The 461,814-nt window shown below is 48.9% G+C and overlaps 7 protein-coding genes and 2 long non-coding RNA genes across 21 annotated transcripts in view; 4 read left to right on the forward strand and 5 right to left on the reverse strand.

Moving 5' to 3' along the window:
- Window positions 1-49,358, forward strand: part of HCN4 (hyperpolarization activated cyclic nucleotide gated potassium channel 4) — a 105,659-nt gene extending 56,301 nt beyond the window's left edge. The window contains exons 3-8 of the mRNA XM_039723100.1: window positions 5,191-5,352; window positions 14,560-14,778; window positions 27,516-27,662; window positions 29,120-29,360; window positions 32,065-32,229; window positions 45,343-49,358. Of these exons, the coding sequence (XP_039579034.1) occupies window positions 5,191-5,352; window positions 14,560-14,778; window positions 27,516-27,662; window positions 29,120-29,360; window positions 32,065-32,229; window positions 45,343-46,886 (2,478 nt within the window). The 3' untranslated portion in view covers window positions 46,887-49,358. The remainder of the gene's footprint in view (window positions 1-5,190; window positions 5,353-14,559; window positions 14,779-27,515; window positions 27,663-29,119; window positions 29,361-32,064; window positions 32,230-45,342) is intronic.
- A 9,320-nt stretch (window positions 49,359-58,678) lies between these two features.
- NEO1 (neogenin 1) lies at window positions 58,679-228,884 on the reverse strand. Of its 7 annotated transcripts, none has more exons than XM_039723088.1 (29): window positions 228,543-228,884; window positions 175,094-175,411; window positions 159,355-159,630; window positions 155,394-155,547; window positions 147,698-147,834; window positions 121,302-121,456; window positions 119,911-120,031; window positions 102,621-102,780; window positions 97,788-97,942; window positions 97,135-97,283; window positions 95,435-95,573; window positions 91,459-91,508; window positions 90,761-90,905; window positions 87,303-87,413; window positions 84,138-84,332; window positions 83,504-83,599; window positions 82,301-82,524; window positions 78,365-78,503; window positions 75,742-75,849; window positions 73,113-73,307; window positions 72,337-72,369; window positions 68,957-69,025; window positions 68,197-68,344; window positions 66,590-66,828; window positions 66,007-66,099; window positions 64,013-64,171; window positions 62,699-62,935; window positions 62,065-62,201; window positions 58,679-61,177 (listed from the first exon to the last, which is right to left on the reverse strand). In XM_039723088.1, exons 1-29 carry the CDS (start codon window positions 228,655-228,657, stop codon window positions 61,094-61,096), a joined length of 4,341 nt encoding a protein of 1,446 aa, XP_039579022.1. In that variant the 5' UTR covers window positions 228,658-228,884; the 3' UTR covers window positions 58,679-61,093. The 7 variants fall into 7 exon arrangements, with proteins under 7 accessions (XP_039579022.1, XP_039579021.1, XP_039579019.1 ...); XM_039723087.1 differs by having other exon boundaries at window positions 82,301-82,476; window positions 102,621-102,840; XM_039723085.1 differs by having other exon boundaries at window positions 102,621-102,840.
- A 12,168-nt stretch (window positions 228,885-241,052) lies between these two features.
- LOC120508832 lies at window positions 241,053-245,929 on the reverse strand. The gene is made up of 3 exons (XR_005629100.1): window positions 245,194-245,929; window positions 243,602-243,743; window positions 241,053-243,518 (listed from the first exon to the last, which is right to left on the reverse strand). It is a non-coding gene; the product is annotated as an uncharacterized LOC120508832 (long non-coding RNA).
- Window positions 245,930-251,372: 5,443 nt separating this feature from the next.
- On the reverse strand, window positions 251,373-334,858 carry LOC120508831. Its single transcript, XR_005629099.1, has 7 exons — window positions 334,453-334,858; window positions 332,583-332,707; window positions 306,551-306,788; window positions 289,284-289,436; window positions 288,794-288,947; window positions 253,210-253,308; window positions 251,373-252,267 (listed from the first exon to the last, which is right to left on the reverse strand). It is a non-coding gene; the product is annotated as an uncharacterized LOC120508831 (long non-coding RNA).
- A 24-nt stretch (window positions 334,859-334,882) lies between these two features.
- ADPGK (ADP dependent glucokinase) lies at window positions 334,883-347,495 on the forward strand. Of its 2 annotated transcripts, none has more exons than XM_039722781.1 (7): window positions 334,883-335,097; window positions 337,639-337,864; window positions 339,140-339,202; window positions 339,454-339,574; window positions 339,844-340,040; window positions 340,733-340,831; window positions 341,308-347,495. In XM_039722781.1, the coding sequence occupies exons 1-7, from the start codon at window positions 334,883-334,885 to the stop codon at window positions 341,857-341,859; spliced, it is 1,473 nt and encodes a 490-aa protein (XP_039578715.1). In that variant the 3' UTR covers window positions 341,860-347,495. The 2 variants fall into 2 exon arrangements, with proteins under 2 accessions (XP_039578715.1, XP_039578716.1); XM_039722782.1 differs by having other exon boundaries at window positions 341,311-341,859.
- On the reverse strand, window positions 347,049-382,002 carry BBS4 (Bardet-Biedl syndrome 4). Of its 3 annotated transcripts, XM_039722779.1 has the most exons (16): window positions 381,908-382,002; window positions 380,108-380,159; window positions 365,952-366,031; window positions 363,146-363,209; window positions 362,331-362,442; window positions 361,704-361,776; window positions 360,171-360,224; window positions 358,669-358,796; window positions 357,151-357,205; window positions 355,705-355,773; window positions 354,247-354,399; window positions 353,975-354,146; window positions 353,304-353,373; window positions 350,586-350,727; window positions 350,016-350,223; window positions 348,097-348,474 (listed from the first exon to the last, which is right to left on the reverse strand). In XM_039722779.1, the coding sequence occupies exons 1-16, from the start codon at window positions 381,929-381,931 to the stop codon at window positions 348,317-348,319; spliced, it is 1,614 nt and encodes a 537-aa protein (XP_039578713.1). In that variant the 5' UTR covers window positions 381,932-382,002; the 3' UTR covers window positions 348,097-348,316. The 3 variants fall into 3 exon arrangements, with proteins under 3 accessions (XP_039578712.1, XP_039578714.1, XP_039578713.1); XM_039722778.1 differs by lacking the exon at window positions 350,586-350,727 and having other exon boundaries at window positions 347,049-348,474; XM_039722780.1 differs by lacking the exons at window positions 350,586-350,727; window positions 380,108-380,159; window positions 381,908-382,002 and having other exon boundaries at window positions 347,049-348,474; window positions 362,331-362,389; window positions 365,952-366,037.
- Window positions 382,003-384,241: 2,239 nt separating this feature from the next.
- Window positions 384,242-435,369, reverse strand: ARIH1 (ariadne RBR E3 ubiquitin protein ligase 1). The gene is made up of 14 exons (XM_039722829.1): window positions 434,960-435,369; window positions 412,645-412,712; window positions 406,826-406,970; window positions 401,762-401,854; window positions 401,384-401,439; window positions 398,444-398,510; window positions 397,664-397,770; window positions 397,134-397,176; window positions 395,825-395,896; window positions 389,289-389,419; window positions 389,133-389,190; window positions 388,126-388,386; window positions 387,574-387,686; window positions 384,242-384,508 (listed from the first exon to the last, which is right to left on the reverse strand). The coding sequence occupies exons 1-14, from the start codon at window positions 435,320-435,322 to the stop codon at window positions 384,424-384,426; spliced, it is 1,662 nt and encodes a 553-aa protein (XP_039578763.1). The 5' UTR covers window positions 435,323-435,369; the 3' UTR covers window positions 384,242-384,423.
- An 8,440-nt stretch (window positions 435,370-443,809) lies between these two features.
- On the forward strand, window positions 443,810-453,087 carry HEXA (hexosaminidase subunit alpha). Its single transcript, XM_039723505.1, has 14 exons — window positions 443,810-444,090; window positions 446,830-446,928; window positions 447,227-447,292; window positions 447,447-447,493; window positions 447,820-447,930; window positions 448,413-448,514; window positions 448,603-448,735; window positions 449,371-449,551; window positions 449,861-449,947; window positions 450,288-450,360; window positions 450,746-450,926; window positions 451,018-451,108; window positions 451,500-451,604; window positions 452,054-453,087. The coding sequence occupies exons 1-14, from the start codon at window positions 443,832-443,834 to the stop codon at window positions 452,115-452,117; spliced, it is 1,599 nt and encodes a 532-aa protein (XP_039579439.1). The 5' UTR covers window positions 443,810-443,831; the 3' UTR covers window positions 452,118-453,087.
- Window positions 453,088-455,358: 2,271 nt separating this feature from the next.
- Window positions 455,359-461,814, forward strand: part of CELF6 (CUGBP Elav-like family member 6) — an 18,752-nt gene continuing 12,296 nt past the window's right edge. For 3 of the 4 annotated variants that reach the window (XR_005629131.1, XM_039723162.1, XM_039723163.1), the window contains exons 1-2: window positions 455,359-455,584; window positions 459,807-459,889. Coding sequence is in view for 3 of the 4 variants with exons in the window: in XM_039723162.1 (XP_039579096.1) it covers window positions 455,440-455,584; window positions 459,807-459,889 (228 nt within the window). In the remaining variant the exon portion in view is untranslated. The remainder of the gene's footprint in view (window positions 455,585-459,806; window positions 459,890-461,814) is intronic. The other variant, XM_039723164.1, reaches the window with a different exon arrangement.

Here is a 461,814-nt window from a genome sequence, read left to right on the forward strand (position 1 = left end):
TGTGCCCAGGGCTGCTCAGTGTGCCCCAGGTGTGCCCAGGGCTGCTCTGTGTGCCCTGGCTCTGTGTGCCCCAGGTGTGCCCTGGGCTGGCTCTGTGTGCCCCGGCTGTGCCCAGGGCTGCTCTGTGTGCCCCAGGTGTGCCCAAGGCTGGCTCTGTGTGCCCTGGCTGTGCTCAGCCCTGGCTCTGTGTGCCCTGGCCATGCTCAAGGCTGCTCTGTGTGCCCAGGCTCTGTGTGTCCAGGGCTGCTCTGTGTGCCCTGGCTGTGCTCAGCCCTGGCTCTGTGTGCCCTGGCTCTGTGTGCCCAGGGCTGCTCTGTGTGCCCTGGCTCTGTGTGCCCTGGCTGTGCTCAGGGCTGGCTCTGTGTGCCCCAGGTGTGCCCAGGGCTGCTCTGTGTGCCCTGGCTCTGTGTGCCCAGGCTCTGTGTGCCCAGGGCTGCTCTGTGTGCCCAGGGCTGCTCTGTGTGCCCAGGCTCTGTGTGCCCTGGCTGTGCCCAGGCTTGTGTGCCCTGGCCATGCTCAGGGCTCCTGTGCCTCAGTGCCCTGTGTGTGCCCAGGCAGGTTTGTCCTCCTGGCGCAGCCCACCCTGCCAGTTCTGTGTTCTTTGTCTCTCCCTGTGCTCATCAGGGCTCCCAGAGCCTTCCCCTGCTCAGTGAGCTGTGCAGTCAGGGCTCGCCCTGGGTGTGCAGAAGGTGACATTTGCCACAAGAACTGGCACTGACCCCCAAATCACAGGTTTTTTTCAGTGAGCTGCTTTCAGTTTGCACGTTGGCTGGAATGAGCTCGTTGTCCAGGCTGGTCTTGGGACTGAACACGATGAGTGGTTTTGGGTGATCCAGAGCCACAGCAGCTGCTGCTGCAGGGCCTCAGCACAGCCACCCTCAGTAATCTGGCTAAACTGGATTTTAGGCTCAGAAAAGCTCTTTGCAGCACCCACCTATCCCCAGTCTACTGGGAGATTAACACTAAGGTTTGAAAAGGCAGCTAATGCCTCTGTGAAGAAAATGGATCTTTACCTCTGTTATCTTCAAAAGCCAAGGAGAGAAAGGCAGACTGAAAGACATGTCAACTTTCTTCCCCACAGCCCACAAATACTCTTCTTAAATGTGAGTAAACACGTTTTTCCTCACAGCAGAACAACCTTAACTCTGACCCTGGAGCACTCACAACAGCATATGAGACTGTTTTGATTCTCTTTTGAGATTTGTATTTCCTTCTCAGGTCTGTGGGTTTTTTAAGCCGTAAATGAAGAGTAAGTTCTTTGCTTCTGTTAAGCTGGAGCAGTGTCACAGCTCCTTGATTATCCCCAGGGGATTTATCACAGTTGTATATTAACCATGGTGTGGGCACAGACACCAGCACTGGCTCGGGACCAGCCAGGATATGGAGCTACAGGATTCCTGCCACGTTGGCAGTGCAGTAGTGAAGGGCAACAAGCAGTTTCAGTGCTTTCCTGTGGAGCAGAATCTGTTCAGGAGCCCCGTGGATGGCAGTGTGGCCTGCCAGAGCCAGTGCTCAGAGTGCTGGCTTGCCCTGCCTCAGCCAGGATCATTGGGGTGCCTCTGCATCAGGGCCCCAAAGCCTGGGAAAGCCCCTTGGCTCCAGGCACAGACCTCCAGAGAGTGAAAAGCCAGCAGGGATGTGCAGTCAGATCCCAGCCCAGATGTGCAGTCAGATCCCAGCCTGGCTGTGCAGTCAGACCCCAGCCCAGATGTGCAGTCAGACCCCAGCCCAGATGTGCAGTCAGACCCCATCCCTGATGTGCAGTCAGGCCCCAGCCCAGATGTGCAGTCAGACCCCAGCCCAGATGTGCAGTCAGACCCCAGCCTGGCTGTGCAGTCAGACCCCAGCCCAGATGTGCAGTCAGACCCCAGCCCAGATGTGCAGTCAGGCCCCAGCCCAGATGTGCAGTCAGACCCCAGCCCAGATGTGCAGTCAGATCCCAGCCTGGCTGTGCCAGCAGGGTCAGGGCCAGGGGCTGTGCCAAGGGCTGGCCCTGGCAGGGTGTGCCTGGAGCAGCTGCTGCTCTGCCCAACAGTGCCCCAGGATGTGCCCACGGACAGGGCAGCCCCAGGGCCCCAGCTGCAGCAGAGGGATGGTGGTGACCAGTCTGGAGCAGGACTGTGGTCACTCCAGCCAGCCTGGAGCAGAGGGATGGTGGTGACCAGCCTGGAGCAGAGGGATGGTGATGACCAGCCTGGAGCAGAGGGATGGTGGTGGCCCCAGCCAGCCTGGAGCAGAGGGATGGTGGTGGCTGTGGTTTGGACAGCACCTGAGCCTTGTGCCAGCACAGACCAGCACACCTAATTAACCACACAGCCTTGATTGGAGCCACTGCCAGAGCCAGGCCCCACTTCTCCCGGGTGTCCTTGATTCCTTGCAGCTCAGGTGCTGAGCTTGGAGGAGTGCTGCTGCAGTCCAGGATGGAGGAGGGCTGCACAGTTATTTGGGGCTGGCAGGATTTCACATTCCTGATAGGATCCCGATAGCTCATCCTGTATAAGTGGAGTTTCCAAGATGGAGCTCTTACATAACCCGAAATTACTTCTGGAGGGAAGTTTTGTTCCTCCCACTTTCCCAAGCTGTCCTTTCCACAAGAATTGCAAGGTGTCCTTTGGCTGGAAGGACAGCACTGATTTTGTAGCAGCGATGCTGAAGCCAGAGCTTGTTTTGGTCTGTCAAAAAACAGAGATATTAACTCTGTCCAAGAATATTCTTTAAATGGGAATCCATGCTCTGCTCTTCTCCTGGCTCCCTTTTCCCCAGTGCAAGCAGCAGAAAGTCAGCAAGCACAGGCAGTGCTGGGGTGGAAAGAGCTGTGATGCTCTGGGACCCAGCCTGGGTTGTGTTACAACAGGACACAAAGTCCTCAGTGTTCCTGATGGAAACCAGAGAGGTTGCAGTTACCACTCACGTTCCTGTGCTTGTGCAGGGACCAGCCCTTCTGGAATGTTCCTGGCCCTCCTCTCCCTGGTGAGCCATTTCTGGGCCAGAATTCTGGGTCAGAATTCCGTGAAACCAGTACCTCTGCAGGAGGAGCTTCTCAGTGGAAGGTGTTTGTTCCCAGCCCTTCGCAGTCATTCCTGCACCAGGACTGCTCCTGCTTTTCTCTTGCATGGGAATGCAAACGTATTCCAAGGAGTGGGCAGGAGCTGGGAACTCCTGAGACATTTGGAACTGGAGTTGTCTCACCTGCAGCTCAGACATTAGCAGTTCATAATCAGAATGACTCCTGGGAATCCCTGAGCTCCTTCTCGTGCCACAGCCCAGGTGTGTCACCCTCAGGGATCTGTTCCCATCCAGTGGCTCTGGTGTTCCAGTCAGAGTAGGAGCTGAATCCACCCTCTCCCCTCTCTGCATGCACCAAATGAAGCCTGACCAGGATGGATCCCAACCCTGCTCTCAGAAGCTCCATATCCATCACCTGCTCCCTGAGCCATCCATGCCCTCGGGCTCTTCGCTCTCTGCTTTTCATCTGTCAAAGGGAGGACGGCAGGTCCTACCTCAATCTGACAGGGCTTCTCCCTGCCCCTGCCTGGAGCTCCCTGGGTTCCAGCAGGGCTGGAGCTCTTTGAAAAACACCCGGAGGTGTGAGAGGAAAAGTCATTAGCACAGAAAAACCCTGGTGGCACAAAAGATCCTTCTGCAAACTGCTGCTCCAGCTTCATTAAAAGCACAGCCCCGGGCTCTCATTCCAACAGGATGGATTCGCTCTGGGTTATCTAAATGAGAATGATCATTTCTGCAGGGGGAGGAAAACAGAGGAAACCAGGAGGAATTATTCTGTATGAATTATGTGCTCAGCTTTCATACTGACCTATTGAGTCAGCAGCGAGAGCTGGATTTCCTAGAACAGCCTTTCATGCTGGATTTTGGAGATATTCTTCTTTTCAACCCTGAAAGATCACTCAAATGGCCTTTCTCACACTGGCAGTGTGGGCTCCAGCCTGGATGCAGGGAAATAATGGGGTTAGCAGCAGTTATCCAAACCATTCATCCTTTTGGGCATGTGGGCATCACTGGGCATGCAACCTTGAGGTGGGCATGGCTGGTGTGGAGACAGACATTCCAGCTGGACTGCCGTCTCCAACAGCAGTAATTCCAGCTGGAAAAATGTGATTCCTTTGCCTGATAACAAAGGTTTGTGCTGTTTTAGCTGTTGAGCTGCCTTCCTGTGGGATGAGAGGCCGATCTGTGGTGTGGGCAAAGGTGGCAGGCACACGGTGCCGTGGTGGTGAGAAGAGCAGGATTGTCCCTACTGGAGCAGCCAGGAGGTGTATGGATTTGGGCACACATCACACAGCCTGTCCCCTGTGTCACAAACCACCCTGACACTCACTCATGTCCCTTGAAGGTGATGCCCAGGTGAGGCACTTGAACCCCTGGATCAGGGCTGTGTCGTTTCTGACCTGTAAGAAAGTTGTGTTTGCAGCTTTATTTTCCACATGAAGATCTGACAGATGAGGAAACCCAGCCCCCTCTGCCATGGTTCCATTTCCTTGCCCACCTGGGCAGGGGTGTAGCAGCAGAATACAAGGACCACAAGAAGAGAGATGAACCAGATGCTCTTCCAGAAGCCTCTGCTGCGTTGGAGGCCGTTCCTTGTTGCATTTGGTTCGTGCAGAGACTGCAGCTGACATCCAGTACACATGCAGCTGCCACCGTGGGTCACTGTGGAACCCGTACCCAGCAAGAACAGAAACCAAGGAAGGGCATTGCAGCCAAAAGATGGAATTACAGAGTTGATTCCTGAGGAGTAGCTGATGGTCCAGAAATATTTGCAACCAGCTTATTTTACTGAAGGAGTTATGGAGCTTTTAATGGTCAATTAGAAGGCAAAGTCGCAGGGCAAGAGGGGTGACTGATGATGAGTTTGTATTTTGGTTTTTAAGCTGTTTTTTAGCTGGTTCTGCTTGCCTGGGTCTGTATGTTGGTTTTTAGGCTGTTTTTCATCTGGTTCTGCTTGCCTGGGTCTGTATGTTGGTTTTTAGGCTGTTTTTCAGCTGGTTCTGCTTGCCTGGGTCTGTGTGTTGGTTTTTAAGCTGTTTTTCAGCTGGGTCCTTGCACACTGTGCCTGAGCTGGGCTGGTGCAGCTTTCCTGTCCCTTCAGCAGGGTTCTGGAGGCTGGCACTGTGTGAAATGACTGGGGGCTGGTTTTGGGAGCTGCCATCTCACTGCCCTGTGTGCCTGCAGATCTTCCACATGACCTACGACCTGGCCAGCGCCGTGGTGAGGATCGTCAACCTGATCGGGATGATGCTGCTGCTGTGCCACTGGGACGGCTGCCTGCAGTTCCTGGTGCCCATGCTGCAGGACTTCCCCGACGACTGCTGGGTGTCCCTCAACCGCATGGTGGTGAGTGACAGCCAGGGAGCACTGTACCGGCTTGGGCTCCTCCTTTCTTCCCCGTTCTGTCTTTTCCCCCTGTTTCCACTCTCTTCCCATTGTCTCTTTCCAAAGAGTGAGGCCGATGCCAGGTGTTGTATATTTCATCCACTTGATCAGCTCATAATAAATAATTAAATATAAATATATATAAACATAAAAATTATATAAAATATAAAAATATATTATAATATATAGTATATAATATATAGTATATAATATATACTATATAGAATATATACACCATAATATATATATATGTGTATACCATACACTAGTATATACCATATATAATCTATAATCTATAATATATGGTATTATGTACTGTATATATAATATTGTAATATTGTAATAGACAATATTTTAGATATGTTATTTATATATACTTATATACATGTATGTCTATATGTGTATATATATGTGTGTGTGTCTGTATGTATGCGTGTATGTATGTATATATATGTATATAATTAAATACAAATAACCAGCTCAGAGATGGTGGGCAGGGTCTCCCCTCTGGAGCATCCCACATGCCGTGCTCCCTATCCCATGTCTCAGCCCTAACCCCACCCCTGGGTGTCACCCCTGTAGCACCCGCTGCCATCCCCCAGCTTCCCGTTCCTCCTTTCACCCCGGGGCCGTCCCAGCGCTTCCCGGCGCTGTGGGCAGGGAGGCAGGTCCTGCAGGGACACAGTGCGGGGTTTGGGGCAGGTCCTGCAGGGACACAGTGCCGGGACAGGGGGCAGGTCCTGCAGGGACACAGTGCCGGGACAGGGGGCAGGTCCTGCAGGGACACAGTGCGGGGTTTGGGACAGGTCCTGCAGGGCCACAGTGCCGGGTTTGGGACAGGTCCTGCAGGGACGCAGTGCCGGGTTTGGGACAGGTCCTGCAGGGACACAGTGCCGGGACAGGGGCAGGTCCTGCAGGGACAATCCCGGGGCTCGGAGCAGCAGCGGCCCGGGCAGAGCCACGGAAGGCAGGAGCCAGGCTCCCTCTCCTGGCACCGAGCAGCAAGGAGCGGGCATGGAAACTGCTTCCCGCTGGAATCTGAGTGTATGGAGTCCCAGAGCCAGGGCTGATCCATGATTCCCATTGCTGGCCCTTTGCCCCATACCCCCTGGAAGGGTCGGTGTGCCCACCCACCCACCCCGGAGTGAGCCACGGTCACAGCATGAGGAGCCAGACTGCCCAGTGCCATCCCAGGCTGTGCCTGCTCTTGCTGGGAGGGAGTTTGACACCATATGGCAAAGGCAGGGCAAATCCATTGTACCTTTCAACCATCTTGCTGAGAATTCAGGAGCTTTTATTCAAAGGGACAATGTCCAGTTGATTAAGCAGCAAAAACTGACAAAGCTTAAAAAATTGCCTGTTATTGCAGTTCTTAACCTCCAGATTCCCCCGCCAATTTCTTCTTGAATAAAGGAAATAATCAAGCACTGGGGTAGAACAGAACAAATGTAAAATGTATCAAAGATGTGCCAGCCTGCCGTGCCTCCCACGTGCAGGCTGTGGGCACGGGCTGCCCGTGCCTGCAGGAGTGAGCATCCATGGAAAAGTCATCTGTTTGCTGTTTATTTATTCATTTCTCCTCTCTGCAATAATGGTTCTCTTCCTGCTGCTGCCAGACTGCCAGTTTGGAGCCTGGAACCCTCTGTTTATCTCCAGCAGAACAACAACCTGTGCAGCAGCTGCCTGGCCTTGCCCTGCTGCCTTTATTGATGTGGCAGGAGCAGTCAGAGATCAGGACCCCACTGTGCTGCTCGGGGCCAGCAGCACGCTCAGCTCCTCATGCCAGGGAGCCCAGAGGTGCAGGTGGCCTCATCCCCTTCCTGGGGTGACTTGGCCATGGCAGGATGGCTTCAGAGCAGCACATTTGGAGCACAGTTCCCTCATGCCAGCGTGTGGCTGCTGATGGCAGCAGCAGCTCCTGGCTCTGCCCATCCATCCCTCGGGGCAGGGGTGCAAGCTGGGCTTGGAGCTGCCAGCTCTAGTCAAGGGAAAGGGTCTGCAGGAGTGGCAGGAATGGGACAGAGGAAGAAAAGAGGCAAATCCCAGCAGCAAGGCTGGGGAGAAGCGGGAGGATGCATTCCAGAGGCAGGAAGGCTCAGCAGGCTCCAGGAGGGCAGGGGAGGGAGCTCCTATCCAGAGCAGAGCTTTCCTCGTGCTGCAGCCTTGTCTTCCCAGCCTTGAGAGCCTCTGAAGCTGGGAATTAAACTTGCCTTGGGAGATTTTTTTTTCTGCTTCTTCCCTGCAGCTAAATCACCTTCTTTTTTTTTTAGTTCCATTTAAAAGAAGTGAAAAAAAATCATTATCTCTGAAAATGGAGCCTCAGGAAAGTGAGATGAGGAACTGGAGAGATGCCCCACCTATAGTTCAGTGGGCTTCCACTCCAGAAGCTGTAGGAATATGCCAGCCCCGAAATAACCTGGGGTTAGAATGTTTAACAAAGAGTGCAGCAGTTATTTGGGGAAGAAGTAGGTTTTTTTCTCCCAATAATGTCCTTTAATCTCCTGAGAAGATTTCCAGGCCTGTCACTGGGACCAGAGTGGATGTGGGTGGCAATATCAGTGAAACAATTTACATCCAGTCTGGAGGGGAGTATGGAGAGAGGCCACAGAGTCAGGAAACAAGAAATGGAGCTCTGGGCTCTTCTCAGGCTTTGGGGGCAGGATGTGGATGGAAGGTTCCAGCATGGCTCTGTGGGATGGACACAGCTGGGAGGGGAGAGGCCGGGCTGGCCCCTGTGCCAGGGATTTTGGGACATTCTGTACCAGCCTGGTGGGAGCTCTGAGGAGATAAATAAATATCCTGGTGCATGGCTGCCCTGATTGCACACGGGAGCCAGAAATCTGGGAAAAGGGGAATCTTCTGAAGTTGCTGCAGCCAAGGGGAGCTGGAAGTGAGGTCCAGATGCTTTGGAGGCTTTGTCTGTGAGTGTGCTGGTGCTGCTCTTCCTCTGCTCCGGGGTTTCCCACCACTTGGCACTCCATAAAACCAGCCCTCATTTCCATGCTGCGGGGAAAGAAGATTCATCACCTCCCATCTGTTTCCTAAAGGTTTGATCTTCATCCAGGGGATTTGTGAAGGGTCTGGTGTTGCCAAAATCGTCTCAGGGCCTCCATAAATCCCCGAGTCTGGTTCATCTGGGTGTTTTCCACATGCCTCGTGTTCCATCTTCAGCAGCCGTGGAAGCTGTGGGTGTCTGGCTGACTCCTGAAACAGCAGGGCAGGATGTTTGCAGTATTAATTGCTGACTCCCAATCCCAGGGGCTTCAGCATTAGCTTCCCTGCAGTGCACTTTATTAAAAACTGGAAACACTGGTGAGTCAGCTGCAGAGTGTGTGCTGCTCCCCCAGAGCTGGCCTGGCAGCTCCTCTCCCAGAGATCTGAACTCTGCTGAGCCCTGAAAGCTGCTGGGAACACGTGGCCTCGTCCCCTGGGTGCTGTGCTGACCCCACAGACCCTGCAGGGAGGACAGAGGTCCCTGAGACCCGGCAGCAAGCTCTGATCAGCCTCCCCTCCAGCAGAACACATTCCCCTGGAGCTCTGCCCCTCCCTGCTCACAGCACCCTGCCGAGGGCTGCTGATGGAAAGGGGGGAGAGGAATGGGAGAGAGCAATCCTGAACAGATCTGGGGGGATTCCCAGCTCCCCCCGAGCCTCTGGGCTAGCTCATCCCTCCTGCCTTCCCTCGGCAGGCACAGGAATCTGAGGGAGATTCCATGTTCTGGACAGTCTGTCAGGGCCAGCAGGAGCACTTCCCATGGGTTGGAAAGCTTGACCTGAGAGTGACAGGCACGGGAATCTGAGGGAGATTCCATGTTCTGGAAAGTCTCAGGAGCAGCAGGAGCAGGGCTGTTCCCATGGTGGGGGAAGCTTGACCTGAGGATGACAGGTACAAGAATCTGAGGGAGATTCCATGTTCTGGACAGTCTGTCATGGGCAGCAGAAGCAGAGCTGCTCCCATGGGGTGGGAACATGGAGCCCAGTGTGACTGGTACAGGAGTCTGAGGGAGATTCCGTGTTCTGGAAAGTCTCAGGAGCACTTCCCATGGAGTGGGGAACCTGGAGCCCAGGGTGACAGGCATGGAAATCTGAGGGAGATTCCATGTTCTGGACAGTCTGTCATGGGCAGCAGAAGCAGAGCTGCTCCCATGGGGTGGGAACCTGGAGCCCAGGGTCACTGGCACAGGAATCTGCAGGAGATTCCATATTCTGGACAGTCTCAGGAGCAGCAGGAGCACTTTCCATGGGTTGGGAACGTGGAGCCCAAGGTATGCTCTGACAGGCACAGGGAATGCTCTCCCCAGCTGGGGCCAAAACCAGTCCAGAGCAGGGTGGGCAGGCAGAACAGCCCATAACTGGGAATACTGACCTTTCAGTAGGCAGGGTGCCAGGCACCTGCAGGGGCTGCCCAGGGAGGCCGGCTGCGAGCAACATGAGATGGGCACAGCAGCAGGCATGGAAAGGAGGCAGAAGCACTCTGTGCTGGGTACAGGTACCAACACCCAGGCCAGGGGTGGGTGCCCAGGTGGGCATCTCCAGGAGCACAGGGTTCTTTGGAGTGCTCCCAGGAAAGGCTGCCTGGGATCATTGGGACAGGGGCACTCAGAGAAGATCCCTGCTGTCAGGTGAAGGCCATGTGAGCTTCCCTTGGAAACAAGGCTGGAACAGGCAGGTTCTGTCCAAAGTGAAGTTGAACCTGTCATCTCCATGTGTTCCCCCACTACTCCCACCCTTTAAACTGGATCTGGAGGGGTGTTTTCCCAGCCCAGCAGTTCCAGGGGTGGGCAGGGATGGTCAGAGACAGCTCCTGAGTTCTCCAGGTGTTCATGGTGGACTACACCCCTATGCCAAGAACTTCCAGTACTTCTCCATGTTTTTACTCATCTCACTCCTCCTCTCCAGGGAGGATTCAACCAGGCACACTCACATGTACATCAGAACCAAAGTACTCTGTCAGACACCACAGTTTGCCTTCAGGTGCTTCTAAGGTACTACAGAACCCAGCAGTGCCTTTGAAGTGTTCCAGGGAATTGCCTCCAAATATTCAAAAGTGGATCTGAGCAGGCCAGACTCTAATGCCAGAGAAGCCCTTCCAGCACTGGATGTTAAAAACAAACCAGTCTGAGAAACTGCTTCAAAGTCATTTCACTGCTTTTTGCAAAGTCTCTTGGTGCCTCTGAGATAACCCCTCTTGACTGTGAAAGGCACAGATCTGTAGCTCTGCTTTTGCATGCTTTGGGATCTGCTAAACGAGGAGTCATTTTCCCCCTGCAGTTTAAGGCCTCATTTCCCTGCCCTAATGGGCCATTTTAGCCACTCCAGTATCTGGGGTGTTAGATAGGGAATGGCTCTTACAGGAAGGAGCTGTGGCAGTGTGAGGCACCTGGTGCTGATAAACCCGTGGCCACACTGCATCTGGAACCTCTTCTGGTCTGGCCTAAAGTGCTGTGGGCTTGACCTGTCTGCTCATCCTGTGGGAAACAAAAAACCTGACAGCTGAAGAGGTACAGGGCCTGTAAGTGAAGAATCATCACAGAGCATCCAGTGCTCTTCACACCGGCTACCCTGAAGGTAATTGCTCTGAAAGGCTTCCCCTTCACACGAGTGCCTCTCTCTGAGCAGCCCTGACGTGCTCTCCCAGCAGAGCTGGGTGCTCGGGGTTTGTTTGGAAAGCTCAGTGTTTTCCTGCAGCTCCCACCCCCCAGTCTGTCATGCCTCAGTCTGGCACCCTCAGCCTGTCCTCACAGGAGCCCTGCTGCTGCTGGGAATCGGGCTGGGGCTCGGAGCTGTGCAATTCCCAGGGAGCCAGCAGCGTTTGTGCAGGCTGCAGGGGCTCGGAGTGCTGGATGGCAGAGTTTTGGATGACTAATTCCTACAAAACACTGGCAAGCTTCCTTGGAAACAGCACTCCTAAGCAGCAAGTTGCTGGAAGAATGGCTTTTAAACCTCCAGCCTGCCTGGTACCCAGATGTTCACAGCCACTAAAGAGCCTGGCAGCCAGTTTTCCAGCTCAGCTATTACTGCTCTGTCTGCCCAGATTCCCTTTGGAATTCCCTCAGCTCCCTTTGTCCCTGCTCTCAGGTCTGTGGTGATGTGCTGCCCTGTTAAACTACTGAACTCACAGGGCAGCAGCATCCCTGCAGCAGCCAGTGGGGAATGGGGAAGGAATTCATTCAGCAAGGGATGGGTCTGGGCAGCTGCTCTGCTCCCTGTGCCCCAGCAGCATGGGCTGAGGGACTCCGTGGCACTGGCACTGTGCTCCCACCTTTGCAGGGATGCAGCATTTTCAGCAGAGTGGCCAAATGTGACAACTGCCTGCTGCTGTCTCAGGATGAGGGACAATGGATGGGCTAAAGCCAGGGAAGTCACAGCAGCTGCCATGCCCTGAGTGCAGGGCCATGGCCTCAGAGTGCCAGGAGTGCAGGGCTGAGGGAAGGGGGCTCCTGGCAGGGCAGGGTGCCTGTGGCAGCTGTGTGAGAGGCCCTGTGCCTGCACGGAGCAGATTGGGTCAGCAAAGTGCCACAAAACCTGGGGGTGGAAATGAAAAATGCCACAGAACCTGGGGGTGGAAACCAAAAGTGCCACAGAGCCTGGGGTTGGAAACCAAAAGTGCCACAGAACCTGGGGTTGGAAACCAAAAGTGCCACAGAGCCTGGGGTTGGAAACCAAAAGTGCCACAGAACCTGGGGGCACCCAGCACTTCTTTGGCTAGGCTCAGAGCCCCAGCACAGCCTGGAGGCAGAGGAGCAGGAGGGGTTGTTCCTTTGGCCTCCCATCTCTGGCAGCTCCCATGGCCGGACCCTTCCTGTGCCCTGGCCAGGGGACAAACTCCCTGTGCCCTGTCCTGCCCTGTGTGCAGCTCCTTTGGGCTCCTCACACACCAGCCTAGGGCACAGCCAGCAGCAGTCACCAATGGCCACTCTGTCTCTTGCCCCTCTCTCCTGGCTGCAGGGTGGTTTTTCCAGGTCCTGCTCTGTTGGGAGGTGAGCCCAGACAGACTGGCACCGGCAGCAGGAGCAGTCCCTCCCGGGCTGTGGCTGTGCCACTGCTCCTGTGTCAGCTCTGCTGTCACTTGTGCGGCTTTGCCCTTCTTGCTGCAGTGGGAATCAGGCCTGTCTTGCACAATGAAACTGAATCTGGCCAGGTAATGCTATCGGCTTTGTCTGTGTGCTTATCTCCTAACCAAGCACCAGCCCTCGGCAGAGGTTCCAGCCTGTGCCCAGCTCCCAGCCAGCTTTGTCACTGTTTGCTCTCCGTAAGGACAGTGAGAAGTTTCCATGGACATCAGTGGCACTGAGAGCTGCCTGCAGGGAGGTCATCAGCCACCCCCTGGCTGTGATGAGATGCCTCCAGGAGGTGCCCAGTTAATTCCAGAGCTCCCAGTGCTGCTGGCCACTGGTGCTCTGGATGGAGGTCACAGGAGAACTCCCTGTTTCTTGACAAGCCAGCAGCAGGCCTGTGCAGGGACCTTCCAAGCAGGCACAGCTGTGTCTGCAGAGCTCCATCCATAACCTTGGCCCCTTTAGGAACAGGGAGCAGCTGAATGATGCCCAGTGCTGCCATGAGTGTCACCTCAGAGGCATTTTCACATCCTTGCAGGAGCCATGTGTGATGCCAGTGCAGTTACTCCTCAAGGTTTCACAGCAAGAACTTGCTGGCAGACAATACCCACAGGATGGCAAATGCACCTCGAGCTGTTCCACCATGAGCTCAGGCTAAGCAGAATCAGCAGGAAACTTGTGCTGGCTTTTCTCTCTGTGCCATGCTGAGGTGCTGCAGGAGAGCACAAGGTGTCTCAGCACTCTCTCCTGGCAGGACGTTGCTGCTCTCAAATGAGACCTTTTGTAGTTCCTCAGCTCTCTGAAAAAGCCCAGTTTTGCACTGAGAAGAACTTGCTGTCCAGACATTACCAACTTCATTTTCTGCCCTTCTCATCTCTCCAGGTAATGACCAGAGGCCCTGGCCATTTCCTAAATTGCTGAGCAGTGATTTTCCTCACTCTCAGATCCTGCTGCTGGCAGCCTTGCTCAGGCTCTCTGTTACAGTTCTCAGTTCAAGTCCATTTCCCAGAGGAAGAAATGATTTGCTTCAGTGCCCTCTCCCACACGTGGGTCTTTGTGAAGCTCTCCCAGTGCATCGTCTGGGTTTATCCCAGGTTACCAGCAGGGTACACTGGCTGCCTTCCCTGCTGGAAAAAGCACATGGAGTCTCTAAAAACCAGGGCCAAAGTGCTGATCTCAGATCTGGCATCTGGGCTTGTTTTTCCAAATGGACTGAGCTGGGCTTGTGGGGTGGTGGGAGTTCTGAAATGAAATTTCTTGTGTAACAAAGAGTAAATTTCTTGTGTCAAGGTGCCTCCAACAGGGATTTTTGAGTTCAGCTGGGGGTTTCAGTGAGGGATATGGGAGTTATGGGGCTCTGAGGGCATTGAAGTGTAGGGGCTCTGTGAGGGATACAGGAGTTATGGGGGCTCTGAGGGCATCGAGTTGTAGGGGCTCTGAGGGGTTTGAGGTGTAGGGCCTCAGAGATATGGGAGTTGTGGGGGCACTGAGATGTAGGGTCTCTGTGAGGGATATGGAAGTTGTGGGGGCATTGGGGTGTAGGGTCTCAGTGAGGGATATGGAAGTTGTGGGGGCATTGAGGTGTAGGGTCTCAGTGAGGGATATGGGAGCAGATATGGGAGTTGTGGGGCTATGGGGGCATTGAGGTGTAGGGTCTCAGTGAGGGATATGGAAGTTGTGGGGGCATTGGGGTGTAGGGTCTCAGTGAGGGATATGGAAGTTGTGGGGGCATTGAGGTGTAGGGTCTCAGTGAGGGATATGGGAGTTGTGGGGGCATTGGGGTGTAGGGGCTCTGTGAGGGATGTGGGAGCTGTGGGGGCATTGAGGTGTAGGGGCTCAGAGATATGGGAGTTATGGGGCTATGGGGGCATTGAGGTGTAGGGGCTCTGGGAGGGATATGGGAGTTGTGGGGCTCTGAGGGGTTTGTGGCTTGAGACTCCATAGCCCTCCTTGCTTTCAAAGACCCCCCAGCACTCCAAGCCACCAAAGAATTAAATCTCTTGTGTAACACATGGAGGTGGCTCCGACAGGGGTTTTTGGGTGCGGTGCCAGGGGTGCTTTCCTGCCCCAGAGCCGTGTCCCCGTGCTGAGGCTGTGCCCTGTCCCTGCAGAACGACTCCTGGGGGAAGCAGTACTCGTATGCCCTGTTCAAGGCCATGAGCCACATGCTGTGCATCGGCTACGGGCAGCAGGCGCCCGTGGGCATGTCGGACGTGTGGCTCACCATGCTCAGCATGATCGTGGGGGCCACCTGCTACGCCATGTTCATCGGCCACGCCACCGCCCTCATCCAGTCCCTGGACTCCTCGCGCCGCCAGTACCAGGAGAAGGTAAGGACAGCCCTGCTGGGGCTGGGCTGCTCGCTGTGCCCTCTGGGGGGAGCCAGGGTGGTCTCTGGGATGTCTGGAGGGAGGATGGGGTGGTCTCTGTGCTGTCTGGGGGGAGCCCGGGGTGGTCTCTGTGATGTTTGGAGGGAGGCAGGGTGGTCTCTGATATCAGGAGGGAGGCCAGGATGGTCTCTGTGCTGTGTGGAGGGAGGATGGGGTGGTCTCTGTGCTGTCCAGAGGAAGCCTGGGGTGGTCTCTGTGCTGTCTGAGAGGAGCCCAGGGTGGTCTCTGTGCTGTCCAGAGGGAGCCCAGCCTCTGATACCGGGAGGGAGGCCAGGATGGTCTCTGTCCTGTGTGGAGGGAGGATGGAGTGGTCTCTGTGCTGTCCAGAGGAAGCCTGGGGTGGTCTCTGTGCTGTCTGAGAGGAGCCCAGGGTGGTCTCTGTGCTGTCCAGAGGGAGCCCAGGGAGGTCTCTGTGCTGTCCAGAGGGAGCCCAGGGTGGTCTCTGTGCTGTCTGGGGGCAGCCCAGGGTGGTTTCCTTGCTGTGAGGAGGGAGCCAGCACTGTCAGTGTGAGGCCAGGGCTGCTGCCCCTTGGCCACTCATCCCCACCCACGCACTCCCACACCCCTCAGGGACAAACAGCAGCAGGATCAGCTGACAGCAGGGCAGGGAGGTGGTTGTTGTTGTCCCTGCCTGCTCTGTACACCAACGTTATCAATGTCACTGGTACCTGAAATTTTAAGTCACTTCTTCCTTTCCCACATCTTGTTTCAAACCCCAAGTGAATGTTCCAGAATGTGCAGCTTTTGTTTAGCAACTGCTCTCTATAAAAGTATCCAGATTATTCACTCCAGTGCTCCTGAGTGAAGCTGCAGAACAGCCCCCAAAGCCCAGATCAAGGCTCGGGAGCTCGGAGCAGGTTCCCCAGGTAGCTGTGGAATTAATGGCACCATTGTTGGACTGCAGAATGGAGGGCACAGCCAGAAATGTCACATCTGATCAGCTTGCCACTGCCACAGTCACTGAATCTGTGAGCTGGGTAAGGCATCCAAAAAATGCAGCTGCCCTCAGTTAGTGGGGCTGGGGAGGTTTTATGGCCAGGGTCCTGTGGGTACATTTGATCTGGAGATTAAGAAGAGGAATTGTTCCTATTCTGACCCTGCCAGGTGCAGTTTAGCTGAGAGGGGAGCTGTGATCCAAGTGGGGAAACTGTGAGCAGCAGGCACTGCTCAGGTGAATTTTAAGTTCAGGGAGGAAGTGGGATGACCTTGGAACAGGTTTGAGACACAGGAATTACAATGGGAGGACAGCAGGGCAGAGAGGGAGAGCAAAGGGACCAGAGGTTGACTCATGCTTGGAGCATAGGGAAGATCCCAAACCACAGCTAGAGCTAAAGGAGGGGGAATGCCCAGGAGAAGAGTGTGGAGGCCTGGCATGCATCCAGAGCATCCAGAGTTTTAGCTCTGTGTCACAGCTGAGCCAGGCTGATCCCCACAGAGAGCAGGGCACGCCAAAGAGAAGGACACTGCAGCACTGGGAGTGCAGGCTGATCAAATCTCGGGATGCAGAGTATTTATTCAAATGTGTTTGAAGTAGCACAGAAGTCAAGGACTGATCTGCAAAGCCAACCACCTGGGCAGCCTGGCACAGCCAGCACTGCACCTGCAGCACTGGGCACTCCGGGCTCTGGCTGCAGCCTGCGCTCAGACAAGGGCACAGCTTGACCCTGGCACTTGGATCCCGGGCACTGCTCAGGGAAATCAGTGCCCAGGAAGGCAGCAGGGACTGCAGAGGGGGTGGCAGGCACAGTGGGAAGTGTTAAAGCCCCATTAAAACTGAGGATGTGAGTGAGACATTTAACAGACCCAGGAGAAGAGCTCTGGCAGCAGGGAGAGGATTGAACCAAGGGTGTATGTCCTGTGGCAGGTTCATTTCCCAAGTTATCCTGCGAGGATCAAAGCCTCAGGGATTGAGCACATTCATTTTCCTCTTGCAAATGGGACAAGTGATGGCCTAAAAACAAATATGTATTTACTTTGTGCATTCCTTAGCACTTGAATAGCCATGATTAAAATGAGGCTGCTGCGTGATTTGCAGCCCTGCAACTCAATTTAGTTCAGTCCTCCTGGGACAAAGTGTCTGCTGAAGCAGATTAGAGAGAATCTCAACAAGTTTGGAGGTTGATTGGTAGAAGCCAGCAGCAATTGAGAGACCTCTGCTGAGCACCCTGTGGGCTCTGCCTGTCCCTCAGCACAGCTCAGCCTGCAGGGGAGCTGTGCTGGGAGTAGCCAAGGAAAGGGACACGGTGGAGAGGGAGAGGAACAGCACACACACAAACAGGAGAGGAGGTTACAGCTGGAGCTGCCCTGGGAGGCTCTGCTGTGCAGGACCCTCAGGACAAGGTTCAGGAGCGGGTTTTTGGGGAGGTTTCAGATGGTCCAGACCTCTGCCAACCCACTGGTTCATCCCTTGGACAAGCAGGGCTTTGGAAAAGAGGAATAAAAGCCAAGCTGTGCTGTCTGTTGGCTTCAGGAACAGGCTTGTCTCACTCTGCCTTGGATTCTCTGAACACAGGGATATTCAATCCCTGTCAAAATCTCCTCCTGGACCTCTCACTTCGTGCTGTGCTGGTTGTGCAAGGCAGGGCAGCTGGGTGGATCCATGGGGAGGCAGGAACAGTGGGGATTTCAGAGGGAATGCCCCCCTCCAAGCCAGGAGCTGCTGAGGTTCCTGGGTGCCAGGGGACAGTGCCCTGTGGCACAGAGCCCTCCCAGCACACGGAGGGGCCACAGCCATGGTGCAGGGCCAGCCCTGCCTCCCTCCAGATGGGAACAGCTCTTTGGATGGGGCTCTCTGAAGGGACTGCTTGACTTCCAGCCCCAGAGGCAAAGCCAGGAGGGACCTGTCTGTCCCATCAGAGCTTCCCGTGGTCACAGAGCCAGCAGCAGGATCAGGAGCTGATCTTCTCTCTCAACCTCAGCCTGGAGTTTAACTCCACACCATCCTGGCATGTTTCCTGCATGTGAGACACCACCAGCACAGCTCCTTCCTGAGGGATTCTGGCAGAAGAATGTCCCCACGTGCTGTTGTTGCTGTTGTGCAGTGTGCTGTTGTACCTGCATGGATGTGACAGCTCTGACCAAGAGCTGAGCCCATTCTCACCCAGGGCTCCCTGCCACTGTGCTCAGCTGGGCACGCCCTCCTGGCTTCCCAGACCCTACTGAGCTCATCTCTTGTCCCACATTGGTTTTCTGGCACATTAGTAGGTTGAAAGAGCTTATTTTTGAGCCCATGAGTGCCAGAGCTGATGCAGGTGCTGGTGGAGGGGGTCAAGGACAGGAGCAGGGGTACAAAACCCTCTGCAGGTGTTCATGGATCAGCTCCAGCCTTAACTTCATCACTGGCTGCAGAATTCCCCCCCAGGCTGTGTAACTGTGGCTCACATCAGAGGAACACTGTTCCCTGCCCAGGAGAGGGATAAATAACCAGATATGCCCGTTATTTACATGCTTTTTACAGGTTCTCCTATTAATTTCTTTCCCTAATGCTGCAGCTCAGCTGGATTAGTATTTCTGTCAAGTCACCATGCACACCCTCTCCTCCCCAGTGCTCTGTAACCTTGAGGGCTGGGGAGAGGGCTGGTGCTGCTCTCTGCAGCTCCTTGCAGCAGGGCAGGGATGCTCAGCCCCCATTGTAAGAAATGATGCTCACTTCCAAAAAAATGTAAAAGGTTTATTAAAACCTTTTAAAAATACAAACTTTTACCAAAAATACAACAGAAGACTGAATGGAGAAAATATTACAGCACCAGGAGCAGAGGATGTGCTCACCATGTGCTCACCCACACAATGGAGGTCTTGCCTTTTAACCCTTTAGCTCTCCCAAAGTTCTGTCCATCAACTTCTCCCTGTCCAGTGGTGGAGATCACTTCCTTAAATTTCAGTTGGAGGTTCAGGTGCTGCCACAGTAAGGAGCTGACCCTCCCAAATGTCCCAAACCCAGGCCACCCCCTGATAACAATGCAAGGGGGGTGAAACTTAACTATAAATCTGTAAAACTTCTCTTAACATATATACATGATATTTGCCTTTGAGTTGTGAGAGTGACCCCTCACATTACTCCTCTGTCCCAATCAGGGTCACTCTCCCATGCCAGTGGATGCAGGGAGGCTCAGGAACACCCAGAGCAGGGACTGCTGCTGATGCCCGGTGAAGGCTGACCTGGAACAGAGACTAGACTGAGCTAAAGCATGAAGTAGGGATTTATTACAAGCATATCCTCAATAGATCCACCTTGTGAAGGCTGACCTGGAACAGAGACTAGACTGAGCTAAAGCATGAAGTAGGGATTTATTACAAGCATATCCTCAATAGATCCACCTTGTGAAGGCTGACCTGGAACAGAGACTAGACTGAGCTAAAGCATGAAGTAGGGATTTATTAAAAGGATATCCTCAATAGATCCACCTTGGGCAGCACAACCCAAAATGGCCACAAAAAAATGGACAACCGGTCACAGGGTCTCACAGTTTTTAAAAAGTTTTGGTCCATTTGCATATTGGAGCTAATTGTCCAATTACAGCTCCAGCCCATGAAGTCCCATCCTCCTTGATTTCTCTTCATTTGTCCTTGGTCCCCAGCTAGAGCAGGAATTGTTTTGTCTCCCTGCTCTGTGCAGAGAACTCACCATCCCATAATATGAAGCCCAGACCCACACACTAAATCTGAAAGATATAAAAGCTAAACCTGAGGCATCCCTGAGAGGCAGAGCTTGCTGCTGTCAGCACTGCAGAGCCATCAAAGCCCTAATCTCTCCTTCCAGAGCCTCATCTCCCCTCAGGATCTGCTCTCCTCCTCCTTCCTCACTCCTCCTCCTCCTCCCTGAGCAGTCCCTGCAGTGCCTCTTGTTCTTAAAATACTCTTGACTCTGGGGAGGGACTTGCACTTTCCCTTGTCATGGGGCTCTTCACAGCCTCCTTGCCTGGGCTCCCCAGCCCAGGGGAGCTTCACCTTCACCCTGAGAATGTTCCTATGGAAATCCTAATGTTCAAGGGGTCCTTTTCTTCTTCGAGCAGAGCTCTGAAACATGGCCAAGGTCTTTACCATGTTTAGATCAGAAGTGATACCCAGCAGTGTCTCTGGAGCAGCACGTGCTGCAGCAGGAGTGCAGGGGGACGCTGGAGAGAGAATCCCTTCAGCAGCCCTGCAGAGCCCTGCCATCAGCCCTCAGCCCCTCACAGCCCTGCACAGCCCACAGCTGACCCCTGCTCTGCCCATCCAGGCACTGCATTGTGCAGCTGCAACATTTCAGCCCTTCTGTCAGCACCCTGGACTCAGCAAAGAGAAGCTGGGGAAGGTTTAGTCATGGGGAAGGTGAAATAAAACAACTGGAATGTTCTATCCCTGTTGGGGATGCTGGACCAGGATTTGTTGGGGGAAAATCCAGACAGTGCCCTTGGTCTGCCCTCTGAGAGCTGGGGACTTGTCCTGGGGCTCAGGGAGTCCTTGCTCCTTCTTGGACACCAGTATAATAATAGTAAAATAACAGTTTTAGTTTAATAGTAAAATAATAGTTTTATTAGCAACAAGTTTAAAGAGTGATTTGGGCTTTTTTGTGGTCCATGATTGAAGCTGTGGAACTCCCAGCTCCAGGGTGCTGCAGAGCCCCAGAGCCTCATTAACCTCAGAATATTTAGACAAATTGACTTGAGGAGAACCTTTCAGGTGTTGCTGAGTGCCCAGATGCAGATCCAGCCCCTGGCAGGGGAATCCCAGACCTGCTCTGTCTGTGGGCAGGAGCTGCAGTCCTGCAGGGAACTGGGGGCACAGATCCTTCCTGGCTCATCCCAGCAGCCTGGCACCGTGCCCCCAGAGCTGATTAACCCTTTGCTGGAGCTGTGGTGGTTGCTGGGGCTCAGGGCTGCCTCAGCCAGGGGCACAGACACACTGTGGTGGCTCTGGGAGCCTGCAGTGGGCACTCACTGCCACAACTCCCACTGCTGCCTGCCACTGAGCTGGCAGGGGGGGCTTCAATCCTCTGCCACTCTGGCCAGGGTTGGAAGTGACGTTTCCAAGAGGATTGGTCACCAGGAAGTTCTCAGGGATTCCCTGAGCTCACAGGCATTCTGGAGAAGTCTCTGCCTGAGGCAGCACCCAGGGGAGCTGCAGAGCTCACTCACTCCTTGGGTAATGTGTGTGAAGGAGAGGCCAGGGAGTGCAGCACTCCAGAAATTAAAGGTGTTTGCAGCACTTAATCAAATGCAAAATGTAATCAAATTTCCTAATTGGAAAAAGTTTGGAGAGGCTGGCTTTATCCTGTCATGCCAGCACTGGGTTTTGTTCCCTCTGTGCAGAGATGGCCTGAGCACTGTTGTGTCCCACACTACTGTCAATCAAAGCACCCTGGCTGATAACAAGGCTGATAAATGATGGCTCCAGTGATTGTGTCAGGGCCCCTTCTGTGCCCTGGCCTGGGGTCCCAGCACTGCCCCAGGGCAGCTTTGCTTTCCTGCAGTCAGGGGGTTCTGGCTGCTTTGCAGAGCCAAAAGAATGTAAGAAACGGGTAATGGGGTGTTCATCTCAGCCAGAAACTCAGAAATTGTGTCAGTTGTTTTAGGTTTATTTGATCCTTTCCCTGAAAGAGTCCTGGGTTGGTTATAAGACAGAAATGTTTGTTTAATGAAAACCTCATGGCTTCTTTTCACAGTGTCTTGTGGTGCAAACTGCCTTAACCAGATCAGGGTTGATCAGGTCCTGCTCTTGCAGGAGAATCTGTCATTGGTGGACTTCAACTTGCTTTACCTATTCCTGAGAGCAGGCTCATTCTGAGCCTGTAAAACTGTCAGAAACAGTGGGGTACAGCTCAGATTGTGACATGTCCACCTGGGCCTGGAAGGCAGACAGGTCCTTCTGCCCTGTGACCACCATGTGCAGTGCTGGTCCCTCACTGCACACACCCCCTGCTCCCCTGTCCCCATCTCCAGCCTTTGGGGCACTTTTCACCCCATCCCCCCCTTCTGCTCTTCTGCAGAGGGTACTGCTGGTCCCTTTGCCCTGTCCCATTCTGGATGTGTGACCAGTGACCTGACATCTCCACACTGTCCTGTGATGTTTCTGAAGATGGACTGACCGTGGCCAGAAGTGCCCTGTGCTGGCCTAGTGCCTTGTGGCAGGGTGTGACCCCTCCAGCCCAGCCAGGCACTCCCTGCAGGGCCCCTCCCAGGGAAAACAGGCTGCTCCATAGCCCTCGTGTGCAGGTTTGGCCATGTTGCATTCCCTTGGCATGCACAGGGTTAGACCTTAGACCACAACATTTCATGCAGAGGGGTTGGTCCCACAGCTCCTGCATCTGCTTTCCTCAGAGTCCTGAGCAGCAGAGATGGTCAGAGGCAAACAGGGCTTTCATCAGGCTCATTATTGATCCTGCTCAGCCCAGTGCCATCTCCCAGCCCAGGAAGGGGATTGTCCAAAATCCCTGCCTGAACAGGAATGGGATTGTCCAAAATCGCTGCCTGAACAGGAGCTGATGGGAGCGAGGGGAGGCAGCTCACAGCCATCCCCAGTGCAAGGAATGTGGACAGAAAGTGGGAGAAAAGCTCCAGGAATTGTCTGTACCACAGCAGGAGATCAGGAGCCTGAGCCTGGATGAGATAATTCCCCAAGGTACTGTGCGGTAAGGGAAAAAGTGTTCCAGGTTTCCCAGGAGGTGACATTTAAAACTCATTTTCTGGTGGCAAAGTGAGCAAGGGCCATGGTACAGGAATCAGTGAATCCAGCCTTTGGAAAGGCTCACATCCAGGACATCACATGCAGCTCTTGCAGAATGGAGGTAGCTCCCAGGTTTTTGTCACAGAACTTCTGTTGTTCCCTTAAACTCCTCCTGCAGTCCTGTGACTCCATGAGAATGACCATGTGGAGTGAGATGTAGGATAGAACAGATCCTGAGGGTGGCAATATGAATGGCTTAAGAGAGAAAAAACCCCAGAAGTCAGCATTTCCTTGGGTTTGATGATTCCTGAATGCTGGGGGGCAGCACTGTTTGACTCCTAATCAGAGATCAGGGAAAATAAACCAAAGATCCCAGTGTGTCCTGTCAGCAGCCTCCATGTGCTGAATCCCATGAGCTGATCTTCCCTGAGGAGCACTGCTCCACCTGCAGAGCCCCAGGTGAATCCCATGAGCTGATCCAGGTGAATCCCATGAGCTGATCCAGGTGAGTTCCATGCGCTGATCCAGGTGAATCCCATGAGGTGATCCAGGTGAACCCCATGAGCTGATCTTCCCCTGAGGAGCACTGCTCCACCTGCAGAGCCCCAGCACTGCACAGGGTGGCTCAGCCCAGCCTTGGCAGAGCACCACCATCCTTCCCTGAGCTGAAATGCTCCTCTGGAGCCTCCAGGTGCATCTCTGGTGACTTCTGTGGGCTCCAGATGTGGAGATGTTTGTGACTGGGATTAAACCTGGTGCCACAGTGATCTCAGGCTAATCCTGGAAGGGTCCAAGCAGTGCCAGAATCATGGAATGTGCAGGGTTGGAAGGGACCCTCAGGGATTGTGGAGCCCTGCACAGGACACCCCAATAATCCCCCCCTGTGCCTGGTGGTTTTCACCTTCAGAACTGGGGCAAGGAAAGGGTTGAGTGATCACTATTCAGTGATTTATCCCTGCCAGAGACAGGAGGGTTCCTGATGGATATTGAGGGCATGGAAGGAGTTAAAAATATTCAGTTCTCTTTGGGCTGTGAGTGTCAGAGCTTTGGTAGAAGGAAAGTGGTGAAGAGGAGGGAAAGTGGCCAGCTAGAGGAGCAAAAATCCTCAGCTGAATGGTTTCCTTTTGATATATTAATACCTCCTTCAAGGGCTATTTGAGGAAAAACAGACTTAAGAAAATGAGCTGGGATTTAAATGGGCACAATTGTCTTCAGAGAGATTTAAATAATTCCTAAATGAGTGTTTTTAGTTGAACTCAGAGAGGCCACTAAGCTCTGAGCACAGGTCAGGCTGGGGACAGGGGGACAAGTGGGAGGCTGAGCAGAGAGGAGGAGGGAGGAGGGGAAGGGGCTGTCAGGGGAGCCTGGCCACAGCTGGAAGGCACCAAAGGGACACCAAGTGGCTTCAGAGAGAGCCAGCTGAGCGTGGCATCATCTGCCTGACCCACAAGAGTGGGGCCTTCAGCAGCTCCAAGGGAAGGGGGAAAACCCCAGTGAATCTTCAGTTTCTCAGACATGGAAAGAAGGGGTTGATTCCAGTTCTGACCCCATCTCTGCACAAGGGAGAGCTGAGGGCCCCAAACCCCCGTGGCTGAGAGCAGGGAGCACCAGCAGAGGCAGGAGAGACAAGATCTCCCTCTCCTTAACCATGACAGAGAAGGATGGTTCCTTATTTCACAGCTTGCTTTTATAACCCTGATTTCCATTTGCAATGGGAAGCAGCACCTTTATTCGTGGGGAAGTAAATTTGTCCTGTTTTCCCTGGGAGCCTTATCTGGGGACAGCGGTGACAGGGGACTCTGACAAGCCCTGGGGACACTGCAGAGCAGTAATTTATTGCTCTTTGTTGCAAAGCCATAAATCCATGTTCAGTGGTGAATAAGCAGAGTCCCAGTCACCCCATCCAGCCCCTGCTGGTGCATTTTTGGAGCGTGGGGATGTTGTTCCCAAGGAGCAAAGGGCAGTTAAGATGGACAGCAAGTGCCACTGGAGCAGAGGACAGGGGCAGGTGGCTGCACCTGGTGACACTGGTCACTGCACTAAAGGTGAGAGCCTAAGGGGATATTTTTGGCAAATCATGTATTCAACAAAAATGCAGCATTAAAACGAGCAGAGCTCTTGGTGGGATATTAGATTAATTTAATAAACCTGAGTCAGCAGAACCTCGTGCCTCATGACTGCCCTTTCCATGTGAGAGTCCCACACATCCTGTACCTGGTTTGCCAGTCCCATGGGTGTCTCAGGCTGCAGTGCCTCTCCAGTGGCAGGAGACATCTGTGGAGCCAAAAACCCCGAAACCTTCTGCTTGGAGCACCATAACCTCCAAAATCTCTTTGGGTGAGTTGCCCACAAGGGAGCTGCTGTCTTCCACTGTGCTGCTGCTTTTCCCTTCCTTTCCCTGCCTCATTTCCTTGGGGCACCCAGCACATCCTGTCCTGCCACAGCCTGAGCCACGCAGGTGACAAAGGGCCAGCTGGAGCTGGGGACTCCTTGCCTTTGGTCAGGCTGGAGGGGTCAGGAGTATTTCCAGGTGGTTCCTGTGCTGTGGGAATGCCAGGAAGCCCCGAGTGTCCCCTGTGCCACCTTGGCTCCTTGGAGTGATGCCCTCTCCTGCGTGGTGCAGATGGAGCTGGCAGTGCCAGCACAGGCTGTCCCTGGAGCAGGACCTGGGGCTGTAACGGGCACAACTTCACTAATCAGGCTCTCCTGCACTAAAGGGACATTTTGGGACACGTTTATCAGGGAGAAGAGGGGAAATGAGGCTGGGAAAGGAGCAGCACAGTCCTGTTGTCAGCACATAGTGCACTGCACACTGAGGATTGTGTCCTGTGCTGCCAGCAGTGAGAGGAGTGTGACCATTCCCTGCACGCACCTTGTCCTGCAGCACCTGCAGGGCAGCAGGACCCTGGTACAGCCCTGGCCCTTGGGGAGGTGTCCTTTACTCCCAGAAAGCACCATCCACCCCCAAAGCTGCTCTGCCATCAGTCAGAGCATGCCCTGTATTCCACTGGAGCTGTGGAAATGGGAGCCATCAGGTGAAAACATGGAGGGATTAGGGTGACACAGAGGCACAGAGCGAAGGAAAGGGGAAGAAAGTGATGGGAAAGCAAAGGTTCCACCGTGTAGGGTGGGCAGGAGCACAGAGGGGAGAAGCAGCAGGCTGGGACTGCAGCTGCAGCCCAATAACCAGGGTGTGATCCAGATGTGCCCCTGTGCTGTGAGCCCACACCCAGGGCAGGGGCTGTCCCTGCCCTGCTACAGCCCCTGGGCTGCACCTCTGGGACAGCTCTGGAGCCCGGCTGGCCACTGCCCTGCCATGGAAAACCCTTCCTTGGCTGTGGGATTGTGATTCACCCTAGGTGAGAGTGAAAGGAGCAGGCTGCTGCTGTGCCACACTCAAGTTTTTATTCGATATTCTTCTAAGATCTTCTGAAGGGGAGAGTTCCAAGGGGACACATCCTTGTCTCTGGTGTGGTAGCAGCAGTGAAACAACTGCTGAGTGGGGTCTTGAGTAGGCAGGTAGGTAGTGAGTGAGCAGGAAGGGTATCCAGCATGTAGAGTATAGGTTAAATATGGTTATAAACTAATGAGTTTAATTCACAGTTTTAGTTTTTATCTAATCATGGCCTAATTCTAGTGGTTGTAAGATTTTACACAACATTACTGGAGTATTGCTCAGTACTACTTATGAATTTCTGTCAGTTTTTCTTGTTTATGGGAACACTACATCTAAAAAATGTGAGCAGGTTAAGTTTACATTTGGTCTGGGGTAGAGTAACTTTATAGAAATAAAAGTTTGGCACTACTATGGTAGAATTGTGCCTAAGGACAAAAAGGCCTCTGCTCTCTGCTGCAGCTTTTTAGATACTTAAGGCACTTAGTGTAAGTTTCTACTAAAAGCTAAAATCTATATTTCTCTTCCACTTTGTGGCTTCATATATCTCAATTTCTCTAGGGGTTTCAGTTCAATCCTGAGCCTGGATTTCTTTCTGGGCCTGTGCCCTGAGGGACTTGCATTCCAACAGCTGGGGGCATTTGGACTCTCCTGCTCCCACCCTGCACACTCCCAGCCAGGCACTCCTTCCTCAGCCCTGCTCCCAGCTGGGGCTGTGCTGTAGTAATTAGCCCCCAGCCAGGTAATAATTAGCATTGACTCCATGTGTTACAGAAGGCTGATTAATAATAATCTTTATTAAGAGACTGCTTGTTCTTTTATAGACAGATACAGGTTGACCTAAATGGTTCTCTAGTCCAAACACATCACCACTGGCTAATTAAGAAACCACCCTTTGGTAAACAAATCTCCATAACACATTCCACACGTTCACAACAACAGGTGCAGCAAGTGAAGATAAGAATTGTTTTTCATTCTCTTATCTTCTCACAGCCTTTCCCAGGACAATGCCTGGGGAAGTTGTGTTTCTCTCTGTGGCCAGAGAGCTGCTGCCACAGGGCTGTGTGGAGGGGAGCACAGGGCTCCCAGCTGAGCATGAGTTTAAGGTTAAACCACGGGGCAGCCATTTGGGGGACACAGCAGGGCAGTCTGCAGATCCCCATGGATGGCACAGCCCCTCCCTGCTGCTGCAGGTGAGGGGAGCAGGGCCAGCACAGGCTGCCCATGAGTTTGTGCCATGGCCTGGTAACTGGTGGCCTTGTGTCCCCCTGCTCAGCACAAACAGGTGGAGCAGTACATGTCCTTCCAGTGCTGCAGGTGAGGGGAGCAGGGCCAGCACAGGCTGCCCATGAGTTTGTGCCATGTCCTGGTAACCAGTGGCCTTGTGTCTCCCTGCTCAGCACAAACAGGTGGAGCAGTACATGTCCTTCCAGTGCTGCAGGTGAGGGGAGCAGGGGCTACCCATGAGTTTGTGCCATGGCCTGGTAACCGGTGGCCTCGTGTCTCCCTGCTCAGTACAAACAGGTGGAGCAGTACATGTCCTTCCAGTGCTGCAGGTGAAGAGAACAGGGTCAGCACGTGCTGCTATTGAGTTTGTGGCATGTCCTGGTAACCGGTGGCCTCGTGTCTCCCTGCTCAGTACAAACAGGTGGAGCAGTACATGTCCTTCCACAAGCTGCCCGCCGACATGCGGCAGCGCATCCACGACTACTACGAGCACCGCTACCAGGGCAAGATGTTTGATGAGGAGAGCATCCTGGGGGAGCTGAGCGAGCCCCTGCGAGAGGTAAGAGGGCAGCCAACGGGCAGGGCATGCTCCCAGCACCTCTGGCAGCTCTGGAGCTCCTGGGCCAGGGGCTCAGGAAGCTCCCACCTCTTGTGTTTGGCTAAAACTTGGCATGGAGTGCTGGCCTCATCCATGTCGCACCCACCGGGGGAGTCCCAGGAAGGAGGAGCCTTCAGAGAAGCCCCCTTGCCTTCCCAGATGAAGCCTGGCAATGCAGGTTGTCCCTGCTGTGTCTCCAGTGTGTCACCCACCAGCTCCAGAAGGGGCTGGTTTCTGTCTTTGTCCCCCAGCAATGTTCCTCCATGGGAGAGAGAAGAGCTGAGCAAGTGCCAGCCAGAGTTTAAAACTTGTTTTGCTGAAGTCTCAAAGGGTACCCCTCTGAAAACCCCCGTGGGAGGACACAGATGCTTCCCCAGCTCTCTCTCTTCATGCTGCAGTTATCCTGTTCCCATGGAGTGCTGTGCTGGGTGATGGGCTCAGCACCACATCCTGAGTGGGAGCTGCCAGGGCACAGAGCAGCTCCTGAGCTGTCACCCCTGCGAGTGACACAGAGCCCCAGGGGAGGCACAGCCTGGCTGTGCTGACAGCTGAGCTGGGCTTTCTCCAGCCAGGCTTGGTGATCCAGCCTCTGCCCCGTGCCTGGTGAGCCCCTCTCCCTCCTCTCCTGACACTGTCCCCATCTGCCCACATTTGTGCTGTTTAACAGCTCATTGACAAGCAAGGGCAGCAGAGAAGCAGGGGCTGCCAAGGTGAGCTATGGCACCTGCCCAGAGAGGAGCCCTGGGCTGTGTCAGACAGCACTGCACTGCTGCTGTGCTCCCCCACACTATTGTGTTTGTGGGGTGCCCCAGTGAAGGAAGGGATGATGAATCTGACTCCATGTTCTCAGAAGGCTCATTTATTATTTTATGATTTATATTATATTAAATACTAAACTATACTAAAGAATACAGATGGGATACTTACAGAATACTAAAAATATAATAATGAAACTCGTGACTCTCTCCAGAGTCCTGACACAGCCTGGCCCTGATTGGCCAAAGAGTGAAAACAACTCACAGCAGAACCCAATGGAACAATCACCTGTGGGTGAACAATCCCCAACCACATTCCACACAAGCACAACACAGGAGAAGCAAATGAGATAAAATTGTTATCCTTTTTCTCTGAGGCTTCTCAGCTTCCCAGGAGAAAAATCCTGGGTGAAGGGATTTTCCAGAGAATGTGAATACCACATTCACAGCCCAAGGTTTCCTGCAGAAACAGCAATGCTGTGTGTGTTTGGGAGGCTTGAGTGCTCTCCCTACTCAGGGGAGGCAGAGGTGAGCTCCAGCACTGCTCTGAGCATACAGACCAAGGCACAGCCATTTAAAATGCACAGCTCAGGTGGGGACCTTCACAGGTCATTGGTATTGATAACCATATGTGTGTCCTGTCCTTTACACCACCCCTCTCAGGAAATCATCAACTTCAACTGCCGCAAGCTGGTGGCCTCCATGCCCCTGTTTGCCAACGCAGACCCCAACTTTGTGACGTCCATGCTGACCAAGCTGAAGTTTGAGGTGTTCCAGCCCGGGGACTACATCATCCGCGAGGGCACCATCGGCAAGAAGATGTACTTCATCCAGCACGGCGTGGTCAGCGTCCTCACCAAGGGCAACAAGGAGACCAAGCTGGCTGATGGCTCCTACTTTGGAGGTGCGTGCTGCTCCCCGACCCTCCCCAGCCACACGGCTCAGCCGTGCTGGGTCCTCTGGGACTGACCCCAGCACCTCCTCCTCCATCTCTGGGCAGCTTCCCAGACAGGGGGTGGTGCAGGGTGTTGGGGTAAGGCCTTTTTCTGACCCAGAGAGGTGTTTTAAAAACTTTTTATTCCATTGGAGGCTTGAGTGCTCTCCCTGCTCAGGGGAGGCAGAGGTGAGCTCCAGCACTGCCTCTCCAGCCAGACCAAGGCACAGCCAGACCAAGGCACAGCCATTTAAAATGCACAGCTCAGGTGGGGACCTTCACAGGTCATTGGTATTGATAACCATATGTGTGTCCTGTCCTTTACACCACCCCTCTCAGGAAATCATCAACTTCAACTGCCGCAAGCTGGTGGCCTCCATGCCCCTGTTTGCCAACGCAGACCCCAACTTTGTGACGTCCATGCTGACCAAGCTGAAGTTTGAGGTGTTCCAGCCCGGGGACTACATCATCCGCGAGGGCACCATCGGCAAGAAGATGTACTTCATCCAGCACGGCGTGGTCAGCGTCCTCACCAAGGGCAACAAGGAGACCAAGCTGGCTGATGGCTCCTACTTTGGAGGTGCGTGCTGCTCCCCGACCCTCCACAGCCACACGGCTCAGCCGTGCTGGATCCTCTGGGACTGACCCCAGCACCTCCTCCTCCATCTCTGGGCAGCTTCCCAGACAGGGGGTGGTGCAGGGTGTTGGGGTAAGGCCTTTTTCTGACCCAGAGAGGTGTTTTAAAAACTTTTTATTCCATTTTCAGTCTCATGAGAAGGGTGGGTGAATACAGATGTTATAATTCATGCCATCACAATCAGAAACCAAATGTCTCCTAATTACAATACATTATAAGTGTTTCTTGGCCTATCAGCTTTTGTCACACCATGCTGTAAATGCCTTAAAGCCAATCATCTACACTGCATCTTTCATAGCTCCATTCCTCCAAAGTATCCAGTCTTATTTGCAAGGCCATCCTTTGAAACTTGTTCCCAGCTCCATTTCTCTCTCCACAATGTCTGTCCCATTCCATGGCATTTCTCAGTCAGCATTTCTTATCTCAAGGTTTGCATACAGATGCACACTGTGTGAGCCTTCTGTCAGGCTGTAAGAATTTTCTATAAATCCATTTCCCACACAGGGGGAGGTGACTGGTGGGCACTGCAGAACCTAGGTCACAAATAACAGGAAAACACAGCAGAGAAACTTGGTTCTTGCAGGTTCATTTCCCTCTGATGGGTGGGTGAAGCTGAGAACCTAAAGGTAAAAACGGCCTGTTCTCAATTCTGCAGGCACATTCCTACTCCAGCATCTACTGCATGAGGGACTGGATAAACACAGAGGAAAAAACTGTCCCTTATCTGCCCTACCTGTGGCCCAGCAAAGTGTCCTGGGGGTCAGCAGGCAGGAAAAATGTATGAGCAGAGAGCTCTGGAGCAGTGGGACCAGCAGGAGGCTGGGAAGGATTTGGGGCATTGCTCTCATGAGAAACACAAAACCCCTGTCCTGTCAGAGCCTGTGCAGAGCTCACCCCAGACAGGCAGGTTGTGGGACAAGCTCTGAGTGCACCACCCCTGACGAACTGCTGAGGGGAGACAGAGCAAAACCTGCCAGGCCTTTCCTCTAAAAAATCCCTATGATGAATTTCCCACACTCCTGTTACTCCTGGTTCGTGTGGGACAACCTCACTTGGGTACCAGGGTTTTGCAGTCTGGCATTTGGAGCTGGAGGGTTGGAGTCAGGATACCCTGACTGCCAGATGGGGTTGAACTTGCCTGTGACATTCCATCCCAACTCCTCACACGCGTGGCACTGTCTCCTAAGCATAATTTCCTTGGGAAAACAGCCTAGGAGCACACTCATAACCTTGTGGTGCTGCTGCAGCAGGGCTTTGGGGAGGCTCAGCATGAACCCAAGGAATGGTGCAGGAGGATTGGCACCCAACACACAGGGAGCACAGTGCTGTCACTCTGCAGCCCACACCATCTGTCCTGAAGTGCCTGTCTCTGCTGCCCAGGCTCTGTGCAAGCAGTGGGAAGCAGGATTTGGGAGCTCCCTGTCGGGTGTTCAAGGGCTTTGTGTTCAGTGACCAGCTGAGCAGTGAGGAGTGTGTGACAGCAGCGTAAATACACCCTGAGCTGGGAGGTGCCACTGCTGTGGCTTTCCCTGACAGTGCTCGTGGCATAGACATGAAAATCTTTGAAAACTGTGGAAAGACAAATGTTCCAGGTACAGGGATCAAAATCACAGCCAGGCACCAAAGGCACAGATCAGCACAGAGCCTCTCTACAAATCTAGAGACAATTGGCTTCAAGGAGAGCACGGCTTGACCTTCTGCTCCCAGTGCCTGCAAGGAGCTGGAGAAACACAACTCCAGTGTGAACACACAATGCTGCCTTTGACAATCCCCCAGAACAAACCTTGTGTGCCTGACTGGACCAGCAGAACCCCGAGGGGCAGCTGTGTGTGGCAGCTGCCCGAGGCGAGCCCTGGTGCTTTGAAACGTCGGTGTGCACACAGAATGTGAACCATGGCTGTGTTTTCTGTGGGAGGGCAGCCTGGAGGGAGCCTGTGAGGGCACTGCAGGGAGGGCACCCGTGAGGGCACTCAGGGAGGGCTGCGGGGGTGCTGCTGGGGGTGTCCATGCCCTGTCTCAGGCGCTGTGTCCCTGCAGAGATCTGCCTGCTGACGCGCGGCCGGCGCACGGCCAGCGTGCGTGCCGACACCTACTGCCGCCTCTACTCGCTGTCCGTGGACAACTTCAACGAGGTTCTGGAGGAGTACCCCATGATGAGGAGAGCCTTCGAGACCGTGGCTCTGGACAGGCTGGACAGGATTGGTGAGTACAGGGGGGAGACTTTCCTTCCTTACCTGCTGCCTTGGCAGCCCTTCTCCAGGCGTGGTGCTCAGTTCTGTGCTGCAGTTGGGAAGTGAAGGAGATTCCAGCCTGGCCCTCCCTGTCCAACTTCAGCTCCCTCAAGGACTCCAATCTAAACCTACTGGGGGTAAGTTTAGGTTGGATTTTAGGGCGAAATCCTTCCCTGGTAGAGTAGTGAGGCACAGGGTGCCCAGAGCAGCTGTGGCTGCCCCTGGATCCCTGAAGTGTCCAAGGCCAGGTTGGACACTAAGGCTTGGAGCACCCCGAGCAGTTGGGAAGTGAAGGAGATCCCAGCCTGGCCCTCCCTGTCCAACTTAGCTCCCTCAAGGACTCCAGTCTAAACCCACTGGTTTAGGTTGGATTTTAGGGAGAAATCCTTCCCTGGTAGAGTAGTGAGGCACAGGGTGCCCAGAGCAGCTGTGGCTGCCCCTGGATCCCTGAAGTGTCCAAGGCCAGGTTGGACACTAAGGCTTGGAGCACCCCGGGGCAGTGGAAGGTGTCCCTGGACTGGATCACCTTTAAGGTCCATTCTGACCCAAGCTGTTCTGGGATTCTGTGATGGTCACAGCTCATGGTGACCCATCCCAGGATGCTCCCTGTCCTGTGGGAGACACAACCTGTGCTGTGCTGTAAACATCCTTGTCCAGGTGTCTCCCCTAAAGACAAGGATAATGTTCTTTGGTCACAGCCAGAGCTGTTAAACAGAGATGAAGTGACTCATGCAGGAAGGCTGCAGAGCTGAGGAGCATTTTGGAGTCCCAGTCTAACTCCTGCAGCTCCTTATCCATCCCCTCACAGTCCTTGCATTCCCACTGCTTTCTGCATGGAAAGCTCAGTGGAGCTCTGGGCACAATGCAGAAGGTCAGGACGGTGCTCAGGGGAGGGGGATAGGGACTGAGCTGGCATCCCAGCAAAGGGTGCAGTGCCTCTGGGCTTCTCCTGCCAGGGACATTGGATTCTCTGCATCTCATTACCTGCTGCAAATCACCAAGTGGGACCCTTGAGGAAAAGGTTCTGAGCTGAAGACAAGCTTTGGCAAATCCCAGGCTGATGAGGCCCTGGTGGAAGTGGCAGTAGGCCCAACTCTTGGGTTATTTCAGTGAGGCTGTACAAATGACAGAGAAAATGTAAAATCAATGCAGGGATGGGCCAGCTTGGCTTTATCTCCAGTTCTGCAGGTCTGGGTGCTCAGTGCTGCTCAGCTTTCCAGCCTGGTGCTCTCTGGGATCAGGTGGGCAGAACATCCTGTGCTGTGCTCTGTGCCCCTGCACACGTAGCTGAAATCCATGGAAAATTCTGACCCAGCACAAAGAACCTCACGTGCTTGTTCCCCTGAGAGAACTCCCCTTCCACTGACAGCTGCAAATGTCAGCATAAGGTCAGAAGGTGACACTGAGCAAGTGGAACAGCAGGCCCTTTGCTGCAGGGCTCTGCCACTGCCCCCCTTCCTTCAGCTGGTCCCTGTGCCACTGAAGTCCTGCTGTGCCCTGCTTGCCCTGGCACTCACCCTCGAGAGCTGCCTGCTCCCTTCTCTACATCTGAACTGTTGTGCAATGGCTCCTCCATAGCCCCGGGTGGTGCCCAGCTCTCCTCAGCTCTGACTGCCCTACAGAGCCCTGCCAGGGGAGCTCTGGGCACCCTACTGCAGCTGCCAGATCCCATGGAATTCCTTGATTTTGTAAACAAGGCATTTCTTCCCTTCCTCTGGAACGTGCACCACCCAGAAGGAGCAGTGCAGTAGGTCTGTACCAGCCTGTGACTTTGGAGGGAGTTCAAGGTTACTGCATTCTGCTGAGGCTCTCTGGAAGTGCAGGAATCATTTTGGAGGACTGAAGTTGAGGAAGAGCAGTTCTTCAAAAGCAGGGATGAACAGAAGCAGGGCCAGTTTTGTTCCTGTCCCATCCAGTTCAGGATCTGTGCACAAGGAGAAGCAAATGGAAGCTTCTTTCCAAGTCAGTGGTGCATTCACTGGCTGCCTTCTGCCCAGGTGACAATGTCCTTGGGAAACCCAGGGTGACAGTACAGGAGATGATTCAGAGGGCCCTGACTCTGTTCTGGTACCAGGATAAGATCCATCCAATATTCCCCTGTGCACTGAGGGAGCAGGGAGGAAAATCTCAGCCCATCCAGTCCCACTGGGAGATGTTTATGGGATTTCTGGCCACTGTAGGGTTTGGAAAGGGTGGTCCTGTAGGCACACAGTTTGTGGTAGTGGGAGTGGGGCTGTGGCCCAGCCTCACCCCAGGGGGCACAGCTGTGAGCAGCACTGGCAGCAGTGAGCCATGGAGTGCCCAGGGCACTGAGCAACCACCAAAGGGAGCACAGGGCACACAGGGGCAGGGCATGAGCATGAGGGGTGTAAAGGGTTGGGCTGAAGAACAAAAAGATGCTTGCAGTCTTCTGAAGTGATGTGATGTTACTCTGTATGGGCTGAAACCCTCTGATGTGATATGGTGTTACTCTGGGGTGAAGCTTTCTGGAATTGTGTGGGGATACTCTGTGTATCTCAACTGTGACATGCTGGGACATGGTCTCAGCTTTGTGGGTAGCAGGAGGAGCAGGTAGAGGATCAGCCCATGCAGCAACAGGAGCAGGACTGGTTGTTTGATGTGGCATGAGGCAGTCCCACAGCAGGGCTGAGCAGTTTGGAAGCCGTGGTGGGCAGAGGAGAGGAGCCAGAGCCCCCCAGGCTGTGCTGCCATGGCTTCCTGCAGGAGCACGGGCTGTGCATGGAGCTGTCAGGCACACAGAGCCCTGGGCAAAGAGCTGAGGTGTAACCTTGAACCTCTGCTCTCATGGGGATTGGTCCTGGTGTCCTGCCTGGATTGGGCAGGAAGGGATTCATCTCCATGACTTGACAGAGGCTGGGATGCTACAAAGATCTGTGGCCTTGCTCAAGTCCAAGTAACTTCAGGCTCTGAGAGCTCCTCACCTGCAGAATGTCACACACTTGTGACACTCCACAGACTCAGGGCTGGAAGGTGGACTCTCGAAATTGGGCTGATCATTGATTAATGGTCATTTCTCCCTGATGAAATCAGCCCCTCTTCCTTTTTTCCTGGCAGGCTGTAGGGCTGTGTGCCCTTATTCCTGGGCAGGCTGTGTGCCCTTGTTCCTGCCAGGCTGCCAGGCTGTGTGCCCCTGTTCCTGCCAGGCTGTGTGCCCTTGTTCCTGCCAGGCTGCCAGGCTGTGTGCCCCTGTTCCTGGCAGGCTGCAGTTTGTGTGCAGTGTCTGTGGTTGCAGGGGTGCTGTGCTCTCTGCAGTGAGTAATTCTGTGTCTGGCAGTGTTGAAGTGCCCCAGTTTGCCGTGCCCCGTTATGTAAATCACACCCTTCTGTTCCTGCCTGCCTTTGAAACTGGCTTTCAGTGACCACTGGAGCTTAAAATGAGATTTCCACAAGTATTTGCACTTGTAAAACACCAGCACTTAAATGCTCATTGAGAGGATGCCCAGCAGGGTGGGGAATGCTGTCAACCCAGGGCACAGGGAATAGCAGGGACCATGCTCTTCACTGCTCCATGTGCTGTGCCTGCCACCACAGCAAGGGCACTGGGGAGAGCTGAAAGCCTCCTAGGAGCCAGAGAAGTTCTTGGTTTTGTTTTCCCCAGGAAGTTTTTGCCACGTGGTTTGAAATGCATATACTTTGAATGCCACTTGTGTATGTTTTAATACAAGGATCCAAGTTAAATCAGGATTAAAGATGCCTTGAGTTTCCTCCAGGCATTGCAGATGCCAAGAAAACCAAAGAAAACCCAAGACAACACAATTCCAGCCCCTAAATGCTATTTATTATATTATTGCAGTAACCTTGAACCTCTGCTCTCGTGGGGATTGGTCCTGGTGTCCTGCCTGGATTGGGCAGGAAGGGATTCATCTCCATGACTTGACAGAGGCTGGGATGCTACAAAGATCTGTGGCCTTGCTCAAGTCCAAGTAACTTCAGGCTCTGAGAGCTCCTCACCTGCAGAATGTCACACACTTGTGACACTCCACAGACTCAGGGCTGGAAGGTGGACTCTCAAAATTGGGCTGATCATTGATTAATGATCATTTCTCCCTGATGAAATCAGCCCCTCTTCCTTTTTTCCTGCCAGGCTGTAGGGCTGTGTGCCCTTGTTCCTGCCAGGCTGTGTGCCCCTGTTCCTGCCAGGCTGTGTGCCCCTGTTCCTGGCAGGCTGCAGTTTGTGTGCAGTGTCTGTGGTTGCAGGGGTGCTGTGCTCTCTGCAGTGAGTAATTCTGTGTCTGGCAGTGTTGAAGTGCCCCAGTTTGCCGTGCCCCGTTATGTAAATCACACCCTTCTGTTCCTGCCTGCCTTTGAAACTGGCTTTCAGTGACCACTGGAGCTTAAAATGAGATTTCCACAAGTATTTGCACTTGTAAAACACCAGCACTTAAATGCTCATTGAGAGGATGCCCAGCAGGGTGGGGAATGCTGTCAACCCAGGGCACAGGGAATAGCAGGGACCATGCTCTTCACTGCTCCATGTGCTGTGCCTGCCACCACAGCAAGGGCACTGGGGAGAGCTGAAAGCCTCCTAGGAGCCAGAGAAGTTCTTGGTTTTGTTTTCCCCAGGAAGTTTTTGCCACGTGGTTTGAAATGCATATACTTTGAATGCCACTTGTGTATGTTTTAATACAAGGATCCAAGTTAAATCAGGATTAAAGATGCCTTGAGTTTCCTCCAGGCATTGCAGATGCCAAGAAAACCAAAGAAAACCCAAGACAACACAATTCCAGCCCCTAAATGCTATTTATTATATTATTGCAGTATGAGAGCGTCTGTTCAACATACTCCTGTGGTAGCAATGTTAAAAGCTTTGTCTATAAATAAACCACAAAAATAGCTGTTCCCAAACTTCTGGCCTGCCAGCTCGTGACCACAGTTTTGCAGCTGAGATGCTGTTGGTTTTGCAGCCCTGCCTGTCTAGTCCTGACTAATCCCCTGGGTGTAGGGCTGGCCTGGGCCAGGTGAGGCAGGGAGGAGAGCAGCTGGGAGCAGTGCCAAGCCCTGCCTCATTCCCTGCTCGTCCTTGCGCTGCCTTTGCTCCCAGCCTCTCCTCATCCCTTCTGCAGGGCCAGTGATGCTCACAGAGGGGGAGCTGGGGTGTTTTGGGGCTGCTCCCTTTGGCACTCGTGAGCATTTGTGGAGGAATTTTGAATGAGTTAGAGACAGGACCTCTGAGTTGCTTTAGATGATGTCATTTATTTTTCTTATCTCCTACATAGGCAGAAAGGGTGAGTTCGGCTCACATCTTCAGTGCATGGCTCAGAAGGTCACAAGGCCTCTAGTTACAAGATATTTTAAGGATTTATTAGCCAATAAAACACTGCCAACAAGGATATTTATGTTTTTGACCCAATCCTTAACTATTTCATCTTATGGACTCATGCTACAGTGTAAGCTTTCTTAGCTAGTCATATTGTGACACACAAACCTACAGTTCTGTACTCTAAAACTCTAAACTTCACCTAGCTTAACATGTCTCTGCTTTAAACTATAAATCCACATTCTCACTTCTATCACCTAAGTTTGGAACTTTTTACAAAGTCCCAGGTCAAATCCTGTGTTTAATTCTGAGCAGGCCCAAAGTTCTGAGAGTTCCCTGCATTTCAGATTCCAACAGAATGCAGGTAACTCCAGCAATGTGTGCTCAACACCAGCTTTCCACTTTAACCAAATAAAGTCCCAGGTTTGTCCAGGGGACAGATGAGTAACCCCCACAGGTGAGAGGAGCAGGATGATCTGGCCATCAGGAGATAAATACAGCTGGAGATACACAAACAGCTCTGATTTCAGGCTGTGCTTCTCAGATCTGGACCCAGGGGTGCAAGCAGAGAAGTGCCAGGTGTGCAGTGGTAGGGGGTGTGTGCTTTGGCACCAAGCTTCCTTTCAAATCCCCAGCAAACCTTGGCACAGGTGGGGTTTGTCATCCTGAGGTGCTCCTGTGTGGTGTCCTGGTGTCCTCCCTCATCACCTGAATAACCACAAATGTAACTGTCCATGAGGAATCAAAGTTCAGGTGCCACTTGTGCATTCTCTGTCTGCCTCCAACACCCCAGCGTGGGGATCTGGGTGTGCTCAGCACAGAGGAGAGGGCACTCAGAGTGTGCTTTGTCTCTCCTGAGGTGGCTCAGGAGAATCACACCTGGAAGTGCTCCCTAGCACAGGTGGGAGCTTGGACATGAGCAGGAGCTGAGTATCTGAATTTCCTTTTCTTTGGAGCCAAGGCCCAGCCTCAGAGTACTTTGTGTTTAGCATAAGGAAAGGGCTCAGCAACTCTCCAGCCATGGGGGAATGGAAATCAGCTCAGTGAAGGGGACCTGGCAGCCCTGCTCACCTGAGGATGAAGTGCCACTTCTCAGAGGAAAACACAGCCCCAGCACCCAGGAGAAGGAGCAGGGTGCTGAGGAGATCTCAGGAGCCCCATCCCTGACCTTCACCTTGCTCTTTGCTGCCCACAAAGCTCTTTGCTGTCTGCATTGACATAAAACACCTGCTCAGGGAACATTTTACCATTCCAGCACCTTTATAAATAATTTTCAGCCCTCTTTTTAATCACATGAAGAAGGAGCTGCTCAGCAGTGACACCTCTCCTCTTGGGGGCCTCTCCCTGCCTTGAAGGCACTCCAGGATCTGTCTGCAGCCAGCCCACCCTTGAGAGCAGGAGGTGACAGTGCCAGCATGCCCAGAGTGTCCCAGAGCCTGTCCTGTCACAGCTCTCAGCTCTGGCTGGGCTCTGGGGAGGGCGTGCGGGCACCTTGGCACTGGTGCCACTCGAGAGGCACCTCTTGGCTCTGCAGTGATGAGTGAGAGCCCTGAGGGTGTCCCAGCCTGGGGATGCCACAGCTCCTCACCCCTCCATGCAGTCACAGCCTGCCCAGCTCTAGATATTCCATGTTTTCTTCATCCTGCAAAGCTCTGTGTGAAGAGTGGGAGGGAAGAGCTTCATTTATCTGGAGTGTAGCTGTGCTGAGACTCATCAGGTAACATCACTGAGTGTGTGATGGACCTGCAGCAGTGTGGCTGTGCTCTGGCTGTGCACAGGGACACCATGGTTTTGGGGGAATATTCAGCTTCTGGAAGAGGGGAAGCAGTCAGAGGCAGGCCTGAGCTGTACAAGGAGGGAAGAGAGGGAATTGTCCATTTCAAAGGTACCCCCAGGGTGGAGAGGATCCAGCCAGGGACAAAGTGAAGGGCAGGATGCAGAGAGAGCTGCCCTGGCAGGTGTCAGAGCTCACACATCCATGGATTTACACAGCCAGGCTCTCAGGGAAGTCACTCCCAGTTTGCAGAGCAGTGTTCTGAGGGTGCTCTTAGGGCTGATCCAGCTGGCTTTGCTGAGCTCTCCCACAAGGGTTCCTGAATTCTGAGCAGAATCCTTCCCACAGATGGAATGCAGCTCAGTGGGGCTTCACCTGCACCTTTCCAACAGGGAAAGGGCCCATAGTCTGGGGGTTAAGAATCATTTTGAATTCCCTGTGCCAGCTCATTTCCCTGTGCACACAGACTCTGAAATCATGGCAGGAGCTGGGGCAGCTCCTCCAACCAGGAAACTCCTGGGGCAGGGCAAACCCAGCCCTGAGAGTGGGCTGGGTACCCCCCTGGGGCTGAACTCCTGCAGGAGACAGCTCAGGAGAACCCCTGGCAAGCAGGGCACAGCTCCAGGGCAGAGCTGGCATGTGCAGCCAGGCTCCAAAGCCAGCCCTTGGTGCCTGGAATAATCAGTGAAGACCTGAGAGAAGCACCCGTGTGGTGGGAGCAGCCATGCTGACAGCAGGCTAGGGCAGAAGGCAGCCTAATAAAATGAGATTATTTCAAATACATGCAAATTCAGAAGGCAATTTAATGACCTGAATTCTTAAAGTGCAGCCAGTGGGCTCAGAGAGAACTGAAAGGAGAAAGGAACAGAAAGTCACAGCTAATTTCCCCTGTGTCTGGGCAGAATTTTAACAACAGAAAGCTAATTTTGATTGTTTGATAGAAGAATTATTGTTGAGTGCTGGCTCCTTTTATGAAATCACATGAGCCTTTCTCCCTGTTCTTTTGTGTGCTATCTACACTTGAGAAAAATCTAGCTTTGCAGTTCTTAATTAGGGGAGCAACATCTGTTTGCTTCATTTCCATAATTTTACATACCCCCTCCAAAGCACCAGGAGCTTTGCTCTGAACATCTCCAAGGCTCTAAATATCTTCCTTTCCCCCTTCTATTTAGCCCATAGTTGCAGTGAGGCAAACAGGGAGTTCTCAGAGCCCAGGGGTGTTCTGAGGGGAGCTGGGCTGGGGCTGGGGTGGCTGCAGCTGGTTCCTCTGCTCTGGGCTGTCTCAGAGAGTTTGTGTGCAGCCTTCAGCAGTGATTTGGGGTGCACTGTTGATCTCAGCACCTCACTGTGCCCAGCACTTTCATTTCTGTGGGACAAACTCAGCCTCCCTGATTGGATTGCAGGGGAGCAGGAGCCCTTTGGCTTCTCCTGCTGAAGCTTCCCTGTGGCTGAGCAGGAGCACAGGAGTGACTCCCTGAGCAGGGCTGGGGACAAAACCTCATCTCAGGGGCCAAACTCATCACTGCATCCCCTCCCTGCCAACTGCCCTGCCCTCCTTCTGGCTGGGACGAGGAACCCAGGCCAGGAAAAGGGGCTGGAACTGTTTCCTCAATCCCATGAGGAGCAGAAATAATCTCAGCACCAATCTCAGCCCCAGAAAAGTCAGCCCCACTCCTCCTTGCCCCACTGCTGGTTTCTGTCTCGTGCAGGACCTCAGGAATGTTTGTCCCAGCAGGACTCTGCTCTGAGGCTGGTGGGAAGCAGGATTTTATCCAGAAGCAACCCACAGGGTTTATACTGGCATGTGGAAACACTGTGTAAATGAGGCAATTCATTAGAATGGGGAAGTCAATTAATTTTTCAATTTGCCAACCAGTTACGGTTTTAAAAAATGGTTTTGAAAAATTCCTCTCCCCTTCCGTGGCTGGAAGAACGTTTTCCATAATCTTCTGCAGTGTTCTGGAGGAGAAATTTGATATTTTCTTGGCAAATCAGAAGAGAAAAATGTGATCTAATGAAAGAGCTAATAGAGGCAAGCTGGGCTCAGGAAAACAGTGAAGTGTAATGTGATTTCAAAGGGAAAATGGAGTGTTCTGGCTTAAAAAACAACAGAAATAATAATTCCAAGGTTTTTAGTGGTATTACTTCATCAACTTGACACAAACCTAAGGAGCTTTGATCAAAGCACTTCCAGCAAATATCAGGCACGTTTGGAAAGCATCAGCCTGGTCTGTGTTCAGCTGGGCTGTGCAGCCCCTGCAGTGCAGCTGGGGGACATCCAGGGGGATTTCTGCTGGGAATCACAGAAATGCCCCCACAGAAATGTTCTACAAAGGCAGGTTGGAGGCACAGCATTATTCTCTCCCTGGTGATGAATCCACATGCCAACACAGACCTCTGGGGCACTGAGCAGGAGACTCTCAAAGCTGGATCCCACCTTGGAGCAGTTTCTCCCACCTCAGCAGCCCAGGTTTACAGCCCTTGCCTTTATCTTCACCCAGACTGCAGTGCCAGAAATGAGTGTGGCTTCCCAGCCAGCTGGGATGGCCTGAGAAGTGCAGGGCTTCAGGGAGACCCTGCCCTGGGAGCAGCCCCAGAGCCACAGCCAGTGACAGGGCCCTGGGAGAGGAGTGGGGTGGGGTTGGGGCACTGGGAGAGGAGTGGGGTGGGGTTAGGGCACTGGGAGAGGAGTGGGATGGGGTTGGGGCACTGGGAGAGGAGTGGGATGAGGTGTGGTGACACCAGCACGGAGCCATGCTGCTGCGGAGCTTTGGGAAGCTGTTCCTCTCCCCTGCTCTGGCCCCTCCCTCAGCCCGGTTTGATCTCGGGACAGCCGCTCTGTCCCCGGCTGCTTTGAGCTCAGCGTGTCCCAGCCACAGCCTGACCTTGCAGTGCTGCAGGGCTGCTCATGGCCCATGCTGGGATTTGTCCCTTCAGCTCTGGCAAGGGCAGGATTGCAAAGCTGCAGTCGCAGCCCCTCTGTGACTCTGGAGTGCTGCAGTCTGGCCACCTCCTCCCTCACCAGCCAGCTGCACTCAGGCAGGTTCTGCTCTCTCCACACACAGTTTGTGTCTCTGGGTGTGCTTAAGCAGCTCTCTGGAGCTCATTTTGTGTGATCTGGGTGGGAATGACTGTGTGTGTGTGTGTGTGTGTGTGTGTGTGTGTGTGAGTGTTCAGTGACCTCCTGTGCCAAACCCATTTAAAGGTGGCCCTGGTGCTGTGCCTGGCCATGGAAGGGCTGGGCTCTGTCTCTCTGGGGGTATCCAGAGCTGTTTCAGTCCAGCATTCAATGAACAGCCATTAGAGAATTCCTACACTAACACTTCCAGCCCCTGGAATGACTCAAGCAGCTCCAAACTCTGCTTGCCCTCAGGATCACGTCCTTCCCAGGCCAGGATCTTGCTCTGAGTGGGAAACAAAAGCTTTTCTGCCTTTTTTTTTTTTTTGCAGGGATTGATTGTCAGTAGGTAAAACAGCAGAGCACTGAGCATCCCATCCCATTCCCCTCAGCAGCCAGGTCCCAATGCACATCCAGGATCAGAACCCTGGCAGCATTTCAGTGCAGCTCAGCCCACTGCAGCTTCACCCACAGAGGCCTCAGAGCCACCCCCTGTCCTTTGTGGGGTGGCAAAGGCTTCATTTGAAAAAGGGAAGGGAAAGCCTTCAGTGTGTTCTGGCAGTATCTGCAATTACAGTCTCCTGCTCCTTCCTTTTTTATGGGCTTGGCTCAAATCTGTGTCTGCTGGTTCCTCCTGCAAGGGAAGGGAAGGTTTGGGAACAGCTTCCTTTGTCCCTGAGCTCCCTGCTCAGCTGCTGTGAAATCACCTCTAGTCTGAATGTGCTGTACTTCCTCCCTGATGTTTTTCACGGGGGTGGTTTCTGTACATTCCATGCTTTGCAGCAAGAACTAAACACATTTTACCTTCCCAGCATCATGCTGGCAGTGACTGGGATCTCCCTCCTATTGTATTGTACAATTTTCTCTTTATTGCTGCAGGGGTTGTTTCACCTTTTTCTGGTGCTGGATTTGGAGCTCAGTGAGTTATATCCAAGACTCTGCTGTTGCAGAGTGGCTCTTTAGGAAACCAGGGTGCCACCTTCCCTCTTCAGTGCCATTCCAGCTCTCTCCTGCCAGATGTTTGATTTTCCATTTGGCTGGAGTAAGAGGCATGTCCTTAAACTCTTACTCTTTTATCTGCTGCACACATAAAAACTACATCATACAGTAAAAAAACCAAACAACCATCTGGATGTCATCTAGATGTGCCTCAGATCATAAAGATGTGAGAGCTGGCTGGGTGGGATCAAAAGGAAATCCCTCTGGTGCCAGGCCCTGCCCTGGCTGGCTCTGTCCCTCAGCCCAGGAGTGATCCCTCCAGTGCCAGCTGCTCTCCCAGGATGGATAAATCATTCCACTGCATTTTCCAGCCCACTGCAAGGGCAAAGAGCAGAGTTAAACTCCGGGAATCCACCTGGAATATTCCCTGAAGCTGGGGCTCCAAGGGCACAGGAGCTGCAGGATGCCTGAGGGTCCTACCTGGCCCAGCTGAGCTTTTCCAGCTCATGAAGTGACAGAATAGAACCACAGAACCATTCAGGTTGGAAAAGACTCCAAGACCAAGTCCTGACTCACAGGGAAATCTCCTTTCAAGTGAACCCCTCTATTTGAGTCCAGAGTGACCAAGGCACCTGAAACAGGTGAGGAAAAGGTGAAGCTGAAGGAGACTGGCTGAGGACTTCACTGGGTTTCATATTTTTGAGATTTTATTCTCTTTTTCTAATGGAGGCTAAGGTGCAAAATGGGAATCTTCCAAATCCATCAGCTTTTTTCTGCCAGTCTGCCACCCTTCCCAGCAGTGCAGATACTGCCTGGACTGCCTTGGACATGCAGCTCTGTGCTCCAGCTCCCAGTCAGTGCAGCCTGAGGCTGTGGGTTCCACAGGAGCAGGGAGGGGGTGTTCCACGGGGGCAGGGAGGTGGTGTGCCACAGGAGCAGGGAGGGGGTGTTCCACGGGGGCAGGGAGGTGGTGTGCCACAGGAGCAGGGAGGGGGTGTTCCACGGGGGCAGGGAGGTGGTGTGCCACAGGAGCAGGGAGGGGGTGTTCCACGGGGGCAGGGAGGTGGTGTGCCACAGGAGCAGGGAGGGGGTGTTCCACGGGGGCAGGGAGGTGGTGTGCCACAGGAGCAGGGAGGGGGTGTTCCACGGGGGCAGGGAGGTGGTGTGCCACAGGAGCAGGGAGGGGGTGTTCCACGGGGGCAGGGAGGTGGTGTGCCACAGGAGCAGGGAGGGGGTGTTCCACGGGGGCAGGGAGGTGGTGTGCCACAGGAGCAGGGAGGGGGTGTTCCACGGGGGCAGGGAGGTGGTGTGCCACAGGAGCAGGGAGGGGGTGTTCCACGGGGGCAGGGAGGTGGTGTGCCACAGGAGCAGGGAGGGGGTGTTCCACGGGGGCAGGGAGGTGGTGTGCCACAGGAGCAGGGAGGGGGTGTTCCACGGGGGCAGGGAGGTGGTGTGCCACAGGAGCAGGGAGGGGGTGTTCCACGGGGGCAGGGAGGTGGTGTGCCACAGGAGCAGGGAGGGGGTGTTCCACGGGGGCAGGGAGGTGGTGTGCCACAGGAGCAGGGAGGGGGTGTTCCACGGGGGCAGGGAGGTGGTGTGCCACAGGAGCAGGGAGGGGGTGTTCCACGGGGGCAGGGAGGTGGTGTGCCACAGGAGCAGGGAGGGGGTGTTCCACGGGGGCAGGGAGGTGGTGTGCCACAGGAGCAGGGAGGGGGTGTTCCACGGGGGCAGGGAGGTGGTGTGCCACAGGAGCAGGGAGGGGGTGTTCCACGGGGGCAGGGAGGTGGTGTTCCACAGGAGCAGGAGAGGTGGTGTTCCACAGAAGCAGATGTGGTGTTTGCCATCTCACTGCTGGGGCAAGGGCTGTGCACAGACCCCCGAGGGCCATGTGGGCACCAAGGGGAGGCATTGCAGGGAAGTGGGGCAGGAAGCTCCACCTGTGCTCTGACCCTTTCTCTCCTCCCTTCCTCCACAGGCAAGAAGAACTCCATCCTTCTGCACAAAGTGCAGCACGACCTCAACTCGGGGGTGTTCAACTACCAGGAGAACGAGATCATCCAGCAGATCGTGCAGCACGACCGGGAGATGGCTCACTGTGCCCACAACGTGCAGGCTGCCGCGGCTGCCGCCTCCACGCCCACGCCGGTCATCTGGACGCCGCTGATCCAGGCCCCGCTGCAGGCCGCCGCCGCCACCACCTCGGTGGCCATCGCCCTGACCCACCACCCGCGCCTGCCCACGGCCATCTTCCGGCCGCCCGTGTCCGTGCTGGGCTCGCTGGGCCAGCAGCCCAACCAGACCCCCAGGCAGCTGAAGAGATTCCAGTCGCTCATGCCGTCCTCCGCCGGCCCCTCCGCCGTGGGCTCCCCGTCCAGCACCCCGTCCCAGCTGCACACGCCGGGCGCCGAGACGCCCTCGTCCTCCTCCTTCCACATCCAGCAGCTCGCCGGCTTCTCGGCCGCCGCCGGCCTGGGCCAGTTCCAGGTGGGGTCCCCTCCGGGGGGCTCTGGCCAGCCGGGGCTGAGCAGCACCTCCTCGGTGGGGCTGAGCCAGTTACAGAATGCACCCTCTGGGTCACCCTTAGGCGCAGCTCAGCCCCTGCAGCAGCAGCAGCAGCAACAGCAGCAGCAGCAGCAGCAGCCAGCCCTCTCCAGCAGTGGATTTGGGCACTTCCAGCAAGCCACAGCCAGCTCCCCATCGACATCGCTCACCCAGCTCTCATCAAACTCCCCCCCCAGTCTCCTGAACCAGTTCCAGCCCACCACGAGACCACTGCAGGGGGGACAGTCGCAGCAGCTCTCGGGCAGTGGGACCCTGGGGGGGTTGAACCACTTCCAAGCCCCTCCTTCTTCCAACTCTCCATCCTCCAGCCTAAGCCAGCTGGCGCAGGCCTCGGGCGGGCCGTCCGCAGGCCTGTGCCAAACACATCCAAGTGCTTTAGGATCTCTGACTGGAACGATAGCCCAGCTCCACCAAGAGCGGCCTCCCTTCGCCTCCGCGCCCCCGCTCCAGCAGCCCGGCATCGCCTCTCCCTGTTACACCCCTTCTGGCCTTAGTCCTCCCAGTCAGAGCCCGGTGGCCAGCAGAACTTTCCAGAGCGGCCCCGCGGGGGCCTCGGGCTCGCACGGCTCGCTGCTGCTGCCGCAGCCCGCCAGCCCCCCGGCCCAGGCGCTGCCGGCGCGCCTCAACCAGGACATCAAGCTGATCTCTGCGTCCCAGCCCTCTCTGCCCCAAGAGCTGGCTCAGACTCTGGGCCGCCACAGCTCTCCTCATTCCTCTAGAGAATCTGTTTCCAGCTTCTCCCCTTTCCCCGGCGGCGGGAGCGGACTCCTGGGGAAGCCTTGCAGCTCCATCCCCGGGCGGGTGACGCTGCCGCGCCAGATGTCCTCAGGTTCTCTGCCACACCCGCTGGCCTTCGCCGCCGGCGCCGCTGCCCTGGCTGCGGGCGGCCGGAAAGAGTCCATAGTGCTCACGGGGGATCTGGAGCCCGTCAGGTCCAAACTGCCCTCCAATTTGTGAGGACTCCTGGAGGAGCTGCTCGTGCCAGCTCTGCCCTTCAGCTCCCGATGAGTTCACCGAGCAGTTTTTTCCTTTCTTTCCCCCCCTGCGCCACTCCTGCTTTGTTTTCTTTTTTTTTCTCCATTTCTTTTGTTTAGGTTTAACTGTGCTTAGAAACAAAGAAAAAACACATGAAAAACAACAGGAAAAAAAAAAAAGAAGATAACCAGGTATTCTTAGAGCTATAGATTTTTGGTCACTTGATTTTATAGAATATTTTAATACACAGGAAAAAAAGGATACAAGCAAATGTAATCCAACGAGGTAACGCACAGCCGGGGCATGTGCCTGAGCTGGAACACGTGAATGAGCAGCCATAGAAGCCACCAAAAAGATTTTCCTGTTGAGACAAAGATCCGAGGTTGATGTGGGCCACAGAAGGGCGTGGGGGGTCAGGCCTGGAGCTGGTGTTTGCAGAGCAGCCCTGGTTGTGACCCTGGGGCTGGGGACGTGGGTGGCCCAGCACACACCACAAGTGTCCCTCCCTCCCTGCCAGGTCACCTCCTGTGCTCAGCAGGTCACACAGGAGCCAGGAAGGGGCGAGTTCACTCTTGTAGATCCCTTGAGGGGTTTCCCACGGGCTGAGGTTTGGGTTGGACTCCAGCTGAGGAAGATGAAGGTGACCAGGAGATGGACGGGCCTCACTGCAGGTTGTTCCTTTCTTACCCCACTGATGCTCCAGTGGGAACAAGGAGCAATCCCCCGTGAGGCACAGGCAGGGCAGGGATGACCCCTCTGTACTGTGGCATGTGGGCAGTGGCAGGAGCCCTGGCTCTGCCAGCACCCCTGGCAGAAGGCCCCAAGCTTCAGCCCCTCCGTGGTGTATGCAAAGCAGGGAGGGATGAAGGAAGAGGCAGTGCTTTAACGTCCCCTCTGTCACTTCAGTGTCTCAGTGAGTGCTCTGAGGAGCACTGAAAGGGCTGAGCAGTGGGGTGCAGTCCCCAGCCCTCCTCCTCCTCGGCCCAGGGCAGTGTGAGGCACCAGGACAGTTCCAAGATTTACAATTGTTTTTACCATTTAAACCAGATCAGCCCAGAAATTTGGCCAGCCATGGTCTGTGCTTGTCCCCTGCTGGGGGAACCGAAATCCTTTGTTTGATTTCACCAGCAATAAGAGCCTGCACCTGGTGGGCTTCCCTGACACCCTGCAGCGTCCCCGGGCACACCTGGGCACCTGGGGCTGGGCTTGGGGCTGCCCGCCTGGGGACACTCCTGGGGCGGGGACAGAGCGGGGCCAGCAGCACTGAGCAGCCACAGCCTTTACCTCCAGGGCAGACATCTCCTTCTGTGTCACTTGGTCCTTCCTCTCTCTCTGTCTGGGGTTTTCTTAGGCCAAGGGGTGTCCGTGGCCACCTCACTGTCCGAGTCAGGTGCTCAACTTTTCTAACACTCCTTAGAGACACATCCAGCCTCCCTCTGTCCCCAGCCCTCGAGGGGACGCAGGACTCCATGCAGCAGTGCCAAAAACTCCCCCTGCCCAGTCCCGAGCCCCTGGAGCTCCCCGTGCCCTGCCCCAAACCCTGGCTGATGGTTGTTTTTATACCGACCCCACTGGTCTGCAGAACTCTCTGCCACGTGCCTGCACCTTGAATGTTGCATTCCTGGGCACTCCTGCTTCACCCTGCTTTGGTGGCTCTGAATTCAGACGTGATCAGCTTTGGTCTTCCTTAAAGGGTCAGGGGAACTCTGGAAATGCTTTTTCTACTGGCTCCATGCAGCTGTGTCTGTGTGAGTGTGGTGGGAGGGTGAGTGTGTGTGTGTGTGTGTGTTTGTATAGATTTTATAGATGTATCTATATCTACACACCTGCTTTTCTATCTGTAGGGTAGTCACACACATCTGTAGGCTATTTATGCACATGTGTCAGCACACACACACACACATATTTATATATATATATGTATATCCTAGTTTTAAATTAAAATACGTGTCAGTTCTGACCCTCCTGCAGGGCTGATTGGCAGGTGACAATTATAACCTCTAGATCCTGCTTTTCCAAATATGTACAGGTTCATCTTGAAACAGGAATTGAAGCAGACTCACAGACCCTCTCATGTTTTCAGAGGTAGAAGGAAGACTCCCAATATCCTTTGCAGTTTTTTGGGTTTTTAGCAAACCTTTCCCCTATGTGCCAGAGGGCCCTGGCCGAGCACCTGGAGGGTTTGGGGTGGGCTGGGCAGGCAGGGGGGAAGGGTCTCCAGCCCTCCTGGGCTCCTGTCCCGTGGCTGCTGCACTGGCCCTGAGTCCTGGCCACCCTGGGGACCCTCAGGGGACACCCAGGGCTGGCACTGCCCGGCCGTGCCCCCTCCTCACTGCGGGACATCCTCCTTGGCTTTGCTTCCCTCGGGGATCTTCTTTGGGTTTCCAGCTCTCTGCACTGCAGTAGCCAACTTTGAGTTATTCTGACTGGACCCCAGTCAACACTAGGCTTGTCTCAGTAGGTGGAACTATATTTATTACTATTATTATTATTATTATTATTATTATTATTATTATTATTATTATTTGGTTTCTTTTGGGGGGAAGGGAGGGGAAGAGTTCTAGGGGTGGGGTTTGCAATATAAAACACACAATAAAAACCTTAGTAAATAAAAATGTGAAAAAACCACCCCTCTGAGTTGCTGTGTGCTTCACGTGGTGAGCTCCAGGCAACACGAGATGAGCTTTAAAGGAGAAAAATCCCATTTCAGCCCTTTGCTTTGTCCTGTCTCTATTTTCCTGCTGCCTCTGGAGCTTTGGCAGGGTGTTCACCACCTCGCATGTTCTCTGACACTAAAAGTTTAAAACTTCCACCTACCCCTGAATTCTCACCAGGCCAAGGGAGAAATCTGGCAGGTGTCTTGCAGATGTGTGCACAAAAATCCTTCACTCTAATGCAGCCATGGAAGCTGTGTTTGCTGTGGGACCCCTGGAGAAGGAGCCCTGCACAGGACACAGCCCCTGGCACAGGACAGGAAGCTCACAGGGAGGATGCCAAGGCCAGGAGCTGAAGAGTTTTAGGAAGGTAAAACTGCCCTGAGCTCTGAGCTTCCATTGCTCCTGCAAGGCCCTCTCAGGTCAGCGTGTGACTCCTGGGGGGTCACCTTGTCCTGGAGCTGCCACCAGGGACTACAAGGTTTGGGTTGCCTTTTGGAATGGGTTTTTGGGCCAGGCTGTTTTCCATGCCATTCCTTTAGAGAGGGAACAGGTTTTTAGTCCTGCCCAAGCCAACATTTCTTTTAAAAATTAGATTTCCTGGAAGATTTGTAAATTTGCAGGGTTGGACTGGAACAGAATCCAAGTTTTGAGCTCTCAGAGCACACCTGGAAGGCCTGGCTGGGTCAGCACATGGTGCTGCCTCCTTGCCTCACTGCAAGGACTTCACAGAGCACTGGGGTGATCCAGCTGTGGGGAAACATCCCCAGAGCCACTCACTGCCCTCAGCAGGGTGGGCCTGCCCCTCATCCCCCCTGCCTGCCCCAGAGCCTCAGCATCCAGGAAAGGCAGGAGCAGCAGCTCTGGTGGTCCCTCCCTTTGCCCAGCTCCAGTTTGGGCAGGAATTCATGGGAATTTCAGCCTTGTCTCTGGCCTGGCTGCCCAGCCTGCAGTCTCTGGCTTTGGGAGAGGCAGCAGCTCCCACACTCATGGCTCTTGCACCCTGGGGGAGATTTTGGGGTGTGGGAGCCCACAGAAGCAGCAGTTCCCAGCAGGGCTTTCCCAGGGCACTGGGATTGGCTGGTCCCTGCACCAGCCAGCCCTGGGCAGAAGGAAGGTGGTGCCAGGGCTGCAGGGAGAGGCAGGCTGGGGCTCTGCTCTCCCTTGGGAAGAGGATTTTTCTCCTCCCTGCAGCCTCCCTGAGCTCTGTGCCTGCAGGACCCTCAGGCTGGTCCCCAGCCTCCATCAGGGACACCCTGCCACACCTCTGGGGTGTCCCCAGGAAGCCCCAGGCTGGGGCTGGGGTTGGGCATGCCCTGACTGAGTCCTGTTTCATCTCCTCTGCAGTTCCAGGGATCTCCCAGCACGGGACCAGCAAGCTCAGGTACCCTGCCAGGTGCTCCTGGGAATGCCCAGAAGGAAAAGGGAGTTGCATCTTTCTCCTCCCTGCTAGGAGAGCCATGAGTAAGTTTGGAATGACCCTTTAAAGCAATAAGTACATTAGAGTGTGTGTTTTACCTAAAATAAGGAACACCAGTCAGCTTTCACCCCCAGCCTCAGGGCTGAGCTCATCCCTGCCCCCAGGGCACTGCTGTGACAGTGACAGGAGCTGTGAGCCACACTCTGACCCCTGATGGTCTGTGGGACAGGATCCCTTTGGGAAGGGGCAGATTGGCACAAAGCAATGATCACAGGGAGCAAAAAGCAAATGGGGAGCTCCTCCAAGCCTCCCACCCCCTGGGCAGAGGAGACACCTCACTGCTCACACCCCTGAGAGGTACGGGGGACACCTCACTGCTCACACCCCGAGAAGGTACGGGGGACACCTCACTGCTCACACCCCGAGAGGTGACGGGGGACACCTCACTGCTCACACCCCGAGAGGTGACGGGGGACACCTCACTGCTCACACCCCGAGAGGTGACGGGGGACACCTCACTGCTCACACCCCGAGAGGTGGCAGGGGACACCTCACTGCTCACACCCCTGAGAGGTGGCAGGGGACACCTCACTGCTCACACCCCTGAGAGGTGGCAGGGGACACCTCACTGCTCACACCCCTGAGAGGTGGCAGGGGACACCTCACTGCTCACACCCCTGAGAGGTGGCAGGGGACACCTCACTGCTCACACCCCTGAGAGGTGGCAGGGGACACCTCACTGCTCACACCCCTGAGAGGTGGCAGGGGACACCTCACTGCTCACACCCCTGAGAGGTGGCAGGGGACACCTCACTGCTCATACCCCTGAGAGGTCAGAGGTGACCCTGCAGCAGCTTTCCATCATCCTATACTGCCTTGCTCACCTTTGTGCCCTGCCCCACACACAGAAATGCTCCCACTGTGGTCCCAGGTTTGGTGTGTGTCTCTGGCCACTCTGCCTCTGTTTTCAGCCCAAATCTACACCCAGGAACCTGCAGGAATGAAATGAGGCTGCTCAGGCACCTTGTGAGTGATGCTATCAGCTCCCAGCAGAGGTGCAGCCTTGGCTTTTCCCTTTTCCCAGGGGGATCCCAGGGAGCAGCTGGGACAGCCCCAGGTCCTGGGTCAGAGCTGAGCAGCCCCTGCTTTCCAGCACAGCCGGTCCGTGCTGGAGCTGCAGGTGTGCTCCGTGTGCAGGTGATGGCTGCAAGGACACGGGGGAGCCGTGCCCCTGTGCCCAGCCCTGTGCCCGCACCAGGGGTGCCTGGGCACTGCTCCTGGATGGGCAGGGGGTCTCCAAAGCCCTCCCCTCGCTGCCTGCTCTGTCCCCTCGATGGGCACAGGCTGGATTTCAGCACGGGTTTATGTACACTGGTGTTGTCACATCACTGAAGAGCCCCCAGACATTCTGCCTCGCTAATTCCAGCACCCTTTGCCTAAGCCCCGCTTTAGGCTCTGGTTTTAATGGAGCTGAAGGGGGTGGCACTAAGGCAGATTAAAGGAGCGGAGCCGGCCACGAAGGCGTTAACAGCCAAGGGAACAAAGGCGTGCCTTGGTTCTGCCATCTGCAGAGGCAGAGAGGCGATTGCTGCCCCTTCAGCAGCACCCAGCGACCCCGATCACCACCGCTCCTGTCCCAGGCTCCTGATGGAGCAGACCTCGCCTGGAGCCCCTCAGGAGAGGGGGATGCTCCTTTGTGTCAGTGAGACACAGCAGCTCCCCGGGAGCTGCAGCCCGGCAGGTGCCAGCCCCTTGCGGGCACTGTGCCCGGCTGGCACCGGGACAGCCCGGAGCGGAGCCGGCCACGAAGGCGTTAACAGCCCGTCCCGGTGCCACGTGTGGGACCGCTTTCCCTCCCCGGGAGCCGCTCCTGGCTGTGCTGGGAATTACAGAGCCCTTCAGGGTCACGTTCCGCCCTTGGCCGGGCTGGCAGCGGCGCCGTGCTGGCTGTGCCCCCCTGCCTGTCCCGGGGCCACCTGCCCCCCACCAGGGCTCCTGTCCCCCGCTGTGGCCGCAGGATGTGCCCAGCTCCGGCCAGGACCCTGCCCATCCCTCCAGCCCCAGGGACCCGCCGGGGCTGCAGGCTCCCGGGGCCGGGGCTGCCGTGGCCGGAGCTCCGAGGGCTCCCAGGGCTGGTGTCCCCAGCTGGCCCCAGCCACCAGGAACAGCCCCTGGAGCTGGGAGCTCCGTGGGTAGGGAACAGCACATCCCAGCGCTGCTGGAGCAAACCCAGCAGGGCCTGGGGCTGGGTGCCTTCTCCCTCTGGGCAGGAAGGGTGCTGCTCCTCTGGCAGCATTCCTGCTTCCCCAGGGCAGCCGTGCTGGATTCCCTGGAGCCCAGGAGCCTCGGGAAGGAGGGGCACGGGGCTGAGGGCACACTGCTGCCCGAGCTCGTCTGCCAACCGCTGCAGTGCCAGGCAGGAAGGAGCCCAGAGGGGTTGTCCACCTCCTCTTGCTGCCTCACACCGTTCTTGTCAGAGACTGGAGCGCCAGGACAGCTCGTGTCTCACGTCCCGGTGCTCCTGAGGAGTCTGTGGGACGTAGGACAGTCACACAAAGCCCTACAAGGATGCTGAAGGTGTGGCTTTGACCAGCACTGCCGTGAAAGCTCCATCCCACAGATCCAACAGCTGCAGGGACACCTGGAGACATGGCACAACCCACGCCTTTATTCCTTCCCTGTCTGCAGCAAAGTGGGCTCCTAAATCACAGGGTTTAGCTCAAATGGTACAAAACCAGGCAGGCACCAGCCTCGGGCACTCTGGAATATCCTCTGGGAGCCCTGAGTCCCAGCACTGTGGGGACTCAGCACCCATTTCTAATTTATCCTGATGCTGTTCTGTGCTTGATGGGTTTTATTAGATCCCAGTGGTTCTCACAGAGCAACCCTGGCTGGGAAGGGCTGTCCCCACTCCACTCCCATCCCTTCCAGCCCCAGCCTTGGGCAGCTGGGCTGGGACTCAGGGAAATGTCCTGGGGTGGAGATTGGAGACACCTGGGCTGGAGAGTAGAGAAGCCTGGGATGGAGGTGATGGGGAACACCTGGGATGGAGAGTGGAGACACCTGGGGTGGAGGTGATGGGGAACACCTGGGGAGTGTGTGGCACGAGCAGGTTCCAGTTTGGCTTCTCCCTTGCAGCAAACATCAAGAACGACCAGCAGCTTCTCCTGTGCCTGCCTAGGTAGGAGTGGGGGGTTTAGGGGGTGTCTCTCCACCTGAACCCCACCTTTTGGGGGTGCTGCTGGTCCTGGCTGCTGGGGGCAGCTGTGGGGAAAGGCTGAGCGTGGAGAGTGGAGACACCTGGGGAGTGTGAGGCACGAGCAGGTTCCAGTTTGGCTTCTCCCCGTCCAGTTCCTTGCAGCAAACATCAAGAACGACCAGCAGCTTCTCCTGTGCCTGCCTAGGTAGGAGTGGGGGGTTTAGGGGGTGTCTCTCCACCTGAACCCCACCTTTTGGGGGTGCTGCTGGTCCTGGCTGCTGGGGGCAGCTGTGGGGAAAGGCTGAGCCCTGGGCTCTGTCCCCCTGGCCACTCCTGCTTCTAACTGGGGGTGCTCTGGGGGCCTTGGTTGGGGTGGAAGGTTCTGGAAGGTGCTGGATCTGGGAATTGGGCTGTGTGCTCTGTTTTTAGGGTCTCCTCTGTGCTGGCATGTTTGGGGCCAGGACTGGGCAGTTTCTTTCTCCCCCAGCCCTGTGTCTGGGGGTGCCTTGTCCCTTTGCTTTCCCCACCCTCCCAGCCCTGCCTGCACTAGCACAGCTTTTCTCCCTTTTTCTCAGTGGGAAAATGACCCCACTGATCTGTGCTGGTGCCCAGAGCTGGGCAGGAATGGCTGTGGGGATCCAGGAGGGAATGCAGCCGTGGAAGCCCCTGCTCCTCCAGCCTGCTCGGTCCGTGGGGTGCTGGGAGGGCTCTGTGCCCCTGCAGGAAAAGGTGGAGAAATCCTTGGGGGCAGGAGCAGCCAGGCAGGGCCACGGGAGGCTGGGGAGGGCACGAGGCGGTCCTGGGACAGGGACACCCCGCCAGGGTGACCCAGGGACAGCCCTCGAGGCTGGGCAGGGTTTGGGATGGCCCCGGGACTGCGGAGAGCCCTGGCAAGGGTTCCGTGGCAGCTGAACCCTGCAGTGCCGGGGGCTGTGTGTGACCGCGGGGGAGCAGGCGGGGATGGCCCGGGGGATGGACCGTGGGGACGCTGCCGCCGTGGGGACGCTGCCACTGCCCTGGGGAGCGATGGGCTCCGGTGTTTTCCCGGCTCACGGGGGTGCGGGATGAGCAGCCCCCCTGGCTGACCCCAACCCCTGGCCCGCGGCCCCGGGGGCTGGAGCCAGCTCAGAGCTCTCCAGCAGCTCCCCCTGGATGCTCCAGCTCCGCCTCTGCGGCCCTGCCAGCCCTGACCGGGGCTCTCCTGCCCCCTCAGCCCTGCAGGCAGGAGGGAAGCGCTCCCCTCACCTGGAGGGGACAGCTGGAGTCACTGGAAGGGCAGAGGGGGACAGGGGCTCAGCCAGCAGGGGAGAGGAGCCTGTGCCAGCCCAGCCCAGCCCTGCCTGCAGCCCCCGAGGGCGCCTCCTGCTTTGGGTGGAGTTAACCAGGGATGATTTATGATTTCACTGCTGCCTCTCCAGCGTGGCCTGTTCAGCCTCGGCAGCAGCTGGAGAACATCCCTGGGGTGTGCAGGGTGTTGTGCCCAGGGCTGGCCGTGCCTGCATTTGCAGCTACAGGGGCAGCACTGCCTCCTGTCCCCACGGCTGGCACTGGTGACACTGGTGCTACACAAGGGCTGTGGTGGCACTGCCACCATGCCCAGCCCGCTGTGGGCAGAGCCCCTGGACAGCTCCCTGGGGCTGGCATGTCCTGAGACATCCTCCTGGGGAGCAGGATTTCCTCCTGAGATACTGCCGGGGAAAATCAGTGTTTGCCCAAAGTCACAGCCCTGTGCTTCCTGTGCCTCTGGAGAGGGAAAGGTGTGCAGGAATCAGGCTGGGAAACAGGAGCTGGAACTGGGAAACAGGAGCTGGAACTGGCAAAGAGCTGGGAATCAGGAGCTGGAACTGGGAAACAGGAGCTGGAACTGGCAAAGAGCTGGGCAAAGCTGATGATGGGTTACTAAGCACAGGGAGCAGGTTGCTGTCCTCATGGAGCTGCCTCCAGCCCTGCCCATGGAGGGGAAAGTGCTGCTCACAACGTTCCCCACGGCAGAGGGGAGCCCCAGGGTGGGCTGGATCCTCTCTGGGTTTGTTTGTCCCTGGCCCTCCATGGCATTCTGGCTTTCCCTGTCCCTTCTCCAGGGAGGTGTGCTGGGGCTGGGGGTGTTCTCCACTTTTCCACCTTTATGCTCATGTTCCTGTGGCTGCCAAGGGTTGGCTTTCCCTTTCCAAACTTGCTGTGCCCTGTCAGTGCTGCCTGTTTCCTGGAATGTCTGTCCCCTGCACTTCCAGGGTGCCACCACCCTGCAGCTGCTCTGGGGGCAGGGATTTTATTGTGTCTGGAAGGTTCTGCAGAGCCACAGTGCAGCTCCAGGCTTGGCTTTCAGGAGGCAGATGTGTAACCTGCTGGAAACCTCCCCTGATCCCACAGGAACAGGCTGGGAGAGCTGGGGGTGCTCACCTGGAGAGGAGCAAGATCCAGGGAGAGCTCAGAGCTTAAGAGGCTCCAGGAGAGCTGGAGAGGGACTGGGGACAGGGGATGGAGGAACAGGACACAGGGAATGGCTTCCCACTGCCAGAGGGCAGGGATGGATGGGATATTGGGAAGGAATTCCTGCTTGTGAGGGTGGGCAGGCCCTGGCACAGCTGTGGCTGCCCCTGGATCCCTGGCAGTGCCCAAGGCCAGGCTGGACAGGGCCTGGAGCAGCCTGGGACAGTGGGAGGTGTCCCTGCCATGGCAGTGTGGGAGTGGAATTGGGCTTTAAGGTCCCTTCCATCCAAACCATTCTGGGATCCTAAGAAAAGCTGCACTGGTTCAGTGGGTTTGGTGAAAGCTGTGGAGTTGAATCTCCCTGAGCTGCTGCAGAAAAGCTTTTGCTGAGCTGCAGAGGGTCTGGGGCAAAGCCACGCTCCTTCAGGAGGAGAGGGGAGGCTGCTCTCACCGGCCAAAAGCCTGCAAGCCTTGCCCAATTTATCGCAGCTGTTTGAGGCAGCCCTTGCTGTGGGTCGGAAGCCGAAGCTCCCTTGGCAAATCTGGGATTTACAGCGTGAGTTCCCCCCGAGCCGCCCTCGGCGGCAGCAGCAGCGTCCGGGGGTCCCTCGGCCCTCCAGGGGCTCCCTCGGGCCGTGCGAGCGCTGGGCTGCTCGGGCTGGGCACCGCTGCCACCTGCTGTCCCCGGGCTGCGGTGACACCGCTGCCACCTGCTGTCCCCGGGCTGCGGTGGCACCGCTGCCACTGCTGTCCCCGGGCTGCGGTGCCACTGCTGTCCCCGGGCCGCGGTGCCACTGCTGTCCCCGGGCTGCGGTGCCATTGATGTCCCCGGGCTGCGCTGGCACCGCTGCCCTGCGGGGCTGGCCCCGGCTGCCCGCTGAGGTTCCACAGTCTCAGGATGCCTCCCAAGGTGCCACCACCGGCAGCTCGGGCTGCTTTGACACCGCCAAGCGCCAACTGCCGCCAGGAGCCCGGGCTGGGAGTTTTGTTTCACTGGGAATGGGTTGGCATTGGTGTTCAGGGGCCTGGCACAGCCCCGGGCACAGCCAGGGGTCCCCAGGGAACGCTCTTGGTGTGGCAGAACCCGGAGCACGGAGCTGGGGGGCTCAGCCTGGAGAGAAGGAGGCTCAGGAGGGACCTTGTGGCTCTGCACAGCTCCTGACAGGAGGGGACAGCTGGGGGGTCGGGCTCTGCTTCCAGGGAACAGGACAAGAGGAGACGTCCTCAAGCTGTGCCAGGGGAGGCTCAGGTTGGACACCAGGAGGAATTTTTTCATGGAAAGCATTGTCAGGCATTGGATGGGGCCACCCAGGGAGGTTTGGAGTGCCCATCCCTGGAGATGTCCAAGGAATTCCTGGAGGTGGCACTCAGCTCTGGGCTGGGGACAGGGTGGACCCCATGGTCTGGAGGGCTTTTCCCAGCTCCGTGATGCCGTGTGAATCCCAGCCCGGGCAGGGCTGGCAGAGCTCAGCTCCCGCCCCCCGGGGCAGTGCCCGTGCCCGGAGCTGGGGCTCGCTGAGCGGGGCAGGGTTTGTCTGCTGCCCCTGCACACAGGAAAGGCTCCCCGGGCTCCTCCCCAGCTCTGACCCAGCCGAGCTGCCCCTGGCCATCCCCTGTCCAGCTGCGATGTGGGAGGGGAAGGAAGGAGTGACCAGAGGGGGGACAGGGCTGTGAGCAGGCAGTGCCTGCTGGCCCTGGGCTGATGCTCATCAAGGAATCAATTCCTGCACTTCACAATCCAGAATCAGGACGTGCAATAGCCTACAGGTATGGTATTATTTTTCCATTTTTTCCCAGTGCATTAACACTATTATTCGTTCTTCCACTGCTCTGAACCCCTTCCTTCTTTGCTTGCTAATTAAAAGGTGGTATTTTTACTGTGGAGCTTTGAAACAGGGAAATGCTCCAAGTTCAGTCTCTGCACAAAGCCTGAGGGAGGGAGAACAGTTCTGTTCTTCTTTCTTCAGAGAACACAACCCACAGCAAGGGAAAAAAAGGGCAAGTAAAACCCCAAACCTGGTCACTGAACCCGCTACAAATAATGAGACAAACTCTCCAAGCAGGACAGGAGTTGATTGGATTAAAAAAGTGTATTGGATGCCCAATACAAAATAATAAACATGAAGTTATTAAAAAAAGCCATAGAGGATACAGCAAATACTACAGAAAAGCAAAAAAATTGTACAGAAAGGTCGACATCTACAGCAGTCCTTGAAATTCTTCTACATGAGAATCATAAAACAATGTACAGGTTTGGTTTGTTCCTTTTCCCCAAATGTCTGAGGGAAGCTGTCACTGCACAGCTGGACTATGACACTACAAGGATACACAATGTTCCAAAGTTAAAATCACAGGATATGTAAGAAAACGTAGCATAAAATGTGAAAAAGTGCAATACAGATTGTACACTGAATTGAATAAATGTTTTTTCTTTTTTTTTTCAGTTTAACCTTAAAAAACCAACTTTGAACAGTTGTTTTATCATTAAAAATATTCCCCCTCCCCAAATTCAATGACAATATTAACATTCATGGTGTTCTACATAAGGAATATTCACAAAGGCCCCCAGCTGGGAATACTGTGTGTGTAGGATGGCATTTCTTTGGGTATAGGTAAAAAATAGGTAAAGGAACAGATCCACACCCTCCTTTTCCAGGCCAGGGGGTGGATTTTATTCTTTAAATACATGTTCTGTAGCTTATTTTGCCCTGAATTGTACTGATTCAAAGTCCAAACGTTAATTATCCAGGTGGCCCATGGTGCTACAATTTATTTCATTCCCTCCCCTCCCTCAATAATAAATAAATGCAAGAAATGGCCCAGAAATGACACCACAGAGTCCAGGAAAAGAAAGGAAGTGAGCCCACCCTCAATCCCTGCTCTCCCTCCTCCCAGGAGCTCCAGCCCCACTTCAGGGGGCAGCAAAGGAAGCCAAGTTCTTTTTGCCACTTCCGTGGAAATCTCCTGGCAGAGGCACAGAGGGGCCTGAGCTTCCCAAATCCCAGCCCCTGAACCATCAGGAAGTTTGGGATTCCTTTTATCCTAGAAGTGAAACTGCACAGGAGTTCACTGGCAGCTGGTTGGGGTTTCTCTCTCTCTCTTTATTTCTCATTTTTCTGAACTCCAGCCCTTTTTTATTTTAATGCAGAGAGGGCCAGAGTCAGGCAAGCACACAGAGAGAGAAGGAAAACCCCTCCTCCCTCCCTGCTCCCTCTCCTCCCTTTCCAGACAGGTCTGTGAACAGCACCCGGCTCACCCATGCTGGGTTTATTTTTACATGGTTTCCAAAGTGTAAAAAAATACATTTTTGCCTTGGTTTGTGTCCGAGGAATCCTTCAGAGCAGGATTCCTGTTGGGATGGCCTGGGACAGGACCTGCAGGACACTGGGTGCTCTCCAGGCAGGATCTGGGCTGCTGGGAATGGGGAAACCCTCAAGTTCTCTGAGCCCAGCCCTGCAGCCTTGCTGAGCTCTCCCTCTGCCCTTCCAAGGCTCCTGATCCATCTTTAAACCAACAACAACAAAACAGCTGCCAAAAGAAGCTTCCTGTGGGGTCACCTAGGCAGGAGAACCCCAGCTGCCAGGAGGAATTCTCTGCCTGCTCCTAAAGGAGCCTCGTGCTGCGCCCAGTGACCAGACACACAGTACAGCTGAAGATGTTTCCTTGTTCTTCAGTCTTCCCAGGCACTGGAAAAAGACAGGAAAACAACAGGAATGAACCCTCCCCAGGATCCCCTCCCCCTCCCCAGCTACTTCTCCCCCCACTCAAAATATTAAACTGCACAAAAAGCGACAAACAAGGCTCTCCAAGTACACCTCAACTCAAACAGACCGGGAATCTCACAGTGATGAGAGGAGAAAGTCAGGCTTTTAATAATTATAATATAAAAATAATAAAAAAAGCTTACAAAGAGCAGTGCAGCATCCCAAAAGGCCATGGATTAACTGCCAGAAGGGGACGTAATTATACGCAGAATAAAAAACAAAACAGAACAACCCACACTGGCAATGAATTTTCATACACAATAGAACAAGCAGTCAAACCTCAGCCTAGGCTGTGGAAAACAACAGTTTCTCCCTTTTTTTTTTATTACAATATTTTTTTCCTTTTTATAAAAAAAGATAAAATAAAAACACAAATAAAATTGTACATAAATGCCAATGTCCAACACTGAAAAGGCAGGGCAATCACACCACTGAGACAAAACCTGACCAGAAAAAAACTAATGGTGAGTCCACTTTGCTTTGCTCTTGTCCTGCTGGATGCCAGCCTGGCTGGCGTGGCCCGTCCTGCTGGTGCTGCTGGGACCCGCGTGGCTCCCTGCAGGACAAGGGGTGACACCGGGGTCACCCGGGGCTGCTTCCTCTCCTCCTCCCTCCATTGCTCTCACGTGCTGTCCCTCTTTCTGGTTTATTTTTTTCTCTTTTTTCCGTAGTTTTTCCTCTGTCCAGCTGCTCGTGCTGCGGGCCGGGCGCGGGCGCGGCGCTCAGGCCGTGGTGATGGCGTTCAGGTCCTTCATGAGTCCTTCCAGGTGTGCCATTTCTTTGGTCAGCTCGTCCGGCTCGTAGCTCTGCGGGGACAGGGACAGGGCTGGGGCTGAGCAGGGCCCAGCAGTGGGTACTGCTGGGGCACTCCTGACCCCGCTCAGCAATGGGCACAGGGTGGGTTGGGCACAGGCTGGACTCTGGGCTCGGTGATTCCATGTGAATCCCAGCCTGGTTAGGGTGGGAAGAGCTCAGCTCCTGCCCCCTGCCATGGTGGGGGCTGATCTCTCTTTCCAAGTGCAGCTCTTGGGCAGTTGTGTTCAGAGCTCCACTGGTTCAGAGCTCTCCCTGTTCTCCTGTCTCAATCCCTGCCTTTGAACCAAAGCAGGAAGTTGAGAAGGATCTTCCCAGTTTAACAGGAAAAAGGTCAAAGGAATAGTTCAACCAGGCTGTTTTGGGATGAGGATAGCTGCTAAACTCACACATTTTTAGGCTCAGCTGTCTCATTTCTGTCACCACTGTGGACAGACACCATGGCCTGGCTCATCTCCACACCTCTCCTGACCAGTCCTGAGCATTTCCAGCCCTGCCCTGTTCTCACACACAAACTTCCTCCTTCATGCAACAGCCAAGAACTTCCACTTCACCAAACCTTGTACTGCAAAGTCATCCCAGCCCTCTGCCCAACACATCATCTGCACATGGGAATGCCCTGCAGAGCTGGGGATGGCACTGGCACAGGGAATGCCCTGCAGAGCTGGGGATGGCACTGGCACTGGGAGTGCCCTGCAGAGCTGGGGAAGCTGCAGCACTCAGCAGGACCCTCCCTGCAGGTGTCTCCCCCATTTTCCATGCAGATTCCCAGGCAGTGGAGCTGTGGGAGCACGGAACCCCTATGCCCATGAAGGTGCCCAGTGCAGGGTGCCCACAGAGCCCCGGGGGGAGCCCTGCCAGCCTGGCAGGGGGTACCTACGCTCTCCGAGTCCTCCAGCATCCGCGTGGTCTCCTGCACCTCGGGGGCGCTGGGCACCACCACGGGCATGGGCGGCCGAGTCCTGCCCAGGGTGCCGATGGACGCCGTCTTCACCGCGTGCAGGGGGTGCCCGGGGGCTGCAAAGAGGTTGGGACACGGTCAGGCCTGGCTCCTGCCTGCCCAGGCAGCTCCTGGAAGGAGCACAGTAAGGACAGGGGGAATGGCTTCCACTGCCTGGATGGGATATTGGGAAGGAGCTCCTGGCTGGGAGGGTGGGCAGGCCCTGGCACAGGGTGCCCAGAGCAGCTGTGGCTGCCCCTGCATCCCTGGCAGTGCCCAAGACCAGGTTGGACAGGGCTTGCAGCACCCTGGGACAGTGGAAGTGTCCCTGCCATGGCAGGGGCTGGGACTGGGTGGGCTTTAAAGCTCCCTTTCAACCCAAAGCAGTCTGGGATGATCCCATGGAGGAACAGGATTCTATCAGGACAAAAGGAACACTTCAGTTCTGGAGTGCTGGATCTGAATTGTCTTATCTATGACACCAGCCAAACTCACCCCGGCCTCTGCCACATTTCCTCTGAGGCCCAGCCCTGCCCTCCCTCTGCTCCCCAAATCCTGGCCCGTGGCTGCTCACCTTGCTGGCTCAGCAGGGGCGTGCTGGGCAGGGCGGGGTCGAAGGGGCCCCCGGCGCTGGGCACGGCGGGCACGGCGAAGCTCTTGAGGGGGTGCGAGGGGCGCACGTGGGCCGTGGGGGGGCCCTGGGGCTCCTCCTCGGCGGGCAGGAACGGCCCCTCGGCCTCGGGCAGCTCGGCGCCGGGCCCGGCCGAGGCCGCCGGCATCGTGTCCGTGCTGGGCGTGTTCCGGACGGACTCTGCAAGCACAGAGGCCACAGCAGGGTCACTCCTGCACAGGGCACAGCTCCTCCTGCCAGGGCAGCAATGGCCCCTGGCCAGCCCATCGGCTGAACGGGAGCTGGGAGCTGAGAGGTTCCACCTCTCACTGGCACTGAAAGAGCTCCGTGTTCCAGTCCTCAGACAAACAGCACAGAACACCAATCTGCAGCCTCCTGTTACCCCACAGTACCAGTATTGGCATTTTTAACTAGGAACTAACTCTTCACAGCACTGGGATGGTCACAGAGAAGCCACACTTGAAATTCATCATTACTGAGACTCATGGAATGGTTTGGGCTGGAATGGACCTTGCAGCCTCAGGAACTGTTTTCACAAGGAAACAACATTTTGGCTGTGATACCTTCAAATGGTGACCTTAGAAAAGCTCAGAGTTCACTTCATCCCAGTATGTTACCCATGTGCACATTCAGCAACACCATTGCTTTGGGATTTTCAGAGCACTGGAGACTTCAGTGCTCTCTAAAACTACTGCAAATGGTTCTGATCAAGGCTGCAAGTGCTGCATGGAAATCACCCCCATTATCTGTGTGCTCCCATTCTCAGTAGCCAAGCCTGGACTTTCCTCTCCTGCTGGTTTCAAATTGTATTAATTAGAGGAAAAGTTACCCCATGAAGCAGCTCAGAGTTAATCTGATGTTTCAGACTCCAGAGCCAGAGGCTTTAGCAGGAGAAATCCCTGTCTGGAGCTGTGTATAAAACATGAAACCCCCTTTTCCAGGAGGAATCCCTGTCTGGAGCTGTGTATAAAACATGAAACCCCCTTTCCAGGAGGAATCCCTGTCTGGAGCTGTGTATAAAACATGAAACCCCCTTTCCAGGAGGAATCCCTGTCTGGAGCTGTGTATAAAACACGAAACCCCCTTTTCCAAGGACACCACCATGGATGTCAAGGATCAACATCCGACCTACCCAGGAAAGCCCAGCCCATCCTGATGCAGCCCCCAGAGGAGACTGACCCAGGGGCAGGCTCTGCCTTCCAGGAGTTTCCCCGAGTGCTGCACACAGCAGCAGCTCCCTGAGGGTTGGGGTCTCACCTGTGGAGTCGGCCCTGTCCGAATGGGACATGGCAGAGCCCAGGGGCCACGGGCTGAGCTGGTGCTGCAGGAAGCTGCGGGTTGGAGAGGCGAGGCTGCCGGAGTGGAAATGGTGGTGAGGGGGGTCGAGGGAATGGATGGGATGAGCACTAATCACAGCTGTGGATGAACACAAGACAGAGAAACACTTAACACACACACACACAGGACAGGCTGGGGACTCCCTCCCTGCTCCCTCCTCCAGCAGGGAGCCAGACCCTCGGCTCATTTACAACCCAGCTTCAACCCCTGGGTTATCACACCTCAAACATGCTTAGGACAAAAAAATCACCCAATTACAGCTCCAAAAGCTGCCAGCAGCTCTTAGTGCACTGCTTGATTCCAAGGAAAAGTTCAGAAGAAGAATCAAGAGAATGCAGATCTGTTATCCACATATTTTGATACAATATGAAATGAGGTGTGTTAAACAATAAACAGCCCTTTGCTTGCCAACACCCTTCCAGAATTTCTGTGCTCCAGGAGGCACACAAGGAAGTCACTAGATACACACCATGACTGCAAATTAGACTAAAATGGCACAGTGAATGACCATAATTCAGTGCTTAGGAGTGGAAGGAAGTCACTAGGTACACACCATGACTGCAATCACACTAAAATGGCATGTGAATGACCATAATTCAGTGCTTAGGAGTGATTAATAACTCCATCTGGGTGGAAGAAAGCCCTGGAAGGTTGTGCAGGCCCAGGACACGTGGAATGGTCCTGGTGGGGCTCACTGAGAAAGGGCCTCACGTGCCAGGCTGAGCTGCCAGGAGGGCACTGCAGACCCCACAGTGGATGTGCCACTCCCAGAACCCAGAGGCTGTGGCAGGAGGCCCTTGGGGCTCTCACAAACAGGATGGAGAGTCCAAGCCTCAGAGCCAAGCTCCAGCAGGGCCTGGGCCTGCTCTGTGCCCCCAGGCAAGGCAGGAGCTGGTGCAGAGCCTGGCATGGGATAGGCACCTGTCACACTGCCATGTCTGACAGAGCAGCTCCAAGGAATTCAGTGTCAAACTGCACCCTCTGCTCCCTCCTCACACACGGGGAGCTGGGAGCCAACAAGGACATCACACTGCTTAGTGCCAAACCAAGAAACCTTGGAAAAAGGTTGTAGAACAAGAAGATTCACAAACTGAGCAATCAGGTCATCAGGACACTTGAAAAAGCAGGCAGAGATCAAGAACACCAAGTCCTCAGCTCAGTTTTAAATTAGAGTAAAAAGAAAGTGGGAATGTAATGAACTACTCTGAAATAATTCCATAAAATGGAGGGGTTGTGGCAGCAGCCACTGGCTACAGGAGGAACACGATCACAGAGCTCAGGGAGGTCTAAAGCTCAGCCTGGGTGAGCTTGGTGTGATTTTACCTCCCAGTATCTCCCCTGACAGCAACTCCTGAGCTTCTCACTGGGGGTCTCACACAGGCTTTCAGTCTGGCTGTTCAGAGGTTCAGCCAAGTCACTTTCCATCTTGCAGCCATTTGAAAACTCTATGTATATTGTTTAATTCCAAAAATATTTCATAATAATGGTCATTTTGGTATCAGAGAAGGGCAAAGAGCTCAGAGTAAAGTCAGAGAAGGCTCTGAGAGCAGCAACTGCAGAGATAAAGGGGATGGTGACTGCTTGGGCTGGGAGGGGAAAACCAACAGTGGGAACCTGACAGAGACTGCAGCTCTGCAGCTCCCATGAGCAGCTGGGCACTGGCAGAGTGTCCAGCTACTCCAAGAAGCAGCCAGGCCCACAGGCTGTCCCTGGAGAGCCCCAGACTGGGACAGAGAGGTCTGGCCATGCTCCTGCCCTCACCCCAGAGCAGCCACATCCAGTCCCTTCTAACGTGGCTCACTCTGCCCACACCAGGAGGGCTCAGGAGCCTCCCCTGGGCTGCTCCTGCTGCCCAGGAAGGGATTTCCTGGGAGCAGGGAGTGGCTCCAGCAGGAATGGGGGTGTTCACTTACGCTGAGGTGGCTGAGAATCAAAGGGCATCATCATCTTGGGCCTCATGCCCCTCCTTCCTGCCAGCGTGGACATGCTGTCCTCTGACTCGTGTCCTGAGGGGAAAGACCACGTTACTGCTTGCTCCAGCTCCTCAGCCAGGCCAGCATTCCCTTCCCACACCCGCCCTCCAGTCCTGCTCCCAGGCAGCTCTTGGAGCCACCAGTGACAAAACCAGCCCCTCCCCCTTCACTGGAAGGTGGGAAGGTGAGGGTGAGGATTTTGGGAACTGGAAACTCTCCAGGCCCCAGTGCACTTCTGGCAGTGACTGAGCTCTGGGCTGAAAGGTCAGAAACAACTCCAGTAGTTTAATGTGAAGTGAGATGATCTTCCCATCACTAATCAGTATTTACCAAGTAATTATCTAACTCTTGGATGCTCCACTGCCTCACTAAAACACATGATCCAACCATTCCAGAGTCTCAGAAACCAGGAACAAACCCAATTCACTACTTGGAAAATAAGAACAGAGAAGAGTAACTTCACCATCTCTCAGTAAAGTGGAGTCCCAGCCCCAGGAATGTGTTTCAGCCCCACGGCTCCCACCTCTGTAGGAGTTCCGCCTCTGATGGATGTTGCTGTCCATGGAGTTGTCCACCGGGGTGATGTCCTGGGAGTTGCGAGGGATCGGGGTGTCTGTCATGATGGGATTGGGATCTGGGGATTTATCAATGGGTTTGAGCTCCAGCCTCTCGTGATGGATCCAAAGGTCTGGAGGTTTGACATCTTTGGAGTTGCCCTTGTACTTGTGGGAGCCGTTCACGGATTTGCAGGCGGCTCGTTTCCTGGCAGGAGAGCAGAGGGGATGTTCTTCACTTGTGGAAAAGGAAATTTCCCTGGGATCCCCCTCAGGCCTGGAAGTTTCCCCCTGGGCAGGGAGCTTGGAATTTTGCACACAAGCCCCAGTGACACCTCAGAGCACATCCTGAACTCCAGTGCCAGGGAATGCACCCCATGTGCAGCCCAGCCTTCACCACCAAGAATTCAGTTTGCAGAAATTCTGCTCACTGAGAGACAATTCCAATGCTGTGCCCACATCCCAGGCTCACCAAGCTCCAGCTTGTTCCCATCCAAGGGGTTGGGAACACAGGATTAAGGACAGGAGTGTTCCTTCCAGCCCTGCTCAGGCTGGACACTCCCACTGGGGTTCCCACCCTGCTGAGAGCAGCAGCAAACCACAGCGACGCAGAGATTTGGGATGGCAGCATTTTGTGACAGCAAAATGTAGGTTTCAGCACTCCTGCCATGCTGACTCCTCACTTTGGGCCATGGCAAAGCTGGAGGAGGGGTTTTTGGGAGCAGAGTTGCTGGGAATGGCTCAGACATTGGTACATGTCACTGACAGAGCCGCTGGCAGGGGCAGCTCCCAAATCCTGCTCCCACTGGAGCTGATGAGTGACAGGGATCAGGTTATCCCCTGGCTGAGGGCACTCAGAAATTGGGATTTATTGAAAATCAAACACGCTCCTGGCACTGGCCCATCCCTGCTGCCCTCCCCAGCACAGCCCCAGCTGCCAGGTGTGCCAGGGCCAGCTCCTCCACCCCTGCTCCCCCTCCTGCACTGCTGCAGGGTGGTTCTGCTGCAGCAGAGCAACTGCAGATTATCCAAGCCTGGCTTTTCATCACTTCCTTAAAAATCTGTTTTGCATAACAGCATCTTTTCAAACTCCAAATACAGCTCTGGTCTTCCAAAGAACACACAGAGAGAGCCTGCAGGAGCCTCACTGCTGCAGCATTAATGCAGATGCTCTGAGGGAAGCATTCAGATACAAACACCAGGATTTTGGAGCACCTTCCTAAGGAATCCAGCAGCACATTCACATTCCCCTCCAGTGATCCCACTAAAAACTGGATCATGTCAATGCACTGAGCCCACCCGTGCAGGAGGGAGGAGCTGCCTGAGCTCTCCCAGCTCCCCACACATGGACTGGCTCCACTTTGGAAAGTTGTGAGGGACAATTTCTCCTGGGAGGGGGAAGTGCAGGCACAGCTGGAAGCACTGCCCCGATCTGTGTGTGAACGAACTCTGGGGCGTGACAGGAAAAGCAGAGCAGCAGCAGCACCTGCAGGCTGCAGGGCTCACAGGGAACAATCCCTAAATGAAGGATGAAAGAACAGGCTCAGCACGGAGGCAGGGCCCAGCCCCCAGTTACTTTTTCTGGTGGGACGTGGTGCGGCGCGTGCAGAAGACGGCGACGATGACGACGATGACGATGGTGATGACGCCCACGGACACGATGATCACCAGCAGCATGTTGCTGTCCAGGGGGGATGTGGGGCTGCCGTGGGGACTGTTACTGCCTGGGAGGGTTGGGGAAGGGAGAAAAGCTCGTTTATTACACAGGCAAAGCAAGCAGAGCCCACCAAAGACACCTGGAATCCTGCAGAGCAGCAGGAGGGGATGGATCTCCTCAGAAATGTTTGTTTCTCTGGCATTTTCCAGCTGTTTCTGTACAACTGCTCATCTGGAAATTGATTTATAGATCCATTTCCTACTGAGTCTATCACAATTTAAGTGCAGCCTACTCAATTATCACAAAAACCTCCCCACTCTAAGCAGAGTCAGTCTGGGATCCTGCTCAACCTGCAGCACCACAGGTTCCCCTTGGAGCCACTGGAATTGGACCAGGAGCCTCCAGGGGTCACTTGGCTCCAAAGGAAACCCTTTGTCAACACCAGGGAGCATTCCTGAGGACAGAAATCCCACCACACAGCACTGAGCAGGGGAAGGAGCACAGGAGGCCTTTCCTTCCCCATGTGGCCCTGCAGAACTGATGTCCCACCCCACGCTGGGAGCAGCTCTGCTCCTGGAAATGCCCCGGGAGCTCAGCAGCAGCAGAACACCTCGGAAGTGCTGCTGGAACATCCTCAGAAGCACAGCGTGGCCCTGGAGAAGCTCTGCCCCACACTCACCTCCCAGGGGGGGTTTGTAGTCTGGGCCCAGGTCCATGGGGCGGCTCCCCTTGCCAGCAGATCCCGAGGCTGCAAAGGTTGGACACAGGAATTTTACACACACAGACACAATCAGCATCTCTGAGTCCTTCTTCAGAACCTCCCCAAGCCCCCAGGAGCAGCTTTTCACCTCCTTTTCTGTGCCTACAATAAAATTTGGCTTTGCACAGCGCCTGCTTCTCCAAGGAAGGAGCCACTTCTCCAAAGGAGCTCTTAATGGTTTCCCAGTTATTATTTTCCTAATTAAGCCTCTCCTAATTTCACTTTAAAAACAACAATCAAGCCCATTTGCAGTAAGGCACAGGTACATGTTGAGGCAAATGGTTTTGCCACACTTGTTCTGGGAGTTCCTCACCCTGGAACAGGAATTATCCAGGTTTCTTTTCCTAGCACCCAGTTCCAGCAGCTGGGGGAGACTGGAAATGTGTGCAGGATCCCAGCATAGTAAATGTAATATTAAGGGCTTGCCTAGCCATAAAAACTTGCTTTCAGCTCCTCCCTGTTCTCCCCTGCACCCCACAGGTGACAACAAAGCACCCCAAAAGTGGTTTTGGTGAAACCCGAGGGAACAATAAATTAGTTACATCCAAACCTGGTCCTTCCACTCTGTTTTCATCCAAATGCTCCAATGCAAAATTAATGACAAAAACACTGGAGTAGGGGAAGCATTCAGCAATGGTGCAAAGAGCAATATTCCTCTGGTTACAGGAATCCAGAGTATTTTACACATTTTCACACTGTTCCACAAAGAAAACACCTCCAGAAAGCGAGGCAGTGTGGAGCAGAACAGCCAGGAGAAGGATTTTTTCTGTTAAAAATCCCCTTTAATCAAGAAGTATGAGGTGTTAAAGGATGTGTAACAAATGGAAACTGAAGCCCAAGTGAGAGCCTGTGAACTGAAATAAAGACAAATGGCAAAGCAGGCAGGGGCTGAAGCTGGGAGGGGAGCAAGGAGAAGGTTCTGTGTGTGCAGTGAGGGAAAGGCAGGACAGGGGAAGGACCCAGGAGCTGCAGGATGGAGAGGACACAGCACCAGGGCTCCCTTTGAGGGCACCAATAACCCTGCAGAGACAGACTGGGCAGCCTCACACAGCCTCTGCCAATGGATTTGTGTCTGTGGCCACTCAACCTGCCCTGGCAAGGGGGAACCCCATGGACTCAGAATCCCTGAGCCTGCTGCTGAGCAGGCAGAGGAGCTGTGGCACAGGGGGGACACAAAGAACCTGCAATATTTAGGGAGGGCAGTCACACACCCTGAGCATTTCCAGTGGAGCAGCTGGAGCCCTAAAGCAGGTGAGATGATGGAAAAGGGGGTGGAGAGGATGGCACACACCTCACATCCATCTTCCTGGTTTATGGAGAACAAGTGTCTTCAAGAAGCTGAGTGTCAGCCCATAAATGTGGCTGGTAACAGTAACTATGCAGATATATAATGAGAAATATATAAAATATACTGCATTTAGGCTTGCAGGAAATATCTGACAGTGCTGTGCAATGCTTTGTTAAAATAGCACCATAAAAAAAAACAACATGTGGAGCCTATTAAGAAGATTAACAACAAATTAACTGAGAAGAATGAGAATTATCCATGAGGAATGCTTCCAGTGAGCTCTGCAAGGACCTGTGCTTGGCCAAGTGCAGCTCAGTGACCTGAAGAACACCACGAAGGAGAAGGGAACAACTGCCCTGAGGTCAGCAAGGGACATCAGATCAGGGCTGAGAGAGGCAAGGCACAGTGAGCCTATGGAACCCATGTCCTCCCTGATGGATTTAGGATGGAATTTAGGTACCCAGCCAAGGTGCTCCTGAGGATCCAATCCCTAAACCCAGAGATGAACATTTACACCTTTAAATGCACTCCTGGCAGCCCCATCTCAGGCAGTGTGACCTATTTCAAGGGACAGTTTAAGACAGCATTTGCTGGAATTGTTTTTCATTCAGCTCTGAACCTCCATGTTACAATATATCCAGACAGAACATTTTAACTGTGGGTGACTTCAGGATGGGGTTACTTGATCAGAGACCTTCATCTTTGCTTTAGGACAAGGCCTGAGAGCAACAGGCCCAGAGCTCTGTGCTCCAGAAGGGGGTGGGAAAACAGAATCCTGTGCTGAGTTCAGAGGGAAACATAAAGCAGACAAAGAGAGAAAAGGACAGAAGCATTGAGGGCACAGCCTCAATCCCCTTTGGTTTTGCTGCCAGCCTGAGTAACTTGCAGCTTCTTTCCTGCAGGTGCCAGCCTGGCAGTTCAGGGCAGCTCCTCACTTCTCCTGCCCTTCCTCTGCCTTCCCCTTCCTCACGTTCCAGCTACTGCCACCATTCCCTCTCTCCCAGTGTCCCTATAGGAATTCTCTAACGAAACCCCTGGCTTTGATGATTTATAGGATGTGATAAAAATTGATCATGACTAGGAGAACTTGTTACTTTAGGATGTAACACTGGCTGAAATGGGGTTGGAGAAGGGAGAAGCAGAAAACAGCAACTTTCACCTAAAGCCCTGTAACCTTCCCCCATTCCCTGCTGCTGCAGGTGAGCAGGACAAGGACATTGGAGAATCTGCTCCCCAGCCAGCCCAAAGCCCAGCCCCACCTCCAGGACACAGGGATGGGGAGCAGTTCAATCACAGCATTACCTGGTGCAGAGTAAAAGCACATTTAATAAATTACTCCAAGTACCAAGCTGAGGAGCCAAGTGAGGAGCAGCTCCCTCAGAGCCCCTTTAGGATCTCTTTAATTGCATGTCTAAGCTGTTTGCCAATGGCCTTTTTAACTCATCCCTTCAGACTAATTCTCCCTTTTTTATGGGGCTTGTAGGTTATTTGGAAGAAAGCAAGAAGTGCCCTGGGACATCCACCTTCTAATTCGATGTGGGAAGCTCAAAGCTCCCATTTTTCAAGCAAACATTTTAAAAGCTTAAGGCTTTTAGGAGCCAGTGCTGGGTTCCTCAGGAGAGTCTGGGCTCCAAATGAGCTGACAGGCAGAATCTTTCCTGCACAGAGCTTTCCAGGCTTCCTTGCCTTTATTATGGAATGAATCCTCACAAGCAGCACTTGTGCTAACCAGAACCCTTTGATCTCCCACCCCTTGTACGTGGGCAGGGCTGGATGGGGCAGCTCTGGCTCCAAAGCCATTCCCCCAGCAGGATTCAGAGCTGGCACAACCCCATGGCCCTTCTGGGACATCTCTGCAGAGATCCCCTCACATTCCTGCCACCCACGGCCAGGAGTGCCAGCTCTCCCTGTCAGCACAGCAGGATCCTGCTGCACTCAGAAAATGTCACAGCACATGGACAGCAAACAGAACAGTGAGGGATGGAGAGGAGAAATGTGGCTGTTCATTTACCTTGGTCATTGGGCATTTTATCTGAGGATTCAGCTTAGTGGGGCAAGCACAGGGAGGAAAAAACAAGAGACACATCACAAGGATTGAAGGAGTGAGACAGAATTCCAAGTTTCCCACAGCACAGGGTACAGCTCTTGAAATGCACATGGAGAAGTGTCCAAGGGCAGCCTGGACAGGGCTTGGAGCAGCCTGGGCTGGTGGGGGTGTCCCTGCCCACGGATGGGCTGCAAGCTCCCTCCCAGCCAATTCTGTGACAGCATTCTATGACAATAAACTAATAACTCTATTTTTCCCAAGCTCTCTCCCATTTTACTCTTTACTATCTTTGCCCATCACCATCAGCTCCTGAACTGGGGGCCTGTGGCATCCCATGAGTTCCCACTGCACCGTCCCACCCCAGGAGCAGATGTGACACACGGGACCTGCACTGTCACTGCAGGAGCAGATGTGACACACGGGACCTGCACTGTCACCCCAGGAGCAGATGTGACACCTGCACTGTCACTGCAGGACAGCCCAGCCCAGAGCCCCCAGGCTGTGGGCCAGCCAGTGACCCCCAGAGCTGAGCTCCAGCCACAGGCACTCACTCGGTGCCAGCCCCAAGGTCCCTGCAGAGCCCGGTGCTGCCCCCCAGGATCCCTGTGCCCCCCAGGAGCCTGTGCCCCCAGGAGCCCTGTGCCCCCCAGGAGCCCTGTCCCCCCAGGAGCCCTGTGCCCCCAGGAGCCCTGTGCCCCCAGGAGCCCTGTGCCCCCAGGAGCCCTGTGCCCCCCGGGTACCTTTGGGGGTGCGGAACTGCACGGCCTCAGACATGGGCCCCATGCCCTTGGAGTTGCGGGCCTGGATCTTGAAGAAGTAGGGGGTGTCCAGGGTGAGCTCCTGGATCTGGTGGGTCAGCCTGTTGCCCACCACGGGCTCGATCACCCAGTCGTGGATCTCGGCGTTGACGTCCGTGCTGTAGTAGATGATGTAGCCTGGCACACAGGGGACAGTGCCACGTCAGGGACAGGAGTGCTCTGGCTGCTGTGCCAGCTGGGCTCTGACTCTGGCAAACACTAACACCACCTGCAAATACCAGCCTGCCCTCCCATCTGCCCTCTGAACTGTTCTAAGAGGGTGGTAAGGGAAAAAAGCCATTTAAAATATCAATATCATTGAAAATGTTTCTGATCACCATTCCTGAATGTGGACAAATGGCTATTTCCAGCTCTTTACCTATTTATAGACCAATACAATAAAATAAAGCTGCCATTACCAAAACATCCTCAAAGAATTAATATGATATTATTTAAATTATATGAAAACAACAAAACACAGTGAAACCACCTGTTTTTCATTATTTTTCAGTGTATTAACAAAGTATTGTTATTTCATTATTTCATTATTATTTTGTTATTTTTCAGTGTATTATTCATAATTTTTCAGTGTATTAACAAAGGCAACAAGAATCTGAAGAGAACTGAGGCTGCCCTGCACATCCCAGAAAAAAGGTATGGGAAGGGTTTATGTTCTGTTATTAAAATACAGTGCAGTCAACAAATATTATGCAGTAAAAGCTTTATAACTATTTTATACAAGAAACAAAGATCAGCATAAAATAAATACTTGAGCCTCTATATATTTATATAGACACAGAAATAAATACTTGAATCTGTATTTAATATATATTATATATAACACAATATACATGATATATTTTCATATATTATTTATATATTTGCATCACTATATCTACACCCAGCTTCAAGTATTTACTTTCTATGTAACATATATGGAAATATAAATTTTTATATTACTATATATCTCTTTTATGTATATATCTGTTGTATATCTATATATCTCTACATCTGTAAGATATCTAAATGTGGGAAATAGATTTGTAGAGAATATATGTATATTCTCTAGATATATTATATACATATACATATATATAATAATTTAATACCCACAATCTAAAGTATATAATATAATAATCTAATTAATCTATATCTATAATATATAGATTATATATATATATTTATATAAATATACATATAAAATATGAAGTGATGCTAAAAGCATTATAACAGTCTAGAGGCACAAGCACTGAATTAATTTCAGACTGCCCTAATTAGTCAGCAGCTCTAATGAAGCCCAAGCATGCAGGTCCCAGAGTGGCCCAGCTCAGCATTCCATGGACAGGGGGCCATGGAATGACATCAGCACTCGGAATCCTGGCATCACTGACAGCACAGGGTGAGCTAATGAGTAATTAATTAGTGCCTCGGCTGATGGGGCTGCTCCCAGCAGAGGGCACTCGGGCCCCACATCCCAAAAACTGCTTGGGCACTGGAGAAGGGAGCTGGAGGTGGGAAAGGGGAGCTGGAGAGGGGGTTTGGGAAAGGGGAGCTGGGTTTGGGAAAGGGGAGCTGGGTTTGGGAAAGGGGAGCTGGAGAGGGGGTTTGGGAAAGGGGAGCTGGGTTTTGGGAAAGGGGAGCTGGGTTTTGGGAAAGGGGAGCTGGTGCCTGCTGCACTCAGGCTTAGCTCTAAATCACCATTTTAGTTCATTTTTAAGCTGTTGACTGCTCCTTGTGCAAAAGCTGATAAATACTGAACAGTTCTGTTCCAAGGGTTTCCTTCACTGCCAGGGGATTTGGGAGCTGGACAATTTTGGGATAATTTTGCCAGCCCTGTGCAGGTAAATGCTGCTCTCTGCAGCTCTCCCCCCTCCCTTGGGTGTGCCACAGTGGGAGACATTTGTGCCCTTCCTGGCAGCCAAATCCCTCCACCAAAGGCTCCTGTGTCTCCAGGCAATCCTCCAGACCCATGGAGAGGAAACATTTTGCTGCCTTTTCAGTGATTTAATCAGTTTTAGTCCCCTGTGCAGAGCCTGGGCTCCAGTCCTGCCCAGTCAGGTGTCCCAGGTTGGATTCTGCACCATGGGTAATCCTGAGCTAAGACCCAAACCCACAAATCTGATTTCAGCTTTAAAAATTAAAATTGAAGTGGATTATTTCAGAAAGCCCTTCCAAATGGGAATCTGAACAGAAATTACAGAAGGTAACAGTCATTATTACTCTCTGGAAAGTGATTTATCCTGTGTGGCAGTGATGCAGTTAAAGGCAAATAACAGATTACTCCTAATGGTTCTGTCAGGGGAACAGGGAACTGCTCAGCAGTCTGTTTTGTGGCACAAAAATGCCACAAAGATGACAAAGAGCTCTGGGATGGCTTCTCCTAAACAAACCTCTGCTCTGGGGCATTGCTGGAGGCCTGCTATTAGAACAGCACAGAGGTTATGGAGATATTTCAACTTCCAGCTGCACTTCTGCTGTCACTCCATTTCCCGCTGCCGTTAGTTCAGCTGTGGGGTGAACACTGAGTGTGAGCTGGCAGAGCAGCCGGGCACTGCCGGCTCCCTGTGCCCACCTGTGATTTTGCCGTTGGCCTCGGAGGGCGGCTGCCAGTTGACGATGATGGTGCGGGGCTTGCCCTCCTTGCTCACCACGGTCACGTCCTTGGGCGGCGACGTTGGCACTGCAACACAGAGCCAGGAGTCAGCAGGGGCTGCTCTGTCACACCAGGGCACAGCCAGCTCAGGGCCCGGATCTCCAGCTCATTTTGATGTGGTTATTCTATGTATTTGGGTTATTCTCGTTACTGTTATAAATCCCCCCTCACTGGCCAATGCCATCAGGGTCAGTGCCTCCCTCCCATATGGAGCTCCCCCTTTCCAGAGCATTTCTGGCACCAGATGTGAGCCATGACTGAGCATCATCAAAAATCTGCACAACTGGGGCCAGTGACTTCTCACCTGAATTCCTTCAGTCGTCAGAAAATCCCCCAAACTTGTGGAAGACACATTCTCTACAGGCAGGCATGTCTCTAGCTGTATAGGCTGAAGGGTCTCCCTGGTTCCAGGTTTATGGTGGGACTCAGACCCAGAAGTGCCCATTTGCCACTTAAATCCCAATCAGCAAAGTAAATCCACCAACAACTCAGAATTATACCAGCCTGGAATGCTTTGGGTGGGAATGGACCTCAAAGCCCACCCAGTGCCACCCCCTGCCATGGCAGGGACACCTCCCACTGTCCCAGGCTGCTCCCAGCTCTGTCCAGCCTGGCCTGGGCAGTGCCAGGGATCCAGGGGCAGCCCCAGCTGCTCTGGGGAACAACTTTGGGCAAACCTGCAATGGCTGGCTGAGCTCCTGAGGAATGATTTGGAATTTGGAAGGCACCTGCACCCAGAGGGTTTCAAATGCAGAAGGGTTTGCTGAACAAAACCTCTTTCCTTGGGTTGCCAGAGAGCAGCACTGAGGGAAAGAAAGGAGGGGAGAGTTTTCCTTCTCCCATCAGCCTCTCCTGCCAAAAATTCAGGACACAGCACAAATGGCTCCAGCAGAAAACTGAAATCCTTGCTGTGAGCTGGAGCCTCCAGAGGGCACTGAGCATCCCTGCAGTGCCACATCCTGAAATCCAGGAGGCTCCTGAGGGGGCAGCCCAGAGCAAAGCCACCTTGGCTGTTTAATACAATCACAGCATCACTGCATTTTCTGCATTTCCAGAAGTTGATGTAGGTGACCTATTAGAAATCCATCCATAAATCCTCGGGGATGGCCACCAATTATCCCTGTCATGAAGAGCTGCAAACCAGGGACAGCCAAAGCCCAGGAGTTATTGTAACTATTGCCCCAAATATTCTGTAAAAACAGGATTCAGAGGAAAGAAAAATAGAAAATCAGGAGTAGCCCACAGGAGATCAGGAACACACAGACAACACAGAGCCCAGAATTCCTTATTTTCCTGTCAGGAGCGAGTCCTACACAACTTCCCAGGAGTATCCCAAAACGAGCCACTCACTCAGGAATTTGGCCAGTATTATAAATCACAAGATCTGTTCTGAGAACATATATTTAGCCTTTATTTTTAATTTCTGTTTTAAATTGTCTCCTCAGTTCCCCAGCTTTTGGGTCATATTTGCAAATATTCCTTACAGTCACTTCAACCTGAGCTTTCCTCTTTAAGTGCACTGAGCCCTCCTGCACTGTGCCCTGGCTCAGGGGCTTTGTGGCAAATTCTCTTTTAAAAACCTTTCTTTGTGCAGCTTTTACAGTGCCTGCACTCCGAGCAGAGTTATGGCTGAGGACTGAACCTGTGTCAGCAGAAACACCAAACGGAGTGTTTAATGTGGGCTGGAAAGGAGCCCCAGCCCAGAGCTGGCCCCACACCGTGGAATTCCCACCCAAAACCACCACAATGTTTTCAAAAGCAGCTGAAGCTCACTGGGACTTCAGAGTAAGTTCAGAGAGTTCAGATTTTATCCTGGGTTTGCTTTTTCTTAAGCAGAAATGAAAGAATTTCTATTATAGACTATCTGGAAAATCTCACTAATTCTTTGCATGATTGATTTTTTGGCTGTATTTTCATTTAGAATGAGAACTCTGGGCTCATTTGGACTGTGGGCTTCTTGTCCTCCACAGCCCATCTAAAGAGAACCCTCCCCATAATAGGCAGTAAATTTAATTGCCCAAAGTTCATTTAACACTGCAGGGTAAGAAGAGCTAATGAGGGGCAGGTCAGGAAGAGGCCTGGCCCCCACAGTCACTCCCTGGGCCTGAGTTGTTCCTGGCAGCCTCAAACCCTCCTCTGTTCTGCACTGAACAGGAATTTAGAGCTCATTTGGATGTCTTAATGCCTACTGTGATTTTTCTGTCTTCATTTGCCTCATGCACCTTCTCACTCTGTAACAATTATCATCACATTTACGGCAAATTTTAATTATTATTTGCTGAAGTGTTTTCTTTGTATTTGCTGTTGAGGTGCTTTTTGTGAGACTTTCTTCTCTCCTGCCCATGAAGTGTGGTACATTATTCATGACTTCTCTGTAATTTGATGTAAATTCTCCTGCAATCATCCCTTGCAATTTTCAAGTATGTTGTTGTTTTTTAATCAGAATTTCTGACTGAACTATTCAGACCCCCCCACCACCAGCAAGTGTTAATCAGCAGAACCATTTCAGGCGGAGGTTTCTTTGGGAACACCCCAGCAGTACCTAATTCAAAGGTTGTCCCATGTGCTGTCATGCTCCAGGTGCTGGATCTCCTGCCCTTGGTCACCATCACCGAGAACTCGTAGAGGGTGTTTGGCTTCAGCCCTGTCACCAGGTAGCTCAGAGTGGTGGCATTTGCAGTCTGCAAGGGAAAGCAGGGTCAGCCCTCCCCAAAGCACCCCCTCACACAGCCCCAGCCCTTGTTCCCAGCATTTGCATAACCACACTCATTAATTAGGGCTGGTTCTTCTCTGGCGTGCAAATTCATTAATCAAATATCAACGTTTATCCTCCACTAGAAATGCTGCAATCAGCAGGAGCACTTAGCAGCAGTCAATTAGAAATGAAAAAAGACAATTCAAGGGCCAGGGCCCTCTTGTTCTGCAGTGGTTAAAGCCCTGTTTACCTGGGGGTTCGTTTACAGCATTTCATTAACTCTTCTGGCTGGGGAAAACAAAAAGCACAGCAAGGAGCAGTCCTGCTTGGAACCTGGAGCTGCCTCCCAGATCCCTGCTGGAATCTCCAGAACAACCTTAAATATAGTAAACAATCAACTACAGACACACTAGTGAGACTTGAAGAGAATGAAGCTTTACTGAAATGTAGATTCTTTTCAGAAAAAAATGGTTATTTAGGATCACACAAGGAAGATATTTAGGATCACACAAGGAAGTGGGTCAGAGTGAATTTTGTAATTCAGCATTTCTAAAGATCTGCTGTTTGTTATCAATGGCTTCAGCACCAACAGAACATACTGGAGGCCATGGAAAAGAGGGAAAGCTGTGTTTACAGATATGTATATCCCCACCTTGACCTGCAGTGCTGCAAACACAGAATTAAAGAGTTGTTGCAGGATCTGACAGGGCCATACAGCACCTGCCACAGCCACTGCCTCCAGAAACCACTGAGTGCAGCTCATTTATTGCCAAGGTAAAGGCACCTTTCCTGAAGGCTCCAGCAGTGACAAAGAAACCCTGAGATCTCCAATCTCTTCATTTCTTTTTTCTTCCAAGGGATAGAAGTTCAGGAGATGCTGGTCCAAGGGATGGCAGGGATTTGTGCACAGGGCTTTGCTGTCTGTGGCCAGACAACAAAGACTCGTAAAAGGAATTAAAATCAAACCCTCCATTGGCTTTAAACCTCTCCCTGGTGAGGCTCAGTGCAGTTTGGAGTGGGTGGGACTGTGGCTGAGGGGCACAGCTGGAAGGGGCACAGCTGGAAGGGGCACAGCTCCCTGGGGAATGCACACCTCACTGGGAGGGATGGAGTGACAAGTCCAAGGCAGGAATCTTTCCCTCCCATCTGGCATTCCCAGCTGCTTTACCCCAAAAAGCTCTTCCTCTCCAGGATGCTGGAATTCCCAGCAGTATTTAAGCACTCCAATATTTGTATTATTTGATGTGGCAGCTGGGCTCCTTTTACAGGTGGAAGTTCTGGTTTCCATCTCTGGCTTTGAATCTTGGGATCTTTTTGTTTCCCTGTGCATCCCACTGAGGGTAAATGACACACCACAATCCCCCTGGAGTGTCAGACCCCACAATTTAACAGCACTTCATTATTTTTAAAATCCCAGCCTATCCCACAGTGCCAAACCCTGCTCACCTGCTAGAAATAAACTCCATAAATATTACCCTGAACAATTTGTTTCTGTTTTATGCAGTCCTAAAAGATGCAATGTTTAATATTTTCATTGATTCCTGATGGATCCCAGGTAGCTGCAGGACAACCCCACACACCAACAAGGGGGCTTGGGGAAACTGCTCCATTGTTACAGTTTTATAAGTTGTGAGTTTTACAGTGCTTCACTGATAAGGTAAAAAATGGAGCTTTATTTCTCTCTTTATAAGGTGTTTTAAGCATAAACAGTGTAATTAAGAAATGATACTTAAATTATTTTTACTTTTAACTTAATAACTAACTACTTGTGTCTGGCAATGTGGACTTTTTATTTAATTACACAATACCACTCAAATCTACTTTTAATAACTAACTACTTGTGTTGGCAATGTGGACTTTTTATTTAATTACACAATACCACTCAAATTCATTAAGAAGAAGGTGAAGAAGAAGGACTAGCTTCTGTTCTAAAATTTTTATCTTGCTTTACACATAGTACTATATTCTAAAACTTTAAACTCTAAGTTTCCTGCTATGTGATATTAGACACTTCTGTTTAAACTGTCCACTGATAATTCTAGCTCTGTTCTTCAGTTCTGGAAGTTTTTTCTATGGCTTCAGGTTCAATGTAGTGTTCTTTTGGGGGTCAGTGTCTGGCAGCACAGAAAGTCTAAAATTCTCAGCAACCAGGGCTCCAATAACCCTGTTGGTGCAGAGGCAGCTCAAGCACAGGAGCTGCTCCCATCTGCTCCTGGGTTTCCAGGCTCACACTGGCACAGCCCTGCCCTGAGGACTGAGATCCCTGTTTTCCTCAGCTCCCTGCACAAACAAGGAGGAACCACGGAGAGCAGACAGCTCCTGCCCAGGAGCTTGGGACAGGGCAGGAACAGAACACCCCAGGGGACAGTCTCCACCCAGTTTAGGGATGAGGGAGAATGAAACCCCACCGGGCTGAGCAGACGCAGCTCTGGAGGCTGCAGAGGTGACACAGGAGCTCTGTCCCCAAGAATGGGGACACTGCAAAGCCTCTGATGCAGAGGGGCAGGACAAGCCCTGCTCTCACTGCAGTGAGGCTCTCAGCCTGACTGAGACCCAGCACTCCCTGCAAGGGCTCTGACCTCCCAAAAAACATCCAACAGGGCAGGAGAGCATTTCCAACAGAAACAAGGGGAGGGAAGCAGGATGTGGCTCTCCAGACACATGGGTTACATGTGATTGGAGCAAATACCTCAAACTTCTCTCCTTCAGGCAAATCCTTTCTACATTTTTCAGTAATTTTAAATTATATCCCATCATTCCATGTTGGTTTTGGTCACAGTAAAACTTGTTGCCCACTGACCACCAGCACTGGAACAGTAGGAATAGTAAATTTACTGTTTTATTCCATCTTCTATTTTATTTCATTCTTTTAAGCTATTAGCTAATGAAACTGCAGCTTTATTTGAACAACTCCTGAGACATGCTCTGCACATGACTCAGGAATGTGGCTCAGAAGTAACTTGCCTTTAGAGGAGGAATACACACATATTTACATCTTTTCATTTCAATAAAGAAAAGATCTGGATTATAACAAGCTGGCTCTGCAGGAGCATAAAGGGAGCTCCACTGGCTGGGTATTTTAACAACCAGTTCCTCTGAGTCTCATTACAAATGTGAAATTTGCAGTCAGCAGCTCTAAGCCCTCCAGGTAACTCTGAAAATTACTAAAAAAATCCAACCAACCACCAAACCAAACCCCAAATCCAGTCTCCAAATCCAAACACATGAAAATGGAGGAAGGCAAGGATATAATAAAGTTTTTGTTGTGTATTTTGAAGCCAGTCAGCTCCCAAAGGAAAAGTTCACTATTAGCTTTGTAGGAACTGGAAAGGCTCTAAAAGGAAACTCCAAACCATGGGGGTAAATCTGTTTTCCCTGCATGGCTCAGTGAGGGGCCCCAATCACACACCCCTTGCAACCTCAGTGCTCTCCAGAGGGGAGCCCACACCTCCCCCTCCCAGGGATCAGGGCAAGGGGAAGCTTCAACCATCACCATGTCCACAGAGCAGAGCTCTGGGAATTCCTGTTCCCTCCTTGGAGCAGCTCTGCCACAACACCCAGAGCTCCAGCTCCTTCCCACAGGAGACACCAAAGAACTGCTCCCACCAGACCCAGAGCAATCCTGGCTCCCCTGCCCCTCCAAGGAGCCCAGCAGAGCTCCCAGAGCTGTGCCTTGCCCTGGGAGTGGAGTTGGACCAATCCTGCCCCTCCAAGGAGCCCAGCAGAGCTCCCAGAGCTGTGCCTTGCCCTGGCAGGGCTGGGCAGCTGCCCAGGACTCAGTACCTTGTACTTGGTGTTGGCAGGGATGTTGGTTTTCCAGCGGACGGTGTAGAACCGCGCGTCCGTGATCTTCTGGTTCTTGGGCAGGGAGTTGTCTGCCCAAGTGATCCTGATGGTGTCATGGCTCAGGATGGAAGCCTGAACTCCCACCGGGGGCATCATGGGAGACGGATCTGGCACTGGAGTGTATGGAGCATTAATAACAAACAAATCAACCTCGGAAGTGTCTGGGCAATCCGTGGGGGAAAGGCCGTGGTTTAGAATTAAAAAGGGAGGAGGTGGCATTTTAATGTCAACCAAAACAAAAAAGGGGATGCAGGGAAGTGCAATGAGATGGAAGGTGAGGAATGGAGAGAAAGAGAGAAAAGCCAGAGTTAATAGGTGACATCAGACTGGGCAATAACATCACTCTTGCATTGTCCTCCCTCCTCCAGACAGTAAGACAACAAATCCCTGCTGGCATAGCTCTAATTAGTGCCCAGAGCAATCAGCCATGGCCTGGGAACCCCAAACACTCAGTCACTGGAACTTCATTTGCATGGAGTGTCCACTGAGTCCTCTCCCAGAAAGCAAAGAGCAGGACACAGAGCTGGAGCTCTGGATGGGCAGGTGCCACTTCCTGAACATTCAGGGACCTCCCAAAGGCACCTTCAAAGGAAGGTTCCAGTGAGAGAACAACTTTCAGTAACTGTGAAACTGCAATTCCAGCATCCTCTGGAGAATCTCCAAGCATTCCAGCTCATCAGGACTAACCCCAAGTGTTGCACCTCCCCCAAATTCCTGGGTGGTGCCAGCAGCCTGGGAGGGAGCCCAGCGAGCCATGCCATGGCAACAGCTCACCTGCACACCTCCTGCTTAAACCCTTTATGGATTACAAGGCCAAAATAAAAACTGCCCAGGTTTTGTTGAGTGTGAGTGACAACAGAGGGACACAAAGCAAACACAGGCATCATGTTCAAAAATCTCAGTGAAAAAGACCATAAACCCCAGCCCAGGGCCTTTAGAACTGCACCCACGTGGGCCGTGCTCAGTAAGGGAACATTTGGAGCAAGAACATCCATTAGTAGTTGTCAGGTGAGTTTGGAATGTACAAATGAGCCCAGTTTAGGTGGTTTATCAGAACGTGCAAGGCCAAGCGAGCAGGGATGAGCTGGCAGGCAGGAGCTGCCACCAGCCCCAGCCCACCCAGGGCAGGGCAGCACTCACCGGAGTGGGGCCGGGTCACAGCGCTCTCGTACAGGGGGATCCCTTCCCCCACGTTGTTGAAGGCTTTCAGGGTTATCACATAGTGGGAGCTGGGATCTGAAGGGGAAAAGAGATCAGCACAACCAATGAATCCTGGATTCTGCTTCTCCACACCTCCTCTGTTCCATATTTTAATTTTGAATTGGAATCTGTGGTTTGAACTGAGGAAGTCTCCACACAGACCTTCTGTGCATGGCCACAGAACCCCAGACTGGTTTGGGTGGAAGGGACCTTAAAGCCCATCTCATTCCACCCTCTGCCCGGGCAGGGACAGCACAGCTCAAGTCTGTAGTTACAGCAAATCTACCTTAAAGCACAGCCAAATCAGGAGTGAGAAAAACAATTTAGAAGAACATAATGACTCAAACCCCTGATTTTAGGGAATTCCCAATATTGCTGTTTCTCTCAGACTGTTTTACCTCCCACAGAGAGCTCTGTGGAGGGGTGAATCTTTATTTTCCTTTGAAAGGAGCCACCCGTGAACACTGGTGACATTTCAGTCCCTTTTCTCCCGCAGCTGCACACGGAGCACAGCGAGCTCCGGGAGTGCTGGGGGAGGCTGAGCTGGGGCACAGCTCCCCCTCCCTGCACTCACCCAGGTTCTCAATGGTGTAGTATCTCTGTTTGTAGTCCACCTTGATGGTCTGGGCGTGGGGGCTGCCGATGCCGTAGCCGATGGCGTAGCCCCTCACCACCACGTCCTGGTTCTCGGGCGGGGTCCAGCTCACCACGATGCTGGTGACCAGCGGGCGCACGTGCAGGGAGCTGGGCACCTCGGGCACGCGGCTCTCTGCAGGGACAGGGAGGCAGGCAAGGCTTCTCTCAAAGAGAGGCACTGACACAGACAGCAGGAAGGGCAAGCAAAGCACTTGTGTGTGCTGGAGTGAGCACAATGAAACTTTGGGGTGCAGCAGAGAGCACAGAGCTCCAAGAGCAGGATGTTAACGTTACATTCCAGTAGATTCACCCTTTAAAAGGCAGCACAGTTGTGCTGAAGCTTAGGGGTTGGGATGGTTTTTGTACCAGATCTGTTTAGGCAGATCTATGTTGTCCATGTCATCACCCAGTTTTATCCCATCCTTCCCCTCCACAAATTCATCTACTTGCAGTTCCATCATATTCCTTACTTGTGGGTATTACAGTAATTACACGGAAAAGAATTTTTCATCACTTTTCTGGTGATAAAGAAAAGTTCCTGAGCTGGTTGTAGCATTAAATAGGATATCCCACACCTGTAAGAGCTGCACTGCAAAGGGTTCTCCTCACTTGTCCTACAGTTGTCCCTGCCTAGATCCTTGGATTCCCATAATTCATACAACATAAGCAGGAACTACACAGAAAATACAGAGTCCACATCAAATGTTCAAACCCTTTCCCCAAAAGCAACACAAGTCTCACCCCATCCCACAGGGACAGGGAATGTGGATCCCTAACTCCAGAACACTTCCACAACGTGCCACTGTAAGCCCCTAATATTTCTCCTAAGAGCTTTTCCCCACTGTTGAGTGGAACCTAAAGGCAATCTCCCTCCTGTCCCTGGAGTGTCCCTAACTTTGGGTTCACTTCTCAGAAGTGAAATCCATCCTTTTGTCGGGTGCCGGGGATTAGGGATAATTCCCAGCAAAGGGAGCTCCCCACTCCAAATGGAATCAAGGACTTGTGCTTCCTGCAGGGATTTCTTTTTGATGAAATACGCTGCATTTCTCTACAAACATTTACTAAAGCTCCACAACAGGATTAGCTGGATCACAGCACAGGCCTGGCCCCCAGCCCGGGGAGCTCTGGGCTGCTGCTCCCAACTATTAAACACAGCAAAGCTCCAAGGGCAGCACCAGAGGTGACATTTCCACTGCACTGGGGACAAACTCTCTACAACTGTTCAACACCTCCTGCTCTGCACTCAGGGGGAACCCGCTCTGACTCCAGAGTGGAATTGTAACACTCCTGCTCCCCTTTACATCCATGGGACTCTGCTGGGAATTCTTTTCTATTTCAACTCAAAAAGCAGCTGTGGAATAAAAAGAAATGATGCCTCATGTGTCTGTTGAACCTAAGAAATGCAAGATGAGCTGCAAATGTATTTGCATGGTGTTAAAATAATTCACACAAGGTTCCTAAAGAAAGAAACCCAAGAAATGCAGTGTGCACACACAGATCTCACAGGTGTATGCAGGGTTATATGAATATTATGCAGAGTTATACGAATATCATGTTATGTTGTCTTAAATGTCAATTTTTATTACTTTATTCAATGGAAAGAATGTGAAGGAAGTCAGATTTCCAGCAACATTCAGAGGTGAAAAAATGTAAATGACAAAGCCAACAGAGAAGGAAAAGGTTATTTTTATTCTTCCTCCTTCTGCCCTGTTTAAATTTAATCCTGGTGCTGTCCTCTGGCAAATGTTGTTAACTCCAGCTCAGGGACACTTCCACTGCCCTGTGAGGTGCTCATGTACAGAGCTCTGCCCCACTGTGGCAGCTCCAAGGGCCAACAGACACACGGATCAAGGAATTCCCAGTCCCCACCTCCCTGACCTGCTCTGTCCACACTGGAGAATGAGCAGCAGCAGGACCAGGACTAAGCTGAGCATCAGCTTTGCACAGAGAGAGGTGGGAGAAGGGTTTCCAGGCTTCCTAAGCTGGCTGCTGAAGGATCCTCCAGCAGCAGGGAGCAAATCTGGACTCATTTCCATTTTTGCACCTCCCAGCTGCCAGGATGGCTGAGCCTGCTCACAAAAATCCATGAGCAGACCCTCTGTTGAGGAGAACCCTTTACAGCACATGCAAAGAGCTTTGAAATATCCCATTTAATGCTTCAACAAGCTCAGGAACCTTTCTGCCATCATCAGAATTTTCAATGTAATTATTCTAATACCCACAATTCCAATATAATTTATATTTAGTACATAGGACAGAATTTCTGATGGGAGATGTGGTGCAGAAAATACAGAAAATGTAATTCATCTCCCTTTTCTTCTGTGCAAAATAAGTTACCATGGGTCAAAGAAAGCACAGCACCAACATGGGGGTAACACTGCAAAGGGCTGTGGCTGAGAATGTTTTCAATTATTATTTTCTATGGTTTTGTTTGAGGGTTTTAGGATGAGGGAAGAGATGAGAATCTTGATTCTATGGTTCAGAAGGCTGATTTATTATATTATGAATTATATTAAAATGTTATACTAGAGCTATACTAAAAAGAATGGAGAGAAAAGGATCTATCAGAAAGTTGGAAAGGAATAGAAAGGCATGATAGCAAAAGCTCATCATTCTCAGAGTCTGACATAGCTGGATTTTTGATGGGTTATTAAGTAGAAACAACTTACATGGGCCCATCAGATGTACCTGCTGGTAAACAATGTCTAGACTACATTCCACAGCCATCAGATAGTTATGGTTTACAATTATTTTCTGAGGCTTCTCAGCTAGAATAGGAGAAAAATCCTAGCAAAGGATTTTCATAAAAATATCATAGTAACATCTTCCCTACTGTGACATCTCATTGTCACTAGAAATGGATATTCCTCAGCAGAGAGCACTTGGTGCCAACATTCAGCACTAGCAAGTGTAGAAGCACTTCCATTCCAAGCCACCTCATTGACTTGGCAAGAATTTTCTGTTAAAACAGGAATTGATGTCAATTCCAAATAAACCCCACTGTGCACCCAGAAGAGCAGTGGAAACAGAGGTGTGCTGCTCAGGGAGGCAGCAGTGGCAGTGCAGCGGGTGTCCCCAGCTGGCTGTCCCAGCCGGCTCTCACCGTCCAGGTCGCTCTCGAAGGTCTCTGCTGACACCCACTCGGTGGCAGGGCCCGTGCCGTTGATGGTCATGGCGGCCACGCGGAAGCTGTACTCCGTGCCTCGCTCCAGCCCTGGGGACAGGAACAGCACTGAGCACCGGGACAGGGGACAGGAACAGCACTGAGCACCGGGACAGGAACAGCACTGAGCACCAGGGCAGGGGACAGGAACAGCACTGAGCACTGGGACAGGAACAGCACTGAGCACCGGGACAGGGGACAGGAACAACACTGAGCACCGGGACAGGAACAGCACTGAGCACCAGGGCAGGGGACAATCCCCACTGAGCCACCAGGACAGGGGACAATCCCCACTGAGCCACCAGGACAGGGGACAGGAACGCTACTGAGCACCAGGGCAGGAACACCACTGAGCCACCAGGACAGGGGACAATCCCCACAGAGCACCAGGACAGGAATCCCCACTGAGCCACCAGGACAGGGGACAGGAACGCTACTGAGCACCAGGGCAGGAACACCACTGAGCCACCAGGACAGCAATCCCACTGAGCCACCAGGGCAGGGAACAGGAATCCCAAAGAGCCACCAGGACAGGAATCCCACTGAGCCTCCAGGACAGGAATCCCCAGAGAGTCACCAGGACAGGGGACAATCCCCACTGAGCCACCAGGACAGGGGCCATTCCCACAGATCCATCAGGACAGGGGATATTCCCACAGAGTCATCAGAACAGGGGACAATCCCACAGAGTCATCAGGACAGCAATCCCCACTGAGCCATCAGGTCAGCAATTCCCACAGATCCTACAGATCCCAGAGCTCCATCAGCCTCGCAATTCCCACAGATCCATCAGCCCAGCAATTCCCACTGCTCCACCACCTTAGCAATTCCTACAGATCCCAGTTAAATCCCAGGAACCATGGATAACCCAGCCTTCCACTCCCACTGTCCTCACAGCATCAGCTGGAAGGGACGGCAAGGGCCTGTTGGCAGCCAGGCTTTAACTTAGGGCTCTTAATTAGTTTAATTAATTAGTTTTAAGAACAGGAACACTGCCACCATCACCAAACCTGGGGGTGGCACAGAGGCAGCAGGTGAGCAAACTCACACCTGTTTAGTGCATGTAAGAGTCTGTACTAAAAAATCAGAGCACTCAAGATTTGATACACTGAACCTCTCCAGCAGGTTTTGCTGCTGGCAGAAATGCACTGGAATTACAGGAATATCTCAATTCTGTGAGAAAACTGAGACTAGCTAAGTCACAGCTGGAGTTTCTGAGAAAAAAAATCAGAGTATCTTGTTAGAAACTCTTCCAGAATCTCCCAGTTTCTTCTCTTTTGACCAAGTATTCATTTACAGAGATTTTAAAGAGGAACACAAGGTAGTGTTGCTGCTGCTCTCATGCTTGTTCTGCTGAACAGAACTGCAGCTCTGCCAGCAACACCTGACTGACACTAAGTGATGCACTAGACTGGGTTTTTAAGTACACAAAAGGATGACAGGCATTCCCTCTAGAATATTCCACGGATGCCTGAGGTCAGCCATTCCCAGGGCTCAGAGCTGGGCCCAGGTGCCTGTGCCAACCCTGCCCAGCCCCTGCTCCTCTGCCCTCCTTTTCCACACCTTCATCTCTGGCATTTGGGCACACAGTGAGCCCAGCCACCTTCTCCAGGCCTTTTCTAAACATTTTATAAGGAATCATCCAGTCCCTTAGCAAATCCACGGCCAAATCAGGGCTAGGAATCAGGTCACCAGACCCCAGGCTCCACCTGCAGCCCACAGGACCCCAAAGCTCCTTTGGGAGCTGCTTCTGTTTGTCTTCCAAGGCAGGAACCCCATGGGATCCCGTCCCTGAGCCCCACAGACACAGCCAGGCACCCTGGGGAGGACAGGAATGGACAGGAAACCACAAGAACACAATGGGCTCCTGTCCCTGAGCCCCCAAACACAGCCAGGGACCCCAGGGAGGATAGGGCCCCACAGGAACCCAATGGGATCCTGTCCCTGAGCCCCACAGACACAGCCAGGGACACTGGGAAGGACAGGAACCCACAGTAACCCAGTGGAATCCTGTCCCTGAGTCCCCTAAGCACAGCCAGGAACCCACAGGAATGCAATGGGATCCTGTCCCTGAGCCCCCCAAACACAGCCAGGGAAGACAGGGCCCCACAGGAAACTACTGGAATCCTGACTCTGAGCCCTCCAAACACAGCCAGGGAGGACAGAGACCCACAGGAACCCAATGGCATCCTCTCCCTGAGCCCCCCAAACACAGACAGGGACCCCAGAGAGAACAAGACCCCACAGAAACCTACTGAAATCCTATCCCTGAGCCCCCTAAACACAGCCAGGGACACTGGGGAGGACAGGAACTCAATGGGATCCTGTCCCTGAGCCCCCTAAACACAGCCAGAGAGGACAGGACCCTGTAGAAACTCAACAGGACCCTGTTCCTGAGCCCCCTAAGCACAGCCAGGGAGGACAGGACCTCATAGGAACCCAAAGGGATCCTGTTCCTGAGCCCACTAAACACAGCCAGGCACCCTGGGGAGGACAGGAACGCAATGGGATCCTGTCCCTGAGCCCCCCAAACACAGACAGGGACACTGAGGAGGACAGGAACCCACAGTACCCCAACGTAATCCTGTCCTTGAGCCCCCTAAGCACAGCCAGGGAGGACAGGACCCTGTAGGAACTCGACGGGATCCTGTTCCTGAGCCCCCTAAGCACAGTCAGGCACCCTGGGGAGGACAGGAACCCACAGGAATGTAATGGGATCCTGTCCCTGAGCCCCACAAACACAGACAGGGAAGACAGGACCCCACAGAAACCCAACGGGATCCTGTCCCTGAGCCCCCTAAGCACAGTCAGGCACCCTGGGGAAGACAGGGCCCCACAGGAACCCAATGGGATTCTCTCCCTGAGTCTCCCAAACACAGCCAGGGAAGACAGGACCCCACAGGAACCCAACGGGATCCTGTCCCCGAGCCCCCCAACACAGCCAGGGAGGACAGGACCCCACAGAAACCCATGGGATCCTGTCCCTGAGCCTACTAAACACAGCCAGGGACCCTGGGGAGGACAGGAACCCAATGGCATCCTCTCCCTGAGCCCCCCAAACACAGGGAGGACATGACACCACAGGAATCCAGTGGGATCTTGTCCCTGAGCCCCCTAAGCACAGCCAGGGAGGACAGAAGCCCACAGGAACCCGTGGAATCCTGTCCCTGAGCCCCCCAAACACAGCCAGGGACCCCAGGGACAACAGGGCCCCACAGGAACCCAACGGGATCCTGTCCCCGAGCCCCCAAACAGCCAGGGAGGACAGGACCCTGTAGGAACCCACGGGCTCCTGTCCCTGAGCCCCCAAACAGCCAGGGAGGACAGGACCCTGTAGGAACCCACGGGCTCCTGTCCCTGAGCCCCCAGAGGCAGCTGGGGAGGGGGGTGCTGCTCACCTTCGATGAGCTGGGAGAGCTGGGTGCCCCCCACGCTCTCGGTGACGTCGCTCTTGCGCGACACTTTGCGGTAGCGGATTTTGTAGCCCGTGATTTGCCCGCTCTGGGTCCCGGCAGGAGGGGGCTGCCACTGCAGCAGGATGCTCTGGGAAAGGCAGCACAGCAAGGGATTGGGGAAAAAGTCTTTAGGAAAGCTTTAAAAAAGAAACTCCACATGCAATTCCAAAGGCACAATGGCCAAATATTTCATTTTGTCAAGGGCCCAAGGCACTCCAGAAGTGTGACTGTGTGTGCCCACACTGCAAGCAGCAGTGAGCAGGGATTCCAGCTCTGATCCTTCCAGCCTCAATAAATCCCTCCATCATTAGCACTGTCACTGCATCCCACCATGGCCAGCCCACAGCTGGAATGCAGTTTCTCCAAGCCCCACAATCAGATATTCTACATAGAGACATTCAGAAATATATTCTCCATTCAGATATTCTCCATAAAGAGATTCAGAAATATATTCTCCATTCAGATATTCCCCATAAAGAGATTCAGAAATATATTCTCCATTCAGATATTCTCCATAAAGAGCTCAAAAGCTGCATGGGAAGAAAAAAAGAACCAAAGCAGCTCCACAAATGTGGCAAATCTAAGACCCCCCCCCCAGCCTTTTATTTACCCACTGGCAGCAGGAAATGCTCCAAGCTTACCTTGGAATTCCGGACCTCCAGCGTTAGGTTCTGTGGTGGAGCACTGGGGACTGGAAACATCAAAGGAATTACAACCCCAAAACTTTCAAATATTGCATTTCCACACCCAACTACTCTCTGCTCTCATTTGCTATGGAAGTACAAACCACTCTGGTTTAAGCAGCAGATAAAGGAACTACCAATCCTCCCACAGGTACTTTCTGACACAGTGAATGGCTAAGGAGGGTTCTGCATTTTCATCCTGAAGAAATAACTCTACAGTGAATAGCTAAGGAGCGTTCTGCATTTTCATCCTGAAGAAATGACTCTCTATTCAGGTCTTTATTTGCACACCTATCTAAATCAAATGTGGTTTATATTTAAAAGCATTTCTCAAACTCTCAGAGAAAGTATATTCCATCCAGCTCTTTCCCAAGGCAAATCTTTACTGAACACACTGCTTGATCAGGGGAACCCATATTTAAATTCCTGGCCTGGATTTTGTTATCCTGATTTCTGTAACAGGAAACCTCTGAGGGCCCTGTGACAGTGAGGAGGTGAAGAGCATCTCAGACACTGGGGCTGCCTTTGAACTCCCACTCTTTGCTTGTTCTTTACTCACTGTCCATGGCAGTGAAATCCAGGCAAAAAGGGAGTGCAAGAAAAACCCTGTGAGCAGGGAATTCCTTGTGGCTCCACAGCAAACATTGCCCCCCTCAGCTGGCAGAGCTGAGGCTTCCCTGGCAGGAAGGGGAGGCTCCAGGGAAGCACAAGGATGAGCAAGGAGCACAGGGATAAAGAGGGATGAGGGCTGCTCCAGCCTGCAGAATTCATCTTCCAAATAACTCAGCCCAGCCACAGTAACATCCCAGGGAACCCCCCTGGGCATGAAGTGCAAGAAGAGTTTGTAAAGGATGGGTGAAACCTCCCTCACCCACCAGCCCATGGCAGAAATGGAGAGGAGCAGGATTTGCCTGCCCTTGCCAGCCCAGCTGAGCCTGAAATCAGCACAGCTGAGGATGGAGAGCTGGGGGCCTGAGGAGCAGCACAGGGGAGTGGAGAGGACACAAAGCCAAGCTTCCCTTGCTCCTCCAGTGCCACCCCTGCCATGGGCAGGGACACCTTCTGCTACCCCAGGCTGCTCCAAGGCCCATCCAGCCTGGCCTGGGGCACTGCCAGGGATCCAGGGGCAGCCCCAGCTGCTCTGAAAGGCATCTCCTGGAGGGGACAGCACGTGGACACAGCCTGGCAGGAGCAGCAGGACATGCTGATGGCTCAGAGACTGTGAGGGAAGGGCCTCCATGAGGCTCTGAGGCTCAGAGTCCACTCCCAGCTGTAATCCCTGATCAGGAATTCCAGGAGAGGAGAAGCAATCCTCAGGAGCAGCACATAAACCTGGGTTCAAATGGTAATACCTGCAGAGTTATCCCTGCAACAAGGCTCTGGAGCAGATTAGGAGCAAAAACCTACATAAAAATGCAGATGCTTTGTTAAATCAGGGCTAAAGGAAGCTTAGAGAGAAATCCCTTCAGGGGACATGGAGATTGCTCCTGGACACTACAACAGGAAAACATGGGAGGAAAATGTGCATCATTTTGGAAAGATTTGAGAGCTTGCCAGGGTTATGAGACTGTAAGAAGCAAGATGACATCCTCCAGAGAGCTTTAGAAAGTAAGACCTATAGGTTAAGTGCAAAAACTGAAGGTGGAGAAGAAAGAAATCCAGGAAAACTTTTAAATGACATTGCAACTAATAATAAATTCTTCTTCAAACAACCAAGGAGCTGGCAGCCCTTTAGGGAAACCAGTGAGCCAATGGTCAGGTAGGGCAGAAAAAGACAAAGGTAAGGCCACCCCAGTCTCTCTTTGCATGGGTAGTGAGGAGAAGGGAAAGGAGAGGTTTCCTTGACACCTCCAAAGGATGCCCATGGTCTCTCCAACTGCAGTGCCAGTGGAAGGGATTATGGAGGAGTCAGACCCAGGGAGCAGCAGGCTCTTGCCAGGGCCATGTGTTATCCATCCAGGAATCCTCAAGGAACTGGGCAATGAAACAGCTGCAAGACTTCTGTAACCTCTCCCAGTTTATCTTGGTACCAGAGGTAGCAAAGTGGTGCCAGCACTAAAATGGGACCACTCAAACTGCACCTGCTGGGTCAGAAATTTCCACCAAGTCAACCAAAGTAAGAAAACAGCACGAAACTGAGAAAGCAGGAGCTAGAATAGGAGGAGAATAGGGATTTCTCTGTCTTTCAAGGGAAATCCCTTCACTTTTAAGCAATGAGGGGATGGGAGGGAAGTGCTCATTGAAAGAAAGGCCAGAGCAAGAAGAAGGGGGGAGATGAGCTGGGAGATCCCAGGGTGTGATCCTGTGGTGAAGAACTGCACAAAGACCTCAGGCTGATTCCTCCTGGTGCTCAGAAAAGCCCAAAAAGCTCCTCAAATGCAAGTAATGCCTCACTGACACCTTTGTGTAGTCCCCTCTACCTGAGTTTTTAAAACAAAGGAGGAAAGGAACCAGGAGAAAAGTTCAGAAAAGGGCACTAAAGGTTGAATCAGCTTCCACAGGAGAAATGGGCAACCACTCCTGTGTCTTTGGAATCTGGAAAATGGATGAACCAGGGAAACCATGGCAAAGGTCCACAGAATGAGGAGTGGGACAGAGGAATAATCAGTAGATATTGAGTATTCTCTCCTTCAGGAGCACAGCCCCAGGCAACAAGGGACCCCAACACAGAGCAGGGGCACAACAGACAGAAAGGGGAGATTTTTCAGAGGAAATTTATCTGTGGAACCTTTGCCCACTTGATGTTGTGGATAAAAGCTGGTGTGGGTTCAAGAAGATGCTGACAGAGTCCCATGGAAGAGGAAATGAATTAGCAAATACCCAGAAACCACTGCCAAGTCAGGAAGTGTCCCAGAAACAAACCTGGACCCAGAGAGAGCTTGGGACAATATTCCTCTCTGCTCCTGGTCACTCCTGGGAGAGGATTCCAGGCTCTGCTCCCTTTCCCTCTGAGTGCTCTTCTGTATAAACGTCTCTCTAACAAATACAAGTTATCACTAACTCTGATCACTCTGCAGTTGCTCATGTATCTCTCTTTGCTCACATCACCTCTTTATCTGCCTTATAAAAAATACTGACCTCACATCTTGCTCTCACCACTCTGTGCAATGCATTTAACAATATCTGTGCTGCAGTGCAAACACAGGAACACAATTAAAATAAAACCACTCCAAAACCAAGAGTCTCTCCATACGTGAGAGAACCTAGAAAACAATTTGGAGTTGGTGTCTTCAGTGTATTTTTTTTTTTCTGTCCATGCTCAATGTAGGCTCAATAACCCATGAAATAAATGGCTGATGCTGGAATGAAGGACACCATTGTTCTGGAATCACAATCCCAGACCCTTCTGCAGGTGTAGCAATTTTCCTTCACCCAATTCTGGAAGGCCCCCGGGGGGATTTTGACCATGAACACCCACATGCAACAATGAACAAACCCCATAAAAGCCTGGTTAAAGATTCACTTGTCGGAAATTACCAGATAATGTAGCCACATTTCTCTTCACAGAGAAAAGCAAGGCACAACTTCCCAAGAATACTTTTGGGATTCACATTCTCTGAACCTCAGAGAAAGAAAAAACAATTCTTATCTCATTTACTGCTCCTGTGTTGTTCACAAGTGGAAGGCATTGTGGAAGATTGTTTACCTGAAGGGAACTGACAATTGGATTCTGGTGTGAGGGCTTTGATTCATTGGCCAGTTGAATCCAGGTGTGTGTTGGGACTGTCACTGACAGTCACGAGATGCTTGGCAGATTCAGTTTAGATATAATGTAATATCATGTAATATAGTATTGAATAACAGAGTATAATAAAATAAATAATTAGCCTTCTGATAAGATGAAGTCCTCATCATTTCTCCCGGATGTCAGGCAAAAACATCAGTGGTAATTGCTGGGAAGAGCCCAAGGAGCAGAGGAGTGGAGCAGCCTTACCGTCGGACAGCGTGCGCACCACGACGTCGTGGGTGGAGACGCCGGGGCCGTGCTTGTTGTAGGCGACCACGCGGAAGCTGTACTCGGTGAACTTCTTCAGCCCTGTCACCGTGTGCCACAGCCCCGCCACGTCCACGTCCTGCCCCAACAACACCCCAGCAGCTCGGTCAGCTCTGCTGATGCCTCAGCTTTTAGCTTTGCTGTTTTTCAGGTTTAGGGTGTGGGTCTGGGATTCACATTAGGGGATGGGGAGCTCTCGTCACAGAGCAGGGAGACAAAACAATTCCTGCTCTAGCTGGGGACCAAGGACAAATATCCAGATCTCAGACCCAAGAGCACAAACAATGTGGACCAGAGAGAAAACAAAAATGATGGGACTTCATACTTCATGGGCTGGAGCTGTAATTGGACAATTAGCTCCAATATGTAAATGGACCAAAACTTATAAAAGTGTGAGACCCTGTGACTGGTTGTCCATTTTTTTGTGGCCATTTTGGGTTGTGCTGCCCAAGGTGGGTCTATTGAGGATATCCTTTTAATAAATCCCTACTTCATGCTTTAGCTCAGTCTAGTCTCTGTTCCAGGTGAGCCTTCACAAGGTGGATCTATTGAGGATATCCTTGTAATAAATCCCTACTTCATGCTTTAGCTCAGTCTAGTCTCTGTTCCAGGTGAGCCTTCACAAGGTGGATCTATTGAGGATATCCTTGTAATAAATCCCTACTTCATGCTTTAGCTCAGTCTAGTCTCTGTTCCAGGTGAGCCTTCACAAGGCATCACTGCAGTGCCATCAGCCACAGAGTTCCTGCACAACCCACAGCAGGAGCAAGTCCTGTGTGTCACCTTCAGGCACAGCCAGGACCTGGGAGGATGCCAGGATGCCAGCTCTGAGTTTCCTGGAGAAAATTCTCCCTGTCCTATTTAAATCCTAACATGGACACTGGTCCTGGACACAAAAAGGGACCTGGAAATGCTCAAAACCATCAGAATATATATCACTATAATAGTGAGATATATATATATATATAAAAATAGATATAGTGGGATGTAGAAGCACAAAAGGCAACAGCCCTATTTAAAAACAGATATAAAAATATTTAAAAGCTAAGAAAATATTCTTCCCTTTGCTTTTTAAAGCTGGAATGATACTGATATACAATCAGATGGGAATGTGGCTGGGTGACTGGGATTAATCCTCATTATTCTCAGGTGGCAGCCCATACTTCTACAGAGCACACCAAATGCTTCATCAGAATACTAAGAAAATTAAATTAATTGGATGGTCTGCAATATCAAAGTATCAATCACTGGGTCCAAGAATTCAAAAAAGGTTAGATCAGGGATCATGCCAAATATCAGTATTTAGCCTGAACTGCTAAAACCCAGCCCATAACTGTGCAAACATCTTTAATACCATCTGCACTAGAACAGCTCAGTAATGACATGGCTGCTCTCTGCCCTCTCCTCTCGTGGTGTGATGGAATTCCTCAAAAGCTACTTGATGTTAACAAATACCAAATCAGGGCATCCCCAATAAAATGGGTTTCATTCCCAGCCCAGACACAAACACTTCATGTTGGAAATCTGATTTTAAGTAACCCCACACCTGAGGCTAAAGCATTCAGTCTGTCAGCAAAGCAGACCCTCCCAGGTGTGTGCAGCCCTTCGGGGCAGTCTGAGGGGTGCAGCAGGCCCTGTACCTGCTCGGTGTGCTGTCCCTTCTCCATGTAGTAGAGTTTGTAGTTCTGGATGTCGCCGTTGCCCGAGAGCGGCGTCTCCCAGGTGACAGTGACGCTGGTGGGGGAGCTGGAGAAGGCGCGGATGTTGGGAGCGGGGCCGGGCAGCTGGACTGCAACACAAGGGGGGGCACTCAGTCCTGAGCCCGGGGTGCCCAGCCTGGCCAGCACCCCAGGAAAAGGGGGGTGTCCCACTGTGACATTCCACATGGATCCACTGCAGGCTGGAAGGTGGGACCAAATTTCCAAAGGAGATCCTGCTCCCTTCCATCTAGAATGACCCTACCAAGTGACTTGGCATTTGCCTGAAGTCTTCTCTTTTTCATTTAATGACCATTAACTGAAAAAGAGAAAACTTCAGGCAAATGCCAAGTAATAGCAAAAAGTATTCCTGTTAGAACAGTTTAGAGAATTTAGCAAGGAATGTCCCATCAGTTCTTAATGGTGACAATAAATCCCACAATCCCACCGACATGCAAAATCTTTGGAAACTGTGGTCCACAGGTACAACTTTAAAAAAGCATCAAATTCTGGGGAAGGTTGTGAATGGGGAGAACAAAACATAAAATCAGTATCAATGCCAAAGTGAGGCAAACTCCAGGAGCATCCTGGCTCACCCTCGGGCTGCGTTGCCACCTTGAGCGGTGCCGAGCTCTCGCCGGGGCCGTGCCTGTTCTGGGCCACAACCCGGAACACATAAACTGTCTCTGGCATCAGGTTCTGGATCATCACCTGCGTCTCTCCAGGACGACTCGTGTTCTCCACACGTTCCCTTTGGGAAACAAAAGGGTTGGGCACAGACAGCACCAGTGATTAGTAAATGAGGAGTAGCTGCTCCCATCTGAACATAGCCGGTGTGCAAATGGCGTGGGATTTGCACTGTGCTCCCTGCACAACACCACAAGCGTGTGCCAGAAGTGCTGCTGACAAACTGCTCCCAATTCTGCAACTTCCCTTTGCACAAAACCGAATGCACTGAAGGAACAGAATAAATTACACTTGACACCCACAAACTCGGAGTGGTTTCTTTGTTATTCCTGTGACAGCAAGTGATAATTCCCAGTGACAGTTTATCCTACAGCTCAGGAGCCAGCACAGAAACTATTTTAGCAGTCTGGCGAGATTTAGGGCATTCCTGTTAATATTGTGGGGCTGCTTTTGGGGGATTTTTCAAAGGAGCTGTATGAACATGCTCTTCTACCTCCAGCCTTGCCTCAGCTCCTTGCTGGTGTCTGCATTTGTGTGGAACACCCAGGGCACAGCCATGGCACTGGCACTGCTTCCACACAGAGTGGAGGTGAAGTGAAAATTCTGACTCCAGCAACTCCTGGAGGCAGGTGCAGGGCAGCAGAGCCCACAGAGGAACACCCCTGGCATGGGAAGGGGCACGTCAGGCCAGCACGCTGAGCTGGAAGCCCTAGCCCAGCTGGCAGCACACAGGTCATGCGTGGGGCACCTGGAGGGGCACTGCTGCTGCTCAGTGGCCCCCAGCCAGCCCTGGCACCGGAACACGACGTTCCCCCTGCACAACGAGGCCTCTGCCAAACACCAGCCAGGAAACTCCAGCTGCTCTTATCAGGGATTGAGGGGGACATTAGGAGATCAATCATTAAACCAAGGGCAGCCTTTACTTCAAGGCACTGCCCTGCACCTGAGCTGCTCGGGGCTGTGTGTGGGCAATGCCATCCATCGTGCCCTGGGAAGGAGCTCCCTGGCAATGCCAAGAACTCCAAAAGGAGCAATCTGAACTTCCCTCTGAGCACATGCAGGGGGCTGTGCCTGCTCGGAGCAGCATGCAGCCCCTCTGGGCTGCCAGGCTCCCCCAGGACAGGGATGGGCAGGGACAGGGCAGCCTCAGCCCCAGTGACACTTCTTAAAGCATTTCTGACATGGGAACTCCAGCAGAACCATCCCAGGCCCCCCTTCCTCCCCTCCAGCCACTCTGCTTCAGTTTCTATCAGGGAAACAGGATTCCAAAACTCCCATTTTTAATATTTTTTTTTTTACATCCACTGGTGTGGTTGATTTAGCAGAACCTGGCTGAAAACATTCTGAAATCCCTGTTGGTTTCTGCACTATTAAACTGTATCTATAGAGGGGAACAATGCACTCTCTGTAACTAAATATCTATTTACATCCATTTTCTAGAATGTTCCCCTTCATGAGCTCAGCTAAAATGGCACTGCATAAACAGCTTCATTTATTTCAGCTTTTTATTAATTTTCATTGCTAATTTTTCCACTTTGAGCACAACATTTTCATGAAAACATGTTTCCAAGTGGAGCTTCCTTTAAGGCGTGCTGTAGCTACAAGGATGGGATGTGAGAGCCCAGCCTAGGTGCCAATGGATTCACAGCTGTGAGGTACATCCAGCTCCCATTAACATGCAAAATATAGCATTTTCTGTCTCAAGTGCAAGTGCACTCCCTGATTTGATCGAAGAAAAAATGGTAATCAGCAAACCAAGGTTATTGTTTAAAATTAGAAAAAAAAAATATTTTACTAGAAAGACAACATCTACCAAAAATAAATAGACATGTCACAGTATTGCAAATTTTCAGTAATAACCAGGGATGTGGCTTCACAACAGCTTGGTAAAAAGAGGGAGAGATTAATCTAATTAAGTGCTGAGTGAATCCTTCCTTTATGGCTGTTCCTGGGGAGCCTGGAGCACCTTCTCCAACGTGCTCAGGTTGGGATAACAGGCACCAAGCAGATGGGCCCAGGAATGCCTGCAGTACCCTGCAGATCCTCACAACTGTTCCATGGCTCCTCTCTAATCCCAGTTCAGGAGCTCTGGGAACTCCAGCCCAGGCTCACAGGAACTCTGAAGCACCCAAAGAGCCTTCAGTGCAAGCCCAGGAGTGTGGCTGGAAATGCCAAGGTTAAAGCTGCACTTACATCTAAAAAAGCAACCTTGGGGAGCTGTTAGGCAGTGGATGTTGTGTGTGCCAGCTGTGGGGCTGGCAGGGAGCTCCAGAGGCATTCTGAGTGTGATTACACACAATTAAACTCCATTTGCTGTGTGTGAAGCACACCACAGTTAACTGTGAATTCAGCAGTGTTTCAACATCCCACATGTGTAATTTACTACCTCAGACCAGCAATGTGCCATTTTTATTCTTTTAATGTGCCATTATTTCTTTTTTTTTCTGTCTAAATCCTCAAGTCTGGGGTTCTTCTGCCTGAGTGCTTATCTAAAGCTCCCCAGAATTAAACCTCCCTGCAGCACTTTTGTATTTTCACTCCCTTTCCAGGGGAATTGCCTTGAGTGTGAAGTAAATAAATACCTGCCATGGGGATGAAATAACCCTGCAGCTGTGTGAGACAGTAACTTCCATCTGATCAGACTCCCCCAGGTCCCAGGGGTGTGACAGGGGACACCCCCTCATCCCCACCTCCAGGGGAGCCTCGTGCTGTCACCAGGCCAGGGTGGGACAAGCCATGGCTGGTGACACTGGGCAGCCCCTGAAGCAGAAATGTCCCTCCATTGCTGCCTCCTCACTTGGCAGTGCTCCCCTTGGAATCACAGAACAGGCTGGGCTGGAACAGAAATGAAAAGTGATCCAGTGCCACCCCTGCCATGGCTGGGACACCTCCCACTGTCCCAGGCTCCTCCAAGCTCCATCCAGCCTGGCCTTGGGCACAAACAGGGATCCAGGGTCAGCCACAGCTCCCCTGGGCACCCTGTGCCAGGGCCTCACAGGGAACAATTCCTCCCCCAGTATTCCATCCATCCCTGCCCCCTGGCAGTGGGAAGCCATTCCCTGTGTCCTGTCCCTCCATCCCTTGTCCCCAGTCCCTCCCCAGCTCTCCTGGAGCCCCTCCAGGCCCTGGCAGGGCTCTGAGCTCTCCCTGAGCCTGCTCCTCTCCAGGTGAGCACCCCCAGCTCTCCAGCCTGGCTCCACCCTCAGAGCATCTCCATGGGCTCCTCTGGGCTCTCTGAGCAGCTCCACGTCCTCCCTGTGCTGGGCCCCAGGGCTGAGGCAGCTCTGCAGGGGGGTCTCACCTGAGGGGCAGAGGGCAGAATCCCCCCTCCAATAAGTCCAGGGGGCAGAGGTGAGGAGGCACTGCCACAGTCCTGGCTCTCCTCCCCCTGAACACTGAAGGGAGCTGAGCCAGCAGAGGCCAAGGCAGCTGGAACCTCAGACCCTCAGAGGATTTGGGTGCTCCTGCACCCTTCCCACTGCCCCAGGGGGCTCCAAGCCACACCCAGCCTGGCCTGGAGCACCTTGGATATCACCAAATTAAGGGAGTAACAGAAAAATAACATTTGTGAGGCAAATAAAATGTTACAAATTGCCTCAGTTAATTGCCAAGAGCCGGGACAAGATGTCTATCCACAGGATTGAGGAAGAGCAGGAATTCCCCTCTGGAGTGTTTTCTGTTCCAAATGACTTTGTGCCTCACACTCTCATCAATAAAGTGAACAGATAATTTTCCCTTGAGTAATAAATCTGATAAGCTAATCTGCAATTAATTAAGCATTGCTCCAAATGAATGTTCACTTCAGCTTCCTCAAACTTATCACAATTTGAAACTGTAATTCTGAGCAGTAGATCCCATCAGGAAGGAGAGGGGGTGGATTGATACCATCCACTGGGATAATACATCACCAGTGATGATTGGGAGGCATTTCCCAGGTTCTGTTTACTGCAGTTCTGAGGAGGGAGCTGGCATTTAGCACTGAGCACGGGGTTTAACCAACACCCCCACACAGCTGCCCTGAGTGAGGGGGGATTTGCAGGGGTTCAAAGCCTGATGTGCCTCTTGCTCCCAGCACGGCTTCCAGGGGATGTTCCCCTGCTCCCTGAGGAGCTGGGGCACTCCTGCTGCTCTGCCCCAGCAGGCTGCTGAAGGCAGGGGGCAGCTCTTGGAAGGTTTGCAGCCAATGCAACCATGCTCAAGCACTGCCTGTGCAACTGCTCCAGGAGTGTGCAACTGCTGCACTGCCTGTGCAACTCCTCCAGGAGTGTGCAACTCCTGCACTGCCTGTGCAACTGCTCCAGGAGTGTGCAACTGCTCCAGGAGTGTGCAACTGCTCCAGGAGTGTGCAACTGCTCCAGGAGTGTGCAACTGCTCCAGGAGTGTGCAACTGCTCCAGGAGTGTGCAACTCCTGCACTGCCTGTGCAACTGCTCCAGGAGTGTGCAACTGCTCCAGGAGTGTGCAACTCCTCCACTGCCTGTGCAACTCCTGCACTGCCTGTGCAACTCCTGCACTGCCTGTGTAACTCCCCCAGGAGTGTGCAGCTCCTGCACTGCCTGTGCAGCTCCCCCAGGAGTGTGCAGCTCCTGCACTGCCTGTGCAACTCCCCCAGGAGTGTGCAGCTCCTCCCCTGCCTGTGCAAGCCCTCCCTCCAGCAGGGCCGGGAAGGAGGCAGCTCAGAACACAACCCCCCGCCTCAGGCCGAGTCAGCCAAGCCCAGCAGAGCCCGCTGCCAGGAGTTACCTGTTGATGCCCTCCTTGGTGTAGAAGATGGAGTAGGTGAGGTTGTCCCCGTGCGGGTCCGAGGCCGGCGGGCGCCACGTGAGCCGGATGAAGCGGGTGGACACCAGGGTGGCCACGACGTCCCGCGGGGCGGAGGGCAGGGGTCCCGCTGTGGCTGGTGCTAGATGGTCATTAGTGGCACTGGTCAGTGAAGTGGGAGGTAATGTTGGGATGGCAACATCTTGGCATGTGCAAACATTGGGGAATATGAAGGGCAAACATCACCACGGTTTAAAAAAAAAAAAAGAAAAAAAAGAGAACAGAAGAAAAAAAAACGTAAAAGAAATAAACAAAACCACGATGGGAAACAGAAGAAAATGAACACACAAAAAAGGCCATTAAACTGAAGGCTGACATGCAGGCAGAGGTAACTACTGACCACTAATGGGGAGTACAGGACACGGCACTGTCAGGCAAGCAGACCAAATCTCCACTGTAATGGAAGTGGCAGGGGAGGGAAGGGTGGAACTGGGGTAAAATAGACCGCAGGAGAGGAGACCAGCAGCAAACCACAGTGTCATTGCTTTGGGAGCACCTGTAGTGCCATGTGTGACAGCTGAACCCGACTCTGTTAATTACTCAAATGCACACCCAGAGCTCACTTCCTACTGTAGCTCATTAACATGCACAGTTCATTTAAATTACCTCAATAATAACAAAATGACAGATGAATACACAGAATTCCTTTCAGTGCAAACTCATCCAGCCAAACCCCGCAGTCTTGACCTGGTTGGGTTCTGCTGCTGCCCATGGCACTGGAATTTCAGCCCTTCTCCCACTGTTTTCCTGCCATCTTCCTCTGTCCCACAGCCCCCATTTCATCATTCACAGTCACTAACAAACATAAATAACTGTTGCTCTGGATGATATCCACACTCTCCAAACTTTTAGCCTCAGTCATGTCTTCTTGTGTTGCTACTCCAAGGCAGGATAAATCCAGGATTATTGCATTAAAAGGTTGGTGATTTAACAGCAAAGCTGAACCATAGGAAGAGGCACTCTCTCTCCAAATCCTATTAAAGCAATCCAGCCAGTAAATGTACCAGTGAGATTCTGAGCAGCTGGACCTCAATTACCACCGAGTATTCCAAGCAGCACAATTAGTAACAAACCCCCAAAGCTCAGGATACATGGAATTTTTCTGCATTCTGAACTATTTACCAAGCTTAAGCCACCTGATGACATTTTCCACATGGGAATCCGTGCTGCCAACTACATTTATTTTTTCATTAATTATGGAAACTAAGTAAAATTGCTGTGCTTTTCCCCAGAAAGAAATTCAGGACTAGAAGAGCTTGTTGAGCTGCAGCATCTCCACCAGAACATGTGGATTTGTGTTCTGATACACAATGAGAAAACCTCCCAAAAAACCTGACTAAAGGAGAAAATGTTGTCTGAATGACCAAACCCTCAGGGGAAAACACTGAGGAGTCTCCATCAGCAACAACCTGATTTTAAATTGTCAAAGCCCCTTGCCTACCCAAGCATCAGCTTGGGAGTTCCTCAACTGGCAGAACTCTCATTTTTTCTGTTCTGTTTCTTGGGCAGGTCCTGACAGACACCTAAGAAGCAGCCATGGGTTTTATCAGATTTGTTCCATGCAGCACCAGTCTGTGGGCAGAACTGGGAGACAGATCCCAGAGCCAGGACCATTTTGGTATTCCAAATACACACCACAGAGACACATACCCCAGGGTATCTCCTTAATTATCCCTTCCACACTCTAATAGCTAAAGATCCCAATTAAGTGCTCTCCAGCAGCTCCTCCTGATCAATACATGACACTGTTAATTTCACATTCATTGCAAAATCTATTTTTATCTAACCCCCCCTTTTTTATGTCCCATAATTGGATTTCTTGCAGGATTGCACCACTTTCAGCTCTTCTGGCCTCAGCAGGGCCCCACTCCCCCAGGAGTCCCTTGCTGCTGCAGATCCCTCAGGAGAGCCCTGAGGGGCCAGGGGATCTTCCCAAAGCATGTCCCTGCTCCTCAGTGACATTCCAGGGCTGATCCAATATCACAGCAGGCTTTCCCTGTGTTTGAATCCCAGCCCTTGTCATCAGCTCCCTTGGACTGGAGACCTTCTCACTGCACCTGACCAAGTCCTTCCTCAGTGGGAATAGGGATGGAACTGCCTGGTGCCCATTGCTTTCAGCACTTTTCCCACTGTCCTGCTTGATTTCCAATTCCAAACACTCATAACTTGGCTTTCTCTTACCTGTCCTGGCAATACTGTCAGGTGATCTGCTTCAAATTACATGGTTTTGATGCAAAATCCACCCCTTACCCATCATTAAAATTCATTCAGTTGAGTTGAAGTGGAATATTTTCTTAAAATTCATCTGCTTCATCTAAACCCCATCCCCACATATTTGTGTGTTTTCCTTCTCGTATCATGAAACGGATCCATTTTTTGTGAAGTGATGTGCACACAGAGCTGAGGGGTCTGGGAGAGCTGCCAGGATTTCCCAGAGAGCAGACACCCAGCTCCATGCTCGTGCAAGGCTCAGGGCAGGAATGTTCCTCCCCACAGCTTTACAGGAGAACACTCACAGACAAAACCCTATGGATGCCTGAAATTCAGCTGTGACCCAGAGAGAGCAGCAAGGACCTGAAACCCCCCAGGTGAGGTGAGCAGGGCCCCAAACACTGCACTTCAACACTTTTGGGGCTGCCAGGAGCTGTCCCCCAAAGATTAAGGGATGGAACTTCCTTTTTTCCATGTTTCCGTCCATCACCCCCAGCCTCGTGAGCAGAGCTCAGCAGTCAGAGCTGTGTTAATGAGCAATTACACCCAAACTGGCTCTAACACCAATCAGGGAATGGCTTTGTCCCTTCCAGCTTTCAGCACTACGGAAGAAGCAACTCAAGTCTCTTCTTTCTAACATCTCCATAATTTTTAAACAATAAATCCAACTCAGGACTGTTCTCTGCAGTTATTCCTACACAGCTTTCATGAATCTCATTTTTTAAAAGCACATTCAGCAAGTGACTTGTGCTTTGCACCACAATTTATCTCCTGCTGTGGAGGAACTGGAACCAGAGGGATGCTGGACTGCCACACAACTCCAGGCAGCAGAGTTCCACCCCTGATCCTGGCCACTGCAGGGCAGGCAGCAATTCCCAGCCACATCAGAAGCAGAATTTTTTAACCTTGCCCTAGAAATGATTTTCCCTAAGGAAATGGTTTTCCCCATGTCCCACAGCATTCCAGGACACAGGAATGTGTTTGTGCTGCTCAGGTGTGACAGCAGCAGTGCCAGCCAAGGCAGCCCAGAGGGATGCCAGGGATGCAGGGTGAGAGGACACTCCAGCTGCTGATCCTCAAACCCTTCTACCAAGCTGCCCTTCCCAGGGCTCCTTCTGAGCAGACACCAAATACTACACTGCTTTATCAAAACACTTTGCAGGGTGTGCAAATACCCACAAGGATTTGGACTCCAACCAGTCAGTGACAAGGTCTGAGCTGCCCCAGCACTGGGCTGGTGACACCCAAGAGGTGAAGGTGACCATGGGGTGGGGGCACTGGTGTGACCCCACCTTTTCATCCTGTAGGAAAACCGTGGGTGACAGAGAGAGGGAGCAAGGCCAGAGAGCTGCTCCAGGGCCACCAGGAGATCTTTTCTAAACAAGCCAGCCGCACCTGAAATCCACTCCCTGAACCCTGTGGCTGTTATGAAATCACTGGAAATACTTTCCATGCTGTGCTCAATTTCCCTTTTCCTGCCTTCCCCCCCCTGGCATATCCAGGCTTCCTCCTGTTTGGCACCAACATTCCAGTGATACCATCAGCTCCAGCACAAAGGGGACAGGAATGTTATCTGCTCCAGCCTTATCTGAACCACTGGGGACACTCCAACCCCCTGGGTGCCCAGCTGGCAGTGCCGCCACCTGCCTCTGAGGGCTGTGGGAACGCAGGGATTCAGAGCACAAACACCTGAAGAGCTGCTGAAAGGTCATGTCCAGGCTGTTTTGGCCACATCCAAGTGTTTGCAGGTCCTTGTTACACACCTGCCCGAGGAGAACGCTGGGATTCCAGAAGCAGGAGAGGCACCAGGGGGATCCAGGTGTTCCTGGAGCCCATGGAGCTCTGGAGCAGCTCCCAGCCCAAACAGCCAGCTGAGTGCATCCCCAGGCAGGGCCAGCCCAGCCACAACCAGAGCCAAGAGCCCCTGAGGGGCAGGCAGGGGGTGAGGAGCAGCAGTGGGCTGGGAAGGTCCAGGAACCCATGAACCTCCAAGGGAGGAGATGGATCCAGCAGGAGAAGGAGCTTCCCAATGGAATCATTCATGGGGACACAGGGAACAGGGACACCAGTCATACATAGAGGAGGAGAAGAGAAAGTCCTCCTTGGAAGGACTTGAGGGTGGATTTTAGAGATTTGAAACAGATTTGAAACATTATTTCAGCAACAAAGATCTACTATAACTAAAACCAGCAAATAACTATTTTGCCAACAAACCTTTTTTGAAAAAAAAATTACCTAGGACATTCAGATCTCAACACCTCTAATATTTAACTGTATTCCCTAAGAAAAATATTCCTAAGAGGCATCAAATGCTTAATTTTGACTTGAGGTATTCATATAAAACTGTACTCAATAAATAATATTTCTCCCATAAATCTATTTAACTGGTTCCAGAAAGGTAATAAAGACTTTGAAACTTTTTCTTTTACCTACTGCACTGTTTTAAATTTGAACTTTGGTTCATGGTGTCCCCATGGAAGGATTCAGCTCAGATCAGGATTAAGCAGCTGTGATGCTGCAAAGAGCCACAATCAAATGCCACTGATTTCATTATGTTCATCATATTTAAAAATAACAGCAGAACTTGGCTGGAGTGCAATAATGAGCACGAAATAACAAAATTAGTAAGTTCACACTACACACCACCCTTCAAAATTTTACTTTCTCTATTTTTTCTCCATGTTTTTGCTTGTATCCAATTGTTGTCCTTGTTCAAATGCTTAAAACATAAATTTCCACCACCTGGCTATTGCCAGCAGTCCCCTGAGTGACAGCACACTCAAACAAAGCCACGTCACCTGGCCCAAGTGATTTCTCCCAGACAAACAGCCAAAGTGCTGAAGCTGGTCTCACCAGATCAGCTGTGATAATGGAATTAACTTCTCCCCTTGGGAAAACTCATTTAAAGAAATCTCTGGGACTCCCTCCACAAACTGATGCTTTTGTGCAAAGCTGGAACAGAGACTGAACGGGTGTGGAAAGTAATTTCTGCTTTATAGAATGAACAGAAATGTCCTGAATCTCCTGGATTTCCAAAGGCAGCCACCATCACCTGTATCCCTCTGGTGCCAGACACAGATCCACACCTGCTTAACAGAAAACACCCTCCAATTTAGGATTCTGTACACTTAATTACTCTCCACGAGCTAATTTAAACTGCAGAACTTTGTGGACTCAAATTTTGGAAATTTGGAGCTGTGTGGAATTTGGAATGTGTGATTTTGGAAATGTGTCAGAAAGACAAACAGGACATCCTTTGGGAATGACACCTGCAGGAACCAGGGAGCAAAGGGGCCCAGGGCTGACCCCACACAGGCATTTCCCTGGATCCCCTCGCTGCAGGGAGAGGTCTGAGGGCAGGAACCCCACTCAACACTTGCAATAAATGCTGCTCCTCACACACTTAAAACCCCAAATTCAACCCCCACGCTGAGGAACAGACACTCCCCTACCAATATCCCTCATTTTCCTCATAAATGAAATGGAGATTCTTCCTAATTTATTCCTCTATGTCGACAAGTTTAGCTCGGAGCAGGAAAAAACCTTATTTTAAATTTTTAATTGCCTTAGATTAATTTACATCACCACTGGGAGCAAGAGCTGTTATTTACTCTTCACTCAATGCACAAATTGAGTGCAAAAAATTCCCCAAAAATCCAGAACAAGCAAGTGTCTGCCTGCCACTCAGTGATTGTGATTTTTAGGGCATTTATTTGGTTCTGTCTCACATTGCGAGCGGGCACTGCTGGGTGCTCAATAAACTGGGATATATAAAAATAGTGATAAACACATTCTGACTGGGAGCCTGTGGTTTAGAGGAAGTCATAAAACCCCTCCTGATAACGAGCCCTCCTCCCATTCCCGTTTCACCATGAAATGCTTTGGTGTAGAGGAAACAATTTGATTTTTTCCTGTCTCATAAAACAAGCCTTAAAAAGGCGTGACGGCCCTGCTGACGCATTCCAGGGAAAAGGAGCAGGAACCCCCTGGCTCCAACCACATCCACAGCTCCAGGGGAGGATGGAAAGGGCAAAAAGCCCTGCAGGGATTTCAGTCATGAGACTCAGGTTATTAAAAAAGGGAAATGAGCCAAGCACACCTCACCTGTCCCCAAGGAGTTCAAAGCTGCTTTGAAACACATTGTGTCATTGGAAAGAAATTCAAACCAAAACACATATTGTAAAATGATGGGTATGACCTTCAAATTCAGTAGTGATTATTCAATTATTTAAAGAATTAAATATTTTTAACAACTACTCCTTAAGAAAAAGGATCAAAAATCCAAACCAAAACCCACAGAAAATCTGCCTCGAAGTGCCCCCAAAGAACCCTGGCCAGTTTCCTCTTACTGTGAATATTCATCAATTGAACCCCTCTGAAGAATTTAAAAAAAATCTCTTGAGAGCAGCAGAGCCTGCAAGAGTGTTCTGCAATCTGACTTTAACAATGGCAGCAGAGCTGTGACTCTATTCCCAAATAACAGAGTTCTGTTCAAGCACAGCCCTTGAGGAGCAGTGACAAACAAACCCCATGTCCTGAGCAAAGGATTCAGCTCTGCACAGCCACTGGCACACCTGAAGAGCTCAAGATGCCTCTGAAGTTCCCCTGGGCCCTGCCAACAACTCCTCTGTGCCCTTGGGCCCTTCCCTTCCCACAGGGATGCTCAGCTGGCACTCCCAAGGGAAGGGTCACACAGTGCTGGAGCTCTGGGAATGCTGCAATAATCCAAATAATCCCCAATAATCCCAACAATCCCCCCTAATCCTGCAGGCTGGCAGTGCAGGAATCACTGCTGTGCTGGCAGAGCAGGACCAGAGCACCCCTGGCAGTGCCCAAGGCCAGGCTGGACGGGGCTTGGGGCAGCCTGGGATGGTGGAAGTGTCCCTGCCATGGCAGGGCTGCACAGGATGGTTTAAGGTCCCTCCAGCCCAAACCACCCTGGGATTCCATGACCATGGCACGACTCTTTCAGGATGTATTTTCTAAGGAAGTGAAAGCAAACACAGATCCTGCTGCTGCTCCCAGACCACAGATAACCCTGACTTTCACCTGCAGTGTCTCCTCTAAGTGACTGCCATGCTCAGCCCAGTGCCTCTGGACAAGCCACCCTGTCCCTGTCTGGGACACTGCAGGGACACAGGGGCAGTAGCTCAGAGTTACCCTGCATGGCTGCTTCTCTCCAAAAACCACCTTGGAAGTGGGACATCTTCTGTCTGGGAGCTGCTGCCACTTGGAACAGCTTGGCAGCACCAAACTGGAGCCGCAGCAGATGAGGCTGAGCAAGCTGCTGGCTGTCAAAATTGTCCTTATTTGTCCAAGCTCTTTAGAAAACTTATTTCAACTAATTATTCATGGCTTATTTAACTGCTTGTTTCTTACACATATCTACCACACTCTCTTTTCCTTCCATTTAGGTTTGTAGCTACACAATTAATATTTTTTATGAGAGAGAAGATCCCCTCAAACCCCCTCTTTCCTCTTTTAGTCTATAATCACCTACAGAGCAGCACTGTTAGGTGTGGTACTGGATATTTTATTAAATTCCACTGGATTCCTCTGCTAAAGGCCACAGCTCCTTCCTGCCCACCTCACACCCACCCATTTTTACAGAACTAGAGGAGTATTGAGATATTTGGGAATCTTATAAACTCTTAATTAAGACTTTTCTTCTATTTTTAAACCTGTATTGTTCACTTGCTTCCTCCTATTTCTAACTCTAACAGAAAAAGGGAACCCTGTGAGTATTTTTAGAATACAACTGCTTTTCCCAGCACAGAAGCTTGGGAATTTGGGGTGCACTTCCCAGCACACAAGGACTGAAGGTTATTCTCCAGAAGTGCACGATGGGTTTACAGCAAGAGGTGCAACATCTCAGTGTGGATCTGCTGTGGTCACAGACCAGTGTTAAAAATGCCCAAGAAAAGTTTTGAAAGCAGTTTATAAATGTAAATTGGGGCTGAAGAAGGGCCAAGGTGGAATGTCCATCCCCAGTCAGCTGTCACCTGGATCCAGGCATGACTTTTCTCCCTCTTTCTTTTCCTTCAACACCTCCAGTGCTGACGTGTGACCAGGAAAACCACACAGAATCCATCTGTCCTTCAAAGACTCTGAGTTTCTTTTTGGGGAGAAGAGAGATGACAGGAGAGGGGAAACAGCCAGGGAAACAAGAATCCCTCACTCCAGGCTGTTCTATCCCAGTGAGGACAGTGACATCTTACAGCTGGCTTCAATACTGAACACACATTATTAACAATTACATTTCTGTGCTGGATTTATGGCATTTCCTTAGGGAATAAACCCCATGAGCCCATGCAGGTTGTCCTGGCAATAAGGACCAGGGGCTTCTCCCAGCTCCAGATCTTCATCATCACGAGTCCTGTCACCCTCTGAGCCCAAGTGAAAACCAGCCCTGTCCCTTCTCTCCAAATGGCATTCTGCTGCCTCTGCTATTCCTGTAGAACTTAGCAACTCTGAAATATAAGCAAGCAATTAAGACCAAGCCCATGTGTTTGCTCTCCCTGCTGGTGTGAGACTGACAAAATCTGATCTTTCTCTTTCCAACACGAGCCTGGGATCAATTACAAACTAAGGGTGTTCCTGTCAATCCTCAGAGCCCTGGATATGAGGAATAAAGGCAGAGGAAATGCCTTTGGTAGTCATGACGGATATCAAGCTACAGCTAATCCTCCCTTCCACTCATCCAGGGATGGAAAAAGGAAAGCCACTCAAAACAACAGCCCTCGTGATCCACTCCTGATTATTTGTGTTTTCCTCTCTGAGCAGGAGGCAGGGGCAGGCAGAGGAGCCAGCAGCACTGCTTTGTTCCCAGGAAAAAGCACTCCTGACATGACATCACCCAGCCAAGCTGCCAGGAATATGTAAAATATGAGGATAAACAGAATGGAATGGGAGGATTTCAGCGCTGTTGAGGGAGGTGTGTTTGGTGTTAACAATCAGCCTTTCTGGTGGCCAAGAGACTTTTATGGGACTGAGAAACTCTCTCAGGAATTCAGGATTAGCCAGAAGTGATAAAATGGACTCAGAGCCTTCCATACACATCCTACCTCACTGCACTTCTGCAGTGGGACAATAAATATGGAATGATACAGGTGGAGGACAGCAAGCTCCTATTAATGTGTGCTGTGTATTTCTCATAAAAGAGCCAAGTTTTTGCTCCTACAGGCCCTTGCTCTGCCTCCTCTGAACATCCCTTACCTATCACTCCTTTTCCAACATGACATGGAATTTCTTCCAGTTCCTTCTAGCCATCAAGTCCCCTGGTGAAAACCAAAATTCAAGCACAAGCAGCACCCCCACAACCCTTTATTTGTGGGCCCAGGCTGAAGTCAGGGCACCCAAACCTGTGTGAATTCCACCAGGAGATTCCCACTTCTCTGCCAAGCCAACTGTAAATACAGCCATAAAACAAGAAATGAAAACTAATAAGCACAATATAAATGCTGTTCTGCCTCCCTGCAATTCACAGCACACTGGCAAACATTAATCTATTCCTAATTTAATCTAAATTAGAGCAATTTATTCAAAGCCTGTGCCAGCTTTAAACATGAACAGGCTACTGAGAACTGCTTAGCTCCCGTTTCATCAAGTTAAACGTTCAAGAAGTTTGGGATCTAGGGTGCTTTAATCAGTTCTGCTTCTCAATAAGACTATATATTAGCTGGGCCCATAAAGAGGGAATAAATAAAGATCATTTATTAAACAGGAACTGAGTTGAGAAATGGAACTGACTGAATTCAAACAGCTCCCAGGCCATTTTGAACAGATATGCAGCCATGAGAAACACAAATGCTGCTTTTCCCTGAGGAATAATAGCTAAGTAATGTAAATTAAAATCAAAATTAAACACAAAACCCCCACTCTTTCAGCACTAAAGAGGAGCACACACTGCTGTGTTTACAGAAAATTAGCACTGGAGTGTACACAACCGGTACAAACATTCTCTGAGCTTGGCTTTGGCTGGGAGTGTTTGAAGTCAGTTTGTGATTTCAGATGCTGTTTATGTTCCTGAAGCACAGCTCTCCAAATGAGCCTTCCAAGCTGTTCCTGCACCATCCATCTGATGCTGGGATGAAGGCAGGGACTTCAGGAATGCTCTCGGCTCTGAGGAGTCCCAGCACTGCCAGGAGTCCTTCAACGTTCCCCATGTGCAGCTTGGAATTTGCCATTTGGGGACAAACTTGAATCCTGTGAGTGGAACCCTCAGGGACATGTCTGTGGAGATCAAACAGAAGCAGGGAGGAAGCTTCCCTGCTACTCCTGGCTCTGATGATGTTCATCCCACTGGATTTTCCATTCTCTGACTTTCAGATCTCCCCACTCCTCCAGACCAGAGGTTCTTCCCCATGTCCCCTCAGCCCAGAGCTGCTCTCCCAGAACCATGGGCTGCTTTGTGCTGCCTGGACATCCAGTTCCACCCCAGGTCCATCACCATCTCCCACTCCTCCAAAATCCACACTTCATTCCTTTCAGTACTTTTTCCACTTGGCAGAAAATGTGAATTTTGGTCTGCAAGGCTTTGCAGCCTCCCTGCTCAATTTTCATCTATTTCTTCTCTGGTGGATGCTGAGACTCCTGAAAGCCACTCCTGGAAACCACAGGGACCTCTTCCCATTTTCCTTCATTAAAATTGGACAAGGCAGAAAGAACTTGAGAACGTTTCTGTCTGAGAGAAGAAACAGGAGACCCTGCAGAGGAACACCCAGAGTCCTCCTTTATTGCTCTTTGAATAAGAACAATATATTTTTATCTTGCTCTGGTATTTCATTTACAACACCCTGCAGATTTTTCAAGTAATTCTGTAGTCTCCAAAATCTCCACAGAATTCCATGGACTGAGAATGTTTTCATTCACAATATGTAACTTAAAAATACTCTAAAGCACCACCTCTATGAGAGAGAGAGCCTGAGAAGGTACATTTGATATCTAAGAAATCAGCCAAAATAGGTTCTGAGGTGACATGAGAGGAGTCTGCCTCAGGGCTTGAACCAGGCAAGGCCTATTTATGGGATTTTTTTACACATGGCAAATACCCAACTGTGTATCTGAGTTTTTCAAAGCAGAGCACAGTTGGCCTGTTAGTGCCAACTTTTGCATTTCTTTCAGCAGGAGCCAAAACTTGTCAACAAGAACTTCTATTTGCCTCCAAAAACAGCATAATGAAGCTTACAGTTATGGAAAACACAGAGTATTTCATCTATCCTGACTGAAATAAGGCTTTTGACATTGCCTTTAAAATCCAGCTATAGCTGGGAATCTTTTCAGTCAGGTCAGGGCAGTTGAAATGGCCTCTGTGTGAGGAATGGGAATCTCCAAGTCAGCCTGAAGTGACTTCAAACAGTCCAGTACCATCTGCAGTGCAGAAATGAGAGATTTTCAGCACAATCTTAACTGAAACGTGCTGCCTTTGGGAAGCTTGGATCAGATTCCTGATGTTCTCCACCTTTGAGGGGCTCAGAGAAGCCCCCAGCCCACCCAGCTCCTTTCAGTGCCCCATGCCTGCACACAGCTCATGGCCAAAGCCTGGCAGAGAGGTTCCAACACTAAATGGGATTGTTTATGCAGCTACAGGCCTGGACAGAACTCAATTGCTCAAATAAAGCACTGATTTAGGGCAATAAATGATTCTTTAAAACTGCCTCCAAGTTAGATCCGTGGGATGTGACTGAGCAGAGATCACACACTGGTGTCAGACTTTACTGCAACAAGGTTTGTCATGTCAGACTGCCACCAACACCAGCACTGGTGCTTCTCCAGGGGGGATCAGCAGGAAACACATCCCAGGAATTGTCAGATCTGGCCATTCCATGCAGAGCACCAACACCAAGAGGGTCCATCCCCACCCCAGCCTCACAGGACCACAGAACAGGTCTGGGGGCTCCCCTGAACCCCAGCCTGAGCAGGGTCACCTTCCACCAGGCTGCTCAGGGCCTTGTCCAGGTGTGCCCTGAGCATCTCCCACGAGCACAGATTCCCAGAGCTCCCTGGGCAGCCTGCTGGGAGCAGCTCCCTCCCTGTGAAGCTGCCTTCTCTGATCAGAAACTCCTTTGCTTGCAGCTTTTCCCTGTCCCCATCCCTGCCTGAGCAGCAACAGGGGGTCCAGGATGACTCCAACTCAGCACATCCAGTACATCCATGCTCCCAGTTTCCATGGTTCTCCACACTTCCCATCATCCAGTCTGGATTTCCACAGTTTAGCTTCAGGGATACTCTTGGAGACAGCACCAAAGGCCTGGCTGAAGGCAAAGCAAACAAAATCTGCTTCTCTCCTCCCCACCACAGGCACAACCATTTCATCTCAGAGGGCCATGGGAGCAGCTGGGCACGGTTTGTCTTTGGCAGATCCATGTTCCCAATCACCACCCATCATGTACCCATAACATGGCCACCAGGGGGATTTGCTCCACAACCTTCCCTGAAAAGGTTCCAGCTCCGGCTGAGCTTTGTCTTTCCTACATCCCTACACTTCCAGGCAATTTTCTGCCTTTGATTCCAGATTCCCTGGGCTTTCACTTTGTGTTGGAGCCCAGCTGGCAGCTCCTTCTTTATCCCTCCTGGTCTCCTGGACACACACTCCACCCCTGCCCTGTGGAGCAAATATTGCTGTGCTTTGGTCCTTCAGGATCAAATGGTTTGCCTCTTGTTAAGAGTCACCTATGGAAACCTACCAAAAATATCCCAAACAAGCCAAAGCCTCCTGTCTGGAAGCTGAAGGCTGGAATTCCCAGCTCCACTTGCCAGCCAGACCCAGGCAATGAATTCCAGCCTGCTCTGGAAGCTCCATGTGTCACAGAGCTGCCACCCAGCAGCCCCACATGGCCCAAAGCCCACAGGAGCACCAGGGCTGTGTTAAAAAGCTCCATCTCCCCCCTGCCCTGCAGGACCCAGACTCCAGCAGACACAGACTGCTGTCCTTCCATCCACTGATCCCTGAGCCAGTGCTCCTGGCTGCCTCGTCACCCTCTCCAAAGTGAGGAAACACTGGAATCAGCCTTCAGGGTGACCCAGTTCCCTGATTCCCTGCCCCTCCTCCCTGCAGAACCTGCACCCATCCCATGGAGCCATCCCCAGATGTCTCTGTGATCCCAAAGCCTCACAGCTCTATAACCACACACAGATTTCTAATTCCTCCTCCCTGCTTCTCATGCTGGGAATAATTAATCACATGCAGGATACCCTTGCTTGGACAGAGACCTTTCTTCATGGAAAAAACCCTAATTTTAAAGAAATAGTTCCATAACAAACAATCCTGACATGGCTCCTACAGCAGGAGCTGTACAATTCACTCCTGTACAATTCACAATATAGTGAAAAAACCCAATTTTGTGGTATAAAAGAGCCCCACAAAGCACCCCCCTTCACTTGTGAAGGTGACACAGTGCATCTGAAAGGCTGGTTTGAAATTGTTCTCCCATAGCACAGCATATTTGTTTACAGCCCAAGCCCTGCTTTCCACAGTGTTCAGGCACCACTCCTGTTCTCCCCGGTGCCTGAGCACTCGTCAATGCCTTTCACACAGGGTGACAGGGAACCATCTGCCTCCCTCCTCCTACTTGTTGCCACCTGTTCTTTTCCCAGTCCCCACATGGCAGCGTGAGCAGGGCCAGATTCCCTGGACAAGGCTGGGTTACAGCACCAAGAAACCCCAAATGCCTCTGTTACCCTGAGGGTCTCATCCCCCCCCCACAAAAATGCTGTAAAAGTGATGACAAGGAAAGGCTCTGCTGTAATTCAGTGTATCTGCTCCATAACTGAGACATTCAGGGGCTGAGCAATGAGGATTGGAAGTGAAGCTTTGTGTAAAAAAGGGGGAGGAGAGATTTGAGGTTGCTGAGAAAGGCATTCCCAAGGCACCATGGAGATTCTGGGACAGGCAGGAGTCCTCCTTGGGGCATCTGCAGGACATCAAACCACTCATCTCCTCATCAAGGAGGCAAAGAGAGAAGCACTGAGACTGAAAAGTCCAAGTGCAAGGCAGTGAGGTCACTGAGGAATTTCCTTCTCTTAGGGAGAATTCCCAAATTCTTCCTGAAAGGCAGAGCAGGCAGCAGAGCCACTCCAGTGAAATTCTGAAAGGCACTGAGGGCCCAGGGCCAGTATCTGAAACAGGGACACAGCTCCAAATCCCAAAGTGCCTGGAAAGCACACGAGAGGCTTTTCAAGTTCCTTGCAGAATTCTACACCTGATGTTCAGCACAGAGGTGAAGAGGATTTAACTCAGACCATTGACCCAAATCTTCCTCCCTCTTCTATCCTTCCAACTTCCTTAATTACAAACACGTGTCCCTAAAAGTCTCTGCTCTCAACGCCATGATTCTTTCATGTATTCCTGAAAAATCAAGGGTTGTGGATTCTGTATGGCCAATCCCTTTCCAGGTGCAAACTTTTCTAAATGTATTAACAGAATTACCAAAGTTTAGAGGAAAAGCCACTCAAGAAGCCTTTCAATTCTGTACTTTAACATTTCCCTCAAATAATTTTCCTGTGTACTTAAAGCTACCCAGAACTCCCCCCAAACACCAAAAAGCCCAGCCTAAAACATTATGTCTGATCCATGATTATATCAAGCTCATGGTAGGAGATGAGAGCCACAGACAGGCTTTATACAGAGTTCTGTGGGGCTGTGCAGAAGGTGAATCATCAAATTCCTGCTCTCTCCAAGTCAGAAATGTGTCCAAACACAGACATCTTCCCTTGTAGCAGATGAATGTTTTCCCCTCACTGCATTTCAAACTTCCACTGCCTTCCAGGAGCACAAAGCACAGATGTGGGACTTCACTTGGATGAGAGCACTCACGTGGCCTCCCTGAGAAACTCCCCAGGGCTTCCACTTTCTCATTTGCATTTAGTTCATTCAAGATCAATTTGATAAGCAAAAGGGCTAATGAGAGATGGTTTGTAAATAGCCAGATGTTTGCCAATTCCAGCAGGAAGGAGAAAACAGAACAGCACGGGAAGGGAAGCACTGCTAACTGGGAATAACTTTGATGAACACTTAATCAACATTTTTTTCACTGAAGTTACTTTTCAAATTGGTAAAGTTGGCATTTCTCATCAGCAGCTACGAAATAATTAAAAAAAACAAGTTTTCTGCATTAATGATTGGAATGTTCAGAATAGTTTTTGCTCAAATTAGGGGTTTGACTTTTCATACCAAGTCAGCTGCCACTATTGCGTGTGATACCTTCCCCCTCTTTCCCAGAAGTATCCTTCTCCATGCTCATGGACTGAGAGAAGGAAGGTATTTTAAACCCCAATATCCATATTTCCTGCACCTGTGAGTGGCCAGGTTTCACATATCACACTCATTCCTCAGGGCACTGCCCATCACAGCCCCCTGCACAGCACAGATCCACTCAGAAGTGTTCCAGGGCTGTCCCACTGCTGGAGAACAGCATCCCAATGGCCCCAGAGCTGCAGGGACACGGCCTCGGGTGTGTCTCTACACCCCCAGTGAGACTCCACCACTGCAGCCCAAATCCTCTGGCAGCATGCAAAAGAGAAAGGACATTATGAGCAAAGTCCTTGAGGACAGCAGGATGAGGTGCTGGAGCAGAGCAGGAAGGAGAAACCACTGGACAAACAGCAGGGGAGGGAAAGGCAGAGGAGTGAGACCACAGGAACTCCAATAACAACAGTGAGAGTCATTCAGAAACCACTGGGTGCAAGCACAGGCTTGGGCAGGGCTCCCAGAGCCAAGGCCATCCATTATTCAGTGTTTGAAACGTGGAGAATGTGGAATAATGCTGCTGCTGGAAGGGGCTGCAAACCACTCAGGTGATTAATGCACAGAGCAGAAATTAAATTCCTTTTAATAATTCTTCTGGCAATCTGCTGACAGCAGGGCAGTGCTGGATGCACTCCTGACACTGCTCCATGGCATTAGAGCTCCTGACCCCAGGAGAGGGCACCCTGCATTCCCCAAATCCTTGTGGGGAGTACCTGTGGCTCTTCAGCCAGCAGTGAAACACACCCAGATCCAAACAGGAATTCAGAGGGAGTAGCAAGTGCACAGCTATCCTACAAAACAACTGGAAAACAATCAGGAAATCTCTTTATGGCTCATTCCTAAGTTTACTCTCTGCACACTGGACACCAAAGCCAGGGGCAGCAGATCCACAGCTGTTCAAGGTGTGAAGCTCCATCAAGCCTCCAGCCATGGCTAAGACTGTTTCTCCTAAATCCTCTCCATCCAAATAAGAAAGAAATTAGCATTTAAAACAATCCCCCTCCAAAAAGAGAACACAAAGCCCCCCTCGGTATATTTTAGTATTTTCTTGTCTGACTTGTCTCCCCTCATCCTCTGGGGTTTTCTTCCTTGGGCTTTTAGAAATTACTTTTCAGAACTCTGTGACCTGAAAGAGCAAAACAACCCGATGCCTCAGTGGTGATATTTGCAGTATCTCTCTTTTGGGGTCTTTAATCATAACACCAATTGTTCTGCTTTGCCACCCCAGCCATGCAATGCAGGGCACTGTACAGGGAGCACTGGCAGGAGTTCCCCTGACTGGAGCACATATTTACCTTAAACTGCAGCTGTAAACCACCAGATGTGCAGCTGCAGTTTGCAGGAATGACAAAGCTCACTATTTTTTACACTAATAGCAGAAAAGGCTTCTGACACTGGAATGACTTTGATATAAAATATTTGGGGTGTGCTCCAGAAGTGCTTCTTTTCCAGGTTTGTGATTTTAGTGACTGTTTTCATTTTCACTATTCTGCTATTGCTTGTAACCCTCAGCATGCAACATTTTGGACCATGTTTTATTATTGCACCCAATATTATTCAAAATACAGGATGGATCCTGTAGAATTCCTTCAGCTCTCCTCACTAAGTGTACAGAAAACAACACTGGATCACTCACAAGATTTTTAAAAAATCACCCTGCTCTAGCTGAGCTATTGACAGAACCCACCCTGTGGAAAGGTCCCTTGGAATGGTCCCTTCCCACTTTTGGCTCTCTGCTGTCACAGTTTATCTTACCAAGGTCAAGTATTATCAGCTGGGCTCCAGCCTGTGCATTTCCAACATCATTTTCTGCAATGCACTGGTAGAATCCTTCATCAGACTTCACCAGCCCCAAAACTTGCAGGTTATGTTCTTTCTGAGGAGCAAAGGGAGAAAACAACACTTAGAAATGGGCTGCAATTGCCAAAACAATGGTGTCAGCAGGGCACATTAACGTGGCAGGAGAAACTTCTGACAGAAACTGGGAAAAGTGTGCTTGGGTGTTCCCCTTGCCCTGAATCCTCATGTTCCAGCAGTTCAAAAGGCAGCAGAAGCTCTCATTAATGGCCATCATTTTCCAGCATCACACAGTACTGGTAAATCCCAATGCTTCCCCAGCTGTTCTGGTGGTATTTTGGACCCTGGCTGAACCTCACAGCCCTACGAGCCAGGTACACCCAATGACACAGCCATTCACTTCTCAACTCTGTCAATAATGCCTTTCACTGCATCTGAAATCTCCCTGCAGAAGCACCCCTGTGCCAAACTCACCATCCACAGCTCAGTTACATTTCTATTTCAGCTCCTGCTTGAAATTGGAATTTTAATGGGGCACAGACTGCAGCACACACAGCCAGTGGTCGTGGTGAGCTCATGACAGTGCATTTTGCCACCCTGTGTGCCCGAGTCTCCTGGAAATTCCAAGCTATAAAGACATCAACTCTTAAAACATAAGCAATGTACATTAAAGGGATTCAAGAAACCATTTCTCTTCCAGGTCCCAGAGTGTGGGAATCCATAAAATCAGAAGGTTTTGGGAAAGCTGCAAAAGGCAGGCCTCAGAAACAGCGGAACTGTGATTGGAGCTAAGCAGTAGCCACAAGATTGGTCAGCAGAAAAATTATGTAAGAAGTAGAAAAGTAAGAACAAATAGAACAATGGTTTGTGTATTAATGCTTGGCTACAATAACTCCCTAAGCTGCAGAAAAGTCTATCTAGTGAGATATGAGGAAGTTCTAAGCTTAATAATGGAGCTCTGTGTATTGTGTTCTAAGGCCTACAAGCAGGTATTGTATTTGAAATAAGGAAACAGTGTTTTAACCAGAGGGACGCGTGGGTAGAACTGCTGTCAATATGCTTTTGCTCTGTGTGATTGGCCAAAAATCTTTTAAAGTAACATTAAGCTGTAACATTAAGTTCTTGGTCTGCTGCCTGGATATGAGTTAATAGCATCTTCCCATTGTCATAACCGTGTAATGAGACTGATGCTGGAAAACAAAACAGCTCAAGGCCCGTTCCTAGCAGTCCTGTCTGTGATTTATACACAGCCCCCGGCAGAGATACCAAACACCAACAGGACAAAAGCAGCTCTAGAGAAGAGCCCAATTTCCGTGACTATGGAGAGCTGACAGGCCCGGTGCACTCACCACGATTTTGAAGTAGTCACTGGGGATCACCACGTCGCCGTTCTTGACCCACTTGACGGTGGGCGGCGGCTTCCCGGTCACCTCGCACTCAAACACGATGTCCATGGACTCGTGCGCGTAGATGTTCGCAGGGCGCCTCAGGAACGTGGGGGGGACTTCAGGGTGAAGGAACAAAGGTGAGAAGATGATGTTAGAGCCAGAGAAAGAGACCTGAGAGTCCCACACACAGCCAGCTCGACACTGAGAGATGGACTGGGCACCAGTGGCAGCCAAGGCAGCAGGAATGTGCAGCTCAACTTGGCAGACACCCACACAAGCTGGGAGTTCTTCTAGGATCACCTGTGGGCCAGGGATGGTGTCACTGCCCACAGCAGAGGGCTGCGAATGACATGATCCCTAAGATCCTCTCCAACCCAAACCATCCTGAGATCCTGCGGGTTTTTGAGGTTGGGATTGAAGCTATTTGAGACTGTAGTTCATGTTTGGACTCAGGTGTTTATTATTTATCAGTGAAACAGCCTCACAACCATGATTTCAGCACCGTTTCATTAGCAAGGCACAAAATGGTTAACAAGGTCTTTTAAGACTAAACTATCCAATTAGGAAAGGACACCTAGATTATTTTCTCTTTTAACCAAATAACTGATCCCTTGAAGCCCACAATGAGGACTTTTCTGTCCAATTACAAAACATCACCCAAACCCATGAAGAAGGAGGAAGAAGGTGGTAAAGAAGAATAACTTGCCTCGGCCTTAAAACTTCTTGGTTCATATTTATTTCTATGTTCTAAAACCCCAAACTCTGAGTTTTCCACCCTGTGATATTACACACTTCTAACCAAGTACACACCCGTAATCCCAGTGCTATCAATCAATTTTTAAAGTCTTCTAAACATGCCTCAGGTCAAATGTAGTGCTCTTTTGAGGGTCTGTACCTTTCAGCACAGAAAGTTTAAGATTCTCAGCATCCAGGGTTCCAACAGGATGCAGCCAATTGAGAGTGACCTCTCAAGACTACATCAAAGAAGAAATGGAACTGAGGTGTATAAACTGCAAAGTTAAACCTCAGGGGGTTCAAGTCAATAGGAAAACAAAAGCTACAATTATATCAAAAGTACTACAATGCTATCAAAAAGCACTTTTAAAAATGAATGGACACAAAAGTGAGATGAAACTTTCCCAGGGCACCGTGGCCTCGTGTCCCTGTGAAGGAATTGAGGTTATCAAACACAGAGTGCTGCACTGAGCCCAGGAGTTTCTTCTCCAGCCTGTGGAAGCCAAGGAAACAGGATGGCCATGAGCAGCCAGGTGCCTTTACACCACAGTGCTGACATTCCATGGATGTACAGGAGGGGAGCTGTGTATTTATAACACAGCAGAGCAGAAGCTCTGAACACAAATTCTATCAAGAACAGAAGTTCTTCACTTACAACATGCACCAAAGGTGTTACTCTGGGTCTTCACTGCCTTCTATATGTCCTCAAGTCCCCAGAGTGAGATTAATTCCATTAAATACATTTAAAATCACACAAACTCTGAGACACAGATTTTTTGGGGACACCAGCCCCAAGTGACCAGTGCACAGACATGTCTCAGTTTCTCCCACAGGAGCCTCCAGCTGCATCCAGGGCCTGTGCACTCATCTGGCCCAGCAGCACCAAGCCCTGCAGGCACTTACTCCTTGAGTATCCTCTTTGGAGAGCACCCACCCGTTTATTTGTGTTTACTGTGCTCCCAGCACAGGGCAATTCTCTTACTGGTGTTGGCAGCTGGGATTGTTGGAGTTCCAGGAAAGCCCAAAGCAGCCTTTTGCCCTTTAATATTTAGCAAAGAAAGTCAATATGGAAGGGCCACGGGGTTTAGACAAACAATTTACACACTTGGCCTCTCAATGGGGTTTATTTGGATAAGTGCTGTGGATAAGGAATCCTAGGTCATGTTTCCTCTGAAACGATCCCAAAGGTTTGTAGGTGGATTTAATACTTTTAAAAACAGCTGGAGGTAAGCTGTTTTTAAACAACCCAACCCCCCATATGTTTTGGATTATAAATGAATAAAGAGAACATTAATAAATGGAAATGCTTTAGAGTAAGAAGGTGGTTTACCTCTCAGGTAAGGGTGCAAACCTACACAAAGCTGTACATTCACTGCTCAAACTCTCACACAGGAGCAAAAAGCTGGATGGGGCCAAGCCCAGCTGCCTGTGCATTCAGACATCCCTTTCATGCCAGCCTCCCAGAAATCTACCAAACACACCATAAATTCCACCTTAACAAGGTTCAGATATTTCTGTGCTTACTCTCTGACGGCTGCTACCACCACACACAACTCTGACATTTGAAAACTCTCTTCTGAATTTATTTACCACCAAATTGCTGTAATTTATTCTCTATGAAAATTATTTTTATTCCTCCCTGGTATTTATCCTCAGCACTGTTATTTATTACAAGCTGTGCTACTGCTCCCTCCCTTCCCCTACCCCAGCCTTATTTTGGGTGCTCAACCAGTCGTGTTTGCTCTGCTGTGACAATTCCTCACAACCCCCTGGATGTGCTCCAGCCTGAATCTATCTCCAGAGCCTGTAACATTCAAATTCTCTGGAAAAATCCCTTCACCCAGGATTTTGCTCCTGGGAAGCTGAGAAGCCTCAGAGGAAAAGGAAAACAACTGTATCTCATTTGCTTCTCCTGTGTTGTGCTCCTTTGGAATGTGGTTGGGGATTGTTCACCCACAGGTGATTGTTCCATTGGGTTCTGCTGGGAGTTGTTTTCACTCTTTGGCCAATCAGGGCCAGGGCTCTGGAGAGAGTCACAATTTTTTATTATTATATTTTTAGCATTCTCTAAGTATCCTTTCTGTATTCTTTGGTATAGTTTAGTATAGCATTCTTTAATATAATACAGATCATAAAATAACAAATGAGCCTTCTGAGAACATGGAGTCAGACTCATCATTCCTTCCTGCCGCGAGGGTCCCCACAAATACAACAGGAGCCTGTGGAGTTTCAATCATTTACATGGAATTTCAGCAGTGCCTTGAAAAATGGCATAAATACCATGGCAGCAGTGCAGCAAATCCCTCACCAAGCCATCTCTGCCTCTGCCCTTCCCACATGCATCATCCCCTGCCAGCCTGGGACAATCACTGCCTGCTCGTTAGCCCTTTTTAACTAATGCCTCATTTTGTTCAGCCTGCCTGATCAATAGCTGATGTTCTCATTTCCTTCCATCTCTGTCTCCGGCTGTATTCACACGCACGATCAATTCCTGCAGTGCTTGCAGAGTTGAAAAAAGGGAATACAAGAATTGGAAAAGTTGTTTTTCCACGAATGTACAATGCTTCCATTTCCAAAGCATTCATTACAGGTGAGTTTGAATTCCTTAGCCACGCATTAATCTTGTCAGAGGAACACAAAGAGACACAAGCCAGTACCAGTGACTGCCAAAAGCACAAAAACTTGGGTGAAAAACTCATCATGGAATCCCAGCCTGGTTTGGGCTGGACAGTTCCCTCAAGATCATTTCATCCCACCCCTGCCATGGCAGGGACACCTCCCACTGTCCCAGGCTGCTCCAAGCCCTGCCCAGCCTGGCCTTGGGCACTGCCAGGGATGCAGGGGCAGCCCCAGGGGAGCTGGGCACCTGTGCCAGGGCCTGCCCACCCTCACAGGGAAGACTGAATGCCCAAACTGTGCCACAGGAAAGTTCTGACTCTGTGCTCTACACTAATATTTAACTTCTAATGAAGACATTTGGAAAGAACTCAAATATATTTGGCAACTGATATTGCCAAATTTGGGACATCATCCAGAAAGAGGCATTAATTTTGAATCATAAGAGGCAGGATTTTCTTGACACAAAAGTGGAAGCTGAAGTAGATACTCTCCTACCCACTCTCAATTACTCTTGATTTAGGAGATTAAGAATTTGAAACACCCTGTTTTTTCAAAGTGACTTTGCTTTTCTGGCTCATGGAGCAAATGCCAAGCTGCTCACAAAGGGATAATAACATGAGGAGTGCTCACTTTATCAATTACTTCCCAGTTAATGAATTAATAAATGCTTTTCAAACACACTCTTCTGGTTTAACCATGTCAGTGTTTAGCATTGACACAATGCAAGTACAGATGTTTGTGGTAGAGAAGTTCAATTGATAACCAGTGAGCAAACGAGCCAATTACCAGAGAAAACCAGATTTGTAAGGGAAGATCGTGTGCTCTGCTGCCAAACACACAATTAAACTTCAAAGACAACTTGGCAGTTCAGCCCCCTCTTCGTGTCAGCACAGAACAACTCCTGAAAAGGCAAAATGCTTAAACAGAATTTCACACCCCCCAGGGAGCCCTGCCACCCTTCTGGAGACTGAAGAAAATATTTTGATCACAACAATGATCAAAAGATTAAGAAAAAAACCCAATCCAACCTACATCAGCAGTTGATTCAAACTTCTAAGCTACATCCCAATAAAGGTGAAATATTTGAAAAATAAGATGCTTTTTTAAGCCAATAACTCTAAAAAGATGGGAAGAGCTGAGGAACTCCACACATGCAGCAGGAAATGCACCCAGGGTGATGTGGAAACAGGAATGGATGCTGGACATGGATCCCATTGCACAAGTAGAGGTGATCAGAAGGAAATGGAAATGAATTCCAGTGGTCTGCAGCTCTGCTGTACAGGGGGAGCACAGCAGTGCTCTCCTTTGGACACACAGCCTGTAAAGATCATTTTAAAAACCTATTCTCTTTCTAAAAAGCATTAATGAATCAACTCTAGGTCCTAGCACAGCATCCAACAAACCCAAAATGAACAGGATTGACCAGTGGCTCCAAACGCTGCCAAGTACAGAACCTCGAGTGGTTTGGGTGGGAAGGGACCTCAAAGACCACCCAGTGCCACCCGTGCCATGGGCAGGGACACCTTCCACTGGACCACGGTGCTCCAAGCCCATCCAAGCTGGCTATGGGCACTTCCAGGGACAGGAACACTTCCAGGACTATTCCTGCAGCAGTGCTGGAACTCCAGCAACAGCCTAAGGCTCAATTTCCAAACTGGAAATGCCCAGGACAACACTGAAGCATCACTCCTGCTTCCCCAGCACCTCCAGGTGCCCTCGATGCCCACAATTCAGGAGTGTGTTTTCCAAGGCCAGCCAAGGAAATCCCAGCTCCTGCCACTCCTCCCCATCCCCTTCCTTTGGCTGTGACCACGCAGACACGGAGTGCAGCTCCAGGCACCCCTTACAAAAGCATCTGCTCATTCCAGAAGCTTCCCCACAGCCCAAAGAGCACAAACACAAACTCAGCAGAGTTTTCCACGTTCTCCCAGTGTATCTCAAATACTCCTGACTCCAGCATTCCTGCCACTTCCATTTCTAACCCATTTCTCAGGGATGCTGGGGGCACAATCCCTAGCTTGTATTTCAGTTACAAATCTGGATTACCAGCAGTATTTAAAATGGACATTTTACCATAAAGCCCATTTCATATCAGCCTGAAATGGTCCACAGGGATTTTATTTCCTCCTCCAGGGATAACAACCTATTCCATTAGGATATGCTCCAAATCCTATTAGAATCATTATAAAGTTAAATGCAATTTTCACAACTGCAATTTAGTTTCTAAGAAGGATCAAACTGTAACATGACCATCACCCAGTTAATCCATCCCCTCCTGTCCCTCCCCCTAAACACAGAAAAAATGTTTGAATTGATGTTTGAAAGCAGAATTTTTTCATTATTATATTTTAAATCTGAGTTAGTTGTATACAAATTAGTTGATTTTCTTCAAATGTATCCTGAAACTAAAAAAGGAATTTACACTTTCAATGAAAATGGGGAGTCATAACATTCTTCCTTAAAAAACAGCAGAAGTATATGGATAATACTTGGGGGAAAAAAGAGATTTAAACCCCAAAAGTAAAAAATTCTTCCCAATCCCTGAGCACTGCTGTGATGTCCTTAAAACACACTTAATATGCAGCTACAAAATTTGCAAAGCAAACACAAGCTGACAAAAAGGGTTCCTCTAGAGAAATACAGAAAAGTGTCAAATTAATGTACAAAAATCAGCATACCAAGCCACAAAAAGGTTATAAAAATGTAAACTACTACAGCAAATTTTTTTGCAGCAAAACCAGAGTTGCAGTTTATGAACAGTTTCGGTGGCAGTGACACTCTCTAATGCAGTAAATGGTTTTTTAATATAGATATTTTAGAAAATGAAAGCGAATCTCCCTAGGGAGAAGTGGTGCCTGTGGCATCCTGACTGGTGGAATCTTTCCCTCTTCTTCCACAGCCAGAGCAGAGGTTTGCCTGCCCCAGTGACCTCGTTAACCTCTGCTCAGCAGCTGGAACAGCCCAAACGAGCGTTTGATGGGCCTGGTTTGCTCCTCTGGGCTGCTCAGAGCTGCACAGTTTCCTTGGCACACGCCAAACCCCAGCTCCATGGAGAGAGAGCTGGTGGCAGGAGGGCTGGGCTGAATTAAAACAGCTCTTTTACATTTACAGTGAAAAGCTTTCATTCACAAATTGCTAAATATGATCTACGCTTCAGAGACCAGCCCCTAAATAAACATTCCAGAGGCAGAAACTAAATCCAATATTCAATGCTAGGACAACAAGCAAGAAACCAGGTAAGCATGAATAGTACAGAACAAATATAAAGCATAATTGTATTGATCAATTAGAGAGTAAAAAAAACTCACGCTGTAATTCAACATACATGGGGGTTTTTTAGGCAGAAATAATATGTTGTAGATTTATGGAGTAGGAAGTAATAGCACTAAAGCTCACAGAAAAAGGCCAGAGAAATAAGGATTTTCTCACAAACTAGACACAAGTCCCAGTATGACAGTGGGATGGAAGAACTGCCCATGTGGAGGCTGGCAGCAGCTCCCTCCCCTCCCTCCACCCAACACACCCCAGCCCCCCACATCTGCAGGAAAACATGAACTCTGATTTACAAGGGAGCAATGAAAATGATCAATGGCTCAGAAAATTGGCTCCAAAAGAAAAATGGAAGAGCTGGAATCAATTATTTGAGCAGAGGCAGGATTATGCAGCCATGGAACTGGACACCTCAAACAGGAGCTTAACAAAGAATGCTCAGTGCTGCAGAAAAGAAACTGGTGTATTTATACATCTGTATTTATGTATCATCCCTGTGAGGGGGAATGACACAGGACTAACATCTCCATCCCTGTCCTGTCCTCAGATAATCCCCCAAACAATTAATTGCTCACTCTGGCATGCTGGGATGGGGATGGGATTCCCTCCCAGCAGGAGCTGCAGTGAACTCCAGCAGTCCCTGAACACTGCCATGAGGAAGCTCTCGTGTGCAGCAGCCCCATCCCAGCAGGGCTCCTGTAGAGCTGTGGGCTCCAGCCTGGCACCTGGATGGCAGACAGGGAGAGCTCTGGACATGGATCCACAGCTGGAACTGCCTGGGCAGCTCTCTGGATGCACAGACACCCAGCAGGCTCTGCAGCAGCCTGTACACGAGCAGCATTTTTCTGTCTGTGTTTTTCACTTGCCTTATCAGCCAGACACCAACTGCACCTTGGCAAGAAACCTCTGGCAAGGCTGGCCCAGCACCCCACTCCCCTTAACCCTGTGTGAGCAATGCCCCTCCTTCTTGTGGTGATTTTTTCATGTGTGAGGACACGAGGTTTGGCTCTATTTTGCTTAGAAGGTTGATTTATTATGTTATATATTATATTAAAATACTACATTAAAACTACACTAAAAGAACAGAAAGAAAAGAAGGACCAGAAGGCTACAGAGACTAAGAATAAAATAGAATATAATGCATAACAAAAATCCTGAGACTGCTCACAGCCTTGGTACAAGTGGCTGTGATTAGTCACTAATTGAAAACAATCTACCTAAACTAACAGAAAATACACTTCTTGCATTCCACAGCAGCACACAGTTATTGTTTACATTTCTTTCCTGAGGCTCTCAGCTCCCCAGGACAGGAAAAATCCTAGCAGAAGATTTTTCATAAAATATCATACCTACACCTCCTGGCTGCCCTGCTCAGCCAAGGGGCACCTGCTGCAGGTGTGGTGCCCGCTGTGCCTCAGCCCCCAAATCCAACCCCAGGGGCTCCTCGTGAGCAGGGCACGTCCAGGGACAGCAGCACACAAAGGGGACATGGTGCCACTTGGCAGCCAGGGCCAGGTGTCCAGGAGGCAACAGAAGAAAAGCAGAAAAGCAAAATATCTCTGGATATTCTGCCAGCAGGAGCTGGCAGAGTGATTTCCTGAGAAAGAGGAGATACCTTTGTGTTTTCTGCTCCTGGTTAGATTTTGCTTTCTGGCGCAAGGAGAGACTTCAGCAGCCCTAAAGCTCACAGGGATGAGCTCCATGAGACACCTCCAGGGAAAATTTACCAACTTTTGTGTGTTTTGGAGCCTGCCAACCATGGGATGTCTCTTGGTTCTGGCCAATGAAGAGAAACAAGCATTCCTTTCCAACCTTCTCCCCACAAAGCACTCAAGATTACAGAACAGAAGTGCTTTGGACACAGCCCTGAGCACCCTGGGATAGTGGCAGGTGTCCTGTCCAGGGCAGGGGTGGAACTGGATGAGCTTTAAGGTCCCTTCCCACCCAAACCACTCCATGATCCTGGTACATCCCACAGCTCCTCCATGATCCTGGTACATCCCACACCTGCTCTTTACTACACCCAAGAGCTTTGCTGCGTTTCAGAGAGGAGGGAACAAGAACTGCTTGGCCCATTTGACATCCAGGACAGATTTAGACAGTCCCATAATGATTTTTCTGCTCAGGTTCCTATTCCTTTCCTAACAGTTCCTACTATTTCATTTGGTTTTTAAGATCTTGCATTTTCCCAAGACCTGCATCTTCCAACTTCAGTATTTCAGGGCCATGCCAAGCCCCAGGTCAGAGACCATGGCTATGTTACAGAAACTGGCAGAGCTGCATTTCCCTGTGCAATCCATTGAACTCCACTGTCATTTCACCACCTGCATGTTCCTTACATCACAAGGTGTCCCAAAGTTCTTCACCAGCACCATTTGTTTCCACAATCCCAATGAACTCAGAACACCCCAAATCCCCTTTCCACACTCAGCAGTGCAGACTCAGCTCCACAGATAAAAACACCACCTCATTTTCCCTTTCATTTCCTATGAAACAATGAATTCATTCCCCTTTTCCTGCAGGAGGGAATTCACTCTGACTCCCAGCACCAGTGGTTGAGGCTCTTAGTGAGTGACGCTGTCAGAAGGGCTCTGGGGAAGGAAGGACAACATCCTGCAAAAGGTTCTCCATAGCACAGTGTGGCTTTTTCCACACAAAATACACACGGATGGATTCAATCATCTACCAACACTGTATTTTAATTTTTTTGTCATTTTAACAGTTCCAGACATCAGATTAACTCACCCACATTTTCCCAGATCTCCTCCAAAAGGCTTCTAAAACCCTCAAGTCACACTGACCAAATCTCCTTAGTCTGATTTTTTTTCAGTCTGCTGATTTAGGTGCTAGGTTACACAGCACTCTTGGGAAGTCAGGATTTCACACTTCAGCTCCTCAAGAAATGTGGAGTGCAGACCATCTGCTCCCACTGATTCCTCACTGTTCACTTCAGGGGTTTGCTCTGAAATAGATTTTACTAACACTGCAAGTTCAGGTACAGCCTCTCTCCAGCTCCCTCTATTTGCAAAGATAAAATACAATTTAAGACAGAAGTCTTCAATTTCCCAGAGAACACAGACAGCAGGGATTCACTTTTCTGCTTCAGGCCATCTTCTCACCCCTTTCTCCTCACACTCCATCATGTGCTGACCCTGTGCTGTCCCTGGCAGATGTCCCAGCTCTGATAGGCTTGGAAAAAACTATCACAAGATTTGTGTGTTATTAGCAAATGACTGAAAGTTTTGTATTAATTTACTTGCAAATAAACAGGAGAATAATAATTCCTTTCCCTTGTCCTTAGGAGCTCTCTGGGGAGGTCTGGAGCTGGGTTTTTATCTCTTTCCAGGGCAACTTTTCCCCGGTGTTGGGTGCTCACTGTGAACACAAACAGCACGTGCCCAGTATTTGTTTAACCTCTTTGGCTGTGCCTTTGCTTTGTGTTTTTATTAACCTTCCCCAAGCTATTTTATTCTTAGTTAACTTCTCTTACACAGATCCCACTCTACAAAACTAAATGCTGATGGTGGTGATGGATGCCACCACGCAGGAATGGCCATCAGTTTACAGCCTGATAAAATTCTGGGTTTGAGCCTGGATTCTCCATGCTTTCCATGACTCCAAGGCCATTGCCTCTGCTGGGGGGTTGGGACCTCAGTGCCACGATGGTGCTGAGCTCCATCAGAGCAGAGGAGTGGGGGAAGCTGGGGCTGGAGACCCTCCGTGCCCATACTGATGCCTTGAGAAGGCTGAGCTAGAACCGAGACTAGACAGAGCCAAAGAATAAAGCAGGGATTTGTTAGAAGGCATCAACAGAGCCACCTTGGGCAGCACAAGAGCCCAGCCAGGGCTACACCCAAGATGAACCAAAATGGACCACAGGTCATGGAGTCTCTCACTTTCATAAGTTCTGGTCGATTTGCATATTGGAGACAATTGTCCAGTTACAACTTTAGCCCATGAAGTCCCATCCTTGCTTTTCTCTCTTCATTCTACCATTGTTTATATCCTTGGGGCTGAGATCTGGATCATTTGTCCTTGGTGCCCAGCTGGAGCAGGAATTGTTTTGTCTCCCTGCTCTGTGCAGAGAGCTCACCATCCCCTAACAGGAAGCCCAGACCCACACACTAAATCTGAACAATAGAAAAGCAAAACCTGAGGCATCAACACACACACCCCCCCTTTGCCTGTGTGGCCATGAAGGGCTGCTCCAGGGGGACAGGCACACCTGGGCCCCCAGAGGGGCAGGGCAGGTGCTGAACAGCAGGAGGAATTCCTGCGTGCCTCAGGATGATGGGCACCAGGTGGGTGCTGCTCTGACCCACAGAACCCCCACGGATCAGGGCTGTAGGATGGCATCCCCACCCAGAGCTCAGGGGAAATGTGCCACAGCTCCCTCAGCTATTCCCTGCAGGGATGAAACACTGATTTTTGTCCAAGATTAGTGAAAAGCTGCTTCCATAACACTTTTCAGTGGTATTCAGCAACAGGACGGGAAGCAATGGGCATAAAAATTAAATCCCAAGTTCCACCTCACTGAGAGGAGAGCTGCTTTCCATGTGGGTGGCAGAACCCTGGGACAGCTGCCCAGGGGGGTGTGGAGTCTCCCACGTCTGGGAGATTCCCAAACCCACCTGGATGACCCTGAATGGACAGCATGGTCTCCAGAGGCCCCTTCCAATCCCAACTGCTCAAAGAGTATTTGGCCCCAGCAGTGAGTGTCTGTCCTGGACTAACCTCAATTGTGATGTTTTCCCCACAACAGGGGAACACACAAGTGAAAACTCAAACCACCTGTGGACTGAAGAGGTACAAATGTCCAGATTCCTGTTTGCTTCTGTGGGAGAGTTTTGGCCTCAATACCTTTTGCACTTGTGACCTCCCCTCCAGGGCTCCCAGTAAAACCCCTCCATGTCCGAAGACACCAAAGATTTACTTCCTTCTTGTTCAGACTGAGCCCACCCTCTGTGGGAGGACATCTCCCAAAACCCGCGGAGGGGAGGCACGGGCTGGGATTAACCTGCTGCTCTCGGGGTGACCTCCCCAGTGAAGGAGGAACTCAGACAAAGAACAGATGACAAAAGAGATTTCTATATGGAAATGAGTTCACCAGATGACATGGAAAAGCTTATCAACTGTAATAAACTAGAGCAGAGCTCACTCCATGCTTATCCGAGGGTATTACTGATTATCATTCGAAGCGAGCCCTCCACGCAACTTCTCGGATGATTTTTAGAAGTAAAAACCTTAATCTAGGCATCAATAATGTAAAACTGTTACATTCATTATTCCTCTGTTTTACTAAGCTCTCCTTCCCCAGCCCTTCTAGGAGAAATCTCGCCTGTTTGACCCTGAGTCTACTCCAAGTACCATGGAAACATCTGAATAACAAGAACGCTCATCAAAATTTAAACTTCTTACAGCACTGCCAAAGGCAATGAAATTTTTATTGAATTCCAGAGCCCTCATTTTCCACACAAAGCTGAGCTGGAGAAGAGGCCTCAGACAGCCCTGAGCACGACAAGCCCAGAGCCTTTGGGGCCTTGTTTCCCATTTCCAGCTATTTCCAGGCAAAACCCTCAAAATCCCAGCTCCCCCCACGCTGCCTCTGGTGTCTGTTTAGATCCCTCCTGCTCCCTCCAAACCAATCCCCAGGAATCCTCCATCTAGCCTGGGACTATTTGGTGGGAGGATGTGCAGCACTGCTGCAATCACTGTGACCCACAGAGTGTCATTTCAGGATTTGGGGATGTTTATATGGTGGATATAAGGCCGAGTCCTCCCTCCACCCAGAATGACACCAAACACCTCGTAGAAGTGCTTTATAACTGGGCAAATTTGGAATATGACACATTTCCCACTTTTATTTTCTTCCTCGAGTCTCTGAAAGACTCAAATCCTAAGTTTACAATTGTTCAAATAATTTTGATACGTGCAAAATAAAAAATAATAAGAAGAAAACTGTTGACTTTGTCCAAGATGTCAGGGAGATGCCTGGCAAGCAGAGGGACGGCAAAGGCACCACGGAGAGGGAATGGATGTGACAGTGGCCTGGAAACCCAGGAGCCTTCCCCAGCCCTGCCCCTCTGATAGGGCTGGGTGGACATTTATGGAGCAAATCCCATATTTGAGAGGTGACTGTGACCCCTCAGCCCCTTCTCCAGGGCAGTCACAGCTCTGAAGGGACAGATTATGGGAGGCATATTCTGAAAAATCAATGCTGAAGTGTCTCACACTGGGCACTAAAACAGCTGGATACATTTCCTCTTAATTTTTCTGTGTCCCAGTCAATTTTTTAAATGGATTCAATGCCACTTCATTTCAGCAGAGAGCAAAAATACATTCATTAGTGGTTATGAATGATTCAGGTGCCATGGAGCTGAATACCAAAACAGGAATAAATATGGATTTGAACCAAGCAGTATAAATAAATCATGGGACTATCCCCTGAACAAGGAAAAATAGCAAATATTGAATATTTTCTCAATAAAGCATCACTGTGAAGTTTGTGCAGTGCACAAGGCAGTGAGATCCTGGGGAGAAACAGCAGGAGAACACGTATTTAAGAATTTCCTAACTCCATCCCATAAGAAGGGGAAAGAGGACGTGACAAATTAAAGACACCAAACCTTGACATCCCATATCTTTGGATATTTCCCAGTACAGCCCTCACAGTGAGGGGGTTCATTTGTGTGCTGCAGACTGAGGAGCTCCAAAGGCCAGGAAGGACACACATTTTAAGATTATTTCAAATATTAAGCTGTTTGTTCACTGAATACAGATTGCCTCAGATCATTTGGGGAAAAGACAAACTAGGGCTGGGAACAGTAAAAATAATTTATGGGATCAACTAAGCCCCTCTCATGTTCACCAGTAGCTGCTGCTGGATCCAGGCACATCCTGACACTACAAAAAATAGCTTTTTCCTGATCAAGTTCAAAAGAAAATATAGAGAGTTACTGCTTTTCCATGTTTTTGTCTCGTAGTGACACAAATTCTGCAGGCTGGCTCTCCACATCAATTCCAATTCCTTTCCAGCTCAGTGAATGCAGGCCCATCTTCACATCAAAGTCCCTTCTAATTTACAAATCCCAAAAATAACCTTAATTACAACCCACTTCAATTACAGCTTCCGAGTAAGGAACAAGCAAACAAGACTCTGCAGCCTGAAAAGAAACAACTCCAAGGACTCAATAAAGGCCAGATAAACATGCCTGGCATAGTGGGGGAATAAGGGAGGACTGGCTCAGCCTTTCCCATGAAAGCTGGGAAAAGAAAAACCAAATAAATTTAACAGATTGGCACAAAATAAAGAAAAAAGGTGCTGTTCTTCTCAGAGCCATGGGATGAGGGGGATACAAGATGTTTACATGGAGTGAGAGGAAAATGGAATAATAGAAAAGAAATCTAAGGGGGATTGATAAATAATGGAGAAAACCCAGAGGAAACCCCAATCTGCCTGGAGAACAGGACATTACTCGGGGGAAATAACAATTATTGTCATCCTTTACTAAAATCCCCTCAGCCATCTGCCTCTGGGCACTGTGAGAAGATGGGATCCTGCAGCATTCCCTGCCTGGGAGCAGAGCTGTCACCATCCAGCAGGAGCTCCTGGGGGCTCTGCAAAAAGAGATTCTCATTTCCCTTTTACACTTTTGTATCTTCAAACGGATTCTAACCACTGAGGTACAGAAAGATACAAAATAAACTTGGAGCAATCTTTGTTAACTGTGCCATATCTGCACAAAATCTTCTAATTAATCTTTCAGCTTTCCAGAATTACTGAGGGTGGACTCTGGGGCTGTTTCTTCCCACACTGCACAGGTACAAATTTGCCTTTACAGTCTCTTATGCTGAAACCTGGCCCAGCACAAGGCCAGTGAGAGCAGCAGGAATTCAGGAAAGAACAGACCCCAGAAATGCTCTTTATTCTTAAATAAAACCCAGTAATTTGGGTAAAGGTAAAGAAATTGAGACAGGTATTACGGATCAGGTGCACACCTCAAATCCAAGGAAGTTTTTACTATTTAAAGTTGGTGATATTCTAGAGAAGGATTTTTCTCTCAAAGAGAGACTGCAGAGCATTCACACATTTAAACTACAAATTAGTAACAGGTAATAGATTAGGAAGTTCTAGGAGTTTCCAGTACTCAGATTTTAAATTAATAAATTAAACAGTGACTACTTCAACAGAGCCAAAGGAGGCTCCCTATAAAAACACTGGTCAATAATTCTAAAAGACTATCTTAGAACAGTATTTTTGGCAAGGTGGTACAAAAATGGATCCCTACAAGGGACAGATGGTCTTCCAAATGACATTTTACCCATCTGAGCTGTTCCAGGCAAACCAAAGAATCCTTTAGGCTGGAAATGACCTCCAAGATCATTGAGTCCCACCATTACCTCACTGCCAGATCCATCATTAAACCATGGTCCCAAGTGCCACATCCAGAATTCAAACATCCCCTTTAATCCCTAAGATCTTCCTGCACTTCAAAGAATTTTCTCTTTTCCTTGGGAAACAACAGTCAACAATTACAATCCCATGGAAACTAAAGAAGCCAAGTTCCAGCTTTCCAACAGAACCAGCTTAACATCTGAACCCACAATCCTTTACCCAAGTACTCCACGTGCTGATTTAACATCACTGCGGTTGATGTGGTGATGCAGAGCTCTGCTAACAGCACCAGCACTCCATGGAAACCCTTTGGAGGCTCCATAAAAGCTTTTCTCATGTGCTCCAGCACTTGCTTACACCCAGGGGAATTCTACACGAGTTCCCAGGTCCATTGTGGAAAGCCTCACTTCTCCTGTGTCTGCCTGGACCATCCCAGCTGCAACGTGAGCAGCAGCAGGGAGATCAGCAGCTCTGCAATCACTCCTCTCCTGGTTAATCACACTAAGCAGGGAGATCAGCAGCTCTGCAATCACTCCTCTCCTGGTTAATCACACTAATGACCGTTTAAGCAAATTAGCAGAGCAAGAAGCAAGCACTGAGATGTGACTGGGAGCAGAAGCACAGCCAGTGCCAAGGACAGAGCCAAAGCTGCTCCAGCCCCAGCAATCTGAGCTGGTGGAACTGAGCCTCCTCCCCACCCCACAAAGCCTCCAGTGGCTCCTTTCCTTTCCCACTCCATCAAATTCCCACAGAGCAAAGCAAAGTTTCAGCTAATTATTTAAAGCACAATGATTTGAGCATTATGGTTTCTTCTGAAGCCAAGAGAACATACCAGGGTGGTGGTAATGAACTCTTGTTTTTCTACTCTCTTCCCACTGGAAGCACCTTCCTAAAATACAGTTTCTTCTCTATGTGGCATCTTAGGATGTGCTACAGGAAACAGGCAAAAGATAAACACTATAAATCAGAGCTACGTTAGTGTTGACATTGTCAGTAAACAAACTTATTAATTATACATGTACTGGGAAAGCTGAAAAAATTATTTGCCCAAAGGGGAAAGGAAAGGCAAAATTATATTTTAAAGATTCTCCAAAGCATGGCACACAGCTTACAGTAAATCATTAGAATTTAGTGAAATGTTTGTTCTGCAGCCCTGACTCAGCTCAGAGCTGTGAGCTGCTATAAACTCACCTCAAAAGAGACTTTCAGTACAGAAAAGTGAAGTTCTACTTCAGCTTCTTTGGTTCCTCCCTGTGCACAAAGCCTCCCTGAGCTTCCTGGCCAGCAGCAGCTCCATCCCTGTCACAGAGCCATGGGCTGGTGGGGAAGGGGCAGTTCCAGCCCCTCAGAGCCCTGCCCAGCCTGGCTTGGGCACTGCCAGGGATCCGGGGCAGCCACAGCTCCCCTGGGCACCCTGTGCCAGGGCCTGCCCACCCTCCCAGGGAAGCTGTGGGCCACAATTCCTCACTCACCCAGTGGCACACACACCAAACCCGTGACTCTGCAGAGGCTGGATCACCAGGACAGGAGATCCCAGGCAGATGACTGCACTGCTCTTCCCTCACTCACCTCATTTCCCTGGGTGCCTTCCTGCAGTTTCAGCAGGATCTGCTCCATGACCCTGCTGGGCACTGAGCTGGCACTGGCTGTGCTTCCCAGGGTCTTTCATGAGCATTATTCCACCAGGATAAACAACAATAATTGGAGGCTGGAGCTCCAAAACACTACAGAGCTCATTGAGTTCCAGAACACAAAGCAGAATTATTTCCAAAGGCTGCCAAAACTGTTGCACCTCCTTCAATCCCATCCCACTCTGCCACATTGCTATGGAAAAAATGCATTGTCCTGCCTAAGGGACCTGCTCCTTGGGCTTGCTGATCAGCTCCTGACAGAAAGCAGCACTTTTTGGGAAGCTTTTGCAACCTGCACACAATAAAAAAAGAAATCCCAAGCAATCCTACTTGCTGTGCATTAACCTGTCAGTAATGGGAGGGCTCCAGGGGGCCTTGAAACGTTGTAACTCAGGAGGAGCACAAACCCCCTTTTATTCAAATTGTGTTCACAGAACCAAGTGCTTTACTGAAGCTAAAACCATCTGATGCGAGAGACACACAAGGTGGGGAGTGGCACTTGCAGAGCACAGGGTGCTTTGAGGTACCACAGCACAGCAATTTATATCCTCACCTGCAAAGTGCTTATTTCATGTTACACTGAGACTGCATTTCAGCTCCTAAGGATGTGAAAATAGAGATCACAGATGCAACCTTTGAGTCAGCACTTGAAAACAAACAAGACCAGCAGAGCTGCCAGAATTTGGGACTGGTTAGAAAAATATTCAATATAAAAATAATGTTCTGCCCTTCATTAACCAGCCCACTTTGAGCCTGGTTTCCTCGTGTGAATATCTTAGATCCTGTTCCCATCTCCCTCCAGCACCCCTCTGGAGAGAGCACCTTGAGGAGCACAGAACACCTTTATTAGGCAGCTCATATCTGCCTCCAAGGCTTCCCATCTCCTCCTGAGCACGGGGAGTGTTTAACTTCCACTGGCATCACAACCAAACCCTGTTTACTCCAGGAACCCAAACCCCACCGTGGTTTTCCTTTAAGTTATTCTCCTCACGAAGACAAACTAATTAACTGCAAGACTACGTAGGGAATCAGCCACCACAGATAAGAGCTCTCCTCCTTCCCACAAATTACAGCATTGTTTCATCTCTGCAACTTTGGGAGAAAGTTCCCTGCCAAGGACTAGAGCTTGGTTAATGAGACATCCAGTAATGGCAATAATCTGGCTCCCATTAGAGAAATCAATTATCTGCTGGATGAGAGTCAGCTTAACCATCATAAAAATTTAACTTGAAACAAAGTATATATGTTCACTTTATGGTATGGACTCTCTCTCAAGACTGATTGATGTGTGGTGTTCCTCAGAGTTTCCACTTTAACATCACCCTCAGCTTTCATCACGAAATTTGGTGGTGTGAAAACAGTGCAAAAGTTTCTGCTGAAATTAAAAAAAAAATTAAATCCCATAAATTCAAAAATGAAACTTGGAGCTTGATTCACCCAATTAAAATGGAAGGATGACCCTGATGCACAGAGAAAAGTACTCACCATTTAGGGCACAACTCCTATAAAAAGAGTCTCACTTGGAGGCAAGGCATTTTAATGAGCTGCTTCGTTCACACATTCACATTTCTTGGAAGTCTCTGGCATGTGCAACTTAAAAATTACTACTGAATCTTTCAGCTTTTAGTTTGCAATTGAAATTCTGTCATCTCCTTTTGATGGGGAGTAAAAGCAGTATTAAAACCCCTATAGCTTATCTCTGGTACATACATCTACTGTGTCCTTGAATCCTTAAATGCATCCAAGAGCACTTGGGACCATGAGCCAACTGGCCTTGCCTTTCCTACAGCATTGTATGACAAACACACTGCAAAAAGAGTAAATCCTGGGCTGGGCAAAGCCTGTTCCAAACTAAAAAGCACATTTTTACTTTGGAGACCAAAAAAAAAAAAAAAATCCCATCCCTAAATGGAAACCTTGGGCAAAACCCTGCATTTTCTGTAACTGCCTGTCTAGGCCAAAGGCAAAGCCTCAGCTCACTGTTTGAAAAGCCATTTTGGGGGAAAAGGACTTCTGTCCCTGAAGCAGCAGCTGGTTCAAAGCCCTGTTAATATGATCCTCATTTATTAGAAACTCTGCCTGAAAGAGAAAGCAGACTTACAATTCCCCCAGTTCAATATCAGTTTCGACATTGTAGATATTTAAGACACTGCTGCTTAATTTAGTAACATTTTCATTATCCCCAAGGATCCCTCAAGAACATTTACAAGGAAAACCATTTGTGTGAATTCTGTGGGTTACTGATCTTTTGGTTTTGTCTTTCTTAATGGGTTTTTTATAAATATATATATCTCAAAAAGAGGGTTTTTTTCCCTTCCACATGTATCTCATCTCCCTGGCATATGCACTTCTGGATTTTACCTCCCAAATCCACACACCATTCCATTATGGACACCCATCTCAAAGGATCTCATCCCTGTCCTGATTAACTCCTGCCCATTTGGGGGCTGTTTTGTAACTGGTTTTTCAGTGCCACAAAAATCCATTTGAAAGCTCTGCAGCACCTCTGGAACAAAAAGACAACTTTTCCACATATAACCACACTTGGTGCAATCTTTGTAAACTGTGCCATAACTGCACAAAAATCTTCTAATTAACCTTTCAGCTTTTCAGAATTACTGGAGGTGGAATCTGGGGCTGTTTCTTCCCCCATTGCACAAGTACAAATTTTGTGTTTGCCTTTACAAATAGAGGGAATTTGCCTTTACAATTACAGGGACTTCCAGATGTTTCATGTACAAGAACCTCATAATTAAATGGCGTCAGGTCTTTGGAAAAGAGACTTTGGAAGGGGAAAAGCCTCCCTTGCAGCAGGATTATCTGGGGCCTGCCCACCCCATGGTGCTGGGGATGGTCCATAGAGAGGGGTCACACATCATCCCTGTCATCCTGGGGTCATCCCAGCCTCCTCCTGCCCCAGGGATCCATCCCACTGAGCAAGGCACACACAGCAGCTGCTCCTGCCCAGCCTGAGCCCAGGAAAGGCTGGAAAACTTTCCCACCTTTGGGAATGTTGAGTTGCTGAGTGCCCCCCACGTGGAACATGGCAGCAAGGCACAGAGCATGGCCTGGCAGGGCTCTCCTGAGCTGCTCCTGCAACACATTTCACTGCTCTCTGACACCACCACGGAATGTTAAACATCTGCACTGCTACCAGAGAATGCACCTTGAAATTCCAGCAAAGCTCAGTGGTGACTTTTGGAAATACAGCTAAAGAAAACCAATGTTGGTGCCCACACTGAGAACCAAGGCAAGCTCTCTTCCACGTGTCAAGGGCTGGGCAAATGCTCCTCCTGGTCTTAGAAAAACATCAAGACAGACCAAAAAAACCACAAAAAACTTACAACAGTCCAGCTAGAGAATTAGACTAAGACACTGAGCAGGAACAGCAGAGGTTCTGCTGAGCCCAAGCCCTGTGGAACAGCAATCAGGTCACAGTCTTGAACATAGAAGTGGGACCTTTGCATGATGCAAAGAACATCTTGGGGAATGAGCATTGAAAATTACACCTCTCCTGAAGATGGGCTTTTCTGGTGTCCAGCTACAATCTGAACATGTGCTTAAAATAACACTGCCCTGTCCTTCCTCTCCCCTGTCCCTGAATATCTGTTCATAACTTTTCCACCAGCAACACTTGCCTTAAAAACAAATGTGAGAGGCAAAAACTCCCAGTTAGTTGAATTCACAAGTGAAGTGTGAACTCCATTCACATTAAACTACACCAAGGAGCAACAGTGAGGACTTTCAGAAAGCCTTTTCAGTGAAGTGCAGTGCTAGAGACCCAAATTCCAGGGAGTTCAGCTCACCCACCATCTATCCACACCAGACTCCTGGACTCTTTGCCCTTGTTTGCATTACTACAGATAAAAGGTCTCTAATTACTCATTACATTTTCAAGGCAAGAAAAAATTAGGAAGAGCCAAGTGTTGTTTCTACTTCCAAGAGCTTCCCAAGCAGCACACTCTGAGACCCCCAAAAAGGACAATATTTTGTTCCCCACGTGAGCCTTTGACAAGTTCAGGTTCATGCAGCATCTCCTGAATCTCTAATTGAGGAGCAGCCCATTATCAAATACAGCACTGAGCTTAATTAGAGAGGGAAATCGATGAAGATCATCTAGAAGGTATGAGAGAGGTCTGAGCAATTTTCAGTGACGGTTCAAATTTCTTCCCTGGAATTGTTTTCAATAATAATGAAAGCTTAATGCAAAAATAACAGTTACCCAGACATATTACTCTGCTGCTGCAGGATTTAATGTGCTTTGCAAACAGCTACAATTTCTGGGGCAGGATGGCATCAGCTTTTATCAAAGCAGCTGCCCCAGAGAACCCTGGAAAACAAGCCCAGGGTTCTTCACATTCAGGCTCTTCCTTCTGCAGCTGTCCTGGTGTTGTTTTAACAAAGTCTTGACTTGCCTCACACATCCTGGCACATTCTCATTTTATTTTAATAACAAGTCATATGTTAATAGATGCATAATCACTACTAGTTTTTAAGCCAAAATCTTCAACTAAAAATTTAAAATAATTACACGCCTTGAGTAATCAAAGTACTAGAGACCCCAGCAAGGGCAAAGGCAGCAGGGAAATCAAGGTGAGGCAATCCAAGCCCCCAGAACACAGAAATCACTGTTTCCTGACCCTGCAGGACCAACACTCAAAAATACCCTATTTTCTGCTGCAATAAGGCTTTGCCATTGCTGTAAGCCTTGTCAGCTCTACTGAAAATATTTCCAGCACTTCCTTCTAAAGCACAAAGTGGACAATTCCATCAAAACACTTCTGCATTTGGTTTTTTCCATACAATTTACTCTGGCAGCATGAACGAGGCTGTGATCAGCCAGTTGCCACATGCAATCTCTGATTTATCATTACAGAGAGCCCAAAAGAAGATTCTCTTGTTTTATTCTTAAATTTAGTTACATTAACACAGTGAGACATTTCATGCATAATACTTAAGATACACTATCAGACACTGAATGCTGTCCTACACAACTCAGAAGTTGACTTTCTGCTATTCCAAAAACTCACTGAAAGGCAATACAAGCAGCAGCAAAGAGCAACTCTCACTCTTCTCCCACAAACACAGGGACTTATTCATTTTAGAGGCTTCATACCTGCCATGTCAATTTTACAGGAGAATGAAAATGGAAATTTTGTTTTGGTTTATGATTTTTCTGGTTCATTATTAACTGCAGTAAATATTTCAACAGAGAGAGAAAGTCCCCACAAGCTGTGGTCCCCACCCCAGCACCAAGGCAGGCCACAGGAAGCCCCTGTGGTGACCTCACTCAGCCCCAGCCCCGGCACAAACCCCCAGGGCACTGGGCACAGCCATAAATTTGAAATATTGCCCAGATGAAGGCTGAACTTGTGACCTTCCCAGTATTTAACTGCCACTCTGGCTCTTCCAGGCTGAGCAGATTAAATACAGCAACTACCTGTTTCCCCAGCTCTGCTGTCATCACTGCCCAATCTTATCTGAGGGAAATGCTACAGATTCTTTCATGCCTGGGGAGAGCAAAACAAATTTTTCCAGTGCTCTCAATTCATTACAGGTGTTGTAAATAACCTGGTAGCAGCACCCACAGTGAGGGGAGAGCACTGTCACTACAGCCAAGGGAGAGGTGACTTTTCAGGCTCCAAATTCTTGCCTCCACCATGGAAGTGTCCTGCCCCTGCTTGGCCTGGACTGGTGACCTGTTGGATTAAGCCTTTTTCTGACCCAGAGATGGGGCAACTGAGAGGTGTTTTAAAATCTTTTATTCCATTTTCAGTCTCATGAGAAGGGTGAGACAATACAGATGTTATAATTCACGCCATCACAGTCAGAAGCCAAATATTCCTAATTACATTATAAGTGTTTCTTGGCCTATCAGCTTTTGTCACACCATGCTGGAAATGCCTTAAAGCCAAACATCTAAAATTACCCCTTGTGGGTCCTATTACAATGCATCTTCCATAGTTCTAGTTCCCTAAAGTATCCAGTCTTATTTGCAAGGCCATCCTTTGAAACTTGTTTCTGCTTCCATTTCTCTCTCCACAATGTCTGTCCTATTCCATGGCATGTCTCAGTCAGCATTTCTTATCTCAAGGTTTGCATACAGATGCACACTGTGTGAGCCTTCTGTCAGGCTGTGAGAATGTTCTATAAATCCATTTCCCACAGTGCCCACTGCTTTTGCACCCCAGGAAGACTGAGGAGGTCCCTTTTCCAATTTCTGTGACACTCTGGGTACAAAGGTGCCCACGTTTTGTCCATGCAGTGTCTGGTCCTGCTCTGGTGTGGGCAGATTCAGCAGTGCCCAGCTTTAGGGGCTGGCACTCTCTCAGCCACAGCTTTCCCTGGACATTCCCTGCTCTCTCCCACATGAAATCACTTCAGATGCACCAGGCAAAGGTTCAGTGTGTGACCAGTGGGTCCATCTAGGCTCCAGTTTGCAGACAGACAGAATCACTGAAAGGTTTGGGTTGGGAGGCACCTGACAGGTCATCACCCACCCCCTGCCATGGCAGGGACACCTTCCACTAGCCCAGCCTGTGCCAAGCCCTGTCCAGCCTGGCCTGGAGCACTTCCAGGAACAGGGCAGCCAAAATTCTCTTCCAAATGTAAGGAAATATCTCGACTCTACCTCCCAGATACACAATGCACATAAAGAGACTGAGGACAGAAATTTGTGTAGAATTCTTCTGGACTCTTCGCTCCTTTCTAGTCAAGTTAAAGGCCATTTTCCTGATTCAGTGCTTCTGGGATGTATGTAGGGAAACAAATCCCAACCATTTTTTAAACCCAGCATGAGGGCAAGAGAAGGCTCCTCTGGCACCTTTAATTAATGACACAGGGATTCAACTGTTTTCAGGTATGTGAACTGGTGATATCCTTAAGTGTCACCAATAGGATCTGAGTAACTGCACTGAAAGTACCACTTACCCCAATTAAAAATGGTGCCAAAAGTACCAGAAAACACCCCAGGAACTCCCAGGACTGGTGGCTGTACAGTCCCACATAGGCTGGAACAAGCTTTCCCCAACCACTCCCTCGTACCTTACACAAACCCAGGGTAAAACTCAGGTATTTTCCTGCCAGCTGAGCACAGCCCCAGCGTGACACACCTGAGGACACCCTCCCCCCAGGGATGGCCAGGATTTCATCCCCACTGCCATGGAAGGAGAATTCCAGTGGCCAGCACCATGCCAGAGACACTCATCTGCTTGCAGGGTTTTGTAACTTTGTCAGAGGACACATAAAAGCTGATCATGGAGCAAAGGGATCTTTAAGTGCATTCCTCCGAGTCCATGCACAAGTTAAACTTACAAGTGGATGAAGCAGGTTGTTTCTGCCTGAATTTCAGTCAGCCCATAGCTGGCACTGCCAGGAAACCTCAGCCAAGAGGCAGCCACAGGAACACCTCTGCATTCCACTGCCAAGCAATGGCATCACCCCCTTGGCACAGAATTCCATGTCTAAACTGCCTTGAGGAAATGTTAGCAGAAGGAAAAAGATTGGCTGCTTGAGCACAACCCCCAGTACAGAGTGAAACCTCTTAGAAAAAACAAGGGCTTCAAGGAGAGCTGCAGAAAAATAAAGTACCCAAAAAATGAATTCCTTGTCTGAAATGCTGCCAGACCCATTTCTAAGAATGGCAGAAAGAACTTAAATTAAGCAAAATCATGCTGTTATTAGGTGGGGAGAGATGACAATTCCTTTGGTCTAAAAGAAAATGATCCAGGGATCAGGTAACAGTTATTCAAGCTATTCAACCCTGCACCAAAGTACAGTAATGCAGAAATACAATTACTCCCTGCAGTGACCTCTCAAGGCAAGTAGAATTAAGATTAGAACTAAGAAGTAAAAAAAGTAAAAAAAAAGAAGAAATGTCACTATCTGAAATGCACTCTGTAGAACCTTTAATATATTTTAATACTCAAGCATACAGGATTTTCTTTCCAGTGCCAGGTATGTAACAAAATATCAGCATGGAAGGTCTGGCAGAACATTCTAAATCTTCACAACCAAATGAAGAAATCCTTTACAATGGCTTGATAAGGATCAAAAGAGTTCTCAGTTCATTTTCATCCCAGGTGACCTAGCTGGATGTCCTGCACTAAGGCTCCTCTCAGCTTTATCCACAACCTGCTTGATTGCATCATATCATTAATGTTATTAATTGCTGCCACTGCCCATAAAACACAAGATCAATTCTGTAAAAGAGAGAGGCTGGAACTGAATTGAACACAGCACACATGAGCTGTTTGAAGCCATCATAAGGTGTTCTGAAGCCTCAAGCTTGGAGGTATTTCCAAAGCCAGAGCACCAAATCTTTATTCTTTTGGCCAAGATACAAGGTAAGAAAAATGTGAGGTTTTCTGCATGACCAGATAGAGTCTGAGCACTTCCTTTTGGCCAGAAAACCCTTCCTTTTGTTTATAGAAAACCCTTCATGTATGGATGGTCAGTGAATGAATTTCTCTCCTCAACATTACTTTTGAGATCAACTTTGTAGCACCACAGTGCACGGTAAACCAAGCCAGGTTAAGCTCTTACAAGGATCCTGCATGTGCCATGAAACTCCAGAGAAAGAATGGAAACCCCTACTAGGGTCCAATCAGTAAAAGAGATTTCCTCATGGAATATAAGGCAGGCAAGGAAGGCAAGCTTTTACCTGAATTTTCTCCCACTCCTTACCAAGTCTATTTTCTTTGCTTACCCACTCTGCTTTGTTTACTTTATGTATAGTAAGATGCTTTTAAAAACTACATTATCAATATTTCAGTACTTTTTCTAGTAAAAATAGCTTGCAACAGTAAGCAAAACAGTTACACACACAATAAACCACCATATTACCAAATATCTCTGCTTTTATCTTCTCACAATCTCACTGAAAACAACAATGCATTTAAGGATTATGAAAAATGCATTAGAGGTGTCCTTTCCAGAGACAGCCAGGTTGCAGTACCACAGGTTGACTTTCAGATGGGATCAGCCACACTGTGGCCTTGACCCACCTTCAAGTATATGACATCAACCACATTTAATACTAGAGGAGCAGACAGAGCAGCTTTAAGCACCCTCAGGCTGTATGACATAAGCACATTGCTCATTTGGCTATTTAGGAAATCATAAATAGTTTGGATAATAAATCAGAGTAACAATATTTATAACAGTACAGGAGGGGGCTTGGTTTTTAGTGGGGCACAGAACTGATCACAGAATAAACTCAGATATTTAGGCATTTAGTTGTCACTGTCATATTTTCTGAAAAATCTCTTTGCCCAGGATTCTTCTCCTGGGAAGCTGAGAAGCCTCAGAGAAAAATCACAACAATAATTATCTGATTTGCTTCTCCTGTGTTTTGCTGCTTTGGAATGTGGTCTGGACATTGTTTACCAAGAGTTGCATGTTTGATTGGTTTCATGTGACTTGCTTTTACTTAATGACCAATCACAGTCTGGCTGTGCCAGGACTCTGGAAGGATTCATAAGTTTTCATTATCATTCTTCGTAGCCTTCTGTCTGCATCCTTTCTGCATTCTTTAGTATAATTTAGTATAGCATTGTTTAATATAATATAGCAACATAAAATAATAAATTAGCCTTCTAAGAACATGCAGTCAGATTCATTCCTTCCTCCTCTGTCCGGGGACCCCGAAAATACCACATTCAGTCATGTGGAGGTGTTCTCTGTGAAAACGAAGGCCTCAGACCCACCTTGGACTGCCAGCTCGGCCTGGGCCTCCAGCGTGTCGTTGCCGCTCTCCACGATGCAGGTGAAGGTGCCAGCGTCGGCCTCGGCCACGTCCCGGATCTGCAGCACCCCCCCGGGCAGCAGCTGGAACCGGCCAGACCTGCACGGGACACAGGGACAGGGGCACTGCAGGGACATTGCAGGGACGTGGCCTCACACCTGCACGCAGGGAGACAGGGACAGGGTCACTGCGGGGACACACCGCGACATGGCCTCACACCTGCCCACAGGGACACAGGGACAGGGGCACTGCAGGGACATTGCAGGGACGTGGCCTCACACCTGCACGCAGGGAGACAGGGACAGGGTCACTGCGGGGACACACCGCGACATGGCCTCACACCTGCCCACAGGGACACAGGGACAGGGGCACTGCAGGGACATTGCAGGGACGTGGCCTCACACCTGCACGCAGGGAGACAGGGACAGGGTCACTGCGGGGACACACCGCGACATGGCCTCACACCTGCCCACAGGGACACAGGGACAGGGGCACTGCAGGGACATTGCAGGGACGTGGCCTCACACCTGCACGCAGGGAGACAGGGACAGGGTCACTGCGGGGACACACCGCGACATGGCCTCACACCTGCCCACAGGGACACAGGGACAGGGGCACTGCAGGGACATTGCAGGGACGTGGCCTCACACCTGCACGCAGGGAGACAGGGACAGGGTCACTGCGGGGACACACCGCGACATGGCCTCACACCTGCCCACAGGGACACAGGGACAGGGGCACTGCAGGGACATTGCAGGGACGTGGCCTCACACCTGCACGCAGGGAGACAGGGACAGGGTCACTGCGGGGACACACCGCGACATGGCCTCACACCTGCCCACAGGGACACAGGGACAGGGGCACTGCAGGGACATTGCAGGGACGTGGCCTCACACCTGCACGCAGGGAGACAGGGACAGGGTCACTGCGGGGACACACCGCGACATGGCCTCACACCTGCCCACAGGGACACAGGGACAGGGGCACTGCAGGGACATTGCAGGGACGTGGCCTCACACCTGCACGGGACACAGGGACAGGGTCACTGCAGGGACACACCGCGACATGGCCTCACACCTGCACACACAGGGACAGGGTCACTCCTTGGACACAGCCTCAGCCATAACCCAGATCCCTGGGATACCCTGGCCAGACCTGCACACACAAGGACATGGTCATTCCATGGCCACGGTGTCATGACCATGACACCAGCCCAGTGTGGGACACAGAGGAGTTATAATGACACCATCACATCCCAGACTGAAAATTAAGTTCAACCCTATCAATTCCACAAGAGCAGCTCATATTTTTGCACTTGCAGCTTCACTTGTTCTTAATTAAATGTGATCCAAGGTATTTAGTCAAGAGCAGCCAGAACTGAAGAAAAATGAGGTATTGTAATCACATAATTAAGAAAAAGGCATTTGCAGATCCAGCTGGAATGACTGACTGCTTGGAAAGCTGAGGGAAGTACAACAGGACGGACTGAGCCTTTACAACACAAGGACAGCAGTGCACGTTATGCAACACACAGGAATTGAATTGCTGTGACCATCCCTGAGAGATGAAATACTTCAGAATAAGACACGTGTTAGAAGAAATTCAAAATACAGATTCATCGGGTGACAACAGGTCTGGACAGAACGTCCCCCTCTGACTTGCAAAGGGCAGGGAAGGGTCTCTAACCAGCCCTTACAATCTGTCTGCTTTTGCTGCTAAATGGGGCAGATAAAGGTGGCACTTTGTGCTCAGTGCAGCACCCTCAGCCTCCAGCGACATCCTCCTCCAGTGCAGCCATCGCTGCCCTTCACCTGATACAAATTTGTACATGATTTTTCCAAGTTCCTTCAATACTCCAAGTTTCCACATGAAATACCAAATAAACTTTCCAATAAAATGCCAAAAACCCCAAGCCAGGACAAAAAGTTGTGCCTGGATGCTGAGCCATTCTTATTTGCAGCTGGAAAAGGAAGACCCTGGGGAAAGGGAAGGGAACCTGGTGGCTTCCTGCCTGCCACTCTCAAGGGCAGAAAGGGACTGAATTCTGTCAATATATGAACATTACAACATTTGCCGTTTTTGGTCTCTGTTTGGAATGGCCAATGGACAAAAATCAGCCTTGGTGCTTTCTCCATCTGAAAGTTTCCCTAGAATTACATCAGTAGGACCAATCCTGACCTGCTTGCACAGGTAAATTGTTGGGACACAGAGTTTTGCCTCATCTCATTATTATTTATCAGATAAATATTGATTTATGGTCCTACTGTAGCTGCTGGTCAAATTTCTTTTATTACATTTAAAAGCAGAGCAAACAAAACCATAACTGGCATTAAGTGTTAAAAACATCCAAAGAGATGTCCCTGTGCAGGTGCTCTGGAAGGAAAGCCATACTGCTCCCACGAGAAACACCAGGACTACAGAAAAGCTGGCTTGGAAGAGGTGCAAGGAATTTGAGTGAGGATTTGAGTTTAAAAAAATCATATTAAGAGCTTCCCAAATGCTGGGAAAAACGTCCCAGGCTTGCGTGGGAATGGCACTGTCAGGCAGGCTCTAAAACCAGGCCTAAAGAAAAACACCAGAGCAAGACAAGCCTGGACCTTGACACATCCATCCATGAAATTTTCAACCTTCTTTTATTATGTAAAAGAGCTGCTTTGACTTTTTTTTCTTGCAGCAGAGAATGTGCTGCGAGCTGGGATGAAAGCAGAGAGCTGGATCTGCCAGGGACAGCAGGACATGGAGCAGGGAAGGAGCTGTGCCCCAAGAACTGCCACTGTCACATCCTGAAGGAATGATCAAAGGCCATCAGCATGTCCGTGGCATTTTGAGGACATTAATGCCTTTTCCAGGAGATCCATTGTTACACTCTGAAAGCAACACGTGCCTCAGGGTGCTCCTTTCCCACTGCCAGCCTCTGGAAAAGTTACTGCCAGCAGTTAAGATGTTACTAAAACTATTAAAAACTATTCCTCTTTGTCACTTCAGCTTGTCCTAGGGGATCCCAGAGACTCCAGCATCAGAATATTTGTGGGAATTCTCCTGTTCAGCCATCTCAACATGTGCCATGTTTTTATTTCCTTTGATTATTTTCCTCCAGAAAACCCAGAGTTGAGTTCAATTTCCCAATAGGTGATTTAGTGGAAGTTTAATGGAAGAAAACAATTAATCTGCCAGACTCCTTGGTGATTCCCTCTGTACGAATCAGCTGTGGAAAAATTCTGGTCTTAAAGCAAAGCTGCTTTTATAATAAAGCAAAACATCTTGATTTTGTAAGGACAATGAAGCATTTTCACAAAAGAGTAAGGCAATCGGATTTCAGACACTGGAGACAAAGAATCAGCTTAATACAAAAGTGATAACATAATTTGAAGTGTCATTAAAAACAACAAAGATTGATCACTCAGATGTCAGGGAAGAGTAAAATCAAATTCCAGCCTTTTATATGCATTCCATACAACCCTCCCTTGCACCCCCATAACACACAATTACTGAGCTACTCTGGATGCCTCACTCACAGGCTCTTTGTGTTTCATTATCACAAAATATAGTGAGCCTTTATTAATTTACTGTAGTCAAACTGTCACTTATACCCTGAGGTTTGAGCTTTTCTTCCCTCTTTTAAATTACTATTCCCCAAACATCTTATAATCTATTTGCTGTCTCAGTAAGTACAGCAGATAAAATTAGACAGTAAATTAGATTATTTTGTGGGATCTCCTACCAGAAAAATCTCCATAATTACTCTGCTATGCTTAACCTTTCCTGAGCTGGGCAAGTGTAATTCACTTGGTACCAATCACTCAGAACCCTGCAAACAGCAATGTGTAATAATGGGAAGCTCACACATTTGTGGGAAGCACTAAGGAAAACCCTGCATTAGGGATGTGGATGTGATCCTACAACCACAGTCTTCATGTGAGCACAGCCAGCAGAGCAGAAATGAACATGGCACAAGTGCCCTCAGCTGTCAACCCCTCACTGCAGGCAAGTGTTACATGTACAACCATGTTCCTGCAGCAATTTTTCAATTACATGAAATTTTGCTAAACTGAACAGCAGAAACCTGCTGCAGAGCTTGCTGGACTTTACAGACATTAAAATGTTACTGCTCAAGTCCTTTCAAAGGCTTCGTTTCAGATGAACCATCTCATCTGCTACAAGTTTTTCAGAGCCCGTGGCACCTGCATTTGTTCCTTCTCCCACAGACATCTCCCAATATAAATGAAAATACAATATATGCTGTTGGAACACATGCTGATCCACACACTGCACAGTTTTCAGAGCAGATCATCTTCCAGACACTTCTCTGTGCCTGTGTCCCAAGCTCTGGGGACAAAGCCACCTGGAACTTCCCTTTCCGAGTTAGGAATTGTCAAAAGCACAAAGGGACTCCTGCACTTGCTGAGGAACAGACCCTTCACACAGCAGGATCCTCAGCCAGACTGGAGACTGAAATAAGAAATATTCCCTAGGTAAGAAAGGCTCCAGGTTGGCTCAGACCTGAAGAGCTACTCAGCCTGAATGTAACACCTCCATTCTAACCTTTTGTACCAAGCAATGGTGGAGATTTTACTTCAGGAAGTTTTCCATGAAGGGCCTAAGATTTATTCCAACAACTTCATACTTCAGAGCCTTCCCTGCTTCCTTCCTCTTCCCCCAGCATTCTCCACATTCCTGGCAGAAACACCACTGACTTGGAGTCCATGGAGCCAATCCAGTGGGAAAAGCAGGAGGATATTCCCAGGGCTGAGCCCATGGATGACATCTGTCCATGTGCCACCTGCCACCATGGATCACACCAGGCTGGAGCCTTCCTTTGGGTTTTGGAGCTCCTAGAGCAGGGTTTAGTCTTTTCCTTTCTTTACAGACAGGGGAGTTTTGGGAAAACTATAAAATATGAAGATTACAAGCTGGAGCAGTGAACCAGTTCAAGGGAAAGCTTCTTAGTCTTTAGTGGCATTCTTTATGGAGAACCAAGAAGTCAGCAGTCTCTCCATCAGATTTCTTTCAAAATCTTCACGTTAGTGAGTTCAGAAGGATTCCCTGGAGTTCTTGTTCCAATGGAAACTTGGAGCACTGAGTTAACTTCTGTTTCTCACCCAACACCCAAAGCTTCCTTCTCTCACACTGTAATTAATTTGGAAAATATTTTATCACAGCAACTAATTTCACAATATATTGCATTACAGGCTGTCTGAACAACTGCCAAGGCTGCCATCACTCAAGTTTACTCATATTTATCCATTAACATAAATCTCATTGCAGTCTTCAACAAATAATCCATCAAATTTAATCGCTTTCCCTTTTCTCCAGATCTTATAACAATATTTAACACCAAAACCCCACCACTCCCTATCCTTAACATTCATCTATTTTCCTATATATACAGGATCCTATCCATATTCTCCTTAGAAATACAACTTGAAAGGCAAACATTCTATTTTGTATTAATTAATTACCATAGTTATGACAAAAGTAAAAATAAGGTTTTGTGTAAAACCCTTTAACAAGGGGTCAAAATTAGGGCTAAGCTCCCCATGCTGTCTGAGTTTTGTTTCCTAAGCCCAGACACACAGAGAAATGTCCCATTATATATGGCTATAGCTACATATATGTATGTTAATGTTTGGGGTGGGGGTGTGCACAAACAAACCTGGGATTTCAGAGCTTTTCCCAGGCACAAGGGACATTAAAACCTGCCCAGATGAAAAGAATCAGCGTTTTCTTGGGATAAAGAAAATGCCACACTAAGAAAGTCGTATTTTTATATCAAAAGAGGATTTTAATACAAATTAAATGTGATTTAATTTGTAATTACATTAACAGACCATGCATAACAAGCTAAGGTAGCTATTTAGCAACAGTAACTGCAGGCTTTTCTCCAACAAAGAATCTTAATTTCTGGAGATTTTCCAGTTATTCTATTCACACCAATAACACAATAGCTGGAGGGTAAGTGGAGTTTAAGAGGTCTCTGTTCTCAGCTCTTTGAATCTCTGCCCTGTTCAGCCACAGTCACAAGCAGCAGACTTGGGAGCTTTGCCTCAGTTTGATCACTTGCAAGAACAATGAAAAAAGTTTACCCCACAGAGGGGAAAAAGATCAAATTTCTACCTTTACCTACCTTAAAACTCAAGCCTACAATGAGCACACGTTTCACTTTAAGAAAAGAGCTAAGTGTTGCAAGAAGAAAAAAGTCAACTGGAACCCATTCTTGTAACAAAAGGCAAGACACTAAAAACTACTGCTAAATATTCTGAAAAATCAGGTTAGTCTTGGTTCAAATGGTGTACATTTGAAGATCAAGTATATTTACTAATGTTATGCTCCAACCCTCCAGAACAATTTCTCACTCTGAGTTATGAGAAAAAGAAAATACCTGTGAAGCCCTAAGAAGTTATCATGGTAACCTCACAGAATGAGGGAAGCAAATTCCAAAGGGAATTAACAGCACTGTATTCAGTGGTGGGAAAATCTGGGCTTTATGTTTCAAAAATCCAGAAAATAAAAGGAGAGCTTTAACCTCCCTGTGCCCTGAATGTGCCACAACCTAGAGAAGGACAGGGCATCAAAACTTCCTAAAGATGTGACATGACATCACTTTACATAAAGAACAACAAATTCAGATCTTGCCAGGCACATTTCTTCTGCCATTTCACCCCATCTGATTGTGCTGCTCTAATGAGTCTGCACCAGCTTTCATAGGGGACTTCTTGTATTTCTAAAAGCCCCTGAATTTAAATCATGTGCCTTCACACTGACACAGCACCATCTCTCAGGGGCTGTTTGTCATTTCCCACAGCAGCCTCCCATCAAAGACAGTTCAAATTACCAGCCCCTGGATTCTTTTAATTTAAGAGTTGCCAAAAAAGAGATATATTATATCCCTGGTGCTGCAGAGACTTGAGCATTGTTCTGGCTGCTTTCTGTGTCACAATTTACCTCTCCTTGTTCCATGATTAACTTGGCTCCCCATTAATCTCACTGCTGACTTTGAGGGACATGGAAAACATTCCAATAACTGTTTGAAATCCTGGTTCTAGGAAGCATGTTCATTACATGGACAAAAATGGCCTTGATAAGACTTGTTCTGCTATTTTAATATGGATTTCCTACCACATTATTCTGACTGTGCCAGCAATGACAATGTATAAGTTCTCACTCCGTACATCTCTGAAAGCTCACTGATTTTTGCCATCATGGTTTTATTATTCTATTTTAATGAGAAAATGTTTCATTTTGCTTTAAACACTTATTCTTCCATTCCTGTGGGACATTCTGACACAGAGTGGACATTTTCACTACAGAAAGAATGAGTGCAGGGCTTCACACTCAGGATACCCCAAGCCATCCTCCTTTTCCCATAGAGTCCTTATTCCCTCAATTGCTGCTTCTTCTCCACTGCCAGTCTAAAAGTAATCTATTCGTAATAACCTCCATGCTTCAGACAAGATTTATTGGCTTCAAATGGCTGCAAAAAAATACCCCCAGTCTCCTGAACCACCTCCCTTATCCCAACACCGAGTCCTGAAGCCCTCCAGCACTTGGGATCAGCTCTGTGCATTTCCAGCCCAAAGGAAGGCGTGCGCCGATCCCAAACCCTGACTGCAGCTGGATTCCTGCATCAGACCAGGACAGGGCTGTCGGCCCTCACTCACCCGTCAGTGGGAAGCTCCTGGCCGTTCCTGGTCCAGCGGAGGAGGGCAGGGGGGGAGGCGGCGGGCACGCAGGGGAGCAGCGCGCTCTGCCCGGGCACGCGGCTCAGCGACGACGGCGCCCTCAGCAGCGCCAGCCTCGGCGGCTCCTCGGCATCTGCGAAGGACAGCACACAGCTGGCACCGGGCACAGCCACACGATGGGCACGGGGAAACCCGCCCAAACCCTCTGAACCAAAACCCGACTGGCCAAAGAACATCACAGTGAAACCTCTAATTCCTTTCCTGCCCCTCCGGAGGATTCCATCCCCACCTCTCGCACCCTTGTTAACATCTCCAGACATGCAAAGTGATTCCCCACTTTTGGGATTCCCACTCTTCCAACTCCCTGGGAAACTATTCCAGGTCAAAACTACAGCCCTGAAACTGGAACTTCCACCAGGTAGCAGAGATTTAGGAAAGAAAGGAACAGGTTTGAGTTTGTCCAGCAAGCCTTGGGCTTCATCGGGGAGTTTCCTGAGGAAGTGCTTTTACACGCTGGAAAATTAAATTATTGCAGCAGTGACTGACCCCAAATAAAATACAACAACCAAGGAATGTGCATGCTGAAGTAACAAAACAGAAATGCCCCACCACAGCTTTCCATCCTTATGAAAACAGGGAATCCCCTGAAGTGGTTCTACATTGGAGTAAGCTGAGAGGGGTTTGGTCCCTTTTCTTCCCACGTTAAAAAGAAGCACGAGGCACTGACATGTTTGTTCAGTCCCTGCTCCAGGGTGTGCCCTCTGTCTGTGCCCTGCAGTGTACCCACATGAAGTGAGCTCCACAGAGCAGCTGCACTTTGGGCTGGGTAAGCACTCTGAGGGGTGTTTGAAGGTTTGAAGGTGTTCTGGCAGCAAAGCTCCACAACTGGACAAAGCCTCAGACTATTTCTGGCCATCTAAAATGGGGACAGAGTATTCTGTACCTACTCTACTCCTGCTCCCTGAATGAAGCACGTTCTGGGTCTCATCACACACGTACTTGGCTGCTCTCTCACGTGGGCCTGAGGTGATACTCACAGGGATTTCAGAAAGTTGTTTTTGGTGTTCTTCAGCTCAAAATAAAACTGAGTGTTCACAGCACTGAGCTCAGGGCACACACAAGCTCCAAGGCACAACACGAGGAGGTGCCAGGACACTTGGGGGAAGCAGAACAGGTGGAAATGCCGTGTGGGAGCTGGCACAGGCAGAGGCAGCCGAGCTCTGAGCAGTCCTGGATCAGCCAGCCCCATCCCTGCGGCTCTGCCTGCCCTGCTGTGCATGGGGAATGAGAAGTGACAGGGACCTGGAGCAGCACTGGAGCCAGCCAGGCTGCACAGCAGGGATACAACATCTCCAGGCAGCCATCCTCACACAGAGAGGAGCCAGGATGGTTCCCTGAGACACAACTCCCACTGCTCCAAGCTCCCAGAAGGGAGTTCAGCTCCCGGGTAAATGGAAACTGGATCCCAAAGTTAAGTGACACTTTTCCCTTCAGTCCTATGTTTGAAAGCACCCACTGTGAAGTGGCAGAGCTCAGAAATGAATCTTTCTGCTCAGTGGCAGCCTGGTATCAGCCAAAGCAGAATGTTTAAGCAGCAGAACACTGCGTGAGGATGCAAATCTCTGGGATGCAGGAGTGTGCTGGGTGTGTTTCAAAGCCTGGGAAGCAGTGGTGGGTTCACTGTCAGCCCCACATCAGATAACCATTTAAAAGAGGAATAAAGTGAATAAAGAACAGATTAATCCAAATCCTTCTTTCAAATACTTCTCAGGCCAAACAATCAATTAGGGGGCTGCTCAAGACTAAGGGAGCTTTCCCCTCAACAGCTTAATCCCACTTTCTGAAAAAAAGCCTGCTGGGAGGGATTTTACCAAACTTCACCATCGATACTTTCAGATTCATGATGGAGCAAAGAAACAGCATAATTTAAATTCCCTAACACAGCTCTATTTCATCACTTTCAGCAAAGCCTTACAAAAGCAAGGAAACTACAGCTGGAGCCAAAAAGGATTCAAAAGATCAGCGTAATATGGAAGTTTTCAAGAAATCTTCAGTTTAAAAAAAAAAAAATCAGCAAAATCCTCAGCATTTGAATGGCTGCAGAAACATAAAGTCAATCCAAACTACAGGAATTCAATCAAGCATCTTTTCCAAAAGTGCTTTTCTCCAAACCTTGTATCCTTAGTTGGAGAAGAGACAAGGCTTTGGAAAGGCTAAAGAACTGAATGAAATTTAAGCATGATTCATTTCCAACATCCCAATTTCAAAAGAGAGCTGTAACTTTAAGAACTGGGTTATTTTACAGAATAATTTAGTATTCTAAGTAGAGAAGGGCCATAGTCACAAGAAACAGAACTATTCCTTGAAAGGGACCCCTGGAGGTGCCCCCACCTGCCTCAAGTCCAGCTGCTGTCCACACCAGGTCAGGACAACCATGACACTGTGCAGCCTGACCCTGAGAGATTCCTGAGGTGGAAACTCAGCAACTCCCTCCAGCAGCTCTCCAAGAGTAACAACTGAATGAGAATTCCAACACGGAGACTAATCCAGAAGAGACAGCTCTGGGAACAATTAAGGAACCCCATATGAAACACAGGCTGTATTTCCCTAGTTTGGGAAAGCACGACCCACATTCCTGTCCTATTTTTGGTCACTTTTCAAACCTTTGTATTAGAACAGCTGCTGGTGTCACTGGGAACAGAACACACTGAATGTGCCAACAGTTTACATCAGCACTGGACTTCTGTTCTAACAAAAATATCTCAACATTTCAGCACAACAGGCAAAGCTGAACCTCCCAAAATAAAACGTCACCCCCTCAGAGTTGGAGACTTCCCAAAAGGTCCCATTGCTTAGACAATCAGAATTTCCAGAATATTGGGACAATTAAAAACACCTCAGCTTAAGCATCCCAAGGGCAACAGACTAAGCACCAATTTCTTTGTGAAGCTTCCACAGGGTTTGAAACATGGGGTTCAACTTGAGAAACTTCGAAATTCCCAAACTTTTATACTCAAAGAAACAGTTAATTCCCATTTTGTATCATGTCACAATGGAAGTATATTAGTGAGGGTTTTTTTAAAGAAGTCTTTCCACAAAATGTCTTAAAAGCTGAACCATTAAATATGGGAAGGCAGCCTGTGAGTGTCTCCAGCCTGTTTCCAACCACTGTGAAGAGCTCAGGGCCTGTGGACAAAGAGCCTGAGTTGGAGGCTTCCCTAAAGATCCCAATGTTTAGATGGGCAGAACTTCCTGAATATGGGAAGAATTAAAAACACCTCAGCTTAAGCATCCCAAGAGCAACAGACTAAGCACCGATTTCTTTGTGAAGCTTCCAGAGAGCTTGAAACATGGGATTCAACCTGAAAAAAGTACAGAAGTCCCCAAACTTTTATACTCAAAGAAACATTGGGTGCTCCTTTGCATCACATCCCAATGCAAGTGTATTACTGGCAGCTTTTAAAATTTTTTTCCCCAAAATGCCTTAAAAGCTGAACCATTAAAACAGGAAGGCAGCCTGTGTCTTCACAGGCTCCACCCCCTGAAGAGCTCAGGGCCTGGAGCAGCTCCGTGCAGAGAGCAGCAGTGGGTACCTACAGTAAAGGCAGGGCAACCCCAATGATGGGGAGAAAGTGATGCATCTGACTCCATGGATATCAGAGGGCTAATTAATTACTTTATTATACTATATTACATCTAAACTGAAGCTGCACAAGCACCCAACTCAACTGCCCAAAATCGTGTGCCTGTCTGCTGCCTGACAGCCTGCACACGCGCTCAGCCCTGATGGCCCAGGAAACAAAACCCCACCACTCTGCCTAAACAACCTCACACTGCATCCTACTTTGGCACAACACAGAGCAGCGCCCGAGATCAGAACTGTTCTGATCATTCATTTCTCTGCTCCTCCCAGGCTCAGAGAGGCGAACCCCAGGGGTACCTGGCAGCACTTTGAGCTCGGCCTCGTCGCTGTACTTGGGGGTGCCGCCGGCGTCGAGGGCGCAGCGGTAGAGCCCCGCGTCGCTGTCGGAGGCGTTGGTGAGCAGCAGGGCCCCCCCGGGCAGCTGCAGCAGGCGCGGGCCCGGGGGCAGCGGCTGCCGCTCGCGCTCCCAGCGCAGCAGCGGCGCCAGCTCGGCCGTCACCTCGCAGCCCAGCACGGCGCTGCCGCCCCGCGGCACCGAGGTGGGCTCCGGCTGGCTCGTGAACCTGGGCAGACCTGCAAGGAAAGCAAAACAAAAATTTGACATGTTCTGATCACGACAGCAAAGCTTGGAAGTTCAAGTCAAGACTCAAGAATTAGTTTTTGAAGAGTTAAGCTGCTCTCCAACTCTTTAAAAAGCTTAACAGCGGACAGGACAATGCTAAACATCAATGGTGTAAAGGCAAACAGACCCAATAATCACAGAATGCTGGAATGGTTTGGCTTGGAAGGGACCTTAAAGCTCATTCAGTCCCACCCCCGGCCATGGGCAGGGACATCTTCCCCTGTTCCAAGCCCTGTCCAGCCTGGGACACTTCCAGGGATGGGACACCACAGCTTCAACAATGCAGCCTACACAACACCTTCACTTACATCTCCAGCTACAAAAGCCTCTGTACAGAGCCACAAGGTAAATACTGAGATAAATACTTGCATATGAACATTCTCAGTGTGGCTGAGACCAGGGCACACCACAGAGCTGGCCCAGCAGTGCTGCACAACCCGAGTCACCTTTTCCATAAAAATGTACCCAGAGCCCACTTAATGGCTTCACAGTTGGGCTGGGGAGGCCAAACCTTTGGGGGAGTTGTGGGAAGAGGCTGTGGACACAGCTGGAGCTGCTCCACAGCTGAGGCAGCCAGTGAGGCTGGGGGCACATCCAAGAAGCACATCCAAGACAGGGAAGACACAGGACAGCAGTGATGGAAGTGTGAGGTACAGTCCTGGAGTGGGCAGGTCAGAGGAGGAGGAGGGAGAGGAGCAAGGGCAGCTTTGGGTGTCACCTTGGGGAGACCAGGGCAGATAATGAGGCTGAAGAATTGGGAATGAAGGCAGGGAGTTGAACATGGACATGGGAGCAGGCAGGGAGAGTACTTTAGTTTGGCTTTTTCTTACCACTCAAATTACTTCAGTTGTCAAGAAATTAAATTAATTTTCTGCAAGTCAGGTTGTTGTGCCATTACAGTAACTGGGAGTGATCCCATCTTGACTCAGTAACTTTAATCTTATTTCCTCTCCATCCTGCTGAGGAGCAGAGTGAGGGCACAGCTGGATGGGCAGCCAGGCACAGTCACCCCATCCTAAGCATTCTGCACAGGGAAATTATCAGATCTGCCACAGTTCAACCCCCTATTTTCACAAGTCTCACTTAATACCTATCACAAATGCACTGGGAATGCAGCAGTAGGAGGACTGATCCTGCAGAACAGCCAAACTGGAGGAGGATTCGTATATCCTAACATTTAGGATTAGGATTTGTATATCCTAACATATAAATCACTTCTGTCAAGTTCCTTCCATAACCCTGTACAGTTCATCTCCAACTGTTACATATTTTCTTCTCTCTCCGAGTCCCACCTGGGGACTCCTTCCATAACTTCATTCCTCCAAGAAACTTTCTGTTTCTAGTTTCCCCTCCCAGTGTACTTCCAACCAACTCACAGTCCTTTGATCTTGACCTTGTTTTGGCATTATTTTGCATCTTTGATATTTATCCATCAGTCCCTCCAAGGTATTCACAGGAACAAAAAATCCAACATCTTTCTTTCAACTTTCCTTCTGCTTAATGAAGCTCCAATCTTCAGTTTCTCTCCCTCATTCCCCTAACACCCTATTCACCTTTAAAGATGCAGAATGGTAGGATAATTCTGGAAGGAAGGGACCCAGCTACAAGGTGAGAGCTGGTTACTTAGGGATTTGTCCAGTCAGACCTCAAAAAATCCCCAGGGGTGGATTTTTGCAAAACCCTTGGGCAACCACTTGTACCTCCTGGAGCAGAACTCCCTCTTTAAACCCGGCCAGAACCTCCCTTGCTCCAAGTAACCCCCAATGCCTCCTGCTCTCTCCTGGCAGAAAGACAAACCCCAGTGCCTAGAGTAATTTAAGATCACAAACACCCACAGAAATATTACAAAACTGCTTCTCTTCCTATTGAAAAGATCTTCCCAAAAGAAGGAGCCATCTCGGTGGCTCTGCACAATCGGTCCTGGAAGCCAAGTAACCTTTTCCTCTCCTGAATCACCCATCCCTCTGTCCCAGCACCATCCCAAGGTCTCTCTGCACCTGCCACATTTGCACACTGTGCTCAGAAGTTCCATCATTAGTCAGTCTGGAGCATTACTTAATTCTTCCTGTGAGACCATGGAGGCCACAGCAAGGGTAACAAGGTCTCCTCGTTAGCCACACTCACTAATTCAGTGGGTAAATAAGTTGTTCTTACAGCTGATGAGGCTGTTAACCCTGAGCCTCTGAACTCCAGTCTCTGAACATCTGTCCTTTCTGAAAATCTCCTTCTTGACAGAACCCATTATATGTTCATAATTACCTCTGATTCTTATCTCTCTCACTATTCTCATTTATTAAGAGCCCTGCATATTAAGCCAGTTTTTCCCATCCTGGGTCTCCTCCTTCAGCCAGGTGACCCTGTGACTTCTGTTTTCACCTCACCTTTGCCATCTCTGTGCTCCCAGCAGCTCCTACTGGTACAGCCCCATACTGGCTACTTCAAGCACAAGCAGGAATGTTCCTGGAGAACTGAAGCCCTGCCATTTTTCACACACAGCTCAAATATCCTTTAATTTTAATCCCTTACAAGTACTGTTCATTTCCTGGACAAGACAGACCTCATGCCTTCTGTTGTGTGCAGGTGCTCCACTGAGGTTAAATAAGCTTTATTCAAGATGGTTTCATTACTCACTAGAAATGAAATTACACTTCATTTTCCAAGTCATCTTAAATGCCACTAAAACCTGTATTTCGTCATAGTCCTGTGTGGTTTTAAAATATACATTTTAACCTAGCCTATAATTTTGTCCTAAAGAGTAATTTTCTCTTATTCTACAATTATTGGCAATTTGCACTGCTTAAAAGCCTCCATTGTGGAGGAGGACCCTTTGCTTTAGCTAACAAACAACCACAAAACAATCACGATGCATTATAAAAAGCACTCCAAATCCAGACCTTAATTACTATTAATTTGGAGATCTGTTTATAAATCCAGGAGCAGGTCCCAGAGTGCTGGCACACCTCCTGCAGCAGTGAGCCACTAGAAAATACCCTTTCATCTCCCAGCCCGGAACCTTTCCATTACAGAGCTGCTGTCTTCAAAACATCAATTATCAACTCCTAAGCCAGCATTTCCTGAACTTTCTATAATCATTTTTAGAGGCATTACCACATAAGCCAATTCAGTCTAGTTAAACTGCAAACACTTTTAAAGCTATTTTTATAGTCAACTTTTTTAAAAGTTGATACTTTTTTCTCAGTGCTTTGTATTTCCCAAACACTTCAATCAAGAAGGCTAAGCAAGAAGTTCTAATGATGAGTAGAGTAGTCCCTGGATGGCTTGGGTTGGAAGGGACGTTAAAGCCCATCCAGTGCCACCCCCTGCACTGTGCAGGGACACCTTCCACTGTCCCAGGGTGCTCCAAGCCCCATCCAACCTGGCCTTGGACACTTCCAGGGATGGAAGATACACTCCTAATGAGGAAGCAGCCCCCACTCCTCACCCATGTCTTGCAGAGCAATCAGTTGAAGACATCAGCCCATCTTTTGGTAAATGAATGTCATGATAAATGACACTTTGGGCTGCTGACATTGAAGACAATTTTTTCATGTTTGTACACACATTAATCATTCTGTGGCAGTGCACATACATTAGGCATCGATTTAAGGACACCAAAGGAAAATACTACTGACCTAGCAAGAATGCAGGTTAATAAACTCAATTTAGGAAGGATGATTTTCCATTTGGAATGTGCTCTAAACACAGGCAGGAGAACACAGAAGCAACAGTGCACTCACGTGCATATAACAGGGATTAGATGCATCCCAAACCCCTCATTTCTGCTAGGACAATGCAAATGGCAGAGAAGGTGGGGAAGTCAGCTCTGTGCCTCTTTTCTCCTTCCCTTTTGTTTCTTCCTTCCCCTCATCCAAGCCCAGAGCAATGGTAGGAATGTGAATGAACAATCTATTAATGCAAATGTGGTGCATTCAATCAGCACTCCCAGTCTCAGCCTTACTGAGATTTGTGGCCCATTGTCTCCATTTCTGAAAAAGATGTGCCTAGAAGAGCAATAATTCCCATGCTCCTGGAAAACACAGATGGTTAAAATTCTGGCTGTAGTCTCCTGCCCTCAATGGAGCCAGTATTTCATCTCCTAGAGTCTGCAGAATCAGGGAATTCACTGCCCTGAGCCAGATGCCAACCTAGTTCAGCAACCTCCCTGCAAGTGCAGCCAGTGCCAATCATTTCCAAGGAGACTGAAAGGAAAAAAGCTTCGTTATCAGCCATTACTAATGAACTGGCTCAGCTGTGTGCAGTAACTCCAGTCACACCTGCCTGTGCTCTGCAGCCTGCCAGCAGCGCTGCAACGCTGCTCTGCTCAGTGTGGATGTCACTGCCATGCACAGCTGAATCCCCACAGAGCACTACCAACCCTCTGGGACCCATCTCACCAAATCAACCCTGCAGAAGGAAAGTGACACATGAGAACCATCTCCTCATCTTTAGGGAAGAGAAAGCTGGGGAGCAATTCCCTTTTCCTGCTGGGGCAGGGCTGTATGAGTGGTCACAAGCCTCTGGGAGTTTTCCTCACATGTGTCCCCTCTGTTGCCACTGCTCTGACTGGAATTTAAGATAACACTTTGTACAAGCATTAAACTGCTCTAAACACACACATCACATGTTTGTGCAATTAACATTTTCCCAAGACTAGTTTCAGGCCTTCTTGTGACATCTCGATGTGCTCAGCAAATGTTTTCTGTTTTTTCCCCAATTTCTACTGCAGTATGGAAAGAGTAAAGCACAGGAGCAGCTGGCAGGTTTTACATCCTGTTCCCTCCTGGATACCATCTGTGAAAAGCCTTTGCTGCCCAGAGATAACTTTTATTCAAGTTTCTCCTAACTTACCCAAGTCTAACTCCAGCAGCACCAGCTCCCAACATTCCACCCTACAGCTTCCACTCTCCGTCTGAAATCCATCCAACTAGTCTGTGAATGATCCCACAAACTGCTCACAATTTTCAGCCACTTGAATTTTCCCCCATTCCTGTCTGCCTGATCAAATCTGAACTCATGACAAATCCATAACTATTTTGAGGACTCCTTTTCCCAAACAGCCTCTTGGGAAGCGTGGAGATTTCAGCACCACGAGGAGGTACTGGAGAATGGGAACATGATCCCCCATTGTTAGGACAGCTCCAACATCTGCTACCCTTCAGCGCCGCAGCCATCACAAAGATGCCGCCTGTTTTGTTAGTGCATCAGCTCCTCACCCCAGCCCTGCTAAAAAATTAATAAGTCCAGCCATCTGTGGACACTTCATTAAATTATCACAGCTCCTTCTCTCCAACATTATTCAGCATCATTTGTTGGAGTGGCAGAGGTGTGAAACGGCTTAAAATACACTGCTGCTAATGAGACATATTTCATGGATCTCACTGGCACATGGAGCAGACTTTGTAATTACAAACACTGCTGCAGAACACAAGTCCAGCAGCACCTGAATTTGGATAATTCAGCCAGATGCTTCCAGTCCTTGCTACAAACACCAAGCAGCACATCATTCTCCCCCCTTGCTTTAGGGGAGAATGCAACCAAAAATCTGGGCAGGAGACAGCTCCTCGGGGAAGGGATGAGGATTTTTACAAGGACTGTAACATGGAGAGAGGAAAACCTACCAAATGTCCCTGCTGGATAAACAGAGGTGGGCAGTATATGGGATACAGAACACAAATGAGAAATGTCAGTGCATAACCAGAATGCTGACCTGGTTAAACACAGCCATGGCAGCATGGACAACATGGTATGTGATGATTAAAAACAGTGTCCCTTGGCCAGAATGAGAGGAAAATGTCACTGGACACATCAGTGACACACACAGACACAGGTACTGTCACATACAATGACACACCAAGTGACCTGGTGGCACCTCAGAGCTCTTCTGAACAAACAACTGAACCCCAGATGTCCCAAGGCCCCTTTCAAGCTCAATTATCTGATGACATGGGGAAGGTCTACAAAAAAACGCAGTGAGAAATAGCAAAATATTGCAGAAAATATTGTTCAACCTGGCCTTGGACACTGCCAGGGATCCAGGGGCAGCCACAGCTTCTCTGGGCAACCTGTGCCAGAGCCTCACCACCCTCACAAGGAACAATTCCTCCCCTTTATCTACTACACATCCAAAATTTTAGAGGGTGTTTGGACAAGGAAAACACATCAGCATAATATGTTCTACCTGGCAAAACAAGTAAATCCAAATTCTATTTAGGTGATAACAAGAGGAGATCAATAAATTATTTCAGGAATGAAATGGGAGTGACAAAATCACTGAGGTCACTACTGACCACCACAACTACAAGAAAAGCAGTGGGACTGAGCTGGGGATGTCTGTCCATAGCACATGGTCAGGCTCAAGAATGGCACAGTGCTGCAAGGAATGGCACAGAACAAAAAAACAGATCTTCTGATAGAGGAGGTGAAATAGTATCATGAAAATTAGAGACAGGACTGGCAGTTCAAGGGCCAAACAACACAAAAGCTCCAGCAGCAGCAGGAAAAGCTGCAGCAGCCGACGAATCTGACTTCCACAGACACCAAGAAACAGCTAAAACAACATTCTAATGCCAGAAAAATGAACTGAGGGCATGCAAACCGTGGAGTCATTTATTTGCTGCTGTTGAAGATCATTCTAATAGCAAGACCAATGAAACCCCTGTGGGATTTCAAGAGAAGCCCTAAAGATAAGGCACACAGATTGCCTCATCATTTAAGGAACTTCAGGTCTTCTTCATCAACAGACTGCCTAAAAATAAGAACCCTACAGGCTCACAATTACTCTTTCTAAAACAAAATCGAGAGCCATAACAAAAGAAGAATAAGATCCGAGGGTTGTGGTGAAAGAAAAGAGCTTGACAGGTTAAATAATTTTAGTTCCAGGCGAGGCTATCAATTACGGAAGCTCATGTGAGCAAGCTATTCAAAGAAGATTAATGCACAGAGAGGACTGTCAGGATAAATTTATCACAAAACTGGAAGAAAGGAAAGATCTGAAAAACTTTTGCGTGCAACTCTATAGACAGTGACAAAGACAGCTGGTACCTGACAACAGGCATTTAGAGACAGGAAATAACCAACAATTTCACTGCAAACTCCTCGGGATGCGTGAATGGCAAAGAAAGCCCCAAAACCAGGGTGCCTGAAGGCTGACAGAACAGCAGACAAACAAAGCACAAAAAACTTGTACAGACACAAACATGCAGCTCAAAGACATGTCTGGAGACAACAAGGGTGTGTGGCAGGGTAAAGGCACACACTAAAAGCCATATAACTGCAAATTATCCAACATGAGCACAGCTCAGGTGGATTCAGCACACCACTGACCCCTCCAGCAGCTGCTGGCCATGAACCTCAAAGGATCAGGAACAGGTTTTTAGAGGTCTCTCCACAATAGAACCCTTCTTTGCCTAATTTTTCCTCTGTTTTTAAGAGCAGATTGACAGTGCATTTAAGCCAGGGCTGACTTCAGAAGCTGTTACAGAAGGAAGAGCAACACCTTTACAGAAACACACAAATCATCCAGGGATGTTTCCCCACGTTCCCCCCAACAGGGGTTTCTATATGCAAATGACTAGGACTTGGAGAGTTTTAACAATTTTTAACATCTTTATTCCCAGCGTATTTATGTGAAGGGTGAAACATACCCTATGCTTTCAAGAATGTTAGCAAGAACTAGCCTCACTGAAATCAACCCTCGCAAATGTCATAACCTAATTTTTCCTTATTCAAAATATTTTTCCTCCAACTTGTTTCCTTTGCAGGGTCATTGAACTTCACCTTGAGTTTGTTACAGAAAAATAAAACATTAATCAGTGATACACTTGTGCCTTGATACTTCTTACCCTTGCTGCTTTTGCGTCGCCCTTCGCTTGGGGCAATAGTACAGGTTCTTATCGTTTTCAAAAAGCAATACTGAGTCAATCAGAAACCTGAACAATGCCAGCACACAGAGCCTTCACTGTAGACAAATAAAGCTGCAATCTCTTGCTGATTGCACACAGGAGCAGGCAGGGAGTGAGGAGCACAGGCTGCAGATGTAACCATCACTCTGCTGACAGCTCGGGATTCCGAGCGAGCTCGGCGCTAACTTGTCAAACAGAATTACACAGGGATTGCTGGTGCTGACACGCAGAGCAGAAAGAGGGGAAAATCTGATCCCAGTCAAAATATTAACAAACGAGAATCCAATCTAAACAAAGTTCAGCCAAGTTTCTTGTTCAGGGGTGTTGATGCACCATCAGTATGGTGTCACTTTGTCCTTGTCTCACCACCCAGACCCCGCAGCCGAGCATCAGCTCACAGGATTGCAGGGATTTGGCCCCAGCTCCCTTCCACCAAATTCCTGTTTCTCCACAGATTAACTCCATCACCTGCCATATTTTCAAAGGCAAAGGTCAAGATGGAACATATGCTGCAAAGAGCTCCCACTTCTTATGATTTACAGCAAGTTGATATTATTCTGAAGTACATGAACATGGCTTTGCCCATGAACTAAATGCACAAAGGATATTCCCTATGCTAATTACAAGACTTGCATTGCACGGGACGTGAATTTCAGTCTAGAAAACATGAGGTTTTCCTGAGCAGCACTATTACATCATTACCAAAGCAGGAAACTCAGGCACGAGTGCCACACATCTCCCTGTGCCCGCTCTGCTCCAGCTTCAGCAGAGCATTTGTCACCCTCCAGCAAGCACAAATGAGCTTTAACTGGCTCACTGACCCACAGAATTCAGGACAGGGATAGTGAGCTGCTGGATTTGGTCTGATGTAAAGTGAAATAAACTTGAAATACAAAAGCTTCAGAAAACCTGTGTTTTTCAATAGGAACTAGTTTTAAGTAAGCAATTAAGAGTCTCTTCACCTGGGCTCTGACTTGGTCAGTAGATGTCAATGAAGAGTTTCAAAACAAGCAGGTCACATTCCCTGCTGTGGGCTTTCCCCAGGATTCCAGCAGCAATCCAGTTGCAGGCAAGTCCTGCCCCTCTCTGTCCTGGACATGGAAAGAGGCTCTGGTATTAAATCCCAATCTGAGACAAAAATTTATAATAGTTTTGAACCTGGACCTCTGCCTTCAGTCCAAGAACTGCAGACCAGTTCAAAGGCTCACACAGATTTTCTTTGCTGCTTTAACTGCACAAATGTGAACTGCAAGAATTGAGAATGACAAATAACAGAGTATTTATTGTCTTAAGTGTCTAAACTCTCACACTTTCAGTAACAGCTGACAGAATCTGTACAAACTGCAGTTGTGTTAAAACCACCTTTGCCATTTACCTGTCATGAAGAAATGCATTTTGATCTAAGCCAATTTATGAAAAACACAGATGCTTTTTTCATAGAAAAACATATTTTTGCAAGGAAAATTTATCACCCATGTCACTTGCTGGCTAAGTGCTCTTAAGTACCCTCCTCTGAAGTATCTCTGCTCTGAGGTTTTTTCCAATTCCAAGATACAGAATGTTCTTCATTCACGAAGATCAGATCAAGATTACTTTTTTCTCCTTACTGTTAAAGGAAATGTGCAATCCTGGATAAAAACGTGCTGTTATTTCTAAGTTAACTCCATCTCTGCAGAGCGGGGACAGTTTGTCCTGAGCTTCTCTCTCACTTTGGGATGGCACATAGAGTCTAGTGAGAAATAAAACACTGCTCAGCTGTAATCTTTAGAGCTTGGCAAACTTCTCAGAGGACATGAGCAAACAGAACCAGATAATCTGGCTACTTCCGTGCAGCTCCTTGTAGTTATGGTAAAAAAAGCAAAGATAAAATTTCAGCGCAAATTAATGTTTGAAAAAAATCCTAATCTATTCACCGTTGTTTATACAGAAATAAGTGATTGATATTTAATAGCTAAGCACTCTAACACGCCAGAAGGAAACAGAGCACACCTCTGCTGCTGAGCTTTGCAGAGCTCTACCTTGAACTGCCAGCCCACATCCCTCCAGGCCCTGCTCCCCACACAGGCTGTGCTCAGGGAATGGCCTGGATCAGGATTTCTTGGCCACAGCTTCACCCACTGCCTGCCACCCAGAGCTGTAATGGATACAGAATTCCTTATCTCTACCTGCCCATCTCATTTGCAGCACCTTGGTGTATTATAACAAGTAACACTTGAAATTTATGGTAGAAAAATTCTTTATTAGCCCATGGAGAAAAGGCAAAGTGCAGAGATCTGGAGCTGGTGTCATGAGCAGCACCAGAAGCAGGATTAGACCCTGGCTCAGAACTCAATTAACTCCTCCAAGCCTCAGGGACACCACAGCCCATCCAGGCCTCCCACTCATCACTTTGGAAGCCTCAAACTAGACTCACACAAAATACAAATAAATCTTGAAGAGGCAACGTGGTCAGCTAAAAACTGGAGTAGTTTCCCAAGCCAAGTGGTGTCTGGAGGAGCTCTCAGCAGCCAAACCCGACCCAGGGCAGGTCCCTCCTCCCTGCAGGGCCCCTGTGACACCTGGCACGGCCACAGCAACCTGGGGACACCTGACCCCACTCAGAGCACAGCCACAGCAGCTTTGGGTGCACTTCTGAGAGTGCCCAGTTTGTCAGTGAGCTGCCCCAAGCCCTGTGCCCCAGCACAGCCATGGACAGGCAGGATGGGCCAGCATTGGGATTTCCCCAGGTCAGCAGAGCACAGAACACCGTGCTCAGGAACCAAGAGCTTCAGTATGGCTGCAATCACTCCAAATCCTTCTGCCAAGTATGGACATGGTAGGGCCACTCCAGCATCCCAAATGTGAAGTGGAAAAGCAGGAAGTCTCCCAAGGTTTCAACACAAAACAACATGTAAAGCTTCTCTGTGGCACTTCCAGAGTCACTTTTCAGGAACATCCTCCTCCTGGCCTGGGCTGCCCCTGCAATGTGCTCAGTGGTTCCAAAGGAGATACTACACTTTTACTAAGCACATATCAAATCCTTCTGCTTTCTGAACCATTTTAGAGTTTGACATTACATGGCAGGAGCATTTCTTAACAGAAGTGATCTGTCTGTACTTTTTCTAAAAGTAATTACCAAATGAAGGATTGAAAATAAAATTTCTGTGAGTATTGAAATGAGAAATAATAATTCAAGGAGATTATTTAGTTGAGGTGAGAAAAAACAAGTCAGGAGTTATCAGCAAGTGCTTCTGAATTAATGTAACTCAGACACACCTGAAGTTTGTACCAAGGCAGTGCCACAGCTGCCTCATCACGGCCAAGCAAATGACACAAAGCTCAAAGCCAAGAATTATCAAATGCAAGGATAAGTGGAAGAAGAGGAAGAAAAACAGCTGGATTCACTTGGGGAAAGGAGATGACAAGAGGTGAAACAAATAATTTAGTGAGCAGTCTTGAAATGGATTTACAGAGCAAATAAATCTGCATGATCAAACTCAGTGCCCCTGTCACACTTCCCAACTTTTAGATCCTCATGTATCTGTGCTCTTAATAAAAGCTTGAACCAAGCCACAGCAACCAGTGACTGGGGAAAGCTCATCCCGGGAATATTTTCAGCTCATGTCATTACACATTTTATTAAAATACATACATATTTATTTTTTCAAGATGAATTACAGACACAGATCTCCAAAACTTTGTAAATCTATTTTTAATCCATGTTTTACAGCAGCTTTTTTAAACCCCCTACCCTTCTTAAGATCTAACTAGCACTTAAGTATCAAAGACAGATTAGCATTTCAAAAGCCAATTAAAAAACATAGTGTACCAAGGCACTGATTAAAGTGTTGTGGCTTTACATAAATTAGGCAGTTCCTTTGACTTTCCCTATTTCAAATCCATCATAACAATGGGGAAATCCCACACACTACATGGACTGTATGACCACCTTCTCCCTTGACTGCCCTTAGAAACTGGTGATGACAGTTTCTTCATTTGCTTGAAGGAACCAAACTGAATGGGAAAGAGATACTCATATCCCCAAACTGCTGCTCATGAAAGAAAATTAACATTTATTGTTGTTTGCAGTTCCTACAAATCAAGGATTTACTACTACAAGCCTGGCAGAAAGCAAACACTTTCCTACCAAGGTGTAGCAGCACACAATTTCAAGTTACAGCCTAATTCAAGTGTTCCTCACAATGGAATATTTTATCATGTCCTCTGACTTTTTGAAATCTAAAGGCAGCAAAGTTCAGTTTCTTTACAAGGCTCAGCTGCCACAGGAGCTCTTGATCCTCACCCCTCCAAAACCCAAAGAGCAAAGTCTTCTCATGGATCATCTCACATGGAGAAGGTCCTTTCAGGGCACGCTGCCAAGGGCACAGGGAGCTGCCATGCCCCACTGCCCTGCATGGCACGCTCAGGGCAGGGTCAAACACAAAGTGAGGAAAGCCCAGCCTGTCTCTAACACAATTCCCTCAATCCCTCACCCAGCACTCCAGGCTCAGGCACTCAGAGAATGTTTTGGGTTGAGTTTTTCATAGTGGCTCACTGATCAAACCCCTGTCACCCTATGACAATGAAAGAGCTTCAGGTTCCAAAACCCAACAAACTGAGATCCCTCACACTAGAATATACAGCAAGTCCTTTAAGTGACTTGAGAAACTTATCCAAATGTGGCCACCTTCCTGCAGGTGGATTGCTCAGCATCACCCACCAGCTGTGCAGCTGCAAGACAGAAAATTCCAGCCCTGTATCCACATGATGGAACACTACATGTTATTACTGCATTTCCTTTCCCTGGACTCTGTGACACACCAGAACTTGGCATTTTAAGAGTTATTTAATGAGTAAGAAGCTGTTAAAACATGCAACCTACACTTCATAATGTTTCCTTTTAGAGATCAGGTGCATGGCAGCACCACACTCACACACAGCAGAGGAACTACTGCTCAATTGAGAGGGGAATTTGCTCCCTCCCACTGGAATTTTGAGGCCAAGGGGAGCCCTTTCTATGCCAACAATGCCCACGCTCACCACAGCCTGAAAGCTGCCAATTAAAACAAAGAGTGGGAAGGAATATTAAAAACCACTGTTAAAACTAAGGGATGCAAATGAGGACAAGAAAAGCAACAGGCTAAACCAGAATTTAAATATTCCACCTCTTATTCCAAAGCCTTCAGCAACCCAAGTGCCTTTTCCCCTACAAGAGGATTAAACTCAGCATGGTCTTGCCCAGCTCCTGGCACTTGTCTGGGGTGGTAAATAGGTTTTCACACACCCACATCTGCCAGAGCCTCTGCAGCAGGGCAGCCCGAGGATGCTCTGGGGCAGGTTTCCAAAGCACAGGATGGCAAAAGGCAATGCACAACATGTGTCACCAGTGTTTCCTCTCGTTGTGGGCAATAAAAGTACTGTTTTTATTGCATGGAATTAATCAATATTCTTAATACACAGCTGTCAGGCCAACGTGTGCCAAAGGGGGCAACTGTTGTGTGGGGAAGGCCCTTATTGTCTTGGGCTAAACTGTATTTGTTCTGTTTTCTATCTAAGATTTTTTTGGGAAAAAAAATTCACCATAACTGCATTGTTGTTTGTTGTGGGGTTTTTTTAAAGTAGGCTTTTGGGTTTCTTTTTTTGTTTCTCTCCAAGTACTTGGGTTCTTTTTCAAGTACTAAAAGGCTCTTCGAGATTCCATCATTTTAGAAAATCTCAATTGAAATAGTACTTTCTACCTAGAGAGGAGAAAATGGAAGTGGAAATTCAGCAGACATTTTGGCTTACCTTCATTTTTAACCCCATTAACCTCACCTAATGATCATATAGAGCAGGCTGATAGCAGAGGCAGGAGGCTGAAGGCTCTCATGTGGAAAGCAGCAGAATTAATCCCGACAGCAGCGAGGCAAGGAGGTGGTAATTGCTGGAGAGAAGTGTGGGAGAACTGCCTTTATTGTCCTCATTGCCAAGAAGCTCGGAAATCTATTCCTCATTAAGAGATTCTCAAAGTCACTCTTTTAAGGTATAAAACCCCAATTTTTCTATTTCTGACACTGCTGATGTTTCACAACAATGCTACAAGCCAAGTTAATGGGAACAACATCCGAATTCAAACGATGGAAGCAGCAGCTCTGGGAGATGCAGGAGCACCACTCAGGAAGAATTCATTACCCCGAGACATTTATTAAGCAAAGCAAAAAAAAACTGTTTGAAAAAGGCTGGCAAACATCATTAGAGAAACAAAGGGAAATCGCTTCACAGGCTTTTTTTTTTTTCTAGTTACAGCGCCTTAGTTTACCTTGGGTTTTTTGTTCGGTTGGTTTTTGAAGTCTCACCCTTACTCAGTAATTACAAATCTCTTCCTGCTTTACTGTTTACAAGACACAAGCTGACAACACCAAGCCCTGAGAAATAAGCAAGTGACAGAACAAACCACTTTTCCCAGACTTAATCTTTATTTTTACCTGCAAACTTCACTCCCTCACTGCTTCCTACCCCCAAAATAAGGCTATCACCTAGCAAGTCTAAAGGGTACCCAAACCACCGAAGCTGAGGTTATGACTTGGGCTATTTAACGGAAAATCGTGGGCACTTGGTTGGTTGCTACTTTTCAGGCGTCCTTGTTCACACCTGATACTCAAGAAACAGAAAAACACAACGCCCCAGGGCTCCATTCCCTACCTTTCTCCCAGTCCTGCAGGGACTGTACACACTGCTGTTAGGAGCTTCCCAAATGTTTCAGACAGAGCAGGTAATTCTCCACATACAAGCACAGAAAGTTATTTTAAGGATATTTATACATAAAGAAAGCAAAATCCTGTTTTCTTCTCCCTTCTAAGCTGTGGTAAATCTCCATTGTGATTTCAGACACCTGACACTTCTCTTAATCCATTCCTTGCAGCTCTCCTGATCTGCAGCATTTCCTGAGGAACACCCCCATTAAGCTGCCTACAGGAACAGAACACATGCCACCTCCCAGCCAGTACCATGAGAGCCACAGGCCCAGCTTCCCCGAGCTGATGGAACCAGCTCGTGCTCCTTGGGAAGCACCTTCCCGCTTTTCTAAGGGCAGAGCAATCCTTTATGTGAGAAATGATTTCTAAAAATTGACAAGGTTCATTAAAACCTTATCAAAAATACAAAAGACAGAATGGAGAAAATATTACAGCGCCAGGAGCAGAGGATTTTTCCCATCATGTGCTCACCCACACAATGGAGGTCTTGCCTTTTAACCCTTTAGTTCCCCCAAAGCTCTGTCCATCAACTCCTCCCTGCCCAGTGGTGGAGATCACTTCCTGACATCCTGATTGGAGGTCAGGTGCTGCCACAGTAAGGAGCTGACCCTCCCAAATGTCCCAAACCCAGGCCACCCCCTGATAACAACATAAGGAGGGGGTGAAGCTTAACTATAAATCTGTAAAACTTCTCTTAACATATATACATGATATTTCCCTTTGAATTGTGAGAGTGACCCATCACATCACTCATGTACCACACCTTCCATCTCAGCCACACTCCCAAACCAGAGCCCTACCTGCCACGGTGAGCTTCGCTGTCCTGCTCACGATGGTCCCCAGGTTGTCCACAGTCGCCACACACTGATAATATCCTTCATCAGGTTTATTATGCTTGGAATGCACCACGCTGTTAATTAATAAAGATCCATCTGGCAGCAGCTGGCGGCGGTCGTCCGACACCAGGTTGAGGAAGGAGCCATCCTTCTTCCACTCGATGCGGGGAGGGGTCTCGCACTGAGCCGAGCAGTTCATGATCACCGACGCCCCGCGCACCGCCAGCGCGTCCAGGGGCTCCACCAGGAAGTAGAAAGGAGTGAAGGTTCTCACCAGGGATTCTGTAAAACATCACCCAGTTTTTGGGTTAGTTTTCCACGTTTTTAATGTGAAACGCACCCTCCTTGAAGATACTGTAATGAGCACAAGCACCGCTCACGTCCTCCCCCAGAACACAACCAGCCTGGTCTGTATGGCAGTGTGTAGCTATGATATTTTAGTGAAAAATCCACTGCTAGGATTTTTCCTGTCCTGAGGAGCTGAGAGCCTCAGGAAAGCAATGTAAATAATAACTATCTGCTGCTGTGGAATGCCACAGGTGCATCTTCCATTGGTCCGTGTGGATTGTTTTCAATCAGTGACCAACCACAGCCAAGGCTGTGAGCAGTCACAGGATTTTGTTATTGATTCCTATTCTGTTCTCGTCTTGGGAGCCTTCTGATCTTTTCTCTCTCTGTACTTTTAGTATAGTTTTAATGTAGTATTTTAGTATAATATATAACATAATAAATCAGCCTGCTGGTGAAAATGGAGTCAAGCCTCGTGTCCTCACACAAGGGGTATTCACCGCAAGAATAGTGTTTTCTGCTTTGGTTATTCACACCATGGACCCTCAGATTCCCAGACATTTTCATCCCTAAAATGTATTTCCCTGCTCTGCTCTCAGCTTCTTGGCCCAACCAAGACTGGGAACCATCAAGAACAATTCAGCCCTCAGGAGAAAGTCTCCCATTCTGTGCTTAACACATCTTTCAAGTGTCACACAGTGGTTTTTTATTTCCATTCTACCCAGGATAAACATGATTACTTTTTCATTTTAAGTATTCCCTAAAGAGTTCTGTAATTAACATCTAGTTTGCATTAAGAAGTGAATTTTAATTACTGTCTTTCTGGTGTATTTGGTCAAGCAGAACGATTGTGTGTCAATATCACTTTGACTTGTCTTAATTTAATCTTCTGTAGAAAACAGAAGACAAATTCTTCCAGAGAAGAACAGTTTTCCAATCAGCATAACATTGGGTTTCAGGGAAAAGGGCATCTCAGTTTTTAAAGCCCACCTTAGAAATAACACTCGTATAACAATAACAAACTCCTGCACTCATCTCAAAAACATTTCATCTCATGGTCAATAAAAAAATGGTGAAATATTTTAAGTCCACCTGAAAGACAAATATGCACTTAATATCGAGATTTGTTTAATTAAGCCACAGAATAATTCTGGGGTTTATGGAAAAAGCACAAACTCTGAAGGCGACCTTTACATGCAAACAAAGGCTGTCCTGGAAGCAGTGCGGCTTCTCCCATTGCTTGGTTGTTTGTGGGGTTTTTAAAATCGGATTTACCTTCTAAAATGACCTTAATTAACAAATTGATGTGATTTCCTCTATCACCGAACTACACAGAGAGTGCCTGGTCCCCAAAGAGCCTCCACTTCCCCCCAGAGGGACTCCAGCCTTCCTGCACAGAGCCCATTGTCTCTGCTGCTCACAATCCACAGCAACTTGGAGATAAGGCAGGAGTGGTGTGAAAGAAAAACAGATAAATGAGGCTTCGGCAGCTGATAGCATTCAAATGCTCTCTTACCTTCAGGAATTTAAAGAGGAAATAAAGGAAAACATTCTAGAAATATTGACATTTCTCCAGTGACAGAGTCAGGCTGGAGACCTGTTAGGCTGGGATCCAAATCCTTGGGATTGTCTTTCTTGAGGATAATAGAGACATCCCCCAAAAAATTACCCAAACCAAATATACAGAACAAAAAAATCAATGAAACTTAAATATCTAGGAGCTGCTTGTGTTACTCTGGTTTGTACAAGGGCACCTATGTGTGGATGTTCTCGAGTCTCTGTGCCTCTGAAATCCTCTGAGTGTCAGCTCGTAAGCAGCAAAAGGCAGAGCAGAAACAAGAGCCATGAACAGCCGGAGAATCTTTGACCTTTTTATCCCTATAATCTCTTCCAGTGCTGCAGAAACCTAAAGTTCTTATCAAAATTAAAGCCTGAGCTGCACAGTCCCCAGACTTTCCCAGGGAAGCATTTCCTTCAATTCCGGGCTTCTCTAAATTTTTCCAGAATAAATCCAGACCCCTATGAGAACAAAATACACTGGTTTGAGTTTTGATTCACTCTGGCTTTTCAAACAAAAGCCAGAAAACCTTTAAAAGGGGAAGGGCAACTTTTTGTTTGTCCTGCCAGTCTCCAGTGCAGATTGGAGCAGATCTAATCCATTGATAGAATAAAATTGTTCTTGCTCTGGAAGCAACAAGGTGTCCAAGGAAATAGAGCAGAGGATGCCGAGAGAGGTCACAGCAAGACCTAGAGCAGCTCCACAGGGATTATAAACCTTGAGGAAGAATGGGAAGCAGATTCTCAGCCAGGCTCCAGAGGTATCAACTCCTGCCAAGAGCCCTGGGAAGATACAGCACAAACTGCTTCATCCCAGGATGTCACTGTGCCCCTGCACCGAATGCAGTGGGGACAAAATGGGAAGGGTTGGTGAGTAACTCCATCCCAGCCTGAAGGAAGTAAAACATGGTCTCTATTCTGATTTTAGAGGATCTGCAGTTAGAGAACCACACTGCAGCCAGCTACGCTCGTGCCACCTTCAAGCCTGAATTCAGCACGAGAAGGGTTTGTACACCCTTGATCTTAATAATCTTCTGTTTCTACCAACGAGCCATTTCTCCCACTCCATCAACCTAGTGATTACTCAGCTGGATGACAGCATCTGATTTTGGGTAGAATGGGTGTATATTTGGTGCAGGGAGTCCTTCCCCTTTGCACACACAGGTGGGTACACACCACTGCCCCTGTTTGTGCTAACACTGGCCAAGGAGCTTATGCCAAGATAAGTCTGTCTTCCTGCTCGGAATAGGAACAGATAAATCTCACTCATTCCCACCAGGCAGGAGTTTATTTTTCCCCTTTATTATTATTATCTGGCAGGGAGCCAGATGTGCCAAAACACAACGGAATGCCCTGGCACAGACAAGATCTGAATGAGCTGCAGACACGGAGTCATTTCCGTGTCCTGGAAGCTCCACAGCTCCCTCAGCCCTGCCAGACTCAGCCCTGCCAGTGCACAGACAGATGGGCTTAGCACTCCTGTGCCCATCCCAGCTGGGCTTAGCGCTCCTGTGCCCATCCCAGTTGGGCTTAGCACTCCTGTGCCCATCCCAGCTGGGCTTAGCGCTCCTGTGCCCATCCCAGTTGGGCTTAGCACTCCTGTGCCCATCCCAGCTGGGCTTAGCGCTCCTGTGCCCATCCCAGTTGGGCTTAGCACTCCTGTGCCCATCCCAGCCTGCAGACACAGAGTCATTTCTGTGTCCTGGAAGCTCCACAGCTCCCTGACTCAGCCCTGCCAGTGCACAGACAGCTGGGCTTAGTACTCCTGTGCGCATCCCAGCTGGGCTTAGCACTCCTGTGCCCATCCCAGCTGGGCTTAGCACTCCTGTGCCCATCCCAGCCAGGTTTAGCACTCCTGTGCCCGTCCCAGCCAGGTTTAGCACTCCTGTGCCAATGCCAGTCGGGTTTAGCACTCCTGTGCCCATCCCAGCTGGGTTTAGCACTCCTGTGCCCACCCCAGCACACAGGCAGTCGGGTTTAGCTCAGCAGCATGGCACTGCTGACTACATCACTACCACAATGCCCAGATCCTGTTCTTGGAAGCTGCTGTAAGGCTTGCTACTTTCAGTTTAATGTTAGACTAGCTGATTATTCCTGCCTAACTGTATTAACTTGCCCTTGGGTCCTGTGAATATTTCCATCTTCCACGGAACAGCCTGCAAAATTTGAACTCGAACCTTGTCCTTGCTCTTCCCTAAGTGATGTGAAAATGTTACAAATACAGTTTATACCATCAACCACTCAGAGTGAGAGACAGCAAATACAAGTTTACCTAGAACACACAAGCACAAAAATCCTCACAAAACAGCCTCCAACATCAGGACATGGAGAGAGCCCAGAGGAGGCCACGGAAATGCTCTGAGCCCCTCTGCTCTGGAGCCAGGCTGGAGAGCTGGGGGTGCTCACCTGGAGAGGAGCAGGCTCAGGGAGAGCTCAGAGCCCTGCCAGGGCCTGAATGGGGCTCCAGGAGAGCTGGAGAGGGACTGGGGACAAGGGATGGAAGGACAGGACACAGGGAATGGTTAAAAAGTGGGAAAGGGCAGGTTTAGGTTAAATATTGGGAAGGAATTCTTCCCTGTGAGGGTATTTTCTGTGCAGAGGTGCATCTTTATAAGGCTTCACGTGAGCAATGTGTAGAACAGTAAATGCCAAGCAGCTGCACAAGTGGGAAGAAGCTTCCCTTCGTTATCCAGTTAATTTCTGGAAGACACAAGCACTCCAACACCCACCTTAAATCACTGAAATGCATCCTTTAACAACCGCCTGCCACGAGCTCATCAGGAATTACAGCACTTAGGAAAATAACTCCAGACAAAACCACTCTGATCTCAGTCCCACTGACTGCACGTAAATCACCTCAAACTGGTGCACAGCAATGTGTCTGGAGATTTTACCAGCAGTGCCACAGATCTGACTGGGATTCAGGGCTGCCACCAGAAGTGTTCAGTCGTGATGTTCTCCTGAGGATGAGCAGCAGCTGCAGCCCAAGCACAGGGCTCCAACACCACACTTCCCTTCACTGTGCAAAGAAACCACAGCACATCTTACAAGGACCAAATGCAACAACCATGCAGAAGGAAAATGTGAAGCACAGGCATCATTTCAGAACACCTTTTTCCAAACAGGGCGATAAATTAAGGCACCAAAAGCTGCCATCACAATTAGCTGACGAGCAGTACACCAGGCTTTGGTTTGGAAGGAGTCAAAGCAGGCTTTGATAAAGAGAGATCACTCACTGCTGGGAGCTGAGGAGTGACATGGCACTGGGGGCAATACCTGTCCTTCTGACTGCCAGGCAATTCAGGAGCATGGATATGACACCCTTCAAGCCTGACATGTGAAACAGAACATCTGACAAGTCCTGATCAGGCTGGCAGGAACTGTTAGACAGCCCCTTCTCCCACACTGCGAGTCCATGATAACAGCTCCAAGCTCTCTGGCTGCAGGACTGCACTTTCAAAAGGCTTCTCCTCAGAATTTAATTAACATTCCCAATGGTCTCTGTAATCCTAAAGACAGTGTTATGCCCTTCCTAACCCACATCATTACAAAAAGCTGCCTCCAGAATCAGCCAGACGTAGTTTAAGTGAAGATGTTCCCCAGCAATTCCCTGCAGGCTGCCAGCAGGAGCTCACAGGGAACTTGTTCTGTGGTTTTGTTCACATATTCATGGCTAAGGAGCACGTTATCTATGTGGGCAAATTGCTGCATGTGGTAATCTCTAAATAAATGTATATATTTCCAGCTTGGTAATTTATTGTCCTTGACAGCATCAGAAGCATTCTGCATTCCCCAATAAGCAAAATTTATCTATGATACTACAATGTACCAATGTTTAGACAAAGATGTATTTTCTGCTTAATATCACATTTTTCTCTTACAGGCAATAGAGATTATACACCACCTGATCAAATTAAACTACAACAGCAATATATATCAGCCAAACATCTTTTGATTTTACTTTCATAAAGCACTTCCAAAGCCCAATCAAACACACAGTGCTTGGCAGGTTCACCACACTCAAAAACCAAGGTCACATTTCTAAACTGTGTTCTCCCAACGCCTCTTCAGCTCCTGCTTCAAAAAGACTCTGCAACCCACAAATTATACCAGACAAAAATTAAATTGCACTTAAGCATCAAGAAAAAAAGGAGGGAGTGTAAGAGCTACCCCAGACTGCAGAGTACAGTATAAATCCTGCTGGTACTTCCATAACTCCAGCGGGGGCTGACAGTGGAACCTGGCACAGCAAGTGACAGAACATTATGAGGTAAGTAATGCCTTGTATAAATCCAGACTTTCCCAGACTCAGTAGCTTCCCTTCTCCTTCAGCCCAAGCAGATTTCCTCCTCTGATGATTTAACACACTGTAACAAAGATATCCATCACAAAGAGTAACTCCTCCTGGCCCCAGCATGGTTGGGAATTGCGGGCTAGGAATGGTGCTCGAGGAATGCTGTGGTGCCCCAAATTCCCCCATCCACAAGGGAAGGGGCTGTTCTGAAACCCCCAAGGGAGAAAGAAGCTTTCAGGATGGAGGAGGACATGTGGAAAAACTCCTCCTGGCCCCAGCATGGCTGGGAATTGCGGGCTAGGAATGGGCTTGAGGAACACTGTGGTGCCCCAAATTCCCCCACCCACAAGGGAAGGGGCTGTTCTGAAACCCCCAAGGGAGAGAGAAGCTTTCAGGATGGAGGAGGACATGTGGAAGAAATCCTCCCTGTGAGGGTGCTGAGGCCCTGGGTGCCTCAGGGTGCCCAGAGCTGCCCCGTCCCTGCAGGCTCCACGGCTGGGCCTGGAGCACCCTGGGATGGTGGTGCCCGTGGCTGGGGGTGGAAATGGATAATCCTTCAGGTCCTCTCCAGCCCAAACCATTCCCAGAGTCTATGATGCTACTGAGCTAAGGTTTTTGACATCAGGCACCACCAAGAACACAAACATCAAGACAGCCACCACAACGATGGCATTATTGTAAGAGACAAAGAGGTGACATGGTTCAGAACTCGGCCTCGGTAACTCGGGAGTATCCAGAGAGCACAGCCTGTAAACAAAGCACCAGTCAAGCAAAGCAAGCTGTATTTTGCAACAATGCCTTTAGAGCTTTGTTTGTATTTCCAGTTACCTTTTGCTTGTTAAATAACAAATTACTGTTGGCTTAACTGACCGTCTTGATGGACCTCAAGCACAAAACTATATTTTTAAAAATAGCCCATTAAAAAAGTGTGCAGGAATAGAATTAAGAAGCCTCCAAAGAGCAAAGAGTGTGGTGTGTCTGCAGTAAATCACTGCAAGGAAGCATCCCTGCATCCAGCCACTCCCTCTGTAAGTGATACCATCACCTCATATATTATTAAATAATGGCAAGAAAAACACGATAACGATCAACAGCCAAATCCAAACACAGATTGTAATCTCAAAGATCAGATGTCTGTGGAGATGCATTTATCTGGTGTTCAGTTCCACAGCCTTTCAAACCCCTTGAGAGAGTCAGGCATTTTACCTGGATTTGGAACAGGTGATTTTATTATTTCCAGTGAATTGTCCCAGGTGCTGTGCCATGGCTCCCTTCAGCAGCCACTGTCACACCAGGTCACAACCTCTCTGTCCCTTGACTGTGGGGCTGCAGTTCTGTTCAGCTTGGAAAACTGCAGGAGAAAAGATGGCACCAGCTCCTCTTCACCTGAAGCAGGACCCCTGGGACCACTTCTCGTGGTACCCTGGTGCAATTTGTCCCCAAAAAAATCACCACCAAGGAGGTGCTCCTCATGTCCAGTCCATATTCCCACTCTTAAACTGTTTTCTACTCACAAGGATTTATTAATTTGCCTTAAATCCACACTCAAAAAAGAAAATAAAAAGCTGCCTACCAGCTGTGCTTCAAAAACAACTTCTGGTACACCTTTTGTTCCTCCTGGTGTGCCAGCAAAAAAATCCTTTATAAGCACTAAGCCCAAAAACATGGATTTCTTTCAGGTTGTTTAAAAATATCCTTGGGTTTTACAGAATTCTCATGCAGCAGCTGAGCCCCACAAACCTCTCACCTTGTGCAAGGAACATTCTTTCAGGTCATTTTGCTTTTATAAATCAAAGGAAACACAAGTCGGACCATCTAACACCCTATATTTGAATTAAGTCAGTGAGGAAACCTCTCTGAAGGTCCTAACTGCAAAATTCCTTCTCGTAACCATTTCAGAAGGAGAGCTTAAAGGATTTTATCCACTTTTCCCTTTTTTGTGGAATACTAAAGCCATGTCTCTCATTTCAAGTAACTATCAGTTTTTAATATCAGCAGTGCTTCCTTCGAAAAGCACCTCAGTCCCAGGGGACCAGAGCTCCATTATTTATTTAATTTTTAATTCTTCCAGGGCCTGTTTTCATTATTCTCTCCACCTGGGCTGAGAAACACCCCTCCAGCATTTCTCCACAAGTTTACTAGAGGGCACTGTAAAGACACCTACAAAAGGAAGAAAATGCATTTCTGTTCCTCCTGGTGAACAATAGTACTTTGACTTTTCCCCAGAAATAGCTCCCAGATGTTGGCTCCTGACAATGCTGCAGTTGTTACAGCAGGTGAAGAGGAATTTCCATTTTTTCCTGGAGTAATGGATTTCCTCTCCCAGAGTTCCAGTCTTCTGAGCACTCAGGCACCTAATTTCCCTCTTCAGAGAGGGATGTGAAAGAGAGCGGCTTTCCAAGGGTTAAGGACAAACAGAAAATCCACTTGTAAGGCTCAAAATACACACTGCACACAATCAAGGAGCTTCCTTCATCCTGTCTGGGCTCCACTCAAACCACCCTGCTCAGACCCACAGATCTGGCTCCCCAGACCCTCCCAAGGCCAGAGAAGACACGGCTCCCTGTGGAGATGCCCTGCTGGTTTGCAAACCGAGCCCAGACAATCAGGGAGCAGATTCCTTGCTTCAGACAGGGTGGGTTTTTTTTTGCCAGACTGGTATTTCAAAAATGGTTTAGAATATAAATACAGAAAAAAAATCCCCACACATCACAAGAGAATTATTTGCTGAAACCAATTACTTAAATATTTCCCAAGTGTAAACACGCTGCAGCATCCAAGAACCGTGCATCAAGGGGAAAGCAGTTTTACCACTTCTCGGATGCCAACGAGGTTATGGGGCACCCAACAGAACTAATTCAGCTTAAGAAGCTCTTTAAGTGAGGCCAGCTTTGCACTCAGTGAATGATCTCCCTCCCCAGCCACCTCTTCAATCCAGGGCTCCGGGCAGACCAGGGAGATGCCAAGGGATGCTCACAAGTGTGAAGGGCAGGGGCAATGCTGTTACCAAGGCAGGGGCTCCAATCACAGCAATGGCCAGAAAAGCCAGACAGGAAGAAATACTGGCAGGAAAAGAAAATATATTAGTGTCTATAGGAAGCATAAAATGAAAAAAAAGGATGAACATGAAAAAAAAAGATGCAAGGAAGAATCAAATGGAAAGTTGCTGAGCATCATTTCCAGCGTCTTTCTAAAGAAAGTGTCTTTTCTTTGTCACGCTTCATGAAAGAGGAAAAAATTCTTAACAAATACCTTTAATGTCAGATCAAGCAAAAAATATCTGAGAGGACCTGGAAACAGAAGAGCAGCATTGGATCAGAGCAGGAGGAGTCCCTTTAACTCAGCATCCTGTGACAGCAGCCCAGAGCAGAGGCTGGGGAGCACCCAGGGCAGAACCAAGAGCGGCAAAGCTCCCCAGAGACAGCCCCACCTCTCCCTGCCCCTGCCTGGACACCAGGGCTGTTCCTTGGCTCAACAGCTCCTGCAGGGAAAGCACAGCCAGTAACCTCTGCCAGCACCTCGGAGCTGCCTTTGGGGAGAGAAGGAAGGAAGAAGGGGAGAGGGAAAACAAATACGAGCTCAGAATTTGATTTGGGGGTCCCTAATTTCAGGGACTGGTGCAGAGAGATCAGGATAATCAGTAAATTCTGTACACTCAGCACAATTAATTGTACAGCCCTTCCCTTCTCTGGTTTCATACCAAGCACTGCCCAATCACACCACTTATCCACAGTATATAGAAATATAATAACCTTAGCAATATGCTAATTAGGGTTTTATTGATCTTTCAGGGCACTAGTGAAAAAACAGGAAGAGTAGAAAGGTGGAAACGATGCACATCCACACTACTACAAACATGCTACAATGTTACCAAGAATCTTACTTTAAGAACATATTTACACCAGTTTTCTACCCCATAAAACTCAATGTTATCTGCAGAGTTCATTAGGTGCTGTTGTGGCTTAACCTGGGGATAAATCAGGTGCAATAAAACCTGCCCCTCACAAATTGAACTCGTACACTCTTGTAAAAGTGAGCTGGCCAATAGAGAGCCCCACATTGAGCCTTTTTAGCAGAAAGGGTTAGAGGGGATGACAGGCACATCACCAGTCACAGGAAAGGAGGGATGCAGCAGGTGCCCTCAATGACATGGAAAACTGGGGCAGATTTTAGTCACACCAGCACCAAGGTAATACCCTGGGGAAGCTGAGGAAAGAAGAGACCCTGCAGCAACCCAAATTTTCTTGGACTTCCACTGAGCATAAGGGTTTGTGTCTGTTTGCAAAGCCCAAACTAAAAGCTGTAGAGTGCAAAGAGAAAACCCTCAAAGACATCCACTCTGGTCAGCGACCACAGCACAGCACTGGGACCCTTGAAAAACTACAACAGCCATCAAAAATATCAAACATCTTACTAGTATCATCAATGAATGAGCCATATAAAAGAAATAATATATAACAAGGCTTACAAAAGCAGAATGTTACTGCACCAGATTTCGGGAAGACATGGCAAATTCAGAACTGGTAAAAATGTATATAATATTTAATTTTGCTATTCAGATCAACTCCACTATTCAAATGAGCACCATTTTAACTGTGTAAGTTAGAAAAAGAAGCCAAGAAATGACATCCCAGACCTGTGCCCACCAGAAGAGGAGTTTAAGCACAAACTTGAACACACACTGTGGAGTCAACAGCTCCTTCAAGTCTCATTCTTTACTCAGAGTGGTGGATAAAGCTCTCCATTTGTGCCACCTCCACAACAAACCGTGGCTTGGTTGGCTTTTGTTCATCCTCTCAGCTGTGAACTCTGCATATTGATCCTGAAACGTTTAATGCCTTTTACATGCTTTGGCTGCTCCTGCTCACCAATGCCACGGGCTCTGCCTGGCCCAGCACTCCCTCCCCAAGGGAGTATCTGCAAATCTTCCTGCCCCTTCCTAAAGAAATGCACAAAAATGATCTGGAATAAAACCCAAAATATCCCCAAGTCTTATTTACCGCAACTTAATTATTTCAAGTACAGTGAATGTACGTGGAGTAGAGCAAATTATTGGATTTTTGTTTATTATTTGCTATATAAGAAATCAAGCAGCTACACTTTGGGAAGGCAACTGCAGCCTATTAACAGTGTATTTGTATTCTAAACAGATCTATTAAAAAATCTAATTGCACTAATCCTTTACTGTAACTTTGCAGCCGTGTTATTTCACCCAGCTGAGATTTTTCTGTAACAGATTCCTACTAAGCTCTGAGCGCTCCTAAGCCTCAAAATCCAAGAAAAGCTGCAAGAAAAAGAGCCAAATGCTTCAATTGAACTCCTGATTCTCAGTGTCTCCTTTTCCCCACGGGTACACAGTTGTCTCCCCTGTCTGGCAGGGAAAGGGGCGAGGGGAAGCCCCAGGGTATCCCTGCCATTCCCACACCATCCCAAAGCACCGGAGCTGTCTGAGCTGGGCGGGAACACAACCCTGGGCTGTAACTGGAGCGTGTGGAGCAGCCATCCTGCCCCATTTGATCTCAGTTGAAAGTACAGTAAAATGAAGTGAAAGAGCAGTTTTAAAAGCTTTACACAGATTCTTGTCTCTCCTCAAAGCGCATTAATGAAAACACTTCCTGTGGCAGTGTGTGAAGACAAGCAGCACCTTTCATCTCCCCTGTTTACTGCCTTCACCTCCCCGATTCCCAGGCACCACTGGAGCTTTGACTGGCACAGCTTTTGTCAGAATGAAGGAAAAAGCTCAACTGTAGCTTTGCAAATATATTAGCAAAAACATTTGCAAGTATTAGCTTGGCAAATGTTTTATACATGTGAGGGGAAAAACAGATTTATCTGTTCATTTATATAACACAGATTATTTCAAAGTGGGAAAGTACGTTTCAAAAGAACTTATGTAAGAGTGGAAATACAATTACTGCATGTATTAACTGAATTATCATATAGATATGGGTATTACTGGATGCACAGCTCTGGATCTGCTGCTTCCCTCAAGCCTTTCTCTGGCTAATCCTGGCTGTGCTGTGAACTGGCACGCACTGACAGCTACCTGGGTGGCTATTTGAAAGGTTCCTCTGCAAGGTTTTGCTCTGCTTAACACGAAGCAGAATTTTTCGGTTGAAATAATAACATCAAAACAGGCCCCAGACCTGCACTCTGTGCATCATGTCAGAGAACAGCACTCCATTCACACCACTTCGTTCCAAAGCTGTTAAACAAACAGACAGACCTGATGAAATATTAATTTGGCTAATTATGGCAACAGAACTCCAGAAGGAAGTAACAACTCGGCAGAAACAGAGCGGTACCTGTTGGCAGCAGTGCCAAGTGCCCGAGTCCCAGACGTGTGGCAGATGGCTCCTGAGGCCTGGGCACTCCCAGCCCTGGCTCAGCCCTCCCTGCCTGGGAGGTGCAAAGGCTCACCCGGGCAGGCAGAGCCCTGAACAGGGGCTTTTAGGGAGAGACAGCACACAAAGCACCTACCACTCAACAGTTGTTCCAATTCACAGGCTGCAACCAAATCCCAGTGTTTTCACCACAGAAACATCTACCTTTATTGCAATAAAAAGCTCTTCAATCTGCTTGAACAGCAGATGCAACTCACTGCCCAAACCAAAAATTTTGGATGATAATACTTCACAAAACATCATTTGAATGCAATTCTTTGGATGGAAGAGTCTTCTGAAGCTCACTTAGTCCAGCCAGCTGCCCCAAGCAGCACCCCAAAATGGTGCTCTAAATAGATGAGGTTGCTCACAGTTCTGGCCAGCCAAGCCTCAAACTTCCCAAGGAACAATCTCCCAACAATAGAAGAGAGCAAGCAGGAAGTGTGTGAGCATCCAAAGCAGCAAAGCATGGTGAGAGATACACCCCCAAACTGGCTTTTCATTATTTTCTTTCTGACATATCACAACTGTGAGCTTTAGTTAAGCATTTCCAAATCAAAAGTCCCAAAGCCGCAATAATGGCAACATTAGGAACGATCTGTTTTGAGGAATCCAGCAGTAAAAGCTACACCAAGTGCCTGGTGTGGAGCTGTCATTGCCATGATGGGTTGGGTTGTACCACATAACCTGGCTTTTCTGGCTCCCAGAGCCCAGCACACGAGTCCAGGGACCAAGGGACACATGGAGCCATGGTGAAGCCTGACTTGGAACCATTCATTGCTGCAGTGTCTCCAGACATCTCCTCACGTCAGCTGGACTCTGGCCCAGCCCCAAACCACAGACTGACCCCACTCCTCAGCTGCACATCTGGGGAGAGCTGCTACAGCTTCTGCTGTGACTGCTCTGTCCCAGGTCAGCAGCCATCACCAGCAGCACAGAACAAGGACCTCAGCACCCTTACACTGCTGTCTTTGGTTCACTCCCTTTCAATCCAACCTTCCCCATACTGCCAGGGCAGCCTTTCTCCTCCACCTGAGGTCCCTGGCAGCATCAGCGTAATGGTTTTGGCACATCCTTCCCATCTGCATCAAGGTCAGCGCCTGCCACAACAAGCTTTCTATTTTAAATACTGCACATCGATAGGAGGGCATTAAAACACAAAGCCTTTACACAGCTCCAGAAGATGTACCAGCACAGCTTTTCCCAGGTTCTGTCAGAAGCCCTGCTGTAATTTGTCCCAGTGCCCAAGCAGCACCTTCCAGAGAAAGCCACAAACGCTGGAGCTGCAGGGCTGAGCCTCCACAGAGCCACCACCGAGCACCACCAGACACCATTAGGAGCTAAAAATTCCTTTGGTCTCGTTTTCCCTGTCCCTTCCGAGGGTTTATGTAAATAGCCTGCACAGCCTTCTCCTGAGAAACTCTCCCAACCTAAAGCCACCTAAATCACGGCATAATCAGATAATTAAATTGTGGTCCCTCTAAGTCTGCCATTAGCACTTCCAAGCTATGTTTAAGGGGATAAAAAAAAAGCTTTATTTCAAGTAATTCACAGTACATGATGACTATCACAAAGGGGAAGCTCTGTTTTCTAGCAGAGTAATTTACACTTTCTAAACAAAAAAATTCCACGAGAAAAATTGTCATATAATATGTGGTGGGGTTTTTTGTTTGCTTTAGGAACTACAAGCAGAAAACAGAGCTATTGAACCAGCTCCTTTCAGCTCTAAGAAGGGTGAAATGCTGCTTTCCAGGAGAAGCAAGCACTTGTGTCACCATCAACCATGAAAAAGTCCCAGACAAGAGCATGTAAAATCATTGTATCAGCTCCAAAACAGGAACATCCATGCTACAGATGGGATTATGGGAGGAGGGGGGAAAACGGAGGTCAGGAACTGGTCACAAGCAGCAGCATCTGTGATGTGATGCACTTGAGCAGCACATTCTGCAAATACAAACAAAACCCTATCGTGTTCACTTTTTTTTTTAAATTCAAAACCTGTTGGGTTGGTGTAAAACATTGCTTTTCTTGGGTTTTCTGGCTTTGTCTCAATACCAGGCATGGCTGAGGTCCTCCCTGCCTTGCTGCACTATTACCTTGCTTGCACATCAGAGAGAATATAAATCACAGAATATTAAGCAAAGTAAGATGCTTTGCCTTTATTTGATTAGGGTTTTTCTGCAGCACAGATTTCTTACAGCCAATATTAAAGTGTAATTACTTTGTCTCCCAAAGTTTTCAAATACATGACTTGCATATATACAAGTTGCTTTCATCTCTGTAAACACAAAGTAAGAGAGGGAGGGTAAAATCACTCAATTTCTCTGCTTAGCAGTTTCAGTTCTAGCAGCATCTCCTCCCCAGCCACAGCAATGCATGCAGGGCTGCATCCCTGCTTTGCCTGAGGATGAGGGGACTGTAAATATTTGTCACAGGAGTCTGTGCCAATAACAAAAATGAGGGAACCACAATCAGGGCAGGCAGATGGGCCAGAGCTCAGCAAGGCACGGGCTGAAGTGTGTCAGGAATCTTATGAAATGAGACATTACATAACAGTATCAAATCTGGGCACCCAGAGCTGGGTCACCTGCATCTCCCCAGCTGCACACAGGTCAAACCCAAGCATTTAAACATCTTACACTGAGTTATATACTGACTTATTTTTATATACTTATACATAAAAACATGCACATCAGCACAGCTGTGCAAATGATGTACCTGCTGATTTCTAAAGCAAAAATCAAGCTAGACCTATCAACAGGGCAGCTGATAAACCCATGGGCTTTGACACAGCATAGACAAGATCATTTGAGACTCAGCCAATAATGGTATTAGATCCACTTCAGCATCCAAATCAATTTTGCTGCTCCAGCAATCCGAGTGCTCCTCATGAGCCTGTTCAGGGAGGTGGGAGCCGGGCTGCCCAAGGCGGGGAGCCGGGCTGCCCAAGGCGGGGAGCTGGGCTGCCCAAGGGGGGGAGCTGGGCTGGCCAAGGAGGAGCTGGGCTGGCCAGGGCCTTCCCAGCACAAAGCCCCACTTCTGGCCTGTCTGCAGTCCCTGGGGTTCATCTCCCCACTCAGCTGTTAACAGATACAAAGTGCCACCTCTTCAAACTCTAATCTAGGGGAGCTATTTTTAACAGAGGATATTTAATCAGAGATCTGAGAACAATAATTATCTAGAGATACTGAAAATCTGGGGCTATGCTGCAGGACCACACAATGGAAAAAACAGAGAATACAGAAGGACATTGTAATGAGGGCTCTGTTGTAATGAGGGCTCTGTCTGGAACACGTGAGGGAGAAAAGCAAGATCCCACAACCACAAGGCACAATGAGCTGTCCCAAGCCCTTGCTGCACCAATCCCACCTGTCTGAAGGGCTGCTGGCTGCAAACCACCCCACCAAACCAAAGCCCAGCAGATGTCAGGCTCACACCCAAGCAGCAAGTTGAGAACATTGCAAGAGTAGCTCATTAAGTTTGCAGAACTTGCTTTTAGTTCATAGGGGAAAAAATCATGGTCAAAACTTACTATTAGACTGAGGTGTCTTTGATATCTCATCGATTAAATTAAATGTCATTAATTTTGCATGCAACTCATAGATCATTCTCTAAACGCTATGCCAAAAATCTAATTGAGTCTTCATTAAGTGATCAGATGGGAAATGGGAGCTCTTCCCCCACAATAGAACTCAAGGTTAAAACTGCAGATCTCCAAGGACTGTTAAGAACTGCCTCAGACCCTCACTTTCAGTCACCACACAAAACCCCCTCTATTTCATTCACTCCGACTTTCCCCTATTAGCAGCTCCTCCTCCCACCTTGCACCAGTAACCTTGAAAAGAGGACAGGTGCAGCTACTAAAGAAAGACAAAGGGGCTTAAAGATATTATTTCAAGTTACAATTAGAGTATCCTACCAGAGTACACTATTTTAAAGCTTAAATTTAAATTAAATTCAAGCTGCATTTTAGCCACATTCTTGTCATCACCTTTTAGTGATCCCAGTGTCAGGAGAGAACAATTCCAAGGCTTACCTCCACCACTGAGTGCCACGGCAGGATTTGGCCACCCTTCTGTTATTTGTGGGTGATGCTGGGACAAATCTACTCTCTGCCATTCCACAGTTAACAATGAGACTTGGAAAAGTGGTAATTTAATACACAAAGACACTTCTGGAATAAAAGAGCAAAGCAGAGGAGGCAATAGGGTTTATCTCTGCGAGGAAGGCGTGCTACTACCCCCCGTGTCTGGAAGACAATGTCAGGTCTGGACTGCAGCCTCCAGGATGGAAAAGGCCTTGGCCAATGCCAGGGGGCCAAGCAGGACTGCCCAGGGATGAGGGGCCAGGCAGGAACCCAGGCAGCTCCCAGCTGCAGAGGGATGTGGCCACTGCCTGCTCAGAGACCCAGAGGGAAAGGATGGGGGCCAGCCAACACAAGCAGGGAGCAGCACTCCAGGTTTGGGAAAGGCTTTGGAGAACTCCCCTGGTGCTTCACATGAACACCACTCTGGGACAGAATGGCTCCCACGTGGCCATTGCTGGAGGTTCAGGGCAGGCCTTTTGGACTTCATTAGCTCAAGAAATGGACACTTGCCCTTTGTCTTCACAGCTACCTTGGTTCAATCTTCTGAAGTACAACCCTGGAGTTCTGTGCCCATTCCAAACTCTGCTGCTCTCTTTGGTGTCACAGTGCAGGAGCAGGAATACTGACACAATCTGTCATAAGTGTTTTCCTCTTCACTCCAAAGCTGTACGTTCAGATTCAGCATTCAGCATCCTGGCCTGCAATTCCAACTCACATTTCTTATTGGATCGTTTTTTCAGCATAAACGGTACTATTTTTTTCCATGAGAAGTATTTTGTACAGGTGGTAGTTTGAGTCTCCCCAAATCATTGATCTACTATTGAGCCAAGCTGAAAACACACTATCAATTTTCACTGAACTATTGATCATATGAGGTCAAGCCTAGCAAGATACATGGAGCACCAGGAATCTACTAGCAGGCAGCTGGAATGAGCTGTGGTATTTCCGATGCCATACAAGGAAAGGAACTTAGAAAATAATATTTAAACAGCTTGCTGGAGTGCAGGCTACTTGTAGGAGAACGTCAGCAGATTGGGTACTGATTCCAGTGAAAGAATGTGAGCCTCACTTGCAGAAACAAAGGTGATTTTTGAAGGCTGCTCCCTGAGCAGCAGGCAGCCTGCCCCAGTTCCCCAGCCTGAAAATGAAAATAAACTCAGGTTATCTCAGTTAAGGGGAGGTACGGACAGCAGGGAGTCAGGGGAATTTAAATATTATGGATAAGTGTGAAATCCCCATGTCTGCTTTGCCAGTAAGGCATTGCCATTTGCTATGGCAAAGAGGAAAAAAGGACCATTTTGCACATAGACTCCCTCCCAGGACTGGCACTGCCAAGAACTTCCAGGGAAGCTTTAACAGCCAGCAGTGTGATCTCTGTGTGCCCTGGACAGGCACTGGCTCCAAGCTGGGCTGGGCACTATTTCAATTACCCACTCTCTCTCTCAGAAAGCTGTTTTTTCACTTGATTTTCTCATTCCCTGTAGCCTCATTTGCAAAATGAAAACAAAACCGAGAATAACCTCCCGTTGTAAAAACCTTGAGAGAGATAACTCGGGCTGTTAGCTCCCTTTGAGCTGCCGGGATCTGCCTGGTTTTCCGCCCCACTCCTTCAGAAGAGCCCATTATGAGATTTGTATCGGAAATCAATGGCGAGGAGCTGCAGGTAGGCCTGGCCCCTTTTGTGCTGCCGGCACACGAGCCGGCCGAGGCTGAGCCGTTCCCGGCCCGGGCCGAGCCGTTCCCCCGGCCCGGCCCGGCCTCAGCCGTTCCCCCGGCCCGGCCCGGCCTCAGCCGGCCCCGACAGTCCCGGCTGCACGGCCCAAACAATGCCAGCACTCGGGCACGGTAAAAGCCTCGCTGTTCCTTTTAACCATTATTGCAGAAACTAGAGCGAAAATGTGAGCCTCGTCCTGCCTCCAATGGGGAAGTGAAAAGCAAGAATGGTCTCTCAGTCATGCCACTCCAGCAATAATGTTTTTTTCCAACGAAGCTTTCAGCAGTAAGAAATGGGAAAGATTATAGACACAGAGCCTGCAGTTCCATTCAAAAAGATCTTTGTTAGCAGCAGCAATGAAAAGAGGGAAAAAAGCCCACAAAATTCCTCCACTTAAAGCACAATCTCAAAACATATGCTTACAATCCTGGAAATCTTTGGGAGATTCAGGGCGTTCAACAGCTGCAGCTGAGCTTACAATGAACATTGCAAATAAATGCTAATGAGATGCTTATAGATCCTGAACAAATTGATTTACCGAGATCTTGTCGAGTGTCTCCTATCAAGGGTTTGTCAGAGTAAACAACCAAATCCTTATAAACAGAAGTGACTCATTCATTACAACTGGAAGGAGAAAGGCATAATAACTGAAGCTATAGTCCAGGAAGATAATAAAACAAACCACACACACACACACTTGTTATTTACAAAAAAAAATAATAAAAATTAAGTTTTTGAAAACCCTTTTAAAAACACGTACAGTTTACCTCACCAGACAGCTACAGATCAGCATGCAATGCTGTGAGTACATTAAAAACCACAAGAGTTATCAGCACAAAAAGTAACCATAGTAAAACACACTTGAATAAAGCTTTAGGATAAAGCCACGTAAAGCAGATGCATAACGAGTTCACACTCTGCTGAATTGGTTTATTGCACATTGTTACAGTGCAACCTCTGTGTGTAAGCAGCTCCTTGGAAATCAAATGGGAGCAAATCCATTCTCTTACAAAAAACCTTACTGTTCATAAGGTTACATATGACTATGAACAATAAATTATGCACGAGAGGCGAGGTAAAGCTTCGGAAGCTCTATATCAGAATAAGAAAAAATGTTTCTAGTTCAATTAAGCTGAAATGATTCCATACCATTACAGCTGTCTTGCACAGAGAATTCTAGGATTCCTTTTTGGCCAGTCACCTATAAAAAATGAACATTTAATGATTTCATAATGGCAGGCACATGTATCCCCTGACTGAGCACAGACAGGGAGTTTCTCTTACAGAACATTAAGAGCAAAAAAGTGAAATTCTCCAAACTGGGATAAAAAGCAAGGGCCACTTTATTAATGCTAAACGGTCTTTGGGGAGGCTGCCCAAAAAAACTCTTTAGAAGAAAAAGCAACAAAATGCAAGAAAAATGAATCCCTTCATCTTTTCAGACTCCTCAACTCCACTTAGTGAAATCTTGGCAGCTTTTAAGGGAAATCCAATCCCCCAGTCTCCACCTCCTGGCCAAGCTGGAGCAGCCCCAGCCCCACATAGGTGGCTGTGTCTGGAAGGTGATTTCCAGAAGATCCTTGTGAAAGGCTGATGTGCTCTCCTGTCACTGCACACTCTGCCCTGCCTGCAGCTCCTCACAGCATCCCCTTCCCACAGGAAACACAGGGCTGGGGGGAGTTTGTCCCTGCAGTTGTGACACAGGTCTCCACCACCACCATCTCCCTTTGTATCTGCACAAAGCAGAACAACAGCAGTTGACATTTTGAGAGCAAATTCCCTTAGAAATAAACAAACCCAACTCCTCTGAGGTTTGGGATCCTCCACTGGGATCAGGAGAGCATATCTAAAATAAAGCACAAGGCTGCAGACTTGCTGTGCTCCTCATTTTAAGCAATGCAAAGCAATTTCAACGTGTCTCACAGCAACATTAGGAGGAAAACTCTGGGTTTTCCCAAAGAGGCCCAAAGCTCCCAAGTGAGTGACAAATGCAGCTCCAGCGACTGCAAGGAGGAAAGGGAAATCTACTGTGGGAAAAACCCCAAGTTCCCAGTGTGGTGTCTGCTCAGGGAGGGTCCTGCTGCATGCCCTTGCTGTTACCAGCGGCACTGGCCTGGGCTGCAGCCCCCGAGTGCTGGTGTGTGAGCACAGCCTGCTCCGGGTCAGAACAGCCCGGCCTCCTACAGAGGGAATCCATGGGAAAGGGAATTCTTTTCAGCCTGAGCCATTCAGGGCCTCGATGGGCACTCACCAGGAAGCTCTTCTCTCTTCCTAGGAGCACTTCAGGAGCCACAAGTACAACACAACAACCAACACAATGGGCTGTGCCCTCTGTGAGGAATGTTATTCTGCAAAATGGCTCTTCTGGGGAAAAGAGGGTTCTGGGAAGTGCCTCCCCCACCCCAGCTGCAGGGCTTAAAAACACAGCAACTCCCTGTTAGAGACACAGGGCCACCTGCAATCTCTGCACATTGAGCCTTCACCAGATTGGTGGTGGTGTATTATTTCTGGGAGGTTTATGAGCTGAAAAACATACGGAAATGGGGTTATAGATAGGCAATTTCCCAAGACACTCCAGCTGATAAACCCAACTATCTTCAGGCAGTGGCTCTCATCATCTCCTGCCAGGCAGGTCTCCCAGAAGTAATCCTACTTTTGAGAAAGGCAAGACTGAGAGAACAAGGAGAGACATGACAGTGTCAAAACAGGACAAAGAAATTAAATACTTGAGTGAATTTCTGCCTCTCTCAAGCTGAAGGCAGTAGTCAAAATTAAAACCAGACTTACTCAGAATTTTGTAAAATTTCGAAGGAAGCCCCAGACCATGCAGTCTAACAGTGCTCCAGATGAAAACTGACACAGTCCAGAGCAGTACTGCAGCTCCACAAAGGAAACAAAATCGGGTCCACAACGTGAAAGAGAATGGATTTGGACAGCAGAGGTGCTGAGGGCAAAGTCTGGTGTATGAAATCAAGGTAAACACAAAACCAGTTCAGCTTAGAAACAATTTTTCACCTCCTCTACTCTTCTTGGCTGAGTTGCTCAGGATGTTCCAGGGCCAGTAAAAGTGGATGGAAATTCAGATAAATCCCAATTACTGCTATGAAAGGCCGCTGCTTTAAGCACTTTAAAATAATCAATCTTCCCCTTCCAAAGCTGGACAACAATCTCCTTTCCCCGAGGTGTGAGCAGAAAGAGAAGAGGCTGCAAAGAGGCAGCACTTGCACTCCTTGTTGACAGTCACTTTCCTACAGATACCAAACTATAATGTCCATGTTTGCTTTATCAGACTTTCCCCTTCACCTGCTTTATCTGGTGCATTTATCTGTCCCTCTTTCATCAGGTTCATTCCAAACCAAACAATTTGGTTTGTTGCTTTTTTTATTAAAAAAAAAAAAATTTTTAAAAGGGAAAAAGAATAAAACAGTTATTAACTGAAATAAGAAGACACTAAAAAAAAAGCTTAGAGTATTTTCCATTTGAAATTACATTTATAATGAAATCTAGCAAATTCAACAGGTTTATATAATTCAAAAAGTATTTTTAAAAATGAGGCTAAGCTGTGCAATTTCAAAAAATGAAAGAACATAACAGATTAGGAGATAGCAGCAGCAAGCTTTCCATGGCAAGAGTTTCAGTAATGGTGTTTTGGATACTTTGCTTCCATCCTCCACAGAACAGTGATGGGATTTTAACTGTATACAGAAGGGAACTGCCAGATGTGGATTAACAACACCACGACACACTCAAAGGAAAGTTATTTCTCGACTCCTGAGTGCAAGCTGAAGCTAGTGCAAGCTGCTTGTTTTCCCAGGATGCCAGTTTGCCTTTAAAAGAGTCTCACTGAAAAAGCTGAAGCTATTATTTAGCCAATTTTAACAAAAATTAAAATCAATCCAACAAGTGCTCTTAAAGAAGGCATCTGCAAAGATGGGCATCACCAATACAAACAGCATTAATCTTCCACATCCAGGAAATAGATATTCTTGAAGCTTGAGAATTCTGTAAAATCAGGTGGCTTTGTAATGCTGCTGTTGACAAGTTAATCCAGTGTCAGCTAGAAAGACATTGCTGCAGGTCCCATATTTCCAGTTTTGCCTTTCCCAGGAGCAAACCTCCTCTCTAAACTCAGCTAAACATGTCCCCCAAAGATGTGCTTGCATCAGGGTCCCCCAAAGTAACCCCAAACTCCCCTTTGAGTCCCTGCAGTTTGTCCCCCAAGTGCAGTTAATGCCTTCCCACCCCACAGGGAAGGGGTTTTGCAATGGAACACTCTCAGCCCCACAGGTCTGTTCCTACAGCTGCTCCAACTTCTTCTCATGCATTTCAGACTGGTGAGTTCTTTTGTCCCTGCAGGAAAAGAATCCACCAAAGCCTAAGAGAGAGCTTTTCAAGAGCAGAATTCCACGGCAACGTGAAGCAGAAACGGCTGGAATCTTGTGGGGTTTTCATTTTAATTTGCATCTTCAGGGGAAATTTAAATAAAAGCAGCAGACGCTGTATCTACAAGGCTGCACCAGCCAACACAAAACAGCCAGATGTTTATACAAAAACAACAGCATTTTTCTAAACATAAAAAGGAAAGATTTGGGGGCTTAGTCTCTGCTAAACTCTCCTGTACAACTTTAATGCCATTCCCAAGGCCTGTTCTTTCCTTATTTAACTCTTTGGCAGGGATGGGATGTGTCTGCACCGTGAAATTGCAGCACGTTTAACACAGCCAGGCCTCAGCTGCAGATCTATCCTGCACCTCAGCACAAGAACATTGGTTTTCCTGGCAAAGAAACTGCTCCACCATGGAAGTGGTGGTCCTTCAGTGAGGTCACACAGTGGGCAATCCTGCCAGAATTCAGAATTGAGTCACGTCTTCTCCCCTGTAGGAGGGCACACACTGGGTGTTCACAAGGGGTTCTGCCCTCCATCACCCCGAGCTCTGTAAAGTGTCTGTGCACGGAGCTGAACACAGCTACTCCCAGAAAACAAGACTCCTTGCATTCTGCTCCATTTCAAATCACCCCATTATTAGTAGCAGTCACTGGAGATGTATCTCCTGCTCTCAAGGACACTGCACTAAGCACTGCTCCAGGCATGAACAGCTCCACTGCAGACCTCCCTGAGGCCCAGCTCTGTGCCACACCTGCCCCCCACCAGGAGCTTCAGCCAGAGGCACTGTGGGATCTGCTGGTGCCAGAGATGGCCCCTGGCTGATGCCAGCCCTCCCACCAGATCTTCTCCCCTGTAGGAGGGCACACACTGAGCTCCCCTGGGTGTTCACAAGGGGTTCTGCCCTCCATCACCCCGAGCTCTGTAAAGTGTCTGTGCACGGAGCTGAACACAGCTACTCCCAGAAAACAAGACTCCTTGCATTCTGCTCCATTTCAAATCACCCCATTATTAGTAGCAGTCACTGGAGATGTATCTCCTGCTCTCAAGGACACTGCACTAAGCACTGCTCCAGGCATGAACAGCTCCACTGCAGACCTCCCTGAGGCCCAGCTCTGTGCCACACCTGCCCCCCACCAGGAGCTTCAGCCAGAGGCACTGTGGGATCTGCTGGTGCCAGAGATGGCCCCTGGCTGATGCCAGCCCTCCCACCAGCTTCAGCTGTAACCTCAGAGCCCCTGGATACCAATTCCTCATTCCTCAGAGCTGGGAGCTCTCTGGAGCACTTGGCAGTGAGAGACTCTGAACCCCTCGGAAAAGGCACAAAATAACAGCTTTGTGATTAAGCAAACACAGGTTTCAAAGTATTTAATGAACACCATGGTCAACCTTTCACACCTCTCCTCTTACATGAACTTGGAGAATACAGGCATCAATCTGTTAGTGCTCAAAAAACCTCAAATCCTGAGCAATCATAAAATCACAGAATCATTTAGGTTGTACAAAACAGTTAAGACTGAGCCTAACCCAGCATTAAACCATGTCCCCAAGTGCCACATAGTCCAGTGCTGCCATTACAAATGGAAATGCATGTGCCATAACCCCCTCTACAGTCACACCACCACAAAAATGTGACATGAACTATGAATTCTGCCCCAATATGGGTAAAAAATTATTAAAAATCTATATTCAGATTCAACTCCTTCAATAGAGACCAAACTTACAAACTGAGAAGTCAACACAACAAATGCCTATAAAAGTCAGTGATGCAGAAAGCGCCTCCAGCAAACCTAATTTTTAGGTTGAGGAATTTGAATGCAACTCCAAAGCAGCAGCTATGTGCACAGAATGATGCCATAAAACATTAGAATGTATTTCAATTCTTCGTCCATAAATTTTAATTAGAGAATTCCTGGTTTTAACACACATAATTGACCACTTGACTGGATGACCAACAAGTGTGGAAAGCTCCCCATCACTGAGTGTGAAAGATTCTCAGGGATGTATTTGCCATCACAGAACACCCTGCATCCTAAAAAGGCACACTGGTTTGAAGTTTTTTGGAAGCACTCATACATAAATCCTGCCACTGCTGTTTAACAGGCACTGAATGCAAACAGACTAAAGCTGGGAGCACATCAAGAGTTCCCAGCTCTAGTCAGGGAGAGGAGGCAGAGCCACTCCTGCTTTTGAGTGATCCAGGGCAGCAGTGCACAGGAGAAAGCATTAATTGCAGCAGAGAACCTGCACACCAGGCACAGCAGCCCCATGATCTCCACTGAGTGATCCAGGGCAGCAGTGCACTAAGACAGGAGAAAGCATTCATTGCAGCAGAGAACCTGCACACCAGGCACAGCAGCCCCATGATCTCCAAAGCACCTCACTCCAGAATGGAGAGGTGCAGGAGCAGTACCACAAAGGGATGCAGGGAATGCATGAGAACCAGCTGGAAGCCCAGTTGTTGTTTAAGCAGGCTGTATTTCCTAGAGTTGTCTCCCCTCAGACTAACACCACACTGGGCCGGACCTACAGCTCAGTTGCAGCCATCCAACAGCGACTTTTTTCTGTTATTCCTTTGTAAGTGAGAACCCCAGAGCCTGGCCACTGTCTGTAACTCATTCCCCTTGCACTGCTCCAGTACCCAGAGCTGACACACCCAAACTGCTGGGGGCAAATCACTGCCCAGACTTTGGCTCCTTTCCCCAGCACTGCCAGCCCCTCTGTCCCCCGCTCCATCCCTGTGGGATGTGGTTCTCTGGAGCTCCTCCTTAACAGAGTATTGCTTTCACCAAGTGACTCATCCCACTGCAGGGCCTACCTCAGGCTCTTCTCCAGCCTGTCAAGAGAAGGAAATTGGTTTAAAAGCTACAGTGAATTACACGTTGTGCCCAAGGCAAAACACCTCCAGACAAAGTAACAGGACAAATGCTGTCAAATCACAGAAACCCTTTTAGGGCCATCACAGAAATTAAACATTGACTCTCTCTTTTCTTTTGTATAATTCAGTGCAAACTACTATAACAAGTTGTGCTAACACTGAAAAATAAAAGTGGTTTTGAGATGACTGAACTGTTGCAAAGTGCTCCTTTAGTAAGCAGGCAGGAAACACTAATGCTTGTCACTCCTTCCCATAAGCAAGGCCAACAGAACTGCTCATTTGCTGCCCTTGCAAATGGGAAGATGCTTTCAAACATCTTTACATCTTTTGAAATTTATGCCATTTCAAAGACAGAAATTCCCCATCTACCTCCACAGTGTGTTCTTCCCGGCATTTCAGTGCCTGAAATAAAGTGCCTGTGGAAAGAAATTGGACATTTTCATGAACATTTAAATCTGCGGTCTAAAGAAAAGTGATTTCCCACAAGTCCAGAAGCACGATCCTTAAAAAAAAAAAAGAACCAAAGACAAGTGAAGAGTGAGAGTATTACAGAATTACATAGAAATACATATTATATGCATATCTGTGTATTTACCTCTTGGATAATTGCTATAATGAGATAAAGAACATCATTTCACACTTCCTCCAAATTACAAAGAAAACACGTTCCTGAAAAATAACATGACAAATGTGATAGAAGCAATCAACACCACAGGCCTGGGGGATTTGGAGAAGTTGAGGAGTGTGGCTTGTGGGTTTTGTTTTGTTCTTTAACAAAACCAACACCTGAGGACTTCAGAATCACCTAGTTTGAAGCTTCAGCTTCATAAAGTATTAAAGTATCACAAATTACCTTATAAACAGTACACAACCTCTCTTCACATAAGTGACTGTCCAAAACCCAGCCCTCCTTGGAGTAAAGCCCATGAATCCTTTCAAATAGGACCTACTGTCAGTATTTAACATTACAGTGGGAGGTTTTATGCAACTTTGTTTCAAAGCCTCAGTTCCAAATGCACAGTGATTCACCCCAAATGAAACCGTAGTAACTTAGTATGCAACGATTTCACTCCATTTCAGCCATGGAAGGGAATTTTGAAGTGAAGCTGCATGAATTCCTAAACACAGAAAATGAACAGCACATGAATAATTTATTGATGCCTTTTGCTCCATGTCAGCAGCTTTGCTGGAGGAAGTGATCTTTATGAAGTCCCCCAGGACACCAAGAAGTTAAAGACAGGCAAAGAGACCATAGGACACCATTCTGTGAGGCAGCAACGCCCCTCCAGGGGCTGGGTGGTGTGGGGGCTTCCAAACACCAGAGCTACGCAGTCCAAATTCATGGGGCCGGGAGAGGAGTCACCATCCCCACCTCTGAGAAGCAGGAACTGGATCTTTCATGCATAACAGGTGCTGCAAGGGGAGGAAAAGGTCACCAGGGATGAAGACTGAGAATTGAGAATTAAGAGCCCATGGGCCAGAAAGGCACCAGAGCTCCTCAGCAGCCCAGGGAGCAGCACAGACCCACGCTGTGCCAGGAGGCTGCAGCAGCTCCCACAGCCATCCACCTCCTCTCCACACCTCCTGGCACAAACTAATCTCTTTTTTCTCCCCCATCACCCCCTGTCCAACCAGCAGCACCTCCTCAGCACCACAGCTCCCACACCAGGGAAGTTATTTGCCCTCTAAGGATCTAAGAACCTACTCAGGCACCTGCAAATGCTCACTTCCCTCAGGCACCCACCAGTTCCACATTACAAATCTAATTTTACAGAGAACTTAAATAATGGAAATATCACTAAGACCAAATCAGTTTCCCCTAATTTGCCCAAATCCCTCTGTAAGATCTAATAAAGAATATACAGTATCCTTTCTTGACAGCCTCTACAAAAAGCCTTTTTTTCCCAGATGCGGATTAGATGTTAAGAAATACTTCACGTGAAACAAGGGAACTCTCTGAAATTCATGTATAAACAGAAACACCTTGCTGTTAATCTAAAACCACAGGCGACAGCTCTGCAGCAGCTCTTGCAAAGGTAACTGAAATGACTGACCAGTTTATTGTGCATCCTGCACTGGGGGTGAGTGGTTATTCAAAATGAAGGGCAGATTAGCAGCAAATCTACAAGATGGGGGAGGAAGCAAATTAAAAAGTCAGCGAGAGGATAACTGATTCAGTGATGCAAATTAAGTGTTTTAAAGCCACTGGGACTCTGGAACATAGCACAGCTCAACAGAAAGAAAACCCAAGGCAATGCAACCTTCCAAACATAATTAACCATTTCTCTGGAATGCCAAGACTCAAAACATCATATTTACCTTAACTCTGACTGCTGATGGCTCAAAGCTTGAGCGCTACTACAACAATTACCAATAACCAATATTTAACCCCATTTCTGCAGAAGATTCTCTGAATTCACCATCCCTCAAGCTCATCAGCAGAGGCTGCCCTGGATGGCTCTGCAGTGAACATGAAAGTTGTTCTCTGCCAGAGAAGCTGAGCTTGGCTATGGACACAGCACTCCAGCCCAGGCTGAGCCCACCCCAGACTTACACCCAACACTGCACCAAGCCACGCTTCTGCCTTCAAGAATATGGTGCTCATATAAGAAAGACTCAATTTTCATTTTTTTCCTTGCTCACAGCAGGCTACAGGGTAAATTAATGCTTCAGCCTGCAGTGACTTTGGATTAGGCCAGTCTTGTCAATAATTAATACATCTCTGTAGAGCCAAAGCACAGGAAAAAGCTAGATTAACCAAAAACCCTTCTGCTGTGGCACCAGCTTTTACCCCTGCTGAATGTCCACACACAGGACTTTAAAAAGGACAAGATTATTTATGACCTTAATGTAAGAGTTCTGAATGTCAGGATTGGGTTTTTCCTTTCCTTTAAAGAAATGCCTTATAAAATAAGAATTTTTATTGTAACAACTCAATAAATTGAAATAGTAGGAAATACCTTTTTTAACTGACCTCTAACTTATCTAAGGTCTTAATCACAAGTTTTCAAGCCTTGGGGATTTCAGAATCCTAATGGGAAGCAATGAACAAAGGCAGCAGCCCTGCAATTCCATGGGCTCAGGAATTGTGATCCATTGTCCTCAGAAAGGAGGGGTGAAGCAGTGACAGCCCCTCTGAACACCCTCCCTGCAGGGATTATCCATCCCCACCACCGAGGCAGTGCCCAGTTACAGAATATCCATCAGATGGAACTGCCACTCCTTGGAGATAGCTACGGACAGCATCTGGATGCTCACCCCATCCCCTGTTGCTGTCACTGCACAACTGCTGAAGTTATTAAATCCGCAAAAGGCTTCAAGGTGAAACAATTAATTTGCAAATTGGCAGATCATTAAAGATTGTTTTAACAGCTCTAAGTATCAAACAATGAAACAAAATGCAAACACGCAATCAGCTGGAGCCTAAATTAATTCCTTCGTGAGGCCTTTTTTCTTAAATGAAGCCCCTCTCCTGGATAATCCTGGATTGCAGCTGTTTTGTTCTGCGTGCATCTTAACGAGGCCACTGCTGCTGAAGGACATGACCCGATTTCATCCGAGGTCAGCGCTTAGCAGTAGAACTGGAACAATGCAAATTTCCACCCAGACACAAGAAAGGCACTGGCCCTGCAGTACTTTTGGTGAGCTTCCACATCTGCCATCCCATTTTGACAGAAGTTCTTCAGCTGATAAAGCCCTCGATTTCTGCATGACCAAATCCAACTGCCTGACATCACTGTCCACCTACTGATTTTGGGGAAGATGCTTGCAGCCTCAAGGAATGTGAGATGCTGCAGTCCAGCCATGAACTATGCAACTGCTACACAGCAATACATAAATGTTCTTTTTTCAATCTTCAAAGCAGGTATTCAGACTGTTTTTATTTTCCTAGATAATAGCAGACTTCTCATGGAGAGTGAGACAAATTTAGATAAAGACAGAGATCTGGTACTTAGGGCCAGGCAGCAAACTACTAACTCAATCACAGAGCTCCCACTGAAATAAACACATTTCTGTTGTGCTCCTAGAGCTGTGCAGTGACAGACCCCAGAGCTCTGGCTGTCCTTCCAAATGTGTTTTCCACCCCTTCACTCAGCCACAAGTCCAGCTGCACTCCAAGGTTTGCTCCCCCCTCGCAGCAGCTACCAGAGCAAGGTGCAAGCTCTGCCCTCTCTGCACATCACACACCTGGCAAGAACAAAGACTGGACAAATTATTCTCAATTAACCTTGGGTGAAGTGAGCTCAGACACTGGGAGGGCAGGGAATTGTTCAAGATGGTCAAAGGCAAATAATTTATGTTCTTTGTGATTAAGAATAGTACATAAGGAGAGGCACAATTCATACGTGATGCTAAGGCAAGCCACTATTTCATGGAGAATTTTAAAAATGTGCACCACTCCAGGACATTTCTTCAGTGAATTACACCACAAATAAACAGTTTGAAGTAACTGAATCCATCTGCCTTTGGTGCAGCTCAGAGGAGCTACAGCAGTTGCTTGAGGTTTTACAAAACCACCTTTCCAGGGAAAAGGGCTCCCTGCCCACCTGAGACTGTCCCTGAAGTGCTGCTCTTTGAGGAGGACATCCCTTGCACCATTCTGACATGGAGACAAGAAAGGACAAGGTCCTGAGGAGAATCCCCAGTACTTTCAAAGATAAACCACTACAAACATGAAGAGAGGCTTCCAAAGGGGCACAAAGCTCGGAGGAAAACATCAGGCTAAACTCTCACCCAGAGGCAGGTGGAAATTTGAAGGTATTCAGGGTAAAAATTTTGGAAATCAACTAAAGCTTATCTCATCCTCACAGAAAACTTTCATAATCAGCAGTCTCAGCACTGGCACTGTTGGGAACCCAACACATGGCAAACTTCAGCCCAGTGGTAATTTAAAATAAATCCTGCACAGTAGGGAATCCTACCCACATACCATTGGAGACTTTATTTAAACACAACTAGAGCCTGCATTTAAAATTTCCCTTCAGGCTGAAATTCAGCTTTTCATTCAAAAGCCTTACCCCTGCCCCAAACTACGTTTAGTCAACATTCACAAGACTTACAGTTGAAATCAAAGTCTTCCTTCTTGTGTTTACACCTACTGAGGCTTTACCAGCAAATTCTGCTCCAGCATTGGTCCATGCAGGCTTTAAGCCAGAGGAGCCAGTTTGTTGCAAACAAAAAAAAAAAAAAATTCAATACATAACCACAAGGGCCACATAAAAGTAATTTAGCATAACCAGAAAACACACTAAGTCAAATTAAAGCCCAGTGCTTTCATTAGGGCATGGGGAAGTCTATTTATGCTCAGGCATTCTCCACTTCAGAATTACCAAAAATAGTCCTGACAAAGTTTGCTGCCCGTTTCCTCAGCGCTGGAGCAGCGTTGGCAGTGCTGGCTGTCACACAGCCAGGCTCCAAGTCACCCAAGGACACCAGAGCCAGCATGGCCCAACAGCCCAGGGAAAGACAGCACTTTCATGGGCACATCCCAAGTGTCTCTGCTGGGACTCAGCAGCCTCCCCAGGGCCTGAGTGACACCTGGCCAGCACCCACCAGGCTCTCTCAGCCTCCTGATGGATTCTTCTGCAACTGGGATTTGCTTTTCCATCCCAAATCCACAGATGTGTGTGTCAGAGTGGATTCTGCAAGGCTCAGTGCATCATCACAAGTGCAATTCCAAGAGGCAGCAGCTCCCCAGATCCTGGGTAAGCCAAAGGAAACCGTGGATTGAAGCATGGAAATATCACTCTCCATGAGCTTGTGGCTCCCAGGGAGGCCTGGGAGAGCTCCAGTCCCAAGAGCAGAGCTGCCTCCTGCTGCCCCAGCATCCTCCTCCTCCTCTTCCAGCATGTTTCAGACCTGCATTCGTTAACAGAAGAAGCTCCAGCCCTGGACAGAATGTAGGTGAGCAATACTTTGTAATAATTTTATGAGCAAAGTCCAGAAAACAGAGCAGAAAATACTTGGCATGTTACAGTCCTGAGTCCTTATCTCCCAGGGGGACCAGTTTGGGGACTGGGTGAGGATTCCCACAGAAGCCAAAATCAGATCCCTGCAAAGATGAACCATACATTAGATACACGAGAACTTCCTCACTTTCAGCCAACAGTGGTGCCAACACCCCAGCAATGCAACACTAAAAGCACTGACTGTCCTTAAGGACAAGGCTCAGCAAGGGACATCCATGGGTGACAGGATTTAAAGATCCAGCTGGTCTGGTGGGTTTGGCTGAATACAAGAGTTCGCAGCCAGAAGTTTCACCTGGTCTGTAACACCCCAATAATAAAAGGATTATATTGCAGGAACAATGAAGAGTAGAAAAATGTATTTACAGTAAAAACAATGGTATATGCACAACTCTCACTACTGAATTCTTTACAAAACTTTTCTTGAGGACTCCACAAATCTTTCAGCTTTAAGAGATTACTACAAATGTGGATTTTAGCCTGTTCTCATGAGACTGTTCTAACTCTTAGACAGCAGAAATATATAAATATTGGATCAAACTCTAGCACCACTTCTTACATTATTAATTCTGGAATAAAATACTGTCAAAGTTCTTTTCTTTTAGCAAATCACTTCCTAATCTGTGAGAGGGACAGGGAGGATGAGATCAACCCTGCACATTCAAGCTTAAGCACCACTTACACTGCACTGTGCCTGAAAGCTTTAAAAGTTTGGCCATCACTGAATTTGCTGCTGCCCAAAAATACTCCACTGCAAGTCCTGCAGTTTCCAGTTTGTACAGGAAAACACACAGAAGGAAGGAAAAGAAACAAATTAAATGACCTTTTAGAGTTCATTAGTGATGTACTTACTTCAGAAGTAAATCAGTTTAATCAGACCCCAATTAGTCCAGTTCCAGCAGGCAAGGACAGCTACTGGGAGACTGCACAGAACAACACTGAGATTTGCTAACTCGTTCTACAAGCTGTTGAAAATGTCCAAACCCACTGAGAGGCCAAGGCTAAAAAAAGAACCCCAAAAATCCATGCTCAAAGTGGAATTTAGCTAAGCAGTGAAAAGGTCTGCATGTCAGAGATGGAAACAGCAAGTCCAAAATCCTTCTGTCCACCAAACAGCCATATTTGTATCAATATTGGTGCTGCTTTTAAATAAAATAAGGCTCATTTTGTATATAAGTACATTAATTATGTACATTTATGTTATATTTGAGCACACACAGCCCCCACTTGCAGAAACTCCAAGTCTATTTGCAAATCTTGAGCATATTTGACAAAGATCATTTCAGAGAATTCCCATAAATGAATAAAAACTGAATCAAATCAAGGAAGGATTTGATGCTCTCAAGATGAAAACGGCCACAAAGTCACTTTTTAGACCAGGAAAATATCCAGAGAGTATTTCAATGTTAATTATAACTGTTCAAAAAGGATTCATTCCATGGCTTGCAGAATTATTCATTACTTCCCTCCTTCCTTACAGAGGCCACAGGAACAGGAGCACTGAAAGCTGCACTCTGAAGCTGCGCCCACACTCCCACAGCTCCCCAGCAGCAGTGCCCAGGACAAGGGCACAAGGTGGGCAGTGCTGACATGGGGTCAAGCACCTCATCTCCTGAGGGACAGCAAGTCTGCAACCACCTCAGACAGCTCACACAAGTTAACTATCACCTGTCAGATGGTGAAAGCACTGCCACAAAATACACCTTCAAGTTCATGGTAACATTTTTCTTTCAACCCTGAGAACTTCTCAAGCCTTTCTCAAATTCAAGAGACAATATTTTGTGTTATCAAGACTTAGGAAAAAATCTGAACTCAAACTAGCTCAGATTTGAAAATGTTCACACTCAAATACAAAAATGTTACTCCTTGTCTACGGAATCATAAGGCAGGAGGACAGACTGATTATACACTTTTGCAGCAGCTGCTACCCAATCCTGGGACCGTGTACTTATATACTGCCAGATCTGCTTTACTTTAATAACACAAAAAAAGAACTCGTGCCCATTACAGCAGCCAAAGAACACATTTCATCACTTAAGACATTCTTTATCCTAACAGACATCAGTTAAAAAAAAAGAAAGGAGTGTTTAATCAGATGAAAGGGATCTCCTCTCTTTTAAAATCCACATGATGTAGTGAGGATAAAGCTCCCAGGGACAGCAGTGCAGCAGCACAGGGACTCCCACCTGGCTGCAGCCCAACCAGGGCTGGCTGGGAGGTGAGACAGGGCAGGAAGAGGGGGAAAAACCAACAGAAACCACTTTATGTCACTCTGCCACTGATAAAAAGTGTTAGTGGAGAAAGCACAACCCCACTGTAAGGCAGTTTCCAGATGAGGTGAAGCTCAGGTAAGGAAAAGCAGGGGACTGTCAGAGCAGATGTCACACACAGAACATTCACTTCTGCCCCTTCTCACCTGCCTCTCCCAGTACTTTCCTCGGCTGGGTTTTTTGGCTTGCCTATTTGGCCCAGACAGAAGTACAATGAGGTTGACAAGTTGGTGTTCTAAACCCAAATCGGACCAAGAAAAATAATGACAATGAGATTCCTTCCTCGCAGCAGTGCAGAGTCCTGCTTGCAAAGATCTGCCAGGAGCTGTTCTTCTCACATGGTTACAAACCCTTGCAAGGGCCTGAGCTTAACAGTGCCTGATGCCACACTTCTCACACCCAGGCTACAAGAAAGTTGTCCACCACTGAAAACAGCTCCATTTTCCTGAGCTGTGGCTGCTGCTATTGAGAGCTGAGCACTCCAGAGCAAGCAGGCAGGAGCAGGAGTTCACATTTCCCAACAACTTCCTGGATATTTTACAATTGCTTCCCCTCAGGAAGCTGATTCAGTCTTTGCAGCTCCAACACCAACAATTCTTGTTGAGAGGCAAGTTGTCCAAGAATACTAAAGCACACTCCTACAGCACACACAGACCCATTCCTGGCTCCCTAACAATGGCTTTTTCTTTTGGCCAAACTTCTCACTGCAAAGAGGAGAAAAGGTACGAACTGCTCAGGTAATGCCCAATGTCTCAGGCTTTTTTTGATTTGTCTGAAAGCAGCAGGGCACCCGATCACAAATGGAAAAACAGGCTGGAGAACAGGTCTGAAAGGAGAAAGGTAACACTGAGTAAATAACCACAATCACTCTGGGGACGAGGATTTCCTCCAGGACACATTTAACCCAATGCTTCATGTTCCAAATCCCTGGTTTTCCCTCTTCTGCAGGTCCAAAACAGCCATGTGTCTGCACATGTAACAGACCATTTTTGTTTTGTTTTTACATGACACAGTTTTACCTGCAACTGATCTTATTGTGTAATTTATCAGTTACTTACTAAAATTCCATCAGACTTCTTTTCCACAGAAGTGCTACACCTGAAAGTAAAACAATTAGATCACCAGGACTTCAAAGTGAGGATTTCACAGGTGGTGGCCTTTCAATGCTCAGTCAGACTAAAGAATTGATCTATTTGGATCGATCTGTTAATCCTGTTACTCTGAAAAAACAAGAAAACAGTTTTACTGGGTCATCCCAGCCTCTGATTGTTCTAAAAATCATCACTCTATTATTACAAAGCTCCTCCCCTGGAAGCCAGGCTGATAATTTTCAAGATGATAACCCATAATCACAGCAATTTCACAAAGTGAGGATTTCAAAGTGAGGATTTCACAGGAGATTTCTTTAGTCTCAGTCAGACTAAAGAATTGATCTATTTGGATCGATCTGTTAATCCTGTTACTCCGAAAAAACAAGAAAACAGTTTTACTGGGTCATCCCAGCCTCTGATTGTTCTAAAAATCATCACTCTATTATTACAAAGCTCCTCCCCTGGAAGCCAGGCTGATAATTTTCAAGATGATAACCCATAATCACAGCACCAAACATTAATCTTTGGAGAGAGGAAGATATTTTATGTATATCAGACTGCTTAAAACCCATCTGTACTACTTTTCACATGTTATTACATTCAAAAGAAATATTTATGACATAAAATTACTTAATACCAGTGTCAAGCTGCTTTCCTGGAGAATTAACTGGAATGCTGTAAACACAAGGAGAAATTGTTTGGGTGTTGTTTGAGTCTTTTTAAACAGCACACATGAAAGGCTCCTGGCTCCCCGTTTTGCCGTGTTGTGCAGATGTGAGATGTTTTGAACAAAAGCCTCTCTGGTTGGGAGCTGCAGAGCTTTGATCGCGAGCTGCTGTGATCTCCACTTCCCACACGCTCCTCTTCCCTCCCAGACTGCAGCAGAAGACACAGTTGTCCCGATTTTCCTGCTCCTGATGAATATTTTAAGGTTGAGTGAAGTATCCACTGAACTTTCCTTGTGGTAGCATAAAGCCTGATGTCTGTCAGAATCCAGCTACTACTTCAACTCCACTGCCAGTGCTTATCCAGTGACTTCCCCCTTCCTACTCATATGAATTTCTTTTAAATGTCAGGCTTGTACTGCCAGAATATTTAGTTATGCATTAATATAAATGTTGACTTTAAAGCAAGCTCAATTTTAAATATTTAGCTTTTATTTTTTTTAAAAAAATCAGCTATAAATGATAGCCTGTGTTTAAATAATATTTTAACTACTTGGCCAGTAAATATTCAGATAAGATTAAACAAAATTTCCAGGAGCTAATAGGTCAGGAATTGCTTGAAAATGACATTTTGTAAAATGGGAGAACAGTGATAATTTCTAGCAATTTTTTCCAACTTTTTCTTGGCAACCAAATCCACAAGTGAAAAAGCTCATGACTAAAAGTCTTTCTTCCAGCAAACAACCAGGAGCTATTTTGCCATGGATGTTACCCAAACCTGCCATCTCCTTTGGGTTTATCAGTTTGATTAACTCAGCCCCAGGACGAAGGCTGCTTATCATCTTTGTTAAGGAGCTTTGAAGATGTCAAGTGCTGCAACCCCGAGGAGTTCAGAGGAAAAAAGATTATCCTCTAGTGCCATGTCTGAATAACTCAGATGTGGTGGTTTCATCACCAGCTTTAACAAATTCTCTTTGGTGAAACGTGGAGAGCAGGAAGACTCTGCTAAATCAGCAGAGTGATCTCAACATCCTTCTTGGAATTCTGAACCACAGAGGAACCAAGTGAGAGATCCCTGTGCTCTGCTCCAAATAACCCCAGAGCAAACCCCGGTGCAGCTGCCACAGGAACAGACACCTGGAGCACAAACTGCAGCTCCCAGGCTGGGGGCAGGCAGGACAAAATGAGATGTACAGAAAAAGCCAGGCCCAAGCTCTGTGCCCAGAGCTCTCAACGTTAAACAGATTAATGGAAACTCCCAAAGTTGCAGCAGAAGCCTGCAAGTGGCTGAGTGGGGAGCAGAGGGAACATTAGTGCCAAGCCTCAGTAATTGATTGGGTCTGCTTGCACGCTCTATCTTTCCCCTCAAACTACATTTTCCCTGCATATGGTTTCTCTTTCTGCCACTTTTAAAGTGATTTATTCCTTCAGAAGGGGAATTAGGTCTTATTTTGATCAAATATTTAGGACCTTTTAGACATTAAAAGCCACAGATTACAAAGAAGGAAGGGTCAAAACAGTAAAGTCAGATTAAAATTGCAGATAAGCCACAAATATTGAAGTCAGGAATGAACAAACAACTAGCAAAACAAGATTCAAAGAACTAAGAGGCTTATCCACCCTCCCTGCAACGTCTGGCTCCTTACTGCTAAATAACTGCTACTGAGATCTTCCCCACACAGGAGCTGATGAAAGGGGTCTGAATATAGGTCAGCAAAAGCCTTTCAGATCCAGCTACAGACACTAATTAGATCACTTTCAGTTATTAAAAAAAGAGAAAAGGGAAAAAACCTCCAAAACAAAGGTTTTACCACTCAAAATGTTCTGAATTTCTCTTTTTTCTTGTCTCTAATTGGCAGTGGCCTTTGGTTTCAAAGCAGCTGGTTGCTGCCCCAGCTCTGAAATTGTCACCAGCACACACCAAACACGCAGTGACCACACTGAGGAAGAACCTCCAGCAAAATTAAGGCTGAACAACATCTGCAGCGACCCACAAAGACATGGGGAGGGGAGGGGGGGGTCTTTAAATATGTTTTCAAGATATAAAAGAATTCTTCAGCTTTATAAGAGAACACTGACTGTTTTGTTTTACACTGCCAAAACCCACAAGGCAAAAAAAAAAAATTCTGACTCTTTTTTTCCCCCAGAAGTATACAGTATAGCTCAGCTCATACAGGGCTCCTTGTACCAGCTTGTTTATGCCTCCTCTCCTGTGAAACAAGCCTTTATGTCTCCATAGTGGAAAAACCCACTGGTTTATATCCTTTTTGAGATGTATGCAGCCAATTAAATTGTAAAGTAATACCTGTTTCAAAGTCTAACTCAAAGAAACGATACATTCCTGGACTGGGCCCAGAGCCAAGAAGGTCACCTTACACCCCGCAGTCACGAGGGAACTCTTGGCTTTTGGAATTTCGTATTTTGATTTCCATGCAAAGTAAAACTGAGGGACTGAAAGGATGAAGTATTGTGTATTCTCTGCACCCAAACTGAGCTCGTTTCTCAAGTGATAAGGTTAATATTCCGAGGAACAAGAAAAGACAGTTCAAGAGTTCAGAGTGATTTCAAGCCATTCAGAAAGACTCAGGGAAGTGACAATTGCTGGTAGCTCCGTGCTTTCCAGAACAATTTTAGTGATGAATAAACTATTATGTGACCAGACTATATGCATAAGAATGGTATAATGTGCACGAAACAACAGTGCACCAACACATTACAATAAAATCCACTTGTCAGAGTAACAAGCCAAGTCGATTTCCTTCCATATGAGAACGGTTATGAAAAGACTGAGATCTTATTTTAATTCCCAGTTTTCTGCAAAACAAACAGCACAGCAACCCCAAGAACAGCGACTGGAGACAGGCTGCACCCCACCAGGTGAGCTCACCTGGGCCACCCTACAGCTACAGACAAGTCTGGTTTTTAAACTGGTTTGATAGGAGTCTCTGAGCTAATGTTAGGGTTTAGTCTAAATTTAGCACACAAATGTGTGGTACCCTCTATCTCTACCTGATGCCATTTAAAGAAGGACCCTAAAGTTTCAATGCCTTGGAGATTTCTGGATGGGTAACGAAAGTCCAGCAAATGTACCAAAACAAGGACTTGAGATATTTTTGTGACATCTGTGTCTGACAGAAGCTGTCGAGTCAAATTCACAGGTTGTTTTCTTCTAAGTTAGTGAACATAATTACAGAGTTTTCTGTGGAGCTTTCAAGACACCAGGCAGTTCGCTGTGCCGTATTCCCACAAACCTCCTGCTTTAATATATTAAAAACTAGATTGCCTAGCCCACATGAAAAATCCTCGCAATGACTATACATTTAATAAGTTTAATTCCTTTGTCAGATCTGTACCATGCCACAAAACTAATACCTGTGTAAAAGATGTTTTTGTACCTGTTTCTCATAATAATGTCCTGAGAACCAGGAAAGCTAGAGACAGAAAAGCAGAGTTAAAATCAATTTCCGGCACATAAAAAAATAATTCTGTATATTGATTAGGTACTCAGAAAGAATTGACTTAATATTGGCATCATTAACATCTAACAGCAAAATTCAGAACACTCTTCAAGCAAAGGCTACATCAAAGAGCTACAACATTGAGTAAGGGTTGGATAAATAACACCAAGTGCAAGCAGCTACATTTCCTTGTAACTTGTGCACAACACAGCATTTTAGCATTTTGCAATGTTTCACAATAATATTGTAACTGTTTAGCCTCAGAAATATAAAGATTTACTTTTTTGATGCAAGTCGTGTGTGAAATCAATTGTGTTGACGAAAATATAATTTGTAACATATTTACATCTTCAAGGCTTTTCTGCACTTGACTTTGGTGTAACAAAACCTGCTTAGCTCTCACAGTATATATTTTCTCCCCCAGCGTGTAAGAATCAGGATTTATTTCTCTGTACAGATCTCCAGAACAGCTTTTCCCTCGCAAACGATTCCAGTGCAAGCGGGCATTAAGAACAATAACCACGTAGCAAGCTGCCACAATGGACTGGGAAAAGCTTTGTCTCTGGACAAAACAGCCACTGGAAGCAGTAGTTTGAGTTCTCAGTCCTTCTAGAATTTACCAGACTGAAAACTTGCGGGTTTGGTACTCCCACCAGCCAGGGCTGGCATGGGAGGGCAGGGCAAGCAGGTGAAGGCTGCAATCGCGTCCTTTGTGCCCGGCGCTAGAGAAAGGCAAAGCGAGCTGCAGAAATCACCCTCACCCCCAGCCGGCCGTGGGTCACTCCTCACTCTGCTCCTCCCGAACAGGACAATGCGCTTCCCAGGGAGCGGAGCCGCTCCCAGCCCGCTCCGCCGATGGCCAGGAGCTGCCCCAGCCCCCTGCGGCGGCCTCAGACATTCCTCTGCTCCGTCAGGCAATGAAAATATCCCCCAGAGGATTAGAGCAGCCCTGGGGAAGAGAGCGGCTCGCGAACATCCCCAGCCCACGAAAGGCACCGAGGGTTGGGGGGTCACAGCGCCGGGAATGACCCTCAGTTACAGCCGCTAACGGTGGGCTTGGGCCTCTGACAAATTAAACCTCTAAAATTCGCTGGTACTTTCACATTCTTGCGGGATGCAGGCAGCGTTTGGAAGTGTTCATTAAGGAGGGCAGACTCCTGCTCTGGCACTTACACTAAGGTGAAAAAACCACGAGAACAAGCAAAATTAGAAAGCAAAACATCTCTTCCTATTTCCATCCCGGGCACAGGCACAGCCAGCTACTCTATTCTTCTTCTATTCAACTTCATACAGAGTGCTCAAGGGTTAAAGTGCTTTAAAAAAATAGTAAGAAAGGAAAACCATTTTTTCTACAATGAGGAACACTTGAGAAAGGCTCCAAGCACCAGGCTAACAAAGAAAACGGTCCTGAAGCAGGAGGCCCTCACTACAGCATTCATCTCCTTTGCCAAGCAAATATATTTAAATAAAATTATTCAATCCCAGTGTGGCTTCCAGGCCACATTAAGGTAGTAACATTCTCCTTAATTATATTCCTTTTCACATCTTTAAAAATCCTTTCAGTGTTTACTTGAAAAGCTAATTGCTGACAGCTAGAAAGAGCACGCACGTGATCCTTCACAATTGTGGGGTGGAGGGGGGGTACTGTCCCCTCCCGCAGCAGGTCCCAGGAGCCCCACACCCCACAGAGCCCCGGGGATGAACAGCCAGACAAAACCTGAGAAAAGGAGGCTCGGGGACACCGCAGTGTCCTCTACAAGTCCCTGACAGGAGGGCAGAGAGGGTGTCCCCACAGACACCAGGAACAGGAGGGGGTTTAGGGTGGAGATTAGGGAAAATCACTTAAGGGCTGTCCTGCCATAGGGCACGGTGGAGTCCCCACCCTCGGAGGGATTCAGAAGCTGTGTGGTTGTGGCCCTTGGGGACAGGGCTCAGTGGTGGCCTTGGCAGTGCTGGGGAATAGCTGGTCTCAGCGATTGCAGAGGACTTTTCTAACCTAAACAATCCCATGACTGTGTGTACATTACCCATCTCACACACCTTCCCAGAGACACCGAGTTGGGGGATGCAAAGGGAAACACAGGATTTTTCCAGGCTTGAAAACAAAAGCCACCAGAAAACAGATCTATACAGAGGATTTCTGATTAAAACTCCAACATGGATTTTAACTACAAGAATTATGGTTTCCTAATTGCTGTTTAAGTTTAGCTTGCGGATGACACAAGATGTCAATGTTTCAGAAGTACAGTCTAAGAAAAATCTTTATTTTTGTACTCCAAAAATCATGAAGCAACTTCAGAAAGATCTCACACAGTGTTATAGTCATGCTCAAAACAATCTCCAAGCTATCAGCACAGTTTCTCAAGAATTTACAAGCTTGAAGTGACTGTCCTACTGACCAGAGCAGTTTACATTTTCTGTGCTGAGACCACCAAATTTCTCCTTTTAAGCCAAGTACAGATGGCACAGACAGTTCTAATCAGACTTCCATGATAAACATTTTTTATTGACAGTTTTCTGTAAAGCAAAGTTTGAAAGTGCAAAAACATATGTAAAAGAGAGAAATTAAATCAGGTCCAGCTCTATAGAGATCACAAAGTTAGACACAGGGATGACAGAGCCACAGCAATTAAATACATATCACAGAACGTTTCTAATTTTAACAAAAAGTTGTGAAATCCAACTTAGCAGCAACTTGGAAGGCAAACTCTGAGGAAAGGCACTGCAGGGTTTACCCGGAGGGGAGGGAGGGAGGAGCTGAGCTAAAAGGAGCAGCAGCCACCTCCCCCAGAACGGTTTATTAAAGCAAGAACCCGGCATCAAAGCGCATGATAAATAATTAACGTGCAATGCCTTTGTGATAAGGCACTGAACTTGAGCTTTCTCCTAAGGTAAATGATTTGTAAATGCAAATTTGTCCAGCTGCTCCTTTCCTGCATCAAAAGCCTGCTCAAAGATAGCATTTATGAGCTATTTTTGTCAAATATTTATACCATCTTAATCAGGTTTTGAGTCGGGTGTGTGCTCGTTGGTACACAAAAATGCAGGGCAGTTACAGTTACATAAACTAAAGAGTTTGGGGGGTTTAAAAGTTGGGTTTTGCCTACTGGTCTATACAAGCTCACTCTTTAATTACCCCACCTCATCCACAGAGAGCAGTAACACACCTGCAGAGACCATTCCAGTTACATTCCATCCATCTTTCCCTTCACATGCAGATCAGAAGGCTTGGAAACAAGTATTACATTTTTTTATTCTAAAAGTATTTAGGAAATGGCACCTCAAAATGAAATTACATCTGCACAGCCACCACTGAAGGTTGTGTTACAGCCTTGGAAGGTATAGAAGCAATTACAGCAGGAGCATGGATGTGTCTGATTCCAGCTGCTGTAAGTCTGCACAAATGTAACTGTTATTATCATTAAAGGCTGAAGAATGAATTAAATGTGGCTCTGCTTTTACAGTGATACCCAGTTTGGCCAGCATCTAACACCTGCCTATCAATCTCCAGGAAAACTGCCTGAAGAGGAATTTTCCAGGCGATAAAGCAAACAGTGTTCTTGTTAGCAGAATCCCAAAGCTCTGCCTAAAAAGCTCTAACAGCTTCCTGGAAACAGAAATATTCCTGCTCCTTTGCAGAGGATGGGTAATGGCTCCTTACCCACACAGCAGCTCGGGATAGCCCTGCAAGAAGGTGAAGTCCTGTTTCTGAAAGCACTTATGAGAAAGTTTTAAGCAAACCAGCAGTAACCTCCACGACAGTTCCCTGGCTACAAGGTAACAGACTGGCCCCACCCCACCAGGAGCTGAAACGTGATTAAACTTTGTAACTTAAAACCACTTCCAGGTTTTGCTGTATGACAAGAGTCGCCCAAAGAAATTCTCAGTCTTTGGGTTACTGATACAAAGCATCAACTCAACCTCCCATCCACTTACTGCACTGAGAGACTGCACAAGTTACAAGAAATCAGATGGCAATAACATGGGTAGGTCACTGAATGTGTGGTGATTTCACGTTCAGTTCACTCATTCAATCCAGCTTTGCATCCCAAGGGAATCACAGTCAAGAGGGGCAGTGAACCCAGCTTTGGTAATGATTTGCATTTGGTAATGGCTCCACAAGGCTCTCAGAACCACCAGTGAGGCACAACCTACAAAGGACAGTTGTTATTTTATTTTTTAAATGAACACCACCACCTCCACTCATCGTGCTCACACACAATAACCAAGAGGCCTTCAGCACACAAGTTAAGAATGATGAAGTTAGTCACATGACAGGAGCTAAATTAGATTTAAGCAATCAATATGCTCCATATATTCATCTGTAATAACAGAAACAAGCACTTGATAACCTTTCAAAGCCTTCTGAAGAAACAATAATGTCTTGAATGGGCTAAACTTGGAGAAAATGCTTAAGATCACATGAGAGAAAAGCAAAGGCAAAAATCAACTTCTTACAGGTGCTTATTTTAGTAAATCAGTAAAGGATATGATTGAAAATGCTAAAGCCATAAAGTCTGCCCAGGATGAATGTGAAAGCAAAGATGAAACCCCAAAGCACAGGCCCTGAGCAGTGGTGCCTCCACAGGAAGCTCCAGAGTGAGCAACAAACAGCACAAACCAAACTGCACACAGAGATCAGATCTAGCACAGAGAGATTTCCAGCTCCTGTGAATGCTGCCTTTTTCCATTTGGACTGATTTCCTCATTGAAATGAAAAGCTGGCAACAACAGCAAAGAAAACAACTGGAAAACGTTACTTTAGAAAACCAACACTTCAGATTTGGGGCTGTTCATGCTGTTACCATGAGCACAAGAGCTCCCAACTGAGCTGAACCAGGAAAAGCCTTTTTAACTAGCACTACCTAGAAAGTGGAATGTATTGGATCCTGCTCTGGGTGCATCTGATGCCTGGTTCTCCTCTTTCCACATTCAGAAATCAATTTTCCCCTCCAAAAGTCTCAGATGTGAAATACAAAAACCTCTATTCACATGCTGTGGTGTTGCCTTGCAGATTCTGGCACCTCAGTTTAGAGCAGACCCACAATATTTACAGCACCTACAAGAAATCCTATATAGCAGCACTCACAGACAACACACTGAAAGGGCAAGAACACAAACCTACACTCAGTGGAACTGCCAAGGTTTTCAGTTCTGCCAACAGGACACTCCATTTTCTACAAGTCATGGTTTGTGTGGGTTTTCTTTCATCCACATCTCCAAAAAGTTACAAAAAACCACAACACAAACAGGTTACCAAATCATTGCAGGTATCTCAACCATCTCTTATCTCATACTATCCAGGTATTTTTCAAAACCTACCATAACTTCAAATAAGGAGATAAGTAAAAAGAATCCATAGCAACAGCAGAACTATAGAACCTAAAATTAAGGCTCTGAAGACCTGAAGTAGGTATGAGCAAACAAGAACATGTGAAGATTTGGATAAATAAGCTATTTTACACTTCAAACAGAAGACAAGCCTTGTCAGATTCCAGAAAAGGAAGCAACTTGAGAAAATGATGGAGAGCTGTCCCACCCAAAATCTGTGGTGCAGTCTCTAAGAGCTCTTAATGCTAATGAAAATAGCGTCCCATAAAATGTATTAAATTTGCTGTTGCTGATGAGTAAGAACAGAGTGCTGTGATTTCAGGTGGAATCCCTGGCACTGCCCTTCACCACAAACAAGGCACAGTGCACTGCACCCTTACAGGGGCTGGCAGAGGTTGCTCTCTCACCCCATGATTTCTATCTCTGCATTACCAACATCTCCTTCAGTAACAAGGGGTAACCAAGACAAATCAAAACATTTTTTCCTTTGTCTGCTCTGCAGAACCACCAAGAACACAGCAAAACAGAGCCCAGGGCAGGCAGGGAGCAGTCTCCCACCTCCTGAGTACCCACCCCTCAGCTCCCTGCCAGCCTCCCAGGACATGCACAGCCCCAGCACTTCATTTCACCCTGAGAAAAACTGAGCAGTGTCATCCTGAGCCATTCAACTGACTCTGGGGGCACTGGTTTGGCTCCCAAGAATGCTTCCCATTTCCCTTCACAACCATACTGGCACACCCTATGACATTTAAATTTTTCTTACACTTCCAACCAGGTTTCCATGAAGTGCTGTCCTTACAGAATTTCATTATTGATACAGGGACAACTGTGGAAGTCCAGGCCCCAAAAAGCAACAGTACAGCTGTTAAAAATGATACACTACACAAGACAAGCATCATTAATTGAGGTTCCCCCTGCACTTCTGCAAGTGAGTGTATTCAGAGCTGTCAGGCCTCCATCCTTTTCTGAAACCACAACCTGCTGGGCAGTTTTGCATTTTTTTTTCTCAAGGCTAAGTATTTTAAGATGAAACCTGTAGCTTTATTCCCACTTCAGAACCAGACAAACAAATGAAATTTCAGCGTGGGAAAAAAAGCTACAAACCAAAGCAGTAATTAAAGCTGCACTGAGAATTCGTTACCAATCTGAAAATGAACTTTCATGAAACATTTGGTTTTCAATGAATTTGCTAATAAATAATGCACACCTTCTGAGAAAGTTTCAGTCTATAGCTCTGGAATCTATACGCTGTAATACGTAATATTAAAGATTAAAATGGTGACATGAGACACACAATGTTATTCTGCTCACAGTGCTTTTCATACTCCGATTCTATGCCAATCCCCACCCCCCAGAAAAGCAGTGGCAGCGTTCCCTGTGCCCGTGTCACCCTCTCCCTTCTGCCAGCACCAGAACTGATGCAGGCAGAAGAGCAGGGATCCGATCCAATTCTCTACATCCTCCACAAACACTCAGGAAAGCCAACGGAAGGGCACAGCACCCTCACTGCAGTGGCACTGCCAGCTTGAAACACTGAGGCTAAACACCAAAATAGGATTAACACTTGGCTACAACTTCATCTCGGCTGTGCTGCCTATCTGGCCAAGCACATTTCTAATGGAAGGCTCACAAATCGATAACAAAATACCTGGATTTTCTGCAAGGTGAGCACTGACAGCCCACCACTAAAAATTCCAATCCCAACAGCACTGGAGCATGCTACAAACTGCTGAGGTGTCCTACCACAGCAAAAATTGTTTCTGGATGCAGTTTTCTTTTATTTCCAGTTTTTTTATACTTCCTTCCTCGCCTGTTTTCAAACAGGAACATTTGGCTTTATAAATCACTTTTGGAAATATTTCATCTTCTTGTTAACACCCAGCCTTCCTCTCTGCTATGCACAACACTACAACAGCCATAATGTCAAGTAATTATTCAGTTATTTAAAAGACGTGTGGGTGTGGCACGTGGGGACATGGTTTAGTGGTGGCCTGGGCATTGCTGGGGAAATGACTGGACTCAATCTTGGAGGGCTTTTCCAACCTAAATGATTCTGTGATTCTTCTGATTATTTTTTTAAAGCAACATGACCTCTCTTAAAATTTTGAAGACAAGTTAGATTCCACTTCTCAATTTTAAAAGCCATGACAGGCCTAATGACTTTAATGACTTCTGGCAGCCTGTTCTACATTTAGAAGGAATATCCAAACACCTCTATTTGTGGCTCTCCCTTCCTCACTACAGTTACATGGTAAGGTTTCAATGCACGAACCACAGAGCCGTGTTAAGAGAAGATGTTCAGGCTCATTAACTGCAGAGGGAAGCCAAGAAAGATGAAGCTTATACAGGGTTTGACTCCATCTCAGTCCAAGTGGAAGCAAGCTGTGGGACAATTACACTGAGAACTAGGGAATGAAAAAAAACCTGGAAGCTGCCTCCAAGTGCTCAAGTCTGTTAGTGATGGCAGGAACACAAAGGTGGCTCTGCCAAAAGGAAGATGAAAGAGGAAGAAATGGAACCAACACAATCAGAGCTGGAGCTTTTACTTCCCAGACAATGTAGGGAGCAGTGCTGTATTATAAATACACAGTCTAAAATACAGAAAGATACTGTATCTATCCACAGTGTCATATAAACATGAAGACAAACTGAGATTTATCATGGCTCAAAATACCATCGTAGAGTACACAACAAATAAAGCAAAACTTGTCCAGAAAAGCACTCATTAAATGGCTGGAAACTCCATGCAGAACATGAAATAAATGGAAGCTGTAGATAAGCACAGCTCTCTTCAAAACCACATCAAGTCCAACTGAAATGTGTCAATAGGCAAGAAACAGCAGCTAAGGCTCCACTGGCACAGCCCTCAGGCTGTGAATGCCCAGCACACAGCGTGCTCTGTGCTGCTCACCCCGAGGTCAGCAGCAACACTGGACACATGTCACGAGTTAAAAACACATCAAACAAGATAAATTCATCAAAGTATCGTAATAATAACAGCTGACAACTGTGCTGCCTACTGACACATGCTCTGACCCAGTGTCACTAAACCTGACAGCTTCAAGACATCCAAGACAGGCAGCAGACAAAAACAAAGGTAAAATATATTTGCACTCCATAAATATGAGCTAGAATTAAACCCTTTTGTAAGTTACACAAATTTCTAAGCCAAAAAGAAAGTTAAAAAAACAAACAGATGGTAAAGTCCAACAGAGCTATAGTGATGAAGCGCTGAAACCCCAAAGGATATCAAGTACATTGGTGCCTACTAGGAGAGACAAAGTGAATTTTTAAGGGATCAGCAGGCAGAAGTACAAAAACATGGGGGTTTAAGGTAATAAAAAAACCAAAACATAATAAAAACACAGTAAGATTCACACCCGTATACATAACAATTAAAATCTGATCTAACTACAACAGACAGTAGTGCACAAATTCTTTGAGCAGACAGATTAATTGGTGGATAATTTAATCACAAAACTGCTTTCCCACTTTTAAAAGACCTCCAAACAAAACTGCATGACTAGACGATACCAAAAATTATCACCAAGCTGCCATGCTTTGATGAGACCCAAAAGAACCACATCATCAACAACAGTCCATCACATGAGCCAAAACCTCTGCAACGCACTAAGGAAAAGAGGATCAACAGATAAAAATGTACAAATGAAGAAATTCAGGCTAAGCAGAATATCTGAATTTCTTCAGTGGTAACCAGCACCAAGGCAGCTGCACAAACAGCTCCACAGCGAAGAAAATTCACAGCTAACATATGCAGAACAACACATTTTGAGGGGGAAAAAGCTCTCTCAACTGTACAATTCACTGTTTCTAAATCAACTTAAAACAAGATGTCTCACTGGAAAACCATGAAAACTAGAATGTCAGAGGAATAGGAAAATAAAACATTGTTATATGACTGAATGACATTCCTTCCCCAAAATGCCACATTCAGTCTTGGTCATATCACAAAAGCAAACCCAAAGCTGAACCAGGAAATTTCAGAGACTGGCAGTGAGAATCAGATGCCATAAAAAACCACCTAAGTTTATGTATTTGGACCCCAGTGAGTTCCCAAGGTGGGCAGTCCTGTCCAAACTGCACCTTTATGGATTTAACTGTAATTTCTTTCCTACTCATACACTCAATTCCAAAACATGCAGAAGCAACAAGTGGAGTGATAAATTTAGTGTTGATGCAAAAAAAAATTAAAAATTCCTTTAGAGTAATTTATTACTTTTCATTAAAATTAAACTTCTTCTCTTTTTGCACAAATCAAACAGCTTGTCCTTGTTACACACTCCAGGGAATTCCCAAAATCCCAAGAAAGTTGAGCAGCAGAACATTCCAATTCTTTCACTGCCTTCAGTAAGGGCAGCTTTAATGAGGAAAAAAATATATTTTAACTGATGCAAAAAGGATTTATCATAAATTGATAGTCTGCTTATTTTGTAAAATTAAGATACTCCTCTGCATGAATACTAAATGGTAAAAACTCTGGAAATTAAAGCACCTAATAGACCACATAAAGCAGGCTTTCAGTTTTCCTCCCGAACCCTGCAACTGTACACATACAAATCAGGCTTATCTATTTATATGGAATTAATCAGGATTACCACTTTCATCTTGGCAATTTCACTGGAGGACGAAATCAATAGCACCCAATCAGTAAAATATGACTGTTTCCACTGCGCTGAGGCATTTTCTCTATTAAGGACTGTTCTGCCTTTTTAAAAAATCAATAGCCTCAGGCATTATGTTTCAATATGGGAGACCCAGAGGGGTATTCTGGCAGGACAATCCAAGCAGCACCCAGCGTTTGAGGCAGCTCTCCCCTCTCAGCCCAGAGGAGCAAACACAGACCTGTGCCTCCATGGCCATTCCCAGAGGCTGCACTGAGACTCTGGAGCTCTCGGGGGATGAACACCTAGTCCACAACCCTTGAAGGAAGGTAAAAAAACCCCTCTGGATCCAGCATGGAAGCTGCAATCTGGGCCCTGCAGCCACTGAGACCCCTACAAACCAGCTAAGCCAAAGTGGAGTTTCCCTCCACCAAGTGACATCCCCAACACCGAGTCCTCACGGGAAACCAGCACTAACTAGTTACCAGCAACAACTCCAGTTATACCTCCTCATAGGCAATGCAAAGTGCATTTAAACATCCTGCATCTATGAAACCACTGCATGTTTAAAAAAGTTGGCTACAAACATTTTACACACCAAATTATCTCCATGAAACTGGTGATGACAATAAAATTTGCTTTCAAACGCCCCGTGACGCTCAGGCTGATTTTGCCCAAGTTAAATGTTTTTATGGCTTGAAAGCAAAACTTAAGCAGAATCTTGCACTGCTCCTTGTGTAGTTTTCCTAAACTCCCACTCCATTTCCTCACTCATTTATTATCAGTCTCCTCCTCTTGGCCACGCAACAAACCCCAGTTAGGTGCCTACAGAGTCCTTAGACTTCTGTGACAATCTCTGGCTGAAGGTTAACCTCGTGTAAATCACAAGGGCATTTTATCATCAGGAACAACCAAATACTCTTATTTGTATAAGGAAATATCTACCATATGTAACTTCCTTACTTACACTGATAAGTTAGCACAAGGTAACTAAGCCAAGCTTTTTTTTTTTTATGACACTTTTTGTTTGCTGCTTTTCACCGTGATGAACATTAGGCACAGGTGTGTACACACCTGACAACTCTGAAAATGAAGTGTTAGTTTATTAGGAAAGCTTCATAAGCCAGTCGAGTAATTTTCTTAGACGACTAATAAACATGCAGTGCAAAAGCCATATGCAACCTGTCCATATGGAACAGGAATATCAAGCAGGGAGACCGGTGCTTAACTGACTTGGGACGTAACCGAGACCTGAATATTTCTGCTCTATTTTTAACTTGGGATATAATTAGAAATAATCAAGCAGCACACACCAAACAGAAACAAATGACAACCTGCTGTTTCTAGGGGCCCCAGCTGATCTGTGCTGCCATCCTTAGCTTTCCATACCCCCGTCACTCCCCAGGAGGAGCATCCCTGGCAGCAGCACCTGGATGCACTTCCCAGCCTGCTGCTCACAGACCCCTTCAGTTCTGGGCTCCTCCTGCAGCTCCAGGCCCACCAACTGCTAACTCTGCTCTGCTGGGACTTCCCAAACCAGCAGTTTGTCCTCTGAAAACAAAATACATATCGATTCCAAGGACTTCAAGAATACCAGGGAGAGACAGAACAAATTTCCTGCTTCTGAATAATCTCATTTGCAATCTTAATGGTGTATACAGGCTATCACAGCTCTCCTATTAAAATTAGGTGACACTAGCTTCATTTTTATTTCTAATAATGCAATCTATATAGATCCAAGTTTTTATGCTTATCTCAACTGTTACAAACAGTTATAGGAGGCAGGATTTAGCTTAATTTGATGCTTCTTCCTGATTTGTTTTATTCCCTCAGCTAAGTGAACTGTTGTCCCAATTCTAAAATCAGCAGCTCATCTTGCCTTATCTGCAGAGCAACCAACTAGACAGGAAAACATACTGATGTTTGCAGATACACAAATAAATTAAGTTATACAGTTTTCTCCTAAAATAATTCAGCTGCACTCTTTTCTTCTTCAGAGAGCCATGATGAGCTATTTATAAACAGGATCAAATGTCCCTCCAACACACATGACTCCATACAAAGAATATGGGCTTCCAAATCTGCAACTTCTGCTCATTTCTGGCACTTTTAGCCACACCAAAATGGGGTGTTTCTGCATTAAAACCCCTTGATCTGGACATAGCAAGCAGCACTTCAGCCTTGACAAGGAGAGCTGTGGGTCCCACAGCCAAAGCTCTACCTGGACCTACAAACTTGGTGTTCCTCTGCTTCTCCTGCCCCCAGCATCAGCCCAAGGAGGCTCTTCCCAGCGTCCTGAAGAGATCAAGCTTCACCAGAGCATGGAACAGAACACAGCACTACCCCCCTCACACCTGAACTCCAACACGAGAAACCATGAAAGTTCCTTTCATGCCGTGGAACATCTGCACCCAGCTCACTCTGCTACGAGCACCTGCCCATATAAAAGTATGTGGAACATCCCATATTTAAGAAAAACTACTAGCAATTAGATGGGAAATAGTGTGAATTAAAATGAACTCCATCCACTGCACATCCTCTTTACTGAGACAAAGAACTCAGAGAGCCTTTCTCCCTTTCCTGTAAGTAACAGGAACAAACACCCTCGATAGGGAAAGCCCAGCTCCTGGTCCTCCCCAGGGATCCCACAGGACACATCCATGGACACAGCACAAAGGCACCTTCCACAATAGAGAGAGAACTTCCAAGATTTCCACAGTGATACTCCTAAATTCCTGCTCTGATAAACAGCTCCAGTGAAGGTTTTATTCCATATCACTTCAGCACATCACCCCCCCTCTGCAGACTTCATTCACATATTTGGCTCCAACAGACAGAACTTCACCTACTAATTTGATTTCCTCAAACAATAAAAGATTATTTTAAACTAGCAAAGAGAGACTAACACAACCATAAGACCACTGTGCTGTCAGGCGAGCAGGAATATCAGAAAAGAATCACCACGTGGCAAGATTTTACACATAACCAAGTAACTTATCTGTTACACATGTTCTGCAGATTTTTGAGTCAAACTGCAGTATTTTTCAAAAGAAAAAAAAGTCTTCAGATCTGGAATCTGCAAAGTTTGTACTGTGTAAGAGGATAAATAAAAATATTCTCTGTCAACAGGAGTCAGCACATGGTTCCATCAGTGGTGTCCAAGATGAGAACCACCGTGGAAGATCCTGCCTAATGTGACTGGAAACAGAACAATCACACCATTTAATGTCAGAATTCAACCATTCTTACTTTCCCGAATTGCTAACAAGTTGCTAAAAAACGCTCATTTGACCAGCAGCTTTTTCCATGTTCCACTTGCGCAGAGCTCTCTCTTAAAATACCAGGATTCAATCAACCTACAGGGGGTATTATTTTTTTTTTTAATCCCAGCACTCAGCATTCAAGACCAGATTTTCTTTCAAGCATCCTACTAGCTTATTGCTGGCAAGAAGGAAATAAAGAAGTTACTTTTTAAAGGCAGCATTTGGCATAACGAGCAGATAACATCTCTGCAAAGCTAAGAAGGCTTCTGTGGTATTAATGGTCTCATGCAAGGGCTTTTGAGAGAGCCTTCTCCTGCCTCACCTGGGCGAGATTACGTTTTCCGTAGCCTATAAAGAACCAGGATTCAATCATGGACCATTAAAGACAACAATGGTAAAAGGTGTGAGAACTACCGCGGCTGAATCGCTGCCAGACCGCTCATTTCTGGGCTACTGCGGCAGTTCCCAGGCAAGTTCCTCTCTCTCCACAGGTTGCCGGTACCGAGTCCGCGCCGCTTCCAGCAGCCCTGCCGAGCCGGGGCAGAGCCCGCCGGTGCCCAGCTGCCCTCGGGGGTGAGCGGCAAGCCCGCTTCCCCTCAGGTGTGCCCTTCTCTCCTCATTATGAGCACCAAGCCCGCTTCCCTTCAGGTGTGCCCTTCTCTCCTCATTAGTGAGCACCAAGCCCGCTTCCCCTCAGGTGTGCCCTGCTCCCCTCATTAGTGAGCACCAAGCCCGATTCCCCTCAGGTGTGCCCTTCTCTCCTCATTAGTGAGCTGCAAGCCCAATTCCCCTCAGGTGTGCCCTTCTCTCCTCATTAGTGAGCACCAAGCCTGATTCCCCTCAGGTGTGCCCTTCTCCCCTCATTGGCGAGCTGCAAGCCCGATTCCCCTCAGGTGTGCCTGGCTCCCCTCCCCGGTACCAGCGAGCCGGGAGCACAGGTGGGTGAAGCGTTCAATCCCCCCACAGACGGGGCTCCAGGTGTCCCTTGCTCGCGGGGAGGCACCGCCGGCGCTCCCCGAGGCTCGCAGTGGCCCCTGCTGGTGCCCGCGCGGGGGGAGCGGAGCAGGCTCAGCCCCTCGGCACCGCTCGCCCTGCCGGGGCCGCCCCGGGCCCCGCCGCCCCCCGGACCCTCCGCGCCCGCCGGGATCCCGCCGCGCTCTTACCCGTCAGGAGGCTCCGGGAGCCGCTCCGCGCCGCGGCGCCGGTCGGTGCGGTCTGCGCGAAGAGAAGGGCGATGCACAGGGAGCCGAGGAGCCGCCGGGCTCTCCGCGCCGCCATCGCTCCACTCCCCGCGCCCGGCAGCCGGGCTGCACCCAGCGCCAGCCCCTCCCCCGGGGGGGCTCCTCCTGCCTTCCTTCCCTACCGGGCGGGCTGCGCGGAGGCGGCGGAGGGAGAGCGGCGGGCGGGCGGAGCGGCCGCGCTCCCTCCCTCACTCCATCGCGGGCCGGGCTCCGCCGCTCGCTCGCTCCGTCCCTCCCTCGCACGGACCCCGCGGGGCGCGCGCCGCCTCCCGCCCACCCCCCTCCGGTCAGGCCTTCGGTGCGAAAAGTTCGTGGGTTTTAACGCAATAAATCCATTTTTTTTCAGTTTTCCTGCACCGGCCCAGCATGGGTGCGGGACCTGCGCGTTTTCCACGCGTAAAAACATGGAAAAGCAGACGGTTCGGCACCAATCCGCGTATCCCCGCTATGTGGCGAGCCGGAGGGTGTGGGGAGAGGGAGCCCTGCTCTGCCATGGTGCTGGTTATCAGCAATCCAGAGCCGCCCAGAAACCCGAAATCGAGCTAAACGTAGAAAAATAACTTGTGGAAACTTGTTTTCTTGGGGAGCGACTCTGCTGCTCTGTTTGGGATGTCGCCTCTCCCAGTAAACATGCTTCTCAAAGATAAAAAACGTGAAGAAAAGGCCAGACATGCTCCGAAAAGGCAAATGTAATGTATTTTCATCCTCCTGGGGGTAATTAGTTTTATACAGCATTTGCCATTCAAATCCAAATCACTGGAATGCTGCATCGTTCCAGCCCTACTGCCAGATCCAGTCTCCTTAGAAAGGACACAATAAAAGCTATAAATATACATTCCCCCTTCAGTAATCATATGGTGTGTACCCTGATATTTTTTCCATCTCAGTTTGTTTCCCACTAAATTATATTTTTACAATGCACACTGTGTTCTTGCTCATTTTATTATTGACTAATTGAATCATCTCTTTCAGGGCATAAATTACATGGGACCAGGGCTGGAGGTAACCAGGAGAGAACCAGACCCCAAGGGCACTGCAGGACATGAAACATGGGTACATCCCCTGCAAAACATGTTGCAAAACATTTTAAAACGAATTTTAAATAATTTGTTCCAAAAATCCAGGCTTTTACGCTGGTTGTGAGACTCCCATTAAGGAAAGTTTCCCTTGATAACCTCGGTGTGTGTGGCAAGGGTGTCCCTCTTGTTGCAGGCAGCTCTATATTCCCGTGAAATTCTTCTTGATCCAGCGGGATTTGCAGATTTGTTTATGGAGAGGGTTTTGTGCGAGGCAGAGGCTGGCAGAGTGTGCAGTGCCCCAAATGCAGGTGTGGATTTTGCCGTACAGGGATGCACACAGCGAATTAAACGCTGACGTGACTGCAGAGCACCAGCTAATACAGGTGTCTGAGGCGTCTCTCCTTGTGAAGCTTGCTTCATTATTTTATGTTTCTGTCAGGAAACAGGGGGTTTGGCCACTAAAAATATCCCGGGGCATTTTCACAATGCAATAATTACCTCCTCAGAAGGATGTTTGGGTTTCTCCAGCTTACCCTTGCCGAGCTACGCTGCTATCTGATATGCCACAAGGATTACCAGCAACCAGCTGCAATTTATCCTGAAAATGGAAGCGGTGATTAAAAGGCAGGACTGGTAGTGTAACTCCTATTAAAACTGGTTAGCAATTCCCATCATAAAATCCTGCCCTCATTCACGTTTAATAGGGCCAGACTAACCACTGGGCTGAAATTTAGGCATCTGAAGTTCATACCTTGGGTTAAATTATAAACATTTCTCCTTCTGTTCCTTCTGTCAGGGATTTTCTAGTCTGAAAATGAGAGTGGTCACTTTGCCAGAGGTGTTCCCTCAAACCCCACTATAAAAACCCCCCAGAAAGTCCTGCTGGTTCTTGACAGGGGCTTCCTGGCGCTTCCAGTCCCCAGCAGCTCCATCCTCATCACAGCCCAGGGCTGTGGGATCCGAGCTGGACCTGCAGCCCCAGTTCCTGGCTGCTCTGGACCATGCCATGCCTTCAGGTAGGAAGGGCAGACCCATCCTTCCAGTCTTCTTGGGAAACACAGAGCAGGAAGCTCCTTGAAAAACACACAGGGGACAGGAGCTGGGTCTGGGACAGGTAAGCTGGCAGGCACAGAGGCTCTGGAGAGAGACATGTTCTCCAGGGTGGTGAAAGGGAATGAGGAGCCAGAAGGAAAAAGAGGTCTGCCTGGAGGGAGGGATAAAGCAAAGCTCATAAGAAGGAGTCTGGAAGGCAGGCTGCTGGGAGAAGCCTTTAAACCAGAGTGGAAATGGGAGAAGTTGCTGGGAGGAGGACGTGCAGCCTGGCAGGACTGGGAGCTGTCCCTGTGCTCTGGTCACGGTCTGAGGGAGAGCTTGCTGGGCAAAGGGGATCAGATGAAAGAGCTGGAGTGGGGCAAGGGAAAAGGGCCCCAAGCTGGGTGTGGGGAGCAGCAGGGCCTGTGGGAAGAGGGAATTCACTACAGATAGTGATGTAGTGATGGGAATGACAGAAACTGGGGGAGGGAGGCAGAGCAGAAAGGTGAGCATTTGGGAGTGGGAATGAAGACCACCTGGAAAACAGCAGGCACCTGAAATACACTGAGAATGTACCTCACCCCTGGAGTGCTGGAGCTTGTGCCAACCTTGACCTTCCTCACAGAGGGAAATTTCCACATTGCTGATGGCCTGCATCGATGTCAACTCAGCATTACATTACTGGGGTTATCTCTACTTGGGAAAGAAGTACATATTCAATAAAGCACCAGCACTCAGGCTGCACAGTAACACACTCCCCAGTTATCAAACACCAGGATAAAGGCAGCCAGTGCACGAGGATATGCCAGGCTCAGACACTGAACCAAGGTCAGGGAACCCAGGCAAGCGCCTCAACAACCTCCACCTCATTTACTGCAAAAATCAGATGTAAGTATTTTATGCACCTTGGGAGGAACTGCTGGGCAAGCAAGCATAGTGCTGTGGGTGGGGCAGGTGACTACTGCTCCCAGAAAGGATTTTTGGCCTCTGGAATCTGTGGGATGCAAAGCAGAGTCCCTAAACAGAGCCTGCCCAGTGCTGCACTAATTGTGCAGTCAGCACTGCCCAGGTGCCTGGGCTGACATTTTGAAGCCTGACTTGCAGAAATGAAGAACTCTTGCAGATAAATCTGCAATAACTGAGAATTTATACAACTTCTGACTCAATTAGATGCCTGGCCATGTTCTATTTTCTGACAAAATCAGGCCATTGAGTATTTCTAATTGGATCTCTGAAATGAAAAGATATTTTTTACTATTCTGTCTGTACACCCGAGTTCCTCGTCTGTAAAATAAGGGCAACACCAGTTCTCACTACAGTGTTGAGAAAATGAATTAGAGTTTGTGAAGCACTTGGATACCATAGTGATGAGTCCCATGGAAAAGCTCGGGAGGAAATGAATAAATCTGTCTTCAGAACAATATTTGAATAGTCTGCTGTAAATAAAGCACGGGCCACACAGTGAACAGCGAGGAGAAAATAAAATTATTACTTAGTGAGCACAGTCTATTCTGTACAATGAGTGAGGCCAGGAACCTGTTGAAAGAACAGCGTGTGATCTAATTAGAATTAAATACTGTATCATAATGCAAATGCATGGAAGGGACAAATTACAGTTGCATAGGCCACCTTAATGTTGGTATTTCTAAACTTTCAGACTCTTGAATTTAAAAAAGAACTCCACTGTTAGGTGCAAAGGTGTAATACACATCTATAAATGATTTCCTCGCCCTTTAATAGTGGGAGACAATATATTTACCTCCTCTACCTCAGCCACTTAAGTGGAAAAAGTGGTTTTCTCCTCTTGGAGATATCTCAGCCTTACAGCCAAGATTTAACGCTGTCATTCACACGTTGACGTAGAGATTTAAATCCAAAATTTACCTATTTTGGGAGTCTGTGCACGATCATCAGAGACAGACTATTCTCCAGAGAGAGAGCCAGAGGAGGACCTTCATTTCAGTGATTAAAATTTTGTGTTTTGCTTGGAGTGCTTCCCATTCCGAAGCAGCCCCCTGGTTTTGGTGCAGAGGCAAGGTTATGGAACAACAACTCCCCTGATCTTTGCGACTCCTCAGTCCCGAGGCTACACTGAGCTTTCCCAGCTCCTGCTGAGACTTGGAGCCGCTTCAGAGCGGCTGGAAATTGCACTGGGTTATCTGTCGCCCGCAAGAAGGGTGATGGAATTAGGATTGCACTGTTCAGTGCCACTCTGGTCGTGCCTCTTTTTCTCATCGTGATTTCTCTATTGCTTAGCAGGATGTGAGGTGACACTCAATCGTTACACCAATTTATTGTTATCCAGAGAATATTCCGTTACCAGGCATCCTCTGGCAGCTGGTAAAGGCAATTTGGGATGAGAAGGGGCTGCAGCACAAATAAAGACGTGGCTCGTTAAGTTTAAGACTTAGAGCTATGAGATACCTTCAGCTTAACCTGCTGTGCTGCCTCCCTTGTGTGAGGCATTGCCTCCATCCATGGGCAACATCTGGCACATGGCCTGTCTGATTATTCCCAATCTCCATCCTGATTCCAGCACCAGTGCCTAGCAAGGTGTGCTGTCTTTCATCCTTCAATAGCGGCTAGATTTATTTTTTCATTTATTTTTTACATTTATTGGTCACAGATGTGGTTTTGCAAACTGCTCTGAGGTTAAAAGTCATCCTCTGCACTTTGTCCAGCAAATTCTAGGTTAGCAGGTCATATGCCAGAAACCCTCCAAGCCCAGCATATACTTCTGGCATTCCTGAGGTCAACAGCAGCTCCAGCTCCTCACGGGAATCAGGGAGGGTCATAAATGGAGGCAGACCTTCCAAACACTGAGGTGAGTTTCCTGAGATGGCTGAGAGGAAGGTGGAGCTCTTTGAGTGCCAGGTGACAGAGTCTGAAACACAAACCAGGCAGTTGGTGTAAAATGCTTTTAAAGGCTTCCCTTGCTGAGCAAGGGACTGCTGAGGTCTAATCCAATATTTGTTTATTTAGGGTTTTCAGAGGTAGATGGAGGGATCCTAGAATCCAAAATGCAGGGTTTACTGGAATCCAATCCTCAATTTAAAAGAAAAGGATAATGTATTTGTTATCAGGAAGTGCATAATGATGTGGGATATGGGTCTCTGGGTATGCAGAAGGAGAGAAATGCAGGTAACCTCCAAGGGGAAAGGCTGATGTTACTGCAGTCAATGGGACTTTTGTCATCCATGTCAGTAGCATGATTTCATCTCTGGAAGCCTGTCATGGCATGACACCATGCCACAGGTGCTCACAGTGACTGCATTTTCCTGTTTTGGTGGTTGTCATTAGTCCTTGTTCTCAGATGAGATCATTACTGGGGACACACTGACCACTTCATTCTGCTTCCCCACCGTCCATGCCCTCACTTTTCCAGTGTCCCACATCTCCCTGAGCTACAACAACTGATCTTTGGACTCAAAGACTCTGCACATCCAGTAAGAGAGGAGACAGATGGTCCATGCCCTCTCGTGCAAACAGGATCAGTCTCCTCTGCATCTTAAAAACCACAGAAGCCAGGCAAGGATTCCAGGTGGTGTTTATCCCAAAGCTTTTCCAACAATCCCACAAGAATGTTAATTACTGACACCAACAATCTTGTTCTCATTCATATAATGGGAGTGCCTAAAGGTCTTACCTGAGGTTGTGTTAGACACCGTAGGATCACACAGGAAAAGTGCAGAGGGTTTTAGTCCAGGGTATCCTGACAGGAAGTCAGAGCCATGGAGAGGTGTTGGAGGTAGAGCCAGCAGGGCCACCTTGCACATCTTCTGAGTCCCAGTGCTCTCTGTAAACACCATCACGTTTTCTCCTGTGCCAGGGGAAGGGAGTCTGAGAGAATTCAAAGTGAGAGGAAAACTGTGGAGAGGAGAAGGGATAGGAACAAAAGGAAAAGAATTGATGCTCAGGACACAGAAATGGTCATTTGCCTCTAGGCTTGGGAAATCAAAGAAATAACATTAGACCAACAGCAGAGGATGCCTGGAAAACACAGCCCATCACTCCAGGGATCCCAGCACACCTCAAAACCTCACCTCTGCCCATGGCAGGAGCCAACAGCAGCACAGCCTGGCCCTTTGTGTGTGATACCTGAAAGGCCAGCTGAGGTGTTGGGTCATACAGCTGGAGTCACATGTGTGGGGGAACTCCTGGAAATGGAAAGAAAAGGCCTCATTATCTGTGAGAGATACAAACAGATCAGCCAGAGTTAGATGAGAAACTCCACATAAACCTTGAGACCAAATAGACTTGGCTGTTGTGTCAACACCTACAACTGCCACAAGTGTCCTTCCTTTTGGTCTGCATCTCAGACTGTGATTTTAGGTGTTTAAAACTGAATATACAGAAACAATGATTCCAGGAGTCATTGCTTGGACATGGTGGCTGAATTGTCCCTCTGCTTTAAATGGCAGGAACTGGAGGCACAGAGTGCTATTAGAACATTGAGATGGAAGGGTAAATATGAGCAAAATTACCTCAGTTGCTAATTCAACAATTCAAAACCAGTCATTGCTATGATGTAGTGAAGACAGGGACAATGAGCCACAGAAACAGGAAGGAATGAAGACATTGGACAATAGGTTGGGACAGGGACAGAGTCCTGTTTGCTGTAATAATCTTGTTCATGCATTCTCAGACAGCCCTTTAAAGTTATAGTTTTGGCTTTGCTTCCTCCAACTGGAATGCTCAGACAAACCTCATCATTCTTTCAAATGCTATGAAGGAATTTCCTATAAATATAATGGATTTTTCATAGAGGAAATATTGGACTTCTTAATTTTTTCCATGTTGTCTGACAAAGGAACGGGCTTGAATGGTTGTAAATTAAACTTTTCAGAACAAGACCTGGTTTACAAAGGGCTTCCATTCCACAAGTTCATAGTGTGCCACACTCATAGTGTGCCAGAAGGATGCCTGGAGCCCTGGCAGATGCTTTTGCCACAGGATCTGTGCACTGTGATCATGGTGCTTCCCAAATCACCTTCCTGCCAGGAAAGGTTGTGCTCCAGCACCTGGGCATGCTGCAAAAGTCTAGACAAGACCTTGGTGATGTAGCTGTCAGAGGAGAGCATGGAGGTCTCTTCCCAGAGAGCAATAGCAGGGTGCAGCCCTGATTTGCTAAGGAGAGAAACAAGTTTCTGTTTCTAAGGAGAGAAACAAATTTTAAACCAGCAATTCTTGGTTTAAAAGCAGAGTTATTGACTTGTTATGCATATGTTCTATTTTTAAGTCATTCTAACCTCCTGCAATTCTTAAGCATCTCTGAAACTGGGGTGGATTAGCCAACATTCCTTCCTACTGTGACCAGTGCAACCTCTTACAGTCTGACTCTTTCTCAGCTGCAGGACTGAGCAATATGTGGACACGAGGACAGTTTAAAAAGCAAAGAACACACTTTGTGCCAAGGAATGGTGCTGTACTGAGAGCTCTGGCAGTGAAAATGTGGGCAGCCTTCAGACAGGTGAAGAGTCTGACTCCTCAAGCTCCAATCTGACACTTCTCACAGATATTCATTTCACTTTTTTTGCTGCTGTTTAAACTTCCCTTCAGGGCAGCACTTCTGCAAAACACCACCTTTCTCCCACCTTTCCATGCTCATCCCAGGGGACTGGTGGTCAAAGTCAGGAGAGCAAACCAGGGGCTCTGATGGGATGTGGAACATGGGTGATGGAGCTGTGAGCCCTCAGATCTCCCTGACAGGTCTGGGCACTTGGCACATCAGGATTGCTGGGTCTGCTGTCACACAGGGGTTCTACCACTGGTGTTATTCCCTCAGCACCTGAGTGACAGTTTAAAGTAAAATTACATGAGTGCTACAGGCTGCAAGCCCTGCCTGAGCCCTGAAGTCAGACGACCTGAAACAACAAATATGCCTGGATAGCAGTTCCCTAAGAAATGTCATCCTTCCACTGCTGCGCCGTTCCTCCTAACGGAACCTGACGGGACCTATCGACTGCAGCGGAACTTATTGATTCTGGGAAATATGAAATGTGTCTCAGAGAGGTCAGAACGTGACTCTGTGTCCAAGGGAGACAATAAGGTGTTCAGAGGCACTGAACAGGGCAGAGGGAGCAGCAGGAAATGAAAGGTGGGGAGTTGACTCCAGCAGGGATCGGTGGGGTTTGAACACCGGCGCCCCAAGGCGCTGATCCAGGTTCCTTGTGAGCAGAAACCACCACAGTGTAAATGTTGCCCGGGCTGTTGCTCCACCTGCTTCCCTCTGCACTAATACACATTTTTTAAGGGATGCTCTTAGAAGGACCAAAAGTTGAAATGCATTTCCTCCTCCCATAGTGGAAGGCACGTGCTGGCAGGGGAATCTGGGAGGAAAATGCTCTTATGGTACACAGGCAATGGACATTTTGTGCACAGGCAACATGCCTTCACATTCCCAGAGGAATTCAGCTAAAAAACATCACTGCCAGAAACTGGAGAGAATTCAGATGCTTGGAACAAACTTATATTGCTAAAGGTGGGGAATTGGTCAAGAAAGATGTTCAGGCTATCTGAAGTTGTTACCTGAAATGTCCTTCGTTTCTGAAAGCACAGAAGTGTAGGTATTCAACAAAAATCAATTTCTCAAAAAGACTCTCCTTCCGTGACCAAAAACCTTTGGTGAGGGCTGAGAAGAAATTGAGGTTTGTGTCTGTATCACATGGACATTTTGATTCCACAAAGCAAAGCAATGGTATTTTTCAGCCGTGAGCCCTTTGAGGCAGGTAACAAATAACAGAGATTTGACAGAGGGAGAAAAGCTTTCTCACAAATCTCCTGTTTTCCCAGTCCCAAAGGGCTGCAGTCTGCCTCTGACCCCTCTTCCATGCTGCTGCTCAGTCCATCATCTGTTGGGTTTGTGTTTTCAGATGGGATTCCAGCATTTTCCTGCTGACCTCCAGCAATCAGTAGCACTCAGCTGCACCTTCTGGGGTGTCATTGCAGTACCCACCACTCCTGAGGCTGCCAGGACATTCTGGAACCACTGCCTTTGGAGAAGGCAGCACAGGGGACCACAAGGAATGGTGTGACTGACATTTGTTTTTATGTTTATTGCTACTACTGCTGTTAACGTGTGTTGTTTTTTTTTTCCTAAAGAGCAGAGTTCATGAATTATGCTCAGCTTAAAAAGAAAGCTGTAGAAAGTACCAATGAAAGAAAAAACTCTAAACACTCCTATTCTCTTATTCTCACTTTTTTTTTTTTTTTTAAGGTTCTGCATCCAGTTTCAGGCAAATGCAGCAGTGCCTGGGGTGGTACCTCCAGAAAGCTCCTGAAGAGGCACCTGCTGTGGGAAGGGAGCAGTGGGAGCTCAGACACAAGAGCAGTGGGCTTGCTGTGAGCAGTTTCTGCACCAGGGAGAGGAAGAACTTGGTCTTGTTCCTGGCTACAGGTGGCTCTGACACATGAAAGGTTTCACTAATTCTCCGTCGAGACCAGTGGATGGTGGCTGTCCTGTTAGAAGTGACTAAGGTAAGAGATCTTGCACTTCACCTAAAACTGACACCAGAAGAAGGGAGGTTTAGATGGGATATTGTAAGAACCTGTGTCTGATTTAGTGCCATACAACAGGATATTGGGAAGAAATGCTTGCCTGTGTTTGGTGCTGAGGCCCTGGCACAGGGTGCCCAGAGCAGCTGTGGCTGCCCCTGGATCCTTGGAAGTGTCCAAGGCCAGGTTGGACAGCTCGTGGGAGGTGTTCCCACATGTGGCAGGAGGTGGAACAAGGTGGTCTTAAAGGTCCCTTTTAACCTGAACACTTCTGGGATTCTGTGATCAACAATGTGAGAATGCCAGCACAGCCTGGAACAAATCCCTGTTCAGTGTTCCTGGGTGGGTGGGGTGACACTGCAGCAGGAGGGTGCAAACCACAAAGATAAGTGAATATTCAAGTTGTACACCAATTTACAAACTTCTAGGAACTTGATTAACCCCAACAAAAAGCTACAGGCAGACTTTGGGGATTGAGCAGTGACACTGCTCTAAGTCAGCTCCCACAGTGGGGATTTTCCCTCTGACCAAAGAGCTCCCTTGTTCAATGTATGGGGAAACACAGACAGCAAAAGAGATGGTGGGAAAAATCAGCAGCATTTACACTTGTGTTGGAAAGCCTTGTTCACATCAGAACACCCTCCCCATGTACCTGAACAAGAGAATGGGGATTTTTAAAAACAGGAAAACCTGCACAGGGTACTCAGTAAATCTGAAAGGAGAACACCCACCTTAAAGCTTAACTCCTGTATGGAATTCTTACCTGGAGTGCAGTTGACACCAGAGGAAAGGGTGAAAAGGCTTACAGCTCTGAGAGAGATAATGACAGAACTGACAGCAGTGGACCCTGCTGGGTCACCAGAGAAAGGGGCAAAACACAACCCTTTGTGATTACAGTCAAACACAAATAAATATGTTGGAAAAGAACATCCTCTATTTCCTGCAAGCAGTAAAGTTTGGGGGGAAATGGCCTATGACAAATATTTTTCTCTGCTGGAGGCAGCAGCAGGGCTCTGACAGGCACGTTGGAAAACAGACCATACGTTTGTGCATATTCAACAGCCCCACTGGGAGACATCATTTCTCAGGCTGCCATTGGGGTTGTGTTTGGCACTTGAACTGTTTCGGGGGCTTTGATAGTCCAGGATCTGTGTAGAGGATGTTTTGTTCTGAGGGAAAAGAGCACAAGCACATGACCAGAAGCTCTGATCAGCTATTGAAAGACCCAGACCAGCAGAGCTCAACAACACAACTCCTTTGTAATGGAAATGCCATACCTAGGCATGAAATTAGGAAAGCAATGTGTACAAGCTGGTTCTGAGAAGATTGAAATCATCCCCAGTATTCCTGCCCAGCAGAAAGGGATGCAAAGTTAAGACACCTCTGAGTGGTGAAGTGTCGACCCAATTTAGCTGCCCAAGCAATCAATGACAGATCTTTATGAGTGTTCAGGAGCCCTAACACACAGATCTTCCCAGGGAAACTGAAAGGAGCTAATTAATAGCCCAGATAAACAGAATGAAATGCAAAGCTGGGCATAGATCTTTCCAGCCCAGTGCTGACTGTGCTGAATTCTCTCCTTGCACTCCCAGCTGACCCCAGTGAGGCATCAAGATTAATGCTTATACAAAAAGCTTTTGCTCTCCACTTTTTGTAAAGCACTTGCAGACTCTCTACTGGAGTGTTTCACCTGGCTGCAATTAGAGATAGTTTAGTCTTGACTTACAGACTTAGCTGGGTGAAGTTTTGCTCTCCCCATCCCGCTTCCAGCACCCTGAAGTGATACCTCTCTGTCTTTGCTGCTGTGGCTGCTATCCCCTAAATAACTGAGACTGTTTAACTCCAAATTGCTCAGCTCCACTCATGGCACCTGTTTGCAGTGTGCTTTGGGACCCTCTGGTGCCCCAAACTGCAACAAGGTGGTGATGTCACTCAGAGTTAACACACAAACCCTGGGCAGGAGATGTTGAAAAGTCATGGGAATCCTCCTTGTTCCCAAGAGGTGCAGCACAAGGGCCCTCAAAGGAGCTTTAGGAGGAGTTCCAGGGCTGGCCTTGAACGTGGGATACTTCCTGGACAGCATACTTGGGGTCATTTGTCCTTTTCAAGAACAGGTTAAGAGATGTGAGCTTGCTTTGGGGACTGGGCTGCTCCAGCCATGGGACACTTGGACAGCCCAGCAGAAGCAGCTCCTGCCCTCTGCCACCAGACTGAGGCCATTTTGATCCAAGTATTTTAGGGAGAAATACCAGTCAGTCTTGTCAGCAGGAAAGGTCTGTCAGGGAAGACATCCCTTCAAGTGCTTGGAGATGGCAGAGGAAGAAGTTAAACACTGAGGGTTAAGAGTGTGCCTTGCACAGGCAGATCCTGCAGCAGGGAAGGCCAAGAGCAGGTTTTCCAGGATCATGATTTTGGACTAAGGTGCCTAAATTTTGTGTACATTTCACTTCAGACTCTGCTTGGATGCAGCCTTAGATGTCTCTTGTTTTTCCAGTGGAGAGCAGCAATACTTCCATGGTGTTTCCCAGTGTCACTGCTAAGCTAGTGATCCCTCTTCAAGAGCCAGGGTGGAAGGTACAGCACAAAAATGTCTTCATTTTTTAACTAAAGTACGGTGAAAGAGGACATCAAATAACAGCATCAGCCTGAGACCACTGGGAGGATTCACAGAATCCCAGAATGGTTTGGGTTGGAAGGGACATTAAAGTTCATCCCATTCCACCCCCTGCCATGGCAGGGACACCTCCCACTGTCCCAGGGTGCCCCAAGCCCCATCCAGCCTGGCCTTGGGCACTGCCAGGGATCCAGGGGCAGCCACAGCTGCTCTGGGCACCCTGTGCCAGGGCCTGCCCACCCTGCCAGGGAGGAATTCCTTCCCAATATCCCATCCAACCCTGGGGTCCAGAGAAATGTGAGATGCTTGAGAAAGGTAAATCTCGGGCTCCAGGGCTGCAGCTGACCTTGATTTCACTCCTCAAGTGAGGAGCTCTCCTGGCTCCAGATGGAGCCTTTCTATGTGGAAGCTAAAGATCATTAAAACCTTCCAGAGGGCAACAGCCAACATTCCCCTTTCTCCCAGCTCCCACTTCCTCACACACCCCCTTGACTGAGGAGAAGGAGCAGATTCTGCTTGGCCTGATTTGGAAGGGAGAGACAAACTCCATTGGGAGGGATCTGGAGTTATCCAGCTGCACCTCAGTCTTTCCTGTCCCATCATTCTAGTGACCAAGAAGTCCTGGAAAATAAATAATATTTGTAATTGTTGGGTTATTCCTCTACACAAATGTAATCTTTCTATCAGTGCTGTGCAAAAGGACATGCAGAGAAAACAGGAATGTTCTTGGGATTGGAGACCAGTGGGCAGAACATTTTTTGCAGGCCCACACAAAACTTTTGGGTTGTCCCAAGCCAATGTCCCAGAAGGACATCAGAGTCAGCACTTTCACTGCTGAAATTACCCACAGCCAAGATAAATACATGAAATATTAGTGGGAATATTGAGAAATAACAAAAACTGGTGCAGAAACCACGGTGGAATGTGCTCGCAGGGACGTGCACAGGCACAGCCTGTCCAAGGGACTTGTGGTCATCCACGGTCCTGGCTCACAACCTACAGCCATTCCCTGAAACCTTCCACCAGCCTGAATTCCTTCTGTACAAAGAGAGTCTCATGGCCTGTTTTAAAGCTCTAACAAATTCATTTTGGTTCAATTTCAGCTTCTCTCCTGGACTACCAGGCATTTGGGAAGCTGTGAAGGTCATACCATCATTGTGGGAGAGAAAACTGTTCCCCTGTGACATCCCCCTTGCTCTGTGTCCACAAACCCCAGGGTCCATCACACAGCCTTAAGTCTGCATGCAAAGAGCCAGCTGGAACCTCTGGAAACCTGGAATGCTCATGAGATTGAGGAAGGGGGAAAGCACAAGCACTGGCCCCTTCTCCAAAAGCTGCACACCAAGATCCCAAATCAGTTCTTATTCCAGCACTCAGGAACTCAGTGGAGTCAGAGCTCTGGGATTTAACTGCTGCTGGAAAAGGAGGAAACTCCTATTTGAATGCACAAAGATTGTGAGTTTTCTTCCTCCACACCAGTGGAAGTTTAATCCAACAGGCCCCTTGCTGTGTGTCCAGTGGCCTGGTCAGCACAGGTGAGCACAAATCCAGTGGAAAGACGTGGGAAAACAGCCTGAGCTGGAGATGTGCTCACATAGCTTCATTTAGATCTTTCCTGATGGGAGAATTGAGAACCAAAGATGTTCCCACCAAACCTACTCATCCAATTACTGGAGCACTTTGAAAACGTGATACGGATCAGAGGAGCAGCCTGCGCTTTTCCCAGGACACAACAGCAGTGTGCAGACACTGCACTTTTGGGAAGCATCAGGAACCAGACACAGGAGCTTTGTGGCTTTTCTTCATTGGTTCTGACTTGCTCTGACTCCTCACCTGCTCACCATTAGCACCCCGTGGTGCAGTTGTGTTTGACATCCCTGTAACAGCCCCTGATTTATATGGCCTCGCACAATCCCTCCTCCTCTGTGCAGCCTTGGGAGCAGCAGAACAGACATTCTGAAATGGAACTCCTTTGAATCAGTCACTGCCAAAGGAGCAGACACCTTCAAAGAGCATTATCTTTGTGAATCAAACTTCACCCTTCCCAAATGATCTCTTTTTTTTAATGAAATGGAGCTTTTGGGGTTTGGCAGAAGTGGACAAATACTCCAATGGGCAGACTTAAAAAAAAACAGGTGAAAGCATGACTGAGATTCAGTCACAGAATAAAAGAGAGAAAGGATTCAGGGAGAAATCCAATGTGCTACATTCATCACTCACTCATTCAATTACAAGCCTTTGAGCAACTGTGCAATGAAGGGAATTCAAGCTCCCCATTTTATGGTGTACCTCTGATGCTTTTCCACATGGCACTGCAGGAGATGAGCCGTGCTCCTTTCTGTACCCATTCTCCACAGAAAATCTGCAAATCATCACCACTGATGTTCCCTAATTTAGAATCCATGTTCCAACGTTCTCTGCCTCCAAAGCATGGTCACCACTGAATGCCCTGCTTGCTTTAGGGATGTGGTTTTCCTTTGGTCTGATGGGAACACCATGATTATGTGCTGCACGTGCCAGAGAGGCAGGGCTGGGTGGGGAAGGAGAAGGGAGGCTTCAGCTCACAAGTGGTAGTACCTATTTTTGGCTCCCAGAGCCAGGCTGTGCTTCTCCCACTCTGTTTGGATGCTCCAACACATTTCACTGGAGATGTCACCAATCCCAGGCAGTCACGACAATCTGGGGTGCTGGGATTCAGCCTCGTGGGGGTGGGAAGACAAGCAGCAATTTTTCTGAAGTCTGTGGCAGGAACAAATGGATTTGTGGTGACTGTTATTTGAATATCAGTATTTAGATGAGGCTATTTTTCAGTCTGAACATACCATTAGAACACAGGAGATTACTCCTGGAGCTTCCTTCCACCTGGCTGCAGGGGAACATCACCTCTTCCTAAACCACCAGGGTGAGGTTTTCAGATCTGCTTAAATATCTTGCAGAACCAAATGCCCTCTCGCTCCTCACTGCCTGGGACACATAAAACACAAAATACAGTCTCCTGGAGTGAATTATTGTCCTGAGTGTGTTTTACATACCTACAGTGCTTACTGGGGGTGCACAGGATTTTCCCAGAACTCCAAGTGCTACAGTTCCCACTGTTGTTAAGTGACAACTTATTTACAGCCCAGAATTCTGAGGCAGCACAAGCCAAGGTCTCTGCTCACATCACCTGCTGCAGGTACCCCCAGAGGTTGTGAGAGCCTCCCCTCTCCATGGCTGTGCTTCAGCCAGGTGAAGGAGGAAGCTCAAAAACTCTCCTGAAACTGAACATTTGACCTGGGCACCTCAGTCTGTGCTGGAGGGGCTCCCCACAAGCAGGTCACCCTGTTCCTGCCCCCAGCACCCTGCTCCTGCCCCCAGCAGCCTGCTTCTACCCCCAGCACCCTGTTCCTGCCCCCAGCAGCCTGCTCCTGTCCCCAACAGCCTGCTTCTACCCCCAGCACCCTGTTCCTGCCCTCAGCACCCTGTTCCTGCCCCCAACAGCCTGTTCCTGCCCCCAACACCCTCTTCCTGCCCCAAATACCCTGTTCCTGCCCCCAGCACCCTGTTCCTGCCCCAAACAGCCTGTTCCTGACCACAGCACCCTGTTCCTGTCCCCAGCACCCTGTTCCTGCCTGGCACCATGCCCTCAGCCCTGCAGCACTGAGCAGCTCCTGCCCCCAGCAGCCTGTTCCTGCCCCCAACAGCCTGCTCTTGCCCCCAGCACCCTGTTCCTGACCACAGCACTCTGTTCCTGCCCCCAGCACCCTGTTCCTGCCCCAAACAGCCTGTTCCTGACCACAGCACCCTGTTCCTGTCCCCAGCACCCTGTTCCTGCCCCCAGCAGCCTGCTCCTGTCCCCAACAGCCTGCTTCTACCCCCAGCACCCTGTTCCTGCCCCAAACAGCCTGTTCCTGCCCCAAACACCCTGTTCCTGCCCCCAGCACCCTGTTCCTGCCCTCAGCACCCTGTTCCTGCCCCCAACAGCCTGTTCCTGCCCCCAACACCCTCTTCCTGCCCCAAATACCCTGTTCCTGCCCCCAGCACCCTGTTCCTGCCCCAAACAGCCTGTTCCTGACCACAGCACCCTGTTCCTGTCCCCAGCACCCTGTTCCTGCCTGGCACCATGCCCTCAGCCCTGCAGCACTGAGCAGGGAGGGGACACAAAGCTGCGGCTGCCCATGCCTGGAAGTTTCCAAGGCCAGGTTGGATGGGGCTTGGAGCAACCTGGGACAGTGGAAGATTCCCTGCCCATGGCAGGGGGTGGCACTGGATGAGCTTTGAGGTCCCTCCCAACCCATTCTGTAATTCCAAGTCCAACAGGATCCAAGGGAAGACAAGGCAGAGGGTGGGGAGCTCAGGCATCTCTGATGCCAGCCCAGTGCTCTGGGGAAGTGGGGAACCAAAAGCCAGCCCTGTGGGCCAGTGCCTCACCCACCAGAGGATCAGCTTTCCTTTCTTCAGCTGCTTTTCTTCATTCTGTTCTCCTGCAGCACCCTGTGCTATGGAGTGACAGAAACACGTAACAGCTTCTCCAAACACAGTTATCTTTAGAAATGGAACTGCAAAAGAAAATGACACCATGTAGACACTGTAAAAAGCAAGCCTTCACTACATTAAAAAAAAAGAAGTTACATTCTTGATCAAGGAACAAACTGGTCTGAATAGTCACAATCACATTTTACAGCCATGTAACTCTTTTTATCTTTTTCTCTCCCAACATCTGAAGAAGATGAACATCTGATTCCTTTATGTGGGAATTGCTTAAACCAGCACTGGGAGAAAATACGCAGTTGGATATTGATCTGAAAAGATGGAGCGAGTTCAACCCTGAGTTAATGGTCCTGGATTTTGGACAGGGGCTGACAGAGCTCAGCCCCTCTCAGGACCAGCCCCAGCCCGAGGCTCCTGCAGCTCCATTCTTTTCAGCAAAGGTTGGCTGAAGGAGCACAGCACCATTTTATTTAATCATGGTTGGAGTTCTCATATCCACAGGAAAAAAATCCTGGGAGCAGAGTGTATTTCCATGATCAGTGCATACAGAGTGGTATAAAATGTCTGCACCACTTCTTTCCACTCCAGCCTGTGCCTTTGAAGTCATGGTAACAGCTTTTGGATCCCAATCCTCTGATGAGACTCCTTGATTTATTAGGTAAAACATCTGGAAAAAATGAGGACTTGTGGCAGTGTAAATCCTCCAGCAGGAGCGGAGAGAGGTTTCATCTGAGCAGCCCTCCTGTCCAAGGCAGGAAAGGCGAGCCCTGGCCACTGGCTGAGGGTGCTCCCAGGCTGCAAAGCTGCAGCCGGGCCCTTCCCGTTTCACCAGGGGCCAAAAGCAGCTGTGAGCAGAGGAATGCCCAGCCCGGGCAGCTGGGGCCACGCCAGCCCCTGCTGTGGTGTGCAGGGTGTCACAGCAGGGCTGCCCTGGCAGCACCACGGAGCCCCTGCTGTAAATCCCGAGGTCTGGGAGCACTGGGGTGTAAATACCTGCAAATACCTGCCTGTCCCCACACAGGAACAGGCACCAGCCAAACCACTGCCCGGGCCCTGCCCAGAGGGGCCTTGGGGTGACTCTTCCATCCCATAATTACAACCAGGGAAAGTTGGAGAAGAAAATGGTTTGGAAGGAATGAAGCCCGTGCAAGTAACAAACAAGGTGACACGCACTTTGTGAGGCAGATTGCTTCTTTTAGGTGACATGCACTTCGTGAAGCAGATTCCTTCTCTTATTTGGAACCACCCTGAGGTAAGAAAAGAGGAGAGAGGGAACAGCAGGAGCAGCTTGCTGTGCTTGGGAGTTGGGCTCCATGCAGGGTGTGTGGTGGGCAGACACGTGTGAGAGCACACGCGTGTGCATCCGGCCTTGGGCACGTGGGGGCAAAGGTACAAATCACCCAGGTGCTTAACTCACAGTTATTTATTTACTCTTTGCCTTCTCCACACAACAACCCAGGTTCCAAATTTCAGCGCTGACACTCTGGGGAAAATCCCCTAAGAACCATCCTTTCCCAGTTATTTTCCTATCTAAATCCCTCTTCCAGCAATTTGAATCACACAGTTCAAACACCAGCCCTGATGCCAATGGGGCTTTTTGGAGGGGGCGTAGGACTGGCAGAGGAGGGGGAGTTTGGGGAGTATTTTTTTAATCAGATAAATTATTGCTGGGAAACCAGCCACTTCTCTCCATTCAATTTATACTCTATGGGGAATCCATCTAATACCCCTGCTCAGAGTGTGAGGCAGGACCAGCGAGATGCTGCATCAAACCAGGGAGGGAGACAAAAGATGGGATGGAGTGCAGGGAACGAACAAACAGCAGGAGGAAAGGGCTCTGGAAAAGCCTGCAGAGAACAGGGAAAGCCAAGGGATGTGTCTGCAGCTTCTCAAACAAGGGAGGAGGGGAGAAAATGGATTTCTCTGCTGGCAAATTGGAGCAGGCTGGAGCATGGGCAGAGTGGGATGGTGTGGGGTGGGATGGGATGGGGTGGGATGGGATGGGATGGGATGGGATGGGATGGCATGGCATGGCATGGCATGGCTCAGAAACACAAGGAGCTTTTCACCTGCAGGGAGGTGGCAGCTCCAGGCTGGATGGAGGGTCCGATCAGGCTCTGCTTGAGTTTGCAAAGTGAGTGTAGCAATTTCCCATTTCCCATTTCCCAGTGGAACTGGGAAGCTGCCAGCTCACCTGACTGCTGTATTTGGAAGTGATGAACGCTTTGCTGGCTGGCAGAGAGAAGGCAAGGCTGGGAACAGAGACAGTTTGCAGCACTGGGGTTCCAGCCGTGCTCACAGGGCAGCGTGTCTGGGAACCTTGCCCTGCTGTCTGGCATTCCTCTCATCCCTGTTTGTGCTCCCTGCTCACCTCAGCTCTGCTGCAGCTCCACGGCTGGGGGACAGGCTGTGTCCCGAGGAGCTCCCCATGCAAAGGGCACAGCTGGAGCTGGGCACTGCCAGCAGGGGCACAGGCAGGCAATGACTGTCCCGAGCCCACCGAGCGAGCCGGTGACCAAACCTGCCCAGAGCCTGCTGCCCAGGCAGGACTGGCTCTCTTTCATGTGCTAACACCAATTTAGTCCAGAGGCTTCCCAGTCCAGCACTTCCCAGTGACTATAAATGCACGTGGAGTTTTTAAAGAATTACAGGGTAATGGTACCTGAATGGGTGTCGAGGTGCACTTTGCTGGCCTTTTATTCTTCTTTATAACAAAGAATTCAAAGCTTTAGTGGGAGAGTTGGCAGTAAGCTCAGGAGATGGGGAGACTTCTGAGGATGATTTCCCAGATTCTGGGAGTGACTACAGTACAAATAATGTTGGAAAAGAAAGGAATTGACTCAGCAGGAGGCAAAAGGGAACAAGTGGAAGAGTAACTCTGCTCTGGAAAGCTGCGAGGAGAATATGACACAAAGCAGAAAAGAGAAATAAGGCCCAAAAAAAGAAATCTAACGTGTATTTCAGAGGGATTCCTTCTGACAACCTGACAGTCCAAAAAGTGCTGAGTGCCATTCTCAGGAAACTGGGCCTTACACGAAGTCCAGGGAATTTTGGCCCAAAACAACAAAGAGATGCTTTTGCTCAGAGCTCATTCCCATCCTCCCCAACAGTGCACGGGCTCTCTCCAGTCCCCCCTGGCTCAATCTAAGCAGTGTGAAAGTGTGAAAATGCTCCTGACATTACACCCTCCTTTCCCAGGCAAAATTAATGCTTGAAGCAACACTGATCTAAACACATAATTAAACCCCCTCTAGCCCACCTACCTAATAAACTAATTTCCAGATGCCAATTAACCTCCAAGGTTATTACTGGGGATTACAGATCTGCCTAGAACTCCTCGTGTCAGGATGCAGGGAGCCCACTTGTTCTGCAAGTGTCAGGTCATGGGGACCACCTTAACCTTGGATCCCTGTCCAGCTACCACAGTCCTGGGAATAAAGTTAATAACTTTCTGGCATTTTCTCCCTCTCTAAGAAATGGAGAAAGTGTTATCTCTTCCTCCTCATAATTTTTCCTTGTATTTTGAGTCCCCAGACATCTGTACTTTGTTAAAGCACTGCCCATTTCAGAGGCTTTTTCCAGGACTGGATGAACTCTGGTAATAGATATCCAAGCTGCTTTGTACATTTAGTAGTCCCTAAATGTCTGGTTTGGAGTCTGTTCCAGATTCTAATCATGTTACATTAAGGTTCAGGGACTCAGTAACCTCTCCCCTCCCAATCCCCAAGAAAAACAGAAACAACAGCCCTTCAACCCCAGCTCAAGCACAAACCTCCCCAAAACCCCAGCCCAGAACCATCTTTCATCAGTCTCTGTTTTCCATGAATCCTGGCTCCACAGGACGTGCAGTCTCCCTGTCCAAGGCAAGAACACCCATGACACGACTCAGGACTTTCTCCTGACAGAACAAGGTGCAGAGGCTGCTCATGGCCAGCCCATTAAGGGGCTGTTTAAGCCTCTCCAACCTTTCTGGAGCCTCGCTGGCCTGTGAGAGTTTTGGGCTGCTCCATTGTTCCACGTTGGTTTTCATTCCTCATTTCTGTCACACCTGATGCCATGTGGTTTGTAGAAATCCCTCTGGGCTCAATAAACTGCGGAACTGAGCCTCCTTATTCTGCTTTTTTCTTTCACTTGTGGGGACTCTGCTCTGGGTTTCTTTTTCCTCTGTCCAGCTGAAAATTTTCAGGTAACTTTTGGGAATTTCATACTGGTGAAGTTTCTCCCAAGTTTGCTGAGTTTCAGAAGGAATTCCAGGGAAGGGAAGAATGGCAGGAAAACAGCAGGATACCTCTTTAGAAACAAAGACTTGTGCAAAAGTGCTGCTGGAAATCTTGTTTTCATCACCCACAAATTCCCTGATGATGGAAAACGTCCCCCACTTTCCCATCTTCTCCCATTTGCTGCAAGTTCTGACAGGAACAGCTTCTGCTGGGAAGAGCTGACTGTGCCAGAATGGGAGAGCTGCTGTTCTACACCGCCCTCCCCTCCCCAGATCCCCACATTTCAGCCCAGAAAATGGAAATTGCTCTGTGTTTACCAACCCTCCTGCTCCTTCCTGCTCCACCAGGACCTCTGTGCCTGAGCCAGGTCTCTGCTGTTTACAAGCCCATCTGCTGCTGTTGCTTTTCCTCACCTCAAGTTTGAATGCTCTGTTCAGGATTTCACTCACCATTGTGTTGGGAACTGCAGAGAGAAGCCGAAGATTTCAGGTGGGAAGTGAGCAGCAGGGAGGGAGGAATGCAAATCTGTTCTCATCTAAAGAACCCTCAAAATAATTAAAAAAAAAAAAAGAAAGAACCAGATGAAAGAGGAAATTCCAAATGTTTTCAGCAGCACAGTCATTGCAAGGAGAGTTTGTCTCATTTTTGTGAGAATTTGAACATTTAGAACAGAAGGGGAAAAGCACAAGTGTTCCAATGGCTGTTGCCCTGAAATTACCCTGGTCCCTCTGGTCTCTGCAGATTAGTCTCTATAGGAGCTTCAAGCCTCCACTTTGCCCAAACCTGTCAAAAGTGGGTTGAGAGCTCTCCATGTCGTGTAACTCAAGGCCACATCTCTCCAGGAGTAAAGGGGAGACCCTTGGGAGTCACAGAGAGACTGGAGATGTCTGTGTCTGCCCAGAGGCCCCTGTGAGCAGCAGAGCTGCTGCCCTCCTGCCCAAGCCTGCCCGAGGGGCTCTCTCTCCAGAGGCTGAGAGATTCAAGCTCTCTCCTATCCCTCCCTTTGCCAGCAGGGAAGCACAGTGTGGAACAAGCCTGGGCAGGTGCTCAGACACCAGCAGGCTCCTGCCAGGAGCAGAGATGGGAAGCAGCCAGGCTGTGGCTCATGCTGTGCTCCTGGACACGGTGTGGCTGCAGTGGGAACCAGTGACCCCCCCAGCTCTGCTGGGCCTGAGTTCTGTCTGCTCCCAGTCCATGCTGGTGCCTGGATTGGAAGAGAAGACAGAAATTGTTTTCCTGGACCCTTCTCAGAGTCAGTGAGAATCAGGAGAACCCAAAGAGCTGAACTGCCCTGACCAGAAAACATCGGTGACCAAGGTGTCTGCTCCAGCCCTTCCTGGGCTCTACTCCTGCAGTTGTGAACTCAGCCAAGAACTGGCTAAAGGGAGCAGCATTTGGAACAGGCTCTGCTGTGCCCTGAGCTTTGGGAGGCCCAGCCTGCCCAGACCCACCTGCCATTCCAGGTGGGAGAGCAGACATGGCAGGTTACAGAACAAACATCCACGGGAAGGTCACACTGTGTGTGTGGACAATGACCAAGAAGGAGCAGGAAGAACTGGGAAGTGGAGAGGATGGATTCTCAGGAAGGAAAAGCCCACCAGAGGTTCCTTCTGACTGTCCCTCTGTGCTGCAGGAGCACAGTGGATCAGCTGCACCAGTTCTCAGCCAGGAATGTGCCTGGTTTAGGGAAGAACACACTGTCCTACTTGGCAGCTTCCTGGCCCTGCCCTACCAGCTCAGCACAATGCACAGATCCCATCCCAAGGCTGAGGCTGTTGGGACAGGAAACTCCCAGGAGGGCAGGAGGCCCCTGCTGTGGCCAGGGCAGCTGCTGTGCTCCGACCTGGAACCCAGGATAACACTCAGGATAACATTCCCTTCCATCTGCAATGCCTATGGCCCTTCCCCAAAGGATGTGTGTGTTTGGATCATCTCCCTTTGAGGACTTCACCGTGCAGAGCAAGGCCTGAAGAGCCCAGAACTGCTCAGAGGTGCTGAGTGAGTGCTGGTTCAGCTTCCCCAGCCCAGAGCACTCATGGAAACTGCTGGATTTACAGACATGCTCCCAATGGAGCCAGCAAGGTGCTGGGATGCCCTGGAAATGCAGTGCTGAGCAGGTGAGGGCAGAAAGACTGAAATTAGACTTTGCAAGAAGTTCCTGCCCCGTTCACTCCCAGAAATGTCCTCTTTGAGCTGAGCTGTTCCTGGGAATAGCTGTGTCTAACACCAGGCAGTGCTGCAGCTCCAGGGCCTGGAGCAGGACCTCTGGAGCACACATGCTCTTCATTAATGCTAATCCAGGAGCAGGAGTGATCCGAGAGCAGAACCTCCGAGGGGACTGAGAACACAGACACCGCCTCACGGAGCTGCGCTGCAGGGCGGGATCCAACCTGAACGTCCTCCAAAACGCACTCAGATCTGGTTGCTCTGGTTTGGCCTCGACTCCAGCAGGACAGAAGGAGCTCAGGGAGATGGTGAGAGAGGGGAGAAGGAAGAAAGGAAACCAGTCTGCTCCCTGTGCTCCCCAAAAAGCAGCCTTTCACTGCTGGGGCTCTCAGCGTGCACTACGAACTTGCCTCCCTTCCCTCGCTCCCACTTACATTGTTCACTTTCCTGCAAATTGTTTCCACATTCTGTATAAATAACCCCGGTGCCAGCGAGGGGGAGGGGAGGCGCAGGGAAGGGGTGGAGGAAATCCATGGCTTTGTTACTTTGGAAAAAGAAGGTGGAGGATGGAGAGGAGCGGTTGGAGCCCTGGCAGACGGAGCACAGAGTTGCCATCGCGCTCGCGTTCAGACCTGGAGGAAGAAGAGTAAACAAGGAGGAGATTATATATAATTATAGACAATCATGTTGCCGGGGATAAACAGGAATCAAAAGCACAGAGGCACTGGAGTCTGGCACATCCCCAAGCACGGAACAGAAGCCAGCCAGCGAGAGGCACTGCGGCAGGAACGCGCTTCCCTTTGGGCCTGCTTTCACTTAGCTCGGGGGCTGGGGGGTTTTTTCCTCTCTTTTTGGCTGGAGGCATTCCCCCATAAAGAGAGGAGCCCATCCAATGGGGAACAGAAGCTAAAATGAAGTCAGCAGAATTCTTGTCTGTGACATTCACCGATTACCCTGTGAGAAACGTCAGAAACATTTGGAAAAGATACAGCCCACAGAGGTCAGCAGGAACAACAACAACAGGAATTTCTGGAAAAAATGGCTTTAGAGACACTCCAGAATCTGTGCCTGAGTGTTCTGTGGGCAACTCCTCTTTGGCAGGACACAGAGGGGGAGCTGGAGATGAGGGTGGCACTCGGGTCCTGCTTGTGGCTCCCAAGGATCCAGGGTTTGCTTAATGGGGAAATGGTGAACAAAGCCATGGAGAAAACCTGAAACAACAGCAGATGGGCCATAAGGGCTGTGCTGTGGGTTTTTAAACGAGGACTTGGGGGAATTTAACAAAGGAAAAAGAAAAGAAGCCTCCTTCATTCCCTGGAAGGCTCTTGAGAGTCAGAGGGAAGGTGACAAACAAAGGACAGCAACCACCCGATGGTGACAGGAGGAGATTGTTTAGCGAGGCAGTGTGAAGAGCTCTCTCCCAGGCACTGTTTTCAATCCAAATAGCTCACAGCCTGCTGAATTCTTAAGCCATTTTGCTGATCTCTCAGCTGTTCTTCATTGAGAACACAGGCAGATACTTCAAAGCAAAAAAGCAGAGAGGAAAAATAAATATATATAAGAAACAACCAGACCTGTGTTTAGAATCTGCATAAGACCAGAGGAGGCAGGGAATGCTCACAGGCTTCTTCACCTTCTCTCTTTCAGTACAGGTGCTCCAAGTGTCCTTTATCCTAAAGAAAGAAAATGGATTTTTTAAAGGGAAATGACATTTACTCTCTGAGAACAGTGTCACAGTTTGGTGGATGATATTATTTGGCTATCTGGATGTAGGATTGCATATTTTCTGTGCATTCATCATTATGGGCATCCTTCCTCTGGGATTTCTTCTGCTGAAAAATCCTTCCCCAGAGGATGTACCTGTGTGTGTGCCCATGTGTGCAGTGAGAGATCTCTCTGCTGGCCACGTAGAAACTGTTTGGGTATCACAGACAAGTGATGAAACAGGAGTCATGTTCCTCTCACAACTGCTGGAAAGAGCTCAGAAAAAGCAGAGGGCATGGACTTGGAAAAGACAGTAAAGGGTTAAAAAGGTATTTGGAGTCCAGGTCTTATCTACTCTAAATTTACATCGACTCTGTGAGGTAATATTTAAGCAATCTCCTCCCATGCCAAGTTACAACAGCTTCTTCCAAATATCCCAGACAGTGAACAGAACCAAGACTAAAAAAAAAAAAGATAAAACAAGGATAGCAAAAATAGCCAAGCACATCCTTTCCCACGTGCCCCTGTGCAAAGTGGGGCACAAACAGTGCCAGGACTCAGCCTGCTGGTGAGAGGGTGCCTCTGGACAGGCTGCAGCCTCTCCACTTTCTCTTTCATTTGTACCTGACCAAGAAGGGAGAAGGACACAGACCTGACCAAGAAGGGAGAAGGACACAGAGCTTTTGTCCCGATGTTCTGGCAAAACTGAAATGAGGTTACTGATCTCCTGCAAGCACAAATGAGCATCAATCACCAAACACTCATCAAAGCACAAAACACAGTCCCTTGGTGTTGTTAGACAGCAAGAATTAAGAGTTTATCAAGCTGGAAAGAGCAGATCCTCGAGGGAGAATGGATTTCATAAGCAAGCAGCAAATCCTTCTCCAGGCGCCTTGGTGCAACTTTGGCAGTGAGGAAATCAAAAGAGCTCCCACCTAAAGAGAAACACACAGGAGTGTTCCCAGCAGGCATCTTAGGAAAAGCCCTTGGCGGGAGAAAGTGTCAATCCTGCCTCGCCTCCTCCAGCTTTCCTGAAGCAAAGAGGGAAAAAAGACAGGGGGAAATGAAACAGAGGAGGATATTTGCATTGCTGCTTATTTTTACCCTGCAAAACAAATCTGTGTGTGCTGGAGGAATGGTTTGCACTGGCTTGCCACAAGAACTCTGCAGCTGGGGCAGTCAGTGGGACAGCCTGGCTTAGGACAGGCTGGAGGCAGCAAGAGCTGCCTGGCACATCCACAGAGGGGCATCCCCAGAGCTCTGCCAGGCCCAGGGCTGCCACAGAAGCTGCTGAAGGTTGGCAGAGTGAAACTCAGCTGTATCTCACCCTGCTAATCCCATTTTGGAGACTGGAACTTGGCCATGGGGAATGAAAATATGACTGAAGCATTTCTTCATTCCAAGTTTGCCTGGCTGCCTTGGAGTCCCACCTCTGGAAAATCCAAAGATAAAGGGACAGAGCAATTAGGGTTTTCTCGTGGTGCTGGAAATCCTTGTATTCCCAGCCCTAGGACACTGTTATGTCCTAAAGTGTCCAAGTGCACAGTAACTGCACAGAGATGGGGGATTGCTCTGAGGCTGCAGCATCACGCACTGCACCTTTAGTCACCAGTGACCTCTCCATGGCCCCACTTCCCTAGCCAGGTGCTCAGGAGGCAGATGTTTAAACCTGCCATCCAGAAAATGTGTTTCCCTGTCACTGTTCATGTGCTGACACTCCTTATGCAGCCACTTTGGAAATAAATATTCCCATTTTTATGAACATGGGCAGGGATGAGCTCAACCCTCTAGGCCAGAGCTGCTGGGCACAGGCAACTTCCAACACATGCCTGTAATGAAGTAGAGAGATGCTCAGGGGAACCCAACATTTTGTTTAATGAAAAAAAGCCCTGCTTCAAGCTTCTGAAGGGTTATTATAAGCTGTGGCAAGATGAAACTCAAGACATAAGTCTCTTTGTATTTAATAATACATGGGATCGATTTTTTCCTGTGGAGAAACTTCAATGAACACCTTTTTTTTTGTTTAAATCTTTTGTTGCGGGTATTGATTATTCATTGAAAATCTAAACCCCAAAGATGTGACCAAATGATTTCACAAAAAAGGTCTGATTTCTGCTCCAAAGCAGGCATTTCCAAGCAGTGACAACCCTTTTGCTGTACAGATATTGCAGCGCTGACGGTGAGGTTATAATTAGCCCATACAAATGTGTACACAAAAGTACATAACTGCATTTCAGGGCAAACTACTCACCCCCTAAAGGAAAAATGCAGCTACAATACACACCAGAGAAATGCAGCAAGCATTCTGATCTTAGCAGGTAATTAAAGCAGATTAATAAAGTCAATTTATTACCGAAGTGTCCCCAGAAAGGCCCCCTTGAAGAGCTGTGACATCCTGCTGAGGAGGCACACTCCCTGCCTTTACTGTTAAATCACTTTGGCACAGAGACGGTCCAGCAGCAATGACTCAAACACCTGTGTTTCTACACCTGATGCAACACGAGGGTGCCATCCATCCTTTTCAATATGTATTTATGCTTCTTTAACCTCGCGGATCTCCTCCTCAACGCTGGCTGCACTGCGGGGCTGGTGGGATTTATTCTCCGAGCTGGAGGGGGGGTGGAGCAGATTGAGACGCACATGAGACAGGAGGAGGCAGAGGGAGAAAAGAAAGGAAAAAGATCAATTAACGACCTGATCCCGGGGACAAACCAGCACATTTGTGGTCCCTAAAGTCCCCTCAAGTCGGTCATGGGCGTAAGTGCTGGGGAGGGACGCGGTGCTCTGTGACAGAGCCCAATTCCAGCGGCCGGGCACGAGTCTCCAGATCACAATAAGGCAGCTTGAAGGTGACAGATTTCATTGTTGAAGGTGATAAAATTCCACGTGGCGCGCTGCAAAACAAGGGCTGGAGCTGCGCCCGCGGAGAGGAGGGAGCGGCGCCGAGGCAGCGCGGCGGGGGGAGCGGCAGCCTGCTCTGCGGCCGGGAAAGGCCCGGAGCAGCGCCCGGGGCCCGCGGGGACAGACAGGGCTGCCCTGGCCCGACACAGCCCAGGGGCTCCGGTGGCCAGTGCCTGGCACTGCGCCCGAGCGGAGCCGGCCCGGGATGGCACCGGGAACCGCGGGGAGGAGGGGAGAGAGAGGGAGAGAGGGAGAGGGAAAAGAAGGAGAGGGAGAGAGAAAGGGAGAGGAGAGGGAGAGAGAAAGAGAAAGGGAGAAGGAGAAGAAAGGGAGAGGGAGAAGAAAAGAAAAAAAGAAAAAAGAAAGAAAAGAAAAGAAAAGAAAAGAAAAGAAAAGAAAAGAAAAGAAAAGAAAAGAAAAGAAAAGAAAAGAAAAGAAAAGAAAAGAAAAGAAAAGAAAAGAAAAGAAAAGAAAAGAAAAGAAAAGAAAAGAAAAGAAAAGAAAAGAAAAGAAAAGAAAAGAAAAGAAGAGAAGGAGAGGGAAAAGGAAAAGGAAAAGGAAAAGGAAAAGGAAAAGGAAAAGGAAAAGGAAAAGGAAAAGGAAAAGGAAAAGGAAAAGGAAAAGGAAAAGGAAAAGGAAAAGGAAAAGGCAGCCAGGCAGGGTCCTGCAGGATGCACACTGGCCACTGCACCTTCTCCGTGCTCCTTGCAGCTGCTCTCCCCCAGTTCCCTCCCATCTCCTGTGGGAGTTACACCAGCACAGGTTTGTCATGAACAAGGTGTCCCAAAAGCTTCAGGATTTGTTTCCAAAATAACCCCCGATGCTGTTACACAGCTGAAACACCCATCCAGCAAAAGCCTGACCACTGCTGTCATTAACACATGCCCACTTTGCTGAGAAACTGGGCAAGAGCTGGGCAGGGACAGGTGCTGACTCCCTGGCTGGACACTGCCCCAGCCAGACTGCTTTGAAATGCAGGAAAGACTCAGTGGCAGAGATGTGAAAACAACAGGAAAATCAAAGCCTGAGACTAAAGGAGCAATTAAACCAGCCTCAGAATATATTTGAGTCAAATCAATCCACACAAGAATTGCAGTCACGGTGTGCTGGTGCCCACACTTCTCCCTCCCTCCCTCTTCATTTCCCTCTCCCTCCCTCCCTCCCTCCCTCCCTCCCCAACCCAGGCTGAGATCCAGCCTCACTGTCTGCTTCATCAGAATATGCACAAAGTGCAGTGACAACGCATCTCCTAAGATGCTTTATCAGTTTTTCAAAGTCCCAGTTCATCCTCCTCTTGCAGATCCATTTACATATTGATGTATTTATTCCCCTCTCTCCAGGCAGGCCCCATGAGATGAAACTATTTTATTTACAAAGACATTGGGGCTGCAGCTTCTAACAATTAAGTCAGCCAAGATGGGACTTTGCTGGTGCTCCCAGATTGAAGTGTGAACAGAGGAATCAGCCTCGTCAGCGATTTGGGAGCAGCCAGGGGGCCACTGGCACAACCCCATCCTAGAAACCACTCAATAGCTGCTGCAACTGGGAAAAATGAATTGGGGTGGTGGGAGGCACCAGTGTGCACAAGGGAGAGATAATGAGGCAACAGCAGGAGAGATGAATAAAACCAGGAGGAGAAACTTTGCCAACAGGGCTCACCTTCAAAGGTTGGTGCTCCAGAATGGTTTGTGCCCCCTGGGAACTCACAGGCTCCTGGGAGCTGCCCCTGCTCCATCTCCCCGCTCCACAGCAGGCACACAAGGCTCCAGCAGTGTTCCTGTTGGCTCCTGTGCCTCCCACAGGTGAAATACATCCACCAGAGCACCTCAGGCTCCTTAAACACCAGAGCTGAAAAACACCTGCCTATTCAGGCCTGTATAAATCTGGCACACTATTGCCTCTCCCTGACAGCAACTTCATCCAGCGCCAGCGTTCTTCCCAGCATCTCTGACATTTCAGAATTATATTTAGAGACCTGGATGGGAATTTAATTTTGAAGTTTTCCACGGCACCCTGTCATATAAATATTCCTCAGTGCCTGCCGTCGGGGTGTCGGCGCGGAGCGAGCCCGTGCCACTGCCTCTAATTAAACAGGCCCAAGGAAAGGCACTAAAGAGGGCTGGAACCATCTTAAAAGTCAGCACGTGTCTCCCTATTAATGCTACCCTGATCTTTTGCATAGCGCTATCGCCAGGCTAATTAATCACCGGTGTGAGCTCGAGCATTAATTGGAACAATGAATCATTTTTTTTGTCTGTTCCTGGCCACTTCTAGCCTATAGGAATGCAGCTACTGCCATTACTTTAATAATTATTATAAATATAAAGCCAGCAGCACGCACTACATTTGGTAGGCATTAAAAAAGACGTGGTATTTGGCCTGGAGCATTAACAATCTGGTGCATGTTCAGGGGAGTGATGGATGCAGCTCGCTGACAGTCCAGAAATGTGCTCCCTGAATCACCTGAACTCAGGACACTTTATGAAGGTGCTGGGGAAAGCACAGGTTTCAGGGATCCAGTGTCTGGATGAACACGCCTCGGCAGGTCCTGGCCACTCGTGGCTTGTTGGGACTTCCATGGCGCCCAGGGATGGAAACATCTCCATGAAGTGCACAAGGGAGCAGCTGCTGACCCAGCTGTTCCAAGGGATCAGATGATAAATGTATGGAATGACTCAGGTGCACCCTGCATCCTGCCCAGGAAAAGCACCTGCATGCACAGTGCCCAGCTGGGAGGTGGCAGTGGCAGCTCAGGCACTGGGATCAGGACTCACCTCCAGTGTCAGGCTGGCAGAAGCACTTCAGCTGCTGGGAAACACAAAGCCACAAGGATGAGAACAGAACTTTTCAGGGAGGAAACAAAAGCTAAAATGTGAACAGCTATAAACCCCCAATTTGTCACCCAGAGGACAGCAAGTATTTCCTTTCCTTGCCAGCCTGGAGGCTGGGGAGAAGCAGAAGTGGCTGAAGGAGAGCTCAAGGTGAGGCCCGTTATTTACTGCTGCTGATGAATAAGCAAACCCCCACATCATGCTTTCCTGCAGGACAGGAAAAGCTCTGGAGTGTTTAGCAGGCTGGGCAGTTGTTCTTTTCCCCCTCCTGGGGTGTGTTTTACATGCTCTTCCAGCGAGACGCAGTCCCACTATTAATTGTTCACACACATAAAACACATGGAATTCTCCTCCACCCCCACTCAGACCCAGCAGACCAAGTGGGGGAGGGCTGGAAAAGTCACCTACCGAGACAGAGGTGGGGGGAATAATGTAAAAAAGATCCAAAAGGATTTGTGTTGGTTTTTTTAAAAATGCAATATACTTCTCTGCTCCAGTTTAAAAGCACAGGCTTGTTTGAACTTCCTAGGGAAGGCGGGAGCACGGGGCAGGAATTGGCAGGCTCCGATCTGGCTGCTTTTCCTTATTATGAGAAAATCCACTCTGGTCTTGTGCGAGGGTATGAATTCTTCATCTCATATTGTGTTTGCACAGAAGCGTGAAATACATCCCGAGCACTGGTGCCGTCCCCAGAGCACAATGCGAGAACAACGAGGGCACTGAGAACGGGGCCGCTGCTCGCCCGGGGCCCGGGCTCTGCCCTGCATCCAGCACATCCACGGCACTGAAAAGGACACCCCAGGCACGTATTTCCTCCCCAGGGCTCGGGGGCCCGGGGCTGTGAGCTGCCATCCCTGTGGGAAGCTCCAACCCTCCTTTCCGTAAGCGTTCCCCCCGCTGCCGCTGAATCACCAAATAATCAGGAGACCCGTGGGAAGGGAATTAAAGGGTGGTTATCACGCTGCCGTGTTCTGCTCACTTTATTTGTTTTAAATGACCATGAAAGCAAAGGGGGGGAAAAGAAAACACACAAGTGGAAACTTAATTGAGCTGCTGAAATGTCTTCAAAGGAGCATTCTGGGCTGGATTGCGATGCCTCGGCTCCCAGTGGTGGCATTTGCTCACATGAGTGGGCAGCTGATGAGGCAGTTTGGGACCTCTCTCTGAGTGAGCTGTGTCTTCTGCTGCAGGTTTGGAGCAGGATGGGCACAGACACCCAGCTCTGGGGGCCTGGGGACACTGCATGTCCCAGAAAGGGCAGGATGGCAGCGGGCTGCAGGTACCTGGCATTGCTTTGGGCTACAAGGGTCTGAGTCCTTGTTTCACTGGCAGGATTTATATTTATATATGAATATCTATGTTGGGATACAACTTTTCCCTCCTGGAGCCAAAGACCATCTGCCCTGGCTCCACTTCTGGGCAGGAAGAAAGGGGAACCCACTCCACTCATCACAGGCACAAAGTGCAGACACAAGGTGACAAAATCACTTGAAGTCACAAAGTGGCCTTGGTTGGATGCTGTCTCAGGATGAAGGTTTGGGAAGCGTTTCCAGAGGGGCTGCAGAGCCCATGGAGGTTTTATGGTGCAGGAGGGCACATCAAAGAGCTGGGCAGCCACTGGTCTGGGACAGGAGCAGGATCAGAGGGACAGGAACAGTGCCACAGGAACAGAGGAGAACATGCCATGGAAGTGGCCAGCAGAAAAGGACCCAACTGTAGGACAGAGAAGAGGGAGGAACTGCCCTGACCAACTGGCTGGAGCTGGAATGCAGGAGAGGGGGCAAAGGAAAGCCAAGATGTGGAAAGGCAGGTCCCACAAACCAAGCCACCCACACCTGAGGGAGAAGACAGGGCGGGACCGTGTGGGAAAAGGGGGCTCAGGAGATCCAGTGTGGGAGCCCAGGGATCTGACAGGGAACCTGCTGGACCTGCTGGAGCAGCCACACTCCGGCTAATCTCCGAGTGGAACAGAACTTGCCTCTGGCTTGTTACACCCCGTTTTATTAGGAGTCCAATAGGCACTCAAGTAAATAAAAATGGGCTCCTCTCTGTTCAGTCTTCTACTGGATCTTAAAATCTTCTAACATGCAGGAAACTCTGTAGAAGATCCTTTGGGAAGGATCCCTGCATTCTCAGCTCTGAGTTCTGAGTCCTGTGCAAATCCAAACAAAGCAAATGGGAGGAGGGGGAGCTGAGCTGCTCTGCCTTTCTGTGTGCATCCCTTACACTGGCCCAGCACTGCTCAAAGGAATGGACCAGCTCCATTCTGATCCATTTGCCCAATCTCCTCCCTGTGCATGGGCCCACTCCAGCCCAGCAGCAGTTTTTGGGATGCCCTGTCTCCTGCTCAGTTCCTCCTGCCCCTATCTCCATGCCCCAGCTGTTTTGTCAGGTGCCTTCCAGTCCCAGGATCTCCCAGGAGCCTGCTGCTCTGAAATCCAGTGAGGAGGGGTACACATCCCACTTGTGCTGGGAAGATAATGAAAAGGGCAGCCAGGGATGGAAAGGGGGATGGAGACCTTCCTGCACACCTCCTGCTCCACTGGCTCTCACTAGGTCAGCACTTTCTGGGAATTACTGCGTTGCCAGATGTTGATTGGGCATCTGACAGGAGATGAATAAAGCCAATAAAGCTCTTATTTCTGGCTATAAAAACAATAATGAAAAGCAGACAGGGATGGGGGATACGTTGCCTAAAGCCTTCCTAGGCCACGCTGAGCTGACTATAGCAGACATTACCTTCAGCTGCCCTCCCTTCTTGTTCCCTCCTGCCTGTGTGCCATGAGCAACAGCCCTGAGATGGAGCACTTGGATGACACTGTGTACAGTCACAATTCCTCTATTCCTGTCCAAACTCCCCAGGCATGACCCTGCTCCAGAGCTGTGTGTGCTGAGCTGACCCCACAGTGAGATCAGGGCTGTGCACAGCAGGGCAGCTCCGGCACAGGCCAAGTCACCTCCTTTAAATAAAAATTCCTCTGCCTCCAGTGTAGCATGGGAGAGCTCCAGTTCCTGTGCCAAAGGCTGCCCAGGCCTCTCTCCCAGAGGCACAGCCCTGCCTGTGCTTTCAGCTCCTACACAGCTAAAGACCAAGGTCTGAATATCAACCACTTCCTTTGTGCTCTGCTGTACCAGCCAGGGGATATTTGGCCAGTTCTGAGATTCTGAGATGTATTTCTGCAGGGAAATTTGCTACACAGCTGCCAGCAGAAGAGCTGCCTCTATCCCTCCCTCCAACAGTGACACCTCTGCTCTTGGGAAGTGCTGCAAAAGGGGCAGATCACAGAATCAGAAAATCCCAGAATGCCAGACTGGTTTGGGTTGGATGAGTCCTTGAAGATCATTTCATCCCACTCCTGCTGTGGCAGGGACACCTTCCACTCTCCCAGGTTGCTCCAAGCCCCATCCAACCTGTCCCTGGACACTTCTAGGGATCCAGGGACAGCCACAGCTTCACTGAGCAACCAGTACCAGGGCCTGTCCACCCTCATAAGGAAGGCTCCCTCCCTAATGTCCCATCTAACCCTGCCCTCTGGAAGTGGGAAGCCAGATCCTACCATGCCCACACCTCCCAAGCCAGATTGGGCTGCAGATTTGGAGGGTGAAGGGGATATTTATAAGTAATTCCCTGGGTTCATAAGGGAGCTTATGAAATCAGCTCCCCATGAGAGGTCTTGAACAACCCACAAACCTGAGGGTTGGTGGCAAAGGTATCCTTTGTGGCAAAGGTATCATCCTGCCAGGCTGCCATTCAGGCGATGCTGGCACTGACCTGTGCACACCTGGCTCTGGATAAACCTGCAGATCCAGCTCAGCCCGTGGCACTCAGAGCTGCCCTGCTCCCCCTGGGATCCAGGCTGGCAACTGAAAAGAAACATCCCAAATGTGCATTAACACTGTTTTAGGGGTGGGCACCACCACTGGGACAATGTCCAGAACCACACAGACAATGTCCAGCCTGGCTGACACACGGCACAAAGCAGAGTTGCATGGCTGTGGTAAGCTGCAGCTCAGGCCTAGCTCTGACTCATAAAACCAGGAACAGGAGCTCTTCCCAAACAACAGCACATTAAACCCAGAAACTGCTGCAAGCCACATGGAAAACCTCCTGCTGGACCTCAGAAGGCCAAGGAGTCAATTCCTGGTCCAAAGGCCAGCGAGCTGCCTCAACACCACAGGGCATGGTCTGGTTACACTGGTGCAAACTCCTGCACCAGCAGGGACAAACACACCTATGCATTTAACATTTCTGTTTTCCCAGGCCTCAGCTGCCAGCATAATGGATTGGGAATGCACATTTGAAGTGAAAAGCATTCCTGGAAACTGGCTGTTCTTCAAAGGCATATTTACTGGATGTTCCAATAGCCACAACTCAATAAACATACAGCAATATTACACTGGTTAAAAATGTCTGGGATAAAAGAAGAGTGAAACTCCCATTGCCGTTTATTTAATATTTTTATCAATGATCTGAATGGCTCCATATAAATCCTTGTCATGGGAAAGTTTGCAGATGCCAAGGAGATTGGTGGGAGGGGAACAAGAAGCAGGACTGGGCTATCAATACACTGGGATCTGACGTGAGTGAGAGCTGGCCACATGCCAGTGAAACGTGATTTAAACAGTCAGACACAAGGTAAGAAATCTGAAACCACAAACTCAGGTTACACTCACAGGATGCTGCCTCAGAAAGGAAGAGTTTTGAAAAGGAACTTGGAGGACATTGGAGATTTGCCATAGCCCTAAAGCTGCCATAAAGGGGGACTGTGTTCCCTCAGTGCTGAGAAGGGACAATGGATGATCCCAGCAGGAAGGATTCCTTCTGGCACACAGCTCCAGGAACCTGCTGGAAGGCCATGACCAGGCTCTGTTCCTTCCTTAATGGATAAGGGGAAAATACAGGAGGAACTCCTCAAAGCCAAACACTGACTCTGGGGCTGGGAAATGGAAGGTGCCCGGCGTTCCTCTGAAGGAGCCCAAGGTGTCAGCTTGTCAAGGATGTGACTTATCAAGGATCACTGCTCCAGGCACTGATATGGGATGGCAGTTGGTGGGGAGGACTCTTGGGAACAATGATACCTTTTCCAAGACAATTGTAAATTTAACCTTGAAGTAAAGCCTAAGAGAAACAGCCATGGAACATGTCCAGCATTGGAAGAGCTCCCCAGGGCACCAGGTGAAATGACGAGGTTGGGTGTTTTCCAGAAGGGGTTCTTTAACTCATCTCCGGGAGAAATTATACAGGGGGTTGGTTACACTATGGAATCCCTGGATTACTATACTGGAGTCTAGTCCTTGCACAAACTGTTTGGAGCAAGTGCCTCTCTGTATTTGAAGGAATGGAGGAAGCCTGTGGAATGGCTCAGGCAGCCTGGAAGACTTTTCCTGGCTGCCTCAAACTCTACACAAGGGGATACTTCTGCTTAAGCTTTACATACTGTAAGTTATAGGGCTGTCTCTTCCCAAATTAAGCAAACAGAGATTCCCTCCTGCTGAGCTGAAAATCTCAGTATCAGTTTCTCCAGTCCTCAACAAATCCTCACCAGTCTGGCTCTGGAGAAAATGCATAAAGAACCCCCGTCTGCTCTGAGTTCCAGCTGGGGAGCTGCACGGATATCAGCGAGGTTTCAGGGTGTAACAGAGCAGAAACCAGCTCAGCATGCTCATCTTCTCAAGCTAAGTCTGTCCTTCTGTTTCCATAGATTAGCTCTTCCCTGCATTCCCCCTGCACAGGATGCCAGCCTGGCCAGGGCAGCAGCGAGCCGCGAACAGCAGGAGGTCCTGCTTCATCCAGCACCAGCTCCCACATCCCCAACAGTGGCAGCTTTTGTTCTCCTGCTTCGTGCTGATCTCTCCAGCCCGACTTACATTCCTCCTTCAGGGCCCCCTTCAAAAGTTACTCCACAAAACATGATCCTGCTTTTCTATTTCAAATCCAGACCTGGCATCGGAGCAGAAATAAAAAGCGATCCATCATGGCACTGATGCACAAAGGTCTTTTTCCATCTCTGCTTTGCTGAACTGTCACAAGCTGCTGTGTGGATACACAGGGAACACGTGGACTCGGGGAGGGGGATACCAGGAGTGTATTTCCTGGATAAAAAAGTGAATGCATTGAGTAAAGTGATCTTACCTGCACAGCTTCCTGCCAAAACAAGCTGTGAGCTTGTGGCAATGGGTGAACTCCACTTCTCACTGCTCACATTTAGTGCTGTGTCCCACTTGCCCTGTGTCTTGGCTCCTAAATCCCACATCACCAGTGGCAACTTTTCCACCATAGACCAGATCCTTGGTGGAGTACCAGGTGCAAGTGTTCTCAGCAGATCCAAGTCTGCCCAGACAGTGCCATCCCTTCCCTTGGGAGCCACAGCGATTCTGATCACAAAACAAGCAACTTCCTGACTGGGAGCTATTGCTTCCCTGGAACAACAGCATTTCAGAGTGAATGTGTTATCAAAACAATAAACCAGGCTGTGCATGTCCTGATTAACTTTCATCTGCTGTTTCCAGGAAGGAGGAGCTGCTCTGACAGCTCCCTGCACACCCCATGCCTGTGCTGGTGTTTGCTGTGTCTGGAGCAGGGCAGCCCCTTTGAGGGGACTCTCCTGACCTTACCAATTACCACAGTCAGGTCCAGCCTGCAGAACTGGAGTCATTTCAGCCACGGGAAGAGCCCCAGAGACCCACAGAACCCACACTGCTATTGAATGCTCCAAGCCATGGGGCCAGACCAAACCTATCCCAAGTAATTCCTCCCAAAACACAGACTGGACCAGCACTGGGCATTTCACTCCCCAAATCTGTGCATATTTCACCTTCCTAGTGCAGGTTGCACCTCTAGGAAGCCTCTCTGCCCCTGCTTGTCTCCCTGCAGGACCTCGTGGTGCTTCCCAGACAGCTAACACAGCCCAATTAGCTAAATCTCCCCCCTTCCACTCTGTTCTGGTTTAGCTAAACAAGATTCCCATTAGCAGGAGAGGGAAGGTGCTATGATTGCAGCTCACAGTTTATCCACAGTTGTCAAGAGCAGCTCATCCCTGGAAGTGTTCCAGGCCAGGTTGGAGCAACCTGCTCTAGTGGAAAGTGTCCCTGCCCATAGCAGGGGTTGGGACTGGATGGGCTTTAAGGTCCCTCCAAGCCTCACAGTCAGTGATTCCATGATTATCCTCCTGTCTGTGAGTGAGTGCAGCCTGCAGAGGCCCATGCCATGGGAGCTTGGCTTGGACCATCAAACCCTCAGACCTCTCCAACTCATTGTCAGGCTCTGAATAAAAGAAAATCTAAATAATCTAACAAAAATCTAAATAAAATTCAGGCTCTGAATAAAAGAAAATCCAGAGCTGAGGTTCAGGAAGGGAACTGTATGTTCTCATGCTGGAGGCCCTGAAGGAAGTAGAGGTAAATTCCCATAAAGAAATTACCAGGATCATTAAGGATTAATAATTATCTTTGCATCTGATAAGCTATTGGAGCTTTAATTTCCTGCAAGGTTTTTGTGAGCTGTTGTGTGTACAACAAATTGTGAGTGAGCTCAGCCTGGCGTGTGCGGGCTCCGATGACAGCCTGGCTGAGATGTGCTCAGCCACCAGTTATTTTCCAATTAATGTGGAGCTGTGGTGTGATGAGTAATCGTGCACAGAGAGGGAATCTTAATTTGCCTGCCCTTAGAACAGGTTACTGGGATTTCTAATGGGTGGCAAACAATTGCAATTCCTAACTAACCAAAATAACAGGGCCCTGGCCGGTGTCAGGTCTAATTTCACCAAATGCCAGGATTGTTACATTCTCCTGTGGTGGTGGATTTTGAACTGGCACCAGGAGTGAGTTATTCCCACTCCATGGGGATTTCAGATTTCATCTTTGCTTCTATCTTTGATTTATTTTCTGGGTTGGATGTTAATATTTTTGCCCTTCTGCTAATATAAGGGTTGCAGTTCAGTGTCTCAGTGGTGAAGGAATCAGGAGTGTGGCACCTGGGTGTGCTGGAAGTGTGATTGGGTGCCTTTAGACACTTCCACTGGCTCAGAAACACTGGTGTTCTCCCCCTTTGCAGAAATCTCAGTTCAAAAGCATCACTCTTCTCCCAGAAATGAATTCTGCCTCAGGAGCTGATTTAAATCAGAGACCAAAATAGAGGAAAAACCACTTTCCTGTTATTTTCACTCTTCCCCTGCTCAGAATCTCATGCGACAAATCAGCTGCTACTTACAGAACATCTTCCCAAGACTGAGCTTTTTTCCTGGAGAGGCTGCAAGAGGAGGGCACATCCCTCTGCCACTGCAGCAGCACAGGCAGCACACCACTCTGGAAGCTGCTCCCAGTTACCTTCTCTCAACCATACTGGGCAAACATTTATGGTGAGAGTGACTTAAGGAGCCAAAAAATTTCAAAATTGAGGAAAACTTTCTCCATGTCCTGCAGGTGATTTCTCTTCCCTCACTCTCGCAGTACAAACCTCCCCATCTCCACCTAAAAACCCCAGTTTGTACCTCCAGCTCTGCAACTGCCACGGAGCATCTTGGTCCAGTCAGGATCATGTTTTCAGTCTCCCTGCATAATTCAGCAAGATTTTACTGCCAGAAAGTAATTTCTCTGCAAAGAAAGACCAGTAAGTCTTGCCTGATCCCTTTAGCTCTGTGTAACTGCAAATTTAATGACCTACACGCTGCCATGTCCTGTAAATCTTTAATAAAAATATTAAAGAGCCCCAGCAGAGGATCTGCTGCTCAGCCCCCTCCTCACTGACACTCACCCTGAGCTCTGCGCCTTTTTCCCTTTTGATTTTACCCTTTTCAATAATAGATTATTTTAACCTACATTTAGGGAGTTTGGACCATAATCCATCAGGCAAAATTTTCTTAAAGCCTCATGGACAACCAGGTAGATTTACACTATCTAGCCTGATAGTTATTTCATTAGCATAAGTGATCAAATTAGTCTGACATGATTTACCTGCAATATATCCATACTGACTCACTCCTATTACAGTAAATTTATACATCCTAAAAAAACCCCTGAGCTGCAGACTAACTGTAAATGAACATTTTAGAAGGACATTCCTCTGGAATCTCTGCCTCCTGTTATTATTTCTGTTGGGATGGAGCATGGCCATTGTGGGGTTGTTTTGGGAATGGGCTGGACTAAAAGTGAGCCAGAAGGTACAGGAACAAGTGGAGGCATGAAAGAACTATCACTGCAGAGAGGGCAGCCACAGACAAGGATTCTTAACTTTCACAGAGAGACACAGCACAAGGAATCAAGCCTGGCACAAGACACTCAAAGTGGGATTTATCTGATTTTCTGCAGACTCTGATGAAGCACCTTGGGCAAGAGAGAGAAGAGCAGATCCACCTGGGAGCTTCCAACCACAGACCCACCACTGCCTTCTAATAAAACTACCAAAGCCCACCTCCCCAAGAAACAAAACAGCTATTGCATGGCCAAACTATCTGTTTCTTACAGTTCCTTTCCCCTTGTGGTGGGCAATAATGACCTTTCCTGAAGGGTTTGGGCACAGCTGAATGCAGCTGCCAGGCTCCAGGAGCAGCCCCAGCCTGCAGGGATTGCTGCTGGCACAGCACTCGGGCACTCACTGAGGCCTGGGGTGCAATTCCAGCTCTGCTCCTGTCCTCTTGTGCCACCTTTAGGCACAGCACCTTCCTCCCAGAGCTGGCTTCCCTCCCACCTCGAGCCTGCCTTGGTTAAACCTGAACTCTCCAGAGGACAGAGCAGCTCGGGTATAACCCTGAATCCTCTGGGCAAAAATCTGCTTCCAACTCTTTCAGTCAAAGCAGAGACTTTTCTTTCATTTTGCTGCTGGCTGAACATTCAGTTGAGATTCCTCACACAGGATTTAAAGACAGGAGAGGAAGGAGAGAGACTTTTTATATAGGCAGGTAGTGGCAGGGCAAGGGGAGTAGTTTTGAACTGCCAGAGTGCAGGGATGGATGGGGTATGGGGAAGAAATTGTCCCCTGTGAGGGTGGGCAGGCCCTGGCACAGGGTGCCCAGAGCAGCTGTGGCTGCCCCTGCATCCCTGGCAGTGCCCAAGGCCAGGCTGGATGGGTTTGGAGCAGCCTGGGATGGTGGAAGGCATCCCTGCACATGGCAGGGGTGGAATGGGGTGAGCTTTAAGGTCCTTTCCAGTCCAAACCATTCTGGTATTCCATAACTTGGGACCTTAACCACATAACACTGGTAAATTAAATTTTGTCTAGGGAAGAATTTTGATATCAAAGGATGCTCCCAAAGGCACACTCCACATGCAGCTACTGGGTAACCTGTGTTACCACCTGAATCATTAAATTACATTTTAATTTCAACCCTGTTCTCCAAGACAATGAAGACACATTCAACATCGTGTGAGGGCAAAGTCAGTCAAGTAGTTTTTAAATAGTCACAGTTGAGAGGTAAAACAAAGGTCCAGTCATTAAAGCATTGGAAAATTGGGTCTTTTTCACTACATAATCCTCTGTCAAGCCTCCCCACTCAGTGGTTGGCACAGTAAAATAATATAGCCAGAGATGATATTTTTTTCCTCCTACATAAACGCTCATTTAGTTTCTCAAGGGAAAGAAAAACCTTTTCAAGCTCTTAAGAGTTTAAAGAGAAATAAAGTTAAGTGTGACAGTCACTGAGGCATTTCCAGCCTGCTGTGTTGGATCAAGGGATGAGTTTTGTCCTTGAGGAAGAACAGGCACCAGTGAGGATTCATCTCTGACCAGCCAGCAAAATTCAGTGTAACTCAGGCTGGTCCTTAAGCACCGTTGACTTCAAAAGGTTTTAAGCACATATTTAAAATTATGGGAGGCTTTGATAACCTGGGACCTTGCTAAATCCAAGGATCTCTCTAGGAAAGGAGGAGATACTGTCTCCAAGCACAGGACACACAGGGCACTCCAGGTAACCCCTGAATTAGCACATAATCTGTGTCCTACCAAGAAATCTGAGTCTCTTTTCCATGAGCATCATCAGCATCATGGCAGTGCTGCAGGAACCTTCTCCTTAATTACATGGGATCTCTGGAGCAACCACACACTGTGTAATTAGTCCCAAAATTAAGTATTTCAGTAACTTGCATTTAGCAAGTAGTACTGCCATCCTGATTGCCAGCCAGTGTTCAGCCACCATGAAAAAATGTTCTTTTTACACAGGAAAACAGATTTTTCCTGCTTCTAAGATGCTGTAGATTGGAGAATTTTTCCAGGCTTTATTAACATCAAGTCCTGTGTCCTTACAGATCTCAGGGTCAGCACTGACAAGGGAGCTTATCAGGCAGAATGATCTCTGGAGCAGGTTCCCAGCTGGATTAAACACTGCTGTGAATGGAGGAAATCAACCCAAAAAAATAACAGGGAAAATGACAGCCTTTCTGCCGTTTGACAGAGATCTTGCTTTTCCCTTTTCTCCCTTGTACACGTTCATAATTTTGTAGACAGGTAATTACATGTCTGATGTAAAGACCACCCCTCCTAGTTCAGGCTTCAAAGCTGGCAGAATTCAGTTGCAATTTCATCGTAGAAATCACAGATCCAGCAGAAATGCAGCTGGGGTGGAGGTGGAAGATCTCACTTCCAGTCGAGGTATTCAAGTGGGAGACAGGGAATCAGCCACAGAGCTGCTGCTCTTGCCTTTACCTTCACCCTCCAAGCACAGGGGAGACCTGGAGGAATGCAGAGGTGAGCTCAGCTCTCCCCCAGGACAGGGACCCAGGCCACCCCAGCTCCCAGCTGAGCAGGACTGCACCCAGCCTGCTCTCAGGAAGGAGAAATAAGTGGGGTGAACCAAGATCACCCTAAACCTGAGCCTGTTTCCTACAGCCAGCTCAGCATCCCAGCCCTGCCATTCCCACCTCTCCCACCCTGGCTGTGGCAGGGGCAGAGCCAGCTCAGTCTGCCCAGCCTCCCTGCCCAGACATGCCCTTCCTTCCCCACGGAGCCCCACAGCCACATTTCCTTGGACTGAAAAGCTTCTGGCAGACCATGGCTGGCAGCCACGTGGGCCAGTGAGCACATGTTATTTGGGGAGGGCAGGAGTGAGGAACACCTCGGAATTTAGGGCATGGTAGCCCAATTCCAGCTTCCTCTGAAGCACGGAGTGGACTCTGCTCAGGAGAGGAGCTGGTGTAGAATTCAAAGTCATAGAACATTGTGAGCTGGAAGGGACCCATGAGGATCACTGAGTCCCTTAATTCAGTCACTCTTAAGTGAATGGTCCCTACAGGGGTCAAACCCACAACCCTGGCATTATTAGCACCTGCTCTGACCCAGTGAGCTAACCCCAGTGAAGCACCACAGGGAATTTCCACAAGGACACTGCCCAGAGACTCTGGTCTGTTGTCATGAGCTGGTCTGGGGGAGTCAGAGCAAGAGCTGCACTGCCAAGATCAGGTGTAAATGAACACATCAAACAAGCAGAGAAAAAAGGAGTGCAGTGAACAAACATTTGCTTTAACAGCAGCTTCCACTCACCTGGATCTTGTCAAAACACCTTTATCTCATAACCAGCACTGCTCAGCATCAGCGCCGTGCCATCCTAGCAGGGCAAACAAACCTTCCCACAAGATGTGGAGATAAAGGGGAAGAATAAAAACAGCTTCACTGGTTTGCTAGTGACAGGATGGCCGGTGGAGAAAACTGATATTCCCTGAACAAAACCAAACACTGGATAGGAAATGAGCCCTGAAATTGCCATCAGACATTTCCCTGTCTAACAGACGCTTGTTCTGGAGGTCTTTAGTCATTATTATTTCAGAGTTGTGCCTGGCATCAATTCTTTCTGACACATACACGTAGAATAAGCCAGAAATGTATCCCAACTGCTCCTAAGAAGCTCCAGCCCTGGAGACTATCCCTCTCCAGCCCAGGAGATCTGCTCACACTGTTACTATTCTTACCACTTTCCCAGCACCTATGTTTAATATCCCTTGTTGTTGAGGCCATTCTTGCCCTCCCAGCACAGCCATCCCTCCCTCTGTGTCAGAGCATCATCACCAGGTGCTCTCTTGCCCAAACACGCCCAGTTCCCTCTGTCTGCTCCCCGAGCAAATGTTCCCTGGAACTCTGATTGCTCCAACCTGCTGCTCATCTCTGTTGGTGTCTGCACCTCCGGTCCCCCACTGAGGCAGGGACTGGTTTACAGATCTTTCAGGTGCAATTTTTATTTTATGAATAAAAGAAAAGATCTGGTCAATCAAAGACATGGGAAAAAAGACACAGGAGCCCTGTCTCTGCTCAAACACACCCGAAGAGCAAAAGCCTAAAACACACTGCAGATGAGCAGATAAAATCGGGAGCATCACAGCTGAATTGGGATGTCTGGTCACTTCAGCTCTGTCACAACTGTACCCTGCTGGTGCTATTGAAGCCTCTCAGCTGCCCTTTAGCAGCACGTCTCTTTCTGAAGCTGCCAGGCCTTTGTTCCTCCCCAGAATAGTGTCCTGCTCGTGCACACAGGGGCAGGGCAAGGTTGGACACTGTGCACTGCATTGTACTGTCAGCCTAAATAGAAGCTGATGGGATAATAATTAATTGCAGTCTCCCTGTAATAAAAGACAAGACAAAGCCAGAGATATAAATAAAATCATCAAAGGGACTCACAGAATAGGAGCTGTGTCTGCATTTTGTGGGCAATTTACAAGCCAAAGGAAGGTTGGGAACCCAAGGACTGAAAAGCAATAAAAATCTATGGAGCCCTCAGAAAACCGTGACAGCGTCTCGCTGATCTGCCTTGTTACCAGGCAGAGGTATAAATTCCCTCAACACCTCTGTTGTTTAAGGAGCTGGAAAGGGAAGGGGAAGGCAGGGCTTGAGGCGGGAGTGACCCCAGCTCGCTCAGCGGGGAGGTGCCCTGGGAAGAATAGAGCAGACAGAAGGCACCCAGCGCTGCTGCGGGGCAGCCGGCTGCCAGCAAAGCGCCAGCCTGGAAACGGAGCTGCCGAGCTCCGGGCAGCCCCGGGGCTTTCACCGAGACGTTTTTAACTCTCTTTGTGCCACGAGGGCTCCGTTCCTTATGGTCTGCACAAAAGCAAACCCTCCCCTGACCCGCAGCTTGGCGGGGCCAGCTGCCTGTCCCTGCTGCCCGGCTGTCACCGCGGTGCAGCCCAGGGCGAGTGCGGGGACGAGGCACGGCCAGGGCTCAAAGGGCCCCGGCCTCGAGCAGCTGCAGCTGGAAACACGGGAGAGAGGAGAGGGGAATCCTCCCCTGCTCCTCCCCATGAGGCCGTGACAGAGGAAAATGGAGAAAAACGAGGGTGGGGATGAAGGGAGGGGAGGGCAAGCTGCTCTGTCCCGTTTAATGCCTCATTCTCACTAAAGTCGGACAAACAGGTACCTAAACACCCTCAAAGCTGCTGGCATGCCGCATCCCTCTGCTCAGAGCCTGCCCTGATGCCCAGATATTTCCAACCAGCCTCAAAGACAGAAGGACTGAAGGAAGATGACCAGGTGCTCTCACGAAAGGGGGAGGTACAGCCCTCCCAGACATCTGGGGCTGCTGTCCAGCCCCTTCTCCTGGGAAACAGGCTATTGTACATCCAGCTCATCTCCATATGGCCCTGAATCCCGGCACAGAGACACCCAGGCTTCCCTCCTTCATCCCTGAAGTGGATGGAGAGGCCAGGAAGAGTGGGAGAGCAAGGAGGCACACCCTCAGCCTCTGTGGTGGAAGCTTTTCTTGCTTAAGTGTGTGCGTAGCAGGGACGAGCTGAAAGCACAGATCCCAAATCCCAGCCCCACATCTGAGCTTTGTTTTGTGTTCCTGTTTCCTCTCCTTGGCTTTTTTTTTTCTTTTTTTTTTAATTCTCCTTTCAGAATCTTCTTCTCTGGCTAAACCAAGCCAAGGTAAAGAAACAACAACTAATTAAAAGGAACTGAAATTGCACAATGTCCCCCCGAAGGCAAACACGATCTTCTTCCCAAAGAACAAATAAGTCCTCAACTAAACAATGGCTTCCTTAATGGAGTCGGCAAAGTCTTTCTTCCACCGATCCCTAAACAACAAACAAAGCAACCAGAGAGGAAAGTCACCTCCCTTTCCCTGCTCCTGCCCTGCCAGGGCTTTTCATCCCCGCAGCCATTGGGAAGGGGCTCTGCAGAGAGGGATCATCACAGACAGCCCTGCCCTGTCCCCTGCAGCCCAGGCTTGCCAGGAAGGAGAGGGGACAGAGCCCAGCCAGCCCCGGGGGCAGCACAGCTCTGGCCAGCCCAGGAGCTCAGGATACAGCTTTTTGCCTTTGCTTCCAAGCAAGGCACAGAACCAAAGCCGGGTTGGTTGGATTTAGGAACCAAGTGCTGGATCTAAAAGCCTGTCTGAGCTGAGGGTCAGCCACACCTTACCAGTCTAAACACCTCTCTTATGAGCCCTTCTCTATGCTCAGAAGTTGGATTGATTATTTGAAAGCTCTTTTTCAACCTGGATGATTTTATGATTGTGTGACACTATCCAAGGACCTGGAGGGGCGATGCCCAGAGCAAACTCAGCAGTGCAGCATGCCCAGCTTGGCTCCAGGGAACCCAGAATGGATGAATCAGAAGTCTCCTGTCACCTGGCAGGTATCCTGCTAAAGCCCATGCCTGTCTGGGTGCAGAGCTGGAGCTGAAGGTGGTGTGGGGGAGAGAAAGGCAAACTGAGAGTTAATCTGTGTCCTTGACTCCAAGCAAGTTGAGACCTGCTAGAGAGAGTGGGAGAGATCTGGAAAGCACCCAAACGTTTGTGGGGCCTGCCACCAGATTCTTCCTCTAGCTTGCAAGCAATGCTCTGGGGAGGGAGAAGGGAAGGAGGCTCCAAGTGCTGCCAAGGGAAGAGCACACTGTGGGTACACGAGCAGCAAAATCAGAGCTCAGCTGCAGTTGTGCCAGCTTTGTCACTGCCCACTCTCAAGGACCACCCTTGTGCCATCTGCCAGCCAGGGTGGCCTCTCACTGCTCCCTAATCCGGCTCAGCCAACATGAGCTGTCTTTTCCATACCCTACACGTGCATGAGCACTTTCCTTCTGCCTCCCTGTCCCTCTGTGGGAGGGATGGATGGGTGGGGAATGCACGTGAGGAATTACCAGCATACTGCTGGTGTTCCACATTTCCTGAGGTTTTAAAAGACCACAGCCCAGCTTGCTCCTCAGGAGCCCTCCCAACCCACACCCACGTCACACATCCCTCAGCCAAGGCCATTTTAGAGGGATTCACTTTGTGCTCTTCAGGGCAGCCTTGTATTGCCAGATGCCACAATGGAGCTACAGAACACAGGGATTCTGGACCCAAAAAGTCTCCAGAGACTGCAGCTTGATAAGGAAGACAGTGGCAATCCCTATTCCCTCAGCCAAAGAGCTCTGGAGGCTGAATTCAGTCACCATGAAGCTGGCCAAGGTCTTTGGTGGGTGAGAGCCATCAAAATGTGTGCAGCCTGCCCTCTGTGCAGGAGGACACAGGCCTGGTGAGATGAGCCCCACAGCTCCAACACCAAACATTTCTTCAAGCACTCAGCCAGGATGACCCTCCTCGCCCAGCTGGTCCAGAAGCTTCTTCTGCCAAGGGCACAGTCCTGGTTGTGTTGATCTGAGAATCAACATTGCTGCTGAACTTCAAATCCAAGGCTCACCCCAAACTCCCCAACTGCATCCTTTCCTGCAGCTCCAGAGGGCTGGATGGCCACAAGTGCCTGCTGGGAGGAGTGTCCCAGGGCTGCTGGGGTGAGCCAGGGCGGGCACTGCAGTGCCAGCCCCTGCCAGGGGTCAGACCCCGACAAGAGCAGCGTTGTCAGCAGGGCCCTCACCCAGCCCTGTGGGACTCTGCCCTGCCCACAGCAGACACACGAACACAGCCACTTCCCCGAGCTGCAGGAGCAGCCCTGCCAGCAGAGGGGCCGTAACCTTTTGCTGAAATACACGAACTTCAAACAGTCACATTCTGGGGATGGAACAGACGCTCATCTATCACACCTTCAGCTGTCAGATATCCCCTTCCTAGCAGCAGGCTTTTTTTTAACCTGCAGCCAGGCAACGGGAGCTACGCTCGCTGATGGACACATTGCACAGCCAGCCCGAGGTAATTCCTGCTCACGGGCAGGGGAGGGAGAGCTCGGGAATGGCTCTGCTCAATGGTCCAGAAGGTGATTAAACACTGTGCTGCTCAGAACCACACTGGCAGCCAGGCAGGAGCAGGTCAGAGGTGAGGAGGGAGGATCTCACCATGTGAGCATGGAGTATAAAGAGAAGTACCTCCCTCTGATTCCGTTTCCAGCCTCTTGTGCAGTGTGAGCAGAACAGGTTGGAGGACAGGCTGCCTGTGCTGTGCTGCCACAGCAGCACCCTGAGAGGAAAGAGGGGGCTTGGACTCAAGCTTAGAAATTACTCCAGCCTGTGCATGGAAGGGGAAGTGCAAGCCCCTCCTCTGCCACCCTCAGCATGGATCCAGGACTGCTGCTCCTTCAGCCTCAGCAGGCTGATCAGACAGGACCTGGGGCCTCCTGCCTTCCCTGCTCCTGAGCCATCCTGCCTGCTGTGCCATCTAGGAAGTGTGGCACGGATTGTGCAGGGTGTGAGCACACTCACACACCGAACCAAACGCAGTTCAAGTTTTTTATCAGGAAGTGATAACACCTGGACTTTAGTTATATATTCAGACTAGTTTAGTGATCAGTAGTAAATATTCTTGGTGATAGCACGTGTGAAATGCAAGCAAGAGCTCTTTTGATCTTCTGTCCTCGTGCTCCTGGATCCTGGACTCCATGGCACAAGGAACCACATGACTACAGCCATGGGAGGTGGGTGCTGGTGTGCCACAAAGAACATTGCTGTGTCCTCTCCTGCTCTGCACTCCAAGATCCTGCTGTTATAGGATCCTGCTGGGATTGTTGGAAGGAGGCAGCTGAGGAGAAATCATGGATTAAAAAAAAACAACAGAGGAGCCCTGATGGATATGGCATAAGAACACGTGGGCTCAGCTTTCCCCAGGGGTTGGACAGGTTCTTGAGTCTTGTGAGAAGTCAAAGATGATGATGATACCAGATGCTCATGATGCTCCAAGGCACTGTTCCCTGCTCCTCAGAAGCTCCCCAGGTGTCCTGCAGACCCATCAGAGGAAGGCAGAGCAAGAGCAGAGCACACAGGATGGCCAGGACCATGTACTCGTGTGCTGCTAATGCCATGAGGAAAGAAACGCCACACCTTGCAGGTTTTTTATTATTCTGTGTGCCCCAGGAGCAAAACCAGACACCAGCAGCTCTGCCTGCTGTAGGATTCTTGGAAGAGAGCACTCCATCCAGCTGAGCTCCCACAGACAAGTGAGGGCTGGTCTGTGACAAGCAGGTGTGACAGGCAGATGTGTTAAAACTCTCCCTGTAACACAATTTTTACAGCCCCTGAGGTGCTGCAGCCTTACATTAATCTGCACTTGACTTTGCAGGCTCTGTCCCTCACTCGCAGCCTCCTGATGCTGAGGTGAATCCTACAGAGCATTTTCCTGAGCTCACCCTTCCAGGCACATCAGATCCAGCTGCCACAGCCTTGAAGCAGCTCAGAGGCAGCAGCAGCATCCTGAGGAGCTGTTGGGGGCAGGAAGGCAGAGCTGCCAAGTCCTGAGGAGATCTGTCAGCTTAAACTTTATCTGCTGGAGACCTGCAGGCCCTGAGCTCACACTTGTGGAGCACTGTGCTCACAGAAGAGCCCTGCAGTGCTACAGCAGTTCCTCTATTCTTTACAAGAGTCTTCTTCTTCCATAAAGGTGTTGTTTTAGAGGCATTTCCTTCTCATGTGTCCCCCACAGTGTGTCTGGGTGGTGCAGAGCTGCTGGGGGCACATGAGTGACTTCCTGACCAAAGTCCTGGGAACTGGGCAAGGAGAACAGGCAGGCCCTGAACCCAAGGAACCTCCCACCCTGGGCTTACCATTCCAAGGCCTGGTTGCTCCATAAACCTGGTACATGGTGGTGGGACCATGGAGCCACGAGGATCACAGCTGTGTGGAAGGCACTGGACTGCCATGGAGGGCTGTGGGAGCAGAGCTTTGAGTCCTCAGTGAAGACTTCAGCCACACTGACTGTAGTGTTCTCCAGGATTTAGGACAGAGCCCTTCTCAGGAGTGACAGCCAGGGCTGGCTGCTGGCAGAGCACAAGGCACAGCTCCAGCTCAGCAGGGCCGTTTGTTCTTTGACTTCATCTTCATCTTCATCCCTGGGCTGCTCTGAAGGGAAGTTTGTGTGAGACAAACATACATGGCACACAATGCCAGCTTCAGAGGAAGCTGTGAGGGAGCAGATTGAGCTCTCTGTGCAAACCAACAGCAAAACCATTCCTTGGTGGCTTCTCCTGTGGGACACTTCAAAGGCACCACGCAGGCACAGTGCTGCTGCTGCCCTGGGGAAGGACTCTCTGAATACCCTCTGTGAATGAGAAGTAAAAATTAAGCACTTCTATTTGGCACGTGCAGCCCAGTAAAGATCCCTGAATGCTCAGCTTCTCATTGAACCTACGGCAGGCTGTTAATTCGTTATTCACTTCCCAGCCTGGAAGGAAAAGCATGTTATACCCGAGGGCCAGAACTGATGAACAGAGCCATAAATCAAGCAGTTTACAAGACCAGCAATTAGGAAACAAGCCGACAGAAGGGAGAACTCTGTCAGTAATAAAGCAGACACACCACAGGATCTGCTGAGTGCTCAAAGCAACAGGGGATACACAGTCCTTTCCACACTCCATCTCTAATTCTTCCAGTCATTTGCTGCTTTTCCCCTCTCTCTTCTACTTCCTTTTATTTCCTCCTGCTCTCCCTCCAGTTTTTCCTCTGTTCTCTCCCTCCTCTCTTCCAAAAAGCCTGTTCTCCCAGTGAATGCAGGAACACACCTGCTGAGCAGATGGGTTTGGCAGCTGCTGCCCAGGAGCAGAGGCATGTGCTGGGCACAGGAAGATGGACACGGGCAGTCCACAGGTGCAGGAGCCCTGGGCAGGTGACAGGTCCTGGGATGGTGGTGCTGGGGGACAGAGTGGCAGTGGCACAGCTGCTCAGATAAGGAAGGGTGGGGTGACTCTAAACCACCTCACTTGCTTCTGCCCTACTCATATCCTGGATCCAGCACCAGTCAGATCCAGCTCCCTTGACTTTGACAGCAGCTTCCAAAACCTTCCCAGTGTCTCCTGCTCTCTTCCTACCTCCCTGTCCTTTGACATTACTCCAAATGATCTCCTGGAGTGGAGCCCACTGGGTGGCCAAGGGGCTTCAGTGGCTTTAGACCCACTGCTGGTCCTGATCCCATGGGCAGCACTGCACCATGCAGCCCCCACAGAACCCCCCAGAGAAGGGAGGCAGTGCTGGGGGCTGGCTGGACACTCCTTCCCAGATGCTGCATTCCTGTGGAGCAGCACTCTGGGCAGAGGCAGCCCTGAGCAGCTGCTCCTGCACACAGCACAGGCACGTGAAATCCCAGCACAGGACAGGGGCTTGAACCACCTCTCACATCCCTGCTCCATGCACTGCCACAGCTCCTGAACATCACAGATTTGGGAAGTCACAGCCAGAGGTGAGAGATTTTTGGCACCAGTCTCCCTAAAAAAAGAGGAATGTGGCTAATTATGAACCTCCTTTTATCGAGGAAGGAGGGAGACCAGACACTCCTCCAGTCACCCCAAGACCAAACAGATCAAGTTATGCCAAGAATTAAGTGTGTGACATTCCAGTGCAGCCTGCAGGAACCTTATGTTAACAATGAGCATCACTCCAACACCCTCCCAGCTGCCTGCACATGGAAAGGCCAAAGATTTGTCTGGAAGAGTTGTCCATGAGAGGAGGAAACATCTCCTCTAACCTTGAGCAGAGAGAGATTAATAATCCAGCTCCCCCAGCGCTGGGGATGGGAGGCTTTGATGAGCTCTTTGGCAAGTGCTGTAGGAAGAGGCTGCAATGCAAAGTTAAATAATTAGGTCACTGCAGAGCACGAGGAAAGAAAGTAGAAATATTCCCTGATTCCAGAGAAGGAACAAACAGCTGCATTTCTGGAGACAGGCTGCATCAAGCTCCTCGAGGAGCTGGGGAGGGGAATGGGTTTCAGGGTCTTGGGGAAAGCAAATCCCCGACATGAGGCCATGACAACAAAGCACACTCAGCAGCTGGGACTCCTTGGGACAAGACAGGAGAGCCTCTTCCAAGGAAGGTTTTTCCCACTCAGATCTTGGCAAGGCACTGTGAGCATTTACATTTCACTTATCCAAGGTCTCTCTCAGACCAGCCAGCCATGGATTCCACTTCCAGAACAGCCAGACAGTTTCTGAACTACCATGACTCACCCTAGATGTGTCTGAGGACAGGGGAGATCCCAACAGAGCTGTGTGGGGCTTGCCTCAGGTATCCCAATGCAGGGAATAATGTGCTCTGATCGGTGATTCAGAAGGCTGAACAATTGGTTTATTAAACTACACTATATTACACTAATACTATACTAAATAACATACTAAAGAATACTACACTAGAGAGATACTAAAGAAAAACCCATGACTGTCTGAGACAGCCAGGACACAGCTTTGACCCAACTGGCCAAAGAATCAAAACAACCTTCACTGGTGTCCAATTAACAAATCACTTTGGGTAGACAATCTCCATAACACGTTCCACATGTGCAAAACAGGAGCTGTGAATAGAGATAAGAATTGTTTTCTCTTCTTCTCTGAGCTTCTCACTGCCTTCCCCAGGAAAAATCCTGGGAGAGAGTTGTGCCTGCTGCTCTCTGTGAAGAGAGCTGCAGCCACATCCCAACCCATGGCCTTGCCCTGGGATTCCCAGAGCCATGCAGGGAGTCCCTGTGGAGCTGTTTGTCACCTCTGAGCACAGAGCCCACAAGCAGTCCCAGGTGCTGTCCTGCTGCACCATCCCAAGTCTCTCAGCTGCCCGTGGTGCACAGGAAGGAAGAATTTGAGGGAACAACAACTGCTGGCACTTGGGAACACATTTCTGTTTTCCCAGAAATGCCACAGAGGATTCCCACAGCATCAGGTAGGCTTTGAGTGGCACTTGCAGGGAATTCCAGCCGCTGGGCTCTGCCCCGCTCCGGGAAGGGCAGAGCTCCACAGAGAGCCATATGTTCAGCCTTGGCTTCCCCTCCCAGTGCCAGGACATGTCTGTGAGGAAGGAAGGAAGCCAGAGGGAATGTGGATCACCAGCAGACAGAGCCTCTCCTTGGCTCCCACCCTAATTAACCATGGGAAGGGCCCTGCCTTGCCAATAAAGAGTGTGGGGTAGGTAATTAATTAGTGGCCTGTTGGGATCCCAGCACCTCTCGCCCAAGCCCAGCTCCATGCATTGATACAAAGTGGATTTCATGGAAACACAGTGGTTTTCCCATTGTGGCTTTGAGCTAAATGGACTGGTTTTGGAAGGAACCTCATTTACAGTCCTGTCCTGTGACTGATGCTTGGCTCCTCACCCTGCATGTACAGGAGGAGACTGGAAAGGAACCTGTGGAATGCAGGAAGGACACAGAGAGAGCCCCTGAGCTGATTTGGGGGCTATTTTTGTTCTCCATCCTCCCTGCATAAGAAACCAGCAACAGCAGGACACCACAATCCTTTCCCACAGCAGGAAGCTGGAGGTGAAAAGTGTTCAGGAGCTGGAACAGAGACCAAGCAACTTTGGCCTGGTCCAAACCAAGGCTCAGGTGGTTCTTTTCCTCTCCCATGACCATGGGTGACATTGAAGCACCAAGGTGCCAGGCCCAGGTGAAAGAGCAAGAGCAGGAAGAGCATCAGGAAATCACATCAGGGCAGCCCAAAATATTTTTAAGAGCTGCTCAGAAGACAAGATGAGGAGCAGCTGCCAGAGGTCAAGGGATGATCTCTCTGGCCTGGGATGGAATAACACTTTTCTAAGGGTACGAGGGTCTGGCACCATGGATGATACCCACTCTGCCACATCCCCCCCAGAGACCCAAACCAGAGCCAGCTGCAGCTTCCTGCAGATGCACAGAACGTGCACAACAGTGAGACAAAGCCACACTGCTGGGTGTCAGGGCTGGTTTGTGGGCCCAACCAGTGACAGAGCTCTAGAGGGCAAAGAGCACAGAAAGAAAGGTGACCCTGTTTAGAACAAGGTGCTCAGAGCCAGACGTAGCACAGCATCAGCAGTGGGACAGGCCAGAACAGCCCTGCACACCAGGACACCAGGAGCAAGGAGCCATCCTCTGCCCAAACTTGCAGTTGTCCTCCCTTCCTAACAAGCTCTCTGGCTCATTAACCTTGTTTTGCTTCTCTTCATCTCCTTTACTGCAGCTGGAGCCTTTCCAGCTCCCTCTCCTGGCTTGATGTCCCTGTCCCTTGCAGCCCTGCTTTGGGGGATGTGTGCCATGCTGCTCTTATCCATCTATCCCCAGGTCACAGCATTGTCCCAACACCAGCAACTTCACACTGGCCTCTCCCAGGTGACATCCACACTGGGAGCTGTTGTAACCTCTCCTTTCAGAGTCCTCTGATAGCCCTTGTCCAAATAAACTCATCTTGAAAAGATCAGGATTTTTCTTTCCAACAGATACCTTTTTCACTCCTCTCAGTCAGCCCTCATTTTTCCACATAAAGCTGTCAGTTCCATGAAAATGTCAGCTCAAGGCTCGGCAACCATCGAGAAACAGATCAAGTGGAATGAATCATTTGGAAAGCGAAGAACAGAACAGAAAAATCTATGATTCATCCACACCTTGGGTACTGCGGGCAGTCGTGGTCCCTTCATCTCAAAAGGGGATATCAGAACTGAAACAGATTCTGAAAAGAGCACAACAGATGGTGGCAGACACACAGCATAATTAAAAGCACAATTACCGAGGCACAATGAAGTAGGCTCAGACTCGTTAGTGTGCAAGAGAAAAGGCTCGTGGGGAAGAAGTCAGGGTGTGAAGTCATTATTGCTGTGAAGGGGGCTTGGCTCCTCACCTCCTCCTCCAAGCCAAGGGCTCAGGGCTGTGGATTAAGCTTGGAGAGGCACCCCAGGAGGTGCAGCCCACCCCCCCTAGCCCAGACCAGGGAATCCATCCTCGACATCTGCTCCTGAAGCTGGCACAGAGGCTTTGCTCCAAGTGTCTCAGGAACAGAGGGACAACCACGTTCACCTCTACAATTCCCATTATCTCCTTACTCTGAGTCAAACATCCTCTTTTCTCTATCATATTAGGAGGAAAGCTCATCCCAGTGTTCTCAGGAGTAAGTTAATTATACCAGTGCTGAAGGCCTTTCCTTGCCTCTCCCCATCTGTCATCTTTCATTCATTATGAAGGAATGAGCCCCCACCTTCTATCAGCTCATAGCACCAGGCCACCCACCAGATTTCCAATGAAGCACTGTCGTGCTTTTCTTTATTCATGCTTCTAGCAGGGAAAAACACCCAGAAAGCTCCTCACTTGTCTTCAAAACCTCCTTTTGCTGTGACTCTGCAGCAAGTTTGCCAGCACAGCACCAGGATCACAGTCAGAATCCCTTCACTGCTCCTCTGCTCACCCCCACCAGTCTCACACTTTGGCAGGAGCTCTCCAGGACAAGCCTCCTCCTTTTCCCTGGTGCAATTCCACACCACAGAGCTTGGTTTTGCAGCTCTTGTGCTGAGGATCTGCCACAGGAGCTTCCCCAGCTGCATCCATACTGGTTCAGTATCTTCCTCTTCTGATCCATTCCTTCCCAAAGGACCATGGGAGGGACATCCAGACCCCTCACTGTACTGGTCCCACTCTCTTCTTAGACTGGTTGAGCTGGGCCAGGGCATGCAATGACTGGGCTGGCCCCAAATCCTCTGTGGTCTGCAGGGAAGGAAAGGTCTTGGAGCCAGATTTGTGTGTGGAATTAACTGGAATCTCTTCAAAAGCCTGTGACACTTCATCTCCTCAGCAAAACATCTGAGATGCTGCACATTTATTTACTGTCATGTTCCAAGTTGTAAAGTGCCTTTTTAAACCACCCTGGATGGGAGCTGGCATTGTCCCTTCTGCACTTGGAAAAGCCCACAAAGAGGCTGGAGGAGCTCTAGGAGCACAGGGGAAGCCTGGTGGGTGTTGAGTCAGTGATAAACCTGCTTTGAAAGCAGAACCTCTGCTAGCACAGAAATGGGCCAAGATTTTGGAAAAGATTTCACACTCAGTACTGAGCACTGTGCTCAGGAAAACCCAATTATCCAGGACAGCAACCCAGAGAGGCAGAACAACCCCTGTGCTTGAAGACACACAAAAGCTGACTGGATGATGGCCAGACCAACTGGACTTCACTGGCTCCAGCTGCCTCTGGAGACTCCCTGAGTGTCCTTTCACCCCATTATCCCCTGCCTGTGGAACTCCACATCCCTGACACCACAGGCAAGTCTCAGTTGCACAGGGAACAGCAAGGCTCTTCCAGTCAGCCCCAGAGCACTCCCTGGAGCTCAGCTCTCCTCCTGGGCTCCCTGGCATGAGACACCCACAGCAGAGGACCAGTCCTGAGCTGGGTGCCTTTTACACACAGGAAAATGGCTCCTGTCTTGACAGCATTCCCTCAGTCTTGTGGGTAAGCCAGAGGGTGCCCCTGGAAAAACAATCTGCAGGAAAGCTGAAAAGTTGGAGTGAGAGTCTGGCTGGATTGCATCTGAATTTCAGTAAAAAGGCACTTAGACCAATGTTTGGCTCCAAAAACCCTTTCAGGTTTGAAAGCAGCTCCTAAGAGCCTTGCTAAAGCAGTTTTTGGCAGTGGGGTGGTGTCTGCAGAAGAAACACCAGCTCCCACTGACAGACACAGGATGGGAACAGCCCCTCCCTCACACCCAGACACACCTCGGGAGGGGCATCCTGAAAGGCTGGATTTTACACCTTCACCTGGGGATCATCATGGAACACAAGGGGTTCTAAAGCCACTTTATAACCTGGAACATCACAGCAAATAAATGTGCAGCATCTCAGGTGTTCTGCTGAAGAGACGAGGCGTTGTGGGCTTTTGATAAGATTCCAGCTAATTCCACATACAAATCTGGCTCCAAGGCCTTTCCTTCCAAGCAGACTGTTACTAAGCCCTTCCATCAAAAGGCTGAATGCTTTACTGACTGCATTCCTCCTGACCAGGACTTTCTCTGGCCTCTTCTCCCTTGCTGCAAAGCTTGGCCCTCCCTAACAGTGCAGCACACGGAGAGAGAGGACCATGCTGCAGGACCTGGGTTGAAGGATGATGGGTTTTGCTGCTTGCAGGTGTTTTCAGGGACCTGTTTGGAACTGAGATCACTTGGATTTGCTTGGACATTTGTAGCCCCAGACCCCCAAGACTGTGCAGTAGCACCGGGGAGGGCAGTTCTCCACCAGGGAGCTCAGCCCTGCAGTCTGTGTGTATTCCAGGACTGGCAGGAAAACAGGGAGGAGCAGAGGCAGCATCACAAGGGGAAACATGAGAGACTTCTCTTGGAATAATCCCTTCCATGGAGAGGGGTTCAAGCTGCTGTAGGCTCTTCCAGATTACACCTTCCAAATCCCTGGGATCAGGCAGAAAGGGGCTGAGTTGTTGTTCCCACAGCCTGACTCTGGAAACTACAGCCAGTAACACTTTACAGAGATGGTTCAGCACTGGCCCTGCTCCTGGTCCCCACACATGCAATAAAAGAGTGTGCTGGCAGCTCAGAGAATTCCCCACGGCAGGTTCAGATGTGGCTGATGTCCTTTAAAATAATCAGTGCATCCTCCAAAACACTGCCTGCATTCCCTGCTCCTGAAAACTGCCTGCTGGAAGTGCTAATGTGCTGTTAGACTCTGTGTGATGATTATAGATGATAAACATAATTATTTTGGGTCCTGATTGCCTCTGCTGTCTCCATTCTGTTGCTGATGTGTAAAGCAATCTCAGTGTTATCAGTTTTATGGGCAGAGTGTGGAGGTACAGATTTATTCCTGAAGCCAAACCCTCAGGGAACAATCCCCCCCTCCCTTCCGAGGCACGGAGCTGTGCTGTGACAGATTCCTGCCTCTTGGAACGTGGAGTCTTTGAGATGCACCTGAACACTGCCCAGCCCAGCTCAGAGAGTGATGGAGGTGGGTTTCCTCATCCAGCTCTAAATCCCAGGGGGATTTCCCACTGGTGGTGGAGGAGTGGGAGTAATTTGACTGACCTCTGCCCAAAGCAGCACTGTCAGGCAGGTACCACACAACCCAGGATTTCATGGTGATGAAGAAAATCAAGTCTGCTAAAGCAGCACAGTGGCCCATTGGACCTGGGGGTACCATGAGTGAAGCTGGGGGTGCCCTTCAGATTAGGACCAGCAGATACCTCAGGTTGGGATCCAAAGCTCAAACCTCTGACTTTTGTTTTAAACCCCTGACTAATCCACCCTCCAAAAGAGTACAGCTGCTTCCCAGCCATAAGAATAAAGACAGCCCTGCTAAGCCCTATGGGAAGGATGTCATTGTCCCATATAGAAGAGGGTGGGAGACAGGAGACACATGCTGTGACAACTGTAGGGATCTGCACAGGAGAAATAACCAAAGGAAGGCCCACTCTTTGTGTTCCATCATCTTCTCCTTACTGTCATATTGTCCTGTTTGTAGCCTTGGGCTGTGAAGTCCCTCTTGTACTACCCCTGCCACATCCTGAGAGAGATGGAAGTGGCATGGTCTGCACAGCACCATAAACTGTCCTGCCAGTGCAGGAGGAAGGGGTTACTGGAGAAGGCTGAGGAGCAGAGGGAATAGTGGGATTGGCAGATTTTAAGCTCCCCAAGCAGCCCTGCTTCCCTCCACACTAACCCCATCATGACCTGGCTCCACAGAGACAGCCACTGCCTGGAAAACAACCCGCTCTTTAAGTTTTATTATTAAATAAATAAATCCAGCCAGCTATCACAAGGCCCTGCAGCCAGAGCAGCCAAGGAAAGGATTGGAGAAGCCAGAAAAGCTCCAGTGAGAGCAGGTAACCAGAGACATGTTTAGCACAGAGCAGAGACAAGGCTCCTCACATGAGCAGGCTGCAGCCCCACAAACATCCCCCCTGGCCTGGCCTGGCTGTGCAGGGAATTTACACGTACAGGCAGGGCGACGCCGAGCCCTGGCTGCTCAACAATCAACTTTTATTCTCTGCAGACCAGCAAAGCCAAGATTTCAGCAAACACACAACCCCAAAAAATGTGCCTGTGGATTGGGCAGAGCAGAGCCTGTGCTCTGCCTGCCAAACTACAAAGCCCTGCTCTGCTGGGTGGTTTCACCGTGAGGTTTCTGTGGGGAGGAAGTGTTTCCAGTGGTCAGGGCAGGGAGCAGGGCTCCAGGAGACCTGGATGCCATCCCTGGCTCTAGGAATCTGGAAAGCTGTGATTGCAGGAAATCTCACACACACACACTGAGGAGCTGCTCTCCCTCTGCCCATCCCTCCTTGCTGAGGCACAAAGCGCTGCTCCGAGGGGAGCTGATAACACTGCCTGACCTTGCAGGGGTGTTGTGGTGCTGGGTGATTGATGCCTGAAAGGCTGTCAGAGCTCTCTGGATTAAAATCTCTCTGGAAGGTTCTGGGAGACTGCACAGACGGGTGCAGACACTGAGACATGCAGCTCACACACTCTTCTCCCCTCCCTGCCTGCAAATCCCCACTCTGACTTGCTACTCCTGCATTTAAATATTTACAAGATGGGTCTGTAGAAAACCTGGGGTTTAGAGCAGAGCAGCCAACACTCAGCTCAAAGCTGCCCTGACAAACCCAGCCTGCTGCTTGGGCTGCCCAGCTCAGCCCCAGCTCTCCTGAGCCCACAGCAGACACAGTTTGCTCAGTTTGGCCAGGCTGGAACCTGGGACCTCTTCTGGCCCTTGGCATGGCTTTCTCTTCCTTTCACCTTCCCATGTCATTCACATGCTGCTTACTCCATCTTTTACCTCATCCATGAAGACAATAAAAAGGCTGGAAGCCCAGATCCTTGTGGCATGCCTTTGGAAAAGAACCTCCCTGACCAGCTCCCATCACCTCCTCCATGGGAAGGACCTTGCCTGGAGGTGTGCAGAGCTCCTAGAGCAGCTCCTTTGCCCCTGGGGAGAACTCACCAACTGCACCAACAGTTTCTATAACAAATTAAAAAGGAAACAGGAAGGAATATCACTGTCACAGGCTCTGTGTTGAGCAGCTGTGCTGGGATTGGCTCTTTACAGTACTTTATTTAACTTTTGGTCTCTCTTCCTGTCCTAAACAGATCTGTACACTGTTAACTTTTCTAAATCTTCTCTTACCTTATTGGCTGTGTTTCAGAAATAGGTGGCATGAGTCAATCACACAGGACCAGTTTATAGCATTGTAAACTACTTCCCTCAAGTGGAGGGAATAAAAATCACTCAGCTGTGTGTCACAGGCTGTGTGTACCTCAGGCAGGGAGAAGATAATGGGAGATGGACACCTGCACGAGGTAGAACCTACCAACCTGTCTGAAAGGTGTTAGGAGAATAGAAACATGGCCAGTGACAGTGCAGAATAAACCTTCCCACTGCACAGACCTCAGGGCACATGGTGGGTACCCTTTGTGTCAGATCCCAAAGGGGTAGGTGCTCTGAGAGCCCAGCAAGCTCCCACATGGACAGCTCCTCTGCATCCATGCCCAGGCTCTGGGAACATGCTGAGATAGTCACAAGTGCTCCCACACAGCATTTCAGCACAAATGGAAGAGACTGCTTAGAAGCAGCTTGAGAGGTGAAAGACCTGTGGAACAAAGCTTTCCTGCCTCCCAGAGCTGGGCTGCCAGGCAGGATGGGATGGAGGAGCTGGCAGAACTGGGGGTGGGACCTGCACTCACCCCGAGGCTCTGTCTCATCTCGTGGTTGCTGTTTTCCTCAGAGAAGCCAATGAAACACAAAGAATCCCCATTTCACCACAGTTCTACAGGTGTGGAGAAAGCAGCCCAGCTCCAGCCTCTTCCCTGTGCTGCGAGCAGGAGGATGTTTCATCTCCTGCAAATGCCAAGAGATAAGAGGGGTTTAGCACAAGGCAGGATTTGTTTCTGATCAGACCAACAAAGGGACACACAACCCGTTTATCACTGGAAATTAATTGTGCCATCATTGCAGATGCCTGCAATTACTTCTGTTAAATATTATCTTTAATTAACTGTAAAATATATAATTAATAAACTTGCCCCCTCATTTTTGTTAAGTTTCACTGCTAAGACCTTATTACTGAAATAAATCTTCCTAGCAACACACGTTGACAGAACAGAGGAAGGTGCACGCCTCTAGCACAGGATAATTTCCGTATGGAAAGTGGAATTAGGAGGGAGGAATAATCACCTCTCTTCGTGGCTAGGACTGTAGAGACACCCCACTCTGCCACCAGTTGTTTCAGCTCGTGCTGCTTGGAAGCAGGCACAGAGAATCTGCTTTGGCTGGCAGGGATGGCTCGCTCTCAAAGCTGTCAGGCAGATGCATGCTCGTCTTTCAAGCCTGGAGAAACAAAAAATAAATTTCCTTTTCTGATTTACAGTCCATTAAAGAAGTTTTCTGACTGTAAAGCTGCACAGAAAGACCTTGGTGGTTAGGCTGGTACTTTTAGAAGCCCTGTGTTGCTCCAGCTCTCAGTGCTGCATGACTGATTGGTTTCCCACTTACATCAGAACTGTTTGGATTCAGGGAGGTTTGGGGATGGCTCTTAAACCATCCCAATTAGAAACGCTTCAAAAACATTGCTGAAATTTGACTCCAAGCATAAAATTCCCCTTCGACTTTGTCTCCACTTGTGATCTTTACCTCAAGTTCGTTGATTGCCAGATTAACCAGAGGTAATTAAAATATTTCCAAAGGCTGTTCTGGGCAACACTTTTTGCCTTGCTGCAGGTGACAAATGTTTGTGGTTTGCCTGAGGCTGGTGTTCCCTCCTGCCTGAGCTGAGCATGCCAAACCCAGAGGAATGCCTGCTCCATCACCATCCTCCCTGCCTGGGGAAGGTGGCACAGGGACCCAGGGACTGCTGGCACGAGGGGAGTGTACCAGCACAGAGATCCAGCTCCTGGCCATGGAGAGACATAAAGAGGCACACAGGAGGAGAAGGGCTGGATGGCTTTGGAGGAAACCCTGTGATTTCCCTGCTTTTGGAGGAGCCTGGATGGCCCCAGCAGAGCCCACAGCCTGGCAGTGTCAGTGCAGGTGAACTTCAGAAACAGAAGCACAGAACCACTGAGGCTGGGAAAGACCTCTGTGATCACCAGGTCCAACCTTCCACCCACAGCACCACTACTGCCACTGAACCATGTCCTCAGGTGCCACATGCACATCTTTTTGGGACACTTCCAGGGATGGTGGCTCCACCACTTTCCTGTTCCAATGCCTGATCACCCTTTCTGTGGAGAATTCTTTCCTAATACGTGGTATAAACCTCCCCTGGCACAATTTTCCCTTCAAGGTCCTGGTTTGGTGCCATTTGGAGCTATTTCATAAATTCACTGAGGTTGGAAAAGCCCTCCAAGACAATCAAGTCCCACCTATGACCGATCTCCACCTTGTCACCAGCCCAGAGCAATGAGTGCCATGTCCAGGCATTCCTTGGACATCTCCAGGGATGGGGACTCCAGATGTCCCTGGGCAGCCCATTCCAATGTCTGAGCAACTTTTCCATGAAGAAATTCCTTCTGATGTCCAACCTGAAGCTCCCCTGGCACAGCCTGAGGCCTTTTCCTCTTGTCCTCAGTAGAAGAGGAGAAGGATTCTCACCTTAACCACTGTACTGAGGTTTTGGCAATGAGATGAACTTGAGGAGACTGAGGCTGTGAGTTCCTGGCTGTCCACTACCACTTTGTCACCCCATTTTGTAGCCGTGGGCAGATTAAAAAGGGCTCTGTGGGTTGTGAGTGCTGGAAATGCCCAACCCCTGACACAGAGCAGGTCTTGTATCAAAAAATCATACTGGAGACCCTCACCCTGTTACAGCCTGAGTCTAAAGAAAGGGCTCCATTCTCCACTTCATTTAACTACTACTTAAAAATGGTGTCAGACAAATGTTAAAACAGCCAGCCAATTTGATTACACAAAAATTTTAGAGTCAGCAAATTATCTAGTGAAATGATGCATACAGAAATGTTAATTCAACAGCAACCAAAGCCTTCCACATCCCTTAACATCTAAAGATGATAATTCTACACAAAGAAAAAAGAGGCCTGAGCATACTGTCCTTGCTGAAGAAATTACAGGAATATTCTAAGGAATATTCTAGCTCCCACCTACACTGTACCCTATATGCAGTGATATGAATAGCAGGGGCTGAGGGAGAGTTTAGAAGTGGGTTTGGGCTGGAAGCTCTGAAATCACATTATTTGCCCTGGGTTTGCTGGGAGAGAGGCTCCTGTATCAGCCCATTCCCACCATGTGCCTCTCTGCAGAATCTTTCTGTATAAAAGTCTAATTTTCCTGTTCTATACAAAGCACAAAGGTACTTTATTTTGACACACACACACTCCCACCCTCTGGAGTGAGGACCCTTTGTGCCCACTCCCAGGCATTTTGTTCCTCAGATCCCTGCTGGATCAGACCAGGAACACTGGAGAGGGAGAATGGAAGAGTTAAGCAACTTAACTCTCTGGCTCTCGGGCCGCAGAAGGGGAGGGAGCAGGGAGGAAAGCATCTGGCTTCCCTGCTTCCCTAACAGCCTGGCGGGAAGGCTGCTGTCAATTCCGCCTTCTGCCTTGTTGGAAGAAAGTAGAAGTGACAAGAGGCCCTCCAGGCAGGCAGCCAGGAACCAGAAATTCAATTGTGCTACCTCCTGAAACTGGACGTTTTTTTTGGAGACCCTTTCCCTGAAATTGTTTTGACTTTAAAAAAAGGACTGTCATCGCGGTTCAGGGCCAATTCATCAGCCCCGCTCTCCTGGCTCTCCTTGCCTCCATGCAAGCACATTTGCACAAAAGGATTTCCATTTTCTGGGCTGCTCTACAAGCAGCCTCACCCACAATAAATACACAGACACATAAATATGCACACACACACACAAACACTGTTATTTATAGGTACAGCCAGACGCCCGGCCGGGTGTGCTCCTTCGCTGTGTAACGCAGCGAGGGCTGCGAGCGCTACGGCAGCTGAATTTACTCCACACTCACAGCTCAGGAAGAAGCAGAGTGTGGGCCATACGGTCTGTCCCAGGGGCTTAGACCAACTGGTTATTGGCTGGTGCTGTTGTTCCTCTAACAAGCCCCTGGATATATGGCAGGGGCTGCAGAGAAATGCAGCTGGAGGAGCCTCTCCCTGTCAGCAGCAATCTGTCACCGCGCGCTCGCGCCCGCCCCGTGCAGCACAAAAGCTGCACGCCAGTGTCAGCACAAAGGTCAGGCTGCAGGTAGGCTGGGGGGGTTCTTCATTTCTGGGAACGTGCAGCCAGCTTGAGGCACCGTCTGGATGCTGCAGCAGGAATTTCAGCCTCACAGATGCCTGGCTATAATTTAAAACAAGGCAGCATTTCCATTACAAACCCCATTTTCCCCTGAGGATTTATACCTCAGCTATTCAGCTCCACTTTGGGATGGACCTTCTTCACATTTTTTGCTGCACAACATTTAAATCCAGCTCAGCCTCTGTTGGTTGTGAGCTGGAGAAGGAAATTACGTATGCACACAAACACTCACGAGCACACACAAAAAGCTTACACAAACATATGCCCGCAGAGAGATCTGTCACAAAAAACCAGACCAGCCAATGCAAATAAGCTCGATTTGAAAAGTGAATTAATTTGACTTGATTATTCTAAATTATTAACAAGTTCCAGCAACCTTAGAATGCAATAACCACACTCAAGCTTTCATCTAGGTTAAATGGAAACAGATAACTTACACTGATAGAGATGATATCAGTATAAATCTGTGACAGCAAAGTTGGAGGCACAAACCCGACCCACTCAGAGCCCCTCTCCTTGCAGCAGTGTGTTAACAACTCCTGGATGCTTCCCCTCCCCTGAAATATTCCAGTGCCATGAATCACCCCTGACAGAGCCAGCCCCCCCCTGTTTCCCTGGCTGCCAGGTGAAACCTGACCTGCACAGCACTCCTGTCTGTTTATGACTTGCTCTGCCTTAGAAAGCCCATTTTGTTAGGGTTTTTTTTTAAACTCTCTATCGATTCTACTTTGATGTAGTCCAATAAAGCACATTGACAGAAGCAATTTATGTTGGCCAGTGCCTCCAGTTCCAAGAAAGCCTTCCTGGCGTATGAAGAAGGGTTAAGCACCTGGCAAGTACTCTACAGGTTATCTAGTTATCCAGATTAGCAGGCTCATTCAATCCAAGCCCAGGCCCGAGATGAGGAATGGCCTCCTGTTTCTCCCTCTCCCAAGCAGAAATAAGTATGATTCTCTCTATGATCACTTCCTCACACCACACAGAAACATCAGGAAATGTGACAAGGATTTTCTCCATCTTAAAAGGAAAAAAAGCTGTAAGTGGCCACTGGAAGGAGAAGAGCATTTCCTCACCTCTGATGGCACAGAAAGCAGTCCTGGGGCACCAGAGCTGGCACAGGTACCAGCAGGGCTCAAGCACCTGGAATTTGTAAGATGTTCCTATTCACATTTCTGCACAGGTGTGCAAATGGAAATTGTTCCAGAGCCACAAAGATCTCAATGAGGCAGTTAGGAATACCCTGGATTTATCCTATCAGCTGGAAACATTGCTGGTGCCCACATGATATGCTGTATTCCCTCTTCCTTTCCTGGTTTCACACTCAGACCTTGCTCCTGAGGCTGGGGAAGCACTGACCAAGAGCATCACTCAGGGAAGACATTTAGTAGATGTTTAGGTGGCTCCTAAGTGCAACCTAAGAGTTTCCTTTCCTCTTGCTAAGAGGGCAGAGGAGCAGAGCTGAGAGCTGCAGGGACTGGAAAACTCAGCTCAATTTAGCTACAGGGCAGTTTAAAGGGCCCGTTGCATTTTTCATCTAAGCACAGCAAATCCCCTCGCTAAGCACCAGCTCAGGTGGCCATAACTCCTGGAATGCTAAGTGGGGAGCAGGTACTGGACAGGCCATGCATCAGGCAGAGAGGGAGCAGCTGGAGAGGGACACTGTCCTTCCAGGGAGGAGATGCCACCTGCCAGCAGCGCCCGCCGCTCCGGAGGCACCCGACCATGCTGGATTCTCATCCATCCAAAGCTTCCTGTAGTCACCAAGCTGGGATAGGGTTTCACTCCTCACCAGCTGGAGCTCCAGGAAAGGCAAGTCTCTCTCCAGAGAGGAAGATGAGGGGGGAACAGAGAGGCTGCAGTCGGGACACAGCAGATGGCCATTGGGCACCTCCTGTGCCAACGGGACACTTGGGTGCTGAAAGTGCAGCTCAGCACTTACAAAAGGAAAAGAACACAAAGAAAACGTGGTCTCAAAACCCACCCAGACCTGCTGCCCCTGGGCCAGGCTCCCAGGGAGCTCCTGCTGCAAGAAGGGGGACAAGGCACATTAATTTACCAGGAGGATGTGAGCACCTAACTTAGGGCTCTTCATTTACCAGAGGAAGAGCTGCAAAGCCTCCTGTCTCCTCACAGAGAGCCCTGCCCAGCACCAGCAGGAGGTTTCCTCATCCATCCATCCATCCATCCATCCATCCATCCATCCATCCATCCACCCTGCGCTCCCCGGGCAGCTGGCAGTGCCCAGGGCTGAGGAAGGATGGCTGAGTGTGGCAGCCAGGCTGGAGCACAGGCAGGCAGGAGCAGGGGGAGCAGCTGCAGCAGCCCTGGCTGAGCTGCCATGGACACAGGGTCTGCACAGTGACCCCCAGAGTGTGGCTGCTCCGGGGTCCCCCAGAGCTCCTGAGTGCTTGGGACTGCTGGGGCTGCCAGGACAGACACGTGGCACTCGCTGGCATCCCACCCAGGAGTTATGAAGCCATCACTTGCTCAGGCTGTCCCCAGACAGTGCCAGCAGCCCTCAGAGCACTGCCTGCTCTCACCTGATTGGCATTTTTGGATGCCATCACTGAGAGGCAGTTTTGGAGCTTTGGGACCTGCCGAGGAGAATGAGGCCAAACTCTCAGCCTTTCTGCCTCCCCGCTTCTGCCCTGCTTTCTCTTTTCTGGAAAGTTTTCCCATGCTAAGTATAGCTCCTAACAGGTGCACGACCAGAGGGGACTGTCAGGGGTGCAGCTGTCCCCACAGAGGCCTGGCTCCATGTCCATCTGTCTCACTGGAGCTGTCCATGCTGCCTGGCTGAGCTCTCTGGACACAGGATGGGGGAGCATCAGGGATGCAGGCAGGAAATACACGTGCACACTCACAGAGGGAGGAAGACTGTGCCAGGGAATGCCACAAACAAAGCTCTGACATCAAACTAATGCATCCTTTGAGGCTCTCAAGACCCCTTGGCTCACACAGGCAGGCTGCCAGCTAACTCATCTCTCTTCCTTGCCATGCTACCAGCCTGATGCCAAGGTCAAGCTTTAAAGGAAAGCTGGCTGCTCTGTAATCCCTTGTGCCTCATTTGGGGATGCCACAAACTCGTAAGGATCAGTGACAGAAAATATTTGACTGGGGCTGAGGCCAGTGTGATGCCTGAAGTGGTTCCCTTGCCCAGCCAGCTGCCAGGCCCACAGCAGCCCCTTCCAGCTGGGAACCAGCACTGGGGCTGCAGGTGATGTAAGGCAGTGACACAGGGAGTTGGGATCCCTGTAACACCCCAGAGTGGCCAGTGGACACCAGAAGGCACCTCCACATGCACGGTGGTGACAAGGTGTCCCAAGTTTGCAGGGGACAGGTTTGAAGGGGTGACCTTCCTGGGCACTGAGTTGGCTCATCACTGTGTAGGGGATGTGAAAATAGGAGCAACAGGGGTAAGTGACAACCCTGCTCACAAACTAAAGGTGCTTCCTACCCATAAGGTGTGCTGGAATAATTCCAGGCTGCTAGGACATGAGGAAAGAAGCATTTTGCCAGAGCCCAGGGGGTGTTGCAGCAGGAACAAGCTGATCTGGTTCACAAATCTGGGCCCTGGGATGTGTGCTGTGCTAACAGGCTGGCTTGGCTTAATGGGAGGGTGATGAAAACCATCTGCAGGGAATAGGATGGCACAGTGACATCAGCACACGGGAAGAACAGAGGAGGTTTCTGCAGTCCCACTGGGCCACCACAGAACATGCTCCACACTGAGCTTTGGCCACAGAGTCCCACATCTGAATTTGGGGCACCCAGAGCCAACTCCCTGCTCAAGCTGCAGGAAACTGAGCCACAACCAGCCCTCAAAACTCTGCCTGGGGCTCAGGGAAGGGGTGGGAGGGGCTGGGTGAGATGGATGTGTATAAATCCTTAGCAGAGGGGAAATCCATTCTCTTCCTTAATTCTCTGTTCAAATGAATTTTAAAATGAAAACACACTGCTGGTAGCAATCCACTCACACCCTCCCAAAAGGAAGAACTGTGTATCCTGGGACCTGGGGTGACTTTCCTTCACCCTTCCACAACAACTCCTTTCAGGCAGAAGTGCTGACTGAAGCTCTCTGGGTCTCCAAAGACCATTCCATCAGCTCAGTGCTGCTGGGGCTGCCAGGCTGAGTTATCACAGGTCCTGCCCTCCCCTGCCATTAATACCTGCTCACCAAGGGAGCCCTGGCCAGCCCAGGCACAGAAAGGCAACCTTGAGCTGCAGGAGTCTCCCACAGTAAGGAAGGAGGCATCAAAGGGAAAAAAGAGAAAAATAAATATACCCCAGGCATCTCTGGATAGTCTAAATGGAGCTCAGACAGCCCTGGGAAGGGAATTAATTACTGGGAGTCATGAACTTTCCACTCACATTCCCCAAGGAGCTCTAGCCACACCTCATGGCCAGCCCTGAACCTGATGTCCCACAGCACTGTGTCCCACAATCTGGGGTCTCTTTCTGTCCCAATCCAACCCTTTCCTGCCAGGCAGAGGGTCACACCCCCGTCCTGCTGTCCCCTGTGTGACTGTGCCAGGTAACACCTGTAAATCATCTTTCTGCCAAGGCCCAGAGGAAACCAAGGCAGAAGCAGCACCCAGCAATTCTGCAGCACAGCTGGAACATCTGCAGTGTTATGCAATCCCCTGCCTGGCCAGATATGGGACTGAGAAAGGGTTTTTTCCTGAAAAACCCAAGACATGGGTAAAATTCTCTTTGCTTTTGGTTTTAATCCCAGATCTCGAATGTCTCAGCCCCAAAACTCGTGCCAGCACCCCAGCAATGAGCACAGTCACCCCCTGAACACTCCAGAACTGAACAGGATCAGTGACCAAACACAGGAGCAGGGCTTTGTCCCTGGCCAGGGACAGCCAGCACCACAAACCCAACCCAGGCATCTGAGCAGCCTTGGTCAAACCTCCTGCCTGCACTTCACCATCCAAAGATCAGTCTGGTGGGGGGAGGAGGGGGGTTGATGTGCTCCATGGATTAGAGCTGGTGAATTAAGAACCTATAAAGATATTATCCAGGATCAGCCTTGAGAGCCCCAAAACACCCAGAGCCACAACTTTACTACAAAGCCTTCAGAAACAGGGTGTTCCTCAGTCCCCATCTCCTGGGGCCCTGTGTCTGCATGCAAAATTCCACTTTTGTTACTGCAAAAATGGCATTCTGGGCTCCCACAGCTGAAGGGTCTGAGAATGCAGCTAAAGGATTAAAACCCTCCTCCCCAGACCTACAGTAAATAAAGAGAGTTAAAGCAGTTTTGCAAACTAGAAGGATTTGAAGCCAATTTTGTGACTGTATCAGGCAGTTCTGGCATTCTTTGTACTCAAGAGAAGCAGGGCAGAATAAAGGGGGATTGACCAGAGGACTGGGATGGCTCCCTTCAATGTGCAGATTTCTGGAGGTGGAAGGGCTGGCAGAGAGGAGGCAGAGAGGAACAGGAGCAGCCATTTGAGAGACATTTACAAATGCATTTCTGAGCCAAATTTCCCCTCAGCTGTGCCTGCATATCTCTGCAAACATACCTGGCCTCTGCACTGTGGGTTGAGGACAATTTAACCTGGAGTCTGAACAATGGGATTAAGCAGTGGATCAGCAGAAAAATGGTTGCAGATAGCTACGATTGCCACTGGAGAGTGATTGTTTCCCTGAGCCACATTGTGTGAGTGTCGGTGCCTTTGTGAGATTTAATGGTCCAATTATCCCAGGCAGTGTCACCTCCTCCTTGTGCATGCCCAGACCTGCTCTCCTGCCTTCATTCCCCTCTCCTGCTCTGCCAGCAGGCAAACACACCTTTGCTGCTCCTTCGTGGGTAGTCCTCGACTTGAATTCTCTCATGCCCAGAGATGGGGGGCTGGGGATGCCAGACCAGTGGAAGAGGTGGTCTCTGGGATGGTTCTCTCATCCTAAAGGTGGGAGTTTGGGAGCTGGTCTTTTTCCATGGGTGAAAATCTAAGTTTTTACTTAATTAGCAAAAATCTAATTAACAAATTCTCATTGAAGTCATGTCAAGCTCTCTTTCCAAACATCACAGTGAGCCACCATCCTGGTCTCCAGCAGCTCCAGCCTCTGTCACAGAGCACCTGCACAGCATCCCAGCAGCTCCAGCTGGCACTCCCAGCAAGGGGCTTGGCTGGCATGTCCAAGCAAGAGGACAGAGGGGGCCCTGCCAGGCTTCTGTCACCCAAAGACTGAGGTTACACCCACCCATAGATCAACCAGTCTGATCAGCCCCACAATCCCTCTCTAAGGAGGGATCCACTAAATACTCCACAGGCACAGAAACCCAGCTTTGGCACCTGGCTGCTTGCAGAGCAACACCTGAGCCAAAAGCTCACAGAGCTGTGGCAATGGGCAGTGCTGCTCCTGCCACCACAGCGGGGTCAGGCCATGGGGACAGTTAATCACACAACCCCAAAATGGCTGGGGTGGAAGGGAGCTCAGAGCTCACCCAGTTCCACCCCTGCCAGGGCAGGGACACCTTTCACTGGGCCAGTTTGCTCCAAGCCTCATCCAGCTTGGCCTTGGATACTTTTCAATTAATTCCAGAATTCAAGAAGGGGCAGGGACTGGTGTCAGGAAGGGGCAAAGCTCCTCTTCTGAGGAGAGCAGCCTGCAGCAGGCCATCCAAGACTATCAGCTCTTCACTAGGATATCAAAAAAGCACTGTAACAACCAGAATTAGAGAGTTTCACCACAGGACTGGACATTTATAAGAGCAGCATCTGCAGGGACTCCCGCTCCAGTGACAATCAGAGCAGTTCCTGCCTCTCCTGCTCTGGGGTGGGAGCTGCTGCCAGCTGGGGTCAGGGGGAATCTCCCCTCACAGGGAAGTATTGCACAATTATGGGCATCATGGGATTTTTATGTCTTCCTTTAAGGCATCCAGCTTGGCTTCTGGTGGAGACAGGATACAGGGCTGTAAGTTCTGTTGGTCTGTTCAGCTCAGTTCTTATGTCCTACTACAAAATTAATGGTTCTCTCACTGAGACTTCATGAGGCAAAGCTGCCTGCTCTGGGCATTCCAACTGGCAAAGCAAAAGTGGGGCTGAAAACTCATTCCTTCCCAATGCTCCTGGATGGAACAGATCCCCCAGCCCCCACACAGGCTCTCTGACTCAGCTACACCAGAGCAGTCCCCCCAAACTCTCAGGAGCAGCACAGTGGTGCTGGACCCTGCTGGGCTGCAGTTTGGAGCTGCCATGCTCCAGGGTCCCTCAGCCTGCTGCTTCCAGGGATACCAGATCCCCAAATCCCTGCTGCAAGGCAGGTGGGTTGCAGGCACCTGAAACCTGACTGTGCCCCCTCTTCAGCAGCCTCTCCTGCTGACTAAAGGGCTGCCTGTCAGGTTAGGCAGGAACAGCTGTCTCAAAAACTGGATTTCAGGATTCACACAGAGGTTCCTCTGATTGTATGGAACAACACCTCATTCATCATTGAGAGAGCCAGACAGAGCCACTCATCTTCACTCGATGACACCTTTTATCTCCAAACACCTAGACTGACTCACAACCAGCCTGTGAACCCATCAGGATCCTTTCACCATGCCAGGGGCGTGTTTTCCTGGCTCACATCCAGCACCGTGCTGGGGGCTGGAAGAATTCCTTGCTCCCATGAGGACTTTTTGAGGGTTTTTCTGAGCAGACACTGTGCTCCTAGTGACTGGAGCAGGCTGTTTTTGTGCAGCTGATTATTTTGGTATCCAAATGGAAGCCAAGCTCTGCAATTGCCTTGTGTGTGGTTGTCTTGTGGCTTGCCCTGAGGGAATCCATGGCACTGCTGGGAATTCTGACCCCAGAGTCCTGACTCAGGCATTCTGCAAAACCACAGGGCCTGTTGCTTCCAGACCCATCTTTGTGCTCCTGTGTGTCTGCTGGGCCAGCACAGGGATGGAAAAGGCAGGATTTGAACTGCTGGACCCACAACACAGCAGTCATCTCCCACGGTGCAGCTCCAGAAGCCTCTTCCCTTTGGCCTTGTGTCCAGCTGTGAACCTCCAAAAACTTCCACCAGATCCTCTCCAACACATCTCCACCTCACTGAAGGCTGCCACAGAGCTCCTCTGCCTCCTCCAAGGCAATGCCATAAAGCAAATTATTGTGCACTGTTAGTTATGGGGGAGCTTTCACACCCGCAGCTTAATTCACTGGGAAAGAGCACTCAAATATTTGAGTGCCCTATTTCAGAGCCCTGACTCTGAAATAGGGAATTTCTCTTGGTGGCCCTTAGACCTCAGTGACAAACTGACCACACAGAACAATGAGGCAGAGGAGCAGAGCCCCTGAGCCCATCCTGTGACACCAAACACTCCTGCTGTGCCCTGCTCTGATCACAGCACTGTGCTGAACCCTTCCTTCACCCCCCAGCTCTGTCTGTCTAGGGGAACAATGTCCTAATTCCTAGAGGGATGCTGACCAAATCATAAAGATGTAATGACATTGTCTGGGCCAACACGCTGATCAATGCCTTTCATGCAAAATTATGCTTTCTGCAACTAATAAATATTGATCCTTTTTGTTCCTGTGCAGCACTGCAATAAAGAGTGACTTAAATGTCTGCCAGCCCTGAGCTTCCACCATCATTTTCCAGCCCCCAGCTCCTTGGCAGCATCCCTCTGCACTTCCTACTGACACTGGTGCCAGTGCCTGATCCCAAGGAGGGCACAGCACCTCCATGAACATCCACCTCCCTCTGTTCTTCTGTCCTTTGAATGGCACTTATGTTACAGGGGTTATGGGAAGCAGTGGAAAATAAATGGAGTTGGAGGGAGTGCTGGAGAAGGGGAGCAGGGTCATGTCCTGGGCACATTTAGGATAATAAACAGGAGGAACCAGGCCAAGTGCAGAACAAATAGAAACATTTACAACTGCTTGGCAGGGGAATCATGTAAGTGCTAATGGGCTTGGTTCAGACTCCTTAAATCAAAGCTCTGGGCTCGGCAGCCAGCGCCTGCTGACCAACTTTGCTGGACACAGGGATCCATTCAACCCTGAGGAAAGGCTGGGCTCCACGTGGCAGCAAGTCCAGCTCCATTTGCTCCTCTTCTGGAGAGGGGTCAAGCAGGACGCTGCCCTTGACACCCACTTGGCTGCCTCAGCTGCACCCCACAGTGCCCGGTGGCCACTGCTCCGCTGCTCCTGCCCACCCAGAGTGATGTGATGGCACCCCTCAGTTGGGCTCCGGGACCCTCTTTGCTCCAGGTCTCACTCCACTGGCTCTCATTCTCCCATGTCCCACCCCCAAGGGGATGAGGAGCCTTTCCCAGTCTCCCAGGAGTGCAGAGAAGGGAGCTGCCCCGGAGAGCACAAGGTGTGAACTCAGAGCCGGGGCTGCCAATGGATTGATGATGACAGGCAGAGGCCTGGCTTCAGTCACTGCTGCCTGGCAGCCAGGCACTGATTGGATTTGTGTGCTGCACACATTTTGGGAGCACACTGCCTTAGATTCAAACCCGTCCTGAGCAGAGTTCAGCTGCAACAGTGAACCACAAAGCAGGAAGGGCCAAAGGTCCACAGTGCCCTGTACAACCTCAGTGAAATGTGCCCTGCTCCCCTCCCCACGCAGACAGCAGAGTGCTGAGAGGGCTTTTAAGGTAAAAAAAACCCCTACAGATAAATACTCTGCCTCTGGATTACAGAGCTTAAAATATGATGCCATCTCCCCCAGATTGTGAATGGGTTCCCTGAAGAGCTCCTTCAGTTCTGAGACCCTCCCTTCCCCATTCCCCTCCTGGGAGAATTGGAGAGGCAAAGGGCTGCTGTTCCAGCAGATTTGCAGGAGTGGGAGTTGAAGAATCAATGAAGCTCTGAAAGCCAGTGGGGAAAGTCATTCTGCACCTTCCTGACACCAGGAATAAATGATTCAGCTGGAAAGGGAAAAAAAAATCCAACAACCCTCAAATGAGGCTGGAATTACCCTCTGGAGAGATATTTCATCTTGAGGAATTGTGTTTGCTGCAGTGTTCATCTTACTGAGCCACAGCAAGGCTTTAATATCCAGCAAAAGGTCAAACCTAAATGGGAATTGCCAGAGCCTGCTGGAGCTCCTGCCTGCACATGAGCTCCCAACCCTCACAAGGAGCAGCTACGCCCAAACCAAGGCCTGAAACAGGGAATGGAGCTGAGCTGGACCACGTAAGAATATCTCCCTTCCCTGTGAGATATCTCCCTTCCCTATGGGATATCTCCCTTCCCTGTGGGATCCCAGACACAGCTCAGCCCTGCCCTCACTCCCTTTGGATGGGTACAAAAGGAACAGACCTGCCTGCCTGGGTGTCTTGAGCAGGGGGAGTTTGGAGAGAATGCTGAGAGCTTCCAGATGTTTCCACCAAAGGGATGTAACTGATTGTCAGGGAAGATGGGATTTCAAGGCACCCAGCTGTCAGCTGCTCCTCAGCTGGAACATCCATGCTTGAGGCACTGCCAGTGCCCTCCAAGTCCAGCACGGTCTGCAGGGCTGGGGGAGCTCTCTCCTCATGCCCATCAGCTCCCCATGGATAGACAATTTTTCCCACTTTTCCCACTTCTGCTTTGGTACTGCTGCTGTCTCACTCCCCCCACACATCTGTTTAGCCTCTCCTTGGTAATTTGTACCTTTCTTCCTTTCCTCAGACTCAGCTCTGCCCTCTGTGACTCTGGTATTGCCATGCCAGGCTGCAGCAGAGTTCCAGGGATAAATTAGGCAGACAGGAGGTGAATGCAGAGGTTCCCTGGGAGCTTTTAGCCTCTCCTTGGTGATTTGTACCTTTCTTCCTTCCCTCAGACTCAGCTCTGCCCTCTGTGACTCTGGTATTGCCATGCCAGGCTGCAGCAGAGTTCCAGGGATAAATTAGGCAGACAGGAGGTGAATGCAGAGGTTCCCTGGGAGCTTCCTGTCTCCTCTACACTGTGACAAAGGTGAGTGTCCAAGAAAAGAAAGGAGGGAACTGAGCCCTTCCTGACCCATCAAGAAGGCACAAAGCTCATCAGTGAGCTGAGCTGAGTAGAGGGAGGTTTTACCTAAAGCAGAGCTGAAAATCTGCTTGGGCTTTGACCTTGATAGCAAAACTGGTCCCATGCTACAGGCTAAATCCAGACCCTGCAAGGAAACAGATTTGGGAACTATCAACAATCCTGACAGCCCTGAACCTTCCACTGGCCACCTCAGTCATTCCACACAACGTGGAGCCCTCCTGTTTTCCTGTTCAGGACCTTGTCAACCTCTACCAATGCACCCTCATCCTGCCCAGCAATTCCAGCTGTCCTTTCAGCTCTTCCTGATGAACAAGGTGCCATCCCTGATGGGCAACATGCTGGTTTCTGTGCCAATGATGAGGAACATCCACTGGGGATGGAACCACCACTCTCACTTCCACATGTGACTCAAGCCAGGTTTCACTATGTACAGAGAGATTAAATTTCTCTAAGGTTAACACAAGATAATTTTTTGCTCAAATATTTACAGTTAGAGCTCACCAGAAAATCAACAGGATTCTGCTGGACAACACTCAACTATCCACATCCCCAAAAGGCAAACAGGGTTTTTATGTGGTATGTAAAGTATCCTGAGAAGCCATCCAGAATGAAGCCCTCACAGTTGCTCCTGGGCCAGGCTGGGTGTGTGCCATACATCCATGCCTCTGAGGGAAGCAGGAAAAACTTGCTGGCCTTTTCTCCCTAATAATGAGCCCACATGGACACAGCCAGAGCAGGTCACCAGCCCCTGCTCACATGGGCACACAAACAGAGGAGGTGAGACCATTCAGAACTGCACCCAGCAGCCACACACTTGGGAAGCTGTGGAGAATGGGGTCAGATTGCTTCTCCCTGGGTTTGGCTTTATGGAGCTGTTTGTGTCTCCTGGATGCAAAACTTCCCCGGCAATAAACCGGAGCTGTCATTTGGAGATCGTGTCCTTTCTATGCAGGATGTTTAAATCCAAGCCTCAGACTTGTGGTTGGCAGGGAACAGGGGCAAACAAAGAGCCAAACAATCTGCTGTCAGCTCCTGAGTGCCCAGTCTGCCCAGTTATCCCTCCTGTCCAGGGGGAATGGTGGAGTACAGAGGCAGTGGCTCAAGGGCCTGTCACAGATGGAAGCTGCTCAGACTTACAAGACAGAATTTAAAAAACCCAGCAGACAATAAGTGTGCTGAAACATTTAGGCTTTCCTCCCTCCTCTACAGGGTCTGTTGTTTCATGAGCAGAAGGAACACCCCCACAGCTGCAGTAAACATCTGGGGCTTGAGGAACATTCCCTGACTGCTTCTAAACCTTTGTTTGCTACTCCCCCAACCCCTGATCCTGTTTTTGACATGTCAACCTCCACTTGAGGCTCCCCCCACCTCCTCCTGAGACTGCTCCTGTCTGCTGTGTGTCCCCCTGAGGTTTCATGGTTTTCTGTTAGGGAAGTTTGCCAGAGCTGCTGTCAGGTGCAGAAGCTCAGGTGGAAATGGCACTCTCCCTCCTCTGCTCCTTTCCAAGGGTTAAGAGGGAGGGTGAGCACAGGCTGGATCCCTGCATGAAGAGCTCTGAAGGGAGCACAGACATCCTCAGATGTTACTCCCACCGAGGTGATTTAACAGCCTCCCCTTCCTAGCTGGACAACCAGCTTTCCAAGGGAGTCAATGATTTTCTGAGGCTTTTCTAATAGGCTGTGCTTTTCTGGGATGAAGCTCCTGCCTTTGAAGGTGTCTGATCTCTCCCAGAGCCCTGGGCTTTCTGCTTACTCTGCTCCCCCATGCAACCACGTCCTGCAAAGGCATCCCAGGCCAGCTTCTCTCTCTGCTGGGTGCAGAAACATTTCCCTGCAGCCAAAGTGTTTGTGCATGGTGCCCTCAATCCACCAGGCTCACAGGGAATGCAGGAGGGCACACAACCCCTTCCTCTTGGCTGCCACCACTGTCCCCTGTAAGCAGGCAAGCCCCAGCCCTACAGATGGCAGGCCAGCCCTCCCTGTGCTGCTGAATAAAGGAACACAGAGGCAGGGGCGAGGGGAATGCAGACAATATCCTAAACAAATCTGCTGTTTACAAAGTCCTCTGTAAACTGTTTACTTTGCTGGGGAGAAAGCAGGGAGGAACAGCAGCTGGAGAGGGCTCTTCCCAGCGGGAAGAACTCCACTCCTGTTTGCTGCACTGCTGTGGGAAGGAGTGGAGCTGATGCACATCTGGAAAGGGTGCAAAGGCTTGAGAGAAAAGAAGAGGCATCAACATCTACTCCCCCAGCCTGTCAGGAGCTCTGGCTACCTCAGCACTGCCTCCCAGAGCACACTGAGGAAGGTGGTCTGTCGCTGGGGTGCAAGGTGACAGGGAACAGCCAACCTCAGGCTCGGAGGATGCCTGTGATGGTCAGGCTGAGCTGTTCCCTGCTGCCAGAGGAAGCATCCCAGCCAGCCCTGAAGCTCACTTGGAGCCACTTGGCTCTTGGGCTGTGTGAGGAGCCTTGTGACTCTCATCCCTCAGAAATGTGTGGTGCCTCCTGCTCATGGTTAAACACGGGGCCTCAGGAATACCAGCTAGAACATTGCAAAGTGCTGGCATAAAATAAAAGAGTGTGCCTCTAATCTCCTTGTTTCCTGTCCATGGAAGGTTCTTTGAAGTGCCTGTGCTCAGGGCAGTGCTGGAACACCCGTGACCCAGCTGGCAGACACAGCCTGACTGCCCAAGCCCTGGGGCTGCCACGGGCAAGGAAGGCTCTGAGGGCAGACATGGAAGAGTTAAACCTCAAACACCCTGGATCAGTCCCCTTCACACTGGAAGGTTGATTTTGTTACTTGAGCAGGATGTGAGAAAACACAGCCTCCACTCAAGGAAGGTGATAAGTGCTGTGAGCCCAGAAATAGCCCCAGAGGGGCAGGGGAATGGGCAGCCAGCTGGAGCAGCAAGGACAGAGAAAACATCCTCCCTACACATGATATGGCAACCCCTGTCCTGCTGGTTGGAAAGAAATACAGGTACAATGACTAAAAAAAACAAAAAAGAAAGACAGCAAACTCAGGCTGCCCAGGGAAGCTGTGGCTGCCCCATCAAGGCCAGGTTGGATGGGGCTTGGACCAACCTGGGATAGAGGAGGGCATCCCTGCCCATAGCAGGAGGTGGAATGAGGTGATTTTTAAGGTCCTTTCTAACCAAAACCAGTCTGTGATTCTATGAATACAGGCACAGTGATTTTAAAAAAATAGGACATCGGTCAAACTCACCTATTTGGTGTGAAGGGCAGTGCTCCATCAGCAAGGGGTAAGGGATGTTCATCCAGATTTACTCTCACACACAGAACAATTCCACTCTCAGCACCCTCACCCTCCACCCAGTCATTCTTCCAGGGCTCAGTGGTGTCCCTTTGCTGACCAGGAAGAGGATGGAGGGGTCTCCCAGCAGAACCAAACACCTCAGCCAGCCAGAATGTCACGACATTGGCAGCACCTCTCAAAGACTGAGCTAAAAGAAAAGAGGAAAAAAAATACCCAAACTTTGTCAGGCCAAGCCATTACAAAAGACCATCAAGTTCCTTTGTTGAAGAAAAAAACTCAAATCCAAAAACATTTTTCACAGCCAACCCCAAAGAAAATTTGTTTGGTTTTGGTTTCAGAGCTTTTGTGCAGCTCTAAAAGCATCAGCCAGTTACATTTCTGAATGAAATGGCTCCTCAAAATGAAAACTTGAGCAATTTTGCTTTAAACTAAGTCAGAAAGGACTGGAGCTGTAATCCCACAGGAGTGCTGGATGTGTTTCCTTGGCTCAAAATGACTTGCTGAGTTTGCCCTGAATTTTGTGGATATTTTTGCTCGACACCACATGGCTCAGGCACAGTGACAAAGCACCTTCAGAGGAGCAGTGACCTGCAGGGATACCCCAGTGCTCCCTAAGCCTTGAGAAACCCCCTGTGGAGGTGGGTAGGCACAGTTTGGAATAGGTGTCAGGGCTTTTTGGTGAGTGAGCAGCCTTTCCCACTTCTATTTTAATTCTGAAGGTCACTTCTCTTCATACAACCAGCACAGCCAGGGCAAAGAGATTCCTTCATGCAACATCTCCAGTGTGAGCACCTTGCCCAAAAATCCCACAGGCAAAGGCAGAGGGACAGCACAGCAAATTAATCCAGCATAAATTCCCTCGTGCCTGGTGTGACAGGCTGGTCAGCACCTGTGTCCTGCTAATGACAAAGGCATCATCTCTTCCCTTCTTCTTCCCAGGGGTTTTATTACTACAAACCTTCAAAACACAGACAAAATGATCAGGAATTAACCCACACATTTTCTCAGCATGGAGCTGCAGACTCACATGTCAGGCAATGTCCCAAAATCACCTGCTGGAATGCTGTCCCAGACATGTACCTAGAGCAGCCCTACACTCTCAGCCTCCTCCTGGGCCTTCCAGGAGCATCCCTGTTGTATTTGCAGGGTGCCCCGATGAAGGAAGAAATGATGAGTCTGATCCCATGTTCTCAGAATGCTCATTTATTATTTTATGATCTATATTATATTAAAGAATACTAAACTATACTAAAGAATACAGAAAGGATATTTACAGAATGCTAAAAAGATAACAATGAAACTCGTGACTCTCTCCAGAGTCCTGGCCCTGATTGGCCAAAGAGTGAAAACAACTCCCAGCAGAACCCAATGGAACACTCACCTGTGGGTGAACAATCTCCAAACACATTCCACATGAGCACAACACAGGAGAGGCAAATGAGATAAAATTGTTTTCCTTTTCCTCTGAGGCTTCCCAGCTTCCCAGGAGAAAAATCCTGGGTGAAGGGATTTTTCAGAAAATGTGAATGTGCACATCCCCATCCCTCCCTGTTGATTTAGAGGATGGCTGGGATATGGTCTGAGCCCCTGGGAGCTGTGGGAAGGGGAAAAGCAGAGCTGGGAGGAGGCAGTGGCCTGGTTTGGGGTGAGGATCCATGTCCCCATGCTTGCCCAAGGTCAGGGGGCAGTGGGAGCTGCCCCCCACCCCTGCATCTCCTCACCCCTGTTTCCAGACAACCCTCCCTGCTGGCATGCCTCGGGCCCTCCCATGCATGCAAGTATTCAGGAATTCTTGCCATTAATTCCCTGTCATCCCCCAGACAGCTCTGCTGTGTGGAGGAGTGGCACAGAGCAGCAATTAGGGGGCAAAGACAGACTGCCAAGGGAGGCACTGAGGTCACACCTGTGCAGCTCCAGAGCTGTGCTGGGAGAAAGCCCTGACCAAGCTCCAGAGGGAACAGCAGCTCCTAAGTCAAACCCAAGTAATAAGGTGGGCTTGTAGGGGGAGAGATTAATCATTATTGGCAGCAAAGAATGTGCAAGTCTAACAAAAGCTAAAGGGTTTTTTATTACAGTCCAACTGCAGCTGGGAAGACAATGTTAGCTAAGAATCATTAAATCTGTTGCAAGAATAAATTTTCTTTGATCCAAACCATAAAATGGGAGTGAAATCCTCTTAAGCCAGCAGCAGCTCCTAATGGAACAGACATTATTATTTTTTTGCAAACCAATAATAGAAAATAAAAAAGGGTTAGATTATTAAGTGAATAGATTAGGCTCCCAAATGGTAAATATTTAGTCAAGCAAAACCTGCCTAATTTAATACCTGCCTCAATTAATTTTTCAGTTTGGGATTATAATTGAAAGGAATAAGGGCATTTTCTGACTGTACAAACAGGGATTCATGAACCCTCTTTGCCAGAACTCAGGCAGGAGAAGAAGGACCTAGGGAAACTTTCCCTTGCTAACCCCAGGTAATGTCAGAGCTGCTGCACATGCCAGAGATGAGCTGGCAGCTTCTGCAAGCCTGGAAGATGGAAGGTGAAGCCAAGGTCCCTCTCACAGATGGTCATTAAATTTCCTGAAACATCTGACCAGGAGGTCACTCCTGATATTATCAAACATTAAAAATATTACAGAAAAATTGAAGTAATTTCTTACTGCAGTCTGATATAGTCCCTGCTTTCAGGGCAAGCTTGGAGTATTTCTCCCTCAGTGCTTTTCCCTCTCTGCCAGACACAGGAGATGTGGGAAGGGAGTGGAACTCTGAGCTCCAGCATTCACATGGGCTCTGTACACCCAGGTGGGAATATTTACCTACCCAATCCCTTCTCAGGGGCAGGTGGTGCAAAGAGAGTGTGTCCTGTGCCCAGGGAGCCTTTTCCACTCCAGACACTGCTCCTCTGTGCTCTGGACAATCTGTCTTCCTCCTCCATGGGCTCTGCTCCCTTCCCACTCTCCAGAGGGATCCTTGGCTGCTCACACCTTTCAGGCCTCTAAAAAGTTACCTGATCTAAACTGGCCTCTGCACAGTGGAGCTTTGCATCAGCAAGTCAAGGGAGGGGACTCTGCCCCTCAGGTGAGACCCCCCTGCAGAGCTGCCTCAGCCCCGGGGCCCAGCACAGGGAGGACGTGGAGCTGCTCAGAGAGCCCAGAGGAGCCCATGGAGATGCTCTGAGGGTGGAGCCAGGCTGGAGAGCTGGGGGTGCTCACCTGGAGAGGAGCAGGCTCAGGGAGAGCTCAGAGCCCTGCCAGGGCCTGGAGGGGCTCCAGGAGAGCTGGAGAGGGACTGGGGACAAGGGATGGAGGGACAGGACACAGGGAATGGCTTCCACTGCCAGAGGGAAGGGTTGGATGGGATATTGGGAAGGGATTTGTGGCTGTGAGGGTGGGCAGGCCCTGGCACAGGGTGCCCAGAGCAGCTGTGGCTGCCCCTGCATCCCTGTAGGTGTCCAAGACCAGGTTGGACAGAGCTTGGAGCAGCCTGGGCGGGTGTAATGTGTCACTGCCTGTGGCAGGGGGTGAGACTGGATGAACTTTAAGGTCCCTTCCAGCCCAAACCAGGCTGGGATTCTCTGATTCTCTGACTTTTACAGCTCATATGCACAAAACACACTGATGTGCTCAGCAACAGCCATCCACAACAGCTTGCTATCCCCATCACTTACACCACAGTTCTTCTACAGATGAAGATTCCTGGAGCAACTCCACACCCCACTACTGATATCAGCACTAGCTCTGCCCTGGAAAGAACCTCATGGTCACTGGCTTGCAGCTGGCAACCAACTCTGCTCCTAGAAGCACACACTGCAGTAAGTGGGAAGAAGAGAAACATGTGAGTACAAACCTTCCTGCCTGCAAGCATTTCTGATCCCGGCTTGACCAGCTCAAACTCAGCTCCAGGAGTGTAAACTTCAGTGCATGTCTGAAGTCTTTTGGGGAGGAAGATGAGAAAGCAAATGGGTTTATCTGAAATAGATCTTGCTGTCATGTCAGAGCTCTGTTGCTTTTGATTTCCAGACAGGAACCTCGCTGGCAAGGGCTGGTAAGTGCTGCAGGCTTGTGCAGGCTCTCCACACAAATTCCTGCTGCAGGTCTGGTTGTATGTTGTGCACAAGGGCCAGTGGGGACAAAAATGAGAGAGAGAGAGAAATGGATTCAGTAATGAAATCTTGAAGTAAAAATGTGGCTGGTCAGATGACAGCAACAGAGGTCAGGAGTACTTTAGACCCAAACAGCTCTTAAATCCAGGTAAGAAACGGGACATGTGTGGAACAGCAGAATCATCAGAAATAGCAGTTAATCCCAAATTGGGAGCACGTAAAGCCCAGAGCTTGCCAGGGAACAACATGTCAGCAGGATTACGGGCAAACCTTACAGGGCAGCTGTGATTCTGCAGGCCTGAGAAGCCAATTGTGATCAAAGAGCCACGCAGGCACAAGAGGAAACAGCATGGAACCCAGAATCCTTCTCCTGAAGACAGATGGAGGTGAGTGACAGCCCAGCAGATCCTTTCCAAATCACCCCCTGGGTCCCAGGAGCAATGGATGGGGGACTGCTCACGTGATGCTGACTGACACGCTGCAAGATTGTCTGTGGGAAAGGAACAAGAGGGGTAATTTTATTGTCATGTCCCGCAGGGGGGTGTAAGGAAAATCACAGCATGAGAAAATGACAGTGTATCTGTCTGAGGTCATTTGCATGCCCAGATAATCTGTGGGAGGAGAGCCAGAGTCGCTGTGCTTGATAGAGGCAACACCACGACAATGGGCCTGGGAATGGGGAGATTTGCAAGCCCTGAAACCAGCCTGGTGTTTGCTGCTCTCAGAAACCAAAATGACCTGACTTCATCATTTAGGCTTCCACGATTACACTTGCCTCCCTCATTATGGGCTGTATGGTGGTTTCATCTTGCTGATGGCACAGAGGGACAGTCCCACGCTCAGAAGTGTGCCCACATCCCAAGGACACACTTAGGGGACACAGAGAGACCATACACAGGCAAAGGAGCACAAACATGAAGGCAGACACTGGGTAGCAGTAGCAGGGCAGCCCAGGAGATTTTAGCAGGGACCCAAAAGAAGGAAAAAAGGCTTTGTCAGTGGTTACAGGTTGCTCCTCTGCTGCAGAGGGAGTAACCTGGGAGAAGCACATGGTGGCAGATGGGAACTGGCATGGCTGGCAGGAAAACTCAGCATGTCTGCAGTGGAAAATCCAGCTGATGGCTGGATGGAGCAGGGCCAGGAGGACAGGCTGCCTGCAGAAGGCACAGGCACTTCACAGGGAGTGTGAGGGAGATGGTGACAGGTTGGGTGAGACTCTCACACAACCCTTTAACACTGCACTGCCAGAGGCTCCCAGGAAAATCCCAACGATAAGGTGTGTGGGACTCTGCACAGCACTGATAATGTGGCAGAAATCTGATTGCTTCGAAAACCTGGGCATTCCAAAGGGATTTCAGCTGGGTGCACAGGGAGGACGAGTTGGATTTCAGAGATAACCTTTGAGCAGAACCATCCAGCTTTCAGCAGAGCCCAGATATGGGTATTTAGAGAAAGGTCAAGTCAAAGAGAATGGAGGGGGTGAGTGGATGGTGAGAAAGAGACATCAAGAAAGGAGCAGGAAGAGCAAGCATGAGGAGATTTAAAACTCCTGAGCTGAAGGCAGGAGGTAGGTGTCCAGGAAGGGCTGTCAGAAAGCAGAATGTGAATTAATTTAGACAGTGCAGGACGGTTTAGAAAGAAAGTGATCGCTCTGTGAGTCATCAGCAGGACATTAAATATGCAAAATTTGTAAATAAGGTCACCCCGAGAGGGAACACAGAGCAGGAAGAGAGGAGGGCTGGGCAAATAGCCAAGGATGGAGCAGGTGAAGTAGCTGACAGTACCTGAGGATTGCCAAGCAGAGCAGGCACAGCCCCAGATCCATCAAGGCAGGGGGAATTGGGCAGAGGGGAATAAAAAACCTCCACCAACAGGTAGACTTGTCCCTACCAGACCCAAAGAGAAAGCAAACTGTGATGTCAGTGTGCTAGTGGCAGCCATAGATTGGAAAAGACAAGCCCACAGCTGCAGCTGGCAGGGAGCTGTGCGGGAAGCTGAGCCTACCCAGCATTATTCAGCTGCTTCCCAGGTGCTGGAAGAGCCAGAGCTCGTGTCTGTGATTGCAGGGGCAGGAGCAGTGGGATCCTGAAAGGCTCAATTGACCTCAGGTTACAGAGCCAGCTGGGCACACGCCAGGGCTGAGCTCACCCACTCACCTGGAGCTGGCTGGGAAGCAGAAGGCAGCTCGAGGGGAATGCCAGGTTACCTTGTTGCTGGCAATGGCCTCTCATTTGTCAGGGAGGGATGCAGGCAATTTACACAATTGGGAGTGCTGCAGGTGTTAGGCAGCCACCCCGAGAGCTCAAGACAAGAAAGAGATGCTGAAAAAAAGCAGATCCATTCCGAGCTGCAGAGAGGCTCTTAGCAAGTCCAGCAAGCCCCAGGCAGAGCTCGGGGAAGGGGGGCTGGGAACAGACCACTGGAACAATGGTCCAAGGACAAAAGGGCTGCATTAAAGGGCCTATTCTGGTAGTTAAGCCAGGTTTAAGCAATTTTGCTGCTGCCTAATCTGAGGCTAATAATGTCAGTCTTAAAACCTGGAAATGCCTGGCCAAGTCAGTGGAGGAGAGAGGGTGAGGCACTTCAGCAGTTCAAGCATTGTTTCTTTCTGTCTGTTCAGGACAAAGGCAAACTCCTTTCAGGTTTAAAGTACATGATCCCTGATGCAAGTAAGATATTATACAGACCTGATGCTGTGCTGTGATGGGGTGAGGAGCCTTAACATCTCTGTCTGGTGCAACCCCCAGAGGCAAAATTCAGTGAGCTGGTGCCAGGGTGACTGGCAGAGGTTATCCAAAAGCCAGGCTCCATGAAATGCAGTTAGGCAGGACAAAGCGGCCTGGTCTCTGCAGGCTGCCTGCTTTGTTGTTTACCTGACCCAGCAATCCAGAATTTCTTTTACACAGCTTCATTTATAAAAGAATCCACTCTGCAAAGCACAGCTTAGCTCAAATTTCCACTACCAGACTTCATCAGATCACTCCAGGCTCTGAGACCACTGTCTCCACACAGCAATAGGCATTATCCTCAGGCTTTGTGTGTGTTTCTGTTACCCTTCCATTTTCCCTTCAGATATGACATGCAATTCCTAGAAAATATGTCATAAACTCTTCTGCTCTGGAGTTCTGCCACCTCTGATTGCATTCATTTGAGCCAAGGATGTCGTTTCAAAGTAAATCAATAAACAAGGCTTAAAAGGGGCCTACAGACAGAGGCTGGGGCAGCACCAGCTCCCCCTCCCCAGTTACCTCTGCTGTGCTTCAACCTAACCAAGTAAATGGGTGAAATCCACAGGAAAACACCTCCCAAAGCTTCTCAGTGTTGATTTACATTATGGGAGTAGGGGCCTGGGTCTGCCTTGCACCTGGAATATCACTTCCAGTGTTCAAAGTCCCAAATGAGTAGGAGTGGGTGTCACAGCACAATCAGGGCTGGTGGGAGGCTCTCCCAGGGATCACTGGCAGGGATACCCCTCACTGCCAGCATCTGGCACCCACAGGGGGCTGCAGCCAGGTCTCCTGGTTGTTGCAGGTGGTCCTGGAGAAAGCCAAGGAAACATCTCAACTCCAGTGAGAGATTGGAATGGCAAACCTGGAAAGTCTGGATTCAGAAAGGGGCCATGCACCTCCCACTCTTACTGAAGATATTTAGGGCCCCTCAGGCTTGCTATCACATGGAGAGTGACACATCCAAGTAGAACAAATCTAGATTTATCTGGGAATTCCAGGGAAGCACATCTTCACCCCTAATCCTCCTTTCCACTACTTGTGGCTTCTCGTCCCTCCCAGCACACCAACAGCCATTGAGGCACAGGATCTGATCCTTGTGAGTCTCCCAAGAAGCTCTAACAAGGCAGCTCCTCCAAGGTGATCCATAATGGACCCCATGAGCACAGCATGGAGTGCTGGCTGAGCACTTCCCTAGGGAATTGCTGAGAGGTGGGTTATTCATCACCAGGAGCTGTCCTGCTCTCCAGGATCAATGCACACAGGGGCAAGGGAGCTACCAGAGAAACCTCTGACACAAAACCTGCTTGGCTGAACTCACAGCAGGATTTACAGAGCAAATTAACTCCACTGGTTGAATTACTTGCATTTTTTTTTCTTTCAAAATCTCCAAAGGCTGCATAGACACAATGCTGACAACTCAGCCAGAGAGGAGGGCTGCTGTTGCACACAATGAGAATGAAGACCCCCAAACAACTGATGGGTTTTTGCCTGGCTGCACCTTCAGCTGAGATCTCCATTACCTGTGTGCTGATGGTTGTATTGGTGTGTCTGCCTGGGCTTCCTCGGGCCAGCTCAGGACACCTGCTCTGCTGTTGTGCTCGCTGTAAAACAGAATGAATCACTCAGGGTAGAAGTGATCTCTTGTTTTGGTTGTCTTCATGGGCTGGTCTCTGTTCAGTGCTCTGTGCTCTGTTTCCAAATCCAGCATTGTGTGTGTAGAATCTGATTATGGGAGTTCACACCAGCAGAATATACATCCAATGTAGCAATCACACACAGCTCTGGAAGAGCCTCCCACACAACACAGTGGCACAGGGGAGCTCCACTAGAGACGTGTGGGACGAGCAGCCCACGTGTCTCCTGCACAACCAGATTACTCAGCCCCGGAGTGCTGCTTGAAGCAACATTTTCTTGGGATTCAGGGAGAGATCCCACAGCCTGCTGCTCTTTTTTGTGGGGTCTGTCCTCGTTCACAGAGCTATTGCTCATTGCCTGGAAGGCTGCATGCCACCAAGGTGCTCTGAGCTATCCCAGCCTGCAAAGAGGGTTCCTGTGAGCTGCACTGAGTGACACAAGTGCCACAAGCACATCCATGACACTCCTCTGCACAGCACCAGGCATCTGAACTGCACACACTGCTGTGGTGCCTCAGTTTCTCTCTGTGCCTCCAGCACAGGCTTCCCTGCCCCTCACCCAGGCAAACCCCAAATCCAAAAGGCCAAATTCTTCCCTGTGTCCATGCAAAGCAGAGCAATGGGAAACACTCCCCTCCCACCCTGCCCAGGACTGCAGAGCTCTGTTATGTGGCCCCAGTGCAACACTTCCAACCCAGAGCTGCTTTTCCTGCTGGGAAACATCCCCAGCTCTGGGCACCTGCAGCACCGAGCAGCTTTAGGGGTGCTCAGCCATGGGGTAATTAATGAACACATGTGATCACTTCTATTATCTGCAATTTGAAGGCACCTCTTATCAAGGCAGAGCTGGAGCTGTGCCCACCCAGGGCACAGCCACATCTGGGGCTCAGGACCTTTGCTCACTCATTCTCCCTGGCTGCTCAGGGAGTCAGGTGGTGCTGTTCCTAGAAGGTGAATAAATTATTACTGCAAATTACTCTGATGAAGTGGCTTTTATTAGAAAGCCAGACACAAAGGGAGTTTGCTGATTGGCTCCCAGTGATGTCATACCCAGCACAGCACTCAAACGCAGAGATACGAATTTTCTTGTCTGTATTTTGCATATAATTTTCATTTTCTCCTGGCAATAAAGACACCAGCGAAGCCTTTCACTCGGGGAGGGTGGTGGGGGGTCTGTACTGCTCAAGTAGCTGATGAAAGAGAAGTGGCCTTTGTTCCTCTGCCTTGCAGGGAACCTCAGGCTAACAGTTTGCACCCACAAAGGCACTGTGGTTTTTTGCTCTCTTACAAACCCATCACTCCATTTTCTTAGGTGGCTAGCAGAGAAATTGGCATTTTTTGGGCTTCACTGTATCTAAAATCATTGTGATCACAGAGATTTTGCTATTTACAAGCTGAAGCTTAAAGTGCAGATAAAGCAACAGCTTTCTGATCATCACCGGAAGGTGGGTACAGGGCTTTGGGAAAAAACAGGCAGCAAAATCCCAACTAATTATTTCTTTTCCAAGTTTCACATGGTGGTTGTTCCTCCCTGCAAAGCCATTGTGAGTTCTCAGTGAGGTCTGTCAGAGGCAGACTCAGTGACCAGCACACCGCGTGCTCTCTAATTGAATGTCCTATCGAACTTACAGAATTTCCCTAGGAAACGTTCCAGCTTTAATCATTCCTGGATGCAACAGGCTCAAACAGCAGAGCCCTGTGAGGAGAGCAGGCATGGAAGTATCCCTTGCCTCACTGAACTGGAATGAACTCCCAAATTCAGGCGAAGGCTGTGGTTTCCTTAGCAGCTCCCTCACGCAAGGCTGCCGCAGTTCTGGGTCCCTGCTGTCCCTGCTGAACCTGGACACGGGCAGAGGGGAAGGTTTTCCATACCTTCCTGCCTCCATTATGTACCACCGAGGTGTAAATTTTGCTGGGATGGCCAAGTGTAACATTTCCAGCCCTGGAAACAGGCTCCTGCTTGTTCTGTGCAAACACTGGGCTCTCCTCCAGCAGAGCCAGCACAAATCCTGAGCTGACCTACAGTGCCTGCTATTCCCCTTTGATTATGGCTCCAAAGTCATTTGTCCTACAAGGGCAGAAAACAAAACACATCTATCACTTGGAAGATGTCCTGGAAACCCCCAGACAGTTGTGCTGATGAAACTGGACACTGAGGGCTACTGGAGAGCTCAAACACAGTTAGATTTGCTGTTCCCAGTCCTGGGGTCACGACTCCCTACAACATCATCAACTCCACTTTATTCCAGGTGGATCGAAGTTGGAAATAATTCTCTCTTATTGTCTGAAGATTTGCTGAGCTCCCTGCCCTTTGTGGAAAACAGGAGCTGCCCTCAGACTCCTGGATGTTGGATCTGAGGCTTTTGAAATCCTGAGGGTGAAGGTGCAAGGAACAGGCATGCGGGAAGGAGAGCGCCTGACTGTGAATCAGAGTGCAAAGGAATGTGCAGGCTGCAGTCCTGGGAGAGGATGCTGGCTGAGACACACGGCCAGCATCAGCAAAAAGGGAATGGGCTCTCAGGTTTAAGACCTGGAACAGATTCAAATCACCCCTTTTAGGTCTGACCTCCTTGCCCATCTGAGGGAGACAGCAGAGAGGGGAGGGAGCCATGAATCTTGGATCCTGTCCTTATGTGGCTTGGCCCTACATCCCTCTTTGCTTTTACCACTCCATGAGTAGAACAGAGGGTTATTAAAAGCACCAGAAGAATCTCAAGTAAAACAATTTTACTGTTTTAAGAGCTTTGTTACAGCATCTCTGGAGCTCTGGCTTGGACCACCACAGACCATTGTCGGGAAGCTCTAAACAGCCTTTGAATATTGAATTACTGCTCAGAAACGTATCAAATTCCAAAATTGCAAACACTCATTCAGTCCAAAAAAAGAAGCCTCTGTAGAATAGTCCATACTCACACAGACAGCAGACAACAAAACCATCATGCTGGCCTAACTCAGCTTCCCTTCCCCACCCAGAGCAACAGCCTTGCCCCAGTCTCATTCCAGCAGGGTTACTCCCCTGGGAAGCAGCAGGGCTCTAGAGAACACAGTCCCACCTACTCATCACTCACCTCAAAACGAGAGCCCTTCTACTGCTTGGCTTTTAATGAAATTGGGGCTTGATATCTCAGTCAGCCCCTCCCTTCCACTTGAGGACAGCATTAGCATCAGTCTGGATTATAATACCCAGGAAGATGTTCTGGGGCGATATGAATCAAAGCCCTGAAAGTGGGATTGTGTTTAATTAATTGTGGCTGACAGATGAAGGTATTGATCGTAGATTGAGAGGTTCAGGACTGGCCTGGGGGATAATTATTGCAGGGCACACTGTGTTAGGGTGATATTTTTTTAATTTCTGGCGATGTAGGAGGGAAGCAGGGGGGCAATAAGTGAATAATTGCAGCTAATTAGGACTTGTGTGTGCATCCCAAATTAATTTGTTTGAATAATCAACCACCAACAGCAGTCTGATCCAAAAGGAAAAGGAAACAACTGCTCAGAAAGATCTCAATTCCTCCCATAAGTTGTGCAGTCCCATGTCTGGGATAAATGTTTAATGGAATTGAGGCCCTGAATACAGAAGGGGAATAGGGCAAGATTATTGAGTGGAAACACTTGCTTTTGCCTAAGATCTACGATAAATCCAAGGGGGTGGGTGAGGCTGTGGGACGGCAGGGTGTGGGACAGCAGATGATGCTCTTGCTTGGCCCCCACCCTATCTATCCCTATCCATGTGCAACAGGCCCCGCTCCGGACTGCCGGCCGCCACCCTTTCCCAGGTGGGACACGGGAGGCGCGGGATGGCCACAGGGGGACCAGACACACAACTGCTGTCGCCGCAGGGACCAGAGAGGTGTCTGGGGCGGGGAGAGGGCAGATGGAGGCGAGGCTGCGGCAGCAATCTGTGTCCCGGTGCCCGGCCCCTCGCTCCGGTCCGCGGGATCCCCGTAATCCCCCCCGGCAGCCCTGCTGCTACAAACACTCTCATCACCATCACAGCGGGGGCAGCTCGGCGCAGACAGCGAATGATCTAGCGGGGGGTTAATAAAAGGACTGGCGCAGAACAAAAAGCCTGTCAGCCGCCACAAGATGTGCTCTCCTCCCCTTGTGCCCCCCAGGAAATTAAAAACCGGAGCCTGTGGTGTGCAGTGTTCTCTGCGGGACCGGACGGGGCACTGGGATGTGGAAGGGTAGGGTGGGAAGGGGGAAGCAGGGAGTTAAATGTTTGTCCCAGCTGTTGTTTCTGACGCGATCTATCAAGTGCTGTTACTCTAAAGGACCGAACTACCTGGTCTTTCCAAACCTGAAGAGACCAAGGCACATTTCTGTGTGCTGCTGCCAGCAACTGCTCCTGGAGAGAGTCCACTCCATCCTGCCAGGCTGCTCTGCCTGACACCACCGAAGTCCATGTTTCCATGGAAATGGGAAGAGAACGGATGCCTGTGACACGACATACCTTTTCTGATGTGCATTTGGACCACTTCTAACATCCCTTTCTAGCGACAGCCTTCAGGACTGGTTATTTTGCGGGCACAACCAAAACAGAACAAGAAGGGGGAAGAATATCTGATGGTATGAATGAAACCCCACTATCCTTTCTGGTGAACTCGAAAGTGCATTAATCCATCACAACACCCTTCCAGGCAGAGAGACCCCTGCACTAAACACAATACAGTTCACAAGCGCATAGCGAGGATCTGCCCCTCCCCTCTCCGGGCCGAGCTGGGTGAAGTTTCCAGCAGCGTTTCCCTGCCGAGGGCTGCGATGGCAGCGCTCGGAGGTTCCCGTGCCCAGGCCGGGCTGCGCAGCGCGGGCCCGCAGCGCCCTCTCCCGCGGCACCGGGGCACCCCGGCCCGGCACCCGCGGCACTCCGGGCTGTCCTGCCCGGCCCGGCCCGGCCCGGCCCGGCACCCGCGGCACTCCGGGCTGTCCTTCCCGGCCCGGCCCTGCCCTGCCCTGCCCTGCCCTGCCCGGCCCGGCCTTGCCTTGCCCTGCCCGGCCCGGCTCGGCTCGGTACAGGGAGGACAGTACCGCCCACCCAGGGCTAACCTCGGCACCGCCCAAACCAGCAGCGACTTCTGTTCTCCTTGAGCGATTCTGATGAGCAGAGAGAAGTCTTTGCCCACCTACAGCTTGCCAGCAATGCTGGGCACTTCAGATAAAAGTGAGGAGGTTCACAGAAGCTTTGCTGAGGGCTTGTCAGCTTGGCATCTACCAGAAGAGTGTGGAATAAAGCCATTATTCCTCTCTTGGACACGGTGGGGTCTGGCTGCACCTCAGGGTGTCAAGCAGCCAAACCCTGACCGGTCTGTTCTCGTACCACCTTCACAGAGGTTTTGTACAGCCTCTCTCAGCAACTGCTCCTGTCCCACACTGCCCTGGCACTGTGCTCTGGGCATCTCTGTGCCCACACTCAGACCAGCCTGCCCTGGACCTCACTCCAGACCCATCAGCACAGCACATCAGGAGGAGAAACACAAGATATTTGTAAAGCCAAAGGCAAAGCAATGACAAATTTTGTCTCTGTAGGGAGTTTGCTTGGGATTGTTATCATTTTAAAGGGCAAGTTAAGGGCTCCCTGCTCCTAGAGCTGGGAGCCAAGGATTTGAATAAAGGACCTTCATGAATGCAGATACATTGCATAGACAGAATAAATAAAGCTGATCCATAACTGCCATTTTACTTTCCAAGTGGGTGAAAATGAGATGTCCTATCCCCAGGAGATCCAGAAAGGGCTTCAGCTCCTTCATTAGACACAGAGAAGAGGCTGAGATGCCAGGCCTGGCTGAGTGCTTCCACCCTGTCAGGACAGCAATGTGCTGGAGAAGGCAGCCTTCCCCCCAGGAACACCACCCCCAGGAAGCAAAGGCCTCCTGGCTGCCATGAAAACACTCAAAAACTGGAAACACTCAAAAACTGGAAACACTCAAATAAACTGGAAACACTCCTGCCCTTCCTCAGGGCAAGGGACCTCAGGAGGCACCAGTGTCAGAGCCAGACCCAGCTACACCCACAGGACATTCAGCACCACACTGCAGCTCCTGGAATAAAGTCAGCAGAATAAATGAAATAAAATGGGATTTCAATTGACCAGAACATTTCATTCAGTCCAAAAGCAAACGAGAAGCCCAGGGCTCTTTCTGAGCAAGAAGCAGCAGCACTGTGACGTGTCCCAGCCCTGCCCTCCCCAATGTGGACATTAGCAGCATCTGGCCAGATGTGCCCTCAAGGCCCTACCCTGGCTGATGCACCAGCACCTGCTGCTGGGAAATGAGTTTTTGCAATATTCCTTCCTGCCACATCCATCTCAGACAGTAAAAATAAATGTCATTTCTCTCACACCACGTTACATGCCCTGACAGATCTGCCCAGCCAAGATAACCCTTGCAACACCAGCCTTGATTTTTCCCTGATCACACTCAAAAACTGGAAACACTCAAAAACTGGAAACACTCAAATAAACTGGAAACACTCAAACTGGAAACACTCCTGCCCTTCCTCAAGGCAAGGGACCTCAGGAGGCACCAGTGTCAGAGCCAGACCCAGCTACACCCACAGGACATTCAGCACCACACTGCAGCTCCTGGAATAAAGTCAGCAGAATAAATGAAATAAAATGGGATTTCAATTGACCAGAACATTTCATTCAGTCCAAAAGCAAACGAGAAGCCCAGGGCTCTTTCTGAGCAAGAAGCAGCAGCACTGTGACGTGTCCCAGCCCTGCCCTCCCCAATGTGGACACTAGCAGCATCTGGCCAGATGTGCCCTCAAGGCCCTACCCTGGCTCATGCACCAGCACCTGCTGCTGGGAAATGAGTTTTTGCAATATTCCTTCCTGCCACATCCATCTCAGACAGTAAAAATAAATGTCATTTCTCTCACACCACGTTACATGCCCTGACAGATCTGCCCAGCCAAGATAACCCTTGCAACACCAGCCTTGATTTTTCCCTGATCTCAGTGGATTTGGCACCAAAGGGACTTTCTCCAGGCTTGGGAAGGTTGTTGAGGGTGGCTTATGTGGGGTTGTAACAGGGCTGGGACTATGCTCCATGGCAGGCAGCAGGTCTGTGTTCCTCCTGCTGCATATCCCTGTCCCCCAATCTCATTTGCCCTACACCTGCAGTGAGTGTGTGCATTTTTAGTCTCAGGGAAACACACAAGCAAGAATTTACCTGCTTAACGAATTCTGCTGGGTCTAACCTGTCCACAAAGAGCAGTGGAACACTGGCAGGACCTCTTGGTGGTAGTTCCATGTGGTCTTTTGTGTGCTGGTGATAAGAGGATTTGTTTTTCCTTAGCACTTCTCTGCTTTGTTTTGGGTCTTCCACCACTGCTGGCTGTGGTAACATTAAGAGCATCAGCTTGAGGGTGTGCAGGCACCAAAGTGAGGAAACTTCCCTTTTGGTGCTCTAGGTAAGGAACAGATCAAATCCAAAGCAGACATGGGCAAGGTCCCCATGCCCTGACTCCATCACTGAACATTTACACTCACCCTGGGATCAAACATTGTGCCAGGGTGCCTCATCCAGCTCTGGCAGCCCCAAAGGCTCCCTGCTGTTCACTCTATTTGTGGTCACCCCAGCTGCCGGACTGGCACCACCATGGCATTAACTTCAGGAGGGTGACAGTGACACTGTCCTGACAGGGCTCTCCTGAGGGCTGAAGCCCTGCCAGTGCTCAGCACCTCCTCACTCACTGTGCCCTGGGCAGGCTCCAAACCCACCTCTCCCACTGCACTGCCCACAGCTCCTCCCAAGCTCACACCACCTGTTACTCCAGCAAAGAAGTGAATCCCAGCAATGTGAGGACACTTGCAGAGCCCCAGCCTTGCAGGGACTGGAGTTTGTAGTTTATGCCTCCAGGGTGACATTGCAGATGAAAATCAAAATGCCAGAACTGACTAAAGGAATTTTAAAAAGCATTTTCTGCTTTTAGGCAGCTGAGGGATGAACAGATCTAGATTCACTGGGCTCAGGTCAGTCTTGTCTGAGATACCCAGGTCCTTCTCCTTGCTTTGTCCTTCCAACTTCTTTCCCTTCCCAGAAACACCCAGTTGAGTCTCCCATTGTGCAACTCCCAGGTCAGTCTTTAGAGGGGCTGCAGATTTGTTTAAACCTCTGCAGGCACTCAGACTTCTCAGGAGCCCTCAATCTTGACAGAGTAGCAAATATTCACAACTGTAAATGTGTCTTGCACAGTTTGTTCTCTGATTGCTGTTAACTGCACCCAAAGTCTGGCTGATGCCCTCTTTTTCTGTGTTTTCCGTGGAACAAAGATCTCACTTTGCCATTGCCTTGTGGTATTTATGATGTGTAAGGTTGCTCAGGGTCCCAGCTCTGCACCCTGGTGTCCTTTTCCCCTCACACAGACACAAGCTGCAGCATGTCACTTCAGCAGAATGTGCTGAAGGCATTTGGGGGGCACTCACAGTGGCATTTTCCAACTGCTCCTTGGGGATTTGATCTCTTCCTTCTTAAAAGACCTTCTGTCCTTGAAATACAGCTTGAACTTTTCACATGAGACCACAATATGCTAAACATTCCTGTGCTATTTAGAGACATCTTTACTCTGTGGATAGCAGTGACATGCCCAGGAAAGCCACTGCTCTGCTGGCACTCCATTTACTGGCAACAGGTGACACGGTCAGCTCTCTCACTGAGGGATAAGACCTGCTGTGGGTGTGTCACATGCATGTAAATTCTCCCTAACAGTTCTCTTTGGTAGGGCTGACTCGAGGCTTGCAAATATTTGGAAGAAAGCTGGAGTTTTTACATCCCAACAGCATCTGAACTGGCAGCACACACGTTTCCCAGGCCGAGTCCAAAGCTCAGGAATTCAGCAGGTATCTGCTGAGTGCTATTACAAACCAGGATTTCATCTGAGGTTCACTCCCCCAGCTCTTGTTAGGACTGATGGCTTTGTGGTTATGATTTTCCTCAGCTTCTGTCTTGAGATGTTTCTGTTTCTTTGTCAGAGATTGTCTGGGCACTGCACTGACTCCCACTTCTCTCTTACTGCTGTGCTAATGAGACACTGAATAACCCACATGAAAAATGCTGTCCTTGGGTTGAAGGATGGTGTCACTCCCCCCATTTCACAATAAGGGCAGAAGAAGACTCCCTGAGACCTGTTAGCCTAGGAAACGAACCTAAATTCCTGCTCAGAGGGATTCAAGTTCAGCTCCTGCTCAAGGCACCTGCTGAATGGGCCACGCAACACGAACCAGCCCTGCCTGGAGCAGGGCAGAACCTTGTCCTGCCTCCCTTACCTGTTTCCCATGAGCAGCACAGGGCTCACAACTGTTACTCTGGCCTGCCAAGCAAAAATTGCTATTTCAGTGAGAATGTTGGAGGCTGATGGAAATCTGACAGTCCATGGCTAAGCTGCCAGCTGGGAAGTGGGTGGAAATGAATCTTTTGTCGCATAGTTAAACTGCCTTTTCTCCAGATTAATTAATTCACAAAGAATGTATCCCTTTCTGGGTTTCACAGCTGAAAACAAAGCCAGTCTCACCTCCCCTGCACTATCTGTCAGTTGTACCACAAAGTGCAGAAGCACTCACTCCGTTGTTCCTCATGTGATCAAATCCTGGGGAAAAAAGAAAATACTTGCACTGGCTTCTAATTCACCTGAGGTTCTGAGCTGCCCCACATCAATTTTTCTACAGTTACACCCAAACAGCTGGTTCTGCCTTGAACTGATCCACAGGGCCATGAGCCCAGGCAGAAGCCCCAGCACAGACTCAAAGCACTCAAGGCACTGCCCAGTTCTATTTTCAGCCCAACTTTCCCTCAGTTTGTATCCAATGCCAGGTCTCTGTTCGATATCTCCACCCTCAGATCACATTTGGTTTCCCATGGAGCAGATCCAAGCAGTGATGGATAGCTGGACAGGTGCCCAGCTCAAAGCTCAAGAGCCCAGCAGTGAGAAGCATCTCAGCACCTGTGTCTCAACAGAGACAGGAGCAGGCTGCAAATCCAGCTGTCCACAGGCTCCTGTTCCTCATCTGCTAGCACAGTTCCTTGGATAATCTCAAAGCCTACTCATCAGGTGCTCAGGGCATAGCTGTGCCCTTTCCCGGCCCCATGCCCTGTGCAGCTGCCCAGACCAGTCTTTCTCACCTTCAGCTGCCAGCTGAGTGCTAAATCTGTAGCAGACTCCTAAGATTATCAGTTCTTTTCCTGTAAGGAAGCTGTGTTTGGGAAAGGCTTCCTCACACACCTCCATATTTGGCACCTTAGCACTCCACTTGAAGTGAAAACCAAGCTCAGTAACACCTCTCCCCTCCAGAGTAGGCCACAAGACAGTCACAGCATGTGCAGCCTCCCACAGGCCACTATCCCACCTCTGGAACAGTGAGATACCTGGGAAAGGGAAAGCCATCCCTCCCTGCTCACCCTCTAGTACAGCAGTGCTCTGGAGTTGAAGGGTTCCTTTTCAGTCAACTCTTCCTTGTAAAGAAGCTGGTCCAGATCAACAGATTGTTCTTTCCTGGTTATTTTTATACTGTATAGTTTTTGAAGTTAACAAGCAGCCAAAACTGTCCTTGTAAGCCTGAGTTTGGCGAAGGAGAGTGTTCTGTCAGCAGCTGATTCCTCAGGAGGAAGTCACTGAAAAGTCTGTTGTTTCCTTTGGAGATGAATGACCTCCTCCAGACAGCAGATGGAGTAGTCACTCGCTACTGAGGTCTGCAGCGAGATGTTTCAGCTAGAGGAAAAGGGGGAGGAATAAAGTGACATCCTGTCTTGGCCACTTCTGAGAAGGGAAATGTCACAACAGTCATTTCTGAAATCCAGAGAGCAGCAGCAGTAGAGAAGCATCAGTTTGTATTCTTCTACACTTTTGTGAAGATGAAGGAGGAAGAGTCTTTCTCAGTATATCCATCACGGAGGGGCTTTCAGTGCCTTCTCTCTTCTCTTTAGCCCCTTGTCCCCACCAGTGCCCAAAAGCCTTTCTACCCGAGATGTGCTGTGCTCTGAGGCAGGGAGATCCACCATGCCCCTCACCCCAAACAGCCCGAGGATGCTGCAGGGAAGCACTCAGTCCTGCAGCACTAACAAAGCCCAGCTGAGCTCACAGGATGGAGACAGTAAATCACATGCAGACTTGCAAAAGGCAGTCTCTGGAGCCTGAGCTGGCTGATCACCCAGCAACTTCCCTGGGAACCTACCTGGGCTTCCCTTTGATCTCTTTTGGTTAGTACTTCTCCTTGTCATGTGTGATGCCCAGCCTAGAGGCAAGACATTCTCACAAGACTTATAAATGCCACAGAACTACAAAGGCAAAAGGAATTTCATGCTCACAAAGCCTCAGCAATATCTATAGGCACACATAAGAAAAAACAGACTTCAAATACTTATAAAAGGACTTATTGTATTCTGGATTTCTGTGGTTTTCCAGTGTCTTACAGCGTTATTTCAGGATCATAAGACACTTTCTTTGAAACCTTTTCAGGCTCTTCCCCACACAACCAGTTCTAGCACCCCTTTGCTCCTCTACCCCCTCTTTATTTTAGAAAAGATTTTCTGGGTGTTCTGACTGTGCATCACTTTTCTCAACCATGTTTCTATTTCTCTGATTGTTGTCTCTTTATGGAAGAGGTTGGAGACCTCTTTTACCTACTCAAACAATGTGGTTCCACGTGCAGCTACAATCACTACCTTTGGTCTCATTTAACACCAAGCACTCCATGCCCTATGCCTCCTGTATTCACACAGAAGGAAAATACCAGGGACACCTTTGTCACAGCAAATTCTATGGCCCAAACCTCTGTGGACAGATCTAGAGCCGACAGCTTTGCCAGGCACTGCTATTTATGAGCTGTGTCTGTTAACACACAACCCAGGGGGGTGTGTGAGCAGTTTACAGTATGAACTATGAAATACACAAGTAGGTTTGGCAGTCTCAATGGTGACATTCTCAAACAACTGCCTCTCAGAAGACCAATACAGACATTCACTGCAAAGGCTGATTCAGAGCTTCAGCTGGCATGTTAAAATATGCCCAGCTTACACTATTGCATAAGGCACATCCTGCCTGGATCAGCCACCCCTGAGAGAGCAGGGCCGTGCACCTGACTGCACATTCTGCAGTGCCTGGAGCTGCAGCACAGCCTGGAAGATGCTAAGGAAGAGACAGGGATCAGGAGGGTGGAGCAGAGGTGGCCCCGTGCCATGATCTGTAAGGCAGGATCCCCAAGGATGAGCAGCTGATGTCACCTCACACTGTCCCCACCCTGAGTGATTCTCCCACAGGGCTGTGGGTGACTGCAGTGGCAAAATGGGAGCTGAGCCAGTGGGACAGAACCAGTCCCCATGGACACACAGCCCCATGCACACAACCCAGAGGATGTGGTTCTCTTCCAGCCAGGTCTTAGGAGCTCTCACAGAAACCCATCACAGCTGAGATAGCTCAGCTACCCCGAACAGCATAAAATTAGCAGGATCAGCAACACTGAGGTAGTGTTGGAAACTGGAAAAGATTTAATAAAAGGCAAAATTACAAAGCTCTTACAGAGAAAAACTGAGCCAGGGGCAAGAGCTTCTTGCTCCTGCTAAAACACCCCACAAAAGTGATTCTTTCCTTTGTTCTCTTCCTTTTCTAGTGAATTACCTCTTGGTAATTCACTAGATTTTCTAGTGAATTTGGGCTCCCTTGGCCTCTGTCCAATCGGACAGCCCCAGGTCTGAGGTGAAGTCCCCAAAGTCCTATGGGGTGTCTTTTGTACCGAATTGGGAGAGAAACTTGTGGGCTTTTTGCCTTTTTAAGCAAAGAATAATTTAGTCACTCCGTCAACAGGGGGCACCAAGACTGTCTGTTCCAGACATGCACAGGACACACACCAAGTGAGGAACAGAAACAGGTTGTGTTCACACTGAGAGCTCAAGTACATATTTGCTGGTAAAACTGTGGGGCTCTCAGCCCTCTCTTTTCCCTCTTCCCTGCTCATGGAAATCTGAGGCAGTCTGTGCCTTGCAAAGTGCCCTCAGAAGCTCCCAGACACAGCTCTGCAAGCTGAAAGACCCTACAGCACAGCAAACACTTGGCTTCTCTCTTCTCACCTTTCCAGGCCTGTCTAAATCCTTCTTCCATAATCCTCGCCACAGCAAGGGCTTCAACTTGTGAAAAATGCCATTCACTTGTGTTAAAATTTCAGAAGTTTAACAGTAATAGAAATAGTAATGAAAATAGTAATAAAAATTAGGACAGTCAGAATTTGGACAATCAAAGTTAGGACAAAAAAGACAGTAAAAAAGCAAAGAATTATGGACACCCAGGTGCTTTGCATTCTGCCACTTTTTGTTATCAATGGATTAACCCTTAAAAGCAATAACCTATTGTATATTCATATATCTCATACATGATTCAAACATTCCTTTCAAACTAAGGGTGTTTCTGCTTAATTTCAGCTTCCCCCCCCCCCATCTTGCAAATCAATCTAGGTTTTCCCAATAAGGAGGCAATAATTCTTCTCTTGGGATCTTGGTGTCTTGTTGCAGTTCTCTATGCAAAGAATTTCTTGATTATCTTTTCCATTCCTTGAACTAGTTACAAAAAGTATCTTCCATCACATAGTTTCTGTTTTAATATTATGCTATAGCTTAATATTTACCACACTACTTAAAGAAGAGTAACACAGCACTGCTTAAAAAATATTAATACAGCATAACTTTCCAACATAACAAATATCGTATTCATTTTAATATTTGCAAAGAGCCAATCATAGAATATGCATTTTTCACAAACCAAAGCCTTAAAGGCTGCAAATCAAAGGCTTCTCAAGGATCCAGCTTTTGGGAGTTTTTTACATCAGTAACAGAAATAAAGGTTGCCTTTTTGGCATGTAATTTTGCTGGTGGGGTTGTACTACACCAGTTTTAGTTTGAGGTACATGATGAGGTTTTAGCAATGCCCTTTGTATCACAAGAATTAGATCAGGTTCAGTAGGCACCAAACATTTCAAGGCACATTCACTCCCAACGACGCTGGCACTGCTGTTAGTGCTGAAATGATGTGAATATAAATTATAACAATCATAATACAGAATCCAAAGTATTTACAATGAGATACAACCCACAGAACAGTCACCAATGGGCATGCAAATTGGATGGATGTAGGGTACTGCAGAATAATTCAAGTTTGGATCTCAGAGCTCCTTCCCAGAGATAAGAATGAGCATCTGTCATCCATCTTCTACCTTGCCAAGTTGAGAATACACAAAAACACTTCAAGCATTGCTCTGCTCACATACACCCATCTTTTCTTCTGAACAACACACTTCTTGTGGCAGCACATATCACAATTGAGACAGCCACAAGTCATACAATTTCAGGGAGCTTCAACCCATACAGAGTAACACCATATCAGATCAGAGGGCTTCAGGCATCATCCCATACAGGGTAACATCACTTCAGAAGACTGCAAGCATCTTTTTGTTCTTCAGCCCAACCCTTTACACCCCTCATGCTCATGCCCTGCCCCTGTGTGCCCTGTGCTCCCTTTGGTGGCTGCTCAGTGCCCTGGGCACTCCATGGCTCACTGCTGCCAGTGCTGCTCACAGCTGTGCCCACTGGGGTGAGGCTGGGCCACAGCCCCACTCCCACTACCACAAACTGTGTGCCTACAGCCTCTAACACATCTAATCACTCTCGTGTTCACAGGGCCACACCTGACAGATAAACACGGGTTTCCTTGCAGATCTCAGCTCCTGACAGTGCTGTAGCTGGAGTCACACAGGAGCAAGACTGGAAATGCAGTCAGAACACCTTCCTGCCAAAGCTTCTCACTTCCTGAGGATGATTTCCTAACCTGCCTTCTTCCCACAAATTTCAGTTTTCCATCTTCATTGATCTGAACCATTTGCTCCAGAAACAAGCAGCTCAGCAGTCACTGCCACCACCTCTGATTGCCTGGGGTGTTCACCAGCACAGGTGGTGGCTCACACCTGCTCCAGTTCCTGTGGATTTTCTGGAAGCCAGGCTGGTCACCACAAGGTGTGAGCAACCAGCACTGCACAATCCAGCAATCTGGCTCCAATTGAAAGAAATGCATAAATTTGGACATGGATGATGCCAGCTCTGGCCCTGGTGTCTCAGGCAAAATGGAAACAGTTCTGCCTCCCACTGCTGAGCTGTCAAAAATTGAGAGGTGGCAAGGTCTCCAAGGAAGGCAGATTCATAACCTGGGAGGGAGGGAAAGAGATTCTCTGTGCAGAAATACTTTTGCAACAGCAAATCTCTCCAATGTGGTTCAGATTCTGCATAACATCCACACAAGTGGCATCTGGCAGCTTCAGACTCTTCCCAACTCTCATTCTGGGAACAGAGTTGCCAGAGAAGCTGGTACTAATTATTTAAAACTGGGACTTGCATATTTCCCATGCCATTCTACTTCTGAAGTGCTGCTCTACTGAGGAGAGGTTTGCAACTGCCAAGACATGAAAGAGTGTTTGTTATTAACACATCACTGTATAATCAGGGGCTTAGCAGGGGGCTGGCCATGCACATGAGTCTGCCTCTGTTGCTGACAGTGTAGATGGAAGTCCCCAGGTATCCCATTAGGTGACAAGTGAGAATGAGTACTGCAGCCAGAACTAAGCAATTTGGCACAATTAGGTAGAGAGATGGCATTTTCTGCTCATAAAGGGCCCAGAATTGGAACAGCATGAGATGTTTCTGATTGAGATTGAGCTGTGCTGGCCAAGCTGAGTGGGTGTCTCACAGAGCAGAGCAGCAGTGGGTGCTGATGTCCAGCACTGAGATCTGCTGGCAGAGCTCAGATGGGGAATGTTGCCCAGTTTCTGAGAACAACACCGAGTGTGTATTTTAATTAGAGCTCCTCTGCTCATCTGCATGGCTCAGCAGAAACTTTGTGAATTTTCCAGGCCTTCATTAGGATCCATCCAAAAGCCTACCTTCAATTTTTCTCTTCTCCTCCCCCAGTGAAGCCACACTGGTAGGAATCACCCACCCCACGTGTTCTGCTGCTGGCTCTGTGCAATGTCACAGGTCTGATTCCATGAACATGGAGTGATGTGTGGCTCTGGAAAGAGTGCCCAGCCCGGATTAAATGAGGCCTGTGAGCAAAGGCAGTCTGATAGCAAGGTATGATGACACACAGTGACTGAGCTGGACACACAAAACCTCAGTAACTGACTCCAGGGTGCTGGGGAAGGCAGAAATAAGGGACAGTATGGTGGGAGTGTTGGAAAGACAGGAGCTAGGAGGGCTGCAAGGACCTGCCATCCAAATTGTGCCCTGGGTCCTGCCCAGTGCTCACTGCCTCCAGCCAGAGATTCCATCCCAGGCACTGCAGACACACATCCTAACAACAACAAAGGAATTCATACTTTGGGAAGGCTCCTCCCCTCCCTGTGTTATGCACTGGCCTAGAGTTTAACTGGCCAAAGCAGCTCACAGGGAATGAGCTCATTTGAACATGGGAACTCAACTCAGTAAGGAGTAAAGACAATTGCTTCAAGTTTGTGAGTTCAGAGCAAGAAAAACAGCTTTCCAGATCTCTTTTGGGAACTAGGAGCTTTGGCTTTCACCCCTCCCTAATGTTGCCTCCCCGTGCCCACCTTCATTTCCTTCCCTCTTGCCTAAGGAGGGTCTGGCAAACCCTAATTTCTCCAAATCAAGGCAAGTTTCAAGTCTGAAAGCAAATTCAGTGAGGTCAAAAGCTCACACAGACAGCTCTGTCAGTTCTGAGTGGCCTGAAAACAGGTGCCACTGTGCAACTCTCCATAGCTCATCTTCCAGCAAGCAAGAATCACATCCTTTGTCTGCTTCCTACAGAAAAAGGGGGTTTTCCACCTTTTCTATTTTTTCCCCACCTTTTCTCTTTTTTTTTCCCCTGAAGGGAACAAGCTCCATTTCCAATAACTGAATACTGATTAAAACCACTGTCCTTCTACCACTCCCACAAGTCTCAAGCAGCTTACACCAAAAAGCTGGCAAGAAAAAGACTTCTTGTACAAGGACTTCATAACACCAGGGAAAATAAAAAAAGGAAAACTGTTGACATTAAATTTCAACTCTTTTCATTCTAAAAAAATCTTTTAAATCTTACCCTTCTCTTCCCATGCTGTTAATAAAAGTATCCCAGTGAAAATTAATTGAGATCAGTTTCAACTCTTTGAAATGACACACAGCAGTGACCCAGAGGCAATCAGCTTGCTATTTCCATAATTAAAACATGTATTTAATCAATACTTTTTATTCAGTCTGAGGTAGCTCATATGAATCCAACAGCCCTGTGTCCCCCTCTGTTACCTCTAACTGGAATTCATGGGGTGGCTCAAGGACAAGCAATAAGGAGCTGGACTTCAGCTCTCAGCCAACAGTTTCACCTCTAATTTTGCTGTTTGAAGCAAATCTAGATCTCCATTGACTTAAAAAATAAATGTTGACCAAGAAATGGGTGTTTAGCTCTTTAACAGGTTCTCTGAGAGAACTTGTCTTTTCATAAACCTCTTGTTTTTGTTGGCAGATTGTAAAATGAATCACACAATTACCTTTGCAGCCTTATTCCAGTGCACTGCCAGAACTGCCCATGGAGGCTGAACACCAGCACTTCACAAAATCAAACTGAGGTGGTTCCTCCTCAGCAGCATCCACTGCATTGATGTGGAAACTGCACCTGCAGGAAAAAAACCCAAACTTTAGTCTTCAGGGCAACAACTGCATCAGCACCAGGTGACAAACTAATCACCCCAATTGTGAATTGTGCCTGAATTCCCCAAGCTATTGCTGTGTCAGATTGCTGCTCACAGCCACACCCTGGGACTAACAATGGGGTCCCCAGCAGTGACAGCGCTCTGGGTCGAGGCTGCCCCATGGGCACATCTAATGGTGATGTTCTGTGACAAGGCTATAAACACCCCTGGTCCCACAGGTGAAGCCCTCATTGCAGCAGGGTTTTGGGGCAGGTGTGTGCTCTGTTGTCTCTGCCTGCTTGGGCTGGAGGGCTGCTTGTAACCATGAGAGCCTCGCAGGCCTCTCCCCCAGGGAGTGTGAAACCAGCGAGATTTCATAAACACAGACAGAGCAAACATCAGCCAGAGAAGCACTGAAGGGGAAATGATTCAATCTGTTCAAATGAAAAAGCTACTGACAAAACCCAAAGACCACCTGAGCAAAGGAAAAGGGGGGTTACACATTAACCAAGCAACTCTGGTGGGCTGAACAAGGTCTGAGAGGAGAAGATGATCCCTCTGTGTAGGGCTGCTATGACACAAAGGTATTTGAGGATCAGAAACTGCTTGAAGGATATGGTAAAGAACAGGGAAGGCAGAAAGGCCTCCAGTTTGTCTTCACAGTTCTGTTCTTAAAGATCATTACATTATTGCTTTAGGCTCACAAACCCAGTCGTGCCCCTGGTCACCATCAGGTGTCAGGTGAGGGGGGTTTTTTCTCACTCTCTCCTTCACCAGCAATTCCAGCCACCATCACCTGCCTGGCCTGCCCATCTTGGCACCCTCAAAGCTCTGAGGAATAATTTCAGAGAAAGAGAATGCATAAATAAATGAGGAAGTTCTTTGTGGCAATGCCAGGAAGAAAGGGAACCTGATGGGCAGCCAATGAGCCATGAGGGCCAGACATGAGTCCATGACATGGCTGCTGACTAAATACCATCCTAAAAAGAAAGAAAAATCAGCAAAAAAGCCTTGCATTAATCTATCTCCTTTACTGCTTGCTTTGTGAAGTCTGAGGAGATGACAATCACTCACAACACAGAACTGAGTAAGGAAATTACCGGCTGCCTCAGCCAACGCGCTGTGGCGTACAGTTGTCAAACTCTTGCAAATTTTGTCAGTCTCTGAGTGAAAGTTCCTGCGATTTCTAAAGAAGCCCAGAAAAACTCCCTTTCATTAAAAAGGGAAACCTCCCTTCTTGCTCACTGAAGCACCTCTGTGATGGATGCACCAGGCAGCAAAGGGCATTCCCAGGCCTGCTCCCAGCACCTGAGATGGCCTCAGGGATGTGGGCAGGCCCCACGAGGCCACCTCACCCTGGGGAATGCATGGAAGAGGCCGAGACCAGGAACTTAACCACAAAAAAACCCAAAAAGTATATTAGAGATTCGAGTTGGTTATTAGCTTCAGACAGTGACTGGGTTGATGGATGTGAGCCTTTAGAGAAACTTTGGTGTGAGGCAGGGCGGAGGAGCTGTGGGACTGCAGGCACTGTGCTGTTGGGGCAGAGTGGAAATACAACACAGACCCATAAAAGTGTTAGGGAACAAAGAAATAACGGCACCGTGAGGAGGAACGCCAGGGAGGGGATGGCGCAGCAGCACCACGTACATAGGAGGTTGCAGGCATGATGCCCAGACAGACATCAACTCAGCTCTGCTGAAGGCCCCAGCACCGGGGCAGTGCTCACCTCTCCATCCCGCGGCCTGGGGGCCCGGTTGGCCCGGCCCAGCCCGTTCGCGGAGGCCTCGGCCCGGCGGTGCCGTGAGGGAGCCTCTGCCCCGCCATCTCCCCTCACGACGCGCCGCCCGCCGCCGCCTACGCTATTCTCGTGCCGAGTTACGCAGGTGACGTAGCGGCATTGCCGGGCCGCACGCAAGTTTCCAGGAGGAGCGCTATTCCCATACCGATTTACGAAGGTGGCGCAACCGCATGGCCAAGCCGCACGCAGGTTGCGCAGGAGGAGCGGCGCGCCAGGATTCCCGAAGGGGTTTACGCCATCGGCCGGCCAGCGGGGGCGGGGCGCTACGGAGGCGGCGTAAGGAGGCCCCCGCCGGCGGCGCCCCGCCTCAGCCGCGGCGGCGGGGGAGGAGGAGCGGCGGCGGAGCGCGCCCGGCGCGATGTGGCAGCGGTCGGTGTGCGTGGGCCTGCTGGCCCTGGCGCTGGGCTACCTGTGCGTGCTGGGCCCCGAGCTGCCCCCCGCGGCCCTGCGGCAGCTCTCGGCCTCGCTGCTGGGGACGCTGCGCCGCGCCCGCTCGCTGGAGGCGCGCACGGTGGCGGCCTGGCAGGCGGCCATCGTCCGCCCCGCGCGCGGCTGGGCGCGCGTCGCCGTCGGGTAGGTGCGGGAGCGCGCGGGGAGCGGGAGCGCGCCCGGGCCGGGGTGCGCGTCCCGCTGTCCGCGTGTGCGGGACCGGGACGTGCGGGACCGGGTGTGCGCAGAGCGGGGTGTGTGGGATGGAGCTGTGCCGCCCAGGTGAGACCTCGCCTGCAGAGCGGCCTCCAGCTCTGGGGACCCCAATGTCAGGATGCTGCTGGAGCCAGTCCAGAGGAGGCCATGGAGATGCTCTGAGGGTGGAGCCCCTCTGCTCTGGAGCCAGGCTGGAGAGCTGGGGGTGCTCACCTGGAGAGGAGCAGGCTCAGGGAGAGCTCAGAGCCCTGCCAGGGCCTGAAGGGGCTCCAGGAGAGCTGGAGAGGGACTGGGGACAAGGGATGGAGGGACAGGACAAGGGGCAGTGGCACTGCCAGAGGACAGGGTTAGGTGAGATTGGGAATGAATTCCTGGCTGTGATGGTGGGGAGGCCCTGGCACAGGTGCCCAGAGCAGCTGTGGCTGCCCCTGGATCCCTGGCAGTGCCCAAGGTGAGGTTGGACAGGACTTGGAGCACCTTGGGCTAGTGGAAGGTGTCCCTGCCCGTGGCAGGGGATGGAGCCAGATGACCTTGAAGGTCCCTTCCAGCCCAAACCATTCCATGATTCCATGAAAAAGAAGCGGATGCGAGTGCAGCACGTCCCACAGTGCTGCTCAGTCAGAGCTGGATGGTGGCCGAGGGGATCAATGACCCAGAACACTCCTGTGGTGGGGATTTAAGCCAGGCTCTGGCCCTATTAGAGCCCTTCTCCAGAAATATCATTCCTAGCTTGATTGTCTGTAAATCAAGTCCATGTACAGTCTGAGGGTTGGGCAGTTGGAGCTGCTGGGCCATCCAGCTCAGGCTGGCAATAAACAGGTACCAGAGAAAGTTATAAAGTGGAGAAAGGAGTGAAGCCTTTCTTTGGAATGCTGACATCCCAAACTGAGTCCAGACACAGCTGGAGAGAGATAAGGAGGGAAGGGACAGGGGAGGCAATGAATGTTGAGCTCAGAGAAATTCAACACCCTTTCTCTTTTTAAGTGGGAAGAGAACAAGGGGAAAGTTCAGGAATGTCACATTGATCTTATATTTAGTGCTTGCCTCACTTTTAAATATATGGAGATGGCAGGTAACTTGACTTTGACTGGAAGATTGATCCTTTGGATGTTGGAAGGGGTTATCCACGTCCATGCCTGTGTGGCTCTGTGTTAGCAGAGGAGCATGACTTACTTTTATCCCCTTGGATCTGTAATGATTCGCTAAAACCGAAATTTGGGGCTAAAATGCTGCTTGAATGTATGGTTTCTTTTCTCTGCAAGGCTAGGGAGTTTCTCTGTCCTTGGTGTAGGAGGTGATGCACATCCAGAGGATTTCTGGGTTGGTTACCTCATGGAATGGAAAGCCTCAGGGTTTTTCATGTCCTTTATTTTGTGTGATGCAGCTTTTTTTTTTGTTGCAGCCCAAATCTGACTCCTGAGAGGTCACTGCTGAGGGAATGCTGAGTGCTGAGCACTCCTCACAGACAGGGAACAGGAACTGGCCCTTGGACTGTTGTGGGGGCAGATGTGGAGAAAGTCAGGGATCCTGCACAGGTTTTATAGATGGTTGGATCCCTGTCAGGGAAATGTGGGGCAGAGGAATGGAAGTGGCACTTGGCAGCTGTGACAGAAGATGCTGAAGTTGCAGCTCTGTGGAGTTGCTGGTGTTATCTCAGGAAGTATTTGCTACACTGAAACCACAGTGAAACAAGGACAAGTGTTTCTAATTTGTCTTCTGGGGTTCTGGTTTGTGCCAGAAAGTCTCCTGTCCTCTGGTCTGTGATTAAATCAATGAGACATGGGGACTGGAAGTTAGACTTTCCAAAAAGCCTGGATCTGCTGACAGGTTCTTATCCCTCCCTTACAATCACAGGATTTTTCTCCTGTTTCCACTGCATGCTGTTTCTGTGAGTTTGGGATGATCCTGTGGAAGCTGCCGTTTTCAAATATTTCAACTGACAAATTGCTCTCTTGACTTTTTGTAAACAGAGCCAGTCTGTGTGGGGAGTTGTGTGTGGGTTGGGTATTATTAGGAATAGATGAAACTCCAGAGGCTGATCTAGCTGACTTAAATGCTTTCAGTTTTGTTTTTAACAGTTTTGAATCACATGCACATTTTAAACCCAAAATACATGGGTATTAGAAGCTTTTAAAAGCTTCTAAGAATTTAAAATGCCACTGTTACTATTCCTGTTCTTTTTAAGCAAGCCCAAGGCAGGAAATGAAGTAGAACCTGTATTGTAACATACTCAACCACCTCTGGACCACACAGCTTTCCTTGTTTTCATTCAGGAGAAAGTTAGAAATCCCTCCCTGAGCACAATAAAAGCCAGTCACACGGAGAAAGCTTTAGGAGAGAACTTCAGGAAATTCCTGTGCCTTTTTTCCCTTTGGCTGGGTGCTCTCCCCCTGCAGAGTCAGGGAGGTGGCCTCCCTGCCCTGAGGTGTGTCTGCTTTTCCCAGGACACCTTTTCTGTCTCCCTGCCAGCGTCAACGCCTGCGTGGACGTGGTTCTGTCTGGGGTGAAGCTGCTGGAGGCTCTGGGCCTGGAGCCCGGCGATGGGAAGAACCACGCAGTCCTGGACTCCAGGCAGGACCTCAAGGAGGCGTTTGCTCACTTCATGGAGAGAGGGGCGGCTGCCGAGCGCTTCTTCAGCGACGGCCAGGCCTTCCAGGCCATCGCCCGCGCCGCCTCGGAGCACCCCGCAGCACAGGTGGGTCTGCACCAGGGAGCCTTGGGGTCCTCTCTCCTGCTGCCTTGTCACTGCTGCCTTGCATTCTTTCTCTAGAGAGCAGATCATTGAGGAAGAAGCTTGTGCTGTAGCTTGAGGTGTGGTTTTTTTCTGGGATTCTGCCCCGCTGCAAATGAGGGGTGGTTAAATGGTCTCTCCCCTGCTGACATTCCCAAACTGAAATGTCAGAGATGTCTCTTGGGAGCCAGATGGGGCTGAGGATGTAAAAGAGGCTGGGAGTGAAGAGTTGCCTGATTTTTAGCTGTGTGGTCTGTTTTCTGTGAGAGAAGCCAGGAGTGGTTTGGGTTGGAAGGGACCTCAGAGCCCATCCAGTGCCACCCCCTGCCATGGGCAGGGACACCTTCCACGAGCCCAGGGACACCTTCCATGAGCCCAGGCTGCTCCAAGCCCTGTCCAACCTCACCTTGAACACTTCCAGGGATCCAGGGACAGCCACAGCTGCTCTGGGCAACCCATGCCAGGGCTTCCCCACCCTCACAGGGAAGAATTTCTCCCCAGTATCCCATCTAACTCTGCCCAATGGCAGTGGAAAGCCATTCCTTGTGTCCTGTCCCTCCATCCCTTGTCCCCAGTCCCTCTCCAGCTCTTCTGGAGCCCCTTCAGGCCCTGGCAGGGCTCTGAGCTCTCCCTGGAACCTTGTCTTGTCCAGGTGAGCACCCCCAGCTCTCCCAGCCTGGCTCCAGAGCAGCCCTTGGATCTTCTCCATGGCCTCCTCTGAGCACCTGTGACCCTCAGGACAACCTATATTTGCTGCTTTTCAAGCTCAAATCAGAGTTGAGCTGGGAAGTTTGACCTTTACTACTGAAGGAACTTCCACAGTTCCTTTCACTTCAAATGGGCACAGGCAGCAGGTTTCACCTCGACCTCAAACTGGAGGAAGAACTGCTGCAGTTTATAAATGATTCCTTGTCAGCCTTGCTAAAAACCCACAGGGAGGTTGCACAGGACTAAGGGCTGTTTATGTGCTGTTTTTACAGTGCTGTCAGTGTTGGGAATGAATTGATTTTTACCTGGCTGTTACCTGAAGGTGAATATTTAGATTAAAAATAAAGAATGCTCAGCTTGTTGAGAGAATTGTAAGATCATTTTGCCTTCAGCCCCAATAACCGTTAGTCACTTGGGTACTGCTGAACATTGTTCTAAAAAGCCAAAATCTCCAGCCTGTGCTGAGGACTAAATGTGTTTAAAGGTCCCAAAGCAAGGGGATGCCCACACCCAGCTCTGTTTGTTTTACAGCTTTACGTGGGAGGAAATGCTGCTCTCATCGGGCAGAAGCTTGCAACAAATCCAGACCTGAAGGTACACACATCTTCCAAACATCTCATGCCACTTGGTTTTGTTCTTTAATTTGCTTGTCTCATGTTATTTCTGTGTAGGTTTTGGGGATCTGGCAGTTATTTTTTAGGTTCTGCTGGTAGAACATATGGTTGGACTTCCTGATTTTTAAAAATTGCATTACTAACTTTTTATAATCAGTTGTGTAGGTGATGCTTAAATTTTGGTAAGGGACGTGGTAAGGGAAACTTGGTTTGTTTTTCCTTATTTTCTAGATCCTCCTGTGTGGCCCAGTTGGTCCCAAACTCCATGAACTGCTGGATGACAATGTGGTTGTGCCACCTGAATCCATGCAGGAAAGAGATGAATTCCATCTTATCTTGGAATATCAAGCAGGTACAATGGAGCAGGTGTTCAGTGGTACCCCTGAACATCACTAAGATTGGTGCACAGCCTGAGGGGTGTCATTCCCAAGCTCCATAAACACTAAAATGCTCCCTGAAAACAGAGATTTAACCACGTGCTGATGAAACTCAGGGTAACCTTCATGTAATGCCTAAAACAGTTCTAAAAGCTAAAATTCTTTTCTTGCTGCTGATGGAACCCATTGAATTTGTGATCTTGCCCAGGAATAAAGCAGTTCACACACCTTTGCTCCACCCCAGGTGAGCAGTGGGGCCGAGTGAGGGCTCCTGCTGCCAACCGCTTCATCTTCTCCCACGACCTGTCCAACGGCGCCCTGAACATGCTGGAAGTGTTTGTGTCCAGCCTGGATGAATTCCAGCCAGACCTGGTGGTGCTTTCAGGACTTCACATGATGGAAGGGCAGAGCAAGGAGATGAGGCAGAGGCGACTCATGGAGGTGAGATGCTGAATCCCTGAATTTCCTTCATTTCCCCTCCAGGTGTGTCATGGCAAGGCCTTGTTTTCCCAGGTTTGAAGGTGTAGGAAGGCTGTGCCACAGATCTCAGGACTGAATCCCAAAAGGAGAGTGGGAGCTGCAGGAATGGCTGAAGTCTGATCATGTAACACTGTCTTTTCTTAGATTCCATGGCTTGTCTGGGGAAAAGAAGGGCTGGAGGGTGTTGACCTGGTTACTGGGCTTATCTAGCAGCTAAACCAGGCTTTTTCTATGCTGGACAGTGAGATGATCCAGGTTAAAATCAACACCTGCATTCCTTGAAGAGCATCTGTCTTGTGCCACCTGTTTTACAGCTGAGGGCTTGTCCTGATGCAAGGCATTGGCATTTTCCATGTTCTAGGATCAGCTTTTCTGCAGCTGCTTCAGATTTGTGAGGTTTTTGGAAGTAATCAATTAGAAAGGTTCTGGGCTGGGAGCAGATTAAGGCTAGATAGTTTTCCTGCTCTGGGATTCTGCAAAGAAGTTGTTTTATTTCCTCTCCTTAGCACTACATACACAGGTCAGACATCCCATTGAATTGTTCATATCCACACACAGGGAGATTAAAGGATGTGTATCTTGAGTCACAACCCTTTTTCTTCTGTTCCTTAATAAATATGTGTTCTAAGGTTGTTTTTTCCTTTTTCCTGTAGGCTGTGGCCTCCATCTCTGATATCCCAACTGATATTCCCATACACCTGGAGCTGGCCAGTATGACTGATCAGGACTTTATGAGCAACATTATGCATCAGGTAAGGAAAATGAAAGGAAGTGCTCTTGTGATCAGGTTCAGTATCACAGTGCACACACTAGTGCATGAGTATAGAAATCAAAACTCCACATTTGGACTGTGCATTGGAAGATGAATTGAGGAATGAATTTGAGCTGAGTTTATAATTTTAAAATATCCCTCAATTTCTTTGCAGAATTTCTTTCGTGGTGGTTCCTTGTTTGGCTTGACACAGCTCTGATCTCGGTGTTACATGTGGAGTTGATGTGTTGTTACTCTTTATGGTCAAAGTGTGTGTCTGGAAAATTAATTGCACCAAATGGAATGTTTTCTTGGCTAAGTGATTCTTACCAACTTATAGAAGTGCAGTGACTGGGAAACTGGGTGCTGCTGCTTCTGCTGAGCCAGCAGCAGGGTGCTGCAAACACCCCAGCCTGGGAGGGCTCCCAGCTGTGACTCCGCTCCTGAGGGCAAACCTCCGCTCCCTGTTTCTGTTAGCAGGTCTTCCCCCTGGTGAACTCCATCGGGCTCAACGAGCAGGAGCTGCTGTTCCTCACCCAGTCTGCCTCTGGTCCCCACGCCTCGCTGGCCTCCTGGAGCGGCATTCCCGACGTGGGGGTGGTCAGCGACATCCTCTTCTGGATCCTGAAGGAGCACGGCAAGGCGGCGGAGCGGGCCTCGGACCTCACGCGCATCCACTTCCACACGCTGGCCTACCACATCCTGGTCACCGTGGACGGCCACTGGGGCAACCAGGCGGCGGCGGTGGCGGCGGGGGCCAGGGCTGCCGGCACCCAGGCCTGCGCCACCGACACCATCGACGCCAGCAAGGTCTTCCTCAAAGCTCCTCTGGAGTTCGTCACCTCGCACACGGAGGCGCCGTCCAAAATCTCCCTGAATCCAGACGAGCCCGTGGTGCACTGGCACAGGGAAGGCATCTCCTTCCACTTCACCCCCGTGCTGGTGTGCAGGGATCCCGTGCGGACCGTGGGGCTCGGGGATGCCATTTCAGCCGAGGGACTGCTCTACTCCGAAGTGTATCCTCAGTAGAAAACCAGGACTCTCCTTCTCCAGCACCGCACGGTGTCTGAGAGCCGTGGATTGGGATTTGAAGCAGTGGTGGTATAGGAACAGAGCCGGGGTGTGGTGTGTGTTTTCTGGGTATAACTGAAAAAGAGCCAAAGAATAATTCCAGGTATAAACTGTCAGCTACATTCCAGTCACTCAGCAGTGACTCGAGCGCTTCACGTGCAGGTCAGGTGCAAATGTTTTAATATTTAATGTGAAAACTGGCTTTGTCTTAAGGGGGAGGGACACAAAGACCAAAATCCCTGGCTGGCAAAGTCTGCTGTTGGTAGCTCAGAATGGATCTTTTCTGGTAGTGCTGCAGAGTGCAGCAGCAGGAGAATTTCCTGCCCCTGGATCCCAGGGAGAGCACAGCAGTGCCCAGCCCTGCTTTGCCTCTGGTGAATTCAAAATAAAAGGCTTGTGGGTCATCTCCTCCCAGCACTTTGCAAACCTTCCTTGGGGTGAGGATGGAATTATTGCCTGGTGCAATCACCTCTCCGTGTGCCCAGCCCCAGAGGGAGCCAAGGTCCCAAAATGTGACACAGACTGAACCTACTCCAGGCTGCACAGGTGCTCCTGGATATCTGTGACTAAGGGTGTTCAACTGAGCCCCAGCAGCCTGTGCTTAGTTTTTAGGAAACAAGGAGTGAAGATAATCAGGGTTTCTGTCTGGGGGACAGCTCTGTTTCCCTGCCAGGGAACCCCCAAACCATTCCCTGTGTTTGCTGTACACTAAAAACTCTGCTAATGGTGTGTTAAAGAAAAGCTCTTGAATGCTGGAGACTCATTTTTGGTTGGTTGAGAATGGTTGTGCCAAATTTTTCCATCTCCCTGCCCTCTATTTATTAACCTTTCCTCTAGGAAAGGTTAATAAATCAGGGAGGGTCCCTCTGGAAGCTCAAAAGCTGCAACAATGTTTTCCAGGTAAGACTGAAGTGAGATGGCCTTTTTAGGGTTTGATGTTGGATTTTTTTTGACTAGGTCACTGATAGTTTCTTTGCTCTGGCCTTTGAAATTAAAAAAGCAGAATCACGTGTCCTTGTTAAATATTTTGCTTCTATTTTTTAACCTTTTCACAGTCACACATGTAGAGCACCAGCATGGTTTTCTCTCTTCCCAGCATGGTTTTGTCTCTGGCCACTTCAGGAACCTGGAGTGTATTTGCACAGCTCTCAAGCCAGTTTTCAGCAGAACTGGGTTAAGTGCAATCAGCAAGGCTGTGCCTTAGCAGAGCCTGGCAGAGGTTGTTCCAGGTCAGTGTGTGCACCTGAGTGGAGGCAGGAGAGTCTGTGTCACTCAGGGTGGAGTGATCTGTTGCAGTAATGCTGTCAGGCTGCTGTCACTGGTGTTCTCTGTTGGGAAAAGCCATCCTGGCTGCTCTGCAAGGATGAAAATTGGCAGCTGTGCTTGCACTGACTCAGCACACAATGCTGTCTGTCATGTGTACTCAGCTTTCCCCCTGAGCAGTGTTCTGTGCTCTACAGAGCAGAAGTGCAGTCAGTGCTGTGTTTTCCTGCAGCTCAGCCCACCTTGAGCTTCCCTTGAGTGTCAGCATTTTATCCAGGTGCAGGATCTTAAGACTGGAGGCATTTCTACCCAGATTATTTTTTTATTATGATGATTATTACTACTGTTATTATTATAATTGATAAACTGTAGCACAGGAGTTGGAGTTCTGGTTTAGTCTTCCTAATTTGAAAATAAATGAAAGGAACTCTCTTTTTGGCTCACTTAGAGGCCCAAGGCCATTAGCAAGGCTGTTTTGCAGCCTGGGATGGTGGCCTTTTGGCACTCCACTCCTAGGGCCACCAAAGGCCATGGATCTGCCAGCTGGAAACTGATCCTTGGCTTATACTGTGGATTCTGGACCTGGAAACAAAACAAAACTAAATACACACAAGCTGTCACCAGCAATGGCCCTGCTGCTGTATTTCACTTCTTGCTAAAACACTTCCAGGGATGTGAGGCTGATGGGGCTGACATTCCTTAGGGCCACCTAAAAACATGTGACTGCACATACAGACCTTGTCCCAGGGTCAGCTGTGCTTGCATTGAACAGGAACATGACAGGATAAAATTAGCTTTTTTAATCTGAGTCAGTAACTGCTGTAAAGAATCATTAAAAAGGAGCTTACTCCTTAGGAATCATCTGGGCCAAAAAGCTAAACTGATAGAATTATTGTTAGCTCCTTCTCCCTGCTGCTCCTCACAGGAAAACATTTCTGCTGCAGCCCATTCTGGGTGTGCTGGGAACACCTGGCAGGGTGAGCCCCAGCTGTAATCCCAGCAGCTGGGCATGGCCAGGCTGCTGCTCTACCCAAACCTGCTTTATCAGGCACACAGAGCTCATCTGCACCCCGAGTCTCTTCCCAAGGAGAGCCCTTCACCACCATGACCTGTTCATCAGCTGTGCCAGTGGGATCCCTGATTAAGTTGTGGAACAATCTATATGGTAATAAATCTGAATTGAATGGAGGGGCCCAGCAGCCTCTGCTTTGTTTCACATGCTGTGAACATGATGTGCTTAACTTCCTTCTGCCTTCCCAAATTAATCACAGGGAGGCAGAGCTCCTGAAATGCTTCCCCTGTACTTGCAGTCTCACACCTCTGCACAGCTACAGTAGTGACAATGAGGAAATGCTGCTTCAACAACTGCAAAAACACCAAAGCTTCAAAACCAGGCTTGAGCTGACCTGGTTCCTCCTCATCCTGTCTCTGCAAATTCTGTTTGTTCTCCTGTGTTACTTGTACCTTGAAATCCACAGTGATGGATGACCCAAACCTCAGCCAGCCCCACTCCTGGAGCAGGGTTTGCAATGGAAATGTTTATTCACACAGATTCTGCTGGAGATGCAGCAGAGCTCAGCACTGTGACAGCTCTCCATGGTAAAACTTGTGCACACTGGTATTTTCACTTGTGTGTTCCTGCAGCCACCTTGGCTTTGGTTTATTTTGCTTTATCCATGATCCAAAATTAGCATTCTTCCCATGTTTTCTGTGTATGGCACTTACTGAGGGTCAGGTGCTGGCTTATTTGGGAGGTGTGAATCACAGGGGCCTGGCAGAGTCTCAAAGGACATGTTCCTCTTCTCCACTGTGCCCTTGGTGCTGTGCCATGGAAGAGCCAATCCCAAATCCAACTCTTGCCATTTGAAAGGCTCTTTACCTCTGTTCCTCTCCAGGGGAGTTTCTCAGCATTACTAAGAATTAGTTGATTTTCTTTTGTTTCCTGGTTGTGTCCTGTTGGGATGTGTGAGATCCAGCCACGTTTGACCTCCCTTCCCAAGTTCATTGACAGAACTGGTGCTGAAATGTTCTTCCTCAGCCTTTGGCAAAGACCTCATTAACTGCTTTGTGCTGGGTGTTTTAGAGCTCTGCTCAACTCATTAGCCACTGGAATCCAAAGCCTGGAGAGCAGCAGAGCACTAAATCCATTCCAAAACCCAATGGAAAACCGTCAGCAGTTGTGCTTGGGTTCTTTTTTTACTATTTATTCTGTAATGATACACTGAATTATCAGGATTTGTGTGCCGCAGGGTGACTTTTCCAGCCATGTCCTGAGCAAAGAGTTGAATAATGGGACAGTTCTGTGAAATGGTACAACAGAACTCAACTTCCAGTTATCCTAAAATGTTGGTTGGGGGTTCTTTTGGAGCTTGCAGCTTAGGTGAAAGCTGAGGGTTGTGAGTGGGTGAACAGCTCAGGTGTCTCTGTGCCAGTATTGTCTCTGTGCAATCTGTTCCAGAGCAGCACTGGCACAGACTTGTGTCACACAATTGCTGCCTTGCTATTCCTGGCCTAAGGAACCTCAGAGTGTTGGGGAGAACAGGAGAAAACCAGAGGAGAATACTGGGTCTGAGTAACCTTGGCAGTAAAACTTGGATCTCAGAGCCAGGAATGCTGGTTCTACCTCTTGGAGGTGTTGGATGAAGTTCTCCTCTTTCACTCTGGAGCAGTTTCCTGTTGGTGTCTCAGCTGGATCCAGGCAGAATTCTCAGGGAGTCACTGATGCAGACTCTGGGGGGAGGATGTTCTCTCAGCAGAGGAGAGGTGCAGGTTGCAAACAGCACATGGCCATTCCCTCCTGTGCCAGGAGCTCTGTTCCCAGCAGCTCTCACAGCAGCTCAGGAACACAAATGATGGCAGGAATTATCCCATTAAATGCAGGGGGAGGCAATGGAAAAAATACCCTGGAAGCCTCCCCTGTGAATTTCTCAGGGAAGTTGCCCCTCAGTGCAGACTGGGTAAAACTGGGTTCAAATCTCACCCGTGTCTTCCATTAAAAACATGGATTTTTTTGAGCAGTATGGTTTGAGGGAGTGGTAAAGCTTTCCTTGTAGCAGAACTGGGTTTTCTCTTCTAGAAAAATCTTGGCAGATGGAGTACTTGTTATAACATGGGCTCTTTCTGAATGCATTTATGTGTGGAGCTTGTTATTTTAGTAAAGTTTTCCCCCATTCAGCACTGAGGCTTGTCTGTCTCTGCAGAAGAGGCTTTGCCAACTGAAACCCACTCCCCAACTGGGAAATCTAAATTGTGAACAGCTTTAAGGCCCCCACATCCACCTTGTTCAGTCACAACTAAGTAAACAAGTACAGGAGCACAGCATGTACCCACTAACACTGCCTGGACCATAAATCAGCATCCAGTTGTCTCAGGGACCTCAACACCATATTTTTCTGGGTTGAACACATGTTGCTGGACAGACAGATCATTACTCTTGGCTGGAAAAAGGGCTTGCCACCCAGGCATTGATGTTTGAATGACTTTTGTTTCCTGTGCAGAAGCCAAGATGTAAAGTACCTTGTGAGTTCTGCTTTACCCTGTTCATCACAGACCTTTCCCTAAAAAGGGGAAGAAAAGTCCTAAAGCAGATGGTTTCTGCTTCCCTCAAAATTAAGCTCATGATTCTTTTCAGTTAAGGGGGGGAAAAGAGGGGATTAGAATTATGGCTGATGCCAGAAACAGGTTTTGGAACATAAGGTGTGATTTCCAAAATCCCTAAATGCCTCAGTGCAGTCCTGCTGAACAGTCTCTTGCTTAATTCCAGCTGAAAGGGCAGTCCAGCCTCATTACCATTAGCACAAAAATGCTCTCCAGAATGATCCCAGGAATTTCCTGCATGCAAATGCCACCCTCACCATGCCCAGGGGAGGAAAGGGGACAGGACAGGAATTGCAGCTCTATTTATTATCCAACTGGAATTACATGTTTAAAAATGCTCCCCTAGACATGAAGCTCCCAGAAAGTAAGAAGGTGCTACTGCTTCATTTTATAGAAGAATTGGTTCACTGTTGTATAAGCTTTTCATAAAATATATATTTAAAAGAAATCCCTTCACAGTACCTCCAAGAGCAGTATGTGCTCCCTGTGTGACACTTATCCTAGCAAAGCATCATAGGACAAAAATCTGCCTTGAATTAAAGTTTTGGGGCTGCAGTGAAGAATTTGCAGCCCCTGCCCACCCCTACTCTGCAGTCCTCACCTCTTCTTCCCAGGCACTCTGTAGGCTGCAGGAACTTTCAGTGTAAGAAGTTAAATGTGAATAAAAATCTCTGCACTGTACCTGACTGACATTGCTTCTTGTCTGGTTTGTTTCAATTTGCCAGTGCTCTACACAAACTTTAACTCTGTTTAACTCCTGGCAGGAGGGAATCCTTACAGAAGTGCTGCCCTGGGGCTGAACTGACACAAAACCCAGCAGGAAGGACACCTGAGAGGGGAAAAAAAAAGCCACATTAAAATGAGCAGTCTTTTTGGCTATCAGAACCCAGGGGAAAGTGAGGGGTTCTACTCTTTCAGTGCTCTCCAGGGAGCAGGAGAGCAGCTGAGCTCCTGGCTGGGCTCTAAAGATGCTTTAATGTCCTTTGGATAAGAGCAACAAAGCACAGCTGAAGGCTGGGATGTACCCAGAGCCCTGCTCATGCTGCCTCCAGGATGTTTCCATGAGTAACCTTCCTCTCCTGGCTGGTCATTATGGAGGATACAGTCCAGCAGTGCAGAACCAAAAGCAGGAAATACATTGTCAAACAGCTGGGGAGCTTCACCAGCCAACACAGAGCCCTGAAGCCTCAGTTTACTGGTTCTTGATGCAAACTCAGCTGCTCACCAGTTCAGCCACTGGAAGGGTTTGATTCTCCTCACCATCCAGGATCCTAAATCACTACTGCTGGCTTTGCTAAAGGCCCTTCTGGAGGACTCACACCCAACCTGTGCAGAGTTGTGACTGCACTAAGAGTAGCTAGACAGAAACCTCTGGTCACTGCAGTGGCTCCTAGGAACCAGGCAGAGCCCACAAGCTAAAATCACTGCTAGGGAACAGCTCCACCCAGACTGACAGAAGAGAAGCCACCACGGGGCAGGGTGGGGCAGGTCCCTTTCCCCAGTCCCAGGCAGCCCTGGAGAGGCTCCTGCACTGCCTGTGCTGCCCAGAGCTGCCCTACTCTGCTGCCTCCTGGCTCTGGTGCTTCTCCTTCCCCTGCTCCTCGTCCCCTGTGGGGGCTGAGTTCTCCTCAGGGCTCGTTTCTGAGTCCTGCTCCTGTTCTGGTTCCAGAGGCAGGGAGGGACGCTTTTTTGGCAGAGCTGGTGTTGCAGCACCTGGGGAGAGAACACAGTTAGAGTTACTCTGTGGCCATGTGTGTGTTATCTGCTCTTTATGTCCTTCCCAGCAGCAGAGGTGCAAAACAATCACAGCTTTTAATTACCCTCAGATTCCTTCTGCCTAACATTGGTTAATTGAGTTATCCAGACCTTACAGTGCCTGAAGTCCTGCTGAAAGGCAGCTCAGGTACAGTCTCTCAGCTGTCAGAATTCAGTACAAATGTAGGAATGAACTCATGCTCTAGAAGGGAAAACATTTTCTAGAATCACAAATCTCAGAATGGTTTGGCTTGAGAAGGACCTTAAAGCCCATCCCATTCCACTCCCTGCCGTGGCAGGGACACCTTCCACTGTCCCAGGCTGCTCCAAACCTCATCCAGCCTGGCCTTGGGCACTGCCAGGGATCCAGGGGCAGCCACAGCTGCTCTGGGCACCCTGTGCCAGGACCCCACCACCTCACAGGGAAGTGCCACTTCCAGTTCCACTGAAGCTGGTTTATGCTCAAGCTGCAGCCCCAACCAAAGTGTTGTTTTCACTTCACAGCTTTAGTAAATATGGGGAAAGTTTCCAGGCAGCTAAAGTAGCTACTTAAAGAATTAAATCACAACAGGACACAAGCTGTTTCTACACTTAGATTCAAGGTGCCAACTGATGTTATGAACCAGCTCCCTTCTCTGATCTGGATAATGAAGTCCTTCAGGTACACCCTAAACCCTGGTGTGTTTTATTTTTCAGATTTTCTGGCTAAGTCTTCCCTGCATGGAAAGTTTATTCCATGTGTGAGAAATGGAACAGGTCCTTAGGGATGCCAAAGAAAGAGGCCTGGATTACACAACCACTCTCCTGGTTCAGTCCACAGGCAACAAGACTGAGAGTGACAGAAAATCATCACAACGAGCAACATCTCCAGTGCATTCCTCCTTGGAAGCTGAGGGGTGAGAGGAGGTCAGCCTGGGAATGGCTCAGGAGCTGCTCCTACCCAGCCCCAGCACATACAGAGATGGGCTGAGCCTGCAAAGGCTCACACCACCCCCTGAGAACCCTCAGTCCCACTAAATCCAGCAACACCTGCAAGGATGGGCAGCTTTGGAGCAATCCAGCTGCAGGATCATTGTCAGAGAAATGATGGAAGTACTTTGGAAAATTGTCCATCTTTTCCCTTCTCTGCAGCAACCTCTGTGCAAGGCAGCTCCTGGGCTCTTGCAAAGAAAGCAAGAGGTCTGGTTGCTGAAACTGCTTCCTTTCCAGAGCAAGACCACAATCTCATGCTAATGGAATCTTCCCTGTTGAGGCTCAGACAGGAAGGGAAACTCTCCCAGCCACCCACATCCCTGCAAAAGCAGGAGAGTGAAATACACTACAGAGAGCATCTTCCTGAGCTCAGAAATCTGGGAAAGTTATCACCAAATATTGCCCTCACTGCTGTGTGAGCGAGTCAATCCCATCCCAAACAGGTGCTGTAACTCTTCCAAAGGGAAGAGAGATTTATTTTCTTCTCTCCCACATTTATACTTGAAAGAACAGCAGAGGAGATGTACCTGGGGGGAGCTGCATGGTTTTCCCATACCCTGCAGCAGAGGACATGGCTTGACCCAGGGCCTGGTTGGATCCCAAAGGCTGCTGAGAGCTGGATTTCCCTGACACAGCAGCCTTCTGCTTGGATTTGGACTCTTTAGAAGGCTTGGTCCAGACCAGGCTCTCCCCGACCTGCAGGGCAGCCCCCATCTTCTGGGCCATCTCCACCATCTTCTCGAGAAGAAAAAGAGAAGAGCACTGTAAGCAGGGACACTTCAGATAACAATAAAGTCAACAACACCATCCAAAAAAAACTACAAGAAAAGATCTGTGGAGAGCTGGCTACAGTTTGGTGCTTGGGGGAAACATCTCCACTAATTCAGTCCCTTAATTAAGAGGGAACCTTGTCTTGCTGTGTATTGATTGAAGAACTGGGCTTCAAAGAGCAGAAAGGAAGTGAGCAGCTCTCAGCAGGCGCTCGCTCCGCTTGGAAAACCTCATCAGCACAATTTCCTCCTAATAACTGCACTCAAAGTCAAACCTCCTCCTCATCTGCTGCCAGCCCTGGGGGGGCTCCTGAGCCCAGCACAAACCTCAGGGTCGAAGTCGGGCGTGCTGCTCTCCCTGGCCAGGCTGACCTTCCTCTCCATCTCCCGGTACTGGCCCAGGGCCCCCTGCTTGTCGCCCTGGTTGTAGAGCAGCACGGCGTAGTTCAGGTTGATGAGGGGGTTGCACCTGCAGCAGACACATGGGATGCATCACATTTCCTGGGGGAACACTTGTCCTGGCTGCAGTAATGCTAAGGTGTGCCCAAGCAAAGCTGGACACGCCTCATTGTGTGGCACCAACAGAGAGGCCACAGCCAAAGTCCTTTGGGAGCATGGCCTGATGACAGCCCCAGTGCTGGGCTCCGCAAAGGCCCTGGGTGTGGGTGCCAACAGAACCCCCCTCCTCACTGCCTCCCCCTCTGCAGCAGCCAGTTCTGTGCACCTGGGGGCAATCCTGGGACTCTCTGGTGTCCCAGCCTCACCAGTGATGGGGCTTTTGTCACACTGAGACAGATGAACTTTCTCTGATTTACCCCAGACTCTCCCAGCACTCCCAGCCTGCAGGAGAGCAGCTCATCATGGGACAGGCAGTGTATGTCTCTGCCCTGCTCTTGGGTTCTATTTTATAACCTGACACAACACAGAATGTGCTGTTTACATTTCATTTCCTCACCTCCTCTCTCTCCTACCCCAGAAAACCACACACAGCAGCAGTTACTGCTACAGGTGAACACAGGCACCTGCTCCCTTCCTGAATGAAGGTTTCACAAGGCAGAACTGCTCACACACTCTCATTTCCCAAAGGATCCATCTCCTTCACTGGGACACACCAACCCTCTCCAGGAGGGCCAGGGTGGGTGAGCAGCTCTGCCTGCTCACAGCTCCCTGTGTGCACCCCACAGGAGCTCCCTGCAGCCAGGCCAGGCAGGGATGCTCTGAGGCTCCCTGTGAGTGAGGGACTGGTGCCCTCTCCTGGAGCACGGCTGGGATAACTGGAACCATCCACGGCCAAGGCTGAGGGAACACCCTCTGCAGCAATGCAGAAGGGAAGGATCCTGTTTGCACTGGACAATAAATGAAGTGTAACCTGCAGGCCCTGACTCTCCAGTCCTGGTGACTCTCCATCCCAGTGCAAGGAAGGAAACTCTTAGAAGAAATCCCACTGCATTGATAACCATGGCTTCTCCTTTAACTAGGAAACTGGAATGCTGAGCCCACCACAGAATAAGCCCTCCTCCCCATCTTTGCCAGAACACTGAGATCACACAGTCCTGGGAACAGCCAGTTTTAAAATTAATTGAACTTGATGGAGCTATTTCACTGCCTTCAAGAGCTGAGAAGCAATATGACAGTCAGAGAAAAATCAATAGCTGAATACCCACAGAAAGGACAGTCACAAGCCAGAACCAGGAGTGGAACATATTTTTCTAAATAGTTTTCCAAGTTATTTCCATTCCAGCCCCCAGCATGGCACCCAGGCCACTACAAAAGCATTCCTGCTGATGGAAACCAACCACCTTCATCCCAAACAGTCAGAACACACCAGCAAAGGAAACTTGTGGGGACACAGATTCAGCCTCACAGTCTGGATGTTCCCCCCAGCAGGCCCTGGAAGGAGGAATTCATTCTTGCTTTGATGAGGGTTTATTTTCCTGCTCAGACCATAGAGGTGGAGCATTGCCCAAGTGCCAAACACTTGGGGGAAGTTGTAGAGCTCTTTTCCTGCTCACAAGGCCCTGACTAAGGAGTCTGAGCTGCCTTTAAGGTCCTGTCTTGCCTAGGAATAGATTAATAGAATGGTTTGGGTGGGAAAAGACCTTAAAGCCCATCCAGTGCCACCCCCTGTCATGGGCAAGGACACCTCCCACTGTTCCAGGCTGCTCCAAGTCCTGTCCAGCCTGGCCTTGGGCACTGCCAGGGATGGGACAGCCACAGCTGCTCTGGGCACCCTGTGCCAGGGCCTCTTCATCCTCACAGAGAAGAATTTATCCCCAGAATTTATCCTGGTGTCCCATCTACCACCACCTTGTGTGGCCCCTGCAGATAGAAGTGCTTTTGGCACTGCTCTGTCAGCTGCAGACAGACTCTGGAGTGCTGGTAGGTCTAAGTGTGCAAATATTCACAGTAAACTGGGGAGAGAAACAAAACTATTAATAAATATGAGGTAATTTTGATTTTGTGCCTGAAATGACGACATACTCTGAGGTTCAGCTTAATATTTCTGAAATCAAGTGCTCTAATTTTAAGATACAAACACAGATGTTTTTAATGAAGGAGCTGTCTTTTTACTTGCTTTATACAAACTTCTTGCACATTCTCCCAGCTAAAATCTTCCCTCTGCCCAATTCAGAACAGGCTCAACCCCAGACATCTAACTGTTCTGCACTGTGCTCAAACTTTGGGTTAAAAAACATGTTTTCTTCTATTCAATCTGCTCCACTGTGTATAAATATTCACCAAAAGAGGACTGGCATCCAAAGTCATCACCAATGACTCACTAACCAAACAGCAAAACAAAAAACAGCTCTGGGTTGCTCTAAAATAAAATCCTCTCTCATTTTTCAGAGCTGACTTGAATTAAAAATTTAAAAAAAAAAAGTTTTAACACTGCCACTTGCACAGCTACAAGAATAAAAGTATTTCCCTACTACAAAAGTATTTCCCTACTACTATTTAGGGTCGAGGTACAGTGAGAGGCAAAGGAAATGAGGTGCAGGGAGGCAAAGCAAGGCCAAACAAGAGACAGCTCTGACAAAGACTCACTTGTCCAAGGCCACAGCTTGCTCATAGGAACACTTGGCGTTCTCGATGTCCTCAAGGTTGGTCAGAGCAACTGCACCAAACACACAGGAGGAGAAGTTTCACAGCTGATTTTTAGGACAATTCTGAATGTCATAAAATAGGTGTCAGCTTGGTTCTGGACTGCTGCCAGGATCAACCCTACTGAATGGAATGGCCTGGGTTGGAGGTGTCCTTAAAGCTCATCCAGCCTCAGCCCTGCTATGGACAGGGACACCTCTCACTGTCCCAGGCTGTTCCAAGTCCTGCCCAGCCTGGCCTTGGGCACTGCCAGGGATCCAGGGGCAGCCACAGCTGCTCTGGGCACCCTGTGCCAGGGAAGGATTTCTTACCAATATCCCATCTAACCCTACAATGTGAGTTCTGACATGTTCATCTCATTTCATCCCAAAAATATCCAGTGCTGGAAACCCACATCCACTCCTAAGGCAACCCAACCCCAGTCTCACACGTGTCAAGTCTTTTCCAATGTTCAATCTGGACCTGACTGCAGTTTTCCCTTCTATTTCCCCAGAGAGAAGAGACTGGGAATCAGCTCCTTAGTAAAGCCTTTATGGGATGTTTCTCTGCTTCACCCCACACCTGCTGTCTGTGCTGTGGTGTTCCCAGAGGGATGCACAGGGAGCATCCCATACCTGCCAGGAGCATGTAGAGCTCTGCCATCTTGGGCTGGAAGTTGATGGCAGCACTGAGGAAGTGGAAGGCTGAGGCATACTGCTGCATTGTGAGGTGCACCAAGCCCAGGTTGTACAGGATCTTCCAGTCAAAGGGAGCCAGGTAGTTTGCCCTCTTTAGGCAGCTGACAGCCTTGGGAAAAAAGGAATAAATGTGTCTCCACATGACAGGAATCTTGTGCTTGCATGAAATTGAATGCAGATGGCAGAATAAATGGAAACTGGATACTTACTGCCACGTATTTCTTCTTCCCAAAGAAGCACATGCCAATGTTGTTCCAGAGTGGGGGGCTCTCAGGAACACTGCTGGCCACCACCTTGTACTTGGAGAGGGCGACGTCGAAATCCCCGTGGGCCTGCATCATGCTGCCAGCAGCCAGGGTGGCCTGGGGACAGGGAACAGTGACCCATCACAGCCCCATCTGCTCAACACAGCCAGAACATGGGAGGACAAAATGATTAAACTAAAACCATCCCAGGAACAACCATCGCACTTCTAAGGACTGCCAAGAGCAACAGTGGGAGCAGATGGGGATTCTGGAATCTCCCACCACAGAGCAGAACACAGGGTGAGGAACAAACCTGAGTCTGCTTCTCCCTGCACTGTTTTAATCATAACTGTCTCAGAAATGAGTTTGCCCAGAGAAGCTGTGGCTGCCCCATCCCTGAAGTGTCCAGGCCCTGCTGATGGGGCACCCTGGGACAGGGGGAAGGTGTCCCTGCCCATGGCAGGGGTGGAACAGGATGGGCTTTGAGGCTCCTTTCAAATCAAACCATTCTGTGAGCCTGTGATTCCATAAGTACTGCAACACAACACTGCAAATGTTTAGGGTATTTTTTGGGCTGACAGAACTACTTCTTAAGGAGTCTGAGGCTCTGAAAAGATCTATGCACGAATAGATTCTTTTTACAACCAAGCACAAGAAGTAGTTCTGTTGCAAGTGGGGAGTAAAATGTACTCAAGCAAGGCATGCAGCACAGCTCTCCTAGTTCACACTGATACTGGAAATTAATGGCAATATGCATGGGGAAAAAAAAGGAAGTGAGTACAGCACACTATATTTAAACCACACTAGTTAAGTCCTTTTTAAGATTTCACAGTGACAAGTAAAATTCATAAGTGTAAAGGTGTTTTCACAACAATTCATGTTTGTCAACCCCACATTTCAATGCTCTGCATCACTAACAGGGAAAAAAAGGAGAGAAATGAAGTAACAGCCCTAAAAAGGGAAGCAGTTTCACAATGAGGAATGGAACCCAGGCACCAAGCTCAGCTTTGCAGGCCAGAGCCAAGGAAACACACACAGCAGCTGGAAGCACAGGGTACCAGCAGATGGGAGAATAATAAAATGCAGAATCACTTGGATCACAAGGGACCTGGCACAGCTCTTCTGGGATTTTTAAAATCCAGCAGATCTTCCTTCCAAAGTAAATTCCACCTGGCTTTGGTGTAACTTCACATTAAAAACCAAAGGGATCAATTTAACATCCCACATTCTGTCTCCTTCCCTTTCCCTACCTCCCTACCCAGGGAAAAATCCCAAAAATGAATTTCACAAAAAGCTCTGTGGGCAGGATCCTTTCCAGCCTCTCCAGGCCCCAGATGCAGATGGCAGAGCTCTGACAGTGGGATTAGCTTTAGGAGGTGTCCCCTCATGTTTCAGCTGGGTCATTTCCACTCCTCACCCTACCTTGTAGTTGCCTGGGTCGTAGGTAAGCACATTTCCAAGGTGTTCAAAAGCCTTCTGGTACTCCCCAGTCTGGGAAAAGAAGTACATAAGCATCAGAAATTCAGCAATAGGGGGAGTTAAGAAGGAGAATACAGGGTTTGTAGGCATCAGAATGTCTGGTTCAGTCAGAAAAGTGAGTTTTACAGTGTCCCATCACACACACATGTTCCTGTTTGATAATTCACAGAACAGATTCTAAGAATTTGACTTGGCTGGAGTCACTGTTCTGACCCAACCACAAATGAGCTCTGGGTTCACAGGTCTCTGCTCCTTTCTCTATCCCAGAAAACAGTCTGCAAACTGCTACTCTGCACATCCCCAAGTCCCTCACCACAAATTCCTCACTCCCCAGGGCTCTCCTGCCCAGGGCACCTCCCTTCCCTTGTCTGCTCATGCACTGAAGGTGTCAGTGGGCATCACTGTGGCCATGTATGAGCATGTGAGAGTTGGAATCACTTAAATCCTACACACTGCAACCACATAAGCTCTAAGGTCCCTTCCAAGCCATCCTGTGATTTTGTGGTTTCAACTGAATTCACCTAAATCTCATCTCATTCCATGCCATGGGCAGGACACCTTCCACTGTCCCAGGCTGCTCTACGTTCCATCCAGCCTGGCCTTGGGCACTGCCAGGGATCCAGGGGCAGCCACAGCTGTGCCAGGGCCTGCCCACCCTCACAGCCAGGAATTCCTTCCCAATATCCCATCCATCCCTGCCCTCTGGCAGTGGGAAGCCATTCCCTGTGTCCTGTCCCTCCATCCCTTGTCCCCAGTCCCTCTCCAGCTCTCCTGGAGCCCCTCCAGGCCCTGGCAGGGCTCTGAGCTCTCCCTGAGCCTGCTCCTCTCCAGGTGAGCACCCCCAGCTCTCCAGCCTGGCTCCAGAGCACCCTCAGAGCAGCTCAGGGCCTCCTCCTCCTTTCAGGCACCACTGCCTATTCTTCTTTGCTTGCTCACTCTTTGGGAAGCCAGCTTCTGGAATAATCCAGCCCTTCCCACCCATTTCACAGACAGAGGATAAGCACACCTTTGTTATTTAAATTGATTCTGATTCTCCTTTATGGTGCATTAACACTCACAATTTCATGGCTGCTTTTTCAGGATAACTTGCAAGACTCCTGCTGCAGAAGCAAGGTAATGACTAGTCATGTTTTGTTATACTTGGAGGATTTATCACAGAGTTAGGGCTGTTGCCAAACAGAATTCCTGCTCTGGCTCTGGTCCAGGGAATCAGCTTGCTTTTAGCAGCAAAGACAAGATACAGAAAAGCAAGTTCTGTCCTGTTAAATGCAGTCTGTACAGAAACATGTGCAAGCAACGGGAAGGTGGATAGAAATTAACTCTATAAAAAGTCCAGCATGGTTATATTGACAATAATTAAGTTTTTGTAACAGTAACAGCAGTTAGTACCTGCAGGTACAGTAGGCCCAGAGCTGTGAGGAGATCTGTGTTTTCTGGAGAAAACCTGGAACACAAAAGCCAAAGGGCTGGGTTTGCTTTTCAGGCTTCTAGAACAGGGTGAAAATAGAACATGGAATTCTGATGCTACATTACTGGTGTATCAATCCAGGAAATTAAACAGTTATTATTAAAAACAAATATTACAACTGCCATCATGGGGAGGTCCTTTGAATAACATCACACCTCATCTACACAAATATCTTCTGGTATTGGTGGGAAGGCACAAGGCTGTGTGAAATACATCTGGACACATAATAAGATAATGTGGTTTTGTTAAGCTTCAAAGTGAGTCTGAATCAGTGACCTGGAAATACCAAATGAGATTTTCCATTGTCTCTCATAAACCACCCTGTAAATCCATCCATCCTAAGCCTCTTGGGCCGTGTAGGACAGGCAATCCTCAGCATTCCTGATGGATCCTACACACTCCTCATCAGAATTTTAATTCACCTTATAAAAAGATTACAAATAAATAGGATGGAAACCACAACAAAAGAGGACAAAGCAGAGAGAGACACAATTTGTGGTCTCACTCACCTCAACAGCAGTCAGTTTTTATTTCCCTGCTACCAAGACTTAAAAAAAAATCTGACCTGCACACTCACACTGGCACCTCTAAACTTCAACCACAACAAAACCACCTGTGCCTGGTGGAATATAAACAAGGAATAACAGACTATCCTGGAGCTGGAAACAGCAAGAAAAATGTCATAGGCAGATGAGAACAAAAAAACCCCAGGAATAAACAGGAATGAAGAAGAAAGGAGGGCAGGGGAGCACCAGGATAAGAATATAAACCTGGTAAGATGCTTAGCAAGGATTATTTACGTAATAAACATTCTAGATTAGTCCAAATGCCTGCCCAACCCCACCCACCCACCCCGAGGCAGCAGTGAGGGCAGACATGTAAGGAAACACTGCAACAATACCCCTGTGGTCCCAACACACTCCTGATTTTCTTCCTAGTGCTGGCCTCCATGGCAAAGCCACATTTGAAAGCACTGGGAATGCCCTAAAACAAGGATAGGTGGGCACTGAGGAGCAGTGATGGGATGGGAGAAACTCCCTGGGCACCAGCACATTTCCTCAGCCACAAACTGCTCTGAGGGAAAGCAGCAAGTGACACCCAGGCAGGGATTTTGGATGGACAGGCAGGGTTACATTGTTTTGGGAGATAAACCTTTGGGATGGATGAAGTCAGATTTGGATCACTTTGCTCCCAGGCATCTCTGTCCATTTGTTATTCCAGTTTTTTCTGGCAGCCCTTCCAACAGCTCCCTTCTTCCCTGCCACACTGTCAGCAGGAGCAGAGACAGCTGAAGTGCTTGGAAGTGCCAGCTTTGCTCAGAGCCCCTGTAATTACCATTAGCTTTTTAATCATGGCCTCAATTCAGATCTGGGACACCAATCAATTTTCTCCTGGCATAGGATGGGAATGGGCAGATGGAAAAAAGGGATATTTCTTACTCTACAGCTTTCTTATATACTTCAATGGCTTTATCCACCTCCCCCTCCAAGAGGTGAATTTTGCCCAGCATCATGTAGGTCAGGTCGTGTCTGTTGAGCTCCAGGGCATTGTTGAGCTGGTCTCGTGCCTAAAAACACAACCACAGAGAATAAAAAAATAATAAATGATTACAGAGCCCTCAGCAAAGCAACAGCCCATGAGCAATCCCCAACAGCCAGGGAAGAAGGACAGCCAACAATCATCCCCTGCACCTGGAGAACACAAACCCCAGCCCAGCTAATCCTTGGAACAAACTCTGCACCAGCAGCCACCTGCTTTTTGGGGCAGTAAAAGGCAACACCTCCCAGCCAAGCAAGAGGCAATGGCCTCCCAAGGAGGGGATCAGCATGGGCCTGCTCCTGGATTTGAGTTTGTTTGGCTTGAGGGACTCTCTGGATTTGTTGGGTAAACTGATACTTTGCAGCTTATTCTTCCTTAAAATGCTTATTCCAGCAGTCAGGAAGTGAAAGTCTCAGTGGAGGTGTGAGCAGGTCCCAGTTTGGAAGGTGTTGGTGCAGACAAATCCCAAGTGTGAACCCACACTGCAGAGGCTGTTTTTTCACAGGGATGCCTTGAACAGGGAGCACAGCTGGGCTTTGCTGCAAGGGCCACAGCACCCCACCAGCAAGAGCAGCAAGGAGGACTGGGCCACACTGGGAACAAACAGGGTTTAAATGTTGCTTTTTCCCTTAGAGCAGCTGGATCAGAGACAGCTCAGTGCTCACCACCAGCACTCAGGGGATGGTTAAGTGAGGAACTGGGAATGACACACTCAAACTCGGGAATAAAACTGCATTTCAAACTCCAAAACTCCTTTACTAACTCCAGGTGTAATTCAAAAGGAGCTTCAGACACAGGAGCAAAACCTTCCCAGGGAGGAAAAAAGGACCTGCTGCACCTCCAGCAAACAGCCCCACAACTCTTTCCCTCTGAGTCCTGCCAGATCCAAGGAGAAGAGGTTCCCTTCAGGAACTCTCTGCATGAGGTGCAGCAGTTTGAGCTGGGGAAATGGTTTGGGGTTTTACCATCACCCTTCTCTTGCTTCAAGAGGATGGACCTGGATTGCTGCTCCTACAAAGCCAGCAGTGTTCCTGGGTCTGCCTTTAAAGGGCTCAGACACAGAAGCAGCTCTTACTGGAGCACAGCCCATTTTCTGTCTAGTTTGAGGTTTCTCCAACATGCCCTTTAAAACCAGAAATGTTCTCTGAAAAATCTTAGATTTCAGAAAAAGCCTCTGATCCTGCCACAGGCTGATCTCCCTTTACACAACCTCAATGACTTGCAGCTGACTCAAAGTAATTAAACACACAAATGGAAACAGAGAGCTCACAAACCTTTGCTCCCAGAAACAAAACACTGAAGCAAAAAACTTTCTTGATACCTCTTGCTGCAAATGATCCATTTCAAGCTATCAAAGACAGTGAAATTTCTGGGATGCTTCCTTGCTTCCCACTGACATTACCTTGTTGAAGTGTTTCAGGTACATGTAGCACACACCCAGGTTGTGGCTGATCTCCTGCATGAAAAAAGCCAAATCAGCACAAGGTATGAAATAAAATCTGACAACACTGACCCAGAGAAGGAGAGCCCTGACTGCCCACACCCTTCTTGCTTTTTAGAGCAAGTAAAACTATAAATTCCAGTTACTTCAGGCACCTACAGAGCTTAAGTGGGGTTGTACAGAGAACGTTACAGTCCACTGAGACAAAAACCACAGACATGACAAATCTCTTTTGAGACATCAGACATTTTGTTTTCAGAGAACAAGGAGCACAGACTGATTTCTTCATCATGGTGTCACCCTCTAAAACTTGCTGCCCTCATGGGTGACTCAGTTTGGCTGTACATCAGTAGGATATGCAGTGTCCAACCCAGCTGGACAGAACTGGAAAATGTGCTTAATTTTCCAAAACACAACTTGAGCACTGGAATATCTGATATCCCTCTGGCATCCTAAACAATTTGAACAAGGTAGGGAGATCCCTTAGGGATCCTAAACACTCTGGTGACAGGGAGCATCCCTGCTCCTAACTCCTCACCCAGTTTAACACACAAGGCACTTTTCCCAGCCCAGCATATCCCTGAAAAGCAAGGTTCTCCTAATTTCTTATTTTATTCTGGTGAGCATTTCACTGATTCATCAGCTGAGACAGCCTTGACCTTTGGAAACTCTCTTACTTCCCCATCAACCTGTTTTCCTCCAGGCAGCCTCTCCAGCTGTGTAGAACTGAATCAGTGACTCCAGGCTGCTGCAGACTGCAGAATGAGGGAAGAGCACAGTCTGATTCTGCTTCCAGTGCTGAGCCAGGAATGGGGAATAACTAATCAAAATACCCACTGGCATCTGCCTGCTGGGTTGTAAATAGGGTTACAAGCGTGCCAAGCACTGGAAATGCAGGTGGAAAAAAGACTTGTGATACAAAAGGTTTCTGAGTTGTCTGGCACAGAGTAATCTGAATAACACCAAAGCTATCCTTGTATCCTGAATTTTGGATGTACAGACAAACAAAGGAATGAGCTCACACATTGCAAGCCTACTTTAGAAACACTTCTGCAGGCAAAACAGGCACCTGCAGAAGGCTGCAAGGGATGGCCTCTCCTTCACCCACTGTCACACCCTTCCCTTTTCAATGCTCTTTCCCTCTTTTTGTCTTTTTATACAGAAGAGCTAATTTAATCACTGCTCATGTATTTTCAACAATGCTTTGCATTACAAAAGCTTTTCCAATTACTCAAGCAAGTTTTAATAACTGAGGTTTCCAAACTCTCCCCATATTTCCCTTAAAGCACAGATGTGGTTATGTTAAAACTGATCCTTGGCCAAGTTCCAACACACTGCTCAATTCTCTGTGCCCCAAGCCAGGGATTTGCCCCAAGGTGTGGGATTTGGCTCCTGTGATCCAAACCAGGCTCAGACCACAGGCAGTGTGAGCTCACCTTGGTCTAGGACAAGTTTGCAGCTGTTACAAGGATCTGCAACTCCCTGAACACTCACCCAGTCCTTCTCATCGAGTTTTGCTGCTTCATTGTACACTTCGATGGCTGCCTTGTGCTTCCCCAGGAGAAACCTGCAAAAGGATTGCAATTCTTATGTCTTTCCTGTTTTCAGACCCTGCTGTGCAGCCACTATCACCTTTGCCAGTGAGAAATTATCTTATTTGCTGCATCTCCAGAGATCTGCAGGACAAGTTTACAATCTCAGCACTGCTCCCTCTCAGGACCAAGGTCCTCCATCCTGACACTACTGGGGATGTAAGGAATGAATGCCCAGGCTCTGCAGCCTGCTTTTGTCTCCAAAGAAAGGGACAGATGCCCTAACACAACATTCAGCAACAGAAAAGGGTCTGTAGGGCAAGCCTGCCCAGCTCAGGTCAGCACCTGTAGCTCTGGACCTTGAAATCAGTATCACCTTTCTGCCTGAAGCCCAAAGGAAAAGAAAACACAAGAGCAGCCAGGCAGATAACAGAGATTCTGCTTAAAGAACAACCCACGCTTCTGGAAGCCAAGCCAAGTGTTGATAAGGAGGAAACATGTCTGGAATTAAGCAGCCTAAGAGAAAAACAAAGCATGGAAGGTCCTGGGTGGCACATCCAAGAGAAACAACAAATAAAACACCACTCACAGGGATCGTGCCACCTGCTTGAGGTTGTCAGCGCTTCGAGGGTTCAGAATGGAACATGTCTGGAAAAGTTCAAGAGATTCTTGAATTTTCCCCTCCAAGCGAAATATCAAAGCTGTAAAACAACAGACAGCAGGGAAATGAATCCATTCTCAGCAGGAAAAACGTGCCTCTGAGAGCAGGGAAAGAAGGGAGAGTACAGATCTATCACATCAACGCTCCTCTGGTGCTTTCCCCTCCTGCAGCACCCACAGTTTTGTGTCTGAGGGCAGCACTCTGTGTGCCTGGAGAAATTCAGGGGTCAGAACAAAAGCTTTAAGCTTTAAACCTCGGGCAGTTGCTTGTACAGATGCAGTCTGGATTTCTCCCCACCCCAGCCTCTTCAGCATGTCCCTGCCAGCAAATCTCCACTGTCCCCCACCGTGGCATTTGGAATTGGAATGTCACATTCTGGGAGACATTTTTTAGGGGTCAGAGGGCAGGGCAGGAAGAGGAACACCATCCTTAGAGCAAGGAGTGAAACAATGATCATCTGGGGTGGATAACAAAGAGAAAACAGAAGCAAACTCACACCAACACACTGAGGGCCAGGAATCTATAACCCAAAGAAGAACTGATGACAAATACAGAGAAAACAGGACGTTTAATCTGCCCATTTCATGTGAAAATCCTAAATTTCAAAACCAAATGGAGCAGACACAGGGAAAAAAAATGTACTTTTGATATAACAATTCTGTTTCCCTCACTTAACCCCTGTATTGTTCTCTGTATCTCAAATCAGGGGTGACTTGCTTTAGCAAAAAGATTTTCAGACATACCTTGAACATAGACAGCATATTCACAGAGCCCTTGGGACTCCTGGAGCTGCTCTTTGATGACAGCCTGGAAGGACAAAATTGTAAACTCACATCATTTTAACAAAGCTGATTCCAGAGATTTGGTTCCAGTCACAAAAACCACAACCCCACCTCTAACAGGGGCACTGGACCATGACTGGGACAACCACACAGTGCACACAACAGAGCTCTGTGCCAGGAACACTGTGGCCCTTTTAGTATTCCTCTGTTCATTCCTATTCCCAAAGACAATTAGGTACTACCTGGGGAAAACGCCAGGAGGCATCTCTGAAAGCATCCTCTGCTGATAAGGGTGTCTACCCCAGGCCCTTTGTGAAGGAATAAATTGAACTGGAGCAACTGCAGCTGGGTGAATGAAAGCCAAAAGAACAAATGAGGAGTGAACAGGGAAAAAAACCTGATGAAAATGTAAATTCTTGCTGGCTTCATCACACAGCTCCCAGTTTGGGGTGGGCTGGCTGCAGCTTGGATATAATCCACAGTCACAACTGGTCCCACCTTTGGGAGGATGAACACCCTGGATAGGAATCAAGAGCATAATTTCTGCTCTGAGACTCCTCTTTTGTGCAGAAGTGGAAGAATACAGGGGGTAAGAATAATTTCTGGGTGAGCAGTGACCTGATGCTCATCTGGCATTTCAGATGTGTATGGTCAGAGAGGAATAGAAATGAAGAACCTGAAAATTGAACCTCAAATACAGCACATGGGAGAAAAACTATTACTGAGGAAGTTATTCTTGAGAAGATATTCTATTGAGAAGAAGGAAAGTTCTTATTGACAATCCTCACTTGTAAAGAGAGGAAGTAAAAGGAAGAACAGGCCTGAGCTGCTCTTCTCTCACCTGTACCTGCCAATTTATCTATGTAACTCTTTACAAAGTGCATGATTATAAAACACTGTACTCAGAAATAACCAACATCTCCTCAGTTCCCATACTCTGGATTGTTCCATCTGCATAAACCTGGATTCTCAGAGCAAGAGAGGGCAATAGAGAGCTATCTTTTAGAGAAATCTGATTAATTCTATAAACCCTAAAAAGTCCCACAGCAAAAGGCCCTCAGCTAAGGAATATGATCTCGAATCCCAGATTTCTTCCCCCAAGTTTATTTAAGGAGCTGATGACAGAATTCAGACACAACTGGCAGGAGACCAAGCAGTCTCTGTGTCATCCCAGAGGATGCTGCAGCTGCAGACTCTCAGGGATGTCTGCCTGGCACCTTGCTCAAGCAGCACTGAAAGGGTCAAAATCACTTTAATGCCTTCACTTTGGGGAGCTGATGTCAGTAAATAAACAGTTTTTAATGGCCTTAGAGTTCATTGAAAACTATGGGAGATTTTAAAACTCTGTTAGAGAGGGAGCATTTCAAAGCACTGAGTGGGAAAGACCAAAATTAATTAACACAACAGGTCACTTGTTTCTTACTGAGACTAAACTGATGGATTTTAACAACATCCAAACTGTCCTGGAATCTTCCAGTTTTACTGCAAAAACACTGTTTTGTGAGCTCTGAGGAAAAGGAAAGCTGGCCTGCCAAGCAGAGGAGTATTTATTAGCTGTCTTCTCTCGATTTTCCCCTGCTATTTCCTTGCTTCCATGACTGATGAAGACATGGAGACATCAGTGTTGCCTTTATATCATCCATTTGTTATTTTCTCTGGTTTCCTGAGCTGCACATATTTTTCTTTTCTGTACTCTGTGATTCCACATCCCATCACACAAACAATCAACACACAGAATTGCACCAAGAAACTCCAGTCAGACCACAAAAAAGGGAAACAATTTTCTGTTTTGAGGGCTAGTCCAGCTTGTGTTTCTATCTATGCAAACCAAGATCTGAGAGGAAATTACTTAATGATACAACTTCCTGGCTCTGTTAATTAAGAGCTAAATTAAATTCCTCCAGCCTGCCTGTTTCCTAAGCACCTCCAAGATCTCTCCAGCAGAGGCAAGTCCTGACCAACCTGGTGTTTCAGAAGCCAAAAAGTCTTTTTAGATCTTTGCTGCACGTGCCAGAATCAGAATGGCAACTCTTGTCCCCTTCTCCTGCCCATGGGTGCATCATCTTCTTGTGTTCATTTTATCAGAAAAACACACTGTTAAACAATAATTTGCCATTTCCTTAGTCCACTTACCATTATAATTCCAGAGAACCAGTTCCAAACTGCTCACCAAGCCCAAGATGAATTAGAGCATGCCATGGATCATGTGTAAAATGAAACAATTTTGCTCAAGAGTAACAAGGATGTTTTTTATTTACACTTGGAAGTAATGCTCCCCTCAACTGAAGTGTTTTCATAGTGTCTCTGTAGTACCATCAAGAAACCTGCACTGTGGAACTGTGTTATTATCAGTTTGGAAAACCCTATCCATCACTTGGAACAACAGAGGTCTGCAGCTCTTTCCATTTTCCCCTCCTGTTTTCCCATCCTGAGCTCACAGACTGCTCCAGAGAGCTGCAGCCTCAGAACCTCAAGGTAGTCGAAGACTGGAGAACACTGAAGTAATTTTACTCCTGTTTTCTGCAGCTCTTTCCATTTTCCCCTCCCAGTGACATCCTGAGCTCACAGACTGCTCCAGAGAGCTGCAGCCTCAGAACCTCAAGGTAGTCGAAGACTGGAGAACACTGAAGTAATTTTACTCCTGTTTTCTCTTGGTCCCCTTATTCCAAAAGAAGTCAGGAAAGAGGGTGGTTGGGAAACTGTGAAGAAAACTGTTTTTTCCATGATATCAGTGAAATAATTCCCACATTCTGAAGGCAGCTCTTACCTTACACTCCTCGTAGTCTCTGCGGACGTAGAGCAGATAAATCAGCCAGTTCTTCCTCTCTAGGATTGGCAGCTCTGGGGCTGTACATGGAAAATATTCACAGAACACAAGGAGTCAGACTGAGCAGCAGAGAATCTGGGAGAGATATTCCCAACCACCCCAACTGCTGCACAAGGCAAGGAATTCAAGATCTGCAATTACAATTAATGATTTGACTTGAAGGCTGGAGTGTGGGCTTCTAAACAGGGCCTGGTTTTATTCTGCTTCTCAAACTCGTGGATAAAACACTTTGTTCAGAATAGATATTAAATAAAAGCTCTAAGCAGAAAACTTCCACCTACTGGAAGGTGGTCTATTGGAAGGTGTCCCTGCCCACGGCACAGGGTTGGAACAAGATGGGTTTTAAGGTCCCAACTCAAACCAGTCTGGGATTCTAAAAGACTTGAGGCATCAGCTCCTCCTGGAGCAGATCCTGAAGTAAACAGCTTCACACACACATTTCAATTCAACACCAACACTGGTTGGAGGAATTGGATCTTTTCAAATACACAAGAAGCAGCTAGGAGGAAATGAGTTGGATTCACATTTTTAATCTAGGGCAAAAGAATCAAAGGTCTTTAAGATGAATTTCTGGGACTGAATGAGCAGGAAACAGTAGATAAACAAAAAAGGAGATTGGAGAGATGGAGTCTGGAGGTGTGAATAATTTAAAGAGGTCAAACTTAGTTCTTTGAGAATCTGTGAAGGGACTACGAAACATCACAGGTCTGAGAGCCTGGAGCTACTGCAGAAAAGCATTTGATGCAGTGGAGGAGGAAGCCTTGTGCTCCAGCATTTCAATGGTGTGCCGCTCGCAGCAGTAATTATGGCAAATCACGGATGGATGTTGCTTAGCGATACCCACGTCGGGTTTACAAGTTGAACACGCTGCTGTGCATTTCATTAAGGCTGCGAATGTATTGCCTGGGACTGGAGTCTCCGTGCCGAGGGGTAACCATGGCAACTGGCCCAAAAGCTCCGTGTTTGCAAGTCAATATTGTGACACGAGCGCAGAGCACAGCCGGGCTGGGGCAGAGCTGGGGGGACACGGCACAGGGACAGCTCCTCCAGCCCTCTGGGGCATGGCACAGACCATGCAAGACCCCTGGACACGCTGGCTCAGCTCCAGCAGCACAGAGCACAGGGGAGATTGGAGCCCAGGGGCCCTTTGCCATCAGAGGTGAAGAAAAACCCTGCAGGGGAAGGGCTGGATCACGGGAGGCAGGTGCCAAGTGGAATTATCTCTTGGAATGGCTGAGCTTTAATCGCCTCTGGAGCACACCAGGCTCTCCCCCATAACCCACATCAAGGCCAGTTTCACTTAGAGCTCCTAAACCCAACATCCTTCAGCTGTTGAATTTGGAAAACATTTCACGAAGCCGTTCTCATTTTCTTGGTTTTTCTTTTTTAAATTCCAGAATATCCAACTAGATTTATATTAGAGCTGAGAATTAAATGTGCACACTAGCAATTTAAGGTCAAATAGCTTCTAAAGAAGGTTCAACTACCCTAAAACAAATAAAAAGCTCACAGTCCAAACAAAAAAGTAATCCAAACACACAAAAGAGTAATCCAAACAAAAGAGTAATGCAAACAGGCTAAGCTTACAGAAATGCACAGAGCAGGGATCCAAACATTTCTGAATTCTGCTCTGCTGTGGAGTACCTGGATCTTGGTAAGTAAGGCATTTTAACAAGCGTGTTCCCAGATCAGATTAATTGATTTCTGATAGCTTTATGATTTGTCCTTCTTAGAGTTAAAGGATGAAGGGAAGAGTCAAGAGGCTGCCTAAATGCCACAAATTGATTGAAACCCCACTATTTCACATCTGAAGCCCATTCAGGGGCGACCTATTTCATTAACACTCTGTAATTGCTCCCCTGTGCAGGTTATTATTACCAGTGCCAGGGTGTGACAGAAACACAGCACCTGGGGATGCTGGAAATGCTCTGCCCCATCCCTGGGAGTGTCCAAGGCAGCCTGGATGGGGCTTGGAGCACCCTGAAATGGTGGAAGATGTCCCTCCCCATGGCAAGGGGTGGGAGCAGATGGGTTTTAAGGTCCCTTCCAGCCCAAACCAGTCTGGGATTCTATAAAAGCAGCTGGGCTTGTGTGCCCTTCCTGCCTGGCATCTCCTGGTGCCACTATCTGATATAAAACACCAACCCTGACCCACCTGGGCACTTCCCACCTTCTTTTGTGAGTAGGGATTTAAGGACAGACACTGCAAATTCTATGTATCCATCAACACTCAGAACTGAAGTATCCTTCACCATTTTGTGCCTCAAATTAGAAAACCCTGCAGCTGTCTCAAATAGGGAATAGTCAAAAGAACTCCAGACACACCCCCCCCAGGTCTCCAACCATCTGTTCATGCCTTATTGGGAAGACAAAAAGTACCATTAAAGGTTAAAACATACACCAATGTTGTGGGCTAAGCTAAGATGCCAGTACACCGAGAGGGGACGGAGGATTGCTTGTTTAATTCCTGAAGGAAAGAGCTTTTTCACACTTAGGAGACAAGAAGGATATTATACTCCACTCCCACGCCATGGAAACGCCTGCTGGGAACAGGGATGGGAAGGAAGAAATGCTGAACATCAGACTGAGGGCTGAGCAGAAAATCAGGCTGCAAAGAGGAAGGGGAAACCCAAGGAGTTGCCTGAAAGTGCTGGGATGGAGAGAAAATGGAGAAATGAAAAGGTTTATCTGACATGTGCAGATAAACCAGCTCTGCTTCCCCCAGGGATGCACCTGTGAGCTAAGGAAAACTGTGACTGGGAAAACACAGGGAGATTTTATGCTCCTTAAAGTCATTTGGAAATAGCAACAAGGCTGACTGAGGAGACGCGAATCACTCTTTTTCTTCTTTCTCCCTAAAGCAAGCAAATTGAAAGCAGGCAAACAATTCTGATGTTTTTCAAAATCTATGTCTAAATTCATGATTAAATTTGACACAGGAACATATCTGATCCCCCCAAAAATGGCTGTGGTAAGTAAAGGATTATTACCAGGCTCTATGCTCTATTCAGATGCAGAAAGAATTAACAGAAATTATTTATACACCTCTCCAGAACCACAACCACTCAATCTGCATTTCTGCTTTCCCACAAAGCAGTGGACAGCTGCTCCTGGGTATTTATCTCCCTCAGGTTTGCTCCCCCAGCCTGCTGATAAGGGCTGTCACAGTGCAATGGGTCACTGTGTTCTCCTGAAGAAAATGGAAATACAAATGCCTGGCTATTTGGGCCTCTAGCTCCAGAGAAAGGGAAAAAAACACCTTTTTCAATAGATGGGCCTTCAGGATTTTCTCCTAAGTCACTGCTGTATGAAGACACACTTTTCTTTGTCACCTCTAGCAATAATCCCAAGCACTGCACAGGCACAGGTTGGAAAAGTGTGGTTTAGATGCTTCTAGCAGTGAAGAAACAAAAAACCATTATTTGCTGTAAATCAATCTGCCCAAAGGCCAGCCCAGGAAAACACAATCATCAAAGAACTTGCTACCTACATCAAAAAGAGTTTATAACTTGCATAATTGTCTTTCAGCTTCTCTTTTGTGGGACTACAAAAGTCCTGTGCCAGGGAGTCAGCCACCAAAAATATGATTAAATGCCTTTGAAGTGTGTTTTGATTGAATTCAAAAGGGAATCCATCTGATCCCCTCGCTGGCCAGTGATTGATTGCACGAGCCACTTCCAGCAATGTGATTTTTCTTTCTGACAATGCTCCTCTAAGGAAGCCACTGGAGCAGAAACCCTGACAGAATCAGAGTAAGATCATCAGGTTTGTATCTGTGCTGCTCTATCATCACTCTTCCCTTTATTCCTCCTCTTATAGATTTTCTCAGAGGACTGGAAAAAATAATAATGAGTTATTCCCTTTTGTGTAAACCTCCCTAGGAAATTATTTTGTGCTTGCATCTTCATATTGGGTAATTATAGCTTAGGGATGAACTATCAACAGTAGGGTTTAGATTTAATAAAAGGGCTTTAAATTGCTGTAAAAAGAAGAGGGGGAAAAGGCCCCAGAAACTCTTATGAGATTTTGTGGGGGAAATGATTGCTAAAGCACCAGCAGTAAGAAGTGGCTCAAGAAAAAGTTTTAGCCATCTCAGAGGGAAAAAAAATAGTTCAGAGCCCAGCCCCCCTTCCAATCCAGATGATTGGAAAGGGTCCAAGCCCCAGTTCACCCCTTCCAGCTCTGAACCTAACCTGAGCAGCCTGAGCAAGAGCAGCAAAGGGGCAAAAGACTCAAGCAGACACAAAGAACTTGTTATTGCCCAAAACCCCTAATAACCTAAAGCACACATAATATATAGCACAAAGAAAGGACAGAAAAGCTTTGCAAAGGCAGTTAAATGGAAGTATTTTTCATTTTTTTATTCTGCAGTAGCTTCATGAGCCACAGCCTGGATCCATTGTGGTAGGTACCATGTATGTGGGAAAGATTTTCCATAAGAATTCAGCTCTCCTTTTCCAAATTCTAATTCAAAATTCCATGTTGCAAAACAGCATCATCCAAGAACAGAGATATTTTCAAAACTAACAATCACCCAGGCAGTGCCTCAATTCTCTATTGTGACATTTTGATACTGAGGCAGCAGAAGCACAAAAGAATTTCATAAAGTGAATCTCAGAATCACAGGATGGTTTGGGCTGGAAGGACCTTAAAGATAATCAAGTCCGAGACACCTTCCACCATCCCAGGTGCTCCAGGCCCCATCCAACCTGGCCTGGGGCACTGCCAGGGATCCGGGGGCAGCCACAGCTGCTCTGGGCACCCTGTGCCAGGGCCTCCCCATCCTCACAGCCAGGAATTCCTTCCCAATATCTATGTCTAAATTCATTATTAAATTTGACACAGGAACATATCTGATCCCCCCAAAAACGGCTGTTGGAAGTAAAGGATTATTACCAGGCTCTGTGCTCTATTCAGATGCAGAAAGAATTAATGGAAATTATTTATACACCTCTCCAGAACCACAACATCTTAATCTACAAGCCCTGTCCAACCTGGCCTTGGGCACTTCCAGGGATGCAGGGGCAGGCACAGCTGCTCTGGGCACCCTGTGCCAGGGCCTGCCCCCCTCACAGGGAGGAATTCCTTCCCAACATCCCATCCATCACTGCCCTCTGGCAGTTTAAAACCACAGCACCTTGCTGTGGAGAAGTCAAAGCAGGGCTGTGGCAAAGAGAGATGCAGGTTATCAGCTCCCATCACCAGGCCAGGTTGGGACACAGCAGCACGACTGGATGGGTTTGGACATTCAGTCCCCACTTCCAAGTCATTCTGAATGTTGCCTTAATGGCAAACTCCCAGTGGCACAAAGACAAGCCACTTGTCTGTGCAGGAGAGCATCCACATGTGAGAGGCAGCACGTGGAATTCTGCGGGAGCGCCGCCCGCCTGGGAGCACTCTCCCAGCCCAGCCTCCTGTGGCTGACATTCCTGCCAGGATTACCATTCTTTCCACTCCCAGAGCTTGGGGAAGGCTCAGGCATAGCTGTGGTTAAACGCAGCTCTGTGCTCTCCTAGCCACGTTAAATAAACATGGATAGGGAGGATGAGCCCATCTGTGCCCGTCTCCTTTTTGCCTTGAGCTTCACAAGCTGCCAACGCCAGGAATTCTGCTGCCGTTTGTAAACCCAGTGTCAGGGAGGGAATGAGCATCTTCTGGGCAAAAATAACATTCAAATAATAGGGCACACACTGCAACAGCTTCTACAGAACAACACAGCCCTTCAGGGAATTGGTTTTTCTGAAACAAGGTATGATAATGGAGAGAAAACATTTGTAAGCTCTAATATCAATCTTCTTATCAAGATTTAAAACTAACAGACTGCCTCGGTGTGAGAAGAGCATCCTACAAATTTCTAGCAGAGCCAAATTTGACAAGAAATCCTCTTCCTTCCTCAGACTCTTTTTACTGAGACTGTGGCAGTATAAATACATTAGAGCTTTGAAAGAAAACTAGCACAGGAACATTGCTCTTCCTACGCCCAGATGCATCCTTGGAGTTTGAAAATGGAGCCGTTAATGTATTCAAAACTCAGTAATAATGAAAAATAACCCCAAAACCCAGCACTCAGAAGAGGCACTACGAGCTTTATTTCACCCACCATGTGTGAGTGAATATATGTGAGAATAGAGGTGTTTGTATGCACAAATCCCTCTAAAATGGATATAAACAACAACAACAAAAGGACCGGCTTTACACTGCAGCCATTCTCTGTTTAATCCCTTTTCCCTGTGTTTTCCAGTTTGCAAATTGTTGCTGGAACACCTTTAAATCAAGCCCTAAAGCCGTGTGGTTGCTCGTTTTTTACAGTCAGCTGGGGTTAATAAAACTCATCACACACAGCCCGGTGCTGTAACTCATCCCCAGAGCTGCCTCCCACGGCTTAATAGCTCCACGAGGTGCAGGGAAAGCTGGAAGGAGGCTGAAAACAGAGGTTTAAACAACAAAAAAAAAGCAACATTTCTGACTCTCCACCTCCCCCTGCAGGAAAAATAGCCAGGGATAGATGAAAGACTTCAAAATTGTATCTTAAATCTGATTTATACTCTAGGGCATGGGGGAAAAGGGGCATTTTCTCTTGCTACAATGCACTACATAAATCTCATTGAGTTGTTTGCTCAGATTTGTGGGTTTTTTCTGATTTAACACATTTACAGTTCTGAGTTACTCCAAAGAAAGATGGTTTCATTTATGAAAAAATACAATGATTATTAAATTAATTTGCCATATAAAGAGAATTTATTTATTTAATTATTTGTGTTCTACTACGTGCTGCTCGAGTTCAACCTGAAGGTGAAGTGGGATGATCTGTAAATAAACACACACTTGTCATCCCCCTGCACCTCTCAGTGCCAGAACCAGTTTGGTCACTGGGAAATCCCTGTTTGGAGCAGGAGGCTGGTGAGACACCACTGGGCACTCCTGAGTCCATCTGGGGGGGATGAGATTTACACACATCTTTAACACAACTACATGATCCTGATCATTACTCCAGAAAAAGTTTAATTCAGGCCTGATAATGCTCAATTCAAGTCTAAAATTTGTTTCAAACAAATACCACTGGTAAGAAATTTAGTTACAAACACCTTCAAAAGGAAATTTGAAATAGTATGGTCTTTCTGAAAAATGAGAACTGAAAGTCTCTTTGCTCTGCATGAGCCAATTTTGACCATCAGCACTGACTGCTGAGCAGAGATGTGCTCAGAACAGAGGAAAACAAAAAAAAAGGGGGAAAAAACAAAAAAGCAGGCTATTTTACATATTAGTTCTTAAGTCCCTGAGGATGCAGACATCACACTTGGAGATACTCAAGGATCCAAGCCCTGGCATGACACCCCAGCTCTCCTCTGTTTAACTCTTGTGGGCAAGGTGGAGCCTGAGCTCTCTCCAGTGTCTGTTCCCAGATTTGGGGAGCAGAGCACACCACTGCAAAGGCAAGGCAATAAAATTAGGGGAAAAAACCAAAAAAACAGGCTATTTTACATGTTAGTTCTTAAGTCCCTGAGGATGCAGACATCACACTTGGAGATACTCAAGGATCCAAGCCCTGGCATGACACCCCAGCTCTCCTCTGTTTAACTCTTGTGGGCAAGGTGGAGCCTGAGCTCTCTCCAGTGTCTGTTCCCAGATTTGGGGAGCAGAGCACACCACTGCAAAGGCAAGGCAATAAAATCCCTTATGAACAGCAGAGGTGGTCTGAGATGCTCACTGCTGGCTCCTCCCACAGCAACATTGGGATGGGAGAGATTTATATATTTTGTCCCCCACAAAGTGGCTGCATGCATTCCCAAAATAACCGTCTCCTCATTAATTCCAGCAATCAGGAGCAAAGTAGTTTGGGGATTTCCAGTTCTAATCCCTCCTCTGGCTTTAATTCCTATGCTTAGTCTTTTTCTGTCTAAGCATGAGGTATTTTACATGGAAATTGAAACCAAAATCGTTGTAAGGCATTTGTAAGAAAAGTTTTTCCTTTAGAAAGCAAAATAAAATTCCAGCATGGAGAGGAGCAGAATCCAGCCACATCAGTCTTTGAAAATTCCCACTCCATAAGGAACAGCACCTAGAACCTGTCCTCAGTTCATCCACTGCCAAAGAATGTTATATTGAAAGAATATTATAAGAACATAGATATACATACACAAAAAAATATAGAAGCTGGCCTTGCAAACATTTCAATATTCCCTACACAAAACCCTATAGTTTGAGTTCTTCCAGCCTCATTGCCTCAGGATGAAGTTTTCCAGGAGGGAAATCCCAGCCTATCCCAGGATGAACATTTGCCTGTGCACCTTCTCTCTTCCCTACTGTACAAATGTGTTAATGATATAGTCTTTAATTACACAGTCACAGAAGTACACTCCGCCTCCTCCTAATTAGAAGTAAAAATATGAATCACAGTCAGGCAGGGAATGAAATTATTGAGAATTATGAATAAACCAGTGACAAAATCCCAGGGCTTGCAGCGTGTCTAATGCAGCTGGAAGCGTTGGCAGTGAAGGGGACAGGCCCTGCAAGGAGTGAATGGAAATATTTTTAATTCAAAAATGCCTCAGTGAGCTGCTCCTTGCTCAACATGTCCTGTCATTCCTGTGCCACAGATGCTGCTGGAGAGCTGGGCTAAATGTAACAGGTGATTCTGTCACCAAAGGCTCAAATGCTCACATTCCAGCTGCACAGACATGGGGAATTCTGACTCTTGAGCGAGCTGCATCTCCTTCAAGTGTCTGAAAATGAAGATATGATGACTTGCCTTGTCTCCAAGGTAAAGGAGAGGAACAGGCATCCTCAGGAAGGGATTCATCCCAGCACAGGTGGCTGGGAGAGGTCAGGGAATGGCACAGATGCCCTTTCCACTGACTAAACATGGAGCACGAGTGATCTTGCTGAGACTTGCTCTGCATCAGAGATGTCTCAATGCAGAGAGATGAATCCCACCCTTCCTAAATTTGTCACTTACTATTTTTACAGAATTATTTTTAAATTCCCACCAGGAGATGCTATTTTATCTGTATGCAGCACGCCAACAAACTGCGGCTGAAGGCTTTAGAATCAAAAGAAACTTGCCTGGCACCAAGGACTTTCAAAGAAGCTTCAAAAAATGAATGTACCTGTTTTAATAACTGGCACTAAAATGTTCCCTGTTGTGCTGTCTGCAAAGGATTCCCTGCTCCTGTCAGCACAGATATTAATGTACACACACAAGAGGGCAGAGCTGTGCTAGCACATCCCAATTTAAATATTACCAGTTCTTTGCAGTGCAGGGATTACTGGGCTGTTATTCTGGGAAGAAGAGGATGAAGTGAAGGATATTATAGAATTTAATTACCCAGAAATGATAATCCATTTTTTAATCTCACTACTCAAAACCAGCAGCTGCATCAGATCCTGAGCATCACACACAGCACTCGCTGCTCCCCACTTATCGGCGAGATGGAAATACCCAAGTCTCTTACATAAAACAATGATGTAATTACCAACTAATCTAGCTTATTTAGGAACCAATTTCTTCCCACAAGGTTGGGGGTTCAAATGGACTAAAAGATCTTGGCTTGCATGTGGCCAAATGGAAGTGAATGGGTATGGAGAGATAAGGGCTGGATTGGCTCCCTCCGACCACGACATTCCCACTAAGGCCTTTTCTTTCTGACACACTTAGAAGTATTAATTAATTTAACTCAAGGGGGTTGTTTTTATCTGGATTTCTCAGGCAGCTTCACTCTTACAAGTTCAAAGGCAGCTTTGAAGCCAGCTCAAAGAATGGATTTATATTGATTTAAGAAACTGTATCAGAAATTCAGAAATGATCAGCACTGCAAGTGCACGGAATCGACTCCACGGGGTAAAGAGTTCCTGCTCTTCAGATTAAACACTCACAGAACCCCTTAAAACATCTGCAGGAGCAGGAGGGATCCCCACTGGTTCATCTGGCAAGCAAGTGCCACCCAGAGAGAGACAGGACAGCTCATCAAAAACCACTTATTTATTTCTGCATAATCTGAGCATTATTTATTATTATTTATTGCATTAATATTTATTAGCATTACTAAGAGCCACATTTGGAGATTGTTTATTGGCACTTCCTAACCAGAGCCACCACCCAACAGACCAAGCAGTGCACTGTAATATATCCATTTATATGATACTTTTCATGTCTCCAAATGTTTTGTTAACCAAAAGCCTGCAGCATCCAAAACCTGTCACTGAATATTAGGCCAAGCTTGTGGTTGATAAATGGAAAGCAACAAAAGCCAGAGCATTTTGCCAAAGGTCACAGATAAATCCTTCCTTCAAACCCTAGAAAAAACATTCCTACAAAGCATCCAAAAAATACCCCAATGCCCAGGCCAGGGAGAACACTTGATGTCTGCTAATAGTTTTGCAGGATTTTCATTTTGAAAATTATTTACCTGACCCTTCCTGTGGTAAGTGTAGAGGTGGTTGATGACAATTCAGAATTCTCATTCTTGACAGATTAATGGATTTTTAGGACAAGTTCTTCCCAGTGATTCAAGCAAAATCAATTTTGCTTCAGTGAGTTTATTATACTGTGTACATATTTAGGATTCTACCTTGTCATTAAAACACCATCAGTGCATCTCAGAAAGTCTGAGGTCTCATATTCATGTAGAAATCCAAATGCATTTCAAATTGTCCCATTAACCTCTGAACTGTTATTAGACAAACACGAGCTCAGAACTTACTTTCGAAACATTTTTTTCACAATAAAGGGAAATAAATTTGAGTTATGTTCCATAAAAACCAACAATACAAGCTGGTAAAAGCACTTCTCCACTCCAGTACTATCAGATCCTATAAAATTATTTTATTTGCCTGCATAGGAAAAGAAAGTGAGAAGATGGGAGACAGCCTATCTCAATTCCAAACCAGTAAAGCATTTAGGAAAATATCTGATTAATTTAGAATGCAGGAGAGAGATTAAAACCCCACTTCAGCAGACTGACATTAACTCCTTATCACTTCAAGGAACAGAGCTTGAATTTATTTATTCCACCCTCAGTTGCTTGGGGATCAACAGAGGGAGAGCTATGGATGGAGCAACAAAGGGAACTGATTTTGGGAGCAGCTCTGCCAACAGGGGATAAAGGACAAAATAATGAATGCTACTCCTGTGTCAGCTGCTGAGGGACAATTGTCACCAAGGGTGGCCACAAGATACTTGGAGGGAGTCACCTCCACCCATGCCATTAATTCAGATCATTGCATGGAGGGATTTCAAACCTGATTCCACCAACACCATCTGCTGCAGAACCTTGCTGAACACTCATCCTCTTCCCTCAGGGCTGGCCTGCCCACAAGCCAGGCTCCCAAATCCCAACTTTCAGGCTTTGGCAGCCCAACAGCCACATGATGGATCAGATACTTCACGAGCAAATTCCACCTCCAAACTCAACGTTATCCTTCCAAGAGCCAACAACCCACTTGCTGAACATTAGTTGTAGGTTCCACCTTTTCTTGGCTCACAGGGAGGATCATGGGAGGAAAGCAAGAACAGTGAGGGGAAACAACTCAGTTCAGGTTCAATACATCCACTGGAAAGCAAGAACAGTGAGGGGAAGCTACTCAATTCAGGTTCAATATATCAGACCTGCATCACTGAAAATGTGGCCTTCTGGCTAAAGCTAGCACCTGCACGTGTGTATTTTGTCATTCCAATGATTTTTGGCAAATTTGAGACTCCATGCTCAGAAACACACATTTAATGCCTCACTCCTGCCCAGCACAAACCCTGACAACCCGAACAGGCTGAATGCAGCACTGTGATGGTTAACACAGGGCCTCAGCAATGACTTGGTCCCACTCTGCTACACCTGTGTGCAACCACTTCATCCATTATTGCTCCATTTGGGCACAAATTTTACCCACACCAAACTGTTCATATGGTCTCTGCATTTCACAGACCTGTTTGTGCTAACGTTGAGTTCAGGATCTCTCTTGCCAGAGAAAACACTGACACTGAAGCTTTATCCTGCTCGAAAACACAATGCAAATATAAAAAGGCAATTTGTTGCAACAGAAAGTGGTCATTCAATGTTTAAAATGCCAGTTTAAAATAAGTTTAGCAGCATTCTTCTGTTCAAACAGCACTGATGTAGCCTGGCTCCTAAAGTTCATTGTAATTCTCCTCAGCCAAACTAAAATAGGATGAGATATTTAATTAAGATGGTCTACAAATATTCGATTAAAAAAACGCAGCTGTCATGGGAAATAGATGCTGCTCTTTCCTGCCAAATTCCACAAAAAAATATCCAACATCCCTTCGTTCTCCCTCCTCCTCTTCTTCATGCCCCCAGTCCCCCACCCACCCACACACAGAGGACACTGTTACATCACTCCAAGTACAAATCTTTTTGCTGCCCTCATTTCCCAGAGATTAACGACCAGGCAGCTCAAATCAGCTTTCCCAGCTGCACTGAAGTCAAATATTAAATGGCAAAGCCCAAAGGCTTTGAAGGCATTTCAGTCAGAACAACCCGAGGTGTGCCAGGCCTGGAGATGCCTCAATTTACCTTAAAGGACAGAAAAGTGAATTACAAAAGTCATGGGCTAGAGGATTTTTCAAAAATCATCATAGTTTACTTGGAGCCAAGGGTTGTGTCATTATAAAAGGGAGATCCAGAGCCACAAATAAATGGGACTTGCACAAGGAGGCAGAGCAGGGTGGGGGTTCTGGAGGATGAGATGGGAGTCATAACCTTTATAGGAAAGGATAGAGATGAAATAGCTCACCAGGGAGCCCATCAGTGCCTCCATGGAAGTCAGACTAATTGCCTCAAAGTAACCAATTCAGAGTAATTTTAGAGCAATCCTTGCTCTGAAAGAGTTGAGGGTCAAGATAAAAGTAAATTTGGGAGTTATTTTTACTTCCATGCAGGCCTGAAGCAGTAGCAATGTTCCCAAAGAGGCCTGGGCTCGTGCTGAGCCAAGCCCCATCTCCAGGCCAGCCACACTCTGCTCAAGGGCTGGAATTCCTACCAGGAATTGGGACTATGTGAGGTTGGCCTGAGCTCCCCAAAAGCAAAGTGGTTTTTCCAGCTTCCCAAGGCCTGCAGGACAAAGAACCCAGTTAGGCAGAATGTCACTGCAGTGCCCAGCTGCCAGTCAAACTCCTTCTTACTGGCAGCATTATCCCAAGGCAGGCTGCATCCCAAGGAATACCAGGGCAGAAAATGGCCAAGGGGCTGTGCTCACCACTGAGGCTCCCTGAATGCAAAGGTAAGGGAAAAGGACTGCTTCTGGCACTGGGGGTAAATACTCTTAATTGGAATCTGAACTGTGAGCCCTCTGCACACTCGAGAAGGGAGAATCTATCAAAAACCATCCCAGAAACTCAGCTCAGGTAGGCACAAAAGCTCTGCAGTGACCACATCTGTGCTGGAAGGGGAGTGCCACAGAGAAGAGAACACTCACTGTGTGTCAGGCCAAGTCCTGCCTCAAGAATGAGGGAAAGCAGAAAAGGAGAGGCTCAAGAATTTACCAGATTCCTCAAAAAACAGCAGGATTTGGTCAAACCAACAACAGAAATTGTACCTGTTCCAGTTCAGATTTCAAACCAACAATTTGCACTGAGTGAATTAACACATTTTCATTATTAAAAAGAAACAAACAAAGGCAAATAAACTATAATTAAACTCACAACCTGCCTGATTTGATATCACTTTCACTTCAAATATTGGAATATGTGACGTAAAAAACCCCCACAAGACAGAATGTTTGCTTCCCAAGATTATTTCCAGAGCAAGACACCATTCTGAAGAACCCAAAACAAACCCGTTATTATTTGAGAGGATAAATGAGTATCAAACTCATTAACAGCCCCATAAGTAAGTACACAATAAAATAAACAGTCTCACAGATTATAAGCAAACATGACACAGGCTGTGGTTATGGTAAATCAGCCAGAAACAGCACTGAGCTCACAGAGACCCTGGAAAAATACTGGTACGCAGCAAATTACAGTCTAGACAGTCTCCTCTTCTCCCAGAGGACATTTATTTCCTCCTAGACAGCTGCAAACACTACAGAAAAAACCTTAAAACCAACCTGCCCAAGAAACACAATCAGATCTTCAAACAAACCTTTTTTAGGACGGGGTTTTGTTGGTTCTGTAGCCGCTGGCGATGAAGAAACCTGAAAAGACAGAAACCAGGAGTAGTAAATAGACCAGGCAAGGTTTCTTGAAGCTCTGCTCCAGAAAATAATCAGAAAGGACAACTGGCAAATCCCAAAGGAGGGCACAAAAATAGCAGCATTGCTGCTGGACAAACTCTGCCCTGCCAAGCAAGGCAGGGATTTCTGAGATTTCTGATTAAATCAACGTGCAGCACACCCCTGTTGTGGGGTCACTTCTCATCCTGGGAAGGGATCTTTACCCTGCAAAAAAACACTACTGGAGCATTCAAGCACCTAATTAGAGATCACACAGAAAATAAGTCAAAACCATGTCTCATGAAACATTTATGAGGTTAATTAGGGCAAAGCTGCTCCCAGGGAATGTCTGAGTGTGCAGGATGTGAGCACAGGGATGTCCCAACACATGGAGGGCAGGGAACCTCCCCCAGCAAACACTGCCCAGAAAACACATCAATTTTATATTATTTACTTCCTTTGCATCAACCAGCAAACCTTCATGGAAAATAAAGGGTCTATACAGGATAAAGTATTTTTATTTTTCACTCTGCTTTTTGGGAAGACACAACACAGCATTTTAAATACCTGTGTCACCTCCCCGCTCCTTAATAAATAATTTTTAAAATCAGAGATTCAGACAATCTTTGCTCCTTGCAATGTTTTGGGAACATTTTCTAGTTGCATCTTTTTTTACTGGAGATGGGGCAGATCAGAGAGGCTGAGACATGAAAAATAACCCAAGAAAGGCTCTTTTTTTTTTTACTGTTTACTTTTTTGTTTCTTAAAAGTTTCTAAGATTTTATTGACTGTTCTGATTCCTATTGTAAAAAACTGAGCTGCTATTTTCATGGATTCACCCAACTCTGAGCATTCCATCCTCAGCAGGAATAACCAGCACAACACCTCACTGGTTTACATATTTCAATTTTTTTTTTAATCTGCACACCCATCATCCTGAGTCCTCTCACTCTGTTAAGACTTTCCTGAAGTTTCTCCTATTTCCTCCTCACCTGAGTAACTTTCTACCCATCTTTTTGTCCAGATAATTTCCAAGTACACTGAACAACCCAGGCCTGGTACTGATCCCAGTGGGGCTCCACAGCAACCACCACAAAAAATGAAGGAATTATGGAAGAGCTTGGGTTGGAAGGATCTTAAAGATCATTTTGTTCAGCCTCCTGCCACGGCAGGGACACCTCCCACTGTCCCAGGTGCTCCAGGCCCTGTCCAGCCTGGCCTTGGGCACTGCCAGGGATCCAGGGGCAGCCACAGCTGTGCCAGGGCCTGCCCACCCTCACAGCCAGGAATTCCTTCCCAGATCCCATCCATCCCTGCCCTCTGGCAGTGGAAGCCATTCCCTGTGTCCTGTCCCTCCATCCCTTGTCCCCAGTCCCTCTCCATCCCATCCCTCCAGGCCCTGGCAGGGCTCCGGGCTCTCTCCGAGCCTCCTTTACTCCAGGCTGCACACCCCAACTTCCTCAGCCGCTCCTTGTGCTGCAGCCCCATCCCCACCTCCATTACTCTTCCCCTGTTCCTAATAATCGATAATTAATGTTAATTACTTCACCACACGCTGAATTTCCCTCACGTTTTCCACACCAAGCGTGCAGATTAAAAACTCGCTCTTCAGAAGAACTTCCCGCCGCCGCCGCCGCCCTTCACTTCCCTTCGCCTCCTCTGCCGTCCCCCGCCCCTCCGGTCCCTCCCGGTCCCCTCAGCCCGGGCTCCTCTCTCCCCTCTCCCCTCACCGTGGCGTCCTGCGGCTCCGCCATGGCCGCGGCGGGCCGGGGTTGCCATGGCGACCGCGCGCCACTTCCGGCGCGGCCATGGCGCGCGGGGCACGGCGGGAAGCTGGTGGCGGGGGGGCTCCGCCCCCCCCCCCCCCCCCCCCCCCCCCTCAAATCTCGGCCCCCGTTTAACCTGAAAAGCACCCGAAAAACCACAGAAATAATAAAATGTCAGGGTTTTGGAAGGCTTTATTGGGAACTCCGCGGTGTAGAGGGAAGTGAGGCCGCCAGTGAGGAGGGATAGCCCAGGAAACGCTGAGCGGCCGCGCTCCCTCCCCGCCCCTCAGCAGCAGCAGGGAGGGAGGTTGGGATGGCGGATTTTGTTTGTTTTCCTTTATATTCCTACAGTGTCTGTGGGGATGGTAATTCACCTGCGAGCGCCTGAAGCCCGGAGGAGAGGAACTGCGCAGGTTTTCCCACAGAACGGGGCTCTGTCACTGTCTTTAGGCTTGCCGGCAGCCGTGGGGCTGAGGACGCCCCAGAGCGCGTTTGCCCTGGAGTGGAGTGCCCACATCCCCGGCGCGTTCCTTTGGGGAACACGGGTGAAAACCCAACCTCTGTGCTTGCACCTGCCCAGCCCAGCTGCCGAGCGTCTCACCGCACGGACGGAGCATTCCCAGCGGGAATGGCAGGGACGGATGCGGGCGTGGGCCATCCCACCCCTCAGGCAGCAGCGGGAGCAGCGCGGGGGAAGCGCTGCGCTCCCTCAGGTTTGAGCTCCAGGGCGAAAAAAGAGACAAAACCACATCCGTGGAATGTCGGTAGGAGCAGTGAGGGAGCAGAACTGAGCCCGCTGCCAGCTGCAAACAGCATCCCGTGTTACAGCCCTGCCTGGGATCTGCCTTTTTATCTGATCCCTGCACAACTTCCATCCCCTGGAAGCTGGCAGAGCGGCAGGAGGCTTGGAGGACACTTGCCTGGCGAAAAATACCACAGAAGGAATTCCTATACAGGAGTAAATTTAATAAAACCACCACCAGTTGTTTACTTTAACATAGCTCTTGTTACAGAAATCATAAAAATGGACTCAGTAGCTAAACTCATTAGTTCTTTCCCCTTTTAATTGAAAAATACTCCGCTGATTTCAGCTTCTACTGCACTAGATGGAGTGTTAAATAGTTGCCAGGACAGGACGCCCAGTGATTGAGCCCAAAACAAACACAAAGACAATTCCATCAGCTTTCCTTTTCAATGTTACGACTCGTTATAATGAAGTGAAAATTAAAACAGCAAGAAAGGGTCCATTTGACAGATGAAAGGTGGAGGGAGAGGAGATCCACAGCCGAAATCTCGCAGGAAGTCTTTGGAGAAGTGGAGCAAACCACCCCTCCTTGTCCTGCCTCGGGATCCAAGACAAACCTCTAAGCACACACAAACACACGCACACGCACACTCACACGCCTCCTCTGGGATCACAGCACGTGTCCTGCGTGCACCAGTGGGAACAGAGAGCTGGATTTGGGCAGGTAAAGATCTGGGGCCAAAAATAAACCGAGAAAAAGGCAAGGCATCCTGAACCAGAGCTCCAGGAGCTGCGAGGGGCCGCGTCCGTCGCCAGCAATGGATACACACACAGACCTGGGGGAGGCCCTGGACAGAAAGGAACTGCAGGAAGAGGAGAAACCCAACTGCTCTGGAAAAAGCCTTCCAAAAAGAAAACAAAAATAAAAAATATATATATATAGATATATTCACTACACCAGCACACGCTTCCCCCACCCCAACCCAGGGAAAAAAAACAAAAAACAAAACCAAACAAAAGAATCAAACTGAAAGAAAATGCACAGCAAATAGACATAATCTTGAAGATTTTTAAAGAATAAATATTTTTTGTAATTAAACATTATGCAAACACGTGCCACGCTTGCTCTTTGTCCATGCATATGCGCTATATACAACTTTGAAAAATACTGTGTTGTCCTCTTTTTGTTTTAAAAGTCATATACAAAGGTTGGGTTTTTTTTTTTCCTTGCTGTGTACCCCCCTCCTTCCCTCCCCAAAAATCCTCTTTACAATGAGTCAATCCACACTCATCCATGTATTTGGGTGGCAGAGAGGAGGAGGGGAGCGGGAGAGCCACCCCCCTTACCAAAGTCCATCAAAATGGCTGGTTTGGACATGAAAAGCAGTGTCAAGAAACTGGTTTAAGTTTCATCTGTACTACACACAGGAAAAGAAAGAGAGAAAAGAAAAAGGAGTCGGCTTGGAGGATGAAGCTACGTTACAAGTTAAAGTTGGAGGGTTTTTAGTGCGTCTGTCACACTCTTGGCCGCCTAGAATACTGTTGTACAATGGTTTATCTACCTTTTTTTTTATTACAATATAATTTACTTAATTTTTCTGTTAACAAAACAGAATCCCGGTACTACAGACCAGCGGTGTAAGAGGCGGAGCAGCGCCCTGGGTGGGTTTTATTGGAATTGCATGAGCACTCTAGGATGGGAAAGGGTTCAGAGTTCATTGCTGCGGGGCCGGGCTCAGTCCTCGATGTACTCCCACAGGTCCTTCTCGTAGCCTTCATGCACGTGCTGCAACAAAACCCTCCGCCGGCTCTCGCAGTATCTGCAGGGACAGGGACAGCATGGAAAAGGCACGTCAGGAATCATGGAGCATCCCTGGCACCCAGTTATCCAAACCTCACTTCCTGTCCCACACTACAAGGTAAAATGGAATCTCTTTGCCATCTGGATGGCAGCTGTCTCCTGTTCAGGGGGCAGTTTTCCTTATCTCTTCCACACCCAATCCTCTGGAACACCAGCACAGCTTCTCTGGATTCCCAGAGGAACAGCTGCCTCCTCCACTGCATCTTCAGAGGAAGACTACACCCTTCTACAGGATCCCTGCCCCAGCAGAACCACACCTGACACTCCAGGAGGACTGCAGCCACAATTCCAATTGGATTCTTACCATCTGATCGGGATGGTCAGGTTGTGTTCTGACTCTGTCAGTGTTGTTTTGGTTTACTGCCTTGTTTGTTTTATCTTTTTATTTTCTTCCCTATTAAAGAACTGTTATTCCTGCTCCCGTATTTTTTGCCTGAGAGCCCCTTATTTTAAAATTTATAGCAATTTGGGGGGGGGTTGTTTACATTCTCCATTTCAGGGGAGGCTCCTGCCTTCCTTAGCAGGCACCTGTCTTTCCAAACCGAGACACTTCCAAAAGACTTGGTCCCCTGAGAAGGGAGTTTGTATTTACAAGCCTATTAACTGCACTAATTAAGACTTTGGTTGCTCCAGTCACTCAGCTCCAGGTCCCTGGCTGGAAAACCAGTGTGCAAATTCAGAGTTTTTCAGGCAAAAGTATCCCCAGAGCCTCTACAGCTGAGAAACCTTCAGGAATAACTGGAAGAGGAGGAAGCAGCAGCTGTGGTTTGAAGAAGTCTGAGCACAGGTTAGTGGAGACACATGGAATGGGATGAGCTCTCCTCAGACATGGGCTGGTGCCTGCTCTAAGTCCCATCAGGACAACAAAAACTCACGTGTTAGCTGGGAAAACTAGCTGGAGGTGCTCAAGGCCAGGTGGGATGTGGCCACCTGGTCTAGTGGAAAGTGTCCCTGCCCATGGCAGGAGGTGGAAGAGTATTTACTTTAAGATCTCTTCCAACCCAAACCTCAGGAGCACTGACACAGTTTTATTTCCCAGTGGAGATGGAAGCAGTCCAAAGGGTTACTGGTCTGGCTGGAGAGCAGGTTTCACCTCACATCCCAACACGTGGCTCTCAGAGGGACACTACACCCAGGGAGCATTCCCACCTACACTGACTGAAAAATGCTGCACATAAATCTGATCCAAGAGCCCTCCCAGGATCACCGATCCTGAGGAAAGGCACCTCACAGAACACAGCAAAGGATGTCATTCTGGGTGTGTTAGAAGACAAAAAGCACAGAAACACTGAACAAATTCAGGCTCCAAGAGCAAACCCTAAATAAGCACCTGAGAGGCTCTGGCTGCTGGGAACCCAGCTTGCTTGGCAGTGGTCAGAGACCCCTCAGGAGAAACCTCCCAGTGGGAAGCTATCCCTGACCATAACACACACTAACACCTGGCAGGAATTCCTCACCTACTGCTCAGGACCTTATCAGAGTGACTGATTTATCCATCAGAGCAGCTGTGGCTCCCCTCACTGCTGTCAGCTGGTGCAAGAGGAACCCCCTGTACACAAAGTCCCATTGATTTTCGGGAGCATGTGATGGCAAACACGCGGTCTCTGCTTTCCAAACTTCAGTTATTTTTCTGCTGGATGTGTGTGGGGGGCTTAATCCTGTTTTCTAGATATGTCTTTGCAAGCAAAGAGATCCAAACAGCTGAAACTAAACCAGCCTGGAGGGCAGTTCCTGCAGCTTCCCAGAGCTCTTTAAACCCACCTCAATGACATCCTGCTCCCAGTCTTGCATCAAAGGGCACCGTGCAGGACATGGTTAAGACATGACTGAACTGGTTAATCAGGGACCTGCACGGGCTTGACAGATGTATTCTTTCTTCCCAGCAATGTGAAGGCAGGTTTGGGATACTGTTTCCAAGCAATTCAGGCTATATTAGCTTGTAATTTCACCCCTACAAAAGCATCAAGGTTCAGAGGACTGAAGTAAACAAGCAGCTTCATCTGAAATACTGAATTAATGGTGGCCTTAAAGGGTAAATGACAAAACATCTTCAAAAAGAAGGTTAGGAAAGTCTCGTCCAGCCCCAGCTGTGCTGCCAAAGTTGGGCAGGATGAGCCACCAAATCTTAACAGCTCCTGCCACGCCCCCCAGTCCACTGAGTCCTACAGCTCACCCTACTTTGGATATTTTCTTCCCCCTAAGCCAGGCATAACAAATTCAGTGATTTTGGCAAAATGCCTCAGAAATGCAAGCCCTAATCCTGTGACTCATCCGCATTTTCAGCTTTGTACTTTTCCACTGTGCAGAAATTATTCCCCTGGGACTGAACAAAGCACTGGCATCTGTGTCACCTGGACCCCAGTCCCCTGCTCCCCTTCCCAGCTGGGCAGGCTGCTCTATCCCTCTTCCTCAGGGACAGCTTTCCTACACCCACGTTTTGCACAAATGGACCCAGCAGACAATTAAAAGAGCCAATTGCTCTCTGCTGGCAGCTCATCCTAGGCCAAAGCTGGCAGCTTGGAACAACAAAGTCACTCCTTGTTCTTTGGCCCTCACTCTGTGGATCCCGTTCTGGTGCTGGCCATTCCCACATGCTCCTTCTGTGCAGGAACAGCAGTGTACTGAGGAGCCACTGCTTCTGGACACAGGATTTTTTCCATTCCAGGAATGGATCTTCCAGCTCCTGCTCTGCAGAGCAGATGGAAGGCAGAGCTGGGAGCCTCTCCCCACAGGCTGTCACCTCCCCTGAGAGCTGGTCCCAGCAGGGACACAAAAACACACTGCCAGCCTCTGTGTGAGGGCTCCAGCAGAAGGATCCGGGGCTGGCTCGGGACAGCGCTGCTGCTCTCAGATATCCAGGGACTGGCTGAGCACAATGGGTGGCACAAAGCCAAGAGCAAACAGCTTCCCAAGGATGTGGCGCTGGAGAAACTGTATCTTGGCAAGTGCTCAGGTCACTACCTGACCCAGGGCATGGCAGCACTCTTTGGCTGCTTTGAGAGAAGGGAGTATTCCAACACAAACCTGTACTTATCCTGTACTTTCTGCTTTATGTCTTGCAGCGAATCTTGGGATATATCTCGCTCCAGGTACCCAGAAAGCACCTCTGTAGCATTCTCTAAGTCTGCTTGGTTATTCTGTAAAGACAAAAGAAAAAAAGTGTTTGAGGGGGGGTAAAGAAAAGGGGGAGATTTTTATTTCAGAGCTATTGAAATCAGTACCAAAATAAAAAAGGATTAGATATAATAGAATCCCAGACTGATTTTGGGTGGTAAGGGACATTGAAACTCCTCCACTTCCATCACTGCCATGGGCCACCTTCCACTAGACCAGGTAGCTCCAAGCCCCATTCAACATGGCCTGGAACACTTCCAGGATAGGGCAGCCATAGCTTTGTGATTCTGTGGTTCCTCCATCACATGATCCTACACGTGCCCAGAGAGCCTCTAACTTCTGCACAACAGAATATTAAACCAGACTAAATTGGGTAAAAGTGAGAACTAGAGGCCTCCAAGCATTAAATCTTATTTCCTCAGTTTTACAGTTTGAATTCCTGACAACCCCATTTTCCCTTACCTCAAAGATAATGGACTGATTATTCTTTTTGAGGTAGAAGGCAAAGACGTAAGTGTACATGAGTGTGGCACGACACTGGCAGAGGACGTCGACTGCTTTCTTCAGGAACTGCACCTCGATCCATGACATGTTGTGCTGCTGCATCTCCTCCATCTTCTGCTTCACCTGAGCGTAGAGCTTGTGCTCGAAGCGCAGGCTCTGCATGTGGTTCATGTAGCGGTTGCAGTAGAACAGGTACCTCTGCAGGGCTGCTCGGGATCGCTGTGTTAATTCCCATTAGGGACAAAGAAAACAGACAGTTAAAACAAAGTAATGGCTGCAAGAGAAGTAAACCCTTCACAAGGCTCTTCCTGATCCAGAGAATGAGCTTCCTTTCCAAAAGAGGCTCCTCTCCTGTCGTGTTGGGCAGACGGCTCCGTGCGGCCCTGCTAACCCTGGGAAGCGCCCCAGGCACTTCCCAGCACAGCTCTGACATCCTCACTCCCTACCTTGGAAGCAATAACAGTCACACTGCTCAAGCCCCATCACTTTTGTATTTCAGCCTCTCGACTCGAGGTACAGCACTCACATGCTTCCAGTGTCATGACAAAAGTGAGAAGATGATGTTTTGTTGGGGTTTTTTTTTTGCTAATAAGGAATTCTGATTACTGTGCTTGTGCTAAGAGGGCAATCTCAGGATGATAATAAAGCAGGGGAAAGGCACCGTGTGCTAAATAGTGCAAGAGAACCAAGATGACTCAATACACAGTCATTAATCTTATTTTCTTCACACTGACAGACCAGCTGTAAAAAAATAACACCACGGGCATGGTTCAACTTGTGTGCTCTGGATGTACAAAGGTAGCACATAGCAGGCAAAGCCATCCCTATCTTAAAAGTCAAAAGACTTAACTGTCCTTTGGATTTGTGCCCGAATCCGTGAATTCCTTCAGAGCAGATGTGTAGGTTTACAGAAAGCACAGCACAGGGCCGATGATCTCCCTCATCACCAAAGGTTATGGACTCACCTCCTGTGCATCCCTTGCTGCCTTTGCATCATCCTCATTGTAGCGATTACAGTTGTACCTGTAACAGGGACACCGATTCCAGAGATTTCAGTCCAAATCCGTGCCGTTTGCACCACGACCTCCTCGCCTTCCAGCAAGGCACGCTCCCGAACTCACCAGGCAGATCCGTGGGGCTCCCAGGGGCCCAGACACACCCAGCAGAACTCCGCCTTGCAGTTCTGGTTCCGACAGACCATGTGGTTGCAGCCCCCGTCCTTCTCGATGGTGACGTGGCATTTCGGGCATTCCTGTCCACAGGACAGAGAGCACCGTTAGCAGGGCAAGCACGGAACCCCAACAGCCTGGGGAACTTGGAAGGGTTCCCACGGCAGTCAGACAGAGCACGTCAAGTGAAACACATGATTTAATCCTTCCCTTTGGACATCGAGATCCTCTTCAGTCAGGCCTTAAAATACTTCCAAACCCGGAGCAGTTAGATAGAAAAAAAATTAAGGAATAATGTATTTTATCTATGCTGCTCTCACAGAGGGACACTGGGTGAGTCACTTCATGACCTTCCCCAAAATCCCAGCAGAGAGGTGGTCTCTAAGAGCCTGGGAAGCATGTGGCTTTCCTCACCACCAAGTCTGGTCCACTCTGGGACTGAGACCAAGCCGGAATCACGCTGTTACCAATCCTGCAGCTGTAACATGCCATCCAGAAAGGAGCTGAAAACATGCAGCAAGACTCTAGTGTGCTTCAAAGAAGCTGCTGTCAGCTAAAAAGACACTTCTCTTCCTGAGGTGCTTCCGTGTTTCCCGTCAGGTCCCTTTTTTCCCTTCATGTGACACCTCACTGAAGACTCTTCCATAAAAGCTCACATGGGGTTTCCCTTTCAGGAGTAAGGCTCTTGACAAATGTATCTCAAAGGGCAGCTCTGTACAGGGGAATATAACACCAATATCATGGTCTCCATAAGCTTGGAAATGAACAGATCAACAAAGCAGCAAATACAAAGAAAAAAACTGCATAAATAAAACCAAAACCATTTTAGGCTGAATCAGCTCCTCATCCAGCTCATCCCACAACCACACCAGCCTTCATGAAGTTTCTGCACAAGCCAGTTTTTATATATAATACAATAACAAACACATCCAAACCAGTGATACACACACTTTGAAATCAGCTGAAGCTTTTGGGTCAGCAGCATGTGAAATCCCCTCCCCAGTCTGGAGCATGTCTTTGCTAACCAAAGCAGTTCCTACCATGGCATTCAGATAAACTCTCAGCAAAGGAAGAAACCAACATGCACAATCAGTCCATAACTGCTCCTTCTATACAGGACACAATCCAATGGGTTCCTGTACACCCACTCTGAGTGTCCCAACTATTACATTTCATATGAGTTTTCCAGTTTGTATTGTCACAATCAGGAGAATCTGAACATCAAACCAATGGGACCAAGCAGCCACCAAGCACAAAAGAGGGATTTTCCAGACCTGCCCTTTTCCCAGTCACCTGTGTTTGTTCTTCAGACTCAGTAACTGTACTACAAACAGAGTAAGTGAAGCACAGAAGCTCCTGTGCTGGTCCCTTCAAGGGCACAACACCAAGATGTTCCCTAGGACTGTCACAGGATGGATACTCAGCCAGGGAAGCTTGTTCCCAGTTAGTCAGTGCAGTTCTGTGAACTTCAAAGTCAAAAATCCTCTTTCAAGCAGAGCACTCAGGGCAGCATCTGCTTCCCTCATCCAGGCAGCACTCCTCCCTCTTCCAATCCTGCACCAACAAGTCAAGACTCAAATTTAGGTTTATGCCAGCAATGTCCTGCCCAACTGTGCAGATCCCTGCTCAATCTGCATCAGCCAGGGTCTCTAAGCACAGACAGTGTCCCTGTCACACCATGATGACCCTGGGCTGCACAGCCAGAGCAGGTTGTGGAGCTGAGCAGTTCCAGTCACATCTCCTCCCACCAGGTGCCCACATCACTGTGGGAAGCACAGCTGATCCACACAGCAGCCACGGTCCCTCCTGCTGAGCAAAATCCTACAGCTGAGAGAGGGAGAACAGACCCCAGGTGACAAGCCAAGCTGGAGAAGTGCCACAAGCACATATCCACAGCACAGGGATGTGGGGCCATCTCACCCCCAGCAAGGCTCCATCCAGCACAGAAATTCTGCCCTCCTGGCTTGCAGGTGGGACCAAGCTTTCCAGTGTGTCCACAGTGCTCAGGGCTTTGAGCACTGGAATGCAAACCAGCACAAAACGACCCTTTCAGTGCCTCAAAGGGCTCCAGGAGAGCCTGGAGAGGGACTCTGGACAAGAGGGAATGGCTTCCCACTTGGAGATAAATGGGATATTAGGAAGGAATTCTTCCCTGTGAGGGTGGGCAGGCCCTGGCACAGGTTGCCCAGAGCACCTGTGGCTCTCCCTTCCCTGGAGGTGTTCAAGGCCAGGCTGGACAGGGCTTGGAGCACCCTGGGATAGTGGAAGGGGTCCCTGCCCATGGTGGGGGTGGAACTTGAATTAAGGTCCTTCCAACACAAACCATTCCATGATTCTAGGATCTCATTCCAGCCCTTTTCTCACAGGGAATGCCATCCTTTTCAAGCCTTTATGCTCCTGTCTAGCAAAGCACAAGGAAGAGGTGACACAGTATTTGTGCAAATCACTAAAGCTGTGTAGAAGTGTAACATTGAATATTATTAAAAATTAAAGCCATGAAAAGCACATACTAAAGAAATGCTGGACACCAGCAGAAAAAGAATTAATAACTACTCACGTCACCAACAGAACAAGTGGGAGAGATTTATAGATTAGTGAGGATAGGAAGGAAGATCTCCCTGAGAATTACAGCTATGCAGCAACCCAACAGGCAGCAAATCAAGTTACTAAACCTGCAGATTATTGTGCACATTATCAGTCACAGCACAACACAGAAGTGACCTCATTAACATTGTTCCACTTCAAACAATTCCTTACTGGGCTTGGAAACAAAAGCCTGGGCAAACCTGGCAATGGAGAACAATCCTGATTTTGTTGTAAAAGTCCATGCACATATAAAGCACCATAAACCTCAGCTGCTCTTTTATGAACAGGAAGCTAAACAGAAACATGTTTCTTGTTTCAGGGCAAGTGAAAGAGATTAGTCCTTTCCAGAACTCCCAGAGGAACTGGTGGACACCAGCCTCCCACAGCCACATTCACATCAACACCTTCACCTCCAGCCCATCCTATAAAAAGACTCATCAAAAACCACAGGGATTTCTTAATGAATTTCAACAAAACCCAAAAACTTAATTATGGCTAGCACAAACAGTACACCATTCTAACACCTAGAGTCACAGAGCAAAACTTTTTTAAACAGATTTGAAACACCAGTTCATCTGAGAAAGGGAGATGGCACTTGGGCACCTTTAGAAAAACACAGGTCATGGCTCCAGTGCAGTGGGAAATGAAGGAGCACAGCTTGGTGCTGGTGCTGGAGGATTCCATGTCCTGCCAGAATATCCATGCATTAGAACAAATGCAGGATCTCCAGAAAGTACAGAGGGAGCACTTTAAGCCATTAAAAAGTGATCTGAAAAGGGAGAGATGTGGGCTCATGCCACTTTATCTCATGCACAGGAGGAAAACAGCCAGTAGCTCTTTTGGAGAAGAAAATGTGCCTGGTTTATCCATCAGCCCTTCAAGCTCTGTCTGGCCTGCAAAGGAAGGATGGGGATGTGCCAGGAGCCAAAGAAGCAATGCTGGAGCTTTTTTAGTACCAGATTAACAACTTTCATTAACACCAATTTAAGTTCCACAACAAAAAGCAGTGCCTTGTGTGCAGGCCAGCACTGTCACCATCTTTGTTGTTTTCCCTTTGGTATTCCAACAAGCAGAGATTAAAATCACACTCAGGTTCCAAACAGGTTTCCCCTCCTCCTTTTAGACAGTCTTGATACACTTTAAGAGCCCAAAATAAATGCACAAATCCAAGTTGTTTCTATTTTTCACTGCTCTGCATGTCCACTTGACAAAAGTAATGGATCTCTGTGGCTCCTTTATTCCCAAATACCCAAAACCTGTCAAGTTTAACTCAAGAGAGGAAGAGCCAAGTTTGTCAAATAAACTGAAAAAGGAAGAAATGTGCAAATCCTTGGACTATTCAACCCCATTCCTCAAAAAGACTGAGAATTACAGGCTTGATAAAGAACTTGTATTGCCTTATCACAACTTTAAATTAATCTAGTTAAGCTAAACTCATGTGAAAGTAGCTTATTTTAAGGAAAAAAACATCTACTCCAGCACATTCTGCTGCAAGGGCTGTGTCTTTTGTACAAGTAGAAGGAATTTAGGTCTCCTAAGTGCAAGTAAATGAATGCAAAAGAATAAAAAAATCGTATCAGAAACCACAGAACTCACTACTCAAACTTCCTCATTTTCATTCAGACCACTCTACATAATTCATCAAAAAATGCATCGCATCATTCCAGTTTGGGAACAGAACCCAATTCAGCTGGGTTTCACTCTTCTGTTCTCTCACACAATTGCCTAATCTTCCTTTCCAGCTCCATCTCCCAGGACAAGCCGGAACAAATGTATCTCACATTCTCCCGTTGCAAAGGATTATCCAGATTTCAAGCCCACATTCCAGAGGATTGGTATTTCTCTTTTACACCTTCATCTCGGTATGACAGGAAGTCTCCTTCCCTGAGAGGAGCCCACATGGGACAGGATTCATGCCTGGATGGCTTCACAAAGTGCTTTCCAAAAGCCAGAAGCAGCAACGGAGCGCGTCGTCACAACTGAATTCCTTGGAGAGCTGTTCCCACTGATAATGGGGATTTCTGCACCTGATGGCACCTGATTCCTTTCTAGGTTCTTCAAAATGAAGTTCAACACAGAATTTAGGCTGTGAAGACAACAGATGCAGGCACAAGTTGTGCCTCACCAAACACAGCTGCCTTGCTTTCCTGCAAGAGCAGTACAGAGAGAAAGGAGGGATGGAGAGAAAGGAGGGGTGCAGCTGCACAATTCCCATCCCAGTCTGTCACTACAGACACCCACACAGCCCTGGGGTTTCTCTGTGCCTCTGGTCAGGGATCAGCGGGGAACTGAAGCAGGAGCTGGATGCAGCCCCACAATCCCAGCCTGACCTGGCTCTCTGAGGCAGCAAAGCTCCCAGCACACACATCCCAGAGGCCAAAGCTGGAGATTCCCACCTTCCCCAAGGCAGGGATCAGCATGAGGGTGGGTTACTCTTCCTGCCAACTTTCCCCTCAATTGAATCCAGCATCAGCTCAGAGAGAAGAATGCCATATTGTCCTTCAGCTAATTCAATGGATATGGATGCTGTAAGACTCCAGGACTGTTGGCTTGCTCAAATGTCTGGAGTAATTACCCTGATGGCAATTTTTCTCCCTGTTGCAGCCTGGGCTCCTAAGTATTCCCATGTAGGAATGTCTGGGACAGTATTAAAGGAAGTAGCTTAGACAGTGATGTCCCAGGACAGCTCTGCTGCTCACACCAGACTAGAGCTACCAATGAAGAAGCAGGGCTGGTGCCAGATGCCACCCTCCAGCTGGGTGTTTCCCCCCCAAAATCTTCTTATTCCCAAGACAGGGCAGTTAGAAGATGTGGTATCCCAAGATCTTGAGGGCTTTAACAGGCAAAGCAGGGCTGCTGCTGTTCCAGAGTGCCAAATATGTGAGACCCAAGGCTAGCAGTGCTTACACTCAGCCTTTTCCAAGCTATTTGCTGCCCTTTCTCAGGTTTAATAGGAGTAGTTCCCTGAAAACCCAGCAAACTCCAGACAAACCTGGTTCAGTCCCCGAGCCACTTTGGAACACACTGAGACAAAGCCAAAGTCCCTCTGGGGACTCTGTGAGCTCCAAGCAGGGCCCACTGCAGGCTGATCTGAGCTGCACAGCAGGGGTTTCTCTGCCACCATAACACAGCATTCCAGCTCGATGAAAACCAGGCAGCCAGCCCCGGAAAGCAGCGAGGCTGCTGCAAACAATGCCATTAACCACTTACACAACAGAGCTAAGAAAACAAAGCAGCCATTTCCTCACTCCCTCCCCACCTTCCTCCTTCAGCTGGGAGCCCCAGGCCTGCTCCTCACCCCCATGGGATCTGCTGCTTTTGCGTCCTTGTCACTGTGACCATCTTGGTTTTAATTTGTCCCAAAATGATCAAATGCTAAAGTTTCAGGCAAAGTTGGGCTAAGTAGAAGGAAGACCTTTACATAATGAAATCCCAGACAGCTGTTCTGCCAGTCTCCAGCTGGAATGCTGCCCAGCAGAAATGAAGGCTCCTCCGGAGGCCAATCCCAGGGATGTGAAGGCAGATGTAAATGATCCCAGCCAAACTGAGCCACGGGTGGTGCTAGCATGTTCCACACACGGAATGGGCCATGGATTTGCTTAGGGAAGCCACTGGTGCCAGACAGGAACCTAAAGACTTAAATCTTGAGCTTCCTTTGGGTCTCCAATTAACTGTTTCTTCCAAGCACTTTCCTTCACTGAACTTGAAGAAACTCACCTGATTCCAGGCATTAACACTCGTTCACTCCTCCAACAAGAGCACTTGAGTGTACTGTGGATTTTAAGGCTTGCTCTTAACAGGGAACAGAAAAAGCAATCCTAGTGCAAGGAATTAGATTGATGTCCTTTTCACCTGACAAATCTGTATAAAATCTCTATATAAAATAGGAGAAAACCTCTCACCTTTGTGTTGGCTGCAATCCAATTGGAGGTTTCACTGTCATCATCACACTTCTTAATCCATTTCTTTAACCACTGTCAGAAAAATGATGGAAGAGGAGCATTAAATCTAACTGGAGGAACTGTAAATGCTCCCAAGACACCTGCTCACATTAAGGAAAGGTACACCCAGCCACATGGGAACTGGGGAGTGTTGGTGCTGGAAAACTGTGCAAACAGCCACTAATTTAGTGGCAGACAGTTCCTGCAGCTCCAGCCTGATCCAGCAAGCACAAGCACCCAGCACAAACACTCCTGCAATGAGTTTGCAGCTCTTCATCAACACAAACTTCATGCTGGACTCTTAAATAATAAGGACATTTTGGCTTTGGGGTGACTAATTGTGGCCTTCCAGTACCTGAAAGGAGCCTACAAGAAAGATGGAGAGAGACTGTTTACAAGGGCCTGGAGGGACAGGACACGAGGAATGGCTTCCCACTGCCAGAGGGCAGGGATAGATGGGATACTGGGAAGGGATTGATGCCTGTGAGGGTGGGGAGGCCCTGGTACAGGCTGCCCAGAGCAGCTGTGCCTGCCCTATCCTGGAGGTGTTCAAGGACAGGGTTTGGAGCACCCTGGGCTAGTGGAAGGTATCCCAGCCCACGGCAGGCTGTGGGACTAGATAATCTTTGAATTTCCTTCAAACCCAAAACAGAAAAACTAAATTAGTTCCTCCAGTACAATGGATCATGCCTGACAAAGCATCAAACAGGAGGTGTTCAAGGACAGGGCTTGGAGCACCCTGGGCTAGTGGAAGGTATCCCAGCCCACGGCAGGCTGTGGGACTAGATAATCTTTGAATTTCCTTCAAACCCAAAACAGAAAAACTAAATTAGTTCCTCCAGTACAATGGATCATGCCTGACAAAGCATCAAACACCTACAGGAACAACTCCTACAGGAATGCCCCTTGTCCAAAAAACACCTTCACTCCTCTGCAGGGGCACAGGCCTAACAACCTCCTCTTCCAGAGAATTCCCCCCTGGATGAGGCACTGTTCCCTCACAAGGTCCAACTGTGAGGCAGCAGTAAAGGCACCCAATAGGATTTCACTGCTGGTTTTCACCCTGTGGTTTAAACAGCTGAGCTACTCTGCTCCCTAGTGAGAACAACAACTGGGTTCAATAATCCCTGGGGGTTCCCTTCCAGCTCAGAATCATCTATGATTCTATGGACAGCCCCAAAAGCTTGGGCTTGGTTGCTAAGTCTTGCACATAAATTTATTTTAAACTTTTTCAAAACACAGATTTGGACAAGAAACTTGATGTGCTCACCTTGCATTTAACAGGATCATGCCAGTTTTCACCACAGTTAAAGCTGTAAGGGAAAGAAAGGGAAAATAAGCAAACAGGGCACATGATTGTACTTGTAATTAAACAGTTTAAGTTTTCTTCTGGGTTGCTCAAAGCCAATTCTAAGGAAACTCAACACTACCCCCTTCAACCCTGAAATCCCTCAAGGGCCCCTTCAAAACAGTGACAGAACAAGGGGGAATGGCTCTCCACTGCCAGAGGACAGAGTTAGCTGAGATTATTAGGGAGAAATTCTTTACTGTGAGAGCTGTGAGACACTGAAAGTGGTTTCTAGAGAAGTCACCCCATCCCTGGAGTGTCCAAGGCCAGGCTGGACAGAGCTTGGAGCAGTTTGGGATAGTGGAAGGTGTCCCTGCTCACAGCAGTGGAACTTGACCACCTGTAATGCCCCTCCCAAGCCAAAGCAGCCTGGGCCTCCATGAGCACACACTAACACACTGCCAGGGCATGTTGCACAAAGCAGCATCAGCATCTTGTCCTTGCTCTCTTACCAGAACTGACGGCCACATTTGCAGCGCACGGGTTTCGCATCCGGGTACTGGACTTTAACGACGTGGTGGCAGTCGGGGGCAGGACACCACTTTAACAGTCGATTACACTGGGAAACAAAGACACATCCACATCACACAGGAAGGGTGTGCTCAAGGACAGCTCCTGCCCGGCATCCCTTTGTTGTGGCTGCAAACAGCTAAGAAATTCAACCCAAACCCACTGCACCCACCACTCCTGGCAAGGACTGAAAGCTTGATTCTACAGGACAGCTGAAGCCACACAACTGGGAAACTGGGACACTGCAAACATCCTGCAAAGCACCTTTCTCCAAGTGTATTTGGAGGCTATAAAACTATTAGTATTTTGCTAAAGCACTTTTGCAGTTTTACTTCAACTGGCAAAACGTTTAAGGCATGTTCTTGTGTTTATGGCATTTCCTGGTTTTCAATGTGAAGTATCTCAGGTAACACTCAAGAATTATAAATATTACATAACTATTATGTAACTATTATAACTACATAATTCTGCTTCTCAGAACTCAAATATTAAGCAATTGCTCTTACACTCTCTTTAGGTCTTTTGTCCTAAAGTTTTTTTAGTATTTTCCTACAATTATCCCTGTAATGCAAAGGACCATAAAACAACCCCTGCATTCACACCTGATTTAGAGACTATGCAAAAAACCTACTCTGCAGTTCTAAACAAGCCTCCAGCCTCTGGCTGGCTACAGGTGTGAGACAAAACCTACAAGCCATTGAAAAATTCAAATAAAAACTCACCTCTACAAAACTATTGGTTATTAAATGCTGGTACTTTAATTTAACCTTGGAATCTGTGATCAGACGCCTGTGGGAAGGGAAGAAACAGAAAAATTGTAGCAGAAATCTTGTTTTTTCCATATACTGCCAGTAAGTTAAGACAAATAGGTTTGATTCATCCTTCTAACTGTTCTCTATTTATTTGTTACATCATTTATTACTATGAAAACTACATTCATTCTATGCAATGTATAAATATATACATATATAAATATATTAGCTTCAGAAACAGAAAGCTCAAACAGTTCAAAAGAATTGAACCTCTTGGTGTTGAGGATTTTTATTTAAAAACACTTCCCTGAAGAGCCCAAGAAACAAAGCAAGTAATTTCATCAGTTCATTTACATAAAACAGGCACATTTTGTGGCAAATCCCTTTAAAAAGCTCCAAAACAACCCTTGTGTGGCTAATAACTTTGGGAAGCCCCATGTTAGCTGGGTTTCAGTGGAATGCTACAGCTTCAGCTTAAAAATTAATGGTGTTTTAATCTATTTACCATAAAAACAATGTTGATTTGAATTCAACATCACTAGGGGTGTACACAACATGGACTTTAAATTAATTCCAGTCTGCTTGGAACTGGGGGAGCAGAGGAAAACTGATGGGACCCTTGACAAGCATGGTGACCACTTTTCTCCTGGGCACACCATTCCAGCTGGCATTTGCAGACTGCCCAGCCTAAATGCATCCAAAATAACTTAATTATGGATTGCTGAGCACTTCCAAAAATGTCTTTTAGCCATGACTGAAGTGTCTTCCCAATATATCTAAATATAAACTGCACTGACACACCCTTTGTGGCATTCCTGGTTTAAATCCTACTGTGGAATACAGCTTTATACAGGTCATACCATGGGTAAATATTGGAATGAATGGATTTTCCTTTCCAGCTGCAGCCAAAACTCAGGGTACTCCTGCATGTTATCCTTAGAACACTCCCTGAGGAGCAGTGTGTGCCCATGGGATGTGCACAAATCCCAGCCCTGGGCAGCTGGGGAGCTCCTCTCCCAAGCACATGCTGGTTATTACATAAATCACAGCACGTGGCAGCTCAATTCCCAGGGCTAAAATAAAACAAATCAGCTGACAAAGCATCTCCTCCAATTCTGGAGTCAAACTTACTGAAGAATGAGAAAACAATCTGAATTTAGTGTTAATTATAAATCTCTTGTTTTTTACACCATACCTGGGCTTCAAGACATGCTAAATAACACTTTGAAAATGTACTGTATGATGACAACATATCAGGTACTGGAATTTAAATTAACAGTCATGCCATGACTAACCAGAGCACATAATCCACTGGGTTTTTTGCCTATCAACATGCTTTGATTGCCCCAATCAACATCACCAGGTCAAGATCTCCAAGAATTTTGCTTTGAATATTACTGTCTTTTGGCAAATCACAAACAAAACTAGACAAATTAAGAGGTGAAATCCATGTCCAGAGCCCATAAATCATATAAATTTTGTGTTCATGTCGCTTGAAAACTGAGAGCTGGAGACTTTGTAAACAGGAAAGGACTTAAAAAGTAGTAATTAACAGCACAGAAGTGGGTGCAGGTTCCAGCTGAGATCATTTACATTTTTTGCAATATATACTGACATACCCTAAGATTACCACACTTGTCTATGTTGGCTTTTAAAGGAAAGAGCTTTCGCAAAAATGCACCTTGCTCCCCACAGAAATCCAGGTAAGACCAGGGAAAGGTGGATTTTTACCTTTAGAAACAGTTTCTAGCTTTACTCAGACAAATTGGACTTGTTTGCTTTAGCACCCAGCTGCCACTGCCCTATCCCAGGGCTCATCCCTTTCTGCCCTCCTTTTCTTCCATCCCTTCCTTGCTGCTGCTGCCACTGCCACCTCCAATGCTTTCAGCTACTCAATTTCACATGCACTGTTTGAACAGCTCATTCCAACTGTTGCAATCAAGAAAACACTCCAAAAAGTCCTGCTGAGAGCGTTTCACTCCACAAATTGAAGTTCAACCTCTGGTAAACAAAAATCTCAATCAAGTTACTCAAGATATGCCAACTTCAGCTCAGTTTCCACCCACTGGGCTCTACAAACCACCCCTCAACAGGGCAGGAACGCATTTCAGCTACTTCCACTTCCATCCAACCTACACTCCATGAGTAACCAAGAGCCAAAATTGGGGAAATCGTTACTCTGAAAGCAACTGATAATAAAAACCACCAAATTAATATCAATGAATGAGTCAGGCTTCAGGAAGGAAAGAATAGGGTAACAGAAGCCTCTACCGAGATGTTTTAGCAAGAAGAATTAAAATGAACTTGAACAAATTTCAGCATTATGAAGGATATTGCTCATGCAACAACCTCCCTCAGTATAAAACAGAAGGAAGTTTGCTGCTCCACCATGAACTTTATCAGTCATTCCACAGCTGGACAACTTCATAATTCCAAGGACACAGGATGACACACCACCTTAATCAAATCTTGTGTTTGAGGGTAAACTGCCTCCTATCAGAGGGCAAAAAACACATCCTGCATCAGCCCTTAGGACTCCTGTCCTCTGACTCACCTATTAACTACAGCTATAGGGCTTGGGCAACCAGTGGGTTGACCTGGGTACAAGTCCTAAATTCCTAAGTAAATCAAAGGAAACAAAATGCACAAAGCAGTAAAACAGGGTTTGGAAACCCTGGTGTCACACTGACCAAACTGGTCAGGGAGTCTTTCCTCCCAGTGTCACCACATGGGGTTTTCACACCTAAACAGGAAGTTAAGAGACATTCTGGAATCAAAGCAGACAGCTCAAGACAGGCTCCTCTGCTGCCTGCAAGCTTCTGTGCAGTTTGTTAGAAGCATTTAAATACATCTGAATAGCACATGAGTAACACAATGGAAAGAGAGAGCAAAGCCAAGAGCATTACTTACATAACTGTATTGTCGTCCACTAAGATATCACAGCCATGGGCAGGGCATGAAATGGTCTGAAAAACACAAAAAGGTCACAGGAGGAACAGTGATTATCCTGGTTTTGTACCACAAGGAATTCCAAGGCAACAGACTTCACTACAATCCACAAAGGAGTGCCCTGCCTCATCCAGGTGTGCCACTGGTTCCTCCTTCCCCAGCCCAAAACCTGCACCAACTTCACTGAATTCTCCACAGAGCCTGCAGCCTCCAAACCTTTGGGGTTTGAGCTTTCTCTGTTGTTCTTTTGGTTTTTTTAACTTTAGCAGAGAGACTCTCCCCTGTCTCTCCAAAACACAGAATTCCCAGAAATAAGCCATGAGGTTAGTTGAGATTTACCTGTCCCATGCCTTCCTCCATTATTTTGGTAGTTAAATATTCACTCCAGCACTGCATACAGAATTTGTGTCCACACTCCAGGCCAGTGAAGTACTGCAATGACAAAGAAGACATGGCCTCATTTTATCACATTTTATGGATTGACTCCATAATTTCACCCTTCTTGGTGCTGTGCAGTTCATCCATCCCATCCCTCATTCCCCACTCCAAACCTGAGACATTGGTATTCACCTTGCATCACCACCTCTACAGAACCCTGCCAAGGCAGCCTTAGTCACTCTTCCAAAGCCAGACTTCAATCCCCAACCCCAGCAGCAAGGAAAGGTGTGGCACATGTTTCCATCCTGCCCATTTAAATTTATTCTTGTTTCAGGAGTGTATATGGAGCACAGCATGGCTCTCTCCCATTCTGCTTTGGAAATCATTCAAACAAATACAACACCAAAGAGGTCACAGTGACAAGGATACAGAGTCTTCATTCCTCCTGTTTTTTCCCCTTGGCACATGTGGGTGCTGCCCTAAAGTCCCAGACCTCCCCAGGGAAGTTCCCCCTGAAACCCAGATGCTCATCAGATCAGGACACTTAAGGTCCTAATTGGCAGGTGTAAATTGCCAAATAAAATTCAATAATGATCTGCTGTCACAGACAGCAACAGGGACAACTCCATCCTTGTCTGCATCATCAGAGCTGTCAAGATATCATCTGGGACTGAGTGGTTACACAAGGGGTGGAGAAGCAAACACTGCTGAGGAAGGAGTGGAACTGAAGTACTTTTCTCTGGTCAGCTGAAAGTTATTTTATACCCAGAGTCACACCAAGGAAAACTGTGTTTAAAACACTTCATTTGGACCACTATTGAGGTAATGTTTGCTGGCTCAGCTTTTCAAACCAATTTCTCAGCTAGTGAGATAAAACCAGAACTGTACCCTCAGACACCATCAAACCACGAAAACTTCACAGAGGAAAGAACCTGGAACCCTCTGTGGAAGAGCCCAAAACAACAGCAGGATGGTGGTAACAGAGCAAAGGAGAACCCACATGAGGCAAATGCTCTTTCCAAGCATTCTCATTCACCACAGATACATTCTGTCCATCCCACAGAGGTGCAGCAGCTGTGCTGTGCCATCTCTGGCTGCTCTGGCATTGCCCAGGGCAGGTGCCTGTCAGCACCCCTGTGCCAGGGCTGGCAGGCTGTGATTACACTGCTGTGATTACACTGCTGTGACACTCCTGCCACCAGCACAGGCTGCAGCCTGGGAGCACCAACACGGCTGAATCTGACCTGAGCATCTGACTCGGCTCCAGGTAAAAATAGAAACATCCACTCCCAAAAAAACAACAAAGAGATCACAGAGGAGGCTGACACCTATGTGGTGCCAGGTACACCAGCTGCAAGAGTGCAAAAAGATGCCACTGGTTCTTCCTTCCAATTTCTGAACCCTTACTGAGCCAGCTAACAAGGTATCTGATGCTCCACAGATGCTGCTGTGGCCAAGTGACATCTCCTGGAGATGCAGAGTTGGAGTAAAAACACTTCAACATCTGTAACTTTTGGGATGCCACAGCATGAAACCATCCCAAAGACTGCACTGGCTTTTCTGTGGATTCTGCTTCTCCACATGTGATGGGAAGCAAGCACAGATAAGGGAATCATCCCTTACTGAACCCAAACATTCCTGAAGCAGGCACACACGAGGAACCAGCACAGAGCACATCTTCATGGAAGACCTGTTTTGGTTATTTCAGGCAGGAAAATGCTTTGCTAAATGCCCACAGAAAGGCAGCCACCACCACGCTTCCTCCCAGGCTGCAAGGAATGCAGAGAATCTCTCAGCTCTTTTCTTTACTTTGAGGGAGTTCCCAATTATTTTTGGCTCAGCTGACAGCAGATGTCAAGGGAGCAAGTAAAAAGGCCAACATAAAACCACCAAGGATGGGGGAGCAGTAACTCCTTAGGCAGCTCAACAGCCCAGGGGACAGCTCTGCTGTCACCACATCTGTGCTCAACATCTACAGTCTGGACAAAGCAGGATGTTCCCAAAAACACCCCCAGCCCACTCTCCTGAGGGTGAGGGGCAAGAGAGGAGGAAGGCAAAGCCACGACCCTCCCAATTCCTGTCTTCCTAATAAAGGTGTCACCCAAAAGCACTGCTGGGACCTGACAGTGCTTGACAGGGACACAGAGCAGGGGAAACATCTCCCTTAAACCCTCAAACTTGCAGGGTGAGAGCTTCAAATGCTTTATTTGGCAGGTGCTTCCCAAAACTTCAAACCACAGCTCTTTGGAGATGACTGAAGAGCTACAGAGACTTCGTAGATGCTGTCTGGTGTACTTGAGATTTTCAAGACTAACATTCCTGCAACAACTGTTGCACTGTAAAACTTCTTAACACCTCCAAACTCTCAGCTTTCCATAGACTGAAAGGGGCTCTCAGTGCAAAACCCCCCCCAGCTTTCATGTGGAAAAATAATTAGCTAATTATTGCAAGACGATTTTCCAAGCTGAGATTTTAAGCTGGGCATTGAACATGAAAATAATCCTAGAATTTATAATTCACACCGACTAAAAGAGGTTCAAAACAGATTTCAATTACCTTAGACACAGACACTATAGCCTTTTACAGAAGAAATAATAAATACTAGTTTTCCTATAGGCTCCAGCTTTTCTGTAGAGCAAAGAGAGTCCCCTCTGATGTCTTCTAACACCAGCAACAGAGAAAGCCCTGCTCACCTGCAACATCTCTCTGCTCCAGCTAAAAACTGTCAGAGGATCAGAGGTCAGCAGTAGCCGCTGCAAAAAACCTGCTCTTCTAACAACTGGGCCACTGGTATTTGAGCTACAAAATCAGGAAGTGTTAGCAAGGTTTGTGCTGTTCTTTCCAGTGTCAAAACTCCAGACAATGCTGGGTGTGATTTTAGAGGCTGTCCTGTGCAGGGCCAGGAGCTGGACTTGATGATCCTTGTGGGTCTGTCCCATGATTCTAAGATTCTGCTTCCCAGGTGGCACAGCACCCCCAGCCAGAGGACAGGCCTGTCACTTGTGAGTTGTACCCCCACCCAGCACAGCAATTATGCTAAAATTGCCTTTCTTTCTCAAAGCACCTCATCATACAGAGCAGGAATTTGCCTTCCCAGCTACTCTTCACAAGAAGGAAGTCAGGGCACACAAGAGGAGACACGTGAAGCCTTGTGGTTCCTGGCTGAAGAGCAACAGGGACCTTAATGCTGAGAATCCTCCAGCTAAAAACCTGCTCTTCTAACAACTGGGCCACTGGTATTTGAGCTACAAAATCAGGAAGTGTTAGCAAGGTTTGTGCTGTTCTTTCCAGTGTCAAAACTCCAGACAATGCTGGGTGTGATTTTAGAGGCTGTCCTGTGCAGGGCCAGGAGCTGGACTTGATGATCCTTGTGGGTCTGTCCCATGATTCTAAGATTCTGCTTCCCAGGTGGCACAGCACCCCCAGCCAGAGGACAGGCCTGTCACTTGTGAGTTGTACCCCCACCCAGCACAGCAATTATGCTAAAATTGCCTTTCTTTCTCAAAGCACCTCATCATACAGAGCAGGAATTTGCCTTCCCAGCTACTCTTCACAAGAAGGAAGTCAGGGCACACAAGAGGAGACACGTGAAGCCTTGTGGTTCCTGGCTGAAGAGCAACAGGGACCTTAATGCTGAGAATGGGAGCCTGAAGCTGGGCTTGGCTCAGCTCTGTCCACTCCAGGGGAGAAGATCCAGAGCAAGGGGAGGGCACAACCAGGGAACTTCACCTTCCTGAACCCCAAAGCTCATCATGGTTCCTTGATTAAAACACATCCAGAGCAAGAGCAAAGCCTCATGTCAGGGCAGCTTTGCCTGGAAAGGCCCAGCACTTGTTTTAGGGTGTTCTGGAAGGGCAGCTCCCCCACAAAGAACAGGTTCCAATAAAGGTAGAATTCCTTACTATCAGCACTTTGACTGCTGATGAACTCTCCTATTTGAGCTTTTCCACTCACCTCCTTTTCTCCCAGGTCTCCCAACAGTATGTCCTGCCCCAGGGAGCCCCAGCAGAGCCTGCACCTCTGAGCAGGGTATGTTGACAGTCAACAGTGACCAAAGGAAGTAGCACTATCACCCAGGGCACTGATGCAGGGCCCCAGCAAGCACCGGGTAACACACCCTCATATCTGACCAAGAGGGTATTGTCAAATATAATAAAGATCCAAAGATATCCACATTTTACTTCTACTGCTTTTTTCTAGACTTCCTAGTTTGACTATTTTGCTTTTAAAAGATCTTTGCTACTTTGTCTATTTAAGTAAATCCCTTTGCCCATCATGCTTTTCACAGATTTTTAATGTCACACATCCTTTATCTGTACACCTCACTTGGTATCAGACCTTTGCAAACATCACCTGCTTGCTTTGTCCTGAACTTACCACACCGCTGCCCGGGCCCCAGCACCCTCACAGGTGGTGTGCAGGAAAACATGAAGTTTGAGGTTGGAAATTTGGGGACTTGCTGCTCAGGTATGAGAGCTTGCTGAGAATTTTAAACTTTCTGGGCTTAAAGGTACAGACCCTCAAAAGAGCACTACATTTGACCTGAGGCTGTGGAGAAGATTTCCAAAATTGATTGATAGCACTGAGATTACGGGCGTGTAATTGGTTAGAAGTGTGTAACATTACAGGGTGGAAAACTCAGAGTTTGGGGTTTTAGAATATAGAAATAAATATGAAGCAAGATGGAGGTTGTAGGCCAGACGCAGGTTGTTCTTCTTCATGGGTTTGGGTGATGTTTTGTAATTGGACAGAAAAGTCCACATTGCAGGCTTTGAGGGATCAGTTACTGTGTTAAAAGGGAAAGTAATCTAGGTGTCATTTCTTAATTGGATAGTTTAGTCTTAAAAGACCTTGTAACAAAAGATAAACATTTTATGCCTTGTTAATGAAACGCTGCTGAACTCATGGTTGTGAGGCTGTTTATCTGATAAGAAATAATAAAACACCTGAGTCCAAACATGAACTACCATCTCAAACTACCTTCAATCCCAACCTCAAGAAACTGACAGGCCACTGGGTACTCACGGAGTTTGGGTAGTTCAGATAGCAGATCTGACAGGACATGTCCTGGGCTGATGATCTGGTGTTCATCTGGCGCGTTCGCGACTTTTTACTTGGATTAATTACGTGACACTCTGCAAAGAGCTTCTCCAAGTTGCCATCAAAGTACCTGCACAACACAGGACAGAATGAAAATTTAACCATCTTTTAAATTATATTTCCATTCTATGTAGCAGTTAAGTGGACAAAGATGCTTTTTGTATTTCAAAACTCATACACACCCACTACTTCCAACAAACCCTTCTCTAACACAACACAGATATTGGACAATGACAGAATTTCAGAGACTCTCACTTGAATTACACACTCCTGAAATTCAGGCACCTTCAATTCTTCAGCTGCATTTCAAGTCATTTGTGACTCTCCCAAATGCTTTGCATTAGAATTCCAGGACAGGAAACTAGAGCAAGAACACCTGAGTTCACAGTTCAGCCATTGGAGCACCTTCCTAAAGCACAGGTCTGATGCCTTCAAGCTCAATTATTTTCAAGTGAAGCCTTCCATTTTTCCTAATATTCTGACCCTTAGCCATTTGAGTGTCTTTTCTCCTCAATCAACCTGAGGTAATTTAACAGCTTCCTAAAAAATACAGTTCCATGTTTACAATGCTTCCAAAGATCAGGTACCTATTGGAAAGGAGGATGCAAAATTGCTTGGGGGGGGTGAAAAAAAGATCACTTCCTTTCTATTTCCTGTTCCCTTAAGGAAAAGAATATTGGTTTGCTTTAAAGACTGATAAAAAGCTCTTCCTTGGAGAGGAGGACCAAACTGGAGAGAATCATTATCAGAAAGCTCAGCCTCTTCCCAGAATCCTCCACACACCTTTCTCCAGCCCGCAGCAGCTGCAAAGAACTAATTAAACCAGACAATTAACCAGCCCCATCACATGCACACATCCCCCAGCCAAACCCAGTATGTCATTCCCCTGCTCCATTACAGCTCTACCTACCAACAAGGCTTGATTTATAATTGAAAAAATATCAATTTTCCTGCTGTTTCATATGTTTCTCAATGCAAATCATGTATTCTGGATTTTAAATTTCAAGACACTGAATCTGGAAGGAAGTGTGATGCTGGCATCACAGCATCCACGAGGCTTTGCCACTGTTCTGCAATGTTAGCTCAGGATTTTACTCAACCAAGTTCTTTTGTTTACTTAGAGGATTTTATTTAGAGATTTATATGTTATATTTAAATCTAAATATATAAAATTATATATTTATAACATTTTACCAAGTGAATTCAGTGCAGTCCCATTACAGGCAGTATTTGTTTCTTAAGAATCATGGATAAATATTAAATCCACAAAAGTTTTCCAGCCTTCCAACTGCTCTTAGAGGCAGCAGGAGCAGCACAGGACATGCTCTGAGGAGAGCAGAAACACAGCTGGGTGTGAAGTTTGCAAGGAAAATAGTTTTGTATACAAATGCTATGATGCAACTTGAACCCTGATACTCATGACCAGCTAAATGCTTATGGAAATACCAGGTTTTTGTAGTGGTGGGCTGGTTTTAAGAGTGAATATCCACATCAGGAACTTGACTTTTTTCACCTGGAATTACCTATCCCCTTTAAATGCCTATGGATAGTACTCCTGCTTCTCCATGCTGTTTTCTTTTCATGCATTTTGTTTCTAAGTAATTTCCACATTTATTTTTAGGTATGTCTCTCAGACTCATACTCATGCAGCCACTGGGCTGTAAGAACTCCAGAAAATGCAGAGGAAAACTGCATTTTTAGAGAGTGGATCTCTCACTGAAAACACACAGCTCCAATGGATACTCCAAAGTCCAACTGCTCCACCACTCCTCAGGCAAACATGCCAAGGGCTCAGTCAGAAGACTCTTGCAGTTCCTTCCAAGGTTAGGAACAGCACCTAATTCCAATTACCATCCCTTTTCCCCACTTTTTTCCAGCATCACCACAGATCAACCATGCAGGAAGATCTCCCTTTGCCTTTCCCATGTTCTCTGGTCAAAGGATTCCCAGGCAGCAGCTCTAACACCCTTCCCTCCCACAGCAGGTGAGCTCCATGTGACATCCACCAAATTCCTTGGCCAGCAAACCTTCTTTACCACCAATTCCCATTTCCACTCATCCTCCTTTAAGCCAAGAAGGCCAAAACACATGCAGTCCCAGTCCTGATCTGACCTTGATCTCATACAATTTCACTTAGGTTTCTCCTCCAAATCTCACCTAATGCATTGCAAAGAATTGCTCCAGCTCTCCTCCATGTCAGCATTCCTCCTCACTTCCTTTACAACTCCAAGAATTCTGTTTTTCCCTCAAATCCTCTCTATTAAAGGGTTGGTTCTTGGTACCTCCATCCTTATTTTCATCCTAGGGAGGAGCACAGCACCTTCAACAGCCCTTTAGATCCTGTGTCCTGCTTTCCCTTCAAAATGCAGATACTGAGTAATTCCAGCTCTTCTGGTGCACGAGAATTTCCTCTATTAATTCTTCGAAGTTCATTTGCTTCATCACAAAGTTGGGGAGTTTTCTGCTATGGACAAACCAGTGTTTGTCCATTATTTTCAAATGTTTCTACTTACCAAGACCAAACCTGTAACAACACCAAGTCTTTCTGGCAGAGGGATCAAGCTGTCAGCCCCTTGATCTCCTCAAAATTCCCTCCTGCTGTTTGTAACTGCCTAATCTCCATTTTCCAGACATAATCAAATCCTACCCATGGGAGTATCAAAGATAAAAAGCCTTTTCACTGAAAAAAAATTGCTTCTAGTACACATTTTGGGATATTTACTTCCATGGAAGAGCATTTGTGAGTGTCAGTACATCAAAACACACACAGTAAAAGATATCTCCACATCAAAACTGCTGCCATGCACCATTTTTCACCTGTTCGGCCTCTGCTGAAGAGTGGAAAGTATTTATTTGTTCCAGGGAAAGCAGGCAGCCAGGTTCTGGAGAAGAGGCAATGTGGTCATTCCTGACATCCCTGCTCTGCTCAGAGGGAGCAGGGACATGTAGCCACCAAGAGAAGCAGCTACAGGGGACTGCTGGATCTCTGGCTGTGCCTGCAGGGGTTAAATTGGGCCTTGGAGACATGCTGAGACCCTTTTCTCTTAACAAAATGACCAGGAGAAGGCACCTAAAGCAGGAGAGCTGCATTTTAACCTCTTCATCACAGAGGTTCATCCCCCAAACTCCCCTCAGGGGAGGACACCATCAGCCATAGCAAAATTGGAAGGTAATAAAAGGTAAGGTTCAAGCTAAAGCACTTTCTTCACTTGGTTCTGAGGTGATGTGGTCATTCTGCACCTGGTGCTCTCCTATCCCTATGAATCACACCTGCAAGACCCAGGAAAATAATATTTGACATCTTTATTCTCCTGAACACATGCAGCATATCAGAGGCTGAACTAGTATTTCCTCCACTCATCACTTCCATCCTACAAACAAACCCACCCCAAACCTCCAATTTTGCTTTTGCACACAAACAATTAAGAGTTTCACCAGTGGGACAGGGCAGTTTTTAAATTGTGGCTGTTATTACTTTACTGTAAGTGGAATAAATATCTGTAGCACATCTGCCCTCTGAACACCAGCACTGTGTAATTACTCCATGACAAAGCTGGCACAGACAGTAACAACCTGCTCATTAAAAACAGCCAAAACAACACTAAAAAAAAGTGGGAAAACAGAGAAATGTTCATGTCACAAGCTCAGACCTCCCCACTTATCAAAAAAAGAGAAGCCACTTGGTTGAAGTGCCTTCCTCCAGGCCAGGTCTGATAAGGCTGCTGGGAGGTCGTGCTGACTCACCATGAGCTAAGAGAAAACAGGCACTGATTAGGAACTGCAAATACACCATCAAACAACAGGAACTTTCCAGCAAAATGTATATTTTGGGGGTTTTTTTCCCTTAATCCTCACCTATCACCACAGCAATGACCAAGCCCTCTTGAACAGCAAGAGCCTGCACTCAGCCTCCTACTCCTGCTTTAACACAGCTGAGCACTCCAGGAGATTTCATGGAAGTTATTTGGTGCAGAAGTGTCAGAAGGCAGCACCAGGCACTGGAGAGATCCTGTTCTGGTGTTTTTCTCACACAACAGGACATCAATAAGCACCAAAACTGGGACCAGTGTACAACAGGTCTGCCTAAGCAAGTCATGTATTCTATTATTCACAGGGGTAATCCTGCTGAGTTAAGTATTTAATGAATATGTTTACCTGTGGATTTGTAAATATAACATGTACTTAAACTGTAAAAGCCTTAACAATAATACCTCACACTGACCTGGCTGGCACCTCCCTTGAGAGAAAAAAAAACAAAAACAAAACCACAGCCCAATTTTTTATTTTTAAATTGATGGCAGTCCTAAACAAGCTTTCAACAACAAGGGACAAAACCTGCTGTACAAAGGGATGGCTTTTCAGTGCACTCGTGTAGAGGTATCTCCCAGGCAAGGAGTGAACTTTACCCCAGCCAGGAGAACCAGCCCAAGAAACTCAAATACCAAGTGAGCAGACATGTTGCAGAGCAGGTACTGAATCAGAATTCTTAACAGCTGTAGTTAAATAGTGGATATATTTGTAACACAAAGTTTTCAGACTTCCAACATTTACTAAAAGAGGTCAATCTCAGGAAAATAAGGACTAGAAAGCTGTAAAAAATTACAATCACTTCAGAAAAAACACCACAAAACTAGGTTAAACAAAATAGAAGAGATACCTGAGCACCATCACTAACCAAAAACATTACACAAAGGGCACTAATGATGTCCTAAATCCATTAGCCAAGGAGAGCACAAATATTTATACTCTAAAATAATTACTAACAGTGTGAAAACCTTTGCTTCTCTTTCCCTGGGTGACAAAGTACCAAACTACAGGGGCTCAGCCCCAGGGTCAGTGAAGAGACATTTATCAATTCATAGGAGCACCAGCAACTGCTCCTGGCTTACCAAGCACATCTCATCTTCCCATACCCTGATTATCAGGCAAAGGAAATGGTAATTAAGGGAAAAGTCAGACTAATGATCCTAGCAGGCCCTCCACACCCACTGGTCACTCCACACCAAGTAAGACCAGCACAAGTCCCTGTACAGCTTTTACTGCTCCTTTTGGTCCAGATTAATCCTCCTCCCAGTTTCTAAAGTAATTTAAATTCTCTAGCTCCCTCAACTCTCTTCAACACCAACACTGGCATTGGAATGAACCAAATGCAGCTGGATTTGGTCTCCACTGTGTAACAACAAACTGAGAAGTACCTTTATCAAGCAGCATTCCAAGAGCTAGGAATCAAAGATGGGAAATAACCATAAAACACTCTGCTCTGAGGGGGAGGGAGAGGCAAAATTCAAGCCATTATTTACACACCCTAAAGAAAACCTGGAGCTGTGGAGATGAAGACAAGGCAGGACCATTATCAGCCAGGAACTATTTAGCCTTGGCCAGAGCAGCAAATCAACATGTCAGGAATACACATGCCAGCATGACAGGCATGAGCAGCTAAACCCAAATCCAAAACAGTTGCTAGATAACAAGAACCTGTTCCTGCTTGCTCTTTTCCAAAGCCTGCCCAAAGCCTGTGCATGTTCAAACTGGAAATCCCTCTTTCCAATAGCAACATAACTTCCACAACTTTAAATCTAACCAGGCATCAATAACATTAAAACAATGAGTCACGAGTCACCCTTAGCTGGGAAAGGGAGAACATTTAGAGCTTACACAAAAGATTCTCCTGCCACACACTGTGCATTCATCCATCCTCACTTGATCCAGGAGCAAGCATTTTTTCCAGCTCTGCAGCTGCTTACCTCTCCATCAGCTTCTCCTTATCCCAGTTGAAATGGCTAAGCAGTATTCGAGTGATAGTCGCTGGATTCTGGAGAAAGAAGAAAAAAACAATCAATAACTGAGTAACCAAGCCAGAGTGAGAACACCAGGCAGAGCTTTGAATAGGCAAAGGGAAAACCAGGGTGTCTGATAACATCATCTGTTCAGACAATACATGTTTACTGGCATGGACTGGGAAATAGCTGGACTTCACAGACAAATTTAAAGGGAAACCCAAACCCAACTCTAAAAATCCAAGCACATATACATATATAAATCCAAATCCATATAAAATGATAATTTGGTTGAAGATTTAAGGATCAGACTAATTGCACCTACCACAGTCCCAACATCTCCACATCCAGCATGCCCACACAATGCAATTCCAAGATGTCTGTAAAATGCAGGAAGGGCTGATTTCTACCCATCATATCCATTTTTGTCACAATCTCCACACTACTTGCAGAGCAAGAATAATTCAGTCCTGACCATCAAAACACTTGGGTTGAAAACCATCCCAGAACACAACTGGCTGCCAGTGTAAGAGGACAAAGTCCTTGGAAGACCTCAGAAGTTCCTGAAGCACCATCAAATCCAGAAAAAACTCAGGACAGCTGAGGAAAGAAAGCTAAGGAAATAAATAGTCTAGAAAGGTCAGAAGGAAGGTGGAACATAAGAGCTGATTTTCACTCGTGTACAAGTTTTTATTCCAACTAAATCTGAACCATCAGCCAAGAGTTTGATTATATGAGAAACACACCAGACCATATGGCTTCTGTTACACCCCAGAACTGTGTTTTAGCTCTCCAAATCCACTCTCTGGGCTCAGTTTTAGGACCATTTACATGCAAAGGAGGCGAAGGGGGGCCCTGAGAGTGGCTGTGTGTACTTTGCCATTTGACACCAAAATGGAAGTTTGCCTCAGGGCCAACGTTCAATGGACGCTCTGAAGCTGTTGAAAAGTAGGACATAAACCAGCAATGTGATTTCCTGAGCCCTGGAGCTACAGCCACAACCTGATGCTGCCAAAAGCCAATGCTGTCACCCACAGCAGCGATGCCACCCTACCCCTGCATCCTGCCCTCACCAGCCCATAACCTACAGCCATTTTATGCTGCAAATAATGGCTCAGAAACTGATCTTCTCTTTTCCTTTACGTTGTTTTTTTCATGGAATCAGTTCTCCAATCTATTTGATTGCCTGACCACACAAACAGCTGCATTAGCACAAGGGGAAAGCAGGACAGCCTCTTTCACCACCACCACCAACAAAACCTTCACTGAAATAAAGCCCTTGGGTGACAGTGTAATAAGCAGAAAGAATCGGTCTTGTGGTTTATACTATAAAAAGTGACACTCCTCTCCTTCTACAGTGTGTTCTGACTCTTATTAATGCCAGATTGTTTAAGGTCAAACTAAGAATTTTTTTCCAGCTATAGAAAGGCTTGACCAGATCCCTGATGGAACCCCATGAACAGCTGGGACAGCAGATCCACACAATATGGGGCAGGAGGTAGCAGAAATGGGTATTGTGTGGTCACAGTGTGGTTCTGGTCCATACTTGAACCAGTCTCCCAGGTGACAGGGAGCCAAGCTCTTCCCTGCAGCAACACCAGCATCCCTGCCTCATCCAGCCCTGCAGAGGGGAGCAAGGACCTCAACTCTTTCAAGTCAGTCCTGCCAACAAGAAGCTCTATGAGAATTTAAGGGTCTCCTTCACCCAAAGGTTCATCCATCAGCCTCTTGAGGGGTTTAGTGTCTGATCTTTTCAGGTTATGTTTTTGTATGAGGATCTCCACAACCTTTTCTCTAACTCTGGCTGTACTATGTAGGAGTACTTTAAAGGAGTTCTTAAAAGCTCACTTAGACACAATTCCTGGAGCAATTTAATCAAAGATAAAAATATACCTTAGTAAATAAACCAATCTTATCTCTAGATTATCTTGGTTATGATACCAGCCCCTGTAATTCTCCAGTTATGAATTTCAGATAGCAAAGCACACAGCCCTTCAATATCAGGAGTCTTCACTCAGCCCAGAAATCTGCCAGATGTACGGGGAAACACAATTTTCTTCATTTCTCAAGCACTGAGAGAGCTTTAATTAAAATCAGCCCAAAGTCTTGTCCTATCTTCTACTACAGCAGCCCACTTGGCCACTTATTAAGGCTTCTGGGAATACCTGTTAATCACTTAATAGGCTAAGAGGCAGCTGAGATAGTGGTCTCTGGCTGACTTTAAAAAGACAGAAGGTTTCCCCTGCACTGAAGGAAAAATTACAGTCCATTGATAAGAAACTCCAACAGTCTACAGTGATTATTAAGCAGAACAAGGCTGATCCAGCAAATACCACTCCCCAAAATGTGGCTGGAAAGGACAAGAGGGTTTCATCTGTGGCTTCTCCATTTTCCCAACACACAGGCACTGCAGCTTTCTCAAAGTTCCCCTCGGTCAGAGCCCCCAGGTAGCCCAGCACTGCGAGGTGAGGGTACAAAACTGGACATTATTTAGGATTATACTGTTGACTCTGTGTACTAGCACCTTCTCCTGGCTTGCTGGGCTCCAGCTTCCTCCAGCACTGTTGGTTGAACATTTTAAAAAAGAAAGGAAACGCCAGCAGCATGACAAGCTCCCACCAGAAATAGCTGGGCTGCCTGCTTTCACTGCCTGCCACATCCCAGATGTAGCATTCAAACCTCCCCTGGCTGCTTCCCAGATACAGAAGGCAAGAATTAACACAGCCCTGCCCTTGCTCATCCCTGAACAGGGATACAATCTGGGCTGAATGAGCACAGAAGACTGGGAGGAAGGCAACTAAAGGGCAGATCAGAGTAAAAAACAAATGCCCAAAGTTCTGACATGAAGGATTGCTCCAGTCTAAGACCAGGCACACCACCAAGGACTGCACACATGTCCCTCACAGTTATTCCAGAGCAGGGCTGGAGGAGTGAACCACAGCATCCACCCTGGTGAGAGCTGTGCCCTGTACCTCAGGCACAGAGGGTTAAAACACCACCAAAATAAAGTGCTATTTATTTCAACACCAGTTCCACTCCAGCTTTCCACCAACCTTCAGCCATCACTCTGGAAACTCATGCTGTAAAAACTAATGGAATGTCCAAATCTTGGGTTACACAGCACTGGGAAGGCAGGGGCTCTGTTCAGCCTCCTCGTTTGGCACACAGGATTATTTCCTACCACTGACACCACACAGATTAGTTACGAACAGGCTCTGCTGCTGCTCAGGCGGGATTATTCCCGAGGCTGCGAGAGCACACTCCTGCTAAGGCTGCTTTCTGTTTACAGAGATGAATTTTCCTACAGAAAGCAGCCAGGGATGGACAGAGAGCAAGGAAGAGCCAACACGTTCTCCTCCAAACGTGTCTGGTGAAAGCTGAAACAGCAGATCTCACTTACAGCAGCCTCCTATTAAATTTTACATGTCGGAGCCGAGGCGGATTGCCTGGAGCCGAGGGCAGCGAGCCTGTTGATATCCAGATAGGAACAAACCCGAGGAAAGCAGCCATTTTGTTGAAATTCTCTGGGCACTTCAAAAGATTTCCTAACAAAACATTCCGAATAAAGCTCTGCCCAGAGAGAAACACCCTCAGTCCTTCAGCAGGGAATTTTTTTTTTTTTTTGGAGCTAACAAAGCAACCAAGTCCCACATATGCTTCAAACAAATTCCACTCCACCACAGCTTTTCACTGGAGGTATTTACATTTACTGTCCTTATCTGTGTTGCCATGCTCCAGCACACCAATGCAAGCAGGAGACACAGCAATAGGAAGCCCTACAAAGGTCTGGACTTCACCAAAGAAGCATTATTAATTCAAATAAAACTCCTTAATTTAATAGAATTTAATTCAACTGGAAGCTTCATCAGTGATAAGAGTTAGAATTCTTTTTACTGTCAAAATAAGAAAGTATGAATCGGAAGGAAGGATCTGGATGCACTTAAACACATAAATGAATTATAAATTAAATATTATTGGAACATTAGCTTGAATCAGAATTTCCAAGCAGCACAATTTGCTGAATGACAGTTGGAAACACTTGATCCATTCATGTTTCCATCCATCAAGACGAGCTGCATGGTTAATTCTTGATGTTATTACAAAGTAAAGCACATTTTACAGTTCAGCTTCTCCTCACATGCTGGGAATCAGTTCCTGGTTCAGTTTCAGCATTTACTGCAAATAAAAACCATTTAAGAACAACTTAAGCTCAGTTCTCCAGCAAAATCCTCTCACACCTCCTGGAGACATGATATTGATAAATTCTTTGTTTTGCTTCTTCCCACATCATGGCTGGTTTTGTTTTCTACCCATGGTAGCTTCTGCAATCCAAAAGTTTTCATCTCAACTGCAGCACCTCCACCCCAATAACAGAGGCTTTTACAACAATAAGGAACTGATGCCACTTCCAGTTGGGTTTTCTACACAATTGCTTTGCACTTGTGAATCCAAGCAGATGCTCCAGAAACCCTGACTTTGCCCAAGCCTTAGAAGTCTGTAGAGGGTTCAGACCTCAGCAATGTCCACACCTGTATTCCACAGGGACACAAGGCTGGGTTTACATTTCCCAGCAGAAGGAAACCCATGGTTTCACACCAGCTGACAAGACTGAGGGTTTGGCTTGGTGGAGGAGCAAAGAGCCACCACAAGCTAACGCTGGTCTGAAGCCAAGCAGCACAAACATCTGCTCCAGTGAAGTGGCACCTGGGGACAACACCACTGTAAATATTTAACCAGCCAAACCCCCAGTGTTTGCAACAGAGCACCAAGTGGAAACTCCTGCTGCCCAGCATCTCCCAGGCTTGTCACGTGCACACTGTGCCATGGGAGAAGCACTGATAAATAACCCAGAGGTCACGTTTAATAGCAGTGGGGAGAGGAGAAGGAACCCCACCATGAGACAGTGACCAACAAAGAGCTGCTTCATCACATAAAAACCAAGGGGCACCAGCCCAAAATTCTGCAATAACCTGATGTCTGCTCCACTTGGACCCTCTGCTCTTCACCTACACCTCCTCTCCCAGCCCCACACAGATAATGCATATATAAAGATACAGCTAGAAAGTGTCTTAAATGAGCTTTCAACCTGCTAAAACACATCACAGTACAACTGCCAGCAAAAGGTTTGCACTGCTCTGCAAGTGGACTGAGTGACCTCAATTTGTGGAGATCCATTCACATCCATTCTTCCAGGAGACAATTACAGGAAATCTTACAAGCACAAAACCTCATTTCTAGCAGCTTAATAAAATTCCCAGGAAGCCAGCACAGAAGATGAGATCCAAGTGTTGAGTACTTCCAGGACATGATCTCAAACTTGCTAGTTTTTAAACACCACCAACTGAGCACTCTGAGAAGCTGCTGGAAAACTTCCGTGTAATCTAATATTCCCTGGCTCAATTACAGCCAGAACATGAGAGGGCTGCTGTGAGAAGGGGACAGCAGCTAAAGGACTCCATCTGCCAACCCGTCCATGTTCTCCCCCTCTGCCATCCCCTGGGGTCTGGGAGAGAATCACCCCATGGACATTTCTGCCATTGGCCGTTATCAGGGTTCACAGGGACAGCACTGGACAGTGCTGGTGGATCTCAGTTTTCACCTTCCCCTCAGAGATGATAACAACATTAGAACTGCTCATTCTCTGTCCCCCACTGAGGGGATGGGCTTTGCATCTTACATACTACTGAAACCGTATCAGAAGACTGAGTTAGAACTCTAAACCACACAAAAATGTACCAGTTTCCTGACATTTCCACACAACTCCACAAGAAGCCAGGCTACTCCCTGTGACTGCTGTCATCTGCTGTCTTCCATCTGGCATTTGCCACCTCACTATAACTTCCCATTAACACATACAGAGCCTTCAACTTCAACACTGATCATCTCCTCAGCTCCCTACATCTTTCTTCATCTCGTTAACTTCCCTTCACACACCATCTCCTAACTCTGAAAATTAACTTTTACAGAGTTACTGAATTAGTACCATGACCTGGTGGAACCAAATGGTGGCTTGAGCTGATGATCAGTTTGTAGTAACTTACATGCACTTTGCTGACTCTTTCCAGCTCTGATGAACATACGTTCTTCTAGCAGGGGAAGATAATAAAAAGCAACTTCAGCTAAAACTCTATTACTTCAGTTAATTGGTTCAAGAAACAGAAATGAAGCAGTCAGCTGCTTTACATTTTCTCAGAGCCTTTTGGAAAGCTTTCAGGTTAATGATTAGGAGCTGCAATGAAGAGCCATTGTCTAATAGAGCTTTTAAAAGCAGAAAAAAAGACTAAAGCAACAATTCCAGGATGAATTAGCAAATTTGGAAATACAAAAACTGAATTCGCACTGTAATACTCCTAAATAAAAGAAGATGGCATGGATTCATGCTGTTGCTCTCAGATGACTGCAGAAGCTCCACCACCAACTCAACACAAATTAAAAACGACCAGGGAAGGCTTCTTCCAGCATTTCAGCTATGCTCACTTCCATAGCAGGAGAGCTAGGGGTGATGACAGAACACAGAGAGATGCTAACCCTTATTCTATATATTTAATCTGAAGAACACTTTGGTTTCTGCTTCCTTTTGCTGTAGTTCTGGAGTATAAAGTCCATCCTTTAAAGAGGAAGGACCCACAGGTCCTGAGCTGATGTTCTAATGCCCACAACAGCAGCATCACCCAAAGGCTTTCTCTCTTCCTGGTGTCTCCCAGCACAAGAAATCCCAACATATCAAAATCCCAAAAGCTCAGCAAAGCTGGGTAGACAACACAAGCCCCAGCTCTGGTTTCTGGAGTCTCTGCTGAGCACTGCAGCTGCTGTGCTGAGCAGCGGGTGGGAGCACATGGGTGCCAGCGTACGCTGCACAACGGCTTTATTCAATCCTGTGCCTCCCACTCAAGGATTTGCAAAGACTTGCCTCAAAAGAGTAGGAGAAGGTGATGGCATCATTTCCATATAATTCTCCCAGTTTACTATTTCAGCAGCTCTGTAATATCTCCCCATCCGCTGTGGAGGAAGCGAACAGCCCCCAGCTCTGCAGCCAGGCTGGGCAAGAGGTGAGAGCAAAAACCCTGCAAGTTTTGGCACCATGGATGCAAAGGGCCTGTGTGTTTATCCAGGGAAACTCCAAGTCCCTGGCAATCACCAATTTCCCCCTCAAGTCAAACCTTTAGTCAACATCCAGTGCCACAGAGTTGCTCTGACAGAATGAGACCCCATGAAATAGAAATGGATATTCAGGACTCAATAACAGACCTCTGTGTCCTCATCACAAATGATGCATGGTTACCTTCCCTGTTTGTCAATAAAACATCACTCCCACAACCAGTGTTCACAAAGCACTGGGAGTGGTATCAAGAGGGAAGCTGAGCCCGCTTCCCTCTTGATAGCACTACTCTTCCAGACCTCCAGGTTCCATTTTTCTTCCTCTATCTATCCAACATGACCCCAATCCTATTGAAATTCTCACCACACTTAGTCTGGACATACCACATAGCTACTGCACTAATCTCATATATGGATCACAAATGTGTCCAGCACTACCAGACACAAAAACATTTCCATATAATTCTCCCAGTTTACTATTTCAGCAGCTCTGTAATATCTCCCCATCCGCTGTGGAGGAAGCGAACAGCCCCCAGCTCTGCAGCCAGGCTGGGCAAGAGGTGAGAGCAAAAACCCTGCAAGTTTTGGCACCATGGATGCAAAGGGCCTGTGTGTTTATCCAGGGAAACTCCAAGTCCCTGGCAATCACCAATTTCCCCCTCAAGTCAAACCTTTAGTCAACATCCAGTGCCACAGAGTTGCTCTGACAGGATGAGACCCCATGAAATAGAAATGGATATTCAGGACTCAATAACAGACCTCTGTGTCCTCATCACAAATGATGCATGGTTACCTTCCCTGTTTGTCAATAAAACATCACTCCCATAACCAGTGTTCACAAAGCATAGCTGAGCCCGCTTCCCTCTTGATACCACTGCTCTTCCAGACATCCAGGTTCCATTTTTCCTCCTCTATCCAACATGACCCCAATCCTATTGAAATTCTCACCACACTTAGTCTGGACATACCACATAGCTACTGCACTAATCTCATATATGGATCACAAATGTGTCCAGCACTACCAGACACAAAAACGTGGGTTTTCTCCAGATCACAAGCATCCCTAAGGCAGCCATGACAGTTTGAACCCACCACATAGTTATTGCAATCATCTTATATATGGATCACAAATGTGTCCAGCACTACCAGACACAAAAACTTGGGTTTTCTCCAGATTACAAGCACCCCCCTAAGGCAGAAAGATCATTAGATACTTTCAGTTCTATACAGTCTCTAGAAGACTACACACAGGGACAGTTTCAATTCTTCTCTCACTCATGCCTGGCTTGAATAAAACACACTGTGGTGGGTTTTCTCCAGATCACAAGCATCCCTAAGGCAGAAAGAAGAACATGATTAGATATTTTCAATTCTCTACAGTCTCTAGAAGACTACACACAGGGACAGTTTCAATTCTTCTCTCACTCATGCCTGGCTTGAATAAAACACACTGTGTTGCTTCAAGAGGAAAGCAAAAGCACATTTTGCCACAGAAAAAAAACACCTATACTCAATGAAGGCAGGGACTGACAGTAAGTACCAAAACACCATGGCCTGGCCCAAGAGCACAGGTCAGAGCTCTCTCCCCCTGCACAAGATTCCAGAGAGGCCGAGGCAGACTCCAGACACCCAGAATGGCTTCGCTATGCACCAGCTCTATTTTTGCCTGTGAGATGAAGTGACAGCAACTTGGATTACGATTTTAATCTGAAATAGGGCAGTAACTGGGCAAGACCAGACCAGCTCAGAAAATATTTATTCAGCAGCAACACAAGCTCACACAAGCACTGGCTCCTGGAGTCAGTGATGGGAGCAGGAGTGACCACACACAGGAACTGACTGGGTAAAGGGGGTCGCTGGTTTATTTTAACACAGACAGGATCATCGTGTCACCAGACAGCTGGGCTGGCACAACCTGGACAACAGGGACTTGCTTCCAAGAAATCTGTTTGTCTCAGTCTGCCAAAAGCCATGTGTCAGGCACGTTAAAATTGGGTCTTCTCATATCAACAAACCCCCAAATCTTCTTGTCCCAAAGACTGTAAAGCATATTGGGGTATAGTTTGATGCCAGGTACAGCCAAAGTTCCCACTTTTTCTTGTCCATTATCTCACCAGCTATGAAGAGCAGGCCCTCACCCTCTTCACCCCAATATCTGGGGGCTGTATTCACCTGGCCTACCAAATAGCAGATCTTGATAGTAAACTGTGGGAATACTGCCAATATCTACTACCAAGTGTCCTCAATGTAGCCACGTGAGCCTGACAGAAATACACATTTTTTTTTTAAGGTCTTTTATTAGTCAATTTTGGAAAGACTGGAAGTGGCATATGTCAGGCCAGCTACCCATCAAGCTGATAAAAGGAAACAACCCAAAGCACATTTTTCATGTGCTGTCTTCAGTGACTCAACTCCTGAATGAACTGTGCCTTTCTGGGAAGGTACAGGTCTGCTGAAGTGAGCTCTAGAAACTGTCCTGTTTGCAGGCAGAAATGGATGTTAAAGGAATAAAACTGAAAGATGAACTGTACATCCACTTTCTCCCTTTAAACCTTTTTGTACAAGTCTTCTGGAGTCTCAAAAAAGCTTTTCCTGCTCTTTTCCTCACTCCAGTATGTATTGGTACATTGACTAGGCTTTTTCACCACTGCTTGCAGTGTAAGGAACAGGCACCTCAGCTCTGCCCAGTGAATGATTTCCCAGTTAACAGTACCCAGATTTCATGGATTTTGCACACCTTTAGCACAACAGAACTTTACTTTTGCTGCTTTAAGCACATTCAGAGGCACCACCCAGTCCAAGGCAGTGTTAGGAGGCTGCTATGAGCAGATCAGTGGAGGAAGTATCAGAAGCAACTTGAAGAAATAAAAATGATACCGTGGCATACTTGAAATGTTTAGAAGAAATCAGACAAACATCCAGGAGGATGAAGATATTTTTCTAATACTCAGCATCACAGTTGTATTGGGAAGGGTAAATTCCCAATAACTTGTGGATTTTTTCCACAGCCTATTTCCATGGCAGGTCTGTCTGTAGGCTCAAAGGTGCACCATGAAAACAACTAATTGATTTTCTGGGTTAACTTTTTTAAGTTCTCAGCAAAGGGCTCCCAAACTGTCCTTCCAGATGATGATTTAAGGGTGTCCCCTCTTCAGCAGGGGATCAACCTCCAAGGATGTTCAGCACCAATGTGTCTCTCAAACACTGCTGGTTATGTCTCAGGTTTTGGGTGATCTGTCTCCCACCTGCTTTTGTTACTGGGCACTGCTGGAGAACACCTATCACAGGGTGCTTGGGCACAAAGACAAATGAGTTTTTTAGTACAGAAGATATAATCCAGCCAAACTCTGTATCACCTCAAGACAGCCACTGTTGATTCCTGAAAATCACAGGATAACCTGACTGTGAACAGAGAAATCTCCAGAAATCAGTCCTCAGACTCACAGCTATTTAAGGGAAATAACTCACCATGCAAAAATCTCACAGTAACATGCCTGTGCAACCTGTCCTGAGTTCTGACTTCCAGTTCAGAACATTATAATTAACATTTTTTTCAACAAATATACAGACAGGAAAAAGAAAATGGTAAAGAATGATAACTTCTTCTGTGAGCACAATGAGGTGGCACCCACAAACTCCTGCAAGTTAAAGATCTACCATGGTAAGTAAACAAAAGCCATCCCAATGAATAACCTCTCTCATGGCAATGGCCAGGTTACCTCAAAAATATTTGGATACATAGTCATTGGTGGCATGCAAGTGTTAACCCCTTCATCAACAGCATGACTGCTGAGAAAAATGGGCTTAGCACAAGAATTTTTAGCCAGGAGAAATTTACATCAGCATTTTTGGAGAAGAAGAAAAAAAAAAAACAAACATTTTTCTAGCTTCTGTTTTCCCTCCAGGCCCTAGTGAGGTGAGCACTTGGTACTTTTCTTCAGTTCTCTGTCCTTCATTGCTTCTGATTTCGCCCCTTCTTCAAAGGAACACCCACTTTTATGATCCATTCCATTTTCACTGGGTCAAAGAGGATGTCTTCCCATTGCAGAGAAGCATCACCACACTCCACAGTATTTTAGGAAAGAAAAAAACACATTCCTCAGGGTGATTTCATCTCCCCATCACAGGCAAAATATGTTTTAAACACTCAATGTCACCCTGACAAACAGGCAGGAAATCCATGCTGATGATGCCTATGCCTTAGTCTACAACTCTCAATCAAGGAAAAAATAAAAATTAACCATCTTAAGAAACTCTTCAGGCCCAGGAAATCACTGCCAATGCAGCAGTGGCTTGGGGATGTAATCTTTGGCAGCATCTAGAGGCTGGCAGCAGCCCCAGCGCAGATGTGGTTGTGGCTTGTACCACTTCCCTGCAAAAAGCAGCTTTACCTGCAAAAGCACTTTGTTCTGCTGGCACAGCCTGCATCTGCACTTGGAAAACCTGCCAGCATCCTTTTCCCAACAAGCCTCTTCTAGCTGGGATCATTTTTTAATGATGACTTCGCAGTTTATCTACCACACTCTGCTCATTTATTCTTACTTAGTTTTACAGCCAACAAAAAACAGTCCTGGCAAACACGTTATTTTATAAGCCGGGATTTCCGCTACAAAAAGTAATTTTGCTTGTTTATACCCCAAAACGTTTTCCTCCAAGGGTTCTGCAGAAACCACCTTTGAAGAAAAGATATTCTGGAGGCATGAGGAGTTTAGCAATCACTTGTTTGCTCTTGTTCCCAACAAGATACACCTCAAAGTCTAACTGCAGTCTCTAATTGCTGCAGGTATTTTTAACCAGCTACCTGAGCTCCCTCGAGTTAAGAGAAAATAGTCTGGTGGGATCTGATACAGAAATAGCAGAACACAAGTCATACAGCAGTGGGTGAGAATGGGAAACCTCCAGTGTTTTCACCATTTTCTCATTTAAGGGCTTTGAAGACTTGCCTCTACACAGACTTGCACTCATTTTATCAGAATTGTTTCTACAGCTGTGGAGTCAAACCAGCAAAAAGGGGCAGATTCCCTATCTCTATTCCCTTTGGTAGGGAATGGGAAACAAACCTGGACATGCAATTTTGTATTTGATGGGCTCCACATTAGCTGACAAGGATATCCCTTGTTCCTCTCCCATTAAAATATTACTGTCATCAAGACATTGGGCTTCTGCAAGAGGAAAACCCCACCTAATCAGCCCTGCCTTGTAAGTGCTGTGCAGGGCAGCAAGAGGAATAATTACACTAATGACTGGTGAATAATTGAGTGCACTGAACAGGCTGGCACCCAGCCTCTTCCAAATCCTAGTGCTGGCAAAGGACAGTAGGGAATTACACCAGGCACACGAGAGGGACACAGAGCCCAAACACCCTCCCCTCCAGAGAGTTGCAGTATCCATCATCCTTACAGAGAACTCCAAGTCCTTGCACTGTTCCCCTCCTAGAAGTTATCATCCCAGCCAGAAATGGTTTTGTGCACATTTTCAAGCATCAATTTCAGCTCTATTCTCCAAATCCTAGTGCTGCCTGCAGAAACACCCTGGCAAAGGACAGTAGGGAATTACACCAGGCACACGAGAGGGACACAGAGCCCAAACACCCTCCCCTCCAGAGAGTTTCAGTATCCATCATCCCTACAGAGAACTCCAAGTCCTTGCACTGTTCCCCTCCTAGAAGTTATCATCCCAGCCAGAAATGGTTTTGTGCACATTTTCAAGCATCAATTTCAGCTCTATTAACAATACAAATAGGGACATTTCAAGCATGTCATATTATCAAGTAAAATAAAGAGACTGGTTATTACAGAACAACCTAATGCATATCTAAAATGGGTATAAATCAAAGAGTATCACCTTAATTTGCTCTGATGGCCTTCCAGTCATTGCAGAAGTATTACAAACTATCAAAACAATGACATCTGACACATTATTTCATCAGATCTTCACAGTCTATGGAAATTGTTAATTTTTTTATTGAATTGTTATTTTATATTATAGTTATTTTCATCTGTGCACAATAGGTGAGATTTTACTCCAAGGACCTACCAGTTTACACTGTTACTCCCAGAGGAAAAATTACTCTGCTAACTAAGAGCTGGAATGTTGCTCTTCCTCCCTTTTACTAAAAAGCTGCTGTTCAGCCTAGTTTTAATACACATTGTTTAACAAAGCTCTGTCACTTCCAAGCCCCTGCTCTGGAATCCAACCTCAAGACAAGGCTCTCCCACACTCTTCTTTTCACAACATTCCTTTTACTCCCTAATTCTCAAATGCTAGATGACTAGGATAAAGAAAACTAGGAGTTAACTCAGTCTTAAGTTTTTCTTCCCACACAGGAAAGCTCATTGCAAGGAAGACTGTTTATTCATGTGAGTCCTCCTGGTTTCCACTAATCCCTCTCCACATTTCTGTCTGCCAGACAAAGGAATGCTGATTGCATTTGTGTTTTGTTGCACAAGAACACACCAAGCCCACAGTCACCAGCTGCAGAGGGCATCAAAATTTTGAAAAACTCTCCAGAGCTCTTTCCAAAGTTAAATATGCACTTCTAACTAGATGTGCACACAAAACAGACCACAGAAATGTTGAGGTGTGGATGCACATCCACTTGTTTTGCTGACAGAGTTGAACAACTCAAACACCATCACTTCTGGCACCTGCAACAAAGCAGCTGCTCATGGGGTCAGAGGGCTGAGCAAGAAGAGCAGAGAGGAGACACTTTTAACTGGAGAATTCCCTGATCCTCTGCATTCCACAGCCAGGGAAAGGGAACTGTCCAAGACCAATATCCATGTAAAGGCTCTGCTGTGGGTGCATGTGTCTGTACATCCCAAAAAGCACCACTTTGAGTGTCAGACACTCAAACACCAGAATGGTTCAAGTGAGTTGGTGTTTCAAGCCAGCCAAGCCCATCCCAAGTGCCCCAACTCCAAAACCCAAAAAACCCCAAAGAAGTGACCCAGAGTGAAGCACTGCACTGTCACTACCATACCAGTCCACACACCCATCAAAGCAAGCACAGGACAGTAAGAACAGCCATGTCCTGCTGTGAGTTTTACACAAGGGTGTTGTTGAAATACCAGCTCCTTCCTCTGTGGCTCTGGAAGTGTTTTGCTGAAGAAAAGAGCAAAAAAACCACCCTTTGCAGGGCAGCACCCAGCACGCTCCTTCAGAGGTTGACCCAGTCACGAACACCAGGCACGAAATGGGAACCTTCAGAACCACTTCAAATTTTCATTTCTTTACCTTGGAAGAAAAGAAACTCTCTTCAATCTGCCTCCTTAATAAGAATTGCAAATATTAGTTTAAAAAGCAAATCTTTGAACTAACACTCAAAGAAGTCAGTTATTTTGGCATTTGACTACCTTCAGGTGCAATTATACAGATTCTTCTGATTCTACTAAGTTTTTACTGTGTGTTCTCTACTTTGAGAGGACTTTAACTGTGCCCAAGTAGAAGCCTTTTGAGCAGGAACTCCTACTCTATCCTGATTATCTGCTGGGAAACAGTTTACAATCTGCATCCCTCATCTGGTGAAATCACTGCAAAAATCAGACAATTTTTCTGAAGGACTGCAAAGGCTATAAGCAAATATCCAAGCTCTTCATTTCAAACATTGTGACTATCTTCCTTCAGCTCTCAAATTCCTCAAATCACAAAGCAATGAAAGCTTCATCTGTTGTGAATTAAAATGCACATGAAAAGGCCTATTTGTGGTGTCACAGCACATGGAGAGTCCCTCCCCTCAGACCAGGAAGCCTTGCACACTGTCATGCTTGAGACACAAGTACTGCCCCACAAGACCTAATTTTGAAGCAGATGGCCAAGACATCATCCTTGCACTGCTTGTCCCTAGAAACAAGAAGTGCCACATGGTGCTTCAGCATATTAGTTTTTAACCAAGGAAGATAGAAAACCAAGAATGTTTTAGAAAGACTGGGAAGAAGCACCTTCATGTGGCAGCATCAGTAAGTGGGCACCAGTGGAAACCACCAGAAGACCAAGAAGCCCAGTTTGAGGTAGGCTGTATGCTCAATTACTACCAGACTAATTACTACAGCCAAGAGCCACCTGCTCTCAGGGCTCTCAGCTGCTGCCCTGTCCCCAGCAGCTGTATTTGGCTCCTGTCCCAAACACATCCCCACAGGACCACAACCTTCTGCCCTCACGCAGACGTGCCACAGCCTGGCAACAAGGACAGGCACCACACACTGCCATGGAGAAGCTGTGCTCTCCTCCCCAGCTCTCTGGGCTCCATGCTCCTCCAGAGGGAGGACACCAAGGGGGCACATGTCAATCCCTTTTCACTAGGCCGTGGCAATGTCTATGAGCTTTGTGCTCCACCAGCTCCCAAAAGCTGCCCAAAACTCGAGGCAGGACTGCTGGCAATGCCAAAATGCGCCACAACCGCCCAAGGCGCTTTCACAAGGGCTTACTCACTTCTTCCAAGTGACTTTGGTGCTGTCAAAAGCTATCTGCGTCAGGTTTTGGATCTGAAATTATTCCAAACATCTGGAAGAAGTTCTCGGTCTTTAAAAACAAGGAAAAGACTCAATGCCAAGGGTTCTGCTTGAGTGTTGTGTATGTACAGTGGTTCAAACCCTCACCAGTGAGCTGCTCAGAGATAATGACCTGGCATTGCTACACCACCTGAACAAGGGATCACTCCTGCAAGAGCCTCTGCACTTGCACAGGCATTCCAAATTTGGGAAAGGAACATACCTGTGAAGGATAAACTCAGTTACACCTGAAACAACCACTGAGGGAAGCCTTGGATGACAGTTTTCAAAGCATTTATTTCAACAGTGTTTCCATCACAGCTCAAGATCAAAAGCTAAGAGCAAGGCAAGGAATTCTATACAGGCCAAGCTCAGGGTTTCCAACACTCCCAACACCAAACACCTGGGATGGTGCAGATACCTAAATATTATCAGCATTTCCATTATCAAATTACTAATGATTTCCCTCCACCCAAGTGCCTCATCCCCTCAGAGCCTCCTGCACCAACATCCCCCACAAAGCCAGCAGCCCTCTCCCAAACCTCAGGCATCTGTATTCCAGGCTGTGCTCAAATGCACCATTTGGCATTACTGAGCAGCTACAAACCCTCCCAAGGTGTTTTACAATAAACGAGGCTGCAATTTCCTTGCAGTTGCTGCAGCTACCAAATGACTTGATGAAATCCAGCAGCATTATGCACTTGTATGCACCCAACAGCCTCCAAACATCCTTTGTGGCTGTCAGGGATCCAGCACAGCCAGCCACAGAGAGAAAACATCACTTAGAATACTCAGATCCTGAAAATTCCAGAAGTACCAGAAATGTGGAGGACTCTGGAGTTCAGGACTGAGCTGTGGGGAAAGGACTTCCAGACGCCTCAGTTACAGACAAATTTCAGGTTCTTTTCCCAGTTAACCAGCTCTCCTAAACAGGGGAATTAGTTGCTACCTTCTCCAGAAAAAAAAAAAATAAAGGCTCCTACAAAGAAATTCTGGATGAAAACATTGACTTGCTGTTAAAACAAGCACAATGTGGAGATCAAGCATCACTTCCTTCAACTATCACACCTGACACCAACAGCAAAACCACATTCTCATTTGTTTCATTAATGGAGTAAAGGGGAAGAGAAATTAGCTTAGAAATAGAAAACTGAAAACCATTCAACAGGTGCCAAAGACACAGGACTGCCCTACATTTCCAAAGGGCATTGGAGCTTTGGGGTTTATTTGCTGTTAGAAACTTGAACTCGTGCAAGGTTAAAACTAAGAGGTCAGAGTCTGAGACAAGTATAAAAGGGAAATCTGTGTTTTCATTTTTAATGATGCTTTAACACCCAGAAATACCTCATTTCTCATCAACTGCAGTCTCACAGCTTCCACTTTACAGCAGAAACAACACTTCTACTTTGCACAGCAGGAATGGTCCTGCTCACTGAAATTAAACCCACAGGGAATAGCAACAACTGTATTTACTATTTAGTTTTTGCTTTCTGGAAATAAGCATTTAAAAGTAGCTAAAAAAAAAAAAAAGAGTGTTTTCAGTTTCACTTTGAAACATCCCAAAAATACACTGGTCTCCATCTGCACCCCCAAGGCCTCTAAGGAAAAGGCTGCATTGCTGTGATTTTGGGAAAACTACACTGAGACAAAAGCAACAAGCATCAAATGTTTTCATACATGGTCAACCATGAGATTTGCATTTGGCCTAACAGAAACATAAAGCACAAAGCAAATAGGTCATATTTAAGTACTAAGTTGAAATTCCTCTGGAGACTTAACAAGACTTTTCTACCTGGTAATGCTGAAATTTAAAGTAATATTTTAAAAAAATCTATTATACTCAGAATTACATGTCTTGGCAGTCAGGAACAGACACCATGTCATTTCCAAAAGCTTTGGAGTGATTGCTTATACAAGATTCCAGGAATGCTTTGTCACAATGAAGTTTATTCCATCCCTTGGAAATATTAAATGCATTCCTACCATAATGAAACACCTTATAAACACCACGTGACAGAAACATGGGGTTTAACAAAGCATTTCCTTCCAGCATCATACCATTCAGGCCCCTGACATGAATTTTATTATCAAATAAGTAACCACACAAGGAGGTTTGCTAATGCACCTCGGGCTGTGAGAGGACCCGGATGGAAGCAGCACCAGCCTCGAGTGCTTCCACCCCCAGACTCCCACCTAATGCTTGTCAGGCAGCTCCAAGCACTCCACATTTCCAAGATGTCATCTTGAGCATTAAATACAGTTTTAAGCACGACCCTGTACTACAAACAGCAATTCCTGTTGCTCACTGGCAAGTCATCCCTGTTTTGGGCAATACCTTTGGAATGTATTACCCACAGTATGCTGAATTACACCAGTATTGGGCAGATTTCCTAAGTTCTGCCTGAAAATCAGGATGTTTTGTCCAAGCAAGTGAAGTCACTGTTTAACAAGACCCCTCCTGTAACAATGGGTTTGCCCTTGTCATCACAGAACTCTATTTAACCAGGGCTGTGGACTCCAGGGGCTTCTGGGAAATGCCATTCCTCAACAAAGATGGGTTTTAAACTCCAGAGTGGTCTGAGGTTTGGACATATTTTAATGGCAAAGCTTCTACCAGCAAGGACCTCACCCTGCTACCAAAGAAGTCATGCAGCTCCATCATGTAAATGAGAAACCTGTACTTGCTGCAAATGCTCTCACATTACATCTGACCTGGTCTGCTCTAAAAAATCTCTTTTAAAGCCTTTAATCAAAAGAAAAAGTATTTTTGAGCTAGACTAAGTTTTGCTGGATCCAGGAATGCCATGTCCTTCCAGAGAAAGCTCAGGTCTGAAACTCATCATGCTCACAATCATGCAGGCCAGGCACAACACCCAGCCACATCCAGGATCCTGATCCCTGCTGTGGGGTGGGGAAAGAAAACAAGAGGCTCAACTCCTTTTTCTGCCACCTCAGAGCTTCAGCCCAGGATTTTCAATACCTCAACATTACAAAGGCCAGGAAGAATGAATATGGTCAGTGACATCACAACAATGTCATTGGAATGCTCCAGAAAAAAGCAGGCAAAAAGGGGAAATTAATCCCACCTGGTAATACTGGAATTGCACAAGGTTGCAACAAAGCAAGGAGACTACTGGGCCAAAACAGGCTACAGAGACACATCATGTGCTGTACTCAGAGCAGAAATAAATATGCCATTCTAAACATTTTCAAGTTTATTTTCAGAAAAAAAAAAAAAAAACTAGAGCAAAAATGGAAATAGCAATCTGATATAAAAAAAAATTTAAAAAATGAAGTGGCAGTGGATTATTTGGACAAAAGTTCAGAGAGGAAGAATATGGGGAAGACATTCAACTGTGGGAAAATACCTTTGGGAGGAGAAGCCTTTTGTTCCACAGCACCTCTATGTCTAGGTTTTTACAGTCCCTTGCTAACTTATTCTGCCAGCAGCTGGAAAAGCACCAGAAATCCGCCTGTTTACTTAGACAACTGAAATTCCAAATGCCATGGCAAATGGCTCTCTGCTCCACCTCATCACAGGGAGAGGATGGGAGGAATACTCCAGGGTTCACAAGCCTCAGCCAACCAAGAGCACAAGGTTAAGGGGTTATTCATGCCCCTATTTTTGCATTTGGAGAGCAAGGGGAATTCTTGTTGTGCGACACATAGAGACAAATCAGATTATGAGCATAAGTGCCAAATACTGTACAAAACCCACCATTAAACACCTGAAATCCTGCTTATGCTCAGACAAGAAAGAGCAAGTGTAAAATATTCTGAATATCTGAGACGTCCTAAAACCTGCCTGGTTCACTGCAGGTTCAGTGGCCTTAGGGAGGGCAAGTGATAAGAGTTTGGCACAGAGCAGATGTCTCCAAAAGCCCATTCCACATTAAGAAGTGAATCACAGGCTCTGTGAGCAGCAACTTAGCTACAAGTTAGCTCCTACTTCTGCAAAGTCCCCATCATATCAAATCCCTGCCCTGAAAAGCTCATGTTTTTTCACACACAGCTTTTATTTGGAAATGGCCAAATGGATGGGAGAAAAAATTTAATTTAGACCCTTCAACTATAGCCCTGTCAGCTAATAACTGCTCAAATGGAGTGTTTTAATGGAGTTATACCTGCCATGGCTCAGATACCTCCTTGCAAATACTCTGTGGCTCCCTGTTCCATTTTCCTTTCGCTGCAGCTGTAAAACAAAACCCCATTTATACCTTACACTTGATCATCAAAAAAATCACTCATTAGGGAGCACAAGACCCACAGCTGAAGTTTTCAGGCTGCACATTACATCTCCCTTGAACAAGTAAGTTCAAAGCACTCAAAAATGTAACCATAACCATCACTATTTGGTACCAAGAACCCACGGCAGACACACAGGGACCAAAGCCATCCAGTACTTGACTGGAACAAGTGAATCACAGCTCAGCAACCGAGGATCCGCAGCAGGATCCCGAGCCAATGTGACTCCAGAAAAGGTTTACTGAACCAGAAAAGCAGCAGCAGCAATCCTGGTCGGGTGCCAAACACAAGGAAATAAACAGAACAGAGCCCTGGAAGATTTCACCAGCAGCCACAGGAGTGAGGATGAGCAAATCCTGAAGCATCGGCCAACGTCGGGCCACTCACCTCAGAAGAGCCCAGAAATGTGATGGCAGGAAGCTGGCATTTAGCAGCCATGCACGGCAAATGAGTGCTTTCCTCCCCTCTCCTGGTGCATTCCAGGGCCTGAGTTGGTTTTGGGCCCCGAGTTTACACTCTCAACAGACAGACACTGTGCACCCTGATCTGCTAAACCAGGAGGAACTACGGCAAACGCCAGGCAGTAAGGGGAGCAGGAGAGCAGGCACGGGAAGGTCGGGGGTGGTTCTGCAGAGCCGGGCACAGGGGCAGCCTCCCAGAGCATCCCCGGGGATGGGGCAGAACAAGGGGCTCCTCACCTCAACCCATTCTCTCCACTACTTCTGCAACTCACTGGTCGAGCACACAAGCCAAACAGCTTCAGGGCAGTGTAGAAGGGGGCAAATCCACTCAGACCAGCAATCAGGACCTTCTCTAACAAATTAGTTCACGAAGAACATGCAGGTGAGTCCACCAGCCAGGTCTGGAAAATGCAGGAGCAGGAACACTCACAGCTCCTCACTGGCAGCAACTTTTCCACCACTTGTCTTATGCAAAGATAGGGAATATGTCAGAGTCTGTTCAATACAAACAGAATGGGCCATGACTTTTGCAATCTTAATCATTAAACACAGACTCTCTATTTTAATGGCTATTTGAAAGAGTAAAAAGCTGAAGGTCCCAACTGTTTGCATGTCTGCCTGCCAACTGTTTCCCTCCCTACATCAGGATCAATAACTGGGAGCAAAGAAACATCCCTGTTTAACCATGAGATCTTCTTTAACTGCAGGGTAATCAGCTAATCCGGGCAGACTCCTTTATTCAGCTTTACATGGGCAATGCTGTCATTAAAGTTATAAACTTTAATTTGACTCAAGGATTGCCATTTACTAATTTAGCACGCAAATATTTTTACAGCTGTTTGCATCAAGCTCCATATAAACTACAGGGGATTTATAGCACATAAAGCAATACTTTAAAGTTGCTTAGAGCCACTGCAGAGCACAGGACAGTTGGAGAAAAAAACATTCACTGAGGCATCTCGTGTTTAAAGAGATTTACCAACACACACAACCATCAAAACAACTGCTTTCTGGGCAATGGATCCCTCAATATTTAACATCCACAGATTTCTCATGCTATTCCCTTTGGCATACTGGAAAAGGGCAGCACTTCCTAGTGACTCTGGATAATGGTAGAGTACACGGGAACTAAAGAAATCCCATCACCTGAAGAAAAGTGAATTGCATCAGGAACTTTATGGTGAGCTGGAGCCAAACCCTGCCACGAACATTTAGAAAGGGATGCTAAACTGCTTCAACGGCTTGATTTTTTTTCCCCAAAAACTTAGGAGCCAAGAGATAAGACTGAGATACTTCGATCTAAAGAAGCTAAATGTTACTTCAAACTCTATTTCAGTTTTAAAGAGGCACGCTTAAAAACTGAGGGTAAAAAAAGTTACGGCTGTGAAGGGATTGCTCGTACCCCTCCTGGTCTGTGCTGGAAATAAACACAAGGTTCAACCTCTGTGTGTGGCGAGGGGGAAGGGAAGGGAGACGGCAACAAAACCAGAGCGGTGCCTCTCCTGGAATTCCAGGGCTTGCCATGGGCTCCGCGGGTTCGCGAAGGAGCTGGAGGAGCTACACCCCGCCAAACACCATGAAGACGGAGGAGAATAAAGAAAAAAAACCACAGATTACAGCCCCCAGCTCGCAACCACACAAAGAAAGAGGAGCCCTTTCAGTGCCAAAGGCCTCGTTCCCGACGCTTCCACAGCAGGAAGCGAGATCCCGGCCGGGCCCGAGGGGCCTCCCGGGAGAACGGGGTGCCGAGGAGCCCTCTCCAGCCCCAGGGGGTACCGAGAGGGGCCGTCCCCCCCGCCCCGCCAGATTCGGAGGACACCGAGTTAAACCCCCTGCAGCCCCGGGGGACGCTCAGGAGCGCCCCGCAGCCCCGGGGTTACCGACAATGTGTGCGAGGCCCTGCCCGCAGCAGGCCGCCGGCCCGTCCCGCTGCCCCCCACGCCCCTTCCCCGGCGCGTCCCCCCCAGTCCCGGCGCCGGGGGGCCGCACCTGGATGACCTCGTTGACCTCGCGGATGCACTCCACCATGTGCTGCAGGATCTGCTCGGCCGTCAGCACCTCGTAGCGATAATCCTCCTCCTGCTCGGGGCCGCCGCCGGGACCCGGCCCGCCGCCCAGGCCGCCACCGCCGCCGCCGCCGCCGGGGCCCAGCCCGCCCGTCTCGCTGCCCAACAGCCCGTCGCGCTCCCCGCCGACGCGCAGCCCGGGCTCCACCAGCTCTACTTCGCCCAGGTCCAGATTATCGTCGGGCTCGTCTTCCTCCTCGTCCTCCTCGTCCTCCTCCGCGCCGCTGTCCTCGCTGCACTCCTCGTCCTCGTCGAACTCGTAGTTGTACCCCTCGTCCGAGTCCATGGCGAGGCGCTGAGGGAGCGGCGGCGGCGCCCGCCGCCATCTCACCCCGCCCGCCGCCGCCGCCATCTTGGGTGCGCGACACGCCCCCGCCCGCCCTCAGGCCGGCGCCGCCATGTTGAGTGTGGCGCTGCGCCAGGGAACCACCGCGCCCACCGGGGTGGAAAAGATCTGCGAAAGCATCGACTGCAGCGTGAGGCACGACACCATCCTGTCAACCAGACCACGGCACTGAGTGCCACATCCAGTCCTTCCTTGGACACTTCCGTGGATGGGGATTCCAGCATCTCCCCATCCAATGCCTGACAACGCTTTCCATGAAAAAATTCCTCCTGGTGTCCAACCTGAGCCTCCCCTGGCACAGCTTGAGGACGTCTCCTCTTGTCCTGTTCCCTGGAAGCAGAGCCCGACCCCCCCCCAGCTGTCCCCTCCTGTCAGGAGCTGTGCAGAGCCACAAGGTCCCTCCTGAGCCTCCTTCTCTCCAGGCTGAGCCCCCAGCTCCCTCAGCTGCTCCTGGTGCTGCACAATATAAAGTGATTGGAATGGACCTTAAAGCTCATCTCATTCCACCCCCTGCCATGGCAGGGACACCTTCCACTGTCCCAGGGTGCCCCAAGCCCTGTCCAAACTGGCCTTGGGCACTGCCAGGGATGCAGGGGCAGCCACAACTGCTCTGGGCACCCTGTGCCAGGGCCTGCCCATCCTCACAGGGAGGAATTTCTCCCCAATATATAACCTAAATTTTCCCCTTTTCAGTTTGTACTCATTACTCTGCCCTATCCCTACAGTTTCTGATGAAGCTGGGGCGGTGGGGATTTGCAGGGGTTGCCAGCTTCTCCTTCTGCCCACCCCGTGATGGGACATGAGGTGGAGCTGGGGCATGGAGCCCTCATGAAATGTGCTGTGGACCAAGTGTGCAGAAGACTCCCAGTGCCACCATTAAATTGAGTGGTCTCTGGCAAGCGACTTGTGAGGAAAATATGATGCAAATGTGAGGGGAATGTGAGGGACAGGTATAGGAAAATAGGTTACACTGCCTCAAAATCAGAATAAAATTGCACTGAGACCCACCAGGCAGAAATTCCCAATCATTCCAGGGGCTAAACATGAGCCCACCATCCCTGGGGGGAGCCTGACTGTGCCAGGTCTCCAAGCTCTAGTGTTGCTTTCTAGTCCATGAAGATGGTACTACCTGGGTTTTCACTGGTGCCAGGTTTGATTCCCTCTATTGTCTGTTAATTGGCATTTTGCAGGGGGAAGAACACACAAGTGGTTTCATCCCCAGACCAGGGATAGACTTTTTTACCTCCTGGAGTTGACAAGCGCCCTGGGCAGTTCAGGAATGCCGTTCCCAGGTTGTCTCATCCCTGCCAGAGCCTCTCACCTGAACACTGAGCTGCTACAAAGGGCAGGGTGAACACTGAGGTGCTGCAGGAGCTGAGCACCCTTTGTCTCAGCCTTCCCTGCCTCCAGCATCAGCTGTGCTCAGCCTGATATGGAGGAGGCTCGCTGGGCTCATTGTCTGCAGCGTTCGGGGAGCTCACGGAACTCCGGTTGGCTTGGAAACAAGGCTGCAGTCTGGCCCAGAGGAGAACCAGCTGCTCCCCCCTCCCCACCACTGTTCAGCATGGATGTGAGAGCCTGGCACAGCCCCAGGAGGGCTCCAGGGTTACCTTCTCCCACTGGTGCTCACCTTCCACTTCCTCATGCCCTGGGGAATAATTTCTTGCCGGGGTGAAGTGGGGCCATTCGGATGTTGTGGTAATATTATTCACCCACTCTGCCTGGATGAAGATGACATTCATCAGGGCAGTATGTGGTGTAGGTGTGACAAATTTCATCAGCTCTTTGGGACAGGAGTCATCTGCTGCAGCAGGATCCTGCTTCCTGCTTCTGCCTCATACAAATCCCTTGTGAAACAGGAAGAAAATTAGAAGCCACATCCCAAAGTGTGTTTATTTCCTGCTAGAACACAGCATAATGATGGCCACAGTGGCAAGGGTTTACACATGCAGGTTTCCTCAGGGATCTGGGCAGATTAAGTGTCCAATGGCCTGGCAGAAGTCTCTAGAACCCTCACTGGTACCTGGCTGCATCCTCAGACACACAGGCAGCTCCCTGAGCTCTGCTTTGCCTGGATCAAGAGCAGAGGGTGTGGACTGGGCATGCACATTGCCTCATGCCATGCTACCCAGTCAATAAAGCCAGTTCTCTAATTACCCAACTTAGGTGGAATTGCAAAGGCCAGAGCTTTAATCATCCTGCCCTACATAAATGTAAGTAGCCCTGACTTGGTTCAGCTCCAGATGCACCATCTGGACATCTGCCAGGCTGGTCCCACGTCATGTGTGGGCTCAGGTGGTTCTCCAGGCCCTCACCCCATGCTTCTTCCCCAAGGGGGACTGTGTGTCACCCCCTGAGACTCTGAGCTAGTCCTGCCCAGCTGGTGGCATGCCCAGCTCCTGGCCAGCAATGACAAGGCACAAGCCATTTTGGGGCTGCTCATCTGGCCACAGGACCCCAAGAAAGGCACTGACCAAACAATGGGGTTTGGCTTTATTGGATTTTGGCAGCTTTGAACACAAAAACCCTTGGCTGAGGTGACCTTCCTCTCAGGGACAGACCTGGGAGAGTGTTTGGGAAGCAGCTGCTCCTGGGAGCAGGGACTGGCCATCTCCAAGTGCTCCAACAATCTCCTCACAGCCCTGTCCTGGCCCTGACCAAGGCTGCAGAGTTCAGCCCAGAGCCTTGCATGGAACCCAGAGAGAGGAGGTTCTGAGCCAGGCTGTGAGAGCTGAGGGTGCTCACCTGTACAAGAGAAGACTCCAGCGAGAGCTCAGAGTCCCTGCCAGAGCCTAAAAGGAGTCCAGGAGAGCTGGAGAGGGACTTGGGAGGAGGAATGGAGGGACAAGACTCAAGGAATGGCTTCCCACTGCGAAAGGGCAGGGTTAGACAGGATATTGGGGAGAAATTGTTCCCTGTGAGGGTGGAGAGGCCCTGGCACAGGCTGCCCAGAGCAGCTGTGGCTGCCCATGGAAGTGTCCAAGGCCAGGCTCAACAGGGCTTGGAACACCCTGGGCTAGTGGAAGGTGTCTCTATCCATGGCAGGGGGTGGAACAAGATGATCTTTAGAGGTAGGGACCTACCTTCCTACCCAAACCATGCTGTGATGGTTCTCTGATCCCAGTAATAAATATTTATAAACAGTGATGGGATCATCCCAATGACATCCCACAGATAAAGGAAACCAGTTCACCTTCTACAGTCCCAGCCTTATCTTTCCCAACTGCAAAACAGGCACCAGCATTTCGCAGCCAGTTACTCCAGCAACAGTTATACATCTCAAAAATACTCTTTGGAATGAAATTTTAGCCATGCCTTTTGCAAAAGGCCTTTCTTTATTTTTAAACTTCCAACCAATGGTCACATATGAAGCCCTGGTCACCCACCAGCTTCTTGTAGGTGGTTGGCAAAGGGTACCTGAGAAAAGCGGGGCAGCTGCTTTTAGCTCATTTGGAGAGGATCTGCACTGTCTCTGGAGATTTTAGGACTCCAGCTACTGAGGAAAGCCAAAAACTGCTCTTCTGCCCACTCTGAAAAATGATTTAGATCTCCATAGACACCTGGTGCTTTTTCACTTTATTCTTCCAAGAGCTTAATTACCCAAGTGATTCTAGTAACTGTTAACACTGAAGCTGACAAGCATAAAATATTGCCTTGCAATCACCTTGCTCCCCAAAGTTAAGCACATGCTTACAGGATTTATGGGACCATCACCTCTGGGCACAGGGAGTTTGTCACGGCGCATCCACAGGCTCTGATTGATTCCAGCTCAGCCCCACAGCCGTGACTGGGAGCAGCCAGGGACAGCAGCCACATGTACTCAGCCTCCACAAGAACTTGCAGCATCTCCTCGTGACGAGCCCTGATTCGTGATACCAAAATGCTGTGAAAGTGCTGGTGCCCCACACCACAAACCGCCTGCAGATTCAGGGTGAACCTCCCATCCCACCCAGCCTCTTTCCTGCTCCCTCATTCCTTGAGGAAGGCAGGATCTCTGGAGAAAGCCTTTCTTCTCCATCACCAGAGACACACAGAGTTCCCACGCTGGGAGAAAGGAAATCCAGAAGATTTCTCAATGTCTAGGGTTTGATTTTGGGTGACTGCACACTCCTTAACAACCTCAACCATAAGCATGGGCTGAGCAGCTCCTCAGATCACCACCCCAAAGTTGTGCAAGCTAGAGATAACCCAGAAGAAAAAAGGCTCTGTGATAACATCAACAGGGAAAACACCACCAGGCTGAGCTCGAGTCAGGACCCCAAATCCTCCACACTGATGAACACATCTCACTTCAAGCTTTTTGATTTAAACTCCACTCTTAAGCTCATAACTGTTGAAAAAGAAGAATTGATAAGCGGTGGTCTAGCTGGGAAGGTAGGGATGTGGAAATTAGTTATCCTGTGCTTTGAAAAGTGCTGGAATGCATCCCTGTAGCTCCAAAAGCATCCTGCCATACACCAGCTTGCTTTGGGCCCCCAATACATCAAGGTTCCTCATGGGCTGAGTTGTTAGAGCTGATGAAAATCCCCTGGATGTGGATTTAGCATCTCATGTTTAGGATCTTCTTTGTGCACGTGCTAAAGCTCCACCAAATGTCTCTGGGGGCTCCTGCTGGGTGTTTAAATGTGAGCACCCCTCTGCTTGATGACAAGCAACATCATCCCTGAGATACAAAGATGTGCAACAGGAGGGTCCACACCTGAAAAGACCTGGCACATGCTGACCACACTCCCTCCAGATCACCACCACAAGTAAAGACACTTCAACCCTGCAACCCTTGTGCTTGCAGCCCTTTACCAATTAAAGTGAAGGTAAACAAGCAAATGAAGACAGTAGTTTTGCCCAGAAAGAGATGCCAAAATTCAAGTTAGAGGTATTTCCAGCAGATGATCTGTGTTTTCCAAAGCCCTCTTCCAGCCACACCATCAACAAGTCCCTGGTCCCTTGAGTTGCTTCATTCAGGAGCAATTTTCCTAGACAGTGTTGGCTCAAAGAGCAAAGCAAATAGAAAACTCATGCCCTGTGAAGGTGTTCATGAACAGCTTTCTCCTTTCCCACTTCACTGGCTCAGATACTTCTCATCAGAGGAAGAATCTGTGTGCAAAGCACCCTCCTGGTTAAATGCAGAAGCAGCCAACATTATAGGGAGTTAGGCAGCATAATAAATGGACTTACATATTTTAAGAATGCTGTGGTGCAACTGCACTGACATCCCAAAGGCCACCTTCATGCCCTGAAGGCAAACAAACCAGAAAGACTCAAATGTGATACCAGCTAGGTTTTATAACAATTTATATCAGAATAATTAATTTGGATTGTTACCAAATTCATTGTTGGTAGCAAGCAGGTAATCCAGCAATGTCCTGGCACAGCAGTTTTTTGCAGTCTTCCAGCAAGTCCCAGCTTTTGCATCAGAGATGACAAGAGGGGTTTGTAGAGTGTTACCTGAGCCAGAACAGCCCTGCCTAGGGTTCATTCCCTGCATGTTCCTTGCTGAAGTACCTTGGAAAAGGCCTCCCAGGTGGTTATGTCAGCCTGCAGACACACTTTGAGCCCAGGAGCTGGTCTATTGATGGGCTACTGGAGAGCATCAGCAGCTTCAGGCTGCTGGTGCTCCCTGCCCACCACAGGACAGAGTGTAAACCAGGTTCTTCCAGCCAAGTCCACGGTTAGACACACTCTTAAGCAGTTTTCTTATGTAAAGAAACACTCAAAAATCAGACTGTTAGTCTGGATTAATGCCGGCCAGCTACAGATGAACTTCAATGAGTCATCCCCCAGAGACATCAGGTCCCCTAAAATAGCATCAGCAACTGAATCTGTAGAAAGGCTGGAATATTTGGACTGAAAGCTCTGATCACAATGCTTTACATAAGCTGGCAAACATGCCACCCTCCCCAGGCTGAAATGAGAATTCGCCTCAAGCCAGGGCACTCCCACAGTTCTGTCTCATGTGCTGGGAAGCACAGACCTGACATTGCCTGATGCAAGACAGCAACAAACTGGCTTTGTTTGGGGTGTTTTTCCTTCCACTGGAATTTTAATTCAGTGAAACTACTTGAGGACAAGTCCAGAGATACCAAAATCAACCAAATATAGTCAGAAAATGGTGGTAACAGCTGGTGCTCCAGAAGTTTGCACAGAGAAAAGCAACAAACCCAGCTCAAGACCACAGAGGCTTTATGCAGACTGGCAGCAGGAAACTTGAACACAGGGAATGACAGGAGCCATTTCCCAGAGGTCTGACACAGGCTGGAATACAGGTGTTCTCTCCTCCTGCTCTGTGATGAGGACAGAGACAGAGAAGGGCCACAAAATCCTGGAAGAATAGTGAGGAACCAGACTGGCATGTGCCATTGTGTTGAATTTGGGTCCTGCCACCTCTGTAGGGAAAACAAGGGATGATTTCCAGGAGCCGGAGGGAACCAACAGGCTTTAATTGCCCCTTTAATTAGTCCCTCTCCTGGGACCTCCACCCATGAACTCCATAAGCTCCATTCAATCTGAGATCCTGGCAACCGATTCTTCCTGATCTCTGTTATGAGTGCACCTGCTCCCAGGTATTCCTAGATTGATGTTGGACTTCATTTGGTGCCTTTAGTTCTCTGGGTGATACCTGGGCTGTTGGTCCACCCCTGTGCTCTTTTAGCCTGGTACACTCACCTGGTAAGGCTGTTTCTGTCCTTGCCTCCTGCCTCACTTTCCCATTAGGTGGACTTTGCCATTTTACACAACTGGAAAAGAAAGGTGCAGTGCTGTGTAGCTGTGGAGCTCATGGCAACACCATTTGGCTCTCTTTGACGCCCTTCCTGAGGGAGCCCAGCTTCTCTAGGTGACCCTTAGTCCCCTCCCTGCCTTTCCCCCAGGAACCTCCCATAAATTTTCACTAACCTCATCCAATTCTCACAATCCCATTACGACCCAAACCTGACGTGATCTCCTTCTGGTGCCTCATCTCCCCACAACTTTTTCACCTCCACATCACCCCAATAACCTCACAGCCTCCTTCAGCATTGGAGAGCATCTCCCTCCATCTCTCCCCAGCCCCAGTGAAACCTTTCCATGTCTTCCCAGCTCTTTTTCTTTCCCCATCACTCCCCAGCTTTGTGCTGGTACTATTCTAACCTTTGACAACAAGTTTCTTGTGTTTTTTTTCTACAAAAAGCTTTTTTCCTGTTGATCCTCTTCTCTCTATACTGCTCCCATGAGGGACAAGCCCTTACATTCCCCTCCAGACCTTTCCATAGTTATGTCCTGCTCACACAGAATGGTTTTTCTTCTTGTGTGATGGGGCCATCTCCCTTGTCACACTTTCTCCTGTGCCATTTGTTTAATTTTCTGCTTGCTCCCATGCCTCTGGCTTGTCTCCCAGCACGCCTGATACCTTGGAGTATTCTGGGACAACAGGTTTTTAATAATTTGATGGAGTGGGTTCCCTTGTAGGTTTGTGCTGGCAATTAGATGGGTAAGACCTGGGCTTAAGGCCCTTATTTGAGTTGGGGATTGCTAAGGAAAGCAGAGCTGGAGGGAGGAAGCAAAATTAAATTGAGTTCATCTGAGGTTAAGGCTTTCCTTGGAAAAGCCAAGCACTGCATGGAAAGCATCCCTGCACCACTTCACTGTGAGGATGCACCATGGGATAAAGCCCCTTTCATTTGTACAACCCAATCAATATTTCACTGGCCACATATAAAATATCCTTAGAAACCTGTGCAAAGGATGATTTATATATTGCTCATAAAAATACACAGCATCAACAGAAGATGCTTAAACCCAAGGTGGATCCAAAGTATGAGCAAGAGGTGCTGGTTTTAAACTGAGGGAGGTCTAGTTAGGTTAGATACAAGGAAGAATTTATTTACGATGAGGGTGGTGAGGCCCTGGCACAGGTTGCCCAGAGAAGCTATGGCTGCCCCATCCCTGGAAGTGTCCAAAGCCAGATTGGACACAGGGCTTTTGGAGCAAGGTGGCATAGAGGAAGATGTCCCTGCTCATGGCAGAGGGTGGAATTAAATGGTCTTTAAGATCCCTTTCAGCCCAAAACAACTACTACGAAAGCAGCACGGGTGAAATACGTGATTTAAACCATCAATCTCTTCAACCTTTTCAGCCCAAAACACTACATGATTCCACGAAAGCAGCACGGGTGAAATACGTGATTTAAACCATCAATCTCTTCAACCCCGGAGGCAGGCTGCTGAGACTCCCTGGCAGAAATCCTGGCTGGAGTGGGGGGCTGAAGACTGGGACAGAAATTACCTTCAGTGGGGAGCTGCAAAGGTTTTTCATACTTCATTTGAAAGGAACGAGGCGACGGTGGACCCGTGGGGAGGCAGTGGGGCTCGGGCGCAGCGGGGGGAGGCCGTGAGGGCGGGCCCGAGCTGCCATTTCGCGGCCGCCCGGCCCCCCGCTGTCGGGCGGTGCCGCCTCCCTCAGGCTCGGGCGCGACATGGCGGCGGCGCGGGCGCTGCAGCTGTCGCTGCTGCTGCTGCGGCTGCTGCTGCTGCTCCCGCTGCTGCCGGGCCCGGCCGGGGCCGTGTGGCCGCAGCCCCAGGCCCAGAGCTTCCCGCCCGGCGGCGGCCGCTGCCCGGTGCCGGCCCGCCGGTTCCGCTTCGCCGTGGCGGACGGCTCGGCCGTGGGGCCGGGCTGCGCCGTGCTGGACGCCGCCTTCCAGCGGTACTGGCCGCTGCTCTTCGGCCGTCCCACCGGTGAGGGCCGCGGCGGGCGCTGACCCTTGCTCCGTGGCTTTGGGCTTAACAGCCCCCTACACTCACACTAATTTTGGGGTCAGACCGCGGGGTTCGGTGGCCGTCTGCCTCCCCTCAGTTGTGCGGCGGCAGGTGGGGTGGGAGTTGTGGCTTGGATGGAGTCTGGTGGCAAGGGCAGCGATGGGTTGGGATTTGGAGAGCAATGGGTATGGCACGTGAAGAAGAAATCCAGTCGAGTTTGGCACAGCTGTAGTTGTCCTTCTGCCAGGATTTAGGCTCTTGCTATCAAGCGTTTTCTCTATCTCATTTTGTGCTTCCTCCAGGTAGTGTTGATCTCCCCATTGCTTCATTTCACATCCTTCTCTTGTGGCTGCAGGGAGAGCTGCTCCCAGTCTTGCAGCCATTCCTGCTCCAGGGTTACTGCTGAGTCTTGGCTGTTCTCATCAGTAGTAGCTCTCGGTGTCCTGTGTGAGGTCCCACCTTGAGGAAAGAGCTGCAGCTTTGTGTGTGTTCTTCCAAGTACATACTTGTGCCACGGGACGCCTCTGCCAAAGTGGAGCTGATAAAAGTCCTGAGGCAGCATGGCTTTTCTGCCAGGGAGGGGTTAGCTCCCAGATTCATCCTGAAATTGTAGGGTAGGATAAGGAAAGGCAAAAGCTTCGAGAGTCTGGGACAGGGTCTAAGGTTTTCTTGAACCCAGACTTCTTCATGATAGCACCCATTGCTTGTCTGGGATGAGCTGCAGGAAATCTCTTGGCTGTGGAGCTGACGTGCAGGGACGCTCAGTAGCTGCGTGGGTCTGCTGCAGCCTGAAGTGCTATATCCAGGGAGTATGAAGCACTTCATTCATCAAAAAGAGCTAGTAACTCTGCTCCTGAGTGTTTTAAATGTCAGTGTGAACTCTGTCGCTGCTGATCAAAGCGGAGAAGGGTGGCAGCGTTGGAAGCTGCTTGGCTTTGTCTTGAGTACATCATACTTTGAAAAAAGCAGGTTTGAAACAGAGAACCCTTTGGCTTATTTTATTTTTTCAACTCTTGTGAGTAGAAGTAGAAATAAATTTTGATTTGAGAGCCAAAAAGACTCCTCTTGGTTCTCTTTTGCTGCTAGGAACTAAAAACAGCTGATCTAATTATTCACGCTCTCCTGTTCCACTCAGAGGGGAAATGTGACCATCAAATCACTTGGAGCAACACTGCGATCACAAGATCCAGCTCACACTCATCACTTTCCATATGCCCTGCTTTATGATGCTCAAACTACAGAAATTATTTTAAGGCCTTTTTTCCCCTCTTTGCCTTCATTTTTTTTAGTCTTTTTTTTCCGCATGGGTGGTTAGTAAGAACAGGCAGTGGAAACCTTGGATGAAAGGAAATAGTTTGCATTAATAGGGGAAATAAATGGCAGAAACCATTTTCTGGCTGCGCTGCCTTGCAGGTGTGGTTGGTGGTGGTGCCTGTCTGCATCTTGGCTTAGGAGGCTGTGTTTGGGTTGGGAAGCACCTCACTGAGCAGGTTCAAACATGGTGTGTGGTGGTGGGACGAATTCTGTCGAGGCTCCTCAGCAGAATGAGTGCTCCCAGGTCTGAGAGCGGCTGTTCCCGGTGAACTGCCGCCTTCCCGAGCGGAGGGAGCAGGTCTTGCTGTGCTGCTTGCACATCTGTGAGGTTGCCTTGGCTACCAGCTTGTCTGCAACCGAGAGGAAAGCTCAAAACAGGGCTGGCTTCAAGCTGTTTTCCTTCTCTCCACAGAGGTTTCGTCATCCCTTCATGGAGAGATCGGGATTTCTGTGAGCTCCTGTGAGCTCTAGAGCAGGGGCTCTCTGCATTTCTCTGAAATGCTGGCAGTGCCACAGTCCCTCTGGAAACTTCTTGGTGCTCTTGGCTCATTCAAAGCCAAGCTCTTTATTTTCAGTGACCACATTGAGCATTGGCTGTTCCTGGGAATGCTGTGGGGGTGTAGGCATGGACCTTGGCTGGCATGAGCAGGGTCCCACCCTGCTACCCCATGCTCCTTTGGTAACTGACTGCATCCCAACGAAGGTTGAATGGGGGAGTGACTCAAGTGGGAATTTAGACTTCTGCATCCTTGGAAGTGCTCTTCACTTAGGGAAATAGGCCCAGAACTCCTACTTGAGGTCTAAATGTGACTGGGTTCGTTTCTCTGGCTGCTACACCAGGGACCTGCTCTGCAGAAGGTGAAGTCAGTTGGGAGCTTTTCTGAGCTGGGTGAGACCTTTTGATTGCCTCTAACTCTGCCCAGTTTAACAGATTCATTCTCCACCCTTTTTTAAAGGCTTTCTTTGCCCTTTTCCAAGAAGTTTGGGTAGAGCAGAGCTCTTGGGCTTGTACTTTTTTGCAGTGCTGGGAGATCTTGGAAACAAGAAGCTCTTCACCCTCGTGGAGAGGCTTTCACTAGTCATGGCTGCAGCATGAGAGCCAGGGCTGGTGTCCAGGAAGCCTCAGGGCCTGCTACTGGTCCATATTCTGATGTTTGTCCTCTCTTGTGTGCTCCTTTAAGCTTCCTTTTGGACTTTCTCACAAGTGGGGATCAGCCCATGTTCTTCTGTTTGGCTGCGTTGAAATTAACCCCTGCTGAACACCGTGGTGTCTTGTTTTGGGATGCAGGGAGGGGTGCTTGTTTCTGCCTCAATCCCTAGCTGGGCTGGGAGGATGGTGGTGGGCTTGGAAGCAGGGAACAGAGCTGGGATGGGGTTGATGTGCATGGTCTGTGTCCTTTGCAGAGAATGAACCGTCCTGGGAAACACCCTGCAGTGAGCTTCTCGTCTATGTTTCCACTCCAGGCTGCGATGGGTTTCCCAACCTGGGCTCCAGTGAGAGCTGTAAGTGTCAGGGTTGGGAGCGGGAGGGAACGTGGCTGTTTCTGTGCCTGTCTCTGGGAAGTAGCACTGTGCAGTTACCCTTGGATTTGGGGAGGGCACCAGTTCCCTGCTCTTGAGATGCTGGGGCAGGGCAGGAGGGACATACCTGAGGGTGCTGATAAAGCAGTGGAGAGAGGTTTAAAATAACAGGAGAGGGCCAAAATTCAGTTCTCTGCGGTCCCGGGGTGCAGTTCTGTACCTGAGCCCTGCCCAGAGCTGTGGTGGCAGTGTGGGACAACCCCCTGATGCTGTTTTTCAGATAAGCTGTCTGTCTCCAAAGGCTCCATGCTGCTCTCAGCTGAGACCGTGTGGGGAGCTCTCCGAGGTGAGCTGCGCTTCCCGCAGGGCATTCCCGCTCTCCCTGCCTCGGCCTGTGGGGATGTCTCACAGTGCCTCTCTCTTTCCCTAGACTTTGTTAACTGAGCTCTGCTCCTTTGGGGGTGTCTGTGCTGAGAAAGGGGCTCTCTGTTTTCCTGCAGGCCTGGAAACATTCAGCCAGCTTGTTGGGAGAGATGAGAATGGCACGGTGAGTCCTGGCCTCAACCCCTGGGAGAAGGCAACTCTCCATAGTACCCCAGCCTCCTTGGGGACAGGCTGAGGGTTGCTGGGGTGCTTGGGATGAGGGGGCTCAGCCTTGCCAAGGCCCAAGTGGAAATTCATGGATTCAGCCAGATCCCTGCCTTCTGAATGTGTAAAGAAATGCTGCAGCTCTTTCTGGACACTTTGCACTCTGGGCAGTGAGGCCACCTCTGTGCTGCCAGCCCTGGGGACAGTGGTGACCCTCAGTGTCTCTTGCTAATGGCCATTTGCCCAACATCCTGCTCACATCTTCCTCGTGTCTTCTGTGTGCAGTACTACATCAATGAGACAGAAATTGTGGACTTTCCCCGCTTCCCTCACCGGGGACTGTTGCTGGACACCTCTCGTCACTACCTACCTCTGAGAGCTATCCTGGAAACTCTGGTAGGGCACCTGTGCTGGGAGATGAGATGGTTTAATTTGGTGTCCCTTCCCCTGTGACAACTGAGCTCCCTTGTTTGGGTGATTTCTCAGCTGCCTTTGTTAAAAAGAAAACTCTGAGTTATTTTGAATTCCTGCAGTCCAGGTTACTCTTCAAGGCTGAGTTGTTTCTAAGGCAAGGGAAAACACTGGCAAAGGTGGGTGGTGGTTCTGTGCTCATCCCAAGCAGAATTAAACTTAGAGATCTCCACCAGTGGCTCACGTACAGGGAGAACAGGGATTTTACTAAGCAGAAGTATTCCTGGCCCTGTGCAGCTTTTTGTGTTTAGAGAGAGGTGTCTGAATCCCTCTTGGATCCCGGGGAGCATTTAGGGACTCTGACTTGTCCTTCTAGAGCTGAAGGACCTTGTCCTCTATCTGTGGCAAGCTGGATGACCTTTCAGAGGGGATGGCACACGTTCATCTTTGTCCCTGTTCTTTCCCAGGACGTCATGGCTTACAACAAGTTCAATGTGTTTCACTGGCACATTGTGGATGACCCATCTTTCCCCTATGAGAGTTCCACGTTCCCAGAGCTCAGCAAGCAGGTAATGATCACCATGTAATGCCCAGCTCAGGCGAGCAGATGCGTGCCTCTGCTCCTGAGCAAGGCGCTGAGCTTTGCTGTGTTCCCAGGGAGCCTTCAATGCCATGACCCACGTGTACACAGCCAGCGACGTGCGCACCGTGATCGAGTACGCCCGCCTGCGCGGCATCCGCGTCATCGCCGAGTTCGACACCCCCGGCCACACCCTCTCCTGGGGGCCAGGTGAGGAGCACACCCTGCCTGCTGCTGCTCTCAGGAGAGTTGCACTTGTCCTAGGGGCAGAAGTGGGTGCTGCAGTCTGGACCCTGAAAGCTGGGTGTGGGAAGCAGTGTCCCACAGGCTGGCTTTGACGAGGAGCAAACCATTATTTGGGAGATGTGGGACCCAACGGTCCAACTTCAACAGCAAAATCCAAAGAGAAGCATTTTCATCTTTTCTTGGGTCCAAGCTGGGTGATTTTTTTTTTTGTGGGAACATCTGCTCTGCCAAAACTAACATCATGGCTTATTGCAAGGATCTTGTGCTTAACTGAGGGTATAGCTGGCCAAGTTTCCTTGCTCTGCTCAGCTGTGTCCCAGTCCTGACACACTGCTCTCTGCTCCAGAGACTGTCTCCTCTTCTATGTCTAGAAGTGCAAGAAGCTCCAGGAAAACATTCCATTGTCTTTTTCTCTCCTTTCCCTGCCTCCAAATGCCAAGGCCCATGTTAGAATTCTCTGTATGTGGTCACAGCTGGAGCAGTGGCTGTCCATCCTTCCCTGTCCCCTGAGAGGCCGTGAGTTGTGCTGAGGGGCATTGTAGAGGATGACATGGTCACACTTTGCCCCTTCCTCACCATCCTGCATTTGTTATCATCAGGTGCTCCAGGCCTCCTGACTCCTTGCTATATGGGCAAGGCTCCTTCTGGAGCCTATGGGCCCATCAACCCCATTGTTAACAGCACCTACCAGTTTGTGACCAGTTTGTTCCAAGAGGTCAGCACTGTGTTCCCAGACTTCTTTCTGCACCTTGGTGGCGATGAGGTAGATTTCACGTGCTGGTGAGTTTGAGATCAGTCTGGATGGGGGCTGGGGGTAGGTATTTGGGATTGGAGTCCCAGCCTATGGCTACTTGGGCATGAGCTTTGGTGTCCTGCTCTCCCAGGCCAGGGGTAGTGGTGGTGCTTGGGATTTTGGGCATTTCTGTGCTCATGGTGATGCTGAATGTGGGAAGCTGCTGGTGCTGGTCCAGCTACAGGTGTGGAATACCTGGGCAAGCCTTGGACTGGTGTGGGAGGGACTTGACCCTGCCTTGACCTTACTCCAGAGCTCAGGTTGCGATGGTTTTATTTCTTCTCTTTGGTGCACAGGAAATCTAATCCAGAAATCCGTGCTTTCATGATTGAGACAGGCCTTGGTGAAGATTACAGAAAATTAGAGTCTTTCTACATCCAGAGGTAAGGACAGGGCATCCAGCGCCTGCTGCTGCACTGTGTGGCTGGCTCAGCTGTCTTCTGTCTTGGGAATACCAGTTGTCCTTTCCAGGAGCATCCGTATTGGTTGTGTCTCCCTGGCCCCAAAAGGGAACATTTTAGTGGGAGATTGACCACAAAAAAGCCTGGGGCTGAAGAGAAAGAAGCCCCACAAGGGGCTGTGCTCTCTCCCTTCTCCTTCAGAAGCACCTCCACATTCTGCTGAGGATGTTGGGAATATCTGTGCGGCTCCTTAGGCTGTATGTAACTACCAAAGATGGAAATCAGTGAGATCACCCAAAACTTGGTGCTTTTCCCACTCCAGGCTTCTGGACATCGTCTCTTCCCTTGGCAAAGGTTATATTGTGTGGCAGGAGGTGTTTGACAACGATGTGAAGGTGAGAGCTGCCTGTGCTGGGGTGAGCAGTGCCAGCACCCCACCTGGTGTGCTCTGTGGGGGGCTGTGCTGGGGCTGGTGGGTGTTAACTCTGTGATGGGTCTGGGTTGATCTCTAGATGGTGCTGCCAGTGAGCTGCCCTCATCTTGGCTTCGTTACACTGCTGCCAATGCTCTGCTCCCTCTAGGATGCGGGTTTTAACCCTGCCCATAGCCTTATCCCTCCTTCTGTTGATCCTGCAAACCAGATGGGAAGTGGCTCAAAAATCAAGCCCAAGTCTGCCTCAGCTTTCTTTTGGGGGTGTGGAGGGGTCAGGGCACTCTGCTCGGGGGAGCAGGTGATGTTGTGTCACTGCACTGATCCCCATGTTCACCTGTGCTCCTCAGCTGAGGCCTGACACCATCATCCACGTGTGGAAGGAGAACAACCTGCAGTACCTGAACGAGATGGCCAATGTCACCAGGGCTGGCTACCGGGCTCTGCTCTCTGCCCCCTGGTACCTGAACCGCATCTCCTACGGCCAGGACTGGATAGAAGCCTATAAGGTGGAGCCCTTGAACTTTGAAGGTGTGTTCCTGGTGTCCCCTTTCTGCATGGCCAGCTGGCTTGGCGCTCAGACCTAGCTCCAGAGCTGGCTGTTTTGCTGTCCCCTCCACAGGCAGCCCCGAGCAGCAGGCCCTGGTGATTGGTGGCGAGGCCTGCATGTGGGGTGAATATGTGGATGTCACCAACCTGACCCCCAGGCTCTGGTAAGGGAGGCCACAGGGAGGTCACTTGGGTCACATGAGGCTGGGCTTGTATCCCTTTTCCTTGCCACTGAGTGTCATGTGCTGAACTAATGGGTTTGGTCTGCACATGGTGCCTGTCCCCCCTGTGCTGGTAACAGCTTCACTGAGGCTGAAATGGGAGTTTGCAAAGCTGTAACAACGTGCTGCTGCAAGCAGGTTGTGTTTAACACCTGTCTGTCCTGTCACCCTGGTCTGCTCCTGATGGGCACGTGTACAGGAACAGATCTTGGGATACTCTGAAGCCTTTGTGTGTGGAAGGATGCTGGTTAGAAAAGCGCTTGGGAGTTCAGGGCTTCATGTAAGAATCTTTTGAACTCCCCCCTGCCCTGACTGCCTGTCCCTTGTCTTCAAGGCCGAGAGCTGGGGCTGTAGCTGAAAGACTCTGGAGCAATGAGACTGTCAGGAACGTGGAAGACGCGTATGTCCGGCTGGCCGAGTTCCGCTGCACCCTGCTTGGGTAACTGCTCTGGGCTCACCCTGGGAGGGCAGCGAGGGAGGAGGGCTTGCCCTGATGAAAAATGACCCTTGTTCCTCTGGAAAGCCCTGGTTTTTCTGCTGCCTGTGTGTGGGCAGAGCTTGCTTTGTGCAGCACTGGAAGAGCGCTCCTGCTGCTGGCGTAGGCTGGTGGCTCTGGCGAGGAGAGGGCTTTGTGTTGAGGAAGGAGGGGACTTGTCAGCTCTTGCCACTCCTCCTGCAGCACCAGCTTCCCCAGGAAACCTGTCCTCACCCCGTGCTCCCACACATGAGCAGAATCTGAGTTTATAAGCACAGGATGAAAACCACTCCCTCCTTGTCACACCTGAACCGGGGTACCCACGGCCACCCTGTGCCACTGGAAGCCCTCGTACCTGGTGGTGTGTCTGCCTGTGCCCTCTCCCTGATGCCATCCTTCTGTTCTCTTCCCAGGCGTGGTGTCCAGGCACAGCCTCTCTACGTTGGATACTGTGACCAGGAATTTGGCGGAGTTTGAAGGGAGAGCCCCACTGCCCTCTGTCTCTGTGCATGCAGGAGGAATGTTCCCCCCTCAGAAGGGCAGAGGGACCCCTTGCCACCCCACCTTCTGCTCTGGCTTCATTACAATGAACATTTCTTTTGCCTCGGCATGCACTCTTTACCTCTTTTTCTATTTTTATTTCTTTAAGTCTATAAATAAATGACCCCAAAGAGGAAAAAGGTGCCTATTCCTGCTCATGTGGGGCTTGGGACACTGTGCAAGGGTTAGCAGGAGATGGGTAGGGGTTGCTCCAGAGATGCTGGTGGAGAACCATCATCCTGGCAGCTCTGGAAGTTTGCAGGGTGCCTGCTCAGCTGGATAAACTGTGCTTAGCCTCTGCTGCTGTCCCAGGGTTTGCTTCTGCAGTCACATTGTGCTGTGGGGTCCTGTCCTTGTCCCTTCTCTCTCTGATGGGCAGGCCTGCAAGCTACCACCTCTGCTGCCCTAAACCCTGGTTGCTGCCACCTCTTCTGACTTTTCCTCAGCAGATGACACCCTGGGGCCTCTCTGAGGAGCCTGTGCAAATCTGCTGAGTGGTGCATGGATACTAAAAACACTCTGCTCAGCTCTTCAGGCTGTCACCTCTGCCTGGGATTTGTCCAACTGACCCGTCCTCCTCCTGCTCTGTTATTCTCAGGGTGAGTAGCTCAGCTCCAGGTCTCCTCCATCCAGAGGGGTTTGGTTTTGATGGTGTTTTCCTTGGAGAAGAAACCAGTGGTGCTGCTGTCCCACGGAACTGGGACAGGTGTGATTGTTGTCCTTCAGTGGTTGGGATTGCTGTGGTGGAAATGGCATTCAGCTGAAAGCAGGGAATCTGTCAGGGAGAAATCCTGGCAGGCTGGGACTGTTGTATGTGTGTCTTGGTCTTAAGTGAGTGAGATCCACTGTTGTGGCTGGAAACCTTTCATGACTGAACTTCAAATTAAAAATAGTGAATTAACAGTTATTACTGCCTCCTATTTTTAAAAGTCAGATTTTTTTTTTCATTTTTTTTTTCCTCCCCAGTGTGCTGTAAGGTAGTGGCTTTTGTCACTGCAGGGAGCTGCTGCCAGCAGGGCTGGGACAAGTGGGACCCTGGCCATGGGAAGGGTGCTTTGTTCCCAAGAATGTTTTTCTGTTCCCAGAGAGGATGCTCTGCAAGAGCTGCACTTCACCATTCTTCACCGTAGATGCTCTATCCCATTCCCTGCCCTCATCCCACCTTCCTTTCTGGGCTCCCTTTCCCCCACAGCCAAGTGTGAGAACCCCCAGGGCTTGGGATACCCACGGAGGACCCCCCAACATTGAAGCCTGGTATGGTGATCCAGGTTAAACATCATCCATGATGCCATTTCCCAGGGTGTCTGCAGCAGCATCTTCCCTAAGCCCCCTCCTGGAGGTGGATCAGTGACGCTTCCCCCTTGGACGGGCGGGATCCCGGACGCACCCCGCTCTCCCCGCCGCGCCTTTGCCGGGTGGCCCGTTCCTTCCAGAACATCTATTTTGGTCGTGTAAAACTTGCCGGGGAGCAGGGAACAGGGAACAGGCAGCGTGTGAATCACTCGGGGCCAACGGGTTTAAAAATAAACCCAAGCGGCGGCGAGGAGCAGCCGCCAAGCCCCCGGATTCCGGCAGGATTGTGCTCCACGCGTCCCAAACCCACCCGTGGGCACTGGCACCAGCCAGGGGAGTTTATTGGGACACGCTTGCAGTGGCGGGCACCTGTGTGCATGGCGTGTGTGAGTGCTTGTAAACACGTGTGGCTGTGCCTGGAAGCGTGTGTGCAGCGTGTGTGTGCTTGTAAATACTTGGTGTGTGTCCTGTGTGTGCTTGTAAACACGTCTGCTTGTGAGCACACACTTGCACACGCGTGGTTGTGGGGCCTCACATCCACTCGTGCACACAGGTGTGTGAGGGTTGTTGAACACGCGTGCATTAAGGTGCCCTGCACGTGTGCACTCGCACACATGCACAAATGCACTGCTCACACGTGCATGTGGCTTTTGGCACACATGCACAAACTTGCACACGCATGCATATAGGTGCATGCGTACACTTGTGCATGTGTCTGCACACCTGCCCATATGGATCCTTGCACGCTTGCACACACGTGTGAATGCCCCCACATGTCATTGCCCAGACTCACAGCAGGGCTGAAGCCACACGTGCTGTGCACGCCCTTGCACATACTTACACACGTGTGCACTCTTGCAGCGCGTGTATGTTCTTGCACACGCTTGAACACACGTGCACATGTTTGCGTGGACTTGCACGTGCTTGCACACATGCTCACACACACATGTCCCTGTTGCACACGCTCACACCCCTTCCCACACTCAGAAGCCCCGGCGCGCCGGGGAAGCCAGGCTTCCCCCCACCTGGCTGCTGCTTTGGGACTAATTAATTAATTAACGACAACGCCAGGTATTAAAGCTGCTCAGTCTAATTACAGATCTTTCGGGGTGACGCGGGATGCAGGAGGGAAGTGCTCTCCTCCTCCCCCTTCTGGGGCAGCCCCGGGGGGCAACAGGGGCGGTGTGGGGTCAGCAGAGTGTTCAGATTGACCCTTTTTGAGCCTGTTCTGTGTGTTTAACCCTGCTCCGAGGTGAGGAACACAGAGGGGTTAAGTCTGGATGCCACTAAAGGGCTGCAGGGGGAAAGGTGGGAGGCTCTGCCCCTTGCACAGCCCCAGCTGGGGGATGATGGGGGCAAAAGGGGGATGGAGGGGGGTGAGGGAGTGGGATGGAGGTGGTGAGGGATGGTGGGGGTGATGGGGAGACGGTGGAAAGGGAGGGACATGGGGGTGATGGGGGGATGAGGGGAGAGGGGGGGGGTGGCGAGGCATAATAGGGGTCGTAGGATGTGATGGGAGGGATGGGGAGGGAGACCGGGGTGATGGGGGGTGATGGGGGGTGATGGGGATGGTGGAGGAGGGTGATGGAGGTGATGGGGGTGATGGCGGTGATAGGGGTAATGGGGATGATAGGGCTAATGGGGATGCCGGGAGGTGATGGGGGCTAGTAAGGATGCTGGTGGCGGGGCGGGGGGTGTGTGACGGCAGTGACGGGGCTGACGGGGCCGGATGGGCCGCCCCGCCCCTCTGTCCGCCCCGCCGTTCTGATTGGCCACCGCCCCCTCATTATGCTAATACAGCACCCCTGGGCGGGGCCGTCCGGCTGACGTCACGGGCCCGCTGGCGGGCGCGGGCCGAGCCGAGCCGAGAGGTGCCGAGCGGGGCGGTGCCGAGCGGTGCCGAGCGGTGCCCACCGCGAACAGCGGCCGGGTGAACGGGCTGAGCCGCCCGCCCGGCGCCATCGCCATGAAGGACCACGACGCCATCAAGCTGTTCGTGGGGCAGATTCCGCGCAACCTGGAGGAGAGCGACCTCAAGCCGCTCTTCGAGGAGTTCGGCCGCATCTACGAGCTCACCGTGCTCAAGGATCGCTTCACCGGCATGCACAAAGGTGCGGGGGCGGCGGGCCGGGGGACCCCCCGGGTGGGACGCCCTGACACGGGACACCCAGGTGTGGGGGCTGTCCTGAGGTGAGGGGGACACCCTGGGGTGGGGGACACCCTCTGTGAGGTGCTGCTGTGATGGGATGTCCTGCAGTGGGGAGGATCCTCAGTGAGGTGCTGCTCTGGTGGGACACCCTGGGATGAGGGGCACTTTCAGTGGGGTGCTGCTCTAGAGATGGGGAGGATCCTCAGTGAGGTGCTGCTCCGGTGGGACATTCTGAGGTGGGGGGCACCCTCAGTGAGGTATGGTGCTGGTAGGACACCCTGAGGTGCAAGGTTCCCTCAGTGAGGTGCTGCTCTGGTGGGACACCCTGGGATGAGGGGCACTTTCAGTGGGGTGCTGCTCTAGTGGGACATTCTGAGGTGAGGGGGGATCCTCAGTGAGGTGCTGCTCTGGTGGGATGTCCTGAGGTGGGGGGGATCCTCAGTGAGGTGCTGCTGTGATGGGACACCCTGAGGTGGGGGGCACCGTCAGTGAGGTGCTGCTCTGATGGGACATTCTGAGGTGGGGGGGGCACCCTCAGTGAGGTACTGCTGTGATGGGATGTCCTGAGGTGGGAGGTACCCCCAGTGAGGTACTGCTGTGATGGGATGTCCTGAGGTGGGAGGTACCCCCAGTGAGGTACTGCTCTGGTGGGACACCCTGAGGTGGGGGGCACCCTCAGTGAGGTGCTGCTCTGATGGGACACCCTGAGGTGGGGGGCACCCTCAGTGAGGTGCTGCTCTGATGGGACATTCTGAGGTGGGGGGGGCACCCTCAGTGAGGTGCTGCTCTGATGGGACATTCTGAGGTGGGGGGGGCACCCTCAGTGAGGTACTGCTGTGATGGGATGTCCTGAGGTGGGAGGTACCCCCAGTGAGGTACTGCTCTGGTGGGACACCCTGAGGTGGGAGGTACCCTCAGTGAGGTACCGCTCTGCTCTGGTGGGATGTTCTGAGATGGAGTATCCTGAGGTGGAAGACCCCTCAGGTGGAACATCACTGAGATGTGGCACCTAAGTATGGGCCACCTGTGAGGCAGGACAAACTGAGGTGGGGGGAGCCTCTCAGGTGGGAGATCCTGTCCTTCAGGTGGGATGCTCCTGAGGTGAGGTACCCCTCAAGTGGGACAGCCGGAGATGGATCATCTGGGCAAGGGGATACCCCTCAGTGGGACACCCTGAGGTGGGGTGCTCTGAGGGTGGGGACCTCTCGGTTGTAGTACCCCTGTGGTGGGATAAACTGAGATGGAGCATCCTGGCATATAGGGGGACCCCTGGGGTGAAAACACCCCAAAGTGGGACACCCTGAGGGAAGGCACCCAAGTGTGAGGCACCCCTGATATGGCACAGCCTGAGGTAGGATATCCCTGAGGCAAAGGCACCCCTGAAAGGAGGTTCCCCATCAGATGGAACAGCCTGAGGTTTGGTAAAAATGTGGGCCACCACTGAGGTGGGATGCCCTGAGATGAGGGTACCCCTCATGTGGGACATCCTGAGATGGCACATCCCAAGACAGGGATACCTCTAAGGTGGGACATCCCTGACGTGGAGACACCCATGAGGTGGGATAACCTGAGGTGGAGCACCCCGAGGTATAGATGGGATGCTTTGAGAGGGGGCACCATGATCTGGAAGTATGCCTGAGATCAGAGACACTGGTATGGGACACTTCCTAGACGGGGGTATCTGTGAGGTGATGTATCCCTGAAATGGAGATACCCCTAAGGTGGGACACCCTGAGGTGGAGAACCCAAATATGGGGCACCCCTCAGCTGAGTTGCACCTGAGGTGGAGATACCCTTGATGTGGAGGCTACCCATAAATCTGGGGTACCCCAAGGAGGGGAAACATATGGGGTGAAGGTACTGGTAAGTTGGAGGCAACCTTGAGGTGGAGCACCCTGAGGTGGGAACACCCCAGTAAGGAGCATTTGGATATATGGCCCCTCCTAAGATTGGGGTGCCCCTGAGGAAGAGGGGAGCACCCACCTGGGGTCAGGGTGCTGCTGTCTGGCTTGGGGGCACCCCTGTAATCAGAGCACCACAGGGCAGGGAGCACTGCAATGGATTTTAGAACATCTGCCTGGCTTGGGGCACCTGTCTGGCATCAGCACACCCACATGAGTTTTGTGCACCCCTGAAGGTGGAGCACCCCTGGGATACAGGCACCCCACAGCGGATGGGGATGTGCCAGGTCTGCACTGTGTCCCAGGTGCTGTGGCACTGTGGCACTGTGGCATGCAGAGCAGTGACACACCGAGGGGGTCACACAGGCACCGCCGAGGTCTCCATGGAACCCCCCACCCAAGAGCTGTGGTGTGCAGTGCCAAAGCAGGGTCAAGGCAGCCCAGGTATCACCCAGACAGGAGCCACGAGCTGTCACCAAACCCCTGTGCCACGGCCAGCACCTGCTTTGCTGGGACTTTCCTGGGAAGCCAGAACTTGGCATTTGTGGTTGCTGCCTTGTCGATGCCCTCCGGCTATGGGGCAGCCGTCTGGACTCTGTCATTTTTGGCACTTTTGGCCTCCAGCATTTCTCCAGGTGTCTCTGAAGCTGCTTCTGTGCCTGGATCAGTGGGATTTGCACCCTTCCAGGCTCCCTCTGCGCTTCCTCCAGCGCGGGCTTCAACGTCTGCGGCCCAGCCGCATGATTTAATTGCGGACGCTCCTCTAATTTGAGCGGCATCCTCCCTCCCGGCGAGCCTCCAGAGCAGAACCGCTCCTGCGCCAGCCCTCCGAACTTCTCCAGAATGCCCAGGCACCGTCTACATTGTCGCCTGCAGGAAAAACAGGGAAAAAAAAGAGAGAAAGAGGAGCGGAGAGCAGGAAGCCAACATGATTACAGATGGTAAACACTGGAAATGGCACCAGGACTGAGGCGAGCTGCTGTGCTGATCTCCCCTTCCCACCCGCAGCGGGAGGGTATTGATCTGGGGGGATCTCTCCTTGCTCTCCGTTGAGGGCAGATGTCCCCAGCACCCCAAGGCAGGCGAGGGACCCCATCCCGCAGCGTCCCCCGCCCTGCCGCCATGCTCCCTCTCCTCCCAGGCACGCTGATTGTACTTATTAAGAGTTATTAATACTTAATCAGCTGGCGGATTTAATTGTGCCAATATTAAAAATGCATCAATGTCAATTTTATTCATTAAATATTTACTTTGTTGAAGGGAAACTGTTTTGCTGCTGTTTTAATATCACTTTCAGATGCTTTTGGATGTGACCCCAGCAAATTGGGGGGGAGCCCTCAGGGAGGGAGCGGTGCAGCGGTGGCACAGGCACCAGGAATGCTTCAGGAGAGACGGAGCGAGGAGGACCGGACCCTGTCCCCAGGGCTCTCGCTCGTTGCTGCCAGCTCTGCGAGCGAGTGGCTCGGCAGCCAGCGTGAGTCAGCGTGGGAAAACCTCACCCCAGGCGTATTCCCGATTTCCAAAGCGCCATGATGTCGAAGGAGCCGGAGTGCCTTCGCCACATGAATCTCATCCCAAGGAGGATGCTTAGGCTGGGGGAATTGTGGTGGCAAGAGAGGGTGCACAGCCTCGACACCTGGAGATCTGCTTCCTGGAGGACTTGGGCTGTGGCTTTCCCCAGGGCTGGGGCCAGAGCACCACTGCCCGTGTGCTGCCTGCTTCCCCCTGGCTCCTTCCTTCATCCTCCATCTCCTAGCCTGTTCTGGGGTTGAACTGTGATCTTGTCTGTGCCCATCTGGGTGTAGAGTACCAGGGCACCAGGATGCTGGATGCCAGGGTGTCAGTGTGACAGGACGGTGGATGCCATGGTGCTGAGCTGCTGGATGCCATAATGCCATGGTGCCAGATTGTCAGGGTGCTGGATGCCGTGGTGCTGAGGTGATGGATGCCACCATGCCAGGGTGCCAAATGCCAGGTTATAGACTGCCAGAATGCTGAATGCTGGGGTGCCAGGATGTCAGGGTGCTGGGATGCTGGATGCCGTGGTGCTGAGGTGCTGAATGCCACCACGCCAGGTTGCTGGGATTCTGGATGCTGCAGTGCCAGGGTTCTGGATGCCAGGGTATCAAGTCCCAGCGTGCTGATGTGCTGGGTATCACTGTGCTGGATGCCAGGATGCTGAGACACCACAATGCCATGTCAGCTGTGCCACCAGCTCCCTGTGTGCACAGGCGCTGTGGCAATACCAGGCCGGACACTGATCCTGTCTCCCTGTCTCCACAGGCTGTGCCTTTCTCACCTACTGCGCCCGCGACTCCGCGCTGAAGGCACAGAGTGCCCTGCACGAGCAGAAGACACTGCCAGGGGTAAGTGACACCAGGGCGTCGGGGTCAGCTGGGGCAGGGCCTGGTGACACCTCCCTGAAGCACGGGAGGATTAAGTGACACTGAGGTGGTCGAGTTGAGCTGCAGCAGCACCTGGTGACACCTCCCCGAGGTGTGGAAGCCTTGAGTGACACGAGGGATCGGGGTGAGCCAGGGCGGGGGCTGGTGACACCTCCCCGAGGCGCGGGAGCCACTTCCAGCAGCCGCAAACCGAGGCATTGATTTTCCAGCCGCCCGCGTGCTGTTGCGTTTTCTGTGGGCTCCGACCTCCCGAGCTTAACAAAGTGAAAATAAATATTTAATTATTCGCCTAAATAAAAATCAATAGGCCCGCGGGTTGGCTGGGGAAAGAGCCGGGGCCCATGAATATCAATCCCTGCTATGTGTGTGTGGAGCTGACAGAGGGGGATGAGGTTTGCGGGGATGTGGCTTCCTGAGCCGTGCTCTCACCAGCGGGGCCACACGTCAGTAGGTTCAAGAGTTAACAGCCCACCTTGGCAGCTTAAAGGAGGCCGGGGTCAGGCCCTGCCTGGGGGTTCTCATCAGGCACACATGTGTGTGTATTGCTATTGCCATGGCCACTCACTTGGGGGTGGGAGTGTGTGTGTGTGAGCACGCGTGTGCACATGGATGTGCGGGTGCGCGCCCCACAGGGGCTCACGGCTGTGTCCACCTCTCTGTGTGTGTGTGCACACAGCAGTGCAGGGGACTGTGTGCTGGTGCTCATACCCCTGTGCCCATGCAGCTGCTCACACCTGTGAGTGCTCACCTGTCTGTGCCTGAGCACCCCTTCTGTTCTCACACACACCCATGTGTATGCACTTGTGTACACTTGGGTACACACCTGTGAGTGCCTGTGAACACACCTCTGTGTCTGTGCACATCTCTCTGCTTGTGCACACAAGCACACTCATGTGCGTTTATGTACAACCCCTCTACATGTGCTCACCCCCTGCACCTGCTCGTACCCCTAGTACCTGTACTCACACATCTATACCTGTGCTCACATACCCTGTACCTGCTCATACCACCTGTACCTGTGCTCACACCCCTGTCCCTGCTTATACCACCTGTATCTGTGCTCACCCCCTGTATCTATGCATCCCCTGTACGTATATTCACACACCTATACCTGTGCTCACCCCCGGACCTGCTCACACACATCTGCCTGTGCTCACACCTGTCCCTGCTCATACCCTGTACCTGTGCACACCTGCTGACCCCCTGTCCCTGCTCACACCCCTGTGCCTGTGCTCACACCCCTGTACCTGTGCTCACACCACCTGTATCTGTGCTCACACCCCTGTCCCTGTGCTCACACCCTGTCCTTGTGCTCACACCTGTACCTGTGCTCACCCCTGTCCCTGTGCTCACACCCATGTACCTGTGCTCACACACCTGTACCTGCTGACCCCTGTACCTGTGCCCACACCCCTGTCTCTGTGCCCACACCCCTGTCCCTGCTCACATCCCTGTCCCTGTGCTCACACCCCTGTCCCTGTGCTCACACCTGTCCCTGTGCCCACACCCCTGTCCCTGCTCACACCCCTGTCCCTGTGCCCACACCCCTGTCCCTGCTCACACCCCTGTACCTGTGCCCACACCCCTGTCTCTGTGCCCACACCCCTGTCCCTGCTCACATCCCTGTCCCTGTGCTCACACCCCTGTCCCTGTGCTCACACCCCTGTCCCTGTGCTCACACCTGTACCTGTGCTCACACCCCTGTGCCCACACCCCTGTCCCTGCCCACCCCCCGTGTTCCCACCTTCGCCCCCTGCCCCAGCCAGGCCCCGCCCCCGGCGTGTCGCGGGACCGGGGGCGTGTCCAGACGGTGGTGGGCGTGTCCCCGGCGAGGCCCCGCCCCCCGCCTGGCCCGGCCCGGCTCGGCTCGGCGGGGCTGCGGCCGC

The sequence above is a fragment of the Passer montanus genome, unplaced genomic scaffold (assembly GCF_014805655.1).
Source record: "Passer montanus isolate IOZ18808 unplaced genomic scaffold, ASM1480565v1 scaffold5, whole genome shotgun sequence".
Lineage (NCBI taxonomy): Eukaryota > Metazoa > Chordata > Aves > Passeriformes > Passeridae > Passer > Passer montanus.

Bases quoted from the DNA above. Each gene is read 5' to 3' on its own strand.
- NEO1 (XM_039723085.1), bottom strand. From the start codon at position 228,657: ATGGCGGCGCGGAGAGCCCGGCGGCTCCTCGGCTCCCTGTGCATCGCC. The intron at 75,850-78,364 runs GTACTGCTGGGG...TCTGTGTTGCAG, and splicing joins TGGGACAACCTTTGAATTAG to TGCCAACGTCGCCGCCCAAG. The intron at 69,026-72,336 runs GTAAATGAACAG...CAACCTTTGCAG, and splicing joins TAAAATGCCCAATGACCAAG to CCTCGGGATCTGCTGGCAAG.
- ADPGK (XM_039722781.1), top strand. From the start codon at position 334,883: ATGTGGCAGCGGTCGGTGTGCGTGGGCCTGCTGGCCCTGGCGCTGGGC. The intron at 339,203-339,453 runs GTACACACATCT...CTTATTTTCTAG, and splicing joins CAACAAATCCAGACCTGAAG to ATCCTCCTGTGTGGCCCAGT. The intron at 339,575-339,843 runs GTACAATGGAGC...GCTCCACCCCAG, and splicing joins TATCTTGGAATATCAAGCAG to GTGAGCAGTGGGGCCGAGTG.
- BBS4 (XM_039722778.1), bottom strand. From the start codon at position 381,931: ATGGCGGAGCCGCAGGACGCCACG. The intron at 362,443-363,145 runs GTATGTCTGAAA...GTTGTTTTACAG, and splicing joins ATATGCTGTCTATGTTCAAG to CTTTGATATTTCGCTTGGAG. The intron at 358,797-360,170 runs GTAATGTCAGTG...TTGTGTTTTTAG, and splicing joins ACCTGAAACACTTCAACAAG to GCACGAGACCAGCTCAACAA.
- ARIH1 (XM_039722829.1), bottom strand. From the start codon at position 435,322: ATGGACTCGGACGAGGGGTACAACTACGAGTTCGACGAGGACGAGGAG. The intron at 412,713-434,959 runs GTGCGGCCCCCC...TTCTTTCTCCAG, and splicing joins AGGTCAACGAGGTCATCCAG to AATCCAGCGACTATCACTCG. The intron at 395,897-397,133 runs GTGAGCACATCA...TTTTTCTGACAG, and splicing joins ATGATCCTGTTAAATGCAAG to TGGTTAAAGAAATGGATTAA.
- HEXA (XM_039723505.1), top strand. From the start codon at position 443,832: ATGGCGGCGGCGCGGGCGCTGCAGCTGTCGCTGCTGCTGCTGCGGCTG. The intron at 447,931-448,412 runs GTAGGGCACCTG...GTTCTTTCCCAG, and splicing joins GAGCTATCCTGGAAACTCTG to GACGTCATGGCTTACAACAA. The intron at 451,605-452,053 runs GTAACTGCTCTG...TTCTCTTCCCAG, and splicing joins TTCCGCTGCACCCTGCTTGG to GCGTGGTGTCCAGGCACAGC.